The following is a 442,251-nucleotide window of genomic DNA, read 5'->3' as shown; positions in this document are numbered from 1 at the left end:
CGGGCATCGACGAGAATCTTGTCGGTGTGCAGGTTCTGTTCCAGGCTAAAAAGATGATGCAGAAAAGTGGGGACACTAAAACCCCGAGCGTGAGCACTCTCATTTCTTCTCTGATGGCACAGAACCGAGCAGCTTTTAGCATGAAACAGAACCGAGCAGCTTCTAGCAGGGAACAGAACCGAGCAGCTTCTAGCAGGGAGCAGAACCGAGCAGCTTCCAGCAGGGAACAGAACCGAGCAGCTTCTAGCAGGGAACAGAACCACAGACGAGGTATAGGAGTAGACCAATCACCATATGTGGTTCCCGTGTTTCACACAAAAGCAACTGAGTTATTTGGGTGCTATGCGCGTGTTTTGCGCATGAATAGTGCTTGTACTGTGCAGGTTTTGGTTCTCGTTTTGTGCGTGTCTTGTGCGGATTTTGTGTGTTGATTTCCATCTTTTCATTTCTCATTTCTGCATTTCTTCAATTTTCTACATTCATTTCTCATTTCTTCATTTTTTCCTCTCCTCCAGAAATACCCGGGGCATGGACACTCTCGTATCCTCTCTGCTCCTATATAGGTTCCTCGCTCCCTGCCCCCTTCTCCTACACTCCATAGGAGCAAGGTGGGGAGTCACGTCAGGAGTGAGAAAATGGCTCGCATGTGGCTCGCGAGCCACCTGTTGCCTAGGCCTGTATAGTGAAAAGAAGAAATATAGATCGAGAAGTTTGAGTTTCACGTTTTCTTTATTGTTATTAAATTAATATGTTGTTCAAGAGACTTATATATGCATACGTATGTGCCCAAGCGTGCTCGCATGCGCGTCTGCCCGCGTGCACACACATCGTATGCCTATACGCACGTATGTATGTATTGTATATAACAGCGACAATTACAATGCATCGTTTATGATCAGTAATAATAATCGTAATCGAAAACCTTACCCGATTACTAGATGGAAACAAAACTGGCGAAGTAATAATAATAATCGTTAATAGTACAGTCGTATTACTCATAACCCTTAAGTCCATCGTTTAATGCTTATATCACTCGTTATAGATACAGGGATACAGAAAAATAATACCGCGCGGCTGTGGTGGAATCTTCTTAAAGTATGTATGTATATATATAAAAGGGGATCGAGGACTGTCATTAGAATAGTTTGCTCTCGCACGGATTCGCTCTGTCTCCGGAATCGACACCCAACGGTGATCCAGGATCTATGGTCGACAATGATCGTTGCAAACGGGCGTCGACGCTTCGAAGAAAATCGCAATACTTTTTGAAATTGCTTAATTCTACACCTGCGAGATTTTTCAGATTTCTCAAAATTACAAATTAATGCTCTTATGACGATTCTTTCGAATCATCCGATTTGCAAATTTCTAAATTCTGAATCTTTAAAGTTCTCGAAGTTTTCAAACTTTCAGATTCCTAAATTTTTAAATTTTGCAATTTTTGAATTCTGGAGTTCTCTTGAGCTCTCAAGGTTGAATCTTTAAAATTTGTAGATTCCCAAACTCGAAAATTTTATAACTCTCAAGCCCTTAAATTTATATTTTAAAACTCTCAAGTTTCCAAATGAAAAATTGTACAATTACCAAATTTCCAAATTCTGATAATCATCGAGATCTGGAATGAAAAATTCTGTCAGTTGCACGAATTTACAAACTCTCCCTCACACGATCGATTGATGAAACAATGTTTGGACGTTCTTCGAAAGCCGATCTAGACGATCGCGACGATTATGGTCTCCAGGATCGTAAGACCGCGTCAAGGATTGCTCACGCCGCTTTTAAACAACGTTAGGATAAATTGTAGCTTTACTTAACGATCCTACCATCCGAGCTCGTCTACATGATAGCGAGATCGGGATATCAATTTTTACACGAGCTGCACTATTTAGGTCCTTGGTCCATTTTCGACGCATACGTTTATTTACAAGACATCGTTACGACTCGTTATTTTTTTATTTATTTTCTCTTTGGTGCGTGCTTTTACCATTTTATCATTATTTATTACTTATTACTCGCTCTCTCTCTTTCATCCTCTCTCTTTCTCTCCCTTTCGCTCTCTCTCTCTCATTACTTTTTTTTTGTTTGTTTGTTTGTTTGTTCGTCTGTATGCTCAGTTATCCCCTTCACACGATGGATCGAGAGCGAATCGTCGAGAGGACCTCCGTGTACAATATAAATCGTTTCGTCACGCGTCGACAATGCAGATTTCGGGGTTACCCGTGCGACACGTTTCTCAGCTAGTCGAGTTGCTCAAAAAACGAGTATGTCAAACAAACACAATCTCTACGTCGGATGGTGACTCTTTCGGATTAAACGTCGTTAAGCACTTTTGGGCGACGCCTCGGCTTGGGAGCGAGCGCTGGCTTTTCCTAAAATGGCCTCTGTCCACGCGATCTCACGATTAGGCGAATAGCACGCGATTTTAGCTGCTGAGGCTATTGCATCAGCGGTGTACGTTCGGAATTTTTGGATCGGTTTCTTCTAATCTGGTTGGGAATTTTTTGAATGTTAATCGAAAGCGAGAACACGGGATCAAGTTTAAAATAATGATCGATGAATGTAGTTTATGTAATTGTTTTGTGAGATTAATTAAATATTACTACACTTAGGCTGATTGTAATGATGAATTAAATGGTGATCATAAAAGAAATTATATAAAAATACACGACGGTTAAATCATGAAAATTGATATATAGCATAATATTATAAACGATGAAAAGTTGAAAACGTTTACGTTTCATGAAAATTAATGAACAATCACAATGTAATGCGAATGTCGTGTATTTACCAGTGTTTATTGAATTGTTGACTGGCAGATATCGATTAAAAATTGATTTTAAATTCATCGTTAGCTGTATCATTTCGTCACAATTTCGCATCCAATTTTAACGTTTCAGCTAAAAATAAAAATTCAATAAAGAAATTCTAAAATGTAACATAGCTTGCCATGATATTTAAATATGAGAAATATTAATGATTATTGTTAATGATCACACACTGGTTAATACATTGAAAACCAAAGAGGATGCAATAAAGAAACACGTCCCTGGGTTTATTTAAAAATCAGAAATATAAAAAAAATGCCAAAAAATTTCTAATAAATTCGACAAAATGTGTGAATAGCTCGGAACCACCGGTGGAAAGGTAAAAAATAAAAAAATGTTTTACTTTCAAGTAAATTTTTATCCACTGATTTTATCCGCTGGGCCAGTCCCTCCCTTAGCCAAGGCGACCATAAACGCAGTCAACATTCTCATCGTCCCCGCGGCGAAAGACGACATTCCACCTCGCCGTGATCGGTATGGAAATATCGAAGGTATTCTCGAATTTGTTTACTCGTTTCCCTCCGTTGACTTCCTCTCTTTCTCTCACTCACACACTTACTCACTCTCTCTCTCTCTCTCTCTCTCTCTCTCTCTCTCTCTTCTTCGTATGGCATGCTATTACCTGTATATGACACATTTACAATAATAACAATATGTTTTTTTTTGCTTGTCGACAATCGCCACGGTCCACCTTGCTCTCCTTAACTCGTACCTTTTTTTTATGTATACGTGTATATTTATATACTCATATTTATATATTTATATATTTATATATTTATATAATCCGAAAAGTTGTTGTTTCTCCAATGTGTTCGGTGGTGTATGTTTGGCAGTTTTATGTTCGTTTAAGTGCGTGTCTGTTTGCATGTGTGTGTGTGTGTTTTGTGTGCCGTCGAAGGTCCTGGACCCCCTCTTCTTCTTAAACCAATCGCTTTTGTTTTCCTTCATTCGATCCTCGCGAACTCTTTTTCACGTTGATCCGAACTACCTCGCCTGTTCAAACACTCTTTTTATCACAAAATTTCGAACCAGTCGCTAAATCATTCGTGTCTCACGCTTCACACACGTCCAGAAATCACTATATAATACAGTAAAGTCTTGATGTAAGCCCAATCGAGCCCCGAGCTTCTTGGCTCGTCGCGGGGTACACCCCCAGTGGAGAGGATAGCCAAACTGACTAAGATCGTGTAGCTCCGTTCGGCTTGGAACAAGACTTTGCTATACTAAGCGAAAGGCGGCGTTTCCTCGTTGTAGGCGCGCTCAACCACCATTTTCTACTTTCCACGACGTTTTTAATCTTCCCTCAGACCGTTGGCAATGTTTATATATTTTCATTCAATCCTTATGCATTTATGATTTACACAAATCTTCGAAATTCAGTAGATTAACCTGTTATTCAGGAATGTGGAATTAATTAATTGATTCTTTTTTGTTAATCCAACAAATAATTCTTTTTAATGATGTACACTCGAAGCAATAATTGTTGTAAATATTTTTAGCACGTCGAATTTTTTCGCATTTATATGGATCACAAAAATAGCTTAAATTCGAAATAATTTATTTCCATTTATTTGATGTAACAATTAACCGGGGAAATGAGGTTCTATTTAATTAATGTGATTATGGAGGCGCCTATAACAAGGTAACACTGCAATAATACTGCCTATCGAAACCAGGAAGCGATAATGGAATGTTAATTGTCAACGGAGCCACCGAAACATTTACTCTGGAATGATTTTTTACGCAATAAGTCAACGAAGAAATAATCATTCATTTGTACTTCTTGAAAAATCTATCACATTATTAATAAAAAAGACATTCCTTCACTTTCGGTAGTTCTAATATTATAAACCAGCCGAAACAATGACAAATAGTGACGAATTTTGCTCAACTTTCCGACAATATCTTGATTCTTGGATATTGAAGGCAGTTTGTTAAACATTGTACGTTCTTTGGTACCTAACTTTAAAATATTTTTATAAAACTATCTCAGCAAATTCCTCGAGAAAATAAGTTATAAATGTTAGTCGAAAGTTAGTTAATTTGAACGTTCAATACTGATTGAGAGAATATAATGCTCATGATTTTTTAAACTCGATAAAATATTATAAGGCTAGGAATGGAAATTTAATCAAGCTCAGTGTCACGTTCATTTTCTTCCAAGAAATCAAGATGAATCGGTAGAACAAAAAGTATGGTTTCCCTTGTCACATGATCTGCCTTCTAATTATCGCTTAATCGTTTTATACTGTCGGTTCTCCACAAAGCAACATGTGGACCCATGTTTATTATTAGATTGCGGATTTTAATGCAAAATGAAAATTGTCTGAACTATGTATTTTCAAGCTACAGGAGCTATATAGATTTCTTTTTTTTTTTAATAATTGCAATAAGATGAAAATAATGGAACATTTAAAATCTTTGAATTTTCTTACTGTTTTGCATTTCATCTACTTAACATTTATTTTAAATGCACAAAATCCGCAGTCTAGTGATCGTTAATACATGGTGGAATATATTGTGCGCATCGTCGTCAGACTAATGACAAAAAGCATCAATTTCGTTTGTCGACAGAAATTGTTTAAACGAATTTAAAGACTTCACGAATTGGTTTCCTTTCGTCAACGAGCATGGTTTTCGATTATCGTAATTGTTGTGCTCGCCAAGTGATTAATTTACGTAGAGAAAGTCAATGACCAATAAAAATAGGAAAAATCATCGATCTTTCATAGTACATGTATACGAGTATATTAAAATTAAATGTTCTCCTCGATTATTTATATATCTTACGCACACCTAAGTAAAAATGTATACGTTTATTGCACCAATTTTGCTTCTCGCCCTCTCACGATGCGTTAAAGGAGAAATTAACGGTATATGTATATAAATACTTTTCCAATAAATTTTGTAACTTTAGATATTAGCCGTCGAATACAAAGAGGAATTGTATAAAAATTGCTTTTCCGATTAGATACTTGATAATTGTTAATCATCGTTATATAGACCCACTATAATGCTCCGTTAATGCGCATTTAGATTATAGATTAACTTCGCGTTGCTCCAATTAATAATGATCACCGGGTACAATCACAAAGAGTTATAAATTCTTATTAAAAATCGACGTATCGTGGATCGTCGTTCGTTTTCGTGGCATGCTCAACACGTACGAGGATAGAAAACCATGCCTTCACATTTATGGACTACATAGTGTAATCGATGCAACGAATTTCAGATTGTTTAAAGCTGCTGCATTACAACGCAGCATTAGTCTACAATACTTTGAGTTGGCTGATAAATAAATCTCTTAAGGCCTCGCGATGTTATAAAATAGTAATTGCAAGGTGTAACACAAATTTCTTTTTGGTAAAATCATTGAGATGTAGTTTTAGTTCTTCAGGCATCGCGAAACCTTAAAATCAGCGAAGCTTCGTTTTGTATTATGGATTTTTTGATACCGAGGCTATTGTAAAAATTAAGTAGTTTGCAAATACTGAAAGACTCGTAGCACACACGAACGTAAACAGAAAGCACGTTCCCTCAACGTACAATGCTCTTAATGAACCAAATTGTTGCTAAGCTTGATAATCAATTTAAAATTAGAGCTTTTAGTTAGTTACAAAGAAATTTTATCTAACACATTGGCGCTTGAAACAGTAGCCATAAAAGTACCGCAAGAGGCAATTTTTTCAAATAAAAATAGAAACTGAAAAATTAAAATTTTCGTATAGTACATATTCTTTGAAATTTCTTACTGAACAAAGAATTGCGTTACCATTGCGTTACCCCTTGTTCAAAGTACTTCTAAAAATTAATTAGAACGTCATGTAATTACCAAATCCGCCAACAGTTCATCAAGAGACACGATCAGAGCATGTTATGTCGCAACGAGATAAAAAAGACTTGCTCCACGTGTTGAAAATTCAACTCTCGAGAGCAATCATTTCAAATTGATGCCATACTCTCAAGAATAATTCTCGCGAGTCAACACACAGCATTAAAAACAGATAAAACTATTTGCAATCCTCTCTTGACGCAGCATACAAAAATTATAAACTAAAGAATCCCTTACCATTTAATATTAAACCCATGTCATTTCATTTTCGATTGATCAAAAACAGAATTTAAATCTTCGAAGGATAGGAGTTTTGTTGAAATACATATTTTTTATATACTTGACTTAATCCTCATCCATCCCTTATTTTCACAGCTTTGTTCTTTACTGTTGACTTAAAGGACAACAATTTAATAAATAACAAAAGTAAACTGGTTAGTAAAATACAGAAAGTGAATACTGTATTAGCTACGATCTTCAAGAACAATATACTTCATAGTCTCAATGCCAGTGAGTATGCCACAAATGTAAAACAATTTATAATTATCAAGCCCTGACACAAGTAGACAGCGGATTTTTGTGCAAAACAAAAACTGGAGTGAAATAGAAATGTATTTTCTTTCTTAACATGTTCAATAGCTTGATAATAATATAATAATATTTTAATATTCTTCGAATGTTTTTACCATTTTAAATTACGCCTACTCATTTTTGCCATAAATGCATAAAATCCGCTGTCTGGACATACGGATTGAATAGGCACGAGTGATGGATGAGGGTTAACATCATTCATACACTCGGGCAGTGTCCTCGAAGCAAATCGTAAAACCAAGAAGAACGAAATATATCGCAAACCTAAAATCCGTTGATCCTCGTGCAACATGAAACACGCTCCCCACGAAACTCGCCACGACACGCCAAAACAACGGAAACACGACTCCTCCAGCAAAAAGCATCCCCTCGCATACTCGTCATAATAAAATACACGTTCACGAACGCCGTTCCGTTTGTCTCTCACCCTCGTCGCCAATCATTTGCCACAAGTGAACCACGATTCGAACCACACCTCGGTCCATCCCCCCCTCCCTCATGAACACCGATCTCCTCCTCTTCGCGTCTACAATTATGTACAGGGTGGAAATTGATTAATTGTCCTGATATCGCTCCCGTCGATCTTTCTCACTTTCTCTTTCTCTCCCTCTCTCTCACACTCTCGCGCGTCGTTTATAAAAAATTGATTCGTTTCACTGGATACTTATCGTTAACACTTTCCGTCGTCGTCGTCCTCCTCCGTTATGAACTGTTCGCCCGGACCCCCTCGATCTCCCCTCCGCCCTACCTCATTCGTTTTTTCTCCCTCGACCTTAAAATTAAGCTCATGCGATTCCGCGGTGACCGGTGGGGATTTACGGGATCCTCCCTGGATGTTGACAGCCGTTCAGCGCGTGGCTTATGAAAAATATTCTCGAAGACAACCGCGCGGCCCATCACAGATAGTTCCGGCGTCGGAGGTTTGCGGGGTGCTCGACACACACACACTGTGCGCACACGTTTCTCTCACCTGTTGTCCTCGCGCTTCCAACATTCCCTCGCCCCGTTCAACTTAAAAGGTAATCAGGGTCGTCCCTATGTATATCGTATGTAACAAGAGTCGTCGGCTTTCGCTATGTACACATCAAGAGACCCCCGTAGCCTCGTCCGTTCGATCCAACGGCGAGGGGTGGGCGGTGGGGTGGTTGGTTGGGGGTAGGGGGTCTCTCTTCTCCGTGGATCCCCGAGCAAAACGTTCGGGGACTCGATCTCGCTCTTCTTGGATCCTGTACAGGATCTGTCGCTTATTTAAAGGCGCGTGTTGCTAATATGTACACTCCGCCCGGGGGCCACGGCTGAAGAAGAAGAAGAAGAGGATCGCGGGGAGTCTCTAGGCCCCCGGACGGACGGTTTTATTAAGATTAAGGCAGTGTCGTTCGTCCGTGGCGACGAACACGTGTATCTCTTTCAAGGTTCGTTGCCGATTGGCCAAAGTGGAGTCCCTCGGTTTAATTCACCAGGCGGCGGCCGGAAGAGTGATCCTCGACAGATCACGGCTGCGAGACAGCTTCCCAGGATCCCACAGGAACGCCAGGACCACCAGCTGCCACCGGGAACAGTCCGTATTACCGAGGGACGATGACGATGATGATGATGTTTCGAATACGACTTCGAAGCACGGCCCCGTGTGTCATACGGGCTCCTCCCGCTTGAAGTTGATGTTCTGGGAGGCGCAGAAGTCCCGTGTGAACGGGATGCAGTTGAACAGCTTGCACACCTCGCACTCGTACACCGGCACGTTGTAGAACAGTGCCAGCAGTAGCGTGAACAACACCACGATCAGGATCATGCAGATCCAGATCAGCCAGATCTTACGGCGACGGTCGTAGTGGCCGAACGAGATGAAAGGCATCAATGCGTACGCTGCCAGGAACCCGAAGATGAAGCCGAACAGGTGCGCGTAGTTGTCCACCCACGGCAGTATGCCCAGCACCAGCAGAGACAGCAGGATGAAGATCAGCTTGGAGAGCGCTCGCCGAGGGTGCTTCAGCATCGGCCAGCAGTGCAGCACTTCGACGATTAGGGTCGCCAGAAGGGCGAAGTGCGCGCCAGCCGGACCCACCTGGAATTTGGCAAAGCGTTTCCGTGAATTAGTATAGGGCCTCTCGAAATTCGGGTCGGGAAACGATTTGTTCCCATGAAGTTGGGAAAACCGGAAACTGGGTTCACGTGGCGGCTGTCGCGAATAAACGGGTAAACAAAAATCGCTTTCCTTTTTATGGCTATTTTTATGAACTTTGACTATACTTTCTTGAAATATTATGCTGAGATTTATTGCAATTGTTATTAAGGTATGACCTAACTGCGGATTTATCACTGTCGCGCGCCTTTATGACGTAAGCGACGTACACCTCTGTTGGTCGGGTTGCCGCATTTTAGGCGGATTTATAATCGATAATAATTAATAAATGAAGCCGAAATCGCAATTTTTTTATTTTTCATTTTCATCTTGTAATGTCTTGGAGAACCACCCCTCGAATTTTCTCCTACCCGCAGTCGAACACCCTGTAGAAGTGAGTGGATCAAATGCAATATAGTGGAAGCATTTGTTCTGACATTAGAGTTACAACAAGAATTGAATTTTCGCGAATTATCTCCATTGCTGTAAAGAAACATTACGCGTATTATGGAAATTTCGCGTACAGCCGTATCGTTGGCTCGTAGTGTAGCATAACACAATCTCGCGTAACACGACAATTACGAGGAAGTACGTCGTTATAGGAGTGTTGCGCGTACGGTAATATGGCTGTCATGATTGAGACGAAGTAACTCTGCGTCCCGGGGAGACCGATTACCATAACAGAAGCCGACAAAATCATTGAACGTGTTCGGAATTTAGTAGTTCAGGGTAGTTCGCCAGGTATTCCTTCGATTTACTTGACTGCCAATCAAATGAAAAGCACAAGAGCACCAGAACCATCAGAGAAGTCACACACATCAAATTCATTATTTTACTGTCATTAAATCTACAAAGGGGTCTTTGTACAAAATTATCGAATAATTTGATATGACTCGTGCTCGTATCGCAATGAACACCAAATAATTCTGATTTTTATGAAACGTTTTCTAAATCTTACTTTTAGTCTTCGGTAATTCCAGTCTGAAAATAAACTGCGAGATTGTGGACGTCTAATGTCGACGACAGTGCTGACGAACGTGTCAAGAAGATTCTTCAGGGAGGAAACAAATGTCTATGCAGTTCCTGTTGCTTGCAACTGATGCACAAGATTTTTATCTTCCACAAGGATCCATCTAATAATAACAGGACACACGGTGAACCACCCTCAATCTACAGGGTGAGTCAATGAGAACTAAAACAACCTTCTGATAGCATAAAGAAACGTTTTAAAAGAGAAACGTTGTATTTCGGAGGACGCAGTTGGACACTTTTAGATCTGACATTTTCTGAGGTAGCAAGATCATCGCAATCGACAGGTAATTTTACATCCTAGTTCCCAACCCACTCTGTACGTCTACGGTAATACAAACGACCTCGCGATACCACGGAACGTGACCAGGCTCAAAATTCGCCGCGAGCGTAATCAGGCAGCGCGAACCATGTAATTAATGTTCGGGGTGTAGAGTTCAGAGTGATCATTCCTCGGGACAGGAGGATCCTTCGACCGGTGTAATTAAGACGAATTCAACTATATTAGCTCGCCGACAATGGCACTTTCCTCTGCGTTGTTCGCCTAGGGCTGCGCGCAATTCCTCCAATGCCGGCAGCGCGGCGGGTGCACTCGGCAATAGGGACGACGGAATGGAATTGACGTACAACTCCGAGTTCGCCGGGGTGTTAACGGGTAAACTATTGGGCGATAAGACGTTGGGTGCAGCGGGAACGGCGCCGTAAAACGAACGATTGTAATACCGTTACCATTTCTCGTGGATATGAGTCACAGGGCGCGGCAACGTGGTCCCTAAGCAATTACGCCGCGCGCCGCCGTCGCCCGGGTCAAAGAGTCGATTAAATCGACGATACACAATGAAATGCTCCATTAAACGCGCCCTGAGATTATTCAATTAAAACTTAGCGGCGGCGGGTACGCCGCGCCGCGCCGCGCCGCTTCGCAACGGCTAATAAAACCGTGCCAATCGGGGCCCGGCAATTACAGACAGATCAGCGAATTAGAGTTTCGGACGAACGACCTTGGCTCCTGTGTACACGCGAGAAAATGGTACTTTCTGATCGGTGGAGGATACGCGGTAATTAAATCGTTCGGTGAAAATTAGTTAAAATTAAACCATACATTTTGTAGCCATCATTCATGTTAACGAAAAATTGGACAACGGAGAATATGTTGTTACTCGGTGGAGAGTGTAGGATAATAAAATCATTAGGCTAAAACATGCACTGTTCTAGTTGATAAATATTTGTGGATAGTGGTAAGCTTCGAATAAAACTTAAAAAATGAAAATTGGACTTATGGAATATTGTATGTTGAATTTCAATGTTTAACCCTTTATTTACTGACGGGACTTATAAGTTATGAACTTTATGAGGCCATATTATAAAATCATATACTATATCATGATCGGCTATATTGACTAATGGCTACATCATTATACTATTTCCATGTAAATAATGACCTTGGCGATGACCTAATAATGAAAATTGTGCTATAGGGTGTTTACTCGTACCGAAATTAAGTATTTAAAAAAGTTAACATAAATTTTAAAAACTTCTGAGAAATTTCGTAAATGAAGGGTTAAGTGACGAAGGAGAGTTTCTTTTGTGCTTGTACTTTAGTGTCTCTTTGATACGGTTTTGAAGAATGTGAACTGTTTTTATACAGATGCTACAAATTTTCATTCTCGTATATGTTACATGGTCTTGAAATAGTGCCGGTGCATGACGTCTCTGTTGCAGGCGACCTGAATCATTTTCGGAGCCACGGACTGACACGGCTGGAGTACGAAAATTGAAATTTATAACTCACCTCCGCCCTGTAAGGTACGAATATCGCACTGGCCAGGTTGCCAGCCAGAGCCCCGATGAAATAGATCAAAGCGATGCGAAGCGACCCCGTAAGCTTCTCCAAGTCTCGCATGAGGAAGTACTGAACCAATAGCGTGATGGATAGATGGAGAATTCTGTGAACAGAGTCGGTCGTAACGTGTCAATAAAGTGTCTTACATGACAGGGACACCCAAAACATCTCTAAATTACAGTGACACTTGCAGCAAACAGTCGTCGTTATATACAGGACTATGAAAGAAGCTAATCTTGATATCTTACTTGCCAGTTATAGGAGTCTTGTAAAAATCAAAGAGATTTAGCCCTTAAGTGCTACAGTGATTAATAATTTTACAAAGTATCATACTAGGATCTTTCTAAAATTCTGTATAAACTCAGATACCTTTACTAAATAATCTTAAAAAATCCAAATATTTTAAAGAAGTTATAGAAACATCATATTTGCAATTATCGTACAACACAAAGAGACCCCAGTATACCATTTAAGGGTTAATTATAACTAAACTGCGGATTTTTATGCAAAACAAAAATTGTTTATATTAATCGCAAGGCACAGGAGCTACACAGATATTCATTTAATTTTCCTATATAATTTTAATGAGCTGAAAGTAACACAGTAAAATTTGTACATACTTTAACTGTTGTCACAGTCTTGTGTTTCATCTAGTTATTTTTGTCACAAATCCATAAAATCCGCAGTATACTTGTTAAGAGATTTTTATTAATTTTTTGAATATCAGTTTCACTCATTAACCAACAGGATATCACGACTAACAGTCTAACAATTTGATTCGACGTAAATAATAGTAAGTTTGATGTAGAATATTGAAGAACAAAATGTCGCCTGTCAATTGTAGCTGATTAATTAATCTTGTGCACGGAACTTACCCGGCATGTAAGAAAATGGTGGTGAAGAGCCTGTAGAACTGATCCGGCCACTCAGGATGGAGAAAGGGGATCATGCCGCAAACGTCGTGCAAACACTCGACCTGGGAACAGAGGGACGCCTCCTCGTGGAAGTAACCGTGCACGAAGTCGCAGTATTCTTTCGTGGTGATTCGACACATCCCGTGGATACCGATGCAGCATGGATGCCCGATCACCTCGCAGACCATGTGTTCCGCCATTTTGTGCTTGTACTTGCCCACAGGAAAGCTTCCGGTGCCCCGTTGGCTGCCGTTTCTACTGTTGGACAGCGCAAACGATTATCCTCGATTTTAACTGTTCACCATCACCATCACCTCAAACATCATCTGATTGTAATAATAATGCAATAGTAGTCCTTGTGAATATGTAAAATCTTCAAACAATACAACAACCGTCGTCCACAAGTCATTGAACACTTGAATCTTTGCCACAAATTGCTAATGTTCAAACTGTTACAACTTCGTGAAAAAAAATCGTACAACAATGAACCCAGGCTCATCTTAAAGCGCGAAGTCTCTACTTTCGAAGTCTCTTCTTAGCTTATTCTCTATGATACGTGTGATTTAAGTCGCAAGGAAGAAAAGGAGCATAGGATTTTTCTTATCAGGTTCATATTTACCGCCTACTCTTTAAAAATCAATAGAACGGTTTGAAAAAATCGTGCAACGATTTTCGAGTCGTCATTTTGAAGGAGAAGCTTCGATCTTTAAATCTATGCCAAATTTAGACATGAAAAAAATTGTCTCGTCCTCATAGAAACGTTTAAATTTACACAATTTGAGCATGCATTTTAATTTAATGTATCGTCACTTGAAGAGTGTAAATGATTTATTGTGAAGGAGTATTGACGCTCAATGCACGTTCACCGGAGTGGTGTTTGGACAGTTTTCGACTGGCTGTTGCTTGTGCAGAAGGGTTGATACAAAAGGGAAACACAGGGGAAAATGATAGCGGCGTGAGACGAAGCAGGGAAGAATTGAGGGATAACGAATTTACCTAAACCGTTGGTTGAACGGATTAGTCTTTCGGCAGATGGGCCATTTAGTGATGTCGTCCGGCCATTCGTACGGCGCTATGCTTGCCGGCGCGTCGCAAAACTTTGGATCCAATCCGCAAACTGATCCGCTTATCCGTCCACCGGGTCCGCTGTCTCCGGGTCCCCACTTTTTCCAGGTCGATATCGTGTTCTGAAATTTCAAGCGTCATTCAGTGTCGCAGTCAGACGGAAAAAAGTTAATGGCAACGTAAACTACATCGCAGTCTCATTAAGGAAACATTAGTGACGGAATGAAAAATAATTGATTAAGGAAATACAATATCAGTATCGAAACTGATGGCGACAGTAAAAGAAATATCTTCATGCAATTCTTGTAGGTGTTGGAAAATAATAATTTTGAGAGTCAGTGTATCCAGTGCATGATAATATCGTTGCTGAAGGGTGGATCTCCATGCAATAACAGTGAAACAGTTCATTCGAAAAGAATAAACGCAAAAATAAGTTGAATACAATTTTTAGCACAGAAAGATTTCTGATAAATTAAATTCTTTTGAACGTTACTACTTCGTTGAAATATAAAAGGATAAAAACAGATCTCAGGTGCATACAAGCTTCGATGACTTTACTCTATCATTACAGTGTTTACTCTATATATGTCCCAAATGCCTAGCCGATAAAAGTCCCAGAACTATCCCCACTGCCGCGAGGTATACCCCGTGAGGAGCCATGAACCGAGGCCTCTAGAGCTTCGCTGTTCTTTTCTACGTTCGGCGTGGATCAAAGAATAATATGTCCTAGTCGATATATGTCGCTGGTTAGACCCGTGTTTTTGGAACTATATCGAGTAAACAGTGTGCAATTCTAAGCTGTGGAAGAAAGCTGAAAGAAATGTTTGGTTTTCCTGAAGAAATGTATGAAATGACATGCGTGAACACCGAACGTTGATAAATATCAGTGGAATTTACCGTAGCAGTAGATCTCAATCCCCGGACCAGTTGGTTCGCAAAAGAGAAGATCATATTATAAATATACGACCGACAGCGCGCGGAATGATACGGCGAACTATTTTATAATGCATCGCGCTGGGAAAACAGGATGAGAACTCACAGAGCAATCTGCTTTGCTGGACTGCACGCAGCCGGAGTCGTCGTTACGGATGCAGCAGGCGGTGTCGCGTTCTCTTTCCCGCCAGACGTCGATCTCCTTCAGGATTTTAATGTCACGACGCATGCACGGCGCGAACTTCGCGCCCAGATGAATCAGATCCGCCGCCCTCGGACCAAACCAGAAATTCGCTGGTTCCTGGTAGTCCACTTGCTGCAACGACAGACTTGTCACGAGGACCTGCAACCGTCAATCACAAGATTATTATCCGATCGTCGAAGCAGCGCTGCCTTCTTTGCTTCAGCCTCGCACGACAAGGGTCTCCTCTGTTTTAAACAAATTTATGCACGGTTGTATCGACTACGAATCAATTTTTGGTTGAACTGTAATTTTTTCGAACAATCTCGAATGAAGAAAATTCTAGTAAGTTATTAGTAAATTATAGGAATTTCTTTTTTATAGTAAATTTCTGTAATTACTCACCAGTCCCGATCTGTGACTGAGGTCCATGCCGACCGGCCCGAAACCATAACACGCTAACGATATTATCAAAATGAGCACTTGAACGGTGGTTATCCAATACGTGAAATACGGCCGATGATCCTCGAAGTCATCCAATTGCTTTCGCACGTCTGGCTTTTGAGACACGCTCTTCCGAAATGACCTTCTGCAACACAGAAAATAAAATTGGTATGTAAGTACAGTAAAGACTCGATCTAAAACGAACGGAGCAACAGGATCTTAGTCGGTTCGCCTAACCCCTCCACTGGGGGGCATATCCGGCGAGGAGCCGAGAAACATGCCGCGTAATCGGGTCGGGTATATCGGTGTGAACCACTACTAATCCAATTACAAAACTTCTGTATTTTTCATTAATTTTTTATCGGACTTTCACTAGCTTATTCGTGGCATTTTTCTGATTAAAATGACACTAAACACGATATAATTTGAGCTGTGTTTAGTGGTTACATTGACGGTATGTACAGTGAATTCTTGATATACAGGGTGGTTGGTACTGGTGGTACAAGCGAAAAGGGGGTGATTCTACGCGAAGAAAGTAGTCGAAAATATAGAATAAAAATTTGTCGTTTGAGGTTTTGTTTTCGAGAAAATCGAATTTAAAGATCCGTCGGGTTCGCGTACTTTAGTGTGCGCAGGAAGTAGAATTGGTAGGTCATGATCAGACGCAGCAGACAATTCCTATCGAATAGCATGCGTACTTGCTGCATTTTCAAACTCGATTTTCTCGAAAACGAAGCTTCGGATGAAAACATTTTATTCTATATTTTCGACTTCTTTTTTCGCTTCTTTTTTTTTAGAATCACCCCCTTTCCACTTGTACCACCAGTTACCAACCACCCCGTATATCAACAACACGAGTCTTGCCAGCGTCGTGTATCAACCAGGAGACATACACGAGCCGTGTTATGTTTACAGTCCGAGGCGTCCGAGGCCTTTCGAGCTTCTAGGCCTCTCACGGGGTATACCCCACGGTAGTGGGGATAATTCAAAATCACGTTTTCAAAATCGTTTTCTTTACAGTCATTTAATACTCCTTGTTTTACAAAACAATTGAACTATGCGATCAAAACTTTGTCGAGAAGGATGATTATTTCTCTCAGGGTATCTTTCTGCGTACAGTACTGAGTTACTTTTAGCCTCACCATAAACTAAAATCATTTGTGTCTTTTCTGCATCACTGTACACCATCGTTTCAGAGAAGTAACGTTATCTTTCACAATCGAATAAATCCCGATGAATTTCTTAAAGGTACTGATTAGAGTCATCGAAAGGAGAAAAATTTATGTCAGTGTTTACAAATTATTGTAAGCGTGTTTACAATCAAGGTAAAGGTTCAAGAACATTTCTTGAAATACTAGGGAGATCATGTCATCGTTATTGCACTATTTACATCAAGTGCCCCACTTTTATGAATTTTTCATACTCAAGGTCACCTGAAGGTCATAATATTACAGGTCGTTGGATTCGTCTAGATCTCAGCTATCATATAGCGATAATAAAAATATATCATTCCATTTAAAAAAACTTCGACGACCTTGAAATCTCAAAAAATATAACCTTAAACAAATTTTTTTACCCACCATAATATTTGCTCCTCTGAACCATCTAATGTTTTCCTCCGAAATTTTCTTCTATCATAAAAAAACAAGAGATATTTTAGATTCTCGAGTTAGGTGGAAATTCAATATAGTTTGTATCTTGTTCTTTTAGATTTTCTCCGCGTTACGAAACCTTTTAGCAAATATATTTCGTAACTTTTAAGTGTTGCTATCTCGAGAACATTTTCCAATGATATGTTTATCGGCTTCCACGATCGATGACTATGTTCCACTTGACATTTTTTAAATATCACTCAGCTCTTTTTCCATAAAGTTTTGCGTCATAATCTTCTCTCACTTCTGACATTTACCAGAAGTTCATAACGAATCGTGAGAGGGAATAGGATGGCCATTTCAAAAAGCCAGGTTAACGTTTAATAAAGTGCAGTCCGGTTTTCTGTACTTATCGAATTTCTTACTATTCGAAAAACGATGACTAATAATTAATGTACATAATCAAAACAGTCTCTCTTCGAACTAGTAGTGCCATAGCACTACCTATTATTATTTCAAAGCTTGAAGCTCAGAATATTCATTTTTCGATTTTAGAGTCGCATTAGAATTTCCAATTTTTAGAATCGTAACAATGTTCCTGTTTTAATCCCTAAAATGACTAAAAAATCTCTGCTGTTAATCGCTTTTTCCTACCCTTAAAATCTATCACAATTCTTCTTTGTTTTTTTAGAAAACTACGTACAACGCTCCGAACTGAAATGCAGTTTATTAACAAAAATAAAGGATCCTTGATCTGCAAGCCAACAATTTATTTATCGAACGTAGCCTGGAATTTCGGAAAATTCGATATTGGTTTTCATTGAAAAATCTTTTTCTGTGCACAATGAAGCTAGATCCCCCGTATCAGCGTTCGAAGTATGATTTCTGATAGAATCGAAACTAGTTTATTTATCGAACAATGACCAGATTTTTTAACCTCAATATATCGATCGTCGCGCGGGCGCAATGATTGCGCACTATTTCCTTCCGTAGTTCGGCGTCGAGAGTGCACCGTTCACAAGTCGGGGCACGTCCATTGTTCGTTCGCAGAATTTTTTTGTTTCGTCGTGTCGATTGCTCTCCGATTCAGTGTCACGGCTGTGACAAATTGTAAACGGGCCGGAGTTTTGACGAGTCACCGGTAAAAACATTCGTCGAATAGAATTATTCGTATGGAAATTCATTTATTGACCGTTCCGGAATCGATTCCTTCATCGATGCGGAACAACGATCGTAACAATGCAGAATGATTGCTCAGTATCTAATAAACGTATATACGTGTCCAAACAAACTGATATGATCCCCCACCCCTCCCCCCTCCCCGTTATTCATCGTTGTTTGCGCGCAGCTATTTACGGTTCTGTAATATTAATACTCAGGAGCCTGTGCGAAAATACACAGGTGGAAAAACTCGATAACAACACCGCGTGTGTTAGTCAATTTCTTCACCGTAATGTTTACCAAATCGGACAGTGACTTTTAACATCAAATTGAGCCGACATTGCTGCTGAATACAATAAAGAACCGACAACATTTGCACATGACATTATTTCACTATCGAGTAAATAGTACCAGCTATTTTACGTCTCATATTAGTTCAATAAAAAAATATTGAGAACCAAATGCAACAAATATTCTACAATAGCGTAACAAGTTTGATACCTGAATTTTTAGAAAACGTTTTTCACGAAAAGTCGAAAAATATGTATTCTAATGATTGAAAGTTTAATTATTTATTACGCCGGCAGCGTTGACGATTTTGCAGTGTAACTGGCGTTGGAAGAGGTCGGGATACTTGTAGCTTAAGGTGCATTTTGTTTCATTCCGATATCTTGAACCGTTCAGGAGATATGGTTGTTTGAAGCGAGACCTAATTGTAGCCGGTTCGCCATATCTGTCTCGTTCTAACAATAAGAGCCTTCCCCTCTCACTCGCACCTTGTTACTGACCTACCTCAAGCGTCGAAGGCCAGATTAAGACTTGCCCCCCACTCTACCCTTCCCCTTCTACGACGCTATTCCACCATTCTCCGGCGACGAGCATCCCCACGCTTCCGCCACGGTCCGAGCACGTGACACGTCTCATCTCTATCGGACATGTGTCACAATGTCACGTGACTAATTCGGTAAAAGGGGGAGGGCAACCGTATTCCCCTCAATTTCCCCGGTCTGGTCGAAGGCCAGACTCAACGTTTCCTTACCCCCACCACCGACCCTGCGTACGCAATTCCCGAGTCAGGTAGGTCAGGGCGCCTTCCGGTTATTTGGCCGCCGCGTACATTTTGCACCCCAACTTTCAATTGTTATATCTTAGGAACGAATCGAGCTGTCAACTTCGAACAAAGTTCACTATCAAGGACAAACCTTCCGCTATCCGCCAAGCTTATAAATTTCCCAGTATTTATGTTCCCTCCAGCGTGATTTCGCTTGAAAGATAAACTACGCTCGCCGAGAATTAACACAAGTTTACAGTCAAATCAGTATTACGTTTTGATAGACAGGGCTGTATACCATCTAGCCACATTGAGTATTTGAATATTTTCGTTATTTTTGGAGATGTGAGAAAACTTTATTAACCACTTGGAAATTTTAACGACCAAAAAGTTTAGTTTCTATCGCGATAGTTATTGGAGAATACATAGACATGGCAAAAATATAAATTTTCTTTTTCTTCTAAGAAATTATGAACAGGGATGAAGTTAGAGGGCTGCAGTTAAATCTATAGCTGCATTTATATTAGGACCTTGAATAAGTTCTCGCTGTTTCTTCAAAAATGACAGTAGCAGTACCCCGTTCGTGGAATTTCGAATGGTAACACACATGCAAGGCAGTAGTGTATCTAACCTTAAATTTCAGTGTATGGTAGTTCACTTTAGTGTAAACAAAGTAATTTTTTCTTAGTTCTGAAAATGTCTACTTTTGTGCCAAATAAAGTGTATTTGCGGGGAATTTTATTGCACTACTTTATTCAAAAGAAATCTGCAGCTGAAGCACATAGAATTCTTGTTGAGACTTATGGTGACAATGCTTTGTCGGATACGACATGCAGAGACTGGTTTCGACGCTTCAAAAATAATGATTTTGAACTTGAGGATAAAGAACGTTTTGGCGCACCGAAAAAATTTGAAGACGAAAAGTTGGAGGAATTACTCGATCAAGACCGATGTCAGACGCTAGCAGAACTTGGAAAAACATTACAAGTAGATGAGTCAACTGTTTCATAACGTTTAAAAGTTTTAGGAATGATCCAGAAGCAAGGACATTGGGTAAAAGCTTTTATTTTGTAAAAGAAACAGCGAGAACTTATTCAAGGTCCTAATAATATAATGTGGAATTGGACTCACCCGAAGAATCTGCCGACAATTCCCATGCCGTACTGTCGCCTATTACTGTTGTCGAATATCCGGTCTATGGTGTTCGGTGGGATCCTCGTGGGTCCAGACGCGTCCCCCCTAAGTGTCACCCCTTCGTCCTGCTGTCCTCTCGTGCCCTCGCCCAAGGAAGCGTCGTACCTCGACCTGCTCCAACTCGTTGTTCTGTAATCTCCTTCTCGCTATAGATCATGTCACTCCGCACTCGACGTCAAACTTTATTTTCCGCTCTGACGTCGAGTCCTGACATACACGAATTTCAGAATGTCTAATCGAATAATCCCGAAGAGGCTAATCAGATTCCTGTCACAAATTTAGCGTCTCAGACGCTTGAATTTTTCAGTGGAATCGCTGTCTCCTCTTTATTAACTTTGAAATCTCAACCCGCCATAACCGGCGCGCCGGCAGAGTTATTATGAAATTATATCAAGCAATTTTTGGACAACTATAAAACACTGTTCTAATTCACTTCTTCTAGGAAAAGCTTTGTTGCTCTTCCTAAATATATTTACGATGCACGTATAGTTTCAAAAAATACTTTTGAAAGAAACTATTGGAGCTTCGTTAATATTGTTTAAATAAAAATTGGTGACATGATTCGTGCAGGGTCTTTTTTCTTATTTCCTCTTTTTAAGAAGTGCGAAGAATGTGGGATAATGAGGACGAACATTGTTACATACAAAGGATTCACTGTCACGTTACAGTGTAATTAATGCGAAAGTAAGAGAAACGAGGATCGACACTCACCTTGAAATATAATGGTCCCTCGGCATGTGACGAACTCTTCTGACCTGCCCATCGATCGTCGTCCTTTCAGGTCTTACCACCGCTAGCCTATAGCAACAAAACTCAATTAAAATCCTGTCGTCATCGACGACACTTTCAATGTATAATTTCTCTGCTGGCACAGTGAATTTTTTTCTTTTTTTATTGCCACGGTGAATTATACCACTGTTTATCCAGCAACATTTTGTGTTAGCCAAGTACAAGAAAGGCTGTATAAGTTTCTCTTTCTCATTTAAATAATGACAATTTAATTTCCTTTTCAGCGTAACGAGAATTCTCAGGTGTTTCTTTTGCAACTTCAAACTCTGCGTGAACCTTTTTTATAAATTCCCACGATTATTAACGTAAATAAAAAAAATTAATTAATTGTTTTTTCTTTTTATTTAATAATTGGTTTCTTGCTCCTGCAATACATTCTTCAAATGTTTCAAGAATAGCTTCTGTTCGAAAAAGTGGATTTTGGAAAACATTGTAATATTTAACATTTTTGTACGTTTTCCACAAAACCTTACTAAAACGCAGTGAAAATTATATAAATTAATATTCACCAGTTCGAATACTACAAACTCCTAACGTAGTGCGTCTCTTCTAAATAAATGTCAGGGCCTAATTTCTTATTAGTAGTGGGGATAGTTCCGCGACGTTTATCATCCACGCCTTGGCGACATATATAGAGAAATCAGTGTATCCGATGCAGACAGGGTGGGTCTCAGTATGTGATTTAGATCTACAACGAAGATTTACCTCATCAATTCCTGGGACGTCTCCCTCTCAGCCGCGGAATCGGCCAGATCCGCGACCTTCGCGCCGTCCTCTTCGTCCTTGACCAGTCCATCGATGCCCTGCTCGATTTGCGATTGCGATTGCTGCGACGGTGGAGGTGGCAGCGGCGGCGGGGGTGGTGGTGGCCTGTCAAAGAATGACCTCTCTTCGTCCTGTGAATTTTCCGACGCCACCTCTGCCCCGGACCCATACGCGATCACGCTCGGCGGGAAGCTTCTCGATTCTTGTCTGCCCTGTAGTGTCTCTCTGTGCCGGGTTCTCGTCAGCGACTGTAACGACACAGATAGTTCTCCAATAATGGCCTTTCTTTCTAACCGTCGATATCTCGCGAAAGAACTTCCCCGAATCGAATTTCTATATTAATCGTTTGTCCGATCGAAATGGTCGCGTTTTTTTTTCGCGCTGCGGATATCATAAATCCAGTCGAACGATGCCAGGGGGTCGCGGGGATCGTGTAATTCGGCAGATAAAGTGTTACAAACTATTCGCTCGATTGCACATAAAAGGGACAGACGTCTTAGAATGTACAATATTACGGGGGTGAGTTTCTCAAGGGTGCAACAAAGAGTGCAATTTTTTAACAAAATGAGATAGTACAATCATTCGTTAATGTTCAGAAAGATGTTATCAAATTTACAAACTTTCGCCTAAGATTTGTTTCAACATAATTCGTTTCAAGAAAAGTTATCACTGCTCAAAATACTTTGTGGATTCACGAATGAAATAATGTGTTACTACAAAATCATTTAGAACGTCTCGATCGTTAATCTTTTATAAAACACTGTTAGAAGCGTTAACACTAAATCTACCGGTAATTATTGGAATTATACTGCTAATTCTATTGGAAGCGATTATAAACATTTCTTTATTTCAATATGTACCATAACAGACATTGCAGAAAATCTATATTAATTCGATTGTGTCATTTGCATAAGGCAATGTAGCCACTTTTAGTGGTAGGCAGGTTTAACGTTAACATAATAATTGTGCAACATTTTAGTGACAGTTTATACCGCGTTTACGTTTTGCACTGCAATTCGCGGTATAAACGCATGAACATTGGTAATCTAATTACTGTGAATAACTCGTTCTTTTTATTAGGGTGATTCTACGGGGTATCAGCAACGAATTGATAATAACCGGGAGCAACATCATCGTTTCCATAAATCTTTGTTAATCCCTGAACCTGCCGGTCTCTTCCCGGCGCGTTTTCATAGTCGTATATTAGAACAACGTATCTATAACAGCTTTATCGACGAACGAGGAATGGTGAGGAGGGGGAGGGGTGGTGGTTGTTAATTTCGAGAAGCGTAACGTCATTCATTAATATTAAACTACGGGCTGCCGCGCGTCTGTTAACAATGCCACACCGGCCAATTGATTGGGACCGGCGTAATGCTATTTTACGGGGGCAGATAACGACCTCGGGAATTATTTTATGCAATTAAGCGTGCAATTATTCATATCAGAAAACGCGTATGCGTAACTAATGTTATATCTCGTACGTTAATTCGCACGGCGATGAGCCGTAATGCCCCGTAATAGCTGGATGATGATTACCACGACTGATTTGCAAATCTCTCGTTTCTCCCCTCGCTGTTTTCATAATTACCCCGTGACGAGTGCTCGCGGGTTATCTCCGCCATTGATTTAAAAAATTTGTCCACCCTCGGACTCCTGCGATTTCTAAGCCTATGCAGAATCATTTCTGACTCACGCCGATATTTCACTGATACAGTATTACTCCGATATAGGACGATGTCTCGGGATCGGCTTTCGTCCTATTTCGAACGAAGAAGAAGTAGAGGGGATAGCGATTTTCATATTTTGAAATGAAAAGCGTCGTCTCGAAAATAATCCTCACCATTTACTATACAGTTACACCACTTCACAGGTGACTGATGAACCCAATAAAAAATTTGGATATAAGTATAAATTAATTTGTACAACTAACAGAAGCTTGAGACCAACAGTGTATAAGAACTGTAAACCGTAAATTGTGAGAATAAATTGAAGATTTTTTTGAAAGAGGAGTAAGTAAAATTTATCTTTTTTTAGAGATCAATTTATAGATTTACAACTCTTATTGCGAGATCAATGGGACTTTTAATTTCAAATATCCGCTGTTCAATTTTTCAGATCCTCCGACTGTTTGCGAGTTATTTCATCCGGATTATCCTGCGATTGCAGATCGATTCCACTAATTCTGGCAGATTAGGATCGTTTAAAGAACACTATTTCTTCCATCCAATCGTAGAACGCGCCAGCAGAGTTTCATCAACGTAATTCCGGAACGTTACCAATTAACGGCGAAAATTTGAGCAATTAGTCGATGTCGGAAACTCGTGAAAATCTTGTAGCTTCTTGACACCATAGAAACGCGAAGAGTTAACACCATTTTATAAAAACTTTGTGAAAACATCGAACATTAAAGGGTACTTATACTACAATATTACGATTAAAAAACAATTTTCATCATTTTCTTAAAGCGAAACTAATAAACATATAACTTTTAAACTTTGTAGATATATTGTTTGTTCTTCAAAGAATATAGAACATTTTGTTATATGTAAAAATGATAATTTTATCCAATGTTGTAGTAATTAAAGCGCAGCGTCCTACAGTAAATATTTCAATTTTTATAAAAGCAGCTGATTTTTGATAAGATAATTTGTATTTTATTATATTTTAATATGTATACTTTAATCATGTTTTGATTATAAAAAGCAATAACTAGATCGACTAGCGCCTTTAATTAAAAAAAAAAATCGTGAAAGCACCTCTGTGTTTCAGATTTGCGTCCGCACAAAGAAAACCCACGGGCGTCGGCCATTAATCACGCATTCGAAACGCATCTCGCAGTTTTTCCATATTAAGCCGCTGCGCATGTGCATCCAGCAGCATCAGCAATCGGTTCCACAGGATTACGTAGAGCTTTGTTTAATTACGTGATCGCGAAACAATGAGTGCTCCTAGTGAATAGTCATGAAACTTGTAGCGCGCGGCGCGCCAAGTGATCGATATTAATGACGAATCAATAGTGTAATCCAATATCGTCGGTTCGGCAGGCTGGCCAATCGGGCTCCAGATTATTAAGGTCTCGGAATTAATACGAATTACTGTCTGCCGACTGGCGTTATTCCAATTAAAATTCGGCGTCCGCCCGCCTCAAAAATTCAATCCCCCTAACCGCCTCTCGCTATCGGCGATTTATCAGCTTGTCCCAAAAAATCGCTTCGTTCCCGATCAACGTGCACAACGCGAATTTATAGTACTCTTTCCAGTAATCGAACGCCGCGATTTAATTAGCGAGTGCTTGGAGGTTCCTAAAAAATTAGCAAAAAGATCATCGCACTGTTTGTGTACGTCCTACCATACAGGGTGTCCCATTTGAGGCTAAACTTTACTTCAGGAAACCAGAAATTCTGAACTTTTTTAAATGTAATTCGGTAAATTTTGGCGAGCAAATAACGAAAATCGAAGTTTTAATCCTAGTAGATCAGTAGTTCAAAAGTTAGGCTAAACTTTATTTCAGGAAACCAGACATTTTTAACTGTTTTTTATGTAATCGAGCAGATTTTGGCCAGAAAATACTGAAAATTCGAGTTTTAATGGTAGGAATTCACTGGTTCGAATGTTATGTGTGTTTAAAGTTCAGCGAATTTTGCTTCTACATCATTGAGTTTACTTTGTTTTGTTACATAGTGTATTTTTTTATATAATTCTGGTCTCTAGCATCGAAATTACAGCAGAATGATCGACGGTACACCGTGTGGGCTGCGTTTCACTCGGAAAAGCTGACGTCCTCGGAAAACGGTGAAAAACCGCACGCGGGATCGCAATCTCAATTTTCCGCGTTTCAGACCGTGCGAAAACAAACATGTTCCCCGTAAACACGCCGCGCGGTGTAGGGGGAGCGTTACATAGAACAGAAAAAGCGCGTAGAAAAAAGCAGTGGTAGGCTCGCGAATCTGGTCGGTATAAAATCGAATGGAATTTAATTTCGCGACCGACACGCTGGAATTAACATTCTCGGCGTGTTTATCGGCCGGCTGCGAGCCGATCGGATGAGATTTTATATTGTCGCGACCCCCGAGCGTTAATTGCCTTGGTCGGGCCTTGCTCGCAATTAAGCCGTCCCGTAATTCGAAGTCGCGTGTGCCGTCCGAAAAAATGCCGGTTCCCCGTTCATTAGCCTGTTCTCTCCGCGTGGAATAAATATTAGGCCATCCGGTAAGTCTCGACGTTTTTTCAACGTTAAGAGGCTGGTCCATCCCGAAAAAATATCGAATCTGTTTTAAAACTATCGAAAAGCACGCGTTGTCTTGCAAAATTTACAAGATTGAATTTATTTAAATGCTGCTAGATTTTGATTATAATTCATTTCCCTTGGAAGGTATCTCTATAATTTTAATAATTGCGAAATGAAATATGTAAAATAGTTTTGTCAACCGGTGGTAGTAGGTACAGTATTAATTTTCTCAAAGCTTAATATACGTAGAATATTTTCTGTAGATTTTAAAAAATTTTTCACATAATATTCGCATACTTAAACGAGAATCAGAATTTTTCATTTAGTCATTATCTCTGAACAAAATTTCGAACCTTTACTTATTTGTATGCTGTTGCACATTTTCTTAATACTTCCTTGAACGCTCCTACTTCCTGATCCGATTTCATAAAGAAAGCAATCTTTTTATTTCTTTGATACTGCTACATTAATGTGCGTACTCCTGAAGAAACTCTTAGGATGTTGTTTACGGAACCAGTTTCATTTATTAAATGGAAAGAAGCTTACGGAATAAATATGTAACTTGCTCAACGAATTTCACGTGACTTGTAAATATAAAATATAATTTTCTCTTGAACGGTTCACGGTGAAACAACATATTTTTGATTTAATAAGAAATTACGCAATCGAATGTTCAGATGCGTTCATATGTGGTCAAAAATGAGCGATAACAAATTCCACGGGATCGAAGGGGGTGGGGAAGGGGTAGTTCGAGGAACGCAAACAGCCGAATATCACCGCGAAATCTATTATTCCCTCAACAATATGGGGGTGGGTGCGCAGATCGATCCGAGAATTGTTCGATGACCCGTGGATTTTTGAACGTCGGATTTAAACAAGCGGCCGGATAATAAATCGCATACCAACGGCACGGAAAAAATGTCGGGCGACGTTCGAAGCTCAGTGGATAGTGCAGCCAGCTCTTTAATAAATTTTATATCAGCTCCTCTCTTTTGCCAGCTGTTCCGCGATTATCCGTGTTTTCCATTGTTGCTTGCCTGGAATGGTGGGCTCACATTGCGTGGAACTGTCCGAAAGCAGTCCGAACTAATGAAAATATATTCGATCAACTTTATTCGCCAAACTGATATTTTAATTTATTTTCGTACCAGCACCTTTGAGATCTGTGAACCCGTACTCTCGATCTGCATATAAATTAATATCAACGCTCTAAAAATTGCATGATTTAATCAATAACCACCATCTACGACTTAATCAATATTAAAAATATATTAATGTACTGGTGAATAAATATGCTTCAATTCTATAGTAGATATTGCCAGGCATTTCGAGTGTCGGTGTTTGAAATATATTTTATTTTTATTATGGATGCGGATTTCTCATCTTCTCTGGGTAAAACATGTGGTGATACTACGATTATTTATTTACCGTTAACAGGATTGTCTTAAAAAAAACATGAAAATTGTAATCGAGGTAGAACATTGTTTAGATTACTTTTTTCTCCTATTAGAAGTACAGAGATTGCATACTATAGGCGTTAAGTAAGACAGGAATTGAAATTTACGGTCGTATCTCGCAGATTGCGTTGTCTTGCACAGACCCAGTCCGCGCCTAATTATTCATTTCGGAGTTTAATTACTGTATTGATCGTCGGACGGTGTTTGCCTTCAATTATACAATACCGCCTCGGACAGCGTTTTCTCTGTTGCTGGCTCGATCTATTGCCCGATTCTGTTTAACCTACGTGTTCCGCGTATCTACATCTGAAAACATTTGTTTTATTACCACGTCGAGACGCCGTTCCGCATTTCTAAAATCTCTGCAATCAATAGCTTGGCAATATTCTGCAATCTCTGGGAGCGGAGAGATATCTCCGTGATCCTGGGAAATCGGATTCGTCGATTTAGCTCGACGAAACACTGCAGACATTTTCAGCGGACTGACGAATTCCCCAAACTCCCGGTTAAATTCGATTATGTTTAAAACAGTTTCGGAAACGAATAAAATCGCAACCCGGGCGATTTGCCTTTCTATTTTGCTCCGTCGATTTTTACGCCACACGGTACGCTGGAAAATAAAAATTCCGACAACACGTGTCCCTATACTTTTCTTTTTATTATATAATATTTCCAGGTTACTCAAAGAGAATCAATGAAAAGAAAAATACAAAAATTGAGCCTCGCTATGACCAGCTTTTACGCTTCAGAATAATTGAATGTATCACATTCTTTTACAAGAAGAATAGTAATAAAATCTATATTAGTCGTCAATGATTAGTGCAATTTTTCTAAACGATGAGAAGCAATTTTTACAGTGAACAACCTATCATAGATTCTTGAAAATTGAGGTCGAATTGAATTTTGTCTGGAATTCCGATTGCAATTTTTCCAAAATTTTTTCCATGTCATATAGTAAATTGTCGTAACTTCTAAACAAAAAATCCAATTCGTATAGTCTAATATTAAAAATGTTATCGTCTAATATATGACCGAAGCAATTTGTTTACCAAACTCGAAGATCAACTTGTATGTTTCAGGGGATAATCCCTTTCGCTGACACTATGGCCAGTTCCTCGCTCTTTATCGCGGCGGAGATGATTGGATGTTCTCGTCTGAGAAACGTCAGTGGCCGACGAATGATCGGAAATCTAGAGGAACAATGGCAGTTTCTGGTGGAACCGTGGCGGCGGCGAGCGGCGCAATTACGATTTTAAAGTATCCTCCGGGGAACCGTAGCCGAAGCAAGTATCTTTGCTAGCTCCGAAGATCCTCGGACGGGAGCCGAGTAATGCTGATTACTCGGGGCCTCGAGGAAAATTTTCCATCCGAATTGCGTTCTCGAGTAGTCAGGTGGAGAGGGAGGGGGGTGCAAGCCGCTCGCAGCAATCAGCTCTCAGCCCCCCTCCCTTTGGTGACGAATTGAAGCCCGTGTAAACTGCTCGTTAGAAAACAAACCGTCTGCGACCGGCCCGAGAACTAACGGGAAAAAATGATGGGCTTTTTCGAGAACTCTCGCGGAACTATGTGTCACCAGTCGGTGTCTTAAATTTATTTCTTACGCCCGTATCTTTCATAACTTTCGCGGGAATAAATCTGACGCGACTCGCGACCGGGAATAGCAAAACTTGGGCGCGACCTGACCCGAATACGCAGACTCCTCGAATTAGGCGAAAATTAACCCTTGAGCTGTAACGTGTTCCCTCAGATTACGAAGTACACCTAACTTTTTTTTTTGTCACACGATTATGAAATAACACGGTCCGAGAAAAAAGATCCGAAATGTGTACATATCCAGTGGATACAAAAAGTATTTGAACACAAAATTTTGCAGTCTTGAAAAAAATGGTACATAAATTGTTAAAGTGCAGTTGTAAAGGGGAGGCTGCAATCTTCAAATCTGTGGAAGATTCATTCCCGAGAAAAATTTGTTAATGCTTTTACAATTATTTCTACTTGTATTATTTTCGAGAAAAAATTGTGACTACGTTATTCAGTCTTTCAGCCGCTATAACGCACAAAAATATTCTAGACAAAAATGAATGATGGAAGTAGAGGCTTCAAGCTTTAAAATGAGTTCAGGTTTATTGTCGTACTATTGTTTTTGACGAAATTATGACGGTTCAAATATCCACAATTTTTCGAGAATCGGAAATATTTATTGCTCATACACCGCATCGTTTGGATCGACTGTATATTTACTATGAAGTGATGAATTCTATTTGATATATGAATAATATATTTATTATTTCCCCTGTACATTTATTATAGGACAATAAATTGTATTTGATGCAGGAATGATACATTATTTCATAATAAATTTACAGTGGAAGTAATATACGAATTCGAAGCTATTTTAACTCCAAAACGAAACATTTCTTCCGACCTAGAATACTTCCCTTCTATATATATTTCATGTTATACTTTAGAATTTAATAATGTAAACAGTATTTTGGATAATGATACAGCAATCTTTAGTGGTGCCTTACAGACACCATTCGAGTGATAAGGGTTAATTTCTCTGCCCGTTTCACCGAACAAAAAAATATCAACCTGAGACCAATTACGGGTTAAGAAAGTGCGGAGATATTAATGAAGCACATCATCGTTCGCTCAGCTTGCGAATACCCTCGCTCGTAAAAGCGAGAAACGAAGGAAGGCTCCGGCGGAGTTTTTATTAAAATTTGCGCAGGATGCGCGGCGCGGTAATGAGAAGACCCGCGTGCCATGTATTAGAGGCGAGCCTAGTAAACACGATATTAACACTAAACCCACCACGGCCGGTCAAATTGACCTTTCCAGGCGTACAATTTCGTACATGCAACATTATCACAACGCTATTCATCTTTACGACTTTTCTTAAAGTATGTATACAATGTATTTTTCAGTATTTATTTCTCATTTTATTTTTTTTTTTCAAGAAATATATGGATGCTGTCCTACCTACCGCGGCCGGTCAATTTGACCGCGCGAGATAATATGGTATTTACTCTTCTAATCCTAAACAATCAGTATAAAAGAAAGGCTATTCTCAATGTGGCATGGTCAACTCAAAATAAATGAGCCGCCATATTGAATAAGGCGCTATCAAGTTACGCACGTGCCTGGTTGACAATACTGTTCCACAGCAAAGACATCCCTGCAAAGGTGGACGACACAGTACAATTTTGTAAATCGACGTGAGAGCGTAGCAGTATCTTTTGTATAATTGAAATTATATAGAAATAAATTTGTATCGTCATTTTATGGAAGTTGTTCATCTACTAATTCATACAGCAACAAATGCTTTACTTTTTTTCAATTAGTATACGTTAAATTTTCAACTATATGGCAATTTTTTCTAGTTACTAAACAAATTACATTTTGATGGAACATTCAAGTGTGAGCAACCGATGGTGCACGCCGATGGGAGACTCGAGCGTGAGTGATCGGTGCTACGCTACTACTCTAATCAAAACGCAGCGTTACGTGCGAAATTTCGCCGGTTTTTACCGACTAGGTTTCTTCCGCTCGCGGCGCGCATACGAGCGTGTTTTCCTTCGAGTTTCCCTGGGAATTTTCGTGGTGGAACGAAAAACTGGGTATCGCATACATTTTTTATTTGGGTAATGCTGATTTATTGGCCGAGCAGACGCGCGTCGCTTCCCGGAAACAACGATGAGAGAGAATCGCGACGAGAGAGCGGAAACTGCACGGTTGACGATCTACGCGTCGATCTCGATCATGTGCATGGCGAAATCGCAGCTCTCCACGATCATCTGTATTTCCATTAACAGGTTTCGCGTTACGCGAAATCGCCCGGTCCGCGATTATAATTTATAAGCTCTGGTCGAAATTGAATTTTAATCCTGGACCCGTAAATCACGCGTCTTCGTAACCCTATATAGCGGGTTTAGGTATAATCCGACGATTAAATCGCGCAAAAGTGAATCGCAAACATTGATGTCTATTAAAAACCTGGGCTTTTAGCAGGCGGAGTGACGGACGCGGAAAATGCATGATTTATTAGAACGGTGGTTCTCGATTTATAACGGCTACTATGGGGAGTGTAAATGTTGAGCTGCGGAAATTAAAAGCAATTATTATAACAATTTGCTGGGTTCGGTAGCATGCTGAAGAGTATTATCTTTTCAGTGTGTTGACTTGTGGAAGTAAGCTTTTATCCCTCCGAGAGCTTTTCATTGGTTTGTATCGCTCGAAAGTAGGGGATTATTTATAAACTTGAATGGAAGTTAATAAAACATTGTAAATGTGACCGATTAAAATTAAGTGAAAATATGTTTTAAGGTTTACTGTATTTTATAATAAGACTTTTGAAAGTCGGAGAGAAAAGTGTGGAAACGTTCATCACGATTACTGTATTTTCCGTTTCAATAGAATAAATTATATTCCGCTATGTAGACACAAAATTCTCATTTTTCTCAACTTTTCGCTAGAATTTGCTTTATTTATTTTTACTCTGACTGCTGTTTATCTGAACAACTCGTGTTTATCTATGTCATCAATATATTGTACCTAAGAACAATCGTTATTCATTAATGTTCGTAATATTCCACATTCATAAATAACCTACAATTATTAAAATGGAATATGAATTTTAACAGCCAGCTTAAATTAATAGGATTATTGACGATTGTGCTATATCAAAGGGAAGCTTAAATCGTCCTACGAATAATCCTACGAGAAATGATCACGTTGTGCAAAAATTGAAGGTGCACCGAATTTTCGTCGAAAATGCCTATCTAGCAGCGGCAAATTTAATTACTTTAGAAATTCAACTTAATGATGAATAATAAGGGGATGGGCTTAACTTCACCTCAGGAAACCAGAAATTTTTTACTTTTTTAAATGTAATCCTCTAGATTTTGGCGAGAAAATGCCGAAAATCCATGTTTTAATCCTAGGAGATCAGTAGTTCAAAAGTTAGGTTAAACATTACATCAGGAAACCAGAAATTTTTAACTTTTTTTTATGTAATTCAGTCTATTTTGACGAGAAAATGTCGAAAATTCAAATTTTAATGTTAGGAATTCACTGGTTCGAAAGTTATGCGTGTGTAAAGATATGCGATTATCAGTGTTTTCGACAGGCAAGGGCGCCGGCCATGTTGGTATGCAGTGAGTTGGTATGATAGTTATTATAATTTAATAGAATCATTGCATCTTCGAAGTATATTTTAGAAGGGCCACTTTCGTTAGGGGTGCCGACTATAGTCGTATAAGAGTCATATCGGTCTACAAGTCATAGAAGCCTATGACTACTAAGCGATAGTGACAAGTAGACTGACAAAATCTATTTCTCCGATACAATGTTGCAAGTAGCTCGAAAGACGGCTCTCGAGCTTCGGCCCCTCACCACGGTGGTGTGGGTAGTTCCACAGACTCCAAATTGTAGGGTTGGCATTGACTCCTAATGAGAATTCACTGTATCGAGTGCCGACTATGTGAACACTTTTCGGCGCGGTGTCACGTTCAGTGGCGGTTCTCTATTAAAGGTTAAAATTGTATTGTATTTCGACGATCCAGAGCGTTCAACATTTAATCACCGGATATTAACGCGGCCTGAATATTAATATATAAAAGAGCCGGGTTCCTTCGTGCGCGATATATCAATGTCTGCCCTCGCAGCTAATCCCATAAGATCGGAACGGTTGGCGTTCGGTTTCCCGTCCCGGATGCTATAATTCCGCCGATTTAAATGCATGCGCATGGCGACTCGATAGACACGGCCGATATCTCGACTCTCGTCTCTACGCATTACGTGCGTGGCATCGGTCGGGAGCCGGGATCAACGTGAGATATCGTAATGAATTGTATCGATTCGACGCTCTGCGACCCGGTTGCCCCTGAATATTTATACTTTCATTATTGCTGGACACCGGCCATGCGACCGCGCCGCGCCGGCGACTATACCAGCAGCGCGTTACCTCGAAAATCTTGCCAAAATTTAGTTTACGAAGTACAACAACAGGCTTTCGCTACTACAACAATGTTTTTATACGGAGTCTCGTAACACGACTATTTCAAAAAAGCTGGTAAGTTATTTGTTGCAGGAAAAGATTTTTCAAATAACTGTTGCACGGCTCCCAGGGGGGACAGTGCTGCGATCTGTTCTTTGTTACTTTGCTTTTTCATCGAGATATAGAGGTTGCCTTCCGTTTTTTAAATGGAATCCTATTTTTTCTCGAATTCGGATAAATTCGAATTCTGCGTGGAACATATTACACCAAGTAGGGTTTAAAATTAATAATTTCTAATTTGTAGATTTTTAATGATATAGGGAATATTAGAAGTATTAGTATTTAAAAAAAAGTTAATATTGGGTTGTCCGGACAGTTCGTCCCGATTTTTAAGGGAAACTCAAACGCAGTACATTTAAATTTCGATATACATCGAATTATTATAAGTGCCATTTTGTTCCATAATCTTTCTCCATCTTTCACGCAACTTGCGTTTTTCGGCGAAAAACTTTTAAATATGATTTTTTATGTCGACCAAAGAGTTAAATTTTTTTTCATTATGGGAATTTTGTATTGACCTAAAGAGATGAAAATCTGAGGGTGTAATGTAATGAGGGTGTAAAAAAAAAGCATCAAATGCCTATAATTCACTCTGTTTCCTTCCATATTTAAGAGCGTATGAAACTAACAAAAATTAATGTATCCTAATCAAACTTTTTTCTAAAAATGCAAGAAAGATCACCTTTATAGACTATGTACACATATCATTTGTTTTCAATCATTCTGATATATTCAGACCTATCCTAATGCCACCTACAGAAAAACGGCACGAACTTTTCGGACAACGCAATACACCAAGGAAGTCGACCTAGAGGAAAATTACGTGTGAAATATTTACTAATATAGATGTCATAAATGCTTATTGTACTCTGGTAATTTTGTTCTGAATGTCACCATGCGAAAAATTGTGCATTTTCTGCAAAGAATCGAATTATACGTTTTAGGAGGCTTCATCTGTTTTAATAATACATTAGAAAGGAACATTTCTTTGACTGTTTCTCTGTTCGAATGTTACTTTGATTTTCTGTGTACTAGCCTGTAAAAAGTATGTAAGTATAAACTGGAAATCTTGTTTCACAAGTGCCCAGGATAATTGAGTTTCGTATCTAACCTGTCTTTCCTTCTTATCTTTCCTTTTCTCCCCTTTGAAAGCCGGCTAAATGGTTTATCCTATTTTACTGCAGTTGCACTCACTATAGCTAAGTTTTCACGTTTGTTTTCGTGTCACAGCAGTTTGTAATTTCAAAGGATTCTCTCCGTAAATAAATTGCCGATTGTGACGTCACAAAGATGACTTTTTTTTAGTAAAAACAAGAAAAATTGAAATACTCTTCATTCCATTGTTCCATTGTAAAACGCATTTTCCAAGCTTCCATTTGCGGCCTCGAAAGTTAACAAACCTCTGCTGGAAAGTATCGAGCAATTAATTTAAAACAATGCTTTTATTTAATATATAATTATATTCCCTGTGGCAACCAATCAAAATTTTGAAAATTTCAGAATGACATCGTAATTGTTTTTCAACTGGAACGAGTATATCATAAAGCGTGTTCTTGCAGCTTTCATTCGCGTACTCAAACTTTAACAAACCTCCATCGCACAGCATTGAAAAATTAATTTAAAGCGACGCTTTCACGAAATATATATTCAGAACGAGGTCGTAATCGTTTTCCAATTATTTTCCATCTTTCATTTGAACCGCCAAAAGTTGACAAACCCGCCACCGCAAACTATAGAAAAATTAATTTGAAGCAACAGCTTTTTAAGTCACGGTGCACGACGTGGCGACATCTGAAAATATTTAATTTGCATTTTGCACTGTATTTATTTGTTGGACAGATCTCTTTAGCGCACTGAACGGGTATGTTTCACAAATTTGTCAATTATCACGAAAAATGATTTACCCTGTTCGTTCCTCAATTAGTTGAGAGTTGATATAATCGACGTTCTACAGTACTCCGGTTCGATTGTTTTCCATCGAAAATCGCCGAGAGGATCAGAGAAATCGTCGTTTATTTAATTATCCGTATCCAACCGTAGACCTTCCCGATTTGTACTCGGTCGTGGGCAAGTTCGGGCGTTGTTCTTGCGCGCGATATCCTCGCGCGCTTCGAATTCCCTCTCGGAATTCAAATATTAGCGCGGTGCCAACGCCCGGAGGACTTAGCTTTCTTCGTTACAAGCCGTAGGAAACGACGTTGTACACACCGGGCGGACCTGGACCTGTTCCGCCTGGCGCGCGGCGTTGGCCGGCGGAAGTTTGGTCCGCTAAAGTTCTATAGAGACTAGCTCTACCACGGACGACCGTATTTCAAAACTTGCCACTTAGCTCGACTACTGGCTGAAACAATCCGGACAACGACCGGGGCCGCGACGACGTCGACGACGACGACGACGGCGTCGTGTCGCTCGAGCCCGGGAAAACTGGACCGTTTGTATACACGAGCACCCGTTAGAATATTTTACGCGTGGCCCAGAAAAGAATAACCCTCGACGGTGTCCTTAAACGTACAGAGAGCCCGCGGATTCGTTTGCGAGACGGGGGAATCCTACCGCGTTACTTTTCCTAGAAAATTTTCGGCTTATTCATTTTACACCTCGCGAGAACTCGACGCATTGTTTCAGCTATTATTCAGCATTCTGTTTATATGGAAAATGTGGAAATAGTTTTAAGATAAATATCGGTAGATTCGCGATAAGGTAGAGCGACCACGTTACCGACAAAAATAGGCGAAAAATGGTTTTACGTGCCTCAACTTTTTTTCCTTATACGAGAATATTTTTCGCTGGGCGTTCCGTCGCAACAGAACTGTCATCTTAAGCATGAATCGTTTCTTCATGCTATCGATAAACGAAAGGGTCTTACAGAGGGTCTTTGTTCATGTCTCTTTTTATTTCAAAACATTCGTGATTTAGAGACGTAACCAAATAGCAACTTTGGCCCCCTCATAATCTCGAAGCTGTTTACAATCGGACCGACCTAACGATGTTTGTATACACAAGACGGGTCTGAAGAACCTTCGTTCCTTTAGATACGGCCCAAGGATGTATATCCTTCGCTCGCGGCCACTAAGTACGGTCAGGCCATAAATTCATGACACGGTTCAAGGGTCTATGACAATCGACCTTTCGACAGCGTCGAATTACCGAAACGCTCGGTTTTTCCCAAGTTATGCATCGCCCCAATCTTCCTTCCAACCAGGCCTCCGCCAGAGCCTGTGGAAGGGAGTTTGAACAATTAAGGGCATGCTGATTGGAAAATGCAAGTTTTCCCTAACCAATCCGGAGAGCTTCCTTTCTCGTCGCAACGAGCGACACATACCTCTCCTACACCTAAGGCCAACCTCTCAGCCACGAGGAGCCTATGACCACCTAAGGCCAACCTCTCGGCCATGGGGAGCCTATGACCTCGAGTTAATTCTGAAAAGTCGTCGAGCTACAAATACAGTTCATACACGATCTTTGGACGAGCAACACCACAGGTCTCAACCGAACCTTACAACTTCGCGTTGAGTCTGGAAGTCTAGCTTGCATAAAGTCCATACAAGATCTTTGAACCCGTGACACTTACAGTCAATTATACCGAGAGTCGAATCGCCTTGCACCACAATCGGCAAGGCGACTACAATACGGATCACTCGGATCCGCGCGCGTCTAAGGCAGGACCTGTCGGAATAGCCTTAGTGACGAGTCCTCCGACAGGTTCGGGACGAAACGCGATTCCTTTCCTGTTCCAATCCAGTCTTCCGTATCCGTTGAAATAGTTGCCCAAGATTAAGTTGGCGGGCAACAAACGCGAAAGTACGTCGCGAACACTGGGAAAGGGCTCGTTCGAAAGAGGAAGGTTCGATCTAGCGCGCGCTGGCCATGAGCTGCCGAGATTATGCTGATATTTGGTATTATAAGCGTTAGAAGTAGGTCAAAAATTGACGATTGCATGCCGTGGAATCCAAGCATTTTTATGCCATTGGATGAGTTTTTGCTGGATGAAATCGAGAGCAACGCGCGCTAGAAAATATCTCCAGCTATAAATTGAGCTATATTTTGTCTTGATTCTCTGCGAAATAAAGCGAAACACTTGAAGCACGTTTCTGGCGTCAGAATTCATAATATCGATAATACAGAGCACAAAATGTGACAAGTTTAGTCACAGACTTAAGTCCCAGATCAAGACCAAGACGGATCTTAAGTCAGTGGCTGAAAGCTATGAACGGAAATTATACAGCAGTTACCGACCTGCTGGCTCTGCAAAAGTCACGTGACTACCCTTGATTCTTAATGTTTAGACTTAATCTAATTGACTAGGTCCTTGTGCAATTAGTTCTCCCCACTTTTTCTCCACCATTCTATTTTCCTTTCGCGTCTCGCGAGATCTCGACGCAATGTTTGAGCTATTATTCTGCATTCTGTTTATATGGAAAATGTGGAAACTTTTTAAGATAAATATCATTAATGTTTCGACTTAATTCAATTGACTAGGTCCTAGTGCAATTAGTTCTTCCCACTTTTCCTTCAATTTTTTCAACCCTTAATAATTTTGGTATATTGAAAGGAACAACATTCTTAGGTTTTTTAAAATCTTTTACCGTTTTATATTTAACGTAGCCAAGTTCTTCATAAATACCTAAAAATTCGAAGTCTAATCATTTGCCACCTCCAATTCGATTTAGAATTTTCTGTTCGACGTGCACCCGTTACACAGCTGTAGCATTTAAAAACACGCGATGTTTTCAATCTGGATCACGCAGAATCCGCGAACTCGCAGCGCCGCCGGACGGAAATCTATTAGAATCTGTCGCTGTCAATAAAGTTCGCCATTAATCGGCTTTCAGGTGAAATTCTCTCGGTAAAATATGCGTGTCGGCAGTGGAGGGAGAGATAAAGAGTGTGAAAGAGAATAGGAGAGAGAGAGAGAGAGGCGAGGAGAGGAGGCTTTGGTATTTACGCGTTATGAGCAGAGATGCGACAGGGACAAAGTACGGGTAATAAAGAGCGACGCGAAGGCTGCGGGCCGAAGAGGGAGAAGGGGCAAGAGACAGAATGTCGGCACAATGGGGGCATTCGGATACAGGGACAATGGCTGAATCCTGTCGGGAATCAATTTCCTCTCCCTGGTCGTCGAAATTACAACGGCGAATCTACATTTATTTAGTTGGGACGCCGGGACGACCGCGGGCAAACAATAATCCCGTAATTATACGGGAACGCGACGGCTCTTTTGTGGCCGCGGATCGCGAGAAAGAATCGTTTTCACGAGCAATTTTATCCGTTTCTGCAACCACGTCCACCGGCTACAACGCGAAACGGAACACCAGAGACTTTTTCTGTTCAATTAAGAACGCCCGATGTTTTATTCAACTATTTATCTGCCTGCTTATTGAACCCTTTCGGCCCGAGCTTTTCCTATTTCTGCCATTTTCTAGTTGCGTTTCGTCCTTACTCTTTTAGAAACCGAAATCATACGTAGGTACATCGAATTTTTGAACTTGTGTGTCGATATTCAAAACTGAGAAATGCTTTTTGGATTTTCAAGACAGATGTGTTCTCGTAAAGTCGAATTAAGTTAAGGTGCCAGAAAAGTACAGTTAAATTGGCAATTTTTATGTTAACGGAGAAAGACCACACATATGTAGGCTTTAAACATTTTAATATTGGCAACTATTATTTAATTAAATGTCTAACATGGACAATTATTTAATTCAATTCCTAATATTGATTAAAAATTGAATATCTGATATTCATTTTGTTCCGTAATTTTATAGACAGTTCATTAGAAGAAGGCAATAAAATAATCAAGACTATCGAGAAAAATGAACAAATAATATTTTCATAATAAATGTGAATGTCAGATTATTATTTGTATACATTTTCTCTTAATTTCTCACAACAATTTCCTTCTTTTACGCGTACATGTCTCACCTGGTATTGATCTTTCTTGTCGTTAGCAACAACTGAGTGTCTAGCATCTTGCTACGCTGTTCATACTTTCTCCTAAAGCGTAGTATCCCCTAAAGATGTATCTGTAGCTGACCCCGTTTGTTTTATTTGCCAATTTCCCTACAGCATCTAAGATCGTTACGTATTCAACAATTTGAGGAAAGTAATAAGAAACCATGAAAGAATTACGTCCCCGCAATTTACATTCCCCCAAGAGCAGCGAGGCATCTACGGAGTTCTGTACACTAGTGTGCCAAAGACCACGAAGCCATTTCCATGGAAATTGCAGCAAGAGAGTTCCGACTTTTCTTTGCACAACACTACATATTAATATTTCCTTATCTCGTTGCCGCAACGGCAGGTCTGAATTATCTTCCGAAATGCACACTCGGCTATTTGTACACTTATCAATTCCCGTGGATCGGTTCTCGCCCGGGATTTTCGATTAGCGAATTATAATTAAAGCGAAACCGACCTCAGCGACGATATTAATTTCTCTGCTAGATATCGAGTGTTCCACGTTCGATGGTCTCTCCCGGACACCTCTTCCGTACGATCGAGAACAAATACTTTCGATTTATCGGGGACTCGGAACGAGAGAGAGAGAGAGAGAGAGAGAGAGAGAGAGAGAGAGAGAGAGAGAGAGAGAGAAAAGAGAGCAGGCATAAGAGACTTTTACGAACGAGGAGGAGAAATCTCGCGTTCCCGGGACACATGACGTCCCGGGTAACAATTATTGTTCCGCCACGATCCAATTATAATTCCAATTTTCGTCATGTTTGCGGTTAAACACGAAGGATCCATGATGGAGACGCTTCGAGGGCAGCAGATGGGCCAGAACTGCTGAAAAATCCACGGGAAATCTCCGACCGAAATTGCTGGTATACGCGGTGCTCGAAATTACCATTTCATCCCGCTAAACAATTTATCGATCTGAATGGATAGCATTAGAACAAAAATGAATTTCCAAAGCAAACTACACTGTGCATTTTCTTCGTCAACGTACAGGGTGCGTCAAAATTATTTCTCGTAACCACTATAGCGCGATTTCGCACCTCTGAATTTGTTAAAAACAAATGGACCGCAGCATTGACCTTGAACCTTTTTTCAAGGTCAAAAATTGTTTTCATTGCATCCTGTAATACGCATCGCGACGAACAGAAGCCTCGAAGGAACCTTGGGTCTCAAGTCAACCGTTCTCTTAGAAAACGACTTAAAAGTTTCGTAAACAATTTTATTCCATATGCCTACAGGGTGTGGCAATATTCTGTGTCATGACGAGTATACTCGTCAAAACAGCTATAATTCAAACAGCGGTTATTTTTTGCGACGCAACTCAGGTACACATTTTTCAAAGAGGTCGCAACAGCTAACTGGTTAAAACTATGAATTTAGAATTCCCACTTCGCGAGAAGAACTTATTTCGCAGTCCAGTTATTAGCGCCGTCACTTATCCCGATTTTTCATGGAGTTATGAACAGCAAAGCACTCTAAATTTTCATTCCGGCGTGCAAACACGCCGGCAAATTGTTCGAGAGGAGAAGCGTTTGTACGTTTCGAATAGCCATTCCGGTGTAGCCGGTGTCTGGGCGCATTTAACAGAATTTGCGTGGTTTCACGAGTCATTAAGCCCGGATTTCTGGCCGGTTAAAACCGATCGCGGATCCCCGCCGTAGAACCTACCCCCGACACCCCCGTCTCAATAACCAGGTGATTCAACTTATTTAAATGCATGCTACGTCGCCATGTAAATTCCATAATGGATCTCTGTATTCGAGAGCCCCGGCGAATCTCATCGTGAACGTTCCGGCGCGTTGCATACTTAACGATCGCCGGGGAAAAGGCGTTTTTGCGACGAGTCTTTACGTTCCTGAAGCGTAAACTCGCCTGTGGCTGCGAAAACTGTGCGACGAAACCGGCAAAAACCGGTGAAAATATACTGACGTTCGTAGTATTTTATTATTCCTGTCTGTTCTCCAACGCTTTTCAAACAAATCTTTTTTAAACGAATCTTTCTTTCTTTGATAGCAGAAGATTTTTCGTCGCTTAACTAACCCAGAAAATTTTGCTATATAATCCTTTACGTCATGTTAAACACGCATAACTTTTGAACCAGTGAATTCCTCGCCTTAAAACTTCGATTTTTGGCATTTTCTCGTCAATATGTACAGGATTATATAATAAAAAGTAAAACATTTCTGGGTTGCCAAAGTGAAGTTTAACCTTTTCCGTAAATTTCCCGTGCTAATTCTTAACCTTCGCATATAATTGACGATGCTCCGGAACGGTCACAGTTTTAATTATGAGTTTACAAAGGTATTTCTTGTAAACATATTAGCCTTTCCGATGTCCTCGAATACAGCAGTTATTCATTTAGTTCGATTGCCAGAAGGGGAGTAGTTAAATGACGATTTTGACACTGTGGGTCAAAATCTACCCAGACCTATGTACCATTAGAAGCAAGTAGAAAACCAGGAAATTGATCAACCTCCTCAGAACTTGCAAAATTATTGCGAAACTTGCAGATGAAACAATCATTGTCATTACAGTCATTACTGGTGTCACCTCTGGGTCTGTTTTGGTTTAATTATATAGTTAGGCAGAATATAATAAATCCACACTTAAGGAATCGAATTTATGGATTTACTGTAACACGTTTTTACCCTGCCAATTCCACGCGATTTCGCCAGCAGTCGTCGAATGAAAACGCGGGAGAAACTTCCGTCGAAGAAAAGTGTCAAAGAGTGTTTACATGTCTCTAGTTTAAATGTACTTTCTTTGTCTGTTCACCTCTTGGCTTATGCTCACAGCGCGATGTAAAGCGACAGAAGTGTCATTCTCCGCCGTTGGAAAGTCGGTAGTGAGGTTCGCTTGTTGAAAACAGCCTTAAAAGCAAGGAGGACGACCTTATCACGCGTCGCGAACGTAATTCAGTTTGTCTAGTAGGTTAAATAATTAAATGCAGCTTCGGAGTCTTACCTGGTATTTCTGCTCAATATTAAAAACTGACCCTTAGAAATATGGTGTTACCAAAATGATAAAAATCAGAGGTTGCGAACGAAAATTATTTTCGTTGCACACTTCCGATATTTTATCAACTTATTCTAATGCTTTTAATCCAGTTTTTAATCGTGTGAAAATGATCACACAACTAAGTGAAAAATAATGATACGAACATTGAGTTTTAGATTATCGAAGTATAGGGGTGTAGTTTGTATTTGGTTCTCGAATTTGCCGAACTTTTGAAATATTAATAGAAGCATGCTATTACACTCACGATGCTAACTCGAGATTATTACAGAATGGACCAATCCTGCAAGTTCGAAGTAAAATGTTTTAACATCGCTTTTAGGTGCTTTAAAAGTTTCATAGTCCATTAAGCGTTGTTATTATGCAGTAAGCAGCTTGCACACTGTGTATACAAAAAAAGTGCAGCTTTATGTCTCCGAACTTTCTTATTAGCACATCATATTAAAATATTCCATAAAATTCCTGCCACAATATTAAATTATGCGCTAATTAAATCATTTCAATAAAAAAATGCAACAGCTCTCAGTAATTATATGGTCTACCTCTGAACATTAAAAAGTTTTAAAATTTGATAGAATTTCACACGAATGATTAACACAAACAAACACATTGTGCATGTACATTCACGATACGAAAACTGTTTCAATGTGTTGGACAAAAAATAGAAACAAAGAGAACAACAAAATGTAACGATTTTCTCTGATTTTGTAAACAAAATCTTTTAATATTCCTTAACATTAAACATGCTGATTTAACCCTTTCGAGACTGTTGGGACACATATATCCCGAAAATTCGTCTCGGAAGGGTTAAAAGTGTGGTATTGCATGCACTGCTTTAACAAAATCATAAAGTTGAGTTTACTTAAATTTTTATAACACATGCTCGAATAAATAAATTTATTCAATGGATAGTACATTCTCTCATTTTTGTCGCAGGTAAAGTAGTACACACTTTTTTTATTTTTATCTTACCACAGATATGATTTCTCTTATTTTTGCCACAGTTGAGACAATATTTCCTGTTTTATTTTCGTCAAGAGCAATTTTCGAAATCAAAAGATCCAAATCTGAAGAGGTGTACATTATCGCAACAAGATCGCAGATTTCTCTAATTTTCGCCGCAGGGGATTCAGTCTGCGAAAGGGCATCGCCTCGATTTTCAAAAGAGAACGTCTTGGAAAGCAGCCCCCGCATAGACACATCCTCAGTCTAATTAACATTATTTAGCGTGCACATTTTTCCAAGAATGGGCCGCCCTGAATGGGGAAAGTTTCATCTTCCGCGAACACCCGCCAGGATTTACTTCCGCGTCCAGCATTGAAATTCCGTGCGAGATAAGGAGAGGGCGAATGGCAGAAACATTTTAACAGTTTTTACTCGGCTCGAAAGGTGGAAACACGGTTTTCCCGGGCACTCGGGCGTTTCTATTAATTCGAGCCGTTTCATTTATTCGACTCTCGGCGCTCGGACGCGGCGCGGCGCGGCGTCCCTTCATATCTTCGCCCGGCGTGCATCCCCGCGATGGAATTTCGAAACAAAGTCAAAAAACTAATTAGCCAACAAGATACGAGATAAGTTCGGGCTAGTTTCCCGCGGATGGAAATTCGCTGGAATTTCCGCTGCAAGTTATGTGGAAACGAGATTGTTTCACTCAATGGAGAACTTGTTGTGTACTTTCAGCGAGCCCCGTAATAAAAGACGAACGATCTCCTCGACGAAAGTATAGACAGAAATGGAGAGAAAGAGAGAAATAAAAGGAGCATCGTTGGAGGAAGCGGAAGGAAGATGATAGAATTTCGCGGGGCGAAACCGGGCATAATTAAGCGCACCGTTACTCTACGATCTATAATCACTCAAGAAGTTATATTACCCGTCGCTTCCTTTTGCTTTTCGCCGAATATTATTCGATGCCTGTGTTAATGAAAAAAACTTCGCCAACGTACGGAGACAAACTTTGATGATCCTAAATGGAAAAGTTAAACACGCTCGATTCAAATACGCCAACCGTGTTTACGAGGCAAACGCTCACAATGGCCGGATTAACACTCGGTTTGTGGAGGACTAAAAGTGACTATTTTACACTACTTTATAAAAATAACGAGAATGTGCGAGAATTGAACGAATTCCATTGGATTCTATTAATAAATACGATTTTCTCTTTTTCAATATATTATTTGTGCAGCGCATTGATAAATAAATAGTCTAATGAAAACACTGCAAATTGTATTTCGTTGTTTGCAATCGTATACATTTAATGGATTATTTTTCATATCTTGTGGCTGTAAAAATCATTTGCACAGCGTTTGTATGCACCGTGAATCGCCACAGAACAAAAACGGTGTACCGCAAAAATGTCTCGCGATATTTGACTGAAATTTTTAACAAACACTGGTTAAATATCATGCTACAAGATGTGTATATTGATTTTTTAAACAAACTTAATTTGACATATATAAAAGAAAATTAAGTCGCAGTAAAGACGGTTGCTGCCATTAAAATTATGCTGCCATATAGTTGAAGATATTTAGCTGAAATGTCCAGCAGAAACTGTACGAATATGTGTAAATTGAATTTTTAAACGAACATTATTTTATTTAAAAAAAAAAAGGTGGGATCGTGAAACAGGTGGTTAAGATAAGATCGCAGGCTTCTGCGAGTGGCTCTAATCGTTCGATCAGTCACCGTGATTCAAGGTCGCCGAGGAAATAAGTCCCGAGCCCGCGAAAGGAAGGACCGAAAGCAATCGGAGACTCGTTAGCCGGGGATCCTGCGAAATCCCTAATGAACGCAGATTGCCGATCGCAATTAACGCGCGTCCGAAATTAGCAGCAACTAAATCGGGCGCTCGCTCGCTCCGCTCGGCGCCATGCGCAAGATCGCCGGATATCAAAGCCAGCGAATCGCGCGTTTTGCGCAGGCGCGCGAGTGCACGCCGGTCCCCGAAAACCGGAAGAGAGGGTTACCGTTGCCTCGTTAGCTTAATGATCCCGTGCGAAGCTTCCTTGGGAAAGCGTAGAACTTAATTCGTCGGCGGCTCAACCCCCGAACAGTGCATCGGCGACGTAGATTAACTGGCTACTCTCTTCGGATTTGACTTCCATCGGCCATAACCGGAAATGAGCCGCGGAAACAGATCCCCGGCGTCTTCGTCGTAGATTCACGATCCCCGGAAGTTTTATTGCGATTTAATCCTTTGAGATACGCGCGAAGGGGGTGGGGGTGGGCGGAAAATAATTAAACCCGGGATCGAATTTTACACCGTTCTGAATTTATGATCCCATCGAGCTCGAAAACTGTTTTCCAGGGAGTTTTATACCGATTCGAGTCTGCGATTGCGTTTGCTGGGAGTTCACGTAACCGGGGATTTTACGTAAGGACGAACTTGCGAGTCTGTGCTGGATCGATGGAAGCAGATCTGTCCTGGAGGCTTGTATCGAGTAGAAAGTTGTATATCTTTCAATTTATAATATCGTTTTGTTGGAGTAATTTATAATGCCGCTTTGTCTTAGAATTTTAACAGTGTTTTTGTTCGAAGACCTTTATATTTTTTTTTTATACTTTTAACTTAGCTTCTCGTTCGTAACATGGGAAGAAAAATGTTGGTCTCTCTTTTGTATTTTTAGCGATTCGTTCGTTAAACAATTTTCATTTAAGTGGAAAAAGTGTCTTTGAAAAAGATTTGTCTTCAGTTTGAAGATTGAAGAAGAATTTTGAAAAGGATGCTCAACATTGACATATTCCTTGAGAATAATTGCCTTTTGTAATGAAATGAGCTCCACGATGTTACGCGAAAGATTATTTCTCTGCTTGCACTCTTTGATTTTCATTGAAGTGAAAAATATGCTTGGTAAACCGTGTAATGCGGAATAAGCTACATTACGCATTCCTTGAGAAGATTCTGGCCATAATTCACTAAAAATCAATGTTCCATGGATAATGGCTAATCCGTGGTTAATTTTCCATCATGTAATTGAATAATTTATAGAAAACTCACCTCGACGACGTAGTGGAGCCCAGAAAGCGTCATTCTTGCCACAGAATCTTTCCTTCTGACCGGTTGTTGCCACCTTCTCAATGTAACGCCCTGCTAACAACAATTTTATTAATAACTCAATAAATAAAAGAAACTGTGGATGTTTTGCACTTATGGCAAAAACGAGTTGGTGCAATTAAAAACAGTCTAAGGACGTCAATATATTATTATTACTATTATTATTATTATTATTATTTATTGCTTTAAACCAGATTTATATAGCATATACAATACAAACTATACAACATGTGGTTACGTTACGATATTTAGTCTTTAAGTTACAATTAATTTACATTAACTTAAAATATTATTTTCAATTTGTTAAGATCATTAGAGAAAAAAAGAAATTATAATTTGTCTTCTGCTCTCTGCAATTGGTCCAAACAATTTTTAGTTTGTATACAGATCCGTGGTCTACTGATAAGATAAACGAGGGTTCTAAGAAACAGGAGAATTATAAAATATGTGACAAAGAATAATATCCAATTTAGAAGTAAAGCAGAATTTTCACTCGTTAATTTATACAAACGGCAACAAATGCTAGAAAACGTATCAAAGTTTGAAAATGTACATTTCCAGTGCTTTATGCCGCTGCAGAAAAATTGCAAGAGTCCATTTTATAAGCAAGAGCAACGTCTACGGTTGCGATACAGCGCAATTTTCATGGAAAACGACTCGTTCTACACGAAGACACAGTTCTTTTCTAAAGCACTTCCGCGCAAAAACGTGGTTCGAAGTTACTGAAACTGTTCAGGAAAAAGTAAACAGAAGTATACTTCCCCCGCTATTACAAAACTTTGTGGCGCATGTCGCGTTTCCGGTCTGAGCAAGTTTTAATGGGACTCGAGCCAATAGCTCAATGTTTGAGCTCGACAATTGAACTGCACATGAAATTCTATGTACAAAGTTAAACTCTAAATTAACAAATTTCTGTCGAGCTCTATAAAAAAGAAAAACGTCTGTCGCATGGTGACCGGTACCGATCGATTTCCTTGCGTTCCACTTCGTGCGATCAGATTCGATCGCGATGGGTTCTTTGAACCTTCTGTCAATCGAGTGTGACACTACCGTTCATTATCAAAATATTTGTAGTTCAGTGAAATATTGCTTGGATGTAAACATTGTGACCATAAATTTTGTCTCGGATCCCGAATATTCAAAACAAATTGACTAACGTGCAACGAAATTGTTGCGTCGAGGGTGTCATGTAAATGACTATAATGTCATTAAAAAAATACTGTTGTATTCTTAAGGGTCTGCAGAATCGTTCTACGTAAAAATCGTTCGCATTGCTTTCACGGTTTTATTCATAAAAATTCTTGAAGTTGAACGTTGCTTTGAAGACGTCACGCTCTCTTGAAAAATTGTTTAAATATATTTACTGTTTATACTGTTGTAAAAAAAAATCCGTTGTATTCAAAAAGGTGTACGGAATCGTTCTACGCAAGACTGATTCGCATAATCTTTACGCTTACCATAAAAAATTCTTGAAATACAAAATTGACTTCTTCGGAATTAGAACGTATACAAATTAAGGAAAAATTCAAATGGAAAATTGAAAGGAAATGCAATTGTCAGCATCGAGTTCGGATAATGAGTTTTCCATAATTTATGAAAGGTAGTTCTGCGTTCGCGAACGAGGAGCAAATAAACAATAATTAAGTGTCTGGAATTAAGCTCCCAGAGGAATGTGACTTCCGGCGGTTTGTCAAACACAGCAGCTCATCATACTCGAAAGGTTAATAACCAGCGAGCTTACCTCTGGCAGATCCGTGGTATCTGGCACGTCCCTTGTAATATCAGGATCCGGTGGTCTGTGTTCCGGAACAAGGGCACCGTATTTCCTAGACGCCATTCTCCGTCTTCGGTCCAGCCATCTTTGTCTCTCAGCGGTCTCAGACTCCTCGTCCACGCCGAAGAATTGCGCGGTTTCGCGTTTGATGTAACTGAAACGATAAATTAGCGGTTTTCCTCTGCGAGCATCCGTCAATACCTAATTTTTAGTCCACTGAGACCTCATTTTAATACACATTTTCTCTCCGTTCATCTTTCTCTTCTTCAGCAGAAAATTCTAATAAATTATGATCTCATCTTCCGTTGCTGGTCATAGATTTTACTTTGATTCAAAGAAACTAGTCATTTATTTACTGCAAAACTAATAAGTTATTCGTGGACGTTAATAAATTACATTCGACTCTGAAGTTGTAAGATTTTTGACTGTTCATATCCATCTGACCTTGAATCAAGGAGTAACGGTCAGATCAAGGTCAACATGATTTTATTTGTGAAAATAACTTTGATAGTTTGATTACTCGCTGTACCTGATTAAAATTCCTATTGGAAATAGTTTTTTGAGGTTATGGAGGATACTCACTTCCTGATTGCTTCCGTTCGACTCATGTTCCTCCTCAGCCTGGGTCTCTGCGTGCCAGGATTGCTCGCAGAGCTGGTCACCTGTACATGTGGCTTGGGTGCGGTGGGTGCTGATACGCTTCTGGTGATACTGGGCCCGGTCCCAGACTCAGCAACGGTGCCAGGTGTGACCATCGACATCGTTGCTGTCGTCGTGATCGGTGTGACAGCCGCTGGGTCCGCTTGCGGTGGACCGGAACTACCCACGGGGTACAAACTGATGCTTTGACCGTTCTCGCCATCGGGCCCGTTCGAGGAGACCGTCGATGTGCCTGTTGTTCCTGATCCTGGCGATGGTTGCCTGAAACATTCATAACAAAATCGTTAGTTTAAAGTGAAACAATAGCTCCAGGAATTTTGAGTAAGATTCCTTATATTTTCTTATAATTGGTGAAAAGATCGATTCTTTCCGGAAAGAGTATACTAAGTTTGCTTATGGTCTATGAAATATAAAAGGATTGATAATTAACCCCCCTTCCCAATCCAGGCCCAGGCGGTGGAGGTCAACGCGCGGTAGACCAGAGTGACGAAAACAAACGCAATACTAGACGAAATGTAAATACCTGTGATATAGTCACGTTTGGCCTGATTGTCAGTCCACGAGTCGTACTCGTGATGTTTACGTTTGGGCCATAATCTTCATCACGAGTCAGACTTTTTAAAGTACGGGAAGAGGTTAATACCAAAAAATTGTAACTTTTAGCTTCTTGTTTCATGAAATAAATTCGCTTTGATTTTTTACCGATTTTTGTGGTCGCTGAGTCAACGAGTTTTTCGAAATTTAGCTCGACTTTTGTATAATCGTGCTCTATCTTTCAGGTGATTCACAGTCTCCCCCCAATTTTTATCAGAATTGGAAAACCCACATAAAAATCGTCCGTGCCGCCATTAGAATGGTAGTGCAGTTTCCTGTCTGGTATTCGCGCAGGTTTCAGTGCCACAGACGCGGCTGGTTCGCGGACATGTTTACTGTACAACTTTCAACGATAAACCAATGACGGGCTCCCGCGGCCACGTTACTTTTATACCTCAGGCAGGGGAAATAAAAGTCACCCGAAATGGGGATTCAGAAGAAACATACGGGACACCGTTGACGGGAAAAACTTCGAAAAAAATAACAACAGAACTTCCCGACAAACTTCACATCTGGCGATATGCAAAAATTTGCCCTGTGCTCGACCTTTGCGCATTATTCAGTCGAAACAGAGAAAAAAAATTTAAGACGGACGAAGGCCTGAGGTACAAACAAAATAATAATAATATACAAGCTACTATTATTCTCAAATATTTGTTTCATGTCCAATCCTCCATAATAAAACAATAAAAATTCTGTGTAGCTTCATATAAAAATTTATTGTATCCTATAAACTGATAAATTTTTGCAAGTGGCTTCAATAATTTGATGACTACATTGCGGATTCCATTTTTATATATAATTTCTTACATTGTCTAAAACATTCTGTAAAAATGAGATAATTCAATTTTATTTGTATGACGCGTTTTCTCACTTTTCAGAAATGTTCGTATGCCACAAGTGCATAAAGGTTCGCAGTCTCATCTACTGTAGTCGATGAAGAATCGTATAAATTTAAAATACAAAAGAATTACAGTGAATTCTCGATATATGTCAACAACACGGGTCTTGCCAGTGTATTTAGTTCTCGGCGTCCGAGAACTATTTAGTAGTGTTTAGTTCTCGGCGTCCGAGGCCTCTCGAACTATGGCCCCGCACGGGGTATACCCCGCGGTAGTGGGGATAATCCCGCGACGTTTATCGTCCAGGCCTTGGCGACATATATAGAGAAATTAATTTTTTTCAGATTACATCACGAAATAACTTCTGCTTGTCGCAACCGACGCAGAAAATGCGTGCGCAAAAGATCAGCACTCGAACAATCAAATAAGTATAAATGGTGTCTCACATTGGACGCTATCACGTATGAGCCAGTCAGTTATCGGAATTATCAAGTCCACCGACACGTCCGTGCGAACGTAGTTCCGTACGGCAGCTTTTCGCGTAGAAACGGAGTGTCTGTTCCGCATCAATGCCCGGAAATTGCATAAACATCCGCGTGGCATCATCCCCCGGATGACTCGATAGAGATTGCCCCGGGGTGGTCGGTCCAATTTCAAATTTTAGCGCAGCCGCGCCTCGCTCGTCTTATCTCCGTTCCCTTTCACCGTGGATCGCGCAGAAATTGCTAAAAAGCACTGACAGCAACGTAGAAGAAGAAGAAGAAGAAAAATCAAAAGATCGCTAGGCACACGGGGTCACGTAGCCCGAAGAAGCTCAGCGCTGAAGAGGCTTTTTCTCTCGTCAGATCGGAAATCGTGTGGCAGCGTTGAATGTGCGCCGCTTATAAACTCGCTCGCATAATCCCTGAAAAAAACCGGGTGGAGAAGGAGCGCGAGAGAGGGCCGAACGAAGGAAGGGAAAATTATAAGCCTCTCTGCTGGCCGAAAGCTTCAAGAGTACGACGCGAAACACGCACACACGTAGAAAGAGAGAGAGAGAGAGAGAGAAAGTAAGCGCAGCCGAAAATGGCGGCTCACAGAGACACCGTGTGCACGGCGCGATCCCTGCGGAACCGGCGAACTTTTCAATTTTATCTGGCTCTCATCTATTCATGACTCGACGGTTTCGTGTCCCGGCATTCTTTCACGGGATTCCACGGGAAAACACCGGGACTCTAACGCCGCTGAAGAGCGCCGAAGCCTTTGACAACAATCCCGGACGGCGACGTCTCTTCCGCTTCGTCCCGGAAGCCCGATAAGTGTAATTTTCGAGGACACCGTGCACTTACCAGGGAAATCTTCGCCCACCGTTGATTGGAAGTTACTGTCGACGCTATTACTTCTCGCCGGGATTACGCGCCGAAATATCGGAGAGCTTACGTTCTACACTTTGGCTCTACACTTTCGCCGAAGGTGAAAAGGGTGACGGAGTCACAACTACCTGTGACCGTGTCACAGATGCACGCTGGGATGGCCCTTAGCTATTAAAACATTTTTCGGTCTTAAATCCCTAAAATGTGAGACTTGGCGAGGAAATGATGTGCGCCAAATTCGGAAGCAATCGGAAAATGAGAACCACTGCTGAATTTGCGTTTCAAAATTTTAATAATTTCGTGTCATTTTTAAACTGTATTATTTTCGGAATATCGTTGAACGTTCTTGAATAAAAGAGCCTTAGACGGATTATGAGATTTATGTGTTACTTTCAAAAAGAATTTTTAATATTTTATTCACCACTAAATACAGTGGTGCAGAATCTGGTAAAGGATAGATCAAACCTGGACACACCGATTTTGATGAAATTTCTGTGAGGGGTAGTTTCTTTGAAGTTTTCGATTTTTACTGAATTTGTCCACCTTCAAGGGCTGTTTTCACCCTTCAAAAAACAATCTGATTTTCTGTGCAGCGGTAAACATAGTGGGCATTTTATGTACTGTTTCGAAGACCGATCTCGCGGCGAGTAAGAAACTTGCGACTACCGCGGTACGTATCGAATCAGTGTAACTTCCGTCGGCCGGGTGTGTTCAGTAAAATTACGCTCCTTTGACTTCGCTCGTTAACGCGTTCAATATTTGTTCCAAATTTATAGGGATTTCCGTGTGACTTCTGTCCTTCTCGCGTGTACTTTACGCCAACTTGTTAACAAACACCGAAAGCTGTACAACGTAATTGCGTCGCGAGTTACCTACGTGCCGCAACTACGTACAGCGAACTGTTATAGAAATTTCATGTACGGCGAACTCCATTAAATATTCCTGCTGTGTCGTGCACTCTTTCAAAGAGCTTGACTTTTTCAAAGTAATAAGTAACCTCTTCAAAAATGAACTAAACGACTCGACTTGTAAAAAATACTCCTTGCTATTGCGCACCAATCTTGCACTTTTACTCAAACAAAATGGCCTCCGTTTCAATTGAGAATTCTCCACCGATTATTCTCAGACAACTGGATCCACACGGTCTGTTAAAATATTTTTATTTTTGCAGATACAATTCCTAAAAATAGTCCTTGCTGTAGCACGCCAATCTTGCATTTCTAATCAAACAAAATGGCCTCCGTTTCAATTGAGAATTCTCCACCGATTATTCTCAGACGACTAGATCCACACGGTCTGTTAAAATATTTTTATTTTTGCAGATACAATTCCTAAAAATAGTCCTTGTTGTAGCACACCAATTTCTAACCAAACAAATGGCCTCCGTTTCAACTGAGAATTTTCCACCGATTATTCTAAGACGACTAGATCCACACGGTCGGTTAAAATATTTTTCTTTTTGCCGATCAAATTCCTAAAAATACTCCTTTCTATAGCGTACCAATCTCGCATTTCTATTGAAACAAAATGGCCTCCGTTTTACTCAGCAGAATTTTCCACCGATTATTCTCAGACGACTAGAACCACGCGGGCGTAAAAACCGGTTCTATCCGAGAGTATCGCGGCCGCCGAATAATTCACTAAACTGAATATAAACATAATCAAGTGAAAAACGCATCGAGCAGCCTGGTGTGGCCCAATTCTATTAACCGAGCCATCGCAGGAACAATCGGGTTGTATCGAGCGTTCCATCGTGAAAGTAGCCGAGGACTGTCCAATTATTTTCTTGGAATAATTCAATGAAATTCCGATCGATAAGTGTCGATAACTCGCTGGCGAGAATACGAAGCGAGTGGAGCAGTTTCTGGTCCGGAGTTTCAGCTGGCCTGAAAAATGATCCGCGAGTGGGGTGGCGGGGGACGAATACAATAATGGGGGCCCCCGGTCGTCAAAGACGGATTCCAGACGAAAACAATGAAACGACGGCAAACAGAGGAGGCATAATTGTGTCTCGTGACAATAAAACTCTAATATCCGGTGTGCGCGATGTGTGCACAACCCGGGCCACGAGGAAATGTGGGCCGTGCAGAACAGGGCGCAGAAAGCGGAAGGAAATTGGCGGTCGGTCGACGAGAGTTTCGCCGGCGAAATTCCCTCTTCTGCATGGTGAAAAACGTGCTCTATACCTCCCCCATATTTAGCTCTCCATCTCTCCCTCTCTCTCTCTCTCTCTCCCTCTCTCTGCCCCCTTCCTGCCATCGGTCCCGGTTATTTTCTCTTCAACGGCCGAGATCGCGGAGCTTTCAACCTGCCAGCGACACGCTACACGAAATTTAAGACTGGACTGTTGGGGAACGGAATGGATAGGACCAAACAGGAAGAATAATTGACCCCACAGAGGCGAATCAGATCGTTTTCCGTTTAATAATAACTAGACGGATTTTTACGCAGAATAATAATTGTTTGCATCAGCAGTGACAAGTGGGAGTAATAAGTAAATACACCCAACCCTCTCTCACCCTTTTTTCACATGGTAAATATGTTCACACGGTAAATAATAGTTTCAAATAAATTCCCTTCTAGATTATTTCGTTTTTTGAATTTTATTTGAAATAATTTCTCATCCTATTTTGTATTTGATCACTTAATTTTACAAATAAAATCTGAAACAATGTGTAACTCCATCTTGTCAGAAAATACAGATTCCTCTCCAGTATGATATTTCACATGCATGACTCAGTGTCGGATAAAGCTACTAAAGTTACATCTACATCTCAGTTACTTAATTAATTCAACACTCAGTGTAAAATTATTTTATTTGAGTCAAGTATAGTTTGAAATAAATTATTGAAAAATAATTCCTTTGAATTAAGCAGAAAATCAAAATACGATTTCAATATTATTTATCAAATAAAAACGATAAAGTATTCGAAATAATTCATTATTCCAAACGACTATTCGTTACCTAATTTCAAATAAAATGTGGCCAAATACGTTTCACATTTTGTGTGCAGAAGCTGTGAAACAATTTCATTTGTGCTTTGTTTTCTCAATCTCGAAGCCACAAACGACAATGGACGATGCTCATTCAAAAGCATTCCGCTCAAGGAAAATAACCGAATGTTTACATATCCTAGCTTCGAGCAGTGTTAGTCAATGGAATAGATCTTTCGCGGTTACAAAGCGACCACGGGCAATTTCGCAGATGCTTTGTTGTCCGTTCACGATAGTGATCTTGATCTGGTGGTAGCTTTGCAATCCTGAGTGGCGGCCAGAGGCTACCGGTAGCGTGGATTCACGTCGAAATTCGCGCTTTGAATAGGAGACGACGCTGCCAGAAATTGCATTAGATAATTATACGCGTAGCCTGTGGCAGTCAAAGACGAATGATTATGTTACCGGCCTAACTTCAGCGTTACGTTTTAGCCGGTACGCCGCAGATCCTCCACAATTATAGCCCTCCCTAATCGATCCTCTGCCGTTGTCTTTACACTCCTCTCCTCCCCCTCCCCAGCGCAATTAAAACCGAATAATTCCGGTGGCAGCGACGGGCGGTTAGTTTATTTATAATAGCCTGATGTAATTATGCGAGCCCGCCGAAATAGAACGTACGCGTTTTCGATGATTAGTCGGCCACGAATTTCCACCTGCGAAAAGGGAATAGCAAATGCGGCGCGAGCTCGCGCGAAATTTACAGCGTGCGTAATTTTCATGCGATAAATTTGCCGTCCGAACGCGATATCAAAAACGGACGCGTAAATTTTATTTCAACGGGAACGTGATATTGCTAGCTTTTTTCCCGCAGCAGCGATACCTTTCGAATCTACGGTGGATCCAACAAATGTTTCAACATTAAATTGCCGATTCTCGAAAAATTGTCGATTTTTAAATTGCCATCATTTCGTAGAAACGAATAGCGCAACCATAGGCCGGACTCGTTTTGAAATTTGAAGCCTCTATTTTGGCAAAGCAGCGTTAATTTTTCCCTGAAATATTTTTACATGATTCGGCAGGTGGGAAACCGAAGTTTCATTTTCCTAAAAACAAAACGCTACAAATTCCAAGGTTTCCAAACACTTTCAAAAATTTTACTCGTAAATGAAAATAGATTCGAAGATTGAAGCCACCTTTTTACAATAACTCCTTAAAATTTTGTTTTATGGAACAAAAATTAGAAACAAGTACTTACTGTAAAGTTGGCAGCACAGCTCTTATTCAAAGCTCGATAAAACGACTTCAAAAAATCGTACATCAATTTTCAAGGTGTAGTTGTAAAGAGAAAGCTTCAATCTTTAAATCCGTGGTAGTTTTAGTCACGAAAAAAATTTTTCACAGACATTTGTCTGCACAACATTTTAGAGAGAAAACGCGCCTCGAGTTTCTCGGTCAGTACGTCATCAAAAATCTCGACGGGTTATAAAACTAGTTGCTTCTGGCTAAAATGAGTCCAAATTTATGATTCATCGTACGGTAATTTTGTACGAATTTATCACAGTTCAAGTATGAGCAAATTTTCGAGTATTAAGTATTCCAATGGTTCTTGGATCCATTCTACACAAATGTATACTCGCACAAAATCCACGGTCGAGTGATCATCGCAGTGGTTAATGAGAAACCATAAATCGTCGCGTTACATCGTCGCCTCGATTTTAAAATATTGAATCGCGGTTTAATCGGGGAACGGGGAAATTTCTAGTAAAAGCAGCGGATCGTGGCCCAGCAATATTTCATGGTGTTCCATCGACCGCGAGAAAACCGTTCGCGCGATATTCCCGGGTGCAATAAATAAACGGAAGACGAGAAGGACCGAAGTTTCTTTCCCGTGAGCGGGAGAGGAGGCGCGCGCAAAATAGAGGAAACGAGAAGAAGAATGTTGTGTTTCAGCAGAATCGCGGAACAAACGGGATTCAAATAGGCTTTTGTCTTCATTTGCGTCAATTACGATGCACGCGCTATTTAATTTCGAAAGCCTGTTCCGAAGCTTCTCGGGCACTGTTCTTTTCAATTTCCTCGCGAAATTGAACAAGCGATAACTATTGATCGTGTAATACGTGCACGTAGCTTTCGACGATGCTCTGATTAGGCATGCGTATGAATATTAAGCGATTACGATTCTTAGGCGAGTCACGCTAAATTAACAACTATCGCCCGCATTGGAGCAGCTTTTCATGTTTTAACGTATAACTGGGATGGATTATTGATCGTTACTACGCGCACGAAATTGTGCACACAGTGGGTTCAAAATTTGAACATAAAAAATAATAGTACTATAACAAATTTTTTCTCGTTTCGAAGCTCGAAACCTCTGCATTCGCAGACCATCATTCATATTTCTTCCAACATATTTGCGCATGATATAGCACGTGAAAAACTGAGGACAAGCGTTTGGTCGAAAATGCTGCAAAATTCGAACGACTCCAAAAACTTTCAAAAATTTGTTCCATAATTGAAACTGCCTTAGCTCTGAAGAGCGAAGTCTCCTCTTTACATCAACTCCTTAAAAATTGATGTACGATCTTTTTTTCACTGTTTTGTGCAACAAAAATGAGGGACAAGTTTGTTCGTGCGAGGCCTTCACAATGTACCATATAGTATTGCAATATTTGGTTAAACTTTACCTCAGGAAACCAGAAATTTAAAACGTTTTGTTAGGTAATCCTGTAGATTTTGGCGAGAAAATTCCGAAAATCCAAGTTTTAATCCTAGGAGATCACTGGTTCAAAAGTTATGCAATTCGTAATATCTTGAACCAAAAAAGTGTGCTCAGTTTCTTAATTAGGGGAGCACGAAAAGATATCTGAGATAAAAGTGAACGACGGATTGCGAAAGTAGAGGCTTCGAGCTTTAAAATAAGTCCAGATATATTTTGCTGTAGTATTTCTTTTTAAGGGAATGATCGCAGTTCAAATGTCGACAACTTTGTTGTGATGCGGTATTCACTTTATCGGATACATTATGTGGGCTTTGTGATACTTTTGGTGGACGTTCTAAAATAAGAGATAATTGTATCTGTGTTCTTAATCGGAGGCCCTCGGCGGAGCAGTGTCCTGATAAACTGGCAGTTAACTGCGAAAGCTGGAAATGAGCATCGGGGTAGGTATCTGCATTTAATTTCCGGCCCCGCGCGGCCGTAACGAAACGAGACACGTGGTTCCTGTTTGCATCGCGCCGCCACGACGTATTTATGTCGAAACTTAAGCAGATAGTTGCGGTTCAAGTCCGAGCATTCGTCCCTGCGATATGCACGATCGAATGCTTTATAGCCCCGCCGCGTAACAGATTAATTTCCAACTGTATTTTACAGTGCTTCCTGCCACGTCGACAGAGAATGCCTCGAAAGCAATAATTAGGTTGCAGATCATGCGACACGTGGACCGCGTCGGTATATATTTTTCTGGGAAAATTTCAAGCAACCACGATCAACACACTGAGGAGTCTAGAAATGAATTGTTAATGTAACTTATTGGAAGAAGATAAATTTAATTAAGATTGAAAGATACAGAGGGGTTTTTATCAAATATGTTATTGTTCTAATTTTGGTTTTATTAAATATTAATTTTGATTTAGATAAGGTTCGAGTAAGGTAAGGTAATTTTATTGAACTTTGTATTACACTTAGAAACCATAGAGAAATATAATTACAGAATGAAACAAAAATATTTTACTATTTTATAATATTTTATTAGTAGAAGAATAAAATATCTATAAATACAGATAATGAAAGTTTTAATTAAAATTTGTTCATTATAAAAGCATCGTGGTTGTAGAAGCAAAATTTTACTTCCTGCTGTACTCACTAATTTTTGCATACCAGATGAGCGTACGATAAAACTAGAAAAATCCTATAAAACTTTGTATTATATTTTAAGAATATAAATATGCAAACCATGGATGTATAAAAATCCACACACCAAAATAAGACAAAAGTGTGAATTAAAATTTTTCTGTACGTCGCTGTATAATTTAGAAATCGAGAAAAAATTTGTTTCGCTGATGGAAACATAAAAGTAGAATCACCCAATAATGAAAATAAAACAGGATCGCTATTACTTTTCGTTAATGCGCATCTCCCTCGTATTTTGCTTCATGAAATTATTTATTTCCAATTTTTCTGGAATAAGCATGGCTGATTGTCTCTGATTTAAGCACGATTCTGTGTTCCACTTGGAAACAATAGATTTCCGAAACCGCAGCATCGAAAGAACGTACCGTGTATTCGCAATTCATTAATTCCCGCATTCTCAAAGAATTTATCGCCCGGCAAAGAATTTATTTCTGATCAATTTTTTCGTTATGTGAATACCATTTTTACAATCGCCGCCATAAATTGCCAACAAGCTCCGGATTTTATGCGTTTACATCGCGGAGAATAATTTATTGCGCGTAAAATGAAGGTTTTATTAATGATTACTGGGATTTATAGTATCTTTGGAACGCAATAAATACGTAGTGATGGGTACGAACAACCAACGCGTTTTGGATTGAACTGTGTTCGCGTAAATTTTCGCAAATGTTTGCAATGAACTTGCAAAAAGCACGCATTAATAACACAGATTTATGTTTGCAGTGAAAAATGTTGGACTGTGAAGATAGAGGAGGCAGCTAATTCATACAGGATTCAAAGGGAAGCTGGAATAGCGAATCTTTCTTCGCGCAGTTTTTCGCATTATGTAAGAAAATGTTTTTATGAATATTAAGCGGACGACATGTTACGCGGAACGGTGCTTGGAGCTGGTTTTCTTGGCGAAAGTTTTTTGACGTACTGATACCTTGGAAAAATCGCGACGACGAGGGAATTAGGGGTGAGAAATGACGGCTACTTTCGTATTTTCACGGTGTTCCGTTCGAGGCAGTGTTTTATTGGTCGGAGGTTTACACTGTCCTGGGTTTCTTTGTTCTGTGCACACGGGAATTAAACCGAAGATTTTTCAGTGGATTATTTCAGCGGCGAGCTCTGTCAAGCTGATTTATTTATACTGGAATAGCCGAAACCCGTCAGAATGACGGATCTCAGATTCTCTGTTTTTACAATTCTTAAGATTGTAAAGATGTTTTTGTGGACAAAGATTTTGTTGAAGATTTGATTACTTGTATATAATTGTTCATATTATTTACGTTAGGGTTGTTCGTTGCGAATTACGTTGATTGCAACAGAAAGGGGATAATGAGTGTTTAATTTCAGGTTTGTAATCTGTTGCGTCCATGGATATTAATGATACATGCTTGTACCAAGGGAATAGTTATTGAACTAATTAGTAATGCGAGGAAAATTTCTGTTTATTCGAATTTCGTTGGTGATTTATACTGCCCATTATATCTGCATATTTGATGCGTGTCGAAATGATCGAAAATAAAGTTTATTTTCAGTATCCACCAGACAATTTTAGAACAAGTATGTGGTCAGAGAGACAAGTAGTATTACAGAACAAATGATCAGGCAAAATGTACAGAGGTATACTATACAGGGATAGTGTAGGTCGAATATGTAGAATATGGTAGACTCATGGCCAAACAATAGGAGCACAGGTGAACAATAGGTACGACCAATAAAGGGATATGTAAAATAGAGATAGGGGAAGGAGACATATCGAATAACGAGTGAAAGTAGGATCTTGGTCAGACAAGTAGAATAGGAGTGATATATGGTTGTCTACGTAAGATAGTTTAGCAGGGGAATAAGAATTTTTGATCGGACAAGTAGAATAAGAAAAAGTTTGATCAAACAAGTAGAACAAGAAGAATTTCGATCAGACAAGTAGAATGAGAAGAATTTTGATCAGCCAAGTAGAATGACAATGCATTAAGTAGCCGTCTCAGTAGAAAAAGAATGAGATCTGGTCAGACAAGTAAAATACAGAGAATCACAGGTTAGATAGTAGTCTATAAGAACTTTTAATCAGACAAGTAGAATAGGAGTGGGATATCGACACGTAAGTAGAATAGCTACGGTAAGATAAATTCCAGGTGAAATAGCAATATAAATAAATTTAAATACCAACACGTCCCCCCGAAAACAGGATACATTTTATTTAAAATATTGTAATGAAATATTTATTAAAAATTTATTTAAAATAAAATATTTATTAAATAATCTTCGAACAAATCACCCCGTGTGCCTCAAAATTTGCGTAGCAGCTAGTACAGGTATGAATCAACGCGTAAGGGTGTAACAATCGAAATTCGTTGGTTCGACGGTCCGCATGAGTGATGGGTTAGAGCCGCTATTGAGTTACGGTTGTCGAGTCAGCAGTCGTACTACCCAATTCCAGTTGGTCAGGGGAAAAACTGATCACGGCAGAAATTCGTTCGTCGTTAGTGTCTCCCGCGCCGTTTGAACAAAAACGCCGCTGGTATAGGTGTCCCGTAGAGCAAAGCGGAACGGAGCGGGGCCGGGCGGAGCGGCGCGCGCGCGTGTCAATCGCGGCGCATGTCCCCGCGCAAGTTAAAAAATAAATAGGAAGAAAAGAGGCGGCAAGTGGGTCAAGTTGCCGAGCGCGCAAAGTGCAGTCATTGTTACACGAAGGAGCGGGCAAAGCTCACGAAATAAGTGTCTTTAGAATTTCTGCCAGCCGGAACTGCGGGGAGAGGGGGACAGAACGAAAGGGAGAGGGAGTAAGAGAGAGAGAGAGAGAGGGTGAGAGAGAGAGAGAGAGAGAGAGAGAGAGAGAAAATGTAACTGGAACGCGGCAACGAGGGGACCTTCAGCAATTATACGCCGCGCCCTTTCTATTTCGGCCAGTGATCATTAAAGCAAATTAACCACCGCACCGACGACGATGACGACCGGCTTTCCGGTCTCGTTTCATCCCCGTTTCATCCTCGTGTCACTGCGATGGTCATCTATTGACTCGAATCGGAATTTTCGAGCCTGCAGGAGTATGATAAACTACGGACGTTTATGCGAATTCTGGCAACTGTTATAATTAGACTGCGGGTCTTTGTGCAAAATAAAAATTGTTTGGCGACTTTGCAAGAAACAGGAAGATCCGGAGATCTTTCTTTTCGACATTAACGTTTCTCCTAATGTTTCTCCTAATGCATAAAATTCTGTACTTACTCAGATTAACATAAACAGCCATTTCTTGATTTTCAACAAATGCTGCTCCGTTTGAAATAACATTTAGACTCATGAAATTTTGATGGAGAGGAACGTTGCCCACGGGAACTTGTTTAAAAAATATTCTTATGATCGTTTAGAATGTCCGTATAATAAATGTTTCTCGTACAGTGAATTTTGAAAGTAATTACCGGCTTAGTCTGAAAAGATTTTAATTAAACATGGGTTTGTTTGTATTATTGGCGACTCTAATGGGTTGCGAACAAAACGTAGAGCTTGTTAAATATTTCTGTACGTTTCGTCGAGCTTTGAAACTGTATAAAAAATTGACTGACCAAATACAGACGTGCCCACGATTTTATTTAAAGCTCATAAGCTGTGTACAGTGTACAGATTTCATACTGACTCTATAAAAAATGAATAGATAGAGTGTTCTATGCGAAAAGCACTAGGGACGTCTACATAACACAGTATACAGTACCAAAACACGTTTTCAGACTCGATTTTGTCCAGCCTACACAAAAAGTATACACAACCAAAATTGTTTGAAAAATGTCTCGATCACGACACAACGATAGAAAAATAATACAGTAAATTGGATTTAAAAAATCATACAGTATATTGGAGTGCGGTTAAATTGACCGGCCGCGGTAGGTAGGCCAAAAACATATATTTCTTGGAATAAAAAAATAAAACGAGAAATAAATACTGGAAAATACATAGTATACATACTTTAAGAAAAGTCGTAAAGATGAATAGCGATGTGATAATGTTGTGTGTACGCAGAAGTTTGAAAAGGTCAATTTGACCGGCCGTGGTAGGCCGTGGTGGTTAGTAGTGTTAAAATTCGCACAGCGAGGTTGACGATTTCCCAGAAGTCTGAGCATGTTTACTAGGACAGCCGAACGTAAATAGTGCCCGGAATTTCGTTTCGTTAAAGAAAATCCGTAAAATATATAGCTCGTCGAAAGATCGTCGCCCGGTCGTATTTCCAGTTTATTACCCTTGCAGCGCGACGTTTACAGGGACCAGCTTTCAACCCCCTTGAAAGGGTAGGAGGGGGTGTGGGTCGGGTGTGTAAGCGTAAAATTTATAATTACGAGGTGGATGCCTTCTAAATATGTCGGCAAGTTCACGGGGACCGGTTACAATAATTAGAAGGATTTTCGAGAGTGGCTACGTGCGAGATTTACCACTCCACCCCGTCGATAACGGCGCGAAGGGTGGTTTGAAGGGCCATCCGGTGAAAAATGCCGATTTCGCTGGCGGAAGCTCGCTGAAAAAGTGGGGTAATAATGCCCTCGCGTTTCTCCACCCTGCCCTACCGAATTGTATCGTGGCTCGATTCCATCATACGAAAGGGAGGATTATACAGGGTGGCTCAAAAGCGTGCGCCTGCAACCCGAGATAGCAATTATCGCTACCCTTAACCGATGCACATGTAAGAAATTCATTTCACTACCTTTTGCACAACTTTGCCTGGGGATTTCTATACTTTTTATTCTATATAAACGATAATTCTCTACTTTAATTTTAACGAAGCCGAACCAAATAAAAATTTTCTATTTTAATTCGAACGAAGAGGAACCAAATGAAAATTTTCCACTTCAATTTTAACGAAGAGGAATCAAATACAAATTTTCTACTTCGATAATAACGAAGGAGAACCAAATAAAAATTTTCTATTTCAATTCTATCGAAGAGGAACCAAATTGGAAGTTTCTATTTCAGCTCTAACGAAGAGGAACCAAATGGAAAGTTTCCATTTTTCCAAATTTCCAATTCTAACGAAGAGGAATTCAATAAAAATGGTCTATACGCATTTTTATATGCATTTTTATATTTTAATATTAAAAAGGAAAAATTCTTCAGTTTATTTAGACATCCTTAAATATTCTATTTGTAAGGAAACACGTAAAGTTGTTTTCTAGATTTCTGCACAGATTCTCCCAACATTTAAAATCGTTAAATATGATCAATTTAGGAGATGATGTAATTTTAATTTTGTTCACATTATCATATGGAAAACGAGGAAAGCATGGAAACGGTAATGTTCCTTTGCGTCCATTCTTGTCCCAGAGACGAAATGCAATATCATGTGGTCCGCTAATGGAATGTTTTCGCGTGTTAACGTGTTCCCCGCAGTTCCACAGGTAAGAAAAGCGAAAAGAGATGGTTGAATGTTGCGGTAAAGTCTATTTTTATCCCGTGCCGTCACTTTGTTCGTAAGTGCAACGATGCACCAGCGAAGTGCAATTGCACCTTCGTTTCAAATGGAACCGTACCCGTTCTTTTCCTTTTTCATACAAACACATACAAACATTAAACTTCTCGCTTCGCGCACTGGAAAAATGTTCGTTTATTTCCATTTTCCTTTAAAATGTTTGTAAAGTCTAGAAACAACGTATCCACACAAAAATTCTATACATATCGTTCCCTGTGACAAAATCCTTGCAGTTGCATACCGTAGATATATTTTCTTTTCAATTCTCCCTTCTCCACCGTTTTCCTATCGGAACGAAAGACATAACTTGTCCTATTTACCCGACTGATTCGATGCATGGACGCCCCCTGTACAATTCAATACGGCGAAAGAAAACAGATTGGCGAAGTTCGAAGCTGAATTTCGGATCGGGAATCTGGACGTACTTGTGCAAGATTGGATCTCGCTCCTTTTGCTTACTGGCAACTTTATGTAACCCTCGTGTGCTGCTTAGAAACAGATGCGCAGGACGTTTCAAGGTCATACCAATTTTATCCATTCTTTCGATCAAATTATTAGAGCCACTTTCTTAAGTTGACAAATTTACAACGAAACGATCATTTTTTAAACGAAAGTTAAGAGAATGTATTTACAAAAATATTTCAGATTGATTTAAGTATTAAATCAAGTAGTATTTTCAGAGAGAATTTACTTACAAAAACATTTCAGATTGATTCAAGCATTAAATCAAATATTATTTTCAGACAGTATTTTGTTACAAAAATATTTCAGACTGATGTTAAGCATTAAATCAAATATTATTTTCAGACAGTATTTAGTTACAAAAACATTTCAGACTGATTTTAAGCATTAAGTCAAGCAGTATTTTCAGAGAGAATGTATTTACAAAAATATTTCAGATTGATTTAAGTATTAAATCAAATATTATTTTCAGACAGTATTTAGTTACAAAAATATTTCAGACTGATGTTAAGCATTAAATCAAATATTATTTTCAGACAGTATTTAGTTACAAAAATATTTCAGACTGATTTTAAGCATTAAGTCAAGCAGTATTTTCAGAGAGAATGTATTTACAAAAATATTTCAGATTGATTTAAGTATTAAATCAAGTAGTATTTTCAGAGAGAATTTACTTACAAAAATATTTCAGATTGATTCAAGCATTAAATCAAATATTATTTTCAGACAGTATTTAGTTACAAAAATATTTCAGACTGATTTTAAGCATTAAGTCAAGTAGTATTTTTAAACAGCAATGTCTTAAAAAAATATTTCAGACTGATTTAAGCATTAAATAAAATAGAATTTTCAGACAGCATTTATTTACAAAAATACTTCAGATTGATTTAAGCATTGAAATATGTCAAGCAGAAGAACATTTCACTTTTCGGTGTTTCATCCGTCAAACCATTTCAACTTTTTTCCAGCGAAAATAAAATTGTATTTGCAAAAGTATCTACAGTCGACGCACGGGAGAAGATTCCCGAATTCGATTTCGAGATTCAGCGGACTCTGTCAATTTTTCAATTCCGTCCGGTTAATTTTTCCTCGGCTCATTAATCTTTAATAATAAGTCGTCGATCCGTGCCGAGGCGAGGGAATAAAAACCTGTGACAAATGAAAGCCCCGGCGAGTCGAACACCGTGACAGACAAAATGTGTCCGGCCGATAGTTGATCCGGATCGTTGCAAAACGGCTGCCTTCGCGAACATTGCTACGCGGCGAACGTCCGAAATAGTAGACAGCCAATTTTTTACGCGTTCCATCCCCCTCCACCCGTGGTTCCTTCGCCCGTAAAATTTTACAACGGCCGTATATACACTCGTAGCCGGGGCAAGTGTTAAAAAAGAAGCATCGAGCCGGCCGTGCACGGCCGTTTCTAACGAAAACAGGGCCCGCGGGCTATTTTTATTACGTAACTGTTTGAAAGCCAGGATTTCCGGCCCGCGGAAATGTATTTTTACGTTCTCGCGGAAAGTTAAGGTCCAAGTAAAAATGCGTTCTTCTTCTCTTTTTTGTTCGGTACTCCTGTCTCTTTCTCGCGGCCATTGTTAGCCGGCGCGCAGAAACAAATGAACCGTGTTCTGCCGGTGCGTCGGACCACGCCTGCGCAAAAATTCTGCGCGACCTGTCGAATGTTAATATTAAATACACTCGACCCTTTTCTACACAGTAGATGTGTTCCTCAAAAAAAGGAGCGTACAACAAAAGTGATGAAAATTTAACTGTATCAGTGAACATAACATTTCTGATTCTCGAGAAACTGACGAAACCTGTTGTAATTTCGTGAGAAACAATCGTACAGCGATAAACTTAAACTCATTTTAAAGCTGGAAAATTCTAACTTAGCCCACCAATATTCATTTTTTGAAATTGAGAACTAAAATTTCCCCAAAATGCTACAAACTGAAACCTCTGCAGAAACATTAAAAAATCTTTCTCGTGAATCAATCTTCCATACATTTAAAGATTGTAGCCTTCAGAAACTGATGTACGATTTTTTTTCAGTGGCTTTATGGAATAAAAATGAGGACTGAATTAAATTTTAAGCTGCCCACTATATTAAATTGCAACTTTTCATTTTTGTCATAATCGAATAAAATCTGCTCATAAAGCAGACTGTGTGGCCCCATAAAAATTGAATCACAATTTAAGTTTTCTTAATATTTTACACAAAATTAGGCACACTTTGAACTAGATTACTCGAACACATTCAACAGAAGTTCGTCCCACTCGCCACAGAAATGAAACATAAACCACAATTTAAGCATTCCCCGACAATTATAAATTCTTGTCGCCTATCGTCGCGCTATGAAACGTGAAAAAGTGAAACCACAGTCGAACAGCGTAATTACGGAGGTCTCGGCACGTTCATTAAATAAGAAGGATCACGGGAAATCGTGCCTTTTGTCGAACATAATTTCTTTCCCAGGAGAAGTCGAATGACTCGTGGGTATTTCATACTGGCAGAGAATGAAGCTCGTATTTCCGGCAGCGCGTTCGAGGGATGTCTCACGGTGGACGTCGCACAAGTCTCTGAATAATAACCATGTCCAGGCTCCGGGTGGCATTAGAATTCAAGACGTGCAATTACGGTAGATTAACGTCCGAGAATATTTTTTCTCCCTCCCGTTCTGGTTCGATGTAACCGGCCGTTTACATCGTGCGATTGCGGTAACGTTCTACGCAATGCGGTTATTATTGCAGATACCCGAGGCATTGTTTCACCGGTACACATTTTGTTTCGCTGCTGTGTCCTACGCGCTCGGTAATGGCCAATAAAATGCCACCGATCCTTAAAGATACCGTTTCTTCGAGTGTTTAGATACATTGCCGCTCCGTGGCCGGAGCTAAATTGTTTTCACGCTTCCACAGCTCTGCAAACTCTGCGATAACGCTGCGAATTCTCCATTTCTCAGGCAGCAAGAACGCGAAACTAATTACGATTTTATCTCCTGTATTAATATGCTGATAAGAAATTATCTGAATCTGCTTAAAATTCTCATAAATGTTGTATCATATGTTTATTAGGGCGAACCAACGATAATTGTCGTTTGTCAATATGTGTGTACAGAATACTTTGTAATTACTAGACTGCGGATTTTTCTGCAAATAATTTATGGTTCGAAAACCCAGAATTTAACACCCTCCAGTTTTCAAGATATCTATTTATCGAGGTACGAGTTTAATAATTTTTTAAATATGAAAAACATTATTTAAACAATTAACTTTATTCGACATTCTTTTATGGACTACATTCCTCGTTCGAAAACCCACTATTTAAAAAAAATTTGACTCTCCTACACCCTCTAGTTCTCGAGACATCTCGAGAAACGTGTTTCCACCCTTAACATTGAGGGTTAATTTCACCCCTTCAATGCGGACGATGGCCGATAAAATAAATATGTATCATTTTCATAAGAACCGTCTCTCACTCAATTTCGTTAAAATCAACTTGTACAGGGTGGTCCAAAAGTCACTAGATCATTTAAACCCCGAATAACATTTTTACAATTCATTTCTTCAAATCTTTCGTTTCAGATTATTAAAATACAATTTTTCAGGAATGAATTGTGAAGAAATTCACGACTGAGCAGAGTACAAATGATCGAATTTTATCTATAAAATCAGCGGGTTAGAAATGAAAGGGTTATTCCATTAAAAATTAATCTAATGACTTTTGTGTATCCTGTACAACTCGAATATGTTCTTTGACGAGTAATTAAAGTTCTTGATGCAAAAATCGAGCAAGTTAATTTCTAATTTTACTCATCGAAGTTCTAAATATTTTACTATATCGTTGACTGTCTGAAGTACAATTGAATTCTCCATGCAACGTAGAGTATCATACTCGATCTACATTGAAAGATCGAGCAAATAGTTGATCGCGAATAATGCCAGCTAAACGAGAGCATGGTTTTTCGTTCCGTTTTCGCAGGGCTCCTTCGAGGATCAACCGGATCGGCAACACGTTCGCAAAGTGGTGCTGATTAAGTGGCACCGTTAATGGCTGGTACTTGAATAACGAACATAATCATTAGTAACGGAGGCAGTTTCCGGTACTCGTGCTAATAACCGGCTCACACGCGATCGTAATTATTATTTGCGGGGTTTTGGACGGCCGTGTTCGGGTACGCCGCAGGAAGTCGTGCTATCAATCGTGCTGGTGATAACGAGGAGACGATGAGCAAACTGGGAATCCTGAATTGTTTAAAAAAAAAAGAAAACGAAAATTGACGCTTCGGTGTTGATGTTGCTGGCACCTTCGAGCGAGGTGCAGTAATAATTGTGGGCTCAAAAAGGGTTCAAGAAATCATCACTGTGATAAGAAAAAGTCTTAGTTAGTCTTCTTTTCAATAAAAATGACTAAATTACGTTGTGAGATTTTTTGGGGATGATTGTTCGGCAGCCGACACGTTAAAGAAAATAGCTATCCATAAAATCTTTTTTGTTTTCACTATTGCCCTCAGAATTAAATTTTACCAAAACCAGTTACAAGCTCTCCACGAATAAAAATCTGCAGTCCAAGGATCGCCACGATCTTGAGTATTCAGTATTTGTTTCACAAAATGAATTATCTTGATTCTATTGTTGGAGTCCAGTGGATCCAATGGAGCAATCAAAGGCTGAGTCTCATGGGATTAATTAATGAAAACGTGATTCGTTTTTAGAAATCTCTTTCGAAATTGTACCGTCCCGGGGAAACATACCGAGGGCCAATTAAACGTGATAACACTGTCAAAATGGCCGTCGACGAGAAACTCTGTTAAGCCCGTCCGAAGCCAGCGAACGTGGACGACGATGAAACGCGTTTTCCGAAAATATCAGATACCCGATAAGTGTTGCGGGGAGAACAAAGGCTGATACCCTCGAGCGGATATCGGCCATGATACAATATTGTCGATGTCTTCGAAATAGACAACATGGACTCCATCCTGTATCGAAGCTTCTTCGAACTTTGTTCTGCGTCGTTCTATTAGGTGCAGAAATAAATTCCTTAAATATTCCATTGTGAAATAATCACAGAAAATATTCACTACTATTATTAATGAGCTTACATCATCTTGATTGAAACGTGTTAGCTAATAGATTCATTAAAAACGTCCGAAAAACTAACGGAAAAATCAAAATCCACTATAAATACTATTTTGTCAATCATCTCACAGTTAAAGAGCTCTAGCATTGTTTCGTGACATTGCTACGTGAAGACTTCCGTTGCCTACAAAGTTGATGTGACAGCTAAACAATCTAATCGGAACTTTTCAGCTCGAATATTGTCAAAATTTAATTTGTCCGATCTCTGGCAGCGATCTCAATTACTCGAGCATTCAGCTATTGTTCAACAGCATTGGAATTGGATTACTTGATGTTTGAAATTGGATAACTTTGTCCGTCAAACTTTTTCACTTGTAGAGGGAGTTGGTGAGCGTTGCCGATTATATAAATTGTTTCTACGATTATTCAACCATCAATAGCAATAGTCGAACGTTGATGGATCCGGAATGTTTACGTAGGGGTCTCTGATGTATAAATGAATTGATGAAATCGTCCGAAACCGAACGAAACATTGTGGTCTCTATTGCATATTGCGTTTCTGCGAATTATCGTAAATTGTATATTACGAATTATTAATTCAAATTATAATAAATTGTTGTGGTAAATTATATATTACCATGTACCGTGAAAGAGACGTTAAAATTTTGTATTTTTGTGTTTCGCTGGTTGCAGATATTATTATTGCAATATGCATTAGTGTGAATTATCATTGCGAATTATATTACCATTTATCATGGAGTATACGTTCAAATTTTCTATTTTTCTATTTCACTCGTTACAGAGATCATTACTGTAATATTCATTAGTGCGAATTTTCATTGCAAATTATAATTACCATGTGCAGTAAAGTAGAAATGTAAGTTTACGATTACTGTAAAATGCATTAGTGCGAATTATTTGTGAATTTCAGTACTGTAAGGTATTAATGCGAATTAATTGTGATTACAGTAAAGTCTTGATTTAAGCCGAACGGAGCTACACGATCTTAGTCGGCTCGCCTATCCCCTCCACTGGAGGGCATACCCCACGAGGGGCCCAGAAGCTCGAGCAAAACTTTTTTATTTTTCACTATTTTTTTATGGGACTTTCGCCAACTTATTTGTGGCACTTTTCTGATGAAACTGACACTAAACACGATACAATTTGAACTGTATTTAGTGGTTTAATTGACGATATAATATTTATTCCGGGTTATTTTCCAGAAATTTGTACACATTTTCTCTAGTAATTAAATAATTCGAAATTTTGATTCCTGATTTCTCATCATACGTTTCATCTGCTTAGAACTTCGATTCTGACTGGCTGGAAAGGGTAACAGGCCGCAAAAAAAAGGAGCAAGATTGACCACCAGGGGTTGCCACAGATCGGATCATTTTTCATTATCTTGATCATTAATATTCACGGTGACAAGGTTCATTAATAATCCGCAACGGAGTTCACTCTTTTCTTTGAAAGAGAGAGGGTGCGCTTTCCAGACACTCTTCCAAGGCTATTTGGCAGACGTCAACGTTCGTCGGAAACGAGGGGTAAGTATTAATCGATACTTCATAACCAGCTTCCCTCGACCAGACCAACAATAAATAACCCGACCACTGATTCGACGATTCTGCTAAAAATAATCTCAGTACTCATTGTGGATCAACGCGAATATCAACATGAACACTTCCTTGCGATTTGTAACAAAATTTCAATTGTAAACCACGATAAAAATGATGAATTCGGAAATTACATTAATAGACTAGGAATATTTCTGCATAAGATATTTCATATATTTATTTATTTTTTTTTTTTAGTGTTCATAATGAAATACTGGAATAGTAAATTTTCTAACAATTTTCATATTACTTCATTTATTAATACATAGATTGGTAAACTAGCAGCCTCAAAAATTCCACACAATCAAAATGATTTATTTAGTGAAATAAAAATTGGAAAATTAAAATATGTGATAGTGCCTTGACCTTTTCCTTTCTTTAAATCTGGGCAATTAACCAAGAGCTCGGAAGTTCAAAGGGACGAATATTTAGTGCAGTTTAATATATTTTTCTGAAAATACCAAAGCTGTAAAATGATAAAAGATTGGATTATTTTCAAAAGCAAATTATACACGGCAATAATTATGCAACAATGAGTACTGTGTCCTCTTTCCACTAGAACCGAAAGCTTCTCAGAATGAGAATCAACGGAAAGTCAGCCTAATCTCTAAATTAAAATCGATGGCAAGTCCTCCAAATCGCTAAATGAAAATTCACCGATGTAAAAGCGGCGAATAATAATTTAAGAGTGCTCCCCGTCTATTTCATATCTCGAGCTTTGATAATTCAACGTGATCTCATCAAACCCTCGAATCGCAGCGGAACCTCTCTCCAAAATTTTATTCCGAGTGCTGCGGTGACATCAGAGGGCACCTCCGAAGTAGACCGTGGACAGCCGCGGGAGCTTTAATTCGCTTAATATCAAACGACCAATACTTTCGTCGTGGTCGGCGGCCGTTAAGTAAAACGACGATGTTACGTAGGGGTGGGCGGTGGTGCGGGGGGGTGGGCGGGTCCCGCAGACACGAAAGAAATGCAATTCCGGATGAATTACAGTCGCCACTTTGTCATCGGACCGAGAGGGGCAAGAAAGCAACATAATGCATTGGTCTGGCTCGAAAATTGAAACCGAAAATTAACGGTGTCCTTTCGCATGGATGACGGGGCGGTGAACCTCTCCCTGCCTTGGTTTCTGATCTAATCTCCCTCAAATCGTCTCCTCCTTAACCAAAACGAATTAGGGGAAGAATCTTTTCTGCTGAATCGAAGCCTTCTGAAATTAACCCCTTCACGTACAAACATTTTTATGGATTTTTTTCAGTGACTTCAAGAAATTGAAGTCCAATTGTTTTCACCTTCCCACTGTTTTAAATTCCTCCAACTCATTTTTCTCATAAATTCTTGAAAATTCGCATTTATTCTTTCATAAACAAATTCGAATTTTAAATGGTCCAATGACTTCTGGGCTACCCTGTAGTGTCTTTGAAATTTCATTTAATTCGTACGATAATGTTTAATCCATAATTAAAAAAAAAAGTGAACCAAGGAGTCAAATAAATTCTTCATTCATTCCGGCTCACCGATCCTTGATTTGCAGGATAATTTCATTTCATTATATCAAATATCGTCGCAGCTAGCACACATAGGAGTGGCGAATGAGATCCAGGCTGGTCCGGATATTTAAAGATAAATCCTCCGGATCCTCTTTCGGAATTCCTTGAAGGTAGAAGTTGCAAGCACAGTGAAAGAGAGAGAGAGAGAGAAGATAGAGAGAGAAGGTGTGGGAGTATCAAGAGGAATTTGGAATGCGTCGCCGACGGGGCTCGTCAGGCGTCGTTCGAAATTTCCGTCACGCGTGAGTCCTTCTCGTATCTGTCTTTATTATCGGGCCGAAGTCGGGAAACGAATGGTACAGAAGGATCAGTCGCAGGACGAGGATCTGACGTAGCATGCCGTGATTCGATTTCTATTCCCTGTGGCGAAAAATCGCAGAAATCCTCGCCAAAACGAATAATAGAACCTCCATTATACATTCTGGACCACTTAACGCGACTACTACAATTATTTTCATTATTAATCACCGTGTTTACCAGTTTAAACATTTGTATGCATTATTTAAACAAATGACTGTTTCCACAATTTTCTTACATGATCAAATCCCTCATTCGAAAGCCCACAATGTAAAAAGAATTATTTTCCTAGACCTTCTAGTTTTCAAGATATCTAGTTACCGAGATTAAATTTATTTAAGCACTGTTTAAATAAAATATTTTCTACAAAATTTTCTTATATGGTTAAATCCCTCGTTCGAAAATGCACAATCAAAACAAAAATTGGCCTCCCTACAGCCTATAGTTCCCGAGATATCTTAGAAAACGTGTTTCCAACCCTAAAATTGAGGGTGGTTTTCACCCCTTCGACGCGAACGATAGCCGATAAAGAAAAACGTATCGAATATTTTTCCGAGTACAGTTTCTCACATAAGTTTCACCAAAATCGACTTGTGTAGCAAGTTCAAAATCCAACAAAATCCAAGTCGTACGGTCCAATCTTAAAAAAGTTATCGTTCTCTTAAAAGTGTCCGAATATTACTGTATACAGGGTGTCCGTCTATAAATGTATACTTTCTTAACCTCTTTCACATTCCAAACCGAACTCAAGAATCCTTACAATCTAGTTTACTTCTTCGATACATCAGATGCCGATTATCTCATAAACAATGCATTATATCAATTTTTTACCAAATATAATTTTGACTGCAAATAACTCCTACTTCATAAATGTGTAAAAAGAATGATGGTATGAATTAAAAAAAAAACGATCGTGACCTCCATAACTCGCAAAGGTCACGATTAAAAAATATATTTTACATGCACTTTATAGCAAACTTAAAACCGTGCAAAGTCTGATTAAACTATCTTGTAACTTCAACCAGTTACGAACTATTTGCTCTGACATTTATAGACGGACACCCGGTATAGTTGATTGTCTGAAGTAAAACAATCGGTCGGAAAGAATTTGGAAAATGTGGACTCATCTGGTTCTTTCGCCAAGATTTGCAATGGTAACATTATTCTAGAATTCCGTTCGCCCAAGTTACAAGTCAGTTACGCTGCACATCTCGATCGAGCGAGTAGACGAGGCTGCTCGTACACACGATTGCAAATTGATTCCGTAATTGATAAGGCCGACAGTGCCCGTTGGAAGTCGTTTAACGATATCCATCAGGAAAATCGAAATTTCACGGCGGAGCGGGTATCCCGATTAATATCGCGGAGCGGAAATGAAGCATCGCGACGGAATGGGGAAGCCGCCTCCCCGCCTCCTTGACAATGTCTTATGGGCTGATCCACTTCCTCGAATGATGTCGTCAATGATTTATGAGCCACTAAGCCCCGTCCTGCGTGATCTCTTCCATCTGGCGCCACTTTATCAGAGTACCATCGGTGTAAACAGGCTGCCACCGGAGCGATTGCACCGTTACCTACGAGATATGCATGAACGGTTAGCCTCTATCAGGAAGATAGAGACCGACCCGTCCGGCTCTAGAAGCGGAGCGCAGTTCTCCGGCGCGCTTGACGGATTTTCTTTCGTTATGCGAAATTACCCCCTGGATTTCTGGCCAGATTTCCCTCGGAATTTCCACGAGACATGTCCCTCATGGTACTCCGACCGTCGCCTAATTCATTCTGATAGACTGCGGATCTTTATGCAGATGCGGATCCTCCGGCGCCGAGCCTCTCAATAATCTATTCCGCTTCCGGTCCGGAGAACATTTCCTTATTTCATCAACGATTTTATTGTCCTCTAAATGAGACCAGTCGAAAAATTATTTCTCACTGTGGATACCAGATATGTCACACGATTCGATATACAGTGATTTCTCTATATATGTCGCCAAGATCTGGATGATAAATGTCGCGGAATTATCCCCACTACCGCGGGGTATACCCCGTGAGGGGCTGCAAAGCTCGAGAGGCCTCGGTCGCCGAGGAGTGTAAACGTAACACGGCTCGGGCATGTCTCCTGGACGATACATGACGCTGGCAAGACCCGTGTTGTTGACATATATCGAGAATCCAGTATTTTAATCAATTAAGCTACGAGAGTGTACATCAATTTTTATCCAATCGATGAAATTGAGAGTGCGAATAGACACGAACCGTCCGTGGATCGATTAACCCCATCAATTAGCTTTCGTACGCCGGTAAATGCAATTTTTCCTACGTTCGCAGAGGAGGAATCGGACGAAACGGGCAAAAGTCACCGGAGACTTTTTTCTAATTAAATTGTCACGGCACTGAGTTCCGTCAAAGGAGTTTCGAAACACTGGGAACTAGCCAGGTCCACTCAAACGGGGGAGAAATAAGCGAAACATGAGATGGGAAACCGTTGTTGATGCGCAATCGTCTGTTCAAGGCGACACACGGACATTAATTCGAGCGGAGCAATTCGCACGAGTTGCAATTTTTAGCTGCAAATTACAGTGTGTACTCGATATATGTCCAAAACACTGGTCTAGCCAGCGACATATATCGGCTACTATTCTTTGATCCACGCCGAACGTAGAAAAGGACAGCGACTCCCTAGTCGCGGGGTAGTGGGGATAGTTCTGGGACCTTTATCGGCTAGGCATTTGGGACATATATGAACACTGTAACGTGAAACTAGGCTCTGCACACTGAGATTCGAGAAAACGATTTATTGAATTGTTGAAGTAGTTAAACAATGTACGATTTATTGAATTGTACATTGCGATGAACAGGTCATGGTTGTTCACCCTCTATATGGGAGGCGAAAGGCAACGTGAAGCGCGACGAATTAACGCAAGCTGATTGCGAACATGATCGCGTGTGTCGGGCTGAGGCGGAACCAAATGTCCGGCGGAAATAATTTACGAATCGATAAAAGTTTAATCGATCAAGCATCCTCGTCGCGGCGTATCGGTGCCCGTTAACAGGTTTCCCAATATTTACGCCGAAAATGTTGAAGCAATCAACGGATACGCCGGATTTTCGAAGTGACCGGCGACTAATAAAATTGAAGGGCACCGGCGGCCCCACGGATTTCAGTGCCCGTGAACTTTAATAGCCAACCAGTGATCACTCTGACAATCCTCGAGTATCGCTGTCGACTAATTAACGAGCGGCCTGTTTGCAATTAGCAGCGGCTTTTCATTTTATACCCCGAATTTTTCCGAAAATCTTGCGGAACGTGTACGATTTATGGGAATGCATGTTAAAATTGTGTAAAAATGTACAATTTAGTGAACTGTACATTGAAATAGTGTAAAAATGTGCAATTTATTGTATCGTAAATACTGTAGTTAACGTGTGTCAATAAGTCATGTCATTAAACCTCGGACAGTTTTCTTTCGATATAAGACGATTGCTCGGGACCGGCTTTCGTCCTATTTCGGATGATTTTCTTATTTCGAAATAAAAAGCGTCGTCATAAATCGAAATAAAATTGTACATATTCTTATAAAATCTTATTTACATAAAACTATATTTTACCTAATTATCCTAAATTTTGCAACGTGCTCTATCAAGTAATTCCGAGAATTTAGGAAACATGATCGAATGAATAATAAAAGAAGGGAAAATTCGAGTAAAATTTCATATCTTCCATTAGCGTACGATCCAAAAAACAAACAGAAACGATTCGATTTCAATTCACATTTTGAAAATATTCATACGAATGCATAACGGTCTGCAGTGGACTAATTAAACCGAGCGAGAAAAATGTTTTGAAACGCTGCGTTGCTTCGTTTCAAATTTTATGGACAGGTCTTTGCTTCGGGTTCGAATTACACTTTTAATTAAGCGCGACCGTCATCGGGATCAATATTCTTTTTGTCGTAAAGACAGCTCGCAACGGATCGGTGTAATGTTTAATTAACATCGGGACAGGTAAACGAGAAATGTTCCTCTTCGGGCTTAATGGACAGGTCCTTTCACGGAGTCCGAAAATGTAATTTCAGATAAGCGTAACTCGAGACGGAATTGATATTCTTATCAAAGTCGCCTGTCGGTTGTTGTCGAGGTTTTTCTTTCCTTTTTCGCGGATCCCCGTAATACGGCGTCCATGAATGCGCCATATAAATCTGATTAGTTGTGGAATTTAACGAGGCACGGTAACGCGTATTTCGTGTACCGTCGTCGTTGGTGGTTCTCGATTTTATTTCAGGCGGCGAATAATGGCTCCTTTAGTATCCCTATCCGCCGATTGCGTCCAGAGTATAGAAACTGTTCAAGAATCGGGTTGACGTTCGCGTCTTCTGTAAGTGGAAAATCATGTCTTTTGTCTCGTTCAACTCGATATCGTGCACCGAAAATTCATTTCTTCGTTTGAAATTGCGAACAATATTTCTTTTGAAAATTGTCCTTATGTCTAGACGACTCTATATAAAATTTATACAAAATTCGACTCAGTGAGAATTAGAATTTCATTCATTAAAAAATTATCTTCATGTCTAGACGACTTTATATAAAATTTTAAGCAGCGAGAATTAGAATTTTATTCGTTAAAAAATTGTCTTCATATCTAGACGATTCTATATAAAATTTATACAAAATTTTAAGCAGCGAAAATTAGAATTTTATTCGTTAAAAAATTGTCTTCATATCTAGACGATTCTATATAATATTTATACAAAATTCTAAGCAGTGAGAATTAGAATTTTATTCGTTAAAAAATTGTCTTCATGTCGAAATCAATTTTAATAAAATTTATACTAAATTCTAAGCAGTGAGAATTAGAATTTCATTCATTCAACAAAAAGAGAATTAGAATTTACAAAAGATTTTTAGATAACGATTATTCAAATAGTAAAGGTGCATTCACAAAAAACTATTTATTACATTTATCTCTTACATAAAATCTGAATAAATGCAGTCTTATTTTCAAGAAGTAGTATATGCAATCATTTTAGTGTTAATTATTCCATTAACAAGTGAAATGGTGTTCGAGACCTAAGTTCAGTTTAATTAATATAATCTTTCGATCTTCGTTTTAAATTTGCATTTAACACGGACGCACACAGCACAAATGTTTTTAAAATATGCGTTTTGTAATGCGTGTAAGCGTTATCAAATTTCACTTTCGTTTTACACGCGTTTTCGTAATTAATATGCGCTGATAACACATAATTCTTTGCAGTCTGACGTAACGTACAGCATTACACGACCGGTAATTTCGACGTAATTACCCTTTGACGACGATACTATTTGAATTTCTGCTTCGTTCAATATACAAGTCGCGAAAGTGACATAGGTGGAATTGAATATCATTAATTTCAACAATTACTGGCCCCCAAACGCATAATTAGCGATGAATTCTAAAACCGAACGTTCCGTATTTAAGAACAGGATCGAATATCTGTATTCCACATATTGTGCAAAATTAAAGCGATTCGAAACTCTGCGAAACTGGAATATATTTCATCCGTTCAAAATCTATACAATTTGAAAAAAAAAATATGCAAAATCTCCCAAGCTTTGCTGAGTTATTAAAAGATTTTTGAAGTAATATTTAATACAATTTAACTTCTTCAAGAAATTGTTCCTTCGGAAGACGTAGCATAAAACAAATAAAATGAATGTACGAGAAATTATGCCGCAAACAATATAAACACAATATTATAACAATATTATACAAATATTATAATAAATGTGACGATCGAACAAAATGAAAGAATCGCCGATTAAATTAAGCAGAAATTGAATTTTTAATAAACCATCAATAATAAGCACCACATTGTTTTCGACACACTGGGTTTTAGCGTGAAATTGATCGCGTCCAAACGAATTTGTAAATGTGCACAAAGCAGCCGGTTTATTAAATTCGAATGCAGAAATTATTCGACGTTATGTGTCGTTATATTTGATCAATGAACGTTTCGATGTGAACTATCGATCGTTGGGCGAACCAAGGATCAGCGGAAGAGTATTTCCAGGGAAAACGATTCGGCGAATTCAAAACAAGAAATTGTTTTTTGTTGTCCGGTCTGGTTTCAGCTAGATAATCCGTGGTTTAGGGATGCAGTTTGCGTGAGCCGTTCCCGTTGCGTGACTGCGAAGTCACGCTCGTTTTATACCAGTTAAAGTGGTCGGAAAACAGTTCCGTTCCCCCGTTACACCATTACATGTTTCCTGTGATGGCATCTAATAAAAAACACACGATAAACCCGCGGCCCGGAGAACCATTAATATTTAATCCTTACACCGTTCCATACTTATGCGCGTGATTAATGCGTCCCGATAAACCGAGCCGAGTGTTTGTTGCAGGGGCATTCGAGCATCGATCGTGCCTTTGAACGTTCGCGATCAGGATGTTATCAAGACACTGTAAATAAAATGCTGACTCCATTAGTGTCCGCAACGAGAACTTAATCATCATCATAAACGTACAGTCGCGTCTGGGTGACAGAAGTTTTTTACACTTAAGAAATCAAATTCTGTTACAATCTGTCGAGTAAAGTGAATTTTGTTAAGATCTAACTGGTGCATTTGCATTCGCTTTCATTACCCGTTTGGATTATAAAAGTAATTGTTGTAATGGGACTGCGCTGAGCTTTCATTTAAGCTCTTAAGAGTTTGAAACTTCAAACGAGAATGTAATCTAAAATCGATTTGAAGCAACCTCTTAAGATCCAACTATTTTTCCCTGAGGTATTGGCCGAGATTCCTCGATTCCTCTAAATGGACCTATCATAAAGTGCGCTCCTCAAGCTTTAATTTAAGCCCTCAAAAATTAAAAAATTCCAACGGGAAGATAATTTAAAATTTAAAACTTAATCCAGTCCCAGCCTCTCAACATTTAATTTTTCTTCCCCTAGCTATCGATCAGCATTTAACAATTTGTAGGTATGATTTCGAAATTTTTCCTGAAACATAAATACACCTACTATAAAGTACAATCTTCCAGCTTTAATTTGAGGCCTAAAAAGTTCAAATATTCCAACGAGAAGACAATGAAAAACAATTCGAAGTATCCTCTTAAAAATAGTTTTCGAATTATGTTTGATGGAATTAAATAATATTATAATGAAGATTGAGTGAATTAAATATTTTTAAAAGGATCTTTGAAGAAACCTAACAATTTTATGACATTCAATTTTGTAGCTGTGAAATTTTTAGCACTGTAATCAAATGAAATTGCCTTTTGCTGCAAGAAGTAGATGTCAGAAGTTAAGACATTCCCACACGAAACATGAATTTGTCGAGCCAAGACTCCCCCGGTTAAAATATGGATCTCTCTGGTTTTATAGCAAAGGGTTCACCCCTTATGGCTTCATCAGCCGTCTTTGATAGACTAAAACGTAAACTTTATCGCCTGTGTTTATCCACGTCGTTTCGCGGAGAAGACGAGACGATGCACTTCTCACGTATGACACTAAACATGAGTATAATGTAAAAGAATAATGGCAGTTGCGTGCTGCATGTTCCGGCAGGTAAAGAAGAACACGATAAACTGCAACGAAACGCGGAGACCATTAATTAGGGTTATCACTCATTAGTGCTTGTACAGAATGAGTGCGTTCGTACAGATACATTCTTTGCATTCCTGCTTCCATTAATCGCATTGTCTTCTAATGCTACTCGTATGCCTGCTTTTTCTACTCATTCAGTCTTGCATCTTACTATACTCTTTCAACCTACTTCCACTCATTTCACTTTTTTCTACCGAATTCTTTTTCTACTCCATTTTCTGACTACTCAATTCTCTTTCTCTACTCAATTCTCCCTCTGCTCAATTTTCTCTCCGCTCAATTCCCTCTCTACTCAATTTTCTTCCTACTCAATTCTTTCTCTACTCAATTTTCTTCCTATTAAATCGCCTCTCTACTCAATTTTCTTTCTACTCAATTTTCTCTCTACTCAATTTTCGTTCTGCTCAATTTTCTCTCTACTCAATTTTCGTTCTACTCAATTCCACCTCTACCCATTTTTATCTCTACTCAATTTGTTTTCTACTCAATTCTCTCTCTTTTCTCCATTTTCTTTCTACCCATTCTTTCCTCTACTCAATTCCACCTCTACCCATTTTATCTCTACTCAATTTGTTTTCTACTCAATTCTCCCTCTTCTCCATTTTCTTTGTACTCAATCCTCTCTCTACTCAATTCTCTCTCTACTCGATTTTCTTTCTACTTATACATATCTCTTCTAATTATTTAAACTTCTTCAGTTCTACTCATTTGACATTTTGGATTCATTCATCTCACTTTCTCCTTCGACTCATTCAAGGTACAGCGGGTTTGAAATTTTGAGATGTTAAATGGTGCAAAGATTAATATTCGAGAATATAAAATTGTGGTCAGGTGTCATAAAATATAAGCGTGTACACTGTACGCGAAAGGTGTAGCTCTTTAAAAATTGGGTGCCCCGCTGTACGATAAATAATTTCAAATTTTCGAGCTACTTAGATGGACCATAAATAATATTGCAATGCGTGCAAGCCATCCACGTTCAATATTGTGTGGACCGAACGAGCGCGTAATAAGCAGCCTGCGGATCTTTATGCAAAGTAAAGAATTCCTAAAATCGTTAAATATTTTCACTTGTTGTCATAAACGCATAAAATCCGTAGTCCAACAACAAGTCATTTTCCAGTTGAAGCGGAGCAGGTGCATAAAGTAAAAAATTCTACTCTGTTTTTGTGAAAATTAGATTTTCCCACGAAGAGGAAAAACGTTCGGCGTCGCAGTTACCGAAACGCAAAATTGTTGTCGGACAGTGTGATCAGCAGCCAAAGTAGGAGCCGAGAGTGATGCCGTGTTCGGAGCACCGAGCGGGACCGTTACAGTCCATCAAACGACAATTTTCGTTTCCAATAACAATTAGACGACCGGTATCGCGCCGGAGGACTGGATATTATCCCGAGTTGCTAGGATATCCAGTGCACGGCGATTGAAGGGCCGAGGTCTCTCGCGACACGAACAGCAGTGCACCGGAGTGCAGCCACCGCCGCCGCCGCCGTGTGCTTCGCCGGGGCGATTGACCTGGCTGACCTGACCCAGAGTTGCGTCGGAGTTGCAACCGTGTTCGGACGGAATCGTCAGGGTTCGAGCGTGTTCGCCGCGACCAGGGGAGCCGCTCGATATTTCCGCGGACCAGCCGGTAGTGCAAATCCCACTGTTGGCGAACGCAGACCTCCACGACGAACGGAGCGTTGAGAAGCCCGTTTTCTCGACACCATTCCATTACACGAAAACTATAGGTGATACGAAAGAAAAACAAATGTTTTACACGAAAGTTGTAGGATATAGTATAGAGTACACGATGATTGTATTTGTTTGACATTGCCGTAACCTTGAGAAACTGTAGAGATTGCAATTGAAATTTTTAGTGGAAACCTATATTTTTTATTACGAATTCTCGAAGGTGACAGCAAAAGATTTACAAAATACTTAGAACACTTTTGTCTTTTAGATTTTTATACTATGTATGATTTGTATCGGTGGAACTTCTCGCCAAGCCCCATTTAAAGACAGTAATCCTTCCCGTAATTAAATAAAGCCACAGTTATTGGGTGGTCTTACAATTCGTCTCCGAGTGAGTAATATGAATTAGAATAAATTTCGCCACGAAGTAACAGTGGACATTTTATGCCAAGTCCCATTTGAATGAAGTAATACTTGCCATAAATAAGTAATGTCGGAGGTGCTGGGTGATTTCAGTCGCCGAGTGAGATAATTAATATACTATAAATTTCGCCACAACATAACAGACGGATTCAAATCGGAGTCGTCATTGCCGATGCAGCACTCGAGTGAAATTCATTAAGTATTCCGCCGTGACGCGTGGCGCCGCTGTTTACCTTCGCTCCTTGCTTGCAGGTTCCTCTACAGAAATATGAATTCGAACGCAATTATTCATTGGCCGACCTAATTACGTCAATGGCTAATGAATATTTATTTTCGAACACGTTTCTCTCACGGCGTCGTTGCAGCGGTAACATTTTACACGGGGAACAGTTTACGCGGCGCAACGAAGAAATTTAATTAATTCACAAATTATATTACATTCGAGTTGCCTGTCAATGATCAATTTACAGAAAAATATTAACGTTCACAGCCATGTATATTGGAAGGGATAGTGTGTTCAGAAAATTGTCAAATATTCAGAAACTTTTAGGTGAGACTGACGTTTTCTGGTAAAATAAGAAATGTTTAAAAGAAGGTCAATTTCTTACGGGAAGACAGTGTGCAAACGATTTGAAGTAACCACCTAAAACGCAATTATTTTTTTCCCTGATATCGAATTTTTTCCGGAGACGTAAATAATCCTGTCACAAAGTGCGATCTTGAAGCTTCAATTTAAGCTTTCAAAAGTTCAAAAACTTCCTCGGGAATGCATACTAAAATTATTTCAAAGTAACCGCTTTATGTCCCAATTATTTTTCTCCGTCGATCGGGATTTGCCAATTTTGTCAGTATGATTCCCAATTTTTTCTTGGAACGCAAATCAACTCAAAGTACGACCTTCCAGCAATAATTTAAGCCTCCGAAAGCCCAAAAATTCCCACAGGAACACAGCGTGAAATCGGTTCGACGGAGCCGAAGTGCCGCAGACACAGAAAAAGCAACGATAAACCCGCAGGACGCGTGAACTACAAATATCAGAGACAGGAGACAAGTTTCAGTGCCGACAGCCACTTAGAAAAAAAAAAGCAGACTAATTTATGCCGTTTGTCTTTCTGTCGTCGAGCGAGCGGCCCGATTATGGCACGAAAGGGAGCGGACATGGTCTCGGCGCGAGGAATCATTCGTTGCTCGTTTTCACTTATGGATCCGATGTTATCGACTCGTCGGCTGCACGCCATCTTGGCCGCTCGATAACGAACGCACACGGGTAATATTTTATTGCCGGGGCGTTTAACACAATGGCTCGATGACGAACAATCGGCCGATGGACTCTGTATCTACTGGGTCCCAACGGTTCGATGGGTTCGCGTCGCTTACGTTCGTTTGATCGACGACAAAGGCGACCACTGATAATAATGACGAATGAACGTGGCCAGATGTACCGTGTAATTGTAATTCAATACAGCCGACCGTCAACTTTGAAACCGTATCCCCGGGTATCGATCGGGCACGCTGGCCGATCGAACGGCACAACATGAACACGTATCCGTCGAGGTGTTCATTTCCTCGGGAACTCGAAACCGCGCTTTCAAATTCTGCTCTCGACGGAGAAACAGAAGGGACGTGCCTCGCAGTTTTATACATGAAAATGATCGGATGAAAGATGGATGCCGGTGTCCGACGAAGATGAAAAATTCAAGGTGGCGAAATAAGAAATTCCTCCAGTGGAAAATTTTAGGTTTCCGAAAACACTGCTACGTGCAAAATTAACGACTTGCGGACGAGGATCTCCTGAAACGCAAGAAATATTCTTCTTCTTTGTAGCATGCCAATTATGTATCGTGTAGAGGGTCTGTATGCAAAATAAAAATTGTCTGCATCGATTGCAAGAAACAGCAGACATATTGAAGCGTCTTCATTCAGTATAAGTTGTTAAAATCTTTTGACCTTTCTACTGTTTTGTATTTCACCATCTCGTTGCTGTCGTAAATGCGTAAAAGCCGCGATTCAGTAATATGAAACACAAGTGTGATTTTTTCGAAAATTTGTCAAATTTACATAATTCTTCATACGAACATTTTTTTTTAGGAGTTAGTATCGCTCTCATTTTTTCGAAGATGATTTCACATTTGAGACGAAAAGCAATCACGATAATTTAGGAATAATTACTTTCTTAAAAGGTAGAATCTAGCGGATGTTGTTATAGTGAACGAAATTTAGTAAAGCCAGACTATAGTAGCAGACACCATTTGCACGATGCTGAAAATAACGATGCTTTTTATTCAAATTTCGTATAAGCAGCAACTGTCTGCACACATTGCAACATTTTTGCGGCAGATTATACATAATTACTAAAAAGTCGCACTAAAAGATTTTTAGGCAGCCACCATGGTTGCAATGTATGCAAATATTTAAAAAACTGTATTTTTAAGGCATGAGAAATTTTATTGTGACCGCTACCTTGTATACGCGATTAGCTTTAATGTGTATGAAACTGTTGCGCGAATTCTTTTCCCGTAATCTCCGGACGAATATACAGTGTCAGGGATCACGGAAACGTTTATCGTGACTGGTTTTGCATTTTTCCAAAAATTATGAAACCGTATCAAACGTTATAATGTTTGTCGTTATCTTCTTGGCTCAGATTTTACTCAATGTTATTTATAAAATGAAAATAAAATGCTCTGCATTATTCTTAACGAACAGAAGCCGAGTAAAAAGTGTCCATTATGTATACCAGTTAAGGGTTAACATAATTTAAGAACACTGTTACTGTTAAGTACCGACCATTATTGTCGACTTATTAGAATTTTTATCTAATTTCTATTTCTTACGATTCACTAAAAAATCCGCAGTCTGGCGATGATTGTACAGAAATTGTAAAATGAGCTCGAAGTGTGTGCATTTCTTGTACATGAATTTTCGAAGTTTCAATTCGCATAGCGGGGATATTACCGAAGCCACAGGTAATTCCCGAGGAATCCCAAAAAGATTTCGGGGCGAATTCGCGCACGTGGATGTGTCACGGTATCCGTGTTATCACTGAAAACGATGCACCATTAACGCGGCATTAAAGCTGAATTCCAGCGAGTTCTGAAATTTCATATTCCACGCGCGCGGGCGCAAAAGTTAAGCACACCGAGGGATTAACTTCCGTTACAACCCAATTTTCCAACTTTGTATATTTCATACCGCGTTACCAGTTACCGTGTTTCAGGCCAGCCTCCGTCTGTCATATTTCCGCCGAGTTTCGCCGAGTGTTGCTACTATCCCTGTTTTCGCTATCCCGACGGTTTCGCTCGCGGATCTGACAACCACTATACCTGACGACGCTGTTACAACCTTCCGGTTCAACAAGCTTCCTAACATTACAACCCTTTTGATCTGAGCTTTTTCCCAAATACTATACAATTCTCATTACGTCTGAAAACGAATATTTCGCATCGTCAAAATTCGAAGGGACAATAGTAATTTAACGGTTAAACTATCAATTTTTTATTATTTTTTATGGGACGTTTATCATCATATTCGTGACATTTTTCTGATTAAATTGATACCAAACACGATATAGTTCGATTCATATTTACTCGTGTAATCCATGATATAATAGGACCTCGATTATCCGAACTGTTCTGCGATATAAGTGTTTTCGGATAAATAGAACAGCTATCTAGGTATAATGCTGGATTCAATCTTCACCGGTTTGTACGATGAATCGTGTTGTAGATCGCTTTAGATGGAATGGATAATTTCATCGGTTCGGATAATCGAGGTTCCACTCCGTATCGTGGATTGAACGGGCAAACGTAGTTCGAATTATGTCATGTTTGGGCTCATTTTAATCAGAGAAATGTCACGAATGTGTTCGTAGAAATTTCATAACGATACAACCAAAAACAAAACAATTTTCTAATGAGCCCCTCAAAGTGAACACTCTGCATTAGTGGGGCGAAATTTTTCGAGAAATATCATGAGAGAAGTATGCAAGAACGATTTATAACACTGCAATACTCATTAAAATTACTTCGATATTGTAGGACTTTTAAGAGTTGATTGTTCAACAGACATGTCAAGCAAACTTATCAAGTCCACGAAAAAAAAAAAAAAAAAAAATTGCAGGAGCGTTAAACAGAAGGTGCAAACGCTTCAGAAAACGGGAAAGCGAATTAAATCACAGGAAACGGAGACGTCAGACTTGCCGGTTAAGGGAAAGAGGGGATCTCGCGTGGAAAACGCGAATAAATTCCTCTGTATGGAAATGCCGGGGAAAAATGGAGCTTGAAGTTTCCTCCGGGTCGGGTAGAAGAAGAATAACGAGTCATCGTTAGCGTGGCGTCCTAATCGTACAGGGGTGCAACAACCCAACCCCCCGGACTGTAGAAAAATCCTCGAGCCATCCCTTATCGGGACAGAAGTTTCTATTCGCGGGGGAAGGGGGGGGGGTTAAACCATAGTTATCGGTGTTATCTAAATCCGCAGTTATCAATTTTCCTTCTCTTGGACGGGACAGTGTACATAACGCGCATTTATTACGTTACCATCGACGAACGCGATGGGGAAACCAGCCGGCGTCCCCGTTTCCAGGGGAACGACGGGAATGGCGGCCGGAATGGTAACAGGCTTTCGGTTCCCCGTGAAAAGACAGATTTCATTTGATAATTCCCAACGTGGACCGGCGGCCGTTGTTCATTTTTATCGTGGAAAACGCTGCCTCAGCAATATCGCGAGAAATTCAGAACCTTTCTTCTGTCGCCGGATGATTCGAACGGGAAATGCTGTTCGCCTTAAATGGCTTCCGCCGCGAAATATTGTATGGCGAATTGAAATAGTGGTGTCGCGTGACGTGGCGCTGTCGAACCTCCGTTATCCGAAGTGATTGGGATCAAGATTATTATTTACATTTCATGTAAAAAAAAATTGTTAATTATTATCAGGTTGTTACACGTGAAATGGTAGATTTCTAACAGTATCGTTAAACAGACACAACATTTTTCTATTGGTCAAAGTAGGCACCGTTCTGATCAACGAATTACAAGTTCTTTCGGATCGGTCCACGTTAAATCGAGTATTTCTTAAGATCGGCATGACCGATTTTGTTCAAAATTTAATACGTTCTGGTGCACAGGAAATTAGGGGCAGTTTAAGTTATCGCTTCGCTGACTTCCAGCTTGTTTGTAAAATACAGTCCGTTGAAGTCTGTGATATTTCCGTATTTCGTGAGAACACGTCTGCGTTTTGAAGAACTTACGAATTATTATCGCGGCAACTATTCGAATCGAATTCTGTTTATATGAACGTGGAAGGTCCGACGCGCGATAATACTGTATAATTGCGGGTCAAAAGGGACCCCAGTTCCTCCGTGGGAGGGTTAAACCACGCGCGTTCGATCGCGTTCTCGGGAGAAGCGCACGAGAGCCGTGGGAATTCCTCCGCGGGAAATCTTGAGGAAAAGTTCCTCGGGTAAAAATTTATTCCGCAAGGACTGTCTTCGCCCTAGCGTCGCGTCGGTGTCCAAAAGTTCCTGTGCTTTTATTTAACGGTCGCGGGGAAGAGCAGGCAAGGCGGGGCCGAGTTCGCAAACACTCGCCGAAAAGTTTGCCGGAAGGGACGGCGAGGCTGCAACACGCCGTGCCGCAGGTAACTTATCCGTGTTAATTATTCAGCCGGCAGATACAAGCCCTCGTCCACCTCTGAAAATCGTAGACGAGCCTCCCCGCTCGATCATGAATAATGCAATGTTTGTATCTGAAGTTGCCAACGGGAGGAAAGATGCCCGCGGTATTCCTCGGTATATCGAACGCATTTCCATTTTTACACCCGGTTACTTGAGACTGACGCCCTCTGGCGTCGCGAGGCCACCGTTTCCCGATTTGGCAGCTCGAAAAACAACTGAACTGCATCGACCTGCATCCGAAAACAATGACCATCCGCGGCATCGTGCGTTCGACGCGTTTACACTCGCGAATGATCTTCGATTTTATACGAGGGTATTAGATGAGCCATCATAATTCTCTTGCGTACAGCTCTTTTCGACTAAAAAAGAATACGTTCGGTTAGTTCGACGATGTAGCAAAGTCATCCTAACATTTCAAAAGGATTGGTTCGACCCATCAGTTACAATAAATTCCCAAAGTATCCTTCATTTTTCACAATTTCTAAGTACGTTTGCAGCTCCGCCATTATAACTCTCCTACGTATAACTCTATTCGTCTAAAAAAAAATATGTTTGTCTACTGGAATAGTGTAGCAAAATAGTTATAAAATTTCTAGAGGATTGGTCTAACCCACTGGCTACAATAAATTCCCAAAATTCCTTCGTTTTCGACATCATCGTACGATATAAGAATCATGTGTGCAGCTCTGCCATTATAACTCTCTTACATTCAACTTTTCCCGACTAAAAGAAATATGATTAAATACTCCAAACACGTAGAAAAATAGCTCTAAGATTTTTAAGGGATCGGTCCAACCGACTGGCTACAATAAATTCCCAAAATTCCTTCGTTCTCGACATCATCGTTCGACGTTCGCATCAGGTTTGCAGCCGTTATAACTCTCCTACATCCAACCTCATCCGACTAAAAAAAATACGACTAGGTACTTCAAGGACGTAGTAAAACATCTCTGAAATTTTAAAAGAATCGGTCGAACCGTTCGGCCACAATAAATTCCCAAAAACTCCTCCGTTTCTCGACGGTCGTCTATATTAGATTTGCACTCGGTCTGGCGGAGTCGCCATAGTTTTTCTCGCAGCTCGCCGGTATCAATTTTCCAGGGGACGGTGTGGAAGCAGCAGGTTTCGCCGGGCAACGGTGACAGCGAAATTCGAATCCGGAAAACTTCCGCAGACACATCGGCTCCGTGAAAGCCCCGAGCGTAATGGCTCGAGACAGTAGAGCGGAGAAACTCGGCCGTCGCGTCGCGTCGCGAGCGGGTCGCGCGAGCGGGACGTGTCAAGTTACAGGCGGCGGAGACTTAACCGGGGATAACTGAATACAGAAACTTCCCCGGCAGTCTCTTGTTTACGAACTAAAAATTTCACACCCCCTTAAAAGCAACGTCGATGGGGACGAAGCTCGTCGGCGCGGAAACGGAGACCCGCCCCACACGATGGAACACACAACCGTGAGCGAACCGAGGGGAAAAAACCGGGACGGAAACTCGATGAAATTTATAAAGCTTTCCCGGCGAACGTATTTATTATTTTTTTTATTTTTTCGCTGGACTCCCCGCGTCTGATTCCACTATATACGTCAATTACGTCCTGAAACGCGATCCGGAGACAAAGGGTCAATTTAATTGTTAGTGAACGTTGGTAAATACACCGTAAATTGATACACGATTTTTCCGTTTTGCTGTTTTAAGGTCCATTTACAGTGAATTCTCTATATATGTCGCCAAGGCATGGCCGATAAATGTCGCTAAGTTATCCCCACTACGCGGGGTATACTCCGTGAGGGGTCTAGAAGATCCTTTTCTACGTTCGGCGCAGACCGACTCCTGGACGATAAACGACATCAAGACCCGTGTTGACGACATATATCGAGAATTCGCTCTACATAATATCTCCGAGCTCAGTAGAATCAAAGCACAGCTGAAGTACTTTATTGATGGTGTTTTATCATTGCAGCTGCCTTCATCAAAGGTGAAGACTCTGATACGTTTCTGTATCATGTATTATACATGTATTATGTACCTGATGTGTTTTATCATGATTTTCAATTACTTATTATCACCACGGACTTTTTCTACAAAGTGAAAATTGTTTGAAAGTAGCGAAAGAATTCCTCCAGTAACTGTGCAAAAAATGGTGCGAATGTATTAAAAAAAGTTCTACATTAATTGTACAAAACAAAAGTCGAAGAAAAATGTATTTCCCCATTTACAATAACATAACGACAATATTAAATTATAAAAGTGTACGGTCGACAATGAGACCTTTGCGGTATCACACACTTTCCTCGTTTTATTTTTATAAAACAGTTAAAGAAAATCGTATGTCAAGTTTCAAGGGCGTATTGCAGAGAGGAAGCTTCAATGTTGGAATCTACGAAAGATTCAGCCACTAAAAATATTTGTCAAAGTTTCCAGAGATGTTCGTATTTGTCTCGCATTCAAGAAAGAAAAGCATCTCTGAAGACGCTTTGATTTCCCGTCTGTTAAGCAAAAATATTTTTGGAAGCAACATCGCCGATGGATTGTCGCGATCTCTTTTATGGAATTAAAACAGTGTAAACATCGAGAAATGTTCGAGACACCGGGAAACATAGCGTTGAAAACACGTTTAGGAGCGGCCGTGTTCGTTAGGTCGTTAGTTCGCCAGAAAACCGCAGCCTAACGCAATTTCCAAGGGTTACGTGCTCGATCGTATCTCCCTTCTTGTAGCTTGTGTTTCGAGCCGAACGGATGGCAGGACACCGTCGTCTTGGGAATCGCGATTGATTTAGAGCACGGGTCGCCTATCTCCGAACGCGTTGTTTACCTTGGGACACGAGCGAGAGAGACCCCTGTGTGCGCCACCCCCGCGTTAGGGGATAATCTGGTCCGCGTGCATCGAACCGGATCGATGGAAAGTATTTCTCGACGCGTCCACTCGATTTCCTCCAGAGATTTAAATCGTTATTAGGTATTGGAGGCGACTCCGTCGAGATCCAGGAATTCCTGTTTCTTCGCTCGAAATCGACCGGCGGACTTGTCGCTGCGCGCCCGACCACTCTTTGTCCGGTAAATACCGAAATTAATTTAATCCGGTGTCTCCGTGCGAAAATTCAACCATCCCCTATTTTCGATGCTGTCCAATCCCGTACCCCACTGCACCGAAATTTTAATGTATTTGTCCCAAATACGATGGTAACTACATTGCGGATCTTTAGGCAAAATAAAAATTGTAACCGGGGACAGAAGTTAAATACCAACATATTCTTTCTCTTAATATTAGGGGAACCCATAAGTAATCAATTATTTTGTGAAGTAAATTCAGGTTTTTATTTCTTAATTTATTATACAATCTCCATCATTATCAAGGACAGTTTGCCATCTTTCCTGCAAATTTTCAATCCCCCTCTTGTAGAAATCCAGGGTTCGTCAAGCAAAATATGACTCAAGGTGCCTCCTTACATCTTCTACAGAAGTGAATGTTTTATTTCTTAAATAACGCTCCAGAGATCCGAAAAGATGATAGTCAGAGGGAGCAATATCCGGTGAGTACGGGGGTGCGGTGAAACTTCCCATTGCAATTCTTTGATTTTTTCCTGAGTGAGTTTCGCTGTATGGAGCCGGGCATTGACAATTTACAGCATTACACCTTTTCTGTGGACTAAAGATGCTCTCTTTTTCAATAGTTCTGAATACATTCGTTGTAATTGCCGACAATACAACTCAGCAGTAACTGTTTCTCCAGGTTTCAACAACTCAAAGTGAATTATGCCACGACAGTCCCACCAAATGCACAGTAACACCTTTCTAAGTGATAAGTTAGGTTTAGGGGTTGATATTGCGGTTTGATTAGCAGAAAGCCATTGCTTGGAACGCTTTATGTTATCGTAAAGAATCCATTTTTTATCTCCGGTAATGATTCTGCTAAGAAATGAATCTCTACGAAGTCTGGAGAGCAATGAAGTGCAAATTGATCGACGTATATTCCTGTTGTTCTCAGATAATTGATGCGGTACACATATTCCTTGCCTGTATGCCTTTCCCATTTCGTGTAGGTGCCTTTGTATAGTTGACCATGTGGACCCAAGGCTTCTCGATAATTCTTGTATACTTAATTTTGGATCAGCTTCCACTAGAGATTTTAGGGCGTCATTATCAAATTCAACTGGTCGTCCACTTCGAGGCCTGTCAGAGAGACCATAATCACCAGCAGCAAACCTTCTGAACCAACGTTGACACTTGTTGACCTTCAATACATCTCCATAAACATCGCAAATTTTCTTTCTTGTTACCGTTGCATTAAATCCTGCATGAAAATGAAAAAGTTTGAAATGACGAATATGATCCTGGGAAGGTACGGACGCCGCCATTTTATTACAGGGTTGTAAAAAAAAATTGTACCTTTTAGAATATTTTGAACACAGGCTGCTTTATCGAAAACTGTAAAAGAATACGTGTTTCCTCTTCAACGATCGGTACAGAACGAAGACAAAACAAATTCTTTGCAAATAATTGATTACTTATGAATACCCCTAATAATTTTTATGTGAATATAAAATAATAATTTAATTTAATTTAAAAAATTTAAAAAAAAATTTAATTCTTAAATTCATGTAATGTTTTCAGTTTTATGTTTGTAAAATTCGCACTCTAATGACAACACTTTTAAATGGAAATCTACACTGAATTCTTATTATTTTTGTATGAAATATTCATGTTTGAAAATTGCAAATGCACGTATAGTGATAATGTCGGGAACATTATCCACCACATGCACGCTGAGTTGTTCGTATTGTGGCTGTAATAATTTTATCACACATTGTATTTTAAACTTGATAAAACTATTACGCATAGTAAAGAGGTGGTTTAATTGCAGCTTCTGCAAATTAGTCCATAAAAATTCACATTTGCATACGCATCCATAATCCAACAATTATAATTCATTATACACGTGCGGTTTCCCCACAGTGGGCTCGTACACGGGGATGCAGTTTATGTGATTTAAGTCCAGAGGTCTCTGGGACTGGATGCAACTATTAAAAGATAATAAATATTGTCATTTTCAGTGGACAATGGATCTTAACATTCGCGACCAGTTTGGGGGGCTAAATGCTGGTATCATTAGTAGCGAGCAAGAACCATGTCCTCAATCATTTTCAATTTCAAATTGAATAGATCTATAATAATTTGAATAAATCGATTTTTCTTACGCTTTTGAATCACATTAATTGTTGCGATAAATGCATAAACTCGGCTTTGGCAAGAAACCCGACTGCATGAATTACAATCTAAAGCACGTTATCGTGCAGTGAAATCTGGAGAGACGTACAAAAATTGCGACCCAGCGCCCGTTTCTTCGCGCCGCTTTAAAAACTGATTTTGAATACGGGTCAGCAGTCCATCAATCACCAGTTAGCAAAGAAAGGTGCAATCCAGATTGCATCCGCAAGTAACCGACACGGAGATGGCCGGTTGCGGTCGGTTTTCCATAAAATGATAGATTCCAGCCCTGATTGGGTACCAGAAAGTAAAAAAAAAAAGAAGTATTTCATTTAAGCGATCGACCGTGTGCCGGAAGAGAGCGGCGCGACTAAAACAACAAGACTCAGATAAGGGCACACGCGAGTGCCTATCCCCGCGGTTGAGCGATTGCAAACGGAACTGGAGGGCTTGCTTCCTCGTGACTCTGCCTATCAACCTGTACACCTGAATTTACGACTCGAGAATACCTTCACTCTATAAATCCAGCACGACGCCGCGCCGGCCCTGAAAGCCTGCTTATCTAGATATCCGACTATCCGGTTATCGGGACCTCTGCTCCTTCTCTTTCCGTCGGAGCACCTCTAATTGGCCGGTAAACGCGAACCAGCTCGATTGCACCGCCGACACGAGAAACGATTATTCAGTGTCCGAACAACGTAATCGCCGACCACTGAAAAATCTAGCGAGATTCCAGAATGCCTACCACCCAGACCTGATAAGGCTTTTTTAGCTCCCGGTTGATCCTTCGGGGTCGATACTGTAACTGTAATACCGAAGAACACCGCGTCTCTCCGATGGTACATCAGTTGGGACCCTCGGTCAGCTTGTAGAGAAACAGGGGACCTAACAGTGCTGCGATGTTGCGAGGTTGATACGGTAATGCGGAGCAATTCTAGAGTCGTGTGTATAGTCAGCTGTCAAAGTGTTTGACACGTACAAATCACTCGATTTAGCTTTTTTAATGGACTTTCAGTAACACTTTTAATTTTTTTCTACACTACAATTCTATTCCGAGGTAGCTGCGACCTATAATACCGAAATACACCGCGCCTCTCTGATTGCACATGAGTTGGGACTCTCGGTGAGCTTGTAGAGAAACAGGGGACATAGCAGTGCTGCGATGTTGCGAAGTTGAGGTAATGCGGAGCAATTCTAATTAATAAAATGTATAGTATTTTGAAAAAAAGTTATTGAACTTTTACATATTTGACAATGTACTGCAATATTAAATTTCAAAAAACTGTATGTTTCCGTAAAATTGGTTTTATCTGTACAATTAAGAAGAATCATAAATATTTATGTTATGTAAAATCGTTTATGGTGTAAGTGCGTCAACTTAGGGATTCATTAATGAGTGTTTGGAAATGGAAGAAAGACGAATTCATGACAATTATGATGACAGAAGGCGGTGAAAGCTGGTTGACGCGTTCATTCATGGTACTTAGGAAGTTATGGCACTTGCCTAATTGTCTATCGACAACCTCTTGGCTCTTGTTAACTACTCAACCGACGTGATCAGCCACGTTGCATCCCTTGACACGCTTCATGGATGTTAAGCCGAACTGCTAGAAAACATGTCAATAATATCGATAGTAAACTTGTCTATCCTTTAAGGGATAGCGTTTGACAGTTTGAAACATTTCAAATATGGAACAAGACAAAGCAGAAAATATTGGTATCTAGGTCATCAAAGAACATCATTTAACACTAGGTTTACGGAGCCCTAAAAGTTTACATTACTTTATAAAAATAACAAGAACGCCGTCTGTGCAAATTTTTAGCCATTTTTTCTATACCTAAAGAAATAAAATTGTTAAATATTTCCTCATGGACGCATATTTACAATCGCATTATTCGCAAATTAAAAGTATTAGAGCACGTTATTTTGGGTCCCTTGAATCTATTAAGACACACTCTAATTCGATTAACATCTTACAAACCGCGAACGTCGCAAATAGAACATTCCTCGCCGGTTTATCCCGCTTAGGATTCTACAAATTTCAAACGGTACGGAGCACTATATAATTCTAAGCTCCGAAAATACGGCGTCCAGTCTCTCCTGGAAATATTTAATCCTCTTAAAAATTTCTTGAAGGTTTAAGCCGTGGGTGGATGAACTTTGGTATCGACGCAGGGGAGCCTCCCATGGCTTATCCTTCCCCCTGAAATATGGACACCGTCACTTAAAAATTACGGATCATCCGGCGAGGAGAATTAAGTAAACTGTTATAGTTTCTTCGTGTTAACCTTTCCTTCCCCTGCCTTCAAAATTTACAAACAAACCACGCGAAACAATAACAATTTTATTACAAATTTTCACTCCACCATTCGAAGACCATGTTTTCCATAATTTCCTAACACATTCTTTCTTTATAATATATTTGAAAAACGCTATTTATAAAATAAAGTCGTAAAGGAAATTAAATTCGTAAAGGAAAGAAGATTTTCCAAAGACGTGTAACTACCATACAGGGTGTCCCTAAAATATTTCCTTGAAAAGGGTGATTCCTAAGGTCATTTGCAATAACTTTTTCCTTTACGAAAATATTCCCCGCGGCTTCGTTGAGGAGTTATCGACGAAAAACACGGACCAATCAGAGCGCCGCTATAGCGGACGGGTTCCGCCTCAGCCAATGCCGACCCGAAACCCGCCCGCTACAGCTGTGCTCTGATTGGTCCATGTTTTTCGTCAATAACTCCTAAACAAAGCCGCGGGTAACATTTTTGTAAAGAAAAAAGTTATTTCAAATGACCTTAGGAATCACCCTCTTCAAGGAAATGGGACACTCTGGGACACTCTGTAGGAAAAAACATAAGGTGGACGGGACTCAGCCATAAAATAAAATTATTTCTAACATTTGCGGATTGGGCAAGATGTAAAAATAGAAAATCTATTTGCTAATATAGTAAATTCTCGATATATGTCAACAACAAGGTCTTGCCAGCGTCACGTATCGTCCCTTAGACATACCCGAGCCGTGTTATGTTTACACTCCTCGGCGTCCGAGGCCTCTCGTGTTTCGTGGCCTCTCACGAGTGGGGATAATTCCGCGACGCTTATCGTCCAGGCCTTGGCGACATGAATAGAGAAAGCACTGTATTCTAATTTTCAACTTTGAGGACTGTTTTGATCCTCTGACAATGAATACGAATAATACATGCTACATAAAAGCACGAGTGAATTATGTCTTCGAATTCTAACATTATAATATTGGACTCATAAAAATCGAAGGAAAAAATTTTCTTCAGATTTCAAACTTCGAAAATTGAACTTGTTAGGAACGCGTGGCGACGTCTCGAACCCTGTGGATCGGCTTCGGGATCTCGTCCTGATCGCGGCTCGTTCGAGGAATTCATCGAGCTTCGATCGATCGAACGGGTCTCGCCTCTGTTTACAGCGATTGAAAGAGACGGCCGGTCTCGACGAAAGGAGATGCACTTCGACCCTCTTCGCGCATTAGGCGAGGAAGACGTGTCGGAAACTGATTATCGCGTTTCCAGTAGGCTGGTTAACCATCGAAGGGTGGGATAAATCGATCGCCGGATAATCGTATACCTTCGGAAGGATGGGAACCCGAGCTTTAGGGGCCCACCGACGTTTCATCTTTCGGCGAAGGGATGAAAGAACGAGGCGAGAGGGCTCCGGGAAAAGGGCGGTTTCGCGGGGAGGGGGGAGGGGGAGGGGGCACGTCGATAGTCGAGATAGATAGCCGGCTGGGATAAGCTCTTTATACCCGGGGATAAATTCGACGACAAAACTGTTGGATTAAGGACGCTTTTGACTCCGGCTCGAATATTTATGCGACGCCGCGCCGCGCCCGGAAACTCTCCTAGTGAAGTTCACCGTGACGAATTGTCGGCCGGTGAAAGGCGATACAGAGAATGATCGCGATGTTTGCGGGATCCAGGAGGGGGTCTAATTCATGCACACGCCGGAGACCGAAGGATTTATACCGTGCGCGCCAATGAAAGTTGAAATTGAAAAGACCGGGATTTATTAGTACAGACGTTTCGGTCGGCCAGGACTCTTTCCGAGCTACGGAACAGCGAGCAAGTTTGTTCGTAATTGGATTTTTTAATCGTGCCACTTTCAATTCTACTCGCCGCTCTGTAGTTCTCCAGGAAATAAGCGAAATTACCTACAGTGGAATCGGGAAGTATCTGAACAATGAATTTCTGATCGTGAAATTGTCTACATTTGAACTTTGATGATTTCAAAGTTTATTTCGTAGATTCGCGATAAGGTTGAGTGACCACTTTACCGACAAAAATAGGCGAAAAATGGTTTTACGTGTCTCAACTTTTCGCCCTTATATGAGAATATTTTTCGCTGGGAAAGGGCTCATTCGAAAGAGGAAGGTTCAATCTAGCGCGTGCTGGTCATGAGCTGACGATATTATACAGATATTTGGTAATATAAACATTAGACGTAGGCCAAAAATTGACGATGTGCTTGCCGTGGAATCCAAGCATTTTTATGCCATTGGATGGGTTTTCTGGATGAAATCGAGAGTAGCGCGGGCTAGAAAATATCTTCTGCTACAAATTCATCTATATTTTCTCATGATTCTCTGCGAAATAAAGCTAAAAACTTGAAGCACATTTCTGGCGTCAGAATTCATAATATCGATAGTACAGAGCAAAAAATGTGACAAGTTTAGTCACAGACTTAAGACCCGTCGGATCAAGACCAAGACGGATCTTAAGTCAGTGCCTGGAGGCTGTGAACAGAAATTATACAGCAGTTACCGATCTGCTAACTTTGCAAAAGTCACGTGACTATCCTAGGCGCTTAAAAAAAACAGTACAACAATAATGAATCATTTTCAAGCGTCGAGCCCCTACGCTTGTAAATGTACAAAATGGTCTACTATTTTCGGGAGTTTTCGGAAAATCAATTTTTTGATACAACCGCACGAGAAGTTGTTAGTTTCAGGAGAGAGGGTGAGCATTAAAATGAAATTTTCGCGTGGTATGATCGGCGGTCTGTTGACCCTAATTGCACGAGAATCCCCCCAGTGGGTCAGTCCTCGTCACTGTCAGAGATCTTTCGAGGCTGATGCCTTCGACAGCGATTTGCGATCGTAGCCGAACAGTCCGGGCCAGCAAGATACCAATTAATTGGCCGGACGCTTCATCAGATCGCGGCTTGATATTATCATCCGGCCAGAGGAATCTGTCATCCTGTCGGATACACGCATCCTTCCGTCGAAATCGACGTGCTCCCGAGCCTATTAGGGGGTGCCAGGGCCGAAGGTTAAACCGCGCTTTCGCAGAACCCTGCGCCAGCCACCGTTAATCTCCCGAAAATCTTAATCTCGGCTCGAAATGCGAAATCGATATTATGCAAACCAACGCCAATAAATCCTGGGCTCGGGCTGGTCGGGTTAAGGCCCTCTTCACGGTTCGTAGCAGCGCCGCGGCGGTGTGTGTGCGTATATACCAGTTGCACAGGCTCTGGCCGCTGCTGCTCGTCGATTTTTGTTAATCGTTATGGTATCGTAAAACCGGCATTAAGTTCGCGCTATCGTCGGTTTGAGTGATATCTCGTGAATTGGATTCTCTTCGTAGTTGTGATCTTCAGAGTGATCGGATTGAAACCGAATAAGCCATTGTCATTGCCCGCGCGACTGTTAAACGTTCGACCTGATCACAGTCGGCATTCCGGTTAGCGTTGTTGCTACCGATCAAATTCGGGATTTCGAACGTTTACCACGTTCGACCGCACCCGAATGCAAGTGTCGGGAAGAATTCCGTGAATTTCGGCTCGGGAAATTCAATTGCTGCTTTGTTGAGTGGCTAGTCTGTCATTGGATGATCGAGCATTCTGCTTTCGACTTTCGGAAAATCACCGAATTGCTTTGGATCGAAACTTTTGGCTGGTGAAACTCTAGATAAATGGGGCAACGACGGATCGGTCAGGTAATACTACTTCGGTGATAAAACTCTGTTGTTTGCAGTAATTTCTTTACGAGATATTCATCAACATATTCGTGACGTTTCTCTGATTAAAACGAGACCAAACATGATACTGTTCGGGTCATGGTTGCCCGTTTAATCCACGATATGGTAGAATCTCGATTATCCGAACGAATCGATAGAATATGAGTATTCGTATAATGTAAAGAGCTATAGAGCGGGATTAAATCGTTGCCGATTTCTAAACTGTTTATCCCTCGAATGGTGAATGCAGATACAGTCATTACTCGATATATGTCCCAAATATCTAGCCGATTAAAGTCCCAGAACTATCCCCACTGCCGCGTGGTATAACCAGTTTACACTCCTCGGCGACCGAAGTATCTTCTAGCCGATATATGTCCCTGGGTAAACCCGTGTTGTGGACGTATATCGAGAAAACACTGTATCATTAGTTCGGATAATCCAGGTTCCAGGATTAAACAAGTATTTGTTCCGGGAATCGTGTCGTGTTTGGACTCATTTTAATCAGAAAACTGTCATAAATATGAATGTTGGATAAGGAAACAACTGAAAGCAAAACAGCATTGTCAACGATTGGCCTCCTCAAGGGTCACGCGTATGAAACTGTGAACAATTCTGCGCAGCCCAAGAGATTCGGAAGAAAGCTGCGAACTTCTCAATAAAATACATCGAAGGGCTACCATAGCTCATCGGCTGTCGATGGATCCGTCAGAGTAGCCGCATTTCTCGCGAGGATCCTCTCGAAACACCGCTCGAAGCAGGCCAAAGTGAAAAGTCGAGCGGCGGTGTGCCGTGAGCTCGGCGCGCGCGCGCGGCCATATTGGAACTCTCGACGGCCGAAACGTGTAAAGAGTTGCCAGAGTACTTTGAGACCGGGGCATTCCGCGTTGTCGGAAGTTTTCCCGAGGAATTAAAATCTTTAAAGTCCTAAGATCATTCGGAGTCCCGAAGCTGCTGCCACGCCGGGAGCCCTTTGACTCTTCAAAAGGGCCGGGAGATTAGGAGAGTCCCCGTTGCATTATCGTTCCCGGACATGAAAGACGACCAGAGGAAAAGAGGAGTCGTGAGGAAGCCGCGGACCGAACCAATTCCGCGATTTCTATGTTTTAACACGTCCGTTTGATTAAAATCCTTTTTTTTTCATCGCTCGGGAACGTCACGGCAGAGACGTCGGACAAAAGACGCCCGCGAGAGAGCTTTCTCGCCCGGTTCTCGCGATTAAAACGTGTTTATTGTTGCTCCCACTTAGGTCCCGGGGTTAAAGGCAACTCTTCCCATGTTCTTTTCTGTCAATCCACCGGGGCGTTAATAAACGAACTTGATTTCGGTGTAGCGAGCGCCTGCGTCGAGTGCTTAGCGAATAATTAAGGTGACGCTATCGATTAATTTGGAATTCACTGTAGTTGAACCGCCGATGTGATCGTAGCAATTAACTGCGCCGCACAGTGATTTCGCTTGAAGAATTCAGTGACGTTCCAGGTCGGAAAGTCAGCGTTTGCACAGTTTATATCGCTTTCGGAGGATCTGTGGACTTCGAACATATGTGGATATTCATGAAATTGATTCGATATTTTAGGTATCGTGAACGTGTCGAGCATTTTGATGGGTTACTTTCTTCCCCATGTCCCGGTCATCCTGTTTCATGTCTTGTATCGATTTTCTTTTTATAATACAGAATATTCTTCTGCAAAATAAGACCTTCAGTTAGTGACTACCAGAAATAGGAATTTATTACTCCTTTTAGCTGTTTTAATAAATTGTATCGATATTCTTAACACTTTATCTGGCTCGATAATTATTTTATTAAAATTACATCCTGTGGCAATACTTTATCCATATTTTATCCCTTTGAATAATCTTTGGTAACAATGTTCCAGAGTGTTTTAATAATTCTAGTGATTAAATTAGTTATCGAATTAAAATGATCAAATTAAATTCTATTAAGAAATTGTAATGTGCAAATTTTTTCACGCAATACTGTGTTTATCTGTCAAATATACTCCGCTGCTTAACCGATAACTTTGCCAGGGAGATAATAATGATTTTTTGGCATTAATATACGGACTCGAGGAAAATAACTTTTCGATTTATATTCAATGATTTCGCGCTCGATCCCGATTAAAATAGAAATGTATACGCTTCCCGCGGGGCGTACGGGTGCTTATCTAAATTGCAGTATATATTTAACGAATAATTTAGTAAGCAGGGATTCAATTTATGCGCGAATACAGCAATACTGTATTATTAATAAGTGTTTGAGCATTATTTGCCCGCGAATTTAATGCGATCGCCGCTGTAAACGTTGTGTAATATCGATTCTCACCGGGAATGTAATCTGGCGCGCGAACGTTTCAATGATTCCGTCCGTTGGAAAATATTAAATGTCAAGAAAAGGCTGTACGTGTATGGGGTTTTACTGTTCGATTATTTCATTATTTCTTGTGATTTCGAGCGCACCCCGCTATTTTTGCGACGCATAATATGAACGCCAATGCGTGATATCTCGTCCATTAAAAATTGTTTAGTTCATAAATTCTTTTACTTCTCCATTATTTATTGTAATATGTTCTTGTCACAGAGGGTGGCGTGTGTTTTTCTAATTTCTGCAGCGTCAAATTTTATATTTTGTAACTTTATACTCGAAGTGCTGCCATTTGGTTAACCTTCAATATTTTTGGCTTTTTTTTAAATACCGATTATAGTCATACCGATTGATAAGACTTTTTCATTTCAGAGAAAAATTATAGTTCCATCGTGACTCTAATCGTGGCACAAGTCATGGGCAACAGTTCAACAAACATACAAATAATTCAAAGATTGTATTTCATAATAATAGTAAATGTAGTTGTTTCCCGATAAAAAAAATTTGTAATCATTCTCGAAGGGCAAATGGTGTTCAGAAAAATATTCCAGTCTACAGTATATCGGTCGAACCGATCCGAAATTTTCGGGGCGCTTTCAAACGACAATCGAAACCGGAAGTCATCGACACCGCGCGGAACAAAGCTCGCGGTCGAATTACTCGTTTCCCCCGCGCGTCGTTCCTATTTTTCTGCGGCTACGGTGGCTGCGGGAAAAAAAAAATAAAAACAAAAAAAAATGGAATGGTAGGGAAGGAGTTCTTCAACTTCCTCTGATACCGTTCGGAATGGATTTCTGTCCGGCTCACAAAGGTTCGGGTTCCGGCTTTGCTCCGCCACGTTCTCTCTCTCTCTCTCTCTCTCTCTCTCTCTCTCTCTCTCTCTCGCCCCTATGTCGAATTTTTCCCTGCAGGCGGAAACTTTTAACGAGCTAGGAGAAACTCGGAAACACGGGGATCCATCAGGCCCTGGCTGTAATCTCCATGCTAGTCGCGATCCTATGAAACGCAGGAAAACAGAATCTGCCGAATGGCCGTGCTGGCCACCGGCCAGCAGATTATACGCGTTGTATCGGGCGGAAGTCGCTTTTAGGGATTGTTCGACGGGAGCTGACTTTGCAGTCTTCTACTCGGTTCTCGTAAGGGGATGGAACATTAATTTTGAGCCAATGACGTGCACGGGGCTATGGGAATCGCGGGGACTACCGTGGAATCTTTCTAGGAGATTTCTTTTAACTGGAACTACCCTGAACAAGATCGATGCACAGTGGCCCACGAATGTATTCGAACGTCCTTCAAGTCACAATAACTTTTTTAAAATTGTACCGAATGACTTGACCATCTCGTTAGCTGTTCGAAGCATTTACTAAATGACGTGCAAAAAAGGTTTTTGAAAAAATTTCAACTTAAAATATGCGTCTTGTAGATCTATGTTAGTTATGCACATGCTTAACTCATCATTCTGATTTTTCTTAAATTAAATGCGAGAGTCGAGATTTGCACAAACGTGTGTAATAATTAGTCATTCGTTTTCAATTTTTGTATTTAGTTGATCGATGAATATGAGATAAAAATAAATTATTATAACTAGAATAGGATTCCTATAATTTATTGTACTGTCAGTTAGTGTATGCTATAACTAAATCATCAGGATTGCAAAATCCTTCGAAAATGCACACGAATGCATTGTAAGCAAAATATGCATCCAATAATTCTTTCATAACATTTATCGTTGACGAAGTGAATATATAAATAAAGTTAAAACTATTTAAATATAAAATATAAGACAGGAAACACGGATAAATGAAATTGATCACATTATGGAAACGCTAAAAATGAACAAGGGGTAGTTGCATTAATGCTCTCGGTGATAAATCGTGATACATTTGATAAACTAATATAAATTTCATTTGGTCGATACTTGGGATAGAAATACATTTATCAATTGTCAATGTCTACGTGTCGATTCCTTTCGGCTGTTCTGCCTTTCTTCAGAGATAGCAACTTTGTAATATGAGTTTCGAATGGGTAAAGTCCAATCGAATTAACGTCGAAAGATTAATGGCTGGACGGATCGAGAAAGGGGAGAGCCGAAGCGTAGACAAGGAACTAGGGCCCTGGTTTTTCGCAGTACCGAGCTCACTACTTTCGTTCGCATTAAGTACTTTAATCTACGGAATAATTAATCAGTGTCGGAGAAAAGTAGTGTCACGGTTGTCTAAAGAAAAGCAGCAGAGTTACTATATTAATATAGGCGGCAACGGAGGTTCTACTACGGCGAATATTATGCGTAAACACGGACAATCGGCGGAAAGAATTATGTGCTCTTTCGTTCCCTGATAGTCTCAGAAAAAATATAAATTAACAATAGACAGTGCTCTTTAAAATTTAAATCAGATCACTTTTTTCAGAATATTTTAAACATTGTTCGATGATCAATAAATCCCTTTAACCAATGCAAAATTTTCAATTGCGTTCGTTGTTCTGAAATTAGTATCACTAATAGAATTCGTTCAGTGGGATGACCTAAAACTTCCCTTAAATTATCACAAATTTCGTGGAAGCGATTTCCGTCGCATAATTAACGAGTTCACGATGGAATTAGCGCGAAGCAACGAATTTGGCCAATTTTAGCATCGTCGATAAGCTACGGGGCCCACGGCGATACATGAGATCGACGAAGTATCGATGCTGTTAACGAACAAACCTTAAATAACAATTTTCGCGAACGCTCAGCAGTTATTTACACCAGAAACTACCACTACGAAATAACAGATAATTATATAAAAAAGGGAGAGTTGTACTCTAATAAATCAACTCTCACAACATTTTTGACTCCTAAATATTTCGACTGAATTTCGTAGACGTCAACAAATTTATTTCAACAGTAATATATTAACTGCAGTTACTGCATTCATTAATAACTTTGCTAAAACGTTGAACCTCGTCAATTTGACTGCAAATACTCGAGCATTTATAATTGTACTGTCTTGAAATTTTTGAAAAAGTATTTGTTATAATTTATTCAAAATCTTTAGAACTACATGTTATACTGTGGATCTTTACGCAATATAAAAATTGTAGTATAATTATTGTAGTATAAAATTGTAGTATAATTTACCTTTATCAGTTAAAGGCCAAAGAAAGACACTACGCTACAACATAAAGAAAATTGCAAAAATTCCATTTTCAAATAAAAATCAAACAGCATCGAAGCAAACAGTGAAAAATAGTCCAAACTTTGAGATGAATTCTATGAAATCTAAACACACGAGCAACGATGTTCTTTTTGTCATAAACACAGATACATGCCCGCCGCTTATTGTTTCACGACAGAATACATGGAGGGATAGAAGAAGAATGATTAAGGGATTGCGATGCCGTAAAGGAGAACCTGCCGTGGGGTTGGAGAATGATTCGTTTCCCCAAGGGTTCGAAGGGAAGAGCGCGAAAAGACGTGTGAAAAATATTGCTGTTTTCCCGGCGAGTTCTAGACCGGAACAAAAGACGGGCCCCGCTGGAAACTCATTTGGCGATTTTCCGCAAGTTTTCCCACCTTTGCCCCGGGCGTCGTTAATAAACTGTCAATTGGAAGTTTCCCCCGACGAAGAACTGCCTCGATTTACTTTATGGAATCTTCTCACGCCTTCAATTTTAAGCGATTGTCTATATTCTGCCATTTAGAAACGTTTCCGACGATCATTGAACATTTTCTGGTTACCTAATCTTTGCACTAATGAAAATTAAATAGCAATGTTGTCTAGAGTAATTTTTTATTTTATAATATAATAATATTAGACAGTAAAAAAATGTTAATACAATATTAGTTCTTTTTTTAAGTTATTTTGTATTTTATTATATTTTCTTTTAATCTAATTCAGAGCGATTTTGACGTCTTGCTTGCGGAATTGAACACAGTAGCAATACAGAATAATATTTTATAACTTTGGATAATAACAATATTCTCGTTTTTCAATAGCGTGTACTTTTGAAACATGCAGTAATAAACCTGTAAGCAGGACTGGACACATTTGCCTTAATTGAGGCAAAACCGTCCCCACCGTAGTGCTCCGTGTCCCCTTCTAGTAAGCGCCGTTGCCATGGTGAAAGGACGCGCTTCGCCTATCCCGTATCGCTACGAAGTTACACGGTGTTACACGAAGCTACACGAAGCTCATACGGTGGGACAACGAAGCCACGAGACAGCGAACGCGACGGAGGTGCGCGCTGCACGCAAGGAAGGTTGGTGGGGGAAGCAAGCGTTTGAGGGGCCCCAACCGCGCCCAGCACTGCTGTAAAGTTTAGGATTAATATGCGGAATAGTTTTTCTTCAAAAACTTCCTGGAGTCGTCAATCCTTTCAATTGGCACAGTATGAAGCTCTCCCAACATGATAGGACAATATTTAAATAAAATCTACTATAACGTCAAAGTCAATATTTCCTCTTAAAAAAAAAATACTATACTCTCCTAGAAAAATTCCCAAAAATCCAAAAAAATCGTTACTACTTTACAATAAATTTTTGCATAAAAGAATGCTGCATACTCCTGGAAATATGCATTAATAAATCCATGAAATTAGAAATTGGTCAATGTAATAGTGTTTCTTGTAAAAATTGCTCTTCGCGTGGATTGTTTAGCTTTCGAACACGGGATCCGGTCGAGGAGTATACACGAACAGATTTGCACCCTTCCCAGACTCTGCTTAATGTAATTAGTTTATGGGGATTAAGTTCCCTCCGCGATAAATTCGTCACGCGCCGAGAACTTGGTTAACGTCGAATTCTATTATAAGGAACGTCGAACGCGCAGAAATTGAATGACACACGTGCGAGATGATCGAATAAGATGTAGTTCGACGAGGTTAACCAAAAAAGTTAGAAAACCTGCGGATTTTATGCATTTATGGCTAAAATAGCTAAACGAAACCCAGAGCAGTGAAACCGTTAAACGAATTTAAAAATATTATTACGTTATTCTTAATTTATTAAAACTATTGAAAGATGAAATTCATTTTCATCTGACTCCTGTTTCCAATAATCGATGCAGACAATTTTTATTTTTGCACATATATGTGCAGACTGGAGCAAAGTATTTTTATTTCCTTCGTTAATCAATGAGTTAAAAATAATATAACAATATTTTTTATAATTCTTCTAATGCAATTATTTTTTTGTGTTTCTTCTCATTTTTGTCATTAATGTATGGTGACCGTAGTCTAGTGACAACATCTAGTATTTTTTTAGGGGGAAAATTTTGGCGAACTGAAAAAATTGAGAAGACGGTAATTTTACACTAATGATTATCTCAGAAGTGCATAAATTTCCAAAGACGAAATCCGGCCATGTTTCCAGTCGGTCAACGCGAATACACGTACACACGTGCACGAAACAACCGAGCATAGTGCAGGCCACTCAGAAATGCATAATTTGAACATACAGTGTAATGCACTCTTGGTGCTCCATTATCTGATGATGCTGTCCAACCTGGACCGTCTGCGCTATTGTTATTGGAACGAACATGTGCATCCACCCCGGGGAGACATATGATCACTTTGGAACTTAGCGTGTCCGATGGACCGTACCGTCTTCGGCGTTTAGGTATGCGATATTTTGCGACGGAAGTTTGATGGGATTCTCGGGCAAAAGCACCGGTTCCTGGCGAATAATTTATTTGTACGTGGTGGCCCTTTCGCTTCACTTTTATTGCAACATCAGTGGACTCTAATCTTCTTTGTGGAACAATTTTAGATATAGTGCTTGTATGAGCAATTTATTTGCACAGTGGTTTAACCTTTTATCGCAATATCAGTGGACTCTAATCTTCTTTGTAGAACAACACAATTTTAGATATAGTGTTTGCCCGAGCAATTTATTTGCACAGTGGTTCAACTTTTCACCGCAATATCGGTGGATTAGAATTTTCTTGATGAAGCAACGCAATTTTAGACATAGTGTTTGCGCGAATAATATATTTGCAGACGCGTTAAAATATGGTACGTTGGCTTAAATTTTTATAGCAAAATCGATGGATTGTAAAATGCTTTATGAAGCAGCTCAATTTTAGATAGTGTCTGGTGGCATTTTATTTATGCAGGCGGTAAAATATGGTTACTTAACCTTTTGTTTGCTCAATTGATGGACTGTAATTTCACAACGAATTTGCGATTTTTTGACAGAGTATTTTTTTTTTATAGATTTAAAGTGAATGGATGTTTTCCAAATTTTGAAATTTAAATATTGTGTTTTAAAATCAGTTGTCTTGAGAAGCTCAATTTTCAAAAATGATGAACTCGAAAATTAGCAGATCTAAAGTTATTGCAAAGATTGAGATATTTAAATATCGATGATGGGGTTACTTAAAAATTTACTGTCCCGAAATACAAAGATGTAAAAATTGGAAAATTGTGAAAATGAAAATTTTTTAATTTCTTTTAAGTTGTCGTCTTTGGTTATTTATTTTTGCGTTACATTGCGGAATTGATTATTGACGTTCTCAATCAATTTGCTATAACTTCTCAAATAGTTTTTGGAACAATATGGCTAGACATGGATCTAACCATTGGACAGAGCCAAAGATATCGATGTTTCGAGTGAGCTCACACTTATTTAACATCGATCTGGATCGCGAACACGTGATATGAACGCGAACTTGATTCGAATGCTGAATCATGCTGTACACGATGGATTTGCAGGCGGCTGCTGGAGCAAACCATATAGGGAAATTCAACACGTAGCATATCCCGTGCTTGACCGCCACAAACAGTCAATTATCGATGTTTACAAAAGCTACAAACCTGCTGCAATATCGACCCAGATTTACAATATAATCTGTTCGCAACAGCTACGGAACGTCTTGATCATGCCTTGGTCCAAAAAGATCATCGAAAAGTGTTTGCACTATTGTGTCGCGAATTCTACTTGCGAATATATTTATTTAATAGCTCTTAAATGTTTAAGAAAAGCATCTGAATGAAACGTTTAATTACCTACGTAATTCATATTTCGTTTGGATCTTTAATTTAAATTCAATTGAATCGTTTGCTGTGTTGCAACTTTGAATGAAAGCAAGATTTCTACTTTAAAAAAATACTGTGACATTCTTGAGGTCTGCATTAAAATATCGGCTAAGTTTTAAATTGATGCATTGAATAGTTTTCCACGAAGAAATTCTCAAAGATGTTCTGTTCAATGTCACAGTAAGAAACTCTTTTAATGATCGTAAAGAATACTTCGTGAAAGAAATGTTATAACTTTCAAGTAGATCAATATTTCTACTGTCAAAAATTCCTGTACATACTCCAAATATACATTAACAAATTTATAAAGTCTGAAATTTATTGGACCAATGGTGTTCCTTAAAAAAATTCGCGAAGATAGCCTGCTCTTTTTACCATGAAACCAAACATTGTTGAAATAATACTTCGCGAACAAAATTATATAACGTCAAAGTATGTCGACAATTTTGCTTGAAAAAAATACTGTAGATTCTCGAAATATGCACGAATGTATCCGTGAAGTGTGAATTCGATTTGTCCGAGTCTTTAAAAAAAAAATCGCTATAAACGTCCATTTTCTCTGCTCCAATTGAAAGCTTCTTACAGAAACACAGATTAAGAATACCTTTGCGACAGATTTATGGGAGCAGCGTTCGTCATTTCGTGAAAATATGTTGTTCCGTGGGCATTGTTAATCGTATAAATTTCATGTCGCGTAATTCCCGACCGGACGTTGTTCGCATTGCGAAACATTCGCGATGCACGCGCACGGCGCAGAGAACATCGTCGCCGAGCGACTCGCATGCTCGCACCGACCGCAAACAGAAACGGACACGCGTACCCGCGAGTAACTTTACGCCACTTATTTTATTCCCCGCCATAAATTAACATTTGTTTCGTACTCACACCGACAGCGTTTAATTACAGTGGAAGCTCAACGGCGGCGCCTTAATACTCACCTGAAACAGAGGAAGAAACGAAAGTATTAGCACGCGTCAGAAAACGGCTATTCAACATTAACAAGATACGTAAAGAATGCGCCATTCTGTACAAAAATAGCAAAAATTATTCGGATCTTTCAAGTAGAAAATTGACAAAGGCATAAATTTTGTTCGATAATTCATCATCGAATTCTCATAAATCTTCATAATCTCAATGATCGTAAATTAACAAATTCGGTTCCCGTCGTTCTGACGGGTCCTGCGGCTTTAGCGTCGACAAATAATAAAAAACGAGCCGCCAACTCCAATCTTGTACGTCCTCAACGAATTATACATTTTCGTTTTTCGCGCCGCGAATCCGGGTCGTCTGTGAATTTTTCAAAACGACAACCGGAGATATTCGCGCAGCATTGTTTGCGATATGACAACCGTTCCCTGTCGAATCCAGTTTTATCGAACCACAAATCAAAATTATTGTTAACAGAAAATATATTCCGATTTGCGAGCTGGAACGATGCTGCGACCGGGATCGCCTCGGTTTTAATCCAGCTGGGCGAATTTGCTCCAAAAGCAGAACACGCGAGGGCTGAACGAATTCTGAACATCGATCTTTCCGTTTTTCGAAATATGTGTTTGAAAACAATATTCTTTTGTTAAAATTACTTGAAGCGATACAGATTGCAGAAAGCACTGTCTGGTCGCATTATTTTGGATACAATTGTGTGAATTCTCACAGAATTTTCACAAAAAGAAAATTTCATTTTTTAATGATTTTTTTGATTTACCTTCTATATGAAATATTGGAACAATTTAGCAAAAGAAAGTCACGCAACCTCTGAATATTATGCCGTATAACTTTAAGACAACAAAGTGTCTAAAATTAATTCGACTATTTTCAAGTGAACTGCAAAATTGTAAACGTTACTGTAAACGTCCACGGTTTACGCATAGTTCTGAAAATTCCTTTCTGCATTTAGTTTCAACGTCATAAATCGATCGATTTTCTTGTTTCGTCGAAACACGTCCACTGTTCTTTGGGGAATCGCACCGTTTCAGTGTCACAGACGTCCCGCGCGGTTCTGTTTAAGTTATAACCTTACTTGTTAAATAATTTCCTTTGAATAATAAACGTCGAATTGACTCTATCGCTACTGTTCGCACACTGGCTGGTCGCACGGAACGTTCGTCTGCAGTTTGCATAATAAATTTTCATTCCGTTATGGCACGGACAACATAATCCCGCCGGTAATTAGACAATAAACGAATCGATCGACGGGAAATTCGGGAAAATAGGATTCCGAGCGTTTCGCGTGGCCAAACCTCGACCATCGGAGAATTCGGTTTTACCAATTAATTTTTCAATTACACCTTTCGGTGCGGCCAGAATCCTGGCGTCGTTAATGCACGCAAAATTATTCAACTAAGTGTGCCAACATTACGAGTCATGCGACGTTGATGTAATATCCCGGATACAATACTGCTTTGTGCAATTATTTCCAATTATTTCACCGTTTCTGTGATCCTTTTCATTTCGTCCTTTTTGTCGGTATTTCCTTCTCTGTATTCTTTTTAACGTGCTCTCTTTTTGTTTTAATAAATGTGTAGTATTGTTTTTTTTTTTACATTAATGCACGACCGTACTTGATTTGTACATGTGCCTGCACTGTTGCTCATAAGTAGACCGTGGATTTATGACAAAAGTGAGTAGACGAAATATAGAACACTAAAATGAATTTTAATATAATAGATTATCAGCGATTTTTTAAAATTAAGGAAACACATTTTTACTTGATTCTAGTACATGGTACGCGATACAGAAAATTTGTAATTTGCATGAACATCCGCCTACTAGTAAATCATTGAATTATGTGCTTATAGCAGCCATATGTTGCTAGAGAAATAAAAATGAAGAGTAGTTCGTAGTTTATGTAGTATGACTATTAAGATTTTGGTTTTAACATTTATTTTTGGTAACAACAATACAGTAGTATGTATTTATTTTGGGTGCATAAAAGGTTCGAGCTTCCTTTCACTAAATTATGTTCAATCCATTTGATCCTCTTTTTCTTGAATATTTTAATTGATTTGATTAACCCTCCGTATGCTATGCTAGAGTCATTCGTGACCCGTCGCGGTGAGGATAAGCTCGAGCGATCGTCAATATGTGCAATTTTATTCCGATATAAGACGACGCATTTTCTCTTTCATTCGAAATACGACGGAAGACGCTGCCGAGCCATCGCCTTGTATCGAATGAAAACTGTAGCGAATGAATTTGTGTATTTTACTGTTAGTTTGCAAAACAGTAGAAACATTTAGAGTCTAAATACTCTGTTATTTTTAACTTTTTGGAAAGAAAAGAAATGAACGTGGGCTCCTGTAGTTATCAATTAAAATATGCAATTTTTATTCGGCATAAAATGCCGCAGTGCTACTTTAGGTATTTTTTTTTTATAATACTTTCGGAGGGATCGAAGACGCTATTCGAGAGCTCTTTCGTGGACTGGATCGACACTTTCGAACCGGCTCGAAAAAAAGCTTTCTCAGATATTTGTTTTCGCTGAAACTCGAACGGTTCCCCGATCGAGGCGAGATCATGAAACTGTTATGATGCGTAAAACTGATAGCTCGGTCCGCAATACATTAACAACTTTCTTCTGGACCGTCTCCAACTATATCTGAGAAAACAGCATATCATCGCGCGCGCGAATCCAATTGGACTCGCGAGTACCCAAGGAAATGAACTGTTGGCGACAGAAGAATGATGTTTGGACGGGTTTTACCCTAATCGTGTTTGTAAAAACGGACTTCGGTAGACGGGTGCACAGTTCGATGGATCATCGATCGTTTCATCGGAGTAAATTGAATGCAAACAAATTGCGAACGTTTTCAAGCAGACGTAGACAACGTAACAAATGGGTCTCTCTCTCTGTGTGTGTGTGTGTGTGTGTGTGTGTGTGTGTGTAGATGTTTTGCGAAGTTGAAACAAGTTTTCCTGGCCATTTGGTTGCGAAATTTAAGGGCGAAAGTTTGCTCTGCTAGTTTTCTCGTTTCGAAAAATTCGAAAGCGCGGAAATTGCGAATTGCTTAAGACTCGATGGACCAGAAAATAATTTTTATCTCTGTAGACCGGAGACTATTTTTCTTTTTTGACGAAAAACGTAAATTCAGTGTGGATCGATCACTTTCCAAAAAGTTCCGAAGCATGGAAATTGGGAATTACTCAATGGACCAGAAAATAATCTCTCTAGACTGAAAGAGGCCTGTGAATTTCGTGTTTTTCGGTGGAGTCGAACATTTTCGTTAACATTCGCGGCACTATAAGCGATTAATAGCCGAGAATCACGGCGGCGAGTAATGTGGCGAATTCAGTGATTTAATTAATTCCGTAGCGAATTAATGTCTGTATCGTGGACGCGTTGGTTTAATTACATTTATGTGGAGCATCCATTCGCCCTCGATTTTATTTGATGTTCGCACAAACGATTCCTTAGAAAGCTGCCGCTATTCATGATTTCTTATGGAATTTCGCTCTTCGAATTACCTTAATTACACACTTTTACCTTAATTACGCTGGGCGATTCCGGTGGATCAAGCTCTCGGTCTGAGCGCCGCGATGTTTCGCGATACCTTGGATGATATTCTCTTTCCGAGGAATTATCATTTCTGCGCACTTGTGTTACCGTAATTACCTAACCTCGTCTTTTATCCTCTGCAAATATAATATTTCCCACTTTCAGCTGTTCTGATATTAAAACGAGACCCGTAACCCGTTTCTGCGGATTATTTCGCGAAATATCTTCTGCGAAAAAAATTGACATTACAAAAGCTAACATCTTGATGAAATTAAGGCTCGAATAGAAACTTCATTATACCCGCTGTGGAACTCTCGTTACACCGTGTTCCGTGATACAGAGTTTAATTGCCACCAAACTGGTCTCTAATAAATAATTAATTTGCCACAGATTAATTTAGAAATCAAAGAGGCTCTTTTGCCAGGAAAATAGAATGGTGTACATTGTCTACAGGGAACGGGATTTAATTAGTTTCTGGTAACGTGCTGGTTAAGTTGATGATAATGCTAATTATTAATTATTATTTTTTGAAAGTCGAATTTTTCACAAGATACAACTGTAAATAATCCCATACGTTATTTTTTATTTTTCGCTATATTTGCATAACGCTCGAGCCTGATTAATGGCACGACAAAGGAAGACTCCGAACTTCCACGATGGAAATTCTTTGTTTTTCGCGGGGGATCCCGTTGACGTAGGATGCGGAAACCTGTCAGGCGCGAGGCAAGGCTGTGTTTCCTTGAATGCGAACAATGGCGAGGGGAAAACGAAAAAAGAAAAGGCCGCGTGAAAACCGGGCGCATGATTGACGCTCGCACGTGAAACTGACTGTTGCGGTGTGTCCGGGGAAAATGCGATTGGGTTAATTTTCACGCGTGTCTGCGCCGGAACGAGCGTTCGCGGGTCTGTTGCCACGCAAACGCACGCGTACGTATGTACACGCCGAGCGCGTTCCTTTTCCTGCACGTCACCCGCAGACAAATCGAAAATAAGCTCGCACTCCAGGCGTCGCGTCGCGACGTTGATTAGTTTTCGTGAGCTTTTTCGCCTCCCTGTAAACCTCGCCTGACCACCGTTGGTCATCAAGAACGGTCACCGATGGCCGAGAAATTAAATCAAAGAACGACCGACCCTTGACCGATATCTCAAGGGGGTATTCTGGTTCTCCAGATGGATTTTCCGAATTTCTTTCAGAAAAACTATCGAACCTTCCGCGTTGGGATTTAGCACACATATTCGCTGGTACTTGAGGCACATGTGTGATTTTTATCAAGTAAATATAATACAAATTACGTGAGTTATACATTTGTTTACGGGATAGGTACGTTTTCGGAAACGAGGGTCGACGGTTGCCATGGTTACGGCCTTTCCGCTGATAGGAAACGAAAAATGAAGTTGTTTATTATCGGTACGAGTACGAACCAAAATAAATTGAAAATCTTGCTTATTCACGAAATGGAGGCAATATTTACAAATTGAAGTAAAATTACAATCTTTCAAGATTTTCCGGAATTTAACGTAACAAAAATATGAGAAAAAATTGGCGATTGACAGATCGAATTTAGGAAAATTTAAAAAAATCGCTAAATTTTTATATTATATTGTTAGGATTTTATGAATTTACGAGAAAAATAGATGGGGGTGTTGTTTGGAACTGAAGAAAATTTAAAAGAATCTGAGTGTATCAAGATAATAATGAACTCCTGTAAGACACCTCTGTCCTGCAACTAACAAAAACAATTTTTCTGTTGCATAAAGATTCATATATTTATTCGTCTACTGATCGTGCCCACTTGATGAATTTCAAATTTTGCAAAGATTCAAAACAGATAGAAATAGATGCGTGTCCCCCGCAATAAGCGTAAATACTCGAGAACGTTATAGCGGCATTTAAAGCTCGGACGAACATCTGCTGTACCCGATATCGAATTTTTCCGAGCTGTATAAAATATAATAACTCGTACGCATTTCCGTATTTTCTGTTATGTGCTGCGTTTATCTTCCCCGCCGCAGCATGATGAAAAAGCGCGCGCAGGAGGTCGCGGAACGGAAGAATGTTAGAAAAATTCCCCGGCAAACAAAGCGCACAAAATATTCTAGTTATCTGCGCTATTTATTCAGGGGAATCCATTTTGAGGTCCCGGCCGCCATCCTCTTTTGCCATGGGCTTATCTGCGGTAGGAAAATATGGGGTCAGTTTTGTTCGTTGCGTTTTGTTAAGAAGCTGTGTAATGCGGCCAGCGACGGTACAGGTTGAATTGTGTTTCTATTAACAATAAGAAGCGTTCGGGGATGATTGCATTCTACCGTGCAGCTTATTGTTGGCTCCGCGAACGATAAACCGACACATCTATCAGAAAACAAAACTGGAATTCGAGATTATCCCCTTGTTTTATCTCTTTCCAAACTAGAATAATCAGTACTGCTTTGAAGTAAGCTTCACCTTAACAACCCAGAAATTTTAAATTTTTGACTACATAATACTGTACATCTGGACGAGAAAATGTAAAAAATCGAAGTTTCAAGGCGAGGAATTCACTGGTTCGAAAGTTATGCGTGCTTAGAGTTGAGCAATTTTAACACGCTAAGCGCGGAGCTTGTGTCTATGGACTTCACGCTGCAAGTAACTGCAAGTCTAAAAATCACGCTCCGATTCGATTTCCGTTTCACAGCTCAGTTCTCCACAGTTAAGAAGAAGAATTAAAGGAAAACTGTGAAGGATAAATATGAAAGGATCAAAATGAAAAAAGACAAGAAGATCATGACCACTGACCGATCGATGCCGCAAAGCCGAACAGTTTCATCTGGCAAGTACGGTGAACAATGGAGAATTAAAGAACAGCGAACACCGCTCGAGGAACTGGAAAATAAAAACGACGAGGATTTTCCGAAGTAAAATCAGTTTCACTGGATAAAAATTCCCCGGAGCATCCGCAGCACGGGAACGGCGACGGTCCGATGGCAGTAGGCTAATTACTAAATACCATCGCCAAAACTATGCCAACCGTTCGTGGAATTCTCGGCCGGAGCCGCAGTCCCGCCACCGGAACCATATCCTCGCGAGATTGTGGCTCGAATTCGAGATTAGAACCGATCGATTTCAAAACCCGCACCCACGCTCCCTGTTTCGATTATTATTTGAATATCGTCCGGCCGTCGACCGAAATGTTATTGGCTGCTTGGCTCGACCACCGGCGTGAACCGATGCGAACGAAACTATGCGAGGACCTCGACGGTCGCCTAACTAGTTTCCTCCATCCCCCGGTCGCCCCCTGACCCATAAATCTAATAATTCACGGGCACGAAGTAGGGCTCGCGAACGTCGCTCCTGCGACGAATTTTCGAAAATTTCGAATTTTTGTCGATGTTCGTGGTCAACATTACACGATCACGAATTTTGCGAGAATGTTGTAATTTTAACAATTTAGCTGAGGCTCGCTGCAAATGCATCTGACTGATTAAATAGAAGCCACTTACTTATTGTCAACAGTTTTCAAGGAAAATTGAAAAGTTATCGAATTCGTAAGCATAACTTTTGAACCAGTGAATTACTCGCTTTAAAACTTCGATTTTTGACATCTTCTCGTCAAGACGTACAGGATTATATAGGAAAAAGTCAAAAATTTCTGGTTTGTCAAGGTGAAGTTTAACCGAAAAAGGAGACCGAAGATAATCCAATGAATTTATTGTTAAAATATTCACTTTTAGTGCTAGCGTTGAATTCAATATTATTAATACAGAAAATAATCTTTCGTTTTAGAGTACTAAACGATCTTTAATAAAGCGGAATGTCTACAAATATCAAGGCTTATAAAAATTCTCATGTTTCTGGACTTCATCCAACGACATGCAGAAATCAGCATTCTACTTGTCACTCTGGCGGACGTGATCCGAGATCGACAGCTGGATCAGAAATTTTTTAATCGGCACCAGGTAAGTGCGGAGTCAAGGAAACCGTGCGATTTTTACGTCGACTTTTATTGCTCGGTCCCGATTATTTTTTCCCCGTAGGAATTTCTCACCGGGCAGCTCTTTTTATTGAGTCGTTACATTTTTCATCACATCTTTCTGCTCGAACGTCTCGGATGCGTGCGTAGAATTTTTATTATCTGCATCGCGTGTGCAGGTTCTGGATTCAACTACGAACTTTATGGAGCATCGGGTGTCGCGAGGAATTAATTAAACACCGAAAATGTCTGTCTGCACCTGACGGATCACCGCGAAAGGGAATTCCTCTTCGTCCGATTAATATATCGGGCGCATGTCTGGCTCGTTCGCTGATTTCATCGCGTAATTAGCCGGTGTCACGGCAGTCACTCTTGCCAAGCCGTGTCCTTCGGCCAAAGGAGGCGAGCAGACTCCCACGCCTCTCGCGACTGTCCTCGTTTTAACCTTGTCTCGGCTTTCCCAGGGACATCGTGGTCCTTTTGCTCATCGAGCCGAGACGTTCCAGCTGATTTCTGCTCGACTCATTTGTCACCGACGCCTTATCGTGCTCCGAGTACATTACCCGTCGTGCATTTTTCCTTTTTCGCTCCAGTCTCGAGACGGATCACGCGACCACGAATTTTCGGGAAGCTCGTTGGGAAGACTTCCAGGTGTCCCCGACCGAGATTGAACGCCTAACCCGAATAGATTAAAACGCAATCTTAAAAAGTAATGAATCGACTGCGGCTCTCGAGGAGGAACCGGAACTCTCCGCATCGATTACAAGAAACGGATGTCGTAGGGTAGGACGTGCCGAAAAGTCTCGTTTTTCATACAAACCTATGTAACGTTTAGTAATAAATAGCTATCGTAATTTGCCTTTACATAGGTTTTTTTTTCATTGTTGCTGTAATCTATTGTCAACTCAGAAGGGGACAAAAAGTCCCTATTATTTGGCAACTTGTATTTCACGTAATTTAAAACTAAATAAAGAAGAATTTTCTTTTACATTAACAGAAATCTGAAAATCTACATAAGAGTGTTTTAAGCAACGAACATTGTTTAGCAGCCAAAACAAAAATAATGAAAAATGGCACGAGGGCCGATCACTCATGCTGCTGGACCCTTTCTGAAAGGAATGAATAAATTGATGAATGAATTTGCAAAAATGAAAATATACATCGCACACATTTTACAAGAATTTACTTTCACCATATTCGGAAGAAATGATTTGTTTAACTAGAAAATATGACCGTTTCCAACCAACGTACGTAATGATGATTTATGACGAAGAACAAATTAATAGGAAGAAAGAAAAAGCAAGAACGATGGAAAGAAAATAAACGAAGGAAGAAAAGCAATGTGTGGAAAGAGAGACAGTGATTTATTTAACAGAAAAAACACGACAATCTGGAATCTTCGATGAATCGAAAAAATTAAACAAAAGGTAAACAGTGGAAGGAAAACCAAGAACGAGGAAGAGTAAAATAAAAAATCCCATGATTCATTTACCTAAAAACCATGACAGTTTCCAATCTTCGAATAGTGCTGACTCATTCGAACCATAAAAAAAAAAGAAATGAAATAGAACAGTGGAATAAATGAAAGAAGAGAAACCGTGATTTGTGCACCTGAGAAGCATGATAGTTTAAAACGAAAATTAAACAAACAGTTGCTGATTCACCTGACCAATAAAAAATATTCAAATGGTACAGGAAAGTAAAACGAACGAAAAATGAAAACATTGATTTGTGCAAAAATATGAAATAGGAAAACTTGAAATCGCCGGAGGATAGCGATGAATTGTGACGAAGAAAAATTGCTCTCAAATAGTGTTGATATATTTCGATAAAAAAACAACCAATAAAACGAGAAAATAAGAAATAAACAAAAAACGAAAATAATGATTTGTACAAGAGCAACACACGGCAGTTTAAAATTGTTGAACGGTAACTATCAATGACAACCAAAAAAAATTGTTTTCAAACAGTACCGATCTATCACGGCAAAAAAAAAAAATAAAACGTATAAAAGAACCAAAGAAAGGAAAACAATGATTTGTGCAATAGCAACAAGCGACGCGCAATGCCGAGCACACACCACCATGGCGGCGCCCCTACTTGTCAAAAACGCTTAAAATCGCCCAACTTTAAGCACGCATAACTTTGGAACCAGTCAATTCCTCGCCTTCAAACAACGATTTTTGGCATTTTCTCGTCAAGGTGTACAAGATTATACAGTAAACTGTGGAAAATTTCTGGGTTGCCAAGGTGAAGTTCAACCAATAAAATAAATAAGAAAAGAAAAACTGATTTATCCAATTGAAAAGCAAAATAGTTTAAAATCGAAAATTTGTCCTTGAACAGTGCATCGCGACCAACAAAAACCAACTAAGAACAACAAGAGAATAGAATGAACGAAAAAAGGAAGGCCATGATTTGTCCAAATGAAAAGTAGAATATTTTAAAACCGTTGAAGGCTAGCGATGAATCCCGATCAGGCAGAAATAGTCTACAGAGAAAAAACCCAATCACAGGAGCAAAGAAAACAAATAAATGGTGCAAAACAGCAGGCAGAACGATTGCGCGCGCTGGATTATAATGACAGGTGTCCAAAGTGACATCGACTGCACGAGGGGCACCGTCGCACACAGTATATACCAATGGAAATCGATGGAGCACCAAACTCCAGCATTCCGAAGGTTTCAATAAATATTTACATAAACGGAAAAAACTGCTAGTAAATATCGAATTGCCGGAATATCGAGCAGAATTCTGTTGTTTTCGAATCGATAATTGACGAAGCCCGCTAACGATTCATTAACGGTGAGATTATTTTGGATAAGGACCATCAGTCGGAAAATTCAACGTTGATTCATTGTCACACCATTGACAGAGTCGCGGGGAACGAGTGTTTTCGGTGTCCGACATTCGATGGTACATCTTAAAATTCAGCCGGGTAAACGTCATTACATAGGCAAAACTCTGTACACCGACGTCACTGATACACCTTTTGATGAACTTCAATGGCCTCCGCGGAGCCGAGAAAATGACTAGGGCGTTAATATTCATTGCGTCATCGTGGCGATCCAATTAGCGCGGGAAACGCCAAGAACCCTGGCCAACGCCGGGAGCCGAGAATTAACTGGGTTACCTGTGTTTCAACCCTTCGCCTAATGGCTCGCGAAAGAGAGCCGGGCCCGTGGGCATACTCGCCGGAGAAGCACCGGCAAGAATCCTACAGGAAAATCATTTGGCTAATTTTCAACCTACACACCGATTCCTAGAAACGACCCTGTTTCGCTGATTTTTCACAACCCGAATGTCCGTACGTTCACTTGGGTTCACAGGTTCTGCCTTCAAAATCGAACCTTTGTACTCCGAAATTTTCTACAATTTTTTCCCCCAAGGACCTACTTTTTTAAGTCCTTTATTTAAGAAATTTATTTAATTTTAAATTAGTCAACTAAATTAGTCAACTAACCTCATTGGAAACCTAGCATTCTACCTAATTTAGCATCTATATTAAAATTAATGATTTTGTTTAAAGGGATAAGGGGTGAAATGTGCCCTCAAACGAAATTGATCTATCCTCATACCATTCGATAGCACCCCCAAAGAAAACCCTGTGTGGCAGGTTTCAAGTCGGTGCCCTTACCACAAGGGTAGGTGTAGGGTGGAGACGGTTTAATGAATTATCCTCTATTTCTTCTGTTCTGCTTGATAAAAAATTACGAAAAAATTCATGAACATTCCACCTAATAGCACACAGGATTGTGAATTTTTTCCGAATTTTTGACTGCAAGATCGATTTTTAAAAAATTGCAGAAACTTAAAATTGCAGATTTTATATTCAAGTTTTCAGACGACCACGTTCATATTATTATGGTAATTGCGACAGTCAATGATTGAACACAAAAACATTTTTCGAACAAAGCCTAACGATTTCCCAAAAAAGAAACTCACTTTTTCGCGGGTTTTTATACAACACAATCCGATAAATACCTAATCGCAACCCACATCTACAGTAAGACAATGAAAAAGGGTATTGAAGCGAATAATTGCAAATTCTCGGAAAAATCGTTCCCGTCCAGAGGTCCGCGGATAATAGCAACAAACTTAAATACATAGCTTGCGAGGCGTTCGTATAGAAACCCGGCCACGCAAGAAGATTTAATCAAGGAGCCGGTAAAGCAACGCAATGAAATTCCCATGGGAGATGAAGGTGTACGCATAAAGTACGACGCTTAAACACACAATCGAGCATAAATTTTCGATAAAAACGTTCCGCTGGCCAGCACACGAATGCTGCACCGCACGAGAGAGCCGTACCAACACGGCGCGCAACATTACAAGCGAATTTCGTAGAAGGAAAACAAAATGCAGGCGCGCGTGCGCGTGTGCCATGAAAACGGGAAACACGAAAATTCACCTTTCATAATTAGACGACAAAGTCCTACGAAAATTTTTCTGGCACGATGTGGCGAATTTTTTTCTCTGTTTTCTTCCACCGAAAAAAGAGTGTGTAACAGTGTAGAGATCCGTGAGAGCACGGTGTATGCACTGGCGTTGCGACAATGCTACAAAAATTGTTGCTACGTATTTTGCGTGGCGGCGGAACGCCAATTTTTACGTTTTTAAAAATGTTTCATCTTGTTTTTATGCAAACTTTGAAAATTGTTTTGTGATCATTTTGAAGACCTTGAATTTTCAAAGTGGCTAACTTTGGTGACTTTTTGGTATTGTGGGAAATGAGATTGCAATTTTCCTTGGCGATTTGTGTAATAATTGTGCGGTGAAGTATAATTGTGAATAATTATGAAACAATAAATCTAGAGTGCATAAATAAAAATTGTCTGTGTTAATTGCAAGATTCTTATGTAAATCATTTTAGGAAATCGAGAATAATCACAGCAATTGCAATTGCTTTAAGTGTTTCTACTGTTTTAAATTTCATCTACTTATATTTATCATAGATGTATTCCATGAATAATAATATGTAATTGATAATGTTTAAAATTTGTCCATTGCATCATTTTTTGTACGAATTTCTTCGATTTGCATCATTACAAAATTTATTTATATTATTTGAAATCTGTAGCGAACGATCCGAAAACGAGGTTTGCAACGGCTTAGGATAATTGCTAAAGTTTCCAAATGCATTCCTGCGATAGAATTTGGCGAAACATAATACGCAGAGAGCGCATGTTTGTGCAGTTATTACATTCCGCGAATAGCAAAGCGAAATTTTTAATCAAGAAAAGAATTTCATTAAAATTTAATCAAGTTTCCCACTGTGTTTATGCTTTCATGGACACAACGAAACTTTTCCGTTCAAAGGACTTAAAATGACGCTGATCTTTTCGACCGATTTGAAATCGGTGCTAAAAATGGCGAACAAATTCTTGTTTGTTTGTTATTTATTTATTTCGATCGATCACGGATACGGCAAATTAGCCTGTGCAAAATCGGAATTTCCTGGAACATCCGCAGAACGCTCATAAATATTCATGGCCGTTTTACAGCATCCTACGGCATTTTTAAACGCGTCAAAGGTCGTGTAAATATTCATTCCGGTCTTCGCAGAGCTATCCATTAAAATCAAAATTCGTGTGAACACCCACAGTCGTCGCTGGACTGCGGAACTTTATGCGAATATTGATTTTCATGGATTAGTTTCCGGAGATTAGAGCCGGCAGAAAATTCATTTCCTCCATAAACTGGTCCGCTAGTATTGTACCAGATTTCCCATCGGTAGGAAGATCTGAAAAATTCGGATGAAACTTACTACTCTACATTTCGCATTTGCAAGTGTCGGAAACGAAACGGCGCGCACGATAAAAGTGAACAGGTCCAATCCGAAACCGCACGAGTATCACAAGGATTTAAAAACATATGATGTTCTACTTACAAAAATGATTGAACAAAGAAAGATTTTTAATTTGGCTTCCGTTCTCGTGATTGATGCAGAAAATTTTTATTTGAGCACTTCATGGAGAGTGAAAAATTTGTCGATTTAGGAGATAAATTTTCCAGTGGTGCGAGTCGAAGTAATTCGTATAAAAATTCCCGTTAAAAATATTTTATTATTGCGAGCCTCCGCAAGTATCGTTCGTACTGATTCTCTACATATTCAGTGGTTTCCAGAGAGTAAAATTCATTGACCTAACAAATATTTTTGCATCCAGTTCGAATCGAAAAAAATTCGTGCAAAATTCCGCAAAAAATTCCTGTGATGTATCATTCTCGACAGAAGACGATCGCGCAAATTATTACCGATCCCCGCATCTTGATCGTGTTCAGTTTATCGACTCGAGTAATAAATTTCGCGAATCGAAGAAAATCGACTAAAAACTCGAGGAAGAAGTTCCTCCGCGTCTGCAGAATTTCCGGGGCACCCGGTACGCAGTAAAACCGATCACGTACGAAATGTTCGACGTTAATTCGCATTCATATCAGCGGGGGAGCGTACGCCGGCCGTTTGATCGGGCCAAATATACGTCTGTGCCCGTCTGTCGACAGCTGCAGCTTCGAAAATTCGTGCTCGACGCGAGCAGGTTCGTCTCGAGTAGTTTTCCTCGAATTTTACATTCGTCGGCTACGTGACCGAGCCACCGACATTTTTAAGGCTGACAGGACGACACGACGGTGGCACCGTCGAAAAACAGCATAAACAAAAACACACCGGGCGAGAAACCTGACTGCATCCTTGTCGGCAGGCTTCCTGGCTCGTTTGCGCGGGGGTGGGCGGGGGTGGTTTTTCGGTTAAAAGTAGCCCCGTTCCTGGGCGTTTCCACGGTTAAAGGAGAAAACATTGTCCGACGCATGAGCCGAGACCTAGCGAGGTGAAATGTGCTAGACGCTGGAACTCGAAGATTTTTCGAAGGAACCACCGTCCGGGAATAATGGATGCCGGGTAATGGATGGTCCTGCGGATTTTTATTACACTCGAAAGTTATTTGGCTAAATTTGGGGCATCGATCGGCGCGCCTCATTTGAGCCAAGGCCGAGCGGAGAATGACGGTGTCTTCATTAGGTGGTATACGAAATGAAAGTTAAGTAGGGAGTAGGTAGAAAAAAAGAATCGTAAGTAGAAAAAATATTTGTAGAAAGAAATTACATAAAATTAATATTAGCTTGTTCTAATTCTTTTCGCAATAAGCGATCTTGATGTTGTCACGCAATAAGAGCGTATAGAAATAATGTAATAGGCTGCGGCTCTTAAAAAAAAATTTGTTGTGCATCAACTGTAAGAAAGAAGAGCCAAGTGAAAAGTGCCCTCTTTCCTGAGTAATTTTGGTAAGTTTAGTAATTTTAGATTGTACTTTCCCATTTTTGTCATGAATGCATAAAACCTGCAGTCTAGTGATCATTTTCTTGTTGACATTTTATTATTTTCTGAGGACTTATTTATTTAACTGTGCCATTAGCTTGCTCACTATTATACTAAATACTCATCGTGCATATTACTCGAATTTTCAATTTATGATTTGACGATAAAACTAAGAACAAAAAGATAAAAAATAAGGATAGTTGAAATGTTTATGATTTTAAGGTTTTTGAGTTACGATAGTGTCTTCTGGGTAGATGAAAATTTGAACGATTCGTTGATGCAACTGGGTCATTTGCTTTATATGGTTTAGAAATTTTTCAATTGATGTATAGCACGTGATATGACTCGGTAAACTGTCGCGAATGCGATGACAGCTGACAAAATACATATTCAATGGTGCATTCTATTCAAGTTTCGATAGAAGTGTTGTTATATGGAATACAGAGTGTTTGCTTCGGGTTTTTTCAGCCTCTATTTGTCTTTCTGGATACAATAAATTGTGCGTTTCATGGTTGCGAGATGTGCTACGTGATATTTTTACCATTAACTCTCGTATCAAATATTTCTGTAGAATTGACCACTTTTATATCACGAATTGATAAAATCCAATTATTAACACGATATTTACCAGCTTTACATATATTCAATATACATGTGTACTAATTAGACTGCGGGTCTTTATGCATTTATGGCTTATGAACATTTTCAAAAAATGCTATAATACAAAATTCGATAGAATTTAGTACGATTATTATTTGTTTTCTATTTATTTCTATCTAATTTGTCTAAAAAAATTGGAGAATGCATAAACATCCGCAGTCTAGTGATAATATATTCGCACAAAAATTTTGTTTTAATCTTCCTACTGTTTTAAATTTCACCCCTTCACTCATGAATGCATAAAAACCTCGGGCTAATCACGACTTGTAAACCATAATTGAGTGAATAATTAAAAAAGTTGAATAGAGCGAAGTACGTGAAACATACAGAAAATGTGTAACGCATGTAACATATTCGGTATTTTCTATGAAACACGAAAAATATCGATAAAACATGAAAACATGTAATATCCGCAGTCTAAGAATAATTAATGTTGTTGATCACTGGCAAACACGTAGAACCGCCAACGATACGCACAGCCGGTTCAGCAAATGAGCGTTCGTGACTTATCGACGACACTAATGCCCCGTTCGCCGGCTTGAAAAGAAGCAAATAAATGGAACGGATGCACATGGGACCCGCGGCAACCGTCATCCATTTCCAACGGAATATTAACCGTGGTACCGCGCTTTCGGTGGCGCGAGCAAATGCTTGGTCGACCGTGTATAGTGCATACACGCGAACCAAGATGCAGATAAAGGAAAGCGAGCCCATTTCTCAAAAACGCCAAAATGAAACGGGCGCCGCCATTCCGTGAGCGCCATTCGGTAAAACCTTCCCTTGGTAATTAGTCGCTATGCTTGTCATGTTCTCCAAAGACGGTGCCATCCTCAAATATCTTGCACTCTGCTTGCAAATCTAGCCCAGACTGCGAATTTTATGCATTCATATCCAATGTCCAAATATCAATGGGTGTGATTTTCGGTTATTAATCCTAGAATTTTCTGAACAAACTGGCGACCATTAAAAGGCAATTTTTAATTCTTCGGTGAAAGAAGAAGCATCCAGCAGAAATTCTCAGCTCGTTCTGACTTGTTCGCGAACAAGCGAAGGCCGTCGAGGAAACAGCGCGACAGAGAACACGGGAAAAGAAAGAAGGACGAGAAAAGAGTCTTATCCAAGGTCCGAGAACAGCGTACACGGTGCCCAGCAAGTCTCCCATTTTTCTCCTGTCGGTAGATCAAAGATAATCCATGGCTCGCGAGCCGAAGCTTTCGCTCGGTGGGTTTCATGGCTTAAAAATAACCTTCGGGGACTCGTGTGACCGAGGCTTGTAGCGTGATACACTATAATTCGTTCGTTGGTTCACCGGGAACCGATGCCCTTTCAGCTAGCATCCTAACACGAGACACCTTGAAGCCGGGGGCTGCCTTAACAACTTCGGAAAATCGATTTTTAGCTCGCTTTAACGCTAGAACCACGGCACTTATCAAATCAACAGGCTCTACGTTTATTGAAATTGTGATCATCGAGTTTGCAAACATGTATCTGTTATCGGACACATTTACTTCTTTCGGCACACATTCTGAAAATCGATGAAAATCATTAGAGCAATCGCTACGATGTACGGAGCTGCTTTATCTGTTCTTGTATTCTAAAAATAGTGATAAAATTCGGTTTAATCGAATGTATCATCGCATCGACGACATCGTTACGGGTTTTCTTGCTATCGGAAGCGATTTTTCGGAATTGCGAAAAGATAGGGCGATTCTACGTGAAAAACTGAGGAGAATATGTCCTGTGTCCATTTTTTGTATCAATGTTCGTTTACGAGATAATCGACTTTGAAAGTGCTCGATGCGCGAGAAGTAGAAACGGTCGATTGTGACCAGACGCGTCAGCTGATCATCAGCTGATTCACTAGTGTGCAGGGATGATTTTCAATCGCTGGTATCTTAGAAACGGTGCGTTATACGTAAAAACTTTTTTATGTCTTTTCGACTTATTTTTTCGTGTAGAACTGATTCTAATTTGTTTCATGATCCTAGAAACACTCTGTATGATTATGCTGTTGCATATTTGGTATTAACACATAATAGAACACATTCTGATGCTAATGATATTTTTTTCCAGGTAAATACGTAGAGAACACGTATACTCTTGAACGTTTTAATAATAATGTTAGTAGTTGACGTTTTGTATAATCGACGTTCCACAGTATATGATTAAATAAACAGTTGATTTCGTGACGGTGCAATAGTAAGATGGTCCCGCTACCTTACAGTAGCTCGCAAGAAATTACAGCGAAAGAAGAGGGAATTTGCTCTTGCAGGCGCAACGTCCTGGAAAAACCGAGGTAGCCGTAGTTTATAACCGGAAGTGGTCGCGGTCGGTAATAACCAGACAGCGAGCTTTTACAGGGAACATTTACGACGTACATACATAGATCCCCGACCAGCTAGCAACACGACGTGTATGTCCCTCCCCCACTGACTCTTGTCGGACCAGGCACCAATATATTCTTGCCATATCGTGCATCAACAACATTCAGTCCGCTCTTGCTGCCTTTAGCCTGGAGTTACAAGCATGTAGGTAAGGTAGACTTCATTTAACCGATCTAAACCGAGAACAGTTTCACATTCACGGACAATCATTTTCCAAATTTTACAATACATGGGGAGGTACGAATTAAATAAAAATCGTGATCAAAGACACCATTCAATCATTACTTATGAAAAACGACTTACCATTTATATAAGCATTCCAGTGAATTTTCCTATAAATTCAAAACAGACATGCTCCTAGGATGATAATAGTCATGTTGCTTACAAAATTCGGTATTAATATTAAACAATATTTTCACTCAATATGTAGAATGGCGTAAGAAACGCATGACGTATCTGAGACGTCTTTGCACGTCAAGGGGTTAAAACTGAACAAAGTAGAATGTTTCAGACAGTCTGGTAGGATTTTTGCCTCTTTTGATCCTGGATGAATATCTCTTCAATTCCAACTTTTGATAAATTGTCCACAAAAATCTATATCCACATAAAGATCCAATGGGACGAGGATGAAGCTCATGAACCAAGAAATAGTGGGAAATCATAATGAAGTCAAACAAATTCTCTAACCAACCAGAAAATCTCACTCATCATGAAACTGTAGCGCAACTGGATCAAGCCAGTCTTGTCAGACGAGTCGAATCCCCGAAGAATCGTGCTGTCGATTGATAATATATTAATCCAGAACCTAGCCAATCTCTTTGCGCGCGGTGTTCATCAGGAATGCTACTTAGGCGACGTTTCGCGGCATCGTGGGACACGGTAGTGACTTTGTCACTATGTAAGAGGCAGCTCTGCGCGTTCCAGCCGAAATCTGGTAGCCGATTTCAATAATACGGGAGAGCGAAGGCGCAGAGGCAAAAGGGGCGGGGGAGGGGGGGTCCCGCGGTGCGGTTTCGGTGAAGAGGAACGAACGTGGATGGAGGAATAGAGCGAGGCAGACGGTTCTTAAAGATTCATCGTTCCTGCCATATTTAAGCTCGATCCGAGCTGCAGAAGACCCTCGAGACAGCCTTACCAGGCGAGAACCGTCTTAGCAAATCCCTCGCCGAGACCCCATAGGACACCGCACAAAGCTCTCCCTTTGTCCGTCCTTCGAGTTCCCAACTTCATAATTCACACCCACCGACGCCGACCACCAGATTCCCGGTCTTCCTTTCCGAAACGAAGCCACGGAAGGGATGGAGGAGTTTGAATAACACGCCTTGAAGACGCGACGAGGACTCGCGCAAACGCGGTTTTAATATCCATCGCTTGGCAAAACTGCGCTCTCCACCTTCTAGAGCACCCTGGATTCTCTGGCCTCCCATTGGACGAGCGTTGTCCTCGGAAAAAGTTCAAGGAACTCGGCGGAAATTCCAGCACAGTCAGTGCAGACTCTCAACCTCGGAAATTGTCACAAAATTCAAGTAACTTGACTAATAAAACCGGAAGAGAGTTAAACGTGATCTTGGTGAACACAGGACTACTCTGTCCCTTCTGCCGTCCACAAATTATAATGAAATTCGGTTTAATCGAATGTATCATGATCGGACTGCGGATGTTAAATTTTAACAAAATGGGATCAAGTACAGTCTTATTTTCAGTGGTAATAAATAAATAAAAATCGTACGCATGAATTCGCGTAATGCATAAAATCCGCGGACTTACCATGACAGAATCTGAACCAAGGTTAGTGTCATCCATATGTGACCCATGTGGCAGTTAATGTACTACATGCTAGGAGATCGACGACGTCGTTACGATTTTTGGCGTTTTTCCTGCTTTCGGAAGCGAATTTTCGCAATTGCGAAAGGACGGGGCGATTCTACGCGAAAAACTGAAGAGAAAATGTCCTGTAACCATTTTTTGCATCAGTGTTCGTCTACGAGGTAATCGATTTTGAAAGTGCTCGATGGGCGAGAAGTAGAAACGGTCGGTTTTGGCCAGACACGTCAGACAAAAAACTTCTTTATATATTTTCGACTTATCTTTCCATATACAATTGATTCCCAACTGTTTTTTTCCCCTAGAAACACTTTGTATAATTATATTAGCGTATATTTTAAAGAATATGTAATAACGAAAATTCTGAACACTCTTGGTTTTAATACTGTTACACATATCGATAAAACAAATAACGACACTTAATATTTAAATAGGTTTTCGTATGATAAAATGTTCCATATTTGGGAACTACATAATTGACGAATAAAATTGTTTTCTTCAAGATTTATTTCTTGTATTCTATTTTCAACGTCGGTTCAGCAATCATCCAGTATTTTGCTCGTTGCTATGATCATGTATCATTTGTTCTGTCGCTACAGTAGCCTAAATGCTACCGGCAATGCAACCATAAAGAGCAATAGGTTGTAATTCAACCGAATTCGTTCTTGTAAGCAGAGAAAGTGTAAAGGAAACTTCTTTTCCCGTGCAGTTAAAATTCACTGCTCAATTCCGAGCAGTACTCAGGGTCCTTATGACACTGTGAGAACAACTTTGCATTTCCGCGGGTGTGGGCGGGTGGGAAGGACGGCGGCGCAATCGTTACCGTTCCGTTTGCCGTTCCGTTAATTTCCACGGTATAATTTTCGCCAATTTATACACTCATGGATTGCCAGCGCAAACTCTGCAAGAAGCGCGCTTAAGGAAATTCCAAGATAAAATACGGGCGCAATAAACAGAAGAAGATTGCACTCGAAATGGCATCGTTACACGTTGCAGCGCACTTTAAATACGGACACGGCTTAACAACGACCGGGCTGTGTGCAAAGGAACTTGTTCTCGGTCGAAATGCGGAATTGCCGCGCTGTGGTATCTCAACACGGATACGCTGAAATCTGTATCTGTTTGGTTTCAAGCGCGCCAGTTATATCAGATTTATGTGTAATTATACGAACACGGTCTAGCGCCATTAACATCCCCACCCCACCCCCACCCCACCGCCTATTTATTTACCTGCTGCGAATGAAGTTTATGGGAATATCCGCTGTACCAATTAGTCTGATCTGTCTTGCAATCTCCGCTACTTCGGTTTGCCTTATCTTTATCTTTGCAAGGATTTTCCACCGTGATTTGGTGCTGTATGATTTTAATTGTAATTGGGTCACAGTGATCACGATTGGTATATATTTATAATGATTCTAGGATAAAACGATCCTGCGTAACTCAGATATGTTCCCTTGTCTTGTAACTAAAAGTAGGTTCATGAATTTTTATAAATCTTTTTACAGCGATGGAACGTTTACACTTTTGCAACGGTTAACGACGAGGGAGATGTTTGGGGGCGCATCGTCATCAGCTCCCATAGCTTTCGCTATGGAACACATCCGGACATATCCGGAGCACAAACGAGAACCGCCCCCATCTGCCTCGGTCATATAATCCTCGGTTTAAAATAAACAAACGTTCGCGGGTGCAACGGGCCGAAATTTCCAGCGTCAGGAACACCGGCTCGTGACGTTTATCCCGGAAGAAAATGGAACCTCGAATCGGATATCCGCGACAGAGTCCGTACACCCATTTCGACGCGGAAGGAACCGCGAAGTTGGGAGAGAGTTCGAGAGAAATTCAGAGGGGGAGAGAGAGAGAGAGAGAGAGAGAGAGAGAGAGGGAGGGGATCGATGGTATCGACAGGCTGTCCTCGCCCAGTTCCACCGATACAATTCTGACCGGATGTTCGGTCTGAAAACCCGATTCCCGGTGATCCCTACTTCCATCGAATCAAAGCCTGTCCGATGACCACCTGCAGGAACCGCGCTCGCGCACACTTTTCCGCCCTTCCTGCGACGTTTCCGTGATTCTTGCGCGATCAAAGATTCTTCCCCATCTCCTGGGCAATTTGAAAAATCAATTCTCCAATTTTTTACGATTTTTCTGTAGCGCCACTCGCCGCTCAAAATCGGTGACTACGGAAAATCTTCCGGAAATTGCAAAGTGTGTTTAAAATCGCATGTAAAACTTGATAACTGACACTTCAGGAAAGACAGAAATACACAATACCAGCTCCGATTATAGTTTCTCTTGCAAAAGTATAGAAAAAGTATTACTTATAGGCATTCGCCTCATTGCCTAACGTTTCGATAAAATTGTGTTTTAAAATTAAATTTAAAATTAAAAAATTTACAGTAAATTTAAAATTAAAAAATTTACAGTAAATTTAAAATTAAAAAATTTACAGTAAATTTAAAATTAAAAAATTTACAGTAAATTTAATATTTAACTGTTTTATTTAATTGTATTCGTTACATTATTGCTTAAATGTCCTCGTTTCAGTGTTAGCTAATGTGCCCCGACGCGTTTCGGAAAGGTTTCCCAGTTTCATAGAAATAACTCGAGAAGTTTCCCCGGGTTCGATAGTAAGTAAATTTCTGTACGTTTTACGGCCGACAGCTGAATGCATGGTTCAACGAAACTCCAATTTCGGTGGATTTGTACTTGTTCGGGGAGAAGTGATCACAATTCCGTCGGAAATAGGTCACGCAGAGAAGTCGGGGCACGTCGGTGATATCGCATGATAGGTAAATGATCCGGCATCATTTCATTGATCACAGATGCTTCAGTTTTCCATGGTACGAATCTAATTGTGAATTCGCAAAAGCGCAATGCATTTTAAGCGCCTTCTTAGACGCGGCACCGGTCACGAACTCTGCATAATTCTGCCCCCCCCCCCAGGGGGTGGAGGAGGAGGAGGAGGAGATGAATTATGCGATCGATGGATGGAAAATTTGCAAAATGTTTATGAGATCGTTCCTCTTACTCGGGAAAATTCAGCCGAATCAACTACATATTTACATATCCTCAGCTTATATTTTTTTTTAACTCATGCGCTTCTCGCGTAAGAGATCCTACTATAATAATTCAATTTCTGTTCTCCGCTTTAAATCGACCAGTTAGGTTTCTTTCACAGCGTCACAGTTTAAAGAATATCGTCTCGCAACACGAACAGACCAAGATCAATCATTTTAATATTTTTCTAATCATTATTTAACCGTCATACTTTTAGAAATGTGTCATTGGAAATTTTCAAAGTATATAAGAACGATTCATATAAAGCAGAAAATTTTGAATTCCATTTTGGTTTATCGTACAATCGATAAAATTCGATTAATCGTGCAAAATAATTTTCACGTTGAAATCCAGTTACGTAAAAATTAAAAAAAATCGAATTTAATATTCTTCTTTAGAAAGATACGAAAGAATTTACGAAGCTTTATCTCGAAGGACACGGACATCATTGTAATGCACGTAATTATCCTAATGTCTGGGTTATTCTTTTAATACGAATATAGAGTACGATGCTGCATAATTCATAGGAACATTGTCTAGGAAAATACATCTTCCATTATTGAATGAGATCAGTGTTGCCTTGCATACAATCGCAAAATTCCACTCAAAAACTCAATAAAATCGTGGCTACTATTTCCCATCGAAAACGCATCACTTAGACACCCTCCCGATCCCTCGAGCTTTTGATTCGCTGATGCAGCACAGTTGCATCGAAAGGTTCCTGGAATATCCTCCCCCCCCCCCACCTCCGGGGGATAAATAAAAAATTTGAGTGCTCTGAATAATCTTTCTCGGCACTCGGGCCCGGTCTCTGAACGGACTTAATAGTGCATAAAATCGAGTAGGTTTCTTTCTTATCGCGGCGGCGGTAGCACAGGTTCGCGATGCGATTTCGAAAGTTCGAAAGTTCCGCGGTCCGAAATGAATCGAGGAAATGCTCGGAAACTCGTTTGTTTTCCCTCTCGAAGGGCGTGGAGGCATTAATTTTCGCGCCGCGGCTCGTTGACGAGTGGCATGTATTAATTAGCCCTCTTTATAAATCGTTCCCGACTCGTGGCGCGGGTGGCTGGCCGGGCCGGGCTGGGCTGGTGTGTTCCACTAATTAATCCCCGGGGAAAGTTCCAGGTGTACTCGCGATGCAAAGATCAGGGCGGCGCGGCCTAATTGATCGGATTGTTCAATTAAGGCTCGGTCACCGAGCAAACAAGAAGTGGGCGGCACTCCGAACGCTTATGCAAATTCCCCAGAAACCCATGGAAAAAATGCAAAAGTCGCCGAACACTGGCCCCATTAACTATTTCCACTAATTGTAAGAAAGCCCGGCGGAGAGAGAGAGAGAGAGAGAGAGAGAAAAGAAGAACAAAAAGCGAGCGAATTTTATTTGCATGCGACGCGTTTCTTCCATCTCCGCAGATTTTCATGCAAATTTTTAGTTTTGCTGTCGGGGACAGCGATACCGGAGAGAATAGAAATTTTAGTCTGCGTATTAGTGGTTTTGCTGGATAACGATTAAGCTGTAAGATAAAGGATTTCCGCGATAGTACCACTTTCGTAAAATTGGTAAAAATTTGCGATTTATAGGGCGACAGCGATACCGGGGAAAATTTAATTTCTGTATTAGTAGTTTTCCTAGATGAGGATTTCTGTGACAGTATCATCTGTGCGAAATTAGTAAAAGTTCTCAATTTATAAATAAATAAAAAGTGTAGTCATCTCACACGATTGCAGTATCACCGTTAACTCGATTGCAAACTGTTCCATTTTTCGGAATCGCTAATTAAAATTCACCGATGCTCGCCTAAATTAAAATAGTAACTACGTAATAATTAGCGGAAACCGTGAGACGCGTAATCGAGTTAACCATTACGTTCTAATCGTTAACGGTAACGTGTAATCAGATTACACTTTGCTTAATTCTGCTGGGAATTCGGTATTGGTTTTCGATCGGCTTTATTGATTTGTTCATTAAGAATTAATAAGCTTACAGAAGAACGAAATGAAATTACACACGTCAACCGACGTCGTATGATCGATTGCATAACACGTGACTCACGAGAATTACTTTCCTATCGAATTGATAAATTATTAAAATATGCATGTCGTTTTTATCGGATCTATCAATTAACTAATTACGTAAATGAATTCGATACAAAATAATAAGTATATTACACTGTGAATATATATGAGTTTATGGTACACATTTTTAAAGTACAACAAAATCTGTATATTGGAAAAGGTGAATGGCATGTCTACTCTGCTTTTACTGTAAGCAATTTTCTACTTGGTAAATTGAATTTGTTGCCCATCCTGGCTCTTAGAAAATAATCTACGAAAATTTTATCCAAAATAACACAAATGATCAAAGTCAATTGTAGAAAATAAAGGGAAAGTAAAAAAGTATTTAAAGAGTTTCGATAAGTTGCAAAGAATATTCTCAGTTTCTGTTAACGTCATCGCGGTTTAGCATTTCGGCCAGTCATCTTAATCGCATAATTCGCGATCGGGAATAAAATCGAAAAAGCATGATTGCAAATACGCAGAAGCAGTTTCCGGAGGAGGAGAAATCCGTAGAATCGACGTGATATTGGTTATTTCGTAGTTGTTTTAGTAATTCCCATGACGACCACGATATTATGGAAATAATTGGAGCATTTGATAGGAACGACACAATGCAGCAGGCGGATATCCCATCGAGAGCATTCCTTGTCGAAAGAATGGTAGAGGATAGAACGAGAATAGGGGATCGGGAGAGAGGAAGCGAAAAATGAGCTCGTCGAGTGCTAAAATCCCCATGGGAGAAGGTTAATCCCTCCCTGCGAGCAATCTTTTGTATCTTGCCCCATCTTCTAGACCGCAACGGATCGGACCCGGTTCCGCGATGCGCCAAAGGGGTTGCTTTCCATCGGGTTTCCAACCCCTTTCCGAGCTCTCCTTGGTCGACGTAACAGCCACAAATTCGGCTGTTTCATGCGTCTGTCGGCGATGCATTCGCTGTGTTTGCTACGTTAAACCGCACCGGAAACCGTTCCCGACAATCGTTGCCCGATCCCCGTAAAGATGCTCGATCCTTCCTTCGATCCTCCATACGAACCGCAAAAGAATTCTGTAGCAGGACAATCACTCAAAAAATTTGTTTCTTTCGGCCAGTAATTTTTCAATTGTAATACAGTTGCGTCCGCGATAATGTAAAACTTTAGGGCCAAATTGTCACTTACATTATAATTCATCACTAGACTGCGGATTTTTATACATTTTCCAAGAAGTTGGCTGGATGAAATATGAAATGGCAAAAGATTCGAAAAATCTAAGAGAATCGTTACGTTATTTTAAATATGAAAAAACTATTAAAGGACGAAATGAATTTTTATTCAACGCCCGCTTTCTGCAATCGATGCAAAATATTTTTATTTTGCATAAACGTCCGCAGTCTATTCATCACCATCATCATCATCATCATTATAATTCAATACACATCTTCCTTGATCTCTTAGACTCGTTGTTACTTATTCGTTAACGAAACTTCAGTGGTTTCGATTGTTTCTTTATGAGACTTTCAGCAACTGTCGCGGCAACTGTCGCGCGCCTTTATGACATAAGCAACGTACACCTCTGTTGGTCGGGTTGCCGGATTTTAGGCGGATTTATAATTGATAATAACTAAAAAATGCAGCTGAAATCGCAATATTTTTACTCCTCATTTTCGTCTCGTCTTGGAGAACCACCCCCTTAAATTTTCTCTCACCTGTAGTCGAACACCCTGTATATTGTCAAATAGATGGCTAAAAATTTGGATATATACATTTTTGTTATTTTTATAAAGTAATGTACAATAGACATATTTAGTGCCCCGTGAACCCAGTGTTAACCCTTTGCACTAGAAGCTATTTTAACTCCAAAACACATAATTTCTTCCGATCTAGAATATTTCCCTTCTATATAATTTTCTCGTACAATACTGACGTGTTTAGTAATTTATTAAGTACAAACAAATGTAGTGTTCGGTCCCACACAGACCGAACGTGAGCTATGATAAACACGGTCGGCTGCGATAGCCAAAACACTTTAGGCGAAGCGACGGTCCCAAGATTTGGAGTGTCATCGGACACCACTTGGAGACCTCCGTGAACGAGCCCATTGAAAGGGCAATACACAAACATTTAATTTCCAGACCATCTTTCGCATATCTCTCACACCTAATCCATTCAGATCATCTAAACACAATTCCACCAAATCGCATCCCCACTCCGACGACCAAATGCACCACCCATTAACCAATAGAAGAAGAGCCCGAGTTGACCTTATAGACGACGCGACACCGAACCACAGAAAGCTAAGATACCTCGAAGAAAACACAAATCGATCGCGTCTAGAAAACTCGTTGTACGCGTCATACCTCGCCAACTGACTTGTGAATGTTAAGTTAAAATATATTGAAGTGTTGTTCCAAAACGTCGAGTTTCATTTCAACTAGACGTAGCTACCCCGTAACTCCGTCAAGGCCCGAATATCGTCCGCGAGCAAGCGAAACGGTATTTACGACCCCGCGAAGTCCGACAGGCGGACTGACGACACTTTCGGTCGCCTCATGTAGTAATGTAAAAAATATTTTGAATAATGATACAGCAATTTTTAGTGGCGCCCTACAGTCGCCGTTCGAGTGCTAAGGGTTAAAAATACCCAAGAAACGTTTGTATACTCGCGGGAGCAGGAGCTGGACCGATCAATCAGCCGCGGAGAAGTCAGTGGCCGCCTATTTGCGAGAAAATCCATTCTACCGTGGGAGAAGTCCGTTTCTTGTTCGCGGCACAGTTGTTTCCTCGCGAAACGAATTTCCGAGCGAGCGAGCGACGCACGAGCGAGCGTGCCGTCGGTTTTCCGCCCGCGACCGGGCGCCGAGCAACTTTCCTTTCGGCACAAAAGAGAAATGGATGATTCCAATTTCGTAGTCGATAATGTATAGACAGCCCGGAAACGGTATTACAGGCCATTACTTCCTGGTTCCTTAGAAAGTCCCGATGTGTGCTCGAACTCGCGGGCTACACCGATCAGCAGAATCTCGGCCGAAGGAATGTTCTTTTCATGTTCACTTTCCTCTACCTTTCTTCCCCCCCCCCCTCCCTCTCCTCTTTTCCCGATGAATTGTCCGGAATGTGCCGGACGGTCGAACGATGATATACTTCTCTCCCCATAGTTACAGGGGAAATCGAGGGGACCCCGAGTCGCATGGGGAATCGCTGCGAATGGTCCGTGGCGCAGCCGAACAACCACCCACGCTCGCGACTCTTTCCGGGTAAATGGAACTTCGATTCGGAATGCGTCACGGTGCTACGTTACTGCGAGACTCGTCGAAATTCAGAATTTCGTACGATTTTTTCGTAAGAAATATCTTGCAAAAATGTAAAATTCAAGACGGACGGGGTTCAATTTCATTATATCATATTTCTTAAATTTTAATCTCAATTTTATTTAACACTAGGTTCGCGGAACACTAAATGTGACTATTTTACATTACTTTGTAAAACAAGTCTGTGCCAAATTTTTAATAATTTTTTTTTATTGTTATAATTTGTTGAATTGGATGCATCATTTCAATATTAATAATTGTACATTTGAAATATTAGAATCCGTCGTTTTGGCGGGTCCCGTGAAACTAGTGCTAACACTAGGTTTACGGAGCACTAAAAGTGGCCAGTTTGGATTACTTTATAAAAATATCACAAACATATTCAGACAGATTTTTAGCAGCTTTTATCATAATATATGTTCCAAGGAATAAATGTGTGAAATAAATGTCCTATAAATGCATTTTTACAATCACAATAATTGTAAAGTAAAAAATATAGAACCTATCATTTTGACATTTTTTTCAAAAATTTATATATGTATACAATAAAATCTTCCTTTCCAGCAAATAGCTGCTATGTATATTTCGAAAATTGAATTCTAGCCAGCTGTGCGAGAAAACGCACCACTGTGGTGTGGTGGTTTCCTTCCTTTTTTTTTTTTGTTGTCCGAGCACTATTTGCACGAAACCTTGGATCCCTTTTGGAATATTGTTACGCGAGCGATCCATTTTATGCTGTGGTCTCCGGGTGTAGGAGTCCATTCGACGTGCAATTTTATTTGCGGGCGTGCGCGGATAAGGAATTTATTGTTTTCGAATCGAAAAGCTTGCAGCAAGGAGGCAGTTCTACATTTTTTACTGCGAATTAATGTTGCACTTCTTCATCCATCGTTATATGAATTCATTTTCTCGAGACGTTGTTAAATTGTTTGGCACAATGTGTGTTTATTTGAAGCTTGATACGCGAGAATAGTGAATTTGTTTCAAAATAAGCTGACATGAAAAAATTTAATATTACTCGGAACATTTTTTTAATCCTCTCGTGCATTGTATTAATTAGTCTGTTTAATTTTAATTGCAGCCCCTCCGAATATTTTTGTGTAACAGATACGTGCTAGGTTTCAGTGCCATTTTTTAAATAATTCACTGCTTAATTAAAGAGTAAACATGTCAGACTGCATGCAGGTTTATGTTTGGCTCAGATGCTAGTCGGGTTAGGTCGGTCAACATAGCCGGCCAGGTCAACATTGACGCACTAAATTTCCTATATCTCTGCCAATTTTAAAGATACTGCCAATGAAATTTCGTTTGCGAACGATTTCTTGTAACTTACAGTACAATTGAGAAAACATTACACGCAAATAAAAACCAATGTAAATGGAAAAGTTCGAGTGTTACAAAATAAAATTGTAAAAATGCACTGAAAATTATTAGAAAATAAAATTTTAAAAATAATCTCCCATATATTTTCAAGTATAAGAAAATATTCTTAGTTAAAATGCAAACTGACAAGCTACGAAACTACTAACTTTTTAAACACTGCAGCCAGTTTTAATTAAAGAAACCCACGTGAGATTTTCTATGCTCGAAAGTTGAACTATGAACATGAACTTTCCGAATGGTATACAGTGTTTGAGGAAGCTCGGTGGCAACTTTGATTACGACTGGATTTTATGCGTCACTTAACTCTCGCAAACTGTGGAACACATAATGGAGATTGTAATAACAATTTAATAGTCCTTGCACTTTGTTGTTTAATTGGTGAATCTTTTGATAAAGAAACTGGCTGCTGCTTATGCCCTGGTTTTATTATTTCATCGTGACTACAGGTCGTAGATTTGCCTGATCGTTAACCCTCCAGACCAAAGACTATAACGTTCAGTTACACTCGCAATCAAGATACTGAACTAAATTTATACGAACGTTAACATTTAATCCCTTCGTTAGCTTTTCATTCTCGGAAAGCGACCACTGGACAAAAAATTCATTAAACAACAGCAGCATTAAAAATTCTTGGGTTCGAAGCTGGTAAATTTAACGTTAATAAATAAACGAATTTTAATGTCACGTAAAATCTATTGCTGCGTTTTAGAAACACTGAAATTACATATAAATGTAGGAACGTAATGAGGAAAAAGTGATTTTTCATTTAGTTCTGATTAACAACAAAGTTGGATAATGGATTCTAGAGGCTGCAACATTAGATAGATATTTCGTGAAGACAAATTGACTCCAGAGGCTAAAAAACGATGTGCACGTTTAAATAACAGGTGTTCACATAATCGACCGTTCGCATAACGGGTGTTCGTATATCGGAGGCCGCGCAGTATAAATAAAACATTGACTAGTTTCTGTCGGAGGGAAACCGACTCGACGGTTCTTTGAAGAAAACATTTCGAGCTTTTGATCGATGGTCGGTCCTCGTACAGCATCCTGCTCTCCAACGATTCGAATATATTCGAATATATTCAAGTACACATAGTCGAGACACTCGTTACTCCCTCCAGCCGCCGTCCATAAAAACAGTGCCCAGGGTTGGGAAAAAAGGGAGAAAAAGGGAGGAAAAAAGAGAGGGAGAGAGAGAGAGAGAATAGCAAGGAAGAGAACACCGTTCGCCTATCGATCAGCCTCGCCGCAGTTTTGCCTCGCAAATTCGTCGCGACCATTCGAAAAAGATTCGTTTCCCCATTCTTGTTATTCATGCGACCGATGCGTCGTTATCCCAGAGCTATCTTGAGCTCTCATAGTCGCCGGTTCTATTGATTTCACCTTTAAAAGGCTGCCTCTGTCGGGAGACAGACAGTGGTAGTAAGATAGCAAAGGGAGAATGTTGAACTTCTAATTGGATTCAAGTTTCAACGATGGGACGGTACAATTTTGTATACATTAATTCATACGATTTTATTTTGTGGTGTTCTATTTGATACATTGTATTTTAAGCATTTAACGATGGTTACGTAAGTCGGCAAACGAGCAGAATGTTAAACTGGAATCTCCTAGTGATCCTATAGGGAAATCAATAAAATATAGTACATACTACTGCATCAGTACAATTAAAAATAAAATAATAAGATTATAAACAATTATAAAACAATTATAAAATAATAAGATTTCATGTAACTAGGACAAAAATGAGCAGATGAACAGACGAAGTAGTGAAAATATCAGAAGAGCTTAAGAACACAATCTTATACTACCTGTATTGAAATTGTTAAGAGAAGAAATACATGTTTATGCAGCTGTTATTTCTTGCAATCTAGGCACAATATTTTTGTCTCGCACAAAGATCTGCAGTCTAATAATAACAGTGACGTGTTTATCTTGATGAAGCAACGGAAGTGTTGGGCTAATTATTAAGCGGAGAGAAAAATAATGGAAGGCTTAGCAACAATAAGCGAGAAGCCAAGCGTTCTCATATTTTCTTTGGAATTATGTATTTTACTGAATTACTTTTTTACTTTTTACTGAATTTGTCTCATTCGTAAAATTTGAAACTAGAATGCATCGAAATAGAAAACATTTAATTTAGAATATTTGAGTTGTTATGGTTCATAAAAAGGTTATTGCACAGCTTGGTTGTTTCAAATTGTTGCTAAATTAAATGCAAGAATTAATCTCTTGAAGACCATTCACCTAATATTGTTGTTTGTAACAGATAGTATTTTCATTTGAGTTCCAATTTGGATTAAAAAATAAGTTCATCAATTTTTCATAGGAGGGCACGGTAAAGTAAAAAACATAAAAAAAAATTCAAACGGGAAATGATGGATCTCATCCTACAGTTGCCTGATTCAGTCTAATTTCCATTTATTCATATCGATGCAAATCACCAGAGTGGGGAAAAATTCAAAACCTCTGAAGAAGTTAATCGAATTCTTCGAAATGACTTCTTGATATAACTAGAAATCTTCATAAAAATCGTGAAAATAAATTTTAACCTCGCGGAACGTTCGCAAAAACCAATAATAATTTACAAAAAATACGTTAATGACCAAATTCAATACTATAAACATAACTAACAGAAAACAAATACAAAAGTATGAAAAATATGTGCAAAAACAAATATAATCTAATCGGACTTAATAAATTGCAAAAACCCGGTCCAATACTCCACCTCCATAAGCTCGCGTTCAATTCAACCGAAGAGTTTATATTTTCACTGCACAGTACATCGTGACGTGAAAATAAAAGATGAAACAGAGCTGGTCGACTTCATATAGATCTGAACAGCAAAACGACGTAAATCAGTTTCCTCAGAGTTTTACAGATCCAAAAGCTTAATTACGATTGGGACATGTCGTCATTTGCAGACAAATGAATTTTCTATGTAAACCCAATTGCTGGTTCTCGGTGAAATATCGAACGAAATCGATCAGTCCAGGAAATTCATAAAGAACATCCCGCCTCCGCAGCATGCCAGCAGTAAATGCGTTAATCATCCAGAGTCATTTTCGCGTGTTTACGTTCATTAAGACGCGCCGTTCAGTCGCGCCATTGGCGAGAGCAAAATGGCGGAAACGTCTATGCCGGAACTCCGTGCAAGAACAGCTGAAACTAATCACTGGCGATTTATGTTAACGATGTAATTGCTGTAATTTTCCTTCAATATCAACAGATTACAAAATGCAATTTTTCGCTGTTTATTTCAAGGCAATCAATAATTAGAATTATTTGATAAAAAATCAATAATTAGAATTATTTGATAAAAGATGGAGAAAAAGTAGACGAGGAAAATAGAAAATATATGAATATCTTCGTCAATTATGGTTATATGAATAAACTATTCGGGACGAGGTGAAGAGTACTTCAGACATCTCGCACAATCATTGAAGAGCTCCTAACTTTAGGGAACTTCTTTCCCAAGGTTAACTTCCAAATTAGATCACGAGATCAGCGATGCTGTTCTTGATGGGACTCGACGAATTATTTATTATTATATTTCTGTAGAGGCTTGAATTCAAGTGGAACACATTTTTGCATGTCAGTTAGTTATTAATCTAAAAATAAAGTACCACGACCGTAAAATATTCGCAATTTATGCGCATCAAATATTTAACTTTCAATTACTCGCATGTAATATTTACAATCCCAGAACTTGAAAACTGTTTGGTAGCACGAACGATGGTCTCTCGCCTACATTCTTAAATAATTTATTTTGCGTTGACACAGACGTTGCACCGAGTAAAAATATATTTACGTTGGTATCGCATAAAATTCTACGCGAACGGTGCAGAAGGTCGAGTGCGAGCAACCGGAGGTTAAAATTTGACGCACGTTAAGCAAACGTCGCGACTGACAGTGCGAGTAAACAAATGAACGCCGGTTTGCCAGGGCGTTACAAACATTTACACTGTGGACAATTCGCCGTAAAGACAACGGGGCGGTGTGTATCGATCGAACCGCAGGGGCCCCGTGTACACGTGAGGATGCATTCGAAATAAAATCCTTAATGGAGTCCGATAGATGGAAGGTACGTAAGGAATTAACGAAACGGAAATAGGTCGAGCCAAGCGGAAAATGGCCAATTTCTGAAATAGAAGATTGGACTCCCGGCAATCTCTGTGTGTCTCTCTTCCACTCACAATCCCCTCGCGCACGTACATGCACACATCCCTCCCTTTTCCCCGCCCAGGGGTTGAATCCTTTGAGATGCAGTCGAGAGAAGTCAAAGAAGCCTATGAAAAGGTTGTGCTCCGCCTTGTTCCCTGCCTGCTCTCCCCTTTCGTTTTAATACTTCAACAACCATTCTCAGATGAAGAATGTTTCCAACGTCTATGGAATCCGAGGATACAGTGCCCCCCCTCCCCCAACCTCCCTCTTTCTCCCGCGTTCCCATCGTTTACATCGTCCACGCCTCTCTTTCTCATCGCTCGCTACCTTTCGAAAAGTCGCGGCAGCCGAGGCCCGGTAGAAAAGTCACTGAACACAGAGAGCCACGTAGAATTGATGCAGGTATGCAGCAGGCACACGTACAGGGTGTCCTATCGTACTTGCCAGACCTTGCAGTGAACGTACAAATTTTCCTCAAGGTCAGCCTGTCCGAGGTTTCAAGGCAGTCGATTTTGGAATTTTTTATAAGCACAGAACTGAATGTATATTTTCGAAATTTTAACTGCACTCGGATTACACTTGCAGCGATGTGTACAAAATTTTTCAGCTTTGAAAGTTAATTTTTTATCGAGGTAGAATTATTTTATTAAGGCCCCCTCGTTTTTCAAAGGGGCGGATTCGGTCGTCCATTTGAGAAAGATCACTCGATACGGGAATTTTTTGTAACCACACAGCTGAACGCATATTTGCGAAATTTTTACTGTATTCGGATTACACTTGCAGCGATATGTACAAAAATTGTCAGCTCGGAAAGTTCATTCCTCAAGGAGACAGTAATTTCAGTATCTATCGCTGTAAAGGGAGAGTTGCTTTTCTCCGTGATACTTGGCATTATCAAAAATGAGGAGAACACTTAAGATACTCTGGCGAGGTGGGACACCCTATACGTGCGCGCACACACGTACACACGTACACAAACACACACACACACACGTCGACGGTGCATTATCGATTTACTAGACCCCCGCCGTGACATTTCCTTGCCTGATAAAACCGACCTCGACCGATCCCACGTTTACGTACACCGAGGAATTTGAACGCGTCGCTGCATCTCAGAGACTCGAAGAGAGCCGTCTCAGGGGAAGAACTATGGATGGGATCGAACGTGAACGGCCAACGAACACAGTCCATGGAATTAGATGCTCGGAGAAAGAAAATATCCAGCTGCGTAGGAGCTGCTCCGGATGTGAGTAGAAAAAACAATTCGGAAAATTCACTCTCAAAACAGCCCTGTACCCTCATTTTACACATATGAACCTATTAACGAATTAGCTCGTTCAGACGCATTCGTTAATATTAATTTACAGTATCAATAACCTAACACTAACCTAACAATAGATTAAGTTCTCCAGTTTCTAGACGTTTATGCGAATCCTTGTGCAAAATAAAAATTGTCCAAGCCAATTGTACCGGAACAGAACTGCCTGTTCAATCTCAAAACCTTATCAATACTAAAAGAGAATCTATGTAGAACACAATTAATAAAAAACAAGGGATAAAATCTGCTACAGAAATGACTGCAGTATTTGGTCTGAAGTAGTAAACGTCAGGGAACAAAGCTTTCCACAGAAATATCTGCAGCATCCGCTCTGAAGTACCAATATATCATCGACATTACTTCATACAAACACAGATCACGTTTCGCAGATCTCCGAGTGTCATAAATGCGCGAAAATCCCGAGCGTCTTGTCGCCATACGTTCGCGATACCGAAAGAGAACTAGCGAACGAAGTTTGTGCGCTAGAGAATGACTGAAAAGGAGGAAACAAAATTCGCGCTGGTAGTCGAGAAGCCGAGAGAAGTCATCCAATTCCGAAGCATCACAAGCAGATTACGCGAACGCAAACGGCAACGTATCTTCGCATAATAAGCAGCTGCAACCCGTCGTCTCGGTTCTCCACTTAATCTACCTTCGCATGTATTTATAAATATATAGAAGAGGATCATATACAGGGGAGGGTACATATCGTTTCGCAATTTTGAGCCCATCTCGCTATCGCTGGATTTTATTTCTCTCTTGCTTCCGCTCCCCCCCCCCCCTCTCTTCGTTTCTCTGCATCTCTCGCTCTTTCTTGCTTACTTCGCAAATTTTCTCCGAGTCACGATAGTTCGCAGTAGTCGAGGAAAACGGCGATATTCTGTGACGGCGCACCCGCCGAATAAGTTATTTCAACTGCACGGGGAAACTGATTTCAAAATTAACCGTACGGCGGGAAAGGTCGTTCCTCGAAGCGGAAAAGCGACCGCGCCGCGGAAAATTAGACGTATAGCTTCAGGCGGCTCCTTCGGAACCGATTGTTGTTAACTTTGAACTTTGCAGTCGCGACGCGACGAAGGAAAGTGGGAGTATTCGCTTCGGTTGCTACGCAGAATACGCGCGTTCTGCCATTTGTGCCAGTTGCATTCTTAAATCCTCTCTGCTCGCGAAAATTATAAACCGCTGCTTGTACACTCGGCGCCCTGCCTACAGGTGTAGTTGTTTGAACAACCTTCAGGCCGAAACAAATTTTTTAAAGGCGAATCGACTTCAACTTGTCTGCGAAGCTGGAAGAGTTTATTAGATGAAGTGCAACTGTCCCAATCTTAAATAACGTCTCCTTGCGATAATTCAAAATTGTAGCTTTTACACTCGGTGTCCTGCCTACAGTGATCGTGTAACTGTTTGAACACCTTTCACATTGAAAGAAATTTTTTAAAAGCGAATCGACTTCAATTTGTCTGCGAAGCTGGAAGAGTTTATTAGATGAAGTGTAACTGTCCCAATCTTAAATAAAGTCTCCTTGCGATAATTCAAAACTGTAGCTTTTATACTCGGTGTCCTGCCTACAGTGATCGTGTAACTGTTTGAACACCTTTCACATTGAAAGAAATTTTTTAAAAGGGAATCGACTTCAATTTGTCTGCGAAGCTGGAAGAGTTTATTAGATGAAGTGTAATTGCCCCATTCTTAAATCACCTCTCTTTGCGAAACAGGTCTAGCCGGAACGAAATCCGGCGATTAAACAAAAATTGTTAAGATTGTAAACAGCGTTGATTCCACGGAAGAATAATTTCTGAAATTCGTTGGAGAAGCATTTGATCGTCATAGTCGGTTCACAGATTCAATCATACGTTGCGTAAATATTTCTCTGCAGGAAACAACCCGTCTTTCTTTTGCAGCGCTGTCTTCCTTCGTTACTATAATTCGCAATGTACACACAGCCACCGCTTCGTTTAGGAAAGCTCTTAAGAAAATTACATTTCCCATTTCATTAATGTTGAATGATCTCTTTCCCCTAGTTTCCTTTAAGAGATAGCCCATGCAAAAATAAATCTGTCGCGACTGGCGAAAGTTCGGCGCTCCAGCAGGGCATCACGTGCATCCGATCCGAAAAATCAATTTCGGTTATATCGATATAAAATTGTTATGTAAGCTTGTTATTGACAATTAAGCATCGAATTAAATGCAGATATACGATACACATAAATTTTGTCCTTCTACTAGGAAGCTACTCAGGACAAAGAATTTCGAATCACTGTGTGAAGAAAATAATACGGCAGGGGGTTAGTTTGTTTTTTTACAATTTTTGAAAGGTAATGCAAGCTGGTGCATTTCTAATGTAGATAATTTAGTAATTTAGTGTTCGATGTTTTCAGCGTTACATATTAACACACAAGTTTTAGGTTCAATAAACACTCACAAGTGATGTCGATCTCAAAAACAAAAAGGGAAGGCGATCCAAACGGAAAAAGCTCGGAAGGGTTAATGAGGCAAGTTTCGCGATCAATGGGACCGTATTGGCACGGTTTCCTTTCATTATTTAGCCGCGCGATTTGAATAAAGCTGTCGGAAGTGCCTCCGTGCCTCCTTCTCCCTCCCCTCCTCCCTCCTCCCAGTTTTCATCCCCACGGTTTCCACCACCCCCAGCAACACTTGATAACTTCACCGTCTACTGTATAATGTTGCGGTCGCTCTTCCACGACCTGTTAGATCCGTACGTTCACGTAATTCGTAAAGTAGAATTCGAAACTTTCTCGTTGCCGATTCTCTCCACCCGCTCTCTCGCTTCGTTTATGCGAGTTGCGCGCACGGTCGTTAGGCTGCCGGCTCGAATCGTGAGTTAATGTCTGATAAACTTGCCGGGGTTTATGGTTGCGACGATGTCGGGCAAGAGAGAGAGAGAGAGAGAGAGAGAGAGAGAGAGAGAGAGAGAGAGAGAGAGAGAGGTTCGGTTCTTAGCGATTAGAATATTCCGAGATGTCAGAAAAGATTCAAAATTTACTTTTTAAATACGGTTAATTAGACTGCCGAATTTTATGGAACACAAAAATTGGCCGAATTAATTGCAAGATATTCTAAGGAATAATTGCATAGAATTTTACTTGTTCAATGATTTTAGTAGGATGAAAATAATGCAACAATATTTTTGAATGGTCTAATATATTCAGTGATTCGTATTTTTATTATAAATGTGTAAAATCCACAAAAACTTTTTCTTCTGAAGTGGATAGGATGTAGGCGGAACAGGATACCGTGGAAATCTATCCACTTTCAGGTTGAGACGTAGACTTTTATTCGGAGCTCGCGGAATATACAAAATTCGAACGCGGACTAGCGAGGCGCGAGGGAGTGAGATCGTATACGACGACTGCCACGACTCGGTCGCAGCAAGAGGCGAAAAGTGAGGCCCTCCGACGCCTACGGAGGGCTTTTTATTTTGTCCACTAACAAAGGACAACGAGTCCCATGGAGGGGAGACGAAGGTCGTCCCCGGAAAACTTTGCCAGATGCGGAAACGTCCGCGGGAAGTTTCTCGGCTGCACGGGGCCATTTACCGGCAAGACGATATCGGGCCAGGCGAGTCTGGTTGCCAGATGTACGGCAGACCCATCCTCGTCTGGCTCGTAATGGGCCTAGGTAAAGACCCTCGGGGTAATTCCGGTCATATAACCGAACCGGGTTTTTCCGGGGACGTGGTAGCCGTCGAGTCGCTACATCACCCCCCTACCAGTAATTTTGCCGGAATAAAAATTACGCTTACTTAAGGTATATGGCGCCCACATTCGCAATTTTTTTATAGCTTGTCGCAGAATAAATCAATGGATCTTATAACCTAGGTAGATATGTACACTGCCATGCCTATACTACGCCTGATACGATTTTTTTTTTTTTTTTTTTTTTTTTTTTTTTTTTTTATTGCTCCTTATGGGAATCCCGCTTGGTACTTCTCGGTGAACCTCACTCGTCTGCCGGAGCGGGTTGTATAACGCGCTGCTGTTTGGTCTGTCGATCTAGCTGAGGCCGTGTGTGTGTTTGCTGTGTTATTTACATGTGTGTCTGTGTTCTGCGCCGGGCTGTTGACGGGAGGTGCAGGATCGGAGGGTATGATTACAACATTGGTGTTTTGCGTTGGGATTTCTTCGGACAAAATGTATGCTGGTTTGAGTCGATCTACTGAAACGGTTACTTGTTTGCCCTTAATATCTAGGACGTATGTCCTTACGTTTCTGCTTATGATTCTGTAAGGCCCGTCGTACGGGTTTTGCAAGATTTTACGCGACGCGTCGTTCCTTAAAAATACATAATCTACCTTATCTAAATCTTTGTACACGAATATCCGCGGAACGCGATGTGGCGTTGCTGCCGTCGGTCCGATGTCCTGGAAGTGCTCTCGTAGGGTTTTAACGAAAAAGGATGTGTCGGTGGACGTTGGTGTTGGCGCTAGGAAACTCCCTGGTAGACGAAGTGTCTCACCATACACCAATTCCGCCGACGTCGTTTTTAAATCGTCTTTCCAGGCAGAGCGAATCCCCATTAGGATGGTCGGAAGGACCTCTGTCCATCGGGCATTTTCATGGCATCGGATCGCGGCCTTCAATTGCCTGTGCAAACGCTCCACCATGCCGTTAGCGGCTGGGTGATAGGCTGTCGTACGCAGGTGAGTCGTACCTGTTGAAGCACAGAGTTCCTTAAACAGGTGCGACTCGAATTGCCTGCCTTGGTCTGTTGTGACTCGCAGGGGAACTCCGAATCTGCAGATCCAGCCTTCATAAAAGGCTCGGGCAACGGTCGCGGCCTCCTGATCGGCAAGAGGAAATGCTTCCGGCCATCGCGTGAATCTGTCGACGCAAGTTAATAAATATCGATACCCCTCGGAGACGGGGAGGGTTACAATGTCGATGTGCACGTGCTCGAACCTTGCCGACGGTACCTGGAATGACCCGGGGGGAGCGGTAACGTGCCTTACAACCTTCGCGCGCTGGCATTGCAAACAATTGCGGGCCCATTCTCTAATATCTGCCTTCATCGATGGCCATACGTAACGCTGTGTCACGATTTTGACCGTTGCGTTAACTCCGGGGTGGGCTAGGTTATGCAGCGCGTTAAAAACTATTCGCCGGAATGGGGGCGTGAGGAAAGGTCGTGCTATCCCGGTAGCTGTATCGCAATAAATAGCTCCCGTCACTCCCGGTACTGCTACTTTTTTAAAACTTAGGCCTGTATCCCCGCGTAGGAAACCTCTCAACTCTACATCGGCGGCCTGGGATACCGCTAGTTTTTCGAAATCAATCCCTTCGTCGATCGCGTCTATCCTGGATAAAGCGTCCGCAACTACGTTATCCCGACCGGAAATGTGTCGAATGTCTGTGGAGAATTGCCCGATGAAGTCTAACTGTCTTATCTGTCTCGGAGTATGTCTGTCTGGTTTACTGTTAAGAGCGAATGTCAGTGGTTTGTGGTCCGTGTAGATGGTAAACGTTCGGCCTTCTAGCATATGCCGGAAATGTTTTATCGATGAATATATGGCTAGTAGTTCTCTGTCGAAAGCGGAATACTTTTGTTCTGTCGGGGATAGTTTTGTTGAAAAGAAGGCTAACGGTTCCCAGTCGTTGCCACAATTCTGATGTAGAGCGGCCCCCACCATAAAATCGGAAGCGTCGCAGGTAAGCGACAGCGGCGCGTTGGGCTGCGGGTGAGCCAGGAGGGTAGCCTGGGCTAAACTATCTTTGCATTTCCGAAACGCGTCGCGAGCCCTGTCCGTCCAAATTACGGGTTTATTGCCTTTGATGTTCTCTGTTAACATCGCGTTCAGGGGGGCTTGGGTCTCGGCCGCCCTGGGTATGAAACGACGGTAGAAGTTTACCATACCCAGGAAACGGCGAAGTTGCTTGGCGGTTTCGGGCCTGGGGAAATTGCTAATCGCGGCTACTTTTTCTAAGGAGGGACGCGATCCTTCTTTGGCAACGGTATAACCGAGGAATTTTACCTCGCTCTGGCCAAACCTACATTTCCCGGGGTTGACTACTACATTATATTTTTCCAGACGTTTAAATAAGTGCTCTAGATGCTGTAAATGCTCGGACTCCGACGAAGATGCAACCAAAATATCATCGATGTAGGCATAACAGAAATCTAGCCCCTGCAATACCTCATCGATGAAACGCTGGAACGTTTGCGCGGCATTGCGGAGACCGAAGGTCATATACGGAAATTCAAAAAGTCCGAATGGGGTTGTGATTGCTGTTTTTTTTATATCTTCCGTCGCGACGGGGATCTGATTGTACGCTCGTACGAGGTCTATTGTAGAGAAAATGGCTTTCCCCCGGATGGATTGTGCGAAATCCTCGATGTGTCGCACCGGGTACCTATCGGGTATGGTTCGAGCATTAAGGGCACGATAATCGCCGCACGGACGCCACGTATCGCTGTCTTTTTTTGGCACTAGGTGTAGTGGCGCCGACCAACTACTCTTTGACGGTCGCGCTATGCCTAATCTTACCATTGCTTCGAATTCTTTCTTGGCGATGGCTAGCCTGTCCGGTGCAAGTCGTCGGGGCCTGCAAGCGACGGATGGTCCTGGTGTCGTGGCGATGTGATGTCGCGTGTCGTGCTGGACTTCTCCAGGTGTCCCTCGCGGCTTGGTGATGGCGGGGAAGCGGGCCAGCAGCGCGTGGAAAACGGTGTTTCCCTGCATCGCTTTTACCGATGCGATTTCTTCACGTACTGCCGCTCCCTTCGTGCTCAGGGTGGTCGTTTGGTCGATCAGCTGCTGATTCCGGACGTCCACCAGGAGGCCGAAATGCGCCAGGAAGTCAGCCCCGATGATTGGCTTTGAGACGTCGGCGATCACGAACTGCCAGGTGAACTCCCGACGAAGGCCCAGGTTCAGCGTCAACGTAGTCGTCCCGTACGTGGGGATTGGCGTACCATTTGCCGCAGAGAGCTCGTATCCAAAGTTCGAGCATGCGCCGCGGATCAAAGATTTTGGATAGACGCAGAGGTCAGCTCCCGTGTCGACCAGGAACTGCGTCTTCGTCTGCCGATCCAAGATGAACAGACGGCGAAACGTCGGGCCATGGTCGTTAGCCGTCATTACCGACTGCCCCTGGCGTTTCCCTGGAAGCTGCATGGCTCACTACAACGCTGCGCGTTCGCCCCATACGTGGTATGGTACCAGCATACTCCGTTCGGCGCGTGTTGTCTCCTTGGCGAACGGCCCCGGGAGGAGCTTCGTGGGCGTCGGTGGTCGTAGTACCTCCGGGTCGGCTGATTCCGGGATGAGCGTATTTCCGCGATCTGCTGCTGCATTTCTTCCGTCTTCTCTTGCAAAGAGATGAGGAGCCGCATCATCCGCTCGGACAGCGCTTCGGCCGGTAACGGTGAAACTGCTGCTTGGGTAGACGTCGCCGCTGGTCCGGAGTACGTTGCTTCGGCGATGGCTGGGCGGCTGGGGTGTGTTTCCAGGATGGCATCCGCCAATTCGGCAACCTTGTCTAGCGGGGTCTCTTTCTGGGTTGCCAGGATGGCCTGTGTGCTTGCGGGTAGGCGGCCAAGCCACAGGGTCCGCAGGAGCGTTTCCGTGAGGCAACTGCCTCCGAGGCTACGCAGGTGCCGTAAAAATTGCGACGGCTTCCGATCTCCGAGCTCTTCCCGCTCCAGGAGTTGTTGCGTCTTTTGCTCCTGAGAGATGCTCAATCGGCGGATTAATTCGCTTTTGAGTGTGTCGTACGCGCCCGCCGCATACGGGGCCAGCAATACGTCGCGGACCTCCGCCCTGCATCGCGGGCCAAGTGCACTCGTCACGTAATTAATTTTTGCCACCTCAGCCACGATTCCAGACGCGGCAAAAATCCGTTCCACGATACAGAACCACAACTCGGGGTCCTGTGGGTCGAATTCCGGAACGCGCACCGCCACACGCTCGTTGACACTGTCGGTCGCCATCGTGTGTAACAAAAGTCAAGCTTGGGTTTATGTATCGCACTAACACACTCGCGCACTAATACGGTATCTTCGCGTCGCGATCACGTCGGGGTCACCAATTGAAGTGGATAGGATGTAGGCGGAACAGGATACCGTGGAAATCTATCCACTTTCAGGTTGAGACGTAGACTTTTATTCGGAGCTCGCGGAATATACAAAATTCGAACGCGGACTAGCGAGGCGCGAGGGAGTGAGATCGTATACGACGACTGCCACGACTCGGTCGCAGCAAGAGGCGAAAAGTGAGGCCCTCCGACGCCTACGGAGGGCTTTTTATTTTGTCCACTAACAAAGGACAACGAGTCCCATGGAGGGGAGACGAAGGTCGTCCCCGGAAAACTTTGCCAGATGCGGAAACGTCCGCGGGAAGTTTCTCGGCTGCACGGGGCCATTTACCGGCAAGACGATATCGGGCCAGGCGAGTCTGGTTGCCAGATGTACGGCAGACCCATCCTCGTCTGGCTCGTAATGGGCCTAGGTAAAGACCCTCGGGGTAATTCCGGTCATATAACCGAACCGGGTTTTTCCGGGGACGTGGTAGCCGTCGAGTCGCTACACTTCCAATTTTTTGGATTTATCGTTGTACCAATAAAGTAATCAACTTCTACAGCTAATAATATAGAAGAAAAAAGATTGAAATATTAGTCATTTTTTCTGATTTGCGCGAGATTTCGCCCGTTATGTTTCTTGAGGGACTTCAGCAACAAATGGCGTCCCTCCTCCGGCTTCCTCTAATTTTCCTGAGCTTCTTTCGAGTCACCCGGTGCATCGACAGATGTATTCCCGGTCTCATCTAAGGAGAATATATAAGGGATATTGCGGGGGCGGCAAGAATGAATCGCGAAATTATGCGACGTACACGCGGCGAGCTTTTTCATCGGGGGTAGGAAGCAGTGTGCGCGGCACAAAGCAAACCGAGATAGTGTGTGTATACGTGTACGTATATGTGTGAAGGGGGTGGAGGGGTGTGCAGCATCCAACGGCGTTTCTCGATACACCGTGAGATACGTATGAAATATTCATAGAATTGCGCGAGTCACCCCTTTCGTTACAGCGAATCGCGAGACCCGGCGTTTGAAGGGGGCGGACGCCGCAGCTATAGGCAATCTTGTTTTCGCGGGGGATGCAAATTACGCTGGATGCACCCCCTGTCCAAAATCCAGTTTCAGATAAATTCTTGAAATCCGTTGGCGCGCGCTCTGCCGCAAACAACGCGGACAAATACGCTGATCGAAATAAAATCGGCACGGCGTCGTTCAATATGTCGCGCGGCGCTTGATTTGTGCTCGCCGGGGGAGATTACCTGCGATGGAGCACCGTTGGACAGCAATTTCGAGAGTGATTCTTTCGGGACGGTGCCGCGAATTTATTATTAGGTCGTTCAGAAAAATCTGCGGATTGCTCACACAATCCGGGAGAAACAAATAGCACACCTTACATTTTTTAAAAGTTTTATAGCAGAAACTGGTAAACATACATTTTTCATGTCAATTTTACTTTTGGGCATGGCTGCCTGTATAATGTGCTCAGTATAATCCACAACATTCACTTTGAAAATTCTAGGAATGCATATGTAAAATTTTTCAATTTTAAAGAATAAATGCAGCAGATGTCAGCTGTGCTTAATGTTTGCTTAATATAATTGCTTAAATAATGTTTGTTTAACACGTTGACTGCCATGTCATCCATATATACGTGACAGAATTATTTTTCCACATTTAAGGATGAATTTTTACGCTATTACATCCACTGTACCGAATTTGGTTGAAATCTCGAAAATGCAAGAAGGTCGAAGGATTACTCAGTATCATTAAAAAAATAGTGTTATTATAACTTTTCTATACTTACTTTATTAAGTAAAATCACTAAACTGCGGATTTTCTTATAGAATAAAAAATGTCGGAGTAAATTGTAGGAAACGAAAATTATTTTAGTAAGTCGAAAATAGTGTAACAGCGTTGGTAAATCTTTCCGAATATTTTCACAGATTTATACATCACCTATTCATATTTTTTATGACAAATGCATGAAATTCATACATTTAGTTAAATCACTTTGATTTTATGGAATTTTTAAGGTTGTTGGTTTGGGAGTCTGTGTAAAGTATTCTTCAGTTTTTGTTTAATGATATAATACAAATGACGTGTCTGCTTATTCCATCCGTTTATTTGACGATATAAAAGGTTTCATGATGACGTTTCCGCTTTTAATTCCTTCACAAATGTTATAGCATGATATTATGGTTTACATTGTTGAAAAATGAACAAACCGCCGAATTGAAAATGTCAACAGTTTTAATAAGCTGCCTGCGAATTTTATGCATTTATGACAAAAATGAACGAAACGCGAAACGGTAGAAAGATTAAAGCGATTTAAAAATATTGATATATTGTCAACAACTTATTCGAACGATTAAAAGAAGAAATTAATTTCTGTTTCATGTATTGTTATTATTTTCAGTATGATATTCAGTATTTCGTTATTAACCCTGAAGTGCACTATTGGGATCGATTAGGTCCCACTGAAATTTATGCTAATAATTCTATAACGTATAGCAATTAATAATACAACTATCCGTGCATGTTGATGAAATTTTACTACCTCGCTACGTTTCCATTAATTTCGATAGGGAAGAATATTAAATATCAAATGTAATTGAATCATTGCATTTGTACAGTACATTTTGAAGGTCCATTTAGGAGTTCGAGTGTAACATTTTTATTTTGCATATAAATCCGCCGCAAGTCTACCCGTAAATTACTCTTGGCAAGAAGCGTTTTGTGCCAAACTCGGTGTCGCACAAAACAAAAGCATTTGTCTCCATTCACCTATTTCAAAAATCTATTTCTCCCCGTACCTGTAAACACTATAAGCGGAGGGGCGGACGACGTCACGAGACCATAATATATGACAGAACTCGGTGACCCCGTCGAATAAATGCGGACCGTCTCTCGCTGCACAATGAGCGTTTTTCTGACGGTAATCTCGGGAGGGAACGAGTCCCCGGGATTTCTTCGCGAACGGAAAAAATCCTGCGCGCGGCTTTTGTTGTAGAATCTCGCGCGAACACCAGCTGACGCGTGTAATTACACGCGGCCCGATCGAACGCCGCGCGCTCACCTAAAACGTTTTGCACTGTTCGCTGAAACGTGTGCCCGACGGGAAATCGCGATAAGATGGAAATCCCTCCGTGGAATTTTTGTCCCGCCATTCTATCGCGCTCCGGGACAGATAAAATCCTGATAAAGAATTTCTATTTGTCCTCTAATTCGATTAGACGCGAGCCATTGATTCCCGACGACGTTACTTCACTATTCGTTTTATCCACTCGCCTAATTCTCTCACCTTACTCGATTATTCTACTGTATCCCCTGGATTGCTAATTTTATTTATTGTCTAGGTCCACGAAGCACTGACCATCTCGCACTAATTCTCTTTGAATTTCGTCAAATTTTTGGGAACTTTTAACGTACAGTGCATCCAAAAAGTATTTGAACATTATAATTCCCACTCTCGAAAATAGAGAATTTTGATTTTTATAACTATGTGCCTCCACTTTGTAAGATCTGAACATATTATACGTTAACAACCGTAACGAGATGCTAAAACTGTAAAAGTATAAACTTAGCATCTCATAACTTCTACAACAAAAGTTTTTGGATTTTTTAAAATTCGGTTTCGAAGCTAAAAATTCTGAAAAAATTCATAGATGTGCATTCTAATCGCTAAACTATGCCTGATTTTTTTCAGAATTTTCAATTGAAGAGGATAAACCTGATTTTCTTTGTCACCCCATTACTACCACCCATGTCGACAGTTGACACAAAGTATTTTCTTTGGATAAGCTATCGAATGGCCTATTCCAAATTCAATTTGATTTGGGGGTACCTTTGTCTTCCTTATTCGTCTACACCCTTTGTGGTGGATCCAGTCACCAGAAAGATGTTTTCAAGGTTTTTACAGATGTTTGAGCTTGTAGCATTTTCGAGTTCATTGAAACATCGTTCAACAAAATTTTGTCATCGAGCCTCAACAAATCACAACTGTCCACAGTCCTTCGAGCATCAGAATGCATACCGTTCAAAATTATTCAAAATTCACCCAGTAGCCAGACCAGTATAAACGGAGAGTGCCAAACACACTCAGCGTCGAGACTCAGTCACCTCTCCATCATTTCCTCTTCCTTCCTGCGCTCTTCGCAGCCGGTGCGCAGCGAGGCTTGCCATAAATACACAAAATCCGCCGTCCAGATACCGGTTATCCTTACAAACGGTCTGCACCCCTGCGTGGCTGCTCGAAGGCTCGATAAATCAACTACCACGGGTTGGTCCTTAACGCTCGAACAGAGACAGACCCGCTCGAGCCGCGGTTATTATTGTATCTGTGATCGTCGAGTACATCTGACGGCGGCGCACCCCGTCGACGACGGTGATACATGCAGGTGTTGATCCCATTTCCGGCTGTGAGACCGGTTAACGCCGCCACACGTGAGTCACGTGCGTTTGATTTACTACCCCCACCCCCGCATCGGCCATCCCCATAGCTTTGTATGCCGTGACTTTGCGGCCTACAGCAGCGATTCTGTTAAATCATATCCGTTCACATTGTGTGCTACCAAAAAATATTAATAGTTGGCTTGTAGGAACCTCCACGAGAGGACCAATTAATATAAAATTAATGAACCTCTCAAAAGTCCTCGAAGGGGTATCCGTATTTTCGCGGACAAATATTTAGCAATTTTTTTTCAGAAAAACTATTAAACCTATTGCATTGGGATTTTGCACACATATTCACTGGTATTTGAAGCACACGTGCGATTTTTTTCAAGTAAAAATAATCAAAACTGCATGAGCTATATATTTTTTTATAGTGTATGATTTGATAAAATATAGGTCGACCTATTTTGAAGAACTATTTTAGAAAAGCATATGTGTGCTATTGTAAATGTACCGAGTAGTATCATAAATTGTTACGATGCAGAGAGAAGGATCTTTCGCAGTAAACAAACACAAAAACGCTGAATTCATATTGAAGTATTGCTGGACTATAATTGTGTATGCAAAGTTTATGACCATTATTTAGCATTGCCGCACCTGTGGTGTACATCGTACCGACCCTGTAATCATGTTATCTGACGTGGCCGACCCGCAGAATGTCTCGCTCTGATCACGCGGTCGCTATTAAACAATACCGCTGATGACGCGTTTGTTATCGCGTAGAATTTACTTACGGGATACGCGCACGCGCAAGCATGGTGTCTTTGCCGTGATTATTGCCTCTCGCGTGTTCAGATCCGCCACGTGTTTGCACTGACCGTCCTGTAATTTCGTTTAGGTCGGCGCGATTGGTTCTCTGTGTACACACACTCCCCTCCCACGAATGTCAACTTTCTCGGAATGATTCGATAAGGAACGGAACTGTCGGTAGAAATCATTCCTATCGAAAGCAGGAAAAGTATTGATGATTAACATTCTGACGAAAAACTTGAAAATTTCATTTCTCTATTTTGTTTATTAATATGTCACTAGTATTTGACATCACATAAAAAATTAACCCCTTGCATTATAATTTATTTTACGGTTAATGTAAACTCGCATAACTTTTGAACAAGTGAATTCCTCGGCTTAGAACTTCGATTTCTGGCATTTTCTCGTCAAGATGTACAGGATTATATAATAAAAAATTAACAATTTCTGGGTTGCCAAGGTGAAGTTTAACCGTGTCTTGCTGTAAATGAATAAAAGTTCCTTCAGGTTCTGAATTATTTAAAACAACCCACGACCACTAACGAAACATAATTGATTACAAAATATAAGATGGAACAGAAAGATGAGTGCAGATGAAAATGAATTTAAATAATCCATGAACAGTAACGAAAAGTGAAATAATATTTTCCCAGAAAATATTAGAAACTGAAGAGACGTGTGGAGAAAAAATGTTGGTCGGACACGAGTTGAAATATTGAGGTCGAAATAGAGTTCACAATGTAACAATTAAACTTCGAAATAGTGGTTCCACTTGAAGAATAGTTCTGGTAGAAGTATTTCTGGCCAAGGGACCACACAGAAAGACGTAATAGAAAAAAATCGTGGCTGTCCACGAGACCGTATTATCTTGGTTCTTTTACTCACATCTTATTGCGGTAGGAAGCGAGTAGTCTCTAGGAACACATCATCCTGTTCGGTAAAGGTAATCGCCGAGAACTCGTTTCGCGGAACACTCGACACAATTTCACTTCCACTTCGCCCCGCGCTTGTAATAAATTATACTACCGCGAAACTATGCTCCAAGTTTTTCCGTTAATTCCGTCCGCCTCGAGGAAAACGGTGCAGGATAAAATCGATAAGAGTCTGTATAGCCTCCGGAGGTATTCGGCGAATTCTGTATACAGTATACTATACTATACTATCAGAAGCAATAATTTCAGTAACAACTTTGAGCGCCACATCGGTCACGAACTTGAAAATCAATTTTTACTACAAACTTAATTCGTGAATTTATTTGTGAAATAATTAGTGAAATAATATGTGTGTCTGTATTTAATTTTTAAATATAACAATATTATTATATCACTTCTCGACTTATTAAAATTATTGACAGAACAAATTCAATTTCATCGATATCCTGGTTTACACAACTGACTAATAAGATTAAATTGTGATTTTATTAGGATCGACAAAGTGATTGTTAGAAAAATCATTGTTACGATAAACTTTTTTCTTTTCCTATTCTCGTGTTAAATTGTTTTGATTTTGTGCGAGTTTAATGGGCGCCGGTGTGGCACTGAAAGTGTTAATTAATGTTATAAATTTTTGGTGAATAAGTTTCAAAAGGAAACAGGATTTTTATTATCCATAGACTCGGAAACTTTGGAAACGAACGAGGGATTCCTTCAATCAGCAAATTGAAACGATATTTAAATTCGAATTTCGCATTTGCATTGCACTCTGCGTTAATTAAACTCTCATGTGCACTCTTTCGAGCGAAAGGCGCTGTGTAATCAGAAGCACGTCGGCAAATTCATTTTATTATTCGAACATTGTAATTATTGTGCTGGACTTGACGTGTTTGAAAGGGTATAAAAAGCATTTCACGCTGAATAATCAAGCAATTAGTCAGATATTACAATTGATACGATTTTTTAATTTTATTAACACTAGGTTTACAAAGCACCAAATGTGACTATTTTATATTACTAAAATTTATAAAAATAAGAATATATCTATCCAAATTTGTAATAATTTTGTAATAAAATATACCCAAAGAAATGAATTTGTTTAATAATTCTTCATGGATCTTTACAATCTTAATAACCGTAAATTAAAAATATTGGAATTTTATACTGTATTTTCTTTAGCTTTCTGTGTTCAATATTTTTATTTTAAATTCATTTTGTTACTATTTATATTTTTGTAAACGACTAGAAGGACATCTCTACTTCTCTATATTTAACATTTTTATTTTGGATTCATTTGGTCATTGTCAATATTTTTATAAGTTACTAGAAGGACACCTCCTCCACTTGGCTATATTTAACATTTTTATTGACGAGTAAATTGGTTACTGTTAATATTTTTATAAGAAGCGACTACGAGGACATGGCCAAATATAGTGACAGTGATTCAAAAATAACACACTGACTGTGTCAGAGAGAATCTACCTACGAGCTAATCTTATCTAGTACGCGAAAAACATTACAGCCTAATCATGCCTGACAATCGCTTCGTTATTTTTGCACGATAACGAAAAATTTGTGATAAGACAATTTCACAACTATCAAGAAATTATATAAAAAATTCTATGGTATTAAGTGCACATGTTGTAATAAAAATGAATGCAGTAAAATACCTTCATAATATCATAAAATAAAATTTACGAACTTCATAACACTACTTGAACAAATAATGAAATTTATAGTCCAAAAGCATATTTTGCTTATTTTAACAATTTTTATAGTCTAAACATATATTGCCTATTTTGCAAACCACAAGCATTCTAAAAGCAGCATACACTTACAATTACTTAAAAATTAAATGTCAAACTTAACAAAATGATTAATTACATGATTGTATATCTGATTGCAATTACAAATACTATAACAATACTATAATCGTAATTACAGGCTCTAAAATCAATTATACAACCCAAACGAAAACTTTCTAAATAAAAATATTAAATACAAAGAAATAATGTATTATAAACCTCGTTTAAAATATCAAAATATTATTATTCCTATCGATCGATTCTTCTGTCAAATGGACGATTCGGTAACATGCTTCAAAATTAACAAATCCTGCAAACATAAATAATCAACTAAAACAACGAAGAAAAAGTAAATACAAGAATTTAATATGAATTTCATATACATAAATGTAATCGATGAAAGAAGAAAACAACGTTTCGAAGAATTTAATAGGAATGACTGCCGTGTTTACCTGCACTGTTTTGACTCGAGTAGTCGGCTGACCCGAGTTTCGCACGAACCGTGTCAGCGAACTGTTGTTTTAACAAAACTACGCGGCACTGTGTATAAAAATACCGTTTATTTTGAGAGCAAACGGCAGTTCGTTGATCCAGCAACGATCACAACGATTCAGGAGTGACGATTCCACGTAATACCAATGAAAATCATCGAAAAAGATGCTTCGGCCATTGACGACACGTGTCACTGACCAGGACTCGCGGTCGACTGCCGCGGTATACCAACACGTGTTCGACGATGCGTCACAGTGCGTGACTGTGTGTCGAAGGCAGCTGTGCGTCTCTCGAGACGTTAACCTTCATCACGTACACAAGAAGCCACGATATATTATCCTCGCAAAAACTGTGTTATTATGAGCCTTGATCCTTTGCACTCGGGCGCTTGTTTACTAGGAACTGCGATAACTGCTACGAACCGTTCATGTACACGGTGAGTCAAGTGAATTGTATTAATAACTGTTTTCTCAGAACATATAATGAATGTATTGACTTTACTATTTTTATTAACTGGTTCAAAGGAGACAGTCTTTTAGCATTATTTATTGATGCGCTATTCGTCCTTTTGTACTTTGGCGGACTTTGATATTATTTTAGTAGAATATTTAGTAGTATTCCAGTTGAAAATATTTTCATGCAGTATCTTTTTACCATTTTTGATTCGTAAACATTTCCGTAGATTTTACTGCACAATAATAAGTTTGGGAAACAAATGACAACAAAAATATTATTCCAGTTCATTTGAAAAAATCTATTGTTATTCGCTGCTTTACATAATGTGGTCTGCAAAATATGTGGATTTATTACATTGTTATGGTCGTATTAAAATTTATTTTCATCGTTTTATTTCCAGCGGTTGCACAATCACGTGGATCATTGTCAATTTGATAGACAATAGATTGCAACAAAAAGAAAAAAAGAATGATAAATTAGCGTAATCAGATGATCATGAGAATGGGTAGTCTGTATAGAGGTTGAAGAAGAAAGTCAACGTCGTTTGATTTGGCATTGATGGTGTTTGAGAGACAAGGAGTAAGGGGGGGGGGGAGAGAGAGAGAGAGAGTATTGAGGGCAGTGATAGTAATTGTGACTGTAGAGTGACAAAGATGCATAGTTCTCGCGAGAATGCTGCGCTTGGGAATGGAAAGGAAGGCAATGGTAGGTCAGGAGGCATGCGCGAACCTAACACACGAATTTCCAGAAAATTATATTTCCAAAAAAATATAGAATATATTGTTGACTTTAAATGAGATTTAACTGACACCTACAGACATAGTTTTATCTTTAAAATTGCCATGATAATAGTTAAAACAGGATTGCATGATATATAATAAACTGAAAAGTAATGAACACTTTGACAACAAAAACATTCGTTCAAAAAAACAACTAGACCGGAATAATTTGTCAGTCGTTTTATTAACGAACGACGATGTTATTTTCTGTGTTTCCTTCATCTTCCATTTTATTCATTATTCTGAGTATTCTTAAGATAAAATAATTCATTTGAGGATGTAAATGGACGTTCAGACATCAGCTGGACTAAAAGGAGAATTTCAGTAATGGAAAGAGCTGTGTCAAATTAAAGTATAAAGCTGGTAAAGATGTTGCTTGATAATGCAATTGAAAGATGTAAGATAAATTGATTTGATATTTCCTTCGCCAGAATAACAAATCTTCTCAGAAGATGGATAAAAGTAAAAATAATGTGTAATGCACAGTGAAGGGAGGGTTTGTACATCAATCGTGAGAACCAAGAAAAGAAACAAACCTAAATTCGTGAAAAGTCCGCAGATTTTATGAATTTATGGTAAAAATGAGTAAATATATTAAAAGAGTGTTAACTAATTTAAAGAAAAAGACAAATTATTAACGTTGAGCACGGCAATGGGTCGCCAGAGACCCACAAGCGTGTAACAGAAAAGTACATCGAGTGATTGGTGTACTCCTATGCCTCCTGTGCGATTGGAATCAAGAGGCACGAAACAGTTGAACGCATTAACGCCGAATTTCAGAGGCGACGCATGCAAACTAATTTAATTGCCTCTGGTTGATCGAAGCTGCGGACAATTAATTAGCAATGTGCCAGACAATTCGCGAGGAAATCCGACAGGTGGACACTGATGGCCCCTGGTTACTGATTAGGTCTTCTGAACGCGACAGGTGGTCGAAATTTCACCCTTGAGACGTTTCTGCGATCATGCAATCATCTCCCATCATTAATATTATTTTACAGCTTTTTGTACTGATCAACATACGTCGACATCTGTATATTATGCAAGTTATGCTAAAAGTGACATAATAGGATTTACTTCTGGAAATTCTGTAAAGTAAAGTTAATAACAATAAAACAAAATTATTATGCGTACCAATAAATACAATTCACAATTTAGTGACAAATTTAGTATCAGGTATTGTCAGTGATAATAATTTATCACTATCGCATATATTCAGTACGGTTTTATATTTGTCTATGAGTTTTATCAGTTGGCCATTGTTTGAATTTTCTTAAAAATTCAAGTTTATTGCATGTCTTTACTAAACTTTATACACAGGTTTTTCCGAGGTTTCCTGTGCATTTTAAATTAAGCAGTCTACAAATAATTATTTAATTTAGATGTAATTGTTTAGTGTGGTCTCACAGTGTTCCCAATTTTCCTGAGAAAACAATCAATTTGTATTTGCTAATTCTGTAGGAATCAACAGATACCCTTTTTGAAACCGTAGCCCTTTCACAGTTCGCTTTGAGAGTCCGCTTAAAGCCTAAAGCGAACAATTGGTCTCTCGTTCGGTCGACTATTCGCCACTAATAACAGAGACACGTAGGATATTTTTTTCGAGCGAGAATAAAAAGAAAACGAAAGCGGCACGCGTCAATCAGGGAAATCGAGCACGCGATTTCTCGATGAATTTAAATTTCAAAAGGCGCCCTTCGCTTCTTGTTGCTTCGGTAGGTACTTCCATTCTGGCGCGTTCAAAATAGCATACAGCCACGCGCGTGCGCATACACACACGTACACACAGTCTGGAAGTTCACGCAGCAAGTCTCGAAACGTCGTGTATGCATAAAACATGTTGCTTCGACCCCCTTCAAGAGTTCCTCTTACGTGCCGCAAGATGATACGCGTGCTGTACATTTTGTTATACGAATACACCCTTAAGTATTGTTATTCGGTCCTGCAATGGTTACAAAAGGTGAACTGTGGCTTTCCGCGGAAAGAAACGTCGGTGTAATACGAAGACGTGGAAAAGCCCCGGGGAAAAGAATTTTTCAAGTTGCAAACCTTTGTGCGGCCGGTTGTTCAATGGACTGGAAACATTCTCCAACAAGATCCCCTTATTCTTTTTATCTTGCATGTGTAATAACGTATTCGATAGAACGGAAAATCATTGTTCGTTGCACAGAGCCGAGGAAAATTGTCTATTATACGCTCACAAGGAAAATTGTACGTTGGAACGATGAGAAAAGTTGTACATTGCAGAGGTTAATTAATTTTGTCCGCTCAGCAACGTGCATCTCGTGGTCAGAATTATATTTTTCAATATAGAAAAATAATAATTGTCCAATTCAGAGTAGGTTAGATTAGATATAACTGATTAGATATATCCTACTTGAGTACAGAATAATCATTTACAGAAGACTGGCTCTCCGAAGTGAAACTATGTATTCTTAACCGGGGCGAAACAATCTCCCTAATCTACAATTACCGTTCCGAACCGGCTTGAAACACGTCGTACTAAACCGAAGAGGATTATTATCTCTAATCCGGGAAGTAAAATACTCGCTCTAAACCGAGTCAGATCAAATCGTAATAAACTCGCCATAAATCTTAGCGGGATCGCTATCAAACACGAACTAAAACCTTCGTCTCTAATCGAGGCGAATCGATCTCTCAAACCGAGTCGGAATTGTTTCACTAAACCAAGGCCTAATCCCCTAATCAATCTGAAACCGTCCTGAACCAAGGTTCATCTCAATGAATCAAATTCAAAAGAGGTAATCAAACAGGAGTCAAAATCTCCGAACCAATGCAAGATCATGGTCCTCGTATCCAACATTGTTTCGCTAAACCGGGGTATAGTCCTTGACCCTGATTAATCGAAAATCATCCTAAACCAAATCACAGCTAAGAAACAATTTCAGAATAGGTAATCAAACAGGAATCAAAATCTCCAAACCAATGTAAGATCACGATCCTCGTATCCAACATTGTTGCGTTAAACCGGGGTACAATCTTCACTTCTAATAACTCTAAAATTGTCCGAAACCGACGGCCATCTCAATGAAACAAATTCAAAACATAAAATCCAACAGAAATCAAAATCTCCGAACCAATGTATGATTATGGTCCTCGTATCCAACATTGTTGCGTTAAACCGGGGCAGATTCCTCACCCCTAATCGGTCTAAAATCGTCCCGGACCGCCGCTCGTCTCGAAGAATCAAATTCTAAAGATAAACTCAACGAGGAATCGAAATCTCCGAACCAATACAAGATCATGGTCCTCGTATCTAACATTGTTGCGTTAAACCGGGGCAGATTCCTCACCCCTAATCGGTCTAAAATCGTCCCGGACCGCCGCTCGTCTCGAAGAATCAAATTCTAAAGATAAACTCAACGAGGAATCGAAATCTCCGAACCAATACAAGATCATGGTCCTGGTATCCAACATTGTTGCGCTAAACCGGGGCAGATTCCTCACCCCTAACAGGTCTAAAATCGTCCCGGACCGCCGCTCGTCTCGAAGAATCAAATTCTAAAGATAAACTCAACGAGGAATCGAAATCTCCGAACCAATACAAGATCATGGTCCTGGTATCCAACATTGTTGCGCTAAACCGGGGCAGATTCCTCACCCCTAACAGGTCTAAAATCGTCCCGGACCGCCGCTCGTCTCGAAGAATCAAATTCTAAAGATAAACTCAACGAGGAATCGAAATCTCCGAACCAGTGTAAGATCACGATCCCCGTATCCAACATTGTTGCTCTAAACCGCGGTACAAGCGTATTCCCCTAAAATCAGAGTAAAATCCCGGCCGTGAAGCGAGGCGGTACCGTTACCCTAAATCGCGGTAGAACCCATTCTCCGGCCACTAACCAAGATTTATCGGTCCTCCTAAACCGAGGTACAAGCGTCGCCAAACCGGGGGTGTAGAACTATTCTAATCCGGGGTGGAAATTGATCCCCGGGTGCAAAGGTGAAATCGATCACCCGAACCAATCCCCGAAACAGAGGCGAAATCGATATCGTGCTTGCCAGCCATTATGAAATCGATGGCCCCGGAGGTAAGGTAGCGAATCTGCGGGCCACTCGTTCGAAGTCTGCAGATAGAGAGAGCCGCCTTTGACAATGGCAGCTTTGTAACATTGTTCCGAGCCGGCATTGCGCGGTAATGGTGAACAGGGGGGTGGGGGTGGAGAGCAGTTGTTTCGCGAGCAATATTATTGTCCGGTCGCTGTTATCGAACGACCGATTTGCATGTCGCAATGTTAGGTCCGAGCGCATTCATACGGGCGCGTTTAGCGCAGCCGAGCCCGTACGCGAGACTTATTTATACCGAATGCAAATTGATGTGTGCACACACACACACACACACACGCACACACAGGACATCGGGGACGCACTATTCTCACACGCGTCCCTCTCTGACATGGCTGATTGGCAGCCGATGCGTACCACCGCGATTCCGAGGGCCAATCGACCGCTGAAAATCCACGACGATTACCAGTATCTGCCTAAATACCTTGATAATCGATCACGATCGACCGACGCTACGTCTGCATACGTCCCTGTAACTAGTTGTGCGATGAATTTCGACGTTTGCTCAGCACTAGAGAATCAGTTGAGTCACGTCTCGCGTGGTCATTGTGCGCAAACGAATGATTAAATAAATATATTTAGGAGGAAATGTATTACAGGGTGTTCGACTACAGGTGGGAGAAAATTTAAGGGGTGATTCTCCAAGACAATATAAGACGTAAATGAAGAGTAAAAATATTGCGATTTCGGCTTCATTTTCTAGTTATTATCGATTCAAAATCCGCCTAACATGCGGCAACCCGACCAACAGAGGTGTACGTTGCTTACGTCATAGAGGCGCGCGACAGTCACGTGTCAAGTGACAGATACCCCTCGTGCCTCGCAAGAAGTCATCTGGCAAGAATTCGGTGTGTAAGGGTCATGTTATACTAGGCAGCTCAGACTCTGTGAGTGTACAAACGCTAGATACAAAAAAACAGGGTAAACAAATTCTGTCGGCAGAATTTGGTTACCTTGTTTTTGTATCTAGCGTTTATAGACCCTCTGAGCTGCCAGTATAATCTGACCCTAAACAGTCCGATTGGATCATTCCACACACATTTTCGGTTCTAGCTGAATTATTGGCTAAGGTGTGTGACGTCAATGACTAACCATTGGGCGCGAGCGAGGACTCCCTTTGATACGTGATTGTCGCGCGCCTTTATGACGTAAGCAACGTACATCTCTGTTGGCCGGGTTGCCGCATTTCAGGCGGATTTTTAATTGATGTTGGAATGTGAGCTTTTCATACTCTGTGCCGTGACAATAGCCAATGAGAAGGCGCCCACCGATTTCATTAATCGGTGTGCTCTCTTCGTTACTTTTTTGTTTTTGCGATGCCACCGATGTTTCAGTTTAAACTCTGAACAGGCAACGTAGCGAACAGGTAGCGACACGACGTGTTGCTACTCTATTTAACATTTTTTTTTTGTGTAAAGCGGAAAATAAACCACATTATTAAAATATAAACGCGTTATTCTCCATAATTGATAATAACTAAAGAATGAAGCCGAGATCGCAATTTTTTCATTCTTCATTTTCGTCTCATATTGACTGGGTGAACCACCCCTTAAATTTTCTCCCACCTGTAGTCGAACACCCTGTATAATACGAACCGCACACAATCCAAAGAAATTCAATCTCGTCATTTTTATAAGACAACATGTATTAGTCACTTTAAGTAATAACATCACATAAGTAATGACCTAATAAAACTTTCATGAAAGTATTTTGCAATTTCATCGCTTCAACATTGTCGTATGATCGAACATTTTCGTTTAAATTGGGTAAGAGTGTCACGCGAGTGATGAGTGTATCGAGAGACAGTTTATCGAACAAATTGTGAAGAATTGTGTGTCCCATATCCCGGATGGTTATCGACAGAACAATCGACCAAGACATTTTTCACAGCAATCGCGAGCACGTGTCAGCCCCCGATGTAGTCAAGACCGATTGATTCGGTTATAAATAATTTATGGAGATTCCTTACAAATGTTCTGGCAACCGTTTAAACAGGTATATAGCTCATTCACCGTACCAAACCCGGCTCGCAATGATTTATCTGCAGTTTACCGTGATGGATGGATGGCTTGTCAAACTTTACCACCATCGAATAGATGAACAGCGACGAGATTTCGGATTATCGAGCCAAATTAGAAAAGATGGACCATATATCTTGAGCTTTCGATGTGCTCTGTGATCTGATTCGTGTGACCACTGTGTCACGGTGTCTGTAGCGGATGAATGATTAAACTGTTTGCATCCTTTAAAAGAATATTAACGCGTCGATTGACGCATCAGAAGACAAACCAAGTGAGAACAACTTATTTAATATTGTAAAAGTGGACCAGAATAAATTTATTGCACCAGTTACTTTTGTAATATTCTTGTAGATCACAACTAGTTTGCAGATGTTCATTTTCAGTGGCAATGTGGATCCAAAGTAAATTAAAATTGTACTAAATTCTACCGAATTATATAATTTAATATTTTTTTAAAATGTTTATAATCCACACGTAAAGATCCCTAGTCTAATCAAAACAAAATTTGCTTCATAGATTGTAATAAAAATTGATTTCCAAGTCTGATCGATTTGCGTCACCGGTGACAAAGTGTTTTTAATAAAAATATTAAAAATAAATTTAATAAAAGTATTAAAAATAAGTTTAATAAAAATTTACTAGATATAAATCTTTGAAATGTACAAATCGGTCTGCGTCAATATTTATTCTACTTAAATTGTTCAGAATGCAAGAGCAAGTGAATTCCTGGACATTCGGAGCAACTGTAACATTTTTGTGCTGCTCGGAATAGTCGTTACACCGACCAGGCGATGCCGTACAAATAGGGAGGTTGTGTAAGTGAAAAGTACTTCGTGAAAATCCGCAAAGTCCGGACTTTTGACCGGACGCGGACCAAGCAGAACTTCCAGCAGAATGCCGAGAAACCAAACAAGCCGGGCAAGAAAATAGAATGGAAGAAGATGAACTTGTTTCGACATCCGAAAGGAAGATCAACCGGATTCTTAAGAAGAGTAATAACGCGAGAAAGAGAAGTAAGTCTCGCCGGACAAAATTGAAATCTATTGATCCGACGCTTCACCCAAGTAAACACACCCATAAATCGTCTCTTTACAAAACAAAAATGGTCAAACCGCAACGCGCTCATGATGTACCATATATGATTGGCAAGCTGGTAGTGCAGCTTTCGTTCAAAGCTCGATAAAACGACTAAAATTCCACAGAAAGTTTTTTGGAGTCGATCTAAAAGGGAAGCTTCAATCTTCGAATCCCTAGTGGACATAGTCACGAGAAACATTTTCCAATGTTTTCAGAGAAGTTTCAATCTGTAATATTTCTAAGAAAAAAAAACGTGTCTGCTCACTCGATATGTCACAAAACAATAAAAATCGTCAGCATAAAAACCATCAAAGTTACATCATCGTTTAAGCGAAAACCGTGCCGAGTTGACACGAGGGACGGATTAGGGTTAAACAAAAGCTTCTTCTAGTTTCGCAAGCTCTCGGCGTTTCAAAGCTCGGCGGTATAATTAGTGGAATTAGTCGGAGCTCCAAGAAAGCGAATCGATATTACAATCGCGCGATTACAGTTGCAATAGTATCGATTCATCGGACGTTAATACAGATAAACGGGGTCTTGCGGAATATCGGATCGCACTTAGGCGATAGGGATCCCGAAGCTCTCGGTGCGCGCGACGTGCCATGATCCTGGGCACGATGTCTCCGTCTTTGCACGCAGAAATGCATTCCGGGTAATAGGAGGATCGGCCGCGGTCGGATCCTGGGGGTTTCCTCGCAGTTATAACAGAATATTCTGCCGCGGTATTCTGTGGCGTTTCCCTACTGACGACCCCTGCCATTACCCTTGCCATAAACGTGTCCAGGCCGAGAGGACCTCGAGTTCGCACGGAAACGGGCGACGATGGCGGTTACTTCGTTTCGCTCGCGTGTAAACCCGACCGGCGTTACCACGTTGTCACCCGACCGTAATGGCGACGAGTTAATAAACGTTTCACTCGGCGATCGTCGACGTCGCCTTTCAACAAGGCAGATTAAACCCGGAAAAATGAATCGGAACCCCAACGGACTCCTTTATCCGGACGTCTCCGGGTTTGTCCCGATGCGACGGCGTTTCTCGCGAGCAATATCTGAGGCTCCTCGAGCGTGTCCTCGGATCGACGGCAAACAATGGAGAACGCGGCGCATAGGAATTGGATGATTGCGGGCGAAATAACTCGGGCTGAGGGGAAACGTTGCTTGCGCGCATCGTCGAAAACCTATGCGAACAACTCTTCTTTTCTTCCACGCGGAACATATGCTCCTCGAAAAACCGTGCAAAGAAAGTAATGAAAACTGTGATCAGTTCTGAGGTATGCACAGTGAACCCAGAAAGTATTTAAACGTATGATTTCGGATTTTCGAGAAATTCTTTTCACAAAAATGCTGTAAATTGAAATCTCTGTGGAAGTGGTAAAGAATTTTTTCCGCGAATGAATCTTCCGTAGATTTGAAAATTGAAGCCTTCCCTTTACAATGATACCTTAAGAATTTATGTATGCTTTTTAATCACTGTTTTATTGAATAAACATGAGGACCTAGTTCGGTGGTGTGAAGCCCTCATCAGAAAAAAACATGTTTCACAACCTTGCGCATCAGATTGTTAAGGTCTGGATATTTTATTTGCTTTTCTATTTAAAACATAATCTAAGATAGAAGTCGCCGCGCTGTTCAGATAAAATTGTACTTTAAACAAGGAGCAAATAAAATACTTTTGCTTCAGCAATCTACACAGAACATTATGCGTAGAGTGGATTTTATTTAATTCAGTTATCTGCTGTGTAATATAAAAACACAGTTTGTAATAGAAGTCTACGTATAATTAAAGATAACATTTTATTTCAAGTAGAAATCGAAAATTATTTCGGTTATCTGATGCGTAATATAAAATTCTATTTAAAAAATAACAGCTAACGTACAGTTAAAATAAAATTGTATTACAAATAGGAAGCAATTTAAATATTTTCATTTTGGTAATCTAATACGTAAGATAATATACAATTTTTATATTCATATCTTGATTCACCGAATGAAATATTTTTATTTCGGATATCTGATGCATAATACAAAATACTATTTAAAGCACAAGTTGATGAACAGTTAACATAAAATAGAATTTTATCTATATTATATAATAAAAATTATTTATATAATTCTATCTATATAGAATCCGTATAAATTAAACTTTCTCCCATCAAAGTTCACGAGGACCGATATTTTTAGAAATAAAAGAAGGATGGAAATAAATTATATTTTATTAGAAATAGCATGTCTGACTATCGTTGACTGCATATGCTGAAAATTAATAAGGATGTCTAATAATACACTGCAAATTTGATGCAGTGATGATGATTCGATATTTTATAGGTATTGATTTTTGTAGACGAATTGATGGACGTTCGAATCGAAAGAATTTCATTATTTCACGATTAGTATTTTTGACGACTAGTCATTGTTACTGCTTGAAACGGAAAACCACCATATGTTATTATTAGGCATGTGAATCAATTTATTCTGTCTATTTATTATTATTTAAAGGTAATAGTTTTCGAAGGAATTTAACCGGGCAAAATCCTCGAGATTACATCGAAAGGTTAAGATAAAATATAAAATAGAAAGAATAAGAAAAAGAAATAAAAGATTACCTGTTAATTACACAAACGTAGAGTGCCATATATTGTTATAAGAATGAAAATTAACTAGATAGTGAATACGAATACAGCATCGCGGAACGGGGAAGAAGCTTCACCCGTCTTGCGCGCGAAGTTAATTAGATGATCACTTCTCCAGCGAACCTGAAACTTGTGCGGTAGAAAATACGCGTGCTCAACCCCGCATGAAGAATGCACGATATTCCGTTTACGTGTCCCATAAGGATTCCGAAACGTGCTCGGATCAAAGACCTTGGATCCCGTTGATCTTTCAAGCGGATTAACTCGAAGAAGCGTCTGTACAGCCGCTAACGATGCGCTTCCTTCTCGTTCGCTCGTCTGAAGATTGTATCGAGCGCTTCGAGGCGGGCTACGCCTCCGGCGAGGAAACCGGCATTTACCGAAATAAATTATAATTAACTCCTTTCTTTGAGGGAGCCATACCCTTGAAATAATTATGCTGGAATCCACCGCCGTGGTAAAAGAACCGACGACCCGCCTGTTCGTAAGTGCAAACAGGTTTTCACGAAAACGAAAAAGCTCGAGTTTCTGGAATTTGAAAACTTTTCTCTGGGGTAAGCGGAAGTTATGAAAATATTCGGAAGTGATCGACAATTGTGTCGTGAGCAGACTGCGGATTTTAGGCATTTATATTAAAATTGGGTATGTTAAAGCGAGAGAATAAAATGATTTCAGAGCACCAATGTATTCTATTCGGCTCATTAAAATTATTGGAGTAAGGATCAAATGTTTATCCGGCTTCTGTCTCTTGCAACGCGACCAGGCCATTTTTATGTTGCATAAATATCCGCAGTTCGAGTAGAGAGCTGTTTATCGTATTTGTTAACCATTTCGGAGCAAAGAGGATCCGCGAAGCGACCCTGAAGCATTTTCATCTGTAGAAAGTGATAATTGTACTGTGTATTACTGTGCAAAGTAAAAATTGTTCACATTAATTGATAGACGCAAGAGTAGGTGAACATCTAATATTTTTTGGCGATAATTTTAATGAAATTAAAATGAACAGTGTTTTTTCAATTCTTTGAACGGTTTTATCGTTTTGCACATGATCTACTTATTTTTCCAGCGATATTATATCGTGTAGATTTTTACGAGTACACGTCTAGAAGTAACAAATTGTTTCTCAGTTGATTCTTCTGCATAGAATCGAATAAATGTTCCTTTCGAGTGTCAAGGTTTACTAGAAAAGTTTCAAACGACATCGTTCAATTTTAAATCGAAAAAATATTATTTTTCCGGAACAAAATTATTTCACAAAATTGAAAGTGAAACGAAGGGAAGGTTGACTACTTTATAATCGAGTCGAGGCTTCGACGAGACCGGTTAAGGATGTTAGACAGGTCGCGCTAATGACGGTGATCATGCGAGGGAGCATTAAAGAGACAATGCTCGCATTGTAATCGCACAATTAATTCCCCGCCCCCGGGCCTGATTTTGAAATTCATGAATCCGGGCAGTGGGGTGGGGTAATGGGTGGAGGAAGAGGGGCGCAAAGTGAACGTTATCAGGTTATTCGCGCCGTGATCGATGAAAGTACAAAGTTCATCAACAACGATAATCCAGTCGTTCGATCGGCGTAATTTTTTCCCACCCCTTCCCCCGTTCGGTCGTTAAGCTTACGGAGTTAAACCCGAAAGTATGTTAAACTCGGCGCCGGGGCAATTTCAATTTATTCCTGTCATGCTTTGCATCCCTGGCCCGGGTAGGGAATTATTTAGTCCGAAGGATCAGTAACTAATTAAAAGTTTCACCTCTTCGGGACGCGCGGCGGCGGCGGCAGCGGCGCGGTGGGCTCAATCAACGGGAAACTGCCGTGGGATGACAGTCTCCTTTATCTAGACTTAGTTCGGCTGCGAAGGGGGCGTATTAGTATTCATTATACGACCCAATGGTAGACTCTAAACTGCGGCGGCCAGGACACCCGAATCCTTCGGAAACGTCCTGAATCGCTAAACAATCCCTTCGCATTGTTACCCGATAAACCGCAATCCGAAGAATCGCAGACGCTCCGAACGTCTATTCAGGGAACACGGGGACCGTTTGGCTTCTGCCCTCGCCTAACCGAGGAAACTCGTGTTCCCGGGAATTTAAGAATTTCCCTGAAATCACGGACTCGAGATTTTTCCGGGTAAAAATTTGTTCGACAGAATATAAGTGCACGTTTGGATTCAAGGAAAATTTAATTCCATTTATTCGTCTGCTCCATGATACACTTCGCGTAAGTTTATTTACTGTGCATAGATACACGCGTGATTAATCTGTCTGACTATTCCTAACCGATTCTACTTAGAACAGCCTGGCGTAGTCTATACAAGATGTTCGACTACAGGTGGGAGAAAATTTAAGAGGTCTTTAAAATTTAAACAGTTTTTAGTTATTTCAATTAAAAGTCCGCCTGGAATGCGGCAATCCAGCCGACAGAGGTGTACGTTGCGTACGTCATAGAGGCGCGCGACAGTCACGTTTCAAGGTACAGGTACTCCGCGTGCCTCGCTAAAGTCACCTGGCAAGAACTCGGCGTGTAAACCGTCCGATTGGGTCATACCACACGCATTTTCGGTTCTAACCGAATTATTGGCTACAGCGTGTGACGTCAAACCCCAATTAGTGCGAGCGAGCGAGCGAGGCCCCCTTTGATACGTGACGTAAGCAACATACGCCTCCGTTGTCCGGGTTGCCGTATTTCAGGCGGATTTCTAATTGATAATAACTAAAAAATGAAGCCGAAATCGCAATTTCTTTACTCTTCATTTTCGTCTTATATTGTTTTGGAGAACCACCCCTTAAATTTTCTCCCGCCTGTAGTCGAGCACTCTGTATAATTTTTGAGATTTGTGGCACTAAGGGTATTAAAGATTCAGAAGAAGATTGGGATTGAAAAATCCCAGTGGCATTTAATAAGTGGTCAGATGGTCTTTTGAAAACGCCGTGCGTAGCCATGGCTGGGTCGAAGACAATCGCGTAGCCGGGACCAAAAGCGCAATATTCCACAGCTACCAATCACCGTTAGTCATCATTAACAGCACCTGCGTCGTCGCGGTCCAATTCCGGCGAATCGAGTTCCATTTCGCGGAGAGTCTACGCGATTACCGGTGGAACAAGGCTTTGATAACGGTCCAGGGGTGGGAAGTGGGTCCGTTTAATAACGATAATCGTGCTGTTTTCAAAACACCGTGCCGTTCTAACAGACAGCTCACGGCCGATTTCTGAAGGGGAGATGGTTGCGAGGTATAAAAGGTTTAATTGAGAGCGACGGGGACGGGAACGAGCTGTGTCAGGTCGCCATTTTCGTCTGACGGGGGCTGGTTAAAGTCGCGGACACGACATAATTACCGAACTTGCCAACAGCACGTGGAACATCGTCGTCCCCGGGAGACAATGCCAGGCCTGGCCCCCTTATGACTTCCGCCTCGTTTCAGCCACGAGGCACCCTGCGCTAACCGCCGCCATCACGAACCCTCCTACAACCGTCCCGGATTAATTTGGAATTTGCCGGAAGGTCCTGAACCCTACGAAACACCCCCGCACGGCCATTGTGTGCTGCGAACCTGATTTTCGAGGATAACGCCGAGAGACCTTGGCCCCGTTCCCCAATCTTCTCGAGGCCAGAAAATTAATGCCATAGACTTAACAATTTTTTACGGGCACGATACCTATGATATCTATGCAAAAGAGAAAGTCCGTAGACACAAGCTCCTCGCTTGACGTGTTAAAATCGTTCAACTTTAAACACGCATAACTTTTGAACCAGTGAATTCCTCGCCTAAAAACTTCGATTTTTTACATTTTCTCATCAAGATCTGCAGGATTCTACAGTAAAAAGGTTAAAATTTTCTGGGTTGCACAGGTGAAGTTTAACCTAAATAAGTCTCGAGTTAAATGTTAGGTCCGATTTAAGAAATTCCATCGGGCAAAACGCGGTTCCTAGACGATTCGCACGACGATAGAAATTTCCTGGAGCCTCGAAACGCCAGAAGTCGATATCCCATGTCAAAGTTCCAGCCACGGTTGCCTTTTCTTCACTTCGTATCCACCGAGCGACTGCCTTTCCAAAGCAATCGAGTTAATCGTTGCTCGAATTTCGACGTCCTAATTATGCGTTCTGAATGGCAATCCAGCGGGCGAGTTTAATTACTCCCGATAATCGAGTAGATCCTTCGTAGCCTGCTTCTCAAAGGTGCTCGTGGAACAGATTGCAGTGACTTCAGGTGCTATCCTCGACATTGAGCCGGAAATCAGAGAATATAAATGAGAGACATCCCTGGCCCCGTGGAATTGCTTGTTCGCACCACCGCGATCGATTCGAACGATCCAAAGGTCTCTGTCGAACCGTGGCGAAATTGCCTGGATCATATTTGAATAATACCGGTTATCCAACGCGAATGGTGTTGTTGATCCGCTGACCGACTCCGCTAACTATATTCATAACGAATTCACGCGAAATAGACGACTCTTTCTATTCTATTCTATTTTTCACATTCGTCTGTCTTTGCATGATACGTTATCAGTAGACTGCGAATTTTTGTGCAGAATAAAAATTATCAGAATGAATTGCAAGACACTGGAGTTAAACAGAAATTCATTTTCTCTCTTAACAATTTTAGTAAGTTGAAGACAACGTAGCAGTATTTTTACATTCCTCGTATTCTTTAACCGTTTTGCACTTTACGTACTCATTACAGTCAAATAAAATACTAGTCTGAAATTTTATAAATTATGCTATTCAATAATAATTTTTAATTTTCTAAGAACTTTAGTTTGTGTTGCAAACAATCTTACGCATCGTTCCATGAATATCTCCGTTATGTAATAAAGCTTAAGTTAATTATGCCAGTCTGATGATAAACTTCTTAAATGTTTCTCGACTAATTCTTGTTTAAACTTGGAGCGATTCTTGGCAAAAATTTTGTCGTATTTTACAACGTGTCAATAGAAATTTCTTGAACACAAGCACGAGTACTACAATTAACTATTGTTTAAATGTAATTTAGAAGAGTGTTCAGAATGTAATTCGCATGAAAATGTCTTCCTCAAAAAGGAAAGTTTTTCTGCAGGGCAATAGTTCAATCATGTTTGAAAGAATTTTCATAACGCCTACATGTCATTTTGTAATTCAATAAATTCGTAGTAGCGGACGTTTAATTCTAACATTTAATACTGCTTTAGATTGTAAAATACGTTATTACATTCTACAGCTTAGGAGAGCACGGGCATTAATCGTGGGACGTCGTAAATTCATGAGATTCCAAAATGGCGCGGCGATATCACGAAACTCATACAAGCATGAGGAATTTATTATGAAGTAATTTTTTCGAGGAATGTGTGCCGCGTTGGACGTAGAAGGAAATTTATTGAAATTTCCACTTTCAAATACGTTCTCCTAAACGAAAACCTACGCGAGCAACGAAAATGATTTGCGCTTAATCGTTTCTTCATTTAAAACGACTTAATTTAAATTGTCGTGTTGTCATCACCACAATAAATCAAAACCGTGAATTTCTCTTTTATCGGTATACAAAAATGAGAATAGTATTCGTGCACTGCAATAAAAAAAAAAAAAAATGACAAAAAACCAACGTGAAGAAAATATATAAAATAATATAGAATGCACATCAAATACTTTACAGGAGAAACTGGCAATAGAAATTGTCAGAAAATGTTTTGAAACCTGGATATAAAGAATTCCTAATTTGCCAGTTCAGTGAAAAGACGAAGATATTACGTTTATCATATAATTTTCATTTAATCTCAATACTTAAGGTTTCATTTACGTAAAGACTACCATTTTGCATTACGAATTACATTTGGCATATTCAACACAGGAATCTGTGTTACAGCCGCTGAATTCGCTCGATTAAGCGCGTTTCGCGTAAATGTCAGATGCAATTTCCAATCCATTAAAAAGGAAAATTTTCTGCAATTCAACCCGCAAGCAGATTCTATTTCGCACGGCTCGCAACGTTCGAGCGGAAGACTGGCTCGTCGTCTCGTTAAATTTCGAGCTGCCGATTCGCGCCTCCATTTTGCCCCGCAATTACGCAGACGGCGGAACTTAAATGCACAGCACTTTAGACGTTGATAAATTGTTCGCGTCTTGTAACGTTCACGGTGTTGAACGTGCGCGACGCACGGCTCCGCTTACGTGTACGTAATTTTCAATTCGCTTGTTCCATCGAAAGTTTCGCCACCGTGTACACCCCGTGTTTCGCCAAATTGCTAAACTTCCAGGCGCACACAATCACTTTTTGTTTTTTGTTTTTTCCTCGAACACCTCACCCTCACAGCATCTTTCACCAATAAATAACACAATCGTTTTACAGAGTAAAACATTCACAAAATGAATATGGTGAGTACAGTAAAATCATTTCTAATTTTTTCGTAATAATTGGAATAATATAGAGGCAAGTTTAATAGACGGTTTTGGAATTTTGCAAGGAACGATTGCAATAATCTTGAAACAACAACTCTGAAATTTTATACAGAAAATAAATATTTCACTAAACGTGTCTATGAATAACTTCGGTTCTAGCGACAGTTAATAAATTAAAAAAAGATATCGAATTCTTTTTGTCTATTTTGACTGATCCTGTTTGTCAGATCCGTAAATGAATGAAACAAAATTGCGCACGTCTATCGAAGACGATAACACTTGTTCGAGCACATGATCGATCACATTCCGGAACGCGTTTCGACAGGCCCGCGGAGACTTCATCTTTCATGCATGCAAAATTTTCGTTTCGTCACGGTCGCGGCAGCCCAGTTTCGGGCGAAGTTCGGTCCTCGGGGCAGTCGTGAAAGATCAACACGTGAAAGTTTAATCCACGGTCAGCGATACGGCGACACTACGAGACGATTAGAGCGACGTAACTATTTCCGAAATTAGCGAAGCCCCGGGATTACAGCTGCGTAATTGTACCAGTAACAATGCACGCTCAAGGGGCGGGGGATAAGGGAAGGAGAAGACGTACTTATTGCGGAACTTCCAACGCCTTTGTTCTTTCGAAATGAATCTCGCCGTTCCGTTCCGAATAAGCCGCCGTTCCCTCGCTGCGAAATAGAATGCTAGAATGCTAGTAAACCGAAAATGCCTGGGCGCGCGTGAGGAAATAGACGGATAGTTGTGATCCTCAATTCCGATTATGCGATAACGATGGTCGGATGTTCTTATTTTGTCTACTGTGGGAGATAGAGGGGCATAGTGCTCCAATTAAACAGGTTCTTCGATCAAGACAAATCTTTATTTCACTCCAGTTTGTTGCAATTGATGCAACTTTTATGCTGAATGAAAGTCTGCAGTCCAATGACCATGATAGAGGTTTCATACTACTTGTCTGATCATACAGAATTTTATTCAACGTGTCAGACCACTGACAAAGTGGTACTACTTGTCTAACCACAGGCAATCCTGTTTCACTCAACCACACGTTGCTTTTCGATTTACTCGACCATAGGCAATCTTACACCATTTGTCTGGCCACAGGCAACCGTGTTCCACTTGGTCACAAGTCAGGTTAACCTGCTAATTTGTCCGTTAACCATGTTAACCACTTGTCTGCCTACCGTCCAATTTATTCCACTAGTTTCAACGTTGACTGTCCTGTTTCACTTGTCCGACCGTAGGCCATCCTATTCCACTTTATGTCAACGTAAGTTGTTCTATTCCATTTCGTCCCGCTATGGAGTGAGCTATTCCACTTTGTCTGATCACATGCTAGCTTATTGTATTGTCCTGGCTTATTGTTGTTCGAGTTAGATTAATACTATTCTATGACGCGTGACAGGTTTTTACCACTTGTCTGGCCTGGACAGAATTATAAACAAAAATATTACAGTGAATTCTCGGTATATGTCAACAACACGGGTCTTGCCAGCGTCATGTATCGTCCAGGAGACATATCCGAGCCATGTTATGTTTACACTCCTCAACACTCGAGGCCTCTCGAGCTTCGCGGCATAGTGGGGATAATTCCGTGACGTTTATCATCCAGGTCTTGGCGACATATATAGAGAAATCACTCTATTGCTAATTCGACGCAGACGGTGTAAAAATAAGATGATTCGTGTGTGAACAATTAATGAAACGATGAATGGAATATACTATACACTCGGAACCGGTGAAAAATTGGTCAGACTGATATTCGTGGCGGAAGTTAAATTCATTTATTAACGGCAGCCCTTGCGATAGTTTAAAAGTAACATCTGAGAAACTGGAGCAGAATCTCCCTGCTTCAGAAGTAAATTCTCATATCTGAAGATTATGAGAAACCCAGAGTGTCCGAACAAGTACTTTCCTAGAATTACAATACAGACTGTTTCTTAGGTTTCGAATTTTCCCTCGATTAACCGGATGATCAAGAAACCGTGAAATCCACGGGTTAAACGAGATGTCCGGCGGGTGGCACGTTCGTGTTTACCGCGGCTGGATTTGCAAATTTAAAATCCACGGGAGCGGAAACTCCTGGAGAACAAGAAGGCACCGGCTTCATTCCGTTGAACGATTCAAGCTCGCGACGAGGAAATGCGAACAGATGCTGAAATAAACAAGAAATAACTCACGGTAACGTCTCCGGAATAAGTTAACGTGTTTTTCACGCGGCCGTTGTGGCAAGAAACTCTCTTCTACTGCCCGGCACCCTCTGAAATAAAACTTCTTGCGCCACTGTAATTTCAAACCTGGAACGCCTGCGTAAAATACACAACTGTTCAAATTTCTTTCCCAGAAAAAGAAAAATAAACGAATATTCTTCACAACCTTTCTGACACTTTTCGGACGCTTAGGTCCTTTGCAAACAGTGTAAACACATAAAGTTGGTCGACGATTTCATGGAAAACATATCCTGCCGAAAGTAAAAGTTTTGAATTGTTTTGCGGAATTGAAAATAAAAGGACAGTGTTTTTGTAACCTTTTGAAAACTACACTCTGTAATATTTCATTGCCTTGTATTTTTTTGGTTAATTTCAATCCTTAGAAGTATATACTACTATTTCATTTCTTCCTCTGACCAATTACTGGTACTATCTACTGATTTAATTCTTCGTCTCATTCGTCTCTACTTCTTCCATTTATTTTGTCCCTCGATGTTGAATTGTTTTAGCTTTATTTCTTCGTCTGACCAATTACTGGCACTATCTACTGATTTCATTCTCCGTCTCATTCGCCAGTACTTTTCCCATTTAATTTGTCCCTTGATGTCAAAATGACTGAAACCTTTAAACTCCCTCCTTAAAAATCACAGCCAGATATAAGGAAATAACTAAAAAATTAAGTAAATGCAAGTTTCATATTAAATATCTTCTATATTTATTAATAATTTTTTTTCAGTTGCATTAAGTGCAAACTTGACTTGATTGAATGGCAACATTATTAATCGACATTGTATTCAATACAAATGCATGACATTCTCAAAAATAAGAGAATCTCTTGAATAATGTTCATGCAACGTTGCAGACATGCCAGATTATAATTACAGCAAAATTCATCATCATTCATCATTACTAAAGACACAAAACGCATGAAAATTGGTGCTTGAAATGCGGACAGGACGTCAGCAAGTTCTCTCCGACTAAACAGAGAATGTTTCGAAGGGCGCAATAGTGCGTTGGCCAGTGTGCTGAAAACCGAAAACCGAGGCTAGGAAGGGCGACGATACCTTTCGAAACGCCAGGGCAGATTAGATCAGATCTAGCGGTCGTTTCGCTGAGCGTTCAGTTTGCTTTCGGATATCGGTTTTGCAGCTCGCGAATTCGCAGTTTGTCGAAGGCAGTTCGTGCTGGCCAAGCCGATTGTGACGTGACCTCTCGCACCAAACCGATCAGGGCTCCAGAAAATAGAAAATTACTGGACCCTAGTGCCAGGGAAAATCTAGCTACAATTTCCCCCTGCGCTAATGGCGTCACTTTTGCACGCCCACTTAAAAAGAGTCCAGATTACAGTCGTTTCGAGGACTCGGAATCTTTACTTTTTCTCACGTTCCCCTCGGCGGCGAGCTTGTTCCGCGCCACGCTCTGAGCTATTTGAAAGGGTTTTTAACCCCTTTAAGGATACTAATAAGGCAATAACGAAACTAAAAGCTGCTGCCGGTTGCAGCGCGTTCAAGACTGGTTCCTTCTACCCTGTTAACTATAATTAGACTGAGGATTTCGTGGGTTTGTGGTAGTGTCGAGTATGAAGCGCCGAGGTGAGGTAGACGGCCTAGTTTTTAGTGTTCTACTTTGTTTCTGATTTCAGTCGGCTTTTTAACACGTTGACTATTATACCAATAAATTTAGAAATTTAAAGGCACAGTCACGTTACTTTCAACTTTTACAAATTACTCAAATTTGATATAATTTATTACTTAGCTACTGTTTCTAGCAATCGATACTGAAAATTTTGCATAAAGTTTCGCAGTTTAATCGAGACAATGATTTTTGTAACATTCTCACACCTTGTAGGTACCAATCGAATTTGGTTTACTCAATGGATTGCATTAAATATTGATTTTCAAGTTTGCTGAAAAAATCGTGTCAGTCCTATATGACTGATCTGGTACTTAACGTATTAAATAATTTTTCCACCAATACTGTTGCCTATTTATTGTGCTAAAATCAAGAACATTTTTCTTTGTACCTTGTTGTAAATACTAACGTACATATTTAATTGATGAAAGTGCTATTAGTCAATAATGGATCAGACGTAGGAGAAACTTGGTATACAAATACAATGCAGCAGGTGCTATAAGCACTTTCAAATCTCACTTTTGTTAATCGGAAAACTTCCTCGTAAATTTCCACGGTTTGTACGCCCATTGATGAAAGTAGTACTAGCCAGCAATGGGTCAGTCACACGGAGAAAGTAAATATGTAAAGTACATCGTTTATTCGAAGCAGTTTCAAATCCCATTTTACGTGGAATAATTAGCAAACTTCCCCATAAATTTCTACAGTTTGTACGCTCATAAAATATTCCTCATTTGTGTGGAAATAATCAGCAAACTTCCTCATAAATTTCTAAGGTTTCTAAAGTATGTTAATCTTCAAGGAAACTCTAACGATCCTGATATTAAAAATCGAGAGGTATTCGCAAAGGATGTAGAAAAATAATATTAAAAGTGTACAATAAAGTGATGATCATCTCGCATTAATGGGCTAATGAAACGTCGTCGTTCTTAACAAAATTGAATGAACGTCGCAAAATTTCCTCTCGACCGAGGGAGCAGGGAGAGTATTTTGAGAAAATATTCCGGCTCAGGCACGGGGACAATATTTCTAAAAAACAGGAGAGAGAGAAGGAGAGAGAGAGAGAGAGAGAGAGAGAGAGAGAGAGAGAGAGAGAGAGAGAGAGAGAGAGAGAGGGCGATAACTCTGAGAGGAAAGAGAAGAAATCAGCGCTGTTCGAAAGCGGATGAGCGAAAGCTTTGGCTGGTGGTAATGCATCATTGACTTTGAAACGTTGAAAAGGGACACCGCGAAGAGTTGCGCAGAGGCGGTATACGCGGCTCGCTCTCGCGCTCGCGGATCCGATGAAGATGAAAAAATAAAGTGGGCCACGATACTCCATTAACCTGATTACTGCGACGAAAGTAACGACCCTTTCTGTGCTCGCGGCTTCCGCGCGACTGCTAAATGTGGACACGGCCTACATTCCAGTTCATTTTTAGATAACGTTTTAAACAGTGATCATCAACTGTGAAACAAAGCGCTATCAGGCACTCCTCTTGCATTTCTGCCCGGCTCGCGCTCTGCCGACACGACGCTACGCCACAGTCCCCGGACCCCCTCTGACATTCTCTAATCCGTGTCCTGAATTCGTTAATATAGGTCGGAATTTGCGTATCGCCGTATTGATAATAATAGGCGGGGGCCAGGTGCATACGCTCGCCGATGGAAATCCAGCTAATAAGCGATGTATTACGACCGAGCTACTTCCTTCTTTTCAGTCGGACATTATTCAACGCACCGTTCCACGGATAACGAAACAGGATACATTCTCTTGTACGGGCGAGTAGAGTGCAGCAAGCTGCTATCTCAGAATTCATTCATGATATCGACGCCATTCTTTTTAATTAAACGGTCCGAGAGTGCTAATCTGTTTGCGTGCAATAATATTTATGGCACACGGGGAAAACACAGCTCTATAAGCGTGAGATAGTATTAATTTTTTGTTATTGCAACAGGTCTTATCAAATTGAATAACATTTACCTGAATCTTTTCTTTTTAGTGTACAGTTTTTAAGGACTATCAACATTTTTTTTCACGACCTAAATTATCCCTCGCTTTAAGATTAATGTCCCTTCTTTACGACGAGCCCATAAAATTTGATGCAGGCCTTTTTTTTTATTGACATTTTGTCGCACACACTAATAAAATTTTCAAGAAAAACACGGCTCGCCTTTTATTATCATTCGTGGTTTACGATTGAAATTAAAATATACGTTTTTTTTTCAATCAAAAGTTAAACTGTAAATATGTCGACGGCCTTCCTGTCAAATATTTATTTAATATTTTGAGCAATTAGTTCACGTTTCATTCGGAACGGATTCAATATAACATCGATCGAACTTGTTCTTCTTCGTCTCCTTCTATTTCAACAATGTTAAAATAACTTTACGGTATTCGGACAAATTTATATATCAAATATTGGATTTTAGGATAATAAATACGAGACGAACGTATATAAACAAGAAGTTGTTTGTAAAGTGGGAATGATGTTTGCACAAATCTAACGTGAATTGGTATTTAACTTTGAGTGTTCAGTTTAATTTAACGCTTGTGATACTGTATTTGCCATCCTAACTTGCCACTGAACTACAAACGTTTGTATTGTTTGTTTCATTTATTTGCATGTAAATGCGACAACAATTACCACAAATTCACAGTGAAATCATATACATCAATCAGTACATTATACATTTTTATAGCGAAAAAATTATTCAAAGAATTACTTTCTTTCCTCAATAATTTTAAATAATTGAAAATAATAATTACACCAACTACATCTAATCACAGCTACTAATTTTTCTCATAAATTCATAAAATCCACAAACTGCTGCAAAAATCCTCAGTTAAATTTCCGAGTTGACTCTGCAACGAACGCAGTTTCAGAAAGCCATCGAAAAAAGTCCGAGCCAAAACCCACCGTCGGAAAAATCGTTACCTTGAAAGACTCTCGAAAACACTGATATCGTTCCATCGAGCTTGCGAAATCGCGTAACCAAAAACGAGAACGAATCGCGAATCGTTGAAGCCCCGGATTCGATTAATTTCCGAGCGAGTTGTGTCGCATAAAATTACCCGATAAAAACCGCGCGCCTCTTCAATTTATCGAATTCGGTATCCGGCTGCGATCGGCGGTATGTTCCGATTAAATTCAGCAAGGAGAGAGAGAGAGAGAGAGAGAGAGAGAGAGAGAGAGAGAGAGAGAGAAAGCGCACGAGGAAAGGTCGAAATGAAATTTCCATATACGCGGCGGCTGATTAATTTTGAGGCTCGAAGCCGAATCCCGAAAATTTAATCAATTCCGCGCGAACACCGATACACGAGCTCTCTCTCTCTCTCTGTCGCGCGCGCACGCGAAACTTTCGTGTTTGACGGTCAAATATTTCGGTAGGCGGTCAGTATCGGAATATTAAGGGTCGCATAAATTCGCAGTGGAAACACACGCTTCTGCGAAGTTCTCGGCCCTCGTGTGTTACCGGATACGCAATCTCGCCCGGGGCGTGCTTTAATATCGAAGGAAACTCAAATTGAGTCGTTCCGGGGCTCGCGGAAAAGTGGTTCCCACCACTTCCTGGCTATAAATAGCGGTGGTCCCGCAATTAAGCCCTCCCCGATTCTAATTCGCGGGCTTTATTATTAACGCGTGTGATTGCGGGGACACGTGCATTACCCGGATGCACGCGCTGCACACCTTAATCCCCGACTAGGACGGCTGAGCTCTTCAGCTTCTTTAATCTGCATACCGACTTCCGGTCTTGCTGCAATTAATCTCCTCCTGACCTAGAAATCTTACCTCTTATTTCCTGCTGGCCGTTGACAACTTTTTCCGCATTTTTAACGTCTGATACTCTTCCTTCATTTCATGTGCAGACTCTATTTTTCTATTCAATAAAAATTAGAATTTGTAAGTGTATAATTTCGATTGCGCAGAACGAATGTTCGCCAGGTTCAGATTCGACAAAGTGACGAAGACATACAAATTTTCATGGTATTGTTTATTATAATTTACATAGACTAGTTGTACCCAATAAAGACTGGACGTAGGTTCGTCCGTTTCATTTGATATCGACTAAAACTACTTGTTTAGCTAGAAGATAGGTAACAGTGCTTGTGTGACTAAGCGTATACTTATACTACTTGTATGATATAAAAGACATAACTTCCTCCAGAAGCTTATAAAATATGAAACTTATTAATGTTGAATGTTGTGTCATTTCGCTTTCAATTTACACGAAGCAGTTACAATAGAAATATATTTTATCTAATTCCAATTCCTCTGAATTAAAAAGAAAAGGTTTGTTTAATTTCTGTCTACAGTCTGAAAATTTGTCTATCATGTTAAACCGTATATTATACTAAATTTGCAGTCCTGCTCAATATTTCATGGTTATCGCGATTATTGTAGTTATTGCTGTATTTGAGTTCATATTAAAATTGCTTGCATAACATACAATTGTTTGCATGAAGGCAAACATTTACCTTATAATTATTGAGTTGGCACTCTGATTGATCCATTATTATAATCCCAACCAGAATCTATATCATTTTTATGAAGCATCCGACACCGCAAAGAAATATTGCATGGAATTATGGTAATTTCGCGTACGTTTGATAAGATACCGAGCAGTACTACTTGCTCTACCCACCAACTGACACCATACCGCCGGCAGTCTAGTCAGGAACAGGTCGTGCGACGTGTCCAGTCGAGTTTGCAGATTACGAGCAGACACAAAATAATCTAGAGATTGTTTTATCATAATGTTGTCCTAAATTTTAATGTGCACTAGAACGAATTTAAAATCATTTAAATGCTGCACGTGATACCTGCTGCTCCATATTCAACAGCAGAAAAAGCTTCTAAACAGTGAACACGAAACTCCTATTTATCACACGAGGTCATACTTCTTCTCTCCAGAAACAGTCGCTTGACTACAATAACTTACCATAAAAATACAACCCTAGAATAACCAGGTGGCTTGTACAGCAAGTATAAAATCTTTAAACTGTACAAGTTATATTCCTGACATTATAAAACAAAGATGGAGAGGAGAAATGATTTCTTTTCTTAGCCTCTAATTTTGCCATTCCTAGGATTAAAAATCAGTCACTTTGCCTTTTCCAAAATCGTAATCAGTTCTCAAAGACGCTATTCCTCAAAACCATGATCTGTAATAAAAGCTTGACCTAGCATTTTACATTTCTCAGGTCCAAAGATGAATCAACTGAATTTTGTCCAGTATCTTTAAGATTTGCCACTGAAAAATCGTGATCATTCATCAGAAACGCTATCCTTTAAAAAAGTTCACTTCATCAAAAGCCTATCTTCGATCTTCATCACTCTTCCTGGCCCCGAATCCTATCAGAAAAGAGCTACTTACCAAGAAGACTGCGTGGGTATCGATGGCAGCGCCCCCGGCGGCAGCGATCTTCTGATGGCTTGACAACAGGACCTTGCATTCCCTGGAGCTTCGTTGCAGCATGACGGGGGGTTGGTACACACATGCCGCCCAACGACGACGCTGTTCGAAGTCGTCGGGAACTCGACCGCAGAGGTTCGCACCTTCGGCCTGAGCAAGGGCGACATGGAGAATCCGTCTCTTTGATTGGACGCGGAGCTGCTGGAGCTGCTAGACCCGGGACTGCCTCCTAACCGTCCCGGTGAGGCGTACGCGAAACCACGGAGCCGGAAGTGCGACTGGTGGTAAGGATAACCGGCTGGCGGCGGTAGCCGATAATGATGATGGAAGCCGAGGTCTCGTCTCATGTACGGGTCGCCCGGGTCGTTGGTGGGCACGTAACGATCGGTGGGTGTGTGTGCTGATGGTGGCATGTATCTATCAACGTATCTGTCCGGATAGAGAACTTCCGGGGGCGGTTGTGGCACGTATCGTTCGACAGGTGTGTGCGCGGTTGGCGGAACATAGCTACCGGTCGCACTGGACCCGCCATAAGCGCGATCGGTGGAGGTGGCCGCTGAAGAGGTACCGCAAGACGAAATTGGCGTTATCCGACCGGTGTAGCGATCCTTGGGTTTCGGGAGGGACAAGTACTTGTCCGCTGCCCTTGCAGGAGAGTATCGATCAGCGGCAGAATGAAAGCGATCAGGAGTGCCTGTAGAGGACGCGAACCGATCACCGGCCACAGACCCCGCGAACCTGTCGTACCGGTCCTGGCTGAGTCTGTCGAACTGATCGCTCGGGTTCCCGCCGCTGTACCTTTCGTTCCCGTAACTCTGCACGGACTTCGACACCTGCAGGTACTTGTCGATCCCGGTCTTCGTCGCGCTCTGGTAACCGGAACCTGCCGAGGACCCCGCACCGTTCGACCCCGATCTAAGATCTCTAGCAGTGCCTTCCGGCGTCGGGGAGATAGACGTGAAGCGATCGTTGGAATTCGACTGCGTGGCCGTGGTGTTTGTATACGAGGAATGATATCTGGCGATCGTGTCCGTGGACGAGGAGGACGAGGACGAGGTGGTGGAGAGCAGCCTCTCCGTAGAGGACCCGGAGATGGTGTACCTAGAAGCATCCCCTCTTCCATCGTGACCGGGCGATGAACTGGCGAGAAACCGATCCGTGGACACGCAGAAACGTTCGGTGACTCGGGACTGGCCGCATCGTTGGACCGCGGACTCGTTGAACCTGTCGCTGGTGGTGACGTATCTAGACTGGCTAGCCCCAGTGTCCTGGAAGCTGGAATAGCGACCGAAGTCCGTGGGCGCTGGCGAACTACTCGATCTGTCTGTGTACTTTTGGCAGACCGTCTCGACACCTCGATCGGCGTACAGACGTCTCTGCTCGCTGGCTGTGCTCGAGACTTGCAGTGACCTCTCCGTCGACGAGTATCGCTGATGGCTGGCAATCTCGGGGTTCGTTGCGCTCGCGAGGAACTTCTCGGCGGTGGACGATATCGTCGAGTAGCGGTCATGATGGACGCCCGACGACGCCTCCGGCCGGTGGTACCTGTCGTACACCGGCGACTCGCCGTGATACCTGTCCGTCGATTTGCTCGCGAACCTTTCTGGCACCGGGGCGTGTATAGGCGACGATGATAGGAGCCTGTCCGTGGAGATGGCGCCGTATCTGGAGCCCGTGGAGTCTTTGCTGGACGCGTACACGCCGGCTGATCGGTCGCCTTGTAGGCTGACTTGAAGGGTTCCCAGCACTGGCGACGAGCCGGACAACAGGCGATCGCTGGCTCCAGAGTATCGTTGCTGGCTGTCCTTGGACTCGTGCAGGCCGGCCGACGACTGTTGATTGGCCAGTAGTCGCTCCGCCGAGGAGAATCGGTCCGCGGCTGGCATCGGTGAGGCTGGTGCTGTGCCCCCGCCATATCTGGCGCTTGGAGAACCTGGGGGCAGAATCCTATCAGCAGCAGGGTAACCAGCCAGACTCTGGGTCGAGGCATACTTCTCGCTTGGGCTGGGCGACAATGGCGGTGGTGGAACGAAACGATCATTCGCGGGCGCTGGCGACGGCGGCGAGGGGAACGTCTCCGACGAGAAAGGGCTGGTCGCGCAGCCCGACACAAGGATCGTGCTGTTCGCGTACTCGTTGCCGTCGGACAGGTCACCGTCGTTGCTACCCGTTGATTGTTGATAGCGGTCGCTCGGGACCAACGACAGCCTCTGCTCCCCGTGGAGACCGGTGAGCTCGCTGAACCGAGGAAAACGCTCTGCCAGAACGGTCTGGGACAACGTTTGACCGACCGTGCTCGATCTAGCCGGTGTGTACTGGTGGTGCGTCTGCAGAGAGGACTGGCCGAATCTCTCTTGGCTCTGGTAGTGACCGAATCGCTCGCAGCTCGATTGCAACGATCGTGGCTCCCCGCATGACTTCGGGAAATCGTCCAGCGACGGCTTGTCCGTTGACTTGTCGTGGCGGTCCAAACCCGAGAGCCGATCTCGGACACCATAGTCGTGATCGTTCCCTTGAGATTGCTGACTGGTAACGTGATCGGGCTGGTAACGGTCTTGGCCGCTGCCGGTGCTGCTCGACGGGTTCGATACGGCTCGGTCCGATTGTTGTTGTTGGGGTTGGTGTTGTTGGTGTTGTTGCTGTTGCGGCTTGTAACAGTCCGATGGATTAGCGGAGCCGATCTGGGACCCGACACTTCCAGATGACACGCCGGTCGATCCTGGAACCGGAGATGACGAGGACCCGTTCTGAGAGATCGGGTGTTGGTGCAGTAGGAGACGTTCTCTTCGGCCATAGTCGTCGTCTGTCGGCATCCTGGTGGCCCGGGGCCCGCTGTCAGGACATCTAGAACCCGAGAAATTACAGTGTTACATGGAGGACTGCGTACAATGACGGAGACTGTGGTTTACTTTGGGTCGCAAGTGGAAGAGATCAGTGATTCGTCGCACGCACAAGTAAATTGGATTTAAATGGTTATTTACGGAGTAGGAAGATTCCTATGTTTTTGATTTCGTTTACCATTATGCCATCAGGACCAACCTTGTCCAGTAAAAAACTGAAAAAGTTCATCCCCGATTAGGTAAATGAACTCGAAAAGTTTGTTTTCAGAGATACCGTTATGAAGATCCAGTGGAACGCGGACGCGCGTTACAATCAGATCGTCGTTTGTTAGCGCACGCGTAATTTTCAATAATATTTTAACGGTGAAATATAATACGCGAATGTGGCCGAAGGCAGGATACGAATTGCTTGTTACTTGACGTTAAAACGCGGCCCGTATAATCGATTGCAAATTAATTGGGGCCGCGCTAACCCGCGTTTCAGAACGGTCCAACGTGTCCGGAACGAGTGACGCGTGCGGTCGTTCGTAACCACTGGCGAGGCTGCAACGAATTACCGCGAAACACAACGATTCCATCGATCACTGCTTAAATCCTCCGAAGAGTATCGGGCCGGCCCATGAAACTTTTACCAGAGAGCTTCCCCGTGACGGTAAATGCGAAATTGACGGCCCCGTCTCATCGCTAATACCCCGAAATCCTGCTTTATTTTTCCTGTTTTTCGCTTTATACGACCACGCTCAAAATAACGCGTTTCGCAACGCCAAATGCCGCCAACGAAAATAATTCAGTGTTAACGGGCTATTCTATTCTTTCTTTTTTTGCAGTAGAATTTAAGATTTAAGCGGGATTTTGGTGTTTAATGTTGCCATGATTCCGGTCCTTCTTCTGATCGTAAACAAGAAATGAAGAAGTATCTGAATCGGTATGAACGTGACTATGTGTTTGATCCAAAATACATAAGAGAACTTGATTGTTTACCAAATGGCGACAGTTCGAACACAGATTGTTGATTCTTTAGAATATTTTTCTGCCTTTAGCACGTTAAAAAAAGAGGAAAAGACGAAAGATTTTAAAAAATTTAAACGCCTATAACCACATTAATTTTACAAATTCAAACTAATTCTCTTGTACGCATCTTTAAAGATAATGCAAAGAAATTAATTTTTTGAAATTTCAAAGTCTTCTAATGAGATGTGTACGAAGCTAGATTAATATATTTACAGAGCGCATATTCTGAATAGAAATAACTTTTGCCGCGCATTGCGAGTAATCCTGGTCCCGAAGTTAGAACAAAATAGTCGTGCATAATTTCTCTTGGGGTATTACGCGGTACGGTAGCTCTGTAGTCGGTAATTGTTGTTCGCACAGATACCGTGTAACCCTCGGATTAATCGGAAACAATATTGCAAATTACACGTGACAATTCTGTATTTATTATTCCCTCGGGAACGCGAATACATGCGACGATCCACGAAAAGTTTCCAATTTTAGCGAAAGTATCGCGATACGTTGGCAAGTACGTTCGTTAGTCACGATTAGCATCGGCTGCAAGGAGATATTCGCGTAAAACTCGGCGAAATTCTGCCGTTCAACCGAAAACTCGTTTACACCGTCTCTAATTAGGGATTAATTAAATTATAAAGTGCTAATAAACCGAAGCCCCTCGCCGCGGCACAATTCCCCGGCACATGAGCTCTTCATAAAAAGCCGCGTAACTTCATCCGCGAAAATTAGGGTGTAGAGCTGGAACAAGCCCCCGTTCTCGTAACAGAAGGTGTAACTAGCGGGGGAGTATAATTGCTCGTGTATTAGGGCCTGAACCTAGAACAGGCAATCGCACGGTGCCAGAATGAACCGTGTAATTGATCAGACGTTTCCCCGTAAAAGATGACGGCGTGGCCAAAGTATCGACCACCGCATCCCTGTTATTAGCAACCGTGTCATTTCATCGTGAAACATATATCAACCCTGTGCTTCACAGTTGCACACCTCCGATTAACGCCGCCTTCGTTTTCTTGACAGTCGCTTGGTCAAACATTAGCACTTGGTGTTTGGTAAAATATTGGGTTGCAACATAAATTCGTTCGGTTACGAATATGTTGTATTTTTAACGAATTAGTTGTAGCTCGTTGCAAATGCAAATTACTGATCTTAAATGAAAGCCGTTTACAGTAAAAGAATTTATGAGTGATTGATTGTAATTCTCTGCTTTGTTAACGAATGAAATAAATGTATTGAAGATAATATATCTCATTGTTAAGTATTAATAATAAATTTATACTGACAATTTATTGTTCCATAAGGTTGAAAATTATACACTAGTGTGGGAAAGTATGGATCCGCTTTTTAGTAGTTTAACCATTTACCGAGGTAATTGTAATTAATTTTTTTCCACGGACTTAATTAGTTGTAGGATCAGCCTCGTAGTAATAAAATCAATGTCCATTTCATTTGCTAGAACACATGAGACAAATTTTTTTTAATAAGAAAGAGAATGTTTAGAACATAAGGAATACACAATAAAATAAGGTTCATGTAAAGCAAATTATTAAGTACTGAATTAATTACTTAATCAGACAAGACGATGTAAGTAGAACATGTAGGACATGAAGGACGAAGTATAATGAGTACATACAGTTATTAGATTTGACCCAGATCTACTTCATCCTTCATAGAGTGCATCCACTGGTCTGACTAAATACGATCCTCTTCTACTTATCGCAAATTATATCTGTAATGAAGTCACTTAATGAAGGTATTCAATTTAGATACTTTGCGGCCAACCTGTTATTACAGTCTTATTAAAAAGTCAACTATCTACTAGATTATGCGTGGTCATTTATTTATTTATGTACACAGCAGAGTAAACGTTTAAATCAAAGATTTCGTAAATATTGTGTTACATTGACTATGCATAAATTTTTACCGATGAAACAAGTTGATTTTCAAGAACTGAAAATTCTATAAATGTTCGCAGAGTATTAATGATTCAATAGTGTTGTCAGTACATTATTGTACAAATCATTGTACAGACTTTTCCCTCGAATCCAGATCGGCTGTATTACTGGAACACGTGCTGCTAATCGAAAAGAGATAATAGCACGAGAACGGTTAACGACTTCGAATGGCTCTAACTGCAGGAAAAAAAGCTTTTGTGAGCCGTTACCAGAACAATTGTACCAGTCGATCCGCAGTTCGCAGCGTGTCGGATCGATCGTAACGAAATGCGTTTCGAGCGTTTATGCGACACGACAATAAAAGAAAAGAAGAACTGCAGACCAGCTGATGAAACGAGACTAAAAACTTTTTACATGGCCACGGGTTGACTTATCGTGTCATACTTAGAAATCCGTCGTGGGTCTCGCGTGACGTCTAACTATAATCCTACCAATTCTACTTGGCTGGTTATAAATCAATCTATTGTATTTATCTGATTTGAGCGTCGTCTATTCTACTTGACTGCAGATCGAGTCCTGGACGATCGTACGTCGACCTATTCTACGTATCTGACAGTGGATTAACCTATTCTACTTGTCTGACCAAAATACGACTATTTGTTTCGTCATAGTCTACTTATCTCTTGAGCAATCAATTTATAGTAAGCGTCTGAGGCGACCTATTTGGTCAATGTTAGTTTGGCCTATTCTACTTGACTGGACGTAGATCGACGTATTTAGGTGAGTTCGCAATAAACTGACCTATTCTACTTATCTGAGCATAAACAAGCCTATTTAAATTGTTTTATTACACGCTGAATATATGTGTTTGCTAATCCTATATTATTTGTTTCAAGTTGTTGGTTAACGACATATCGATTCAACTTGTCTGGGCAAAGGTAAACTAATTCCACTTAATGGATCATAGATTCACCTACATATTTGATCGTAAACCGATAAGTTCTAATCGTCTAATTACAATCTGATTATGTGTATTTACTGATCATACACCACCTGCATTCACTTGTCTGACTCAAAATATATTTATTCTACTTGTCTGGTCACAGACCAACGTATTGTACCTCATCGATAATGAATTGACCAATTCCACAAACGTGACAGTAAAATCTATTTTATTTGTCTCGTGACAAACCGACTATACCCGCCTGTCCGATTATAGACCGGCCAAATCCACTTGCCGGGCTAGAAATCACTTTATTGTGCTTGTCTGTTTATCCTATTCATCTACAGTCTATCGATTATTCAGATTGTTTTCCGTTTGACGAAAGGCTTGTTGCGAAACATTATCAGAACGAGTCGATTGCCGATTTGTAATGTAATGAATCGATCACAACAGAATACGTTTCAAACGTTTATGCGACCTCGATAAAAATGTAAAGACGGTCCAAGAGCATCAGACGAAGAATAAAATCGTTTTACATGGCCATCGGTCGACTTATCGTGTACATTGAGCTCCGTCGGGTAGTTCGCGATTTTTGTGGATTACAGGCGGCGAGCGGAGATCGAGAACGTGCAAATAACATTTATTGGGGCGCGCGGAGCTGCTGATACGGGAAAGAGAGACATTCGAGCGGTCTGGTGTGCGTCTATCGCGGCGGAGCGAAAAACTCGGAGAAGGGTGGAAATGGCACGCGTTCCCGGTGTCGTAAAGATAAAGCGCAGCTGGCGTCCCGCAAAAGAGCCAGCTGTACGCGTTCCCCTTTTTTTCCACATTTCTCTCGGAATCGTGCAGCGAGCCGCGAGCGGCACGAAAATTTTTTAATCTTCTTCCTTCGGCGAACGGTCCCGCGTGGAAAATTAAAAAGCTCGAGGAGAGATTTCGATCCGCGATTTGGGAAAGGCTTTCTATTGAATCCAGTAAAATAGATCGTGATTTCTAATACGAATACCATCGCTAGACAGCGGATCGTTATGAAAAGTAAAAATTTTCTACCTGGATTGCAACAAACTGGAGTGAAAGAGAAATTTATTTTCGTTCTTAATATGTTCAATATGTAGGAAATTATACGACAGTATTTTTAAATTCTTCTAATATTTATGTGCAATCATAAATTCATAAGGAAAGCGAATATAAGTGATATAAGTCAATCATAAGTCAGACACGATCGTATGAAAGAATGAATAACGTTTAGATTATGATATTATAGACGAGCAGAATAAATCTGTGACGAAATAAGTAGACATGGTGAATCTATGCTGAGGAAAGTAGATATAGTTGGCTATTGATTAGACAAGTACATTGTTGAGTCCATGGTCACATATGTATAATGAGTTAATGCATGAGCGATCAGGTAAAATCGGTCTATCCTTCTTCAGACAAGTAGAATAAACTGATCTCTGCTTAGACAAGTGGATATGGCAAATTTATGACCAGCTACCTGCACGTGGTTAGTTTGTGACAAGACAGAGTAGCCTGTATTCTAGTCGGACAAGCCTAATAGTTCAATTTATGGTTAATCAGATAACACAAACAGATGTAATATGTTCTATTCAAGTAGAAGTGATCGATCTAATACCAAACAAATATAGAATTAGGGGAATGATACAAACTAATGCATTTTGAGATACTACCAACAAGAAATATTTAAATAAAAATTAAGAATCAATCGCTCCAATTAACCCATTTGCATCATGAGGAAATATGAAAAGAAGACCTTTATCACCAAACTTTTTTTTATTATATTTAAGTACAAAAATGACTACAAGTAAAAGAACTTCATATTTCGGCGTTATAAGAAAATATATATACGCTCCGGTGATAGTGACCAGGAAAATTGAGCGTAAATATACGCTAAGGATGCAAATGAGTTAATGCTCTTCCAGCAAGTGAAACAGCTCGATGCTCCATCAGACGCTGTCGATTTTCTACTACTTTGCGAAAATACGGTGGACGCAGTGCATCGGCTGTGAACGCCTCAATAAATTTGCTCGAAGCGGACTTGTTTATACGCTAGCTCAGTTCGTAGCCGTGAAAAAAAGGCCTTGACGGTCGGGCAAAGGAAAAATTAATTAAACGAGAAGCCCCCAACTGGCAGGTAAACGAAGATTGTGGAAAGTTTCCAGATAGCTGACCGAGTGCCGTGTTTCACGTGCTTTCCAGTTTCTTTCTTCCTCGAGGAACGAGCCGTAGGGACAGGCGGCGGACGACGCTGCAGGCAGTTTTTGCAATTAGCGCGTTCAGCATACTCCTATCCAGGTTCTATCCGGAGCCCCATTCTCAATCGCTTTCCAGTCTGATTCCCCCCCCCCCCCACCCCTAGCCTCGATCCAACCAACCCAGACCCGACGGAACACTCATAGTCGGCCGTGTTCTGAAACCGAACATTATTGCCAGATGGTTCTCGCGGCTGGTTGCTACGCAGCTACGCGAGAGCATCGCGCGATCTTGCATACTCGAGCGATTTAACCCGAACCATACGTTCCTTTCTTTTGCTTGCCAGACTGCAGCTGACACCGGTCGCTGCATTTACCGCGGTGTTCGCGGTTTCGAGACCGCGAAACTGTTCTTTTCTTAGCAATGAGACTCGACACGTTTCGGATTTCTGCTGTCGCAATTATCAAACGCATAACAGTGGAAATTCATTCGGTACGTTGCACGCTACGGGCCGAGTCAATTGGGGCACGTCGACACGCGCAGAATTTAATCCTTTTGATCCTTCGGTAATTCCGGGATTAATAAAAGATTCAAAAATTTTTACCCCTCCCCAATCCACTCATACTGTATATTACGAAATTTAGTTTTGAAATATTGAAATTTTTAAAGTAACGACAGTTTAATAGGAGCACAATGAATGTATCTGATCTAACATGCGAACAAAAGTTTGTTCCATTTGTGACACGTCACAGCTGCAGCTATTTGATTTTCCAGCAATCTGTCTGAGCGAAGGACGACTCGTTCTACTAACAGGACCAGACGTCTCGTTCTCTATATATCAGCAAATACGGTTCTGTCTGGTCAAATGGGCTTCTAAGTTCCATTCGTCTGGCCACATAACAATCCTGTTCTACTGTTCACAGACATGATCTATACTATTGGTACTCGTACAAATCTCATCTCACTGGCGTAACGAACGCTGTCCCACACGTGTGATTACATATCGTCTACGGTGCACTCGTGTAACCATATATGCTCTTCATTCCACTTACATCACTACATCTATAATAGTATCGTTATTCTACTTGCATAACAACTCTACAGTGAAATGGACAATTTAATTGCTCCAATTAGTCGGTGCCTGCACTTGCCACTGCAGCAGACGTACATTTCGAAAACAAATTCAGAAGGAAGGCGAACGCACGACGATCTTATAGAGTTGCATTCTCTAAATGAAATTCCACTGACAGTTTACATTTTATTAGATTATAAAATACTACGAAGACATTACAAGATTTAAAACATGCTGCTATGCTACATTCGATTTACTAAAATCATTACAAGAAGAAATATATTGTAATTTAGCTTGTTGAAATTACTTCGTTGAAATAGACGTAGAAAATTTTTATTTTGTTATACACTTGTTTTATACTAGTTATTTATTATACTAGGCATTTCTTCTAAATTGAAATTAAATTTTATTATTTTTATCTGATATTTGGCCATTAGGGTGAGTATAGGCACACAATGAGTACTAACCTTCTGGTAGGAAATTATTTTGAACAGAGAACATTTAATCATAGTGGTATGTCAATTTTGTTTAGTAACACTAGATAATACTGTTTGATCGACGTCACAGTTATCTCGCCTGAAGGCTGGGGTCCCGAGGAAACGCTCCCCGGATAATATTTTCTCGCCGGTCGGATGATGTCGAAGATTCACGCAGGAATTCTTGGAATCCCCGTTGAATATCCGCAAGCGCTCCGTGGAAGGAGATTTGACAAATGGTTTTATCCGGCAGTTGACGCCTCGGTTGACGCGCGTACGTGCGGGTGACATGTGTCGCGTGTGTCGCCTCGTGTGACCTCGGTCCCAATGGGAACCTGAGAATATGTCATTTCTCGACGCTCGTGAAATGGATGGCGCGGCCTCGACGGCCCCTCGATGCCGAAATTTTGGACGGCCACGGTCAGGACACGATCGCGTTGCCGATTTGACAGTCCTCGGCGTAGCTCCCGGGCATGGCAAAATAATGTGTCGACAACCGTATTACCGATGCAATGAGATTCGATCGTGGGATTCAATCAACGTATCCTCAGTGAGCATTTCCGTGAACGTGTTTGGCCCTCGCAACGTTTTCGTCCCATAAAAACGGTATTTTCATCTCCGAATTTTCCGATCTGTCTGGCTACAGCGTAAAATTCTGCTTGGCTGACTTTTGGTCGACTTATTCCACCTACTGGATCATCGGTTAATTCGTTCTGCGTACAGTGCTACTACTGGGCCCATTCTTCTTGTCCGACTTCTGCTAGATTCGTGTTTGATTATTTATGGAGCTTTTCTGCCTAGCTAACTATTGCCATAGTTATCCCGTTTGTCTGGTTACCGACCTATTCTACTGCCAGACTATTGCCAGACTCATTCTGCTTGCTCAAATTTTGTTGTATTCACTCTACTTATTTTATTCTTGTTACCGTTGCCGTGGCTGACTATTGCTGCAGTTGTTCTACTTGTCCAAGTAGAGCAGCTTGTTCTACTCTCTTGCTCGCTGGTTGACCGTGCGTATTCTTCAAATCTGAACGAATGGCGGGTAAGGGGGCAGAAAATGGTAATCGTATTAGGGAACCAACGTCCTGAAACTCGAACGCCAGTAATTCCGGGACGGAAGGAGGGCAACGTCAAAGGGATTCCGCGGGCCGGTAGTTACGGGAACACATTTCAGAAGAAGTTTCTCGCATCACGGGGCCGAAGTAGCTGCAGCTGCGTCCGAAAAACTGGAGCGTGCAACAAAAACCATTTGTCTCCGGCGAAAGGTAAGGGTCGGGGGTAGGCGGGGCGAGAGTCAAGGTACGGGTTCTCCGCGAAAGAAAACGACGCCGTCTTCTTCGTTCGCCAACGACAAACGACGAACGAACGTACCCTACGTTTTCCCGGCGACTCTTATCGCCGGGAAATTTGCCACCGTGCTATCTAGCCCCGCCGCCGCGCGCCCGAAGAGCAAAGTCCTTCCGTCGACGATGAAAAGAACCATTGCCTCCCGGGGAACGGCCAGAAAAAGATGCAAATTATCCGGGTAACTGCGCCCGCGAAAATAACGACCAAACGACCAGCTCGGTTTCATTTCACGTCCCGGTCCCGCGAGATCATCGTTACTTTCCGAAAAGAAACATACTGTTCCCTGGTCGCGGCGCGCCGGGACGGAAAAGCTCCCGCGATCATTTCTTCGCGACTGTCATTAGCCGTATCGCTGCTCCGTACGGCCGGAATTCGAAAAAGTTCAATTCCCGCCGAGATTAAACGGATTTTTCCGAAGGAATCGTACTGTCCGTATTGATGCTGCAATTGTGCTTGTTTGTGCGCGTATCGCGATTGCGGGCCTTTGCGTGCTGAGTTTATGCGCGGTGCTGGAAAACTGTTGCCGAGTAAGTTGTCGACATTTAAGCATTTTTGGGGGTTTTTAACACTAGGTTTACGGACCATTAAAAGTGACTATTTTACATTACTTTATAAAAACAACAAGAATATATCTATACAAATACAAATACAAATTCAATACAAATTCATCAATACAAATTTTTAGCCATCTTATAAACAGTACAAATACAAACACATAGATTTGTTGAATAATTCCTCATAGACACGTCTTTACAATCACAATAACCGTGAATAAAAAATATTAGAATCCGTCATTTCGACAGGTGCCGTAAACCTAGTGTTAAGCTTGTCAAATGCGACAAGGTTAGGTCCACAAACATTGACTTCTCTAGCCGATAATTTATGAAAACCGAACTTCCTTCTCGCAAAACCTATTACCATACTTAAGTAGCCATTTACTATTTAATTAAGGAAATTTAAGATCAGGTGAAATCATTCAGAATTAAATTCATGAATTTCAATAGAGGATCTAGCTGGTTCACTGAACTTCGCGTCATATTTAGGCAGCCATTTACGTTTCAATTAAGTGTGCAACTCAAGATCGCGTGAAATTATTCAGAATTTAATTGATAAAATTTAAAAGAGAGTAAACATTGCATTTTCCATTTTAATTCAAGATCGCGCGAAGTAGCCTAAAAGCAATCAACGTACATGTTGCGGACGCTGTGACGCGAATAGCAACGATTTTTTGACACGGAGGACGGCGGTGTAGTTCGATTAGGCACTCGAAATACGGAATTCGTGCCCGATCGTTCAATAGCAATCGACGATTGATTTCGTGGACCACATCAGCCTCGGTTATTGGATAACACTTGAGTTACATGTGTTTTTATTCTTCTCGATTGTTAATTAACCCGCAGTGGAGCGTTAAAGTGGCTCAAAACGATCATTCGCCGCGCAAGATGGCTGAACGAGGGACGTCGATTACTGTCATCAAACTGCGGACGTGATTTCGATGTCCGTAAATTCGCTGTCGATGTTCGAGGAGTTTCAGGAGCGTTCTAGCACACCTCGCTAAGCTTGTGATTTCTCACTATTTTTCCGCGCGACCCAGTTTTCTGATTAAGCCTTCGAAATCGTAGACGACACGTGTAACCGTACGAGATCAGTGTTTTCGCTCTCCCCCCCAATATAAATTTCACGATTTCGTTTAATGAAAATTATTCTTGCTGGTTCAAACGCATTCAAAACGATTACTCTACGGTGACTGTTGCCGTATAGTAACGTAACTATAATACCACGTAACTGTACGAGAACTCCGACTATTTCCGCCAACAGGAACTTCCAGGTTTCTTTTAATTACAATTATTCTAGCCCATTCAAACGTATTCAAAACTATTACTGTTTGGTCGATCCCTAACAACCTGTATTGCACCGGTTTAATTCTAGACGAACTTGGAATCCTCTTGTCTGACCACATACGGGTCTCATTCTACTTGCACGTCAAAGCAAGTCACGCTCTCCAGTCGTTTGACCATAAACATTCCTCTTTCTACTGGTTCCATCGTAAATTGAACCTTCGATCCGCTTGTCCTGATAAACCGTTTTGCCTTCTAATTATCCGGACGGTTTCCAGTCGTCTTCAATTAATATATGACGAACTATGAACAAAGTGGATTCATGTTGGAGTAATCAAATTTTAATGATGAACTTGGTGTTAACAGATTGAAAAATTTTATCAGTGATTATAGACAGTTTCAATACACTAATTGGAATTTCATTAGGATGGAAATTCACACTTCTAGTAAAAAAGACTACAATACACTGTTAGTAAAATCGCACTGGATATTCATTCTTGGAGTATTATTATATTGATTTACAATTTCGAAATACAAATTAATGGGGGAAATACTAATATACCGAGCCTTTAAAATTATTTAAATATTGTGATGTTTTTGGTGCCCACTCAAGAATTAATTAGAGAACTTTATTAATAATGAAATTTATTCAATCGTTCCAACGGAAGCCTCTTTATAATTTCAACAAATTTGAAATGAACAGATTCAACTGTGACAGATTTAGTGTTAAATAAGTTGTTCCGATTTTGTGCGACGTTCGTGAACACTGGCACGACAGTGAACGCACTAAAGGGTTAAAAAGGTAGCCTGTGATAGATTCCTGTAAGGATCTTACTTTGCCATAATTCGCGAAAGTGCTGGAGCAGTCACCGTAATTCAGCAAAGTCGTTCGCAGGGCGAACGTTGAGCAAACGGCAGAAAGAAATCCGTCCCCGTTGAATTAAGGAATCACGATAGAAAGGTAAAAAACGAGAAAGAGAGAGAGAGAGAGAGAGAGAGAGAGAGAGAGAGAATGCTGGAGAACCTATTTTGCAGGATCTCGGAGGAATAAGGAAACCGGAAGCGAATCGAATATCCCTATTCCTGCCGGATCTCGGATTTCAAGCCAAGAGCCACGGGGAAAATATACCGAGTCCTGTGCCCCGAACACATTGGACCCTGCGTCACGCAGAAACGAAGGATATCCAACCCGTTGACGTGACGAAAGTAAATGGCCCCGAGTCCGTTGTCAACGGACTCGGATAAGAGAAAACGAGATCAACGTAGAGACACCGACGACTTCTCCCATCGGTAATTTCCGGATGAGCCGAGCGCCGGCGAACTTTTGACGTCAACGTTATTGAGAGCCCCCACGCCCAGATCGAACTGTCGCATATAAATATTAGACCGTTGCGCAAGTTACTTTCGACTTCGCTCGGCGAACTTTGATTTCCTATCTCGCGCCGAACAGCGTCTTCCTATCGGTCGTGGGCTGCCACTCGTAAATCAAACTCCCATTTCGGAACTTTTTTTTTCCTCTGCTGCGACTGGCTCTTCATCTGAACTGTTCTCTCGATATCAAGCCCTGTTTAACGATTCCTTGTACGGGCTTTTTACATTCCAAATTCATCCCTTCGCAAGTTTATTTTTGAATTATGTCTACGGAACGGTGAATCTCAAGTGCCAGATTTTAGATTTGATACATAGCTACGACAAGAATGACTGGGTGTAATTTACATCAGTGATAACATCAGAACAATTTTACAAAACTGTGATATTGTTTCTTTTCTTTTTTTTTTTTACGTACTTTAAGGATGAAAATAAATTTCACTCCAGTTTGTAGTTAATCGATTTCGATGAAATTTACAGTAGATTCACAAAACACCTATTTGTCCATTACGGAGCCGAATAGAAAAGTTTTAAACAGTGCCTTTTTCACGTAATTCCTACCAATTATTCATACCATTTTTTTCGCAATTTTTTCCAAATCTTTTCGCCCATCATTTGGAAACCCGATGCTACTAATTCTCTAATTGATTTTCAACCCTTCGCGGTCGTATCTAGTTTATGCATAGGTGTCATGCTGGTCGGAGGTAGCGAAAATGCCTAATTCCACTTAAACACAATTTGTAAAATATTATTTCGAACTCTACGTATCTCCGAAGCTTGTCGACTTAATATAATATAAGATTAGTATGGCTGAGAGCAGACATACACCTGGAATGGTAAGAAAGCTTTGTTGGCTGAGAGTAGACATACGGCATCAAAGGGTTAATTTTCTAATTAAGTAAAAAGCAAGTCGGGTCGTTCGGTCGAATTTTAACAAAGTTCTGTAGAAAGTATCTGTAGCTGTGAAAATAGTGAAGTGAAAATAGAACAGAGTTTGGAAGCTTAAAAATACAGTTTCGCGCGACAATGCTCTATTCCTCGAAGCGCCGAGAGTATGTCTGCGTATAATAGGCTTGGTGGACCTGGCCGGATTCACCGGGGGGCTAATTTCGATCGGGGGAAATTAGCCAACTATTGCATAAAGCAATTTCGTTCGAAAATATCGGGTTTCGAATAGCTCGGGGGCGCGGCGGTGCGGCGGATCACGCGAGTCGGTCCATTGTACGTGGAGCACGGGTCGGCCTATTCATCGTGTTACGCTGCTTCGGTGCACGGCCGGTTCTTCTATTGAAAGAGTATCGCGAGCGAGCGAGCGAGCGAGCGAGCGAGGCGCGGGAAAACATCGGTCCAATTTTCAGAAAATCTCGGCGGACAATGTGCCCGCGCGCAGGCTGTGCCAACGAGACAGTTAATGAGACCGGAAATAAGAGACGGGCAAATTACGGCGCGGTCTCGACGCGCCGTTGCGGCTATTGGCACGTATCGATTGTACGGCCGATATGGCCGAGGTCGCTTCCTTTTGCTGCCGGTTTGTTGAACGGTTCACGGATGGGTCCCCGCCGCTCTGAGGGTAACGAGCTCGATGGGGAAAAATAAAAAAAAAAAAAAAGAAAATAGACCTCTCCTCGTCGTCCGTTGGCGACGTATCCCTTTACAACGGACGACCCGTAATCCCGTTGTAACGAGATACGAACGCCACGGCCGCGGCAGCGGCTCGGCTACTTTTCACAGCTGCCGGAAGTCGACTGTGTTCCCAACAATTTCCTTCCGGCGCGCCAGCCATTCCGCGCAACCCCGTCCCAGCAAATGCAAACGTAATGCGGATATCAAGTTACGTCTAGATATTCAACTATGCCTTGGTAATTTGTCTCTCGCTCGGGAAATTGCGGAGACCCCCGACGAGCAGGTGGAAACTTCTTGTTAGTGTTAAGTGCGGGACTACTGCGGAAGAAGTGCTGTCGATTTAACACACGATCCGAAGACACTGCAAACAGCTGTTATACAGGCTCCGCTATACTTCCTCTATTTTAGATCAAATTTACAATTATTGTGGTTGCAAGAATGCGCCACATTTGTGCAGACATTCCACTGAATACACAGGGGGTGGCCGGACAGGTGGTACAGTCAAGCATGATTACACATGTAAAAATACAGGTTCTTATACAGGGTGTCCGACTACAGGTGGGAGAAAATTTGAAGGGTGGTACTTCGTAACAATATAAGACGAAAATGAAGAGTAAAGAAATTGAGATTTCGGCTTAATTTTTTTTTTTTTGTTATTATCAATATGCGTAAAATGCGGCAACCCGGCCAACAGAGGTGCGTGACGGTCACCTTTCAAGTGACAGATACTCCGCGTGCCTCACAAGAAGTCACCTGGCAAGAATTCGGCATGTACACCGTCCGATTAGGTTATTCCACGCGTAATTTCGGTTCTAGCCGAATTATTGGCTAAAGCATGTGACGTCAAAGCCTAACCATTGAGTGCGGGCGAGGACCCCCCTTGACTGTCACGCGCCATTATGACGTAAGCAACGAACACCTGCGTTGGCCGGGTTGCCGCATTTCAGGCGGATTTTTAATTGATAATCGTTTTTTTATTCTTCATTTTCGTCTTATATTGTCTTGGAGAGACACCCCTAAAAATTTCTCCCACCTGTAGTCGAATACCCTGTATAAAAGATTAATGTCCGAATCATTCCAAAATTGAAACACATATTATCCATACCATGCCTCTAATAACACTGTCCAACACCAAAAAAATTTTTCAATACCTGTTGGGTGATTCTTATACACTTTGTCATCCTAAAACCGAATCCGAAAGTAGAATTGCTCCATCACGCAACGTTTTCGAAAAATTTTGGTTTTTGTAAAAATGCCCGATTTTGATACGAAACGACGTGTTACGCAAAAACTAAATACGCGAGAAAGTTCAAATTTGAGTCAAGAGATAGAGGGGACTCTCCTCTACATATTCATATAGTCAATTATATTTTTATGTACTTCCTAATAGTTGTAAATGGTTGTTAAAGTTTGAAAATGTGCCGACGCGGGTACTTTGTACGCTCTATTTTTGTATTTATGTGAAAAATCCTTTATCTAGCAGGAATTTACTATACAGGAATGCATTCTACAGACATTTCTGGTAAAGAAACCATTCACGAAAAGTATTTGGTTCCCTTAATGTACGAGAAGGATCAGAAAATGTTAATTGACAGCGTGTGCGCGACGCGTTCGCGCCAGACGGCCATTGCAGCCTTTTCGCGACTCGACAGGGCCGTCGCTATGCGTAGTCGACGTTGGTACCACTCAAGTATGTCTTTGCTTACTATGCTTAATTAAATACATTTTTTTTTGTCTTTTTGGGTGCCAATCATTACAAAAGATTATAAAAATACGAGTTATATTCACTTTTCATTGTGGAAATGCTTAATAAAGAAAATTGTTACGTAACACGTCGTTTCGTATCAAAATCGGGCATTTTTACAAAAACCAAAATTTTTCGAAAACGTTGCGTGATGGAGCAATTCTACTTTCAGATTCGGTTTTAGGATGACAAAGTGTATAAGAATCACCCAACAGGTATTGCAAAACTCGAAAAAAGTTTAATTTTGTTGGACAGTGTAATTTGATCACCGTATACACTCGATTCTTACTAACAGATTTCAATTCGTAAATTACCAATAATGTTGCACGCAAAAATGATAGCTAATCTCTGCGGGAACCGTACAAAACCCGGGACAGAAGAACGCATTATTCGTTCGCTCTATTCATATATCTTGTCTGTAACTCCACAAATGAAATTCAAATCGGGAGTTCTACTTATTGGGGAAAACGTACTAAGATCGGGAGCTGCTTAACAAATTCCGTCATCGAGCCGACTACTTTCCGAGTATAAAAGATAACAACAGCCAGAGTCCTTCAATGGGATTGAAAAGCGTCTTATTAAGCAGAATTCTCGAGGAGTTCTGATCGAGGGTGGCCTGGGCTGGAGGATAATCGAACGCCGGTAATAACATCAAGGACACGGTTTCTCACAATGCCCCGGGTCGTAAATGTCCATTCGGGTTGAACTTTTAAATAGGATCGAGGGCGCGCGATAGTATTCGAGGAGATCAACGGAACGTCGCGAGAGGAGAGCGATCGTTCGAGGAAATCGCATTCGAACAGTCTAATAGCCGATTCCTAGGGATTGCTATTAATTTGTTCAACGAACCGCGGGCTGCATCCTTTACGAGCGTCTATCCCACGTCGGCTGGCACGGCGCGCACAGACTTGGCCGCGCTCCAAATTGAATCCATTTAAATACTTGGCTTTCTTGCCCCTGGCACCTTTTAACTCTCGATTTTATGCGATTCTACGATCGCGCCGGAGCCCACGGTGAAAACCCATTAATGCACATCATGCGTACCAGCGACACCATTCCTTTTTAGCCTTGAAACACGTGCCCACTTTACTTTTCATTTCCCTCCCGTGCTTATTGCCTTTGAAATCGAGTTTTCCCGTCGGAGACAGCGCGCGCTGGTCGGTTCGACGTTTTACACGGCTGTGGATTGCTCGCTGTTTCTACTTAGAGTTGACTCGACGACGTGTTAGTATTTTCTCACTGGGAATTTTACGTACTTTATTTTTTATTTTGATCTCTGAAAAACTTGTGTACACGTGTAATTCATTGAGTTCCATTGAGCTTCGAATGATTCAAATGCAAACATTGTATTCGGTTCAATAAGAATTTTTTAATGGTTATGCTGTGCGAGAGATGAGTGATCTACTTTATTTTTTCATCAAAACTGATACAATCTCTTGAATGTTTTATTAGCTTTTGATGCGAATGAAACAAAATTATGCTGAATTTATGTGGAACTATGAGTGTCTGTGAATGGCTCACTGTTTCTACTTATAATCAGTACTCGTGATCGTGTTAGTATCAGTTTACAAACAGTGTGATAATTATGTGCTTAATGACAGAGAAGTCAGATCACTTTGTTAAAGGTTCTGTTAAGTCCTAAATTAGATAAAATAATTACACTAATAATATTAGTTATTTCTTCTATCTATTTTTATCTTATCTACTTACTAGAGATCTGATTTAATTTATTCTGTACAGACAAGTTCGTATGATTTGTTAAGGTTCTACGAGGTTCTTAGCTGAATAAAATAATTCTACTGAATTGTAAAAAAACTATAAATACCACGAACACGTGAAATTCATTATTTTGAAATTTTAATGAATCGAGATGAGAGATAAAAAAGAATTAAAAAGTTTATTTAGTTCCCGTACCTTGTAATTTATGTGTGTATTGCATAAATATACAAAAGGAATATATAAATAACGTATTTCCTTTTAAAAAAAAATAGAGCAAGCACACCCTGAGACGTTCTAAAATTCCCGAAATGAAAATCTGAAACCGAAAGGGGGCGCATTCATCGTCCCGAAGTACACAGATCTCTCTTATCGTCATTCTCCCTTGGAAAACTGCGGGAATACCGAAATGGCGGCTCAGGAATATAGGGCGAAGGGAAGAAGAGTCCGGTTCTAGGTTCGACGAAGAAGAACCTTACGGACCAGATACAGGAAGGGGAGGCGATTGTCAAGAAATACGGCCATTTTAGCGTCGTCCATCGAGTGTCCTCGTTCCATGCATAACAATGGAATGTCGTACGGCCCAAGGATAATCTTCCCAGAAGGACTACGGGGATCCTTCAACCCACGACGATTCGTCCACGGATATTTTCCGTCTTGAACCTCCCAGCACTTCGTTCTCACGTTTTAATTCCTAACGATCACCCTTCATGACGTAAGCAACGTACACCTCTGTTCGCCGGGTTGCCGCATCTCAGGCGGATTTTTAATTGATAATAACTAAAAAATAAAGTCTTTTTATTCTTCATTTTCATCTTATATTGTCTTGGAGAACCACCCCTTAAATCTTCTCCCATCTGTAATCGAACACTCTGTATATCAAAATATCTGACAAAATTTGGAGATATATAAACGAACGAGTACCCGCGCATAGGAGAGTTGATTAAATTATTTTGATTCTGAAGTCGTGGTCCAACCACCGCGTTAACGGATGAAGCTGAAGAATGAAGATCCCGAGCTGATAGGGAATTAGGGACATACGAGGGGCAAGATAGCGAACGGAACTAATAATTCGCGAACCGCGGACGACCCGGCCCGACCGGCTCGACGCGGCCCGACCCGACCCGACCCGGACCGAATCGCCCAGGGCTCGCATCAACTTTTAACGCGGCAATGCCGTTCGCCGATAAAACGTAAAATCGGATTTCCCAGCGATGATGGGGGATCGTTCTTCGGGTCGTAGCGATCCGGCTACAGAGGAGTGTTTCCTGGGAGCGGCAGCGTTGCGATCGGAAACAGGTTCAGCGGATTTATTGCCGGAAAGTCACGTCGAGCGGATTTTCTCGTCGTCGTGGCCTTGAAGCCGCGCGAGGATCCCGTGGGGGCGCTTCGGAACGACGACGATATACCCGCGAATCCTTGGCCGAGGGGGACAGAGGGGATCCCGGGAATGAACTTTGTATCGAGAACAGCGTATATTGAGACCGGGCTGAAAGCTTTTTGAAGAGGGAAGGCTATTCTGCGACGCCGCGTCCCCACGGATCGACATTCCGCGCACACAGCCAGTGAAAAACCTCTCGCGGACGGTGCCATCCTCTGGGAATTCCGCTTAGCGGGTTCCTCTATCTCTCTCTTTCCTCTCTCTCTCTCTATCTCCCTCTCTCTATCTCTGTCTCTCTCTCTATCTCTATTTCCCTCTCTCTAGCCTGGGTCTAACGAGGAACGTAACGTTCGGAAATTTTCATCGGGAGATTATTGGAGCGGTCGTAATTAATTGGGGATTTCGCTGGCCCCCTCAGAGTCCATTAAAATGGGAGAAACTGTCGTTGCAGCCGACGAAATGGGATCTATCCGATTTTATGGGGAAATAAATATTGTGATGGTTGTTTACTTTAACGGTTCTTCGATAATTTTGCTTACGAGGATCGCGAATCCGGCAATTAAAGAAATTATGGAAGGGATATGTAGTGCATATGCAGATATGTGTTATTCACGCCTCAAGGGGGTGAAATCGACCCTTGAAAATTCTGAATAGCCGAAGTTGTGCTGTACATTGCTTGATTCATTCTTTTGAACGTCTTTTCAGTTAGTCGTGGAATAAGTTAGGATTACATTTAACCCTTTGCGGTCGTGTTAAGTTTATGCATAGGTGTCGTGCTGGACGGAATTAATTTTTGTTGAACGAACAGTGATACAATAGAAAAACAAAATTTATTAATTCTTTTTTAAACTTTAGATATATGTAACACAAGAATATGTCTTAATTTGATGTAAAAATTATATTTTATAGTTCTCCATCATTTAATCTTCTTTATATAGATTCTTTATATATGTTTATGGGGATAATATAAGATCAGCATGGTTCTTTGTTGTGGTGGCTGAAAGCAGACATACGACTGGAACGGTAAAAAAGCTTTGGTAGACATAGGAGAGTAGACATACGACCGCAAAGGGTTAATCAGATAAAGCAGAATCGTGTAAGGTAAATTTTATTGAACAAATTTTAGTAGCAATTAGCGAAAATAAATTTGTTCCACTGCTCAATACTTGGATTCCTGTGACATTCAACGTGTAGCTGCAATGATAATAATTACGGTCAGAAAAATATTGTAAATGGCACTTTACTAATAATTTAAATCAGCCATGACAACGAATTTGAAAATAAGACGTATTACCAGGAAATCGTTGTTCCACGTCCGCAAATCTGTGACACAACAGCTTAACCACTAAAAATTTCATAATGACAGACTCGCCGAGTTCCGAAGAACGATTTGAGCGAAAAAACGGTCACTCTTCGGAACACCGAGAAACAACAGTGACAACCGAGGTATTTGCATGGCTCTGTAATTCCTCCCCGGGAGATTCCGCAACTTTATAATTTCGAATATCGCGAGAAAGACAGAGAGGGGGGGGGGGAGAGAGTCGCTCATGAAACTTTCATGGACCATATTTTCCATTGTTCGTCGGACGGGATCAAGAACTGTGGAAAAAGAAGCAAGAACGTTGGGCGAAACAATAGAAGAAAAAGTAGAATGCAACGGAGGAATCGCGAGTGTTCTTCCCTTTCTCGATAATTTCGCTTCGATTTTATTCGCAATTTAATGTAGCGATAAACATTTTTCCATGGTTGGGTCACTGCAAATTGCGTTCGCTCAAAGTCTGCTGATTGTGAGATTTATGCTACAGAATGTGATTAAACCTTTCTATTGTGCTTGTCTGAACAGTGGCCATCTGTTTCTACTTGCCTAATGACTGGCTATCTCATTATAACCGTCTGACAACATACTTAATCGATTTATTCTACATATTTGATTATCTATCCTGTTCTTTCTGTCAGACTAATGCTAAGCAAACTCTACTTATCTGTCCACTTAGCCATCCAATTTTCTACTTGCATGAATACCCTTCTACGTATTCCACTCGGCCGATTATGCTGTATGCAATTGTCGGATTATTACTCGTCTTATTCTACTTCCCCATTCAAGAAGGGCTTCTCTGTACTTATCCGACTATTCTACGATCTAGTAGGCAAATCTGAGATGCATCTCTACATCCTCTGTTCGACTGGATAGTGGTTGACCTACTCCACTTTCTTACAGCTGGATATATTATAATGTCTGCCTATGAATCGTCCTATTCTACGTGCCTAACCACTGACGCACTTAATTTACTTGTCTGACGATAGAAGCTATTATTCTCATTTCCTAACACCTGGATATTCTACTTATTTGTTCAATGGGAGTTTTTTTATTTATCTGATTATTCGATGACCTACTATACAGATTTGAGATGCTTCTTCCTGCTCTCTGTTCGTTAGAATAATGACTGACCTAGTTCACTTTCCTATATACTAGTTGATTTACTATAATGTCTGACCATGGATCATCATCTTTCACTTGCCTAACCACTGCCGTACTTAGTTCACTTCTCCGACTATGGAAGGTATTATTCCCATTTCCTGGCAGCTGATTAATTTTCTCTTCTTTGTCTGTGCACTCAGAGGCTTATTCTACTTTCTTGTCCCAGATATGTAATCTACTCGTCTGTCTACCAAGATACTTATTTTATTTGTCTGTATACTCAAGACACTTATTCCACTTGTCTGACTGGTAAGTTACTCATTCTACTTGCCTTTTCACTTGGCTCACAATAATTATTAGACTGCGGATTTTTAGCTGTAATTCGAAACATTGGAAAAATTAAAAGAATTGTACACTATTGATACATTATTTTCAACCTACCAAAATTATTCAAGAAGGAAAGAGATTCTTCAGTTGCTATTGTTTCTTGTAACGGATATAGTAAATTTTAATTTTGCATAAGATATAAAATACTATTTAAAATATATAAATTATAATTAATATAATATAATAAAATATATAAATGATATTTTCATAAAACTTCTTTCGTAATCTAATAAGTATATTAGTTTTACTACTTAACTGAATACACGCTTGATTCAAGCGTCTGACTATGAACTACTGAATACTGCTTAAAACGCAACGTACACTACTTGTAATTCCGTGACCGACGCAAGTGTTTCTTAAGCAACTTTTCGCTCGGTAATTTTGTCCATTGTTCCTCGTTTGACAGAAACAAACACGATCGAACGTTGACAGCGAAAGGCTGTCAAACGGAGCGTCGTAGTAAGAGAAGAGACGCGAGTGCTTTCTTGCTCGATAATTTCCTTTCGATTCCAGTCGCGATTTAATCGGACGATGAAAACTTTCCCACGAACGGCCGGAATGAAATTTTTCTCGGTTAACGTGAACTGAAAGGTCCGCCCGACTGGGATAGGGGGGAGGGGGTGACGCGCTCAAGGGAATACAATTAAATCGATCGATACAAAGAAAAGTTCACGAACCACGGGAAACATCGAGCGTCGCAATAAAAGTGTCTACCCGGACTGCGGCCCTTAACCTTTGCGCCGTGTTTAATTATTTTCTGCAGCTATCTTCGAGAAGGTGCAAGCTCGACGGAAATGACAATTCGGGATTCAAATTTTCATTCCATGAATTGCTCAGCAGGAATCAGTAGAAACGGATAGACATGGCCAGACGCTTTTTTCTATCGATACGATGCAAATTTAACTTCTTTAAAAACATCAGCGGCAACATTTAATGAACTTAGAAATACTTTCGTACTATTCTTAACTGATTGGAATTGTTAAAAAGAAAAATAAATGTCAGCTCTTGCATTTTTCAATTAACACCGACAATTTTTCTACCATGGTCAGACTATTTTAATCAATGATTATTAATCATAAGTCATTATGCATGAACGATTGAAAAGGAGTGAAACTTTTGCACGTGCCTAATAAACAAACTTCTCCTGGTCACAGAAGAGACCAAGATCTTCCGAAGTCAAAGGGTTCAGTTAACAAACAACAAACTCGAATCGGGCGCGAGGTTTTGATGCGCCGGCTCCGAAGAACTGTAAAATGCGAGGATGCGCGTTCCGTCGACTCGAAGTTACCGAACGACGGAAAGGATTCGCCGACTTACCTCGAGCCAGGCGACAATACTGAATTCGCGAAGTATGCCATCGAATCCTCCGGCGAAGTTCGAACGGAAACTTCGCGAGCAGCCGGTGCGGCGCGCGATCCGCGAGACCCGGTGGAAGTTAGTTTGCAATTACGAACGCGCGTGCCAAAGACGGTCCCATAAAACGGGGGTGCGTCCATCTTGGGGGGATCTCGTAACCGTGGTGGCTGCCGCCATTAACCGCGATTACTGCCCGCGGCCAGCCTATACTGTAACCGCGATGGCTGTTTGCATTTACGACGGTGGAGCGCATCGAAGCGCGGCGAAGCGCCACTTCGACGAAACCGAACCGACATGCTTCACCGTCGTGGATCAACGAGTGATCCTTTTTGCGGAGGATTCAACGTCGCGACTGCGGTCGATCTGTATTCTGTGCCCATTTTAGTTTAGCCTCGGACAGCTTCATACAGGGTATCCCAAAAATGTTGTGCTTCCTTGAAAATGTTCTGCATTTGTTGTAAAATAGAGGAGCCACCTAAGAACGTTTTACTATCTATAATAACTTTACTAGGTCGAAAATAACAGATGCTATTAAATTCTTGGAATATTCGCGATGTGTCAAATTGCAGCTATCCATTTTTGTCATAAATACATAAAATCCGCAGTCCAGTTATAAAGCGAGGTCGTCAACTGACGTAGGTGGCTCTAATAATTTCATCATCCGCTATAAAACTACTATGCTGTTCGATCCCTCGCAGACAAAAGTACCGTGAATCCTCGCATTTCCGGCCGTAACGCAAGCGAGGATGTTACAGCTGCACGGAGCATGCTCTTTCGCCCAAAAAATACACATGCGTGACCAAGGCCCTTTTCCGATTTTTGTCCGTCCTTCGACTAATCACGAAGAATGCTAATCCTTGAGTTGCCGCACGCGAGGCGCTTGAGGATTCGAGCTGATGGCATTGGAAAAGTGGCCATAAGTCAATCCGTGCGACCCTCACACCGTGTACCGTCCGCGAGGTACTTGAGGGTTCCGGATTCGGACACAGCGGGCCTTATGGCCCACTACACGCGGCGGACAAGGGGTCGTAAATCCTCTTCCGCACGACGCGAGGCACGCTCGGGTTGCGCTACAACCCCAATAACCGTGTCTTTGGGTTTCGTCAAACGGACGAAAACCAGAGACAGTAAACGCACATTTTTTCCAGCCGTCGGTCTTCGTCACCGGACCTCGGCCACGGGGCAATAAATTAGCTGCTAGCCACTTGGCTAGCACGGCGTACATGGGCCACTTAGGCCTTCGTCGCGCTGCTCCGGGGTCCCATAAATCGCGCATTTTGGGAATTCTCCCTTATTGACTTGAGGTGGGGACTTCCTCCTCCACCGGTGAGGGCTGTTTCAGAAGAACCTCCACCCTCAAGTCAAATCAACGAATGGGGATGCTTCTTCCCCCGAAAACGGGCCCATGGCCAAAAAATCGCGTCACCACCGAGGTGACGAGTAAGCGGGCCTCGGAGCAGAGCGGCAGAATCGGCAAAGTTCGCATCCGAAAAAGTCAGCTTCAGAATCAGAGTCAGTAATCGCGCTATACCGTACCACCGCTACAATTCATTGTATCCAATTTAACTAGTCACCCAAGGTTAGTTCGGCCGGTGACAGGGCATTTGTTAAGTTTAAAATAAATTCTATTTGACACAAACGCGCGCATAATTTCTTCGTGAAAACGAACAGCCCAACTTTCCAGTGCTGTGGATTTTATGCGTTCACAAAAGAAACGGATCGATCAAATACGAGACTGTAAGGTTGTTTGAAGAATTTGAAAATATTCGGTTATTTCCGACTCGATAACATTACTAAACACAAATTATATTTTCCATAAAAATTCGCAGTCAAACAATTACAGAATAAGATTACGGTACACGCTCAAGAGAAATCACCGGCTGTCCAGAGAGTTCCTTATCGATACCGAGAGCCAATTTGCAAGATACGTGGACCGGTTTGCAACGGTTCGAAGGGTTCGCAAGGTGTCCGTCGGCGAAAACGGGTCAGAGGATCTCACGATCGAGCAGATTTCCTTGACGACGCGGAAACTCACTGCGACCGCAGACCGTCGGGACGGGTAGCTGTGCGATAAAACCGGGGGGAACGAGCTTTGTATTGGAAATCGCGTAAATTCCCTCGTAAAATGGCGAAAGGGCGGCCTGGCGGCGAGGCCGGCACGGGAAGTAACGACGAATCCCGGGGACAGTAACGGCAGGTAAAAGAGCGCGGGCCACAGTTTTTACAAGAACAAATGTCGACACGCTATAAATTCCCCAGCGTATCTGGCTATCGAGTATCCGCGGTGTAACAGGGGCCCTCCTCGATCCGGAGGACGATCCTCCATCTTTTCTGGTTTTATCGCATCGCTAACCGTAAAACCGAAACATGAATTTCATATTCTGGTAAGCAGACCAACCGGAAATTCCTCGGGAAACTGACCTTCTTTTGCGATCTTCACTCCGATTTTGGAATTTTTCGACTCCCGAACAATAGTTGATCATTCGACCCTTTATATGTACAGTCGCTCGCAATAATGTTCGGACATTCTCAAAAAGACGATAACTCTCTTAGTATTGCACCATACGATCTGGATTTTTTAAAAATTATAACCATTTACTATAGATATGAAGAAGATACTTTAGAAAAATTGCAATCGGTCGGCGAATTACATTATTTTTGACTTTTTAGCACGATTAAAAGGAGAAATACATTTCCACCGCATCACAATATTTTCTACCGTTTAAGATGACTAAAAGGGAAAATACATTTTCAGCGTATTACAATATTTTCGACGTTTCAAGACGACGAAAAGTAGAAATATATTTTCAGTGAATTACGCTATTTCCGACTTTTCAAAACGATTAAATAGAGAAATACATTTTCAATGAATTACGCTATTTCCGATTTTTCAAGACGATTGAAACGAAAAAGTCATTTTAGCGAGTCTGTGTCTATGACAATTTACTGAACAAATTGTTATTTCGTGTAAAGATCCGCAGCCTGCTGAGTGTCTCCAAGACGGAGTTTGGCGTCTCGCGGATTGGAAAATTCCACGGCAGAGTGTCCAACACGCGAGATCATAAAGAACCCGCGGGGTTTGTATTTTTCCAGAGGAATTTGCATGCGCCGAACGATCTCATATTTCTGTTCCCGGCGATGTGTAAATCAATCGCGCGGTGAAAAGTCAGAGCGATGACGCACGCCGATCCGCCGCGGCGTAATTCATCGGTTGAAAATAACAGCGAATCTCGGGATCGGGGCGAGGATAATTCCCGCTGATAGATTTACTCGCCGCTTCCTCCTTGGCCGGCGCGCATAATAGCCGGAGTCGTATTAAATCAACGGTGAAGGGACCATTTATCCGAGCATCGCGGAATGACCTAAGTCCCCCCCCCCCCCCCCCGAATAACCCGGCTGGCCGGGCATCGCCTACTAAATGGCCGTCATTCGTGATGTATGAAGCGTCAAAAAGAATCGCCGGCCGAGCCCGTGCCGACCGATTGAATCTTTGAAAAACAAATTGCATGGAACCGTGGCCAGGTTCGCTCCGAATCGATCCCCACCCCCCCTTTCTTGCTCTGTCCCTCTCGATACCTGAATCCTGCGTTGCGGAGACCGTTCCCAGGCAACGGTGAATGGACCTCGAAGATACGCTCGAATCCACGGTGCCGAACTGCGAAATCAATGCTGCCGGCTATTTAATCACCTCGTGAATCGCTGTGCTAAACTCGGGCCAGGTCCTTTACTCCGAGGACGAGAAAACTGCACTTTCCTGCACGCGAATGTGATCGCTGCGAGTCTTGCGCAGTCGTGAAAGAAACGAATAAGTGATCTGCGAAGAATCGCTGAACGTTTCCAGGATTTAAGAAGATTACTATTTACTGATATTTATTATCACTTGTTGCGTTCTTCAAATTGTTTCTGACACGTTAGTATTCTCATTTCTTCATTACTACACTGCGCATTTTATGCATATGTTATATAATTTATTTAAACTCCTTATAATTTTACATACTCAATCCAGAGAAAATATCAAGTAGTAGAAACCCGTGATAGGTCAGGCACGGTAGATACATATTGTTCCTGTTATTCCCACGATTGTTGTATGGTTAGTGAAAGTCTAAGAAAATTCTAATGTACTTGTACCCTTATCTTTAACATTGTTTTAAATGATTAGCTACAATCCAGGCTCGGTTAAAACGATTAGAGATATTACAATTGAAAATTGACATGGAAACATTGCTTGATTTGGCTAAAAATCCGTCGGGAGGATCACACCGAAGACATAACGTAATTATGCTGGGCATAATTCAAGTTTAACGAGGATTTCGTGAAACTAATATACGAAAACTCATATACCAGACGAATTATTTGCACGATTGCTGTCCCCGTCGCATTTTATTATATCGTTACTACGTTTTATTATTCTCTTTCCGTAGTCGTAACCCGTGGCTCTCATAATTTTGAATGGGGTTATACGTCGTTCGACGCTCAACCGAGATTTGGATTTTATCGAGATTTTATGGGATAGTTCGGTTTATACTCCTCAGACTCCCAAGAGGGACCATGTGCTTTTTTTGGGGGTGGAGGGGGTAAGAGTGTTCTCTATCCATGTACTTAGCTAAACATCGACAGGGACCTTCGACGGGGATCGGATGATGCGCTGATTATGCCCCGTTATCAGTGATCAATCAACTGTTACTGTTACGGCAGAGCTCGTGATCCAGATGCATGATGGATCTTCTTGCACGATATGTGATACGCCAATGCTCTCGTTGATAAATTAATGCCGGGAAACTGGGTGATAGGCGGGTAGATGCACGTTTGCTGCACTCGCTCATTCGCTGCAACTGCAACACCGGATTCGTAATTTCTGGCCGATTTATGCTGAAGTTATGGGCTATGCAGAATTCATTGCAGTGCTGCAAGAATGTCGTAAATTCATTTACTAGCAGCAAACTCTAAAACGCAGAAGCATGTTGGTTAATTTATATGCTGGTTACTCTAACGATTAGACAGAGGATTTTTTCTGCAAAATAAAGATTTTCTACCTGACTTGCAAGGACTTGGAGTGAAAAAGAAATTAAATAAATTCTTCTAACGTCTTTACACTTTCAAATTTCACCTAATCATTTTTCTTCAAAATCCGCTGTCTATTAATGATGCGAACGTATTTCTTTCAGTGTCCTGCGTACATTATATCACTATAATAATTATCGGCATCTAAATAAAATGGGAACATCATTGAAATAAATTATAGAGAACCTGACACGCTACAAGCGCATAAAATTCGCAATACAGTACATTGATTGTCAGTGCGAGTGATTCATCACAGGGGATGCGATACTTCGACCACTAAATCTTTAACCAGAAATTCATTTTCGTTGTAATATTTAGAAAAATATACCACAAATTCTTGTCAACATATCGAATGCCACGCCGTTGGTCATATATGGGTATTCTTTGACAAACTCTAATAAATTAATTTTTATTGTGATACAGTCGAGCAAATTAAAATGGATGAAGACATGCAGGATGATCACCGAGCAACCAATACGATCAATTTTGTCTTTCCAGTTTTGGTTCCGTTAATTAAATCCTTTTGATTTTGTGAACGATTGTTCGGATTATGGTCCAGCAGTCAGCGTGTCGATGATCTCAACTAACGACACACTACGTCCAAATGGTTTCATTAAATTACATCGACCCCGTGGGGAATATTCAGGGTAGATATTCGGCAAAAATTCGACTCGTCGGTTTAATGCACATTCTCAGCCCCCGAACGCATCTACGTGCAGAATCGAATTCCGAGAAAAGTGATCGCCGCTAATGGATCCCGGCGACCCGCCCCTGCATGATGCATCCTGCGCGGGCCGGTGCCGCCGCGCCGGTGTAAGTGTATCCGGATTAATACGCCGGTGAAAAATACCGCGGCGGATGACACTAATTCGCGACCTCCATAAATCGGCCGTCTCCTCGCCGACTCCATTCGACCCCGAATATTTACGGGGGTCGATAAATAATAAGAAAGTATAATAAGCGACGCACCGACACGCCTACCCGGGGCCACCCTTCGTTCGACTTCCGTCGACGATTGCTTTCCCGATTCCGCGTTCCACTTCCCTTCCATCCGTGCCCACCCACATCCCCGTCCAACCCCCTGAAAACCCACCCCCGCATACAAGCGACCGGCATGCAATAAATTCACGTCCTTTTTCGACGGGGGGACATTCAACGATTCGAACCCGTTTCCTGCCGCCTTCTCATGCATTCCCAGCATCGTCCACCACCCTACAACCCCCGGCCTTCTCTATCGTCGACCCCCATAGTCCACGGTTTGTTTGTTTGTTTTTTTTTCGAGCTACGGTCTCCTCGCCGATGGCCATCGGCGCTCCAGGATACGCGAACATATTACGGAGCGAATAAAAATGTCGATGAGCATTCCTGCGCGACGACCGACACCACCCTCGGCTTCGTTCTTTATGAAAGCCAGCGGAGAGATTGTTCCTGTGCGCTCGCGAACATCGCCCGACGATCGATCCGATATGCGGTTACTGTTTTCTCCTGAGTTGTATCGAAACAGGTGCATTTATTTCATGGGAGGTACGTTACCGTCCTTAAGGGCGGCTTCTCGTGTAACGACAACCCCCATTTTATTTAGATGTCTAATTTTACTTTTACACAGGGCGTTCCAGTACTGATGGTACATTAATACTTCGTCCTATCATTGCCAGTGCCTCTCCAAGCTAAAACAAGTAGAATTGGCTAATAATGGTCAGCCATCAGAACCAAACACGGTTCGTAAAGCATTCTAATTTTTCGTTCCGGTTTTCCGGGCAACGAAATAATTTTATTCGACATTTCAACGACCTAGCGCTTTCTAGTGTGTCAAGCCGAAGCGAGGACATTGAGCATCATAATTTGTCATTGTCACTTTCATTGCTTAGCGGACTATCAATTTTGAGAGATGCGACTAGACGATAATGATAGCCACAGGCGCGGAGAAGCACAGTGTAGCTTCGACTACCGTAAACTTCGTTTCGAATTGAAGATCGCGAAAGATGTTCCAACCGAAATCGTTCGGAGGGGTTATCAGACCGGTTCTGTTGTTGCACGTCCTACTCGGTATAGGCTCCCTCGCGCATGTTATGAAACAGAAAGTGAAGATGTCTACGGAGATCGTTTACACTGTCTGGTGCTTGGCATTATTTCATCTCGTGATGTACTACCACTATTGTTCCATGATGTATTTTAAGACGATGGAATCAGATTTATATTCAGCGTTGAATTCCATATGGGTGTGCCGCAGCTATGTCATTAGTCTGTTATTCATCATTGGGTCAAGATTCAATAAAGAGGTACGTGGTTGCACGTAATATTTAATACACTATGTAATGTGAGTTTTTACAATTTATTCAGGATTCGTGGATCTTACTGTTACACACTTCAAACGTAAAATGGAACACTGTGTATATTTAAAGTTTGCTTTCATCGTGGAATAAATTATACACCGTGTGTAATTATATATTTAACCAGTTAAGCGCGTTCGACGTGTATACACGTCAATCCGAAACTCTATTGCGGTGCGGTTAACGTTAATGAATTGTTAATTTCTAATCGAATAAAAATGTAATTCTTTCTCATTTAGCTTTACAAGGGCTTTGGCTTTTATAATAGCCGCATTTGGCCTGCGTTCGACGTGTATATTCGTCATTGCTTGATTTTAATTCCGCGCCGTGAGGGATTTTTAAAATTAAATTCCACAGTTAACTGGTTAATATACTGTGATAGAGTACACTTAATATTGCCACGCATGTGATATATATTATTGTGTTAAAGGCCAATATTACCTTGTTTTAAATTACAGCACTATGCATTACTCTATTAAATATTATAGTATACTAGGGTAATTTAACTATTTGCATGTTAATTGAACCTATCAAAATTGGAAATTACACGAACATGTGCATTCTAAATTATGCTCGATGGAATTACAAGAGAATTTACGGTCTATTTGTGAACAGAACTTACTGGATATGATCACAGTCTTAGAAGAAATCGACCAAAAAATGGATACAATCGGATTACCGAAACAGCATTGGTCACAATGCAAATACCAAATGTTTATTTTCTGCGAGTGGCTAGTGTATATCTTGGTACATGTGACAGTAGAATGGAAGTTTTCATTCACCCCATTTATACCAGTATTCGACAAAATTCTCCTAAGCCTTAGCCTGAATGCTGTCCCGATTCTGACTATGACTACATACCTGTCTTTCTCCATCTGGATCAGGTATGAAAATTCCATTTCATTTCAAGCTTCAATAATATGAACACATGAGTTCGCCTCGCAGATATATCCAAACGAAGTTGAGTCAATTGAACTACTTAATGGAGGAGATGATCGATTCTTCGGGGCCTAAACGGTTTCTTCAGATAACTGACTGCCAGATCAAGAGGGGAAGATGTATGAACGTTCGTCTTGTTAAAGGAAACGTGCAAATAATTATGAAAGCAAAGTAGGAAATATTATTATTATAATATTAATATTATTATTTATTTATTGTGATTTTCCACACTCATATTTATCTTTTAAAAATCCTGCTTTATCCAGAAATCCAAATCTTCAAAGTGTTAACTTTTACCAACATCATTCATATAAACCTAACAGAATTAATTTTCACTATTAAGATTGTACTAAGCGTTATACAAGGTGAATATGTTGTTGTATGAAGAGAATGTCATCTGGAGTTGGTCAGGATCGCAAGGAGGGTGAACAAATATTTCGGAATGAACCTTCTGTCGTCACTAACCACCTCGATCACGATAATCATAGCAATGTTGTATACAATCAATTTTTCCATCTGGTATTCTTTATCTGGGGACGACTTACTTGTGGACACGTTTCCTCTCGTAATTTGGATACTAATGAACACGACAGCGATGATTCATCTATATTGGTACTGTATGCACACAAGTAACGAGGTGAGCTTATTTGTTTTGTATTTTAATATCGTACGATTTTTAATTCGATTCTTTCATTTCACGCAGGCAGGAAAAGCAGGATACCTTCTATGCCGACTATACGACTCGTCAACTAGCATGGAATTCCGCATCGAGGTAAACGATCCGAGTACATTGTTCGTGAATTCACTATTTTATATTTTTCAAACTACGTCTCGTTACAGGTTCAACGGTTCACCCAGCAAGTACAGCAAAATCCATTAGTATTTAATGTCTGCGGACTCGTCGACATCGATGATACGTTTCTTACAAGTGTACGTCCATTTTGTCATGTAAATATTCAATTAAACCGTGCTCAACGTTCCGTGAAACTGGATTCGCCATTTTTCAGACGGTGGGCTGGGTCTTCACCTACATTGTCGTCATCTTGCAGCTACAAACGCAAAGTATGCAGCAAAAATTGGATGCGAATTCAACGAGTGTAGTCAAACACGCAATTTAATCGTGTGTTTAACAACGTTTACAACGCCCGCGAGAAATTAAGCAAATTAAGTCATTAACTTCTTAAGTTACACCTTAACTGATATTCTGTACGATTAATCAAAACTGTAATTCTTGTCAAAAGCAAATAAAATTTAAAATCCATATGTCAAATGGTATAAACTTTCATCGGGGAGGAAGTAGTATAAATCCGTGATGGGTCAGTCATTATTAATTTAATACTAAGGTGGAGTGGGGTAAAACCGACTCAGAAATTGTAAAGTTTACTTTAAACTGATGTATTTTCTATCTATTCCACTGAAACCTAATAATCTTAGTGTTTTTATTTAGCGCATGGTTTATTCTTTAAGTTGCATTAATTTGGATTAAAAATATCTTCTGAAACTTATGATTTTCTTAATAAATTAAAAACAGTGCTGCTAGGGCGGACATCCCCGGAACTGGGGCAAAACTGCACCCACCTGTTTAAAAATTATTGTATCTTATTTCCTTATATTATGGGGCAAAAGCGGATTTATTATTAGTAATAAAATAACATAAAAACAAAAATTCAAATTTTTATTCAATCATCGTCAAGACATCTCTCACATTCATATTGTTTTTTTTTTTATTCTTGGTTGCAGTTTCCACAAACCCAGTTCATGCAATTGTGATTTCTACCTTACAGTTGGTACAATGCAACGTATATTCGAATAAATAAGGGCCTAGTGCGGATTTGCCCCGTGTACGGATTTACCCCACTGCACCTTATATATTTTTGCTGTTATACCCACGATTGTTGTATGGTTAGTAGAAATTGTGAGCATTGCTATCAAAAGCAAATAAAGTTAAGAATCCATACATTATGCGGTATACATTAAGTCCAGGGAAAATAGCAAGTAGTATATGTCCGTGATGGGTGATACAATTAATTTGGTAATTCTTTATGTTACTATGATTGCTTCGATTGTACATTCAACTCACGACAAAGGCAGATTCTTCCACTCGCAATACCTACAATTTACTGTATTAAAATCATTAACAAACTCACGATAATTACTGATTCTTATTTTATGTTTCCATGAAATAGGGAAATATCTCAATAATGTCTCAAATATCTCATAATTATGCGTACATTTTTCACTATAACCTACATTTTCTTTACAATACCTATATACCATTTTCCATTAACTCCATTCCCGTAAACTGTTAGTTTATGCGAGCACCATTAGGGGCTGGTAATGACAATGAAACGTTTCATTGCGTGTGCAAATCATCATTAACTTGCCACTTCTATCATGGACCTGCCTGGTGTTTCACTTCATTTATTTATAAAAATATCTGTTAGACAAATGCCAACAACATTGCCATTACTACAAAACGAAAGAATCATAGGAACAAAATCGAAATTGAATTCTTTGATCTCAAAGAAAATCGGAACTAGTCAGAGAAAAACACTGAAACCTTTTAAAACAGAAGTGAAACTTCAACATTTTTGCTGACAATTTATAAACAAGTTATCTACACGATCACAATGTGCCCGAATACTATATGCTACTTCTACTTGAAATATGCGTTATATTCATTATGGTCCAACCAATAATAATACTAATGGCATTACATTAATGGTGTTTTTCCAAATTAAAACGAGTAGAAAAGGCTAGCAATTGGCAGACACAAGCAAATAATCAAGAGATCTTAACCCCCTTTCTATTGATCATCATTAATGTTTAGTAGCTCGCAACAGTAACAAGTCAGCACAAGGACACTTGAGGTCAGAATTTTTCATAGCGAGTTTCATTACTTAGCGATCTATTAATTTTGAAAATTGTGACAGGATGATGCCGCCAAAGTCACAGCGACGGAACCGTGACGGGACAGTACTGTGGAGCGTCGCGTACCGTCAATTTCGTTTGAAACTGAAAATTGGAAAAGTCAAAAATGTTCCAACCAAAAACGTTCAGCGAGACGATCAGACCGATTCTGTTATTGAATATTCTATTTGGTACTGGTTCGATCGTTTTGTCGAAGGATCAGAAAGCGTGGAAGTGCGTAGAGAGCGTGTACATGGTCATCGCCTGGATATCCTTCAACATTATACTCTCGTCACACCATATCTATCGTCATGCTCTCGCATCGACAAAAATAAATTTTAATGGCCTGGTAGCCACGGCGTGGTCTGTGATGTCGTATGAGCTTATGACGATGCTGATATTTGTTACGAAATTCAAAATGAAGGTACGTTGCGTTTGATACACTTTTTATATACAAAAATAGATTTCCATCAAAATTTGTCAATCTCGTCCACGTCTCGTTTTTTATTAATACATTACATCAAGTGCAATGTACTCTAGAATCTATGCACACACTTCTGTGTGTATGTATACTTAAAACACATTCAAGTAAACTAAATGTATATAAATATATAATGAAGCTGCGCATTACCAATGTCAGTTTTCATTCCACTTGTGAGCAGAGTACACAGGATTTAATCGAAGCCATCGACAGAATCGACCAGAAAATGCAGTCGATCGGATTGCCAAGTCAGTATCCAATACAATACAAGCATCAAATATATCATCTCAGTTGGTGGTTGGCGCATGTCACGGTAATCTTAGTGATCACCTGGAATATTCAAATCGAACCAAACGCACCGATCGAGGACAAAATTATTCTCACTATTGCCGGAAACCTAATCCCGATTATAATCACGTTCGTCCAACTATCTTTCACACTCTGGGTCGGGTAAGGAAATATAACACGAGGTTATTAATATTTGACTAATGCGACCACGTGCTTTCGAAAAATAGGTATATTCGAATGAACTTCCGTCAATTGAACCACTTATTGGAGGAGATGATCGAAACGACTGATCATTCAGGCCCTAAACCATTTCTTGCGATACGCAACAGCCAGGTTCAGAAGAGAAGACATCTCAACGCTCATGCTCATGATGGAAACGTGGAAACTATCGCGAAAGTAAAGTAAGACAATTTGTTGTGACATCAATTATCTAGAGACAATGTAGCATCGTACGAGCTCAACGTGTTCATTTTTCACAAGTTCATATTGACATCTTAGAAGCCTGCCCTTACCTATAAATTATTTTAGATAATGCTTCATCCTATTCGAATCTAAATTTATTTCTCGGAACCAATGTTCCGCTTTAGAAACAGACTAAATGCTAATTTTTACTGTTAACTTTATTAATATTATTTGTATAGAAGTAATATTCACTATTTAGCATTCGTGTACTTGGCACAATGAAAATTATCGATAGAGCTGAAATATCAAGTAAGTCGTTCCATACAGGAAATATCATCTGGACTTGATCAAAATTGCAAGGCGAATAAATAAGTTTTACGGAATGCAGCTTCTTCTGACGACATTAATCTGGCTCTTAACAATCGTTAAATTATTGTATATGTTCAACTTATGCATATGGCAACCTCTATCCACGGCCGACATCATTTATGAAACCTGTCCCCTGATAATCTGGCTAATGATCAACATGTCGAGAATGATTCACCTTCATAGCAACTGTATGCAAACCAGTAACGAGGTGAGTTTAGGTAATTCTCTATTTTAAAGTCAAGAAGTAATAATCATATTGATCATATTTTTTTAATTTCATGCAGGCAGGTAAAGCAGGATTCCTTCTATGTCGACTGTACAATTCATCGACCAGCATACAATTTCGCTCCGAGGTAAACAATCGAAGTGCTTTCTTCAGGCAATCACTACATAATATTTTTTATATTTAATCTCATTGTAGATTCAACAATTCACTCATCAAGTACTAGAAAATCCACTGGTACTTACTGTTTGCGGACTCGTCGACATCGACCGTACCTTTCTTTCAAGTGTACGTTGACTTTGCCGTATAACAATCTAATAAATCGTATTCAACATTTCATGAAATTCAATTTGCGATTTTTCAGGTGGTGGGTTCGATCTTTGCCTATCTGATCGTGATCGTTCAATTACTGCGGCCGCAAGTGGAACAAAGACATCATTTAGTTGGGAATGCGACGGATGTGAATGTGACAGTAAATTATACTTGAAACCTCAATGTATTCGTATCTACTTAAACTTATTTTTAAAACCAAATCTACCGAGATTAAATGTGACGAAATGACGTTTCCTTATGAAAATGACAGGATCGAATTTATTTAATTGTTGTGCTGATTGTATTTTAACTTTGTTGTAATACTCTAGCTTGTATTATCACTTCAGATGATTTAAGGAGGAAGTTTTCCTTAAGTACCTATGTATTTTAATCTATATATTTGTGAGAACAAATAATTCAACAAGTAGCCTTGCTCAACCATGTATGAAATATCACCCGAAATTGCACATTTTTCTATAATAAATATTTATAATAAACACATGTCTATAATCTTTTCCAACACACTGGGAATTCACTTGAGACCAACATTTCAGATTGATACCATCACCATTTGACCGCTCAACATTAACTTATTCCCGACAACAAACAATTCTCTCCCGAGGACAATTCCTCCCATATCACTTACCAAAATCCAGAGCAGGGCAAAATTTGTGAGAAAAAATATTTCAAATAATACTTAAAATAATCGTTCTTCTGCAATTGAAATAAAACATTGTTTTAAATAAACAGTCAAATTTTCGCAGACAAACAAATTTTACTTCGATAATCTAGCATAGTATAAAATATTTGAACTTTTCGTTAAATAGTATTTCAAATATTTCTGGACGATAAAAATAAATTGAGAAAATAGATTATATTCAAATACAAGAAACCACAATTGATTCCATATTTTCTCTTGCAAAATTACCATGTGAGACTTTGGTTTCCCGTTACGAGTACGATACGAAAAGATCAACAGAACCCTAATCATCATACCGGGTGCAAATTGAACAGTCACGAAACATTGGAAAATTGGATCAAGGACGAAAGCTGGTGGATCATCGAAACAAAGCGAGCTACGTGCGAACAAAGGCTAATTTTCGTGACGATTATTGTCCGGGGATCTCTCTCCCCCTCTCTGCTTTTCCCTTTTTTACCGGGCCAGCTCCGTCCAGCCAAGAGAGGATTCCAAGACATCCGAACGAAATAAATAAGGGAATGAGAAAAGGAAAAGAAAAGCAGAAAAGTAGAAAAGTTCATCTTCGTGGCAGTTTCCTGGACGGAAGTTCCGCATGAATCGGAGTCGTTGCTTACACGAAACTCTCTTCGAGTTAATTCATCGAGACTCCATGAACAGCTGCGGAGCCCACTCTAGATCCGGCTGCGAGGCGGTTCGGGTTGAAAAATTTCAATTCAATTTCTTCAATTTATGATTAAGTTATCTACACGATCATAATGTGCCTGACTACTATATGCTACTTCTACTCACAAAATTAAAATAAGTAGAAAAGACTATCAACAGGCAGACACGAGAACCAAATAATCAAGAGATATTACCCCCCACTCTTTTGGCCATCATTAATGTTTACTAGCTCGCAACAGCAACAAGTCAACCCAAGGACACTGAAGGTCAGAATTTTTCATAGCGAGTTTCATTACTTAGCAAACTATTAATTCTGAGAATTGTGACAGGACAGTTGACATAGTCACGGCGACGGAACCGCCGCGGAAAAGTACAGTCCAGAGTCGTGCACCGTCAATTTCATTTCGAATGAAAAATTGGGATCGTCCAAGATGTTCCGACCGAAAACGTTCAGCGAGACTATCAGACCAATTCTGGTATTGAACATTCTATTTGGTACTGGTTCGATCGTTTTGTCGAAAGAACAAAAAGCGGGGAAGTGCGTGGAGAGCGTCTACATGGTCAGCGCATGGATATTCTACAACTTGATAATCTCTACACAATATTTCTACAGAGAGTCCTTCTCAAATTTCAAAATACATCCGGATTTCTTTTTGCTTATGTCGTGGAATGTGATATCGTATCAGGTGGTGATGGTGCTCATATTCGTTACGAAATTCAAGATGAAGGTACCTGACGTTTCATACACTTTTTATATACCTACATAGGTTTCCATGAAATTTTGCAAATCTCGTGCACTTACAGTTAGAGCAGAAGCACTACACACATGAAATAAATTAAACTCATTAAACACGTACATAAAAGCCTATATACACTGACAATGTGTTTCCACAATATAATCATATGCAGTTTCCACGTTGTTATAATATGTCACTACATTGGAAACCAATGCAATATTATATAACTAATATCATATCACATTGTTATATATTATTACATTATATCAAGTACAATATATTCAAGTTAATGAAATGCATGAAAATATAGAATGAAGCTACATATTAAGAATTGAGACTACCTTAAAAAAAAACTTGGAAAGCGCAATAACATTTGTAATCGAAATTAGATCCTAGGAGTGAATAAAATAATTTTAAAATAGTTTTTACTCCAACTGTGAGCAGATAACACAGGATTTAATCAAAGCTGTAGACAAAATCGATCAGAAAATGGAGACAATCGGATTGCCAAATCAGAATCCAATACATTACAAGCATCAAATGTATCATTTCTTTGTGTGGTTAGCGCATATCACGGTAGGTTTCGTGGTCACGTGGATTTTTAGATTGAAACCATACGCACCGATCATGGACAAAATTCTTCTACTTTTCGGCACGGGCATAAACCAGGCTATGCTCATGACCGTGGAACTGTCTTTCACAGTCTGGATCGCGTAAGTAGATAATGAATCGATGTGATTAATATTGAAATAATATAAACGCGTGTTTTCGACAAATAGTCATATTCGAATGAACTTCCGTCAATTGAACCACTTATTGGAGGAGATGATCGAAACGACTGATCATTCAGGCCCTAAACCATTTCTTGCGGTACGCAACAGCCAGGTTCAGAAGAGAAGACATCTAAACGTTCATGCTCATAAAGGAAACGTGGAAACTATCGCGAAAGCAAAGTAAAAGAATTTGTTGTGACATCTATTGTCTAGAGACAGTTTAGAATTGTACGAGTTCAACGTTTTCATTTTCTGTGGAGGCTGTTAAAAGCCTCCCCTTACCTATAAATCATATTAGATAATGCATCATCTCATTCGAATCTAAATTCATATTTTGGAAGCGATGTTTCGCTTTAGAAACAGACTAAATGCTAAGTTTTACTGATAACATTATTAATAGTATTTGAGTAGAAGTAATGTTCACTATTTAGCAATTATCGATACAGCTGAAATATTAAATATGCCATTCTATACAGGAACTATCATCTGGACTTGATCACAATCGCAAGGCGAATAAATAAGTTTTACGGAATACAGCTTCTTCTGACAACATTCGTCTGGCTTATATCAATCCTTACATTATTATATATGTTGAACTTTTGCATATGGCAACCTCTATCCACGCTCGAGATGTTTTACGAAATCTGTCCCGTGGTAGCCTGGTTAATGATCATCATGTCGAGAATGATTAACCTGCACAGCACGTGTATGCAGACAAGTAACGAGGTGAGCTTATTAATTTTCTATTCTGAAGTCAAGAATTAATAATACCTTTATTTCGTGTAGGCGGGAAAAGCAGGATTCCTTCTATGCCGACTGTACAACACATCAACCAGCACGCAATTGCGCTGCGAGGTAAAGAATGGAAGTGATTTTTTCACGCAATCGCTATACAGGGTGTTCGACTACAGATAGGAGAAAACTTGTTTAGTTATTATCAATTACCAATCCGCCTAAAATGCGGCAACCCGACCAACAGAAATGTAAAGGGGGACCTCGCTCGCACCTAATGGTTAGGCTTTGACGTCACACACTATAGCCAATCAATCCGCTAGAACCGAAAATGCGTGTGGAATGATCCGATCGGACGGATTACATGCCGAATTCTTGCCAGGTGACTTCTTGCGAGGCACGCGGAGTACCTGTCACTCGAAACGTGACTGTCGCGTGCCTCTATGACGTACGCAATGTACACCTCTGTTGGCCGGGTTGTCGGATTTCAGGTGGACTTTTAATTGATAATAACGGAGAAATTAAGCCGAAATCACAATTTTTTTACTCTTCACATTCGTCTTATATAGTTATGGAGAACCACCCCTTAAATTTTCTCCCACCTGTAGTCGAACACCCTGTATAATTTTTTTCATACTAAATCCCTCTGTAGGTTCAACAGTTCACTAGTCAAGTACTCGCAAATCCATTGGTATTTAATGTTTGCGGACTCGTCGACATCGACCGTACGTTTCTCTCAAGTGTACGTTGACTTTGCCGTATAACAATCCAATAAATAGTATTCAGAATTTCTTCAAACTCAATTAGCAATTTTACAGTTGGTGGGTTCGATCTTTGCCTATCTGATCGTTATCGTTCAATTAGCCGGAACGCAAGTGCAAAAGAGGCAAAATATAGCTGCCAATGCGACGGATGTGAATGTCACAGGAAACTATACTTGAAACTTCAACTTCTTCGTATCTACATAATAACGCTCGTTTATAAAAATTACAAGATGGAATTTATTTAATAGTTGTGCTGCTTTTATTATAACGTAAGCGCGAATAAATAAATTTATTCAAGGGTATTTTACGAAATTAGTTGTATAACGTTATTGGATAGTAAAACACAAAATATGGTATGGTTAAATGACCAGTGGTGGACGGTTTAGTGTTAAGTACACCCCCGACGATTAGACGAAGTACATTTAATTGTTAAATCAATTGTCAAGTGCATGAATGTATGTAAAATTGGTCAGAATAAAAATTCATCCAATAAAAAACAAATAAAGTTTGAATAATCTCCGTGTCAAAGGAAAGGAGGAAGTAGAAACGGTCAGCAATACACTACTTCCATATACTTACATATAATACTACTGTGTCGACTACTTCTGTGAACTGTAAATTGATGAATAATCACTTCAGATGATTTATGGAGCAAGTTTTCCTTATGTTCCCGTGTATCTTAATCGACATAATTGTCAGAATAAATGATTCAACAAGTAGTCTTGCTCAACCATACATGAGACATCCTCGAAATTGCACATTTTTCAACTATTAACAGACCAATCACTATAACCAGATCAAGTCTCTCTATAATCACTTCCGAAAATTTCAATATTTCTGGGTACAAATCAATTTATGATCATGTTATTTACACGATCGCAATGTACCTGACTACTATAAGCTACTTCTACTTGGAATATGCTTGAAATTCGTTATCGGTATCGATATCGAATTAAATAAAGTGGTTTGACTGACAGTGTTTCTCCTAATTAAAACAAGTAGAAGGTGCTAGCAAGAGGCGGACACAAGAACTAAGTAATCTAGGGATCTTACACTCAATTCTCTTTATCCCCATTAGTGCTTAGTAACTCGCAACGGCAAGAAGTCAACACAAGGACACTGAAAGTCACAATTTTTCATCGCGAGTTTCATTACTTAGCGAACTATTAATTTTGCGAATTGCGACAGGGCGATTGCTACAGTCACGGCGACGGAGCCGTCGTGGAAAAATACAGTCCAGCGTCGAGCACCGCTAACTTCGTTTCGCTTTGAAAATTGAGAGCGTTAAAAATGTTCGGACCGAAAACGTTCAGCGAGACCATCAGACCAATTCTGTTATTGAATATTCTACTGGGTACTGGTTCCCTTGCTACCTCCGAAAAACAAAAAGTGAGGATGTGCGTGGAGAGCGTGTACATGGTCAGTGCCTGGATATTCTGCAACTTGATAATCTCTGTGCAATATATCTACAAGGATGCCGCTGTAGCGACAATGTTGGATGAGTATTTTACGATCGCCTTCGTGTGGGATTTAGCAAACAATGTGGTCGCGACGGTGCTGATATTCGTTACGAAATTTAAAATGAAGGTATGTGGCATTTGACACACTTGTTACATACCTAAATAGGTTCCCATGAAATTTTGCAAATCTCGTGCACGTATAGTTAGAGCAGTTAGTAGAGCAGAAGCGCTATACATATAAAGTAAATTAAACTCATTAAACATGTACATAAACGTCTTTACACACTAGTAATGTGTTGGACAATATAATAACTTGTGTATCATACGCATTTGTCACATTTGTTATAATATTTCGCTGCAGTGTAGACCAATAAAATATTTTCACTAATAACTATCGCATCGTTATGTATTATTACATTACATCAAGTACAATGTATTCAAGAGATCTATGCACACACTTTTGTGTATATACATATATATTGAAAGCACTTTCAGATCAATTAAATGTACATAAATATATAATGAAGCTAGACATTAACAATGTTAGTGTAGTGATTAAAGAGTTTTTCTATATCTTATAAGATAAGAGACTGTTTTCACTCCCACTGTGAGCAGATAACACAGGATTTGATCGAAGCTATAGACAAAGTCGATCAGGAAATGCAGGCAATCGGATTGCCAAGTCAGTATCCAATAGAATTCAAGATTCAAATGTGTCATCTCAGTTTGTGGTTTGTGAATGTCACGGTGAACTTGCTGGTCACATTGATTTTTAGAATGGAACCAAACGCACCGATCTTGAAGAAAATAACGGTCACTCTTGGCAAAAACATAATGCACATTATGCTCATAACCGTCCAACTATCTTTCACAGTCTGGGTCGGGTAAGTGTATAGTGATTGGATGGTACGACAATTGGAATAATGTCAACGCGTACTTTCGATATAAAGGCATATTGGTATGAAGTTCCGTCAATTGAACCAATTGTTGGAGGAGATGATCGAAACGTTTGAACATTCGGTCCCTAAACGATTTCTTGAGATCAATGACCGCCAGATACAGAATAGAAGACCTCCGAACATTCATGCGGTAGAAGGAAGCGTGGAAACTATCACAAAAGCAAAGTATTCATCTTCCAAAAATTCATATTCACTTTTGAGAAGTCTCTTCTTACCTATAAATTATTTCAGATAATGCATCATTCTATTCAAATGCAAATTTAATTTTCAGAACCGATGTTTTGTTTCAGAAACAGGCTAAATGCTCATTTTTACTGTTACCCTTATTACTACTATTTGAATAGAATTAATAATCACTATTAAGCATTCATGTACTTGGCACAATGAAATTTATCGTTAAGAGTGAAATGTTAAATACTTAAATGTGCTGTTGCATGTAGGAACTGCCACCTGGACTTGATCAAAATCGCAAGGCGAATAAATAAGTTTTACGGAATGCAGCTTCTTCTGACAACATTAATCTGGCTCTTAACAATCGTTACATTATTATATATATTGAACTTTTGCATATGGCAAACTCGATTCAAGGTGCACTTATTTTATGAAATCGGTCCCGTGATACTCTGGCTAATGCTCACCATATTGAGAATAATTTACCTGCATAGCATGTGTATGCAGACAAGCAACGAGGTGAGCTTATTCATTTTCTCGTTTAAAGTCAAGAATTAAGAATGCGTATTGATCATATTTTTTTATTTCATGCAGGCTGGTAAAACAGGATTCCTTCTATGTCGACTGTACAGCTCATCGACCAGCGTACAATTTCGCTCCGAGGTAAACAATCGCAGTGGTTTCTTCACGCAATCGGTATAGAATTTTTTCATATCGAATCCCATTCTAGGTTCAACATTTCACTACTCAAGTACTCACAGATCCATTGGTATTTAATGTTTGCGGACTTGTCGACATCGACCGTACCTTTCTTTCAAGTGTACGTTGACTTTGCCATATAACAATCTAAGAAATTGTATTCAGAATATCTTGAAACTTAATTAGTGATTTTACAGTTGGTGGGATCGATCTTTACCTATCTGATCGTGATCATTCAATTAGCGGGGCCGTAAGTGCAACAGAGGCATAATTTAGTCGCGAATGCGACTGATGTGTCTGTAACAGTAAATTATACTTGAAACCTCAACTTATTCGTATCTACATAATCTTATTTTTTACACTAAATCTACCGAGACGAAATGTGACGAATTTTCGATACCTTATAAAAAATGATAGGATCGAATTTATTTAATTCTTGTGCTGTATGTATTATAACGCAAGCTCGAATAAATAAATTTATTCGATGATTTTTTGTAAAAGCAACTTTATAATTTCAGTGAATTGTTAAACACGAAATGTGGTAGAAGGTTTAGTGTTAAATACACCCATGACGATTAAACGAATTACATTTCATTGTTAAATCATTTCTCAACTGCTTGAATATATGTGCGACTTGTCAGAATAACAATCGTTGCTATATAAAACATATGAAGTTTACGATACACACTCAAAATACACTGAATCCAAACAAACGACGAAGTAGAATTGATCTGTAATAAGTCAGGCACATTTAATTGGATATTGTTTCTATGACACTGTCATTTGAAATGTGTCAACGACTATTGCCAGTTGTAGATAACTGAATTCTGCCTTAATTCGTGTGAATCAAGTTGGAATGAGTTATTGTATGTAATTGCCAGATAAATAATTCAACAAGTAGTCTTACTCAACCATATATGAGAAATCAGCCGAAATTGCACATTTCTCGACTAAAATCAGATCGATCACTACAATCAAATCAAATCTGTCTACAATCACTTCGAACGCACAGTGCATTCGCTCGAGATCAATAGTTCGGATTGAAACTATCACCATTCGAACGCTCGGCGTTAACCAACTTATTCCCTGGAACAAATAATTCTCTACCCAAGTAATTCCTCTCCTATCGCTTACCAAACTCCCATCGTATAGACCTGCGAATCAACTCGTACCCGGAGATCACCGAAGAAGAAAGGATCAAAAGAACCCTAATTCCCATACCGAGGGCGAATCGAACAGTCACGAAACATCGGGAAACTGGATTAAGGACGAAAGCTGTTCGGGCATCAAGAGGGAGGATGCCGAGCGTCGAAACAATGCGATCTCTGGGCGAACAAAGACTCATTTTCTTGGTGATTATTCTCCAGGCATCTCTGTCTCTCTGTCTCTCTCTTTCTCTCACTCACTCATCTGGTCGGCTCCGTCCGGCCAAGAGAGGATTCCAAGACAGCCGAACGAGATAAAGAACGGATGGAAAAAAGGAAAGCGGAACGAAGGTAGGAAAGGCAGAAAAGTTCATCTTCGAGGCAGTTTCCCGGTCGGAAGTTCCGCGTGAATAGGAGTCGTTGCTTACACGAGGCTCTCTTCGAGTTAATTGATCGGGATTCCATGAAAAGCTGCGGAGGTCAGTTCGGCTGCAAGGCGGAACGGGAGAGGAAGAATTAACGAACGCGATAAATAATATCGAACAATACCGGTCGACCCACTTTTCGAGCAGAATACCAACTCTCTCTCTCTCTCTCTCTCTCTCTCTCTCTCTCTCTCTCTCTCTCTCTCTCTCTCTCTCTCTCTTCCCTCTCTCTCTCTCCCCCCTCTCCAGGCTGAGGAATACACAGTACTGGACAGGCGTCTTAGTATGGACGCTACACGCGGCCGACGAATAGAATGTTATGTCCCTAAACGACCCAGTTTTCGCAATCCTGAAAGGGTTTTATTGTCCGAAGAATGCTGCCTGGTAAGCAACGAAATATAAGGTTCAAATTGACTTGCTGCCACCGGGCTAGATTCCCGATGGAAAAATATTGAGGCAGTTGAAAGCATTCACCCTTGGACTGCGGGTATTTACGTGAGTGGACGTGTTCGGAATTATGGGTAACAGATCAGGCACGCATGTTGTTAACCGTTTGCACTCGAAACTATTTTAACTTCAAAACGAAACATTTCTTTCGACCTAGAACATTTCCCTTCTATATATTTTTTTCATGTTATATGATACATACAAAAACGGTGGAATTTATAATGTAAAAAATATTTTGAATAATGATATAGGAATTTTTAGTGGCGTCTTATAATCGCCATTCGAATGCTAAGGGTTACAGTTCATTGGATGTTTTTTTTTTTATTGTAAATATGAATATGTTCTAATTTCGAGGATGATTTCTTTGATCTTGTTTAGGTGTTTAGGATTATGGTTGTGAGCGTGAGAGTACCACGAGGAAGTTCTGACTTATGAAGCTCGCGTTGCTTTAAACCGCGCCATTTTCCGATTCAAAACGTTATTCCGAATTCGCGCTGTGCGTATCAGCCGGAAACGAAACAGCAAGTAGTCCAGCTCAACGATATATGAAACATCGCGCCGAACAGCCGTTTCTAAAACCACAATCGGATAAATTCTATTGTTTTTGGGGAGCACAACGTGATACAATATTAAACATCAGATTAAGATAAAAAATAGAAATCCTGAGCTGTCCGTTCAAAGTCTTGATTTCTCCTTTTATCCGCAGAATCCCTCACGAAGTTTAACACAAGAATCCGAAGAAGTGTAGCTAAAAATAGTTAAAAATTTGCTGGATTTTCCGGGAGAAGAGAAGGGCGGATCACAGACTTTTTGATCTACTTGTTCGCGAAGGAAAGGAATACCGGTTTCTCGAACAAATTCTCCATTCGAGCAGCAGCATTGTCAGATATTTAGGGACACTGGAAAGATCCGTCAAGTCGCGGAACGTTTTCCCACTTTTCTTAGAACCGTGCAATTATTAATGCAGGCGATAACAGTGCCCAGAGACGGGCTGTGTCAGAAAGAAAGAAATACAAAAAGGAAGAGAGAGAGAGGAGGGAGAGAGAGATGGAGGGAGAGACAGAGAGACAGAGAGAGAAAGCGCAACTGCGATGGAAGAAGAAAAATGATATATTTATGAGATACCGGGGCTCGTTTCCGTTTCATGCAAACGCGAGGCAAGACGAGGATACTGTTTTTGAGAAAGCCACCAACGACGTTCGAGCTGTAATAACTGTCATGGTGAAAAGTGGAACGCTTAGGGACCCGTGACGACCGTAACGTTTTATTTGTCCGACGTGGAACGTCTATATTAAGGTGCCCGTCCACACCAGTGAACGGTGAAACCCTATTATCTATCGCAATTTATCCAATATTATTAGGTCGGTCGCTAATTCACTATTTATCGGCGAATTCGTCAGCCGGAAAACTGCCTAATCCGACTAAGCTTTTAAGAAACTGTACGGAAAAGTTCGAGCGAAAAATGCGGGGAACACAGCAGTGGGAAACTGTGGGAAAAGATTTTAAATAGGCTACAGATACAGGGTGTTCGACTACAGGTGGGAGAAAATTTAAGGGGTGTTTCTCCATGGCAATATGAGACGAAAATGAAGAGTAAAAAAATTGCGATTTCGGCTTCATTTTTTAGTTGTCATCAATTAAAAGTCCGCCTAAAATGCGGCAACCCGACCAACAGAGCCGTACGTTGCTTACGTCATAAAGCGCCCAATGTTGGTCGGGTTGCCACATTTTAGGCGGATTTCTAATTGATAATAACTAAAAAATGAGGCCGAAATCGCAATTTTTTATTCTTCACTTTCGTTTTATATTGTCTTGGAGAACCACCCCCTAAATTTTCTTCCACCTGTCGTCGAACACCCTATATAAACTGAATTTCATCGAACATCAATGAAGTACCGCAACGCTGAACGTTTAATCGATTGAAGGGAATATATTTTTCCCCCACTGTGTTTCCTCAAGACGAGCAGCTGCATACAGAGAAATGCACCGTGCAGTAGACTATGGACTTCGGTGTGGATCATCTCCAGCAGGAAATATCTCGCTTTGAGCAGGCGATCCGCCATCGGGGATGCTTTTATCCGTGAAATCCGTCGATTACTCGGTCCATAAATACGCGACGGTGATGTTTTCCCATTTTAATTTCTCTTGTGCGGGGACGGGCGCCGGTGGCTGACGGGAAAAAGAAAGGGATGTGAAAGCCGGTGGGAGAGGGGAGAGGGGATAGGGGTAGGGGGTGAAAAAGTGCAGCGACGGCGGATAAAGTGCTCCTCGGTGTCGGAATTATCGAGTGAAGGTCATCGAATCGATAATCCGGCGAGGCTTTATTCTCGCGTCGAAGCCTTCGAAATCCCGCGTTAACCGGGCTCCAACGTTAATTCCTCGATAAACACTCCTCGGTATTTAGGACGACTATTAATATCGTTTCCGCGGGCTGCCTCGGGACTAAACGTGGCATTGATAGATTGGCCGCGATCCTTATCGTCGAAAGAAAAACGGCAAAACCCGCGAAACGGCTTCCTCCCGCGGCACTGCACACCTACTACATGCGACCTACTATTTATGCATTTACACACCTCGTAATTTTGTATTCTGCCCGCCCGGTTTATCTCCCGCCTTTGCTTTGTCCATCGTGCGACGAAGCCTGGACGATGATAACGCGAAACCACTCGAGAAACACTCGGGGAAAAACGGGAATACAGTAATGTGAAAATTGCAGGTGTATGCACGATTTCCGGGACCGAAATGTTATTTGTATCGTATACGAACACTGTTCTTTACTCTCGCACAGATAGCGTCGAAGCTGGAAAAGGATAGCGAGGAAATAAGACATCGGTAGCAGCGTATAAATCCAGCGATGACTCTTTTATTATTAACTACTGTTTTACGAAACTTTTGACAACAAGTTCGTGACATTTTTCTGATTGAAACGACTCCAAATACGACGCAATTCGTATTACATTTACTCGTTCAATTCATCGTAGAAGTAGAACCTCGATTATCCGAACTAACCAGAGAAACACGAATATTTCGATAATACAGCAGTTACCTGGTCGCAGTCTTGTATTAAATCTTGACAGATTTGTACGACAAATCGCTTCAGATCTAACTGTTTATCAATTAGTTAATGAATAGTTCAGTTACCAGTTCGGATAATCGAGATTCTAGTCCTGTTGTGAATTATACAAGTCAATGTGATCCGAGATATATCGTGTTTGGATTCTTTTTAAACAGAAAAATGTACACATATGTTGGTACAGGTTTCGTATAGAAATGATAAAAAGTGTTCGTTGTGAATATCGTATGAAAGCGTAAGATGACACGCGAGTCTCCAAAAATTTCCAAGATATCGTTAACTGCCCTTTCCAAATTCAAATATATAAATTAAATTCGCAATCCGGAATGAGGAACAACGTTCCTCGTTCAAAAATCGTTGATTTTCCTAAGAAAGCAGCCAATGGTCACCAAAGAACCGCAAAACCGTTCTTTACGAGCCACAAAAATCCCTTTCCCGCTGTGTAAATAATTCTAAACAGCGAACCAGAGACAAGGGTAGAGAAAGGGGCTCGTCAAACAGGAAACTCCGGGAGTAACGTCCTAAATTTTCGAAACGAGCGCGGAACGACTTTCTGGCAGGGGTAAAAAAGGACCGTAAAATTTATACAGCCGCCATAAGCATGGGGCGGCCATGAAAAAAAGAGCGACATAGGTTTGGGGGAGGGAGCTGTACCACGATGGCTGTGCCAGCCTCCAGCGTAAATCAAACCGACGATAAAACGGGGCGAGGGGGAGGGGAAGGGGAAAAATAACGCGTAAGTTGCTTCCGTTTTAATTATCTTCGGAATTAATCGGACCGCGGCGCATGGCACGGCCTGGAGAGAGGGCACATACACACGCACGCGTACATATGCACACACGTGCGCGAGCGTATCTCTTGGAATACGTGGTGCCGCCTCTAATTACAAAACGGAAGCTGCATTCTGTCGGTAAGATCGTGCTTCCTGTAGCCGCAGTACCCTCGTTAGCCGTTTGCCACGTGATATTGTTCACCATGCTGGATTTTACGCACACACCTAACCCCATACGGGGTGGTCCCAATTACTCGACCGAGCTTTGCGAGCAATAATTATGGAAATATATTATTTCGGTTTCTCGGGTAAAAATTCATTAATCCACGGACGAAGGACGCTTCTGACTGCTCGTGGTAATCATATAACTAGGTCCTTTCAAATTCTTACGTATCATTTTTCTTTTACACATTTTTGAACCCACTACTTTGAGGTCAAAGTTGATACCTCTAAGTGGATTTAATATATAAGGTGTATAGATTAATTCGTAGCCGTCACAATCAATTATTTAAGCTGCATTTTAAGCTGAAGATTTAGAAGAAGATCTAGATTTCGAAGTCACAAAGGGAATTATAATTTGCTATTATTAATTCTTATTTCACATGTCAGAGTAAATTTAATTTTCCTCGTTCAATTATCAGTTCACTGTCAGTTTGCATCTGGAGGATGATTACAAGTTCCGTACATTTTTTAATTCATTTGCGTGAAATGTATTCAATTTTTGGGAAATATTTTAATGATGGAGCAGATTGGAGATATTGAAAACCAAAATATTTCCTCATCCAATATTAAATTATTGAAATAATCTGTTTCCATTCATATGGAATTTCGTTTTTCAACTTACTGTTTTTTCCCCATTACGTACGTATAGCTCTCATTGTTCAGTGAACGAAAAATTCGATACCTGGAGATAACGTGGGTGATGTTTTAATTAATTCACTTTATTATTCATTGTTATCCATTCCAGATTATTCACATTTTAATTCTTTGCTAGTTGGTTGGTCTGATTAAATAATTAGCATATCGAATTTTTATAATCAGTGATTAGTCGAAAAATAGAAGTTTTATGTTTAATTTACTCTCTGAAAACAGGACGAGTAAATCCTATGATATCAATTTTCCTTGGAATGATACACATTCATATTATGATTAATACACCGCTTTTGTATCCTCAGTCGTCATACAAGGACAACACGAATATTAAAGAAATTGAATGAAATTAGTTAATTTAATGAGACAAATTGTTTAAAGCAGTTTGTTGAACCCACCAAGGCTCTTTTATCGCCTCCTCCCAAAATGGGGACGTTATTTGTTGGACCATTATTCTTCGACAATCCGTCTTGTACAATGGTTTGCATTTTCCATGAAAGTCCTGAATTTTCTCCTCAGACTGTGTACCGATCGAGCCCAGAATCTGCAGACTCCGCATGAAAAGAATTCAGATAACAATGACAAAGTACCTATGCATCATTCCGAATCTTTTCCCAGAGACTGTGTACCGCAACGTTCCGATACACTACTGTAGAACGGCTGACTTATCACTGACCTCGACTACTTACAACTACTGCACTTCCGAGCAATGACGTCGGCTTTGTTTACCTGTAACAGAAGGAAAATTCATCATGATATTACTGTTGGCGATAACATTAACAAATCTACACAATAACTCTTTAAATTGTTACATTAGTTGTATAAAAAAGTTAGAAAATATATGATAACCTGCTAAGGATTTCTTGTATGAACCATAAGTATGCCTCTGAATTTATCAATATAATACGATTAGCATATTTCGCTACAAATGAACATATTCCCTTGATAAATACATTAAAAGAAGAACAAATGTGAAAATACAACGTCTGTCCTGTCTAAACGTTTGTTTAAAGGAATCTAAAAAAAAAACAGAAATATATTTAAAGAATACAAAGCAGAGACTGATATTGAAACCAATCTCACATTTATTTTATAATTTTTATTGAGGTGTACAGTGACGAAATTTTTAGCGAAGAAAAATTAAAAAACAAATAAAAAACGATTCGCGATATGCATCATGCATTGTGTACTTTTCATCGGTTCGTGTGTGAACACCCAGTAGACGCATCCTTCTCGCAGGATGTCAGGTAATGAACGGTTGTGTACTCGTATAGCTGGCTGTGCTCGAAGTTACAGCCTCACCGTTACGAGCACGTTATCACGAAAGTTCCGACGTAACACGCATCCTACATCTGCATCCTGGTTGTCGCGTATCAATGCGACCGGGGATACAACAAACGCAACGGTCTCGGACGGAAATCGTCTGCGCGGATGAAAACGGTAATTTCGCCGGGTCGTTTCGGGTTTTATCCTTCGGAAAAACAGCAGGGCCACACGGCGAAACAGTTTATTAACGGACCATTAAACGGCGCTGCGCCGATATCCATCGGCTCGATGCGTGTCGATTTGATTCGATGCGCCGCTGTTCAGCGATGTATACCGTTTCCTTGATCCGTATTCGATAACTTTTCATTTGTCCGTCCAGCAAGATGAGTATGCTCTCGTCATTTATGTGGCGTTTCATTAAAAGGCAGTATACATCAAATTATAATTGCCTTCGACGCAAAACAAATCGGTTTGAATCGTCGTCGTTCCATTTTATTGAGGAACATCAATGCGTTAATGTTAAGTGCGCTTTTAGTGTCTTAATTGTTGCTGGTCGATTGAATCTTGTGTATGATTCAATATTTGTTTGAAAGCATTTATCAAAACAGTCCGAGGATAAATGAGATAAAATATTTTAAGGAAATTTGATATCTAAATTTCATTATGTCAAATTTATCCATTTTTTAGAATAATATTTGCTTAGAATAATAATATTTGAAACTGTGAAGTTAATAATAATTATTATTATTATTATCTGCGTATTGCTTTGAACCACATAAGAAGGCTAAGAATAATAAATTGTTATTAAAAGGGCCTTCTAAAAGACAGTGATCAATAGGTAAGACTTTAGTCATTTTTTATAGGATTATTATTTAAAAGAAAGTTATTAGATGCTTGTTTGACATAGCAAAGTTGTTATGGAGCTTGAAAATGGGTTTCCAATAACTAAGCTATTAAATTATGAATAACGGTGACACTAACTTTTAGATAGTGAGATCGATGCCAATGCACTTCAACTTTTTTCTTCGATTTAATTTTTCTCTAGGATCATTTTTTATAATCACTTTTTTTATACAAAATATTTTACTTCGCTATTTGAGGGTTAAAGATAAGACACTTTCCACAAAGAATTTTATTTATTAGCATATGAGAATGTATCATTTCTATTGTATGTTAACAAAATTTTGTTATATCTTTTATCATACTGTGTATTTACAGATTAACTCAATTATTTAGTTTGACACTTTTTGATAGTTATAGATTGGAATGACTTTATAAAATGAGAAATGTATGGAATTTCGAAAATAATTACCAGTATCTTCTTTAAACGAATCTCAAAGTTGCAGGTTGAAACTGCTGATATATTGTCAAATGAATACGAATAAATATAATTGAAAATAGAATTGATTCATGGTTCATATGCGATAGTTACGTTTCGTTAAATATCGTTCGATTTTCAACAAAACATTTCGTGCGGGTCGGCGCGACTAATTAGTGCTGTTCTCGAACGGGAAACTATGACACCAATGAATAACCTCCCGATGGCTGCGGTTTAGAATTATTTTGGAATGATATATCGTCCGATTGGTAATTAACTGGACGTCCGACGTGATTGCGTTTCCATTTCTAGGTCGAAACCTCGTTTCTCGCGGTTTTGTCCGGTTGGTATAGCGGGAGAACAAGGAAATTTAACGATAGTCAAGCAAATTCGATTACATTCGTTTCCTCCGTGGAACCACTGTTTTCTTCGAAAATTCGCCGAGGCTGCTGCCTCGAATTCGCTTTCGCGTAATCGAAAAATAGAACGCCAGCGTGGCAAATAAAGCTCCAAATATACAGAAGACAATATTTTCATAGCTCCGAGGGTACGCTGAAATGTCAAATCGAAAAACCATGGCGAAATACGACTGGCGATACTAGAAATGCTATATTTGAACGTTTCAATTCAATTAACTCCATTCAAACGAAGTAATGATCAATGGGAAAGGTAGATACAATATAAATTAATTCAATTAAAAAAAATGCGTTGTCCAACATGCAGTCTTAAAACGAAATGCCATTAATTGTTTTCAACCTCCACGTTCAATTGAAATGTAAATTCAGTTATGGTGTCTGTAATAAATTTCATTTAGAATCATACAGAAAGGAAAGTAAATGCACAAAAGCATGTTATACAGGTCCTTTCAAAAGAAGAAGCCATTCGATATTTTTAATCCCAACATTATAATGCAAGATAAATTTAACAATAATATATATGTGCGATAAACTTCGTTTAGAATCATGCTGGAAAAAGAATACATAAATAAAGAAGTAAAATCATGTCCTACAGGTCCTTTCAAAAGGCGCAGCTGTTGAATATTTCTAATCGCAACTTTATAATTGGAAAATACATTTAACGATATTGTGCGTGATCAATTTCACTTTAAATCATGTAAAAATAGGAAATGTAAATGAAGTCGATTAAATATTTTCAATTCCAAATCACAGCGTAAATCATTAAGGAAATGGATTTTCGCGTTCGCAATGTTCGGCCACGCATTTTGCGCCAAGCTGTAAAATTTACTCGTCCGGAAGTCGGCAGAGTGCGTCGATTCCCGGTGTTCGGGAACGTTTTATAAAATATTACGCGATACCGTCGAAGCGCGCGGTTATAAACGATGAAAGGCGATATCGACTCGCCGCGCGGTAAAATGCGCCACGGCTTCGCGAAGACCAGGTAAAGAGGTTGGATTATGGAAACAGAATAAAACAGCCATCGCCAAGTAGCTTCCGGCGTGATAATCTTAATTTCTTTGAAGTTCCGATGGTCCGATAAACTAGCATCGCTTTACCGTAGCGCAGCGAGTTTTGTAAATTACGAGGAGGGAAGCTTCCCTCTCCCGACAGTTTCGGGGCTTTAAACCGTGCGCGAATTGTATATAATTCCCATTATTATTTCGTATGGTAATGGGCGAATTTCCATGGAGAAAAATGCATTGAAATTTCCTCGGGTACCACCGACGGAGACGCGCGGACCTACATTCGCCTGCTTTTCAAATTCTGCGCGCGGAGGATTTCTAACTTTTATTGCGTTTCCGTTGAATTATTAAGATGTTTCGGATTTTACATCGCGGTGCGACGTCCGCGGAGAAGGCGCATCCCCGGATGCAGCACGAAACCACGTGAATTCTTAATAAAACCCTGATCGATGTTTTGGGACGATTCTCCGAGGTGTAATCGCAGAACTGTGTTTCCGAGACGCAGCATTCGTCTGGAACCATTTTGCTTCTGACGTTCACTCTCAAGAAACTTTTGTATCATGTTCTCATTGAATGATGCAATCCTTTATTGAAAATGTTAAATTGTTTCTGAAAGATTTGAGTCGCATTTGATCTGAAGAAATTAATTCTCTCTCGCCTTATTTATCGCATTCAATTGTCAATCGTACTTTGTTTAGATGAATGCCTATTGTACATTTTAGACTTCAGTGTGATTAGAGAATTAAGACAAAATCCACAGACGCCAGTTACAGTTTATTAATTTTGCAAACGCGTTGGCAGAATGAGTATCTTGGGCGAATTGTGCTTCTTCTGTGAACTGGGAAAAAGATCGGCTAGGTGTGTGGATAGTGACGTGCATCACCGTTTCTGACAGCGGGTGATCACCGTCAAATTGATATGTCTGAAGCACGCGATCCAATATCATTTTACCAAAATGGAACCGGCAGTCAACGTCCCCGGAATTAATCTCTATTCCCGCTCGACTATTCTCGTTTCTACAGGTCGTTTGGTAATTGATATTCACTTGTTTAAACAACTTGTGTCTCGGTCAATACCGGTACCATTCTAGTCGACTCTACTTAATCTAACGAAGTTTAGCAGTAAGAAAGATTCTGCGAACGAAAGGATTCATTCAATTAGCTTTACTGTCAAGGGAATTGATTGTGAGAATTTCTTTGACTCTTTCAACTGGATTGGACTGTCCGATCACTGCTGGATTTATCTACTTGAGACAACGTTGTCGTAACTGTCTCTCCTGTACTATTTTTTTTATGATTTTCTTGTCTTCTATCGCGTAATTTCATTTATTACGCTATGTAAAATGAATGGCTAATATGCAATTGATGTTTGTAAATAATACTTGCTTCAGAAAATGACGTTACAACTGATTTTTTGGTAGTACAATTATATTAGCATTACAAAATAATATTGCAACAAATTTTCAAGTTTTAAAGAAATTATAATTATAATAATAATTAAATAATAATTATAATTATAATGATTGTAGTGACGAAAATATTGAAATATAGCAGTTTAAAATCAGTGTTTATAGAACCTACAGGCTGTCTGACCACCACCAGTTAAATCTACTTACTGAAAACGTTCCAATACTGCAATTTTATTTCCTTTGTGAACAGATTGTTAAAATGATATAAAATAATACAGAATACATGAATAATCAACCTAACCTAGTTTAGTAAATATTTGACGCAGAAGAAAATTCTAAATTATTACTAGGAACAATGAAAGAATGAAATTCATATTATTATGACTGTATATTATATATTATTCGTAAATTTATTGATTATTTTGCTGGATGTAGGTAATGAATCTCCAAGTGGGGAAATGAAAAATTGAGATTCAAAATAAAGTTACAATTACTTAATTGTAGAAGCCACGAATAACTTGCACAATGAACATTATTACGGAGAAAGTGCTGAATGCGATTAGGTTCAAATCGAAGTCCCCTCTCCGACCCTAAAAACTCCTCATGTCAGACCTAACTTGATGGAACTCGATAGGAGCGCAATTACAGCAGCAGCCGGCGCATTTGCACGGATTAGCAGCTAAAGTTGCAGAATGTTGCAGTTCTCTTCCACGACTCGGCCGACTTCGGTCACACGTTATACGTAGTTTAACTAACAATAGACCTCCGGGTTTCACAAGTGAATTCCGCTAATATTAGAACCGTCCCAGAGGAACGAACCTTCCTTACTGCAATTTCTTCCTGCTGGAGATCGCACTACGACAGAAGAAGAGAACCCGCAGCGTAATTTAATTGCCACGTCTCCCCGAGAGTGGATCATGAAGTGCGTCGATATTTTCGGCTGAGTCCCATTACCAGGACGCCTTCGTTTAAATTTAACGAATTACAGAAAGTCGAGGGAAGCAGCGTTCCCACTCGAACGAACTGCGTTCTCGGTTCGTTGCATTAATGCATCAATTAACGCATTAATCCTCGGTGAAAACCTTCGTGAACGTTTGAAAACATGTTTGTGTAAGATCTCCCGCGGATCCAGGGAGCATTGTGTATCAAATAAATCGCGACGATTGCTGCCAGGAATTTCGCGATTAACGCGAGATAAAAAGTGTTTCCGTTTAATTTATAACCGTTTAGTGGCACTCAATTATTTCAACTAATTTGTGTAATCGCTTTCCGTATAAATGACGCGCGGTTTGGAACTCATTTAAACGCGATATTTTTTATGAAATCCGAAAGCTCGTTTACTCTGCGAAACGGGGACACCGAGTTTCAGACTGGTACGATATAAAAATGATCTTTTTAATTCATTCGCGGGCCTCGTGTTTGATATTCGACCGACGGTTTAATGACAGAGCTGTAACGGAAATATTGAAGATACACCGGAGAATAGTTTAAAGCTTCCGTGATAAAACCGTTTTTCATTCAGCAAAATCGATTGTGTTAATTCTATTGTGAACAGTACCCCCGTAATACCGATTTTTAATATCCGACGCGGCAAAAGGTGCTATTGTTTCAAACTTTTAGGAATACCAGAGAGAGAAAAAAGAGCGAGGTTTGAACGAATGAAATATCAACCGTGAATAATTATCAAAGGCATTTTAAATCCAGGGAAGTACAAATCGTTTAATAAACGCTTTGGAGAACGAATTTGCAACCCAAAAATTCATTTTGCTCTATATGTAGAGCTCTATATTTAGGACAAAAAGTGTGAACTCAATCGTTATTTATTGCAATGTTTAATCTGCGAACTTTGTGCATTTTCATTTTATAAACGCACAAAATGAAATGTGACAGACAATGTGACTGAAATATGAAATATTTTTTCGGTCACTATGGTGATAAGAAAAAATTCACAATAAAAGAATTTATTTGTATTCACGGCTTACGTTTTCATGAAGTCATTCAAATAATTGTTAACACTTTACCTACCACGGTCAAAATGACCGGTTTTATATTTTACAATTATTGAAACTATAAAAATTCATTTATGGAAAATAGTGGAATAAATTTCCTTGTCCAAGCATTTATTATATTGAAAATTACGGACAATCTCAATAAATTTAGGGTTGCCATTTTTATAAGGCAATATTTACCAGATACTGTTCATGCTTGGTAGGTTTAGCGTTAAAGTCATAGTACACAGCACGATATTCGTAGAATGTAGTACTTTCTTCAATTGTTGTAATATTTCATAAAGGTGTCACGAGTACGTTGCGTGTAATAAAATATTTTAACAATGAAGGCAAGCATAAAAACAAAAACAGTTAGCAAATGTGTTAAGCGATTTTCCCTGCTGTGTCCCCCCCCCCCCCCCCCAAATTAACGTCACGTAATTAACGTTTCTATCCGAGCAAAATTGAACCTGTCGTCTGGTATCGGCCCGATACTCCGATATTTCTCAAAATTCCGCGTTCCTCGTGCACAGACGCCATCCGCAATCTCAACGGAGGGACAAGTGATTTATGGGTACGTCGTGTAATCGTCGTCGGAGTTTCACAGCGACTGTCAGCAAGTGCATACATCAACCGATCGTTAAAAACGATGATAAAGAGCCACGCTGGTTGACAGTGCCACCCCCTTAGAATCGGATCGAGTTTATGGGTAACGGTCGGAGGAGATGGGAGGGGGATGGGGGAGGTATATACGAAACACCAGTCACGCATATATACGGGGACAAGAAATTTCTCAGTAACCATTTCCACGGTATCTGGTTTTATCAATCGGCCGGCGCGGCGGCGCGGGTTTCGTGCAAACGAAGCTTTCATTTCTACCGATGGAATCATTAATCTAGATCGCCGGTGGGCGGGATGCAACTTACATAGCAATTTACAACAATGATACCGAACGTTTGCTTTGCCGTCTCCAACCAGCCCTAATGGCATTGGAATCCTGTGATGCATAATTCTGCTTCGCCTTTCGGTGCATACAGATGCACCCTTCACTTACGGTTACTCACATTGAATTACAAGCAACAATTAGAAGCATCAAAATGGCATGAAATATTACGGAATACATTACTAAGGAACCTAAAAATTCTAAATTATTAAATTATTATTAGGTTATACTCGATATCCACAAAACTCAGGGGATGTCTGACTACTACTGAATGAATCTACTTGCTGGAGACATGCCTGTTCAACAATACTGTCTCTCCGTTTTCGACAGTAATTTAACACATTATGGAACAATGAAAGTAATCATACCGAACGTTTGCTATAACGTCTGCCCTAATGGTAAAGCCTTTCGGGGTATATAGATGCACCCTTCACGTACAGGTACTCGCATTGATATTCGAACGCCCTTTACGACGGAATAACTTCTTTTGAAATTGGACTAATCGAACCCATCTTTTTTTAGCAATCAGATACATGGGTTCGCCAAATGACGTGCAAAAGAAATTTTGAAAAAATTGCAATTGATAGGAATAACATGACAAAATAAAACAGGTTACACAAATTTCCTTACCGAATCCCTTATTATGATAAAAATTGTACGAACTCTAAACAGTCCCTACTAGTCCCTTACCTCTGATCACAAATAAAATCAACAGAGAGTATTTTATGTTTCACAAGTACTACTTAAACTTCGATAAATACTGCAACACAAAAACACGAGTAATGTCAATTTCATTGAAAACAGTGCTGATTGCACGGAGCGAGAACACGTGGTCACAACAGACTAGTGCTTTCAACGCAATATATTCAACTTCATTTCAAGATAACATGCTCCACAATTTTTCATCGCCGAGCAATACACACCTCTTACTATTACTTTGTGTTATCCGACTCTCCGACAGCGTTTATCCGTTCTCTGAAATTATTCGAATCGGAATTCACGATGGAAAAATGAAACCAGCCGCAGGAAGGTTCGGCTGCAGTAAAATCGTCTTCTCACGAGCTAAAGGGCGATTCGCGTGACCGGGGTGCTGCAACCACCAATTTCACCATTTTTTCCCCCCGTCCATTTCTGCACAGCTCTTATCCGGCCTCTGTCCGCGTACAAGCCCGACGTATCGGGCTCTAATCGCGCGCATTAAATCCACGAGCATTGCGAATTTTCCAACGGCATTCTGTACCCGGCCCGATAGCGGCATTCAGAACCTCATATTACACACCGACTTCTTGGGAACGAGCAAGATAAACGAGTCCCCGGTATAATGCGAAGGTTAAGCGCCGCTAATCATTTTACGCCTTCATTAATGACGCCTCGATAACTCGCTGACCGGCTTTCGCTCGGACGCTGTTTCGTTCGGTCCGTACTACTTGATAGCCACCGTCGGCAACAGTGAAAATTTACCACATTCACGTCGACAATATTTCCCCAATATGTGCTTCCATCGATGTTCTGTTTTCACCGACATCAGTGTTTATCGACATTCTGTTCTCACCCACATACAGGGTGTTAGACTACAGGTTGTAGAAAATGTAAGGGGCGGTTCTCCATTACAATATAAGACGAAAATGAAGAGTAAAAGAATTGCGATTTCGACTTCATTTTTTAGTTATCATCAACTACAATTCCGCCTAAAATGCGGCAATCCGACCAACAGAGGTGTGCGATGCTTACGTCATAAAGGCGCGCGACAGTCACGTATCAACGGGGGTACTCGCTCGCGCCCAATGTTGGCCGGGTTGCCGCATTTTAGGCGGATTTTTCATATTCGTCGAATATTGTCTTGGAGAACCACCCCTTAAAGCTTCTCCCACCTGTAGTCGAACACCCTGTATACAGTCACTCACAGTAATATTCGGACACTTCTAACTCTCGGATTCCAGCGAGTTTGAAGCCAATACTACGCCAATATTTCACTAGAGTTTTTTGTCGATATACGGCGATGGCTCGGGAACGGCTTTCGTCGTATTTCGGATGAAGAAAAAGCGTGTCGTTAATTTTCTTATTTCGGAGCTTGAACTTCCAACAATATCCTTCGACCAGTGACGGATAAAAACAACCGTACGGAATTGTCAACTTTGGCTAGCAGTGTATCGAGTAAACGTACCACAGTACGACCGTTCGAGAGATTGATTCGAGGCCAGGAGCAAGGTTGCGAGCTAAGGTCTCGATTACAAATTTCTCCGAACACGAGGTTATTAGCTATAACAATATCGTCACGTACAGACCCGGGGCCCATACGTTATTTCGATAAAATCATCGCATTAGTAACGGTTGATAGTGTATCGGAGGATCGAGGGGGTGCGGTGGTTTGCACGAGGGGCGGAGGGGTGTTGCAGAAGAACCCTTCGTGGGGGTGGAGAGGATGGACTCGGGCAAGAGAGAGTTGTTATCGCGACCCCTCGCGATTTATAGTACAGCCGTGAGCTATACGCAAAAAGCACGGGCCCCGTAAATTTCGCGACGGTGAAAAAAGGAGGCGCGGTTATCGCACGTACGACGCTCCTCCCCGTATTAATGTCTTTTTAAATCGGCGGGCCCCGTTGCCCGAGCAATTAACGCGGAATAATTAGCGGGAATCGGGACGAGCGCAACTTGCTCCGGATAGTTTTACGTTTACTCGATTCTTGAACACAATCATAAAATTTTAGTGGTCGATTTTCCAAATGTTTCCTTTTCATACGTAGATTGTCTTCTGATCTCAAGAAACGATTATAATCGACAAGTTCTCACTTGAATAAAAATTCTACAAAATGTCACAGAGTGTAGTATTAATTCGGCTAACCGAGTAACCTAGTGAATGTTTCATGTACAAGAAGATTCTAAATTATATATTAGGTTGAAATTGATATCCACAGAATTCAGACGTCTGACCATTGCTGGGTAAATCTACTTACTGGAAACGTTCTAATACTGCAGTTTCACTTCCTTTATGTTTCAGATTGTCTTCTGATCCTAGTAAACATTTAGAAGCAACATTTATATTTTTATTATACTGCACCGACTTGCAATGGATCGATTGTTTGTAGGTAACTGTTACACTAGAATACTTGTTTAAGCTCCATGAATTCTGTGTGGTGCAGGACTTGACTTAGAAGGCGGAATTGACTTAGAATCAATATATTCTATATTGTATATCGTACGAACACTTTTCAAAGAACTTTCTAACAGCAAGATTTCTTCCCATCAAAATTCCACGAGTATAAATATTTTCTCGAACCGAAACCTGCAAGTAGTATTTTAAAAATGAGAGATAGCTGTTTATTTCGATCATCTGTTACAGCACTTTTTGGAATCCAGTTGAATAGCCCAACTTAAGGGTTAATCAATCCAATAATTTCCTTCGCCATAACAAAAATCGGCGCGGGAGGGCAAGCCCAATTGCTCGCGCAATTAACGCGGAATAATTAGCGGGAATCGGGACGCGCGCAATTTGCTCCGGATAGTTTTATATTTGCTCGTTTCGGGCGTGCTCTAATGAACCGTGACGGAAACGGACAGCCCCCGTCCCGGAAACTTGCTGAAAATCGGCGAGGACCGTGCGCCGATTATTTCGCGGATTTTGAATATCGAGAGCCGACATCGGTCGATACGACGAAACCGGTTTGCAGGGGTTCGTGTCCCCGAGATTGAATCGGTGAATGCATAAATTCCGTTGCAAAAACGCGTTTTCTGATGCCGAGACTCTATTTTCCGACTCGGCAATTAGCGACGCGAATTTCCGAACGGTAGCGAGACAAGCTGTTTGCAAATAGTCGATTCCGGCGTGTGATTCTTCATGATTATCGTAAAGGCAACGTCGTTTCCTTCGTATTTGCATAGTGGATAATTAGGCGAATTAATTTTATCCTGCTACACCGTTTCCGTATTTTTCTGCTGTTCCTTCCTGGGAATCTTTGATCAATTATTTGGTACTGTTGAGTACTTTATTTTTGACCGAAACTTTTTTGTAAGGCGGTATTAATGTTGAGTTACATGGCAAAAAAGTTGCAACAGTGTCCATGAATTAATTGTATTTTAAAAAATTGTCTCTTTAAAAAATTGTACATCTCACCACAGCAACGATATTTTTACTTTTGGAAAATAATAGATGGACTTAATAAAAATTCCAATTACAGACAGATGCGATCTAACGTCGATGCGACATAAAACTATAAAATATTACAAACAAATTATTAAAAAAAAAACAATAAAACTTTAAAAATACGTTGAGCAAATGATTTTATAAAGAAGTATGGAGGATCGCAGAGGGTCGTAAAAGTAGAAATAAATGTCCATCTTGCTTCTATAAATTACCCAATAAATTCATTTCAAGAGAATTCACTCGCTGCTTCTTTTGAAAAATATTCAACAGCATTATAAGCTTTAAAAGCAGCAGACGGTTCGTCAAGGTTTTCTCTATTTAAGAGGATGCCTTGGGGAAAATATTCGATTGGCAACGATCGGCGAACGTCGAGGCGAGTTGGTCGATTTTTCGCGTGAAAAGTTTCGCGCGTTTCCACTCTATCGTCATCAACACGTTCGCGTAATGATTAAACGCGGCACGCGGCTTGCTATTCGAAACGGAATCGGGGGAACGGGCGAACAGGGACCGTCGCATCTGCGTTTCCGCGGCGAAAACATTAAAACGTATCACCGTTTAGCACGTACCGACCACCCACGACAGTAGAATTTCTACCGAAACGTAATCGGAAACGACACAAATCGGGGGAGGGGGGAGGGGGACGTCCTATTGCATTTGCATAGTTCCCGTTTCCCGAACGGCGTGTTCAACACACCTACGTTCTTCTCTCGACACCTGCCTATCCGAGAATCGTGTCGAGCAGAAGTAACAATTCGAAAATACACGACGGGGAGCGAAAACTTTGCACGTAGCGACAACTAAAATTTGCCAGTGAGAGAGAGAGAGAGAGAAGCGAATTTTCGAAAATTCGAGGCGAATATTTGTGTGCGTACGAAATCCCGTACGATGGAACTTGAGAGGGAATTAATTAAATTTTTGTTTCATGCCCTGGTACGACGTACCTCTGGATGGGTGAAATCAATTTTTCCTTCGATTCGGAATTTGCGAGATGGTTGATGGAAACTGATGGCTCGTGTGTGAATACGCGCGAGGGATTATTCATGAATTTCGAACACTCTTGATCATTGAAAGATACTTCGGATTCGCGGACGGTTTCAACTGGAAGTACAATTTTCGACTGGGCTTTTCAATTGGCCGGATCGGTTCGAATGTGCCATTTTATCCGATAAAGCAGACGGACTCTGGCGAATATCGCGCGACGATGCTCTGCAGCATAAAAATTGCAATCTGTACGTATGGTTACCGTATAACAAAGAGTACCGAGTTGATAGGTCGATATCAAACGACTGGATTCTATTTCCACAAGTCTGTATTATTCCAACTCGATACTGCGCGGTATACTCTATTTATACTGTACACATTATATTCTATAGTAAAAGAATTACTCTGCTTTCACGAGCCTGTACCGTACCACATATTCTACTCTCGCGAGCCTGTTTCGAATTATCGATTTTATATAAACAAAACATAATTTCGTCCAGCTAAATTAAACGCGGCTGAGCATACACCACTGCAGAAATGCAGCAACTCGCTTTTTAATTTAAAAATATCAGGCTTTATGGAAAATTTTCAAAAAACGATTTTGTTAATATCCGTGTGAAACAGGCGACGCTTTCTATACAGGGTAGCTTTCTGTATATATCCAGCCTGTTCCAAGAATGTTTGACAGCCACAATATTTATTTATAACAAGTTAAACGCAAAAGTTAAACGAAATACACCAGAGAGAAAAAGGCAATTTGCTTTCCACACCACCTGTGCGAAACATTTCGATTAAGCCTCTGTATTTGTTTATTAGCCGACAGCGGATCTTCGTGCAAAATAAAAAATGTATAGATTAAACAATACAGCAAGTCAAATACAAATTTCATTCTTACTTTAATAATTTCAGCTGAAACCAACACGTTCATGTTTTCCAAATTCTTTTAATCTGTCCTTTCAGATGCACTTACTCATTTTTATCATAAATCCGTCGAATCCAGACTATTCGTAATAAGTAGACTGCGGGCCTTTACACAAAATAAAAATAGTCTACGTTAATTGCAAGAAGTACGAATTAAATGGAAAGTTAATTTGTTATTAACACGTTGACTGCCATGTTACCCATATATGGGTGACGGAATTATTTGTCCCGGTTTTAAAATGAATTTTTACGTTAATATATGCATCATACCAAATATGATTAGGATCTGTAAAATGCGATAAAACTGGAGGACTACTCGATATCATACATTGAATTTTTTCAATTTTTATTTCATTAAATAACTTACTTTGATTTTATGGAATTTTTGAGGTTTCTAGTTTGGTAGTCAAAGTGTTGAATAATGTTGATAAGTTACACAAATCGCCTGCTCATCTTTCTCATAAAGACATAAAATCCGCAGTCTAATAACAAGCTGTAGACCAACGAGTAAAAGCCGAACGAAATCGACGCGTTAAAAAATGCTCGAAGCGACGAGACGAATAAACGCGCGAAAGGTTTTCCACTAAGGAGAACAAACACGACATCGGGGGCCCACGAAACAAACGGTCCAATATATTTGAACAGTAATGCACACACTTGCCGCGACATTATGGCCGTCAATTACGAACGGCGCTCGCCCTGGGGGCACGGTATCAAGCATAAACACTCCCTCTCGCGCACCGTTCACAATTTATCAATTTCCCAAAGCCCGATGAGAGCTTCTGAACTCAATTCCGGACGTTCTCGCAGAAGGTTCGCCACTTAGGCGGCCAATTCATCCGCTCGCTCGCTCGAGCCGGCGCTCGCGCGCGCGCGTCTTTAATTAAGAGATCTGTTCTACCCCGTCGGAGGGGTTGTTACTCGCGAACTAATTTCGCAGGCGGACTGTAATTTCGCGGCGAATGCATCTTTTCCGGCCGAGCCTCGAGGATTTTACGTCCGTCTCGGATATATCCGGTCGAGGCCCAAAGATCTCTCTCTCTCTCTCTCTCTCTCTCTCCCTCTCTCTCTCTCTCTCTCTCTGGAATCTCGCGAACGAGAAACCGTAGCCGTCGACGACGGTTTATATTACGCCCCGAGACATGTCGATTGGCGAATTTTCGTCCTGTAACGCGACTGACAAGAAAGAAACGGCCGCCCAGAGGTTCCGGACGATTTTCGCGAGGCGAAACCGTGGAAGCTCGAGCTTTCACGCTGTCGCAATTTCGACAGGCAGCCGATCATTTCCTCGGGAGCGTACAATTTATTATCCTCTTCAAATTGATCGCATATTTTAATTAAATTTGCAGGCTGCGTGTTATTTCTAGAGCCGAGAGACAAGAGGTCCTCGAATTGGTCTGAATATAGGGAAGAGATTCCTGAAATTGCAATTTGCGAATGGGTCTGGCGAATTAATTGGGGAATATTAGGAATGGAGAACGCTGCATTGTTCAGCTTTTTATTTGTGACTTGAACCAATTTATTCCTTCGTTTCAGACGATGTTATATTTATTTTATTAGAAATCTTTCTGTGGGCAAAATACTGTGTACAGTAGATCCAAAAGTTACATTCCCCATTCTCGAGCAATTGTCGATATTGCACTTTCGATAATTACGAAAAACAAAATTCTTCAGATTTTCAATATAGGCCTACAAAGGAATGCTCCAAAAAACAACTCTTAGTATTTTCGCTGGAATTCCGATCAATTTCTGAAAACATTTCTTCTCTCATCATGTAGTAAACCAATTGTTCTAACTTCTCAAAAAAATTCAGGTCGTATGGTCCGATATTAACCGTTTATGGATATGAAATTGATACAACACCTCATACAATACTTAAATTCTTCGTAATTCATTAAATATGAATTTAATAATGTAAACAATATTTGGAATAATGGCATAGCAATTTTTAGTGGCTCCTCAGAGTCGCCACTCGAGTTCTAAGGGTTAAAATAAATTGAATTTTCACGGGTGTCCGAATATTAATATAAGTCACTGTAATGGGTGCCCTTTCAGTTCATCTCGACGAAGTCTGAGCTCACGAAAGGACTTAGTTTTAACTTATTTCGTGGCATGTAAATTTTTGAATTAAGTCCACCTATTTCATGGAAACGGCCCACCGTGCGCACCCCGCAAACACGGTCGGAACACGTACGGGCCGCAGAAGGGACGCACACGGACTCGCGAAAGATGTTCGCGAAGGCGGGGGCGGGGGGGGGTGGGGTGTCCGGACGTGGATTCGAGGAAACTGCGCTCTGTTGTCCCTTGAGAATTCTAAACACCGTCGGAGAACAACCCTGGCGTGTCGAGAGGAGTGCAGGGGGCAGAGGGAACGTCGAAACGAGAGAGGGGGTAGGGGGGCGTAGGGAACGAGAAACCACGGTACAGGTTCGCGCGGCACTCGAGCACGTTTGTTAATGAACGTTAATTAATTAAGGAGCCTCGGTGTCCGACTGCAGCCACTTCCTCTCGCAATGTATAACCGCCAACGGGATTACAACGTCCTTGCATAACCACTAAATCGTTTATGAAGTTTCCGCCTGCCCGGAAGCATCGGGGAGACGCGCACTTTGAAAATAACTTTGCACCCCGCCGCGGCAACGAGCGCGCGAGCTTTCTTTCGCGGGAAAAGCTTCTTCGGGAAAGTGCTTCTCCTGGGAACTCGACATGGACTTCTAGGGTCCCGTGTCGAGGGCACCGTGGTCGCAGAAAAATTATTTGGGTTGGTGCAAAAATAATTTTCATTCCTTTCACCCTGCGGTCAGACCTGAACACTTCTGAAATATTATTATTCGAAATATTATTTCGAGTGTCGTGTTATTGTATAATTACTTCCATGCCTGTGAGATCACCTGTGATGCAACATCGCTTGAAATGTTATTTTAATTAACATATTAGTTTACTTTATAATCGTTTGAAATGATTACCGGAGATAATTGTGAAATTGTTCCGCAGAATTATATCTGATGATGATTCAATTAAACTGGATTTAATATTGTATTTATATTTAATATTCGTGCTTAACGAAAAGATTGATCTGAATCCACAAATAGGAATCGGCCCTAACAGTTCAATTAAGGGTTGAATTTAGCTAGATATTATTTTATATTTGGCAAACAGCAAGACAGATTTATTAAAATTCTTCTAAAATACCTGTTACACCACGTTTGTCTCATATACAGGGTGTTCGACTACAAGTGAGAGAAAATGTAAGAGGTGGTTCTCCAAGACAATATGCGAAGAAAATGAGGAGTAAGAAAATTGCTATATCGGCTTCATTTTTTAATTATTATCAACGTGAGCAACGTACGCCTCTGTTGGTCGGGTTGCCGCATTTTAGTCCGATTTTTAATTGATAATAACTAAAAAATGAAGCCGAAATCGCAAATTTTTATTCTTCGTTTTCGTCTTATATTGTTTTGGAGAACCACCCCTTACATTTTCTCCCACCTATAGTCCAACACGCTGTATATACTGTATTATTCATATTTAATATATGCCCAAATAATTCGTTCCACAATCACAATTCACGATTTGAATCGAATATTTTCTGTCGGGCGGAGTGTTTCTAAAATATTTTTGATTTTTAACGTGCTCAGTTATGGTTTGGAGGAATGAACGGTCGTCATACAGCGACGCTCTTCGACGTCGTGGCGGGGCTCGATCGTCGGCGAGGGGATTAGGCGAATTCTCGTTTCGAGAGAACTCGAAACCCTCGACTAACGCCGCGCACCACTTTTAACCGCCCTCCGTTTTACGTCCTGATTGCCGCGATAATTAATCCGGCGCCGCACCGAAACGCTTTGTTCTGTTTCTACGGTAGATTCGCGAGGCAAGGAGTTCGCGAAACGCTGCGCAGAATGGCGGAAAGGGGTTTGTTAACCCTCCGATGAACATTCGCGCCCCTTTTCTGTTTGTGGATGTTGTAAGGTGTTCGACGGTTTGGAGATTGTGTTGTCGCTGTTTGATGCGTGGAATGTGTGAACCTGTTATTCCGGGCAGCTTTTCAATTATTTTCTGGGTAAATGGAACGAGCTTTCGGAACGTGGTTTTTTGCAGGTTTATTGTTTGCAGTTTAATTTACTATTTTTGATAAACGGAGGTGCTTTGCTAGGAGGTGCTTTGCTAGGAATTTAATTCTTTGAGGACGAAGGTCGATATATTGATAACATCGGGCCTATTATATCTCATTTTTTTCGATGGTGCAAACTTATAATTTAATTATTGATATGGTGAAAGATTAGTACGTATTGCTCATGTTTTATTTGAATGTTAATATCGCTTAAATGTTCATTCAGTGGAATAGGAAAATGCAACAACGTACACCAGGTAGCAACTAAAATAAATAGAGTTTGTTAAAAAATCTAGAAGTATTTTTCTTCAATCTTAGGAGCAATAGCCACATTTTAATAGACTTCAAAATGGACTTCAAAAATTTATTTGATCGGTGGGCACAATCAGCAGATCGTGCGATCAATGAACACATTTTCGATCTAGGTTTTTTCCATCTGGCGTGTGCGCGAGCTGCGGAAGTTTATGTAAATTTACACTTTTATGAATACATATACGAAAAAACTGAGAGTAAAAGTAATTTTCCCCCGTTTATCGATGTTCTCGATGAATTGAAAATAAAATCTGATTTTATTTCACAAACTTTTTAACGAATTTGATACGCTGTAATTACGTTTGGTTTGCACAGTTTATACATGAATAATAAAATATGAGTGTACATGACTGTGTTAGATACGAAAATTAGTCCTATCCAATTAACTTCGCGCAATCAATACAGCTATTCAAATGGAAATGTTCTCTCACTCATATATGGTTTCAAACCGGTTTCGAGAAAACCTATTTAAATCATTTTCAATGACTCTGTACCTTTCTATCTTTTTTTTTTTATAAATTCTATAAAATGTGTGATATTCTTCCGTTTGTATTGTAAACTTTATTTCTGTAAAATATGAATGACACAGAATGTATTGATGATTATTATCACTATACACGAACAATAGTGTAATCCTAGGGTCTTTTATGCAACAGTTAAAATAATGCTGAAATAAAATAACATGTTACTGGGAGTAACTCATTGTTAAACAATGAAAATTGCCATTGTTCTCAAACAGTCTATTACATTGTCCCCAAAATTCGTTTCGCTTTCAACTATCGCGTACAGTACGAACAGAGAATAGTTTTGTAAGCAAGCAAATGATTCAATGTAAGCGGTTAAATAAGTAATAGCTTAAGAGATAATCAAATACTAGCAGAAACATGATAACGCTAGTTCTATATGCTCATGTTGTCCAATATTATCAAGATCGCTCAATTCCAGACTGTGAATTTTACGCATATGTAATAGAAATGAGCAGGCTCAATTTACAACAGTTATTTATTTATTTTCAACCGATAAAAATTGTTGCATAAAGAAAGACAATTTTATTTGGTTTCTGTTTCTCGTAATTGGTACAGAACATTTTTATTTTTCATTTACAGTTTACTCACTACGAAAAGAACTTGGAGACAGCCTAGTCATTAACCTAATCGTGAGAAAAATGACGCAAGGTTGTTAGCACACTTTAGGTGTCACTTTCACCAAAAAATGGGAGCCGGAATTATTTCTCCGTGTAAGTAAACGAATTTTTACATTGATGTATTGAATGTAGCAAATTCGATTACGATTTGCAAAATACTAGAAGGGTGACAGAGTATTGTTACAGTCGTTTTTCAACTTTTCAAGAGGTTATCTAAATTTCATAGAATTTTTTTACTACAACATATTCCAAGGATTGAGCCCTTATAATCGTGTTTCTCCAATCTTCCTATTTTCAAACAGCAAACAACCCTCTTGTTCGTCAAACAACAATTAAAGCCCCTCGAGAATCGTGCGTTTTACTTTGACGGTGCGGCGGCCGAAACTCGCGAACGGCTGTAACGACGTAGATCTTCGGCGAAGAGATAGTTTAACGCGAAGAGAGTAACTAAGCTATCGTCTTCAAGTTTCAACGAAGTTTTTTGCCGGGCCCCGGGGTTCGGAACGCAGAACTTTCGCGGATTCTGCGGAGCATTGAGGGAACATCGAATTCCGACGCTGAGAATCGCGCATGGAATTCCCCCGGAATTCTCGGAACGTGAGTCGCAAAATACTGGGCCAAATGAAAAGTCAATCCGCACGGATACAGATTCGCCAGCATTCTTTGAAAATCCCCCTTCGCTACGATCTCCGCGAAGCCCAACCGCAATTTATCATGCAATCAATGCGGAAAAAGAAAAATCTGCTATAATTAATCGTCCCGTGCAGTGTCCACATTTCTCCCTGGAACTGCGTGAGTTTCTTGATTCCACCCCCGAAAGGCATATTTTAAATGTTCAAATTCCGATCAGTAGCAATTCCAAAACAAAATTTTTCGCACACATGAACTAACGAACTAATCCTCAAATCTAAAAGGAAAAAAGTCGTTCGGTCCAACAGTAAAGAATCATTAATTTTCAAAGGGTGTCCACTGAATTTGTCCCCGACCTAGAACAATTGAAATTCGTCGAGGAACGAACAGCGTAAAATTCTTAAACCGAAGAGTCGAAAATATAATTTCGGTTTTCCCATCCAGCTTTGTGTATAGAAGGAAACTCGGTGGACAACGCGGCTCGTATTGTTGTCTGAGTGGCGTTTGCGCGGCAGAGATGGGGGGGGGGGGGAGTGGTGGTGGAGGACTTCAACTCCCTCTGCAAAACGAAGCGCATTGTATTTGGCCGAGCGTGGTCCGAATTTTCGCCTAAAAGCGATTTCGAGGGTGTTCTTGAAGGATCGTGACACGCGGACTGGTCGGCGACGACGGCTCTCTGTTTGCACGCTTAATTTTGCCAGGCTTTGTTCGCCGACGTCGCCAAAGAAAATTAATTTTCCGTGCATAGTCGGGCAGGTGAAAGCTGCGGCTTCACCTCGAGGAACATTTTATCGACCTCCCTTCCCCTCTTTCTTTTTCCATTCCCCTCACTTCTTCTTCGTCTCTCTTTCTCCCTTTTCTCTCTTTCTGCGCGAGCAGAACCCAAACACTTTCACAACCGCTCGAACCCGTTCGTTTCCTTTGGAATGGAAGTAATCGAAATTCGATCCCGGCTGGATCAGAAATGAAGGGGCCGGTTATCGGGTTCTTTGCTCGTGGTACGCAGGGGCGGAGAATGATTGGGGAACCGAGGGCGAAAGTAATTCGATTCTGTTGCGCGGAACATATTGGATGATTGGAGGGAAATTTATGTGGCTTCGCTGTGCGCACGAATTTCGAGTTTGTTAGCCAGCGAGGTTGAAGGTTTTCGGGGGCAGGGGGCACGAGGACGAGCCACCGACTGACAGGAAATTGTGCAGACAGCTTCGCGAATTTTTCTACCGAGAAATTGAATCTACCAGCTTCCTGGAAGTTCGCCGAATTAATCGACTCTGTTATTTCTCGCATTCGACCGCGACCAACGAAGATTTGTTCTGCCAGTCCGAGATTGAACCCAACTGAAAATTATCGGGGCTGCTCGAAATAGTTGGGAGGGAACTAACGAAAAGATTTCGAAATGTTAGGTGGGAGATAACCATCAAATTTCGTGTCTTTCATTTTATATTTTATTTTGTATTTTTATATAGCTAATCTCTGTTGCATGTAGGATTTATATGGATGTTACGAACATTTTTATTTTATATGCTCGAAATTTTAATTGGGAGGGAACTATCAAAAAGATTTCGAAATTTTAGTTGGGAAAGAACCATCCGATTTTGTGTCTTTCATTTTATATTTTATTTTGTATTTTTATATAGCTAATCTCTGTTGCATGTAGGATTTATAGAGATGTTACGAACATTTTTATTTTACATGCTCGAAATTTTAATTGGGAGGGAACTATCAAAAAGATTTCGAAATTTTAGTTGGGAAAGAACCATCAGATTTTGCGTCTTTCATTTTATATTTCATTTTATATTTTTATGTGGCTAACATTTGTATTTCACGTAATGATCCGCATTCTATTAACCCCATGCACTACTATTTATTTTGTGGGCATAGTGATCGCGAATTCGACACCGTACCGAGTTTCATAGAAAAAGAAAGAAAATTTATATTCATTGTAATAAAAAAATTGTACGTACATCAATTACCTTCGACGCTCGGATACGACAGCAACGTTTCCGCTCCGCCGCTGGCAACATGCTAACGTCCGTATAATAATTGTCGGAATTAATAATTATTAATGTCGGAGGAACGACGACCGTAATCCGTGTTACGAATCCCGTTAATCTGTAACCGGCGCGGATAAGCGACCCAGTTTTCCGGGCCGCACGACTTGGAAACTGCGAAAGTATGGATTCGGATTTTGACGCGCACTCGCAATGCGCTTTTGATGCATTGCTGCTGCGGGCGCAACGTTAATTCACCAGCCCTTCCTTGTTTCAACGAAACCCTTGTCTGCGTCTTCGGTCTGGCGAAGACAAAGCTGTATTCCGCTATACTTTGGATTAGAATTCGCGGAGACCAAAGTTTCGCACTCGTCGTCAATATTACGATAATTATTATGCAAATATCGCAATACTACCAAGAAAATAAATCAGTATAATCAGTAGATTAGACAATTAAATAATTAAATCATTAAGTAATCGATCAGATGATTATAATTATTTTTTGGTGCCACCGTATCTGTTTAAAAAAAAAATATTGCTTTTAAGAATCTGTTGATGAAGCCTAGAGCTAGAACAATTTATTTCATCCTGAATTTGAAGGGTTGTTTTCTACTGTGTAAGAATGTAACTAATATCTTCTATTATTAAAACTAATCGAGTGACTCGTCGGTCCAAATGAAAATTTTATATTACCGCAAATAAAGTGGTACGATCTAAAGTAATAAGTAATTAAATAAGTACATATCCTTCGTCTTGGAACTGTCCTATGCACACGAAACGAGTTCGCAGAATAAAAATACCAACAAAACCCATGCAATCTTTATCGTGGCTAAAATTTCCGCGATGCTGCAGCAAATCCTTCTTTGCGAATAAATACACAGAATCCGATTGCTTAAAAACACAGGAACGAGCACAAACATTCGCTCGTTGTTTCCTGTGTGCTGAACGGAATTATTAGTTTGTTGTACAAGCTAATGCGTCCCTTTGTTGTAAAAATCTCAAGTTATAAGAAATTAGTGCCGCTTTGGCGTTGACATAATTCCTGAAATAACAAACGTGAAATAGTGCACGTGAAATGGTGCACGTGTACTAAAATGCACGCACAATAATACACGTGTGCCCTTGTACTTAGATGCACGCATGTGGTTAATATGACACGTACCGACGTACGTGCGCGTGAAATACACGTGAAATAAGGATGAAAACGTTTCCCTTCGCGAGTTTGTCTTCGAATGGACAAGTATCGAGACTGTACTGTACTTTGTTCGGTAAAATCCCGGCAAATTGAAACCCGACCGGCTGTCAGACGTGCGTCACGCGGATTTATATGTCTTCGCAATCTGCAGAATCCCGGAGGTCTAACTAGAAGATCGCGGGCCTGCCGGGAAAAAGGTAAATGGCATACTTTCTTCTGCGTGCGCTGAAAAATTCTATGCATCCGTGAGTGCATCCCCGCGACGATAGCAAGACGCGCCGTAGCGCGGGGTTGAACGTGGAATAAAATTGTTGCTCCAGTCCCTTACGGATAAAGGAGCAGTCGTCGTAAAATTCGCCGGGGAAACAGAAAGGGAAAATTTCATATATCTTTTTATCCGGTTGCTTTTACGCGCGTCGGCCCACGGCGCGGCGGCGCGCGCGAAAGCCCCTCCATTTACGTGTCGCATAAAGAATTGATGAAAATGCAGAAAACGTTTCAGACGGATTCCGGGAGGAAAATATCAAACTGTTACGCGCGGCCCTCCCCTCGGAAACAATCCTTCCAATCGCTAGGAAACGAGCCGGGGCTGAGCCACGGAAACACGTATCTTTCATCTCGCAGAAAGGGTCCCGGAGAGTTCCGCTGGAAAACACGCCGTTCGTTTTCCACCGACTAATCCATCTGGCTGATCGAATCGGCCCACTCGGAAAAGCGAGTTCCCCGTGTCCGAGTGTCCTGCGGTTGTCGTAGACGTTGTGGACCTATTAGTAATTACGTAACAAATTTTTATTGGTCCGGCGAATTGTTGAAACACTCTGAATAATCGTTACTTGACTGCGGATCTTTGTGCAAAATAAAAACTGTCTGCCTCAATTGTAAGAAACAGGGACAAAATAAAATCGTCATACTTTCTTTAATCATTTCAACAGAACGAAAATAGTGATCCTTTCTTGTGATAAATGTATCAATTCAGACAATGTTTTTGACAATTTGAGACAAAATACCAGACTTATTGTAAAAATTGTGCAGCTATTTACTATTTGCACAAGACATTTTTGTATCAATTCTAAAGATATTTTGAGTTATGATTACTGTTCTCCTTTCCTAAGCTATATTGTTTAAAACATTTGTTTAAGCCAATAAAAAAATGTGGTTCCATGAGAAAAATAGGACCTGAGAAAATTTATAATAGTTTGAAACAAAATACCAAAGGTGGATAATTCAGCAGTTTAGTTATTGAAATATTTATGTTTAAATAAGATTTTATTTGTTATTTTCATTCTGGAAGAATATTTGGAAATGTCTGTTTATTACACGTGTATTAGGATTATTAATTAAAAGAAGTAATAGCTACTGTAGGATACATCAGAAAAAATTTGTATTAATATTCTTTTTCGAGAACATGAGAAATAGTTATTTCATCTGATACTTTTCGTTTAAAATGCTGTCCTAATTCTTTAATGTTCCCTTTAAATCATGTCCTCTTAAGAGAAAACGTACCTTATATTTTTAATTACATAAAGTATTTTCTGTTTGTCGTTTAAATTATAAAAATATAATTTTCAGCCATATATTGCTTGAATAATTTCTTCTGCTCAAAGGGAAAACCGGAATTAATGAGAAACAGAAACATTTCAAATTACACAAAAATTGTTCTGTAAAGTAAGGTACGAAGGAAACATTGTTTTCGTCGACTGGAAATGACTTTGTAATGAAAGTTAAATGGGAATATTATTAGTAATTCTTAATTTTAAAGTTTTACAACAATAACGCGGGGAAATAAAATGTTATTAGCATTTATTAATGTTAACGATTTGTTGCACTTTAAAAATTCACGCATGACGTAAAATGCCATAAAAATTCACAGTCTAATTAACTACACGTAATCTTCGTAGCAGATTATAAACTAATCCAGTGGCATCCTTCACTTTAGTTTTATTTTTAATGTAGGATTTAATTAGCAATTATTTAACACGTGTTTAATTAGTAATTTGTCTTAATTGATTTCGACGACAGATTTCTCGAGCCATACGAAATACTGAAATCATATTATTAAATATTATATTATATTTCCAAGAAAGAAATATTGCATGATATTAAAAAATAATGAAAAATGATGGAACAAAAATGTTGCAGGTAGATAAAGTGATCTACACACAGAACACCAAAAAAAAAAGAAGAAGTGTAACAAAAGGAGAGCTGCGCAATATGATGAATTTTGGTTCGCAGAAACTCAATGAAAAGTATGAATACACTCTAACATACATGCACACCAAGAACAGACCATAACATCCAAGAATAAAGAAGAAAAAGCGCAGCAATAAAGAACGACCGGAAGATTTGTATGCAGAAATATGCACGGTTTAGAGGAACAAAAACGAAAGTAATACAGTCCGTAGTACTAGTAAAACTGGTAGTAGGAAAGTACTGAAAGACAAAATAAATGGGGCAAGACTGGCATAAAAAAGAGTTACTGTCAGGAGAAGAAAAAGAAGAAGAAGAAATGGAAGAAGTCACGTTGAAAGAAGTAGTACTTTCTCGTAGAAGAAATATTGATGTGTCGGTAGTAAAATCTTTGAAAACCGTGGAAAACTTGAGTCGTGTGCAAGTATAGTAACGTCGAATATTAATGGATCGATGCTCAGTGAATTCTCGTTGGTTCGTGCATTCATATCGCATAAAAATGTCCACAGACATGTAGAATGCAAAGAATAACAAGGACTCATGGTCCAAATATTTTTCTTGCAACTACCCTACATTTCTTCGCAAAATAATTTCTACATATGTGGAAATCAATAGTGTAGACATAATATCAAGTCTGTGATAAATATATTTATGAAATACAATAATATAAAATTGTTCATGCGAAGGATGAAGGAAAATGCACTACACCCTGCTTATTAAATGTTTGTCTGACATCTGACGTTCCTATTCTACTTGTGGAATCAATAGACTGCAGAGGTATGTCCCAATATAGATTTTTATAGAAAAAAGTTTTGAAAATAATTGCTTTACTCTATTAGAGCTTCACCCAATTGCACAACAAATAAAAAATTTGGCTGTATTACTTAAAAAATTTGTCTACCCCTCTATTCAACACGTCTGACAATAGACCACTTATACTATTCAATCAATAATAGTGTTTCCAATTCCACTAATCTATGCTGGCTTCCGAACCGAAGGCAGTTTCACTCTACTTCCGTAACCACATAACTAGCTTATTCTACTCGTCCGGTCATGAACTCCCTCGTACTACTTGGCTGACCATAAACTACGCTGCACTACTCCTCAGACCACAAACTTCCCAATTCTATTTGCTTAGCCAGCTACTATCCCATTCTACTTGTTTGACTATAGAGTGATTCACCCACATTGTCTGACTACAAACTGACCATTTCTACTTGTTAATCCACAGAGTTCGCAATTCTACTTGTCTGGCTGGATACTTTTAATTCTACTTTCTTCAGTTACATTGCACTTTTCTGATCACGGACTGATGTTCGATTTCAGAATGCAAATGTTATGAAGTGAGTTAATTAAAAAAAAATTTGTTTAACTGTTTTGAGTTTCGCCGATATATTTTTGTGTTTAATGCATAAAATTCGCAATCTGATGGTCAAGGAGGTTTCCAGGAGTGGCGACTGGGTTTCTGGATTTCTCTATCGAGCAATCAAGGCGAAATCGGCAAGCGACCGAAAAACGGGTCGTCGGATTTTCGCTTAGGTCGTCGAAAATTCCGCGTCCGGCGGCCGCGGGTTCCGGTACGCATCTGTCCGCGTATAGAATCCGCAGGTCGCAACGATGCGGCGCGGGGCGTGTAAAATCTGCAACGCGAGAGAGAGAGAGAGAGATTTTGCCCAGGAGAAGTTAACGAAGCAACTTCTCTCGGCGCGGTACGTGTTTCGGGGGGCCGCAGATTATTACATTGAATCCGTTCGTCGTGTCTCGCTGATACAAAATAGCAGCCGGGTGACTGTGAAATCAGCCCGGCTGGAAATTCGTCGGATCCCCGCGGAAATAAATTCCCCGAGAGCCATAATTTCGCAATAAACGTTCCTCGAAAAATGTGGCCCAACGAGCCGTGAAATCGGTTTCACGTGAATGCGACCGGGGAATCTTCTTTATGCAGCCGCCACCGCCGCCGATGTTCTTTAAGAAGCTGGTTCCATCATGGTGGAACCTCCGTTATGCGAACCGATGGAGGAGCCAGCTGTTTTTGCGATTTCTTTCGGTCGAGAGAGAGAGATGACCCTTTTCAGAGAAACGTTCTTGAAGCGAAGCGGATTTTGTACTAATGGAATTAGATTCGCGATCAATTCGTTTTGTTGGAGCATGATTCATCTGGACCTTCCAAAAAATCAATAGTACACTCGCCGATTTAGAAACACAGTTTCAAATACACGAGTTTTTTTATTGAGTAATGTATGTATCTGGTTTTTGAGTATGGCGAACATTTTTGTAAATTCATGCTAATTCGCCAGTATAATTTAACCTAATTTTCCAAGCGGTTTTTCCGTCGGAAGCAATTGCATCTCGTAAAAGTTCCGAGCAACTCGTTTAAATTGGAGATATATGGGATGACCAGTGTTTACAATTACCATTGCTAATACTGTGATTAAACACTATTGGATCGGCAAAAAATTCTTCTCTTTAATGGGCAATGCATACTTGAATCCAGCGCAAACGCCATTCGGTTTTAAACTTCTGTAAAGAAAAAAGTGGAGGAAAGCTTTTTGAATCCGCAACGAAGAAAATTTTTTTACCTTTCGCGTTGCACAAAGTTTAACCGAGGCTAATGCAATTTTCACTTTAACCTTTGCCCGATGAACTCCTCATTACAGAGTGCTTTCATCAAAGTATTTCCTGTTTTTTTTTTTTTTTTTCGAAGATAGGAGTCCTCGATTTTTTAAACATAAGGTTCAGCAGAGACGGTGATTGCAAGACATGGAGATGCAAATAAATATCGATTTTTCAGCTATGACATGACATCTACGATTTTTAAAAAGTCGTCAGTATTTAAACATTTATAATTTCGTGAAAAAGGATCGTACAGCGTTAAACCTAAACAAATAATCCAACAGTAAAACTAAATAAGCTTTAAATATCCACAATCCTCAAATAACTTTTGACGCCACTGTATTTCACGGGTACACTTGATTGGTTACAGCAAGCTCAATTTACTTTGAACGCGTGTACAAAAATTTGTAAATCTGGCCAAAACATGAACGAAAGGGAGCGTGAAAGTCTGCTGGCGAAAGGTATCGTACTCTCATCGGAAAAAATTCTTGAAGTCGGCTTCAAATATCGCGTCGCAGACCGGAGGGTTGAAATTAATTTTACAACGTCGAGCTTTTTGAGAAATGATTCCTCTGGACCACCGGCGATTTTTCTTTCTCCGTGACTTTCGGGGTAGTTCTGCGAATCACGGGGTGGCGGTTGATCAGGAGCAGGTAGGGAATTTCCGCAGGCGGAATCGTCGATTCTAAGTAAATCCGGAAATTGCAGGTACGCCGAGAGCGATACGTCAATTCTCGGCAGGGCAATCTCTCCGGTGGGTACGCAGAGCCGCGACACGCTCCGTTGCCAATTAATTTGCCGGCGATCGAATTGATTTCGATACTCGACACACCGAGTTACTCCGCTATGTGTAGCGGAATCACCCGGCCCGAAAGCTCTCCCACTGACGTGCACGGGACAGTTGTCAATTAATCGGCGTGCCATCCATTAGTTTCCCCTTCTGCCGCTATAATGTCCCTGTATACCTACCGAGAATGCATATTCCTACGAGAATGCGCCGCTCCGGTATCAGGATGACGGGCACTGCTCACTATGCAAATCCGCTCCGAGACGATCGACGGAAAGTATTCGGATTACTCTCGGGATCCATGGACCGGAAATACCGATTTTCGCTCGGGATTTTGCATCGACGAGTAAATGCGAACCGACTCTTGCACCGGAGAATTGAGAGCCGCACCGGTATTCATACTTTTCCTCGGCTTCGTTACCGACCGAGGGATTTCATGCCATTATTTCGGTGCGCGAAATATTAGGTTGTCGCTGGACTGATGATTTTTTGGGCGAAACGAAAATTGGCTGCGCAATAACGCAGCAAATATATATATGGAACTATGTATTATTCCTTTTCTCAATTATTCTGTGAAAAAGAATTTTTTCTTAAAAGATAAAACAGTCTTCTCGCTGTAATTGTTGTATCTTCGGGTCTGCCGAGCGGCTGTTCTGTAGGTACTACATTCTCTGTAGTGTGCCGAAAAAATCAAAATTCCTTATTTTTGGGTTTTCGTCAATGAAACTTTTACCATCCTATTCGCCTCGTTTTTTCTGATTAAGATCATACCAAACACGATATACGGTGAATTCTCGATATATGTCAACAACACGGGTCTTGCCAGCGTCGTGTATCGTCCAAGAGACATACTCGAGCCGTGTTATGTTTGCAGTCCTCGGCGTCCGAAGTCTCTCGACCTTCGTGGCCTCTCACGAGGTACACCCCGCGGTAGTGGGGATAATTCAGCGACGTTTATCATCCAGGTCCAGTTGCGGACATTTACGGTAGAGATGCACGAATTCTTAACTTCGCTTGTTATGTAACTCCTTTCTTAACCTGGCTGTACTGTACCTGGCTGTGAAAATGTATTTATTCGTTTCATGAAACGTGTCTTTTTTTGTTACAATTTAACGAACGGGAAAGAAAAACATAAAATATTTGACTGCAGGTGTAGCGGCCATCGGCACGTACATTTAGTAACATTTGGCGTGCAAATGGTCGAGCGAGTTTATGGAACCCGTTGTCCCACAGCTGTTTTTGAGAAAGCCGTTAGGCGTCTTAGCAGTTTTTGTTATGGCACGTATTGGCCATTAGATTTTTACCATCGGCCTCAACAGCGCGTACGGGTATCATAAACCTCGAGTTTTCCAAAGGGACCCGGAAACTAGGCAGGTAGGCGATAGCCGGCCGCGCCATGCACCGCGGGCCCGTCGGAAATCCCGCTGCATTACCGGAATTACGGGGACACCCCCGCGTTTAGAGAGACCGCGCCAAGGTCGAGAAGAGTCCCCGAAAAAGGTACCTGATTGGCTAAAAAGGCTAATTCAGCCCCGGCCAATCAGGACGATTCAGGAATAGGCAAAAAGCCTGCGAGAAGAAGACAGAGCAGAAACGTTTCGACCAGAGATCCGAACACACCTCGCGCCGCGTATAAGTTAGAACTCTGTAATCGACTAGAATAAACCAAGTTCCTGGGTCGAACACGCTGGGGAGATTTATTTAATCCAAACCTCCATATCCGTACATTGGTGACACCGACGTTCGAGGAACGAGTTTTTCTAGTGCGAGTTCGCGTAGTGCAAAGGTGTTGAAAGTGCACAAGTGTCGTGAAAGCAATCATGTCCCAACCAGACGGTCTCGTACCAGGAGACGTACGCACAGCGGCCACCGAGGTGCATCGAGTGGCAATTCGCGTGCCACCTTTCTGGCCGGAACAGCCGTTAATCTGGTTTAGTCAGATCGAGGCACAATTTATCCTGAATGGCATCACAGCCGACGCGACGAAATTTTATTATGTTATGTCGCAGCTAGATGCGAAATACGCGATAGAAGTCCAAGACATTTTCACGAACCCGCCGGATAAGGACAAATATGAGACGCTGAAAAAGCAGCTAATCCACCGATTGACGGCCTCCCAAGGCAATAGGATCCGGCAGCTGCTAGAACAGGAAGAAATCGGAGACCGATCCCCCTCGCAATTCTTACGGCACATGAGGCGTCTAGCAGGAACCACTGTGTCGGACGAATTCCTGCGCACATTATGGGCAGGTAGATTGCCGAACATGACTCGGGCGATCGTGACAGCACAGGCGGACCTACCGCTTGACAAGTTGGCAGAAATTGCGGACCAAATCCATGCAGAAGGAGCTGGCCAGCCGCAGATAGCAAGCGTCACGACGGACCGTGGAACTGAGATGCTGCTCCAACGATTAGAACAATTGGAAGCGCGCATCGCGGAGTTGTCTGTTTCGCGCCGTACAGAGCGTAGTGGATCTCGGTTCCGACGCAGATCGCGATCGCGCAGCAAAAGCAGGGAGCAGCAGCACTCATCACAAGGAAAAGTATGCTGGTACCACCAGGTCTTCAAGGAGCGGTCGACGAAATGCCGTTCACCATGCAGCTATGAGTCGTCGGGAAATGGACCAAACCGGCACTGAACGCGGCAAGCAGTGACGGCCACAGAACCAGCCGCCTTTTCGTTACCGATGACGTAACGAAAGAGGAGTACTTGATCGACACCGGTGCAGACCTTTGCGTATACCCACGTACACGCGTTAAAGGCAGACTGGAGAAGACGTCGTACGAGATGTATGCGGCGAATGGTTCAACGATCTGTACGTACGGAGTACGTACAATAAACGTCAACCTGCGGCTTCGACGAGCGTTCCAGTGGAGGTTTATCATCGCGGACGTCGACAAGGCCATAATCGGAGCGGATTTCCTGAGCCACTATGGACTTCTTGTGGACCTGCGGAACCGTCGCCTCCTGGACCAGACTACGTCGCTGTTTTCAACCGGCAGGATCGCTGGAAGTGAGGTCGGATCAATCAAGACCATCGTGGGAAATTCGCCGTATCATCAGATCTTGGCGCAGTTTCCCGACATCACACGACCGACATCGACCCCGCGCAAGGTAAAACACGACGTAGTCCATTATATTACCACGACTTCCGGACCCCCTAGTTTTTGTAAAACGCGTAGACTTTCCGCTGATATGTACCAGGTCGCGCGAACAGAGTTCGAAGAGCTGTTAAGCCAGGGCCACATCCGTCCGTCCAAGAGCCAGTGGGCTTCGGCCCTACATATGGTGCCTAAAAAGGATAACGGATGGCGACCCTGCGGCGACTATAGAACTCTCAACGCGCGCACGATCCCGGACCGTTATCCGATTCCTCATATAGAGGATTTTTCGCGTCTACTAGCCGGGAAAACGATTTTTTCTACTTTAGATCTGGTGAGAGCGTACCACCAGATCCCGGTAAACGCGGACGATATCCCCAAAACCGCGATAACCACTCCGTTCGGATTGTTTGAGTACACCGTAATGCCATTCGGACTGAGAAATGCTGCACAAACGTTCCAACGTTTTATAGACAATGTTGTAAGAGGCCTTGACTTCTGTTACGTTTATCTCGATGACATTTTAGTGGCATCAAGAAACGAAACAGAACATAAGGACCATATAAAGCAGCTTTTCTCACGTCTGAACCAATACGGTATTGTAATCAATCCGAGCAAGTGTGTTTTCGCCGCGGCCGAGGTGAAATTCCTAGGGTATATCGTGAACAAGGAAGGCACTAGACCGTTAGCTGATAAAGTCAAAGCGATTGTAGATTTCCCGAGACCCGAGGTTGTTAAGCAACTCCGTAGGTTCCTCGGAATGATCAACTTTTATCGGAGGTTCATACCTAACGCGGCATCGGTACAGTCACCGCTTAATCGGTTGCTTTGCGGTCGCAAAGTTAAAGGAAACGCTCCGATTGAGTGGTCGACAGACGCGGAAAAAGCTTTCCAAGCGTCGAAGGAAGCTTTGGCAAACGCGGCATTATTAGCGCATCCGTCGGGTCACGCGCATCTCGCAATAATGGTTGACGCGTCGGATTTCGCGTTAGGCGCAACGTTGCAGCAGCGGGAAGAAGGTTCGTGGAAACCTTTAGCTTTCCACACGAAAGCCTTGTCTCCCGCGCAACGTAATTACAGCGCGTACGATCGCGAATTATTAGCCGTCTATGCCGCGGTAAAGCAATTCCGACATGCTGTCGAAGGCCGCAAGTTCACGGTATACACCGACCATAAACCGCTGGTGTTTGCATTTAGTCAAAAGTCGGACAAATGCACACCCCGGCAGTTTAGGTACCTAAATTACATAGGACAATTTACGACCGACCTGAGACATATCAGCGGTAAAGACAATGAGGCGGCAGACGCTTTGTCTCGAATAGAGTCCGTAACCGCATCGTTAGATTACGATGATTTAGCGAGGTCACAAGTAACGGATGAAGAATTGAAAGATCTTCTGACCGCGTCTGACACCTCATTGGAACTAAAACGCATAAAATTAGTAAATAGCGCCACTCAGATCTATTGCGACATTTCGACCGGAAATGTCAGACCATTTGTAACAAAGCCTTTTCGACGTCAGGCGTTTTTATCCGCACACGCGCTTTCGCACCCCGGAATTAAAGCCACGGTACGATTAGTAAAAGAACGTTTCGTATGGCCGTCGATGGAAAAGGATTGTCGCGAATGGTCCCGACGTTGCATCGAGTGCCAACGCGCTAAAGTAAGTAGACATACAACGAGCCCTATCGGTACCTTCGCGTTGCCATCCGCTAGGTTCGAGCACGTGCACATCGACCTAGTGGGGCCATTACCGATTTCGCGCGGGAATAGATATTGTTTAACGTGTGTAGATCGTTTTACGCGATGGCCAGAAGTTTTCCCGATCGAAAACATAGAGGCCGAAACCGTCGCGAGAGCGTTCGTTGCTGGATGGGTTGCACGTTTCGGTACGCCTTTAAGGGTCACTACCGACCAGGGGAGACAATTCGAGTCTCAACTATTTAAGCAGCTCAGCGTCCTCCTAGGCACGACGCATTTACGCACGACTGCATATCATCCAGCAGCGAACGGCTTAGTGGAACGTTTCCATAGACAGCTAAAAGCAGCGATAAAATGCCACGGCGATGAGCGTTGGTCGGATGTACTCCCCGTAGTTCTGCTGGGCATCCGAGCAGCATATCGCGCAGATTTAGAGGCATCGGTCGCCGAATTAGTATACGGCGAAAAAGTGAAGTTACCGACGGAATTTTTTTTCCAACAGAAAGGGAAATAACACGGAACCGGTAGAGTTAGTGAAGAAGCTCCGCGAACATTTTCGTGATGTAAGACCGGTCGCGGGGTCGCGACATGGACAAAAGAAAATTTTCGTTTTCAAAGACTTGTCCACGGCATCACACGTGTTCGTGCGAGTAGATGCGACAAGAAGCCCCTTAGATAACCCGTATGAGGGACCGTTCCCTGTTATTTCCCGTTCGCAGAAAACGTACGTCATTCGACTTAGAGGTAGGGATGCGACAATCTCCATAGATCGACTCAAGCCGGCGTACACCTTTGATAATAACGACCAGGTACAAACCCATGCGCAGACGTCCTTACCTACCGACAATACCGTGACAGAAGACAATAACCCACCTTCCGTACGAGAACCGATACGGACGCGTTCAGGTAGACAAGTCAAATTTCCAGAGCGTTTACAGGTTGGTCGGTAGGTCAGTTTTATTGTACATAGATAAACAATGTATATAGTAGTGTATATAGATAAGTTGTTTAGTAAGTTTAGCCGTTATTTAGAATAAGTAAGTATAATAGGACGTTTGCACTGGCAGGGGGGTGATGTAGCGGCCATCGGCACGTACATTTAGTAACATTTGGCGTGCAAATGGTCGAGCGAGTTTATGGAACCCGTTGTCCCACAGCTGTTTTTGAGAAAGCCGTTAGGCGTCTTAGCAGTTTTTGTTATGGCACGTATTGGCCATTAGATTTTTACCATCGGCCTCAACAGCGCGTACGGGTATCATAAACCTCGAGTTTTCCAAAGGGACCCGGAAACTAGGCAGGTAGGCGATAGCCGGCCGCGCCATGCACCGCGGGCCCGTCGGAAATCCCGCTGCATTACCGGAATTACGGGGACACCCCCGCGTTTAGAGAGACCGCGCCAAGGTCGAGAAGAGTCCCCGAAAAAGGTACCTGATTGGCTAAAAAGGCTAATTCAGCCCCGGCCAATCAGGACGATTCAGGAATAGGCAAAAAGCCTGCGAGAAGAAGACAGAGCAGAAACGTTTCGACCAGAGATCCGAACACACCTCGCGCCGCGTATAAGTTAGAACTCTGTAATCGACTAGAATAAACCAAGTTCCTGGGTCGAACACGCTGGGGAGATTTATTTAATCCAAACCTCCATATCCGTACACAGGTACAATGATAGTAACAGTGGTTGTATTACTGCATAAAATGATGAAATTTTGAAATGTTTTAAGTACGGGCGAAATTTACACTGCTCGATTATTAATATTTCAATTTGCTGGCGAAACACCTGACCCAGACGAAAACGTTTCGGATTAAACGATCCGGTTTGGTCACCTGAGACTAATTCAGAAACGTCGGATTGCGTAACGGGCAGCGCGTTCACGAAATTGCGTGATACGGAATGGTTAATGTTGCAAATAATTTCGTTGGTATAATTGATTAGTCGATAATTTGTCGTCACCTAATTGTAAGCCCTATCGTTCGAAAACATTGCATGTTTACTGAACGTGTTGCGTGTGTGCCCCGTGCTCGCGCGCTTAAATCGTAAATAAACGCCAGCAAACTTCGCTACGGAAATGTAATCATGATTTTCATAGTAACTGCTAACGGACCCGCTTAGGTATTCCGTGAAATACTGCGGGACTTTGTCACATAATCAAGCTGCATTTGTACCGTCTGATTCTGCGATGATTTGAACTATATCAAATGTTAAATGCAAGTGGATTAATGTCGAAACAGAAATATTCATTATTCTTTTTAGTAGGTGTTATTAGGTATTATCAAAATTTTAACCGGGACATTAATAACGAGAAAAGTGATCTCTTCGTGCTCAGTTAAGTAGAATTAGTTACTTGCGGATCAGACTGTTCGATAAATCGTCTGGCAACGAGCTAGTAGAATAGAACCACCGTTGGTCAGACAAGCAATTAACCTGTCACTTAACAGAGCAGTAAAATGAAGTCAGTTTCCTATTACAGGAGTTGAATGGCCATGTCCACGATTTAATTAAATCATCTAAACTTTGACGTATTCTTGAACCAGACAGTTATTTTCAATTGATTAACGATTATAGAAGTAGAATTAGACTGCCTAGAATCAAACGAGTAGAATACTCGTGGTTTAGAGATTGACAGGTAGAATAGGAACCCACCGTACCGCATAATCAGACAACTGAAATGAACACTCTATAGTCGAAAACTAGACTGGGAGCTCTGTATTATTGAATAGGTAGAATAAGACAGCATGCGACCTGACAGGTGTAACGAATCCACTGTAATTGATATTCAAGCAAGTGGAGTAAGGCAATCATTTGGCCAACCAAGTGGAAAAGGTATTTAATGCCTCTGGCAAATAGAAAAAGTCGATTGTTATTCAAGCAAGTAGAATAAATCGATCATTGTTCGAGCCAATAGCATAAATTAGTAATTTCTCAAACAAAGAGGACAAATCCATTGTTACTCAGGTAATTGTACGTAAAATAAATCGTTCGTTGACTGAACAAGTAGACTCGATTATTCTTGGAACCAACAGAATAAATTTCTGAATGTTCAAACAAACAGAGCAAGTCCACCATCACTCAGCTAATTGCAAGTAAAATGAATCGTTCGTTGGCTGAACAAGTAGAATAAGATTCTTCAATCCAGTCGAATAAATTGATGAATGTTCAAACAAGTAGAATAGGTCGATCATTCTTCGACCCGATAGCATAAATTGATGAATGTTCAAGCAAGTAGAATAAGTCGATCATTATTCAGTCAAATAGAAAAATTCGATCCTTGTTCAAACAAGTAGAACAAGTCGATCAACGTTCAAACAAGTAGAACGAACAGCCCATTTTTTAAACGTTTACAACAAAAGGAGCAGTGTTCTGAAAAGGAGACTGAGTCGACCACTACGACGTAAAACAGAGATCGTCGAAAATGTAGAATAGAATGGCCTAGTCTATAGTCAGTCAAGTGGTACGACTGGCCATATATTCTGAACAGGGGAACGAGTCTGCCACTAGCCAGACCAGTCGAATAACTCATCGGTTTCTCGCCAAAAAAAAAAGAAAAAAAAAGTAGAATCGAATCGTTGGTCTGTACGATCAGAGAAATAGAATAATTCGATCCACAGTCATACAAGTAGTCCGTTCGCGTATTAAACAAAACGAAATAAACGGAGCAAGAGCCAATCCGCAGGAATCAAATTAGTTTTCGACCGAGCAGCGAACTTCGCCGGTCCGTTTAGCAGAGCAACAAAGAAACATTGAAACGATATCCCTTTAATTGGTTCGAGTTATGAAACCAGCATCGCGGGGAACGCGATAATGATAGAGCGAAACCAATTAATCGATGTTGCCGTCAGGCGGCACAAAAAATCAAATCGAGTAACTGAGACGAAAGATTGCCAATTGGTTTTCGCCGAGTATTTCCGAGGTATCTCGAAACTGTTCCGGCGAATCCTTATTAATATGTTCTACAAACAAGCGAACAGGTTCTTCGGAATTGCCGGTTCTTCCTATGACCAGGAAGTTCCTGCTTCACCGAATTGATTCTCTCGACGCTATACCTTACTCCCTCCCCCCTCTCTTTCTCTCTTACACTTTCTCTCTCTCCGTACAGCACTCTCCTTCGCCGAGTTCGTGTCTGTGAATCGTTTCACGGGAGTTGCATCGCGCATAATTGTGTGCATCGCACAATATCGCGTGCATATAGAGAGCAGTGTATGTGTGTGTGTGTGTGTGGGTAAAGTTTCGAGTGCAAGGAAAGTTAAATTCAATTGAATGCACCGGCACTCGCCTGTGACGTTCTACGTTCTACGTTCGTCAATCAGTACGCGTGGATACCCTAACGCAGCAACATTGTTAGCACGAAGCACTAGCAACTAATTTGAATTTAGAATGCGCCGAAATAAAAAGAAACCACCGGCGGTACGATGAAACCTCGATGCTTCTGTAGCTGCGTTAAGTAGATTAAGACGATTTCTCCGTGAAATAAATAATTCAAAGAGGTGCACTCACTGCAGCACAAATTAGCCACATTTTATTCGGAATAAAACATTTTGTTATCTTCACTTTATAAATAACACAGCAAAAGCAACTGAATCTTTATTCTACTCCTTTTAATCGTCTTTGCAAGCAGTAAATAAAATTGGTCTATTTTGTAATTACGAATTCCAGGACGTTTTTCACTGTTTCTAACAATAATATATTTTTACTCTATCGTATTCAATGTAACTCTATAATTATTAGAAAAAATTAATGTGACTTTGAGACCTCTTATGCAACTATTTCTGGGTAATATTTATATGAAGTCAAAAATGTAGATTAAGAAGTTCTTAATATTATTAATTATATTACAGAAACTATGAAATAGCTGCCAGCAGATACCCCGTTCCATTTGATTAAAGATTGGTTCATGAATTAGATTGCAATGTATTTCGCACGTTTCGGCCGAATGTAGCCGGTGTTTCGCTCGATTAGTATCGTGTAGATGTACCATAGCAAGGAGCTCGTCATGTTCGTCTGATTGCATAAGATCCTCATACTACTGAAGCTACTAGCAGTTCGCCTTCCACACACATAAACTTTATATTCTACTCTTTTAACCAAATGTCAAGTTGGTTCTGCATGTCTGACAACGTGAGAGCACAAACGCTATTTGTCTTTCCTGACTAGACACACGTCTCATACTACTACAACCGTCTTGGGATATTCAGTATTGTTCTTGGCTGGCTCGGCACCGGCATCATGCTGTTTGTTCGATTGGGTACAGAAGCTTCCAACGTTCCTCGAAGTTGAATTCTTGTCTGACTACAGACGGCACCGATACTACTTAACTAATCAAATACAGACTATTCGGTACTCGTTCGACTACGTGTATACAGGGTGTATCGCATACTGGGAAGTAATTCCACGCGCAAAAGTGAGTCGAAAAGAAGGAATAAAATTTTTTTGTGTGTGACGCCTCGTTCTCGAGAAAAACGGGCTTAAAGATCCATTTTAAAAGTCGATGCAACATTCGTCTGAAGACGAATCAATAAAAATAATATTTCTGAGAAACGTACGAATGTTACTGCCGAAGAGACGACCGAATTCCCGGCGATATTTTCAGGCTGGTTTTCACTAATATTTTTCTGAATGGAATTCGAGTCGGACAACAGGTCAGAATTCCAGCAAAAGGATGAAGCCATTCGTCATGCCAGCGCGGCGGTCGCGCGCGAAGGTTTTAAATCACGAAAACTGCCGTTGGAAACGTACATTTAAAGGACGCTCGTCGAACAGGAGAGAAAAAGCCGGGTTTGTGTTTCGAAACGAACGGTACCCAACGATTGTTAGTCGAACGTCCGTCAAAAAATAGGGAGGCTGAAAAATGACACCTTTTAACCGGAGCACCGAGGCGGCGCCTGCGAGGACTTCCGGTTTCCGTTGATAGTCGAAACGCTGGTCGGCCGTGTAAATGAATGATCTCGCCGGGGCCATGACTAATCAATCGGTTATCATCAATTATCGTCGGGATATCTGGGTCACGTTGTAGGCTTCTTCAAATAATCGAAAATTGAAGCGAATCGGCCATGAAATCTGGTTAGCCGGATTAACTGACTAGCAGAATCAATTATTCCACGCGTCATGGTTTCCTAGGCGGCCCCCGAACCAGAACAGACTTCCACAATGAATATTTTAAATTCTCTCTCCACCCACCGACCCTCTGACAATCCGACGGGAATATAAAAGGTGTCGTTGAATTTCTGCGTTTTCGTTTTGGTTTATATATTCTCGTGGAAATCCACCTACTCCCTTCCACACCCCTCCGCACCGTGCTGATATATCGCCCGAAATTTCGTTTATAATAACGCCGGGAACACGTTCCTTTGTCGGTGTATCCACCGTTTAAAATGTATAATTATGTTTCGCAATTTAGACTGGCAATTCCCCCGTTTGTTACGCGTATCGAAATCAAAACCGGGTAATTGAATATCATCGCCGAGGAGGATAATTTCAAATGACCGCGGATAAAACGACTCCCAACGTCTACCATTCAAATTGGCCTTCTCGTTAATATGTTTCCAGTAAATTATTTCCAATCGCCAAACGTATTTCACATTTACAAGGGAATATTAATCGTACACCTTTAGATTTTGAAGTCATTCCAAAACAGAATGCGATAGGTATATCCTAACATACAGCAATTTAGCTTTTAACAGTCGTCGTGCAAGCCTTTATAGATGCACTTTTATTGCGAATCACAGGTTGAACGAAAATATAAATAGTAATCGTATATTTCACTTTTCATGCCATTTTCTTATTTCTTTCTATTTATTTTTTTAATATTTTGTAATTAGAAATGAACAAGTAGACTCAAATGAATATTCTGAACTACTGTCTGACTATAGATGTGCTAATTCTACTAGTTTCGCTCCTCTTTTGCTACCAAAATTAAATGTAACTTTCATGTCGCTTTTTTATCTACACCTGCATATTTTTGACTAGATATAATTTTACGCATTCCAGATTCAATTCTGAAACACAAGAGATATTTGTGTTTATTAAAAATTGTGAATTAGAGGCTAGGAGGAATTAGTAATAAACAATTTTAATAGAAACCAGCCGGCTACTGCACTGTTATTAGTGTCCACTGTTATTAGTACACAAATTATTAAAAGCAATCCGGAGATATAGAAGTGAAATAGTTAAACATATTTCTTGTCTGAATAATTTGAATGAGTTGAAGATAAAATGACTGTATCCTTAAATTCTTTCAGAATTTTTCTCCTTTATATTTCACCCACTTATGTTTCTTATAAACGCACGACGCCAGCAATCTAATTACTCCCTTTCACATGTATGCTGCAGGCACCGGCGAACAATAAAGTGTTAATTAAAATAATTTACAATGCATCAGCGAAACAATTTACGCTAACGGAAATTACTTGTGGAACAACTTTTCACGCAATTCTAACTATACAGCAGCTTTATAAAAAATTCTAGACGGAATTGCAGGGAAACTCGATAGTTACACGCAGACCCTATAAATGTCCAGACATTCACATATTTGCGAATTTTGAATAAAAGTTTGCTGAATACATTCTACTTTACGGATTTATTATGTTGCCCTGCGACCTTAATGTTATCCGCGAATGATGCAAACAATACTTATTGTCAAACAATCAATATTATACAGTACACTTATAAATTCTAAATATATCTAAGGAATAACGTACAAATACAAGTGATAGAGACGTATCAAGTTCCAGGCATTTCTGTCACTTGTCCAGTTCTTTCGTGATCAATAGCCTGCGGATTTTATGCAATTATGCGAAAGACAAGTAGGTGAAATACAAAACTGTAAGGATATTAGAAGAATTTAAGAAAATTATTCGACGCAGAAATACACTTTTATGTACATTTTGCTGTCTGTTTAATGATCAATATCATTCCATTGTTTCAAAATGTTCAAAATATACATCTTGTGTTAATAATTTAGCATGTTGGCATTTCAAGGTCATTCAAGGTCATTTATTGATATTCAAAGGTGTAGCAACAAATGCACAATTTATGCGAATTATCAAGATGACTAGACACTTATGGCTAGAATAATGGTTGCACGATGGTTATTATGCTTCGTAAACACCACGAACGAGGAGAAATCGGTATTTGGCGTCGGCCTGATCGGCCGGAAGAGGAACTATTTAGTGTGACTGGGAGAAGAAGCGTATCCAATATTCGTTGCCGCTGAAAAATAAGCAGCTCGGGGGCGTAGCCGTTATTTTCGTTTCGCCCCGAGACGCCGGCACAACATTTTATAAAATACGCAAACGCCTGGTGGCCCGCGAGAAAACACAATATCCGTCCCGAGAACGTCCTGACATTAAATTATTACGTTGACTTCTCCGCTGGAATCCGATAGGGCCCCCGACGAATACGTCATGCCATGCGGAAGGAAATTGGAGCGATTCCTGCTATCTGTCGAATAAAGGTGGCTCCGCGAGTTCATGAATAAAGAGAACAGGGGGTGGGTGGGGAAAGGAACGCTAGCAGAGAGAAAGGGAGAAAGACAGGCAAAAGGGTAAGGCGGGGTGGATTGCAGAAAGAGAGACAAAAGCACGTGGACTGCGTCATGAAAAAGTCCGAGGCGATGGCATGTCATAAAACTGTACCGAGAGAATGCTCTACACAGCAGATAAGAAACTGAGTTTTAGCTCGGACGAGTCGGAACAGAAGAAAAGGCGGGACGCGGTGATTTTCGCGGAAAATTGCCGATCCGTGAATTGTATTGCTGATGAGCGCTGCGAGACCGTACGGATGTTTTCGAGAACGAAGATATCTTCGACGTATCAACGTGTGAATCACGTATTCGCTATCGTCCGACAAGTATTAATCCCCAAATTCTCATGTTTAAATGATATATTGTATTTGGCAATATTTTGAGTCCATGCAAGTAATCATTGTTTGAACATACATATATTTAACGATTTTTACCTTTAAACAAGTTCAATTGAGATTAATTGTTAGAAACTGAGTAGCTGGATGGTGCCTTTGGAATGCTGGGTCGAAATGGATCCGAACACGGACGTTTAAGGGTTGATTTTTTTTTATTGATTCCACTAGTCCACCAGTCCAAAAATTACTATATTCACTTAACAGGAAAACTGAAAAAACACTCGCCAGAATTAAAATACAATTTCATGTTTCATCGCAGAAACATAACGATTGAATTTAAAGTTCTGGGCATATTTTTATTTTAAAATTCGGAGCAAAATCCGTGTTCTCTCTTTGATCACTTATTTGTGAATATTATTTTCGATAAGAACGAAAATAATTGCCGAAGATATTGGATTCAGGGAAAGGTCCGACTTCTGGTCTGACTTCATAATTGCTTCGACCACTTGATAGCGTTCTTATCTAGCGTGTCCGATTTCCTCCGGTTCTCGTTCTGCCGTCTGAATTTACAATTACATGTATTACTGGATACCGTTCTTATTTTGCGTGTCTGGTTTCGAGTAATCCTTCTCGGCTGACCGAACGATTACACGTTCTACTTGCTGATCGCACGGTCGTTTACACAAAGTTTCCAGTTTCTTATATCGCGGTTACGCTTATCTCGAAAAGCATCAAATCTTGTTCGCCTATTTAAATAACTTGCAACAAGGAAGAACGAGTTTATTATGAATCAAGGAAGTTGTCCGGGCGAACAGGCATTAGATTCTATTAGATCGATCGTGTCATCCCACTATTCGTATTCTAATTGTCTGCTCAAATGTCCATCGTTCACTTGTCTGGCTGCCGTGAACCCTAATCTACTTGTTTACTTATATGTGCTCCCTATGCCACTGCTTTGATCAGCCAGTGGATCCCATTCTAACCACTGACAGCCTGTCACGCGTTATTTCTTTAATTCATATGCCTCTATCGCTGTCACGGTGAACGTGTCTGGCCACAGGCTGTCCTCGTTCCACTTTCCCCGATATACACGCATTTGTTTTGCTAATTTCGGTTCTACTTTCGTGTGGGAATAGGAAGCATTTGTTCTGACGTTCTACTTTTCCGTTCGGAGTTGTCTGATTATATTTGTCATCACCCTACAGGGACCATTTTCAGTTGTGACCATATTCTTCAATCGTGAAATCAGGAACAATTTCTGCTTTACTCGTATAATTCACGTTTTTGTGTTCCAGTTTGCTCAGTTTTGCTTTTTTTTTTTGTATAGTCACATTCTTTAATCAGATATTTTAAGTTTTCAACTTTTTTCATTTTTCAAGACTCATTCTTCTTTCCCCACGCAACAAACCTCCCCAGGTACTTTTCCCTATCCTTCGAAAAACTGTCAGATTTTTTCCCCACGCAATAGCAAAATCTCTTCCAACTAAACTTACCTACTTTACCCTTCTTTCGACGACATTCTCAAATTTTTACATCATCATACCGTCAAAACTGACTTTGCCATACTGAATCAAACACATCCCCTCTCCGCTGCCCGCAATTCTCAAATCGAGCTCTCAGAATCAACGTTCGGAGCTTCCCAAAGCCAAACCACCCTAAGTAAACATACCAACCATGCAACAGAGGGTAAAACACGCCCTAGGATCTTAATAGCAAACATAAAAAAAATGTCATTCGTGTCCCAGACCCGAAACACGCACCGAAGCGGAGGAAAGAAGCGTCCAACGTAAATGGAGCATCCTGTAGGTGTAGCGGCACGGGTGGAAGCGAGATAGCGCTAGGAAACGAGGCGAAGGGTGAGAGAGGAGGTGAAGGGCGGAGGAGCGAGGGGTAGAAGGTCGATCAATATCAAGCTAAGCGTTCTCCACCTACGGACCTCCCACCATGTACAGCGTCTCGGGCGAAACGACACGCCGCGCGCTCATCGCGATCCTAGACGAATGGATTTCCGCGAGAGTGAGTGAGAGAAAGAGAGCGAACGAGAGAGAGAGGGACAGAGAGAAATAGAAAAAGGTGGAGCGGGAGAAAGAGAGAGAGAGAGAGAGAGAGAGAGAGAGAGAGAGAGAGAGAGGCTCCCTCTAATTCTGTGTAATCAAGAAAAGTTCCGGTCGTAACGTTCGCGGCAGCACCAGAAGTTAGAAAAGTTTGATGAAACTCGTTGGGGCCCAATCACCTTTATCTCTCTGTGCGTCCGCGGTCGGAAGATCTAGGGGAAATTTCACTGCGTCATCCGGGAGATAGCCCGGAACGATAACGACTGTCACCGGTTCCCTTTCGGACGCCCGGAGACGCGGCCTTTCCTTCTACTTTTTTTCCCCCCACACCACCGACCCGTCGGGTTTTACCCGGAAAAATTGCTTTCCCGATGACGGCTCCCGCGGTGAAACACTTTCAGCGAAAGTTCCCGCGTCCACGAGCACCACCGAATCGCTCCGCGTTCACTTCCGCTGATGGATCCTGCGGACCGGAACACCGTTGACCAATCAGAAGCCTCTCCTAACCTACCCGGCTGTGGAAGAGATTGACCCGAAGAATCAAGCCGAGGTCGAGCTTGCTTGCGAACGGTTTCGCTGCGATCTGCTGTCGACGAGGCTGCTAATGCGTAAAGAATAGTGTTCTCGGAAAACGAACTGGAGACAGAACGGTTATAGATTAGGGTTTACTCTGCTGGAAATTGTAAGTGACGTTGTACCTCTGAGATCGACGATTTTTGAAAATATTTTTGCGAAGATAAATTCTGCAGTCTTCTGGGGAAAAAAATAAATGAAATAATTTAATAAAATTAATAATTATTCGGTTGTTATGGAAAATAGAAGAAACTTATGGAAGAAAGGTTTAGCGTGGTTTCCTGGAAGATATGTGAATTTTTTTTTTTTTTTGTAGAAACGAAATTGGAATGTATAATAATTGAGCGGGATTGGATACAGGAATGATTTTGCGGAAAAATTGCTGGCCAGGAGTAATCAGTGGGTCGGAATTAATTATTTATGAACCCGAGACGAATCACCGGCGAGCATCATCGCAGCGGCCGTTGTAAGTTATGCTTTCGACGTGAAGCACGACACAAAAGCATCGAAAGCAGCTGCCGTTTCAAAGTGCAGTAACTCGACCGAGAGTGCACTCGATGGTACTGGTGGCATGTACAAGCAGAAATTAATTCCCATGGTTGACCGGAATTAGAGTTATGGATTTCAGAATGATTCCCGCGACGCGGAACACGCTCGAGCATCGGGGAACCTGCGTTCGAGTGATGGAAACGTTTCTAATAACACGGGAAAGATAGATACGAGTAAAAACAGTTCGTGAGAGCATGAAACGATCGTGTGATCCTGTATACTGTGTGAAAAATAGGAAAAATACCGCACGTGATGCTTCAAAAATTTCAAACAATAGTGGAAAATTGAAAAAATGAAAGAGAACTCTCTAAGTCAAATGAAAAGGAAATAATATTTAAAGTGACTATTACTGTAGCAATTACATTATTTTTACTATCTTCTCATCTCTAATTAAAAAATGGGGGAAAACACCATTCTCCAAGTCAAGTGAAATAAAAACAATATTTGAAATTTCTACTCCTACCGAAGTTATTTTTATTAGTACAGTTTTTCTTATTAATATCGTTACTATAAATCTTCATTGTACGTATAATATACAGTAACATAACTGAGTATAGAAAATTAAATAAATTGCAGATGTAACAATCTTCTTGAAATTAGTTTTCAACTGATTGTTAATAAAATGATTGATTGCGCCGAAACAACAGAGTAATTTAATTCTAATTAGAGAAAAGTATAACTTAAAGCTAACGTAGCGATACAGAACGACGATTAGCTACCATGATTTTATGATCGGCAATTTACAGAAGCATACTAGATCGATCAAGGGAAATAAGTCGACGAATTATCGAACAGTCGGTATAAAGACTGTATTCCTACAGTCCGTAGAATCAGTCGTGTCAGTGATCAAACAGGCAGAATAAAGAACCATGTAACGAGTAGAATGGGAATGGTGAATAATCGGACAAATGAAAAATGAATATCGCAATTGTTCGAGAAGTAGAATGTAAGTGTAGACAAGTGAATCCGATGTTCGTTACCATTGTACGAAGAGAATTCGAGTTCTGTATCATGAACCAAGTGAGAAACAGACTGTCATTAAGCAAATGAACAAATGATACGATCGAACGAGCAAACTGCAGATCGTCAATCATAGAATAAGTAGAACAGGTCGGCCTTTGGTCAGACAAGGGCGACGAAGTTGATAAATCGCCGACACGAAAAAATAACCATAGTATCGAACAGTTGTATAGTCATTGGTTAATAAAGTCACCAATAAAATTACTTTAGGCCTTACACATACACATTTATTGGTTGTTAGAACATTTCTGCACACCAAACTTTTAACTTGTTACTTAACGTACACCCAACAGTGCTTTAATAGCTTCAAAATAACTTCGATGCTATTGCATTCGATTTAAAGATTTCTTAATAAATTTACCTATAATAGTTATAGTTATCGTGTATGATAATAAAAGTCACTTTTGCTGACAGAATGTTATGGTAAATATTTTCAAGCTCCTCTTTGACATATGCTTCATTCATTCATATAAAAACCATTAAAAATGTTTAATATACGATATTGAGTCAAATTTAATATTGCTCTACTTTGTTCAATATTCAATAAAATTATTAACAAACGAAATGAAACTCTAAAAATTGAAAGGTTGGAAGAATGTTACAAAATATTGAAATATCATAAATGAGCATCAGGAGGCTAAAAATGTTACATTCCGAATGGTTGTGTGCAATAAAATTTGCAGTAAGAATATCGAATTCGAAAAAATCAAAAAATATTAAAATAAAAATGCGACAAATCATTAATGAAAGCAAGAACAATTTGGCTCCCGTTTCTCGCACTCGAGACCGACAAAGAACAAATCGATCAAAGGTTAGATTAGGACAAATTCGCACAAAGATCCGCAGTCTAATTACCAGATAGCTGACATTGAACGAATCAAACATGGTCACCTCGTTGCCGCAAGCGAAACAGAGTTTCGCATTCGATTAGATACGTTGGCATGATCCCGTGCAAGCTGAAATCGATTAACAACAGCGCAGAATCGCCTGGGATTCAAGCAGCCCAAGAAAAGAGCGATGTTTCAGCGTAAACCAGCACGTGCGGAGAGCGCACGGGCACTCGCGTGCTTGGAGAACAATTTATCCGACAATCGTCACACGAGATCTGCTTTAATTACGTAACTGCAATATTAATTATCCCGTGAAGTTCTGTCAATAGCGTCGCTCGCATTCACGAGCGGCTCCCCCAGCGACGGGAACCCGATGTCGTAATTAAAATAAACAACTCAAGGATAACAAGGCACGGGGCCCCGGCCATTCAGCCGAAAATCCTGCGCAATTAGGGCTAAACGAGTTGCAAGCGTCAATTGAAGGTATAATGACGATGGGAACAAAGCTAAGGGAAAATAGTCTGCGCCAGACGCTGTTCAAATGCCCAATGCCAGCTGCCGCCGCGCCGCTACCAAAACGACATTTCAACCCGCGGTATAATTATTAAATAAATCACGCGGAATGACACTCGGCCGAGCGCCTTCTGAAGGGCCGGCCCTTTCATTAACTGGATTCTTGTTTGCCGACAACGTTGTCGCGAAATTTCTGTGAAAGGATTGCGCGCCATTTAGTCAGAAATTCAAAGTGTTAATTGACGTACGAAGTTTCTTTAGAACATAATAGGCAGACAGCGGATCATTATACAAAATAAAAATTTTCCACCTGGATTGCAACAAACTGAAGTGAAATTGACATTTATTTGCTTTCTTAATATGTTCAATAGATCGAAAATAATATGAGAGTATTTTTTTAGTAAGAGAAAATTACACCTAATAAATTACACATAAGAATATTGTTCAGTAAGAGTAAATTACACATCTACTCATTTTTTTCATAAATACAGAAAATCCGCTGTCTAAATAAAACAGAAGTTTCAGAATAGTAATTTCAACTTCTAATTTAATTAAATCTTGATTTATTTTTGGATGTAGCATTGTATGTTATACTAATAAGAAAATATAAATTACAGTTAAAAAAGAAAATAGAAGTAGAAGGAAACAAACATTAAAGAAATTGATGCTATAATACTATGAAATAAATAATTATTCTAAGAAATGTTTTTAGTTGAGTAAACCAAAAATAAAAATGCTAGAAAACCTATTAATTCTACAAATAAATGTGTGTTTACTTACATTCAAGCTGTTGTGCAACTATCAACTTTTGGAATAACGGTCACGTACCTGTAACCGAAATAATAAAGAAGAATTAGATTCAGTTCTCTATTTCCCTTGAAATTATGCTAAATAAAAATCCTGCATTTGTGATATAATTTTAATAAAGAAAATGAGACTGAGAGAAGTTTAAGAATTCTGAAGTTAATAACAAAATACGATGAAATTCAATTTATTGTCTTTACCATTGGGGACACAAGGACACTTTAACAAAAATCAACTTAGAACCCATAAACCAAAAAAAAAATCAGTTAATTTAACCACTCAGTACTAGTGTCAATAAAAATTATACAAAACTTTCTTAAGACTTTGCATTACATTTGTAGCAATTTATGCTCGAATAAACAAATTTAATCAAAAATGACCCCAAACATCTTTTCAACGTTATCACTTCTAATAACAAATTACAAAATATTCATTAATATCTTCCACGGCTTTCACTGCAATCAACTTACGGATAAATAAATTCATTTAGAAATTACCTACAAATTCAGAAATAAAACGATTCGCTAATCATTTTAAAGATATTTTCAGTGAAACCGAATAATTTTTAATATTTTCATTGCTGACAACAATGTACACTGATTATAATGTTCGACGGCCTTTATTGCCCTCAATTCGCGAATAAATAAATGTATGGTAATAACCACCCGTAAAAATATTTTCGTAATTTCGGTACCGACAAAATCAAAAAGTTGAAAGTCTCATTTCGCCCGTCCGATAGTTCTAAGATTCTTTAGTGTAGGCTGAAAGTATCTTAATAGAAACTTTCGCTGCGAGAGAGCCCGGCGGTCGAGGCTACGAGCAGACGTCGTGTCAAGTATAATAGAATATAAACACCGTTACATTACAGGAACAGCATGCTAGCGACATATGCAAACCAACAGCCCTGCACAATCTACTTCGAGTACGTACGAACATGGAGAACGCAGGGAAACAGAGAGCAAAGAGACGGCATGATGTCTTTCCAATAACGGCGCAGCTTTGTATTGATCTCGAAGAAACGGCTGCCAAAGAGAACCGAATTTGTTTAAAATCACGAACGCCCCTCGCTCTCGAACAAATTGACGCATCGGCGACTTTCATATTTTGTCGACGGAACCATCATAAAATCTCGAATACATGAAGCTACGAAAGTGAAAAACTGGTTCCGGATATTTTCTACCGAACGCTTGAATTTCTTCGACGATATTAAAACTTGAAATTTTAATATTAGTAAAACCATGGAACTCAACACCGACGTCGGAGTACACGAACGATTATGTGCAATACACACGGAGAGCGCGACGAAATAAAACCGGAGCATGTAGAATAAAAATTTTTATTTTTAACTCGATACTCCTCGCAGCGGATAGAATGCATTATTCATAAATTCTGCTCGACATTGTCTTCGAGGATGAGAAACACGACCAGAATAGGAATTTAACTTAATAAATCCAGAAATGGGACGAACCTAATCCTACGACACTTTTGTTTCGTCGTATGGAATGACGAAATGAAAAAATTCGCTGACTATTCAAGCTTTCCTTGTTTTTCGGTTTTAGATGGTGCTTAGAAACGTATGGCTACTCCTTGGGACATTCTTGGACATCATTCGCGTTTTATGAACATTCCTACAACCAATGGTAGGCTGCGACATCATGTTTCCCGGCGCGGCCCATAAATTTTTAATTTTCTATCTCGAGCAATATATATTTTTCATAGAGTATAAAAATGTCAGTATTGAAACGCGACCGCCGCATTCTGGACCGTGTGTTCTATTTTTCAGCGAGCGATAAAATTTGTAATACCAGCCGGTCAACGGTATTCATTCTTCCTTGACTTTCCTCCGAAAAAAACGTGAAGTACGAGGGTCGCGAAAATTTTCATCCCCAGCTGCTGTAACCCTGATGTTAATTGGAAATTTCAGTGAGCAAAGTCAGCGTTCAAATGAAAAGTTTTTCGGAGAATCCTGGATTCAAATTTAAGTTGTTAGCAAATTCATTAAAGGAAGAGGTTAAAACAGTTTCAGATTAGTTTTCATCTACTTTAATTTTTGCCTATGTGTCTACAGAAAATAGGAAGTCCTTTTATCCTCTGTAATTAAACGCAGTTCTGTTTCACTTGTCTGACAATATGCAGTTATATTCTACTCATTCGTTTCACTTTTTCCCATGTGAAATGTAACAAAGATTAATGGAAGAAAAAACTTCCTTCATTTACTAAAAGTTTCTCTATTGCAAGAATAAAATAAAAATATTATTAATGTTCATTAATATACTCATTTTCCACATAGCATTTCATTAAAAATCTAGTTATCAGAATTTGTTCTAGTTGATTGCATCACAATCGAGTTGCAAGTCGCCTAATCGGTTACATACGACAGCCACAATACGTCCTCAGATCGATTCCAATCACGAATGGCTATATTCTTTTTATCGAGTGATGAAAGCTCTATGTATCACTCTACTCGAAGAACACCCATTTCATTTTTCTGATCGAGAGATCCCTTTAATCTACCTGTCGAATGATCTACAGTCCAACGTGATCGTAAAATTTGTTGGAACTACTCGTCTGATCATGCACTGCCCTATATCACTTGCCACATTACACGGCAATCGTTTACTCTGCCACTCCTATCGTGAGAAACCTCAATTCTGTGTGTCTGACCATATACTTTCTCATTCTACTAACTGAAATAATGCTTCCATTGCAACTTGGCCGATGATGGACGGTCTGTTTCACTTTACTTATCACTGGATAGTGGATTTTTCGAACTTTAAGATATCTGAAGCTTTAATACTATTTACTAAATTGTAATTTCCACTAATCAGAGAAAGGTCATTTTTGTTCAGGCGTATTTTTTAAATGTCGAAAACATTTTGTATTAATTTTTGAATGCTTATGTAACATAACTCGTTTACTCTGCAGCTTTTGGATGCAGTTTCCCATGTTTATCTTCGAGGAATCTGGTTACTATTAAAGGTGCGCGGCCAGGTGGGTTCTGCTAACAGATATTATTGATTTATTAGTTGTGGTTTAACTACCTACGTAATAGGATACATAAATATTCATACTCGAGAGCTGCCCGACGATTTCCATTTACGTATATTCTATTATTAAGCTGGTCAGCAAAGTTAAAAATAGAGCACTGAATTTTCCAAAGTAAGTAACGGATACAAGCATTATAGAAATATAAAAGGCATTTATCTGTCAACAACATTAATAAATTCTACAGTTCTCTTGAGAGCTTCACTGTCTCGTATGTTTATCCATATGTCTGTTATGGATGCTTAAAGTCCACAATTTTCTATTTATGTTGAAAACGGGTAAATGTGAATCAAGTAGTAGAGAAGTACTGTGTATGGTCAGACAAAATGAAACATAGACTTACGGAATTAGACAGAAAATTGGAGACTTAATCACAATCTTGTTAACATTTTGACAGCTAAAAATCTGAAAAAATGAAAACAATTTTGAGAAATGTCTAAAGAAAAGAAATGTTCCATAAAAAAAAATGATTCGCGACTTCCTGTCGATGTTAACAAATTCATCTCGAAAAACTGGAAAGTCTACGGTCGTACTAGAAACTCTATGGGGTCCAACAATAGTACCACGACCGCCATATTTTCGGGGTTGTAGATACGATAGAGGGAATTTACGATCGAAAAACTGCGGGATTTCCTTCGTGTTCGAGACGTATAGTTGGCATAGAGCGTCTTCCGTGCGATTCCGTGGAAAAGCCCAGGGCTATCCTGCTGAGAGGGTAGTTTCCGAAGGGTGGACCAGCGCGAGGATATTTACGGGTCACCGTGTACGTATTTCGTCGGTGATTGGTGGAATGCGTTTTCGTAGACCGACTGGGGTCGTCGAGAGGATTGAAGTACTCGTCGATGCGAGCTCTTTGTCCGAGGCTGCGCCCTCTCTCGCACCCTCCGCGCCACCCTTGTTGCAACCCCTCTGCTAAACGGCGTGTTCCTTTGTTCGTTCGCTCCTCCTTCTGTCATCCTGCATCTCGAATTCCTAAGAAATTTCGAGAACGCGACCTTTCAAATCATTTCTAAAAACTCGAATCGCTGACCTCTACTACTTCTGATTTCCTGAAACAATCCTGTATTTTTGCGATCTCTAATCGTTGCAATCGTTTACTCTTACTACTTGTAAATTAATGGACTGATTCCTGGAGAAATGTTTGTCTGTTTTGTCGTTGAGAAATTCTACAAGGAAGAGTATGGAAAGCATTAATTGAATAATTACTTAAAAATGGCCCAATCGTTGACTTTCACTACTTCAGAATCGTAGAATTTGTCTACGAGATAAAAATATTTTTGTGAACTTGTTTCTCCACTGTTTCTAAAATTGTATATCTTTTTAATAACAACGCAATTTTCTTTGAACATGCAGAAATTCATTTAAGGAATTTTTAATCGTTTACTCTTACTGCTTGACACTTATTCAATTCTCGTCGATGCAATCGTCACTGCGTTCTACTTTTATTGTTTCTGAAACTGCACATAAATGAGAACAGAAACGGAAACGCAATTACGCTCGAAGTCACACAAATTCATTTAAAACATGTCCAATCGTCGAGCTTTACTATTTGAAAATTCTAGAATTGTTTCCTGTTGGAAGAATTCTTTGTGCACTCGTTTTCCCTTTACTGTGCAATTTTCTGTAAACAAGTACAGGACAGAGGAAACTCAATTTCGTTCGAATACAGGTGAGTTAATTTGGAAAAGTTCCAATCGTTGGCCATTACTACTGGAAAATCATAGAATTGTTTTCTGGGAATACAGACATTTTTTACCCGGTTTCGGTCGGTTATCAAATTGTCTGTGAACAGGTATGCAAAAAAAATACCATTCCCTTCGAACTCGTGTGGAGTCGTTTAGGGAAATTCCTGTCTTTGACCTTTACCACTGGAAAATTGTGAAATTGTTTCCTGTGGATGCAAATGTCTTTACATTCTGTTTCTCTGGTGATTAAAAATTGCCTGTGAACAAGTGTATAAAAGAAAACACATGTTCATTCGAATTCACGCGAATTCAATTAGTGGAAATATTGATCTTTACTATTGGAATATTATGGGATTTCTTTTTAAAGAAGCTGTCCTCAATATTTTCTTCTTCTGTTTCATTTAAAACTGCATAGAAGCAACAATTAATAAGACAAGATATTATTTTTATAATTTTTAGATCGACAAACACCAGCATAGAAGTGCCGTTTGAAAACATAGATGTACTGAAATGTGTTTAATGTTTACAGGCAAGTTGTACCTCATTACATTGTCATTAATGCAATATAAATGTTGTCTGCTCAATTGGAATACGTTCTATCATTTTACAGTGTCTTTATTTAGTAATAATGTTTATTCTAGCAAATAATACCATCAACAAACTGAAAAATAAAATGCAAAGACTTGACATCCAACCTGATATTAATTCACGTAAAATTCTCGGAATAAAGGCCGGCTCGCAGCAACGGTAAAATCCTAAATTAATAAAAATGGTAATCGTCTCGCCCCAGCGTCGCCATAGGTTCTCTCAACCGCGGTTTTCCATTTCCCCAATTTTCCCCGGAGACCAAAGCCACGGTTGTTTAAGACGTTGTCCACTTTTCCGCGGTTTAGCAAGCCATTTTCTAATTCCGTTCCCTCGACTTGCCCGCGAAAGCATTAATACATTTTGCGGGGCCACAAGAGTCTTTTGCCCCCTGAACGACGAAAATAAAGAACTAATGAAAAAGAGCAAAGAACGCCGTCCGTGTTTCTCGTTTAAGGCCGCGTCTCATTTTTCCAAGATTACACTCTTTGTAGCAGCTCACTATTGTCCCCCTCCCCTAACCTCCACTCTCGGCCAACAGCTACCCTTGTACAGTCGACACACACACGCACACGCACACGCACACACAAAAGTCTCCCTTTTGCCATGGAAAATTTCATCCGACAGGAGGTTCTATGCATTTACCAACGCTCGTAACAAAGTTAACCAGGCCCCCGTTCCATTTTAGACAAAAGGTGAGAAGTTTTCGTCAAGGAAACGTATAATGACGTCTTACGTCTCTCGCGCGAGGAGCCTGTCCTTAAAAGCTTTGCTTTTAACTCGGACCTAACTGAAAAGCACGGCGGAGCACGTGTGAAAGCAATTAACAATATCTGGCACGCACTTCAACTGAATTCTTCTTTTTGCAGTCCTGTTGTGCGCCTTCCACGCGGATTTGCTCGATTACCGCGACCGTTCTGGATTCTATAGAAACCTTGGAATCGATGGAGATACTCGATATGACCATATAACACTGTCGATCGAAGCGGCAAAATTTGCAAGGCGTTTTTAACATGTGCCATAGAATCTCCAAAGATTGACAATTTTGCAATCACAACTCAGTGATGCTTGAATTTCGTGAAGCGGTCAAGTCATTAATTGAGACAATAATATCGAAAATGGTTAGTTAGGATAAGCCTAATAAGCCTAAGCCTGAAAATAGCTACGAAATTGTATTAACACGAATTATTAAACATTTTACAAATAATTTTTGTAGTCAACCCTATATTTAATTTATGGTGTAATGGGGCTGAGAAGTTTCGAAAGTGTCTCGTTGATTAAATAAAGCTATATTTCTGGTTCCTGTTGGTTACAGTATAGTATATGGGACATCTGATAGCGTCGAAAATATTGAATGATGTTTAATCGAATCGTACAGACCAGACACTGAAAAGCATAACAAGATTGCGCGCTGACCGACGTCAGCTTTGACATTCGGATCGATAACAGTAATCCACGTTAAATCGTCCCCGCGCCTCGGACACCTAACTAATCGTCGGTCGAGAGCGGCAAACCGCTATTAAAACATGGTTCGATTCGTCGTTTCACCGCAAAAGCGGACCGTGTCCGACCTGGGCCGAACAAAAAATGTTGGGTCGTGCGCGATTACGTCAGAACAGCTGACGCGAGCAAAGAAAAATCGCTTATAGTACTCGATCGAACGGTCGCTGGTGGAAACTTTAACATCTCTTCCGCGTCCACAGTTTCCTTGCACTCTTCCTTTAATTATTTCAATAAGATGAAACTAATGCACTCATGTGGTGAATTTCGGAATTCAGATTGCATCTTCTCATTTTTTGTTGTAATTGCATAAAATTCTGAATCTGTAACTGACCTGGTATTACAACATCGCAGCGCACTAAATGCTAGTATATCCTGCACTAACATAGATAGCACTAGTACACCTAGTTGAAATAATAAAATCGAACATACTTGTAGCCCAGTTACTGTTAGTGTCATAGCCCTCTGAATCCTAGTACATCTGGTAATAAATATTAGAACGTTGATGGCACTGGTACACCTACTCTAAGTAGTAGAATCTAGCAAACTAGCACACCTAGGATTGGTAGCATAGGAATCCTAGTGCATCTAGTATCAGTTGTAGGAGATAGTTAACTATAATCTAGTATTAATATCAGAACTCTCTGAATCCTAGTACAAAAGTGCCCAATAGCCAAACTTAGATAGCACTGGTACACTTAGTTGAAGTAATAAAATCTAGCAAACTATGTAGCTCACCTACTATAACTATCAACTCCCTGCCACCGCTCTGAATTCTAGTGCATCTAGTATCACTACTGAAACCCAGAAAAAAACTCTACCACGAAGCCCAGGGTTGACTGAACTATGCCTCGCCTAGCGTTACCGGCACAGCCCATTAAATAGCATTACCTACATCTGGTGTCACCGATGTGTCCAAGTAAACTTCACAGCGCAGCTATTACGGAGGCGCTATAGACAAGAAAACACCGGCGCATCTATAATCCATAGGAAAAGTCTGGCGAACTGTATTACGAAGTGCAGGTCTAAACGAATCCATCCCGGCGATCGGTGTAACACGGTAAAGCGGATCTCGCAGCGATCGCCAAGGTTCAACGCTCTCGGATCCGATCGATTTGACGCACGACAAAAAGAGTCAACGACACCGCGACTGCTGTCGGAAACGGAACAACCTGGACCAACGGAGGCGTACGCCTGTTCGCGGCTGGTTATTCTCCGTTTTATTGCGTTGTCTGACATTTGAGGCGAGTTAAAAAAAAAAAAGAAAATAAACCGCGATAGACCGACTCCGAATGGACACGGGGGTGGCTCGGTCTGTTTGCAAGTTTGCGAGCAGCATCGCTACTGTCGCTGTTACGCGTCGGTAATTGTTTTCGTTGGAAGAGGCAACTGTGAGCGGCAACGCCATTACTCTGGCAGTCTGTGTTGCTTCTTTTTCGTAGCGTTTTACGGTTTATCGATCATCGGTAGACTGCGGACTGTATGCATTTGCGACCCAAATGTTTTCATTGTTATTTTCATTGTTTATTGCTACGCTCAGCTACTTATTACTACTACGGGGCTATGATACTAATACTGTCTTCTCGATATATGTCAACGACACGGGTCTTGCCAGCGACATATATCGTCCAGAAGATACTATTATTCTTTCATCCATGTGAATTATGTTTACAACCCTCGCTTCGGCGTCCGAAGCCTCTCGATCTTCGAGGCCCCTCACGGGTTACACCCCGCGATAGTGGGGATAATACTGCGACTTTTATGAGCCAAGTATTTGCGACATATATCGAGAAATTACTGTACTACGTGAGCTACAATTCGGTTAAATTTTACTATTTAGCAATTACGGTTGCAAAATCCAGTTAGACAGCCATGCCAAGGTCAGCGAGAGCATCACCAAGAATATATTGATTCTACTAATTATTACTAGATGCATTAAGATTCAGAAAGCTCTGATATTAATGCTACGTGAGCTACAATTCTGTTAAATTTTACTATTTAGCAATAACGGTTGCAAAATCCAGTTAGACAGCCATGCCAAGGTCAGCGAGAGCATCACCAAGAATATATTGATTCTACTAATTATTACTAGATGTATTAGGATTCGGAAAGCTCTGATATTAATGCTAGGTGAGTAGCAATTCAACTAAATTTTACTGTTTATCAATAACGGTTGCAAGAACCGGTTAGCAACATGCAAGTCAATAAATTATCGCTGTCGAGAGACAGCCGTCCCAAGATCACCAAAAACATCAAGAATCCCGTGATCAAGTATCTCCATCCCTATAAATCTTAATTTCCTCGTGCTCGTGTCCAGCGTCTCGGCGGAACGCGCCAGTAGACAATGGCGACGGTACGAAAAACGGATCCACGGGCTATTATGTTATCAAAACGAGAAATTCCTGTTCGTCGTTCGCAGCGGACGAAGATCGTGTGTTCCTCTCTCTCTCTCTCTCTCTCCCTCTCTCTCTCTCTCTCTCTCTCTCTCTCTCTCTTTCTGTGTGTAACAACGCCGATGAAATAAGGGTTCTCGCAGCGGACATACCTGACGAGAGAATGCAATTAAATGCAACGTCCAAACCAGGAAATGCAAAAGGCACTTCCTGGCCGGGCGCACAGTGGAAACGGGCCGACGCGACTCTCCGCGAAATATAACGCGGCTATAGCGTTCCAGGTAATAAATAATATCGCGGAAAAGGCCGGACGAGGAGGGCCGAACGGCGTCGACAATGTTTCTCGCTAAACCGCCCCCGCGGTGCCCTTGCTACACACCCACCCTCCTCCCTCTCATCGCGAACGTGAAACGCGAATGCGTGACGGCTGTCGCTCGCATTAATTCCCCGGGATTAATTGCGCTCATTAATGCGCGCCGTTACGGCTCCGGGTCGGCATAATATAACGATTCGGGATAATCAGTTCAGCTACCTCGCGGTTACTTGCTACGCGCGAAGAATCGATCATCGAGTTGATTTACCTGCCGTCGCAATTCCGGATTCGCGACGCTGATCGTAATTGAACAGCTCTTCGGATTAAGGACGGCTCCCCTAACCCATTCCCTTCTTGCGATCACGACAATCTTGTGATCTATAAACGTTCCTGAACAACGTGGTAGCTTTAACCACGGCGAAGTTAAACGCGGAGCCCGCGGAAATGATAATACTGGATATCAGTGTTTGATGCTGGTTGCCATAAATTTCATCGCTTGACTGCGAATCTTCACGCGAAATAAAAATGGTCTGCATCAACTCCAAGAAACAGGGCTTAAATAAAAATGTATTTCTAGCCAATCCAACAATACTGTCAATACTGTCACATAATATAATTTAATAATATATCTTCATTAAAATAATATAATCAAGATACATATTTTAATAATCTTATAGTAAATAGCTATAATATTATTTTCAGATCTTCGGTCTCACATATACACAATTTATTTTTGTAAAGTTCCAACAGTGACCATTTAAACACTTTTTTGAACCAGAGTACACAAAAATGCGATCAATCTACTATTAATGACTAGACTGCGGATCTGTGTACAAAATAAAAATTATCTACATCAATTGCAAGAAACAGCACGCATAATTTTGATAAGGTGAAATACATCGTCATTCCTAGATCCATTAAATCTTTGGCCCATTTTCAATTGCACCAACTCGCTTTTGTCGTAAACGCATAAGATTCGCCCGACTATTAATTCGAAAGACACCGAAACCATTTGAAAATTACGAAATTAAAAATGATGGGAAAACACACGGCCGAGTTTGTGTTATTTTTAGCGGGCATGTTACAGGTCACAATGACACGAGCGGAACTCGATTATTAATTTACAGGAAACAGGTCCGAGTCCCAGGCGCTTAACCGGCCGAAGTCGTTCGACTCGAGCGTCGTTTTTCAACTGAAAAATTCATCGTTGTCCCCCCCTCGATGAAACCAGTTGGAACGTAGAATATCGTTGCAGAAAGTTTGTAACGATCGGCGAGACTAATCGGCCGTCGCGAGCTCGGAATATCTAGATACCGAGGGATCGATACGTCACCGGCTGTGACGCGTGGCCATTTTTTTCCGTCCGCCCCCTCCCCCCGAAGTTCTTTCTGTATTAGTTCTCGAAGAAACTTTTTATGGGTCACGATTCCGCGCTTCTTTTCTCCTTCAATTTTAGTTTCCGGTGTTACTGCTAGAGATGCTTTTTATTTACTACATATTGAATGAAAGTTTCCGTCCGGCCGCGACGGAGGTGAAACCGACCCTGGCGATAAAACGGCAACAACATTTCACTCTTAATCAGAACCGGTTGTTGCGCGTGGAACATGATTGGCGTGCTTAATTACGCTTTAACGAATGAAATTTCCAAAGCTTGATACGATGTGGTTTTCCGTTGTTCCGTGGTCTTAGATCGTGAATTTTTCTGAAAACTTGTAAAATAAAATAACATGAAATCTGAAGAACTATACTGCGAATCTTTAGGTAAATTCTGAATTTTTTCTGAATGCCTTATTTCATAAAAACCAGGATGAGGGACAAGTGCACGTCATCGACTAGAAAATTGCTTATGGGGTAAAGATGTCGTTAATGATTGTTGCTATGCATGTTTCGTTGTATTTTAGAAACGTGCGCGTACTATAAATGCACAATGATTTATAGATACGACTCTATAAGTATAGACAACTGTGATTGAAAGGGAACTACTTGCAGAAATTATACAATTCGATACAATTCTGTATGTTATTAATACATGAAAGGAAAATTCGAAATGTGATGAAATAAATGTATGTTACCATCCAGCACGCTCATTTCGCAGTATCATAATGCAAAAGCTACACGAACCCATTCCGCAGAAACATCAAATACGATATCACAATTCGAAAATTCGCGAAGCGCGCGTCCGGTCTTTTCGAATGATTAAAAATCCACCAGTGAATGAAATTCCGTGAGTTATCGAAAAATTCAACGACAACTTTGCGTTTGGCCCGAAAGTCGAAAGTTATTTCGTGATCCTGGGATATATCAAAATGTTATTTCCCGCGACAGGATTTGATAAAATTTTCAACGAGTGAATGACACGCGACGATAGCGCGGAACCGTAATGCTCCTCCCTCATTGGTGCAGATTTTGCACGTTGATTGCGTTCCGTGGCAATCGTGCCCCGCGTCGTCGTGTCGAATGTATGAAACTGCGAATCGAATTCCCAGGACAACGTGAAATGTTACCGAAACGTATTAACAGTTCCTTTTTTACCCCTCCAACCACTCCATTTTCGCGCAACACCTCGCGCGATCCGTCGTAATTAACTTAATCAATTTCTGCCAGCGATCCGAGGTCTCGTTTCAGTCCGAAAAAAAACCGATACGATAAATAATTTATTCATTGAACGACGCAATTCCAATTTTGATAAAAGTGACGCAGACAGCACCTCATTTTTCTCGTCAGAAAATATGCGAATATGTAAAATATTTTTAATATAATGATTTGGTAGGGAATATTTGTTTGTACGATTCCTTTAAACAAAATCTTGACGTGTTGTTAATATGTTCCAATGTCAACAGGGAAACATAATACACAAAAATGAGGGGCATAAATCGTGTGAATAGAAATAAATAGTTGGGAAATACACTAATTGTCTAGAATAAGATTTAAACAAAATCGTACTGTTTTGGTAAAATGTTCCAATGTCAAAAGGGTGACATAATAAACATATAAATGGGAGATGGAAATACAAATAAGGTGAATGGGAATAAATGGATAAGAAATAGAGTCTAAAATAAAATTTTTTAAAAATCGTACTGTGCTGTTAAAATATGCTAATATTATAAGGGAAACACACTGAAAAATGAAGACAGAAATATGAAACACGTGAATGGGAATAGACAGACTGGAAATAGACCAATACTGATCAAAACTAGAATAAAACTAGAATAAAACTGAAACAAAATTTTCCACCCCCGAGTACTTTCCCCAGCAAACAGACGCAATCATTTCCCCCTCCAACAATGAGTCTAAATTCGAAATTCAATCCATTGGGGCGAATCGTCAGAGCCTTTTCGATCGTGTCTACCACAAAGATCGCGGGAACGACCTATTCACCGAAAATCAAAATTAACTCCGCCCCCGGTGTCCGGGTGGACACAGCATCTGTCTCTCTCTCTCTTTCTCTCTCTCTCTCTCCTCTCTCTGGAATATAGAATTCCAGTCGAGTCACGTACACTTTCGACCGACTCCGCACGCTTTTTACCGTCGCCCCCTCGCTCGATTACCCTGGCCTACTAATACACAGAACATAATACACAGATAGACGCTCACGCGAGCACACCCCCGCGTGGGTGTGACCAGGGGGTGAACAGTTGCGCGTCACTCTGCAACCCTTCGCTGAGGAAAGTTGCCAAATGTGTGCTGGTCACCTAAATCGTACCACCCACATTAATTCCCGATCCTTTATTACACAGAGTATTGCAGACGAACTTGCTTCCAAATTGTTCATACACACATAGCTGAAACAAATGTTGTATTTTTCTCGTTCGTATTAGATCATATACGTTCTGAGTACAATAATTATTTTGTGCTGCTGCTTTGGTCCACTAACCCTCTAATACAAGGTAACCGGTTTTAATCTAGCAGGAAAATTGGACCGTTAACCATTTTTTTTTTTTAGAAAATGACTGTCTATGATTTATTAGGACAGGATTGCAAACGACTCAAAGGGAATACGATTTTATATCATTCTGATATTTAGAAACGAGTAATATTTGAATGCTACATTTAATTTCCTAGCTCAACTTCTTGCCCTACTTTTATTTACTGCTGCCCTAATTTGGTGCTTTGTCCGAATTCGAGAAAATACGTGGACCGTTCCGTTTAAAATACTGAATGTGACCTCCATACCTCGATAAAACGTAACAAACAATAGATCACAGAAAGATTGTTTCGTACAAGAAATATCTTAAGAGCTGTTTGAAGTCATGCTACGAGACTCTTCCGGTATAATGAAGGATAAAGAACGACCACTGAAATTTCTCCCAAAACTGCTACCAACATCAACAATTTTCCCGCAATTCCGAGAGGGGTACGCCAGCCGATTATCGCATTGTTCGTGAAAATGTATCGATCGTCGCCACCCTCTCCCATTGCGAGCTTGTATCAGATCCGACGCCGGCACGAGAACACGCAATACAATCGTCGTCCCACGTCCGGGGAAGCTCGTTAATTATAGAAAATAATTGGCCGGCGAGGCCTGCCAGACAGCCCCGTGTTGGTTGTCTGGTCGCTAGATAAGGATTCGTGGCGCGTGCGCGCCCGCGCGCAGGGGTTGCAGAAGAAGAAGAAGAATAAGAAGCCAGAAGAAGTAGCTTCCGAGCAACCGACACGACGGTGGCGCGGGGGTGGGAAAAGAACGCCAGGAGCGAAGTTTTTCTCGAGCCCGCGAAGGGGATGATCGGAAGAGACGGGGATGAAATTCATTTCCCTAATGGAGGAAGGAATATCGCGGCTAACGACGCCGCCGACTAAACAACCCTCATCCACTCCTGCGAACTCATCCCTCCTCGGTTTCAACCCTCTCCACTCCCGCGCTCCTATCACGACTCTGTGTTGCACACAGTGGCAGCGGATCGACTTGCGGAGGACCAATTACCGAGTCGTTTCGAAATTCGGTAGTGATCGCTAATGCAACCCCCGGAAGCGTTGCGGGGGCGTTGACAACGTTGTGCCCGCTTTTGGTAACAAATTCAAGTTGCAATGCTTCACTTGTTTCGCTGGAGATCATTTTTTCAACCCTTATGTCAACGCCTAAAGTTTTCCTTTACGTAGGAAACCCTCGGATAAATTGCGGTGAACGTTGATAACGTTTGTTTGCATTGGTAATCACTTGTACTTGTAATTCTAAAGAACTGGAAATTTTTATGGACGTGTACATAGACTACAGTGATTTCTCTATATATGTCGCCAAGGCCTGGATGATAAATGTCGCTGAATTATCCCCATTACCGCCCGTGAGAGGCCACGAAGCTCAAGAGTTGTTCGTTGTTTCATTGGAAATAATTTTTTGAAGCCCCTATGTCAACGCCTAAAATTTTCTTAGACGTACGAAACATTGTGTTTGCTTTGGCAACGAATTGCAGTTATAATACTGCATTTTAAAGATAAATTTTAAAGATAAATTTTACAGATAAATTAATAGTTCGTACACGCTTATCGACTTGAGGGTTAGGTGATTGGCTCTCACGTTCGGTGACGTTGTTTTTAATTAAACATTCTGTGTCAAGTTTCGTTAACTGTTTTCGCGTTAGAAGTTTTATGGTGAAAGTGCGCAGTGTTTAAGTATGAACGATGAAGGTGCAACGTTACTTCGTAACCTACTTCGAGTTTGTTGTAGTGCTGTGCTGGATAAGTGGTTTATGTAATTCCGCTGTGTTATGAAGTATAGTAAATTGTTTGCGAACGAGGCAGCCGGCATACTTTTTGCACCGTTATTTCAAATGAATGAAGTTCCATAATTGGATTTGCGAAACGTGACTATTTATAACGATCTTTGTTTTTCAAGTCCAAAACATTATTCTTTTGTTTTGGTTAAAAGAAAAATAATTGAACCAAGAACAGATAGTTGCTGAGTGAAAGCTTCCACAGGTACAATAGACGAAACATGTAATCCTAACGCTACTCTAAAACCTGCGCCTTTAAACACTCCTGTTCCATTCCGACTAAATTAAAAAATTTTCCTCCTCTTCTTTGAAGTTTAAAAATAAAGATAACCAAGAAAAAACAGTAATATCTATGGTTTATCATTAACAATTAACTCCCCAAGGGCCACCGCCGGACCGTACAACCCACGCAAAAACCGAGCAAGACTAAAAAATATCTACGAAAGCAATTTGCCGCGGGGAACTTTGAAATTCTCGTTGAGTTGTACATCCAATTCCACAATTTTCTTGCGATGCACAGCCTTTCAAGGGGGGGGGGGAACAAGATCCAAGAAATTAAACAGAAGGCCGCGGTAATGCTGTAAAACCGCGGCGCCCGTGGATAAAACAAGAGAAAACAAGAGAAGCAAAGTTTCCCAGAAAGAAACGGCAGATATGGACAAAAGCCGTGGTGTTCTCTTTGCCTCGCTGTGCCCCCATCCCCCGTGACCTATAGTCCGGTATCCGGGCGAAATATGCACAAACAAAAGAGCAGGGTCGCGGATCCGAACGCAAGAAAATGCAATCGGGAACGATGCAACGAAACGGTATTACTTCGGATGCAGCCGGGCAAACCAGCCGGAGCATTTTCCGGTGGATGAAACCGAAGTCGTATCGTTTCGAGGAAGGACGGGAAAGTCCCAGGTTGTGGAGGGAAGGGGGAAGAGGGTGAAAAGCAGTTATCTCGCCGCGGGAAGAAATTGCTTTCGGTTTTATCGCGCGCGCGGTCGCGATTGATATAGATTGATCGTTCCGGCCGCGTTCGTCCGCCAGATGAATCATTCTACCCGGCGAGTACGATGCGGGTTTCCTCCGTCGAGTCTGTTCATGAAAGCCTGGAATAGTTGCCGGCAACGAATCCACCGATTTACTATCGCGTCGTTTGCCGCCGGAGAAACTCGACGAACGATAACGAGTTTCGAGATGCGAACCGCCTTTCGACCCCCCCCCCCCCCACCCGTCCTCCTCACCAACGAAGTCTTCCAGTTAATTGGCTGGACTTTTATGCAGCTGGAAATTTGACGGGGTTATTGGTTTGACCTCAGTGACCTGGGATTCTTTCTTTCTCCGATGGGAAAAGTCATTTTTATTAGAGGTTACTCGATAGAAAAATACGATTTTGTAAAATACGAGACAGTATGTGTTGTGTCAAGCGTATGACTGTTGCGATACTTGAGCAATTTCGTTGTTGTTATATAAACCATAGTTCGTTATACAAAATATTCCAAATAAAACTTAGTTTTGGGGAGGGGGGGGGGCATCTTATGGTGATCACTAGACTGCGAATTTCGTGCAATTATAGGAAAAGTGAGTAGGTGCAATTTAAAACAGGCAAAACAGTATAAAAATCTTATTATAGTGATCGCAAGTCTTCTCTAGGTGGAAGTACTTCCGTCTAGCTAAGCTAAATTTTGAACAAACTAAATGACCTTGAGTGACCTTGGAAGACGAAAGTGTTGTAAGTCAACGAATTCGTCTCGGAATAGGCTACACGCTTACTTAAGATGTAGTTCCAAAAGGATCAGTACTATATTAGTATTAAATCAGATAAATAGTGGAGAATTGAAAAAGACACATAGTTTATTATCTTTACACAGATACGCAATATAGAATTGTATTAGGTCTAACAAGCAGTACAAGACTGTAATAAATCAGCCAATAAGTGTGTTACTGTCATTTTTAGGCAGACAAGCAGTACAGGACTGTATTAAGATTGATAAGTAGTACAGGACCGTAATAAGTCAGACAAGTAGTATATTAGTACCATTCCTAGACAAACAAGCAGTACAGATATCTTTTGTGAGTGTCTCTAAAATTAAGTATGTGACCATACAATCTTCACGTGCTTCTACTTATGGGGACTGTCGCAATTAGGAAAGGTGCTACAGTTGGAGATAACACTGTGGAAACAGTAATCGAGGGACCCGTTGGACAAAAGGCGTGAGTGGAATCACAGAGTGTTCCAGTAAAGTGTTAAAAGGAAGGAAAACAGTTTCGCAGGGGTCGTAGGGACGGGGTTCTCATCGGCAGTACCATCAAATTCGATCAGAGTGACCCGCGACCCCTGGCGGAACGGTGCTCGAGGGCGGTTCCTTTGTCGACCTCGACACTCGAACGAGTTTCCCAAGTCGTCGGTGAGCGACCCAGCTGATCTAGTTCGACGAAAGTTCTCCGATTCTCGCGGACTAGTTCCCCGCGACGAAGCAACAAAAATGTTTCGGTGCGTTCTAATCGGTTTAAAGCGCCGAAAGATAGAAAAAAGGAGAAGCGAAAGTTCGAGAGCTAGTTTTCGGACCCGACGGCGATGGAAACTTCGGGAGCGTCGCGATTTTTCGGGCGATTCCGGCACTCTGGCCACCTTTCCCTTCTCGTTTCGAGCATTAACAGATAGTACAGTGTTGTTGAAAATTGTCTACATCAAAACTTTCGTTCACGTCGTCGGGCAGAAAGGTTGCACTCGATTTCGCTTATATCTGAGCTTATATGCAAGAAGTATATGAGTATATTAAATGAAACAAGTACTGCAACACTGGTTAAAGTCGGACAAGTAGTAGAGTATTATATCGAGTCAGACAAGTAGTGGAAGACTCCATTGATTCAGACAAGTAGTACGTGGTTATATTAAATCAGACGAGTAGTAGTGGCTTCTAGTGATCCGGCTAAATATTGTAGTATGTGATTGTATTGAACCAGATAAGTAGTAGAGGAATCTATTGGGCAGACATGTAGTAGAAGCCTTCCTAAAAATTAAAAAAGAAGTACAGAGATTTTACCGTGTCCGATATCAAGAACCTGCTACTACGCCCGTCACTATAAACATAAATCGTAGTCTAAAAAACACAAACCTTTTCCTACTATTCTTTTTTTCTTTTTTGGAAACCTAACGTACCTCTCACAAATTAATTCGCCCTGAAAGTGTGTAAAATGATAACGTTATTTCATAAATTTGCTAGAGATCGTTTCCGGTGTATTACTACGATAGTTTAATGAACCCGGGCGTTGTCGAAGTAGCCTTGAAACAAATATCCTGGCCAGCTACAGTAAAAAATTAGAGGGCGTGATTTAGGGCAGAAAAGGGGTTAAGAAACTATGATTGCGACGCGCTGGCGGACTGTTAACGAACCCTCGCGAAACTCGGAGGGTGCGGATCGATACCCGATGCGAAACTTCAATAGCAATTAAGGGTGGAAAGACAAGTGGGACTCTCACAGCCATCGAATCGTGGCGGAAAAAATCCTGAATGGCGGACGAGGAAGGAGAAGAAGAATCAGGAAGAGCTAGAGAGAGAAAGAGGGTGAAGCAGAACTTTCCGTTCTGCTCATTTGAAAAGGCGAACCGGGTCGGGAAGAACCGCTGCTAAATCGAGCAGCTCCAGATAACCGAAAGCTTAGCACGTACCCAGGGAAGGATTCGCATTTACTTGGTCCTGGTCCGGGCGAGGAAGGGCGAAAGATAATAAACAAGGACCGAAGGTTAAATTCGGAGCCAGTCTTCCGCGAAATAGCCTGTATCCCGGCAAATACAAAGACGACAAGCGGAGCTTTCGGACGAATCCGCGCCGCTCCGCACAGTTCATTTATCATGTGCTCCCTGTGCCCGAGAAACGAATAATATCGACCCTGAAAAAAACAATCCGGTAATAGCATCTGCAGCCATTGATTATGCTCTTGACCAGCAGTGATATCTTCGCGATCTCGTGTGCCGGTGTGGTTCGTTCAAATATACAGGGTGGTCCACTATTTTTATCCACTTGGTATATCAGCGTTGTTTAAACAGTAGAATTGTTGCAAAAGAATTTTACTTTGTATCAATTATTGAGTTGCACAAGTAGTAGAGGATCATGTTGAAACAGACAAATAGAATATTACTTTTACATAGACACGCAATATAGAACTGTATCTAGTAGGTCAAGTAGTACAGTATTCCAACAGGTCAGACAATTAAAGTATTATTTTCTTAGACAGAGGAGCAACAGAATCGTATTGAGTCTAACAAGTAGCGTACAACTTTAATAAGTCAGACGAGTAATGTACCAGTGGATCCAAGTCAAGCACAAATCAAGAGAGTAGACACGTAGTCAGACAAATAGGAATAGGAATGTAGAATAGGAATGTATAAACTGAGACATTATATTAGATTAGACAAATTGATACAAGATTGCATTAAATCAGACAAGCAATACGAATATACATCGAGTTAACAAGTAGAAGAAGAACGTAACAAAACAGTACAAATAGTACAATTACATTCAGATCAACAAGTAGAATAAGGACAACCAATGTACAGCCACTTACAATAGGGACAACAATGACCAGTCAAGCAGAATAGGGATAATTTATGGTCAGGCGAGCGGAGTAGGCATAGTCTGTGATTAGACAGAGCCGTCCTCATGGTGTATGGGACTAATCGATGGTTAGACAAGTAGCACAGAGATAGCCTGCGGTCACAAGGAAAGCAAGGATACAGTATCATCGTGTAAGTAGTTTACGATTATATCTGATCAGACAAACGATACGGACTCTAGAAAGTCACCAGTATTTTTAATAAAAATTCGTAAACAAAGACTTAAACAAAGACTTAAACAAACTTCCTCCTTACCAACTGTGCAACTATCAAAATCGTCTGTTTTCTAAGGATTATTAATGCACAATTTCCCTGATACTTGAGACGAAAAACCTGAAACTTTGAAAAACAAATTAAAAATTACGATCAAACAACGCTGAGTAACCAAACTGACCAGAACAACCTCGCGCGTAACTTTTAAGCTACAAAACTCGCCGGATGATCAGGATCGGATGATCACGGTGTACCGACAGAACCCCGAGCCCGGAAAACACTGTTCACCTCGTTGGAAACAATTACGCAGCATCCCTAACGACAACCGGGACCCAATTCCCAAGAACCGTCCCGTTTATTCCCGAAAATAGAGAGGCGGTGCCCTTTTAGCCTTTCCATTCTGCGAAAGGCTCACCGGGTTAAGGGATGGGGTCGGCTGGATAGGGTTCGGAGGGGTGGGGGGCGGGATGGGGGTTATAACCGTGCAAACATGGCTCACGAAACGAGCGTAGATATGCGAGCGTAGTTTCTCCCCGGCGGATAGCCTTGAGAGGCTTTCACGAGGGGCCGATCGAGTCGAGGGGGTGCCGGATGTTTGCGTCTGGAATAGAGCGGAAGCGGGACGTCGTTTTCGAGTATCGAAGACGCCCGAGGGCGCGCCGGCGAGCCTTATCTCCGGGCCGAGAGGGGATTTTCTCTATTATACGTTCCTAACCGTGGCCGTACAATCGCTGATGCTCGCAGCTCGGTTAGACCCATTGTAAACAGAGCCATTTGTCAGCTAGTGTGGCTACCAGCCGCTACCCCGGCAACCCTTCTAACATACAGTCACTAGCAAAAAGCTAGAGCGCTCTATTAATCTGTCGGATGCCGGTGAATACGTTGCATAGATGGTCTTTATCATATTCGGGACTACAGTATAACCCCACCGTTCGAATAATAGAACTTTCTGGTTTTCTCTATAAGTTGTCCGCAACTGTTGAAATCGGTGTATCGATCAGTCATACATATTAAGGGTTCGTATATGTACCGTTTATTTCGAAAGTGGGGTAAGTCCATTTTTTTTTTAATGAGATATCACATAATTTGTATTTTTTTTATCACCAAAAAATGGACTTGGTCCACTTTCAAAATAAACGGTCCATATATGAGATTTAGAATTAATTGGTTCGTATTAACGAGGTTCTACTGTATCATCTACTTGGAGGTGTGCAAAGTAGAGTCTTCGCCAGAATTAATAAATTAAGTTTATACGACGTCTGAATTTAACATTTCTAGGAGACAGAAGCATCTTCACTTTCTCAACTTATATACAGTTTTCTTAACCTGGTGATAAATCCGGGAAAAGGAGTGAATCCGGATGCGGATAAAATAAATCGAAAACGTGGAATCAAATTTTGTTGTGCGATGTTTCGTTCCCGAGGAAATCGAATTTAAAGATTCATCAAGTACACATGCTATCGAGCAGGAATCGGCTGACGCGTCTGTTCATGACTTACCATTTCTACTTCTCGTAGATCTTGATGAACACAGTTTGAACACAGTTTGTTTTATATTTTCAACCTACTTCCTTCTATACATCCACTTTCTATCTGTCCAGATCCTTCAGATTTTCAATATAGGTTCAAGGACAAAATCCGTCATTTTTCAAAAGCTTAATTATTATACTGCGAGTTTTATGCATTTATGGTAAAAATAAGTAGATGCACTTTAAAGCAGTAGATGGATTTAAAAAATGTAGAGAACTTCAATGTATTAGTCCCAATGTAAAATCAAAATTATTAAAGGATGAGAGAAATTTTTGTTTGGCCCTGTTCGTTGTAATCGATGCAATTTTTTATACAAGTAAGAAGTACAAAAGTTACTTCATTGCAAATACTGTCTGAATATTAATATATGCATTAAAATAGTAGGAACTACGAGGTGCGCTATAATTCTTCTGGGACTGTACACGGTGTACGCCTCCTGTCGTTCCATCCTCCATCCGTCGCGCGAACGAAGTTGAACTCGTCGCTGGAGAAGATGCCGACGGATTCAGTCGCTTACTGGATGAGTCCCTCGAACAATGGCCGCGTAAGACGCCGCACAATGCTCTTCCCAAAACCTGTCCATTGTCGGGAACGCGATGGGTGAAGGAACCTTAACGCGTGACCGACCATTGTCGCTGCGTCCAGAGCTCCGTGTCTAATAAATTTCCGCGTCGTCGATGCCGTCAGAGCCATTTCTTACGGCCTCGGAAATAAGGATTCCGGTCTGTGTTAGGGACACGCGGGGTTCCTTCCTCTGTCTGGCCTTTTTACCGACGCGAGAGCTGCCTCTGCTGCCTCTGACAGGCCGCGCGCGCCGATTTATCGCGCGCGATTATTTGCGGTGTTGTTTAAGAAGAATTCCGGGGGGGGGGGACCCGGCCGCCGGATTTATCGCGCGCGATTACTTGTTTGTTCGGGAAGAATTACCCTCGTTTCCGAGGGGTGAGACTCGCTTTCCAGCCAGTCACCTTTCGCGGGGTAAGAGGATTTCCGGGTAATATATCGCCTTAGGGTTCCCTGCGACGCTTGGGGAGACTTTTCGACTTATTTTAGGGCGTTTCGTTCACGCGTGTGCCGGTGATAATTAAATAGACACAGCGCGGAGAGATTGTTTTTTGGAATTCTGTGAGTGAAGTGCTGAGCTTTGTGTCCTTGCAGCGTGCGAAGATTTTCGAACAGGAATTTTTTAACACCCCCAGTTTCGTTAACTTCGAGAAAAAGAACTTTCTAGTTGAACGATTTTTATTGTAAAGAGCGAGATTTAGTAGGAATTATTTTTACGTATCGTTTAAACTAACCCTGATGCAGTTTTTCATTAACGCATAAAAAATCCAAGGACAATTTCACGGGAGAGAGACGTGGTCCCGTTTCGCGCTGTGGTATAGCGCTCACGTGCCCCACTTTACTCGTCCGACTGCGTACAGTCCTATTCTACTAAGCCATAGACATGCATAGTCCATATCATGTCTGATCAATCACGATCTTAATCCATTTGCTTGGACGGACGTAGCCCTGTTTCCGGTTGTTTGACCAGTAATGATCCCATTCCATTCGTCTGACTAATAACAATCCTAATCCGCTTATCTACACAGATATGATTTTATTCCACTTACCGAATTTGGGAGCCTAATCCCAACTCGGCTATAAGCGATCCCATTCTGCTTGGACGTTCAGAGCCAACACTGAGGTGTAACTATAAACGATCTAGCAAAGATCGATCCATTTCCTGTTTCAACGACAATTCTGGCTGAATAGAGCAATATGTTTTTCGCTCGGCAGACTAGTGAACGGGTTATTCTACTGTAAAACAACGAATTGCTAAGAAATGAATAAAATAGAGAAATTTATAGGAATCAATACTGTATTATTTGTATTCAACTGGTCGAACGTATCATTTACGAAAACTATAAATGTAAATGAGAATATTTTGTATAATTTTCGATTTTCTAAGTTTGTCGATAAAAATAGAAATTTATTTGGAGGTACTCAGCCTGTCTTCTATTAACTTCCATTGTCTGTCTCCAGTTTATCGTAACGAAACCACGAATGTTTGTGGAAATATCAATTTTTATGGATTAATTCACAGGCAGAAGAATTATTGTGTTTCAGTTAAGTTATACTACAAATATTAATCGATAAATACATAATATAATAATTGTGAATGTATACATTTACATTTTGTATCAATGTATACATTTATGTATATCGGGAGTACATTACTCGGGGATCAAACAAACAGAAAAATATGTAAAAACAATATTTCCTTCGACGGAATTTCGCAACGGAACAATCATTTTTTCATTCGGAATCGAACGAAACGCGTAATTCCGAAATTGATGTGAAAGAATGCACGGGAAAATTTGGACAAAAATCCGGATTGAATATCTGGTCGGGTGTTCTGTATTAGCCCCCTCCTACCCCCGCCCCGCCGGATGAAATTGATTAGACGAATACCACGGTGACTAGAATAATCCCGGCGGAGAATAAAAAATCGACCGTACCGTACCGCACTTTGATTGAATATCCTAGGCCGTGAAATACACCGGCGGCCGCTCAAAGAGTATCGATTTATCGGAAGCAAAGCCTTCGACGGGACACGAGCTATTTATTAATCAAGACCGCGTCCCGGGTATTTTATTCGTCTGGGCGTCTTCCGTTGCCTTGTCGCCGAGCGTCGGGAAATTTTGCAATAACTTTAGACGAAACACTAAAACAGATACGAAATTTAAATAAATTCAAAGTGGTCACCTTGATTCCAGTAATATATGTCTGCCTCGAAAGACTGATTCTACTGTTATGAGTCGGTAAGGAAATTTTTAATTCTATTCTCACTAGTTTGCAATGGACGACTGATTCTCCTGTCACCAGTCTGCGTTAAACAACTTATTCTACTGTCACAAGCGTGTAATGGTACGCTTATTCTACTGACACTGTGTCAGTAGGCTAGTTTTATAAAAGACTTGTTGTCAATCAATTTTTAAATGAAAATTTACCAACATTAAATTCTTGTTTAGGAAGTATTAATGTTTACAAACTACGTTACATAATATAATTACATTAAGCTACATTATACGTCGCATAGATATTAAATATATTTTTCTTAACGTGGCCATTTCTAATCGATGGTGTACAAAATATTTTTCATATTATTGCAATTGAAGTATATTTGAAATACTATTTCATCTATTATCAGTCAGATTCTGTGTCCCTCGAAGAGGTAAGACAATTTGTTTCTGCTTAGCGGTTTGAAAAATTAATTTTTCTTCAAGCCTGGTTTTTTGTTGAACTATCAATCCTGGAAACGCTGCAGGGAGAGTTAATATGTTCGCCCCTCGTCAGCTGCGTAGGAAACCACCGGTGACTAATGAGCAGGCGACGCGACGCGGGCACCGAGAAAGGGAGGAACTTCCCCTAAGTGTTTGTCTCGCCCCGTGAAGCCTCCGCGAAGAGTTTATCTCGCCGTCAGAGAGTCTCCGAACGACAGAGTATCGTTCCTCTAATCGAGTTTTACTTTTTCAATTCGACGAACTGTTTGTCCCGGAAAAATTGCCCGCGAGAGCGGAGTATTGATTCCTTGTCGACAGGAGGAAAATTGATTTAACTCTCCGTATCTCCTTGTCGCTTTAAACTCGCATACTGATGTATCAGCATTTACCAGCCTAAATTGATTTTTCAACAGAATGCGACGAAAGTATTTTATTGTGTTGGGTACTCTTCGTAACCATGAAGCGAAGTTATGGCAAATATCGTTATTGTCCATTCTTATTACACCAGAGTGAATGGAATTATTGTAAGTTGATATGAAGTTATGACAACTATTATTAGCTAAACGTGACAGAATGAACATTATTATTAGCTAATTGTGAGAGCACGAAAATTATTGTTCACTGAATATGAGATTATGGTAGTTGCTATCAGCCAAATGTCAATGAAATGTATTGTTAGCTAAATGTACGAGTATGTCCATAATTAGCTTCATAATGACGGTGACAGCGATATCAGATTTTTCATTGAACACGTGGAAAATTGCAGGCAGCACTTTTCCTAGCTGTTTCGCATAACTCTGAAAACATTTTGATATACTACTTCAGGAATACAAAAATCAATGTAGCGAGAAACTTTTGCCCGCGACTGTACATAAACGCGCCGATGTTGTTCTCTTCATCAGAAAAATAACAATGAAGTCACGTTCTGATTGTGAACTGGTCTTAAACTTGGATCCCTCTAACAATTATAGCTGGAAAATGAGCGTCCCTAGACAAGTTTCCTATCGATCCGTAATTGTACGAACTTCTGCTCCTAATTGTAAGTTACCACGTTACTTTGCCAGGCATGTAAGGTTGAAAGTTCCGTCGAATGCCTTTCCACAAAGAATCATATCTTTTTCGTTATTCTATACACCACCATTACATCAGACTGCGAAGTTTTAATATTCATGAGTTCTAAAAGCACTGTGAAAATAATTGCTTCGAACCTGAGACCGACCCCAACCTTCCATCGATTATCCTTTAATGATACCTCTGATGGAGACCGTGGAAACACGAGGAGAGAAAGATCGCAGCTGAGAAAGAAAATAACAGGCGAAGAGAGAGAGAGACAGAGAGAGAGAGAGTGCAGAAAATTGTGAGAGTGAAGGAGAAAAATAGGGGAAGACGTACAGCACTCGAACGAAAAAGAAAAAACACGTGGATCGAAAAATAAAAAGAATGAATGGGGAATTGAAGGAGAAAATGAGAGAACGAACAGCCAGATATCTTGAATGAAAAGAAGACAAATTGGAAAAGACAAATTGAATGGGGGGAAAAGAAAGGGGAGAACGATTCGTGGAGTGGACGAGTCAAATTGAGGCTGAAAAAAAGAAGCTCGGGGAAAAAGAGAACGAGAGGAAGACAGGGATCGAAATTCTGAGGGAGAGAGAAAACTTTGAGCAGTGGCAGATTTGATACGAGGAAATCGAAGGGAAAAAGAGAGAAAGAGAGATCGATAGAGGAACGAAAGAAGGTGACAAGGGAGTGCTTGAATAACACAGAGAAAAATAAATAAAAAGGAACGATTCAGAGAGAGAGAGAGAATAGAAGAGTAAAATTAAGGGAAAACGATTATAGAAAATGAGACGACTAGGAGAGTGAAAACTGAAGAATGGGAGACCTGGAAAGAGAGAAAATTGAAAGAGAAAAATAAACAGCGAGAGATCGATGGAGAAACGAAGAAAGAGTACCCTGTTCTAGAGCTCGAACAGCAAAGGGAGAAATAAATCGAAAGAAAAAGAGAACGATTCGGACAGAGAAGGTGACTAAGAGGACAAAAGATAAAAAAGGGACAGGGGTCGAAAACGGGAGGAAAAACGACGAAGAATTTGAAGAAAGATTTGGAACAAAGGCTACAATTCGAATAGAAAAGGAAAGGAGAGATCGATGGAGAGAGAAAAAAACAGATCGAGAGGGAAATATAGCAGACGACTAAAATCGGCGAAGAAAAGGAATAAAAAATAGACAAACGAATTTAAGAGAAGATAAATTTCCAAACAGGGCGTTCGACTAGAGTGAAACGAGATCGGCGGAAAGACAAAGAAGATGAGGCGAAGATCGAGGTGCTCGAGATCGAGGGAAGAAAAATGAACGTTGCGAGAGACGTGAAAGGGGAGGGGAAACTTCGGGGGTTCCTCGAGGACCTGAATGGAGACTGTAGAAATTCAACGAATCGAACCCGGCGAATGGGGGCGCATTACACGTCGATACCTGGAAGACTTATATACCCAGTAAATTGCATCCTAAAGGTGAAGTCCGCGCGATCCACGACAGTAATTCACTGGGAAAGTGGGTATAGCCCGCCATCCTTGATCCCGCCACCTGCGCGAGCCATAATGTTCCCTCATCCGCGAAAGATAATTTAAATTGTCCGAAATCCGTAGAAGCAGAATTACGGTGAGTTGCACGAACATTCCGCGTGGCTCGTTCAATCTTCGCGAACCTGCGATTCCGGTGACGGTGTTCTATGTTTCGCGAACTCGTGGAAGAGAGAGAGAGAGAGATAGAGAGAGAAAGAGGAGAGAGGGCATCATTGGATTCGAGTAGAAATAAGACCGGGCGACTGTCACACGACGCGTTTTGAATAACGAATTCCGGGATACGTGCTCCGGCTCTCGCTCTTCCGGATAGAGCGAAAAATTTCATCTCGAAAGTGGAATGTGTTTATTGGCTCTACGCGTCGGCCATCCTGGTTCCATTTTAATCGTTCGCTTCGCTGTACAACATACTTCATCTCTCTCTCTCTGTCTCCCTCTCTGTCTATCTCTCTTTTTCGTTCCTCTTTCGCCGTGTCCGTCCATGTGCATTTATTTCCCCTGATTTATGAGCCGAATAAGCCACGTCGCCAGCCGGAATACTGTCATGCAAGAGCCAAGAACAGTATTTATGATCTGGACCATGCCTCCTTTTGCCTCCGTTCGCCTAAACGTTCCGTTCTACAGCTCCTTTCGATCCAAGATAAAATTGTCTGCGGACGTTCTTTCCCTCCTTCGCTGAAATTATGGCATTTTAGCGAAGTTCCTGTACCGAGAGGACATTGTGCTTGTCTCGTGAATAGATTGGAGATTTTTGTATTGCATAAACATTTTGTACCTCCATCGCAACAGGCAGGAAACGTTGTTGCTTGATCTTCTTTCATCTCACCGTGAAAATGGTTTTATTTTTTTCAATAAACCGAATTGACAACGTCGATTATTGTGCACAACAGTGATCTGATCTCCACTGTTAAATTTACCCTTTAAAATGAAATAATTACTGGATAAACTAGTTAGAATTGTTTCCTGGAAAGATAAGATAGTGTCTGCTCAAGATTTCAACACTTTTGGCAATACAGCGTTGACTATTGTTTACAACAGTCCGCACTGCCCAAACAATTGTTCCGATAGAGCGGTAACAGCTAAAGCGCGGAAGTCGAAAAGCTTCCACCGGAATATTGGCCCCAGGAGGTGAAATGATCGACGGGAGGGAATTCGATGGATTTGAATCGTATTTTTCGTATCAGGGCACATTATGGGGTGAGGGTTCGATACGTCGATACTCGGACTTATAACCCCGGCAAATTGCACGGTGAAAGCTGCGAGTAAACGAAGCGGCCCCGAACCACCTCAGAAATTACATTCCGTTTGACGAAGAAACGGGAATCGTGCCATTTTCCCCGGTCTGAAACTGTTGCAAATTTACTCCGTGCCCCGCATCCATCGCGATAACAGAATTTCCATTTTTATTCGCGGTACTCGCGATTTTACGCTCGTCGAACGTGAATTCTCTGGTTAACCTCGAGCCTCGTTGTTATCCAATAATAAGCAGACGGATTTCAGAATTTTTACTAGGTGAAACAAAGTTTCGTTTTTGCCATAAGTGCATAAAATCCTCGATCTAATTATCAGTTCGTAACCGAGGCACCAGAGGTACACATATAAATTACGAAACCAGGCAGCATATCATGTTTTTCTTTAAATTAATCAATTGTTCAAAGAAATAGAAACAAGAATACGGAAAATTCAATACAGTATTAGCAATAGATTTGCGAATATCTCGAAAACTAAAAGCGACCCCGCTATATTGAAACCGGAAAAAGTTGTTCAAAATGTTGAAATCTATAACATATTTAAATTTCATCATAATCGGAGCTGAGTGGTACTTTCTAAATAATTACAAAAATTTTCTTTTCCTGATATGTTTAACCCTTATCGAACGCTACGACCTCAGCGACAAAGTGCTGTTGTCACGTGAGAGGTGACTTACGACCGTTAAGGGTTAATAGGTTGAAAATAATATAACGGTATTTTTAAATTTCTCATTTTTGTCACAAATGCATAAACTCCGCCGACTATTTATTAAGTATAAATAATCGAGTAACGAATCGCATACTTTGCCGGTGGGTTTAAATGTTTATATAATGGCGGGCACGCGCAAATTCGTCGAAAGCCCGCAGGAGTAGGCGCTGCATAATTGACCGGAAATCTGCACAATTAAAAGGAACTTCCGCGTCACGGAGGCGTAGCTCTTTATACGTCGACGGGACTGGAACCATCGAAACTTTGCTCCTAGAAAGTATTCCAACTTCCGCGGGCATTCATCCTATCTGAAATCCTTCCATTCGACCCTTTTCCCACCGAAGGTAAACCTCTCGCGAGTATTCGGCGATACGCTTTGTACGGCCGAGACAGTGCTTCAAAGAATTTCAAGGCTAACTTTTCCAATGTTTCTCGCTCCCCAGACACGAACACTCTCGTCACGTACTAGCCGCAGAAAACTTAGCTAATCAATGTCATTACTGGACTGCGGATCCCTGTGCGAAAGAAATTTGCCGCATCGGTTTGCGAGAATTCAGACTCAAATATTTCTGTCTGGTTTCAGTACCACCCTAACAAGTTGAAAGTGATGCATCGACGTTCTTAATGTATTTTAAATTGCACCTGCTTTGGTCGTAATTAGACAGCGGATCTTTTTAAATAAGAATTGTCTACCTGTATTGCAACAAACAGGATTAAAGAATTTTTAATATATTTAATATATGTCTTTATAGTTTTATAGGTTGAAAATAACGCAACATTATTTTTCAATTCTTTTAATATTTCTACTGTTTTAAATTACACTCGCTTATTTTTGTCGTGAATGCATAAAATCCGCTGCCAAGTCATACTGTCATAAATCCAGTCATAAATCCTTCAATCTGGACTGCAGATCTTTATACAACAGAAAAATTTTCTGCACGAATTTATAAGAAATGAGAACCAGAGAAATACTTCTTTCTCTTTTCAAGAATCTCTTTAATAAGGTGAAGGTCGTACACTGATGTTCTTCAATCCTTTTAGTTTCGTAATAATGAAAAACTGTATAAATATTAATTTAGAGTCATTACACTCTGGGGATACATAAAGAAATTCAATACTTTTAAAATGATATCCTTCCTTTTATTAGACGGTCCATTGTTGGATCCTCCACTGAGAAATTCTGCCAACGATTCATTACTTATTACCGACTTCAATATTCTCAGAAATCCATACGATAAGAGGGCGGTTGCTAATAAAGCACTGCGAATGTTTCTGCAAACATGTACATTTGTAATCACATAAATGATATTTGTCAGTCAACGAGTTGAATGGAGCGCAAATAAAATTTTAATAATTCATTCGGTGTTTCCGGCCACGAATGCTCATTTCTACGATACAATTTATAGACAATAGAACAAAAATGAAAAAAGTCTTCAGTCTATTAAAAAATTAATAAAGAAGTCGAAAGAATTAAAATCAATTTTTTATGTGTACATATCAGCAAATTTTAGGTGCACAAATTCTGAATAAATATAAGTTTGCATATCCCTAGAAATAATTGATTCCAGCTACAAAAATTCTTCATTCTATAAAGAACAGAAAAATTGATAAGGCGATCGAAAGAACTTTAATCAGTTTTTTAAATTATATATTCATACATCTAGAGTGCATGACTTCTGAATAAATGTAGATACCTCCTTGCATCTCATCCGCAAACGTTTCCAAACCGACAATTGGTACCACAGGCCGGCAATTAGCGTATAATAAAACCGGCCTTTGGTTTCAGTCATCCCCTCCCCAGAAGCCTTTATCCTATCTCAAGCCACTTCTTTCATACTTTCAGCCGAGGGTTGATCCCTTCGCAAATTATGTAAAACCTCTTGCTTTCGCAGCGAGTTTAAACGCACATGATGGCCGCCGTTTAACCTCGTTCCAACTTCAGTCGCATTAAAGCTTCCCTACCTGTTACCCATTAATCGCGATTGTACAATGAAACTTTTCCGGAAACGACGCCCCGGCGCCGGGCTTTTCCGGTTAACTGATTTCAAAGAATCCTCTCCCGGACAGCTACAACGATCGCGAATCTCGCGTTTTTCGCGAACAGAAACGAATCGGGCAACCGTCACTCTCGTGCAATTTCCACGTTGTTACAATTACAGCGAGACTCTTCGCGAAGCACAGAACTTTGTAACTTTATGCTGATTTCGGGAAGCTTCTTTTCTAACTTAATTCTTTTATCACCTTTTCTACCGTGAAAGATTGGCACACGGTATGCCCCAACGAATACTCTCTGTACTTTTTCTTTTCCTTTCACAAATATTAAGTCGCAAATAAATTCTTGGAGCAAAACTTAGAGTGGCGACTATTATTCAAAATATATTTTACTACAATACTTATAATATGATTGTATTAATTTTAATGTAAAAAAAATTAACAAGATCATCTATTCTATTCTTGCTTTTCGAGTGAAAATATTTCCGAGTACAAATGATTAATGCAGAGTCTCGTTGATGGCCGGTCCCCTATTTTTCCTATAATCGTACGTATATTGGAAGTTTGTAGTTTTGAAAAAATTCAAGATATTCCTAAGAATGTTAAAATCGATAGGTCGCCTTCTCTCGCCTGGATAAGGTCAGTTCGCAGCATCGGTTCACATGAGGGTGGGGGGAGTAAAAAAGCTGGATATTGCGAACATCAGCATCCCGGTAATTACTGCGAGTCTCCTAATGCCGGGTAGGCGAGCGCGTTCGTCGCTCCGCGGATTAACAAGACGTGAACAAACAGCGACTGGCGTTTGTTCACGGTTGCCTGCTCGCATGGAAAGAACACAGACCTGCGCTTGCTCCGGTTGCAAAGAGGCCTCTGGAACCCGAGTAATTTAGAGGAACGAGAGCTTTGTCAGACGGACCTGTCCAGGGGTGGAATCCATTGGCTCCCTATCCGTTCGTTCGTTCATTCGTTCGTTCGTTCGTTCGTCTGTTCATCAATCGGTGCGCTTAAAATGAACTGCGCTCCGCGAAGCGCATTTGCAGCCTCTCGTATTTCTCTCTATACGCTCATCTCTCTCCTCTCGTTCTTTTTTTCTTTTTTTCACCCTCATCCCCTCCGCCGATACTGTATCCGCCGAAACATAGCGAAAAATCTCGATTTTTGCCGGTTGCTATCCGCCGTAAAATTCGCATTCGATGGTTAATTGCGCGAGCCGGGAAATTGATTCTTTCCCTCCCTACCGTCCCTGTGAAAGAGCCATCAGAAGCGGATCGCGCGAGCTTTTTCAGATGTTGAATCCCCCCATCCGCTTCCTGTCGGAATGTCTGTCCCCTTCCTGTCGGAGGTTGTTGTATGTGTGGGTTTCAATGTGTCCTCTTGGTTCGGTTTCGAGAGGGGACGTTTTGTTACGTTCAGCGAGGGAACGCAGAACGCATTGACGCGTCAGTCGGTTGGTTAAGGGTGTCTTGCGAACAGGTAAACGAGTTTTGTTGCGAACTACCACCCCCCTGATGCAACGAGTCGACTTGTTATGTGTACTTTTTTCCTTTGGTCCGAGTTTACCCCGTCGTTTGCGAGCGAGGGATGGTTAAGGGGCTGCGACGTAGCGTTGAAGCCTAAGCTGCCTTTGGCAATTTTTTTCTTTTATAGTATGAAGTGGATCTTCTTGAAATTTTTAGGATAATTTGTCGCGTGTTCGAGTAATGTATACAAATTTTTTCGTTGGACAACGTGTGGTAGGAATGGAGATATACAATATAAATGTTTGTAGGATCACTGAGGGCTTGGTGAAGAATGTTAAAAATAAGGTGTCTTCGACCATTTTTTTTTTAAGAAAATGTGAATTGGATCTTTTTGAAATTTTTAAGATAATTTGTGTGATGTTCAAGCAATATACACTAATTTTATAGTGGGAAAATATGTGACAGGAATGAAGATATACAATATAAATATTTATTTGTAATCTCAACATTAGTCTTCAATTTTTGCTAGAAATAAAAAAATATATGGTTCGAAGACACTCGAAAGCTGAGAAGCAGCGACATGTTATTGGGACTGATACATGTTTATTTCGTGCTTTGACTTGATTAAATCGGCGTTCAAAATCGATCAATAACCCAGTAATCGTTAACAAAATTGATCTTGCAGATTGGAACGAAGCAAATATTCATTTCCATTGTAACGAGCTGATTCGATTCAAAATAAAACGCAAACCAAATTAAACACTTTAAGGTATTAATTCCACCGAGTTGTTAATTGCACACACATGTAACCTCTAGTAATCATGATGATATCCAACAAGAGAATGGCAAATAAAATTCATAACAAAACCGTAATAAAATAAAGTCTGCGATATTGCTTTTATTGACCCTCGAGCGTTTCCCGAATCGCAATTTGCAAAACTTTTTGTTTCTCTGTTTGTATGACGTAAATTGACAAAGCTATATAAAATATAAGACTGAGAATCGAACACCATACACGACACAGTTCGGGAAATAAGATTGTTCAAAATTGATATTTATATCAATCTAACTTGGTGTCGAATAGAAGAATAAACTATAGAAAATAATTCTTTTTGTTTTTCTGATCATTTTTAGACTAATTATAGTTATATACAATTCTGTAAAATTCCGACTGAATTAGTGTCTAAGTTAAGTTTAAATAATTTGAAATGTACAATCGATAAATGTTAACTAGGAATTCTTGGTGAAACTATTTAACAGGAGCATATGGATATGAAAAAGTAGGTACTATTTAAATATGTACTAACAACAGCAACGGTGCAAAATATAATTTCACATTTCTCCGTGGCACTCCATTTTGCGATGCTCCCTTCGAATTGAAGGAAATTACGAGCACGCCCGGCAACGAATTTTCTAGCCACGAAACCGACTAATGGCTGTTTCCGCAATTAGTCATCGCATTCAACCCCGCTGACAACTCAAACTGCAGTGCTTATTGTCACTCGTTTGCGTATTCGCCCCGTCCCCCCTGCCACCCCCCGCCCTTATATTCTTCGAGTAGCTGCGGAATGTCGGCTGGCATTAACGCGAAGGGTGTGCATCATAAGAGATTAATTCGTTCGTTCCCGTTTCCCATTCGTCCTCGCGACAGATGAGGGGGTTTCCAACGAGTATTAATGAAATCATGGTCGTAACGAGTCCGGTCGCGTCACTGGCAAATTTATTTGCGCTTTGCTAGCCCACTATAACGTATCATACATTTTTTAATCATTCACCGGAAGCGTATTAGTACGTTGATCGTATTTGACTGACATAATTCTACGTCCGTCCTTCGTAATTAATTTTTATATTCATATTAATATATTCATCATATTTGATTGACATAATTCTTCGTCCGTCTTCAACAATTAATTTTGCATCATAACTAGACTGCTGATTTTTATGCAGAATGAAAACTGTCTGCATTAATGCAAGATATATTTTCAATTCCATATTTTTAATAATTCTTTAAGAAATTTTATCGTTTCGTACTTTACCTACTCGATTTTTTAATCTAATCTTTTAGTCCTATCAAGGATGATCTTAACTATCCTAAAGAGCATTTACAACAATATACAATCACGAGAATATAGATATTAAGATATATTAAAGTGATGCAGTCAGAAATCATAGACTTGACTACTTGCAGGTCGCGGGGAAACAAGTGAAAGTGGTCGGATTCTGGTCAAACACTATAACGAATACTAATTCCATACTGAATATCGAACAATTGCCCAATGATACATTAAGTATGGATTTTATACATTTCTTTTACATCGAAATAAAATTCATAAACTTTCGTAAATGCATAAACAGAAATTTTCTTATTCCTGTATGAACCACAAGAATCTAACCTTAACGCTTTGTTAAAATTAATAAAATATCCTGTAGAGGATATTTAAACATTTATTTTCCATACGATATTTTTAAACAAATTCTATACAACTCCTTTTCACACATCAGAATGAGATCTAGGGTTGATGAACCTTCCCGTTACACTTTTTCTTCTAAACAAGTTTCACAGCAAGGATTAAACGAACGTGACAACAAAATGAAAAGAACTATTGCTGTTCCCAATTTGCACGAGTAAGTCCATGAGCTGGTACATATCGACGAAGAAAAAGGTGAACCCAGCTACCGTGTCCCATCGAACCCTTTTAATTCGCTAAAAAACCTCCTATAATCCGAGAGCCATGCGGGAGCCATCACGGTCGAGCGAATTATCGATGAAATTTCGCTAAGGGCGAATGTCGAGGGTCCGTTTATTTTCATCTTCTAAACAACAACCGATTAAATCATTGTTCGCCCGGTCCGTGGTGTGTGCTAACCCGCTCCGCCGGCGAAATAACGTAGAAACGTGTTTCGTAAATTAAGTTAATTGAAGGCACTCGTTATCGTTCCCGGGGATCGTGCAAGTGGGACAGGAAATTCGCCCAGAAAAATTCTCTCGACGGAATTACTGAATAAATTTAATACTATTATAGGATTAAAAGATTATTCGCGTATACGTCGAACGACCCAAGAATAAATGTATCAAATTTTTCGTTTCCGTCATTAGTTTTCGTCTCGACTAGAGACGTGTTACAATAAAAGAGGTCCCAGCTCATTCTCCTCCTTTTACTCTCTTTCTTCGCCGATCCTGTCTCGAGCTACGGCGGACGACATTATTCGCCAGACCTTTCATTCATTAGTTAAATTCAGAAAGTCGATAAATATTAGCGCGATGAACGTCTAATCCCCCGAGGGTTAATTCGATCTTGCTCCCCGGGAGAAAAGCTTTAACTTTCAAGAGAGTCGCTTTTTTTAAACCCCCTGCGTAATTAACACGGATTGTAACTCGTTTAATAAACCGAACGCCCGACTACTACGACAAAGTCACTGGATCCTGTTAATAAGCTTGAAACGCCGGGATACATTCCCCCACATTACTAAATACAATACAAATGGGTCTGTTTATTACTAATTTCTTATTGGAATATTTATATGCATCTCCTTCAGGGTAGATTACTCAAGATTCCAGAATTTTTCACGACTTTTATCATAATATGTTCTCGAATAAAATTGTTCAACCATTGTCCATTAAAAGGCAGTTTCAATAATTGTAAAATAAAATATATAAAATAATCATTTGACTGGTAGACAATGATACTACGTCAGAATGACGGTTTCTTCATTTTATATATTGCTTAAGGTTGTAAAGATTATTTTTATAAAGTTGATTCCTAGATTACGGATTGTTATGCAAATTTCTGTGTTCATAGATTATTATGTAAAAACCAGGGAAAGATTTCCTACGCCGATTAAAACTTCACATGTAGTACAAATGTTAGTACTTTTGGTTCGTGTTCAGGTTTTTTTACATTTTACACATTCGTGTATCCCATAAATAATTTGCGAAAATTCTTTCTGCACTTAATAAGCTAATGATAAATGTGTAATTTGAAGCTTACTTGTATGCTTAATTCACGTATGCTAATACATTCAATCTCGACATTTCTCTAAAATCTCCTACTTCGCACAAAACAACACGCACGGACTACAAAGACAACAATCAAATACGGTTGTAATTATCCTACCGCAAATTTACATAAACCTCGATTAATCGAGGAAAGAGGCGATTCAAGGAAAATTCATTGCCCCCGAGCTCCGCCAAATCGATAATTAAATGACAATTATATTGTATTTTCATCTCGGTGTACTGCAGCCAATGATTTCCAGTAATGCGCGGCATTGGCAGTTCATAATTAATAAGCTGACTCGGGAATGTTTGTGCAAACGTTGGTGTCAAGATTGGCACCGAGAAATAATGTGTTTCGTTGAAGCTTTCCATTGATTGAAAGTAATACTGACGATGGATTATATTGAATTCTGTATTCTATGATTTGTAAAGATGGTTGCTTACTGTAAAAATATAATTTCATCCCTCTTCGTATTATAGAGGTTGATTTATCATTTTAATAAAATGTAAAAGATTTAATCGATCAATTTCAAATAAGATTGCGTCGTTGTACACAATTTCTGGAGCCACAACAATCGAATAACAATTTTTCCTAAATCGTAAAAAGTCTCGTTGCATAAAGCATAAATTGTAACTGTTCGTTGGATCTCAGTAATTGCCAGAGATTAATGCGAATGAAATATGTACAACTAATATCACAGGTTTTAAAATAATATACTAGAATTTTCGGACAAACAATGGCGCGGCACCAGGTGTGATTTTAATAATCTCGAACGCTGCCCCCGCGTTGAATAAATTAAGATAATGGCCACCGGCGGCGGTTTTTATCGACAAACGCGAGGCTTAAAATATCTAACCAGCCACGCGAGTGTTTAAAAATTTCTGGAAACACCCGACACAGGTAAAACGCACTGTAAACGCAAGAACAAGAACAATTCTTGTGAATATTCATCCGCAATACAAAACCTCTCCGACAAAATCTTTTGATTAGACTTCACACGAGAATTGTATACAAACGTTCTTCGAATATCAGACATATAACGTCAACACAAAAAAATATTTTTATACTCTTTAAACAATGCACAAAAAATCTAGAATAAACAGTTTTTGATCTTCAGTTTTCTTTTAGACAAATTCTGAACGTAGAGAAGAATCGTACTGAAACACACAATACTTAATACTGTCAATGCAATAGTCAATATAGCAAAACAAAAAATATTTATGTTATGTTTATATTTATGTTTTTTTTTTTATTTTTTTATGCTGTCTATCCACATCCACGAGGCGCCGCTGCGCAGCGAAGATGCGCGCAACACGACAGAGACGTCGGTGGGTACACATTTCAAAGCAGCAAGTGCATTTACGGCTGAAAAAGCTAGTTTTAATTATTATAAATCAATTGCTGCTGCTTCTCTTGTTCACTGTATCACCGCGGCATAACACCAACGCTCCCGCTCAGTGGATCGGCTCAGAGCCGCGCTGTGATTGGTCCGTGTTTTTCGTTAATAACTCTTTAACAAAGCCGTGGCGGACATTTTTGCAAAGGAAAATGTCGCTTCACATGACCTCAACAACCACCCATAGTTGATTGAATTTTGAGACACCCTGTATATTGTTCCATACTGATTTACATATAGGCAGTGTAATGTTCAATGCAAATTTATAAATAAGCAAACGAACCAGTTGCTCCCCATTCTGCGTTCGGCGGTGGGCTAAATAAAAAAAAAATTAATTAACAGCCGGCCGTCGATCTTATATCGTCGAGGCGAATTAGTCATATGTAACGAGCAATTACAGCTCCCCATTATGTTGGTCTATTTATTATGTAATGTTTATCGGTCTCTAGAGCGTAGTACGTGCCGCGGGCGTTATAAATGCAAATGAATCGCCCGGTCCGTTCGCTGAATATACACATAATGCCGGTCGTGTGCGATTAAATCGAATTTCAGCAACCGGCTACAAGGAATGGCGGAAGACGTAGATCGGGGTGCGTTCGAATATATGTAGGAATATTAGTGCAACGTGAATCACGGTGCTTTGGTTTCCCACGAACTACCAAGCTGCAGGGAAACATTTGTCCTACGAAAACAAGCTCCCACACATGGGCCAAAATTGCCCCAAAATTAGGTTGAAGACCAGAGGACCTGCCTGCAGTTGCAGCTTGCAAGAATCTTCTGAAGTAAAAAAGAACTTACTGTGATTTATTTGTAATTATCCTAGTTTCAATGTACTGTTCATCAAAAGTTACAAACACACATATTCATATAAAATCCTACAATATTATAAAAATTCACTGTACAATGGTCTAGATAATTTTTCTATCCAAAAATAAACAGTGTTACGCTAAAATTAACAGCAAGAGGTACATTTTAATTTAAAACTCGAAAGTAAATCACTGACAATCTCCATTGATAAAACTGTAATTGCAATTTCCAGCAGAATTATGCAACACATTTGTTGTCTCGAGCGCATAAGAATTGCAAGATCGGTATTACTTTGCTCGATGCGATTCTCAGTTTGTCTCCGGGCGACCTCTCGCGCGCAGGACAAGGAGAAAACGTATACAAGACGCTCGCTGAAGGATTCTTCAGCAGGAGCACCGTATCTCGAGGATTGACCGACGGATTTCAAGGAAGAAGTGGTTTCCGGGGTCGTAATACGCGGATCTCGAGGGGCATTACATTTTAAACGAGCTGCTTTAATGAAATCTGCACTCGAGAATTAGTGACTTCGTAACGATCTCCGCAGGCTATGCCCACCGGTTTCCTTTCTTCCTCCCACAACCGCCATTTTTATACCACACCCCCGAGCCGAGCCGCTCCCATTTACATACCCCGTCAATTATCATATTAACGTCCCCATTAACGAAAATTTAATATTGCCCGTATGAACGTTGCAGCTGCATCGCGATTGCCTACCAGCGAACCCTTATACTCATTGATTCCCCGGCAGACCTATTTTCAATTTCAAATCCTGCCATTACTGCAGAAGTCTCGATAGGTCGGGGACTCTTCAAACGCGTTTCCCTCTATTTTCAGAGACAATTTTGTATTCGGATTCGATCGTAATTGATCGTCTGCGGATTTTATGGGAAAGCTGGGTCGTTTTCGAATCAATTTTAGGTTGTGATCAATCAAGTTCAGGCGCTTAGATTAAAGGTGGACGATCGTGCCTCAATAATTACGAAATCGTGTTAAAAAATCGAATCACAAAATCATGATCACAAATCATCATTTCTATTTTCTTACGAAAAATTCACTGGATTTGAAGGGAATTCTTCGAATCAATTTTGGATTGCATTTTCGTTGGAATGTTAAATAAGTATTTCAAATGAAGCTAATTTAGCGGCCAGCCCAGATTCACCAGACGGTAAGTTATCGGATTTCTTGAGTTAATTACGGCCAAAACGCAACTAACTATGAGCACGGCCGCATCCAGCCATATTTTTCTCGGGTGACATTAGCTCCCTTATTACCGCGTACATAACACGGGCTTTTGCTAGAAGGTGTTAGGACGACATGGCCGCAATTGCGGTCGCCACGTCGCCAAACGTTCCATGGCGGTATGTCAGGTCGGCATGCTAAACCACGAAATTCACTCTCCAAACCGCGGTAGCCTGTACTTGAGGACGTGCCTTTACCATGGGACAACGGGAACCCTCGAATTCTTCAAATCCTTAGAAAATACGGGCATCCGTGCGTATAATCCCGAACTCAAGAATGCAGAAACGAAAACGGAGTAGGTATAGCTGAGAATTAAAATTTACGACTACTAGCTGCGATTTATAACAAGTCTCGCGAAACAAAGAGGTAACTGGATGGTTCGTCAAAAGGAAATATTAATTTTAGAGACGAGTGATTTTCGTGAATTTTTAGAAAACGCTCAAAGCTGCATTAAAATAGAAATATGAATTTAACAGTTTTAAAGGCGAATGATTTTTATAAATTTCTAGATAATACTCGATGAACCGTTACAATAGAAATATAAATTTAACAGTTTTAAGGGCGAGTGATTTTTGGGAATTTTTAGGTAATACTAAATAATTCCTTATAATAGAAATATAAATGTGACAGTTTTGAAGTAGACTTTTGTGTATTTTTCTTGAGAAGTATACTAATAGTGTGAGAATTAGACAGCAGACTTTATGCATTGACAAAAAAAATGAGTAGATGGAATTTAAACGAATAAACACATTTAAAGTAATTAAAATTATTTTCTGTTGTATTATTTTCAAGTCACTGAAATTATTTTAAAAAGGAATAAATGTCTATGAAGTTCCCGTACCTTGCGATTGTCTGCAGACAATTTTTATTTTGTATAAAAATCTGCACTCTGGTAAGAATGAACTATCCTCTCATAAATTGTAGGACAATATAATACAAATTAAAACGTAAATACATATGTACACGGAATAATAATTTTATATGCAAGTGCTTTTTAAAAATTTTTGTCGATAAATCGACTGATGGCATGAGATACGGGATACAATATAGGAAAGGGCCCTTTGTCGTACGTGCCTGAGCCACAAATCACACTTTGTTGAAAATATATGATGCTCGGATTATATATTTCCGGAAATGCGCGAACGCGTTTGGATTTAATCTAAACGATATAAGCCGGTTATATTGCTGCGCGAACGTAATGAAGTTACATGATCCCAGGGTATCGACCGTATCGAATAAACAATACCATTCTACAGTTTAATAAATATATATATATATATATATATATATATCCAATTTATATTTGGATATGATCACTTGATTCCGAGGGAACATTTAAATGGTCGGTAAAAGGTTTATAATTAAATTGCACTCTAGCACCTGCGAGCCGTTATTTCTTGCAACGTTGAGATACGTTTTTGCAATGATGAAAATTCCCGTTGCAACGAGTATCAGATATTCCAGTAATTATATTTCAACATCTAGAGTAGAACTTGATTACTGGATACTGAGTTCCGTAGGTCTGTACACTAAACATTTAAACTAATTAGTAGCATGGCCAACTCAAAATAAATCGGCCGCCTTATTGAATGAGACGCTATCAAGTTACGCACGTACCTGGTTGATAATACTGTTTCATGGCAAATGCATCCAAACCGCAAAGGTGGACGATACAGTACAATTTTGTAAATCAAGCAGAGAGCATCGCAGTATTTTTTATATAATTGCAATTATATAAAAATAAATTTGTATCATTATTTTATGGATGTTGTTCATATACTAATTCATTCAGCAACAAATTGACTATTATCTACGTTTAATGTATTAACAATAACTTTTTTTAAGGACCGGTAATTTTGACTACGCACGGTAGGACCAGGTATACAAAAAGTGTCGGTAGGTTTAGTGTTAAATAGATAACTATTCCCTTTATAGAGGGTTAGGATCGTACCTTCCCTGGCTCTCCCTCCATTCATAGGCTCATAAACATCAAGACTCCCAAGTCGCCGAAACTCTGAGACTCGTAGAGTCTTAAACCCCTATACCCTCGGCCGTCCGGAATACTTAAACCTCCAGACGCCTAATCCTCCAAACTCCAAGTCCAAAGACTAGAATTTCTTAACCCCTCTAAACAGTTATATTCCCACTTATCCATGCGATTCCGCCCGCATACATTAATCCCGCACAAAAGGGGATCCTCAACGACAATCCAGCCGAATAGCGACGGTGATCCCGATCCAAATAAACCTCGTTAACAAGCCTAATTATCCTCGCACTGATATCATCCCTATCCTGATCGAGGATCATCCTGTCGAGGATGGGGATGACGTGGGTACCAGCGTGACCACGAAGGAGGGTCACGTCCAGCGAGAAAAGAAATTCGTTTGAGGGAGCAACAAAGGGAAAGAAAGATACATCCCCAGTCAAAAATACAGCACATGTTCGCAAACCTAGGAAATAATATGAACATTTTTAACATCAGAACTACCAAGTAGCAGAAAAATAAACTGCATCTATTCAGACTTCGAAAATTTCTGATGGAAACATTATTACAATTTTGTTAGGAATTGTGACAAAAAAAAATTAGGAACCAGTCGCTTTGAGAATCCTTGACTTCTTCGTAACTCTTGCGATCCAAGAAATATATTCTTCTTAGTTGTCCATCACACAACTAGCCTTCAACTTCTTAAGAACATTTGGATTATTTAGTCTGAAATAATACATTTCTTTAAATGTACCTTTGTACGTGAGAAAATTTATACAGAATTTTAGGAAGGTTCTAGTATGATAATTCGTAGTTTGAAAAAACGTGGCACCACTTCAGGTTTGACGTTCTAAACAATCTCAGATATTGTTTGAACAGCCGAAAGAATATTGCGATGGTTCTCGCGTTTGTTAAGGTTGCAGGATACGTGAGCAATCTTTTTGACTGGGAGTGTAGATGATCGACCTACCTGTTCTGTTGTTCGTCGACGGTGACAGACGGGAGGGTTGTTAGACGTTGACCGAGGCAACGGGGTTGCTTGCCCCGTCGCGATGCTCACCGGCCCTCGAATCGCTCGAGAGCGGCCAGACCCTCTTTCGCGTCCTTTGATCTGCGAGCCACCCCCGAAACGAGCGTTACGCCATGCTCCTCGGTCCTTTTCTGCTCGCCCCCTGGTTCCTCCACCGGCCTACGCATGCCAAGAACTCTGCAACCATGAGATACACCGGTTAGGTTAGACGGATCCTACCCACGTCGCTCTACCTCGGCCGAGTTGCACTTTAAACAACCCGCTGCGAATGATAGACGCAACACTAGGAAATACATTTTCTAACATATTTGGCATTGAAACAATCCTCGACATAGAGGATTAGGACAAGATAGAATAGGACAGATAGAATAGGACAAGATGGACGATAGGATAGAGGATAGAGGATAGGATAAGATGGAGGATAGGATGGGATAGAGGATAGGATAGGATAGAGGATAGGATAGGATAGAGGATAGGATAGGATAGAGGATAGGATAGGATAGAGGATAGGATAGGATTGAGGATAGCATAGGATAGAGGATAGGATAGAGGATAGAGGATAGAGGACAGGATAGAGGATAGGATAGAGGATCGAGGATAGTGGATAGGATAGGATAGAGGATAGGATAGAGGATAGGATAGAGGATAGGATAGAGGATAGAGGATAGAGGATAGGATAGAGGATCGAGGATAGTGGATAGGATAGGATAGAGGATAGGATAGGATCGAGGATTCTTAAGGAACAATATCACCACAAATTTTAAGACGAAAGTCTCCCCTTTACAAAGACCTCTTTAAAATTGATGCACGATTTTTTCTCGCAGTAATGTCTTGATAAAGTTGTTTTGTTTCTAATGATTTTTTAATGAAGATTTTAGTAGCGTATTTGGGACATTTTTGTGGTTGAAATGAGCCCAAACACGACACCATTTGCATCATATTTACGCGTTTAGTCCACGATACAGTAGAACCTCGATTATCCGAATTAAATAGGGAAACATGAAAATTCGGATAATAGAACAGTTATCTAGCTATAATAGATTAAATAGACATTGACTTATACAGCGTATCGTTTTGTGTATGGATCGCTTAAATTGAACTGTTCATCCCTCGAATAATGGAGATATCGGTTCGGATAATCGAGATTCTTCTGAATCGTCAATTGAGCAGGCAAATATTCTCCGAACGATGTCATGTTTGGACTCATTTTAATCGGAAAAGTGTCACACATATGTTGGTAGAGGTTTCACAAAAGAATAATTAATAACAAAAAATTTTTTAGTTTTATAAATTCTGAACGACTGGTTATGAATAGTTACAAGGTGTGTTCGAAAAGGTTGCTGCTTCAGTGTGAATAAAATATTAGTATAAATTAATGTGCGTAATCAATGTTTCGAGACGTACATCAAAAAAAGGTGTCAGAAAGATCCTTATTGGGCACAGCATATGACACGGTCATTTTTATGGAAACCCGAGAGCCGCGGTTGGCAATCGTTGGTTATTGCCAGCTCGCATTATCGCAGCCTGATAATGGTAACTGGAGAAGCTAGACGGAAATGCGTGTTTGCTCCCAGATGCGCTGTTAACCGAGAACAATGGACAGCAATGGTAATGGAGAAACTAATTGGGGATCCGGTGTACACAGCGAGCCCGGCGTACAAGGGAATTTGAAAACTAAGAAATATGACGGCCGTACGTGTGGATCGTTGTTCAGCAATATTTATTTATTCGAGCTGCTCTGTACCTCGCATAACGCTGTTGATGGTGGGGGTTGTTTCAAATTAAATGGGATTTAATGAAAATGGATTCGAATTTGACAACATCGGACGAGCGGGGATATAAATCTGCGATTTCTATTTTCAATACGGTTTTTCATACAATACTTCTGGAAGTTTAAAAGGAGAACATTTTAAAAGGATCTTTACAGGAATTCTGTACTCGATTGTACTTTATTTAATAATCAACCTTCGGGCTCCTGCGAGTTCTAGGCCTATGCCGGAGTCATTTCCGACCCACGCCGATATGTCACTACAGTTTTCTTTCGATATAAGGCGATGGCCCGGGACCGACTTGCGTCGTATTTCGGATGAAGAAGAAGAAGGTACACGCAGTAAGCACTGAGGATGATCTGAGCTCCGAAACCATTTATGAAGAGACGATCTCGACTTTGTCAGGTGGAACGATGAATTCCGTAGGTTCCCAAAAATGTCAAAGTACCAACTATGAAAAGCAATCGAGGTACCAACCAGGCGACCAAGCGAGAACCAATCGATCGCCGTCTGGTCCGCTTCCGAAGTCGGTTCAACCGTGCGTCCTCATTATTCCTCGGGACTGAATAAATTAATTACACCGGCTTTGCAGCTCCGTCTTTCACGGCGCCGTGGTCGAGAACGTGGTTCATCAAGCAATAATAAGGGGCCACCGAATTTTCTTCCAGTCCCCGACAACGCCGGCTCGCATAATTCAGCCTGGTGAAAACGCGCCCGCGACAAAACTCGCTCGACTAATTATCAAGTCCAAGAGGGGGGAGGGGGGGAGAGGAAGGGGAGAGAGGCTCTCGCGGTTCATTCGATGGTTAATGTGGCTCGTTAATGGCCACGGATTCCATGAGGCCTCTGTGCATGGCAACCGGGGACAGGGCCGTAATAACTGTCAGGTGTTGAGACGTAATTACCAGGTGCCCCCGAAAGCAACACAGCCCGTCGCTCGTTTCGAGAGGAAGATTTGTTTTGCGACCGTCTGCGGGCCCTGACGGTTTGAAATGACGGATATTGCGTGAACCGAAACGTCAACCGGGGATCTTGCGAACCCGACGACGCCGACGGTTACCCGACACCTACCCGTCGACACCGGAAATGGTTCTTCGAGCCAGTTACAGCGTCGGAAAATTTGGGAAATGTCAAACGCTGTTCTCGGTTCCTTTTGGATTGACGTTGGACCTGATTGAAACGATTTTTAAGAGATTTAAAAAGATTTAGTAGGTAAATTGATGTCCAGAAAGAATTCACGGACTAGAGAACTACGGTAATGCCTTGACACGTGCGAAAACATCAAGATCGACACTAGCGTGCCGGTGAAACAATGTCAATTTAATCTGAATACTTTTCTGTTTTGAATTATTTCTTTATGAAAGTTTTACAATCATATTTGTGACATTTTTCTGATTAAATTGACACCAAACACGATGCAATTTGAATTGTATTCGCTTGTGTAATACACGATTTAGTAGAACCTCTGCTATCCGAACTGATGATATTTGATTTCAAATATCGAATTTTTATAGTAAATCGTGTTGTATATGGCTTTAGATAGAACTTTTTGAATATGAAACAAGTATTCGAATATGGAAGAATTCAAATAACATCGATTCGGATAATGGAGGCTCCACTAAATCGTGGATTAAACGAGTAAATGTGGCGTAAAACATGTCGTGTTTGGAGTCATTTCAATCAGAAAAATGTGACCAATGTATTAATGGAAGCTTCATAAATGAATCATTAAAATCAACAAAGTTTCGTGAAATAACTTCGCTCCAATTGAATTCTGACCAGTACACAACAGTTAACTGTACCACTCACAATTCTGGAACAGCATGGATGAATTTTTGAAGAGTCGAGTCCAGTTCCCGAAGGAACAAACGCTTCTAGCTAAAATAGATCTGAAACTTTGTTCAAGCTTACACAGAAATATTAACGAAGCTATACAAACTGGTTAAAATTAATATATCTGCTCCAGGAAGCATCTCTCTAGAAATAGGAGATCCGAGACAGGGAATAAAGCGAAGTATATTGCAATTGAACGAAGGCTTTGATTATTTTTACGTAAAACTTGCATTTCCACGGGAACATGGAACTACACTTAACTCGGCTCTCTCGAAACTCGTCTATAAACGATGAGAATTTGCATAAATGTCGACACTTTAATCGTAACTGTTCTCGGAGTTTGTATAATTGTTCCGAACAGCGTATCTCTCCTGAAGAAAAGTGCTTCAAATGTTTCATATCAACCTTTCTGCGCTATTGAGGTCAATTCGAGCAGAAATAATCCTTCGTTTCTGATTATACTCTCTCTCTCTCTCTCTCTCTCTCTCCCTCTTATAGAGACACGTATATTAACTCGCCACAGCCAGTTTATCACAAAAATTTTGTCGCTAATCCGAAACGCTGATAATTTGACTGTTTGATCTTGAATTCATTTAAAATAAAATATGAGTTTCTGTAAAGACAGTACAGTAGAATATTTAATTCTTTCTACCTACTATAACTTTCTGTTTGTATCAAGGCTTTTCGTACAGGTAAAATGACTTTCCGAGATTCTCACTTGTTCGTCACAGTCGCACTAAAAAATTCTGTTTTCTTGATTCCATAAGACGAGCTCAGAGACGTCTTGGAAAAATCTGTTTTCTCTATGCTATGAAGAAAATATCCATTTCCTGTCATCTTCTTGTTCCATTTGTAGAAAAACAGACAGTGCATGGAAACTTCTATTATGTATTATATTACGAATTCTCAAAGCTAACATATAAAGATCTTAAACACCTTTTGAAGTCTTCACTGAAATTTGCACTTTCCTACAAACTTAAAATTGTGGACGTTTATAAAACCATAAAACTAGCTAAGCCGCCGTTAATTCACTGAAAAGTTGAAAACTAGAAAGGACAATCTGGAATATTATTTTTCGGGATTTTTGCTCACGTCTTTGTTAAATGGTTCAGGGAAACGTGAATAAATTTAAAATGAAAAATTTGGAAACCTAAAGGATTACAGGCCTTCGTAAAAACATAGAACCAGTATAATCCACTGAAGAGTTGAAAGTTAGATAGGACAATTTAAAATGTTATTTTCAAGGATTTTCTTCATAAACTCAAAGCAGGAAATTAGGAATTTATAACCTGAATCCCTCGAACAAATGTTTAAAATCGTTCTATTCCATTTTCAATATTTTTGTCAGGATTCGGGCAGTTGATTTTACCCGAACTAAATCGAGTTGCAATAAAATTTGCACTTTCAGAGAACATTCAAAATAAAAATTTCTTTCGAACTCCGGTTCAATGTGAACCGAACGCACAAGCCAGCTCGCATAAATTCGCGATATCGGCAAATTCTACAGCGTTCAGAGCGAAAACTGACTAGGCACCGTGCACACTTGCTAGCCAATTTTATTCCCGGCCGACATTTTCAACACCAATCGATGGTGCATTAAATTATTCGACTGCAGCCGGCCGTGGAAACGATAAATAATTCCCTGGATATTATTCGACTATCAAAACGAGCCCGTGGAAAACTGTTCGCCGAAAAAGATCGCGCGCTGGCAACGCGATCGAGAGGATTCGCGTAGCCGTAAGCCCGTTGTCATTAATATGCAATCTGTCGTTGTCATTCATATTTTTTTTTTCTCCCGCGCGTGTGTACGCGAAAAACAGAACAAAAAACGGCACCAGAGAGAGAGAGAGAGAGAGAATAAAAAAATCCGTGTATTCGTGTGCGATCGGCTGACGAGCCCCGGCGATCTCGGTTTAATCAACGAATCTGGGGCCCGGGGTTACACTGCGTGATTCAATCGAACTCCGACTAGATATTTCAATATCGGACGATTGAATTTTCGGGTGGGAGGCCGCTCGCGGCGGCCCGATGTGTGTTAAGCTCTTAAAAAAGTGATATCGTCGGTGGTGCCTCGGATAGACAGCTTTGGGGACCACGGAAACAATTAAAACGAAATTTCCTCCCCACCCCCCTACCCCAAAATCGATCCGGGTATTAGCAAAAATGCGTGTCCCCCGAGCATTGTGAACGTGCGATGGTGAACCACTTCCGCATAACGGTATGCGGGGGACATTGGTATTTGAAAATACAAGCTGCTCTGGATCCATACTGCGCAGGATTTTTCAAGTTTTTCGAGAAGCCAATTCAAGCAAAAATCTTGTACGAGGATCTATTATCCCTTTCTCTAATTTCTGTTTTGATGCTATTCGCTCGTCCCTTACTGTTAGTGTCGAAGGTATAAAAGGATAGATGAGTGACACAATACCAAACCATTGATAAAATTGCTTTATTTTTAATAATGTCTTTACGATTCGTTTACCACCATATTCGTCACATTTTTCCGATCAAAATGAGACCAAACACGACACAATTTGGACCACATTTACTTGTTTAGTCCAGGATACAATAGAAACTCGATTATCCGAACCGATATCGGAATTCTTTATTATCTGAACACGAATTTCCCATACGAATAGTTCATTCAAAAGCCGTATACAACTTTATTTACAAGCTAGTACAGATTTGCACAGATAATAACTTTTAATTTAAATTCAGATGCCATTAGTTCGTACAGTGAAGGTTCTACTAAACCGTGGATTAAACAAGTAAATATTAACCGAACTGTATCGTGTTTTGTCTCGTTTTAATCAGAAAAATGTGACAAATGCAATGATGAAATTTTCATAAAGAAATACTTAGAAACAAGCTAGTATTGTTATTATAACGTGTCACACTTATCTTCGGCAATGAACATACATTTTTCGCACATATCATGCACATCTCTCTGACATCCAATCAAAATACTATTGTAAACAGTCTAGAATGTCCGACATTCTACAATTCAATAATGCAGTTCCATTGCGCCACTCAATTTCGCGCAGCCTGTTCAATTCCGCAAAAGACAATCAATTTCCTCTCGTTCACGCCGACAGAAGGGAGCCTAAAAAATTACCGGGGTCCGTCAGGACGATTAGCAGTTATTGCGAGCGAAGGTAACTGAATTTGAGAGGAAGCCAGAAGAGGCTGGTTGTCCCTTATTTTTCCCGGGTTCGCTCGGGGCAATTCGAAGGGGGAGGTGGCGAGCGTCAAACCCTCATAGAAGTTTAAACGACTTCGAGCCTCTCCCGTGAACCTTCCATCAGAGAACGCCGTCTTGTAACAGCTCAGTTTGCAAAGTCGGGGATGCTCGACGATAAAAGTTACGTCGTTTAGCAAGGTTCTTGGTCGAAAGAAGTCGCCCAGGGTGGAGTCGCCAGACACCAAGCGCCGGCTTTTCGTCCTCTCGTTGCATCGGGCAAGAGAAATTGAGACAGATCGGTCTCTCGTTCCCCAAACCTCCCCCCTCTTTCCCTCTTTGTCACTCACTTTCTCCCTTATTTTTTGTTTTTCTTTTAAGAAAATAGTACAATGACAAACCGGGAATTAAATAGAGATTTCGGTAAATAGTCCATTTTGGCGAATTGAATTTACATTTACACTGCGTCTCGAAAGTGTGTGGACACTGTCTTACAAGTAGTGGCGATTAGTCAAAAATAATGAGAAAGTCGTCGGTACTGGATCTAGGCTTTTCAATTTTTATTGTAAGATAGGGTGTGACAGGGGATGATTTTACATGTAAAAATACGTCGAAGAAAAGGGAATAACATTTTTTCGTTTGACGCCTTGTTTTCGAGAAAACCGAGTTTGAAGATGCAGCGAATACACATGCTATTGCATAGGAATGACGCGTCCGACCGAGGCCGACCAATTCTACTTTCTGCGAATCTTTAAACTGGATTTTCTCGGAAACAACGCGTCAAACGAAAAAATGTTATTCCCTTTTCTCGACTTATTTCGACATGTAAAATCATCCCCTGTCCGGCATCATTCATTCGACCACACCCTGTATATTCAATTACTCAATATATTCAAATATTTTTGCAACGGACCCCTAAAACTTGATGTGCGATTTTTTTTTTAGTACATCGGTCATGCAGCGGCGCGAAATTTTTCAGTTATGAACAAAAGGGTGCGCCGCCCGTTTTACAATAATATAAGGTACGCCAGACGTAATACAGACTTAGCTTTTCGTCCTGGAGACCTCTCGTTGCATCCGGGAAGAGAAATTGAGACAGATCGGTCTCTCGTTGCCCAGACCTTCTCTCTCTCTCTCTCTCTCTCCCTCCCCCCCCCCTCTCTCTCTTTTTCTCTGTCTCAGTCGGCTTCCGTATACACGGACCGTGGCAACGAGATAAATTTTTATACTCTGCGGTTTCATATCCCTATGGAAGATACACGGCGCGACGTAATGGGAAGTTATGTCGGCGAGCCGATCGATAACGCCGGGCGAATGGAACCGGCAAAGAACTATGACGTCGAGTCTCTAATATTAAATTATTGCCGGTGGCCCGGCAGTTTCGTTTATTGATATATGCCGACGAATGGCCGGTTCCGCGAACCGAAGATAAATCGCGGAATCGTAGAATAAAGTTTTCGCTGCTCGGCCCTGGGCCCTTTGCGTACCCGGCAAATCGAATTTGCGAAATTACCGCGTGATTTATTCCCCCGCTAGGCGATACTCGCGTGCAACGAGCTTTGATCTCGATTATACGGTTCGGTGATTTGATCGCGATTGCCTAATGAAGGTATGTGTAATGAAGGAGTGAACGCTCCGAGCAAGAGTTGCGCTGCAAGTTTGTTCCTATTGACTTTTGAGCGCCCTTTTCAATGTGAAATTTTTTGGGACCATGAATCACTTTTTCATAAAAAATAGGAGTTGAATAAAAACGCATTGATTCTCTCCAAAATTGTATTATGCGTATGCAAAAGTTTTAATCGTCTTATTTTTACTTGTTAATGATAAAAAAGATTACATGCAAGCGACACCCCTATATTGGAAAAGGAATAAGTTGTTCATAATGTGTAGCTGCATAACATATTTAGATTTCATAAAAATCGAAGATGAGTGGTACTTTCTATGTAATTACTATCAGCTCTTATCAAGTTAGATTTCAGGCTATTTAATCAAGTTTAAGAAAAATCCCAGCGAACATACCTTTAATAATGTCGGGGGAAAAAAATGGACAGCTGCTTGGACAATTCTAAACATTGCTATCCGTGCAGTCGTGAAAGAATCAGCTTTCCGAACACTAAAGCTCGGAACAGCGTGTAGGATTTTTTCTATTGAGGTTTGTTTAACAAAGCATCGGTTTAGAGTAGAAACAGCGAACAGTAGCCAGCCCCGTAAAACAACGCGGCAACGGTCGATGAATTCTCAAAATCACTTTTTCCGATCCGAAGGCACATAGAGAAAAACCTTCCATCCTATGTTTCCATTTGTTTTTATCCATAGAACCGCTTGCTGTTCAATCGGAGAACGAAATCCATCGCATACCATGGAATTTATACGTATCCGATATTGTCGTCGAACGCCGACTAGGTTGTGTGACAGTCGCAGTTGCAGCTGCAATATTGTGCAACGTTGCAACGCTAATGAGTGGTCGGTCCCTTTCTGCAAAGGGATATTCAAAGGGAATTCTTGCATTTTTCAGACTGCTAAACTCGAGTATCCTTTTGAAAAATACCAAATTTAACACGGAGGGTCTAATTATTAGAGCCACAGTACAAAAAATACATTTGCTATCGTCCAAACGTGCATTTGCAATTGCAACAAAAACTCAGTACTTCCCAAAAATAAGAATTCAATGTAACTAGACCTTCATTGAAAAATTGATTGTTCAAATGTAAGTTTGACAATTTATGCAAGTACCTCTAACAATTCGTTCGCCCAATGTATACCAAAAAGATATACGACTGTAATAACATTGAGAACAGACTGTGAATTTTTATATAAAATTTTACCTCAATTACAACGACTAGGAGTTAGTGTACTTTTTTTTACCGTTTGAAGGACATTTTTATACAACCAAACTGGCTAATTTCGTGTAAATCGATCTGTGTGTGCAACAAATCTGCAACGGTAGCATCGAAAGTTGGATTTCGGCCAGGTTTTCGAGAAAACGCGGCACGGTGTTCAGAATTTATGCTAATTCCGAGCACTCAGGGCCCCGGTACTTTCGGCATGGTGATGGTGAACGACGATTTTACCGAAATATTCATCTACCCGTGGTATGTATACCCGGGGGTGAGGTGCGGTTAGGCAATATGGCAGCGAGACTAATGAAACCGGCGCGGCGGCGTACAGGCCGATGAAATCGATTAAACATTCAACTGCCTCTCTCGGAAAGTTTCCGGCAAAGATACCGAAGAAGCTGTTCTACGCTGGTGTTTAGTATTATGGGGTGTGGCAAGCGTTACATAAAACGTGGACCGAAACCGTCGTACCGTTCGCTTCCACGATTATGTTTTTACGCGGCCGTACGGGGGCAACGAACTTCGACGCTGTTCGCCTAAGTAGAATTAAACGGCCCCGGCAACGTCGATAAATAGTTTATTGCGCCTCGGCAAACTTCATTTACATTTGCACTCGATAATATGTGGACACTTTCTTAGTCCACACAGCAGTAAACTTTTCGATTTTTATTGTGATATACAGGCACACGTATACATATATACATATATTTATTGTAATATAAAAAGATAAGTGGAAAATGAAGAATACAATTTTTTCATTTCAGGCTTTGTTTTCGAGAAAATCGAGTTTGAAAGTGGTGTCTGACACGTCTGATCAAGATCGACCGATTCTACTTCCTGTGGATCTTTGACCTGGATTTTCTCGAAAACGGGGGGCGTCAAACGAAAAAATTGCTTTTCTCCGACTTATTTTTATATGTCGAATCATCCCCTACTCGGGTGTACCACCCTTCCATACTTTGTACATTAAAAGAAGTAGACTTACTGCACAATTCCTCTGCGATGCATCTGTCAATCTCAATAATTGTATATTTTATATACAATAGTAATAACAGTAAGATGTGTTTACATCTTCCAGCCAAAGGACCTAGTGCAATCATTACTAGTGTAAATCCACAGGTATTACGAAAAATTTCAATAATTATTAGCATTTTGAATAAGGCTGCGTCGGCTCTATAGTTCGCGTAAGGGTTAAAACTTACTTTATTGGGCGATGGAATGCCAACGTGTAAAATGGTTGAGAAGTGTAGAACGTTCCTATTAAGCGTGCAAAGACATCGGAAGCGAGTGAATTTTTACCGAACGAAACTACGAGGTTTCACCAAAACGTTGAAATGGTGGGCCAGTTAATAAACACTTTTTAAACCGTTCTACTGTGCAACTTTCGCGAATGGCATTCGAGTCTTCTGAAACAGGGGTAGTTAGGCGGTTCTATTAAAATCGAGGCAGGAAACGGAGGCGATTGAAATGAAAAGGGGACATCCCCTAACAATAAGTGTCTCACGAAGGACCCGTTTGCGTGGGATCGTATACGTGAGAGGTTCCTGTGAGTCGGTGGATTATTCCAAGAAGCAAGGATAAGGAACAGGACATCGTGGTAATCCCACGGGAACGCAGGATACCTTATCTCCGGATCCAGAAGTAGCGTAAGGAGAAATTTCGGGGAAATGGTGTCGCCATTACAATAGATTCAGCTCGACGAGCCTGTCACGGTGAAATAACAAAGGGAATATTGTAATCTCTTATACTGGCCTATAGAGATAAGCTTTATGGCTTTGTGTGCCCATAAAGGACCGGATCGAACGAGCCCTGTGACTTGTTAACGATTCGATCGCCGACAAACGATTTTGGGGATCGAGATTTACTTTGTTTCAACGATTCGTCCAACAAAATGTTATCCTTCGGAAGATATCACTAACAGGATTTTTATACTCGTGAAAATCATTTAAACGAAAAAATATGCAAACTTGAAACATTCGCATTCTAAGTAGACTGCGGATATTTATGCAAATTTTTCACTTTTGATGGCTTTCGTAGATCCAAAATTAATAAAAATACATTGTAATATTTTTTTTCATTTTCAGACGCCATAAATGCATAAAGATCCGCAATTCTAAGTACAGTGGATTCTCGATTTACGTCAACAACACAGGCCTTGCCAGCGTCGTCTATCGTCCAGAAGACATAACCAAGCGGTGTTATGTTTACACTCCTCGGCGTTCGAGGCCTCTCGAGCTTCGTGACCCCTCACGGAGTATACCTCGTGGTAGTGGGGATAATTCTGCGACATTTATCATCGAGGTCGTGGCGACATATATAGAGAAATCACTGTAGTTCGCAGGAAATACGTTTGAATGAATCTAAATAGATAAATAAATAAAAATAATCTAACCTAAAGAAATCTAATATATCTGGTTACTCTAAATAAATAAAAATCTAAATAAAATGTATGTAACTAGTCGTTTGACGGTTTCAGAACCGGTGCTTTCAGCATTAATGTACGAGAGTAGGAATCGAACGAGGGTTAATAAACAAAAATTGCCAGCAACGCAAGCCGTATATCGCACATCGTGTCCAATCAATTTTTCGGTTTCTATAATACGGACTATAATGAAAAACATTTTCCTGTCGGTCGAAATGGCTCCGGTGAGCGACGGTTAATGAACAATGACAGGATTATAGCTCGGCACGAACAGATAGACTTATATGACCGACTATTAGCACACGCGGGCGAACGCTTGTCGCGGAGCACCGTAATCCGAATAAAAGCTGCGGGGGTGATCCGGGGGGGGATGAGTATGGCGGACGATAAATTATTGTCGCCAACTGCAGAAGATTTGAAACGGATCCGTTGGTCCGCCCGCCGAGGCCTTCGAAGTCGCTAGAATGTCATCCGACGTTCCCACAGACTCTTCGTCTTCGACGAAAAACGAGAATCCTCTATCCCGTCGAAGCCACGAATCAAACTTTTTAATGGGAAGACTGCGACGAGGGAGCAGTCGAGGATCCGAGAATTATTTTTCGAAAAAAAACGACGTCCCCGAGTTTCCCAGCCACTTTACCAGAACACCCATCCGACCCCCTTGGCTCTTCATCTTTTCGAACCGGTGGGGGTGATTTACATCGTTGGAAGGTGTCACGAGAGAGCCAGGAATATTACCGGTTCTAAGGGTACGGCCGTGAATTATCCTGGCTGGGCTGAAATATCCCCAGACGCGTCTCGCCGTTTCTGCAAGGCCCTAATGTCCCTAGGAATTTTGGGAATTGGCGAAATCGAGGGCTGCAGTTTTCCTTCCACTCGAGCCCGCAGTCTAGAAATTAAATTTTCTTCCAAGACATAGATTTCCTATTTTGCTTAACCTCTGGCACCGTGTCCCACCAAAAGAAAAGGAAATGGTTCCCAGAAAGCTGAGAACAGAACTGCATCTTGCAATCAGTGCAGGCAATTTTGCGTAAAAATCCGTCGAAATCAATAATGACCAGAACCACACTGATCTCTCTTCCAACACATAAGCGTTCTATTTTATTTCCTACGAGGGAAGCAAAATGGCGCGCGGAAAACAGAAAAACCGAAAACACGAAGTTCGCGGTGTACGAGTTACAAGTTCCAATATCCTTCCGAAAGAAACACGCGGAAGAGCGAGAGGAAAAAAAAGGAAAAAGACATCCATCTTGGAAATAAGGACTTCAATATAGATGAAAGGAAAGCCCAGATCCGGGAAATAAAACGTCGGGAAACTGCGAGGCAAAATGGCACGCCATTGTTGAAACGGCGAAGCACGCTCCTGTGTATGCCGTACGCTACCCCATAGGGGAGGTAGTGTGTAGAATACACGTGTGCGAAAGATATGTGTATCGATTTCACGAAAACGGGCCAGTGATACCACTTTCGGCACGCACACACGTCCGATCCATTCTCGCGTCGAACTTTCCTATGCTTGCATAACGTTGATGAAACGCGCGCACACGTGAAAAGAAACTACCCCCGATCCGCAGCGAAACGGAATTTTTATCGGGACCGAGAAATCGATACGACCCGCGAGCATTTGGATCCGAGACACCAGTCATTTTAACCGAGACACCGTGACCTACGTCAGACATCATTGAAAGAATTTTTCGAACAGGTTCACAGCCACCCCCGTATTCCCCAGATTGCAAATCTTTAAGTATTGTAAAGATCGGAACGTTGGTCTTTTCCATGGAGGTACATGACTTCAGATATTGTAAAAATAATTTTTTTAGTTATTTTCGACTCGCCTATGCCTCAGCTTGCAAACTTTAAAAATTATTATTATTCAACTTGAGAGCATTTGATACTGAGCGACCAGTCATTTTAAGAAAGAAATCGTGATCTGACCTGAGCATAAATTTTTTAGCCGTTTTATAACCTCCCCGGTAGTCCCCGAATGCAAATTTTAAATATTGTCAAAATGGAAACGTTAGTTGCTTCCATGGAGATACATACTTTGACATCAGACATTGTCAAGACAATTTTTTTAATTAATTTCCTACTCTCCTGGTTTGCAAATGTTTAGTACAGTAAAGTCTTGATCTAAGCCGAACGGAGCTACACAATCTTAGTCAGTCAATTACTCAGGCATTATCAAAATTGAAACATTTCACTTCCTATACTCGAATCTTTCTTCAAAATCCAGAAACTTTTGGTGAAATGAAAAGTGGAAAATGATTCTGTAATAAAAGAGAGTATCGACATTGCTGTTATAACGCAAACAAGTGTACAAAGTGCAAGCAATAACTTTTCACAAAATCATAAAACAAGTAACAATGAAGAGTCAAGTCGACCCATCGAGTACCTACGGTACGGGGCAAAAGAAAAGTTATAAAACACACAAAACAATTTCTAAAACTTTCTTCCGCGATAAATAACCAGCTTGCTGGGAGGTCGGAGGCGCACGTTGGAAATTTTTCCGCTCTCTTTTTCGTTTTTCAACACACATTCGCTGGTTGCTCGCCGACAAGCGCAGTAATTGGACACGGTCAAGGTTTTCCGCATAAAAATTACACAGTGGCACCCCGACTAAGAAGGGCAACATCTTCCTCTGGGAGGTTCCCGGGGGGTGAAGGACACCGTAAATTCCGGGAAAGTTTAATTAAATCCACTTCGGTGGTCGCGCGTGGCGAGCATAAAATTTGAGACTTGCGAGGTCCAGATGCACGCCGTATTAAGCGAATTTACTGTTGGGTTCGCGTCCGACGGATGCGCCTCGAAATTGCGCATAAAAATTGTTTACGCGAACGACGCGCATTCGTTAGGGTATGCGAGAAATTTCCTAAAAAAAAAATACTGTGGTTTTCTAGTAGAATATTCAACTAAGTGAACACGCGACGAAAAACGATGGGAATGCTGCGAAAACCGCACCCCGGCCGCGTTGTTGCGACACGAAACTCGTCGCAAATTGTTCCTCACGTTGTTAGAATCCTTTCTTCGAATTAAAGCGATCAAGACCCTGGAAATTTATCGGAGGAATTTTGGTGGTCGTACATCGACCGGAAAAACGAGGAGTTTTGTTGTAATTTCATTTTTCCTTGAAACACTTTTATAGTCAACAGGCCATTTTTTAATTAAAATTTAAATTAAAATTATTCTGGTAGTTATTGCCTTTGGATCAGCTTTCACAGAGTCCCGCTATTAGAAATAATGATGTTTAAAAAAATAAGAAATGATAATTTTCTGGAGTTTAAGAAATTCTGCATTTCTTTAGAATTAGGTTCATCAACTTCTTGTGTTTATATTTTTTAAAGAAAAAATACAGTTAAATCAACCACTGAGATATTTTTCTGTATATCTTTAAGCAAATTAAAAATTGTTTGCTTTAATTGTAGGAACCAAATAGGAGTTTATTTCCCTTTTTTGTAGTTTTATTAAGTTGTCAACAATATGTTAACAGTCTCAGGTTCATGAAAAACATTTATATTTAGTATTGATTCTGTTTTAAATCTTCATTATACTGACTCGTTGTGTGGACAGGGGTCAAGGAAACCTTTTTTCAACGAAACTATACTTATATTATTCTCACAGTACTGTTTGGTGGTAAATAAAAAATAATGTTGCATCAATAATCGACAATAGTGTGGTAGGTTTCAAAGCATCGTGAGACGAGACGAACTTGTGAATCATGCATGACTAGATAACGTGGTCTCATTATCGGGGTCAGCAATTGTGAATATTGCATTAAAAGATGAGTAACCCTCATTCATAAATTATTCTATTCAGTCTATTGATTTTTCCACGTGAAGCTTTGCATTGTATGCTACAATTATTTCTCGCAAGAAATTGTTTTTACATGAGATAATAAATATTCTATTCATATTTCATATAAATTAATCTTATTTAAAATTTGGTCATCATTATTTTATTATCGTGTAGGTTTAAGTACAGACAAGCATTAAATCTATCTAGAGGTTTATTAAAAATTGTTATTTCTCGGAACTTTAATCTTACAAAATTTTAATCTTAAACAATGCAAACAGGGTCCATACTGCACATTTAAAAACATGTTTTTCATAAAACATTTAAAACACTGATCCAGAAAAGAAGAGCTATTTACAGGAAGAAGATTTCCCTTTTTTTGAATGCTAAATAAATTAATATTGCCTTTTAGCTTTATCATTAAAAATCGTAGTCGACATTCAGTACCGTGTTTTGAATAAATAATCTCTAAAAAATGTTTATATCCTCGTACACCGTTCCAATGACTAAAAAAAAAAATTTTTTTCTGTGCAACCACGTTAAATGTTTTACCAGCGCGATGCACAGGTGCGTATTCGCTGAAACAATCGCGCGATAAATAATAATGATCATTCGAGCCCGATCGGTTGGAAAATTGAATTTTTCAATTAATTGCCCGGGAATCGCGTCGCTATCAATTCCCGGCGAGTTCTCATCGACGAGATTTCCAGTTTATACCCTCCCCTATTGATCTTTAGCGCGGGCGAACGTATCGACGAAGAAAAACGTAATATTTCTGCTCGGGTTGGCCCAGAAACCGGGGAAACCTTTTTCCACCGTGTCTTGAAAAATGGAGCATCGAAAAGTTTCGCTTTGCCGCGCTATTTCTTATTTTCACGGACACATAGAAACGGGCGCAACCGACGAGTGAAAAAGTACGCTCATAAGGAAATAGCATAAATTCGTGGCCGGGCACTAAATCAACCGTAGTAAAGACCGTCCCTGTTTGTACCCGGCACTCGCCATCCGCGAGAAACTCTACCGTTTCCCATTAAAATGACCTACTTGAACGATCGACGATCTGGTTCCTCGCTGAAGGAGCTCGCGTTCTTCATATAATAACTTGCCGCGATTTTAGTCGTTTTAAGCGGGCTTGAAATTAGCAGACCTTTCGTGTGATTATATTTCCATCTGAATGCTCTACTTCGGTATGAAGTAGGTGACAGGAGAATGGGATCGCCTTTGGCCAGCCACGTGATTTTTCTAAAGCTATGACATCGCAGCATTGCATATAATCACTATTTTTGCAAAGGAAAAATATTTCTGCATTCCCCAAAGATTGGTAAATATTCTCAAAATGTTTTAAATCGATATATTTATTATTCTTACTGTGATAAATTCCGAAATCATCCTCTTTCGATTATCAAAGTAGAGGAAACCTTGATTCTCTGCAGTTCTCCAATTAAGTCGCTATAACCTCAGAAAAAATCACTATTGTCGCAAACAAAAAATATTTCTATACTCCCTAAAGATGGATGAATGTACTCAGAAAGTTTGAAACCGATCTATTAAGCAGTTATCCCGTGATAAATTCCTAAAGCAGTCCCTTTCGACCACAGAAGTAGAAGAATCCTTGATTTTTTGCAGTTCTCCAATGAAGTCGCCATAACTTTAGAAAAAATCGCTATAGTCGAAACCAAAAAATATATCGAAACTCTTCGAAGCCTAGCAAACATACTCAACAAATTTTAAATTATTATATCAATTAGTTTCGTTGCAAACAATTCCGAAATGGTAGAGTCCCTCTAGGCTTCACATCTAGACGATAATTATGTGTAATTGGTTTAGCTCGCGACCATTAAGTGCCGGTACAATATTCATCAGACACGGTCACATCTATTGAAAACACAGGGAGAGAGAGAGAAAGAGGCGGTCAGCATGATCTAAACATCGGCGCAACACAAGAACATGCTCTCGGCATGAATCATAGGATGGAGGGATGTGGTAGACGAGGGGTTGCATAGATGCAACGAGAGGCGTTCGATCCGCTATTGAATAACGTTCGTTCGTAATACCCTAATATCCTATCGAGTTCTCGCTCTTGGATAAAACCTGGCCGACAGGATCCACGGATTGCGTGAATACTAACTCCGCAGTTCCGCCGGCGACTATGTGTCCTACATCCGTTTGCTGGCCGATGAATGCCCGCGAATGACGTCATTGGTAGCCGGATTAATTCGAGGAAGGGACCAACCAACGCGGAAATGATCAATCAAACATTCTTCTGACGCATCCTCATCGGACTGCGAATTTTCATTTTCAAAGATAATTTCAGCCCCCAAGAATCTGTCGGTGTCCGACACGTCCGCAGTGCCATATATGAATCACGAAGATTTAAAATAAAAACTTGGAATGAAAATATGCTTGGAGACGAAATGCAAAAACATGCTTTATACAGTAACTATATGAGAGAAATTTAAATATATCGTCACACTATTTTCAACCTGAAAATCAACTTAAAGCATTTTTAAAATTTGTAGAATAACAGAATGTAGTCTAGGGTAAGGCACCCAATTACTGTTACGAAGAAAATTTACGCGCGTATTGTTGGTTAGTCTAAATTAATAAGAACAGAAAGTATACTCATAGATGATAGTACATGTCTCACAGGGTTCTGTCTTTGACATTGTTCCGTCCGCGTTATTGTCTTCGTTATTGTTTAGTCTTTGTTATTACGGAATAATCAGCGCTCTCTGTGCGCCAATGGCTCCCCGGGACTGTCGTCTTCCGCGTTCCGGTAATTTTCTTATTTATGTCTTGCCCGACGTGAACTGCGTAATGTTGTTTACAGAGAAAATGGCTGCCCGCCGGTGTTTGTATTCGTTCATTTCCAGGCAATCGCGGAGCAAGAAATATGAGGCTCGGAGTCGCAGTTTCGGCGCGTTCGCGAATTTTAATGGAACGACGCTTTTATCCGAGCAGAGAGATCTAGAGAAATTTGTATCTCTCCGCTGATTTATTGGGTTTAATATTGTGGCCATCGGACCCGCTCGAATTACTGGCTGTTTATTTTACGATCATAAATTTGTTTATTCCTGCAGAATGCGAGCGAAGTTAATTTAAAAATTCAGTGTGGCTGGACTCTTTCATTTAAAAATCGACGGTTTTAATGTGGCAGACTTTTACTTAAAGAATCATTATTATGAAATTATCTACTTACGCAGCTTTTGGTTCTAATAATCCACTGTACGTTTTGTAAAAAAGAAAGACTTTTAAAGCAAGTTTCAGTTGATACAAGTTTCACAAAAGGAAAGAGTTCCAAATTGGGAAAATAGTAGGGTTGAAAGGTTAACGTGTGGGGTTCACTGTTTCGAGGTCTCTGGACCAGGTTTTTCCCTTGGTTTTCCTTCTGTTCGATGGCCAACAAGGGAAACACCATGATTCACCGTGAAATTCTGAACGGGGGCGAGAGGACGGGGCCAAGGGACGCGAAGAAATTGGTAATAAACAAGAGAAACATCCTGCCGCGCGAGAAAAGTTTTCTAATTACAGCTAAATCTTACAGTTAGCCGGAATCGGTTTAGTTTCCCCAACGAGACTGTCGGCGAGTTATAACCGAATTTTCGAGTTCGCCACGAACAAAACTTTGCCGCGCAGTCGGCCACGGTCTCGATGTCTGTCGCAATTTGCATAGATATCCGCCGGATGTGATTACGATACTGTTTGGAATCGCGAGACAAATGGTTTAAGCAGCGCTCTCCGTGCCGCGAACCAATGATTATGGTGTTATTATTACACGCGGCACAGTTTCCTGCGGTTTTTAACCCTCCGTATGCTATGCCGGAGTCACTCGTGTCCCGTCGCGGTGGGGATGAGAGGGTCGACGCATTCTATTTCGAAATAAGAAAATCGCTATCGCCTTTTCCTCCTCTTGATTCGAAATACGACGAAAGCCGGTCCCGAGCCATCGCCTTGTATCGAAAGAAAACTGTAGTGAAATTATTTACTCGGGTTTCGTTTGATGATTTTATGAAAACTATTTTTTCCAAATTTTCTGCCTCCTTTTGTAGATGAAACTTTCGCGTTGGAATAATTCGACAACACGCGAAACGTCCCGGTGAAAAGCGTCGCAATTCGTGTGCCCAGCAATTCAACGAATTATCGATGAATTTCCATCGGTATGGGGGAAAAGATGGTTGGACTTTTGAATGGGATTTCGTTTCCACTTTCGATAGGGCAAACATGAACTTTTGACCCGGATCGTCGGCGTAACTCTTGCCGCGGCCTCAAGTATATTTGAGAAAGTAAATCGACCGTCTTCGAGAAACGATTTATCGAAATACGGAGCGAATCGCGTTACCGAAGCTTTAACGATGTGAATATTTGCCGGGACTTGCTGCTTGACTTATTTTATGGGTCGTATCAAACTTTGAATTCCAGGTGTGTTTATTTAAATGGTTCGTTTTCATCGAATACAAAATAAGATCGCAGACGAAGCCACTCGGCTTCCGCTAGAGACTGCGAAAGATTCGACTCGTGCTCGAGAATGAGTAAAACCGACTCGTGAAAATGCATACAATATTTACAGAGAGTTAGCAACAATAGACAATAATTATAAAAATTCGTTGGACCCTTGTTCGCACCTAATAAAACGTTGAACAAGCTGTTTTCTCTGGAATTACGAAACAGTGGATAATTAAATTACTGTAAATAGTTTTGCATAATTTTGTGCATAATCTTTCGCATAACCGCAGAGATTTTTGTTAAAACAATACATTTCTCTGTGAATATTCAGCTCCACTGAATTCGTAATATTTTTTTATGAAATATTAATGCGCGGAAATTACAAATGTCTGCAAATTCAACGAAGATTTTCAACTTTAACAATTTTTCATGCTTCAACCGTGAATGGTATGATAATGATTTTTACGTAGAATGATTCTGCAAACTCTCCCGAATACAACAGTGTATTCTTTTGTAATATTATAAAAGCTTCAACATTTTTTAACAATTTAACAATTTACGAGAAAATAAAATTGTGGGAACGATTCAGCGAGAATTTCGTTAAATTTTAATTATGTTTCCAACTTGATGAAAGTCTCCGTGTTTTTTTGGCGATTCACGTATAAAATACCGTAGAAAATTCCACGTTTCCGCAAGGATCCGCGGTGTACTAATTAACTTTTAAGCTTCGCTTTCCGGCACGAGCCAGAATCCATCGAATCAAGAGGCTTGTTCATTAACCGCGCGCAAGATGCGAGATTATTTTCCACAGAAAGGAGAGGGAAGGGGAAGAGAGAGAGAGAAAGAGAGAGAGAGAGAGAGTTAACGATCTCAACGACAGCGTCTGTCTGAATAATTTCCAATTCAAACATTTGTCTGTGCTCAAGCCACGGGTTGATTGACACGCGTCGAGCGCGGAATATGGCGCGCTTCAAACACTATAATCGAGCCGAATCTAACGCATCGGTGGATCAAGGATATTCTGCAATGAGTGTTGTTCCTCCCCCGAGCATGTCTCGGTCTCGTTAGCTTTATGTAATTATGTTCGTCCGGATTGCAGCCCCCGGACTGCGACCCGCACCCGACATTAGCGTGCACGCTTCATTATCGCAGGATAATTGATAACACTGTCCCCGACAACAATTTCGCGTTTCGATCACCGATTCTAGACTTTGCTGAACGCGAATTTTATTATTTTACGGCGAAGGTTGAGTTTTTGTCTTTGGGAATTTTTTACGCCAAAACTGTGACAGTCAGGCTAACGATTCCTACGCGGGATGATTCTATGAATTCATCCAAATATAACACTGTATTTTTTGTAACAGTATAATTGTTTTAACAATTTTTGAAAAATTGAAAAGGGGAGGGACATCTTTAATGCACTAATTTTCTCAGACTTCGAAGATTATTCTTCGTTGAAATATCTTTAGCCTAAGTAAAAGTGGTTGATCGGGTGACTCGTCGGTCCGTCAGGAACGCGTGAAAAATAAAGGAGGCAAAAATCATATCGCTGAGCCAATTTCGAGATTTTCCGGTTGACGGTCGGGGACGCGCGTTTTTTGTTCGGAAACGAACGCGAGTTTTCAGACCGAAACTGCATAATCCAATCCCGGTCTCGCATACAAATTGGAAAATACAGGCTGCCTAATGCGTTCCAATTAATTTGTGGCCGAAGGCCACTTTCCGGGCACGGCCAGATTTTCCGTTCCGCTGAAAAATGCCCGGCGCAATACGACGCGCGCGCGGCTCGGGATCGCTAAAATCGCGGATTAATTTTAATTATAAACGGGCCGGGCCGAGCCGAGTGTAAGAGACGGTTCTCGCGGAGTCGTGAAATTTTTCGGGTTTTTGTGTCGCTTTTTTTTCCCTGCCGCGCCATGATGGCGGATATATATTTATGAAAGAATGTGACGCCAGGAACGAGCACAATAAAATTAACCTAGGGGAAAAACTTAGCTTTAACGTTGCGCCGCGTTCAAACGACGCGCGTTTAGAAATTCAATTACATTCTCATTCGCTGTCGCAGTACACTGTCGAGGAATAAAACGCGTACGAAAGTTCCCCGTTTGTAATATCGCAGGAAGTTAGAATATTTTCGAAATTTCTTGCGAATTTTTAAATTGTGGGCGCGGCGTACAGTTCGCTTCGCGAGAGTACTATGAATTTCATGAAAATTGGTAGTTTCGGAGGCTGATGGATTTTTGAAACTTGTTAGAGAAATGTTTCAAATACAATGTTATTTGAAATATGAGAAAACGTATATATTAAGCAGAAAAATATTGACATTTTTATTTTATCAGTAAGATTTAGCTAAAATCTGCTATTAGTTATTTAGTTATCCGGCACGCCATTTTTAAAAATATTATTCCGAGAAAAACGCGTTTAAATTTTAGTACTGACGTCATAACTTCGTTGTTTCAATGGATTTCGGTATAAAATTTCGGGGAGGCGTTTTCAAGGTTCTATGCTTTTAAAAAATACAATAGAAGAAGAATCGATTCTTGGGACCAGTTACAGGAGAATCCCCCTAGACGAGATTCGACATCCATATTCCATTTCACGTTTTACACGTCGACAAAGCGTGCAAAGAATCGCGGTGCGCCGGCAGGATCGGATTAACTGGAAAAACGTCGACGCGGGGGGTATTTGTTCGCGTTTGCAGAGGGATAATTGTGCAAAAGGGTCGAGCGACGATCCGTCGGTATCCGGCTGCGTATCGGCGTATTTACGGTCGGTAAACATTTAAATGCAACTCCGACGAAGACTCTCCGGAGAGGACAGGCAGATTATTAATCTCTAGACAAACAATGCTAACGAAGGACGACCCGGACGACTATGTACATAAACGCGCGGACCGCGCAAAGTCGGGGTTGTCTTAGCAAGTAATCAATCTCCGGGGAACACCATGTGTCTAACCCCGCTCGTCTGTATCGTAAAACTCCGGCTAACAACCCACGGTAATTCTAAACGGCTTCGTCTCGAGCAATTAGAAAAAAGTCACGGTCCTAACCGGGGCTAGAGTCCGTTTGTACAATTGGCAAAATAAAACTTCTTGAAAAAAATCTGAAAAATTTATATTAGCCAGTACTCGTCCGGATATCCTAAATTGAATATGATATTTTGACAAATAATTTGTGGAAATATTCGACGTTGTAAATAGCATGAAACGAAACACGTGAAATTTAGAAACTGTTCAAAATCGTCCAGGCACGATTACACATCCCCCTCTTACAATATAAGGGTTAACCTTTTGCGCTCGAAGCTATTTTAACTCCAAAACGAAACATTTCGGTAATTATTTAGAAAGTCATCTCCGATTTTGATGAAATTTATATGTGCTAAGCAGCTACACATTTAGAACAACTTTTTCCATTTCCAATATCGGAGGGTCGCTTTTAGTTTTCGAAATATTCGCAAAAAATTATTGGTAATACTGTATTGTTCCGGCGCAGCGTATATTTACTTTTTTTTTGTAAACACGCTGTGGAGATTAGAGAGAAAACAGGGTCTCACTCTGGTCATACATATGTAAGGTGAGCTTTCAATTTTGAAAGCTACTTTTGGATTTTCGTGTGCACGGTCGGGCCGGCCCTCTCCGCCCCCTCCGCGGCCTAACCACAACTCATTCTGTTCACATGATTTTTCCATGACTAGATCAAATTCTGTATGGCAGCTACAATGCAAAGATTATGCGAATAGAATGAGTTGTGGTTAGATCGTGAAGGGGGCGGAGATGGCCGGTCGTTAGGCCGTCCCCGCCCACGCATATGAAAATCGAAGAGCAGTCTTTCAAAATTGAAAGCTCACCTTACATACAGTGACTCCCACTAATATTCGGACGCTTTTAAAAATCGTATAAATTCGTTAACATTGGACCATACGACTTGAATTTTCTTAAGAAGTTAGCACAATTTTTTTGTAAAAAAATTTGTACAAAAATTGCAATTGGTCGAAATTGCAGAGAAACTACTAAATGTTCTATTTTTCAGTTCTTTTACGTGAACTTACATTGAAAATTTCAGAAAGTACGACTTGTAGATCTGTGTGAATTATACATATTCTGAGAATTTCATCAAAATCCGTCAACGTTGCAATGAGCTACAGATGTTTCGAAACGATCACATAAGTGCGAAATTCCCTGACAAGCCAAAAATTCTGCGATTTTCACCCTTAAGTTTTCATCGTTAAACGTTTGTAGCTCATTGCAACGTTGACCGATTTAAATGAAATATTCAGAGTATGTATAATTGATGCAGATGTACAAAACGTACTTTTTAAATTGTTGATATAAGCCCGCATAAAAAGTTGCACAATACAACTGTTAGAACTTTCTCTGCAATTTCCACCGATTGTAATTTTAATCAAACATTTTTTCACGGTATGTAGCGAATCAATTGTTCTAACTTCTCAAAAAAATTCAAGTAGTATAGTCCAATATTGACACAGTTATGCGATTTTTAACAGCGTCCGAATATTAGTGGGAGTCACTGTATGTATGACCAGAGTGAAACCCTGCTTTCTCCCTCATCTCCACAGCGTGTTTGCAAAGAAGAAAAAACGTAAACAGACGCCGCGTCGGAACAGGCTTACATTGCCACGGAGCGAGAAATAATGCGGAAAATTCAATACAGTATTAGTAGGGATGTGCGAGAACCCGAAATATCGGGTCGGGTCGGGAACACGAAATTTTTTCGGGTTCGGGACGGGTACCCGAAAATTTCGAGATTCACGAAAGTGTCGCGAAAAAATCGGGATTCTCGTATTGATCGGGATTCGCGCTAACGAAAATTCCGAGAACCCACTAACCATTTATATTCGTTTTAATGAATACATTCGTGATTTTAGATTTTTTTATTGTAGGTGTTTTCGGCAAATTACGTTATTGTACTTTTTACTTATTTAATGAATTATTATAAATGTATACAATTCGGAATATATGGAATAGGAATATACTTATTTATTGTAAATTGAAAGAATGCTGTCCACCACGAATTATTTTCAAGAGTGTCATATGTTATATTCTCGAAATTTTCGGGAAACCCGATTCCTTCGGGGAATCTCGAAATTTTCAGGAACCCGACCCGACCCGACCCGATCTCTTCCCGACTCGCCCCGACGATCGGGTTCCCGATATTTCAGGTTCTCTCGCACACCACTAAGTATCAGCAATAGTTTTTTTTCGAATATCTCGAAAACTAAAACCTACCCCCCTACATTGGAACAGGAAAAAGTTGTTCAAAATGTCGAAATCTATAACATATTTAAATTTCATCGAAATCGGAGATGAGTGGTACATTCTAAATAATTACTCATTTCTTCCGACCTAGAATATTTCCCTGCTACATATATTTTTTCATGTTATACATGCGAAAATGGTGCACTTTACTAGTACAATTCTGAAATGTTTAATAATTGACTAAATACAAATAAATTTAATAATGTAAAAAATATTTTGTGACGCCTTACAGTCGCCATTTGAGTGTTAAGGGTTAAATATAAAAATTCGCGGTGGTTAGAGGACACGAACGCTTTCTTCCGAGCATATGGCACAGGCGTCCAAGAATTTCCAGATCCTAGTGTGCCAGTCTACAATTTCCTCGTGAGTCCAGGTTAATGGGGAGTTCGCCGTGCGCGTTATCCAATTTCGGAAATAATCTCCCGTCGTAAAAAGGAGTAATGAAACAAGTTCGTTCGAGGGCCGTAGGCAGGAGGAAGAGGAGGGGCGGTTCCCGGCCCAGGAAGTTGGCCGCCATCATAAAACACGCGGAATTTTAATGAACAAGTTGGGAAATTTCAGTGAGAAATAAAGTACGGCCGAAAGAAAGTCTCTCGAGTGTACGTAGATGCTCTCAAATTATACTGGAAGTCCCGCGAGTGGAACTCGAGGAAGCGATGCCAGAAGGGAGGCCATATTTTACTTTATTACGAACGTGTACGGAGACGGGCTTCTGCCTTGTCTCCTCTGTCTCAAACAACAGTTTGTTCTCGTCTCTTCGTTTGCCTCCTTCTATACTTCTGTCTCCCTCCTCCTCCTCCTTCTCCTCTTCTCCTTCTTTTTCTTCTTGGTTCTTCTCCCTTCTCTCTATATCCCGCTCGTTCTTTCTTCTTTTTAATATCTCTCATCGGCCAACTACCGCCCAAGCTAAAAGTCTTTTTATCCCGTTTTTCGTCGAGTTTCCACAACCTAGCCCCGGAGAGATTCTGATTGCAGAGATGTGACTTTCCCCGGGCTGATGCCGACCGGATTCACCTAAGTTCCCCTCGCGGGAATGTTTTATCTCTGACGATTTAAGGGCTCGGCCACCAACGCGCCCTTGGATATTAACTTCTTAGCGATAGATTTTCTGGTATCTCGCGAGATCTCTGTAATCGGCGGTGTGTTCTGCCTTCGGGCAACTATTTCACATTACTTTGTGAAAATAACACGAATGTCCAAATTTTTAGCCTTTTTTTACAATATAACTCCGTTACCAGTTCAGTTACAGAGAAATGTCAGAGGAGAAAGGTGAATGGTTCAAGAGGAGTATCGAGATATGGCACGATGACCGTCAAGGTCGTATAAGGTCAGACATGGAAGAAATATTTTGAATATTGATTAGAACACGCCTTTAACCCCAACAATGTCGGAGGAGAGAAAAGAAAATTTATATTTTTTAGCTACATTTACTTCAATTCAGTGATTTCTCTATATATGTCGCCAAGATCTGGATGATAAATGTCGCGGAATTAGCCCCACTACCGCGAGGTATACCCCATGAGGAGCCACGAAGCTCGAGAGGCCTCGGACGCCCAGGTGTGCAAACATAACACGGCTCGGGTATGTCTCCTGCACTATATATGACGCTGGCAAGGCCCGTGTTGTTGACATACATCGAGAATTCACTGTACTTAAATACTGATTCCTAAATTGTGGATTAATTATGCATTTACGAAAAAATTAGGTAAAATACGAAACAGCAAATGAATTAAAAAATCTGTGAATGTTGTTAGATCGTTCTCAATATATCAAAATTATTAAGGGATGAAATCAATTTTTAACCCACCCTTTCTTCCCACAATCGACAAAGAACATTTTTATTTTGCACAAAGATCCGTAGCCTGTTGATTAAACGGAAGTAAAAAACTGTATTTCGTCTAAAAAGAGAGGCATAACATCCATATTTGTTGGACGTCGTTTAAAATGTTCATCGCGAGTCTGAATACGAATCGAATATGGAACGAACGTTCGGGACACAACGTTCCCTCATAAATCACGGTGTTGTTATAGGAATTTCGTTCAACGTAGTTTTACGACGTTCCGCGTGGCGAACAGGGTTGAACGAACCCTCGGTTCGAGAACTGCGAGGAAACGGAGAGACTGTATCCAGACAAAACAGCTTGTAATTGAAGTTCCAATAGCAGACGCGGTGTAATGCCACCGTCGAAGCCGCTAATGGCAGCTTGGCAACCAGTCGAAAACGCGTGGTATACCTGTTTAATCATGAAAAAAGAGAGCCGCGGCGATAAGGGAGAAACTAGCGCGGCCACTCTCTCTTTCTCTCTCTCTCTCTCTATCCCCAACCCCCCTTCCTCCCCATCTTCCCCGGCGAATTTAATTAACAAATAGTCCGCCTAGTGCCTCCTTTCATGTCCTTGCCCCCGTGTTCTTCGCTTCTGCACACTCGGCCGAAAGCACGAACGCGATTGCGGCAAATTGAATGCTCTTCCCCGCACCCCCCCCCCCCTCTACCGCAGCTCGGCGTTTTTCATTTTACCCCACGGTGGCCTCGGTCTCTCTCTTCTTCGGCTTTCGCGGCGTCCAAGTGCTTCTCGTCCTTTCGTTCTTTCATCCTCACCCCCTTTTGCCGGGCCCTTTCTTTTAATTGAGCCCCGCGAATCTGAACAGTCCGCGCGCGCTCGCAGATTATGCCGTGATTTCGTTTCTGTTTTTTCGCGAGCTCGCGGAACGCCGACTCGTTTCGCCGGAGGTTTGCAGTTTATTAATATTAGCCTAATGATCTGCCTTGTCCGACCAAGTCGTTGTTCTGCATTCAACCCTGGCAACTGATTGCTCGCGGCCTACCGACGCTCGAGCCGCTACCCCCACTACCGCGCTCCGACTCGCATGAAGAAGAAGGGGGGGGGGGATACGAGCACTGGCCTTAACACTGGTTTAGTGTTCGACCTACCACGGCCGGTCAAGTTGACCTTTTCACACTTCTGCGTAGAATTTCGTACATACAACATTATCATATCGCTATTTATCTTTACGACTTTTCTTAATCGAATGTATTTTTCGTATGTTTCGTCATTTTATGGAAATTGTTCATCTACTAATTCATTCAGCAACAAATTGATTATTATCTACGTTGAATGTATTGACAATAACTTTGTTTAAGGACCGGTCATTTTGACCACGCGCGATAGGAACAGGTATGTAAGAAGTGTCGGTAGGTTTAGTGTTAAGGAGAGGAGGGGGGACTTCTCAAGGTGAGAACAAGTGAGTTTTAAGAATTTTTTTCAGAATAACTATGTGAGCAACATATATTAAATTTAAATTTAACATAAACCATTTAAATCGTTTGAAAGCTGATTGACCGTTTCAGCACAGACTATTCTTGAACTTCCCCTTTACTGTCCAAGTATATCACGTTGTGATTATCATTTGTTTGGACCACTCAGTGAATATCGTTTCGATAGTAACGTGCTGGAGCACTTTTTGTGTGATTGGCCCTGGGCCAATGGGGGTCTGCTGCCTACGATACTCGAAACAAAAAATTACCAATCCGGTTTGCAAAAGTGAATATACAACGAAAATTGACTCGTTCGTATTTCGAAGAAATCCTACTGAAATAGAAAATTAGAGGAGAAAGTTTGTTTCATAATTTCCTTGCCTTTACAAATGGCAGAACTGCGTTATCTTATGAACAGACAGAAGTCGCCGTTGTTTCGAGATGCCGGCAAACCATACTCGAGCAGACGGGCCGGGATTAAACTGACAGAAGTCTACTCGCGAGTCTACACAGAACCTCTCCAGGGTAATTCTCCTGTCTGCTGTCTACCCGAATGAAGTCTTCTGACTTTTCTACGGTACATAACCCTGCGATGCGCGCTCTGCGTTAGCTTAATGCTACGTGTTCATGCGAGGGTATCCATCTACCAGGCTTGAACACCTCGCGTGTTCCACTCGCCAACGTGGAAACAACAATTGCCAGAGCGTATTGTTAGACAGTTGCTCCTCGAGTTCTACCCTCCAAAACAATTTCCAAAAGCACACCTCTCAAGGTAGCACTCACTCCGCGATAAGCGATCCGCTATCCACCCCTGATTCGCCTAATCTACCTAATCAAGCCGCAGAATGGTTAGAAATGGTAATGATAACGTGGGCGCCCGGGTCTTCGATGGTTTTAGCAACGAACCCTCTGTTATCCGATTATGTACTTTCGTCGATGTGTTTCGGGGGCGGGAAAACAGATAAACGGGCTGACTGAAACTGTCCGGACCTGTATTCGAGTTTGCCGAAAAAGATAGCGACGCGTTACTCACAAGGGGGATGCTTTTCACAATTTCATTTCTTTTGACATGGCTGAATTTTACATGCTTTTGAACCTGCTTCTTTGACACCAACGTCCATTTTCTTACCGAACCTACACCTCTGTTGGTCTGGTTGCCGCGTGTTAGGCGGATTTGAATTGTTAATAACTGAAACATTAAGCTGAAATACTAATTCTGTATTCTTCATTTTCGTCTTGCATTGTCATGGAGAACCACCCCTAAAATTTTCTCCCACCTGTAGTCGAACAGCCTGTAGATGAACATAGACGAGCATTCCTGCGTGACCTACTACGAACGACCAACCACCATGAAACCAGAATATCTCGATGGAACGTTCGCAACTCAGGGTCAAACCAGATCCAAGTCCAGCCACCCTGGGGTCAATAGACGTTCGTCGTCGCCCGGTTCGAGGCAGCAATTCCCGAAGGGCTCGGAAACGCGCGTTCCGTCTCCGGCATCGGGAATATCTCTGGCGAACCCGGTAGACCTATCCATCGAGAACCTTCCGCTCACGGAAACACCGTTTCGTCAATAACAGGGCGATAGCTCGGGCACAGTTAGCACCGCATTCAGCTGGATAGCTGTACGCGGAAGTGTTGCAGGCGAAGGGTTGCGGGGGGGGGGGCGTGTGCGGTGCTGGTGGGTGCCGAGGCGGGTGGGCGGATGGGCGGTTTTCGAGGGAAGAGGGGATTCGAGCTGGGTATCTCGGTCCGTTTTCATTTTGCCAACTGAATATAATTTGCCATGCGAACGGGTATGTAGGTTAGCGCTTTCGTGCTCCCAGCTACGAGCGCGCGCGCGCGCGCACTGCACAGCATTATGTACCGGGTGGAGTGTGCTCTAGCCGAGAAAGGGTGTGCGCATCAGTCGACCTTCTTTTCGCCTGTTATCAACGACACACCGCCCCTACGGAATAAACTGTCAACTCCTGTTCGTGGGAACAGGACCAGAAGAATCGGGAAGATCGATGGAATCGAAGGTCCTTTAACCCTTTGGGCCCTGTTGAGGCATACACGGTGTCTCGTTTTAAGTTTCCCACCTGGTCCACGGTTACAAACTTTTTAATGAATCCGTCACTTGTGTCTAACAATTTCGATTTAAGGCTCCTTTTGGTACAATTCATACGTTCGGATAATCGAGGCTTTACCGAATAGTGGATAACAAAGACAGCACCGAACCATGTCATGTTTGGACTCGTTTTAATCAGAAAAATGTTACAGATACGTTAGAGAAAGTTTCATGAAGGAATAAATTAAAAACGAAGAAGTTTTAATAGAGGTACCCATTACTCTAAAATCAAGATACAGCTATCTCTGTTTGCTCTTACTACTTGGCATTGTTCTCTAGCACAGTTCCCCGAAAATTTCAGCAATGGTGCTGTGAGATCAACATCAAGCATGGTTTAGTTAACATTGGAGAAATATCAGAAGCTGTCCGAAGCTCCACTAGCTAAGAAGATGAAACGCTTTTCAGCCTTGCGTCCCAAGGCATTCGCGAGCATTTGTTCTTGAAAAGGCCCTCTATTCCTCTCTCTCCCTCTCTCTCTCTCTCTCTCTCTCTCTCTCTCTCTCTCTCTCTCTCTTTCTTTCTCTTTTCCTGTGGGTCTCGTTCGTGTGTCCAGCCCTGATAAATCGTGGCTGGCCACGATATTCGACGGGACGAGAATGGAAAGGGGATGGTGGACGCGAGTGGGTGGCTCGTTGCAGTTGATCGGCGAGTGGTATCGATGACAAATGTGTAACGGAGGGACAAATTGCTTTGTTTCTGCAGCGCGAAATTGTAGCGGGAAAAAACGAGCGAGGCGGATAGGTCGGGGAACTTCGTTTCACACTGGGAGGATGGTTTCCACAGTCAGAAGAAACCGCGAAATCGAGACAGTGCGGAGACAACTCACTCAGAAAATCGTCAGTGATCATCAATGAGCAACACGATTGGTTTCCAACTTACGTGGCACAACTGTTACTAATAAAACACAGTGAATTCTCGATATCTGTCAACAATACTGGTGTTGCCAGCGTCGTGTATCGTCCAGGAGACATACCCGAGCCGTGTTATGTTTACACTCCTTGGTGTCCGAGGCGGGGTATACCCCGCGGTAGTGGGGATAATTCCGTGACGTTTATCATCCAGGCCTTGGCGACATATATAGAGAAATCATTGTAGTCCTAAAGTTTCCTGTAGGAACATTATGGGTACAGGCCTAATTCACTCGGCCTCCTAGCTGTGTAACTCAGTTTTTATATATTTTACTGATCGCACTGCAAATCGCATGTAAATTAAAAAGTTAATTTCTACTTGTAGGTCATGAAATGAAGTTATATACTTCCTGGTGGTTTCTTGGTTTCTGTACACTTTTAAACTCGTTTCTCAATCCTTGCTTTTCCATCCTATAATTATTTATTAAATTTTCACCTGCCGGCTACAAAAAAATTGAACTTCAAAAAATGAATAATTATTTTTGTGAATCTCTTCCTTAACAGTGAAACTCTCGTATAAGATGTGTTAAGTTAAAAATAAAATTGTCCACGTCGTCCACAACTTATGAAACAAAAATATATTAGTTAATTTATTAGAAAAGTAAATTAGATCGCTAGGAAAAACGGATAAGAGTTAATCTCAGAAGCGATACTACGCGAGAAATATGGTTTGCCTCAGCGGAAGAGTACCCGGAAAAATTGAGATCGCGTAAAATCGTTCAAACACGGAAAGAGATGTCGGAATGTTGAGAAGATAGGTTTCTGGTGGACAATAGAATTTCACGTGGCTGAAAATAGAGCGTTCTCTGTTGAGGAGATTTCTCGTTCTCGGCGGAAGTCAATTTCGACTGGCCAGCCCGGGGACGAATCCGTGAATGAAACTAATATCCGCGTCGACTTAAAATTCTCTTTAGCCAGTGGAAATAACGCGACACTTTCAACAAGAAACGGCAGAGAGCAGATCTCCTCTGAAAACGGAAAGGGAACAAGAAACCGGGCAAACAAGAATGAGAGACCAAAGACCGCAAAGAAATGGACCGGAGGCTGAATTAAAATTCATTTTTGCGAGGGAGACCGGTCGAAACTTTTTGCTCGGAACGCTCTTTTGAAACGGAAACATACTACTTCTACCGTCCGAGACACTGGGAACTATAAAAATGATGTTTGGAAACATTGAAACCTTGTTTCCATGCTGCACCGAATTTTTCTGCTGAATTTCCATTCGCTTTGCGTGGCCGAAATTAATTATGCTAATAAGCATGTTTCACTTTCCAATGAATTCATTTGCGAGAATTGGTTCGGATCTTTATAGGCATCGTATTTATCCGTCCAATTTGTAATTGCTGGCGGAACGGCGAGCGATCGTTTAAACGTGCAATGCGGATGTGTTATAAATGCGAAATATTTATCTTCGCAGCTAGATTCTTTAATTACACGCGACGTTCGCGTGCGTAAAACATATCGGGCTGCTGTTGCATTATTAAAATCCGCGACGAGGCTCTGATATCGCGACGATGCAATAACAATCAGTCAATTGTGCACGTTCCGTGCGCGCATCGCCCGTAAAAGCTGTAATTAATATTCTCGAAAACGTTTCCCGAATTGATGAAGTAGGTCCGAATATTTTTATAATGTTATCCCCCTCGGCCTTTTAATTATTCGGACACGGCCGAGCAAAAATTTGCAACGCGGATTAACAAACTTCTCGTTCAATTTTCAAACACGCTCTTTTCATCTTAATCTAGTCGAACTGGAAAATCATGCCATTTAATTACAGTCGGACTATGCTCGGTGAACTGCACCTTGAAATTACTATCTTTCTAAGGGTGGTATTACAACTCGAACAAAATCGATTATTCATACTGCAAAAAGGTTCTTGAAAGCCATAATTTCTTCCTTTTTTTTTGAGGGAGGATATATTTATTTCTACCATTTTAATGAGAAAAGTAATGAAATTATTTCTGTGACGATAGACGCTAGAACAAGGAAATTTATTCCATTACTTTCCATTATTGCGCTTTTACAACTTCAATAGTTGTGGAACATATAATCAGTCGTTTCGACATGGTAGGTTCTGTACTTGTTTTTCTTGATCTTATCAACCAGCTGCGAAAAAGTTGTTTCGAGAAAACGCTTTCAAAGTTTTCAGCAACTGCGATACGCTACCGTCACATTGAACTGTATCTACGTAACTACTTCGAATTTCTGCCAGGAACTTCCGAGATGTGCTCTCTACGTGTGTTGCTATCGATCGAAGAGAAAAAAATTCGAATTTTGAAAGTAAGTAAGCGAAATTCTTCCTTAACACTAGATTTCTAAAGATGCATTCAGGAGGAATTATTTAACAAATGGATTTCTTTGGGTACATATTATTAAAAAGAGACGGTTACAAATATTGATAAACACATTAATGTAATTTTTATAAAGTAATGTAAAATAGTCATTTTTCAGGCTTCAGGCTTCAAAATTAATTTTTCCAGCGACAGACGGAGTGGGATGAATCTACTTGTGGTCTGCGAAATGTAACAGGCCTGAAAAAGTAATTAACACGATAAATCTTAACTTCTCAGTTTTCGTTTGTTGAAATAAATCGTTTTAATCTTACCCGATTTACTCGTGGTCAAATCTGAATCTGCGGTGAACATGTTAAAGCGTTAACAAACCCTCTTAATTAATCAAAGGAAATAAGCAATGTTTAATCAGTACAATCAGCATGAACGTCTGAGAGCCTCGGTAACCTAAGACAACAACGAATCGGGTGTTAATGACGACCGGAGCAGCTCGATAAATCATGAAAAAGTAGTTACCGGTGAAATAAGTCGGGCCAATCGGGTTAAGGGATTTTTCTGGGCGGTAGTTACTGCACGAAGGTCGGACAACATCGTCGACCATAATTAAGCTCGTAAGTAGACAGAGGATTACCTCCTCGCTACAGAATCAGCTCGAAAAATAAGCGTTATTGCGAAATCGAGCGAGAGGCGGGTTATTAACGCCGCGTCGAAGACGGTACAAAAGCGAGAAGCTTTCGATAATTTTGGAACTCGCTTATTTGACTGTAATCAACGTCTCGAAAGCGGAAGAGCTAGGGAAAGGGACGGAATGCTCGTCATTGTTCGCACCCGCTCTGTTAGAAATAATTTACAAGCGATTAACAACATTACTACCGATGCGCTTTCGTTTTGTTATTTTTCCTGTTCTTCCGACTGTGCGCATCACGTCTGTATCCATGCGCAGGAAGAAATAAATGTTCAATGAGAGCTATTGTAACAAGAAGAAATTAATGCCCCCACCCATTTTAAAAAATGTTGAGGACACAGATTTGTTAGCAGTTGCCTCTTGAACATTTGTACAAACTGAATGATTAGGTTTTCAGATCATTTAATTAAAAAAGAAATGAAACTGATAATTTCGTTAGATTCTGAGAAAATAGCTGGCAACATTTTATTTATGGCTTCGATGAAAATCGTTAAATGAAATACAACGAGATTTTGCTACGTTCGCGGAAAATTCGCGTGCTTATTATTAGTTTACTCGACGCAATCGTGAACAAAAGCGCCAAAGTCAGCTTTGTATTTCACCGTAGAGCTGCTGTCGCAGAAATATAACAAGAAACTTCAAGGTAAATCTCTTATCGAGCACCCAAAGACTAATACTCCCCGAACAATAGCAATCTTAAAGGAACGTTAAACGAGTTTTCTCGAAGGAATTTGCTATGTCGGAGGGTCCGCTCCCGTTAACATAAGTATAATAACTTCTATTCTGTCTTCTTTCGCTAATTATTCCGTGACTTTAATGATCCTGAATTTCTTATGTTTTCAATGGCGCCGAAACTTCGGTAACGAAGTAAGACCTACTTAACTCTACTTAATTGACCTCCGCGAGGTAAGATAACTTACTTTCCCGACTTTTACGTTGACGTAACGTGGAACGAGAGCGTGAATTAAAGTAAATTGGAAATCTAATTGACAAATCGCCGTGAATATCGAATGATCTTCCGCCGAGAATATTTATGTCAATAATCAAAACTTTTCCAAGATATTCAGTAATGTTGCATCTTATTTTTTAATAAGAATTCATACAACTTAGAATTCCTAAATAAATTGTTGTTTTACAAGGAATAGTTTTACGTGCTGTAGCAACAATAGCATTATGTAACTTACAGAAGTTTTAAAAAGAAATTGAAAGTGAGTACGGGGTTATTGACACAAGGGGTAGAGTGAGGGTGTCTCAGATCGAAAAAATTGATCGGTTGTCGCGAGTCCCCCTTTAATGAGCTCGAAGAATCGGAAAGTACCGTCTATTGTTAGAATGATCGATTTGTGGGCGGCAGAACGCAAAGACAAGCGGCTATCTGGTGGTTACAAGGGGTTACTGATGAAAACACTTATAAAGGATCTGATAGAACCAAGAAAACGATGCTCGAGGGAAAACAAAGGACTTATTTATAACTTCTTGAAACTTTCTATTTATACGTTTCCTTTTTATTATGTTAAACACCGAATTCGTTTTGTCGGTCGATGCACTATGTTGCCTATAAACACTGGGGGTCTTAGAAACGATTCCATCTTCGAAACTCAGGACGCTCAGATATTTTTCATTACCTTATTTATTAACCATTTTGTAGGTACTAACGTGTTTGCACCAGAATTTGTTTTGTTGCTCAAATAAAAGTTGCATTGACGCATGTAAAGGAATGCTTGACTTGTACTACTAGTGTCTTAAGAAAATCAAGGAGAGACAGTCAGTCTATGGTCAAACAGCAACTACAGAGTTATTAGAACAGCACTAAAATTATTGCTGTCATTTATTCCATCCTAAAAATTCATACTAATCATCCTAAGAGTTGCATCACTAAGGGAAGAGAAATACTTGACCTCTACTACTAACGTCTTAAGAGAATCAAGTGAAAATACCCAGTCTGTGGTCAGACGCGTACTCGAAAGTTATTAAAACATCACTGAAGTTGTTTCATACATTAAATCCTGTGTAAAAAATCACACAGATCATGATCAACAAAAAAATCTTCACCTATAGTGTAAACATTAAATGTATACTTATGATTTCCCTATTCAACTTTCCACACAATTGTGCTAATAACGTACAAGACCCTCGTTAAAAATTATTTCTACCGCCCATTCAATCCAAAATATCCACGCCAACTCTTCGAAACAAAAAAACTGCACTCCGACAAAACAAAAACTTTAAAACCACACGTATTTTCATTTTCCACTTTTTGAACTTTCATCCCATTTCCATTTCGACTATTACACAGCTCCGAAAAAAATGTAAAAAGTTTCCGATTGTCCTCGAGCTGAACAGGAGTGCTCGTGGATCGCATATAGGCCACTTGACACGTCGAATAAACAAATATCCAAATAAATCCCCGAAAAATCACGTTCACCGTTTACTAGTCGCCCGGTCAACGGTGGTAGGCGCGTGAAACGGCCGCGTACCGTTTACTTTCGATTTACATTGCCAATAATTCAACGCGGCCGGCGCAGTTATGCAGGTAGTTATGCCTGCAACGTATGTCATCTACACGGTGGAACATGTGTTACGCGGACTGGTACTGTATAAAGGTTCGCAGGTGGGATTTCAGAAACGGCAGGGGCCACTGGAAACCTGCCAGGTCTCCGTGTTCGATGATTCCGTATTAAACTTTCAATGTACGGCGGCGGACGTCGCGTCGCAGAAAGGAGAAACGAACGTTCAGAACGAAGTGATGATAAACGGCCATTTTATTAAAGACTCTGTCCACAGGAACCGCTCGGAACCGTTATGAACACCACCCGGAAGTTGTGCAGGTAGAGGGGTTCACGAACTCATTGCACTGCAATTGCTACAACTTCCGTGAGGAGAAGCATAGAGCAACCGTAGACTACCATCGATTCTAGATCCCATGTGAATATTGCATAGCGGTCGTTCAAAAACTCGGACGTTTAAACGTCCAAGGCAATCGCCGGGAAAAGTTCTTTGGCCATTGTTTCAAATGTGTCCACGTTCCCCAGCTGCCGTTCGCACGGGACTAGATGGCGAGCCAGATATAGAAAATAAATGTCGGATAACTTCCGAGCTTCCGGGTGTATGTCTCAAATAATAAAATAAATGCTTTCTTTTAGTAACGATTTCGGTATTATTTCTGGAGATTTTATTGACGACAAGGTTTACTGGACCGTTTGGCACGTGTTTTCTTGGGTAGAACGTCTTGTTGTGAAGTTTTATGGGCCTCAATTTATTTTTACTCATTGCGCTGGATCTTTTATCTTTGTAATTATTGATACTGGAGACACGAATAAGGTCTTTTTTTAAATGATGTGTAAAGAGAGCTCTTAATTAAATGTGCAGTTATCTGGTACCAAGTTTTGTGGGATTCAATTTATTTTTATACGAAATGCTGTGCTACCTTCTTTATTTGTGTAATTGCTGTTATTAAGGGATGGAGTTGATTAAGGTGTTTTTGAAATGATGTGTAAAGAGAGCTTCCTATTGGGAGTACATATTTGTGCGCATTAAACTTGTAGCAAGTTTTCAAGCAATTTTGGATGGAATTTATGACGTGTATTGGAGCTAGTTAGTAAATATTAGAGAGTACGTTGCTTTCCAGATAGTGATATTTAATTTTCCTGTACTGTTGAAGTTTATCAAGATTTGCTGTTTGACCCTGTTTCGTTTAAAGTCTGACGGGTTAAATATTACTTGGTCATTTATCTTGGAGAACGAAGATGACGAAATGGTTTTTGTGCCTTAAATTAATTGACTTCTTAACGTTATGGGTACAATGAGCTAGAAAATATTAAGTCACCCAAAATAATACGAATTTTGTATTCTTGGAAGGTGACAGTTTGTATTACAGTATTAAATTAATAAATAAAGACTGTGTTAGATTGCTATTATAAACGCAGAAAATGTGTGTGGAGTCAATGTTGCTCTAACTGCCTTAAAAATAATTTTTCTATGGACAACCTACAATAATATTTCTTAAAAATTAATTGTTTAACTAATTAAGCAGTAATGTGAAACTATGCACAGCTTTAAACGACATATTTATTGCTGTAACAACAGTTTTTAATTCGCTTGTAGTGTCTGACCATGAACCGACCACTTTCCCTTGCTCATCCTCGAATTTTCAGTAGTACAAGTCAATGATTTCTGCCTGCTACGTATTGATATTCATATTTTTGTAATTAAGAGACTTATAAAAGTTCTTTAGGATAATTAAAATCATCGTTGATATGAATGAAATAGCATACAATAGTGCAAGTCAGTTATTTCTACGTAAATCGCCTAGTACGTTTTAAAATTTATGTTCCCCTGATTATGAATATCATAAAAGTTCATTAGAATAATAAAGATCATCCTTAATGGACGAATGAAGCCTTATACTAATTGGCAGTCGTTTATCTGTACACGTAAATATTGTATTCTGGTTTCAAAAATACTGAAAACATTTTCTACAAATGTATCAATTAAAATTCATCTCACTTTTTGAACGATCAGCTTTTACATTACCATTGTTAACTGTACAACAATGCATAATAGTAATCCAACAATAACATGTAAATTCACTGCCGAAAGATGTCCGAGAATTGTCGATAAACCGAAATTATTCATAACATATCTAAAATACAAGATAAAAATACAAAAAAAAATATACTTTCATGATGTATCCACTTGTAACCATACAAGGTTCTTAAACCCTCTATAAAATCTTGATCACAATTCTCTGACAATTCCCACCAGCTTCCCAAAGTTCGAGGTCACGCATCAACAACAAACGTCCCATCAACAATACGAAAACGTATACTCTAAGACCCAAGACAATCAAATTCTCAGCTGAAGACCTCGAATCCCCATTCCAACAAAACATCCAGCTGATGAGTCCAACTACAGCTAATTGTCCAATCGCCTCCCCGAATTTACCGTAATCGCCCCTCGGAGCAAGTGTCCAACAACACCGTGCCACACACACACGGTGGCCAATCAGTGTTGCCAATTTTCCAAACAAGACCACCGAGAAACCAAGATCCATTATGCCGTGTCAACAATACCATCGAATGAAGCATTCGCTGTCATGTACGGTAGGCCAAGGAACCTTTCAGATCAACGACCCCGAACTTCCGGAACACGGTGTATACAAATCCCCGTTGGGGGTCGAGGGTCGGGTGATGATACTCACATTAGGTCGTGGTCGTGGGGGGATAAGGGTGCGTAGCACGCGTAATCCTCGTCACACCTCGTGAAAAACAACCGGCACACACTGGTCACACTGTATCGAGAGCACACCCGAACCAGTTTCACTTGGCCGACGAATGCATACGTCGCACACGAAACCATCCAGAACTACTCTAGAACAGCCCATCCGACGCTGGGGTGGGCGAAAAGAAGTCACTCGGTCTCCATCGCGGCGATACTTAGTCCCCCCTTCTCCCTCGATCCCTTTTTCAATCTATCTCTGCGGCAGGGAGACAGAGTTCACGGTGCATAATACAGAGACAGAGTCAGAGACGAATGGGACAGGCTCTGACCGCTATGGAACACCCTAAAACGGTTCATGCCTGCTCTCGGCCACTGGGGCTGTTCAGTGATCCATGTTCGGTCCTCATCGTTTCCCGCGTTCCAGGTCGAACGGCGGGTCCAGGACGACCCGTAGAATGGCCGGAGCCTGGCAAACCGGATCCCCGATCGCGCCGCCCATCTCACGACCCAGTGTCCCTAGGTCCCGAGTCCGGGGAAAAAAAAATCGGTCCGAGACCCCTGGTCCAGGTGTCCAGGTAGTCACCGAGAGCCTGATCACTGAAAATAATAATCAAGGTATACACGGTCGACCAGCTGCGACAGATAATTCCTCGAACGCACAAACGACCCTGGAAACGATCAGGGAACGTCGTCAGCCAGCAAGGAGGACGGCACTTATGGTAACCCAGTTTCGAGATTTGTCGCTTATCCCCGAGCTGATCACCATGGACCGTTGTGGCCCGACACCTCCGAAGTTTGGTTATGTGAGGATGATCGGGCTAGACTCGGCGAGGCATACGGGGAATATATCCGATGGCACACTGCTACGACCAGCTGATGGGCCCGAGGTGGGACAGACGAGGAAAACAGCTCTCGCCTTGCTCCATTTACAGCAGGTCGGTGGTGTTCACGGGCGCACTCTTACCTAGCCAGCCGTTCCCGCACGCACTGTTGTCCACTATGGTCCTTGACGCACCATCGCATCGGCGAACATGCACACGCACATCCCGCGAACGATCCGCTGGAAACCGTCGAGAACGGGGAACGTGCGGATGAGAACGGTGCACGCATCGAGTAACCTCGCGCAGCCAAAATGGTGGACGACACTCCCGTGTTCCGTTTCCACTCGGTCGCTAAGTCACCGCTTTCCACGCATGCCGCGCCTGTCACCGCTCCGACCAGCCACGGAATTGTTTCGGTAGCGGCACGTTCGTTGCGATACCGTTTCACTGGGATATCCTGCACCGTTCGTCGAGGAGATAGACAGAGAGCGGAGCGCACTGGAACCGCCTTTTGGTGCACAACACAACACACCACCTCCGTACGTGTAAAGTGGACCACCCGCCTGGCGCATCCGTTCGTTGCCATCCGTTTCCGGGGCCGGGTTACCGTGCACGGCCGATCATCGCCGGCCACAGGATCGGGTCGTTTCGAAAGGGGCAAAACACACTCTCGAGCCGATCACCTGATCGTTGCGTGGAAAAAAGATCCAACGAAAGAAGACAGCGTCGACAGGCTCCTCGTTCAGGGCATTCCAGCGCAGGCAGGGTGGACCGAGACGAACGCCGCGCCATCTGACGACTAAACTGCTGACCCGTCGACTGACATGGCCGCGCGACCAACCCTCGCGTCAATAACAATCGAATCGCGCAACGGGACACGCGAGCTCGCGATATTCTTCGTCTACCGACACCACGGCCAGAACCAGACGTTGCATCGTCCCCAACCTGTAAACGAAGAACGAACGCGAAACAATAGAAACTACGGTCGCAAGAGCCAGACGCGATCCATCGCGCGATACCCCCGTTCGTATTTTCGATCAACCGCGCAACGAGGTACTGCGGCGGCTGCGCGATTCGGACTGAGCGCAGCCTCGCATGGGAACCGTGCGGCCGAGGCCGGAAACGAACGACCACGCACGAACCAACGGCCAATCCGACGCGAGCGTGGTGACACCTGCAGTCACGTAGCAGAAACCGCTTGGGGTGGCTGCGTTTAAGGGGTGGATGGATCCTATGGTCAGACAGTGACCTGCCTGATATTACTCCGACACCGTGTGCTGGAAGGAAAGTAATGTTCGATGATGTTGATCGCATTCTCTTCCTGTGGGATCTGGAAATTATTTAAACATGATTATTTTAGATTCGAACGTATCTGTGAGCTCCACGATCTGAGTATAAATATATTTGTTTCAATGACTTATGTATCTTTTGTGTACAATTTTTCGTGCTTTCCAATAGTGAAGGAATTTGTTTACTATGTGTCTTTTCTTTTAGCTTGACAGTAGAACCGAACGGATCATTACTGGTTCCTGAGTTTTTCTTCTGTCATTATTGAAATCATAGAAATGTTTTCGTGAAAAATTATTTAATAAACTTCCTTATTCGATCATATATTGTAATAAAAACCGTAGGAAGTGGAAACGAACTCAATCTTGGGGTTATTGTAAAGCAACATACCTCAGTTGAATTTAATGCGGAGTAATTCTAGTGTTAAATATATTAGCGAGATATGAAAATTTATGTAAATACTGGTTTTTAATTGCTATTAATTAAAAGGGAGTTGGAGTACTTGTGATATAGCTGCCTAAAGTAATAATATAAGGAATGGATATACTGGGAAATTAATAATTAAAAATTTACGCCGGGTTTTCCGTAGATTCGTAGTATTTAAAATTCCAGTCTTGTGCTAATTCTTCTTCTTCCCCTTTCTCTGAAACCGGTTCTTCTTCAAGCACCTGAAACATTATTTTAAACTACTTATACTCTGCACATAATTATGAAACAGCTTCATTGCACAAGTCATTACTTTACAAAATCTGTAACACATGCTATATGTCATATGCTATACACATATAGAAATACTATACACATTCTCGAACTTTAAAATATGTAATAAAATTATACAAATATTGAACTTCGACATTTCGTTTGACTTTCCAATAAAAATTAAAATCATTGCAAAATCATGTGAGTCAATGTAGGGTCTCTCTAAACTGATGCTGAAAAATAAATAGAAAATTTAAAATAACTTGACTTGAATTGACTAAGTGGTCTGATCGTTGCATACCGTTTCTACTTATTATTGATTCGTACAGAAACGAAGTCTCGTAGAAAGAAATGTTTATGCTCAATACTTTCGACTTAGCCTTTTTCACGTATATTTAAACTAATGGTACATACTGTGTCTTGTTGAACCATGGATCGATAATGCTGTAGTTCTCGATTCGCCTCTAATTGCCACTGATTCTTTTCAATGCATTTTCTATAATGTAACAACCAAAATCCGAGATAATTGACTGGATCACCAGGCTTCTTCGCTACTATCTCTTTCATTGCCATTTTCAAAGGTGACTTCAGATGGTTTCTCAACCATTCGCCATCATATGACAATTCGAGATCGTTCATTAAACACTCTAAACATTTCACGTCTTTTTCTTCATCTGTTACCGTCTCTTTTTCATCTTTCTGATCAGGATCAGCTTGTTCATAATACATAAAAGACTTCATTTAATATTATTTTCCTATTTCAATCTAATATTCATACTGTTTTCTACTTAATCACGATTTGAAAACAATTTTCTTTTAATAATTTTAACAAATTAAAGGAATAATTTGATATGCTTTAATTCTTTTAATGCTTCTGCAGTCTTAAACTCTATCCTGTCGATTTCTGTCACAAATCCCTAATTCGAGTAAACAAGAACATCAAGTATTCTAATCTTTCGGCTCAACTTACCGGAACTGCTTCTTAACACACCGTTGTCTTTATCAATGTCACGCGACTCTTGAAACTCTTTCATACTCTCATGATCCAGTGCATTACATTTACCCAAATTTACAGTTGCAGGCAAGAAGTCTATCTGACACCGAGGCGGCGACAGTTGTGACATTAATAACTCTTTCGCGCTCTGTTTGCTGGCGACAACGTTTTACGATGCGGCATTACAAATATTTATAATATAACACCGCGAAGCATGTTTCGCATTAAATTCTATTTTCCGTAAAAATAATCTCGGCAAATAAAAAAATAAATCCAATATTCAACGCCCGACGAAATTATTATTCGCGAATATAAATTCCAGAATTTAATTAACTTACGTTCCGTCGGAACGAATTTTATTCGCGAACGTGGTCAGAGGATCTGCGACCGTTTTTTCTCTCGATGGTGCCCGATCCTTTTTCGTCCTTGAAGATTTGTACCCTGAAACAAAGACACAAATGTTGAAAAATGCATTCAGTTATTTCCTACAAAGGGATTCATAATTACGACAATTTGAAAATAAAGAATATAAAACCGGTCTGAAATTCATTCAATTATTCCCTACAAAGGAGTCTTTATAATTTCAGCAATTTTAAAATAGAAAATATGGAACCGGTCATTTGTGCTAGTAGATTTGGTGTTAAATTTTCGACAGCGTCTACGAGTAGGAAAACTGTTATTGTCGCTGATTCGTGCGTTCAAGGAAAAATTTCTTTTGCACGACTGATTTATAACGGCGTGATCTCAGTGTCAATCTCTCTCGCAGCTCTAATAAATAGCTCAACCGCAACAATAGCGTCTCGTTCACTATTTTTACCGCGATTCAGCGATAACTGGTGCGAAGCGATAACATATGAATCACTTACGGTGTTTGCCTCTCCACGAGTCTTTCAATAATTTATGCCGCCTCGTTCCCGTTGCCAAAGATAAGAAAAATCAGCCCAGGCTAGGATCCGAAATGATAACGAATTTTTCACGCGCAGCCAAATAATCAAACTCTCTCTCTCTCTTTCTCGCGCGCACGGAGGGCGTATAAATACATCAAAAATCTTATCGGAACGCAAATTTTCCGATCTCGAACGGTATCTTCCGGGTATAAGTTTCGCGGGGCCACATGAGTCAGTGCATGCAACTGTACCCGGCGAGATAGAAGGTGCATCACATCCTGCACATTCCCGTGGATCCGAGAAAAATACGAGACAGAAATGGCCGCCGAGGATCCGGAGGATGATAAAGCCAAAAAGATCACGATCTGGACACAGTGGCTGGCCGCGTTCGCTCGTAAGTAAACGCCAAGGGTGGCAGAAATTATTGATTCGATTTCGTGTTAACGGGACCCGCGGAATTGTTCGTGTGTCGTGTGAAAACGTTTTCGCCTACGGTGAAAATATAGAATTTCTCTGTAGAATAATTAAAAAATATTTAAAGATGATGCATGTCTTGATCTGCTTGTCAAAAACAAAGTCTTCCAAGAAATAAACATTAAAAATATAGAGAGCCAATGATGTCTATGAAAATAATTACAAAATTATGGATGTCATTCGTCGGCTATTCAGAAATCAAATAAAATCTTAATACGAATATCGTGTAGAGGGTAAATGAACGATGTCTTTTTTGCTTAGAAAGAATAAAATCTTGTCTAAAATGCACGTTAAAAATATAGGAAACAACAGTCGATCATGCTTTTAAAAATATTAAAACATGACAAATACCTCCGTCTCTTTATCGGAAATAAATACCTGTTTAAAATGTAAAAGTTACAAGAAAATTATGTGGGGGATATGCAAAATGGTAAGAAATGGCAATGGAAATTATTGAACAACTTTTTAACGTCCCACGAAAGGCGAAGATGTAAAATTATCAACATTTTATTCATGTAAATGCGATTATTTCGTTCAATGTCATTAACTATGATGTTCTATATTCAATGTACGAATAATTTTTGTAGCAAATTGAATATAACAATTCATGTCAAATTATACAATTAAATTTGGTCGTTCATTCAAATCGAAAACCTAAATTAAATGTACTATTTTATATGAAGATAGATTTTTTAAATTGTAAAATTGTTAATTAAAGCATTATTATATACTAAGTGTATATATGTACGTGCAAATCATATTGAAAGCAACTGAGAATGCTCTTCATCTTAATGCCAAACCAAACGTTCTTGTATCACATAATTTCACTTAATCAGAAGTGCAAATATGCTGACTTTTATCAAATCTGCATAACAAGAAGCAAGTTTGAAATTTATGAAAGGTTGGAAACATGTTCCATTCTAAATAACAAATTATTTTCTATTCAAAATCTAGAATTTAAAATAAAACCAACTAACAATTAATATTATTACTAGACTATGCGTCTGTGAATTTGTAAAATTCATGCAAAACGTGTATATTAACAGAAACCAATAATATGTGTTTTATAATCAATAAATTTTCTTATATTTTAACCAGACATCGAAAAAATTGTACAACTTTTTAATATGTTCTATCTAATGCATAGAACATAGTACTTTTTTAAAAAACGTTCTCACATTACAAGTTACGATGAGAACAGATAGAGGACAGTTTGTTAAAAGTTTGATACACGAAGTATTTTCTTGTTCTTCTAAGGTTCCATAAATCTTTTTTGTTTGCATATAAATATTATATCAATATTAACACATAGACTGTTCATCCGGCTGAGAAAGCTGCGATTAATAAATAAACAAATCTATGTACACAGATATTTTCTCAAAACGCGACATACCAGCTTCGCCAAAATTGTTTAAAAACGGTGTACTGCAATCCTTGCTTTTCACACGTAACATGTTCTGCCAGTAGTAAAGCGATCCTCGGTATAATTGTTGCTAAGATTAGATCGGTTTAGAGTGCAGTGTATATGTATTCGCCGGGTGCATCAAGATGTTCCGTTCGGTCGTGCACAGGGGAGGGGGAGGGGGCGACGCTTGTAGAGCTATGTCTATGTATGAACTAATGAAATTACTCTCGCATCTGTTGACACAACTGTTTCATGGCCGTTTGTGACAGTCAGCTTAGCTGTTATCGGAAGTGGTCTCGCAAATGGCTGGGCATCGCCGTACTTGGCTCAACTGACATCAACGGAAGCGAGCGTGCCTTTGAGACTGACAGATTCCGAGGCGTCCTGGGTAGCCTCCCTTTTAAATCTTGGCCGCCTCGCCGGCGCTTTGCTCAGCGCACTGTGTCAAGGTAAGGTCGATTCTTCGCAGTCCGGAAGAAAATTCGTCTAGCCAACCCCCATTAACTCACCCCCGGCACGGACACGTCCCCGAGAATCGCTTGAACTTGAAAAACTACTCAAACGTGTCCGGTCAAATATAATATAAATCCCCGGTTCCAATCAACGAGAACATAACTTTTCTCCGTTCTCCGCTCCCTCTAAGTAACAACGTGTAACAATTGTTTATACTTCCGTGAAAACTCCGCTTAATTCTCCACCCTCTTCACCCTTTTTCCTCCTCTACCGTCTCCGTTCACAAAATTTTTACTCGAGGAGAAGCTACCTCTTTGCAGTTTGTCTATCAGCAATAATTTAATAGCTTTTCAAGAATCGGAGGTAACAATTAAAGATCAGATCAGATTTACTTCGCATTAGTCTTTCTACCCTTGCCGAAACAATGTTTACAAAAGGCTGGCTTCCTTCGTAAATAATTCCAAAAAGACACGAACCACACCTCGATACAACTCGTTCCAGTCTCAACAATACAAACTGCATAGTCAAAGGCTTCTTACACAGCGAATCGCAAATCTAAAAGGATTGAAATCAAACGTTTCGTGATGTCACCTGCCTGCCTACCACCGTGATAAATAAATCCTACCGCAAGCTAGAAATGTTAAAACAATTTCTTGCTTAAAAGATACGCAGACTCGCAAGCTAAAGCCATTAAAAAGATTTCTTACAACATTTTCCTCAGGGTTTTCCTCCTCGCCTAACACATTGCAGCAGATAAGCCTGCTCTTGAATACATTAAATTCATACTCAGTTGATCCGATCGATCCTTTCTTGCAGCACGCGATCAGCCGGCCGACCAAGGCAAACAATGGCGAACAACATTGTTAGCCGTGAATTCAAGTAAGAACAAGGCAGCCACGACTCAGCACTCGTAGCAAAGCGTGATATGAAAATTGCGGTACGTAGAAAATCGAAAACGGCGAGGCTCGATTCTAAAAGCAATTGTAAATCCCTCCGCGATTCGATTCAGAGTTGATCGTTCGTATTCCGAGACGGCCAAGATTAACGATTACGATCTTCCGAATGGAATATTTCCATTCTGAGAGAATATTTCGAGGATCCAATCGAGCGATTATTGGTACTGAGTTGTGGTGATCTTGTTCTCAGGAAACTGTAACTTTAACATGTCACACCGTCATCTTCAGACTATATTGGTAGGAAGAGGGTGCTTCTGCTCAGCGGCGTTCCGATGGCCACGAGTTGGGTGCTCAGTATTTCTGCCACATCGGTCATGTGGCTCTACGCCTCCAGGATCAGCTCAGGAATTGCGACAGGAATGCTATGGAGTTCTCTCTCGCTGTATCTGGGCGAGATCGCTGACCCCAGGATCCGTGGATCGCTGGTAAATTCTGAATCAAATGGCATGTTCCCGATAATATTTAAAATCGTTCAATTATACATCTTCATTCCATAATACAATCTAATCTTCATCCCTAATCTTTCTATCAACCACTAATTAACCAGCCGACTTAAACTGCAGGCTCAATCCTTTCAATGTTCAAGAACATGTTCAAAGAAAGATTCAATTTTTATAGACTTGGTATAAATTTCCTGCCGCTTGCATTCGTTTTAAAGTTTCAAATAAAACTTTTCTGCATCGATTGCAAGGCACTGGAACTGAATAAAAATTTGTTTCTCCTTTTAATAGTCCTAATAAGTTGCCAATTCTGTATCGATACTCTTGAATTCCTTTTATCTCTCTACTGTTTTGCATTTCGTCTATTCATTTGTGCCATAAATACGTAAAATCCACGATGGCCCGATGGTCGTCTGATGATTATCGAAAAAAATTGAGTACGTTCTCAAAATGTTGCGTAACAAACCTATCAATTTTGGAATTGAAATTCTCAAAGTCTGCGTTTCAAAAAATTTCCAAAGGTAGTAAACTAGTCTAACAATAAATAAAAAGAATTCACGAGGTCCCAAGGACACCTAAGCAGGCCATTATTAAATCCAGTTAAATCCTCTCGCACGCATTAAAGACAAAACTAGCATCGAAACCGCAGATCCGAATATTTTTTTGGCGAATCACGAACGTGCCCAATCAGATCTGTAGTCCGATAAAGCGGTACCTGTGGTCACGTCCTCAGATATCCATGAACGTGAACGCATCCTCCTTCGGCATGGTTCTGGGCAATGCGATGGGTCCTTATCTGTCCATGGAGATGTTCGGGTACGTGAGCCTCGTCCCGAATATCCTCTTCATAATCCTCTTCAGCCTGATACCGGAATCGCCGTATCATTATCTCTTGCACGGGGATATCGACAAGGCCGAGGCATCCTTGAAGTGGTTCAGGCGAGAAGCTGACGTCAAGCCGGAGATGCGAGAACTCCAGGAATTCGTCGACGGGGCTCGGACTAATATTTTCCTCAACTTGAAGGAGTTCCTCCGGCCAAGTACCCGCGATTTCTTTGCTAAAACTCTCGCAAAATTGTTCTCCGCCGAGGCTCAAATATTAGGAAACGATATACCGGGCGAAGAACTTTCCGAAAAATTTTCTTGCTGCCCGTTTAGATCTTCCGGGCAACTCGGGCAAAACATTCTCGCGTTTCCTAGTATATTGATCGAGGGTAGACAAACACAACTTGCGAGAGAAAATTAATTTCGACCCTTCGCACTCCTAGGTCAATTGCTCAGAATTGACTAATTGCTCGGAGTGCAAGAGGTTAAGACAAACTTAACCGATCTTCGATCTCGCTTCCAGACAATCTGAAGAAGGTCCTGCTGGTGCTGGGACTCTACGGTTTCACCTACGTGAGTGGATACAACGCGCTGTTCACGTACGCTGAGATTATAGTGACCAAGAGCCAGATCGACGTGAAACCTAGCTTGGCCGTGACGATTTTTGGGATCGCGATGATCGTGGCTGGATCGACAGCCACTTTATTAGTCGACAGACTCGGCAGGAGGTGTCTTCTGATCGTCTCCGGTCTTGGATCTTCGATAGGTTTAGCGCTGTTGGGCCTTCATTTCCATCTTCTTTCTTTAGAGTACGATGGCGGTAGTTTGACCTGGCTGCCTATGGTTGCTTTAATATTGTTCAACATTTCTGTGTCCGCCGGTTTGCAACCGGTCCCCAGCACCATCATGAGCGAGGTCTTCCAGGCGAACTTGAAGAACATGGGCTGCTTCTTCGTCAGCTCCAGCAATGCGGTGTTGTCTTTCGCTAGCGCGAAGACTTATCAACCATACTTAGACCTGGTCGGTGAAAAATACGTGTTCTGGACTTACGGTTTCGCCATGCTGTTCCTGGCGCCTTACGTCTACTTCTTCTTACCGGAAACCACCGGCAAGAGCCTGATGGAAATACAACGAGCGACTAAAACATAGAAAGAATTCTGATCATCCGAATCCTTCATCGTTCATCAACTTCGCGCACTCCGAGGTGAAACTGACTGTAAGCAGTATTAACGTCCGTGTAAATACTGATAAGAGGATACTTAGAGGATAAGCATTAGTACAAAATATTGAAATTATTTTTCACGTGAACGAGACTCGAACAAAATTATTTATTGTCGTCAAGGAATCTCTTTACGTTGAAAAATGTACTCGCCTCGGCCACTCGGTAAATATTTATTAACTGAATAAAGAAGATCGAAATCGTTATTGTTTATTATACCTCGTGCACGATGAACGATGCTATAGCCGTGACGTGAAAACAGTGTTTACCCACAAACTCTCGATAACAGAACAAAAATCAGAATGAGAAGCAATTCCTTCTTTTTCCAGTCCCCTCGCGTTGGATTCCAGTGTTCTCCCAGCGAAGCAAACTGATTAAAGTTCCATAGTCATACGACTATCTCCAATCCTGACCCGCGTATTATTCATACCGGATATTTACTGCCCTAACCATTCCTCAAACTATAAAGAGATAAGGTAGGGTACCAACAGGTGCGGGGCCAACGACGTTAATATTGCATAATGCTCTCGATGACAGAGACACCGAACTAGACCTATTATTTTCCGTCCATCCTGGTAATAGTCCCGGTTATAAAGAATTCCCTGTTCGGAGAGGCTTTGTTGCGGTACACCAAGAAAAAGACTTAGCGGATCGGACACGCAACATTCGCGTGGAAAGATGAAAGAACCGGCCAAGTCCTCGATCGATTATTACATACTGCCGAACCGGATTTTCTGCGGGATGGCCGGGATGTGGCCTATCGAGGATAACAGTTCGACGTTCAGCAAACTGTTCGCTTACTTCCGCTTGCTGTTCGCGTTAACGGCGGTCAGCAGTGTTTTCGTGCCGGAAATTCTGGCGATAGCGGTGAACTGGGGCGATTTGAAGGTTCTAGCAGGTAATCAATCGAACGGGAATTATTGAACCCCTGCTGATCTCCATCGTTGTACCTAACATCCCCTTCTGAAGGCCTTAATCATCATTCTGAACATTAGTCTTTCGTACTTCCTTCTTAGTTCAATTTTACTCGAGATACCTTCTGCCACAATTTCAATTCTTCTAGCTTGCCTCTAGATCCTATAAATACCTACATTTCTTTGTACTTATAAAGGAATTATCTTCTACACTTATCATCCTACACGCTTTCGTATCTAATCACTAGACTGCGGATTTTTATGCAAAATCGAAATTGTTTGCATCGATATTTGTAGGACGCATTTAGGAGTTTATTTCTCTCGTTTGTAGTTTTATCAAGTTGTAAATAATATGTTGATACCGTTGATACTCTACTATTTCAAATTACACCCACCCATTTTTATCATAAATGCATCAAATCCGCAGTCCCAGTGCTAATCACTGCATTTGAAGAATTCGGTACGGTCTAAGCTTGTTCATCAATTAGAACAACGTGATGAACGAAATTATGTGTTCCGCAAAACTTGAACATTCTTGAACACTTGTACGTTCAAGTAATAATTATTGCCGGAATGAAATATTATTTTGGTCTTTCGCTACCTCAAATTAGGGGTAGGATGCGTCTTAACATCAGTCGGGCAACTACTCTTCAAAATGATGTACCTACTTTCGAGAAGAAAAAGGATGTATCAACTTTACTACGAGCTGAGAAATCTATGGGACTCTTCGGATGATCCTGACGAGAGGCAACCCTACGTGCAGCTAGCTAACTGGGCGAGGTTGCTCACTATAGTCTTTTACTCGTCCTGCATGTGCAATGTGATTACATTCGCCACGGCCGCGGCGATCGATTATTTCCACATGAATTACAACGTCAGCGACGCTTCTAACGATAATCGTCATTTACCGTTTGAAGTTTGGTAAACTTGCATGGCAATTATCCTAAAGAATAACAAACACACGCACGTGCAATAAGATGAGAATAAAACTCGTGACACGGGTCTTAGTTGTTCAGTTAAAATGAATCAATTCATGTAGAACATTATTGTTGCATGAACAGATTCCGTTTTTGAATTGGAAATAATTCACTTGTAATGATGTATGTATTACGGTTTGTTGAATCGCGATTAGGTACGGAACAGACATAGTGGACTCCCCGAAATTCGAGATCGCATTTATTTGCCAATTCATCGCGTCCCTGATTTGTTGCGCCGGCATTTCCGGCCTGGACGCCACGTTCATGACGATCATTCTGCACGTGTGCGGTCAATTTAAATTGATCAACATATGGATCAACAAAATCTGTTGCGACGATAACCGCCTGCCGCAATTCAAAGTCGATTTATTGAAATGCGTCCAGCACCATCAGCGTGTAATAAAGTACAGCATTGTTCCGTTCGATTTTTAACCTTTACATCTTTTTTTTTTCTTCTTCTATATTTTTGTTCCATAATGTTTGTTCAGCGTTGTGAGAGAAGTGAACAATTTGTTGGCTCCAATCATTTTCGTGCAATTTCTGACGAGCGGCGTGGAGATTTGTCTGAGCGGTTTCGCAGTGTTTGATAACGGCACCGGTACCGATCTCCTGAAATTTATATCTTACTTAACATCGATGGGGATACAGCTCGTATTATGGTGCTGGCCGGGCGAAATCCTCGTCCAAGAAAGCCAGCAAATAGGTCATGTGATTTATCTGAACCTGCCGTGGTACAATTTACCGCCAATTTATCGGAGACAGCTTTGCCTTATAATTGTTAGGGCGCAGCAACAGTGCAGTATCTCAGCGCTAACATTCCAGACGATATCAATCAGCACGTTGACCAGCGTGAGTATGTAATTCTCATGTTAACCAACGTGAGTATATTCCCTACTCGAAACTCATAAAACGCCCCTAACTATGATCAGTAAAAATGAAATATAAGCGAATCTGTTGCTTAACCACGACTGCTTCTGCAACAGAGAAAAACTTCCTCAGAAAACTGTGTATAAAGTATTTTAAATGAACAAAATGCTACAGAATAATAATAAGTAAAGTAACAGTTTTGTTTGTACTTTATTTTTAACCTGGCGAAAGTGAAGTCTAGTCCATCCTGCATGTAAAAAAATGGAGTATCGAGTATTGCGAATTTAAAATTATTTTTAGGTGTTCAACACGGCAGCCTCGTACTTCACTCTGATGCGACAAATGCAACAAAAGTAGAGAAGAAACGGTAGACACTATCATGACACAATAGTTGGTGTCGGAAACCAATTTTCGAGATAGTCGAAAATGCATCCCCCAAAGAGAAATTCAACTTTCATTTTGTTTTATATTTGTTTTCTACATGAAGTAGAATAAAAGGTACGCTAACTAACGAATTTCTGAAGACGATTTAGATAGTAAAAATTGTTTTTAAAACGCTTGCATATTCGATGAAACAAATAAAAGCACTATTTAATGTAGCAGGTTGTAAATTGAACGCCTGCAAAGGATCAATCTTCGTAGAAAAGGACATTAATGCAACTTCCAAGTTGTTGATGATCACGTCTGAATTTCTAACGAGCATGAGCTATCTTAGCCTACCTAATTAACAAATTCGATGGAAAAAGTATTGGTCATCTGTATTAGTGGTTCTTCAGGGGCCATCAATTCCAAGTAGCTATCAAGTAAACCTGTCCCCGCAAGTTCTAGTGACTTCTAAGTGTATTATACTGTTACGGAGACCTTTAGAAATGCGATAAAAGGATACTAATCAATAAAAAAAATAGTTTATCGAACAATTAGTCTCATTAAATTCTAAAAATTCGACTCAAAACTCACCGCTTTATTTAGGTCCTGTGTTAGCGCTAGTAGTAAAGAATTTACGACATTTTGCTACTTTGTTACATTTATAGTTATACTAAATAAATTATTACAAAATACGCTGATTTATGTGAACTTGCTCGGTCTTTATAAGCTTTTGCTCCATACACCTTTTTTCCGTCAACACGACAACTCTTTGCGCGTTTGGTAAACCTATAAAATACCCAGCGAGCGATAGCATGATAAAAATCAGAGCAAAGAACTTGTTCTTCGTGTTTCTTCCCCGATGTGGTAACCTGGTTGAAGATTTAGCCTTAGACAAGCTAAGTTGTTCGTGTGCGCACATAATCGTTTGCTTCCGACGATTTCGTTTAAGAAATAACATCTTAATTAAAAAAAAATATATAAGCAGCAGTAAATATTAGGTCGTCCCATAAATAATGTCGTTTTCTCCTCTGTTTTTTATTACGTATTATGACTTTTTCCCATTTCTAACTAACTTTTTCATAAACTTTCGAAAAATGTTCGTGATTCTTTCTCACAAACTCATTAACACTAAACCTACCGACACTTCTTATATATCTATTCCTACAGTGCGCGGTCGAACTGACCGGTCCTTAAAAAAAGTTATTGTTAATATGATTAAACGTACATAATAGTCAATTTGTTGCTGAATGAATTAGTAGATGAACGGCTTCCATAAAATGACGATACAAATTTATTTTTATATATAATTTCAATCATATAAAAAATACTGCGATGAATACTGCCCTGAACAAAATTGTACTGTATCGTCCATCTTTGCGGTTTGGATGCATTTGCCATGAAACAGTATTATCAACTAGGCACGTGCGTAACTTGATAGCGTCTCATTCAATAAGACTGCTCATTTATTTTGAGTTGGCCATGCCACATTGAGAATAGCCTTTCTTTTATACTGATTGTTTAGGTGCAGAAGAGCTATTGAAATAGAAGAGTTATTTAAATACAATATTATCTCGTGCGGTCAAATTGACCGGCCGCGGTTATTCTAACAAGCCTAATGCTAATTCGAATCCTTTGAATGGTTTCTTGACTCACTACGTTACGGTTTCCGGCCATATTGCCAAACACAACCTTACCTAATAATTGTCATGTTCTCACATCGCTCTATTATCTTAGGATTAATATTTCAACGAATACCTATTCATAAGTTAACAAACATTACCATTCATTTTTACCTGAAATAACAAACGTGAAGATTATTGACTAACATATTCTTACGAGAACGTAACGGCCAAAAGCCATTAACATAATTCGAATTTTAATCGTCATTTCTAGACTATGGATTCTATGCATTTATAACAGAAATGCATTTATAAACGTTCAATTTATGACAGTAAAACGATAAAAAAAGTATAAGAACATCAATACATTATTAAGCCTATTAAAGTTATTAAAAAAAAGAAAGACATTTTTATCTTGCTCCTGTGTCTTGCAATTGAGACAGAACATTTCTATTTTTGCGTAAAGATCGGCATTCTAATTATAACAAATGCAATGAAACTGAGGTACAAAAAAAACAAACAACGATGTCTATGATACTGCTCGCGTATGAAACAATATTTGTCATAGCTAAACGCAGCCAAAACTACGTCTTTACTGCCATAATATCAAGGTATAACAATTTAATGAACTATCTATACCAGAATTAATAAGAATAAATTAAAATTTCTGGGGTACCTGACATCCTCCCGGAATTATAGATGTTGGTCTATGCAAAATACAGTCTAAAAACCCTCGTCAATCGTGGATTACTAAAACATCGTACGTATTAACCAATTAACTATAAGCTCGGCTCATTCCTATGCAAAAAATGCAAGTATTTATCTTACCATTCAACAAAATACAAGAATTCGGAGTGCTCTTTTCGTGAACAGCTTTCAAATTGTCTGACCGTTACAGAGACATCAGTAAAGATTATCTGGTCATCTCGATCGCTATTGTAGTGGCAACATTGATTTTTGACGTTTGTATCTCATGAGGAACTTCACTTTAGTTCTCTAACCCGCTTCAATATTATGAACCAATATTATTTAATGATTGTTCTAGAGACAGTTATTCAACAAAAGTTAAACAATTTCACAGAGAATCGATTTCTGTTTTGTGGTTCATCAATGAAGAGAACGAGGGCCAGCTCGAAAGTAAAAACCGGGAAAGAAGAAGCCAAAGATGATTCCAATAAAAATGAAATTGAAGCGAACTTAGAGGTTCGTTTATCCCGCGCTGTTTTATATTTTAAACATTTTAATCGTTTTCAGAAATAATCTAAAAATTAAAGGAATATCTTTTCGCATTTATTCTTTCTTATTTTAATTTTTTAATGCGTTTATTTATTTATTCACCAATCCTACGTATGATAAAATGAACGATAACTTATAGTTTTTATCATAAAAGTATATATTGTTTTTATTAGGACAATCAACATCACCTAATAGTACAAGCTAAGAATTTAAAAAATCAGAAATTTAACAATATATCAAAAAGCGAAAATAAATTGGTTCATAGTATCAGGGATCCCATTGATCCTCCTTTAGAAGATGCTATGAATGCTGAGCCCAAACAAAAAAGTAAACTTAATTTAAAAACATTGAAAAATCGTAAGTTAATTTATAGCAAATTCTGTTCAAGACCTGATATACTTACATGTTTATCATTCATTTATATAGGCAATAAAGAAAAGAATATAGAACTCAAACCAAATGCACCTCCTCCAAAGAATAAGCCTAGAGCTGTAGTAGATTTAAAAATGATGACTGAGGAATTAAAACAGTTAGAAGATCCCCCATCGACTAACTGGGAAAAAGAAATATGTTTTAATAGGCTTCCATTCTCATTTTATGATTCTCCTTGTGAAGAATTAGCTCAAAATTTATTAGGTAAATTAATGAAAATACATGCTAGTGTTAACTTCTACTACTATTAACAAATACAACTATTGGTTTTATATTTAGGGAAAGTATTGGTTCGTTGTTTAGAGAATGGGACCATTCTGAAAGGTAGAATTGTTGAAACAGAGGGTTACTTAGGTGTGATAGACAAAGCTTCGCACACGTATCAGAAAAAAGTTACTCCCCGTAATATGCCAATGTACATGCCACCAGGAACTATCTATGTATACATGACTTACGGCATGTACCATTGCTTCAATATATCTAGTCAAGGTGAGTGTAAATGAAATATAAATTGTAAGAAACAATTACGTTGGATACTGAGAAAGGTACTAGTTGATTGAGGTTCCTATTGTCACTCTTTATAATTGATTTTAAAGAGAAGCCATTATAATTCTAAGTAGCTAACACAAGCTTTAACAAAACGCATCTGGTATAACATTTAAAATATTCAGAGTCAGGTGCATATGTACAAATTAAAGCGGTGGAACCAATGCTTGGCCTTGATTACATGGAACTGCTTAGAAACATGCAATTCGAAGAGAATGGAAAAGAAAAGAAAATCATAGCGAATGTTAAATCTATCAAACATTATGAGCTTTGTAATAGTCCAGCCAAGATTTGTGCTGCTTTTGATATTGACGAAGATAGTTTTAATGAACAGAAAATTTATAAGTCTGAGAATTTATGGATAGAATATGATCCTTATATAAAGTTTACTACCGTTGTGGCAACACATCCTAACAATGATTCAGAACATGGTGCCCTAAAAGCATGGCGATATTATGTGTTAGGAAGTTCTAGTGTAACAGAGAGAGATGTTAAATCTGAGGAGCATGCCTATAATATTTAACAACATTTATTTTCCGTGTATTGCATCCTACCACATAAAAGTCTACTGGTAAGATTTTAGGTGAGGGATGTGCTGTTTTGATAAGGGCTGTTGAACCCCTACAAGGTATTGAATGCATGGTTAGTCAACGTACATCAAAGGGAACATCGGGTGTGCCTAAAAAGCCTTTGAAAGATTTAAAAACACATGAATTATGCAATGGCCCATCAAAGCTCTGCATGGCCTTTCAACTTCATAAAAAACATAGTAAATACTCGATGTGTTCTTGGAAAGGTTTGTGGATCGAGAACGACAACGTGAATATGGAAATCAACGTTGTAAAGTGCCCCAGGATAGGTATAGAGAGGTATGGAGAAGAATGGACAAAGAAACCATTGCGATATTACGTATACGGTAGCAAAGCCGTGAGCAAACGAAATAAGGAAGCTGAATTAACATTGGGGCTGAACTAAATCATTGATGGACACAATGTGTTCAGAACTGATTGAAATTGTTTAAAGCATGTTATACTTATACGAATTTATACATGCATGAACAGAATTGTGAAATCGATATTTTCTATGGCTTTAAGTTACTTTAGTGTTTTATTTTTGCATTTACAAATAATAATACATACAAAATAAATAGTTATCACGTTGAAAACCGTATGATACACATTCTATTTGTTACAAACGGTAATTTTGATATATAATTATAGCATACAAAATGAATGATTATTTGTTCGAATATTTTACAAATATATTGTCTGTATTATTTATGCCCATTCCTTCATTACTCTTTCATAGTCTTCCTCTTCGATGAATGGTTTGTCTATAGATCTATAATATAAATTTTTTTTATAAAAAATGTAAAAATTAATACTTATCTTATACAAAAAAAAATGAAATATTAGAATAGCTCACTCTATCATAAGTTCTCCACAATATAAACACTCGGAGGCCACTAATTCGTCGATGTCAGCCTTGATTCGATCTTTTCTTGATAAGGATACTGAGCCAACCGATGTAGTATCTTCTGGTCTATTCGAATGTGCAATAAGTAGTTGTCGTTGAAGATCGGCTAACTTTGTTCGTTGATCCATCGACAACATAGGTGTCAGTGCAGCTACGAGGCAATCACTATGAAATCTATGCCCACATGGAAATACATAAAAGGGCCGCGATAGTAGCTGTACATCACAAGTGTTACATGTGTCCTTCACATACACAAATGTACACCTAAAAAAATATTTCATTATATCACGATATTAAATACTATACGTATATCATCTTTTATCTGATTACCTTGTTCTAAACTCCTGTATGTCTTTCCTAATAAGTTCGGCGGCTTTCGTTGCTTCTTGCATTTCTTCCTTCAAATCTTGGATATGTTGATTATATTCCTGTTAATTACAATTAAAATATATAATAATAATTTCAAACGAATTGAGAAAGCAATAATACATGAAAGCTAATTTTATTTCACCTGTAACGAATTACAGATAGCTTCTTTGAAATGATCTATGGTAACAAAGTCCGAGAAGAATGGTAGTATGTCTTCTATTCTGACTATATCACAATGTCGTAAAAATTTCATTGCTTCTTGTATATCGTCTTTCTCTCGAACCACATGTTCAGCTGAAATTAAAATGAATGTGAGTAGGTATTAACGAAAGTATTTCATAATTTATATTTTTCTCAATTACCGATTTTCAACCATAACTTTTTCCTTAATTCATCGTCGTGGTCGGTGGGCATGGCTGCTATTTGTTTAGCAAGATCAACGCTTATTGTCAAAGCTAAATCTACTGCTGTTGTCCAGAGTCCGAGCAACGCGGACAATTGTACGCAAGCTTCGGTTAAGCCAACTTCTTGACATAAACGTAATGCATAGTGAACATCGTAATGCACCATGTTGATATCTTGCCCTACAAACAAGTGAAATATTTAGATTAAATATTACAGTTTTCTACAATATAAGACGAGGATGTTTTTTTCACAATAAGAAAATTTCTATCCCCTCTTCTTCTTTTGAAGACTTTATGGTCTGCCGGACAACTTTAAGGGGCCCATAAACTCACTCAGAAACAATAACAAGCCGAACAGGTACAACTGTGTGTGCTTCAGTCACAATACATCGAAAGCTGTCCCGAGCCTTGAAATAATTGTAAAGTATAATTTTTAAAAGTAATTAATTTACCTTGAGAACTGATGTATCGCATAACTTCATCCTTTTTATAACGAGCATACAACGACAATAAGAAATTGTGGATTGCCTGTTCCTGGCAACCTAATTTGTATACACAAAATTCCAAATACCTCATTATTTCTTTCGCCTAGGACACCAAACATTGATTAGGTATTAGAGCTCTAAACCATAGAAATAATCAAAGAAATACAAATTGTTGCTCACATGTTTCTCGTCGCTATTACAAGAGACTAAAGCTGGCAGGAGTTTAGACGGCTTTAACGAGAATCCTTGCGATATCAAAGCAGTTACCGCAGGACGTGGCAATTCTTGTAAGAAAATGCCAGAGAATTGATAAAAAAGATCCTTGTTATTTTGACTCTTTAAAACCTCAAGCGCTTCTAAATAATTGTTTTTATATAAGTGCTGACGTATCACTTCCTCGTAATTACAATGCATTATAGTTAAACGGATGAGATTTTCTTTGTCGCCGTGGCTTGCCATTAAATCGTATATCGTACTGCGATTTCTTTTTACGCATTCCTGAAATAAGAATTACGTACGTAGAGAAATAATATTTTGTTTAATGAAACAATTTGGTATTCACTTGTACCTCAACTTTGGGTATAGCAAGGAAGCTATCAAATTGCTTCTGAAGTTCCAAGTACTGTGGATCATTTAAGTATGGCTTATTGCTACTCCGTAATACCGCCATTTGGTTCATAAACAATTCAACCACCCACACAACAATCATAGTTATTTGTGTTTTGTCTTGTGTTTTCAATTTTTCTAGTTTCTGTACATTCAAAATAAAATTATTTCATTTATTTCGAACACGAAGAATTTGGAATAATGAATGCAGTACCTTCTTGAGAAATGTTTTTAATGCCTCTATTTGCCACTCTTGAAGAAACTTCAGCGATATTACTTCGAACGACGAATGAGTATCTGCAGAGATGAGAGCACTCTTTTCGTATCTGTAAAACCGTATTTAATTTAATTTATGGTTTCACATCCTAATCACTAGTATATCAAATTTAACATACTCTTTATTTTTAAAAAGCATTTCTGCTTGTTTTACCAATACTTGATCTATGTGAGCTGGATTATCTTTACAATATTGTTTAGCTAGCTCAAATTCACCTTTGTCAACGTATATCTATAAAAAATTCAAACAATGTTATTAAGAACAGTAAAAATGTGTATAATTTAATGAAAGTATAAACATTTACCTGCCAAACATTTCTATCTTCTTTATTCACTTTGTATTTAAATACTGCCTTTTCGCTATAAGCCCATATAGAACGAGTTACATGATCTTTAGTGATATTAACTAATTTTCCAAGAGCCTTCGAAAATTAAGACATCTTAATTACATAACTTTAATTGTGAACATAAACTATCGTAATTCTTATTTACTATACATACGTCATTATAAATATCTTCGAATATTAATTCCTGATTCAAAAGTGATATGCCTTTAACGCGATCTGTATAAAGTAACAACGCATGAAATTCTGTTAGTACAAACGAAAGCGGTGGAGATGCAACTTGCGAGATATTGCTTCCTATAAGACTTGTTTCGGGGCACGTTATCATTTGTTGATTTTGTAACATATCTTTTGGATCTACAGTCGGATCGATCTGAAGACATTCACATTACTTTAAAGTACATATTTGTAAATTTCGCATCATATTGCACAAAATGATATAATCATTTTTACCTGTGCATACAATATACCAGTTTCAGTTAACCAACCAAATGACTTTGGTAGAGCTCCCATCGAAGAGTAATAGAATTGCATTTTTGAATAATTCAAGCTACTCATCACTTCGTTGAAGCTCTCTGTAAAAATGTTACTTCTATAATTGTTCCAAACATAAATGACAATTGAAGTAGATGCACCCACGATTTACCTTGTACATTTAAATATTTATTAAAAACTTGCTGTAACAAAGGTTTTTCTTCTGGATTTTGTACTTCTCCAATATATTGATAAATGCGCATTAGAGTGGTGACAATAATCACATATTTATCTGTGTTCGGTACTTTATGAAATTCTATGCCAGTAATTGGTGGTTTACTACTCTCCCCTATATCAAAGACCTAAAATAAAAACAAATCGACTCTAGAATATCATATACTATTTACTTAGAAATGCATTGTGATTTCATGAGGTGAAATATAATATTAATAAGCTGAACAATGCAGTGACGATCAATGAATAACTATAACAAAAAGATATTATAGGTGCTAGCACAGATTTTCGGTCATGCAAAATATGTAACTTCTAACTCACCAATCCTTCTACCTCTTTAGCACCGTAAAGAGGTAAGTAGTTAGGAAGCTTTAGAAATAATGAATAATGATATAAGGGAAGTACTAATATCATTGTGGACTAATAATGTATACTGATAATGATATAATTGGAAGATTAATGTTATGTTTCATTATACCTGACGCCAATATTGCTCCAAACTTGTATTAAATATTTTGTCACCATCTAAACCAATTTCTGTTTCAAAGATGAGACCTTTAGAAGTTCCTAACAATATTGGACCCGTAGTGGTTTCAGAGGTATTTTGGAAATTCCATCCGATAGCAGTGATTTCGTGTCCTTTAAACTTGCTTGCCTAGATAAAAATTGTTGAATATAATTTCTTTTGCATTGGCAAATTCGATTGCATCGAATAAATTTTATTATCCATTACACTTTGTACCTGTTTTAATTTTGTAGTTTTTTTATGTAAATAAAACAATTCAGATGGTGGACTATCTTTGGCACTCGGATTCTTTGGTACCAAAGCAATTAGCAAATGATTTCCCAAAGGATCAAAAAACATTCCTGACATTTTCATATTCACTGCATATTTTGCTATATTAATTTCTGAAATAATCATTTCATTTAATAAGTCGACCAGGTTTGCATAGTACATGCTAAAGTTACAAAAATGACTACCTTCTATATTAGAATTTCTCATATCGATACGCAAGAGCATATTATTAGCCATAGCAATAACAGTTATATTATTATTAACAACCAAGTGTACAATACTATCTGATGGCTGAAAATTAACTTTCTGCTTTATAAAAATCGGTCCATCGTCTTGTAGTTTCATTTGGATAAATCCTGCTGTACTCTACAAAATTTAATAAACCGTAAGGTAGTTAATAAAGAACCTGTATCACTGAAAGGATTTTAATTATCGAGCTTCAACTGCATTATAAATATGGATAAAAAGACTAAACTATATGTATAAAAAGTCTTACAATGTCAGGACGAATTGGAGGTGCATGTATTTGTTTTGATCGCTGAGATGCTTGTTCGTACTGATCAAGCATTGATGTCATTTTGTTAATTTATTTAAAACTCTTTACTCTCCTGTAATAAAAATGCGTTATGTACACTATTTAATTTAATTACACGACGAAAAATTGACATATTATATTTACACTTACACAAATTCCTTTCGTTTTCTTCAAATCGGATGAAATATATTTTATTAATACGCCTACTTAAATTATAATTTATCACTTACGCACATGCACACAAGAATGTTACATACTACATGTATGTTTAACTTTAATTTTTACATGGTAAATTATAAATATACTTTTACATCGTTTTTCGATCGAATACTGTCTGCTTAGCCATTCGATTAACTTGCAAGATCATACAAATTTATAATACACCGTGATAAATACAATTAGCTGACAGCGATAACTTGTTATGTTCACTTCTATTGGTAGCAGTGATTACGTTTATCTGATATTTAGAGCAAAAAGTATAGACTAATAATAATAAACATAAAAATCATATTATTACTACGCAGCTAACGCAAGTGTATTATTATTCAATATTAAATAAATAATGATATAGAAGAAGTTGCTAGATGTGTCATCATGGTATTATCTATCTAGCGCATACATACATACAGATACATTACCTCTCTGCAGATACATATTATCTGGTACTACATACATATCTACTAGCGCTCCATCTCAGAAACGTGGTATAAAAATCAGTGTTTGCATCGAAATATACTCGAATTGTTTCGAGTGATAAGTGAAAAGTAAAGATTGTTTAAATGTCTAACGCTAACACCATGGAAAATGTAAATGATCCGGTGATTAAAGAGGTTTGTAAATCGATTTTCACTTTCATTCTTACATTTGACATTGTTTCATGAAACGTGGTAGCTGAAGGTTATGTATTCGAACTGTTTTATGATTTATTTTATCATGTTTAATAAATTTTTTCATTTGTATAACGAATGAGTTTTATTTCTGTGGTACACAAATAAATTTTCAATTTATAATTATAGATTAATTACCGTGTAATTTAATAATTGATAGATATCTCAAGGTACTGTTTTGGATGAACCTTGTGAAAAAGTTCATTTATTATTCGACTATATTTTTCTTTTAGACAATTACATTAAAGAAAGAGGAAGATAGGCGAAAATCGTGTGTATGCTGTAGAAGAGAAAGAATGAAATACGTGAAATTTTTTTAGATTCCAGTGTTTCTCTCGAAAACACTTGCAGACAAGCTCTTTATTTTCCAATATCCTATCCGACCTGCTAAAGATGGCTATGACAATGCAACTGTCTTAAAATCCTCGATCAAACCACAGAATCAGGAGGTGCTGATAGAAGTAGAAATAGATACGCATAGTGTTAATTATGACCAAAGTAAAGGTGAACAGATTGCAATTAACGCAGACGGTGATGCAAAGAGTGATCAAGACGTAGATGAGAAAGCATTCGATAGGTATTTAACAAAATAAAATTAAAACAAATTCTCCTACAGGGTTTCTTCACGTTATTTATTATATTCATGTTGTAGTCATTTAATGGACAAAACAGTCTTACAGTCTTCAAGAGCATTACCGAACTGTTCTAATTACGCAGTTGGTGTTTTTCAAGATGGTGAATTACATTTGACACCTCTGAGGGGGGTTGTTCAAATGCGTCCACAGTTCAACTATCTCGATAAAAGTGATAAACGTGTCAGAGACGAAGCCAAAAATATAGGAGAAGGTATTTATAATACATAATTATGAATATAAGTTACATTAAAGGCTATAATTTTAAATATTATAGAGTTAGAAGAAGAAGAAGAAAGCCTGAAACAAGTAAACGTAACATTTGCCAGACAGAAACCAGAGTTCATGAAAAAAATGCAAGAGCAATCTTTCCAACATCACACCCAAAAAAGCATGGAGGAGAGGTGGATTCATACAAAGTATATTCCTGCAAATAGTACTCAAGCAGAGGTTGATATGATCTCCAGTTAGTTGTATCGTTAAGTTAAAAATAAATCGTCATTTTGTAATATGTATATGTTTTATTTTCAGCTGACACGTTTGGAAATGTTCTGCTCTGCAACAGATGAAACTGTAAATACATTAAATTTAACGAATAAACAATATTTAGAATTATTAGCGCCAAGAGTGAAAGAAGAACCATATTCGAGAACAGATATGTCTAATAGTACAACATCCCTTAGTTATATTAGGACATTACCACTTCTGGATCAAATAAGAATTCTTCTGAAAGATGGTTAGCATTACCTTAAGATATATATTCATTAGAGGTGTCCGAGAACTCAAAATTGTTGGGTTGGGTCAGGTTCTCGAAAATTCTCGGAAATCCCAGACCTCTAGCATTAATTAATTAAAGTGATTTATGCTGATTCTAATAAATTCTTTGCAGCCAAAGTTATATCATTTGTACAGTTACGGTCGATTTTGTCTCCGGATCAAGAGACAGCGGCTGTCTTAAAATACTTACAACAGGTGGCTGTTTTAGTGCAAGGTAATTGGGTTGTAAATAGCGAACTAATATATCCCAAGGACAGTATATCCTCGCATAATGGCATTCCTGCCGATCTAATGTGCAAGGCTAGGGATTACATTGTAAGTATCATTACACTGTCTAAAATGTTATTGTAAGCTATACTAAATGGTGTGTACCAGTTAAATTAACGAAGATCTGTAATTTCAGTTATTATCCTTTACGGAACACGAGTATCTAGATAGAAAAACAATTTCATCCGTAGTTAAATTACCACCTGACGAAATTAATGAAATATTTATGAACTTAGCGTCTCACGAACCTAAAATAGGATGGCGATTAGCAATTCCACCTACTAAAGACTTCATAGACAGGTATTTTATCGCAAGAGATTTTATTTTTATGTTAAAGGACATTTTAAAGCGTATACATTTTTATAGGTATCCGGAAATAGCGCAAAGGCAAGAAATGCTTTGGGAAGCGAAACGAAAGCATCTCCGCGAGGCGATGGAGGTTCAAAATCAAATTCCCCAGCGTCAGAGGCGAAAGTCGAATAGGGAATCCGTCGGGTCTGAAAACGAAGAAAAGAATGTCGGACGTGGTAGAAAAACGTTAAGGGATTCGTCGATGTCTGACAACGACAGTGCCGCAGAGCCAGTAAAGCATAAAAAAGTTATTCGATCTCGAAAAGTCTCCGAGACCACGTGACCAAAGCCGATGCGCGACTAAATTGCACGATAACACAACGTATTGTTAACCTAATTCGAAAGGAGAATTTATCCTACACACACGCCACTAGATCATATTATCACAATGTGTCTGTTTCGATACACTACCAAAATCTTACAATATACATACATCTTACATACATTATACACACATCTGACATACATCTTACATACATCTTTCATACATCTTACATACATCTTTCATACATCTTACATACATCTTTGGATTACTTAAGTAAAGAATTCTCTAGTCTCGAGTCGTCGAACTGCCAGCAATGTCTTGACCTCTGTTGTCCTAAATGTTTGTGGACGAAATTCAAGTTGTTTCGTTTGCGTTTTGCACGGTCGTCGGTCACGAGAAATATGATTGCCAGAAAAAGATTCATTTCCATAGTTATTGTATTATTTATTGAAGTATGTATAGAAGGATAGCGGGGTATGGTCCTACCACACGTGATTATCACAGAGCATTTATTGTCTCGCATCACACTGTCGATGGTGACAAGACAGTACGTACAGTCTGTGGCCAAAACGTACGTCCACCCGATAAATTTTGAATATTTAGAAAAGTTTGAAGATTCAGTTAAAATTGAACAGGTTCAGTGAAGTTGAATATATTCTCAAGAGAGACGTGTTTATATTAGCAAAATTTGTTGCTATAATTAGTATCGTTAAATTAATCATAAATTGAGCAATTTTCAAGTATTCTTGATTTTTTCGGAATCTGTATAATTTTAATTAATAAACAAATTAATGTTCAAATTTCGAGTGTGTGTAGGTTATTGCGACCGACTGTACGGGCCATGTGATTGTATAAAGCACTCATTTATTGTTTCCAGTGATTGCTTTCGGCACATCGTGGATCGATGATGCATTCGAAAGTGCGGACTGAAAAACGACTGATCTTTTCTATTTTAATAAAAAGTATTTTTACGTGTTAAGGGAGATCGATGCGAGATCGTCATCAACTTTAGATAGAAATATATGTATAAACTATCGGATGAACTCTGTATTTATTACCATGATGTTTAAACTGTACATGTGTATAGTATCAAGATATATTTCCGTATAATTTCCTGTACCCTTTCGTTTCTTTATACCTGCTCTTCACTTTTGCAATTACTACGCCGAATATTTTCAAGTATTTATTTTCGTTACTATTGGGTTGTCCGGAAAGTTCGTGCCGATTTTTAAGGGAACTCAAACGCAGTACATTTAAATTTCGATATACATTTATTGAATTATTATAAGTGCCATTTTGTTCCATAATCTTTCTTCATCTTTCACGCAACTTTCGTTTTTCGGCGAAAAACTTTTAAATATGATTTTTTATGTCGACCTTTTCGGACAACCCAATATATCGAACAAGCAAGAGCTGAAATACTTCGAATTATATATATTCTGTTTCGCGTTATAAACATGATTCAATTTCTGACGTAGCTCCTCGACTTTCGTAATGTTTATCATGTTTACATTACATTATTTTTTCGCAATGGACTTACATAAAATGATTTTTCATTAATCTAATCTTTACTCGCACGAATCTGCATTCAGAAAAATAAAATCCATTGCCAGTTAGTATCTCGTAATTACGTATAGCGACTATAAAAATAAAATAGATGTAACATAGAAAAAAACTATGCGAAGCTACCAATTGCTAATTTTCGTTAATGCATAGTGTAATTGCATCTCGCAGGTTCTAAAGTGTACTAGTTTAAAAGCAGGAAGTACAGACGCAGAAACAGTTAACATTTACACTTGTTTCTGTGCATATAAATGCATACTGGTTCCCTGAGTTACTTGCTTCAGAAATATGCTATCGGGTGCAGGTATGCACGCATTATGCAACAATCTATCACCTTTTGTAAACACGTTCAAACGTTCGCGAGTGAAACCGCAACTGGCAAACAAAAATTCTGGAATTTTTTTTTCCTCTAGATTTAATTTCAAGTAAATCCACGACAGAAAATAATGTATGGAACGTTAAAGAAGCTCTTCCTTTCTTGCTCTACGTTTCACGAATCATTCGAAAAACGAGCAAGAAAGCGAAGAAAACACTAATAAATAAGTAATACAGGTCACGGCATCAAACTTTCGATTTCCACAATCGCGTATGTTGCAACAAAACAACGCCCTGCTGCCTGGTGATTGAAACTTTTCCACTGAAAACGTTGCAAAGATTAATTTCATCTGGTTTGCATTCTTGTCTGTTAGCCGAGAAAGTAATAGCTGCGATTGTCCTTGAGGCGTACGCAAAAGATTATTACACTCCTCGCAGCATGTCGGAGTAGATCCGCGGGACTCGAGAGGAGAATGTCTTTATTCACGCGAGACCGGTGTTGCATAATTTTTTGGAAGAAAAAAAGGAGCAACTTTCGTGGAGAAAGGGGACTTTCTTCGGGCAGTTGCAAAACTGAACCAATTCGTACGAGAATAGGAGATAAAGATGCAATAACAACTCCTATGGTTGGCTCTAGAGAACAGTATAGTGATGCTCAAACCCAAAACGTTGTCAATGTTCATGAATTTTCTTTTCGTAGCTTTTCCAGTAAAAACTATTTCCTATTTAAGCCCTTAGATATAATCTATTATAAAAGCATATTCATAAATTTATTAACGTTGTAACGTATTAATTAGCTCGCAACATGAATAAGCACTGTATTCAATAGATTTTTTTTTACAAAAAACAACTTTATTAATCATTAGAAATAGCTTTTTTTCATTGAAAAGATTCCTGGTACTTGATCTCAATGATATTTGCAGTGAGTATACAGTCTCAGAATCATTTTAATTTCTAAAATATTGTACTCCAAAATATGTAATAATTTTCTGAATAGTGCAGAAGAGTTAAATAAAGCACAATGATCGAAAAAGCGACAAATGCGAATACATGATTCGTGCGAGATAGTTTGAAATCAACAGAGTTCGATTTTCTCAATGAAAAATTCACCTGCATCAAGTATTTACGCAGGTGAAGGTCGTTCACCTGAATTGGTAACGATTACCAATACGCAAGGTGCATCAAAGGAACCTCGTAGCGCAAGGCAGGATGAAGTAATCGAATATAATAATCGGTCATCAATTCATCTCTGATGGGATCGCATTTCTTTTAATTTTCTTTTTTAATCGCTCATTTGCATATTACAGGGGCGTAACGGAGGACAAACACGCTTTCTCCCGTGGGTCTGACCGTCGGTGAAAGTATTTCTTACGCGTCCGCACGTTCGCGGCACCCAAATATCTGTCGTTCGATCGGAACGAGTGCAACCACTTCTTTTTTAACCTGTGAAAACAATAATCTTCGTAATTTTTCCAAACAACAATTCACAGCTGTCGATACTTCTACTTTAATTGCTTTCGGAACCTAAATTTTCCACATTTCGAGCAGTGCATTTTTATCTTCAAGAAATAGCCTTCATCAATCTATAAATAAAAATGAGAAATAAAAATTTTTTCTTTTCTTAACAATTGTACGAGTAGAAATGAATATGACACTATTTTCAAATTCTTGAAATGTTTTCACTATTTATACGTGGGTAAAATCCACAGTCTTCTGATAATTTGCGACACGTTTTCATTTTACTGCTTTTTGTGGAGCTTTCCATACTCTGAACAATATATTTTTATCTTTCAGATACGAGGTATTGGCGCCATTTGTTGTAAATGGAGGCTCGCAGAAACGCAGGAAACTGTCAATTACGAAAGTACACCGTCGAAGTGTAAAATTGTCGGTGTCTTACAAGGGAGAAACCATTTTCTTCAACTTGGTCTAAATTCATTCGCAATTACCAGAAACCGGTTTGCGATCGGTAAGAATTTAATTCTGTCGAACGACCACGGTTCTCCATGGAGCGTACGCACCCTAAAGCGAATCCATTCGGTGCATTGTTCGTGAAGGTTCGACCCTTCAAACAAACTGTCGAACGAGAACGCGTGGGTGGAACCCGTTCCAGCAAGAAGGGAACAGTTTCAAAAAGTTTTGCGACGTGATTTGCTCGATGGCAGTGCGAGATAGAATTCTCAAGGACATCCGATCTAAGGCGGACCTTTCGAACGACAAATTCTATCGGGTAACGCAGTTCCACGATCGCTTTATGCTTCGGCTGTACTGCAATGTCAATGACATCCAGAAAATCGAGAGACCGAGACTGAAAAGTTTGATTTTTAGCTGAAAAAAAGTTGTAAGATAGATACGTTATCTGAACGGGCGCTTATGTAACGCGATAATATTGATAGAAACTCGGGTCACGTAATAATCTGAAAAAAGCGACGATCGAAGATCGACGGACAATTCAAAAGCAGCATATTCATCTGAAAAACATGTTCTCTCGGGTAATATAATTTTTATTGAAATCGTTCTTGCATATTTTTATAAATTCCTTGCACTCAAAGTCACTATAAATATGGTGATTTTTATGCCAGACGTGGTACAATTTTTTAGAGGTAAACAAGTATATTTTATGAATCGTAGATTTCATTTAATAATCTTTAGTCTAAATTATTAACTGTATTGCAACGAAATATTGAATATTTACTTGAACCTGGCCGAGTTCTTTTTACTGGAAGTTGCAGAAATTCTAGGAAAGAATAATAGCACCACAAAATGGCGGAATATCGTGTTCCAAAATGGCACCTATTTGATTATGATGAAGATTTGAAACTTCTCCCACTAAATTGTATACTTTTCTATAAATTTATACATAAAGTGTCAGCTTTGAATATAAATTTGCATTCCATGTAAAGATTGCTGTTATTAACATACTAAGCGTCTGTGTCGTTCCTGATTTCGTCAATTAGGCCCGAACAATCCGAATTTGCATGGTCACGGTCTATTTATTGGATTAATGTGTGAAACTCAGTTAGTTTTATCCAACTTCGAATTCGTAGAAAGTAGCAAAATGATTCACGGTTTCGTCCTGCCATTTGCTTCGGGTGTTCCGTCTAAACTTTCAGTCTCGTGCGCGGAGCATGGGATTCGCCGATAACAAAAGGCTTCGGCGCGCGGATCGGAAAAGAAAGGAGTTGGAAGAAAGCGTGCGAGAGACATTCGATCTCGTCGATCGCGCGTCAATCGAAAAGGGATCTCGGTTTCCGTCAGGTGAAAACAATGACCTTCGATAGGCGAGCCCGCGAGAAAGAAAGTCCGAGCGATCTGTTTCCATACGATTTCAATAAATTACACGCTAAGCGGCGCGTTCAATTCGGCGAGTCAAAGAAATCCGAGGAAAGAGATCGAAAGTTTTCCAAGCGAACGTGAATTTTCCGACTCTGTTGCGCTCTAACGTTTTCTTCCGATTTATCCGAATTGACAAATCACCGGAGCACCATTTCTGAAAACAAATAAACAGTACAAATTGATCTTCTAAAGTTCATTTGATCAGGTTTAGCGATGGCGGATTGAAAGATTTACGACTGACAAAAACCCTAATCGATTAATTACTGCTACAATAAAAGTAGAATTACAGTATCTCGTTGTGTATACCATTAGCCTGTTCATTCTGTGAAAGGCACGCAATTAAATTAGCCTACTTTCGAGATTTCAATGGCACAGCAAAACACAATTTAAGAGAAAAGCAATTAAAACATATATGTACATGCGGGGAAGCCTGAAGACGGAAACAAGGTCAGGTGCGATGGATATGGAAAATACTGGACTCACTGCTGATTGTTTACTATTAACAAACTCAACGTAACTTTCGTTGGATTTTGTTTTCTCTGAGGGACTAGTAATTAATGGTTAAAAACGGTTAACATGTTTATTGCGGACTTATAACGATTCCAACTCTATTTAAACAAATTAGACACGCGGAAACCGATCAGTACCAATTTTAATGGAGGAAATCAAGGAAAAGTGTCAAAGATATCTCTTTAACGTGTAATCTTCTAAAAGCGGTACCTACGATTGATGTACGTAAGTGGACAACGCGTGAAGCATAGTTGAATTAATCCGTGTAATTGAAGAGAAACGATCATGCAACAGTTATTTATAGTCTGCGCTGTCTCGTATTTTCTCCGATCTATACAGAGCAAGCGATTAATTACTTTCCTGTTAAAAAAATCCCTCGTGTAGCAAATATATAACTGAAACAATAACATTATGTTGCAGGAATCGATTAATTTGATGTTATAAACTTTTTGAAAATTATTTTTTAGCTAGTTCTCATTCGAGACATTTATATAAACGGTATAAAACATAGAAATAAATGTATTAGAAATACAGAAATGTGGAAGCGAATATTGAAATAATTAGATGCAGAGATAAATATAGATATAAAATAATTAAATATAGAAACAAATATGGATATAAAATATAAAATGTAGAATATTTATTTATAACAAAATTTTAGGTGATTGTAAATTGTGTTTTAACAACGTTTTAAAAACCACCTAAATCTAGGCATTTAACAACAAAGATCTAGTGGGAATAAAAATTCTATGGACGACTTGTTCAACAAGGTGTCGAGGAAATCGAATAGAATCCGGGTTCGCGATCAAAATCCGAAATAAAAGTCGATCGATGCACAATCGTTATTGGAGGCACGTTCCTTGAATGCAAATAAAGTCTTAAACAGCTGCGTAAAAATTTAACGCTGAGGTACGGCGACCTACTACCGAAAGGAAATTTTCGTATGGTAGAAAGCTACTCGGACCCAATTTCGTTTCGATCCTATTCGCGTAAAAGATATGTGCTTCGCGGAAATGATGTGTGAGGTCTGTGTGCATCGATGTGAAAAAGTATCGAAAGGCCGCGACTGTGATGTAAGAATCGCAATCGTCGAGCGTGCAACGAATTCGACGCTTATTTATTCTTGTAGACCTCGGAACATTGTTAATAGACTGCGAATTCTCGCGGCCGGTTCCACGGTGATTTACAAAAGTGGGATCAAGATCAAATTTCGCGCTCTGATTTGAATGCGTTACTGATCAAATTAAGATGGAATTGTTAAAGACCTTATTCATTCTTACAAATAGTCAGCGAATTTTATAATAAAAATGAGCCGATCAAATGCAGTGCAGTAAAAAATTTAACGAATTTAAAAATACTGTTTTCAACTTATTGGAATCATTAAAGAAAGAACAATTTTTATTTTGCATAAAAATCCGCAGCCTACTCATGAATATTTCCTAAAAGCGATAGAATAAGAAATAAAATGCAATTTTAGCATACGGAAATGCAGCTAATTAAATAGGAACTTTTCGTTTTCTCTAAGAATGTTATTAAGTTTCAGATATATCGAAGCAGTGTAATCTTTTCGTCGATACCTGAAAGGCAGATTATTATTTTATTAATTCTCTTTGTCAGAGTTTCGAGCAGACAGCAGAATTGAGTTTGTAGAGCATTACATTTAGAAACATGTTAATTGATTTTTTTTTAATTGGAAAATGCGTAGTGGTACGCACACACTATCCAGATGCTGCTGTGATAATTTCCCATTTCACTTTCCTCGATCAGAAGTCAGTATCGCGCTCGGCGCAAAGTCGATTGAATTTCACAGTGTGCGCAGCTTCGCTGTTTCGCATGCACTCGAATTTCTCCGGCAACATAATTTCATCTGCCGCAACCGCTTCCGATCAAATTTTTCCAATCGATAGAAGAATCGAGCGGCTTTCCAAGAATTTCACTACATCTTCCTTTTTCTCGGCTAGGAAAGTTCCTGCAAATACTCTTGCAAAAATTCCGCCTCGACTTTCGGTTTCTCAAAAGAAAAAAAAACACCGCGTTCAATTGTATCGAGAACTCGTAAAAGCCGATCAGAACCAGGAAACAACGAAGAAGAATTAAGCAATCCTTGCTGCTTCGTTGAAAAACGAATCAAAAGAAAATTGGCTCGACGATTAGCATCGTTCAAGTCTATTTAACATCTGTCAAAATCATTACCAAGAAAGTGCAAACTCCTTGCCGGTGTCCACCATTGCAACACGCCGCTGCGTTTCACCCTGCATTCCGCGATATGTTCGCGTGGCTCTCCGATTTTTCATTCGCACCCCCGCTATGATACTCGATTAGGCTACGGAATGTATCTGGATTCATCCGAGTGCACTGACCCTTGCACGACTGATCATTCTTACAACTATGTAGTTGTTTAGGAGCATTCACGGCTTTATTTATTAATTTTTAAAAAAATATTTTTAAAGATACTTCTTGTAGAGACCTTACTCTCTCTCTGCTGTTCCCAATTTAACGGCTCTCTGTTTAATTATTCGTGTCAGAATCTGAGTAATCGACGATTTTGATACTCTGGGTCAAAACAGACCCGAGCCCCGTCCTCCGAGTGCAACTCCACTTTTACTGCGTGAAAGTTAGCGATGCTGAGTGTATTTGAGAGTATTTTTCTCATAATTATGTAACATTTTTGAAACAGAAGAAAATTATTGCTCCGAAACGACATATATGTATAGACTCCTCAAGTTTAAAGATTAATGATTGAGGTCTTTTTAATGAACTCTTCGACAGCAATTTTATTCATAAATCAAGTTGTCTTGAACAACATAATTTAGTAACGATATTTGATACTGTTCTGTCAACGAAAATTACTAAATCCATTTTTAACGTTTATAAACCAACAATCACAAGCGACATATTAACAATTTCTAAGATCGTTTCATCAATAAAAATGATAAAGCATCTTTCAAATACAATGACGTCATTCCCACCGCAAAAAAAGCATTTCTTTCCAGAGCCAATAAAAGTGTCGGAGCAGCGTCGTTCGCAAAATGTCCGAAGATCAATTTTGCGATCCTTGTCTCACAATCACCGTCGCGAACGACGATTTATGATAGTCGATCTTGCACGCCGGGGTATCCCGCTTCATCTCGTGTCCTGTCAAACACGTTTCACCTCACCGCGCACTAAATTATCCGATCGGGGATTGTCCGAACGATCGCAATTACGTTTTTTATGTGTCGCACGTCGACGACGAAAGCCCATGTGTATCCCATTGTTCGGCGGGCCTCTGGGTTTTCGGCGAACAGAGCACGAATCCGTGTTACGTGTGTCTCCCACCAGCAACCCTAACGTCGGATCCAGATATCACCTGGTGGAGGTAACTTTCAGCGGGACACGCTATATAAGAGAATGAAGAACCGGCCGGCCAAGATAAAGCTCGCGCGTTGTCAATCGTTTCGTCGTGCTGTTGCTCCTCTAACTTGGTCGTTGACAGGTAAGTGGGGGTGGAGAGACAAAAAAAAACGTCATCGTTTTCGAAAAACAAAACAAAAAAATAACTAGAGGGGTGGTTGACGAGAGGACGTGGAAGATCAGTGACGAACAGTGCAAGTGAAGCATCATTCCTCTTCTCGATGTTTCTCTCCTGTGGAAAATTGGTGTCTTTTATTGGTCGATCGTGTGGAAAGTCGGTTGGAAAATATTGATTTGGTGAGATTCCAGAGAAATTACCGGATAGATAAGAATTCGCGAGATTAACGCCGTTATGCTCGGCGGAGTCGATACTTATGGCACGTGCCTTAGAAAAGGAACCGGTTGTGCGAGGGCGATCAGGAACTGCGCCGAGGAATTCTTGAATTTTTAGTTGAATGTTGCGACAGTGACGCTTGCAATTACTTGGGAAGGCTTGCGATCGAATTAGTACGCCCACTCGACATTCCTTGACGTGTTTCCCTTGGGCAACTTACGGTGATCGAATGAAAACTTGTAAATGGCTGTGTTTTGGGAGAAATAGTCCTGCGAATTGGTAGGTTAACGATTAACAGATCCTTTGGATTATTAAAGAAAAATCATGAAAGTATTAGCTGGTTTTAGCCAGTGGATTATTAGTGTACTGCAAATTTTGTGAAATAAAAATTTTCTGCATTTTTGATCAGAAACAGCAGCCACTTAAAAACGTCTTTCTTCTCTCAAGAATTTGAGTGGGTCTCGAGTCATCGGTCTTCCTACTGTTTTCAATTACAGCCACTCATTTTTTGTCATAAATACATAAAATCCACAGTCTAGTAATTAATAATTGTAACTGTATAAGTAACTTCAATTGGAAGGAAGCTAAAACTCAACACTGTCCCTTCAAAAAGAAAAGAGCTTTCGGAAAAATAATGTTCTTCGAAAAATGGAGTCTTTCAGTAACTAAAAGTTCAGAAATTTTATTAGGTGTACAAATTACTTGGTCCTCCCCACAATCAACGAATTATAACTGTATTCTAATTTCCAATCTTGCATTCCGATATTGGAGATTCGTTAATTTTAAAATGGCGCAGCTGCATAGGAAGCAATGGGGATTATTTTCGAGAGTAGAATTCATTTTGATTGTTTATAAATAATCAATGAATGCACGAGGGAAGGGCAACGAGTTAATTTTTGTATACCTGATATGATTATTCGATTGTCGAATAGAAAGAGGCTTTTGTAAATATTTGTTTGAAGAAGAGATTGCATAATTGTGCTTTCGATGTTGAAGGACGAGGTCTCCAAGCCAAATAGTTAAAATTCTGTGCCGTTTCATTCACCGGAGCATGACACGCTTCGAGTAAAAGTTGAGTGTACACGATGAATACCGTCGGCTCTGGTCCACCGAATTGAAAAATGTTGTCTGAACCGTAAAGTCTGCTCCAGATTTCCTTAAGTGGCCGACGGAGAACCGGCCGACCAGTTACGTGTGCCCTCCACTGATTATATTATACAGCCGCGTTCCCCTCGTTTGTAGTTACCGGGCAACTATCTCTTTTTTCATTATGCAATTGCTTTCTTCGCGGACCCGCCGCCGGATCAGCTTCCAGCGGCGGGCGCCATTTGCAATTTTATCGCAAGAAGGACACGCCTCGAGGACGGCTCGCGAAAAGCCTTCCGCGTGACATTGCTTTCGACCGCGTAACAACACCCCTAACTGCCCGGGTTTCTATTTCTTGCTCAATTTCTGATGCACTTTCTGTTAGAAAGCTGCATCTTCGTTGATGCTTCTCTCGCGATCGGTTAGTAAAAGTCAATTAGTTTTCACTCTCCTGACACGCATTTTTGCTTTCGATGACTGGAGAGCCGAACGTTTTGTTCGAGCTAGCGTAATTGATTTCGCCCTCTGAGAAGTGCAAATAAAATTGTACTCGTTGTTGGCTCTAAATCTTTATTGATAAAGCGCCGATTTTTAGGAATTGTTCGAATGACTTTTGTCGAGTAATTTATCTTAGCTAGCTAATTCTTAGCAATTTTTAGACTAGTAATTTTTGGGGGTTAATTTGGAGTAACTAATTCTTTAGCTGACTTGGCAATTAGACTGCCAAGGCTTTGGAATTGGAAACGTTAAAAATAATTAAACGATAGATAAAACAGTAGATGCATCAGAAAAATCTTTTCGTGGATCTACACGTACAAGGTTATCATCTAGATCTCTGATCGAAGATATATAGATCACGGAAAGAACCTGATCGAATTTCTGAAGAATCCTCGTCCTGTATCCTCCACGGCCGGTCCTTTCTCCGCGCGGACCTTGGGCGATACTGTTTCGCGATCTGCATGCGCACACACTATAATTCAATTCGCAACACCCGATACAGATACGTTCCCCTTCTTTTTTTTTCTCTCTCTCTGAAGTCGATGCCATTTTTACACGCAGGCCCTCTCACTTTCACCCGAGCTACCGATCGAGTCCCGCGTCCACCTCTTAACGATCGGCCGGTTCGCCGGTTTACGCCTAACAAGTAAAGCCGGGACAGCTCATTAAAACCAGCAACCGCATTTTCCTCTGCCCTACCGGTGCCAATAATTAACCATTTCGTCCCATAAGCGGACAGGCTGACTTGATGCACGCCAGACCGTGTCAGACGAACTTTTAGACCTCCTTCGCTTCCTCCATTTCATATACGACCGCTCGCCAAGTATGTTTGACACGTTTGATGACATGAGTGACTCCAACGGCTACTTTGTTTGTGGTTGTCCTCTGTAACACAACGTTCATATTTGACAAAACTAACCGTTCAAATATTTATGAACGACGGTGCACAGTGAATTCTCGATATATGTCAACAACACGGATCTTGCCAGCGTCGTGTATGTTTACACTCCTCGGCGTCCGAGGTCTTTCGAGCTTCCCGGCCCTTCACGGGATATACCCCGCGGTAGTGGGGATAATTCCGCGACGTTTATCATCCAGGCGTTGGCGACATATATAGAGAAATCACTGTATACATATACGATAACGTAGATGATTTGCACCTTTCATTATGTCCTCACATTTTCAAAACTCAATCAAGCTATACAAGTGACGCGAAGCGCGTTAATCGCGGCGGGATCATCATAATCTGCATATGGATCGCAGTCAGGTTGCGTAAAATGTCTCCTGACACCGGGAACAAGCAGATTACCTCCGACCTTTGTCGCCCAGAGCAGGAAACCTTTAAGCACCCACTGTCACACCGGTTGTGTATCATTTGCGAAAGAAACGCTGCCAGACTTTCGCCCGCTGGTCGCCAAAAAATCGCGGATGATCGGCGCGGCGCGACGTTCGAAACGAGTAAGAAAGTGTTTCGATCGTGATAGTTGCGTTTCGCTTTTACGTTTGCCCGAAAAAAGAAACAAATAAAAATGGTGTGCACCCTCTTTTTCACCGTCCAGCACATTTGTCACGCTCAGCGGAGGTTTCTTTTTATCAACGCGCGGGGATCTAAACGGTGTCGGAGAGGTCCACTCTCGAGAGAGGCCTTTCAAATTTATCGAAAGCGCCGTATCTCCCCGCGATACATCATCGCACCGTTACGAATGAGATGTCTTCAGCGAATCGTGAAACCGCTGTCCGTGTTTTACGTGCTTAGAAAGTTATGGTGCTTTCCACGGTGATCGGCAGCCGGTGTATGTGCCTCCGGAGTCTTCCTTCCCGAGGCAAACAATGAGAGACCGCCGCGCCGGAAACCAAACAATTAGGATGCTGCGCAAACTCTATCGGTCTTCTCTTTGCTCGTTCGTGGAGAAATAGACTGTACTGAATTATTGTTTAGAAAACGCGAATGCTGGCTAAGAAGCTTTACTCGTCGTAACAGAGTCACGAGGAACTGGAGACCTCAACATTTAATTACGTTTTTCCGTTTGTTTTATTTTTAACAAATTTTTCTCTCCGTGTTCTGCTCTGTCTTCTATAGTTCCTGATACGACAGCTGTTCATTTAATCAGAAACTGAATGAAGATTGTGATACTCTGGGTCAAAATAGACCCAGACTTAGCCGTCGAAGGGTTAATTAAATGTTTCCCCATTATTTAACCAGCATTTATCTCTGTTTCGCCTTTCTTTTCATTCGATTTCGAGGAGCTAACGTTATTTATTTACTGCAAGACGCTAATGCGACTAATATTAGTCATTTTGTCGTTGATGACTGGCGACGACACGACTGATTTTACTCATGGTGTAATACTTGTTAACATATTAGGACGCTGAGTAATCTCAGCCTATCTCCTCCACGTTCGTTCACGGACAAATATTACTCACATGAATGTTAGCTGATTTATTGTCATGACTGAAACTTGAGAAATGAGTAACTTCTATGTTTCTATCTTCACTAATTTTCTTTTTGTATTCAATTGCTCGAAAGATTTTCTCGGTTTTTATACCATCGCGAAGTTTGCCATGCAATTTCCTCGACTGCAGAATAATGATGTAAGCCGCGGAATGACAAAAAGTTTTCCAACGTCATGAATCCGATAACTTTAATAAGCATAAAGAGAAACCTTGTCTTTAAACTTTCTTAAGAAATGGCAAATTCATTATGATGTACAGGGAAACTGCATGATTATCCATTTACATTTGAATGCAATCTATAATTTTGTAATTAAGTTCATAGACTCCGAAGAGAGTCTGAAGTATTAAAATATGAATAGTCATAGATTAAATAGCCATTGGATTAAATGTACAAGAAAACTGTACGAAAATCGTTCGCATCCAAACCGTCTATAATTATATACCAAAAAGCAGGATAGTCGCAGCAGATAAGAACCGTTCGACTAGTTTATCCTGTAATCAAAACTGCACTTTAATCAGCATACAGCCGATCGGTTCCATGGGGTTCAACTTTCGAAGCAGCTCGTTATTTTCTTCGTATCACGGCGAGAAACGAGGTTGCGCAACGTGTAAATATACTGTGCATATCTTGTTCCACCATAAAAATGCAATTTCACTTAATTTTACCGTCGCCGTGGATGCACTGTTTTCCAACCTGCTTCGTCGAGCTCGCTCGCGGCGTCGACCAAAACCTACTGGGGATGTGCAAACGCGTGCAAACCGTGTTGACCGTATCGAGAGTGATCGCCCGAGGCGCGGAAAAGTGCAGCAACCGGTGCAGCAAAAAAATTCGAACGGGCCTGCAGCTCGATTCGGAATACGGATTACGCCATTTCACCGCATTTCTCCGTGGCCCTCTTTCCCTCTAATTCTGGGTCGTCGACATTAAGCACGCTTGTTCTCGGCACACTTCGCCGCGCTTCTCCTCCGGACACCTGCGACTGCGTTCCGCTAATCGCCGTGATGCATCACTATCCCGAGACGTGACTCGCGCGAACGCTTCTCTTTTCAGCCGGTTGTCTTCTTTACGAGCGGACTTTTTTTTCCTTTTTCTGCGAACGGTGAAACCGCCGCTAACCGTTTAACCACCTAGATCGGGATCATCAATCTCGCGAGCGGATCGAGGATAATTTCTGGTCGTTAAGTCGAAATTATTCGCGGCAGTTCAACCGTGGCGATCGATTAATTCGAAAGGATTAGACGGGGAAGAACAGAGGAGCTGAACAGCGCCTGCGGGGCTGTTGAATTGAAATTAGCCGAACGATTACGTCGCACTTTTATAATCAATAGACACATTGTAGAAAGATTAGTAGAATTTAAAAATACTGTTATTTTATTTTCAACCTATTAAACGCATTGAGGAAGAAAATTATCTCACTCCAATTTGTAGTTTGCAATTCCGGTAGAAAATTTTTATTTTGCATAAATATCCACAGTCTAATAATCAATTTACGAGGATTAGATTGAAGATACATTAAAAACAGGATCGAACAACACACTTTTGAGATTATTCGATTGAAATTATCCACAGGATTTTATTTTGCTTAAATTCAGTTAATCTGACAATTTGTTTTTGAGTTGCTTCAGTATTATATTCATAAAATTTTTGAGACAGATTGAAATTATCCAGAGGATTGCATTCCTCGTGTTTGATTAATAGACTGCGGACCTTCACGCAAAATAAAATTTTTATACATCAATTTGCAATATATAGGAACTAAGTAAATATTCATTTTGCTCATTAATAATTTTTATATGTTAAAATATATCGACGTTGTTAAACTCTTTTAATCTTTTCACTGTTTTGAATTACGCCTACTCATTTTTGTCCTCAATGCGTAAAATCCGCAGTCTATTAATTAATATAAAAAGACTAGATTGAGTCGAGTCAATATTAATTTTTTAGTAACTTTTCGTAACTTCTAATAAAGTGAGCACTGTTAACTCGAATCAAACGTTGTGCAGTCTGGTTAGGACAATAGACAAAGCGACGGCATTTTTGCAGGAACGAATGAACAGCTCGTTGAAACGCACGTGCATACAGTTGCAGCGCTTAAAATAATGGCAAGCAATTTAGTGTTCGAACACAATTCACAATAGGTCATAATTCCTTAGCGTCTCCGGCACAGCCCATCAATCTCTTCGAGCTATTTACAGCCTAATCTCCATCGACAATCTAATAGTCTTCCCCAGGTGGAATCACATAAACACGTAAAAGTGAAAGATGAATTAATCGAAATGGTCTTCGAGCGAGTCTCTAAACGACCAATCGTCCCTGCGCGATGCGTTTACGGATCACCACAGCGGATCAATCGATTTTTCCACGATCTCGAGGGTTACACGATTTCACTGATCGACCGGGATGATCCCCGTTCCAAATCGATCCTGGCCGCATCGTTGCTTTCCACGCGATGCGTGCGCTTTATGGAAGATGTCAATGGCCAAGGTTGCTTTCTCTCGACGTCCGCGCACGTCCACCTGTAAACGTAGCATTTGGTACCGCGAGAAAGCGCATCGAACGCCGTAATTCTAGACAGTGGAAGGACGGATGATCGATAAAGGATCGGCCATTGGAACTGTGTATGTTAACAATATATTTTTCGCTTTTCCAGAATGTTGTGGCTGTGTCTAACGGCGCTGGCTGCTACCGCAGCGGCGCAGTCTTACGATCTGGATGGCAGGGTACCTTATCCTGGAAAGTCCTCCAGTCTAGGACCTCTTTACGCTTCTGGGGCTCAAGGATTCCGTGATAACAGCTACGAGGACAACATTGTCACGCCCACGCCCACGCCGGCTTACAGGACCCCTAGCAGCCAGCAACCTGTAAGTTACAATCATGTTATAAAACAACTATACAATTTATCAATCAATTATATAGTCACCACCAGTTTCTGTAACTTCTACTAATTGTCACTCAATAGTATAGTATAATACTGGTGGATAATTCGGCATGATCTTTTGCAATCGTACTTTATGCATTGTGAAATCAGTTTTGCCTGGGTCTTTGAAACTGCGCAAGGATTTTTTAAATAAAATATATGTCCTCCTTCGGACTCGTTGCTAGATCTATCAAAATTCGTTCATCCTGGCGCCATACATGAGCACCTACTTCGATTAATTTATTTGCGCTGATACAATTTAATCCGATTATTCTGTACTCGCAGATATTTTAATTAGAACAAATCTGATGAAATCTCAGATCAGTCTGACGTTCATAGTTACAGTCAAGCTTGTTAACACTTTATCTACTGAAACTTATAAAACTGATGATTTTCTTTTAAATAATAATCTCACAAGAAATTCTTACACTGCATTCATCCATATAGTTTCCTGAACAAAATTGCTGTCGCTTTCGGGCAATTCATTATAAACTGTTGATCACTGATTTCAAAAGGACTATTATAGAAAATTGCTGATAGTTAAAGTTTCGAGTACTAACACGCGGTAAATATTCTCAGCAGGAAAGAGAAACGGCAATGGATAGCCGGAACTCGCCTGAATCAAAATTGTCCCGTCGACCACGGCTCTAATATTCTTCCCCTATCCTGCGGAAACGATTATCGAGTGAATAATATCCGATTTCCATCGATCTGTCCCCAGAGCCGTCGATTTACATAAACACCCGCGGTCTGCAAGCGAATTCCTTTTCCCTTTCGCCTGGAAACATTCCCGCTTTCCGATCTGCTCCAATTTCGAATATTATTAGCCCCGACGAAAGAAGTTGGATCATATAATATTACGTTACAACGTTATGTAAGGACTTACGTAAAAATAACCGGTTGCCTCGAAGTACCGTCCGAGGCGAGTTCATTCCCTTGCAGCTGCGTAACAGACGCCTTCATCAATGGTCCTATGCACGAGAGAATCGATCTCTTAAATAATCACGCGTTGTTTATTTGTTTTTCTCTTTTTTCTTTCTAGCTGTATCGCAAACCAGCATTGGACCAAGGAGCCATCAGAGTGAACGGACCGGCGAGAGGCGTTCTTCGTGGTGGACAGCCTCAGGTAGCCATTAAATTATCGTTAGACTGCGGATTTTATAAAAATCAATTTTTATCCAATTCCTGTTTGTTACAATCGACGCGCAAGATTTTTATTTTGCTTAACGATCTGCAGTCTAATTATCACACGTCAGTCAAATCGGACGTTTTCTGTAATTTTCTGCTTCGGTGGAATTTTTTAAAAAGTTATTTTTATCTACGATCTCGAATTCGGAATATTTTAATTCCAGTATAGAAAATAGAGTGTCGGGCGCAGAGCCGATTGCATGCTAACTTCTCCACGTCTTCGTTACTATTGAAATCCTCGCGAACGCGTTAAGGGAAGAAAATTTCGACCTGGTCCTAATTTCGAATTTGCGATTGACGCAGGCAATTTTTACATGATAAAGATTCGCAGTCTGATCACGATCAGTTGCTCATTGTCTCGCATTAGCAGTAAATTCAGAAACGAGGGAAATCCTTTCACCGAATCTCGGCCGTTACGTAATTTTCATAAGCGATCGAAGAAACATCCATTGTTCGCGGTTTCACACAATGCGAGCGAGGCTTTTGCGTAATCGCGCCAGACGTTACACGATTTCTTTTGGGGAAATGATTTCGCGCAAAATCCGTTCTGCTTCTTTTATCGTCGTTATTTCGAACGATTGTCGCGGCGGAATATAATCATCGGGGAATTAAGTAATGATCGTTCGCGGTCGAGCCAATTTCGCTGCTCCAATTATCGTTCCAAGAAATGTCGGAATTGGGAAACGGGTTCACCGTAAGCCTTTCTCTTCCCCGTGGACGATAGCGATTTTCACGGTGTTATTGAGTTCGTTGTTCCACGTTTGAAGGCCGAGGCTGAGGAACTCGAAGAAAAGGAGGAGCCCGATCGTCTGACCCTTCTACTGCCCCAGAGCAAATTCGATTGCGTGAACAAGCAGACAGGATATTACGCTGACGAGGACCTCAACTGCGAGGTCTTCCATTATTGCCAGGACAACGCGAAGCACTCCTGGATCTGTCCCGAAGGATTCACGTTCCATCAGGTAATTGGGAATTTTATGTCACGCGGCTCTACATCTTCAGGTTCTAGACAGATCTTCAGGATCAGTGCTAGACAGATCGCAGCTTCGTCGCAATTAATACAATTGATCAAATGGTTTCATCCCGATTGTAAAGATTGATACCATAAAAATGCAGCGAAGATATAAATTTTGGAACCAATGCATGCTCCGGTACATTCTACAGGGTGGGCCAAGTGAAATGTACCAAGCTGGTTTCCTCGAAATTCAATGAATGTATCGACACTATATTTTTTAATTAAATGCCGCAAGAAGGTTAATGTTTTAGTATGCAGTTTGTTAACTCATGCTAGAACGCTAAGAAGCATATTCTAGTCGAAAAGATTTCTGCAATATTTCTAATTTATTTTGTCTACAGTAGGATCTAGTTAAAGATTTCTATTAATATTTCATACTGCGAAATCATTCTATGAATTCGTGAACTATGTGAAACAATAACAAACAGACAGAGAAAGTGCTTTGAATTATGAGACTGTTGAACAATAAAATATATCAGTTCCATAACAATCAAACCAATCAATCATTCCAAACGATAGACTACAAAGATAAACGAGAATATTGTAACAATTGTCAATTATGAAACTCCTTTAAAAGATTCAGAGATCACACATAATTAGATTGTAGATTTTTATACGTTTACAATTCATGAGAATCTTTAAAATAAGATTTTATACAATTTCACATCCTTTATATTTATGTAATTTCAGTTTCTGTATATTCCTATTAAAAAATATAATTTTATTGAGTTTAGAAATGGATGCATAGAAATTGTTGAAGTTCAAAAATATTTCAAAAAGTGTATCTAATCAGTCTGATTTAATTAATTCTCTAGCACAGATATTCAAAAATATAATTTTGCATGCAGTCCAGCTATAACATAATCGCTAAAATATTAAATATCTCTATCTTAACAAACGTAAAAATAAATATATGAAGAATGCTGAAACTTAGAAACATTTCAAAAAGTGTAACTGATCAGTATGGTTTGGCCTCCGAATAATTTCTAACATTGTCGAAACCATACTTTCAGAGCATACATCTTTGTCAATATTTTTGCTCCCGCAGTCGTGTAAATCCATCAATGGCACAGCTCCGATCAGTTCGGTACATTTACTCGCTGCCAAGTCAAGTTTATAGGTAGCCATTTCGATCGACGATCCTACGATCGTTATCCTTTTTCCTTGAACCAGCCCGGTCAAGTGAAAGCGCCCGTGAAAATAAACGTCGCGTTATGCCGGTACAATTAACAGGCCTCGAATGCCATTGATAAGAAAATTTCACCTCTCGCGTACGCTCCGATGTACGTTTTCACCCGGTCGTTTCCGGTTCTCGTGTACCGAACCAGCGGGCAGCTGAGGCCAATCATAAATCGTGCGATCGGTTTCCTGATACCAGACTATCGTTACGCGTTTCCGGGATAATCAGTCCACGCCCGTTCTCTCGGCTAGGAAAAGAAAAAGAAATGAAAACAGAGGAACCGCGGAAACCCCTTTCTCCTGGGGAACTCCGAGGCCTAACAATTCGCATTCCACTAGCTCATAAAATCGAATTTAGAAATTAATATGCAAGAGATCTACTTTGGAGGAAAGTTTAAAATCGCCGATTCTCATTAGAAATGAAAAAGATTCTCAATAAAAACGTGCAGTAAACTTTTTACTGATTCGAAGTTAATGGACCTAGAAATCATTGGTGAAACTCATAGCTTGTAATTCCTGTAAGCAAATGCGATCGTTTGCAATTTATACTCGTTGGATTAGCAAGGAAATGTCTTTACTTCAGATTCTTCACTTGTAAAATAGTCAGTGTACGCCTCGATATATTTTAATACTATGTAATCGTTTCATTTAATTAAATGTGTTCGAGCGTTAGTTCATTTTTGTTTCTCAAGAGAATTTAAGTAACAGCATATTTGAGAGTCTTAGAAAGCTGTAAGTTTAATTGTATATATTTTTTCGCAGGTCCACTTAATCTGTATGCCGCCAAGCGGTGACATAAGCTGCAAGAAGAGTTCGCAGTATCACTTCGTCAATGAATATCTCTACAAGCCATTGAACCAGCAAGAGGCTGATACAAAACCGAATGTAACACTGAGATACAGCGAAAGGTATTTCCCCGCTGACATTCATTCTGACGATCACGTTGGCGACTATCAGATCACGCCATCTGCACCTATTCGTCGTCCTGTACAGCCGGTAAAATAATCTTATTTGTTTATATGCTTTCACAGATTAATTCACATTTTTATCCATTCACATTGCGATTTTCCTATTTATTGTACAATTCTCCATGTGATAAATATTTTTCAAGTACCTGTAAAAATAAATGAACACACGGTATAATTGCTATACTGTGGATTTTGATATAAAATTTTGTTAAGCAATTTAAAGTATTAGAAGCTAGACAAAATCTCACTTCTCTTTTTAAGAGTTCTAGTCAATTGAAAATGAAATAGTTGTGCCCTTAAATTCATCTGATATATTTTCTGTTTAATGCTTCGCTCATGTGTTTTAGAAATGCATCAAATATTAAACAGCGTTAAATATCATTTTTTTCGTAGATCTATGCAAGCACACAGCCAGCACTGAACAGTATTCCTTCATCAGCTCGTCCACAGTCCGCAGGACTCCCACAATTCCGTCTACCATTGAACCAAGTGTTCCACAGCCCTGAGGAGGTCAACATTCCTCTTCAACACAGACGCCCACAGCCTCAGCAGCATCAGCCTGTGAGGAGATACCCTCAGGTGCGACCTGATGAGGAGGAGTACGAGTAAACAGGATCGGCAGGATCAATTGAAATAATTAATCATTCATCGTCCATATTCACCGTCGCGTCTAATTCGTTAAGATAGACTGCGGAACTTCGTGCGAATTTGCATTTTCACAAAAAATTTGACGTTCCTCATAAACAGTATCGGTCACATAAAAAAATGTGATATTCCATTAAATATTATAGAATTGTATAACATAATTATTTCCAAGATTTTTATATGTAAATGCATGAGAGTCCACAGTCTATCGATTACATTGGCTGGAACCTCATCTTGATTATCGTGTCGAAATTGGAAACGTAAGGGAAAGTAATTGCTATATATATTTATTCAAGTGGATCGTAGCTGTACGCATTAGAAATTAATCGTAGAATATAAATTATTCCACGCTCTCATTCATCCATCCGTAGAACACCGATTAATCCCTTAGATCGAGATCGGATCGAGAATTTTCCCGAGATTGTGATCGAAACATCGAGTAATATTGATACATTAAGTTATATTTACCAGCTTGTTGTGGTTTTTATTAAGGGGGTCGAGTCTATTTAGAAGATCACTCGATAATTATCGAATATCTGCGCAAACGATCAGTGATAATTTTAATGATGTAATAAGCGGGTACGCTAACACGTAATGTGTAATCGATATTAGCATAACAGTAATGACCAATAAATTGTTATTGCGTTATTTTTAACGGCGCTTACTGTTTCATCAATGCGATCATGAAGCAAAGATTATGTAATTGACTGGTAATAATAATTACAATTAAATATACGAACCAAGAAACCTTATTATCAATTCAAATTCGTCGAGAAATTCAAACAGATGGCGCGCGTACGCGGAGAAACAGTCAAATCACCGTCCAAAAATTTCCACTAATCATGAAGAACACGAAAAACCTGTAAATGAAACATATTAAAACATAAAATCATCTTTCCATATTTACCAAGAAACAATATTGACTCTCGACATGTGTGCCTATGTATATATTAATAAAAAAAGCAATTGATGTGTTTTGTATCACACGGTAAGTGCAGTTGCAAAAACGTCGCAATGAGATTCGTGTTGTATTCTTTTTTTTTCCTTCGAGGGTATCGGACTGTGAAACAATTTCGATAAACAGTTGAGAGAAATACAGCGAAAGCCGTAATTTGTTTAACATTCGTTGTTCGGTGAATTGGACAGATGCGGATCTAGAATTGGTATTGTTTGTTCTCGCGCATGTTTGGTGTGTAAGGTGCCGCCATATTGTTTGCATCACTGCTGCCTTCCGAACGGAAAACTTCGGGGTTAGAACGTGTGAGTGTCGTCAGATCGTTTGAGTCTCTCAATGCTCGGGTTGATTTGTCTCAATTTCGAGTTGATTTGCACGGTCTCGTCGTTCGTTGTCTGTCTCACGTGAACAACAAGCAACACGTTTATTGCCTCGCATTCGCCGTTGGCACATCCTGGCGTAGTCCCGATAAAAGACATTCGATCACAAAGATTTTCGGAATATGGCTGCTGCTGCTGCTGCTGCTTTGCTCGACGAGCTCATGGGAAGAAATCGGAACGTTCTTCCCAATGAAAAACCAAAGGAACTCAATTGGGAAGATGCGGAGGTAGGCCCTCGAAAATCTTACCCCGATTACGTGATCGTTAAGGGGTTAGGGGTACTGTAAAATTCCAGAAAATTGTTTTACGCTTAAACGTTGGTTGAAACCCTTGAAAATAAAACACAGGAGGTCCTGGCTCTTAATTCGAGCCGGTTTCTGCAAACATACGCATATACTTGAATATAACATGTATATCTATATCTATGTATATATATCAAGTTTAATCTTAAACGTTCCATTCTTTTCCCGTTTCAGTTCTGTAAATTGTATTTAGTGAAATTTTGTCCTCATGACCTATTCGTCAACACAAGAGCAGATTTGGGTGCCTGTTCCCGTGTACACGATGACGAAGCCAGAGAGCTATTTGAAAAAGCACCATACTCGTATCGAAAACAACAGTATGAAGACGAGTTCATCAGATTTTGTCAAAGCATGTTGAACGAAGTTGAAAGGAAGATCATTAAGGGAAAGCAACGTTTGGCTCTGATTGGAAGAACAGAAGCGGTAAGAACAATTTAGTTAGAAAAATAGTTTACACAAATAAATTTATTATTGAGAAGAGACTGATAAGACTAATAATGTTTCTTGTGTATATAGCCTACTCTAACACCAGCACAGACTCAAAGAAACGAGGAACAGATTGCTCTGTTAACTGAGAAAATTAATAAATTGGTAGAGGAAGCAGAACAAAGCGGTATACAAGGCAATGTAGAGCAAGCACAAGGCCTAATGAGATTATGTGACCAGTTAAAGGAAGAACGGGAAACACTCCGTAAATCTAATGACAATAGTCATTACAACCAAGTAAATATTACATGGTCTATAATCAAATAAATAATTTTGAGAATATGTGAATACAGAAACAATTTGTTTTAGACTGCTGAACTGGCTGCTGCACAAGAAAAACAGATGGAAGTGTGTGATGTATGCGGTGCATTTCTTATTGTTGGCGATGCGCAGCAAAGAATCGACGATCATTTAATGGGAAAACAACATGTTGGATATGCCAGGTTGAAAAGTGCCCTTCAAGAAATCATGGTAACTTGATACATACAATACAAACATTGTATTTAATTATTTACGCGATGTAAGATGTTAGCGCTACAAATACAACTTTACAGAGTAAGCGTGAGAAAGCCCGGGATGAGAAAGAACAAAGAAGAGAAGAGGATAGGAAACAGAGGGCGCGTGCTAATGAAGATCTCGATAGACGAAGAAGAGATGGAGACAGGGACAGAGATCGAGATAGAGAAAGAGATAAACGTCGTAGGCGCGAAGATGACAAAGGCAGACATGATTCAGGCAGTCACAGGTAACTATATCTATGGTGGTACCTGCGTAGTGATTGTTCATTGAGTACCTGATATAAAAATGTTGAATGTTGTATTTAGAAATTCTGGACATAGAAGTAGAAGCAGATCAAGAGATAAGCATGATAGACATCGAGATGATGATAATCATCGACGTCATCGAGATAAAGGTAAATTATCCTCTGCAACCGGAAGTCTATTAACCTTTAAATCATTTTCTGTATGTAGACATTGGAAAAAAAGTTATTAAATGATATATTATATTTATAGGAACTCGTGATCATCGAAGCTCGAGTCATCACGCTCGTCGTCGCCATCGATCTAGAAGTCGAAGTCACAAGTAACTACTCTTGATTGGTTAGTGAGTGAGAAGTAAGCCAGGTATGCACTAAACAATATACCATATTCGTCTCAATTACTGTACAGGTTCTTTACCAGGTGAGTTTCATTAGATGCACATAATTTATACATGATAATTATCTGTAATTTTGAAGAATGGCATAGTCACAGCGAGCCAGTCTCTGGTCCTGCCTATTAATCGGAGAAACACTCTTACTAAATTTCATATGGACCTGATTGTACAGCGTTTAATTTTCAAAGTGACGTGCTTGCTCTATGTAACATAGTACTGAAAAAAGGTGCATCGAGGTAATGTCGAGCGAGGAGTAGTAAAAGTCGTTCCCATACGAAAGGTATTCTTATCATGTAGTATTATAGATATTGTCTACAGAGCAAGATAGGAGAAGGTATACCTATGCTTGCTTTGATCGGTTTAATGTCTTCATAGGGTAAATCAATTATATAATTTCAACGACAGCATAGCTTTTTTATCGAAAAAGAAATTAGTGGTTTAGTGGAGGAAATCAGTGCCTACTTCCGTAGACCTGCCACAACAGTGCCCTGTGTGACTGTGACTATACAATCCTAGCTTCTACTACGCATTTCTGAGGTATTTATATCGGAATGATAATACCAAACATGTCCTTTTATTAGGAAAATTAGACATTTTGAAAACGGTGATCTTTATTTTCGAGCGATACTCGAGTGCTTTAAAAGTTACGATAACAAACTCCTGCTCTTACTTTCCTTATTCCCTAATTGCGATTTATTGGAGCATATTCAGTTTAAAGCCGAGCTAATATCTGTCTACCAACTAGCGAGGGAAGTTATGTTGCGTAGGTCCAACGGAGAGTAATTTTAATAATCCAACTTTTTAGAACAACGAATCCACATGTATAGTCCAGATAATATAAAACTGTACTCATTTAACAGCCGTCCCGGCTATGATTTACGAAGCGACGAATTCATTGGGCTTATAAGTTAGCATGTAGTCGCAAATCATATAAATGTGTTTTCTTCAGAACTTTTTCATGAAATATTTTGTCATATGTATTATGGAGAATACTCTTCTTCCCTTTGCATGCCATTTTTCTTCGCTATTTTTAGTTCTGATAGACTCAGGACGTAGGCGAAGCTCAGTCAAATTTTCTAATTAGAAAGTCGTGATATTTTAGCGTCATCGTACATCGATTCGAAGGTTGATGACAGGTCACATATCATGGAATCATGTGTTATATATGTATATGGTGCTCCGAGGAGATCCCCTTAAATCGTATCTTGTCTCATTCTTTTTTGCCGTGTCCTCATTTCGGCTTGATAGAAGACTCTCATACTTTATACGCGTACTACATTTGTGTGATTCGTGTTTGCTCATAATAAATGGTACACACATTCAATAATCTGCTTTTTGAAGCAACTAGACACAAAGACCAGATTACAAAAATAATAGCTTTCAACGGAAGATATCATCTTGTATTGTCACATTGATATGAATGAAATTCTATTCATGGCAAAGCATCAACTCAAATACCCGATGTTTTAAATACTATTTTTTTATTATTGATCTTTACATTCGTGATAGATAAGCTATTTGGTTTTGTTTTCAATGTTACAATTGAAGATGATCACTTTTAATTTATCTGCTTTCCCACACATGTAGCCGACAGAAGTATGATATACTTTTTTTTTTAATTATTTCGTGTATTAAGGCAAGGTTAACAAATAATATACAGATACTCGTTATCTAGGTGTTTGGTAACAATCGAAATTAATATGAGAAGAAAACAGTGCTGGATGCATAATCTCTAAAAAATGTATTGTCTATTTTCAGACAAAAGAGGACATACCATGGGGATGTAACCAATGCAACAGGCTCACTTTGCACACTGCTTAATATAATATTAAGGTAAAGATTTTGCATAATCTACAAATTCAAATGAAATCGTGATTTTTATACAACTACGCCTGAATTAATTTTCGTCATGTCGCGCTGTTTTTAAATTGATTACGGAGAAATAAAGTATCATGAAGTACAATTTTTAATTAGCATTGTCAACGTTATGTCACAAATATGAGAGATGTGTTTAAAACAGATTTACTAGCAGTTTATTCATATTTGATGCAAATGTTACTTTTAAACTATCTGTATATATATACATATATATTTATATATATATATATATATATATATTAAAACACAGACGTCAAGGTAAATTATCTATAATTTGCATTGTAATACTCGTAAGATTGTTAATTGAAATTAATAAAACAGTACTACAATGAAAACATCCGGTTATTTAAAACAAAAAAAAACATACAAATACTTCTAAAAACGATCAAAACCCAATGATTATGAATGGATCAGTGAGATTGTATAACATTGTATAATATTGAAGGAACTGTATAATTTATTAAATAAGTATATACATCATTAATACATTATCGAGCGATAGGATATATACTCTATCCAAATACTGTACATAGTAGTAATATTTGCTATACTACAAGTATGTGCTATTATCAAATCTTTATACAAACTAAAAATACTGTACATCAAGTGTAAATAGTTGCTGAGCGACATTCAATTTGCCGTGTATAAATTGTTTACTTTCACCCAGCTTTCATACCAACAGAGATACCAAAATAATTTATAGCATATCATTCAGTCGAAACAATTTTATTTAAGCCCCATACTTTTTGTAACCTAAAAATAATATATTAAATAATTAGTGTGATCTGTTTTAGAATTGTCTTAATAATAAAAAGCGAAAAAGATTCGAAAAAAAAGTTATACTACCTCTTCATATACAGTCCAAGCCATAGCAGTCACTAACGTCCTTCTCAACATTCGTGGCACAATGCCTTTGAAGTATCCTAACACACCGTATTTCTTGTAAATTCTGAATGCTGCGACACGAACGCCTGTGAATTCATTTGGATATAACTGCATCTTCGTTTTAATCACGTCCGCTGGTTGTGTAGCAATAGAAGCAAATATTCCTGCTAGTATTCCACAACTAAAATGAATTGGAGCTGACAATTTGGCGCATGGTAAATCTGGAAATAAATATATTCGTTAATAATCATCGTCTAGAAATTTAATGGTTCTTTTACTTTCTTTTAGTAGCACTTACCTGCTTCTACGGCGATATTTTTTAATCGAGTATAAAACATAAGATAAAGACCGCTAAACGGAGCGTCCCTTAACAATGTCGGAACTAATCCGCTTGAAAGTCCTCTCACTCCCTCCTGCTTGTAAATTAATCTCAATGCTTCCCTTATGCTATTGTATTTATAAACTTCGCTCTATAAAATTAAATTATCACCAAATTATTGACTTCTGTGCCATTTTTATTAATCTGAAAGCTGTCAAGCATACGTACTTCGTAACGCGTTTTCACTACTGTTATTGGAATTAATAATGCACCGGACATAGATCTTGCAGTAATGCCTAAAAACATGGCTTCTGTAGATGTGAGAGGATCTTTTAATTGGAATGTGTGCTTCAACCAATGTAGCGTTGAGAAATACAGTCCTACACCAGGAATAACTCTGGTAATGGACTACAAAAAATATTTTCAATAAGTATTCCTGTTTCAATATATTTAAATTGAACAACTATTATCTTCTTACCGGTGTCATACCCCTCCAGAGTCCGAACACATTTTCTTTTTGGATTATATGGATTACAGTTCCCACTGTCCCACTTTTTGGAGAACTAACAAAAAAAATGATTGATATTGAGAATAAATTAATTATATAGAGCAAAATAATTTGAAAATTAAGAACCATTTGTTTTAACTCACTCGAGATGTAGGTTCGCTCTACTTTGAAGTCTAGTTTTGATAAGATCCAATGGTTGAAACAAAATTGTTGAAAATGTGCCAGACAGTGATCCCGCAAGAAAGGACTTCAAAATAGGATACTATAAAAATAGAAAATATTTGTCTGTTATCATTGCATTTTAGAGCATAAAATATTTCAAGAATCTTGTTACAAAAATAAGCTCAAAACGATAAATTTGTAATAAAAGCAAGTAGATAATAGTATATCAGTGTCATTGTCATTGCAATATATGTATGTCGTTACACACTATCTTGCACGAGTTTGCTCACGTGAATTATAAATTTCCTTTCAAACGTCAATATAGCCATTATCTACAGAATAATGTTCCATGGGTTATCATTAATTGTAAGGACAACTTTTTCTTCTTTATGAGCATGATATACTAATTGTACTTGTTACTTGTGACGTATTATCAATAACACACAAGGCATTGTGAACTATGACATTTTTATGTGGAAAAATTATATTCTGTTGTAACTAAATAATTATTTATTACATCGTTACTGTACTATGCAAAAATATAAAATTGAGTTTCTTCACTTGATCTCGTTAGAAACACGAATGCATTTAATTTTATAATAATTCAACGTTCGTAATAGTCGTAGAATAGATAATTTTTTATTTTCTTTTTCAGCTTGTACATGTAAGTTTGGGACATCAAACTCGCAAACTCATAATGCAAATGAACACATGAGACACTAAATGGTGGATACAGCTCCACGTTAATCATCCCCCATCCACCTCTTGTAATTAGAGGTATTTCTCATAGAAATATTTAAATTATTTTTATTTTATTCAATGTTCGTAGAAAATAAATTTTATTTAAGGCCATTGAAATCCCATTTCTAATAATTCTGTGCGTTACCTCAATAAGTTAGGAAAGCAAAAGATTCTTTATACGATTGTAATAAGAGTTTGTATTTCTATAATTATAATTTACATAACTGGATATTTTATGCATACGAAATCATAATCTAAAACAAGTTCATATTTCAAAGTGTGAAATTGAAGTACTTACAGATACCACAGCCTCCATGACAATACAAAATGTACCGGAAACTTGGAAAATAAATATATATTTGGAGTTGCAGTAAATCAAAGTATTCCTTAGTAAATCACGAGACTAAACTATTCTTTATGCTCCCTTTGGTGTCAATAAGATACTGAGTACATGGAAAACGTGACGGCTACTTACATCTTCTCTTATCTTCGTTTCACCACTTTCGGGGTCAACAGTATAACCCTGCATATCAAAACATAGTCGTGCAAAAAATCCGATATATCAAACTGAAACGTGAATTAAACGTGACTTAGTGGCAAACGTGACTTACTCCATTCTGTGACTTATCTATTGATACAGAAGTTTTAAAAATAAATTCTTTAAATGTACACTAAAACGTTTTATTGTATGATAAAACGACCAGTACACAAATTACTGTTTACAAACGTATTTTTAAACATAAAATGTTTTAACAATAAAATATTTATGATTGTCCAAAAAAATGCCAAACTAATGCACAAAAAAGTCGTGACTAGGTTAGAATGAAAAATCTAACATGCGAAGATGTATACTTCATTTATCGCACATATACTTTTATTTTTTACAAATATACTACTTATTTATTATTCTTAAGCGGTAAGTACGATTATATTGTTGTGAAAACACATACTTCGTATGTTTATTCGTAAATATTTATAATATGAAAAACACCGCCTACAACATAAATAGAAAAACGTAGGATTGCGGCTGAAATATCCAGAACTGATAAAAATTTTCGTTATCTACAATGTGAAGAAGTCTTTGTCCCTCAAGATAATAAATTTGTCTTCGACGTTTGTCAATTATTTGCATATGATTGTATACGTATATTCTGTGACGTATTGTTTGCTCCAAATCTGCAGCGATATTTCCCAATTAAAAATTAATCGGAACAATCCGCTGGTAAATAGATTACGTGAAAATTCTAGAAATTACTACACATAAGTTTTCTTTGTGGCAACCTCAAAATACGTGGCTAAATAAAAATTATGTATATCCTGTGTTATCATATTTAGAGTGATGATGCTTAAAATAGTTCCAATCTAAATAGTAGACGTAATAGTTGATATGAGCATTACGTAGTTTAATAAAAATAGATTTATTTAATATATAAAATTAGAATTATTCACTAAACATTTTAATCTAATATATGTACATTGAAACTGAAACCGTATGTAGCAAGTTTGCTTAATCAATAATGTTTTGTCGTGTTAGGGGTATACATAAAATATATTTGTTTATCGTGAAAAATATTAAATACACCTTGTCATTAATATTTTGTATGAAAAGAAATTTACAATGGGGTACTGCACTTTTAAAATTAGTTCTCGTGGAAATAATTTTAACTTCCTGTTCCGGCGCTGCATTCGCTGTATGTAGACATATGTAGTTTCCGTCCGAGAGATTCGGCCATTTCTTTTCCAGTTGTGACGACGAGTAGTCGGTGTACTTAGGTGACTGAGTAAGTACAATTCATTCCTCAAGTATTCTTGAAATCACTATTTTTTAACCATATAGGACATTATTATAATAGCTCTATTAGAAAATTATATAAATTCGAATAATATGTAGTATAGTATTCCTTCGTTTTCATTGCAAAGTTCGTCGAGCATGTGTAACCTTTCAACCACGTGTCTCGGTTTTTCTTAGTCAGATTTTAGTAGATTTGTGGTATCTTAATAGTTCTAATTAACATAAACGTATGTGTACGTAATTAAATTTAATATAGTGAAAGTAAATGAAGTATTTTTATTAATATTCACACTATTAAATTGTGAGTCATAATGAGGTTATCCGTGTTCATAATAGTTGTTCATTCTACTTGAAATAAATTAAATAAATCGTACATCATAAAATACAATGGACATTTATTACGATTGCTGATATATTTTAAGATTTAATAATTTTATTTTCTCTACTAAAGGTTTTACTAATTTGCTTTATTACTTATAGGTAACGACTATTCAAAATGGTAAACGGACGAATTCCGTCCGTCTTTTCGAAGACTTATGTCACACCCAGGAGACCTTACGAGAAGGCTCGTTTAGATCAGGAGTTACGTATTATCGGTGAATACGGTCTGCGTAACAAACGTGAAGTATGGAGAGTCAAGTATACTCTCGCAAACATCAGAAAAGCTGCTCGTGAGCTGCTTACTCTTGAAGAGAAAGATCCCAAACGTCTGTTTGAAGGTATTGTATCAATTGCTTGTAATATACGTACAATTTTTAATTTCCACTAATAATAGAGTTTCTGCTAAAAAGATGATGAATAATAACATATACTATTCTGACACCTCTTGACCTAAAATTTTGAGGATTCAATGTTTGAACTGAATACTAATTTTCAGTTCACATTTATATTTTGTTTGTGTACTCTGTTTGATTGAAGTTTCTGTTATCAGGAAACGCTCTGTTGCGTCGTCTGGTAAGAATTGGTGTATTGGATGAGAGTCGAATGAAGCTCGATTACGTTCTCGGCTTGAAGATCGAAGATTTCTTGGAAAGGCGTCTCCAAACACAAGTATTCAAATTGGGACTCGCCAAGTCTATTCATCACGCTCGTGTGCTCATTCGCCAGCGTCACATCCGGTTGGTATTTTCAGACGCGGATATTTGTAAGCCTTAAAACTTGGGCAAGAAATATCTGGTCATTTACAGATGGTTTCTAATCTTTTAAGGCGATATCAAATTCCTGGTCTAATCACCAGTTTAGACGTATCTGATGACTATTCTGGTTTCATAACCAGGAGACATTTTAAAGAATATTTATCTACTGTTAACAACGATACTAATACCAAAACTGACTCATACTTACAATTAGAACATAATAGTCTTTTGACTACCACAGGTATCCAAACGATTTACCCGGTTGATACCTGAAAATGTTTAAAAACCGTGACTTTTAAATATGGATGAGCAATTACGATGTTAATCTTGAGAGCTGTTTTTGTTTCAGACAGGCCACTTGAGTGTCAGGAAACTGGCACTCAACGTCTGTCATTGTACTAGCGGATCTATGCACATTGATAATAATTGGTATTTACTTTGATCATTAAATAACTTCGCGGTAATGTACTAAAAAGAAACAGGAGAATCAATGTGTCTTATAAATATAGACGCAAACATGAAAAATATGTCCTGTTTCAGAGTACGCAAACAGGTGGTGAACATTCCATCGTTCATCGTGCGTTTAGATTCGCAAAAGCACATTGACTTCTCACTGAAATCGCCGTTCGGTAGTGGCAGACCTGGCCGTGTAAAGAGGAAGAACCTGCGCAAGGGAAGCGGCGGAGCTGCTCCAGAAGAGGAAGAAGATTAAACAATGATGTAATACTTTAATAAAAGTATGTTTTAAATACAGAAAGAAGTGTGTTCCCTACTTTATCCAATCTTCACCTGTTAAGAAAAATAGTATAATTGTAGTCGTATTGCCCGTGCATCTCGCTTTAGTGTACAAAATAGAATGAATGTGAAGGTATTACAAGAGCATACGAGAATACAGAAATATCTATTTTTACTAACTCGTTCTGTATAACCTGTTAACTTGCTCTAATGTTAGTACGTTGGATCATAGAAAAATATTTTTAAACGATTGTATTTTTCTAGTACCTCGTATTAAAAATCCACACTTTTTAAATCTAACTGATCCAGTAATGTTACATGACTATAATTTATATATTTCAATGTAAGCAAATATTCTAGAAGTAATAATGTATACAGAGTTTGTTAATAAATAAATTTATGAATCTGTACAAAATGCAAAGGTGACTACGTGAACTTAGTATAATAATGGACATCAGGGTTGACAACATCTTACATTTAAAAACTCGCAAGTAGAAAGCACATGTGCCCACGCATGTTGCGAGCAGCAGCTTTTATTATAATATCTCATCTCTGTTATCTCAAAACCTTTAATTATTGTAATTCATTCTTGCCTAAACGATTGAAATCATTATAACATACGTAACAATTCTATTCGATTCTTTTTCTCAGTACATTTGGTCCCCGTCATTAGCCAATATGGAAGCTAGTGACTGTAATTCACTGTAATTTGCAGGAATTTCACGATCCATAGACCGATTAAGAAAATAAAATTCTTAATCGTCATCGATAAGATAAATATCAATGTGATTGTGACAACATTGGCCAATAGTATTCATTGCGAATCAAATGTAATTTTGACCACTTCCATCTCTCAAAGGCTGCATTAAATGCATAAGGGTGACCTGCTGCCACTTTCACTCGACACTCCGTGTGCTTAGAGGTTTCCACCATGGCGAAGAAAACGTTGGCGGACAAAACGCCTCAAAACGAAGATTCTGTGAAAAATAATGACGATGCATTGAACGACGATGAAGAAGCAAGTTTTAGTGACCCTGAAGGATTTGTCGACGATATCTCCGACGACGGTAAACCTGATCTTTAATGAATGACACGAAACACAACCTGCGGTGCAATGACTGAAGGCATGGCTACGCATAGTCGCAAATGTGGCACGCGTACATAACCTCTACAGTCACGAGTACTTTGCTTCTCTCTCATCGAAATTCGTTAGAATGTAGCACACACATTGCAAAATAAAGTCTCTTCGTACAATATGAACATAAAAAAATAAATGCTCATGCTTTTTATATTTACAGAACTTCTTGGTGACATATTGAAGCTAAAGCCATCAGAGACAGATGGAGTGGAATCGGTGATTGTCATTGACGGTGTTCCTCAAGTTGAACCAGAAAGATTAGAAAAACTTCAGTCGGTTATTAGTAAAGTCTTAGGAAAATTTGGTACCATAGTAAATCAATACTACCCTAAGAATGAAAACGGTCACACAAAAGGGTACGTTTATCTGTTCTAAGATCTACAACCTATTGTCTCTCAATCTACGTATTATGTTGTCGTTTGATTTTATGATAGTGTAAAAAATGTTATATTGATTGGACAAACAAATTTATATGAGTATATTACACGTACTAAATATAATTATAAATTTGTCTTTTTTTTATTGCAGATACATATTTCTAGAGTATAATAATCCTCTGAATGCCTTAGCAGCCGCTCAATCTGTAAATAATTACAAAATTGACAAGCAACACACGTTTAAAGTAAACTTGTTTACTGATTTCAAAAAGTTCGAAGAGATTTCTGAAGAGTGGGAGCCACCTAAACCACAACCATTCAAAGCAGCAACAGACTTGCATTACTATCTTTTAGAACCAGATGCTTATGATCAGTTTTGTGTACTTTGTGGTAATGGCCCCTCTGTTACCGTTCAGGTTTGGCAGAACTCTGCACCTGAGCCAACATTACTTGAAGAGCGTTCTGTAAGATATTGTTTGGTTAGCTTATGATATGAATTATGAATTGTGTTGTTCATTTTATGTACAATAATTATTTATTTCGAACAGCGTTGGACAGAGACTTATGTCAAGTGGTCTCCACTGGGAACATATTTGGCAACATTTCACAAACTGGGTGTTGCATTGTGGGGAGGTCCACAATTCTTGCAACAAGCGAAATTCAGTCAGAAGGGTGTCGAATGCATTGATTTCTCGCCTTGTGAACGTTACCTAGTGACTTACACTCCTCGAACTGATCTTGGTTCTGATCAGAAGCGACTCGTAATTTGGGACATTTTAACCGTACAGGAGAAACGTTCGTTCCATGCAGATGGTTCTTCTGTGTGGCCCATCTTCCGATGGTCATACGATGACAAATATCTTGCTCGTATGGGCGAAGATATTTTGAGTGTTTATGAAACACCGGTATGCTTTCTATTCTTAACACTGTACAAGATACAGTTACTCGAATTATTATTAATTGACTCATAAACTTTCAGTCATTTGGATTGTTAGATAAGAAAAGTATAAAGATTCCTGGAATCAGAGATTTCAGTTGGTCTCCAACAGATAACGTTCTTGCCTACTGGGTACCGGAAGACAAAGATGTTCCAGCTAGAGTGACCCTTCTCGAAATTCCAAAGTAATAATTTTAACAGATTTAGTTTACGTTCGTACCTTCATACACATATTAATTATTATTTTATTTCAGCCGTAATGAAATACGTAACAAGAATTTGTTCAACGTAGCCGACTGTAAGATTTACTGGCAAAAGTCTGGTGATTATCTTTGCGTGAAAGTAGACCGTTTCGCTAAGCGCAAGGAAAAAACAGAACAGAAGTATACGGTACTTATATTTATTTTTTAATACGATTTGAAAAAATTTGAAACTGTTTATTGTATATGCATAATCATTTAAAGGTTTATTACCAGGGTATGTCGTACAATTTCGAAATTTTTCATATGAGAGAAAAACAAATCCCCGTCGACAGTGTCGAAATAAAAGAACCAATCCATGCATTTGCATGGGAACCTGTTGGAAGTAAATTCGCTATTATTCATGGTGAAATTCCAAGCGTAAATGTCAGTTTCTATGAAGTACGATACGGCCATCAGCCGGCACTTCTCAGTAAGTCTCATGAAGTGTTTAATAGTTGAGAATATAACAAGGGTATTGTATGTATTAATATTTGTTTCATATAACAGAGAAATTGGAGAAGAAAGCCTGCAACCATTTATTCTGGTCACCTTCCGGACAATTTATTGTTCTCGCGGGATTGACAACCATGGCAGGCGCTTTGGAGTTCATTGATACTAACGATTTTACTATCATGAACTCAACTGACCATTATCAAACGTCTGACGTGGAGTGGGACCCTACCGGGCGGTGAGAATATATTTGAATAGGTGTCTAGAAGAAGGGCATATGTTGCATTTTATGAAGTTTACAGGAAGATGTAAACATAATTTGTTGCCCATTGCAGCAATGAGCGAATAGGCTAGTGTACATAGTAATTAAAATTTTCACTTCTTAAAGTGGAAGGAGGACACGTATGTTGCAGTAGTAGATTCTTTCAGTTTTTAACTCTTTTTCGTAAATTTCACGAAATGTATCATACTCCCTTTTACTAGGCATCCATTCATTTATGTTTGTATTACCTGCAGATTTTAATGAGCAAAACGATTTAAACGTGCATATTGTTACAGATACGTTGTAACAGCCGTTTCTAGCTGGAAGACCAGCGTTGATAATGGATACTGGATATGGACCTTCCAAGGACGTATCTTGAAAAGAGTTAATCTTAATCAATTCAACCAACTGTTATGGCGACCAAGACCGCCAACATTGCTAACGGCAGAACAAATTAAAGAAATTAAGAAGAACTTGAAGAAATATTCTGCTCAATTCGAGAGCAAAGATCGCATGCGATTAACGCGTGCTTCGAAGGTATTTAATTTTAGAAAAGCGGTACATATCTACAATTTGTGGAACACGTTTATCGATTAAATTATTTTGTAGGAATTGATTGAGAAACGATGTGCAGCCATGAAGTCATTTGAAGAATACAGATCGCAACGCATACAAGAATGGAACAACCAAAAGAAACGCCGTTTAGAATTACGTAATAGTACGTAACAAAATAATCCTCCTACCCTTGAGTACGAGTAATTAATATGTGTAATATCGAAACAATTTTTTTTTCTTTCTCCAGATATCGATACCGATGAATTAGATTCTGATTCGAAGAATGTGGAGGAAGAAGTAATCGAATTTTTCGTCAAGGAAGAAACATTCGTTATCGACGACAAATAAAACTTTGTGGAAGAAACTTTCCTCTATCTGCCATTTTTGGAAATCTCTAGTGCAAAACCGATTCAATCATTTGTGCAAAGTGTCATCGAAACAGTAATCTTCAGGGGTCACATGAACCGTGACTCCCAATAGTGGACAATGACTATTCTAAGTGGTTACGAACAGTTTTTCTTATATTACTTCTGCAGTTTAATTCGAATCATTTCTATCGTATCGACGTTTCGTATAAAACGCCGTAATCGTAGTACTATAAAGTTTTATCACGTTCCATACAGGATAGTATGTCAATCAGCAAATAATTATTATCAGTATAACCTCAGAATAATGTACTTTTTATTTATCAAACCCATATGACACGGATCGATCAAATCAATCGTATTTATTAACGGAGGAGGACTATTAAACTTTTTATTTATATTTTTTCACTAATTTTAAACATTGTACATTATACAAATAGAAAAGACTATATAAATCAATAATCCGATTGAATGGTTCTTATTTATATCTTTATTTTATACAGTCAGCGTATTTCGTCATCCAGCGAGTGTTATAAACTCGCATAAATTAATTTTCTCTTTTACATAAATTAAATACAGTTTCAATCGAGTACGGTAGGCATTCAGCACATACAACATATTATTTAGAAATAATATTTAAATAGAACTACCGCGGCGCATACCCAGGTCGGAGGAATTCTATCTTGCTCCGAAAATGTTCTCTTTGTTACTGGTTTTGCAGATGCAAATAACCGTTCGTATTCTTTTTGTAATTCACTCTGTAACGTCTGGTTTTTTGTCATCACAGCAATTTGAGTTTCCAAATCTTTGTTTACCGATCTGTAACCTGAAATCAATCATTCTTCCAGTTATTCGAAGGTATTAGATGTTATACATCTCGTATTTATTTTAACCATAAATTTTACCAAAATTTGGCGATCCGATAAGTGTAAGATTCGGTTTTTCTTGTCCAGGCAGGGAATACCATAATCCTTTCGCGTGATATGTCCATCCAGGTTTTATAAATTCCCACAGTTGAATCCTGTTTTCTTGACCCATTTTGGAACAACGTTTAATGAACGACTCCTCTATTTTTGTGTAGGCTGCTGGAATACCGCCAGCAACACCTTTTGCAGCTAAACATGATATTTATTTTAACTCCGAAAAATCGAATTTTTCATTTATGCTGATTCAACGTACAGAAAAAACCATTGGCAGTTGGATGTGCTGTCAAAAGATGGCATGTTCCTTGACAGTCCTTAAATAATGCATCGCTGTATTCCGAAGTTAAATTAAAATAGCCTGTCGCTAATCTAAGTATTGCACCAGGTTGTGATGTTTGTAAAAGTTTTAATGTTATCTGACTGTCGTGATATATATTTAACTGACCCATTTGTATCAACGGGAAAATCCACGTATCCGCGCCGGAATCTTTGGCTATCGAGATTATTTTAATTAACATTTTGTCTCAAACAATTTATACTTATATACATATATACGTATATATTTATAATAAAAATTTACATACATATTTTTTCAACATTGGAACGTTTCTCTAATTCCCTCTGGAAAAGAGTTTTCACACCGTATGCGGCTTCTTCGATAAACTTTATTGGTTTATCTTTAAAGGGATGAGCATTTGCGGTAGAATTTAATACTGCGGTACCATCTGGTCGAAGGAGAAAACTAAATTCTCCTACTTTTTCAATCAGTTCACTATAAAAATCACAAAGCTCTTTGCAGTCCCTGATTACAAAATAACGATCTTGTCTGTTCGTGAAGTAATCATTACTAAGATTAGCACTGAAAAGAGTGAATTTATGTTTCAGTTTGTGCACAGCAAAAATTGTCTTGTGCGAAAGTAGAAATTTGATTTGATTATTCACCCACTAATTATTAGATCGTTATCTATCATATATAATTTCATATGTTGCAATCCTACTAATTCATTGAAACGATCTGGGATGATCATCTTTAAGATACCTCGTAACTTAGGGGTATGATACAAGAATATCTGACAGCAATGACCATATTTACCATTAAGCAAGGGTTCCAACATTTTACGCGAATTTAATTTACCTCTAGATCCTCTCATGTAATCTAGCAATAGTTTAACTTCAACGTTACCATTACTTAATTTTAAAGCTTGATCTATAGCCTCTACCTATAAAAGAAGAAAACATCAACATAATCAATTATCTCCTTTTCATTATGCTTTTAGTTACCAAGTATACAATACTTACTAAATCTGATTCTAATTTTCCTGTGCCTAGATAGAGTGATGCAAATACTATTCTCTTCTTTGCATTTTTACATTTTTCTACAAGTGTTGAATAAAATATACTCGGTTCGTGAATTATTGTAATCTGAAAAGGAAAAATGTATTGAATGTTTAATCTATTCGTTTCATTTTTTATTTACTTCCTTCTTTGTCTTTACCTTAGAAGCATTCACAGGAAAACAAGGAGCAGCCTTGTACAACCAAGACAATGTATGGAACTCGGATTGTGCCATCTCAACTTCAAAAATTTTTTCCTCGTCTAGCATTGCTATCTGTATATTCCTCGTGACTAGGGATCCATTGTAAGTCTTAAGATTTGTATTGTTATTTATTAACAGCTTCGTCGAAGGAAACCTGTATACATATAGTTGGGGTAAAAAATAATTGGATAGAGGTGATAATCATTATAAATTTGATTGATTATACACCGTTATTGTATATACATTATCCAGGCAAAATTTGCATTTGATATTTATAGTTTTGTATAAATAAATAATATTTAATGGAGAAGTGACCTAACTGTACAAGGACAAAAATAACTAGACACATAATAAGTAATAACAACAATGATCAATACTTAGTGTTACCCTTATTTATTAAATATAATTTATTTATAAAGGATGTGGATATTAATTTCAATTTTTCACTGAATAAGAAATATACAATGGTAATACATAGTAAATAAAATCTAGGTATATAAACATACAAATGTGTTGATTAAATATCATTAATAAACATTTTCACCTCTATCCATTCACTTTTGTCCTCGATTGTGTAATTGAATAAAATGAAGTAGAAAACCTTTGCTTCAGTTAAGTGACCAAGATTACATCAGTTACATTTATAAAATGTCAAATATCGTGTATTGAAATCGATCTTAACAAGAAGCTCATTGACACGTTTCCAATAAAAATTTATATATCAACAAGTGATATAAGTGACAAGTCCACTCTCGGGGTATTGAATTTCGTCTAAACATTTCTTGACATTTCACAAAATCAATCAAAAGTTGGCAAAACGTGTGATACACCTTTTTTACGTCAAACGTGCACAAGGTTAACACGCGTTTATTTTGCTTCAAATTACTAAAATTCGATGCGACACGCATCGTGTGCAATTTTCTCGGGCTTTACTCACCGTTTCAAACTTGTCCAGATCACACTATGCATGGGTAGTTTTTCATATAATAAATCATCAAGAAATAAATGTTTCAAATCGCAAACTAAACTCTTCCCTCGCGAATACGAAATTCAGCACGCGCGATCTCCTGGACTTTCCATGCACCATGACGATAGGAATCATAGACTCATAAAGCATGACTCAATGAAAAGAGAAACTAATTATATTAGGATATTCGATAAATGGTTCAGAGCCTTAACTCCTTATTGTAATTACTTGTGCATTTATTATGAGCCATATCAGAATATAAAATCCCAAATCCATGTCCTAAATTTAGTTTTGAATGCACGTAGCTGTGCAATCACAGACGAGGTATTGGAGTAGATCAATCACCCAATGTATTTTTTTGTCTCACGTCCGCGGGGCTCTATGTAGAGCCCCCTTACCATTTTTGTGTCACATCCTACCATATCGGTCAGAACTAATTTAGTGGAACTAATATCACAGACGAGATGTAGGAATAGGCCAGTTCAGTCATCTCATCTTATGCTGTTCTTGTCGCACCAGGTCGCACGACATGAAATACCGTGAGAATGTTCATGGTTTACAA

At 40.1% G+C, this 442,251-nt stretch overlaps 17 protein-coding genes and 1 long non-coding RNA gene across 33 annotated transcripts; 13 read left to right on the top strand and 5 right to left on the bottom strand.

Moving 5' to 3' along the window:
• Positions 1-8,755: 8,755 nt before the first annotated feature.
• Positions 8,756-374,619, bottom strand: Rho-5 (rhomboid-5). Of its 6 annotated transcripts, none has more exons than XM_076794749.1 (16): positions 374,486-374,619; positions 334,433-334,669; positions 188,495-191,377; positions 49,449-49,787; positions 48,834-49,020; positions 47,036-47,128; positions 22,269-22,576; positions 21,486-21,572; positions 20,712-20,903; positions 15,738-15,921; positions 15,258-15,494; positions 15,116-15,142; positions 14,150-14,340; positions 13,115-13,411; positions 12,189-12,342; positions 8,756-9,310 (listed from the first exon to the last, which is right to left on the bottom strand). In XM_076794749.1, the coding sequence occupies exons 3-16, from the start codon at positions 191,344-191,346 to the stop codon at positions 8,879-8,881; spliced, it is 5,580 nt and encodes a 1,859-aa protein (XP_076650864.1). In that variant the 5' UTR covers positions 191,347-191,377; positions 334,433-334,669; positions 374,486-374,619; the 3' UTR covers positions 8,756-8,878. The 6 variants fall into 6 exon arrangements, with proteins under 6 accessions (XP_076650864.1, XP_076650881.1, XP_076650872.1 ...); XM_076794766.1 differs by having other exon boundaries at positions 13,115-13,408; XM_076794757.1 differs by having other exon boundaries at positions 47,036-47,125.
• On the top strand, positions 162,212-163,031 carry LOC143358004 (uncharacterized). Its single transcript, XR_013082915.1, has 2 exons — positions 162,212-162,306; positions 162,727-163,031. It is a non-coding gene; the product is annotated as an uncharacterized LOC143358004 (long non-coding RNA).
• LOC143355893 (uncharacterized) lies at positions 222,122-223,724 on the top strand. The gene is made up of 6 exons (XM_076791109.1): positions 222,122-222,429; positions 222,491-222,655; positions 222,872-223,121; positions 223,188-223,256; positions 223,325-223,414; positions 223,492-223,724. Exons 1-6 carry the CDS (start codon positions 222,122-222,124, stop codon positions 223,600-223,602), a joined length of 993 nt encoding a protein of 330 aa, XP_076647224.1. The 3' UTR covers positions 223,603-223,724.
• LOC143355823 (putative gustatory receptor 28b) lies at positions 225,522-228,679 on the top strand. Its single transcript, XM_076790990.1, has 8 exons — positions 225,522-225,818; positions 226,057-226,325; positions 226,391-226,564; positions 226,893-227,142; positions 227,219-227,287; positions 227,356-227,445; positions 227,522-227,629; positions 228,341-228,679. The coding sequence occupies exons 1-8, from the start codon at positions 225,522-225,524 to the stop codon at positions 228,677-228,679; spliced, it is 1,596 nt and encodes a 531-aa protein (XP_076647105.1).
• On the top strand, positions 233,730-235,706 carry LOC143355738 (uncharacterized). The gene is made up of 8 exons (XM_076790871.1): positions 233,730-233,840; positions 233,914-234,182; positions 234,249-234,422; positions 234,698-234,947; positions 235,023-235,091; positions 235,159-235,231; positions 235,314-235,377; positions 235,646-235,706. The coding sequence occupies exons 1-8, from the start codon at positions 233,730-233,732 to the stop codon at positions 235,704-235,706; spliced, it is 1,071 nt and encodes a 356-aa protein (XP_076646986.1).
• LOC143355668 (uncharacterized) lies at positions 273,036-273,854 on the top strand. Its single transcript, XM_076790750.1, has one exon. It carries the CDS (start codon positions 273,036-273,038, stop codon positions 273,852-273,854), a length of 819 nt encoding a protein of 272 aa, XP_076646865.1.
• Positions 374,620-377,081: 2,462 nt separating the features above from the next.
• On the bottom strand, positions 377,082-381,435 carry LOC143355549 (uncharacterized). The gene is made up of 6 exons (XM_076790496.1): positions 381,298-381,435; positions 378,645-378,747; positions 378,283-378,461; positions 377,727-378,025; positions 377,187-377,281; positions 377,082-377,130 (listed from the first exon to the last, which is right to left on the bottom strand). The coding sequence occupies exons 3-6, from the start codon at positions 378,434-378,436 to the stop codon at positions 377,082-377,084; spliced, it is 597 nt and encodes a 198-aa protein (XP_076646611.1). The 5' UTR covers positions 378,437-378,461; positions 378,645-378,747; positions 381,298-381,435.
• Positions 379,388-385,169, top strand: LOC143357970 (facilitated trehalose transporter Tret1). Its single transcript, XM_076794738.1, has 5 exons — positions 379,388-379,587; positions 381,342-381,521; positions 382,710-382,906; positions 383,655-383,961; positions 384,270-385,169. Exons 1-5 carry the CDS (start codon positions 379,512-379,514, stop codon positions 384,893-384,895), a joined length of 1,386 nt encoding a protein of 461 aa, XP_076650853.1. The 5' UTR covers positions 379,388-379,511; the 3' UTR covers positions 384,896-385,169.
• A 387-nt stretch (positions 385,170-385,556) lies between these two features.
• On the top strand, positions 385,557-388,814 carry LOC143359765 (odorant receptor 82a). 2 transcript variants are annotated; one of them, XM_076798106.1, is made up of 6 exons: positions 385,557-385,863; positions 386,491-386,800; positions 387,012-387,260; positions 387,345-387,705; positions 388,024-388,221; positions 388,327-388,814. In XM_076798106.1, exons 1-5 carry the CDS (start codon positions 385,644-385,646, stop codon positions 388,078-388,080), a joined length of 1,197 nt encoding a protein of 398 aa, XP_076654221.1. In that variant the 5' UTR covers positions 385,557-385,643; the 3' UTR covers positions 388,081-388,221; positions 388,327-388,814. The 2 variants fall into 2 exon arrangements, with proteins under 2 accessions (XP_076654221.1, XP_076654132.1); XM_076798017.1 differs by having other exon boundaries at positions 387,345-387,709.
• A 1,881-nt stretch (positions 388,815-390,695) lies between these two features.
• LOC143357959 (putative 3-methyladenine DNA glycosylase) lies at positions 390,696-392,897 on the top strand. Of its 3 annotated transcripts, none has more exons than XM_076794717.1 (5): positions 390,696-390,911; positions 391,118-391,301; positions 391,371-391,580; positions 391,656-391,865; positions 392,506-392,897. In XM_076794717.1, exons 1-5 carry the CDS (start codon positions 390,723-390,725, stop codon positions 392,895-392,897), a joined length of 1,185 nt encoding a protein of 394 aa, XP_076650832.1. In that variant the 5' UTR covers positions 390,696-390,722. The 3 variants fall into 3 exon arrangements, with proteins under 3 accessions (XP_076650832.1, XP_076650841.1, XP_076650821.1); XM_076794726.1 differs by having other exon boundaries at positions 391,118-391,271; positions 392,048-392,590; XM_076794706.1 differs by having other exon boundaries at positions 392,048-392,590.
• Positions 392,898-393,010: 113 nt separating this feature from the next.
• Dor (vacuolar protein sorting-associated protein 18 dor) lies at positions 393,011-398,377 on the bottom strand. 2 transcript variants are annotated; one of them, XM_076794672.1, is made up of 20 exons: positions 398,072-398,377; positions 397,883-397,994; positions 397,572-397,752; positions 397,333-397,499; positions 397,069-397,245; positions 396,912-396,959; positions 396,529-396,718; positions 396,336-396,457; positions 396,040-396,255; positions 395,844-395,960; positions 395,658-395,770; positions 395,477-395,588; positions 395,225-395,407; positions 394,837-395,154; positions 394,624-394,759; positions 394,130-394,351; positions 393,910-394,061; positions 393,729-393,826; positions 393,348-393,662; positions 393,011-393,263 (listed from the first exon to the last, which is right to left on the bottom strand). In XM_076794672.1, exons 2-20 carry the CDS (start codon positions 397,961-397,963, stop codon positions 393,200-393,202), a joined length of 3,012 nt encoding a protein of 1,003 aa, XP_076650787.1. In that variant the 5' UTR covers positions 397,964-397,994; positions 398,072-398,377; the 3' UTR covers positions 393,011-393,199. The 2 variants fall into 2 exon arrangements, with proteins under 2 accessions (XP_076650787.1, XP_076650793.1); XM_076794678.1 differs by lacking the exon at positions 396,912-396,959 and having other exon boundaries at positions 398,072-398,372.
• Positions 398,378-398,567: 190 nt separating this feature from the next.
• On the top strand, positions 398,568-402,135 carry Polr3e (RNA polymerase III subunit E). Its single transcript, XM_076794693.1, has 8 exons — positions 398,568-398,751; positions 399,129-399,385; positions 399,461-399,654; positions 399,718-399,890; positions 399,972-400,176; positions 400,330-400,532; positions 400,621-400,784; positions 400,851-402,135. Exons 1-8 carry the CDS (start codon positions 398,701-398,703, stop codon positions 401,116-401,118), a joined length of 1,515 nt encoding a protein of 504 aa, XP_076650808.1. The 5' UTR covers positions 398,568-398,700; the 3' UTR covers positions 401,119-402,135.
• Positions 402,136-410,193: 8,058 nt separating this feature from the next.
• Positions 410,194-422,725, top strand: LOC143357906 (uncharacterized). The gene is made up of 6 exons (XM_076794606.1): positions 410,194-410,299; positions 417,241-417,451; positions 418,550-418,633; positions 419,463-419,657; positions 421,652-421,885; positions 422,251-422,725. Exons 2-6 carry the CDS (start codon positions 417,242-417,244, stop codon positions 422,464-422,466), a joined length of 939 nt encoding a protein of 312 aa, XP_076650721.1. The 5' UTR covers positions 410,194-410,299; position 417,241; the 3' UTR covers positions 422,467-422,725.
• Positions 422,726-423,567: 842 nt separating this feature from the next.
• On the top strand, positions 423,568-426,317 carry LOC143357900 (luc7-like protein 3). Its single transcript, XM_076794592.1, has 7 exons — positions 423,568-424,064; positions 424,314-424,562; positions 424,656-424,862; positions 424,935-425,096; positions 425,180-425,370; positions 425,450-425,538; positions 425,639-426,317. The coding sequence occupies exons 1-7, from the start codon at positions 423,960-423,962 to the stop codon at positions 425,710-425,712; spliced, it is 1,077 nt and encodes a 358-aa protein (XP_076650707.1). The 5' UTR covers positions 423,568-423,959; the 3' UTR covers positions 425,713-426,317.
• Positions 426,318-428,097: 1,780 nt separating this feature from the next.
• Positions 428,098-431,764, bottom strand: LOC143357914 (mitochondrial glycine transporter). Of its 4 annotated transcripts, XM_076794645.1 has the most exons (9): positions 431,224-431,764; positions 430,749-430,840; positions 430,572-430,612; positions 429,514-429,632; positions 429,341-429,425; positions 429,091-429,270; positions 428,842-429,013; positions 428,505-428,764; positions 428,098-428,411 (listed from the first exon to the last, which is right to left on the bottom strand). In XM_076794645.1, the coding sequence occupies exons 3-9, from the start codon at positions 430,587-430,589 to the stop codon at positions 428,385-428,387; spliced, it is 861 nt and encodes a 286-aa protein (XP_076650760.1). In that variant the 5' UTR covers positions 430,590-430,612; positions 430,749-430,840; positions 431,224-431,764; the 3' UTR covers positions 428,098-428,384. The 4 variants fall into 4 exon arrangements, with proteins under 4 accessions (XP_076650760.1, XP_076650734.1, XP_076650742.1 ...); XM_076794619.1 differs by lacking the exon at positions 430,572-430,612 and having other exon boundaries at positions 430,749-430,901; XM_076794627.1 differs by lacking the exon at positions 430,572-430,612.
• Positions 431,765-431,913: 149 nt separating this feature from the next.
• Rps9 (ribosomal protein S9) lies at positions 431,914-433,961 on the top strand. Of its 2 annotated transcripts, XR_013082904.1 has the most exons (5): positions 431,914-432,054; positions 432,546-432,784; positions 432,997-433,183; positions 433,443-433,630; positions 433,742-433,961. XR_013082904.1 is itself a non-coding variant. In XM_076794658.1 (4 exons), exons 2-4 carry the CDS (start codon positions 432,562-432,564, stop codon positions 433,911-433,913), a joined length of 582 nt encoding a protein of 193 aa, XP_076650773.1. In that variant the 5' UTR covers positions 431,915-432,054; positions 432,546-432,561; the 3' UTR covers positions 433,914-433,961. The 2 variants fall into 2 exon arrangements, 1 of the variants encoding a protein (XP_076650773.1); XM_076794658.1 differs by lacking the exon at positions 433,443-433,630 and having other exon boundaries at positions 431,915-432,054.
• Positions 433,962-434,774: 813 nt separating this feature from the next.
• Eif3b (eukaryotic translation initiation factor 3 subunit B) lies at positions 434,775-438,734 on the top strand. 2 transcript variants are annotated; one of them, XM_076794558.1, is made up of 11 exons: positions 434,775-435,003; positions 435,235-435,430; positions 435,603-435,915; positions 436,000-436,356; positions 436,431-436,573; positions 436,643-436,778; positions 436,865-437,060; positions 437,138-437,318; positions 437,639-437,879; positions 437,952-438,060; positions 438,145-438,734. In XM_076794558.1, the coding sequence occupies exons 1-11, from the start codon at positions 434,868-434,870 to the stop codon at positions 438,243-438,245; spliced, it is 2,109 nt and encodes a 702-aa protein (XP_076650673.1). In that variant the 5' UTR covers positions 434,775-434,867; the 3' UTR covers positions 438,246-438,734. The 2 variants fall into 2 exon arrangements, with proteins under 2 accessions (XP_076650673.1, XP_076650662.1); XM_076794547.1 differs by having other exon boundaries at positions 436,853-437,060.
• Pgs1 (Phosphatidylglycerophosphate synthase 1) lies at positions 438,730-442,043 on the bottom strand. 2 transcript variants are annotated; one of them, XM_076794579.1, is made up of 9 exons: positions 441,918-442,043; positions 441,660-441,841; positions 440,681-440,876; positions 440,485-440,607; positions 440,128-440,405; positions 439,770-440,044; positions 439,442-439,678; positions 439,168-439,377; positions 438,730-439,088 (listed from the first exon to the last, which is right to left on the bottom strand). In XM_076794579.1, exons 2-9 carry the CDS (start codon positions 441,689-441,691, stop codon positions 438,886-438,888), a joined length of 1,554 nt encoding a protein of 517 aa, XP_076650694.1. In that variant the 5' UTR covers positions 441,692-441,841; positions 441,918-442,043; the 3' UTR covers positions 438,730-438,885. The 2 variants fall into 2 exon arrangements, with proteins under 2 accessions (XP_076650694.1, XP_076650685.1); XM_076794570.1 differs by having other exon boundaries at positions 441,660-441,992.
• Between the last annotated feature and the right edge of the window lie 208 nt (positions 442,044-442,251).

This window comes from Halictus rubicundus, chromosome 1 (assembly GCF_050948215.1).
Source record: "Halictus rubicundus isolate RS-2024b chromosome 1, iyHalRubi1_principal, whole genome shotgun sequence".
Lineage (NCBI taxonomy): Eukaryota > Metazoa > Arthropoda > Insecta > Hymenoptera > Halictidae > Halictus > Halictus rubicundus.
The sequence above is the reverse complement of the archived record's forward strand: the minus strand, read 5'-3'. Positions and strand labels throughout refer to the sequence as shown.

Excerpts from the sequence above, each read along its gene's own strand:
- Pgs1 (XM_076794579.1), bottom strand. The coding sequence starts at position 441,691 with ATGCATAGTGTGATCTGGACAAGTTTGAAACG. Across the intron at positions 440,608-440,680 it reads TTCCTGTGAATGCTTCTAAG|ATTACAATAATTCACGAACC; the intron begins GTAAAGACAAAG and ends TTTCCTTTTCAG. Across the intron at positions 440,045-440,127 it reads AACGATCTAATAATTAGTGG|TGCTAATCTTAGTAATGATT; the intron begins GTGAATAATCAA and ends CACTCTTTTCAG.
- LOC143357970 (XM_076794738.1), top strand. The coding sequence starts at position 379,512 with ATGGCCGCCGAGGATCCGGAGGATGATAAAGCCAAAAAGATCACGATC. Across the intron at positions 381,522-382,709 it reads GCTCAGCGCACTGTGTCAAG|ACTATATTGGTAGGAAGAGG; the intron begins GTAAGGTCGATT and ends CGTCATCTTCAG. Across the intron at positions 382,907-383,654 it reads CCAGGATCCGTGGATCGCTG|ATATCCATGAACGTGAACGC; the intron begins GTAAATTCTGAA and ends TCACGTCCTCAG.
- LOC143357959 (XM_076794706.1), top strand. The coding sequence starts at position 390,723 with ATGAACCAATATTATTTAATGATTGTTCTAGAGACAGTTATTCAACAA. Across the intron at positions 390,912-391,117 it reads AAATTGAAGCGAACTTAGAG|GACAATCAACATCACCTAAT; the intron begins GTTCGTTTATCC and ends TGTTTTTATTAG. Across the intron at positions 391,302-391,370 it reads TTTAAAAACATTGAAAAATC|GCAATAAAGAAAAGAATATA; the intron begins GTAAGTTAATTT and ends TCATTTATATAG.
- LOC143355893 (XM_076791109.1), top strand. The coding sequence starts at position 222,122 with ATGGAATTACAAGAGAATTTACGGTCTATTTGTGAACAGAACTTACTG. Across the intron at positions 223,122-223,187 it reads GTATGCACACAAGTAACGAG|GCAGGAAAAGCAGGATACCT; the intron begins GTGAGCTTATTT and ends CATTTCACGCAG. Across the intron at positions 223,257-223,324 it reads GCATGGAATTCCGCATCGAG|GTTCAACGGTTCACCCAGCA; the intron begins GTAAACGATCCG and ends GTCTCGTTACAG.
- Eif3b (XM_076794547.1), top strand. The coding sequence starts at position 434,868 with ATGGCGAAGAAAACGTTGGCGGACAAAACGCCTCAAAACGAAGATTCT. Across the intron at positions 436,357-436,430 it reads TGAGTGTTTATGAAACACCG|TCATTTGGATTGTTAGATAA; the intron begins GTATGCTTTCTA and ends ATAAACTTTCAG. Across the intron at positions 436,574-436,642 it reads ACCCTTCTCGAAATTCCAAA|CCGTAATGAAATACGTAACA; the intron begins GTAATAATTTTA and ends ATTTTATTTCAG.
- LOC143355823 (XM_076790990.1), top strand. The coding sequence starts at position 225,522 with ATGTTCCAACCAAAAACGTTCAGCGAGACGATCAGACCGATTCTGTTA. Across the intron at positions 227,143-227,218 it reads GTATGCAAACCAGTAACGAG|GCAGGTAAAGCAGGATTCCT; the intron begins GTGAGTTTAGGT and ends AATTTCATGCAG. Across the intron at positions 227,288-227,355 it reads GCATACAATTTCGCTCCGAG|ATTCAACAATTCACTCATCA; the intron begins GTAAACAATCGA and ends ATCTCATTGTAG.
- LOC143357900 (XM_076794592.1), top strand. The coding sequence starts at position 423,960 with ATGGCTGCTGCTGCTGCTGCTGCTTTGCTCGACGAGCTCATGGGAAGA. Across the intron at positions 424,065-424,313 it reads TCAATTGGGAAGATGCGGAG|TTCTGTAAATTGTATTTAGT; the intron begins GTAGGCCCTCGA and ends TTCCCGTTTCAG. Across the intron at positions 425,371-425,449 it reads CATGATTCAGGCAGTCACAG|AAATTCTGGACATAGAAGTA; the intron begins GTAACTATATCT and ends TGTTGTATTTAG.
- Polr3e (XM_076794693.1), top strand. The coding sequence starts at position 398,701 with ATGTCTAACGCTAACACCATGGAAAATGTAAATGATCCGGTGATTAAA. Across the intron at positions 399,386-399,460 it reads GATGAGAAAGCATTCGATAG|TCATTTAATGGACAAAACAG; the intron begins GTATTTAACAAA and ends TTCATGTTGTAG. Across the intron at positions 400,785-400,850 it reads ACTAAAGACTTCATAGACAG|GTATCCGGAAATAGCGCAAA; the intron begins GTATTTTATCGC and ends ACATTTTTATAG.
- LOC143355549 (XM_076790496.1), bottom strand. The coding sequence starts at position 378,436 with ATGTCACAACTGTCGCCGCCTCGGTGTCAGATAGACTTCTTGCCTGCA. Across the intron at positions 378,026-378,282 it reads TGTGTTAAGAAGCAGTTCCG|CTGATCCTGATCAGAAAGAT; the intron begins GTAAGTTGAGCC and ends ATTATGAACAAG. Across the intron at positions 377,282-377,726 it reads CCATGGTTCAACAAGACACA|GTGCTTGAAGAAGAACCGGT; the intron begins GTATGTACCATT and ends ATAATGTTTCAG.
- Rps9 (XM_076794658.1), top strand. The coding sequence starts at position 432,562 with ATGGTAAACGGACGAATTCCGTCCGTCTTTTCGAAGACTTATGTCACA. Across the intron at positions 432,785-432,996 it reads TCCCAAACGTCTGTTTGAAG|GAAACGCTCTGTTGCGTCGT; the intron begins GTATTGTATCAA and ends TTCTGTTATCAG. Across the intron at positions 433,184-433,741 it reads ATTCGCCAGCGTCACATCCG|AGTACGCAAACAGGTGGTGA; the intron begins GTTGGTATTTTC and ends GTCCTGTTTCAG.
- LOC143359765 (XM_076798017.1), top strand. The coding sequence starts at position 385,644 with ATGAAAGAACCGGCCAAGTCCTCGATCGATTATTACATACTGCCGAAC. Across the intron at positions 385,864-386,490 it reads CGATTTGAAGGTTCTAGCAG|GGGTAGGATGCGTCTTAACA; the intron begins GTAATCAATCGA and ends ACCTCAAATTAG. Across the intron at positions 386,801-387,011 it reads CATTTACCGTTTGAAGTTTG|GTACGGAACAGACATAGTGG; the intron begins GTAAACTTGCAT and ends AATCGCGATTAG.
- LOC143355668 (XM_076790750.1), top strand. The coding sequence starts at position 273,036 with ATGTCCCAACCAGACGGTCTCGTACCAGGAGACGTACGCACAGCGGCC.
- Rho-5 (XM_076794749.1), bottom strand. The coding sequence starts at position 191,346 with ATGCCGACAGACGACGACTATGGCCGAAGAGAACGTCTCCTACTGCAC. Across the intron at positions 21,573-22,268 it reads ACGTCCCAGGAATTGATGAG|GCTAGCGGTGGTAAGACCTG; the intron begins GTAAATCTTCGT and ends TTGTTGCTATAG. Across the intron at positions 14,341-15,115 it reads GATTGAGATCTACTGCTACG|AACACGATATCGACCTGGAA; the intron begins GTAAATTCCACT and ends TTGAAATTTCAG.
- Dor (XM_076794672.1), bottom strand. The coding sequence starts at position 397,963 with ATGACATCAATGCTTGATCAGTACGAACAAGCATCTCAGCGATCAAAA. Across the intron at positions 397,500-397,571 it reads GAGAAATTCTAATATAGAAG|AAATTAATATAGCAAAATAT; the intron begins GTAGTCATTTTT and ends TGATTATTTCAG. Across the intron at positions 397,246-397,332 it reads AAACTACAAAATTAAAACAG|GCAAGCAAGTTTAAAGGACA; the intron begins GTACAAAGTGTA and ends ATTTTTATCTAG.
- LOC143357914 (XM_076794619.1), bottom strand. The coding sequence starts at position 430,802 with ATGCAGGGTTATACTGTTGACCCCGAAAGTGGTGAAACGAAGATAAGA. Across the intron at positions 429,014-429,090 it reads TAGTGAAAACGCGTTACGAA|AGCGAAGTTTATAAATACAA; the intron begins GTACGTATGCTT and ends TTAATTTTATAG. Across the intron at positions 428,412-428,504 it reads CTTGGACTGTATATGAAGAG|GTTACAAAAAGTATGGGGCT; the intron begins GTAGTATAACTT and ends TATTATTTTTAG.
- LOC143357906 (XM_076794606.1), top strand. The coding sequence starts at position 417,242 with ATGTTGTGGCTGTGTCTAACGGCGCTGGCTGCTACCGCAGCGGCGCAG. Across the intron at positions 419,658-421,651 it reads AAGGATTCACGTTCCATCAG|GTCCACTTAATCTGTATGCC; the intron begins GTAATTGGGAAT and ends ATTTTTTCGCAG. Across the intron at positions 421,886-422,250 it reads TTCGTCGTCCTGTACAGCCG|ATCTATGCAAGCACACAGCC; the intron begins GTAAAATAATCT and ends TTTTTTTCGTAG.
- LOC143355738 (XM_076790871.1), top strand. The coding sequence starts at position 233,730 with ATGTATTCAAGAGATCTATGCACACACTTTTGTGTATATACATATATA. Across the intron at positions 234,423-234,697 it reads GAAACTATCACAAAAGCAAA|GAACTGCCACCTGGACTTGA; the intron begins GTATTCATCTTC and ends TGTTGCATGTAG. Across the intron at positions 235,378-235,645 it reads ATCATTCAATTAGCGGGGCC|TGAATTGTTAAACACGAAAT; the intron begins GTAAGTGCAACA and ends TTATAATTTCAG.